Consider the following 537,761-nt stretch of genomic DNA (forward strand, 5'->3'; position numbering starts at 1 on the left):
GCACATAGAGCTATTGAGCTATGGATATGTGGTATTCCTCAAAACAAGGAAAGAAGGACCCCAAAGACAATTTAGAGATCATTAAGGCTTCCTCTTTGGTATCAAAAGTTGGGAATATATCACTTGGATTTTGACAGACCAGACAACCCTTGCCCATGAATGTGGGGGTGGTGCCACCCAAAGCCATGGGAGAAATGCTACCAAAGCTGTGAAGGCCAGGCCCCTGCCCAGCAGAACCCTCGGAGATGTCTGCCTCTGCCTAGATATCAAGGAATGGAGCCATCTAGAGATGTGGGCACTCAACCCAGGCAGAAGACCACAGAGAGGATGAGGTTACTGCAGGGAATCCATGCCAGGAAAATGCGCAATGGAGCCACGTGGATATGGCTTCTCCCATGATCCCAAGTCAGCAGAGCCCCTGGTGTGCAGTTCCAGACTGAGACAGCTACAAGCATGCAAGTTAAGCCAGTGAGGATTGCCATGTGGGTTGCCTGCAGCAAAGCCATGGGGGCAGGTATACCCCAGTGTGCACAGAAGGTCATTTCCATATCCCAGTGGGCCTAGCAAGGAGAGTATCTGATGAAAGATTATTCTCAAGCCTTGAGATTTGATGTTTGCCTTGTTGGGTTTGGACTTGCTTGGGATCTGCCACCCTTTTCTTTCCTATTTCTCCCTTTAGGCTGGGAGAGTTTGCCTTACTGCCTGTCCCACATTGCATTTTGGAAGCACATAATTTTTTTTTATTTCACAGATTCACATCTGGAGAGCAATTTATCTCAGAATCAATTATACCTTGAGTCTCATGCACATCTGATTCAGGTGATATTTATATGAGACTTTAAACTTAGATTTTTTTTAGTTGATGCTAGATGAAATTAAGACTTTGGAAGCTGTTGAGATGGAATGATCATGTTTTGCATGCAAAATGGACATGAATTTTGGGGGGCCAGAGATATAATGCTATGATTTGAATATTTATTTCCCTCTAAAAGTTCACATGTAATTTTCAAAATTCATTGAAATACTAATACCTTATGTGATGGTATTAGAGCCAGGGTCTTTTGGAATTGACTAGGTCGATTGGTCCACTCATGAATGGGTCCACTCATGAATGAGATTAAGGTCCTTATCAAAAGGTTCAAGATAGGTCTCTTACCTGTTCAGTCATGTGGGGATACAATGAGAAGTTTGTGACCCAGAAGAGGGTCTCTATACGACGGGGCTGGCACCCTGATCTTAACTTCTAGCCTCCAGAATTGTGAAAAATTAATTTATTTATAAACCACCAATTTGTGACATTCTCTAATCGAAGACAAAAAGTGGTTAAATGAATTGAAAAATAAAATCTAGCAATATGCTGTCTACAAGGGATTCACTTTATTTTTTATGGCCATTTCTTTTCAAAAAATTTTTATTTATTTTAATTTTTTTGGCTGTGCTGGGTCTTTGTTGATGTGCACAGGGCTTTCTCTAGTTGCAGTGCTCAAGCTTCTCATTGTGGTGGCTTCTCTTGTTGTACAGAACAGGCTCTAGAGCACAATAGAATAGTTGTGGCACTTGGGCGTAGCTGCTCCAAGGCACATGGGTTCTTCCTGGCCGAGGGATTGAACCAGTGTCCCTTGCATTGCAAGGTGAATTCTTAACCTCTAGACTACCAAGGAAGCCCACGGGACTCACTTCAGATTTAAAGATATACATAGATTGAAAGTGAAGAAATAGAAAAAGATATCTCATGCAAAGATGACCAAAAACAGCATGGGGCTACGCTCGTATCAGGCAAAATAGACTGTAAGTCAAAAGTTGTCTCTAGAGACAAGTCATTATATACTGATAAAATTCAATTCAACAGAAAGATAGAGCAATTATATGTACATATCCAGCATCAGAACTCCTAAACATATAAAGCAAATACCAATAGATCTGAAGGGAGAAATTGACAACAATACAATAATGATAGAGACTTCACTATTCTACTTACAATAGTGGATAGGACACCAGCAGGCAGAAAATCAATAAAGAAACAACTGACTATTGTTTGACAGAACATTGATGAAGGAAATTGAAAATGATACAAAGATATGGAAAGTTGTCTCATGTTCTTGGATTGGAAGAATTAATACTGTCAAAACGTCCTTACTACCTAAAGCAATCTACATATTTAATGAAATCGCTATCAAAATTTCCATGACTTCTACCTTATCCTATATAAAAAATTAACTTTAAAAGGATCATTTTGTTGTTTTTTAGTTGCGAAGTCAAGTCTGACTCTTTGCAACCCCATGGACTGTAGCCTGCCAGGCTCCTCAGTCCATGGGATTTCCCAACCAAGAATACTGGAGTAGGTTGCCATTTCCTCCTCCAGGGGATCTTCCCAAACCAGGGATCAAAGCTGCATCTCCTGTATCTCCTGAATTGGCAGGTCGATTCTTTTCCACTGCACCACCAGGGAAGCCCTAAAAGGATCATAGACCTAAATATAAGATCAAAGACTATAAAATTCTTAGAAAACATAGAGGCAAGTCTTCTTTTTTATTTGTATTTGACAATGGATTTTAGATATGACACCAAAAATATGAGCAACAGAAGAAAAAATAGGCAAACTGGATTTCATCAAATTAAACACTTTAGTATATAAAAAGACACTATCCAGAAAGTGAAAAGCCAACCTATAGACTGTGAGAAAATATTTGAAAATCACATTTCTGATAAAGGACTTATAGTGGACAACATAAACAACTCTTTCAACAACAAAAAGACAAGGCTCAGTCGTGTCTGACTCTTTGCGACCACACGGACTGTAGCCCATCAGGCTCCTCTGTCCACAGGAATTTTCCAGGCAAGAATACTGGAGTGGGTTGCCATTTCCTCCTCCAGGGGATCTTCCTGACCCAGGGATCAAACCTACATCTCTTGTGTCTCCTGCATTGGCAGGCAGATACTTTACCAGCTGAGCCTCCAGGGAAACCCTAACAAAAAGACAGATGACATAATAAAAAATTGGACAAAGATTAAAACCACAATGAGACATGAATGTATACCCATTAGGATGACTACCATTAAACAACAGGTAATAACAAGTGCTGTGAGGATGTGGATGTATTGGCACCATCACACTTTGCTGTTGGGAATTTAAAATGGTGCCGCTGATGCGAAAAAGTTAGTGACTTCTCTGAACATTAAACATAAAATTACCATATTACCCAGAAATTCCACTCACAAGTGCACTTTCAGGAAAATTGAAAACAGATACTTTTAAGTGAATACTTGGACACAGTATTTCATACTTCTTCATATTTCATAGCAGCACTATTTACCACAGACCAAAGGAAGAAGCAATTCAAATGTACATTTTTATTTAGATGATCGAATAAACAAAATGTGATATATACATACAATGAAATATTACTCAGCCAGATATATATTGTTTAAAGTGAACATGTATGAATCCATAAAGAGAATCACCAGTATAAAGAAGACAACTCCAGAGTAAAGGGAGGGGAGGGAGTACAGAGGATCTCAAGGGAGCATCAGAGGTAATAGTAATGTGCTATTTCTTAATCTGGACATGGGTTCACAGTGTTGGTTCTCTATAGCATAATTTTTCATACTGTATACATATATTACTAGTATTTTATAATTTAAATTTTATCTGAATGGTAATGGTAATCATGCCAAACCAGAAATTTGGAGGAAGAATATACTACTCTTTGATCCACCAATGTGTTATTAAAAAATAATTTATTGGACTTCCCTGGTGCCAGTGGTTGAGACTCCATGCTTCTATTGCAGAGGGCATGGGTTCAATATCTGGCTAGAGATTTAAGATACCACAGGCCACTCGACATGGCCAATAAAAACAAAAACAAACACAAAAACACTTTATTGGGTCTTTTGGATTACCCAAAAAAAAAAAAAAAATTCACATTGGTTGTGATAAGTGAAATGTGGAAATGTATAAAGAAGTTAAAAATCCTCGCACTCCTCCCACCATGAAGATTTCAATGATAAAATTATGTGTTCCATCTTTCTACTGACACAAGTATATGTAGTCAATATTCCAGCTTTATTAATTTTTTTCCTTTATAAATGGGAATATACATATATATGCACATATGTATGTGTGTGTGTATATAAAACTCAGCAACTCATTTATTTAACAGTATTTGTGGGCTTCCCAGGTGGTGCAGTGGTAAAGAATCCACCTGGCAATGAAGGAGTCACAGGAGATGTGGGTTCAACCCCTGGATCGGGAAGATCTCCTGGAAGAGGAAATGGCAACCCACTCCAGTATTCTTGCCTGCAAAACGCCATGGACAGAGGAGCTGGTGGGCTATAGTCCAGGGGATCACAGAGAGTCAGATTCAGCTGTATGCACATGTGTGCACACACACACACACACACATACACATACACTGTGTAAAAAACATTCAGGCCTAATTGATTCTTAAATACTGCATAATACCTCTCTGAGTGACTAGATCCTAATTTAATCCACCATCAGTTCATTCCCAGTTGTTTGTCACTTCAAGTAATGCTATTAATACAATGAACTTCCTTGCCCTTGGTCCTAAATTGGGATTATAAGCTGACTTAACATTTTAGATGCTAAAAATAACTGATTACTTTTAAATCTTTTGCTGCAGTTTACAGACTGGGCAGCAGAAACAATAGTGCTGTGTTTCTCATGGCATCATTAGAAAGGGATACGGACTACTACTCTTCTGGTTTGCCAAGCTGGTGAGTGAAAACTATCTGATTTGTGTGTAAAGCACCAGCACTCTTTATTATGGTCAGTGAAAGTGAGCTCATTGCTTCTCAGCACCTTCTGGGGAACATTTAGAAATGCTGATGCCTGGGCTTCACCACAGCATTCACCACAGACCTATTGAACCAGCATTTCTGGAGAAGGGCCCAGGATACCGCAGGATACCACAGTGTCTGTGTTTTAATTTCCCCAAATGAATCTGATATAGCTAGTTGAGCACAGTGCCATCAACAATTAGAAATCATGAATAGAGCCTCTATCTAGAATTGAGAAAACTGAATTTCAAAAGCTGTGATGTATTAATTAAGTGTTTAAGAAAACAATGTATCCAGATAATGATTATGGTGAGAAATTCCAGAATTCAATTTATATGCAACGTTTTAATTCCATGAATTGTTTGAAATAAGGAATACCCACATGTATCTTTCTCAGCTTTAGAGGTAAAACCCAAGATAGGAGGCAGCTATGAAGTGGATATTTTAGAATGACAGTTTTCTGGCCAACTGTGAATCTCTTCTTAAAGAAAGTATGAATACTGAATATCTGATCTTTCTGAAAATGAAATAAAATCAGGGGCATTCTGGCCCATCATTGCCGGACTCTGTCCCGTGAAACTTCCTCACTTGAAGAATAGAGAAAAAAACTGCTACTTCAGTTTCTATTAGGATGTATCTGGGCAGAACAAGGGAAGTGGTTTCTAAAGACAATCACCCTAGAAGAGAGGCCAGCTCAGGTGTGTGAGAGGTGCCTGAAGAGATTGGAGCAGTAAGGCAGAGCCCTTCTTTGCTCTTCTTGAGATCAAAGAGGGGCCCCTTTATTGTCACATACCAGGAACAGCCACCAGGTGGCGAGATTCTCCCATTTTCCCCAAAGATCGAAATGTTTAAAAGTGGCAGATTAAATGACTTCAAATGACTTCAAATTCTCTACCTGGATAAAACTCAAAGTGAAGGGGACAAGAAGGCATGTGGCAGGCTCTCAGTGTCTCAGATAAGAGCACCCACCTTGCATGGGGAGTTGTGAGGAAATGTTTAATATATGTGAAGCCCTGAGACACTGCCTAGATGGTTCTAAGGACTCAGTAACTTCCTTTTAAAATATGTAAAGTTAAAAATAAGAAAACCTCTAGGATTATAAACTCATGATAATTGTTTTTGTGCTGAGTTCCAGTGTAAGTTTCTGTTTATTCGTCAAATCCTCTACAAAGTCATATCTATGTCAAAATTAAAATAACCTAGATAAAATAGATATGTAAGTGTTATAGAAAACGGAGTTTAAATACTTCCTCTTTTGAGTGAAAATCAATCAATATACAAAAGCCCAACTTTATGTACCAGATAAATTCAAGAGATGGCCAAAGAGTCTTTATTTTAAAAAGAGATTCGTCACAGACTTCCTTAAAAGCTAAGTTTTCTTTCTACCTTAAGAAGTTGATTCCATTTGTTGAATTTGCTTCTGACTGCTCTGTAAAATGAACTGAAGGTATCCTCAGAATACACTGCGAGGTTGATGATTTGCTTTCTGCATCCTTTGCTTCCCCTGCTGTGGGTTTTCCCCGTTCCTCTAAGCTTCCCATGCTTCTGTCTCCAGACCCTCTCCAGGAGGGGTGCAGAAAGTGGATGGAGATTGAGAGGCAATGCAGCACAAAAGCCCTCACCTTCAGGACTGGAAAGTGAAGTGTGAGTTGGATGTGATGCTGTTTGTACTTGGGCAGCCTTCACACTGGGGCCAGGTTTCACTCTAGGGAGATAATAGAAAAGAGAAAAAAGGACCATTTATTGAGCACTTTCTCTATTTTGGGTGCTCTTGTTTGTATGCTCACTTATTTCCTATAGAAACCTTGTGATGGAGGGATGGGGATAATCATCCATTTACATATGAAGAAACAGATCACAGAGCTAAACAGCAAGGTTGTGACCTTAGGTTGGTCTGATTCCACAGCTCAAGTGTTGAACTGCGTGGGGTTCGATTGTGTTAGAACAGAAGGAGTTAGGTGAGGAAGAGCCTGTCTATGTAATTCTGGGAAACAAACAAACAAAAATAGTGTTAGCAAAGCTCCACCAGCTCGACTATGAACATAGCCTCCTTCTGTGACACTTGCCCCCAAACATATACAGAGTCCTTTGATACTACCTCATCTAAAATAGTCTGTTTCGTGCAGTATTAGCATACATACATTGGTGTCAGATAGATCTGATTTTCCATATTTTTATGCTAACGAGATAATTATTTTATTATTCTTCGTGACAAAGCAATATGAAGTCACAGTCACCACATTTTGGGGACTCAAAAATGTGTCCAAACAAAAAAGAATTAAAGCACTTATTTGACATACACAGCCTAGAGAAGAGGCTTTGTAACAAACTGAAAATATTTCCTGCTAGTAAAGCTGGGACAATAAGAACAAAACAGCTCTACCAAAAACTGCTTGTCATATTTTGCTTTGACAGTAAGGAATGCTGAATTAAGAAACAACAAGTCACCTGAAAATGTGAGTGAAACAATGACAAAAAATTATCTCATAAAAAATTTTCTATATTTATTAAGAAACTTCATTATTTTAATAAAATCTCTGGTGCAAATTTTAAAGTGATCGATTTACCAGCCTGCATGTACTCTAAAGTATGGGCTTCCCTGGTGGCTCAGTGGTAAAGAATCCACCTGCCAATGCAGAAGATGTGGGTTCAATCCCTGGGTTGGGAAGATTCCCTAGAGGAGGAAATGGCAACCCACTTGCCTGGGAAATCCTATGGACAGAAGAGCCTGCTGGGCCACAGTCCATGGGGTCGCAAAAGTGCTGGACACCACTAAGGGACTGAGCCAAGGCATTGTAAAGTATATATAAATTTAGACTTGTCCTGCTGCTGCTGCTGCTAAGCCGCTTCAGTCGTGTCCGACTCTGTGCAACCCCATAGACGGCAGCCCACCAAGCCCTGCCGTCCCCGGGATTCTCCAGGCAAGAACACTGGAGTGGGTTGCCATTTCCTCCTCCAATGCATAAAAGTGAAAAGTGAAAGTGAAGTCGCTCAGTCATGTCCAACTCTTCGCGACCCCATGGACTGCAGCCTACCAGGCTCCTCCATCCATGGGATTTTCCAGGCAAGAGTACTGATGTGGGTTGCCATTGCCTTCTCCGAAGACTTATCCTAGAGGTATAAAACATTCTGGGTTATTCATTAGGTTGGCCTAGGCGGCCAAGAGAAGTTACCCCATGCCCAAGGTCAGGGGAGGCGGCCAAGAGGAGCAACCCCACGTCCAAGGAGCAACGGCTGTGTGGGCGCAGGAGGGCCAGGAGGAGCTACTCCACATTCAAGGTCAGGAGGAGCGGCCGTGAGGGGATACCCCTCGTCCAAGGTAAGGAGCAGTGGCTGCGCTTTGCTGGAACAGCCGTGAAGAGATACCCCACGTCCAAGGTAAGAGAAACCCAAGTAAGAAGGTAGGTGTTGCGAGAGGGCATCAGAGGGCAGACACACTGAAACCATAATCACAGAAAACTAGCCAATGTGATCACACAGACCACAGCCTTGTCTAACTCAATGAAACTAAGCCATGCCTGTGGGGACACCCAAGACAGACGGGTCATGGTGGAGAGGTCCAACAGAATGTGGTACACTGGAGAAAGGAATGGCAAACCACTTCAGTATTCTTGCCTTGAGAACCCCATGAACAGTATGAAAAGGCAAAATGATAGGATACTGAAAGAGGAACTCCCGGGTTGGTAGGTGATCAATATGTTACTGGAGATCAGTGGAGAAATAACTCCAGAAAGAATGAAGAGATAGAGCCAAAGCAAAAACAATACCCAGTTGTGGATGTGACTGGTGATAGAAGCAAGGTCCGATGCTGTAAAGAGCAATATTGCATAGGAACCTGGAATGTTAGGTCCATGAATCAAGGCAAATTGGAAGTGGTCAAACAGGAGATGGCAAGAGTGAATGTCGACATTCTAGGAATCAGTGAGCTAAGATGGACTGGAATGGGTATTAACTCAGATGACCATTATATCTACTTCTGTGGGCAGGAATCCCTTAGGAGAAATGGAGTAGCCATTATGGTCAACAAAAGAGTCTGAAATAAGTACTTGGATGCAATCTCAAAAACGACAGAATGATCTCTGTTCATTTCCAAGGCAAACCATTCAATATTACAGTAATCCAAGACTATGCCCCGACCAGTACCGCTGAAGAAGCTGGAGTTTAACAGTTCTATGAAGACCTATAAGACCTTTTAGAACTAACACCCAAAAAAGATGTCCTTTTCATTATAGGGGACTGGAATACAAAAGTAGGAAATCAAGAAACACCTGGAGTAACAGGCAAATTTGGCCTTGGAGTACGGAATGAAATAGGGCAAGGCTAATAGAGTTTTGCCAAGAGAACGTACTGGTCATAGCAAACACCCTCTTCCAACAACACAAGAGAAGACTCTACACATGGACATCACCAGATGGTCAACACTGAAATCAGATTGATTATATTCTTTGCAGCCAAAGATGGAGAAGCTCTATACAGTCGGCAAAAACAAGACTGGGAGCAGACTGTGGCTCAGATCATGAACTCCTTATTGCCAAATTTAGACTTAAATTGAAGAAAGTAGGGAAAACCACTAGACCATTCAGGTATGACCTAAATCAAATCCCTTATGATTATACAGTGGAAGTGAGAAATAGATTTAAGGGACTAGATCTGATAGACAGAGTGCCTGATGAACTATGGACGGAGGTTTGTGACATTGTATAGGAGACAGGGATCAAGACCATCCCCAACAAAAAGAAATGCAAAAAAAGCAAAATGGCTGTCTGGGGAGGCCTTACAAATAGCTGTGAAAAAAAGAGAAGTGAAAAGCAAAGGAGAAAAGGAAAGATATAAGCATCCGAATGCAGAGTTCCAAAGAATAGCAAGGAGAGATAAGAAAGCCTTCTTCAGTGATCAATGCAAAGAAATAGAGGAAAACAACAGAATGGGAAAGACTAGAGATCTCTTCAAGAAAATTAGAGATACTAAGGGAACATTTCTTGCAAAGATGGGCTCAATAAAGGACAGAAATGGTATGGACCTAACAGAAGCAGAAGATATTAAGAAGAGGTGGCAAGAATACACAGAAGAACTGTACAAAAAAGAGCTTCATGACCCAGATAATCACAATGGTGTGATCACTCACCTAGAGCCAGACATCATGGAATGTGAAGTCAAGTGGGCCTTAGAAAGAATCACTACCAACAAAGCTACAGGAGGTGACGGAATTCCAGTTGAGCTGTTTCAAATCCTAAAAGATGATGCTTTGAAAGTGCTGCACTCAATATGCCAGCAAATTTGCAAAACTCAGCAGTGGCCACAGGACTGGAAAAGGTCAGTTTTCATTCCAATCCCAAAGAAAGGCAATGCCAAAGAATGCTCAAACTACTACACAATTGCACTCATCTCACACGCTAGTAAAGTAATGCTCAAAATTCTCCAAGCCAGGCTTCAGCAATATGTGAACTGTGAACTTCCTGATGTTCAAGCTGGTTTTGGAAAAAGCAGAGGAACCAGAGCTCAAATTGCGAACATCTGCTGGATCATGGAAAAAGCAAGAGAGTTCCAGAAAAACATCTATTTCTGCTCTATTGACTATGCCAAAGCCTTTGACTGTGTGGATCACAATAAACTGTGGAAAATTCTTCAAGAGATGAGAATACCAGACCACCTGATCTGCCTCTTGAGAAACCTATATGCAAGTCAGGAAGCAACAGTTAGAAATGGCAATGGAACAACAGACTGGTTCTAAGTAGGAAAAGGAGTACGTCAAGGCTGTATATTGTCACCCTACTTATTTAACTTATATGCAGAGTACATCATGAGAAACACTGGGCTGGAGGAAGCACAAGCTGGATTCAAGATTGCCGGGAGAAATATCAATAACCTCACATATGAAGATAACACCACCCTTATGGCAGAAAGTGAAGAGGAACTAAACAGCCTCTTAATGAAAGTGAAAGAGGAGAGTGAAAAAGTTGGCTTAAAGCTCAACATTCAGAAAACTAAGATCATGGCATCTAGTCCCATCACTTCATGGCAAATAGATGGGGAAACAGTGGAAACAGTGTCAGAATTTATTTTGGAGGGGCTCCAAAATCACTTGGAGAAGGCAATGGCACTCCACTCCAGTACTCTTGCCTGAAAAATCCCTGGATGAAGGAGCCTGGTGGGCTGCAGTCCATGGGGTCGCAATGAGTCGGACACGACTGAGTGACTTCACTTTCACTTTTCACTTTCATGCATTGGAGGAGGAAATGGCAACCCACTCCAGTGTTCTTGCCTGGAGAATCCCAGGGACAGAGGAGCCTAGTGGGCTGCCATCTATGGGGTTGCACAGAGTAGGACACGACTGAAGCGACTGCAGATGGTGATTGCAGCCATGAAATTAAAAGACACATATTCCTTAGAAAGAAAGTTATGACCAACCTAGATAGCATATTCAAAAGCAGAGACATTACTTTGCCAACAAAGGTCCATCTAGTCAAGGCTATGGTTTTTCCAGTGGTCATGTATGGATGTGAGAGTTGGACTGTGAAGAAAGCTGAGCACTGAAGAATTGATGCTTCTGAACTGTGGTGTGGAGAAGGCTTTTGAGAGTCCCTTGGAGTTCAAGGAGGTCCAACCAGTCCATTCTAAAGGAGGTCAGTCCTGGGTGTTCCTTGGAAGGACTGATGCTAAAGCTGAAACTCCAGTACTTTGGCCACTTCATGCAAAGAGTTGACTCATTGGAAAAGACCCTGATGCTGGGAGGGATTGGGGGCAGGAGGAGAAGGGGACGACAGAGGATGAGATGGCTGGATGACATCACCAACTCGATGGACATGAGTTTGGGTAAACTCCGGGAGTTGGTGATGGACAGGGCGGCCTGGTGTGCTGCGTTTCATGGGGTCACAAAGAGTCGGACACGACTGAGCGACTGAATTGAACTGAATATTTAAAATAAGTCTGCAGTCCATACAGTCTTCATAGGCTCTCTAAAATCACTTGCCAGGCCATCTCTGAGAGAGAGAGAGATCAATATAAAAGAAACATCATGCTCTTCCTTCTTAACCTGTTTAGACAAGTGGAGGAAACCAAATGAAATCAGCCCAAAGCAACTTATTAGCGAGCATTTCACTTAGTGTGGTTTCAGAAGCTTTTAACAAAAGATCCCTCTCAATTTGCACCAATAAGATAAAAAGCTTGAGGTGAAGTGATTCCGGGCCTGGTTAAGTCAGTGGCTCATTGTCATCACTGAAGAGCCAGGTCCCTTCGTTCTCTGCTGCACTTTGCTGGTAATATTGGCTTTTGACTGCTGGCTTGCAGGATGACAGCAGCAGACTCAGGTCCTTCACAACACTAAAAGCTACCTTGTACCCTCTTTTAAGACTGAGCAAAACTCTTCCACACTCACCGTTCAGAATTATTTATCCAAGTCCTTTGTGGATTTCCCCAGTTGAAGACCCCTTTTCTACATCAGTTCAGTTCAGTTCAGTCGCTCAGTCGTGTCTGACTCTTTGCGGCCCCATGAACCACAGCACGCCAGGCCTCCCTGTCCATCACCAACTCCCGAAGTCCACCCAAACCCATGTCCATTGTGTTGGTGATGCCATCCAACCATCTCATCCTCTATTGTCCCCTTCTCCTGCCTTCAATCTTTCCCAGCATCAGGGTCTTTTCAAATGAGTCAGCTCTCCAAATCAGGTGGCAAAGTATTGGAGTTTCAGCTTCAACATCAGTCCCTCCAATGATACCTACATAAAGTCAAATCACTGACACTCCCAGCCAATTCATGCTGCTTATACAGGGTCCATCCAGTGGTGTGCTGGATCCAGTTTGTACTCTCTTGTAAGAGCCATTTGCTCGCTTGGCTTTCAAACTCTGCCTTCAGTGGCCTTAATAGTGAAATTGACCATGGTGGGGAATAGAAATTGGGAAACACTTAAATTGAGATTGTTGGTTGTTTTTTTTGTTTGTTTGTTTGTTTTGTTTTGTTTTCCCTGAAGATCTAGTTGTCAAATATTTACCAGCACACTATAGCTCCAGCAGTGATTAATACATTTCACATACGTATCTCTGGTTTTTAACCACATAACAGAGAATACCAGTAGTGATCGGGGCATTGCCAATACATTATCAGTTTGAAATGAATTTGTTATCTGAAATAGTCAGCTAAATCCCCCTTGTAATGAAGTAATGTAGCCTGTGTTTTAAGTTTTAAGCTTATGATTTGCACAGGATTTTTTCTAAGTAAATATTTTCCTTAGATAGAACTTACATATGAAATAAATGAAAGCAAAATATCTTCCCCTAAATCATCTGAAACTACAAGCATATTTATATTTTATAATTTATGTAAACTACTCATGTGTGAATAAAGCAGAACATAGCTATCAATGTACAAGGATCAAGTGATCTAAATTCTCACTTTGTTCTGGAATGAGTATGCACTAGAAAGTCCTAGGTTTAGAGAGCACTGCCTAAATAAAAAGTGCCCTCATTCATTTAAACAAGCATTTATTAAGAATCTAGTAAGTCCAGGCAACAATGACTTACAAAAGACCTGGGCCCTGCTCACATAAGCCTTACAATCTAAGAAGGAGAGGAATGTTAAATAAATACATAAATGAGTACAAATTTAGCAGTGGAACAGTTGAAAAGACATAGAAATCTTTTTAAGCTTGGGAAACTGATCCAACTGGGTTGCAGAGAGTAAGAGGGAAAGAGCTCCAAGTTAGAATCTATATTCTGGGGAAATCTGTTTTCCAAGAGATTCTAGGAAAACTTGCCAGCCATTTTGGCCTCAAAAATAATGGGGAACCATTTGAAGGGTTTTAAGCACAGGAGTGTCAGGATTAGATTTGCATTTTCAAAAGATTGCTAGTTGAAGAGGCAAAATGATCTTGGCATGGGAAGAATAAACAGAGGGAGAGCAGTCCTTTGGCTATTGTAGCAATTTTAGTGGGGTCAGGGCCTCAGACCAGGGCATTAATGGAGGATATGATAAGAAGTGTCTGAAACACATCTGAACTGACAGGGCTGCCCATGAAACACTTAAGCTGCCTTCAAGGAGCTTATAATATAATTGGAGAGGCAAGTCATGGATGTAAAATCACAGAAACAGTGTATAATTAGGAAATAAACTAGGAAGTTCAAATTCTGAGGGACACAGGAACTGAGAGCAAGAAGTGGGTCAGGACTCCATGGTTTGGATTTGCAGAGAGAAGCCAGAGGTGAGAGGTGGCAAGAGGGAGGGCAGTGAGGGGAGAGGCGGGGCTGGCACAGTAGGATGAAGAACGAATCTTATTAGATATGTAGGGTAAGGCCAAATGATGAGCTCTTGAGAAGGTCAGAGTTTGAAAGACTTGATGTGATATGAAAATGAGTCACTAAAAATGTTTTACATAGGAAGGATACCAAATGAAAGTAAGCTTTAAAGAAGTTTCAGATCAGATCAGTCGCTCAGTCCTGTCTGACTCTTTGAGACCCCATGAATCGCAGCACGCCAGGCCTCCCTGTCCATCACCAACTCCCGGAATTCACTCAGACTCATGTCCATCGAGTCAGTGATGCCATCCAGCCATCTTATCCTCTGTCGTCCCCTTCTCTTGCCCCCAATCCCTCCAAGCATCAGAGTCTTTTCCAATGAGTCAACTCTTCGCATGAGGTGGCCAAAGTACTGGAGTTTTCAGCTTTAGTATCATTCCTTCCAAAGAAGTTTACCAAATTCTTGTAGTTAATTAGACTGAGAACTTGCCGCCTATATGGTTGTTGAGTGGGGAACTGGACTTAGATGTTGATGATTAAGATTGGAGGTGAGGCCTAGGAAATAACATAAACAGAACACTCTTCAACATAAATCGCAGCAACATTTTTTTGGATCTGTCTCCTACAGTAAAGGAAAAAAAAGCAAATACAAACAAATGAGACCTCATTAAACTTAAGTCTTTTGCACAGCAAAGGAAACCATTGACAAAATGAAAAGACAGCCTACTGAATGAGAGAAAGTATTTGCAAATGATATGTCAGATAAGGGATTAATATCCAACATATATAAACAGTTCATGCACCTCAACCCCCAAAAAACAGACATTTTTCCACAGAGGAAATGCAGATGGCCAACAGGCACATGAAAAGATGCTCAACATTGCTAATTGTCAGGAAAGTGAAAATCAAAAACCATAATGAGGCGTCAATTCACGCCTGTCAGAACAACCCTATCACGAAAAGGAACACAAGTAACAAATGTTGGCTAGGATGTGGAATAAAGGTAATCTTTGTACACTCATGGTGAAAGTGTAAGGTGGTGTAGCCACTGTTGTGGAAATCAGTATGGAGGTTTCTCAAAAAGCTAAAAACAGAGCTACCATGTGACTCAGCAACTCCACTCCTGGCTATATCTCTGAAAAAAAAAAAAAAACAACTCAAAAAGATACAGGCACCCCAACGTTTATAGCAGCTTTATTTATAATTCCCAAGATATGGAAGAAACAAGTGACCATCAACAGATGAATAAATAAAGATTTGGTGTGTGTGTGTGTGTATATATATATGTAATGGAATACTACTCAGACATTAAAAAAAAGAATTTCCCATTTGCAGCAACATGGATGGACTTGGAGAACATTACGTTAAGTGAAATAAATCAGACAGAGAGAGACAAATACTGTATGACTTCACTTATATGTAGAATCTACAAAATACAACAAACTACAGCAAATATAGTGCATATAAGAAAAAAGAAGCAGACTTACAGACATAGAGAACAAACGAGTAGGCAATGTAGGGGTGAGGGAATGGGACAAACTATTGGATATAATTATAAAAATTATCAAGGATGTATTTTACCACCCAGAGAATATAGCCAATATGTTGTAATAACTGTAAATGGAAAGTAACCTTTACAAATGGTGTAAAAATTTTTTAAAAATGGAGATGAGGGATGGATATTAGGAACACTCAGTGGGTTGGAGACGATGAATTTGCTTTAGACATAAAATGAGCTTGAAGTGGTGATGAGCTCTCCAGTTATAAACGTCCAGTAGGCAGTACAGACTGAGTGGTTTTTATCCCTATTCTTCTGCACTGCTCACATTCCAGGTTGTCTTTCCTCATTAGCGTTCTCAAAAGTAACGTTCCGTGATTTGTACAAAGGAAACATTTTGCTTTCTAAAGCACCTGGCAAGACTTTACATAATGAAATATCTTGATACATTATCTTAATAGCATATTAAATAATATCTTAACATAATAAAATCGAATTACCCAAATGGTCATAGATTTTTTTGGTATTCTTTACTAGTCTTAATAAGTAATTATGAATTTTTAGGAAATTAGAACTAGAGGTAGACTCCTATTTTAGGGATCTTGGTGAGATAATTTATAGTATTTAGCTTTCATTAAAATGAATATATATTGCAATCTTTAGCAAAACAGTTTCAAGATATACTGTTTATTTTTATAAAGAAACATATATTCATGTTTCACAAATCTTGTCTAGTTTATTAGCAATCTACCTTTTCGTCAGAGATTAATGTCCTCTTTATCCCTCCATCCTCCTACCCCTCAACACTCCTAAAATAAACTGCCACCCAAATACCAATAGAGTATTTTGTAGAAAGTCTAGAATTTCAAAGATCCAAACGCTACAAATAACAAACACTGAAAAAAAAGTCTTTGCTTCAGAGATTAGCTTCAGAGAAGACAACAATTATTGAAGGCATCTGCTAAGAGGATTTTTAATTCAATGGAATTTGTTGTAACTCAATCAGTATAGCACAATTGCTGTGCACCATCTGTTGAAGCTTTGAAACTGCCTCGGATGTTACAGTCATATCCATTAAAATGGAATACTACTTTTTACAAACTTTCCTTCTTCGCATTTATTTTCCAGTGCTTTCAGAATCATTAGAAGATGAATTGACAAGGAAAAAAAAAATCTCAAGAGTCAAAAGGACAACTCAACAGGAAAAAAAAACCCCAAATAACCTGATTTTCAAATGGGCAGAGGACTTGAATAGACATTTCTCCAAAGAATATATACAAATATCCAATAAGTATGTGAAAAGGTGCTCAGCATCACTAATTACTAGGGACATGTAAATCAAAACCATGATGATATACCACTTCATACTCATTAGGATGACTTTACAAGACAGAAGAATAAACAACAGGAAAAAAACCAGGGGATACATATTGTCAAGGATGTAAAGAAATTGGAATCCCTGTGCACTGCTGGTGGGAATGTAAATAGGGCCACTGCTGTGGAAAACGATATGGCAGTTCCTCAAAAAATTAAATATAGAATTACCATATGACCCAGCGATTCCAATTCCGGATATATACCTAAAAGAATTGAAAGCAGGGAAGCAAATAGGTGTTTGTATATCCATGTTCATAGCAGCATTATTCACAAGAGCCAAAAGGTAGAAGTAATTCAAGTGTCTATTGGTGGATGGACAGATAAGCAAAATGTGGTCTGTATACATAGAGTGAAATATTACTCAGGAAAGAAGAAGATTCTGGCATTAGCTACAACATAGACAAACTGTGAGGACATTATGTGAAATGAAATAAACCAGTCATAAAAGAACAAATACTGGCAAGGGGCAACTAGAGTAGTCAAATTCAGAGACAGAAAACAGATTGTGGTTGCTTGCCAGGGCTGGGAAGAGAACATTCTTCTTTTTATTAAACTGTCATTTCCTTATGTTATTCTGTACTGTACCTGTCAACATATAAAATGCAACATTATTTATAATAGCAAAAGATTATTAAAAACATACAAGCAAAAACAATAAAATGTTGGTTGAATAATACTAAGGTACATCTTCATAATGGAAACTATGTAATTTTCTCAAGATGGAGTACTACAAAAACATCCAAGAAAAGAATATTAGTATTAGAGAACTCCAGGATACTGTGTTACATTAAAAATGAAGAGAGTGGACAGTGTATAGAGTATATCACCCTTTATGTAAGCTACGTACCCACACATGCATATTTACAGAAACACACAGGATAGGTAAACCAGATGCTAAATTCCTTTTAATAATGTCAGTTGAGGAGTATGAAGAAGGTATAATATGTTGCTGAATATTTTTTGGTTTATCATTTTAAATTTAAGACCATGCTTTGTTTTAAAATTTTACTTGTCAAATCACAAGTCAAATTTTAAATAATTCCTAAAATTAAAAGTAACTAAAACAAATCTAACTGTGTCAAATTTGTCACTGAACCACACATAAAAAAGCATTATTTCAATTACTCTTAGGACACACAGTTGTACACATTTGTAGACTCGTGCATGTGTGCTCAGTTTTGTCCAACTCTTTGCAACCCTATGGACTATGGCCTGCCAGGCTCCTCTGTCCTTGGAATTTTTCAGGAAAGAATACTGGAGTGGATTGCCATGCCCTTCTTCAGGGGATCTTCCCGACCCAGGGGTCAAACCCACATCTCTCTGTCTCCTACATTGGGAGGCAGGTTCTTTACCACTAGTTCCACCTGGGAAGCCCTGTACACACTTAGTGGGGTATGTTCTAGGGACAAAGAGAACTGCAAGAAAATCTCAAGTTTTATCTGCCAAGTTTACTATTAACGGTAGTGCCAATGTTATTAGTTTGAAATCATTTAATGCATATTACAACATAAATAATTATGCTTATGTTGTTAGAAGCCAGGATATTCAGTAGGAATATAAAACCAAGTACATTAAGTAAATAATCATAAGTTGAATTGAAATATCTCTACAACTAATGACTTCTTAATATTTTGTATGGGAATAATTTCAAACAAAGAAAAGTTGCAAGAATAATACAAAGAAATCATTCTACCCCTTCCCTGGATTCATTTATTATTCATATTTTTCCCCATTTGCTTTATCATTGGAGAAGGCAATGGCAACCCACGCCAGTACTCTTGCCTGGGAACTCCCATGGGTGGAGGAGCCCAGTAGGCTGCAGTCCATGGGGTCATGAAGAGTCGGACACGACTGAGCGACTTCACTCTCACTTTTCACTTTCATGCATTGGAGAAGGAAATGGCAACCCACTCCAGTGTTCTTGCCTGGAGAATCCCAGGGACAAGGGAGCCTGGTAGGCTGCTGTCTATGGGGTCGCACAGAGTCAGACACGACTGATGTGACTTAGCAGCAGCAGCAGCTTTATCATTGCCTCTGTTTATCTGCTGCTGCTGTTTAGTTGCTAAGTTGTATCTGACTCTTTGCACTCCTTGAACTGTAGCCCACCAGGCTCCACTGTCCATGAGATTTCCCAGGCAAGAATACCGGAGTGGGTTGCCATTTCCTCCTCCAGGGGAACTTCCCAACCCAGGGATCAAATCCAAGTCTTCTGCTTGGCAGATGGATTCTTTACCACTGAGCCACTTAGGAAATTCTCTGTTTATCTACACATATCTGAAACATAAGCATAGATCATGGTTAAGTATATTTTTAAGAATATTTTCTTTCACATAGTTATCAATTCCAGTAAACTTAACATTGATTCAATACTTCTATCTAGTCTATCATCCATATTCTAAGTTTGTCACTTAACCCAATATTGTCCTTTATAGAAGTTTTTATCCTCCAGTTTAGAATCCAGTCTAGGATAGAAATTCCAGTTAGCTGTTACATCTCTTTGGTTTTCTTTTGTCTGGAACATTTTCCCAGTCTTTCTTTGTCATATATAATGTTGACAGTTTGGGAAAGAATTTTAAAAATAGAATATTCCTCATTTTGAGTCTGTCTGATGTTTCCTTGTGATTAGTTTGAGATTGTGCATTCCTAGATGGAATACTATGTAAGGGACTTTGTGTCTTTTACAGAGCATCACACTGGTGATGTTAATTATGATCACTTGCTAAGAGTGCATCTGATATCTAATGTATTATCATCATCTCATGACACTTTCAAAAAACATTTATCCTAGCTCTGTTGATAGACAGGGTCTAGGCCATAATATTATAGGAGCAATAACCATCCCTACTGCCCAAACTTAAGTTTCTAAATGCCATTCCCCACTATAAGGTACCAGGAATTCTTGGAGAAATAGCTGCTCCCAGGTCTAGAGTAGGGAACTTACACACTAAGTTTTACAAGTGGTGTTTTACTGTTACACACATTTTGGCAAGGAAGTTTTCAAAATCTAAGCAAGTCATGTCAGAGACCCTGGAGCCAGCTTGAAAGGGATCTTATTAGCCAAAGATAGGATAATTTAAGCATCATAAAGAAAAATAAATACTGTAATTTGGACTGCTCCTCACTGAATATATGAAAATCTATGAATCCATAATAATACTCCTCAAAGGATAAGGTATGCTGGGTTTTTATGCTCCAGTGTGGTTTTGTACCTATCTGAACAGTTTAGCATACTCTGCTTCACCTATTGGAACTCAACTTTGAAGATCCAGCTCAGGTGGTACTTCCTCTGAGAAGTCTTCCCTAAAACCTTTATGCAGTTCATTGTTTCTCCATATTTCAACAGAGCTCATTGTACATGCCTCTTTAAATGCATGTATCAAACTGTACTGGAATTGCTTGTTTAACTGTACTTTTCTCTCCATAATGTAAGTTTATAAATATAGGACCTTTCTGACTTCTTTTTTTTTTTTTTTTTTTTTGGTCATTTCCAGTACCTGACACCTACTAATAGAAAGTTTTATATATTTTAATAATATTATGTGTTGTAAATGAATGAATCAATTTCAATACTATCCCCTGTTTTTGTTTTTTTCTTCATCACACAATACAGATTTGTCTTTATTTTAGAAAATAATTGAATGCAGTTAAAATCTGGCTATTTTGGCCAACATGCCAAATTTTTGTTATAATGGATTTTTAAGAAAAATTTCACCTATTTATTAGCTATTACTTTCACACTCAGTAGATTAGAAATACGTCACCACAATCTTTTCCTGATTCTTATTCTTAGGCTATAGCCTCCTGTGGTATTTTTATTTATCCCGCTGTTTTCTCCCCCTAGAGATTTGTCTGCACACAGAAGACTACTGATAATGTAGAGTGCATGCTAAGTCACTTCAGTAATGTCAAACTCTTTGTGACCTCATGAACTGTAGCCCGCCAAGCTCCTCTGTCCATGAGGTTCTCCAGGCAAGGATACTGGAGTGGGCAGCCATGCTCTCCTGCAGGAGATCTTCCCGACCCAGGGATGGAACCCACGTCTCTTAACCTGATGCATTGGCAGATGGGTTCTTTACCACTAGTGCCATATGGAAAACCCGATAATGTAGAGTGGGAAGTGTTAAAGTCAAATATAGTTGCTGTGTGAGGGCTTCTCATTTTGATGGCTTCTCTTGTTGCAGAACATGGGCTATTGAGGGCAGGGACTTCAGTAGCTACCCCCTGGCATGTGGGATCCTAGTTTCCAAACCAGGGATTGAACCCGAATCCCCTGCATTGGCAAGCAGATTCTTAACCACTGGGACCATTAGGCAGTCCCTCATCTTTTCCTAAAATAATAATTGTAATAGATCTTTGCTCCAACATCTGTAACACAGCAGTAGTAACCTATGTAGCATTTTCCATTAAGTTGCCTGTACTAAACTTCCAGTCTCTGTCTGTGTGTGGAATCTTTCATGCACATATGCATACATCCAGCCTAAAGTTTTTGTGAACTTTAAAGCATTAATGATTTAGTCGATAGAGGTAATACAAATCATCTGTCAAAGACATATGCAAAGGCACTAAAATGCTTCGGGAAAGCTGTCTCTCATGCAAAGTCAATTTAGGCCACGGGTAAATGAGTGTGAATAGGCGCGGTCAGTGAAGCCATTTAATATGAGTCTGTGTTTGGGAGGAATCTCCCGGCTCCCTCGTGGAGCTGGACAGAGGCCCTGAGGCCAGAAGTGAAAAAGGTGAGAGCCGGCAGGCCTCAGCAGGGTGAGCAGTGCAGTGCCGCGAGGTAGGAGGAGCCGGTCGCTGGCCGCGGTGCTGAACACGCTTGTGAGCTGCCCCCGGGTTGGCCCGCCGGAAGAGGCCCGGCGGGTTAGTGAGTAAGAGGGCAGCCTCCAATTTCGCTCCTTAGTTTGCGGATTCCTGGCTCCGAGCAGAGGACACAGTGACTGCGTCCAGAGACAGTCACCTGGAGAGCGTAGAGGCAGCCTCCGACCCATACCCACGGAGCGCAGCTCCTACCCCTCAATAGCAATAACAGCAACGCTGCTGCCTATATTTAGGTACTGAGCTACAACTTTGTCCCCAACACTCTTGACATCCATTCTCAGTGGTTTTCACAACATCCTCGAAATGTGAAGCAAAAAGGTTGATGATTTACCTAAAGGCTGATCTTTCTTATCCATGCCTCAGAAAATGTTTACTGATCACCCTCAACGTACCAACCTTACAGCCTCTGCTACGCCCCCTTTACCAGCTCCCCCCACCTCTGCCACGCTAGCACGCCCCTTAGCTTTTCCTCCTCCTCCGAGGTTTGCTGCAGCAAAAGTAATCTCCTACACAGCATATGCCCTACCACCGCCCAGTTGGGAGACTGTACAAAGGACTGGAATTCACAACAATTTATTCACACATCTTGCTCCTTCGTTCTCAGAAGTCCATCAGATGGGATATTCAAATCTAGTACCTGAGTCCCCCGCTCGCTGTGCGACCTTGGACAAGTGGCCGCACCTCTCTAAGCCTGCTTCTCCTCGCGAAGACGATGGTAGGTTCTAGGACTGTGTGAGGCTCTTCCCAGGTGCGCAAGGTCTCCTCTCCCGTCGGAACACTCCCTACCTCCCTTTCCCAAGCTCAGTTGTGCACTCTCAGTTTTCGACACCAGGTTTGTAGCCAACTCTAACCCTTGTAGAGGCAGGTCCTGAGAACTGAAGGTGTTCTCCCCATTATCCCCGCCCCCATCCTCGGGTGTGATCTGCCTTTGGGGTCACACTGGGCACGCAGCGCCCAAAGCTAGTAGGGGAGCGCTCCCGCGCGCTCGAGCTTCGCAGTGCTGGGTCTCCGCTTCGCAGCGCTTTGGGAAATGCGAGATGCTGCTGGAGCCTGAACGCAAAAGGGAAGCAGAGCTGGAGAAGCTACCCCAGTGACAGGTACTTGTGTGGAGGCTTGCTGGAGGCTGGGTTGGGAGTGAGGGTCTTTGGGGGAGAGAAAGGGGTAAACGAGAGGTCCCAGAGCTGTGGGTCACTCTGTCCATCTCACCACCAGTGTGTGTGTGTGTGTGTGTGTGTGTGTGTCTTTCTGCCTCCATCTCTCGCCCTCCTCCCCGCCTCAGGCTCTCAATCTCACCTTCTCGCTCAGCTACTGCCTCTCCTCTCTCTTTTCTTTCCAAGTATCCTCCCTGAGAGCCCGCGCGCGCTCCTCCCTCGCACTCTTTTGCGCCTAAGGAGACCTTCTCCCGGACCAGCCGGATCCAGCCTCTCAGCGCAGTCGCGTCCCTGAACCAGTTAAGCAGAACCGGCAGCATGTGGAATGCGACACGGAGCGAGGAGCCGGGGCCCAACCTCACGCTGCAGGACCTGGGCTGGGACGCTCTCCCCGACAACGACTCGCTGACTGACGAGCTGCCACCCCTCTTCCCCGCGCCGCTGCTGGCGGGCGTCACAGCCACCTGCGTGGCGCTCTTCGTGGTGGGCATCGCGGGAAACCTGCTCACCATGCTGGTGGTGTCGCGTTTCCGCGAGCTGCGTACCACCACCAACCTCTACCTGTCCAGCATGGCCTTCTCCGACTTACTCATCTTCCTCTGCATGCCCCTCGACCTCGTGCGCCTCTGGCATTACCGGCCCTGGAACTTGGGCGACCTGCTCTGCAAACTCTTCCAGTTTGTCAGTGAGAGCTGCACCTACGCTACGGTGCTCACCATCACCGCGCTGAGCGTCGAGCGCTACTTCGCCATCTGCTTCCCGCTGCGGGCCAAGGTGGTGATCACCAAGGGCCGGGTGAAGCTCGTCATCCTGGTCATCTGGGCCGTGGCTTTCTGCAGCGCCTGGCCCATCTTCGTGCTGGTCGGAGTGGAGCATGAGAATGGCACCGACCCTCGGGACACCAACGAGTGCCGAGCGACCGAGTTCGCCGTGCGCTCCGGACTGCTCACCGTCATGGTGTGGGTGTCCAGCGTCTTCTTCTTCCTGCCTGTTTTCTGCCTCACAGTGCTCTACAGCCTCATCGGCAGGAAGTTGTGGAGGAGGAGACGCGGCGAGGCGGCGGTAGGCGCCTCGTTCAGAGACCAGAACCACAAACAGACCGTGAAGATGCTGGGTGGGTCTCACTGCTCCCTCGAGCTCTCCTCTCCCCGAGTCTTCCCCTTCTCCCTGAGTCTCCCTCTCTCCTGTTTCTTGAAGTATATGTTGCCCTATAAATCTCTCAATTATTCTCTCCCGTGTTGGTCTTGAGCCCTCTCTTTGGTCTCTAGTTTCTCTGTCGTGTGTCATTCTATTTTTTTGTTTCCCATTTTTTTCTCTGTCTATATATCTGTTTTCCTCTGTCCTTTCTCCTTCCCTCCTCTCGCCCCTTGACTTTCTCCTTTGGTCTCTTTCTCTGTGTGTGTGTCTCATTTCTGGTCTCTCCTTCTCTCTTTCATGGAAAAATGTCCCACCTTTGTATTTCTCTAAAATGTAGTGCGTATTAGCCTAGAAACTTCGTGTCAAAACTGAGATCTTTCATTAAAGAATCTATTGTGGTCTTAAAGCATTAAAGTTGATGTTAAGCTTCCTGCCTCAATATGGAGATAACTAAGTTGCATTAAGAAAAGCAGGTACTGGGGGTGAAAAAATCAGGCATTGACTCTAGAAAGCATTCATTGGTAAATTTAACCAAAGATGTGATCATTTGGATAATTCTATCAGAGAAGATTGATTTTTCTTTCAATATTGTGATTTGCTTTCTGACTTGTATTTTTTTCAGATAATTGCCTCAATTCCATTTATCCTGATGCTGTTTATACAGCTTTGGAAGGAAGTACTGGGATCTCTGTTTTCATACTTACCTTTCTCTCCAAGTAGGAAAGGCTAGATAAACTAGGATAGGCAGGCTTCCAACATGAGAAAAGGAGAAGGGGTGGAAGCTGGTAGGACTTACTATCTCTCCCCAAGTGAGCCTTAAGAAAACATCTGGATGCAGTGCCACACTGGAGTGTGTATGGAATAGTTATTCCATAAATTCAGCTTCTGTAACTACATGTGTTTGGTACAAGTAATACAAAGTGTGTTCATAGCCAAGTGAAATTGTAATTCTACTTGCTTTTTTCAAAACCAGAATCTTTACGTTTTATTATTTGGACATTGTAGTCAACATTTTGTACTTATTTGCATATTTAGTGCTTCTTAGAAGTCATTCCAGGATGATTTTGCATTGTAATTTTACAATTCCTGAAATCCTGTATATTAAAGTGATAGAGTTTATCCAAAGAATGTCAGGTTTTTTTTTGTTTTTGTTTTTGTTTTTTTTAAGACCAGTGATTCTCGTAATATGACTAGATCGAAATCTGCTGGTGCTCCTCAAGGGACTCTAAATTCATGTTGCTGCTGGGGCAGTGAGTTGCTGCTATGCAACTTAGTTTTATGAGTACATTCAATAATTTCCTCTAATTTTATTTTTGAACTGTTAATTATCCTCACTGGTGTCTCAACACCAATGCTAATTTTGTTTTGCCTTGACAACTGGAAGGGACTCAATCACTTAGTGATTCCCTAAAGTGGTACAAGGACCAGAATATTTTTTTTCTGTTATTTTTCCTCTGATTTCTGAATTTTAAAAACTTAACCTAGAAATGCAAAGGTCTTGAAAAAAAAAAAAAAGCTACCTTACATGGGCAAAATTAAAACTTGGATGGATGATCATTAATGTTAGTTTGTTTTATGGCCTTTTATTCCTTACTTATGTCTATTTTAGGTGGAAAAGTCTCATTCATCTCTATGGTTCTCAATCCTGACTGCACATTCAATCTTTTATGAAACTTTACAAAGAAAAAAAGAGAACAGGTGTCCTGGTCTCCTTTCTAGAAATTTTAATTTAGTTAGTTTGTATTATATCCAAGGAATCTGTGCCCAGGGAAACTCTGATACATAACTGCGGCTGAGTACAACCACATTATCTCATATAGGTTTGATCTAACACATATATTATAGTGGACTATTGAGACTAGATTGTCAAGTTACTAGAGTCAACATGTCAACTCAAGCACAAATTTACTAAAGTAGTTGTTAAATAGAAATGATTGGAAAGCTTAGTGAAAATGGTTGAACTGTTGGTCCAAACAGAGTCAATCTTGGTTAAAATATAGGAATGGGGAAGAGCAAAACATGATATTTTTCTGAAGTCAATTGTCATACCACACATAATCAAAACAAGTCTATGTCTTCAAAAGAGATTGTGGTTTGCTATGACATATCCTGAACTGACGTTCTCTTTCTCATTGTCTTTTCAGCTGTAGTGGTTTTTGCTTTCATCCTCTGCTGGCTGCCCTTCCACGTAGGACGATATTTATTTTCCAAATCCTTCGAGCCTGGCTCTGTGGAGATCGCTCAGATCAGCCAATACTGCAACCTCGTCTCTTTCGTCCTCTTCTACCTCAGTGCCGCCATCAACCCTATTCTCTACAACATCATGTCCAAGAAGTACCGGGTGGCAGTGTTCAAACTTCTGGGATTTGAACCCTTCTCCCAGAGGAAGCTCTCCACTCTAAAGGATGAAAGTTCTCGGGCCTGGACAGAATCTAGTATTAATACATGATCAAGCACATTGCTCAGTAAAGTCAACGTTCATTGTTCTATACCAGAAGCCATAGCACAGCAGAACTTGGGAGGAAGTTTGAAGGTTAATTTTGGAATTAGGGACACACAGGTCTGAAGACAATTGGGAGCAAGAAAAGATAGACTTTGTAGTGTGTGAGCAGTTTGATTTGATTGCACACTCATCAGTGCTATCATACACGATTTCTGCATATTTCACTGCCTATCATTTTTGCATTGTGCTGTTGGTGCTATCAAGGGCTTTCCAGTTCAGAGAAGGGAGGTAGTGTAGAGAGGGCAATTAGGTCACTTTTTACTCGACAAATTCTAACTCTAATTTCTTTTTCATAATGATAATTTTTTAGTAAAATAATAAAAAACTTAAAACATGACTTTCAGAAGCTAGCAATTTTCATGGAGTCCCAGATCAGTGCTGTCCAAGAGAAATATAATGCAAAATACTTAAGAAATCAATATAAAATTGTTAATAGAATGTTATGCTTTTTATGTTAAAGTCTTTAAAATCTGGTTTCTTTTTTAAATTTTAAGTTCACCTTAATTTGGACATTGGGTGTTCATCAGTAATACTTGATTTATTGCAATTTCATAAATTTTCCAGAAGAAAAAGTAGATTCATTAACCTAAGTTGTCTAAACATACTTAAAATTTCTCTAATAACTAAAACAACTATAAGTTCTTAACTTGAAAATTAATTGAAATTAGAAATTCAGTTCTTCAAGTTGCAATAGTCACATTTCAAGTGTTTCAATAGCCAAATGTGGCTAATGGCTACCATACTGGACAATGCAGCTCTAGAGTATATGGAAAATTATTGTTAATCTCATAAAAATGCTAAAAATAAATACTCAGTTCCTGAAATGTTTTTATAGTGAAATTAGCATAGGAGAGTGTTAGAGTGATAAATTCTAAGGATTATACCTGAATGCCCTGTAATTTCTGCTTGGGAGAAAATGGATATGAACTATAATATGCATGCATTTTTAATCAAGTTGGGTTGCACGTGTTAGTAATCAGGAAATGAGACTTTTTAAAAACTGTAGAAAATCACAAATTACCTTATTTGGCTTAACAAAAATACTTAAGCCAATCATAAGCCTTTGATTTGTAAATAAAGAATAATTTACAACTTACTCTGGAAAGTTTACAGAAACTTAGTAAACATAGTAATTTTTCAAATGGTGAAAAATTCACAGTCCCTTCAATGCTACTGTTGATTGATATTTAACACTTAAAAAAACCCTTATGACCATTGTGCTCCTTACATCCCACTGCTTATCTAATAGATATGTTTACTTAGATTTCCAGTATTCCTCTTAACCATAATTATGAATGATTAGACACTGTCAACTAAATATAATATACATTGGTTATAAATCTAAAACTTTCATTTATATTCCTATTAGTCCTCTTATAGTCAACTCTTTTATATTAAATATAATATTCCAAAAATGATTTTTTCATAGTTCTCTGTAATACTAAGTCATATAAGCAATTCCTTCATGAAGTTATTGGTTCAGTATGGAACTGATTGAACTAATTAGGGAAATTATTTCCATGACTGGTTTTCCCCACCCAAAGTATAGATTATTATGCCAAAATAATCAATTAACTATTTTTTAAAATGAAAACATAATCATAATTAGAATAATTTCCCCAGAGAAATATTTCTAAAGTTATTTTTGACACTAAAACTGTTTTATCAATATAGTCTAAATGCAGAACTTCAGCAAATTGATTACTCAGTTAATTCTTTGGAGTATATCTTTTTTTTTTAAATACTGAATCATTTAAGCCCATTGAATACTAATTAGGTCATTCAACATTATTATTCTAAATAGGTCCCAGTAAATCTCAAAGAGGTAATTCAATTCCCTGAAACTTTATTGTTTCTTTCTACAAATATATCCTATTTGAGAGGAAACAAGCAAAAAAAGGCTTGACTTGATCACATAGTTGATTGCTTTGGAGAAAAACAACCCGACTTTTAATTATTCGGTGCACCCCACTCTCCACCCCCCACTTTCTTGTAGGTTCATGTCCATAGTCTAAGTACAACTCACAGGGAATAATTTCCATAGCAGGGACCACTATTGTCCTTCATTAGAACTCAGAGAATAGTTTTAAAGAAAGGAATTGTTAATTGTGCTCTTATATGATTGCCTTTTTATTTTTGTAGCTTCTTTGTTTCATCATGGTCCATAAATTATCTCAGACTCAGGGAAAAGAGGAACTTACATGAGGAAAAATGTTCCTAAAAGTCCCTCAGTTCACATTTAGTATGTGCCTGGTATGTTCTAAGTGCTAGAGATTCATGAGTTAAGTATTTTTATCCTTAATGAGTTCATGACCACTTGTGAGTTGTGTTATAGCAGGTAACTAATATATTTAAATTATAAAGTAAACATCTTCAGTTGATGCTGTGCTGTGCACCTCCCTCTATTGTGTATTTGGCTCAAAATAAATTCAGAACAGGCTGCTAGTACACAAACTAGTCAAATTTGTAGATGTAGTTATTGTCTGCCAGTGCATTCTTTTTCAATGTAAAAAAAGTAAAGAAATTGGTTTCGATTATAATCTGTTTCTATTTTTCTGGTTACCTAGAATCAAGGTTTCTATTACCACACCTTACACTGTGTCACAAAATCAAGGGTTGGATTATTTTCATTTTTGGAAGTGACTGTTGCATGAGACAGAGAAGGCAATGGCACCCCACTCCAGTACTCTTGCCTGGAAAATCCCATGGACGGAGGAGCCTGGTGGGCTGCAGTCCATGGGGTCGCTAAGAGTCGGACACGACTGAGCGACTTCACTCTCACTTTTCACTTTCATGCATTGGAGAAGGAAATGACAACCCACTCCGGTGTTCTTGCCTGGAGAATTCCAGGGATGGCGGAGCCTGGCGGGCTGCTGTCTATGGGGTCGCACAGAGTCGGACACGACTGAAGCAACTTAGCAGCAGCAGCAGCAGTTGTATGAGAAAGAACTTTTGAATAATTGCTTTTAGGAAAATACTCATTGCTACAAATTATTTAAAATCATAAGTGTTGTGGCAATGAGAATGAGAAACACTTCTAATGTCTGGCAAGACCTTGAAAACCACTTCTTTATGATCAGCTTTTTATTGCAATCAAATTTCTTGTGATGGGATTTGACTTGAAATTCCACCTTTTCCACTCCAATGCTTTTACTAAGAACCTGAAATCATTGTAATTTATAATTGTTAGTTCAACATTAACAATTTTAGCTGTAATTATTTTGCTGTTTTTCATTTATTGATGTACTTGAATTTAACATTTTTTTAAAACTGTGAGAATTTTTGCAAGATTGGTGCCTGAAAAATACTCCCCTGTCTTTTAAAAAAGTGTGTTTTTAAAAAGTGTGTGCATCTATAAAATGTGACATATATACATACATATATCAAAATTTCTTGTCACAGTGTCTAATAGAATAGAGCATTCTGCTTTCAGAAACACTGTCTTCAGTGTATATAATGCCCTTAAAAGATAAAGGTAGTGTCACTCATAGTTCATAATCTAATGATCCTTTTATTTATTTGCAATTTAAATTACATATTGTCATTTAAAAACTGTAAATTAAATTTCAATTTAAATTATCCAAGCCTGGATATATATAATTGGAACCTAACCAGATGATTAGTGACCAATGTTAATTCACTGAATTGATACCATGTTTTTCATCCAGAGAATGATCTCTATGTCAAAGCCAACAGAAAGCAATGTGCTGGTCGTAAATGCTCACTGCTGTAAGTTCATGTCACTTGTTTATTCATATTAAATGAATTCAGTCCTGTCGATGCTTGACAATAATCTCTTTGAAGCAGGTGATGGGGAAGGTTTGGGTGAGGCTTGTTTGGGGTTTTTCCTTTTGAATGCAAACTCGGGCAGGGTGTTGGAGTTTAGCCATTTTGGTTGAGAGAATTATCATCACCCTTTGGAAAAAAAGAAAAAGCTGCCTTGTCTATGTTCCTCCTAATTGCTTGAATATTTGCTGGAATTCCAATGAATAATTAATGTTATGACACATACCCTCAAAAGACTACTAACTACCCTTAAAAGTGACAAACCATTAAGGCCTTCCGAAAGCATGTCTCATGTCAACACACAGAAAATTCTCCAGAATGTTTATAGATTTTCTTTCCAGAACTATTCTGCCTCCAGCCCCAGAGAAAGTGTTTGGGAAGAATAATTTCAAAGATTTTCTGTGATTTAAGCATCTCAAATCTAAAGATTTCTCTGGCTCAAACAACAAAAATATTTATATTTTTCAATTTTAACTCGGTAAATTTAGGATACTAAAGAGCGCTTGCTCATATAAATATATTCATACAGCATAATCTCCCGGTTCACTTATACCTGCTGTACTCTATGTCTGTGTAGAATTTACAACTTGGTTGATTTGTGTTGTCCCAGTATAACCTAAATGTGACTAATGATATTTTGTTTTGTGATTCTTTTTATTTAAGGTTTTTGTGGATATTAAAGAGTTTAGCTCTCCATGTAGTTGTATTATGAAATTTAGGCATCGGTTTTCCTTTCTTTGGGTGTCCTTAACCAAATAATTGCTTAATAAAAAAGCCTACAGCTAATTTCTTCCACTTGCAAGGTTAAATCTTGGTGTCTGGGTTATTTAACCTCTACTTTTGTCCTAGATTCAGTCTAATTTTGTCCTTTTAATTTCTGAAATATGTACTGTGCAACTCTGAGGAGGTGTTTGTCGTAGTGAATTTTATTTCCCCAGGGACACCAATGATGTATACCATTCCTGTAAGTATTAAGGCTCGGGGACCCCATGATACACTGTGATTCCCATGTTCCCCTGGCTTTCTGTCATTTACAGCCTGTCATCCCTAGAGACAATGGTGTTGCAGCTTCATGGTGTTATACTAATCTCTGTGACCCAGAGACTTCTGTTCATCTTGCACACAGCATCCACTCACTGAATGTTGGTTGGACAAATGAAAGTTTCAAGACTAGCTTATGTGTCACTTGGACAGTAGCTTCCAGATATATGGATTCCAGGTACCGATAAAATTTAAAACTAGAAGACCAATAAAGGTGGCCAACTTCTATTTGCCAATTAAAAGACTTCAAAATACCCTACCACCATTACCATTATTTCAATTTTAAAAGAACTTTAAAAAGAAAAAAAGTAATAAGGACATAATCTCAGAATAAAGCATCATCACCATGTGAAAATTCAACATATTCAATATCCCACAAAATTCTATACATATGCTGTTAATATGAGTTAATTACAACTTGGAAGTAGTGTCTAAAAATGAATAAGTAGTACTTGGCAGTAATTAATAACACTAAAGTAATCCAAAGAAGAAAATCATGGGATTTGTTTTTATTGATCTGATAAGGCTTTTGCCACTGTCTTCTAATCTCTTCCATCTAACCTCTCCTTCAGTCTAGGGCCATTCAATGCCCATCACATTCTCTCAGGTTCCCTCCTATGGCAGACCCTGGACCTGATTCAAGGTAGAAGAAGAGAGGCCAGTAGGCCTGCCCAGGATTTGGTAGGTATTATGTGCTGGGCTCAGTCTACAAATGCCGATTGCTTCTTGCTTCCCTACTTATAACTCATCATCGGTTCCTGATTTCATAGCCACCTCTTCCAAGGGGCCATCAAATTAACTATAAATCAACACACATCTCTTGAAGAATAGTTTGACAATGGGTATCAAATGCATGCACACTCTGCATATCTTTTGATCCAGTAATTTCACATCAAGACATAATTATGGAGGACCACAAAGATCTATATGTAATAGTGTTCTTTACCTCTTATTTGTGATAGTGAAAACCTGAAAAACCCAAATGTTGGAGAATAGGAAATCGGTACGTTTCAGAAATGATAATACTTTGCATGTATGCAGCACTATGGTAAGGGCTTTCAATTCCATTTCTCATATGATTGTCCCAACATACTAATAGGAGGGTCTGTTCTTCTCTTCATTGGGTAGAGGGGTTTTGACATATGGTCAGGAAAGGGCAGAGCTGGAATTTGACCCCAGGCCAGTTAGGCATTTGGTGCTCTCATTCCTGCTCTTCTGGAGCACTGTGCAGGCATTAAACATGTTATTGTTTAATTGAGAACTTAATAAAATGTGTGGAAATGTTTACATAATATTAGTAAGTGAAAAAGCATATTATCCCATCTTGTAAAAAAAAAAAAATTCATGTTCAAAACGTGAAGATACTGTGTTCTAAAGTCCTAACAGCATTTCTCTGATTCACAGAAATATTTTCTTTCTATTTTTTTATGATTTTCAATCTTTCTCCAAAGAATATGTATTATTCTTATAATAATAGCAAGTGGTAAACTGAGTTACTGCAGTTCAAAGACTGACTATCTTTCTAACCCTGTCATCTCCCCAAGTCCCAAGGGACTTGCCCTCTGCTCTCTGCCTCTATCTTGCCTCTGTTTGCAAGTTTCTTCTCCTCCCTTCCAAGTAAAATACCAGAAGCTGGTAGATGCTCATTAAATGGTCATGATTATCACTAGTTACTTGGCAAAGCATGAGACAGCCCCATTTCGAGTCCTCCTCTCAGGGACTCTGCAGTCTAGAACCCTTCTCCTGACTTCTCTGTCTGCCCTGACGCCAGCCAGGCAGAGGTCCCTCAGCAGCTTCATGGGTCATTTACAGGAATTAGACAGCCTGGTAAAACAGATGCAACTTTAGCTATGCTGGTGATTGCTCTGGCCAGGGTGTTGACAAGATGCTATCAGGTTTTCAAAATGCAGCAGACATACTTTGGAGTGATCCCTTGGACCCTCTCTCCCAGGGGACGTTTGCACCTCTATTTATGGAAAGAAAAATAATTTCGGCTTCAGTCAACAGGAAGCAAAAGAAACAAGGCAAGCACTTCTAGTTTCCTGAAAGGATAGCTCTAGTCATGGCCACATGTTCACTATCTAAGCCTGTTTACTGCATCAGAATCTTTATTGAGCAGCTTTTTTCTTTCAAAATTTATCTTCCAGAAACAAAGCACATGACATGGTGTATGAAAGACTTTGGAACCAAAAAATTATAGAATTTACTCCTGGCTTCACCACTAACCAGCCATGTGACGGTGGGCAAACACTTATCATTAACCTCTCTGAGTCCTACTGTCTTGACGCTGACAGCAGCCACTTTTCAGGAAATGTCCTTCTCTGCTTCACACTGGATGCTGAGCGACGTGGAGAAACATCTCATAGCACCAGCACTTGGTGCCTCCAAACATTCAAGGTGAGCAAACTCTCCTGATCCATCAAAACTCCATGATGGTGTGTGGGGAGTCAGCTCCATTATTCTCTACGAACCAATTTCAGGAGACTTCCCTGGTGGTCCAGTGGCTAAGATTCCAGGCTCCCAGGGCAGGAGGCCCAGGTTCAATCCCTGGTCAGGGAACTAGATCCCACATGTTGTGGTTAAGAGTTCATGTGCCACAGCTAAGACCTGGCACAACCAAATAAATAAATAAAAATGATTTTTTTAAAAAAAAACTGGTGTTAAGGTTCTTAAAAAGAAAAAGAATCTATTTCAAACCTTCTCGGTGATCTGCAGACCCTTCCAGCCCCTCAGCAGACACCCTTGCATGTTGCTTCAAAAAGGAAATGAGAAGCCATTACTCAGGAACTCTCTTAGTTCATTGCCACTACTTGGAAGAGATCACGTGGAGCTGTCCATGCTCTTTGCCCCTCTTCTGTGTCACAGTGGGAGTGGTGCCCTCCTAAACAGAGCCCTTTTCTCCTCTGCCCTCTTCTGTCCTAAAGCTTCATCCTTCTCCTCTCTGCTAGCATCTACCATCAGCACTTAAGCCAGATCTGGACTCTTTGCCATAAAGCCTTCGCTTAACTGCTGCTATGAACTGAATTGTGTTCCTCCCAAATTTGTATGTTGAATCTCTAATGTGCCTAATACAATGGTTGGAGATGAAGTCCTGATGATGGTTGTAAGTGCCCATACAAGAAAAGACATCAGAGAGCTTGTTCTCTCTCTTTCACTCTCCCTACCAGTGAGGATACAGAAAGAAGGTAGCCATCGACAAGGCAGAAAGGAGGAGCTCTCACCAGAAACCAATCATACTGGCACCCTGATCTTGGACTTTCAGCTTCCAGAACTGTGAGAAGCAGTTTCTGTGATTTGAGCCCCTCAGTCTATGGTATTTTGTTACCCAGTGCAAGCAGACTACAGCAACCCCACTGTGTCCTTCACCTTAGCTCTCTCGTCCCCTTTACAGCCAAACTTGCTGAAATATGCATGCTCCACTTTCTCTTATTCCACACATTTTATTAACCCACAGACATCCCAGGGTGATAATTGTACTGAAGAAAGAAAGTTTAAGGAAGGTCATACAGGCCAACACTGTGCCAGGACTGACTGGGTCTGTCCAACGGGGAAAACAAATGTGGAGCAAATAACTGCCTGATAATTGCTTAACCCTAATTGAGTTGTGTGCTCTGGTGGGGAAGTGCTTGGGGTAGGTGTTGCTATGTGAGCCCCCTTCATTCACCCAGCCTGGTGTGGGGCATGAGACTAAGGAGGGTATCCTGGGGTAATGAGGTTTACACCATATGAAGGGTAAGTGGGAGCTGATCAGATTGCTAGATAGATGCCTAGTATAAAAATAGTATGTTGATATGGCAGAAACCAACACGATATTGTAAAGCAGTTATCCTTGAATTAAAAACAATTTAAAAAATAGTACAGAAGAGATCCGAGTTGGGAAGGAATGTGCCACATCTGGGGAGGTGAAAGACAGTCACAGGGCTAGAACATAGCAAGGGCAAGAGTGGCATAGAGTGGGCACTGCCCAAGAGACAGGGCCTCAGTGGCCATGCCAGGGAACTGATTGTTATCCTAAAAGCAGTTTAGAGCCAGTGAAGGGTTTGGAGTGATGGGTCATGTTCGCACTTAAAGAAGATCACTCTGTCTGCTGGTGGAGTGAGGCTGAAGCAGGAAGGAATGAAGATCAAGAAACTTCTCTCAAAGGGAGAAGTCTTTGAGACAATGCGCAGTATTTTTTCCACACATGTTGAGATCAAAGGGTTGGTCCATGAAACCAGTTCAGTGGCCTCTTTCAAGAAGCTTCCTCTTTCTGATAGTCTGTGAGTCCATCTTGCTTTAGCATCAATGAATCTCTGGTTTCCCGGGCCATTCGTATTCTGTCCCGACCGGAGCAGCCACCCTGGGAATCAGGGCAGCAGATGGTGGTGCGCAGATTGGAATGGGGAAATGGAAACATGTTCACTTTGTTTTCAAGGCTGCCGTCAGCCAGCAAGTGAATGTCAAGCCCTAGAGCCTTAGCTGGCTTGAAATTCCCCATCAATTAGGAGCCCAAAAGAAGATGCTACAATATCTTGTTTATTCACAGAGAATATTTTCTTTTCCTTCCTACCTTTCTTCTTTATCTCTTTCTTTAATATTTTTCTCTTTCTCTCTTTCCCTTCCTTCCTTCCCCCCTCCCTCCTGTCTTTCTTTACTTGTCTGCTTTGGATCTTAGCTGTGGCAGGTGAGTTCTTTGTTGCAGCTCACTGGCTTAGTTGCTCCACAGTATGTGATATCTTAGTTCCATGATCAGGGATCAAACCTGCATCTTCTGCTTGGAGGCAGATTTTAAACCGCTGGGCCACCAGGGTCCCAAGATGGTCATTCTGAAGATCTGTATAGTATTTTATTAATTGTATTGACTGTAATTTACTTAACCTTCTCTAACAGCCTTTGGGTTATTTTCCTTCCTTCTCTATTTTTCCAGCCTGAAACACTCTTTTATTCATTAACAGATACTCACATGACTTGAACATCTCAGCTGCTTCAGCCATCTGCCAAATATCAGCAAAGCTTCCCCGGCCAGCCTCTGTAAGGTAGCATCTCTCCCTGTCCCTCTGTATTGTTTTCCTTCAAAGCACAGACCTAAAGGAACAGAGGCTCCCAGCCATATGACTGTTTGTTAATGGATGAAAAGGCATTTCAGACTGGAAAAATACAAATGAAAATGACTTCCCACCTCCAGCAGGATAATGTCTGAAGTCCTTGACAGTGTATTCTCCCATTGCCTGAAGACCCCTGAATCAATTCTTGTGCTCATTCTCTCCACTCCAGCCTCTTGTTTGGCATCTTCAAAATGGAATACTGGTAATTCCTCTGTGAAATCTCTCTTTCCTCATTCCCTTGCTAGGCTCTGCCTCCCAGGGACTTTAATACCAAGGACAGTGGATAAGCACCATTCATGCATTCAATGTTTACTGAATGTCAACTTATTCTTCAAGACACATCTCAGGTATTACTCCCCAATCTCCAACACTAATATCACCTCTCCAACAGCAGTGAGGGGCACTTTTCAAGGTCACTAGAGCACAAGTATCCTTGATCACTCCTCTCTGTATTTATCACGCAGAGGTAATTGTCTGTTCATATGTCTGGCTCCACCACTAGAATGTAAATCCACACGATCAGGAGTTTTCCTTCCTAATGTTTCCGCTCTACTTAAAACAGCAAGGAAGCTTGCTTGACACAAGCAAACTGCTCCATGTGCATTTGTGGAACCATTGAGGGGATATATACTAAAGAAACCATAATTTTTAAATTGTGTAGTAGTGCTAGAAATCTCTTTGTTGTGGTCTGTGCAACACAATCTAACCCAAGACTGACTGACTTGTGATGGCTTGTCTTGACTATCATACTCCAAATCTCATAGAGAAACGAGTCTCTAAGTTTCATCTCCTAGTTAAGAAAGCTGAGCATTCCTGCCTATGCCATCCTTTTCACAGGGCTTTCACACTCCCCCTCTCTTCTGTCCCACAGTGACCCTGCCAACTAGGATTCCTCCTGGGAGTGAGTGTGAAGCCCCACACAGTTCTACAAGGCAACGTGACTTGCTGAGGGTGGTGCAGGTTGGTTACACAGGAATCAGAATTAGAATGTGAGATTAACACCTGATTGCTATGAAAGATGCTCATCATCTAAGCATCATTTTTATTGACTTTGAAGGCTAAGCAGGACACTCAGGGGAAAAAAAAAGATCTACATTCTACCCCTCAGGGGTAAAATCCAAGATGAAAAGAGCCAGAGGCAAGGAGAGAGTTGTTACTCTGACATTCCATCCCCTTCTCTTGATTCCCTATAACCCCTCTTCTGCCCACCAGAAAAGAATTGTTGTTGTTTAACTGCTGTCATGTCTGACTCTTTGCGACCCTAAGGACTGTAGCATGCCAAGCTTCCCTGTCCTTCACTGGAGTTGGTGATGCTATCCAACCGTCTCATCCTGTCACCCTAGAAAGAAATAGAAAGAGGCTTCAATTGTGCAGTGATATGTTTCAATTAAATGCACTCAAATTCATCAGTGTTCATGAATACTTCAGTCCAAAACCCTGGGTTAGGTGCTGCAGGAAACCAAAATATGAATGAAGCACCCTCTGCCATAGTGGATAATTTTATGAACAAAAAGAATTCCTATGTAAGCAATATTCATACATTCATATATAAGCTTATTCAACAAATATTTACTAAATGCCCACTGTGTTCCAGGAAATGTGCTAGGTGTTAGGGATACAGTGTTTAAAAGACAAAGTTTATGTCGTTGTGGTGTGCTGTGCTCAGTCACTCAGTCACGTCCAACTCTTTGAGACCCCTTGAACCATAGCCTGCCAGGCTCCTCTGTCCATGAAATTTTCCCGGCAAGGATAGTGGAATGGGTTGCCACTTCCTTCTTCAAGTTGTTGTGGTACTTTCATTTTACTGAGGAAGAATCAGGATAAACATTTACCTGCCTTAAGGAATTTGCCCAAATAACAACCAGGGATGGAAGTGTGTGCATCCTAGAGCAGGATTCAAGTTTCAGCAGTCTGACTCTAGATCCCTGCTCTTAGCCACCATCCTATTCTACCTAAAACTCCAAATTTCTGAAATAAAATAGACTTGGTGTGCAGTCAGGCCATTCAGGATGGCTATTTCCCAAACTTATGCTTACCAAAGGGGAAGGGTTTGGAGAAGGGACAGTTAGGGAGTTTAGCATCAGACCTGTACACACTGCTATATTTGAAACTTCCCTAGTGGTCCAGTGGTTAAGCATCTGCCTTGCAATGCAAGGGTCACCAGTTCAGTCCTTGATCTGTGAAGATCCAACATGCCAAGGAGTAACTAAGCCCTTGTGTCACAACTCCTGAGCCCAGACTCTAAAGTCCATGAGCTACAACTACTGAGGCCACATGCCCTAGAGCCCATGCTCCAAACAGGATGTAATAGAGTGCCTTGTAGTGCAGATCTTAGGGTGCAGCTAGTTGCTATGGGCCATTAACCCCTCCAGGACTGAGGACCAAACTGAACTGATTAACCCCTCCTAGCCCCCACCCCCACCCTGTTACCAGGGCAACCGTCACTAGGGGACCAGTCCTTCTCAGCCATTGGTCAGCGGTAGTGAGCGGCTCCCTCAAGCAATCAACTATCAATGAGGGACTATTTGTGGTCCTGCTCAGTCATTCATTGGTCGGTGCCACAGTGGGCCCCACCCACAAGCAAGCAGTGAGACCCTTAGGGAGGCCATTCACCCAACAATCAGTGGAGCATTTGCCCTCAGGTGGAGAGTGAGGTAAGAGGCTGATCTTAGCTTTCTCCCTGGGGCCTCCAGCTCACCCTGCCTTGGGCCAGGGAACAGGCTGGGCTAGGGTGGATATATGTCCTGCGTGGCTCCAGAGCCCTCACCAAGACCACTTAGTAGTTATGGCCCAAAGACCTTTCTCTGTTTCAAACTCAGGCATTTTGGTATTGTTTGGCCTCACTGTGCATTGGTCACATGGACTTGCCTTTAGATACTAGCAGGACTTCCCTGGTGGTCCAGTGGCTAAGACTCTACACTCCCAATGCAGGGGGCCCAGAGTTTGACCCCTGTCAGGGAACTATGAGGAGAAGGCAATGGCACCACATTCCAGTACTCTTGCTTGGAAAATCCCATGGAGGGAGGAGCCTGGTAGGCTGCAGTCCATGGGGTCTCTGGGAGTCAGACACGACTGAGCGACTGAACTGAACTGAACTGAACTGAAGCCAACTGATTTGTGGTTCACTAGGAAAATATAGCAACCCACTGCAGTACTCTTGCCTGGAAAATCCCATGGACGGAGGAGCCTGGTAGGCTGCAGTCCATGAGGTCCCTAAGAGTCCGACACGACTGAGCGACTTCACTTTCACTTTTCACTTTAATGCTTTGGAGAAGAAAATGGCAACCCACTCCAGTGTTCTTGCCTGGAGAATCCCCAGGACAGAGGAGCCTGGTAGGAGGCCCTCTGTGGGGTCTCACAGAGTTGGACACGACTGAAGCGACTCAGCAGCAGCAGCAGCAGCAGCAGGGAACTATGATCCCACATGCTGCAACTAAAGATCCCGCCTGCCCCAACCAAGACCCAGCACAGCCAAATAGATAAATACTAATATTTAAAAAAATTTTTAAAAGGATAACAAACAAGGACCTATTGTATAGCAAAGGAGACTCTGCTCAATATTATGTAACAATTTAAAAGTGGTAAAAGAATTAGATACATATGTATGTAACCTGAGTCACTTTGCTGTAGACCTGAAACATTGTTAAAAAAAGATGGCTGTTCCCTTGTTTTCTGTATATCCTCTGCTCAACAAGGCCCTGCTTCACTCAGTGACTATCCAATCCTCTTAATTACAGGACTTCATCAGTAACTGCCTGCCTGCTCGCCCCCTGGCCCAGCTGCTGGTTTCCCTGGTAACTGATGAGACAACGTGACATAACTTGCCCCTATAAATGGTAGCCTGCTTCTCTCCTGAGTAGCCAAGGCTGCTGCCGTGTCCTGCCTGCAATCTGCTACACATGGTGGAGCTGTCGTTCCAGGACCTTTTGCTTCAGACTTCTAAGATCCCTCGTCCACTAAACCACTGATGTCTCTGTCGCTGTACCTGGGGTCTTACTCAGGTCTCAAGGCTGAGCAACTACAAGGCTTCCAGGCCTGTGGGATGCAGCCCAATAATTGATGAGCAGTCAAGAAGCCGAGGAAACTCTTGTGAGTATAGAACTGTTGGGAGATAAGGTCAGGGAATGGGAAGTTATGGGGGTGATCCTGAGGTGATGGTTGTCTCAATAAGGGCTGTCTTTCTCTTCCATTATGTTGATATTTTGTTAACCTCAGGTCTCTCCACCTTAAAAGGAACAGCCCCACATTCATGGCTCACCTAAATGCATGGGGCACAGGAAAAATGCAAGGACCTGGATTAGATACAGAATATCAGCATACCCCTGAACTATCAACCCTAAACAGCTACAGAAGTGGGCTTTAGAGATGTTAACTCAGGGACAGATTTGTGAATTGGATATGGCCAGTTACCTGGAAAGGTTTGGTTGGAACCTGTGGCAACAGCAAAATAAAACTGCCATTTGTGGCCTTGTGGGGAATAGGATTAGAAAGGGATTTATAGATCTCACCTGTCTGCTACCTGTTCCACCTAAGACCAATAAGGTAATTAATCCAGGCCTGACTGGAGGAAGGCACAACCATATTAACCCTGTGGGCCTCGCCAGGATTCAGCATGGGCTCTGGGGACTGAGGGTGAAGAGATGGTATGTTACTGCCCCCTAGGACAGAAACCTCAGGGGTAGCACTATCTCAAGATGCTGTTACTGATTCTATGTTGGTCAATGGTCATGATCTTCCCTGTACAGTGCCTCTTAACAAATATAGTCTGAGCAAAGGCCATCTGTTTGCAGACTGAGCACAGTGGTGGCATCGCTGTGAAATGAGTCTGCTTGCTGGGTCTATAGAAGATACCATTGTCGTTGTCCTCTGGACTTTCATGAAAACTGGAACCTGTAACTGGCTGGCTTGCATGTTTGCCCACCTCCTGGACTCTTAATACTCTTTAGCTGCTATTGTCTGTGTTGCATTTATGGGGTCTGTTTGCAGTGCCCCCTCGTACATACCTGAGCCCAGGGATATCACAGAAGAGGGAGGGACCAAGATTGTAAGGGTCGTGCGAAATGTGCAGGGGTGAATTTTATGGTCAGGCCATTCAGGATAGCTATTTTTCTTTTGTCTTCCTTTGTGTCCATCCCTTGCTCAACAAGGCCCTGTTTCATTCATGTGACTATCAAATCCTCCTAATTATAAGGTTTCATCAGTAACTGCCTACATGCTTGCCTCCTGCCCCAGGCCCTGGTTTCCCTGGTAACTGAGGGGCCCACCTGACATCAATTCCCCTTATCAGTTCAGCCGCTCAGCCGTGTCCAACTCTTTGTGACCCCATGGACTACAGCAGGCCAGGCCTCCCTGTCCATCATCAACTCCTGGAGCTTACTCAAACTCACGCCCATTGAGTTGGTGAAGCCATCCAACCATCTCATCCTCTGTTGTCCCCTTCTCCTTCTGCCTTCAATCTTTCCCAGCATCAGGGTCTTTTCCAATAAGTCAGTTTTTTGCATCAGGTGGCCAAAGTATTGGCATTGGCAGGTCGGTATAATGCCCCGACAGGTTTCTGCCATAAGCCGTATGAGACCACCGTGGAACCGCAGAGCAGCGCTCCTTACTTGCTTCACGCAGGGCATGCCATTCATTCACACAAGCACACCGTAGAGTTAGTAAGGCACAGCAGAAAACGTGTTCACTAAGAGAACAAAGAACTAAAGCTCCAAGCATCCTTACCTTGTCCTGAAGGATCCTGGACGAGCGCCCAAGATGAAAGGTTGTTGTTGAATCACGAGAAGACACCGGGATTCTTGGCCCCCAGAGGAGAAGAATTCAATCCGCGGCCAGAGATGAGGCTTGATCGCTCAGAGCTTTTGTGTAATAAAGTTTTATTAAAGTATAAAGGAGATAGAGAAAGCTCCTGACATAGGCATCAGAGGGCAGAAAGAGTACCTGCTTGCTAGTGTTAACAATGAAGTTATATAATCCAAAGAATGTCTGGAGGTTGTAAAGACCTCATCAGACCTACTCCCATAATTTACATTTTAAGATAACACTGTCCTCAGGCAGGATACATCCTTGTAAAGACCAGGTCTACTCCCATAATTTACATTTTAAGATAACAGAAGGTTTAATCCAGAGACTGTCCTTAGGCAGGATACATTATTGTTATATAATCCTAAGGAATGTGGAGAAAGAAAAAAAGTTTGTCCTTTCTTCCTCCTTGAGAATTCCAGACCCCTTTCTCCTTGGGGACCCCTAGACTCCTTATCAACCTGCCTAGGAACTGACTCTCTCAGTTTCAGCCTCAGAATCAGTCCTTCCAATGAATATTCAGGATTGATTTCTATTAGGATGGACTGGTTGGGTCTCCTTGCTGTCCAAGGGACTCTTAAGAGTTTTCTCCAACACCACAGTTCAAAAGCATCAATTCTTCAGTGCTCAGCTTTCTTTACAGTCCAACTCTCGCATCCATACATGACTACTGGAAAAACTATAGCTTTGACCAGATGGACCTTTGTTGACAAAGTAATATCTCTGCTTTTTAATATGCCGTCTAGATTGGTCATAACTTTTCTTCCAAGGAGCAAGCGTCTTTTCATTTCATGGCTGCAGTCACCATCTGCAGTGATTTTGGAGCCCAAAGAAATAAAGTCTGTCACTATTTATATTGTTTCCCCATCTATTTGCCTTGAAGTGATGGGACCAGATGCCATGATCTTAGTTTTCTGAATGCTGAGCTTTAAGCCAACTTTTTTACTCTCCTCTTTCGTTTTAGAGGCTCTTTAGTCCTTCACTTTCTGCCACAAGGGTGGTGTCATCTGCATATCTGAGGTTATTGATATTTCTCCCTGCAATCTTGATTCCAGCTTGTGTTTCATCCAGCCCAGCATTTTGCATGATGTACTCTGCATATCTTTCTGGTGTAGTAGAAGGATGTGCATTCATCTTCTCCTGTGAGAACTCCAAAATTACAGCTCACTGCTGAACAACCATTGACAGGAGGATGTTGGATCCCACCAAAAAAAGATACCCCATGTCCAAGGGCAAAGGAGAAGCCCCAAAAAGATGGTAGGAGGGGTGAAATCCCATGTAGTATCAAACCCCATACCCACCAGAGATGCTCAGAGGGTCCAAACAAAACCTTTGTGCACACCAGGAGACCCCATAGAGACTGAGTCAGGCCTGCCTTTGAGTGTTTGAGTGTCTCCTGAGGAGATACGGGTCAACAGTGGCCTGTCACAGGGGTAGGGGCTCTGGGTGCAGCAGACCTGGGAATGGCATAAGCCCTCTTAGAGGGGGTCACCATTAACCCCACCATAGAGCCACCAGAACTTACACAGGACTGGGGAAACAGACCCTTAGAGGGCACAAACAAAACCTTGTGCACACCAGAACCCAGGAGAAAGTAGCAGTGGCCTCACAAGAGACTGACCCAGACTTGCCTGTGAGTGTCCAGGAGTCTCCGGTGGAGGTGTGGGTCAGCAGTGGCCTGCTGCAGGGTCGGGGGCACTGAGTGTGGTGCACGAGACCTTTGGAAGGAGGTCGCCATTATCTTCATTACCTCCACCATAGTTTGGCCTCAGGTCAAAAAACAGGGAGGGAACATAGCCCCACCCATCAACAGAAATTCCCCCTATAAATGGAGCCTAATCCCCTGAGTAGCGGAGACTGCTGCCATGCCTTACCTGCTGTTTGTCATGCACAGTAGGATGTCATTCTAGGACTTTTGTCTTTAGACATGTAAGATCCCCTGTCCAAAAAACCACTGACATTCCTGTTGCTATATCTGGGCTCTTTCTTCAGTCTCAAGGTTGGGCAGCTACGAGTCTTGCAGACCTCTATGGAGCATGGCCCAACACCTGGTATCCAGGAGCCAGAGACGTTTTTGCAGAATTGGAAGCAAAACAAGACTGACTTTTTCATATTCAGATTAGATAAAATGGAACCTCCAGATTCACATTGCTTGTGATAGTCTGTTCCCAAATCTCCAGCTAGCAACGCAATAAACATCAACTAATAAAACATGGGCCTTGGAATGATGTGTGACTGTTCTAAGACCTAGTCTGCTTATGATTATCAAGTGATGTATGTTTGTTATTTCACAATATCTTACTACTTTTCATAGCATGTTTCTAAGTCTGCTCTTAGCAGGGACAGGGGACAAATAGAAGAAGAACAAAACTGGGAATGTGAAGAGGAAGAGCTAGACAATACTGCTGACATGGTAAAGCCATCACCCTGGTCTCAGGTAGCTCATGTGGGCTCCAGACCCTTGACTCTTCCAGAGTAATTAACACACAAAGGAGAACACAGCATCACTCCTCAGGTGAGGCTCCCACTGAAGATGACCAGCCTTGGTTGATGAGAAGGGCATCTTCTAGGAAGGGTGTGCCAGTGGCTCCTGTCAACTTTAGGGGCATAGCTCTGGAATATTAGAAGAGAAATCTAGTGATGGAGCCGCAATGAAGTAGTGAAGGGAGTGAAGTATTTGAGCAAAAGATTCTGTTCGCTTTCGATACAAAGATAAGCTTCCCATTTAGACCCTAGTGACAACAAAGCAACAGTATAAACGAAGGAAGGTACTGAGCAAATGGTATTTAAAGAGGCACTGTTGTCTCAAGGAGAGCCTTGTTTCTAAGTTCAGTAATAACAACTCAGCCCTTTAAAATTCAAGAGGAAAACAAATGCACCCACAGACCACATGATTTTGGTGTGGTTTAGATTTCAGTTGATGCAGGGTTTGGGACTTCACTGGGTGGTGCTAATGAAACACGGGGCACGTTGACTCTTTTCTGCTTGACATTTACCTGGCTGCACGATTTCTAGCATGTTCTGTCTGACACAGGTATTTTCAGGATGGACAGATCATTCAAAATGATGCCTTTTTTTTTTTTTTTGAAGAGGTGGTAATACTAAAAAGGGAAATAGAGTAAGATCTAAGTGTTATACAAGTTTAAACTCCCAACCCTATTTAATTCATGATTCTTTCAATCATAACAGATCATTATGAACCCAGTGTCTACTTTGTTTTTGACCTCAAGTTGAATATACATGGCAGAAATCCAGAGGGAGAGCATGAAGACTCAGGTATTATATAATTTCTGGTTAATATTTATGAAAGAAAGACATTGTCATTTTAAAGCCTAAGAAATGGAAAGTTTTTTGACTTGCCAAAACATTAAAATAATATATAATTGATTGAATTGAAGATTTGTTTAGCAATAATGTGGTAAAGGTTTTGATAACCATTGCTATGTTTTAAAAGTGGTGGACAATGACACATTATATCCATTATGTAGTGTAAACTTGCTATGAAGTAGAAGAGAAACAGAGGTAAGAAGGCATCTGTCTAGGAAGTAGGTCAAACATTTGTCCAGTATGTGGTCTGAGGAAGAACCTGTGCTAGAGACAAGAATAAGTAAGAATATTCAAAAGGAAGCCAGGAACAGCTGGTCTCCAGAGCCAGGCAGGCAGGCTTGCAAGGAAATCCTAGCTCTGTTGCTCCATGATGTTGTGAGGCTATTTTGATTGTTGTTGCTGTGTAACAAATAACCCTAGAACTTGTTGTAAAGAGACAACATTTTTGTTTTGCTCCTCACCTTGAGGGACAGAACTTCAGGAAGGGTTGCACTGGATAGATCTTCTTTGTGGTCTCCCAAGGTTACACTGAGATGTTGGCCTGATCTGCCATTATCTGAAAGATTGCGGTTGGACCAGATATGAGAGCCAGATGGAGGCTGTCACCTGGGAGCTTGGCCATGTTCAGGGGATGCTCCAGCATAGTGGCCCTTGGAATGGCAAACTTCTTAGCTGGTGGTCGTCCTTTGCCAGACTAAGTGTTCCAATGGAGGCTGGTGGTAGATGCATGGCATTTATAATGAAAGCTTGAAAGTTGGTCATTTCAGTCATTGCTCTGTTGGTAAAAGCAGTCACAACCCCAGGGGTAGGAATTAGACTCTGCTCTTTGACTGAAGGGGCTTCCCTGGTGGCTCAGCTGGTAAAGAACCTGCATGCCAATGCAGATGACACAAGAGACATGGGTTCAATCCCTGGATTGGGAAGATCCCCTGGAGAAGGATATGGCAACCATTTCTTTACAACCAATTGCTCCGGTATTCTTGGCTGGAAAATTCCATGGCCAGAGTTGCCTGGTGGGCTACAGTTCACAGGGTCACAGAGTCAGACAGGACCGAGTGCGCGTGCATACACACACAGTGACTGAGGTGGCAAGGCCACACTGTGGAGGATGGGAGATGCGGTTGCAGCCATCTTTCTAAATAAAATCTGCCAAATGGCCTTGAGAAAAATAACTTCTAAAGTTTAGTTTCCCTATATGTAAAATGGAAATAACAATATTCTATAAAAGATTATGATAACTGAAAAAAAATGTGCTTTTAAGAGGCTTAGCCTGGTGCTGGAAACCTAGTGAATGTTTAATCAATGTTTGCTATTAATGGTCCTGGCACTTGGGGTGCTGACTCTAGCTCCCACTTTTACCAGAGCAGGATATGAAGCCATGTCACATCTCTTTGTGATATTCAAACTACCAGTGCCTCTGACTCCCCTCCTACCTATCCATAAGGAGATTCTTCTCTCACCCCTAGGATCTGACCTCCTGTGACATTATCAAAACACTCATCAAGTGTCATCCACTTTCTTGACACTGCCCCTTGGGTTTCATCTTTGCCAGAGACATTCACTGACTGTGGTAGGCATCGCCACAAAGGCTGCTCAGGCTCTCCTCTTCTGAACCCTGTCTTCTCTTCTCAAGCTCCAAACTATCCCTCCAGGCCTTTCCCTCCCTGAAGAGAATTCCTTCTTTCACTAAGAGTAGAGATCCCTCCAAGTGGGAATTCTCTCATCCCTGTCTTCTCCATTTCCACACTTAGTGCCACCTGCACCCATCATCATTTTCTCACCTTATGTCTCAAAATGAAGACATAGATCCTCTGGTTTCTAAGCCTGGGTCCCTCAGTCCTAAACTCTGTTCCCATCCTTTCTCTGTCCTCTGGAACATCGCTACACCGATGATGCCTTCTCTCGTATCTTCTGCTGCTTCCTCTAGACCGGCACCTTCCCTTGAGTCTATCAAATGCTGAAGCCTTTCCTAGTTTACTATGAATAAATCAAAACTGATCAACTATACCGTTTCTGCAGTCTTGTTCCTCTGGCAAGCTGCTGTACCCACCTGTTCTTCACACCAACCTCACTACCTACAAGTCCTTGTCACTATTCATTCTTTACTCCCTGTAGTATCTCCTGCTCTGTCTTTCTAGAAACTGTTCCTGCAGAGGAACCTTGGGGCCTCTTGATTTAAATTGCTGTTTTGAGGTGGCTTGTTAGACAGTAGAAGTTAAATACCATAGTGATCAAGCCGAGATCTTAACCCATGTGAGGACTGCAAAGTCTTCTTCCCTTCCATGTCAGCATGTCCTAGAGAGTAAAGCTGATGTATTCTTGTGGGGGCTTTGACTTTCAAGTGAAGGAGTTAGAATATCTCAAATCTGGTTGTTTGTCTCTTTTTAATCTGAAAGGTTCACACTAAGGAATATTGTGTGTAAAGGGAATGGGGGGCAGAGTTTTAAAAGAATCTCTTGGGAAGGTTTTGTAAAACCTGTGTACCTCTCTTCTACTCTCTCAGCTCTTTTGTAATTTACTCCCTCACATAAAGGTCGTTGGGGATGTTTGGAGTCTGTTTCTACACCCTTGTTGATCAGACCAACATTTTTCACCTGCAAAGACTCAAGGGCCTAGAGGGGCCAAATACTTGCTTAAAGTGTCAAACCTGCTAAAATGCCAGGATTTTGTACTCTGTTTTAACATATCTATGCATCCATATTTTTACTTGTTTCTCTAAATGTCTGGATATCTGTCCACAGCAAGTCAAGCAATACAGAGGTTTATAAAAAAACTTCAGTCTCTTTTTCTACTTTACTATTGAGGTTATTACTTACAACAGTTTGATAACCTTTCATACTTTATGCTAACATTTATTTTATCAGTGATATATTTCCAAGTAAGTAAAAATGGTCTAATTTTTCCCATTTTTAAATTTATAGTTGACATAAAATGTACCTCTTTAAAGTATACAGTTCAGTCATTTTTAATATATTAAACAAGGTTATGCAACGATTATCTCACTTCATACACTTTCATTACCCCTAAAAGGAGGCTTACCCATTAGCAGTCACTTCAGTGGTAGTGACTATTAACCTACTTTGTCTTCATAGCTTGCCCACACTAGACATTTCATATAAATGGAATCATACAATATGTAGCCTTCTGTGTCTGAATTTTTCACTCAGCATAATGTTTTCAAGGTTCATCTTTGTTGTAGCGTGTATCAGTACATTCTTTATGGTCAAATAACTTCATTGTAAGTTATAGACTACATAGACTACATTTGCTTATCTCTTCATCAGTTGGATATCTAGCTATTACAGGTTTTGTGTAGTCTTAAGTGTTATTTCTCCTGGATATGTACCTAGGAGTAGAATTGCTGGGTCATACAGTAATTTCATGTTTAACTTTCTGAAGAATTGTCAAACTGTTCCAAAGCAGCTACACCATTTTACATTGCCATCAAGTATGAGAGTTCCAATTTCTCCAAATCCATGACCATGTTTGTTGTTATCATCTTGATTATGGTTGTTCCTGTGTGTAATGTGATATTTCATTATGGTTTTGATTTAGGAGTAGTCATGTCTAGCATCTTATGTGTTTATTGGTCACTTGCATCTTTTCTTTGGATAAATGTCTATTCAAATTCTTTTTTAATCTGATTTTTTTTGAACTGTAGTAGTTCTTTATATATTCTGGAAACGAGTTCCTGACTGAATATATAATTGGCAAGTGTTTTCTCCCCTTGTTTTTACATTCTTGTCCTTGATGCACACAAGGTTCAAAATTTTAATAAACTAATTTATCATGTGTATTGTCATATCTAAAAAACTGTGGCCTAACCCAAGGTTATGAAACTTTATGTTCTAGACATTTTATAGCATTAGTTCTTACACTTAGGTCATTCCATTTTGAGATTATTTTTTCTATATGGTATGAAATAAGGGTACAGATTTATTCTTTTGCATATGGATTTTCATTTATCCCAGTTTTTGTCAAAAGATGGTCCTTTCTCCATTAAATTGTCTCAATGCCTTTGCTGAAACTCAATTGATCTTATATGGGTTCATTTCTGAACTCTCAATTCCATCACATGTATCTGTGTTTATCCTTATGCCATTACCACACTGTCTTGATTATTGTAGCTCTTCTGTATTTCTGAAATTGGGAAGTGTGAGACCACCAACTTTTGTGGGGTTTTTTTTTTTGCAAGATTGTTTTGGCTAATCAGAGTCCCCAAACTTCAACATAGATTTTAAAATTGGAGTGCCAACTTCCTTAAAACATCTGGAGTTTTGATGAAGATTACATTGAATCTGCAGATCAATTTGAGAACTTCTGACATCTGGATTTTGAGACTTTCAATCCATGAACAAGAGATATTCTTCTATTTATTTAAGTCATTCTTTTAATGATTTCTGGTTTCTGGTGTACAAGTCTTATACTTTTCATTAAACTTATTTCTAAGAAGTTTTGGTACTGTCATAAATAGAATTATTTTATAATTTTATTTCTTTTCATGGCTCCTTGCTATTATATAGACACACAATTGACTGTTACCATATCCTGCAGTTTTGCTGAATTGGTTTACTAGCAATTTTTTGGTTAGGGTTTCAGTATAAGATCATGTCAACTGCAAATAGAGTTTTATTTTTTTGCAGTTTGATACTTTTACTTTTTTTTTTAATAATTATAGTTAAAACCTTTAGTACAACATTGAAAAGATGTAACAAGAGTGAACATCCCTCATTTGTTCCTGATCTTTAGAGGAAAGCTTTCAGTTTACCGTAGGTTTTTCTTTTTTTTTTTTTTTAATTTTATTTTTAAACTTTACATAATTGTATTAGTTTTGCCAAATATCAAAATGAATCCGCCACAGGTATACATGTGTTCCCCATCCTGAACCCTCCTCCCTCCTCCCTCCCCATTCCATCCCTCTGGGTCATCCCAGTGCACCAGCCCCAAGCATCCAGTATGGAAAACCGTAGGTTTTTCATAGATCCTCTCTGTCAGGTTGAAGAGGTTCCCCTTACTGTTTTGAGTCTTTCTATGATGAAAGACTAGGTTTTTTCCTAATACTTCACGTGTATATTGAGATGATCATCCTTGTCCTTTATTCTATTAGTATGTGTACCAAACTAATTTATCACGTGCTGAACCCGCTTTGTGTTCCTCAGATCATTTGTCAATGGTTTATACTCATTTTTATGCTACTGGATTCCATTTGCCCATACTTCGTGGATTTTTACATCCTTAGTAATAAGGGATATTGATTTTTTTTCAGGCAAGGTTTTATTGGTCCCTGCTACAGCAGAGGGGAGTGAGAGCAAACAAAATTTCCCTTGCTTGCTCCCTCCCCGAGGTGGGAGTGAGAGTGTCCAGGGGTCTGACTGGAGGGGTGGCTTAGTTGTTTTGCTTATCCCTTAGATAGTATTGTGTGCAGGGGGCATGCACAGTACCCTGCTTTTGCTCCTGACCCCCTGATTTTGCTCCACACTCCTCAAAATGTCAGTTGGGTTTTTTGGTCTCTTTGAGTCTTTTGTCCAGAATTTGCCCCAACTGCACATACACAGTTATTTTTAGTCCTGTATGGTCTCTCTGTATTTTGTTGCTTGAGGTGTATCCAGGTGCAAACACTGCAGCAGAATCCCAGGTCCCAGCCTGTCTCATCCCCTCTGAGAGACTCTAAATCCTTACTCTTAATCGGTAAGGGAGTAAGGATCTCTTCTTCTGAAACTTCTTCCTGCTGGACAGGGGCCGCAGACCCTAGCCCATCCTAGAGAAGTGGAAGTCCCTTGCTGACTGCTTCAAGGACCTGTAGGGAGGGACCTGGGCCAATTTCCACTGGGATGGGCTGAATTCCTTGAGCCATCACAGCCTTACTTCAAACTGTTAGAGTCTAAAAGACGCAAACTCAACCAAAAGGTTAAACAAACAAGGGCTAAAAAGGAGATGAGAACAATAGCCATCAATTAAGTTCAGTTCAGTCGCTCAATTGTGTCTGACTCTTTGCGACCCCATGAATCGCAGCACGCCAGGCCTCCCTGTCCATCACCAACTCCCGGAGTTCACTCAGACTCATGTCCATCGAGTCAATGATGCCGTCCAGCCATCTCATCCTCTGTCGTCCCCTTCTCCTCCTGCCCCCAATCCCTCCCAGCATCAGAGTCTTTTCCAATGAGTCAACACTTTGCATGAGGTGGCCCAAGTACTAGAGTTTCAGCATCAGCATCAGTCCTTCCAATAAACACCCAGGACTGATGATCTTCAGAATGGACTGGTTGGATCTCCTTGCAGTCCAAGGGACTATCAAGAGTCTCCAAAACTACAGTTTGAAAGCATCAATTCTTCAGTGCTCAGCTTTCTTCACAGACCAACTCTCACATCCATACATGACCACTGGAAAAACCATAGCTTTGACTAGACGGATCTTTGTTGGCAAAGTAATGTCTCTGCTTTTGAATATGCTATCTAGGTTGGTCATAACTTTCCTTCCAAGGAGTAAGCGTCTTTTAATTTCATGGCAGCAATCACCATCTGCAGTGATTTTGAAGCTCAAAAAATTAAAGTCTGACATTGTTTCCCCATCTATTTTCCATGAATTGATGGGACCAGATGCCATGATCTTCGTTTTCTGAATGTTGAGTTTTAAGCCAGCTTTTTCACTCTCCTCTTTCACTTTCATCAAGAGGCTGTTTAGTTCTTCTTCACTTTCTGCCATAAGGGTGGTGTCATCTGCATATCTGAGGTTCTTGATATTTCTCCCGGCAATCTTGAGTCCAGCTCATGCTTCTTCCAGCCCAGCGTTTCTCATGATGAACTCTGCATAGAAGTTAAATAAGCAGGGTGACAATATACAGCCTTGATGTACTCCTTTTCCTATTTGGAACCATGTGTGGTTCTAACTGTTGCTTCCTGACCTGCATACATGTTTCTCAAGAGGCAGGTCAGGTGCTCTGGTATTCCTATCTCTTTCAGAATTTTCCACAGTTTATTGGGTTCCACACAGTCAAAGGCTTTGGCATAGTCAATAAAGCAGAAATAGATGTGTTTCGGGAATTCTCTTGCTTTTTTGATGATCCAGCGGATGTTGGCAATTTGATCTCTGGTTCCTCTGCCTTTTCTAAAACCACCTTGAATATCTGGAAGTTCATGGTTCACATATTGCTGAAGCCTGGCTTGGAGAATTTTGAGCATTACTTTACTAGCATATGAGATGAGTGCAATTGTGTAGTAGTTTGAGCATTCTTTGACATTGCCTTTCTTTGGGATTGGAATGAAAACGCACCTTTTCCAGTCCTGTGGCCACTGCTGAGTTTACCAAATTTGCTGGCATATTGAGTGCAACACTTTCACAGCATCATCTTTCAGGATTTGAAATAGCTCAACTGGAATTCCATCACCTCCACTAGCTTTGTTCATAGTGATGCTTTCTAGGGCCCACTTGACTTCACATTCCAGGATGTATGGCTCTAGGTGAGTGATCACACCATCATGATTATATTAGTCGTGAAGATCTTTTTTGTACAGTTCTTCTGTGTATTCTTGCCATCTCTTCTTGATATCTTCTGCTTCTGTTAGGTCCATATCATTTCTGTCCTTTATCAAGCCCATCTTTGCATGAAATGTTCCCTTGGTGTCATGAAAGGGCCTAAAAAGGGAAGGGACCAGGTTAACTTTGGGAGGGTCTTCTTAACTGTTGACCAGAAAAGAGAGGCAATATTACCCTGCCAAAGTTAGGAAACCACTTGGCCTGGGTGTATATTTCCTTAATATTAACTTTTACCTGTCCTTTTACATTGATCTGAGTACAGCAGGGAGTATTAGTTATTACACAAACTCTGCCTTGTTCTGCCGGAAGGCAACCAGGGGCCAGATAGTTATCAAGAACCATCTCAGCCAGGGCAACAAGAGAGGCCCCAAGACCCATTAAGGCTCTTAAACAGGAGCCAACCCACTGTATCATTTTACTTATCTGTTGATGGTGACTGCCTTTTGAATAGGTGCCTCAGGTCTTCCACTAGCTCACAGGTAATAATATTGTTGTTCTGCTGTGACCTGCGGGGTTTCTGAAAGTAAAAGCTTGAGTCTGGACAAATGTACCCAATTAGATATCCCTTGCAGTTTGATAGCAGTGGGGGGTGGTTAAAAGTACTTTATAGAAGCTCTTCATTTCAGCAATAATGGGTCTTGGGGACCCCTCCTTCTAGGCTTTGAGAAGAACTTGGTCCCCGGGGTTTATCTGTGCAGGAATTGCTCCTTCCTCTGTATTTTAGTGGGAGTCAGCAGTGTCTTGTGGGCATAGTCCTGGACTGCCTCCTGAACTTGTCCTAAATTAATATCTTAGGGCCGAATTCACATCCTCACCCAGTAGAATGTCATGGCCTCCATAGCTCATTTCAGATGGTCTAGGTCTCGACAGCTCCTGGGGGTGACATGGACGCTGAGGAATGCAGTAGGAAGCAAGTTCGTTCAGGGATCATGAGTTTCTTGGCAGAGGTTTGCTAAGGTTTACTTTAAAGTATGGTTCGTTTTCTCTACCTTCTATGAAGACTAGGGATACCAAGAGGTGTGTGGCTTGTAATCTATCCTGGTGTAAGCCTCTGTGTGATTTTGGCTACAAAAGAAGAACCGCTTTCACTTTGGAGGGACTTTGGAAGTCCACACCAAGGAATTAGTTCTCTTAAAAGGGACTTACCAGGGCTTCTCAGGTGGCTCAGTGGTAAAGAATCTGCCTGCCGATGCAGGACAGGGATTCGATCCCTCGTCTGGGAAGATCCCTCATGCCTCAGAGCAACTACGCCCCTGAGACACAACTATTGAGCTTGTGCTCTAGAGCCCGGGAACTGCAACTGTCGAGTCCACGTGCCACAGCTACTGAAGCTCACGCACCCTAGAGCCTGTGTTCCACGTCAGGAGAAGCGACCATGATGAGAGCCTGTGCTCCACAGCTAGGGAGTAGCACCCGCTCGCTGCGACTAGAGTAAAGCCCATGCAGCGATGATGACCCAGCGTAGCCAAAAATAAATACATTATTTTTTAAAAGGGGACTTGCATTTGAATCAGTTCTAATGAGATGGATGAAACTGGAGCCTATTATACAGAGTGAAGTAAGCCAGAAAGAAAAACACCAATATAGTATACTAATGCATATATATGGAATTTAGAAAGATGGTAACGATAACCCTGTATGCGAGATGGCAAAAGAGACACAGATGTATAGAACAGTCTTTGGACTCTGTGGGAGAGGGAGAGGGTGGGATGATTTTGGAGAATGGCATTGAAACTTGTATAATATCATATATGAAACGAATCGCCAGTCCAGGTTTCATGCATGATACTGGATGCTTGGGGCTGGTGCACTGGGACGACCCAGAGGGATGGTACGGGGAGGGAGGAAGGAGGGGGGTTAGGATGGGGAGCACGTGTACACCCGTGGCGGATTCATGTTGATGTATGGCAAAACCAATACAATATTGTAAAGTAATTAACCTCGAATTAAAATAAATAAATTTATATTAAAAATAAAAAATAAATAAAAATAAAAAAGGGACTCGCTGACTTCCATAGCCTTTTCAAATGGACTGGAGAAGGCTTCAACCCGTTCTGTGAAAGTATCAACAAACACCAGAAGATATTTATATCCTGATCATGGAGGCATTTGAATGAAATCCAACTGCCAGTCCTTCCCCAGATATGTCCCTTTGCATTGAATTGAGTTATGAAGTGGGGATTAGATGGGTCTTTGGGTTATTACCGGCACATAAATCATAGGCAAGCATTACTTGCTTTTACTGCTCTTGTAAGCCTCTCCTCTGAAACTGCCTTTTGCATCAAGTCCCATAGTACATCCCTCCCATAATGGGTGGCATATGTAAGCTCTTAGTGAGCTTCCATTGTTGGGTTTCAGGGATTAGAACCCTATCCTTCTTTTTATGCCAGCCTGTGCTTCCCTTCTCATAGCCCCATTTTTAGTATTTTCTTGTTCCTTTGGAGTTATTAGGGGATGCCAGGGAGTTCAGGGGGACCAGTCACTAAAGCACTAGAGTCATAACTTGTTCAGGGTCCTGAAATCTAGCTGCCTGTTTTGCCATCTGATCAGCTTTCCTAATCCCTTGGCTCACAGAGAACCCATCCCTCCGATGGCCCCTACACTCACAAAGGACCCATCTCCCTGATGGCCCCTACAGTGGATTAGTGCTACCTGGGTCGGGAGCTGCACTGCTTCTAAGAGTCAGAATCAAATCTTCGTGTTTTCTGGGTGAATTTCCAGCAGTTAACATTCCTGTAGTTCCAAATGGCAGCATGAGTATGTAGCATGTGGAACCCATGTTTAGAGTCAGTAAAAACATTTAATTTCTTTCCTTCCCTAATTGAAAATCTCTCATTAATGCAATTAGTTCAGCCTTCTGGGCTGATGATGGGTGACAGGGTCTTGGATTCTATGACTTCATCTTGAAGAACTATGGTATATACCACGCTTCTGGTTCCCATTTCTACAAAACTGTTTCCATTAGTTAGCCATTCGACCTCAGACAGGGCTGTCAAGAGGCTCATCAGACCTGCTGGGGTAAGTTTGTTCTGTGGTCTCTCTGCACTGATGCAATAAGTCTCTACTCTAGACTTCTAGGAGCAGAGTTTCTGGGTTCAGGGTTTGGGACAACTTTAATGTCTGGGATGTCCATTAGGAAGGCCTGATATCATTTTAACCCTCCTCCAGTCAACCAATGATGTCCTTTGACTTCCAGTACAGATTGTACCTGATGAGGGGTTAACACATCTAAGTATTGTCCCTGGGTGTACTTGGAAGCCTCATTAATGAACAGGGCTGTAGCTGCTACTGCCTGCAGGCAGCTTGGCCATTCCTGGGCCACTGAGTCCAGTTGCTTTGAAAAGTATGCCACTGGTCTCAGATCCAGTCTTGGGTTTTGGATCAGGATTCCTAGTGCTATCCCTGACCTCTTGTGAACATATATCTAGTTGTGCTGTGCAGGCTTCTACATTTGAAAGTCCCGATGCTGGTGTTTCAACTCAATTCAGTCTTTAGAGTCTCAAAGGCCTGATGGTGGTCCTTAATCCATTGAAATAATTTCTTTTTACTTCCCTTTAGAAACTCATAGAGGGGTTTTGCTATAAGGCCATAATTTGGAATCCAGATATGACAGAACCCAGCCATACCAAGGAAGTCTTGGAATTGCCTTTCCGTTGTTGGAGATAGTAATGCAATAATTGCTATTTTTCGAACTATGGCCAGAACTTTTGTCCCTGGGGTCAAAACAAATCCTAAATATTGAATCCATTGCTGTGAGATCTGAACCTTTGTTGAAAAGACTTTATATATCCATTTTTTTGCCAGAAAATTTAGAACCATAACAGTATTTTGACCTGAATCTTATTTGGTCTCACTATTTATCAATAAATCATCAACGTATTGAAGGAAAGTTCCCTTCTCAAGGCTCAATTCCCTTGCTGATTAATGCATTTCTTAAAAAAAGGGAGCTGTTCCGAAAACCCTGTGGAAGCACTGTCCATGCATGTTGGGCATCCTCCAGGGTGTCAGGGTCCCTTCATTCAAAGGCAGAAATGTATTGAAAGTCTGGATGTAGGGGAATAGAGGAGAATACATCTTTAGGTCCAAAACAGAGAAAGCCAGGTGCTCCCTGGCACTTGGATGAGGAGGGTGTATGGGTTTGTCATCAGTGGGTGAATAGGGATGACTGCCTCATTCGTTGCTCTTAAGTCTTGCTCAAATTGGTACTCCCATTAGGCTTCTGAACTGGGAGGATTGGGGTTTTGCAATTTGGAGTCCCCTCAGAGCCTCAGGCTGTAAGGAATCTTGTCTCTTCCAGGAGTATTTTTCTCAAGCCTTAACCTTATTTTTATTAGAGGAATATATTTTGTCCTTCCTGGCACCAAGGTATCCCAAGCTGCAGGATCTACCTGTTCTCTCATTTCCTGGGGCATGTCTAGGGCAATATTTTGATGCCCACCAGATGGATCATCTGGGGCTACTAATAGATGCATTCTCTGCTCAGATTTTTCACCTCTTTGGACTTCACCCTATCCTAAGAATATACTAGCTTTTATTTAGCAAATCTCTCCCAAGGAATGAAACAGGGCATTCTGGCATGTACAAAAAGGAGTGAGAAATAATAATAGACTCCATTCTGCAGCAAGGATAGATGTAAATCACCAGGAGCTTTGGCTGTCCATCAACTCCCGTTGTAATATAGTCCACAGATAGAAAGGGGGATGGCCAGCCAAGTCAGACCAGAGCAGGCAGCTCCAGTGTCTACAAAAAATTGAGTTCTACCTGATACATCAAGGGTGACTCAGGGCTCCGCTGGAGTAATGAGAATGGATCAAGTGGGATCAAAAGCCAGGCAGGCCCTTGGGCCCCACCATTCGATGTGTGGAAATTTCCCATCCAAGACATTCGCAAGGAACTGGGGCTGGTCGGGGTTGACCCTATGCATCCCACAGAAGGGCACTCAGGACATTCTTCTGTCCAGTGTCCCCCTTTCTGACAAAAGCACACTGGTTCAGGCCTAGGAGGCTTCCGGCCATCTTGGCCCTGCAGGGTCCCCTCGAGGTGGTGCGTGAATCAGAGCAGTCAAGATCTGTTTTTTGTTTTTCAAGATCTGGTTTTTTGTTTTTGTTTTTTATTAGCCTCTTATCTTTATTGGCCTCTTCTGTTAAGTCTTGGCTGTTATAGACCTTGAAGGCCCCCTCTACCAAGGTTGACAGTGGGGTTTGGGGCCTAGCCTTAAGCTCTTGTAATTTTCTCTGGATGTCAGGAATAGCATGGTTGATAAAAATGCATAGCCAATAGTGTCTCCCCCTCAGCATCAGGATATGTACTGGTTTGAAGGCCCCTGTCTCCCACTCAGAAAGATTCTGGGTTTTCATCTTTTTCCCGTGTAACCTCTCGTTCAGTTCAGTTGCTCAGTCGTGTCCGACTGTTTGCGACCCCATGAATCGCAGCACACCAGGCCTCCCTGTCCATCACCAACTCCCGGAGTTCACTCAAACTCACATCCATTGAGTCGGTGATGCCATCCAGCCATCTCATCCTCTGTCGTCCCCTTCTCCTCCTGCCCCCAATCCCTCCCAGCATCAGAGTCTTTTCCAATGAGTCAACTCTTCTCATGAGGTGGCCAAAGTACTGGAGTTTCAGCTTCAGCATCATTCCCTCCAAAGAAATCCCAGGGCTGATCTCCTTCAGAATGGACTGATTTGGTCTCCTTGCAGTCCAAGGGACTCTCAAGAGTCTTCTCCAACACCACAGTTCAAAAACATCCATTCTTTGGTGCTCAGCTTTCTTCACAGTCCAACTCTCACATCCATACACGACCACTGGAAAAACCATAGTCTTGACTAGATGGACCTTTGTTGGCAAAGTAATGTCTCTGCTTTTCAATATGCTATCTAGGTTGGTCATAACTTTTCTTCCAAGGAGTAAGCGTCTTTTAATTTCATGGCTGCAATCACCATCTGCAGTGATTTTGGAGCCCAAAAAAATAAAGTCTGACACTGTGTCCACTGTTTCCCCATCTACTTCCCATGAAGTGATGGGACCAGATGCCATGATCTTCGTTTTCTGAATGTTGAGCTTTAAACCAACTTTTTCACTCTCCACTTTCACTTTCATCAAGAGGCTTTTGAGTTCCTCTTCACTTTCTGCCATAAGGGTGGTGTCATCTGCATATCTGAAGTTCTTGATGTTTCTCCCGGCAATCTTGATTTTAGTTTGTGCTTCTTCCAGTCCAGCGTTTCTCATGATGTACTCTGCATATAAGTTAAATAAGCAGGGTGACAATATACAGCCTTGACGTACTCCTTTTCCTATTTGGAACCAGTCTGTTGTTCCATGTCCAGTTCTAACTGTTGCTTCCTGACCTGCATATATGTTTCTCAAGAGGCAGGTCAGGTGCTATGGTATTCCCATCTCTTAACCTCTCGTACCTTATCATAATTTACAAGCTTCACCATACACGTTTTCATTCCTTCTGATAGGCAAGTAATATAAAATCTCATCCAAGCCTGGACTACACAGTCTTCATGGTTCCAGTGTGGGTCATGTTCTGGGATTGCATCCCCACCTGCCTGATGAATCTGATGTGGATTGGTGGTCAGTAGGCCATCTGTGTGTTCCCTGGCCTTTCTCAGTATAGGCTCCTTTTCATTCGGGGTGCAACAGTGGTCCAGGGTAGCCATAATGTCCTGCCAGGTGAGAGAGAACATGAATCCTCGCATTATAAGAGCATCCCTGAACTTGTCAGAGTTCTCTGGCAAACCTCTCCTTATAGATAAACCGAGTTAAAGATCTCCCTTTGGGATGTTCCAGAGGTCCCTTGAAGCAAAAATTGTAAAAGCTTAAAACACCTGGTCAGATAGAATCATCCTAATAGGTTTCTGTGAAACAATGCTTACTCTTTGAGCTAAGGTGGGAAAAAAATAATCAAAGGTAAATACAGATCACTTAAAGGCACAGGAACTCATACAAACTGTTATCAAAAGTAGCATTCCAGAACAATTTTTTTCTTATGAGAAAGAGAAGCCAAATTCAGTCTTGCATCAGCCTTCTCTTAATAAAAATCCATCTACCTAATTAAATATAATCCATCCTTAGAAAATCCTGACCACATACACAATTCTTTTTATCAATATTCTGCAAACCTTCTGCATCTTTTTTTAGCCATACTTTGCCTTTATTCTTTTCCCATTCAGAAAGCAGGGTAGGACAAAATCACCCTTTTCCCTTCCAACATAATATATTTCCATTCCTCATACCTTGTTTTATGAAAATATGCATCTTACTTTCCTTTATTGTTCAGTTGTGTCTGACTCTTTGCAACCCCGTGGACTGCAGCTCACCAGGCTTCCCTGTCCTTCACTATCTTCTGAATTTGCTCAAACTCACATCCATTGAGTTGATGATGCCATCCAACCATCTCATCCTCTGTCACCCCCTTCTCCTTCTGCCCTCAGTCTTTCTCAGCATCAGGGACTTACTTTTCCAATGAGTTGGCTCTTCGCATCAGGTCACCAAAGTATTGGAGCTTCAGCTTCAGCATCAGTCCTTCTGATGAATATTCAGGACTGATTTCCTTTAGGATTGACTGGTTGGATCTCCTTGCAGTCCAAGGTACTCTCAAGAGTCTTTTCCAACACCACAGGTCAAAAGCATCAATTCTTCAGTGCTCAGCCTTCTTTATGGTCCAACTCTCACATCCATATATGACTACTGGAAAAACCATAGCTTTGACTATATGGACCTTTGTTGGCAAAGTCTCTGCTTTTTAGTACAGTCTCTAGGTTTGTCATAGCCTTTCTGTCAAGGAGCAAGCATCTTTGAATTTCATGACTGCAGTCACTGTCTGCAGTTTTGGGGGCCCAAGGATTTAAAGTCTATCACCATTTCTATTTTTTCCCCATCTATTTGCCATGAAGTGACGTGACTGGATGCCATGATCTTAGTTTTTTTAATGTTAAGTTTAAGCCAGCTTTTTCACTCTCTTCTTTCACCCTCATCAAGAGGCTCTTTAGTTCCTCTTCACTTTGTGCCATAGCAGGATGCCATCTACATATGTGAGATTGTTGATATTTCTTTCAGCAGTCTTGTTTCCAGTTTGAGCTGTATCCAGCCTGGCATTTCCCATGATGTACTCTGCATGTAAATTAAATAAACAGAGTGACAATATACAGCCTTGTTGTATTCCTCTCCCAATTTTGAACCAGTTCATTGTTCCATGTCCAGTTCTAACTGTTGGCTTCTTGACCTGCATACAAGTTTCTCAGGAGACAGGTAAGGTGGTCTGGTATTTCCATGTCTTTAAGAATTTTCCAGAGTTTGTTGTGATCTACACAGTCAAAGACTTTTGCGTTGTCAATAAGGCAGAAGTCAATTTTTTCTGGAATTCCCTTGCTTTTTCTATGATCCAATGGATGTTGGCAATTTGATCTCTGGTTCATCTGCCTTTTCTAAATCCAGCATAAACATTTGGAAGTTCATGGTTCACCTACTGTTGAAGCCTAGCTTGAAGGATTTTGAACTTAACCTAGTTAGCATGGGAAATGAGTGCAGTTGTATGGTAATTTGAACATTCTATGGCATTGCCCTTCTTTGGGATTGGAATGAAAAGTGACCTTTTCCAGTCCTGTGGCCACTGCTGAGTTTTCCAAATTTGCTGGCATATTGAGTGCAGCACTTTCACAGCATCATCTTTCAGGATTTGAAATAGCTCAACTGGAATTCCATTACCTCCACTAGCTTTGTTCATAGTAATATTTCCTAAGGCCATTTGACTTCACACTCCAGGATGTCTGGCTCTAGGTGAGTGATCACACCATTGTGGTTAACTAGTTCATTAAGACCTTTTTGTACAACTCTTTTGTGTATTCTTGCCACCTCTTCTTAATCTCTTCTTCTTCTTTTAGGTCCATACCGTTTCTGTCCTTTATTGTGCCCATCTTTGTATGAAACATTCCCTTGGTATCGCTAATTTTCTTGAAGAGATCTCTAGTCTTTCCCATTTTATTGTTTCCCTCTGTTTCTTTGCATCATTCACTTAGGAAGGCTTTCTTATCTCTTCTCGTTATTCTTTGAAAATCTGCATTCACATGGGTATATCTTTGCTTTTCTCCTTTGCCTTTCATTTCTCTTCTTTTCTTAGCTATTTTTAAGGCCTCCTCAGACAACCATTTTTCTTTTTTGGATTTCTTTTTCTTGAGGATGGTGTTGATTATCACCCCCTGTACAATGTTGCAAACCTCCTTTGATAGTTCTTTAGGCACTATGTCTATCAGATCTAATCCCTAGAATCTATTTGTCATTTCCACTGTATAATCATAAGGGATTTGATTTAAGTCATACCTGAATAGCCTAGGATTTTCCCTACTTTATTTAAGTCTGAATTTGACAATAAAGAGTTCATAATCTGAGCCACAGTCAGCTTGGGAGCTGACTTGTTTTTGCTGACTGTATAGAGCTTCTCCATCTTCGACTGCAAAGAATATAATCAATCTGATTTCAGTATCAACCATCTGGTGATGTGCATGCGTAGTGTTGGCTTATGTTGTTGGAAGAGGGTGTTTTCTATGACAAGTGTGTTCTCTTGGCAAAACTCAGTTAGCCTTTGCCCAGCTTTATTTTGTATGCCAAGGCCAAACTTGCCTGCTACTCCATGTAACTCTTGACTTGCTATTTTTGTATTCCAGTCTCATATGATGAAAAGGACATCTTTTTTTGGTGTTAGTTCTAGAAGGTCTTGTAGGTCATCATAGAACCATTGAACTTCAGCTTCTTTGGCATTAGTGGTTGGGGCATAGACTTGGATTACTGTGATATTGAATGGTTTGCCTTGGAAACGGACAGAGATCATTCTGTCATTTTTGAGATTACATCCAAGTACTTCATTTTGGACTCTCTTGATGACTATGAGGGCTACTCCATTTCTTCTAAGGGATTCTTGCCCACAGTAGTAGATATAATAGTCATCTGAGTTAAATTCACTCATTCTGGTGAACTAAAGTTCACTTATTCCTAAGATGTTGATGTTCCCTTTTCCATCTCCTGTTTGACCATATCCAATTTACCTTGATTCATGGACCTAACACTGTAGGTTCCTATGCGATATTGTTCTTTACAGTATCAGACTTTACTTTCACCACCAGACACATCCACAACTGGATATCACTTCTGCTTTGGCTCAGCCTTTTCATTCCTTCATTCCACTCTTCTCCAGTAGCATACTGGATACTAACTGACCCAGTGGGGTTCATCTTTCAATGTCGTATCTTTTTTACCTTTTCATACTGTTTATGAGGGTTCTCAAGGCAAGAATGCTAAAGTGTTTTGCCATTCCCTTCTCCGGTGGACCATGTTTTGTCAGAACTCTCTACCATGACTCATCTGTCTTGGATGGCCCTATATGGCTACTTTCCTTAAGCAACCATGAACTGTCCTTTACATTAGCATTCTGTAAATTGGTAAAGTACATGTTAAGGTGTCACCAAACATCTTTAGTTTCTCTCTCACAAGAAGACAGAAGTAGGCAAATTTAGCCCTATTTAGCAGTTAATGTTCTAGTATTTTATTTGAAATGGCCTGAATGTTCAATTAATTCCTATTATTTAACTTAATTTAGTTTCAAATTTATTAATACCAAAATTTGGAGGGACTGTTTTAGATACTTGTTTCCAAGACATAATTATTCCTATAGAGTTTACCCATATTCTTATTCCAGTTACATTTACTTATAAGTTTAATCATATCATGTTATTTTCCATGTTGATAGATTTTTATGACAGAAATAGTGTACACTTATTGACTTCCAGAAACCCTAGGTGTTATGAAAGTATCATACTTAATGTTGATGACTAAAGACAGACAGGTCTGTATTAATTAAACCCACAAGTTTAGGTTAGACAAGTTAATTTCTATAGAACTGGAGATCTCATAGCTTTCCCACTTGAGTTTAAAATGGCCCTTTTTGACCCCTCTCAGTCTGGGGGTGCCTACAGATGAAATCAGATAGTTCCTGAAAACCCAGGCAGAATAGTTACATTGCAAGCTGAGAGGAGAGAGAGATGCAAACTCCTGTCTTTTCTTTTTGTTCTTTAAAATCCCGCTAAGTAACCCAATGCTGGAGTCTCAGGCAATGTGGGCTATGTTTGTATTCCAAGGCTTAAGTGCTCCACTGTACCCACAATGTCAGTCGAGACTTGCAAGAGCAGTTGAACAGACAAGACTACAACACAAAGATATCAATCACAAAACTTGGACACAAACAAGAACTTTTCAGGATAAAAGTGTTCAGAGTGCAGGTGTGAAGACAACGGAAGAGGTAAACGGAGGAGAGACAGAAAAGACTGAAAGAGAGAGAGATTGCCATGTCTATTCAGACACTAACCTGAGCACTTTCAGAAAGGGCCAGTGAAGGAGAGAGCACCCTTCCACTGCCCTCCAGGGTGATCAAGCCCAGAAACCAGTCAGTTGTGCGTTGTCTGTAGGACAACCCATAGACGAGATTCTCACCCATGTGTACACAACTGTGTAGAAATCTGCCACTTGAGCCTGTTCCCAGTGGGACTTCTCTTGGTGGCAGGAAAATAAAGGCGAGAATATTGGGACAATTACACTTCCAAGCATTACATGATATGAGGTTTAAACCTCTATCATCTTGTAAATCTCCAGTCAGGGAGCACTGGACCAAGGTCTGTCTGGTGTGAGGCAAGCCTCTCCTCTGCTGCTTGCTCATTGCTGGCCGGAAGGTGCAGGTCTCACAAGCTGAGAGGAGTGATGCTGTTGTGGCTCAGCGTCCGCTCTCTCACAAGGAGAGGACAGAAGCAAGAGGGGACAGAGAGAGGAGAGGAGATTTCAGGAAGTGAAAAGGGACAGAGGGGAAAAGGAAAACAGTGAGGAAGAAAGGACAAAGGGGAGGGGCCAGAGTTGCCTGAATGTGGGTTCTGAGGCTGCAGAGGCCAGAAAGGCAGACTTAGCAAACGCAGTGACACTGAAGCAAGAGGTTCAGGTGGCCGCTTGTCACCCGGGGAAACTGCATTCTATGTCCCGTGGGCCCCAGATCCTTTCCTCAGAAGGGGACAACTGCCCCACTCTGGGCACCGTGTAGTATGTTACTGACTAGGGTTCTTGGCCTTCCCCAATCAGTAGAAATTGACTAGAAGCCAGACAAGAAATTTAGACAAGGCTTTCCTGGGCCCCCTGCGGCAGCAGAGGGGAGTGAGACAGACAACCGGTTCCCTTGCTTGCTTGCTCCCTGAGCGGGGTAAGCTTGCTCCTCATATGGGATGAGGGTAGGGGCATGTCCAGGGTCCAGACCAGCAGGGTGGCTTGGGTGGTTTGCCCACCCCTTAGGTGGTGGTGTGTGTAGGGGCCATACGCAGTACCCTGCTTTTCTCTGGGCTCTTCAGAAGTGGCAGCTGAATTTTTTGGTCTCTTTGTATCCTTTGTTCAGAATTTGCCCCAACTGCACATATATGAAGTTACTTTTAGTCCCATACAATTTCTTTGTATTTTGTTGCTTGAGGAGAGGTGTGTCCAGGTGAAAGCCTTCCAGCACTGCTGCAAAGGTCCCATGTCCCAGGCCTGTCTCAGTGTTAGTGCCCTTGCTGAAAATCAGGTGACCACAGTTATATGGGTCTATTTGTGGACTCTCAATTCTATCACATGTATCTATGTTTATCCTTTTGCTATTACTAGACCATCTTGATTATTGTGCAGCTGCTGCTAAGTCACGTCAGTCATGTCCAACTCTGTGCGACCCCATAGACAGCAGCCCAACAGGCTCCTCTGTCCCTGGGATTCTCCAGGCAAGAACACTGGAGTGGGTTGCCATCCCCTTCTCCAATGCATGAAAGTGAAAAGTGAAACTGAAGTTGTTCAGTTGTGTCCGACTCTTAGCGACTCCATGGATTGTAGCGTACCAGGCTCCTCCATCCATGGGATTCTCCAGTAGCTTTGTACTGAATTCTGAAATTGGGAACTGTGAGACTACCAAGCTTTGTTCTTTTTCAAGATTGTTTTGGCTAATCTGAATCCTTGAGCTTCCACACGGACTTTAAAATCAGAGTGTCAATTTCATTAAGGCAGCTGGAATTTTGATGAAGATTGAGTTAAATCTGTAGATTAATTTGGGAACTTTCAACATCTCAGTTTTGAGACTTTAAATCCACGAACGTGAGATACTCTTCCATTTAAGTCTTTCTTTTAACGATGTTTTCTACTTTCTGGGGTACAAGTTTTGCACTGTTACATTAAACTTATTCTAAGAATTCTTGGTACTGTCAAATAGAAGAATCTTCTGATTTTATTTCTTTGGATGGTTCCTTGTTAATATATAAACATACAATTGACTTACTATATTCTGCAATCTTGCTGAACTGGTTTATTAGCACTGAAACTTTTTGTGTGACTTGTTTCAGATTTTGATACATAGAATCATGACAACTCCAAATAGGGTTTTATTTCTTAATAGTTTTAATATTTTTACTCTTAATAGTCCTAGTTAAAGTAAAAAATTAAAAATAAAGATATTCAGTTAAAAAAAAAACTTCAGTACAACATTGGTAATACATAACAAGAATGAACATTCACATTTGATTTGTTCTTGATCTTTAGGGGGAACCGCTCTCAGCCTTTCACCATTAAGTATGAATTTACTATAGGTTTTTCACAGATCCTCTCAAGTTGAAGAGATTCCTGTCTGTTACTGTTTTGTTGCGTCTCTTTATGATGAAAGGTTGAATTTTTGCCTAATTCTTTTTATGTGTATCTTGATATCATATTTGTCCTCTATTAATATGGTGTATTAGATTACTTTATTATATGTTTAACCCATTTTGTATTCCTGAGAAATCATTTATCAATAGTTTATACTTTTTTATGTTATTGGATTTTGTTTGCCAGTACTTTATGGATTTTTGCATTTATAGTCATAAGGGATATTGATCTTTCTTATGATAACTCATTTTTAATACACCTTACTCCTTGGAAGAAAAGTTATGACCAACCTAGATAGCATATTGAAAAGCAGAGACGTTACTTTGCCAACAAAGGTCCATCTAGTCAAGGCTATGGTTTTTCCAGTGGTCATGTATGGATGCGAGAGTTGGACTGTGAAGAAAGCTGAGCACCGAAGAATTGATGCTTTTGAACTATGGTGTTGGAGAAGACTCTTGAGAGTCCCTTGGACTGCAAGGAGATCCAGCCAGTCCATTCTGAAGGAGATCAGCCCTGGGTGTGCTTTGGAAGGACTGATGCTAAAGCTGAAACTCCAGTACTTTGGCCACCTCATGTGAAGAGCTGACTCATTGGAAAAGACTCTGTTGCTGGGAGGGATTAGGGGCAGGAGGAGAAGGGGATGACAGAGGATGAGATGGCTGGATGGCATCACTGACTCGATAGACATGAGTCTGAGTGAACTCCGGGAGTTGGTGATGGACAGGGAGGTCTGGCGTGCTGCGATTTATGGGGCCGCAAAGAGTCGGACACGACTGAGCGACTGGACTGAACTGAACTGAAGAGTAATGTGGGGCTTCCTTGGTAGCTTGGCTGGTAAAGAATCCACTTGCAGTGCAGGAGATCCTGGTTCAATTCCTAGGTCGGGAAGATCCCCTGGAGAAGGGATGGGCTACCCACTCCAGTATTCTTGGCCTTCCCTGGTGGCTCAGACAGTAAAGAATCCACTTGCAATGCAGGAGTCCTGGGTTCAGTCTCTGGGTTGGGAAGATCCACTGAAGGAGAGCATGGCAACCTGCCTCAGTATTCTTGCCTGGAGAATCGCCATGGATAGGGGAGCCTGGTGGGCTTGCATGGACCTGGTGGGACCATGGGGTTGCAAAGAGTCAGACACAACTGAGTAACTAAGCACAGCAGAGTGATGCATTCATATTATGGAATATGTATTGAAAAATATTTTAAATTACTTTTTTTCCTATAATATGTAATGAAGAAATTAACACCCTTTTACCTGTGCTAAGTTGCTTCAGTCGTGTCCAGCTCTTTGTGACTGTAGCCCACCAGGTTCCTCTGTTCATGGGATTCTCCAGGCAAAACCTGCTTACATACAAATTCATTTTATTTCTGTAGACTTCTAGATATAAGTCTGCTTAGCCAAAGTGTGTGTTCATTTTAAATTTTAATAAATATTTCAAAAAATGCAGCAATGTAGATATTTCTAGAGATGTAATTATGTACTTTCTGCAGTATAAGATACTGATATTTTAAATTTTTACCTAATGGGTCAAATATTTCTCATTATTTCAATTTTCCTAACATGTGCCAAGGTTGAACATTGTTCCCTAAGATATCTGCAATTTACCTGTCTTCTATAAACTGCCAGTTGCTTTCTTTTGTCTATTTTTAATTGGGTTTTTGTTCTTACTGATATAGGAGATTTTGCATATTAGTTTTTAATGTTTTGTCAGTGATGTTTTGCAGTTTTCCATATTTTTAAGTAGCTAGTATGTCAACCCTTTATGCTCTAAGTTTTAGGTTTCTTTTGACCCATACCACCTCATGTACTCCAAAGTTATACAAATATGCTCTATATTATTATTTTTTAAATACTGCATTTGCTTTCTATTGCTGCTATAACAAATTACCATAATCCCTCTCTCAATCTTTATAGATGCTTAGAATATGCTTTTGACAAGTATTTGACAGAGGGAAGGAAAATACCAGGGCTTGGTTCTGAAGGACTTGATACTGCTGCAAGGTTGAAGACCTTAGGAAGGAAAGGCACATGGGTGAACAGGTCCACTTCTTGAAGATTAGGGCTCTTCTGGGCAAACCTACCAAGAACCCATGGGATGCTTCAGCAAACTCCCTTGGCCTTCCAACTCTAGGGACTTCAGAGTCTTATTTCTGCATTTCCTTTCCCTTTATACACTGTTTCACATTTTTATTCTTTCCTTTACCATTTCTTTATTAAAGTATAGTTGATTTACAATATTGTTTCACATGTACAGCAGAGTGATTCAGTTATTTATTTTCTGGTTATTTTCAGTTACAGTTTACTGCAAGATATATACTTCCCTGTCCTATATAGTAAATCCTTGTTGCTTATCTAGTCCATGTATGATAGTTGTGCCTGTTAATCTCATTCTCTTAGCTTATCACGCCTCACTTTCCCTTTTCCCTTTGATAACCCTAAGTTTGTTTTCTGTCTGAGTGATTCTGTTTCTATATATAGTTTTATTAGTATCATTTAGATTATATATATAAGTTATGCTATAAATTTTGTCTGACTTCCCTAAGTATAATATTCTCTAGGTCAGTCCATATTGCTGCAAATGGTAGTATTTCATTCATTCTTATGGCTGAGTAATACTGTGTTGTATGGGTATTAATAGTACATCTTAAGCCAATCATCTTCTTATTGGCACTTGGGTTGTTTTCATGTCTTAGCTATTTAAATAGTGCTGCTATGAGTATTGGGGTGTCTATGTCTTTTTAAATTAGTTTTCATCTTTTCTCGATATATGCCCATGGCTAAGATTGCTGGGATCTAGGATTGCTGGGATCATATGGTAGCACTGTTTTTAGGGACTTCCATACTATTTTTCATAGTGGTTGAACCAATCTTCACTACAACCAACAGTATAGAAGGGTTCCTTTTCTTCTACATCCTGCCCAGCATTTATTTTTAGACTTCTTGATGATGGCCGTTCTGACTGATGAGAATCGATGCCTCACTGTGGTTTTGGTTTCCATTTCTCTAGAAATCAGTGCTGAACACCTCTGCATGTGCCCGTTGGCCATTGTATGTCTTCTTTGGAGAAATGTCTGCTCAGGTCTCATCTCAGTTTTTTACTGGATTTTTTCTGATACTAAGTTGTAGGAGCTGTTTGTTGACTTGTCCCATTGTTGGCAAATATTTTCTCCCATTCCATAGATTATCTCTTCATTTTGTTTATGGTCTCCTTTGCTGTGCAACAGCTTTTAATGTTTGATTAGTCCCCATTTGTGTTTTTTTTTTTTCTTTTATTGCTTTTGCCTGGAGACTGATCTAAGAAAATATTGTTACAACTTACAGTCAATTTGAGTTTATGTTTGCGTATGGTGTGAGAGTACTCTAACTTAACTGATATACATGCAGCTGCCAACACTTGCTGAAGAGACTGTCTCTCTTCCATTTTGTGTCTTCTTCCCTCCTTTGACAACTAGCTTCCTAGTTGGTGCAGCAGTAAAGTATCCACCTTCAGTGCAGGAGACTTGTTCCATCCTGGGTCGGAAGATCCCCTGGAGGAGGACATGGCAACCCACTCCAGAATTCTTGCCTGGGAAATTCCATGGACAGAGGAGCTTGGTGGGCTGCAGTTCAGGGGGTTGCAAAGAGATTGTCTCTCCTCCACTGTACAGTCTTTCCTTCTTTGATGATTAACTGACCTTAAATGTTTGGGTTTATATCTGGGTGCTCTGTTGTGTTGCACTGAGCCATACGTCTGTTTTGGAGCCAATACTTACTGTTTTGATTGTCATAGTGATGAGTATTGTCTGAAGTCTAGGGAATGTTATGCCTCCTTCCTTCTTTGTTCTTTTTCCTATTGGGCTTCCCTGGTGGCTCAGATGATAAAGCATCTGCCTGCAATGCAGGAGGCCTGGGTTCAATTCCTGGGTGGGGAAGATCCCCTGGAGAAGTAAATGGCAATCCACTCCAGCACTCTTGCCTGGAAAATCCCATGGATGGAGGAGCCTGATAGGCTACAGTCCATGGGGTTGCAAAGAGTTGGACATTGAGCAACTTCACTTTCACTTTTACTTCCTGGGTCTTCTGTGGTTCCATGTAAATTTTAGGATTATTTGTTCTAGTTCTCTGAAATGTCATGGATATTTTAGTAGTTCATATAATATCTGTAGATTGCTCTGGCTAGTAGGGCAATTTTAACAGTTTTAACTCTTCTAACCCAAGAGCACAAGATATATGTCTGTTTCTTTGAATCATCTTCAGTTTCCTTATCAATGTTCTATAGTTCTCAGCAATAGGTCTTTCACCTCTAGTGAAGTTTATTTGTAGATATTTTTTCAATCAAATTTTTAAATTGAAGTATGGTTGTTTACAGTGTGTTTCTGGTATATGTTTACACTGTGTTTCAGCCATCTTCCCTGGTGGCTCAGATGGTAAAGCATCTACCTACAATGCAGGAGACCCAGGTTCAATCCCTGGGTTGGGAAGATCTCCTGGAGAAGGAAATGGCACCCCACTCCAGTACTCTTGCCTGGAAAATCCCATGGACGGAGGAGCGTTGTAGGCTACAGTCCATGGGGTCGCAAAGAGTCGGACATGACTGAGCGACTCTAATTTCTACTTTCTGGTATATAGCAAAGTGATCTAATTATACATATATTTTCATAATATTTTCCATTATGTTTTATGACAAGATATTGAATATAGTTCCTTGTGCTATACAGTAGGATCTTGTTTGTCTAGTTTATATATAGTAGTTTGTATCTGCTAATTCCAAACTCCTAATTATCCTTCCTCTGTTGCATCTGCCCTTTGGTAACCAAAAATTTGTTTTCTGTGTCTGTGAGTCAGTTTTTGTTTTGTAAATAAGTTTATTTGTATTATATGTATCATATATTAGATTCCATATGCAAGTAATATCCCATGGTATGTCTTTTTCTGACTTCACTTAGTATTATGATTCCTAGGTTCATCCATGTTGCTGCAAATGGCATTATTTCATTCTTTTTTATGGCTGAGTAGTATTCTACTGTGTATATACACCAAATCATATTTATCTTCATCTGTCTATAGATAGGGTTGCTTCCATGTTTTGGCTTTTGTGAATAATTCTGCTATGAACATTGAGGTGTATGTATCTTTTCAACTTAAAGTCTTCCCTGGATATATGCCTAGAAGTAGGATTGCTGGATCATATAGTAGCTCTATTTTTAGTTTCCTTGGAACCTCCATACTGTTTTCCATGGTGGCTGTGCCAATTTACATTCCCACAAACCATGTAGGCGGGTTCCTTCTTTCTCCACTCTCTCTCCAGCATTTATCTGTAGACATTTTAGTGATAGTCATTCTGACTGGTGTGAGGTGATACCTCATTGAATTTTTTTTTAAACTTTTATTGGAGTGTAGTTGATTTAAATGCATTAGTCAGGGGTATAGCAAAGTGAATCAGTTATGCATATGCCCACTCTTTTTTTTCCTTGGATTTTTCCACACAGGCCATTATCAGGTATGGAATAGAGTTCTCTGTGCTATACAGCAGGTTCTTATTAGGTATCTATTTTATATATAGTAGGCTGCAGTCCATGGGGTTGCTAGAGTGGGACATGACTGAGTGACTTCACTTTCACTTTTCACTTTCATGCATTGGAGAAGGAAATGGCAACCCACTCCAGTGTTCTTGCCTGGAGAATCCCAGGGACGGGGAAGCCTGGTGGGCTGCCGTCTGTGAGGTCGCACAGAGTCGGACACAACTGAAGTGACTTAGCAGCAGCAGCAGCAGTGTGTATATGGCAATCCCAGTCTCCTAATTTATCCCTCCCCCTCCCTATCCCCTGGTAACTAAATTTGTTTGCTAAATCCATGATTCTACTTCTGTTTTATAAATAAGTTAATTTAAACCCCCCTTTTTAGATTCCACATATAAGTGATATATGATACTTGTCTTTCTCTCCCTGAGTGACTTCACTCAGTATGACAATCTCTAGGTCCAACCATATTGCTGTAAATGGCGTTATTTTGTTCTTTTTTATGGCTGAGTAATATTGCATTGTATATGTGTAACACATCTTCCTTATACAGTCCTTTGTTGATTGACATTTAGGTTGTTTCCATGTCCTGGCTGTTGTAAATAGAGCTGCAATAAACTTTGGAGTGCATGTATCTTTTTGAATTACAGTTTCCCAGGAGTGTGGTTATGGATTATATGGTAGCTCTACTTTTCGTTTTTTAAGGAAGCTCTATACTGTTCTCTGGAGAAGGTAATAGCAACCCACTCCAGTACTCTTGCCTGGAAAATCCCGTGGATGGAAGAGCCTAGTAGGCTGCAGTCCATGGGGTCACTAGAGTAGGACATGACTGAGCGACTTCACTTTCACTTTTCACTTTCATGCATTGGAGAAGGAAATGGCAACCCACTCCAGTGTTCTTGCCTGGAGAACCCCAGGGACAGGGAAGCCTGGTGGGCTGCCGTCTATGGGGTCGCACAGAGTCGGACACGACTGAAGCGACTTAGCAGCAGTAGTAGCATACTGTTCTCCATGGTGGCTGTACCAAAATTCCACTAACAGTTTAGGAGAGTTCCATTTTCTCCATACCCTTTCCAACATTTATTGTTTGTAGATTTTTTATGATGGCCATTCTGACTGATGTGAGGTAATAACCTCATTGTTGTTTTTATTTGCATTTCTGTAGTAATTAGTGATGTTGAGCATCTTTTCATGTGCTTTTTGGCCATCTGTATTCTTTGGAGAAATATCTATTTAGTTTTTCCACCCATTGGCCTTTTTTTTTTTTTTTAATTGAGCTTGCATGAGCTGTTCATGTATTTTGAAGATTAGTCCCTTGTCAGTTGTTTCATTTGCAAATATATTTTTTCCCATTCTACAGGCTTTTAGTTTTGTTTATGGTTTTCTTTACTTTGGAAAAGTTTTTCATTTTAATTAGGTCTCAATTATTTTTGTTTTTATTTTCATTACTCTAGGAGGTGGATCAAAAATAACTTGCTGCAATTTATATCAAAGAGTATTCTGCCTATGTTTTCCTCTGAGAGTTTTATAGTATCCAGGCTTACATTTAGATAGTTATTCATTGTAGTTTTGACTTCAATTCAGTTCAGTTCAGTCGCTCAGTCCTGTCTGACTCTTTGCGACCCCATGAATTGCAGCACGCCAGGCCTCCCTGTCCATCACAAACTCCCGGAGTTCACTCAAACTCACGTCCATCGAGTCGGTGATGCCATCCAGCCATCTCATCCTCTGTCGTCCCCTTCTCTTCCTGCCCCTAATCCCTCTCAGCATCAGAGTCTTTTCCAATGAGTCAACTCTTCGCATGAGGTGGCCACAGTACTGGAGTTTCAGCTTTAGCATCATTCCTTCCAAAGAACACCCAGGGCTGATCTCCTTTAGGATGGACTGGTTGGATCTCCTTGCAGTTCAAGAGACTCTCCAGAGTCTTCTCCAACACCACAGTTCAAAAGCATCAATTCTTCAGCACTCAGCTTTCTTCACAGTCCAACTCTCACATCCATACATGACCACAGGAAAAACCATAGCCTTGACTTACATTTCTCTAATTGACAATGTTCAGCATTTTTTCATTGCCTGTTGGCCATCCATATCTTCTCTGGAAAAATGTCTGTTTAGGTCTTCTGCCCAGTTTTTTGATTGGGTTATCTTTTTGTTATTGAGTTGTATGAACTCTTTGTATATTTTAGAAATTAAGCCATTTTAACAATGTTAATTCTTCTAATCAAGAGCATTATTTAATTTCTTTGAATCATCTTCAACTTCCTTGATCAATGTTTTAAGCTCTCAGCATATAAATCTTTAACTGCCTTGGTCAGATTTATTCCTAAGAATTTTTTTTTTTTGGATGCAATTTTAAAAGGGATTTTTTTACATTTCCTTTCTGATATTTCATTGTTAGAGTAAAGAAATGCAACTGATTGCTGTATGTTAACCTTATATCCTGCCACCTTATTGAATTTGCTTATCAGTTCTAGTAGTTTTTGTGTGGATTCTTTAGGATTTTCTATATAGAGTAGCATGTCATCTGGGAATAGTGACAGTTTTACATCTTCCCTTCCAGTTTGGGTACCTTTTATTTCTTTTTCTTGTCCGATCACTGTGGCTAGGACTTGATTAGAAGTGGTCAGAGTGTGCATCCTTCTTTTGTTCCAGATTTTAGTGAGAAGGCTTTCAGCCTTTCACCATTGAGTAATAGATTAGCTATGGGTTTGTCATAGATAGCTTTTACATTGCAAAGTGTTCCCTCTATACCCATTTTGGTTAAGTTTTTATCATGAATGGATGTTGACTTTTTTTCTGCATCTATTGAGATAATTGTGTGGTTTTTATCTTGTCTTTTTTTGATGTGGTGTAGCACATTGATTTTCCCTGCATATTTTGACCTATTCTTATGACCCCAGGATAAATCCAACTGGATTGTGATGTATTAGCTTCCTTATATGGTATTGATTTGATTTGCTAATATTTTGTTGAACTTTTGTATCTATATTCATCAAATGTATTGGCCTGTGATTTTCTTTATTGGTAGTATCTTTGATTTTGGTATCAGGGTGATGGTGGCATCATAGAATGACTTTGGGAGTGTTCACGCCTCCTCACTCTTTTGGAAGAGCTTGAGAAGGGTCAGTGTAAGTTCTTTGTAGGATTACCTGTTTTTTAGGATTCATCTGTGAAGCCATCTAGTCTTGGACTTTTGTCTGCAGGGAGTGTTTTCAATTACAGATTCTATTTCACTTTTAGTGACCAGTCTGTTCAAGTTATCTATTTCTTGATTCAGTTTTGGTGGGCTGTATGTTTCTAGAAACTTGTCATTTCTTCTAGGTTGTTCAACTTGTCATCATGTAAGTGTTCATAGTAATCTCTTATGTAAAAAAAAAAATTGTTTGGCTGTGCTGGATCTTAATTGTTGCACACCAGCTTTCTGTAGCAGCAGTGAGCCAGGTCCACTCTTGTTGGCAGTGTGGGGCTTTTTACTGCAGCGGCTTCTGTTGTAGAACACAGGACTTAGGACATGTAGGCTTTAGTAGTTGCAGCTCGCAGGCTCTACAGTGGGGGCTTAGTAGTTGTGGCACTCAGGGTTAGTTGCCCCAAGGCATGTGGAATCTTCCTGGAGCAGGGATCAAATCCATGTCCCCTGTATTGACAGGCAAATTCTTAATCACTGTACCACCAGGGAAGGCTAGTAAACTTTTATTTTTGATATCCCTGTTGTATCATTTATTTCTCCTTTAATTTCTTTTGTTTGAGTCTTTTCTTTGCCTGAGGAGAAGTTTATCACTTTTCTTGTTGTTTCTTTAATTTTTTAAAAAAGAAACCAGCTTTATTGATCAATAAAACCAATTTTATTGATCTTTGTTTTCTATATTATTACTTCTTTGATCTCTATTCTCTTTCTTCTACTGATATTAGGTTTTGTTTTCCTCTATATGATAGGTTAGTTTGTTCTCAGATTTTCTTCTTTCTTGGGGGAGGCCTTTATTGCCATAGACTTCCCTCCTGAACTACTTTTGTGGCGTTCCATGGTTTTTCCTGTGGTCATGTATGGATGTGAGAGTTGGACTGTGAAGAAGGCTGAGCACCGAAGAATTGATGCATTTGAACTGTGGTGTTGGAGAAGACTCTTGAGAGTCCCTTGGACTGCAAGGAGATCCAACCAGTCCATTCTGAAGGAGACCAGCCCTGGGATTTCTTTGGAGGGAATGATGCTAAAGCTGAAACTCCAGTACTTTGGCCACCTCATGTGAAGAGTTGACTCATTGGAAAAGACTCTGATGCTGGGAGGGATTGGGGGCAGGAGGAGAAGGGGACAACAGAGGATGAGATGGCTGGATGGCATCACTGACTCGATGGACGTGAGTCTGAGTGAACTCCAGGAGTTTGTGATGGACAGGGAGGCCTGGCGTGCTGCGATTCATGGGGTCGCAAAGAGTCGGACACGACTGAGCAACTGATCTCTGATCTGATACATTTTGTATGGTTGTATTTTTATTGTCATTTATCTTGGTGTCTTCTGATTTCCTTTTTTATTTCATCATTGATCCATTTGTGGGTTTTTTGTAGCATATTTTAGTCTCCAGTTGTTCATTCTTTGTCTTTTTCCTTCTATTGTTGATTTGTCATTTCATATTGTTATGGTCAAAAAAGATACTTGAAGTAATTTCTATTCTCATATTTCTTGAGGATTGTTTATGATCTGTTATGTGGTCTGCCCTTGAGAATGTTCCACATGCACTAGAAAAAAATGTGTATTCTGGTTTCATATGTAGTGTTCTGGTTTCATATGTAGTGTTCTATAGGCAGAAATTAAATTCAACTGGTCTGTTGTGTCATTTAGGATCTCTGTTGCCTTACTGACTTTCTGTTGAATAATGTGTCCTTTAATGTCAGTGGGATATTAAAATCCCCTCTTGCATTTATGTCAACTTCTCCCTTTGTTTGCTGCTGTTGTTTTTGTTCAGTCTCTCAGTGTGTCTGACCCCATGGACTGCAGCACACCATGCTTTCCTGTCCTTCACTATCTCCCAGAGCTTGCTCAAATTCATGTCTATTGAGTCGGTGATGCCATCCAACCATCTCATCCTCTGTTGTCCCCTTCTCCTCCTGCCCTCAATCTTTCCCAACATCAGGGTCTTTTCCAATGAGTCAGCTCTTTGCATCAGGTGGCCAAAGTATTGGGCCTTCAGCTTCAGCATCAGTCCTTCCAATGGATTCAGGATTGATTTTCTTTAGGATGGACTGGTTTGATCTCCTTGCAGTCCAAGTATTTGTTTTATATTTAGGTGCTCCTAAATTGGGTACATATGTTAATAACTATAATGTTCTCTTCTTATGTTAATCCCTTTATCACCATATAATGCCCTTCTTTGTCTTTGTGGCCTATTTTTTAAAGTCTTTTTTGACTGAGGATCATGTTTTTTTTTCAGTGAATTTGTTTAGTTTTCTCAAGTCTCTATTTGATTAGATAAGATGGAATTAAGAAAGGGGACCTGATCACAGGCCCCTGACAGCATGTATTTGCTCGTGTCTAATTTTCAGTTTAGTTTACTCTAAACATAAAATGTTAAAAAAAAAATACATCTTTGTACACTTTGGCCAAGATGGCAGAATAGAAAGACCCTGAGCTCACCTCCTCTCACAGGCACATCAATAAAACAACTATCTGCAGAATAGCCAAAGATGAATAAGACTGGAATCTTAAAGCAAAGATCTTCTATGACTTATAGACATAAAGAAAGAGCCATAATGAGATGGGTAGGAGGAGTGGACTTGCGATATAGTCAAGTCCTATACTCCTGGGGTATATGAAACACAAATTGGAGAAATAATTATATTGTAGTGGTTCTCCCACAGGAGATATCTGAGCCCAACTTTGGGTTCTTCAGGTCAGGGGTCCTGCACCAGGAAGACAAAACCCTACAGCATTAGCTGTGAAGCAAGTGGGGCTTAATTTGTATATAAAAAAAGTGCAAACCTGTACCTCCTTACAAAGCTTGCCCACCAGCAGGCTAGACCTTGCCTCAGGACCAGCTGAGCCCTAACCCTGCCAACTAGCAAGCCAACACAAGATTGGGACACCTCTGATGACATAATCTGCTCTGTCAGGAACTACCCCCAGCCTACAAGCAATCTGACACCAGCTCTGGGACCCCTGAGCCCTGCAACCAGACTCCAGGATCCATTCTGGCCTGTTGGTAGTCCAGCACTAACCCCAGAAACTTGTGTTACCCACCAGTGGGCAGGCAGCAGCCCTGAAGTCTTCTAGTCCCTGACTCTGCCCAGTGAGCTAGTATTAGTCCCAGGGCTGCCTGGGTCTCTGCAGTCAGCCACCTTATGACCTGGCCCTGCCAACCAGCAGGTGCAGCCATCGCATAAGGCAAAGCTTGGCAACCAACTGGACTGGGCATCAACCATACCTACCAGACTGCCCATTAAATTAGCCACAACAGAAGGATCCATGCAGCCCTCATAGGGGAAACTGCTAGAGCATATAGAGTGGAGTGCATTGCTTGGACATACATGTTTCCTATAGAAAGCCAATTCTCTAAGTTTGGGAAATGTAAGTAAACTACCAGATTCATAAAAATACAAACAGAAACTTAGATAAAACTAGGGAAAGAGGAACATGTTCCAGACAAAGTAATAAGATAAATCCCCAGAAAAAGTAAAGTGGAGTTAGGCAATCCACTTGAGAAAGAGTTCAGAGTAGTGATTGTAAAGATGATCAAAGAACTTGGAAGAAGAATGGATATACATAATGAGATATACAGAGTGAAAAATCTTTAATAAAGAATTAGAAAATACAAAGAACAATAAATGAAGAACACAATAACTTAAATGAAAAATGTACCAGAAGGCATCAACAAATAGACAAAACAATTCAGAAGAATGGATCGATGAACTGGAAAACAGTATTGGTATTCACTGATGTTGAACAGGAAGAGAAAAGTGAAAAATGAGGACAGTTAAGAGACTTCCCTGGTAGCTCAGATGGTAAAGCATCTGCCTACAATGTGGGAGACCCGGGTTCAATCCCTGGGTCTGGAAGATCTCCTGGAGAAGGAAATGGCAACCCACTCCAGTATTCTTGTCTGGAAAATCCCATGGACAGTGGAATCTGGTAGGCTATAATCATGGGGTTGCAAAGAATTGGACGCAACTGAGTGACTTCACTTTAAGAGACTCTGGGACAGCATCAAGAGCAGCAAGATTTGCATTATAGGGGTTCAAGAAGGAGATGAGAAAGGGGCTGAGAACATATTGGAAGACACATAGATGAAAATGTCCCTCACATGAGGAAGGAAGCTGTCACCCAAGTGCATGAAGTGTGGAAGCTCCCATAGAGGATTAACCCAAAGAGTACCACATCAAAACACACTATTTTGGGGGCTTCCCTAGTGGTCTTGTAGTTAAGAATCCACCTGCCAATGCAGGGGACATGGGTTTGATCCCTGGTCCAGGAAGATCCCATATGCCATAGAGCACCTAAGCCCATGCGCCACAACTACTGAGCCTGTGTTGCAAATGTTGATGCCAGTATGCCTACAACCTATGCTCGGCAACAAGAGAAGCCACCACAATGAGAAGCCTGGGCACGGCAACAAAGAGTAGACCTTGCTTGCCACAACTCGAGAATGTCTACTCATAGCAACAGAGACCCAGTGCAGCCAAAAGGAATATATAAATCTTTTAAAAAACACTATCTTTAACTTTCTGCCATTTTAATCACAAATAATTTTTTTTAAAACTTCTTATTTTGTATTGGAGTATAGCTGATTAACTACAATGGTGTGGTCACTCACTCAGAGCCAGACATCTTGGAGTGTGAAGTCCAATGGGCCTCAGGAAGCATTATTACCAACGAAACTAGTGGAAGTGACAGAATTCCAAGCTATTTAAAATCCTGAAAGATGGTGCTGTTAAAGTGTTGGACTCAGCATGTCAGCAAATTTGGAAAACTCACATTGATCACAGGACTGGAAAATGTCCGTTTTCATTCCAGTTCCAAAGAACGGCAATGCAAAGACTGTTCAAATTATCATAAAATTGCGCTTATTTCACATGCTAGCACTGGAGAAGGGAATGGCTACCCACTCCAGTATTCTGGCCTGGAGAATTCCATGGGGTTGCAGAGAGTTGGACATGACTGAGTGACTTTCACTTCATTTCACATGCTAGCAAGTTGATGCTCAAAATCCTTCAAGCTAGGCTTCAGCAGTATGTGAACTGAGAACTTCCAGATGTACAAGCTGGGTGTCAAAGAGGCAGAGGAGCCAGAGATCAAATTGCCAATATTCATGGGATCATGGAGAAAGCAAGGAAGTTCCAGAAAAACCTCTACTTCTGCTTCATTAACTACACTAAAGACTTTGACTGTGTGGATCACAGCAAACTGTGGAAAATTCAAGAGATGGGAAAATGAGACCACCTTACCTGCCTCTTGAGAAACCTGTATGCAGGACAAGAAGCCACAGTTAGAACTGAAAATGGAACAGTGGACTGGTTCAAAATTGGGAAAGGCTGTATATTGTCACCATGTTTATTTAACTTATATGCAGAGTTCATCATGCAAAATGCCAGGCTGTATGTATCACAAGCTGGAATCAAGATTTCTGGAAGAAATATCAACAACCTCAGATATGCAGATTATACCATTCTAATGGCAGAAAGTGAAGAGGAAGTAAAGAGCCTATTGATAAGGGTGAAAGAGAGTGAAAAAGCTGGCTTGAAACACAAAATTCAAAAAAACTGAGATATTGGTATCCAGTCCTATCACTTCATGGCAAACAGAAGTGGAAACAGTTATAGAAGCTTTTATTTTCTTTGGCTCCAAATCACTGTAGACAGTGACTGCAGCCATGAAATTAAGACACTTGCTCCCTAAAGTTATGACAAACCTAGGCAGCGAATTACAAAGCAGAGACATCATTTTGCAAACAAAGATATATATAGTCAAAGCTATGGTTTTTCCAGTAGTCATGTACAGATGTGAAAGTTGGACCATAAAGAAGGCTGAGCAACAAAGAATTGATGCTTTCGAATTGTGGTGCTAGAGAAGAATCTTGAGAGTCAATATATCAAACCAGTCACTCCTAAAGGAAATCAACCCTGACTATTCATTGGAAGAACTGATACTGAAGCTGAAATTCCAATACTTTGGCCACCTGATGTGAAGAGCCAACTCACTGGAAAAGATTCTGATGCTGGGAAAGATTGAAGGCTAAAGGAGAAGGGGATGGCAGAGGATGGGATGGTTAGATATCATCACCGACTCAAGGGACATGAGTTTGAGCAAACTCTGGGACATAGTGGAGGAAAGAGGAGCCTGGCATGCTACAGTCCCTGGAGCCACAAAGAGTCAGACACAACTTAGTGACTGCCCAGCAACAACAATAGCTAATCCACAAACAATGTTGTCATAGTTTCAGGTGAAAAGCAAAGGGACTCAGTCATACATATGCATATACTCCCTTCCCATCCAGGCTGCCACATGACACTGAGCAGAGTTCCATATGCTATACATTAAGTCCCTGCTGGTTACCCATTTTAAATATAGTAATGTGTACATGTCCATCCCAAACTCCCTAACTATCCCTTCCCCTCATACTCCCCCCCTGGAAACCATAAATTCATTCTCTGTGAATCTCTTTCTGATTTGTAAGTAAGTTCACTTGTATCATTTCTTTTTACATTCTGCAAATAAGGGATGCCATATGATATTTCTCCTTCTCTGTCTGACTTACTGCATTCAGTATGACAGTCTCTAGGTCCATCCATGTTGCTACAAATGACATTATTTCTTTCTTTTTAATGGATGAGAAATATTTCATTGTATATATGTGCCACATCTTTTTTTTTATCTATTCCTTTGTCAATGGACATTTAGGTTGCTTCCGTGTCTTGCCTATTGTAAACAGTGCTGCAGTGAACATTGGGGAGCATGTATCCTTTCGAATCATGTTTTTCTCCAGATGTATGCCCAGGAGTGGGATTCTAGGGTCATATGGTGGCTCTATTTTTAGTTTCTTAAGGAACTTCCATGCACCTCCATATTGTTTTCCAGGGCTTCCCTGGTGGGTCAGAGGGTAAAACATCTGCCTGCAATGCGGGAGACCGGGGTTTGATCCCTAGGTCGGGAAGATCCCCTGGAGAAGGAAATGGCAACCCACTCTGGTACTCTTGCCCGCAAAATCCCATGGATGGAGAAGCCTGGTAGGCTACAGTCCATGGATTCGCAAAGAGTCGGACACAACTGAGCAACTTCACTTCCACTTTCGTATTGTTTTCCATAGTGGCTGTACCAATTTACATTTTATGGAGAGTTCCCTACAAAGAGAGTGTTTAAAAAATTTTTTTTATATTGGAGCATAATTGATTAACAATGGTTGTGTTAGTTTAAGGTGTACAGCAAAGTGGTTCAGTTTTAAATATCTATTCTTTATTAAAAGTGATAAGGGAAAAGCAACAAGTAACTTACGAGAAAACTCCCATAAGGCTAGCTGCTGACCTTTCAGCAGAGATTCTGCAGGCCAGACAGGTGTAGCACAATATATATGCATTCAACATAGGAGCACTTAAATATATAAAGCAAATATTGTCATACACACACTCATACCACCTCTTCTTTATCCACCTGTTGATGGACACTTAGTTTGCTTCCATATCCTGGCAGTTGTAAATAATGCTGCTATAAACATTGGGGTGCGTGTATCTTTTCAAATTAGTGCTTTTCTTATGGGCTTCCAGGTGGCACAGTGATAAAGAATGTGCCTGCCAATGAGGGACATGCAAAAGATATGGGTTTGATCCCTGGGTCTAGAAGATCCCCTGGAGGAGGCCATGGCAACCCATTACAGTTTTCTTGCCTGGAAAATTCCATGGACAGAGGAGCCTGGTAAGCTACAGTCCATGGGGTTACAAAGAGTTGGACACAACTGAGCACGCATGCACATGTGTATGTGCACACACACACATATATACACATACACACACATATATAATGAAATACTAGTCAGTGATAAAAAAACAAAATTTTGCCGTTTGCAGCAACATGGATAGACTTGATGGTCATTATGCTAAGTGAAAAAAGTCAGAGAAAGACAAGTACTGTGTAATATCACTTGTATGTGGAATCTAAAAAGTACAACAAACATGAATTTAACAAAAAAGTATACTCAGATATAGAGAAAAAAAACTAGTGGCTACTAGTGAGAAGAAGCAAGAAGAGAGGGGTAATTTAGGGATATAGGACATTAAGAGTTAGAAAGTAATAGGTATAAAATAAGCTACAAGGAAATATTGTACAACATGGGGAATATAACCAACATTTTATGAGAAGTACAAATGGAATATAACCTTTAAAAATTATGAATCACTATAGTGTACATTGGTAACTTACATAATATTGTATATCCACTATACTTCAATTTAAAAAGACATGTTAAAAGTCTGTTTTGTCTGATATGTCTATTTTGTCTGATTGCTACCCCTGTTTTCTTGTCATTTTCATTTGTGTGAAAAGTATTTTTCCAACCCTCTACTCTCAGTCTGCTTCCCTGGTGGCTCAGTGGTAAAGAACTGGCCTGCCAATGCACGAGATTTGGGTTCAATCCCTGGGTTGGGAAGATCCCTTGGAGAAGGAAATAGCAACCCACTCCAGTATTCTTGCTTCAGAAATGCCAGGGACAGAGGAGCTAGTGGGCTATAGTCCATGGGGTCACAGAGTTGGACACAGCTTAGTGACCAAACAACAACAGCTTTCAGTCTCTCTGTTTTTTGCCCTGAGGTGAGTCTCTTAGAGTAGGCAATATATTGTAGGTTCTTGTTTTTTTAAAAATCTAATCTGCCACTGTCTTTTTATTGGAGCATTTAGTCCAGTGACTTTTAAAATAACTATTGATAGGAAATTTATTGCCATTTTAAATCTTGGTTTCCAGTTTTTGTAGTTTTTCTTTTTCACTTATTTTCCTTTTGTGGTTTGATGGTTTTCTTTTGTATTATGCTTGAGTTCCTTTCTTTTTGGTATTTTTGAATATATTATATGTGTTTGATTTATGGTTACCGTGGTTTTCAAGTATGTTGGCCCATACCTATAGTATTTGCTTCAACTGATAATCGTACATTCTAAAAAATCTGCATTTTAACACCCCCCTTCCCCACATTTTAATACTCCCCTTCCCCACATTTGTGATTTTGATGTCCTATTTTACATCTTTATGCTATGGTTTAGATCTTAATTGTGGTCATAATCACTTTTATAAAAATTGGGTTGTTTACCACCTATGTCCTGGCTTATTTGTTATCTCCAATCCTCTTGTATGTTTGCCTTTGCTATTGTGATTTGCCCTTTGCTATAGGTTCTTGCTTCTTTTCTATTTAGAGAAGATCTTTCAATATTTCTTTTAGGGTATTTTTAGTATTACTGATTCCTTTGTTTTTGCTTGTCTTAGAAATTCTTTATCTCTTCTATTCTAAGTGATAAACTTGCTGGCTAGAATTTCTTATATGGCAGGTTTTTCCCTTTCAAGACTTTGAATATATCTTGCTACTCCCTTTTGGCCTGCAAAATTTCTGTAGAAAAATCAGCTGATAGTCTTTTGGGGATTACCTTTTAACTGACACTTTTTTACTCCTGTTGCCTTGGGAATCTTGCCTCTAACTTTTGCCATTTTAATTATGATATGGCCTGATGTGGATCTATTCGGGTTCCTCTTGTTTTGGACTCTGTGTCCTGTGCCTGGGTATCTGTTTCCTTCTTTAGGTTTGGGAAGTTTCCAGCCATCATTTCTCCAAATACATTTTCAATCCCTTTTTCTCTATCTTCTCCTTCCAGAACCCCTATTATGCATAGGTTGGCATGCTTTATATACTATCCCTTAGATCTCGTACGTTGCTTTCATTTGTCTGTTTGTTATTTGGGTGATTTCCTGTACTCTTGCTTCCAGATCACTTATTCTTTCTTCTAGGTCTTTAGTCTGCTATTCATTGCTTCTAGATTGGTTTTCATCTTGGCAATTGAATTGTCTAATTTTGATTGATTCATCTTTACAGTTTCTCATTCCTTGTTACAGTGAACATTTCTGTCATCTTTCTTAATTCCTATAGCATTTTTATTATTTTCTTTTTGAACTTGGGGTCTAATAGTCTGATGAGGCCTATTTCATCATTTGTTCTTTTAGGGGATTTCTCTGATTGTTTTGGTTGGGGTAGTTCCTCTGCTTTTTATTTTACCTAACTTTTTTTGTATGAATTTGGGAGTAACAGTTACCTACTGTGGTGTTGACCATGGCTCAGAGGTTAAAGTGTCTGCCTGCAATGCAGGAGACCTGAGTTCGATCCCTGGGTCGGGAAGATCCGCTGGAGAAGGAAATGGCAACCCACTCCAGCGTTCTTGCCTGGAGAATCCCATGGACGGAGGAGCTTGGTGGGCTACAGTCCTGCTGCTGCTGCTGCTGCTGCTAAGTCGCTTCAGTCGTGTCCAACTCTGTGCGACCCCAGTCGGCAGCCCACCAGGCTCCACCATCCCTGGGATTCTCCAGGCAAGAATACTGGAGTGGGTTGCCATTTACTCGTCCACCGGGTCGCAAAGAGTCGGACACGACTGAGCAACTTCACTTTCATTGTGATGTTGAAGGTTTTGTTTGGTTGTTTTTATTTATTTTTAATGTGGGAACACCCCTCTGTAGGCTGTGAGTCCAGTATTCTTGGTGGGAGAGTTGCTTTTGGTATGGTTTCAGCCACAGTTTTTCTTAGATTGTGCTGACCATTATCCCCTTGATGGGGGCTGTAAGTGGTGGTACAGTGTCCAGAGCTTGCGCTGGGTTGAGGTAGGGCCTCCTCTTTGCTCCATGGCTGTCACTGCCTTGTCAGGGGTGGCGTCTGCTCCCCAGTTGTTGAGGAGAAGCCCTGAGGGTTAGGCCTCATTATGCTCCATTGCCCTTGAGTGCATGCCTTGCCCTGAAGTAGGTGCACTAAAGAACGTGAGGTTTGTGTGGTCACAGTGAACCTGTGCGTCTCCTCCGTGGGTGTCTGCAGTCCTGTCCAAAAGCGGCCCAAGTTTGCATCCCTTTCTCTGTTGTGTTTGACAGAGACTTAGTGCTAGGCTGTGCTGTTGAGTAGGTAGGGGCTGGAGGCTGGGGTCTGGGGGTGTGGCTATAGGAATCTAGATGGCTGTGCTAATACCTGGGACCTGGGCTGCCTCCATGGGGGACTTCTCCAGGACCTGTCTGCTCCAGATGTTGAAGTGGGCAGAGCTGGAGCACTCCTACCAGGAAATGAACAGTCATGTCCTCCTGCCCAGAGTCTGTCCATCCAAGACTCCACGCCATTGCTTCCATGTTCCCGTGTTGCCACTGGTTCATGGCAGCCAGGCCTATACCCTGTACACATGGAAAATGGGCCCCAGTGTTTGGCCCAGATCATGCCCCAGGCACCCCTCTGTCTCTGTGCAGTTAGAGCTCTGCTGTAATCTAGTGCGAGGCTGCAGTGTGGGGCGAGGGGGGTGGGTGTTTGCACCTTCCAATTGGGAAGTACAGTGAGTCCACTGCAGTTAGCGCATGTTTCTCTCCACCCTGATGTTAGAAAGCCAGCACCGGGGCACTTCTCCTCAGTAGTCTAGGCTTCTCCAGCCCTTCTATCTGACCCAGCAGATTTCTCAGCAGTAAAGGGAGCCCTCAGAGTGAGGGTCCACCCATGTGGACCTTCTCTTCCTCACAGATACCTCCCAGGGCCACCAGTTCCATCTTGATTTTTTCCCATCCTACTCTGGTTACATGGAGATCTTTCTTGCAGCTTGGATATATAGGAGATCTCTTGCCAGTTTCCAGTTGGTTTTCTGTGAGAACTTTTCCACACATAGATGCATTTTTGATGTGTATGTGTGGGGAAATGAGCTCCGTATCCGCCTCTGCCATCTTGATTCCTCATCCTAGACCATTGTCAATTCCTAACCCCTGTGTGGTAATATCTGAAAATAAGCTTTGTAGAAATGTACTGTGTTCCCTGAGCAGTGAGAATACTGGTGTTGGCTGGGCAATCTTTCCGAATGGCAGTTTTGCAATCTAAATTGCAAATGTTTACAGTTGACTTGGTGTCAGTTTTCTCAGCCTAAGTTTAAGGCTGTGCATATATGGAGGACGTTGCAAGGGGATCTTCTTACCCTAATCATATCAGTCCAGGAATTGTAGTTTGGAAAGAAGCTCACCTATCTCAGAAGTGTCTAATCTTCATAGAAACATAAAGTTAAGGACTTTAGATTATGTAGTTCAAAGTTGCTTTGCCTTGGAGGAAATCGAAGCTCAGAACCCAGAATTTTCACTCCTTGTTTCAGAGGAGTCTCAGTCTGTTTTTCAGAAAGACAATCACCCCTTAGTCAAACATCTGACTCTTGGATGAATACCCCTGGTCCCTTTCACCAGGAGGGGAGAGACTGCCAGTGAAGAAATGGAGTCAAGCCTGAAGGTCAAAGCTACAGCTGCTAGTCCTTTAATACTTGTTTAAACCTTATTTTAATACCACATTATTTATGAGTTTGAAGTTTGATGCTAATATCTTTGTTGTTCACATCAGTTAAATGTAACCACAATAGGAGAGGTCCTGAAGGGTTCTGGTAGGCAGTACAGCACAGGGTTAGTGTATGCTGGCCTCAGAAACTAATTAGAGCCAGGCTTGAATCCTCCATCTACACTTACATGCCTTGCCCAAGTTACTTGAGCATTCTCTGCTTCAAGGGGATAGCTATACTCAGCTCAAAGAGTTGTTATGGGGCATAAATGAGGTGATACATGACAAGTGCTCACCAATAAGTGCTCCAAATCAGCTTCATTTTGTTAAATAAAAAATAGAGCTCTCCTAAGTTCAGTGTATATGACTTGAAAAGTAAAAACAAAACAAAAACACACAAGAGAATAGGCCAAATCTGGATGAATTCCCAGCACAAAAATCTTTTAAGGTTGTGTATTTTATATATTGTATATCCTAATTATTTTTTAAAAAATTTATTGAAGCATAGTTTATTTATAATTCACATTAATTTCTGCTGTAGTGAAAAGTGATTCAGTTATACATACATATGTATACACATACATATTATTTTTCATATTCTTTTCCATTATGATTTATCATAGGATATTGAATATAGTTCCCTGTGTTATACAGTTTAGGACCCTGTTTATCCATTCTATATATACCAGTTTGCATCTGCTAATTGCAAACTCCCGATTTATCCCTCTCCAACAGCCCTCTCTCTCCCTTGGCAACCACCAGTCCATTCTCTATGTTCCTGTTTAATTTCTCTTTCATAAATGGTTCATTTGTGTCATATTTTAGATTCCACATGTAAGTGATATCATATGGTGTTTGTCTTTGTCTTTATGACTTACTTAGTATGATCTCTAATTGTATCCATGTTGCTACAAATGACATTGTTTTGTTCTTTTTTTATGGCTGAGTAGTATTTCACTGTATATATGTACCACATCTTTAAAAAAATTTTTTTTATTGGAGTTCAGTTGATTTGTATACAGCAAAGTGAATCCATTATATATATTTTTAAAAGGGTGGATTCTTTTCCCATATAGTTCATTACAGAATATTGAGTGGAATTACTTTTAACTATACAATAGATTCTTATTAGTTGTCTATTTTATATATAGTAGTGCATATATATCCGGCACAATCTCCCAATTATCGCTCCTCCCTTTTCCCCTCTGGTAACCATAAGACTGTTTTCTACATCTGTAATTCTATTTCTGCTTTGTAAATAAGTTCATTTTTACCACTTTTTAAGATTCCACATATAAATGATCTCATATCATATGTTATTTGTCCTTCCGTCTGACTTACTTTACTCAGTATAACAAACTCCAGGTGTCTCCAACGGCATTCTTTTGTTCTTTTTATGGCCATTGTATATATGTACCACATCTTTATTTGTTTCTCTACTGATGCACATTTGGGCTCCTTCCATGTCCTGGCTATTGTAATAGTGCTGCAATGAACATTGGGGTGCATGTGTCTTTTTGAATTATGGTTTTCCAAGGAGTGTGACTGCTGGGTTATATGGTAGCTCTATTTTTAGTTTTTTAAGGAATCTCTATATACTGTTCTTCGTTGTGGCTGTACAAGTTTACATTCCCACCAGTAGTATGCCTTGTTGTTGTTCAACTGCTAAGTCATGTCCGATTCTTTGCTACCCCACGAACTGCGGCATGTCAGGCTCCCCTGTCCTTTACTACCTCCTGGAGTTTTCTCAGATTCATGTCCCTTGAGTCAGTGATGCTATCTAAGCATCTCATCCTCTGCCACCTGCTTTTCCTTTTATCTTCAAACTTTCCCAGCAGCAAGGTCTTTTCTGCTAAGTCAGCCCTATGCATCAGGTGGCCAAAGTATTGGAGCTTCAGTCCTTCCAATGAATATTCATTGTTGATTTCCTTTAGGATTGACTGGTTTGATCTCCTTGCAGTCCAGGGACTCTCAAGAGTCTTCTCCAACACCACAGTTCAAAGCATCAATTCTTTGGTACTCAGCCTTTATGGTCCAACCCTCACATCTGTACATGACTACTGGAAAAACCATAGCTTTGCCCGTACGGACCTTTGTCAGCAAAGTGATGTCTCTGCTGTCTAGGTTTGTCATAACTTTCCTTTCCAGGAGCAAGTGTCTCTTAATTTCATGGCTTCAGTCATCATCCACAGTGATTTTGGAGTCCAAGAAAATAAAATCTGTCACTGCTTCCACTATTTCCCCTTCTGTTTATCATGAAGTGGTGAGACCAAATGCCAATATCTTTATTTTTTGAATGTTGAATTTCAAGCCAGCTTTTTCATTCTCCTCTTTCACCCACATCAAGAGGCTCTTTAGTTCCTCTTCACTTTCTGCCATTTCAGTGGTATCATCTGCATATCTGAGGATGTTGATATTTATCCCAGCAGTCTTGATTCCAGCTTGTGATTCATCCAGCCCAACATTTCACATGATGTACTTGGCATGTAAGTTAAATAAGCAGAGTTAAATATACAGCCTTGTTGTTCTCCCTCCCCAATTTTGAACCAGTCCATTGTTCCATGTCTGGTTCTAACTGTTGCTTCTTGACCTGCATACAGGTTTCCCAAGAGGCAGGTAAGGTGGTCTGGGTGTTCCCATCTCTTTAAGAATTTTCCACTGTTTGTTGTGATCCACTCAGTCAAAGGCTTTAACGTAGTCAATGCAGCAAAAGACACGACTGAAGCAACTTAGTAGCAGCAGTAGCAACCTCTTATTGGTCACACCATTTGCAGATATCTTCTACCATTCTGTGGGTTGTATTTTCATTTTGTTTATGGTTTCCTTTGCTGTGTAAAAGTTTTTGAGTTTAATTAGACCCATTTATTTTTGTTCTTATTTTCATTAGGAGGTGGGTCAAAAAAGATATTTCTGTGATTTATGTCAGAGTGTTCTGCCTATGTTTTCCCCTAAGAGGTTTATAGTGTCTGGCCTTACATTTGGGTCTTTAATCCACTTTGAATTTATTTTTGCGTGTAGTGTCGTAGTAATATCATTTCAGTTTTTTACATGTAGCTGTCCAGTTTTCCCAGCACCACTTATGGAAGAGACTATCTTTTCTCCATTGTATATTCTTGCCTCCTTTGTCATAGGCTAATTGATCTTAGGTGTGTGGGTTTATCTGTGGACTTTTTAACCTGTTTCATTGACCTATATTTTGGTTTATGTACTAATACCATACTGCTTGTAGCATTGTAATATAGTCTGAAGTCAGGAAGCCTGATTCCTCCAGTTCTTTTTTTCTTTCTCAAGATTGCTTTGGCTACTTGGGATCTTTTGTGTTTCCATATAAATTGGAAAATTTTTTTGTTCTAATTCTGTGCAAAATGCCCTCAGTAATTTGGGGATTTCATTAAATACGCAGATTGCTTTGGGTAGTTAAAATCATTTTGGTAATATTGATTCTTCCTATTTAAGAACATTTTGCCGCATCTTCTTTATCCATTCATCTGTCAATGGATATTTAGGTGGTTTCCATGCCTGGTCTATTGTGAACAGTGCTGTTATGAGCTTAGAGGTGCATATATCTTTTGAATTACAGTTTTCTCTGGATATGTGCCCAGGAGTGGGATTGCTGAATTATATGTTAATTATATTTTTAGTTTTCTGAGAAACCTCCACACTGTTTTCCGCAGTGGCTGCACCAACTTATATTCCCACCAGTAGTGTAGGAGAATTCTCTTTTTTCCACACCCTCTCCAGTATTTGTTATTTGTAGACATTTGTCATAGACTTTTAATGACATTTAATGACTTGTAACATTTAATATTGGTCATTCTGACCAGTGTGTGGTAGTACCTCATTACAGTTTTTATTTGCATTTTTCTAATAATTAGTGAGCATCTTTTCATGTGCCTATTGGCCATTTGTATTTCTTCTTTGGAGAAATGTCTATTAAAATAATCTGCCCATTTTTCAATTGGGTTGTCTTTTTGTTGTTGTCAAGTTGTATGATCTTTCTGTATATCTTGGAAATTAAGTCCTTGTCAGTCACATCATTTGCAAATATTTTCTCCCATTCTGTAGGCTGTCATTTAACTTAGTTCATGGTTCCTTTGCTGTGCAAAAGGCTATAAGTTTGATTAGGCCCTATTTGTTTATTTTTGCTTTTATTTCTATTGCCTTAGGAAATGACCTAAGATAACATTTGTACAATTTATGTCAGAGAACGTTTTGCCTGTGTTCTCTTCTAGGAGTTTTATGGTGTCATGTCTTATGTTTAAGTCTTTAAGCCACTTTTAGTTTATTTTTGTGCATGGTGAGAGGGTGTGTTCTAACTTCATTGATATATATATGGCTGTCCAGGTTTCCCAACACCAGTTACTGAAGAGACTTTTCCTCATTGTATATTCTTGCCTCCTTTGTCAAAGATGAATTGACCATAGATGTGTGGTTTATTTCTGGGCTCTCTATTCTGAAACATTGATCCATATGTTTCTTTTTGTGCCAGTGCCATGCTGTTTTGAGTACTGTAGCTTTGTAGTATTGTCTGAAGTCTGGGATGGTTATGCCTCATGTTGTGTTCTTTTTCTTCAGGATTGCTTTGGCAATTCTGGATCTTTTATGGTTCCATATGAATTTTAGGATTATTTTCTCTAGCTCAGTGAAAAATGTCATAGGCAATTTGATAAGGATTATATTTAGTTTGTAGATTGCTTAGAGCAGTATGGCCATTTTGATAGTATTCTTCCAATCCATGAGCATGGGATATTTTTCACTTTTATTTTATTAATGTTTCATATCTATAAGTCTTTCACCTCCTTGTTGAGGTTTATTCCTAAGTATTTAATTTTTGAGATTGTGATTTTAAAAGATATTTTTTCTTATATTACCTTTCTGATATTTCATTGTCATAAAGAAATGCAACCAATTTCTGTATGTTAATTTTGTATCCTGCTACATTGCTGAATTCATTTATCAGTTCTAGTAGTTTTAGTGTGGAGTCTTCAGAGTTTTCTATGAATAGTATCATGTCATCTGCACATAATGACAATTTTGCCTTTTCCCTCTAAATTTGGATAAATTTCCCTCTAAATTTCCCTCCAATTTTCTTTCTTTCTTTTTTTTTTTTTTTTGACTGATTATTGTGGCTAGGACTTCCAATACTATGTTGAATAGAAGTAGAAAGAGTGGGCATCCTTGTGTTGTTGCAGATTTTAAAAGTAAGGCTTTTAATTTTACACCATTGAGTATTATATTGATTGTGGGTTTGTCATAAATAGCTTTTACCATTTTGAGATATGTTCTTTCTATACCCACTTTGGCAAGAGTTTTTATCATGAATTGATATTAAATTTTGTCACGTGTTTTTCCTGTGTCTATTGAGATGACTGTGTGATTTTTGTCTTTTGTTTATGAGGTGTATCACATTTATTGATCTGCATATGTTGAATCATCCTGTGATCTTAGGATGAATCCTGCTTGGTTATGGTGTATGATTTTTTTCTATGTGTTGTTGGATTTGGTTTTCTAATATTTTGGTGAGAATCTTTACATCTAAATTCATCCCAGATATTGGCCTATAATTTTCTTTTTTGGCAGTATCTTTTTTTTGGTTTGGTATCAGGATGGTAATGGCTTCATAGAATATCCTTGGGAGTGTTTCCTTCTCTTCAATTGTGGAAAAGTTTGGGAAGAATCAGTATAAGTTCTTCTTGGTATGTTTGGTAGAATTTGACTGCGAATCCATCTGGTCCTGGACTTTTGTTTGTAGGGAGTTTTTAAATTACAGACTCTATTCAGTTCATTACTGTGATATTGAATGGTTTGCCTTGGAAACGAACAGAGATCATTCTGTCATTTTTGAGATTGCATCCAAGTACTGCATTTCAGACTCTTGTTGACCATGATGGCTACTCCATTTCTTCTGAGGGATTCCTACCCGCAGTAGTAGATATAATGGTCATCTGAGTTAAATTCACCCATTCCAGTCCATTTGAGTTTGCTGATTCCTAGAATGTTGACATTCACTCTTGCCATCTCTTGTTTGACCACTTCCAATTTGCCTTGATTCATGGACCTGACATTCCAGGTTCCTATGCAATATTTCTCTTTACAGCATCGGACCTTGCTTCTATCACCAGACACATCCACAGCTGGGTATTCTTTTTGCTTTGGCTCCATCTCTTCATTCTTTCTGGAGTTATTTCTTCACTGATCTCCAGTAGCATATTGGGCACCTACTGACCTGGGGAGTTCATCTTTCAGTGTCCTATCTTTTTGCCTTTTCATACTATTCATGGGGTTCTCAAGGCAAGAATACTGAAGTGGTTTGCCATTCCCTTCTCCAGTGGACCACATTCTGTCAGATCTCTCCACCATGACCCGCCCATCTTGGGTTGCCCCACGGGCATGGCTTAGTTTCATTGAATTAGACAAGGCTGTGGTCCTAGTGTGATTAGATTGACTAGTTTTCTGTGGGTATAGTTTCAGTGTGTCTGCCCTCTGATGCCCTCTTGCAACACCTACCATCTCACTTGGGTTTCTCTTACCTTGGGCATGGGGTATCTCTTCACAGCTGCTCCAGCAAAGTGCAGCCATTGTTCCTTACCTTGGACAAGGGGTATCTCCTCACCAGCGCCCTTCCTGCCCTTCAACGTGGGATAGCTCCTCTAGGCCCTCCTGCGCCCATGAAGCCACGGCTCCTTGGACGTGGGGTTGGTCCTCCCGGCCACCGTCCCTGGCCTCGGGCATGGGGTTGCTCCTCCCAGCTGCCACCTGCTGAAGAAGCTGAAGTTGAATGGTTCTATGTAGACCTACAAGACCTTTTAGAACTAACACCCAAAAAAGATGTCCTTTTCATTATAAGGGACTGGAATGCAAAAGTAGGAAATCAAGAAACACCAGGAGTAATGGGCAAATTTGGCCTTGGAATACGGAATGAAGCAGGGCAAAGACTAATAGAGTTTTGCCAAGAAAATGCACTGGTCATAACACCCTCTTCCAACAACACAAGAGAAGACTCTACACATGGACATCATCAGATGGTCAACATCAAAATCAGATTGATTATATTCTTTGCAGCCAAAGATGGAGAAGCTCTATACAGTCAGCAAAAACAAGACCAGGAGCTGACCATGGCTCAGATCATGAACTCCTTATTGCCAAATTCAGACTGAAATTGAAGAAAGTAGGGAAAACCACTAGACCATACAGGTATGACCTAAATCAAATCCCTTATGATTATACAGTGGAAGTGAGAAATAGATTTAAGGGCCTAGATCTGATAGATAGAGTGCCTGATGAACTATGGAATGAGGTTCGTGGCACTGTACAGGAGACAGGGATCAAGACCATCCCCATGGAAAAGAAATGCAAAAAAGCAAAATGGCTGTCTGGGGAGGCCTTACAAATAGCTGTGAAAAGAAGAGAAGTGAAAAGCAAAGGAGAAAAGGAAAGATATAAACATCTGAATGCAGAGTTCCAAAGAATAGCAAGAAGAGATCAGAAAGCCTTCCTCAGCGATCAATGCAAAGAAAGAGAGGAAAACAACAGAATGGGAAAGACTAGAGATCTCTTCAAGAAAATCAGAGATACCAAAGGAACATTTCATGCAAAGATGGGCTTGATAAAGGACAGAAATGGTATGGACCTAACAGAAGCAGAAGATATTAAGAAGAGGTGGCAAGAATACACAGAAGAACTGTACAAAAAAGATCTTCACGACCCAGATAATCACAATGGTGTGATCATTGACCTAGAGCCAGACATCCTGGAATGTGAAGTCAAGTGGGCCTTAGAAAGCATCACTACCAACAAAGCTAGTGGAGGTGATAGAATTCCAGTTGAGCTATTCCAAATCCTGAAAGATGATGCTGTGAAAGTGCTGCACTCAATATGCCAGCAAATTTGCAAAACTCAGCAGTGGCCACAGGACTGGAAAAGGTCAGTTTTCATTCCAACCCCAAAGAAAGGCAATGCCAAAGAATGCTCAAACTAAATCACAATTGCACTCATCTCACACGCTAGTAAAGTAATGCTCAAAATTCTCCAAGCCAGGCTTCAGCAATATGCGAACCGTGAACTTCCTGATGTTCAAGCTGGTTTTGGAAAAGGCAGAGGAACCAGAGATCAAATTGCCAACATCCGCTGGATCATGGAAAAAGTAAGAGAGTTCCAGAAAAACATTTGTTTCTGCTTTTTTGACTATGCCAAAGCCTTTGACTGTGTGGATCACAATAAACTGTGGAAAATTCTGAAAGAGATGGAAATACCAGACCACCTGATCTGCCTCTTGAAAAATCTGTATGCAGGTCAGGAAGCAACAGTTAGAACTAGACATGGAACAACAGACTGGTTCCAAATAGGAGAAGGAGTTTGTCAAGGCTGTATATTGTCACCCTGTTTATTTAACTTATATGCAGAGTATATCATGAGAAACGCTGGACTGGAAGATACACAAGCTGGAATCAAGATTGCCGGGAGAAATATCAAGAACCTCAGATATGCAGATGACACCACCCTTATGGCAGAAAGTGAAGAGGAACTAAAAAGCCTCCTGATGAAAGTGAAAGTGGAGATTGAAAAAGTTGGCTTAAAGCTCAACATTCAGAAAACGAAGATCATGGCATCAGGTCCCATCACTTCATGGGAAATAGATGGGGAAACAGTGGAAACAGTGTCAGACTTTATTTTTTGGGCTCCAAAATCACTGCAGATGGTGACTGCAGCCATGAAATTAAAAGGCGCTTACTCCTTGGAAGGAAAGTTATGACCAATCTAGATAGCATATTCAAAAGCAGAGACATTACTTTGCCAACAAAGGTTCGTTTGGTCAAGGCTATGATTTTTCCTGTGGTCATGCTGGATGTGAGAGTTGGACTGTGAAGAAGGCTGAGAGCTGAAGAATTGATGCTTTTGAATTGTCGTGTTGGAGAAGACTCTTGAGAGTCCCTTGGACTGCAAGGAGATCCAACCGGTCCATTCTGAAGGAGATCAGCCCTGGGATTTCTTTGGAGGGAATGATGCTAAAGCAAACTCCAGTACTTTGGCCACCTCATGCAAAGAGTTGACTCATTGGAAAAGACTCTGATGCTGGGAGGGATTGGGGGCAGGAGGAGAAGGGGACCACAGAGGATGAGATGGCTGGATGGCATCACTGACTTGATGGATGTGAGTCTGGGTGAACTCCGGGAGTTGGTGATGGACAGGGAGGCCTGGCGTGCTGCGATTCATGGGGTTGCAAAGAGTCGGACACGACTGAGCGACTGAACTGAACTAGGTTGGTCATAACTTTTCTTCCAAGGAGAAAGTATCTTTTAATTTCATGGCACCATCTGCAGTGATTTTGGAGCCCAAAAAATAAAGTCTGTCACTGTTTCCACTGTTTCCCCATCTATTTCCCACGAAGTGATGGGACCAGATGTCATGATCTTAGTTTTCTGAATGTTGGGTTTTAAGCCAACTTTTTTACTCTCTTTCATCAAGAGGCTTTTTAGTTCTTCTTTGCTTTCTGCCATAAGGGTTGTGTCATAACAAATTTAAGAGTATAGAAACTATCTGTTGTATCTTTATGACTACAATATGATAAAACTAGAAAATAACCACAGATAAAGAAATGAGAAAAACAATCACATGGAAACTAAACAACATGCTACTGAAAAACCAATAGATCAATGGTGAAATCAAAGAGGAAATTTAAAAATAGCTTGAGAAAAATGACAATAAAAACACAACCATACAAAATCTATGGGAGGCAGCAAAAGCAGTTCTTAAAGGGAAGTTTGTAGTGATACAGTCCTTCCTCAAAAAAACAAGAAAAATCTCAAACAGCCTAACCTACCACTTAAAAGAATTGGAAAAATAAAAACCTAAAGTCAGCAAAAGGAAGGAAATAATATAGATCAGAGAGGAAATAAATAAAACAGAAAGTAAAAGAAACAATAGAAAAATTCAGTAAGACCAAGAGCAGGTTTGACAAATCTCTGGCTAGGCTCACCAAGAAAAAAACGAAGGACCCACCCAAATAAACACAATAAGAAATGAAAAAGGAAATATAATAACTGATACTGCAAAAACACAAAAACCCATAATGGAATACTATGAACAATTATGTGCCAACAAATTCAACAACCTAAAAGAAATGAACTGAATCAGATCAGATCAGTCGCTCAGTCATGTCCAACTCTTTGCAACCCCATGAATCGCAGCATGCCAGGCCTCCCTGTCCATCACCAACTCCCGGAGTTCACCCAGACTCACATCCATCAAGTCAGTGATGCCATCCAGCCATCTCATCCTCTGTGGTCCCCTTCTCCTCCTGCCCCCAATCCCTCCCAGCATCAGAGTCTTTTCCAATGAGTCAACTCTTTGCATGAGGTGGCCAAAGTACTGGAGTTTGCTTTAGCATCATTCCTTCCAAAGAAATCCCAGGGCTGATCTCCTTCAGAATGGACTGGTTGGATCTCCTTGCAGTCCAAGGGACTCTCAAGAGTCTTCTCCAACACCACAGTTCAAAAGCATCAATTCTTCAGCTCTCAGCCTTCTTCACAGTCCAACTCTCACATCCATACATGACCACAGGAAAAACCATAGCCTTGACTAGATGGACCTTTGTTGGCAAAGTAATGTCTCTGCTTTTGAATATGCTATCTAGGTTGGTCATAACTTTCCTTCCAAGGAGTAAGCGCCTTTTAATTTCATGGCTGCAGTCACCATCTGCAGTGATTTTGGAGCCCCCCAAAATAAAGTCTGACACTGTTTCCACTGTTTCCCCATCTATTTCCCATGAAGTGATGGGACCTGATGCCATGATCTTCGTTTTCTGAATGTTGAACTTTAAACCAACTTTTTCACTCTTCACTTTCACTTTCATCAGGAGGCTTTTGAGTTCCTCTTCACTTTCTGCCATAAGGGTGGTGTCATCTGCATATCTGAGGTTATTGATATTTCTCCCGGCAATCTTGATTCCAGCTTGTGTTTCTTCCAGTCCAGCGTTTCTCATGATGTACTCTGACCAACCTAGACAGCATATTCAAAAGTAGAGACCTTACTTTGCCAGCAAAGGTCTGTCTAGTCAAAGCTATGGTTTTTCCAGTGGTCATGTATGGATGTGAGAGTTGGACTGTGAAGAAAGCTGAGCACTGAAGAATTGATGCTTTTGAACTGTGGTGTTGGAGAAGACTCTTGAGAGTCCCTTGGACTGCAAGGAGATCCAACCAGTCCATCCTAAAGGAAATCAGTCCTGAATATTCATCAGAAGGACTGATGCTGAGCCTGAAACTCCAATACTTTGGCCACCTGATTTGAAAAGCACTGACTCATTTGAAAAGACGCTGATGCTGGGAAAGATTGAAGGCAGGAGGAGAAAGGGATGACAGAGGATGAGATGGTTGGATGGCATCACCAACTCAATGGACATGAGTTTGAGTAAACTCCAGGAGTTTGCGATGGACAGGGAGGCCTGGTGTGCTGCAGTCCATGGGGTTGCAAAGAGTCAGACACAACTGAGCAAGTGAACTGAACTGAACGGAATTTGTTAAGGCTCATTTTGTGCCCTGATATGTAGTTAATCCTAGAAAATGTTCCATGTACACTTGAAAATGTGTACTCTGTTTTACTTTGTGATGTAATGTCCTGAAAAATATCAATTGAGTCTAACGTTCTATTGTATCATTTAGTATCTGTTGTCATATTGATTCTGTCTAGATCTTTCCACTGATGTGAATGGGGTATTAAAGTCTCCTACTGTTATTGTATTCCTGTCAATTTCTCTGTTTATGTCTGCTAGTTTTATGTATTTGAGTGCTCCTATATTAGGTACATATTTATATTGATAACTATAAAATCCTCATCTTGTATTGATCCTTTTACCATTATATAGTGTCCTTCTTTAACTTTCTGTTGTTGTTATTGTTTTTTCCTTTTTTCTTGGTGGCTCTGCTGTTGGCATGTAGGATCTTAGTTCCCTGACCAGGAATTGAACCTATGCCACTTGTAATGGATGTGTGAGGTCTGAACCACTGGATCACCAGAAAGTCCTATCTTTCTATATGGCCTTTGTTTCAAGTCCGATTTATCTGATATGAGTATTGCGACCCTCACTTTCTTGTCATTTCCTCTTGCATGAAATATCTTTTTCAATCCCCTCATTTTCAATCTGTGTGTGTCCTGTGCCCTAAAATGGGTCTCTTTGGGGCAGCATATTGTATAGGCTTTTATTTACTTTTTACTGCATCTGCCACTCTGTGTCTTTTGATTGGAGCATTTAGTCCATTGACATTTAAGGCAGTCGTTAATAGATATGTATTTATTTCCATTTTAAACTTTTTTTCCCATTGATTTTGTATTTCTTCTTTCCTCCTTTTATTTTTCCTTTTGTGGCTTGATGATTTTGTTTTGTGTTATACTTATGTCTTCTTCTTTCTGGTTTTTGTGACTCTTTGTAGGTTTTTGTTTGTGGTTACTCTGTGTTATGAGTATGTTAACCCCTTATATCCACTTACCTTAGATGGGTAGTTATATAGGCTCAAACACATTCTAACTTTTAAAAATCTACATTTTCTTACTCTCCTCCCACACATTTTATAATTTTTATGTCTTTTACATTTTCATATCATCATTTTTCTGTTGATTGTGGCTATCATCACTTTTACAGAAAAATTTTGATTTTTAAAAAAATCTGTATATGGCTTAAGTTATTTTCTAATTGTGATTTTCTCTTTCTCATATATTCTTCTTTACTATTTGGAGAAGACTTTTCAATATTTCCTTTAGTATAGGTTTAGTATTGCTGTATTCTTATAGGTTTTGCTTCTCTGAGAATTTTTTTTTATCTTTCCTTCTATTCTAGATGATGACCTTGCTGGGTAGAATATTTTAGGTTGCAGATTTTTCTCTTTCAGAGTTTTGAATATATTAATATCTTGCCACTTCCTTCTCACCTGCAAAGTTTCTGTGGCAAAATTAGCTGATGGTGTTATGGGGGTTTCCTTGTAATTCACTTCATTTTTCTCTTGCTGCCTTTAAAATCCTCTGTTTAACTTTTGCCATTTTTATTATAATATGTCTTGGTATAGATGTGTTTGGGTTTGTCTTATTTGGAACACTCTGTGCTTCCTATACCTGAATATTTGTTTCCTTCTTTAGGTTTGGGAAGTTTCCAGCCATAATTTCTTGAAATACATTGTCAATCCCCCTTTCCTTCCCCTTCTGGTATCCCTATCATGTGTAGATTGGCAAACTTTATATTATCCTGTAGGTGTCTTACATTACTTTCACTTTTTTTCATTTGGCTTTCTGTCTGCTGTCCTGATTTCTATTTTTCTATCTTCCAGGTCACTTCTTTGTTCTTCATTATTCTTTCTGCTCTTCACTGCCTTTAGTCCAGCTTTGGTCTCTGCAAATGAGTTTTATAATTTTTCTTGGTTCCCCTTTATAGTTTCTAGTTCCTTTTTAGAGTACTTTGCATTTCTGTTGATAGCCTTTAATTCCTTCAGTATTCTCATCTTCTTTTTGAAACTGCTGTCTAGGCTGAAGGAGGCCTGCTTCATTGTTGTTCTTTTAGAGGAATGCTCTCGGTCTTTTAACTGTGAGTGGTTCCTCTGCTTCTTCATTTTACTCATCTTTATCTTACTCTGTGAGTTTAGGATTAACAGTTATCTACTGTGGTCTTAGAGGGCTATTTATATGTGAGGTAGTCCCTGGGTAGCTTGTGTGGGTTTAGTATATTTGGTAGAGGGCTGTTTTTAGTGTAGATGCCTGCTGTCTCTTTCCTCAGTGAGTGCTGGTCATTATCCCTTAGATAGGGGATGTGCATATGTGGTGGCTGGTGCCCAGTCTTGGAGTTCTCAGTGGTGGTGGGCAGTTCAGGTACATTCCCAGGGCATGCGATGGGGGTGGATGTAGCTTGCAACCACACCTGGGCAGGTGGTGGTGGGGGAGCTCACAACCACTTCTGGCGTCAGCTGAGTGGTGGCTTGCTGAGTTTGTTCAGTCAGTGTCCTGCCCTCTGGGAATACAAGTGCAGACAAAGGAAAAAAGACTACAATTTGCACCCTGCCCTCCCCCTCATATGCCCCCCAAACAATGGTCTGTGGTTTCTAAGGCAGCCCAGGCTCCCTTGGCATACATGGTTGCATGTATGGTTGCATTAGATTCCAGTCCCTCACATCTGTCTCCACATAGCAACCCCAGTTCTCTCCTTGGTTATGATCTCCAAAGTCTGAATTTGAGCACCCAGCCCCCTTCTGAGTTGATGGATGTGCATGTCAGGCTGGGAAGCGCAGAGGGGTGGTACTGACTGACTGTGCAGTACTCCCTTTGTTCTGGTTGCCACAAATTGGCTACTGTGCTCTCCTTCAAGGTTCTGAAGTTCCCCTTCTGTTCTGGCTGATTTCCCACAAGTGAGGGGGCTTCACAGGGTACAGGAACCTTTCTCCTCTCACAGCTTCCTTCCAGTGGCACAGGTTCCATCCCAATTACTTTCTTGCTTTTTTTCCTCCTCTTTTTTTCTACCCAGTCATGTGGAGATTTTCTTGCCCTTTCCACAGTCTAAGGTCTTCTGCTAGCATTCAGTAGATATTGTGAGAATTGTTCCACACATAATGAGTTAGTGTGATTTGTTGTGTTTGTGGGAGACGGGAGCTTCACATCTTACTATACCACCATCTTGATCACTCTTCTGTATATAATAATTAAAATAAGCCCCTTTTGCAATATGAAATATGTCTTATGTGCTTTCTATCCTGGTTGGGAATCTTCTGGTCTCTTGTGTCAGTAAATACCCAAGTCCAAGTAGCTTAAACACAAAGGGGCAGAAGGAAAGCAAGGAAGGAGGGTCTCAGTGAAGCTATGTGCCTAGTCATTCAATTGTGCCGACTCTTTGCAACCCTATGGATTGTTGCCTGCCAGGTTCCTAGAGAATCCATGGAGATTCTCTAGCAAAAATACTGGAGTGGGTTAGCATGCCCTCCTCCAGAGGATTTTCCCAACCCAGGGAATGAACCCAGGTCTCCTGCATTGCTGGTAGACTCTTTATTGTCTGTGCTACCAGAACCTAAAGAGAGAATAAATAAAACCTTAAATATATGGTCCCTCTGCTTTGCTTCTCTCTTCCTGCCAGCATATTTTCTCTAACTGACCACTTGCTTATTCTACACTGAGAAAACCAGTTGCTTAAAATCTTCAAAGTTTTCATCTTGCAGTTACAGGCATAACTTAATCCCAAATGGTTGGGGGCCCATCTCTAGAATGATTTAAGTCTGGGCAAGGGATTTTGGGAAAACACAGCAACTTGTGGAGAATCAAGTGGATGGAGTTGGAGGTGGGAAAGGATGCCCCTAGCTCACTGCCCAGAGGAGGGAGTGGCAGATGAGTAAGTAGAGGCCCATTATATTTTCCTTCCCTCCCACATGCCCATTGCAAAAACAAAATCTACTCTATCTTGTCTCAGGCTCTACAAAATAACATTATTGAAACTTCAGGGTTCAGGAAAAAACACTGTAACTTTAGATAAGCTAATTCTTAGTCTTGTGAATATTCTTAAGTATTGAATGTGAAAATATGCACAGTAAGACAGGAAGGGATAAGCAGGTTATTGAGGCAGGTAGGGCTCAGCTGCATGAAGTTTCTCATTCAGCTCCATCTCCAACTGTGTGTGGATTGTGAGTTTTTATTCCCACTCCTTTCCCCCTAAAGTCTGAGAGGGAAAAAGAATGTATCTGCAAATGCTAACTTAAAATATGTGTTGCATAGACCCATTTGTATTTTTAGGAGGCAGTGTTCCACAGTGCATTGTTCTCAAACTTTAGTCCTATTTGTTTATCAGTCCTATGATTCCTGCCATATCTGAGTAGCACCTGCACTATCTACTTGCTCTATTTCATTTGTAAACTTAAATATCCACTTGTAACCCTATGTTTTTCTTTAATGTGCTAGTTAAAATTTTCCCTAGTACAGAAAACAAAAACTACCTAATTCGAAAGGTGTTGGCCTTCAAGCCTGGGAGACAGCATCTCAAGTGACCCTGAGAGAACTGCTTTGAGGAGATGAGGGGAGGAGCCAGGTTATATAGACGTTTTACAACAAAGGGCAGGTAGTCAGAACGTCGAAAGATTGTTACATAAAGAAAACCGGATATCCCAAGTTAAGGAATGTAGCACTTTTCTATGTATGGAAAGATGAATGAGTCTGGGCTCACTGAAATCATTCCTTTCATATGCATCTTAGCTATCTGGGGCCAGTATCCTGTGTTTTCATTCACATCATGAGCTTCCTTGGGGCTCACCATAGGGAGTGGCTTCAGCCTGATGGTTAACAGATGGCAGATATTCTCCTTCCTGAGTGCTCTTAGGGCTCACATTGGAGGGTTGTAGTCGCTGATGACTGTTACATCCTTGTTTACTGATGTGGTAGGAAATACTCCATTTCTCAGCAATAACCATTTAGTTATCTTGTTTACCTCCTCACTTTGGAAAACAATGCTATAGTGGAAAATTATCAGCATTCAATGGCTCATGTCTGCAAGAAACTGTGTTTGTCTAAATTGAACACATTTCTCTTATTATAACAAAATCTGTACCTTTGAAAAGTACAAAATCTATCTGCTCAGATAGAAAACAAAATCTGTACCTTTGGTCCTCAGGGGAAAAAATTAAGCATCTTGATTTATCCTTTGGCTCAGAAAAGAGGGAAGAATTTTATTTCTTCATATGGTTTTGTTTACCATGAAACTAATTTTTATTACATGATATATAAATGAATCTTTCATCTAAACAGCAAACATATTACAGTTAAGACCAAAATCCTCTTTGATCATCACCTCCCTATTCCTCCCATGGACAGAGGAGTGTGGTGGGCTACAGTCCATAGGCTCACAGAGTTTGACGTGACTGAAGCAACTTAGCACACATACACAGAATCTCTACTCCTGATTAGTGGGTCTCCCCTGGTGGCTCAGTCAGTAAGAGTCTGCCTGCAATGCAGGAGACCTGGGTTCAATCCCTGGGTCAGGAAGATCCCCTGGAGAAGGAAATGGCAACCCACTCCAGTATTCTTGCTTAGAGAATTCCATGGACAAAAGGAGCCTGGTGGGCTACAGTCTATGGAGTCACAAAGAGTTGGACATGACTGAGTGACTAACACTTATACTTTCTTTTCATTAGGGTAAATCCAAGTTATGAATTTGGCTTCCCTGGTAGCTCAGCTGGTAAAGAATCTGCCTGCAATGCAGGAGACCCTGGTTCGATTCCTAGGTCAGGAAGATCCCCTGAAGAAGGGATGGGCTACCCACTCCAGTATTCTTGTAGTCCCGTGGTGGTTCAGCTGGTAAATAATCGGCCTGCAATGCAGGAGACCTGGGTTCGATCCCTGGGTTGGGAAGATTCCCTGGAGGAGGGCGTGGCAGTATTCTCCAGTGTTCTCGCCTGGAGAATCTCAATGAACAGAGGAGCCTGATGGGCTCTGACATGACTGAGTAACTAAGCACAAGTTAAGAATTCAGATTGTATCTTTCCAGACTTCTTCCTTTGAATCTGGCCACTAAAGTATCATTGCCTTTTAATGGTAAGTTAATGCATGCTCACAGGTTTCCTTAAATGCCTTGAGACAGTAAGTCTTCATTTGTTAAGGGACTCTGTATGATGAGTGCACTTTCAATGCACAGGGAATTTACAATTCTGCCTTAACCTTCACTCCCCACTTGCACAAGACCTGAAGATCAATCAGAAGTGAGATCAGGGCTTTCTCAGGTCTTTGCTGAGCATGTGTACAGCCCTGCTCATGCACATAGACTTCTAGACCCGGAAAACTATGTTACAGGCTTTTTAAACCCCTGCCGTCTATGGGGTCGCACAGAGTCGGACACAACTGAAGTGACTTAGCAGCAGCAGCAGCAGCAAGGATATCTCATGCTCCCAATCTTGAAGTTTTGGGCCAACCCTTGTTTGCTGCCATTGGTATTGCAGCCTCAAGTAGCTGCAGGGTTAGACTATTGCACTAAATAGCTTTCAATAAGTGCCTTGAGTATACAGCTTTCCCATAGAATGAGCTCTAAGGCAGGTTAAATACCACCACCCTGCCAATGGGGCTTTTCCAGAGAGCTGTGAGACAGGTTAAACAGTGACGATGTGCTAGGGATGAGCCATTTTGAGGTGCTCCAAACCCAGTGTGCTGCCTCTGGTGGTTGCAGGGCTGCTGGTTTTCAAGGCTGGTATGGAGCTGGGGTAGGGAAGGGAGGTATCAGTTCAGTTAAGTTCAGTCGCTCAGTCGTGTCCGACTCTTTGCGACTCCATGAATCGCACACAGCACGCCAGGCCTCCCTGTCCGTCACCAATTCCCGGAGTTCACTCAAACTCATGTCCATCGAGTCGGTGATGCCATCCAGCCATCTTATCCTCTGTCGTCCCCTTCTCCTCCTGTCCCCAATCCCTCCCAGCATCAGAGTCTTTTCCAATGAGTCAACTCTTTGCATGAGGTGGCCAAAGTATTGGAATTTCAGCTTTAGCATCAGTCCTTCCAAAGAACGCCCAGGACTGATTTCCTTTAGAATGGACTGGTTGGATCTCCTTGCGGTCCAAGGGACTCTCAAGAGTTTTCTCCAACACCACAGTTTAAAAGCATCAATTCTTTGGTGCTCAGCTTTCTTCACCGTCCAACTCTCACATCCATACATGACCACTGGAAAAACCATAGCCTTGACTAGACGGACCTTTGTGGGCAAAGTAATATCTCTGCTTTTCAATATGCTATCTAGGTTGATCATGACTTTTCTTCCAAGGAGTAAGCGTCTTTTAATTTCATGGCTGCAGTCACCATCTGCAGTGATTTTGGAGCCCCCAAAATAAAGTCTGCCACTGTTTCCACTGTTTTCCCATCTATTTCCCATGAAGTGATGGGACCAGATGCCCTGATCTTCGTTTTCTGAATGTTGAGCTTTAAGCCAACTTTTTTACTCTCCTCTTTCACTTTCATCAAGAGGCTGTTTAGTTCCTCTTCACTTTCTGCCATAAGGGTGGTATCATCTGCATATCTGAGGTTATTGATATTTCTCCCGGCAATCTTGATTCCAGCTTGTGCTTCCTCCAGCCCAGTGTTTCTCATGATGTACTCTGCATATAAGTTAAACAAGCAGGGTGACAATATACAGCTTTGACATACTCCTTTTCCTATTTGGAACCAGTCTGTTGTTCCATGTCCAGTTCTAACTGTTGCTTCCTGACCTGAGTATAGGTTTCCCAAGAGGCAGGTCAGGTGGTCTGGTATTCCCATCTCTTTCAGAATTTTCCACAGTTTATTGTGATCCACACAGTCAAAGGCTTTGGCATAATCAATAAAGCAGAAATATATGTTTTTCTGGAACTCTCTTCCTTTTTCCATGATCCAGCAGATATTGGCAACTTGATCTCTGGTTCCTCTGCCTTTTCTAAAACCAGCTTGAACATCTGGAAGTTCACGGTTCATGTATTGCTGAAGCCTGGCTTGGAGAATTTTGAGCATTACTTTCCTAGGGTGTGAGATGAGTGCAGTTGTGTGGTAGTTTGAGCATTCTTTGGCATTGCCTTTCTTTGGGATTGGAATGAAAACGCACCTTTTCCAGTCCTGTGGCCACTGCTGAGTTTACCAAATTTGCTGGCATATTGAGTGCAGCACTTTCACAGCATCATCTTTCAGGATTTGAAATAGCTCAACTGGAATTCCATCACCTCCACTAGTTTTGTTCATAGTGATTCTTTCTAAGGCCCACTTGACTTCACATTCCATGATGTCTGGCTCTAGGTGAGTGATCACACCATTGTGATTATCTGGGTCATGAAGATCTTTTTTGTACAGTTCTTCTGTGTATTCTTGCCACCTCTTCTTAATATCTTCTGCTTCTGTTAGGTCCATACCATTTCTGTCCTTTATCGAGCCCATCTTTGCATGAAATATTCCCTTGGTATCTCTATAATTTTCTTGAAGAGATCTCTAGTCTTTCCCATTCTGTTGTTTTCCTCTATTTCTTTGCATTGATCGCTGAGGAAGGCTTTCTGATCTCTTCTTGCTATTCTTTGGAACTCTGCATTCAGATGTTTATATCTTTCCTTTTCTCCTTTCCTTTTTGCTTCTCTTCTTCTCACAGCTATTTGTAAGGCCTCCCCAGACAGCCATTTCACTTCTTTGCATTTCTGTTCCATGGGGATGGTCTTGATTCCTGTCTCCTGTACAATATCATGAACCTCCATCCATAGTTCATCAGGCACTCTATCAGATCTAGGCCCTTAAATCTATTTCTCACTTCCACTGTATAATCATAAGGGATTTGATTTAGGTCATACCTGTATGGTCTAGTGGTTTTCCCTACTTTCTTCAATTTCAGTCTGAATTTGGCAATAAGGAGTTCATGATCTGAGCCATGGTCAGCTCCTGGTCTTGTTTTTGCTGACTGTATAGAGCTTCTCCATCTTTGGCTGCAAAGAATATAATCAATCTGATTTTGGTGTTGACCATCTGGTGATGTCCATGTGTAGAGTCTTCTCTTGTGTTGTTGGAAAAGGGTGTTGGCTATGACCAGTGTGTTCTCTTGGCAAAACTCTATTGGCCTTTGCCCTGCTTCATTCAAGTATTCCAAGGCCAAATTTGCCTGTTACCCCAGGTGTTTCTTGATTTCCTACTTTTGCATTCCAGTCCCCTATAATGAAAAGGACATCTTTTTGGGGTGTTAGATTGAGTTAAATACCACTAAACCTGCTCTTCTTACCAAGGTTCAGATTGTTCTAAGTGTTTGGTTGGGCTTTCCAGGTGGCACAGTGCTAAAGAATCCACCTGCCAATGCAGGAGATGAAAGAGAAGAGAGTTCAATTCCTGAGTCAAGAAGATCCCCTGGAGAAGGAAATGGCAACCCATTCCAGTATTCTTGTCTGAAGAATCCCATGGACAGGAGCCTGGTGAGCAACAGTCCATGGGGTTGCAGAGTTGGACACAGCTGAGTGGGCTGGGTAGATGTATAGGTTGAGTTAAATACCACAGAACCTGCTGTTCTGAAGCATTTGGTTAATTTCTGGTGCTTTGAAAAAGTTTTCAGAAAATTTTGGGCAATTTTTTTTGCCAGTGTTTTTGCTGCTTCTTTGGAAAAGCAGATTTACAGACACCCTCACTCCATCATTCTTGGAAGTCTTGACCCCCCCTCCCACCCCCAACCTGTTTTCTCACTGTTGATTGAAACAAAGCCAGGCATTTTTCTTTATTAGAGGGGGTGTCATCATCCATATCCATGCTGGGGATTTAGGGGCAAAGGTGGTCAAGCCTACAAGGACAGCTGCTGTCAATCCCTGTTGATAACCACCATTCCAGAATAAGACTTGAGTTGGTGGATGTCTCAAACCTCAGTGGAATCTGGAATTTCAGTGTTTTGTGTGCAATTTCTACATTTTACTTTATTGACTACAGTTTTTAAAGGAACTAAAATACTGTACACAAAATAACACACCATGACTGAAGATGACTGGAGCAGTATCTTACCTTATCTTTATCACTACCATGTGAACTTTTCTGACCAAATTAGTCAACTGAATTCAACAAACCTTTCTTTAGCTTCTATTATGTGCCAGGGAATGTGCTGTGTGCTGCAGAGTTGGGTGAACTTATTGTCCTGGGTGCATATTCCCTCCCCCATGTTTTTGAGGCACTTAAGAGTCTAGTGGTGGAGGTGGGAACTCTTTTTTAGATACCACCCTGAACAGAGGGTACCAGTGCTGGTAAGATTTAACTGTTAGTTGTTGTTTTTTTTTTTTTTGCCATGCCATACAGCATGCAGGATCGTTATTTCCCCTACCAGGGATTGAACCCATGCCCCTTGTAGTGGAAGCACAGAGTCTTAACCACTGGGCCACCAGGGAATTCCCTAATTATTTTAATTAGTCCAAGGTCAAGTGTTGAAAAGGATCGTTTTGCAGTTCTGTTGAGAGAAGTGTGTGTTTATGCACCCATCATGACTATGGATAGGGAAGGGATAAAGTGAGAGTTGCATAAATTTTTGTGAGGCAAAGGGCCAGAGAGCCAACTGCTGACCGGTGTGAAGAGCACTGAAGGTGGAATCCCATAGATGCATCTTTCTTGCTGCATCCACTCATATCACACAGGAAGCATGTGGCATGCCTGGTGGCTCAGATGGTAAAGAATCTGCCTGCAATACAGGAGATGCAGGTTGGATCCCTGGATTGGGAAGATCCCCTGAAGAAGGGCATGGCTACCTATTCCAGTATTCTTGCCATGAGAATCCCGTGGACAGAAGAGCCTGGTGAACTACAATCCATGGGGTCACAGAGTTGGACACGACTGAGTGACTAAGCAGACATAGGAGAGCATATTCCCTGGGAGCTTCCTAAGAAAGGGTACTTGGGAGGCAAAAGTGTGAGAGCTCTAATTTCTAAAAATGCCTTCATGATCCTCTACCCTTGACTGAGAGTAAGCAGGTGGGAAATTTTTTTCTTTCAAAATCTTGACATACTTGCTTCACTGATTCCTTGCTTCTGGTGTTGCCACTAAGAAGTATAAAGCTACCCTGACTTCTTATCCTCCCGTGCGACCAGTTTCTCCATGTGTCGGGGAGCTTCTCTGGGTCCTACTGTTTAGAAATTTCAAGACGGTGTGATTCGGCAGAGGCCCTGCTTTATCTATTGTGTTGAGCGCCCTTGTATGCTTCCACTCTGGAAACCCATGTGTTTGATCTCCTCCTCTACATTTCCTCTTCTTTCTGGAGTTACTATTATTTGGCTGTTGAATATCCTGGTTTGATCCTGATGTACTTATCTTTTCACTTTTCTGCTTTGTTTTGGGATTATTTTCTATTCCAGTTTCCAATCCTTCTACTTGAGTTGCTAATTTCCCAGAATGTTTCCATGTTCCTCACATGTTCTTCTTCCACAGCATCCTACCTTTAGTCTAAAGATGACTTGTCTTTTCTCATCTCTTTGGGGCTATGGTAGTTTTCTGAAGCTTCTTCTCCTAGCCTCAGATTCTTCCAAGTTGTTAGCTTTGGACTTTTCACGTTAGCAGCTTTCATCAGATGTCAGATTACCTTTGGTTAAGCCAGAGGACTAAAAAGCTGAGAAGATTGCTGCCTGAGAGTTTCACCTTAGGATAGTGGTTCTTGATCTTGGCTGTACAATGCAATCACCTGGGGAGATTTAAAAAACATTGATATTCCAGAAGTACTCATTTTATTGGTGTAGGGTCTGACATAGGGATTTTGAAAAGCTGCCCAGGTGGTATTACTGTGTAGCCAAGGCTGAGAAGTACCACTGAAGGATGGTACTGAACCACTTCATCTTCAGGTAAGAATAACATTCTCCAAGTCCAGGGCTTATTTTACATTCTCTTGGGGATAAACTTTTGGTTTCTGCAAAAATGGAAGAGCAGCCGTCTGGCTGAAAAAAGACATTATTTTTTATAATGGCATTTTTAACAGCTTTTTACAAATACTATTTTAGGCTCCCATCCCTCTTTACCATTACTTTAAAGGGAAATATGTCTATCAGTTTTTGAACCTTCATTGAATTCGGCACGTAAATTGAGTTGGTGTTCATTCTCTTCCCTGGTAAATGAGAATTCAGCTTTCTTTGGTCAGGTTTTCAAAATTCTCGTGTTAACAATTCTTTCCCACTCTTCAGTGTTGAGAACAGTTATGACCTAAAAAAAACCCTTTAGTATATTTTCAGGAGTGGAGTGTAAGGAGCATGCAAAACTTGATGTGTTCAACTTGGCATTTTTACCCAAAAGAATGATTATCAGCATTCTTTGAGAAAGAGAGCTTTGAGTTATAAACAGTGTTTCCCCAATCATTTTTCCCTCAGGGGGAAAAAAGATAGTAGGGATTCCTAGCAAAACAATCTAAACATCATGATGAAACCATGACTATAGTAGGAACACTATACTTGATTGCTGTTGTTGTTGCTGAATGGGACCTGGAGGAGCGAAGGGGGAGGTCAGAACTGTGCGAGTCTGTCACAGAGAAGGAGCATCCCAGGTGCTAAGTGAAGAGGCAAACCTGGGCTCCTGAGTTTGGCAGATGGATAACATGTTAGAATAAAAGCGTACTTTATCTACACAGACTCTGAAAAAGAACTGGCTGCCTGTGGGCCTTGTCCGCAATCGCATGTTAGTTGGCCCATTTAGGAAGAACTGGACTTGCAGCCTCTTTTGAAAAAACTAGCCTACATGTTTGTGGGTGGCCGACCTGCAGGACCCCAACCAGGAGCAGGGTAGCAGCCACCCCTTTAGATGGCAAAGCAAGCTCCCTGCACTACGCCACCTGCCTGGCCTCTAAAGGCATCTGAATTTACAACTTCTGGGATGTGGTTTAAGTTTTTAAAAAGGAACAACAACAACAAAAGCAATCCTATTCATGGCAGAAGAACCCTACTTAAGTCAGAAAGAATTAAAACATTTATTGGGCATAAATATATTACATATACACTACAGATACAGTTAGGTATTACATATAGCATAGTATTTGCAAAATCTATACATTAAAATTGATATGGCAGTTTTAATACAATGTATATGAAATAGTCTAAAATTTACAATACAGGAAAACATGATTATTTTTTTTTTCTCCTAAAGTTGAAAAGCTTGGAATGTATGTCCAACAGTGAGGTAAAACATTTTGTCTTTCAATTTAAAGAATTGTGCAAGGATAACATTCAAACACATTCAATTAGGGCACTTTTCAAATTTGACAGGAATACTGAATTACTGTAGCCAACAAAACATGGTTAGAAAATGCCAACATTTCAAGTTGATAAGAACAAGGCAGATAATATGCAAAAAACCTTTTAAAAAAAGTTTTCTTTTTAAACAATTTCTTTGAGGACAAAGGGAATTTTGCTTCACATGACTGCAATTTCTTGTGCCAGAGAGGAGTTTGACATATAGAGCATCAGAAAGCCACTCACTCGTTCCTACATATTGCAAAAGGGCAAAGAGAGAAGGTTAACATAACACTTTATTTTATTGTTCATGTGTAATGGCAATATATAGTTATATATCAATATCACATATACATAATATTTGTAATATAAAATAGTGCCGGATAGTGTGATAACTTTTTGACTGAGGAATTATAATGAACAGTCAACAATGGAGAGCAATAAAATAAAGTGCCGTCAGCTAGTGTTTCACACACTTCAGCTTTCTGGTGGTTAGACAGTATGAAAATCTCAAATAGTCATAGCAATTTTGGCTTAAAGTACTGTTTCATTAAAAAAAAATTCCAACCAATTCTGAGAATTTCTTTATAGCAGCAGTTCTGAAGTGTTTCCAAAAAAGGATTTTATTTTTCTCCTGCAGACAAAGTTCTTGTACTCAGTTGACTCTTCATTGTTTAAAAAAAAAAAAAAAGCCTTCTCCCCAAAGGCAAGAGATTGTTTCAGAAAATGCAGATACAGTTGTTCTAGTGGATCATGATGCACATTTAATAGTGGAGTGAGTTTTGGAAGGCCAGAAACTTTGGCAAAAATATATTTACCTTGATGTCATCAGTTTGCAAGGCTAATTAAACTAGTTATTCTAGTCAATAACAAAATACAGAACTTTCTAGTACTTACTACATCACAATGTAGGCACACAGAATAATTCATTGATCTTAGCACTTTCTTTAAAGAGATGATTACGTTTTTCTTGGGTACATGTAAACGTTTCAATCACTGATAATGGATTTTTTTTTTTTTTTGGCATTTAATGCACTAGATGCTCTTTATCTTTAAAAACACAAGAAAATGTCAGCAGAATGATAATACTACAGATGTTGCCAAGGAACAAGACTGACCTAAAATTACAAAAGTATAAAACACAAAAAAATAACATGCTACAAGGGAAAATTAGTACATAAGTACATTTAAAAAATTTTACAATAAATAAAGATTGCACTGTAATTGGCATTTAAAGTACTGTATGCAGAATATAGTATAAATAAACCAAAAACAAAATAATGTTGGTTTCCCCATGACTTTGGTATGGGAATATTATAAGCTAGTACAGGATACTGCATTTTAAGACAACATAGACCAAGCACAAAATAGCTATGATCAAGAAAAACCAAGTAGCAAAAATATACAAAAACAGAAGCAGGGGGATACACTGTGTCTGTTGCACCCTTTTGGAATATATTTGCACCTCCAACTCTTAAATGTCCCTGAGGTACGCAAACATTATGGACTTCATATACATAATCCAATGACTTTGGGTTAAAATTGACAATCTCATGAATCAAAATAAACATGCAAGAGTAACACTTTGCACTCCAATAGCACCTGTTGATCAAGGATCTCAAAGCACTTACAAACATTAGAATCCCCATTTTATTTTTTATTTTTAATGCATGGGAAAACTGAGGCACAGAGAGGTAAAGTGACGTGTTCAGGTCACGCAGCAAGTTAGTGACAGATCCAGGGAGAGAATCTAGGCTCCTTGACCCCCAAACACCCGTGCTTATTACCAGCAAATACCATTCCCTCTCCACACATAGCCAGGTCAACCCCCAAAAATAGGAACTACAAATTTATTGGGTTTTAATTTTCATTTGCTGTTAGATTAGTATTATGTGCACTGAATTAAGGAACTGAAATTCAATCACTTCATTGATACCTCAAAGAACAGCCTAAAGGCAAATCTTTCAAAAATAATGAGCTGACATATAAGGAGACTGCTCACAATTAGTGTAAATCATGGACAATGGGCAGAGGCACTAAACTGTCACCAGTTCTCGTCATATAATTCTGGTCAAACATAACAGAATATAATAACTCTAGTGATTAGATTAGAAGTAGTTATATACAAAGACAAACAAGTTAAAGCAGCTTTTAAAATAGCTGAACAAGGAAACAACTAACTATTGCACAATGCCCTCGAAAAGTTACTGCTATGAATTGACGTGGTAAAATCTACAATGCTCCATAATTTATAGGTGCATTTTGGTTACTTGATTTTTAGACAGGCAGCTCATAGTGTTAAAATCATAAGAAATACAGATTATTAAAACATTTTAGATTAAAGTACACATTTTGATTTCGATGAGCTAAACGGTTAAATAACTGAGCGACAACATGGTTGTTTAGGGCAGCCTTATGAGTGAACATATCTTCCGTTAGGTGGTGGTTTTTGTGTGGTAGTACTCTGACAATGCCGAAACCCTAGCCCTGTAAGTACACACGCTGTGATTCATGTTCACAGATACAGATGATCAAGACATAAGAAGTGAACGGTGAATATAAATTACTAAACTGTAACATGGAAAAAAAAAAAAAAAAACCAAAGGCTTGCAAAAGACATCAGTGAAGACAGAATAAAGGCAAATCTGAAAATTTTAAAAGAAAACATAAGCTAGCTTTTGGTATCTGGTTTGCTGTTTTTTTTTTTTTTTTTAAATCCAGTTTAACCTCTTCCTAGTTTTGCATTTCAAAAAGGTGCACCAAAACACTGATATTTTTTTCCTAGCTAAATCTGTAAAATAAGTATATAAATCAAAGAACAAAAGGGCTTAAAAAAGGGAGTATCTGAATAAATGTGTATATTAAAATGTGTAGCATTAATTAAATTCATACCTCTAGTTTTGTTGGGTTTGTTTACTTCATTAAGAAGTACTGTAATATAAAGGCAAATAAAATGGATAAAGTTGCAAAGCCAACCACAATGAGGGCTGCAAACTGTTCATCAGTAGGCATCATGCTCTTCATTTTGGGATCATCTAAGCTCCCCATGTCCCCTGTAAGCATGACCTCACTTCGTTGTAGTACAAAAGCCGCAGAGGGACTGAAAGCTCCGCTTAGCTCCTGAGAGGTGTCTAAACAGCGACGACACGCACACACGCGGAACCGATAGTCTGTGTTGGTCTGGAGGCCTGAGATTTGGAATGTGGCTTCTTCTCCCTTGTACACCTTCAAGAAAAAGAAAAGTCCTGGTCAATTAATTTATAACAACACTGTGGTCTCTGAAGTAATAATCATATAACATTGGGTCCTTGTAGAACTGGTTTGGTTTAAATGAACTCCATAACAACAAAGAGTACAAAATGGAATGGCATTTGTCCAAGTCTGTATTTTATCCATTAAGTATTCTGACCTACTCTGAATAAAATATAAATTCAGTGACTCTGATATTGACAGGAGGTAAGGCACTCATCAGTACTGCAGCTGATACAAGTAATGGTAATGCATCTAGTTGAATTTTAATAATTTAGGCTATAAATCAGCAGATGACTTAATTCTTATAAAGGGCTCTCTGATCTTGGTGCACAGAATTTTTTAAAATGTAAACAAAAACAAATTACAGAAATGAAGTGTAAAGTCTCAGTTGACATTCACTAGTGGCTACACCATGAAACCCTACTCCATTAGGCAGCTCATGCCAGCCCTAAGAGGTAAACACTATTTTGACTTTTCATTCTGTAATTTGTCTGCTCTAGAGGTTCATACAAATACAATCAAATCCTGTGCACTTTCCTGTGCCTAGGAGACTCATCTGTGTTATCAATTCAGTAGCTGTTCTTTTACTGAAGAATAAGTATTTTATCACATGCCTGTACACCGATGTGTCCATTTGCTCTTTGACAAATATTTGCATTATTTCCTGTTTGGAGTTTTTATACAGTAAGAATACTATGAACATTTTTGTACAAATCTTGGACTTAAGTTTCTCATTTTCTTAGGTGAATACCTAGAAGTGCTGAGTGTAACTCCATATCTAACTGCATGGGAAAGTTTTAACAAGCACATCCCTTTGCACTCCTGCCAGCTAAGCATGAGAGTTCCAGTTGCTCCACATCCTCACCAACATTTGTTATTGTCAGTCATTTGTATTTTAGTCTTTCTAATGGGTGAGACTGGTACCTCAGTTGCATTTCCCTGAGGCCTAAAGGTGTTTCCCACCTCTTCATGTGCTTATTTGGTCATTCATATAACTTCTTTTGTGAACAGTGTGTTCAACTGTTTTGCCTATTTTAATTTGCAGTGGTTCTTTAATCTGGATGTAAGTTCTTTGTCAGATATGTGTTATGAATATTTTCTCCCCGTTTTGTGGCTTACCTAATCATTTTTAAAGAATTTTTTTGATGCAGTCCTATTTATCACAAATTAATATTTACTGCAATGGTCTGTCTTAAGTGTTTCCTGTTTGACCAACCTGTCCTTTTCCATTTTTCTTCCACTTTGTTCTTCTATCAAAGTGGTATTGATACTCAAAACACTTAGAGGAAATGATAATCACCTTAAAATTACATAAAAATCCATGTCTTATGTTAGAGATAGGAAAAAACTAGCTGAAACTCAAATCAGTAAAGAGATTTGGTTAATTAAATAGCGAAGTAAAATTAACCAAACACTTTCTAGCTGAGTAGCACTGAGTTAGCTTCATAAAGTGCTTAAAACATGGGTGGTATATAAGTAACTGCACAGCAAAAGTTAGCTATTATTATTACTACTACTGTTTAGAATTTTAAAATACTTCAAATATATTTTTAACATACAGTGATCAAAAGTGATAGGGGCATTTTTAGTGACAGGCCACCTTAGTAAAACTGTGATTGTTGTCCATTAACATAAATTCCCGAGAAAAAAATATTTCCAACAATCTCAACTCTGTCTGAAACACTTGCCAGAGTCAGTGGGAATCTACAAACATTCAATTGCTAAAGACCAGCACATAAACTTCCACAAGAAGCAGGACATTGTATTAGAGAACACAAGTGTACCGGCCACTCATTCAGTGTTATGCAAACTGAAAGAGCAAGAAGACTGTAGTTTAGAAACGGCATCAGAACATCCACTGTTCACCTGATAGTCAGCCTTTTGAAAATTTTTTCCTCCCTCCTTTTCAAACTTTAGCCATAAGAGTCTTACTGTACTTTTGTTTAGTGAGTAAGCCCCAGAAAATCAATTGTGTTCCTCATATTTCCCAGATTCACCCTTCTTTTGCTATTCCCTTTTATAAGATTTGAAGCATGTTCGTCCAGGTGAGTGACTCTGTTTCTCTGTGAAGACTGGGGCACGTGTCTTAGCAACTGTGGTTACAGACTGGACAGGCTGGAGCAGCCAAGAACAGAAGAGCTGTGAGAAAACCCCAGTGATCCTGAGAGAGCACTCCTTTCTCATAGCTCACTGTTCCAATGATTGTTAGTTAAATGGCTATTTTAAGGCGAACTTGTCGTCATGGTGACTGCCCCAACCCAGACACAGCCAGCTATTCAGGCGTTCAGACTACACCATGATGATACTGTCTATGGATTATTTCCCAACATCATGTGCATGGTCTCAGGAAAACAATGGTGGCCCTTTTTTTCTTTACAGAGACCTTTTCATTGTGAATGTTCTTTACTTCATTTCCCAAATTTAGATGCTCAAATCAGTATTTTTCGAAACAACAGGGACCACTCATGAAGGGAATGATCTGCAACCTATGGGACCAGCATACTACCAGTCCCTTCCCCTATCTGAGCTTTGGTTTCCTATCTGCAATAGCCCAGGTAAACAATCTATTCTAACTCTATGGTGGCAGTAGTTAGGATGTTGATGGAGTTGAAGAAAAGATGCCATCTAAGCTTTAGCTATAAGGTTTCTCAATACATTTCTTTCATTGATCCTTTTGGAGGTCTCACCTCTTGAAATGTTAACACTTATCAAAGGGTCAAATATGGTAGCTACTGGAGCTCTTTTGGGTAACCCCAGGGAACTGGCATCAGGATTCCAGGTCTAAGTCCTTGCTCTGGCACTTTCTAGGTTTGTGACCTCAGGCAAGCAACAGCTTTGAGCCTTACTTTTCTCATCTTTAGCATGTGACAGTAACAGTACCTAACTTAACCCCAACAAGGGATTATTAAATAAGAAACTGGGTCAAATGCTTTGTGAAAGGAATATGCTGGAGGTAAGTCCTCTTTATCAAATTTAATCCTTCTGATTACTCTGACAGCTGAGTATTAGTCCCATTTTAGAGATGAGAAAGCTAAGGATCAGAGAGCTGTTAATTTCTTGAGGTCTCAGGCAAATAAGGGTAGTTAGTGGTAGACCCCAGAGGAGATGTCACATCTAACTCACCCCTGCTCATCACCGGAACTGCTCCAGCTCCATGACTCCATGTCCTTGGGTTGAGCCAGCCTCCATGTTAGTCCTCATCTAGTGACTATGGTGTGATGCCAAGTGTACTTCTCTTGGCCTTCTGCCTTTGTCTTCCCAGGGAGTCTGATAACTTCTCTGGTGCTTCTGTGAAACACTTCCAGATCACCCCACCCTGGGTCCCACTGCCTTTCCTTTATGAGTATGGAAAGCAGGCCCCCAATCCAGACTGTGCCAAGGAAAGACTTGGGCAGCATTTCTGTGATGTGTCCCCTTAATTTATGCCACACTGACGACTTCATGGCTGAAAACCACTTAGTAACCTATTTCCCCACAGATGTGTGAGAGATTTTTGGAAAGTTGATATCGTTTCATTTATACCTAGTGTTAAATTATTTCTGTGGTTTCCAGAATTTGCATGGCTAGCTCCTTCTATGAAAGTTGGCTCAAGTATATTTAACTTCCCAGAAACCCAATTCATGGAATCTTGAATAGAGACTTGACAGACATTTTTTTGATTTATATCTCTTCTCTCCCTAAAGATCCCTGAAAATGTATTTTGAAAGTAAAGGAATGCTACTTTTCTCATACCCTTAGGCAAAAAGCTTAGGGAAGGAAAAATGAATATCTAATTGAAGGGAACTTCTTTAATGACAAGTCAAATCAAAAGTTGAGCTTTAATTTGTAAATGTTTTTCTTTTAGCTCTTGTTTTAACTGGAAGACCTCACCCCTTTCAAAAGCATTGTCAACACAATGTTTTTATTATCTTTATATATATATGTGATAAATATATTGAGTGTGGGACTGTGTTCTATTTCCACAGCAAATAGTACATGGCTATAACAGAGAAAGATGCTCATCGAATGTTCTCTAATTAGAACCCTTAAATACTTAAGAGTAGATATGCTTATACCACACAGTTTGAAAAGAGGAAAAGTACCAGAAACAAGTACATGTGAACATTAAGTATTAGAACCCCCACACAAACCACAGGGTATAGTATAGGTACAGCCATGATTATACAACGGAAGCATTAACGATTGAGCTGTTTTCATTGCACTGATAGTGGTCAGCGACACTACTAAATGAAACAATCCCAATACTCCATTTCCTGAGGACTCTGCTTCCACAGGTGTGAGATAACTGAGTTGTTTTTGTGTGAATAATCACAGCCATAGGATCGCACAGTTCAGGGGACTTTTCATGGGACTGTGCCTCTCTCTGCAGCAGGCTGTGCCTCTTCTCCCTTTGTTTTCATTCATTTTGACAGGGGCACCATTATGGGCTCTTCCTCCTGCTTCAACCCAATTTAAAAGGCATAGCTCCATCTAAGATTATCTTTATTGAAGTAACCAATCATAATATCACAGTAAGTATACATGCAATATTATTTTTACAAAGATATTTCTGTCCTTGATTTGGTGTGCAATATATTTTTAATTTTGACATGTTTACTCCAAGTGAGAGGATTTAAAGTAATACCCAGATAATCAAAACAAAGAATCTGTGACCCTCAATTCAGAGTAACATGCTGTGTAGTTGAAATCCTTGAAATCTCTTTTACTAATTCTCCCAAGAAAAGGAGATATAACTGCCCAGCATCACCATCTGCACAGCACCCTCTCAAGACTGAACAGAGCTGATGTCCACAGTAACCCTGAAATGGAGAATTAGCATCTCCACTTTGACAAGACAGCAAGGCTCAGAGAGGTGAATAAGTCCTCCAATACCACATGACTACAGAAGGCAGACTTGACCTTCCTTGGCCCCTTGCTGAAGTGGGCATTTAGTAACCTGCAGGATTCCTCTGTGGAGGGTGTGGTGCTGGGCAGGAACTGCTGCTCCTGAGCCAAAGAGGATGCGAAGGGCACTATTACCGAACTGCGTCTTGGGGGCATGCTGTTTCCACCCCAATGGGACTGGAAGCTCTGAGAGCACAGATTCTGCCATTCTGTTATATGCCAGGCAGCCCTCACTGTACAGAGCACCTGAGTTTCTCAATGAATCAGGGGTCCTATACCAGAATTCCAGGAAACTGAATATACATTTGTTTTATATGCAATTTAAAATGGATGTATGCATGAATATTTTTCTGGTAGAAGGGGGGGGTCATATCCTTCATCAGATACTTAAAGGGACCAATAAACCTACAAAGTGTTGAGAGTCAGTAAGACAAATAATAGCTTTTAAATATTCCCACCTTGATCTATTCTTACTTTGCTTTGGATTTGAACCTTTATGAAAATAGACAGTCATAGCATGTTTAATTTCTGTTAGGGAATTAAATTGCAAACCATTAAAAAATATGCAGGTTCCAAGTCTTTAAAATCATTCCATCAAGGTCAAGAGAAGATCTTTCTTCACAGTACCTTGTGTGATACCACAAAGAATCAATACATGTCCCAATACTATATTTTAAAAATGATACAAAACAAATTCAGAGATGCCATCCAGTTAAAGGTGGAGCTCCATGAATTTTCAGATGCTTCAAAGGTTTTCTTAATGCAATAAATCTGAGCAGCAACAGTACTAATAATAAAATTTTGGCTCCCAATAGGTAATACTTTCTTATAGTTTGTTACCCTTTTCTTACCCTCAGTGTTTATATTTACACACTTTATATAAAAATCATTGCATCTGAATACAAATGTATATCATTTCACTTTCTTGATTATAAAACTGCTTATGTTCTGTCTTGTGAGGTGAAAAAAGTCACCTGCACATACACACAATTTTCATTCTTTTCTTGAATGCTTTACAATTAATGCCTGGAAAGAACTTTCAAGCTTCTTGAAAAAAGCTTATGCTTGAAAGACTTTTTAAATGGCAGAAAAGCCAAATCAATATATGCATGCATACTAATGCAGAGTAAAACTTTAGGTGAGGACTTAATACTTGAAGTTAATAGACTGTTTCATAATTAGAACCAGCTGCTCACCCTACATCATGATAGCTAAACAAAAGAAAGCTAATTACAGAGTTTAACTCAATGTTTCCGGCAAAATATCAGCAAAAGCCTTGGCCCTTGCCATATGTTGCCTGTAAAAAATGAGCTTGGGGAACAGAAGCGTACTGTCCTATGACGGGTGATTTTCTTCACCTAAGTTACAAATATCACTTCTAAATCCCCCCTATGGTCAAGTTTAATTCTCATCCCCACTGCAAGTATAAATCACCCTGTTCCTTTGAAACAGGCCTCTTTCATGCATGCAAAAAACATTTACCGAGTGCCTAGCTATGTTCCAGTCCTGGGAAGATAAAAATGAATAGCACAAGCCCACACATTAGTGGATCCTGTGTGATTAGTGCTGTAATTGAAGTATACACCGTGCTTCCTATAAGCCCACAGCTCTGCGTGGTGTATGCTCTGCAATGATGACCTCTCATTTTCTTTTCCTTTGCCTCTATGAATTCAAAGCCTGTTATCTCTGGACTATAAACAGGCTTCATTCCCTATCTCGTGTCCAGAACAAGTGAATGTAGGGCTCAAAACATCATGCTTAAGTTAATGCTTACTGAATAGGGAGAAGCAAAAAACTCAGTACAAATTGTCCCTGACTCAACTGCGACTTTTCATGTACCACTACCTGCCTAATCATTTCTTGGTAAATGCAGGAAACACATGGTTACAAGAAGATTGCAAATTCCTATCTACTGAGCCTGCCCTTGTTTAACAGTGTTTTCACCAAGAAACTCTTATTTATAGCTGTTTATTTATAAGAAATATATTTTGAAGCATATATGTAATTGTATATTAGTATTTGTATGTTCATGGGTTAAAATATTTTAGCATTAAACAGCAAGATTCAAAGCAGCACATCTACCAATGAAATCTAATTTGAATTAACCTGTACTCTGGCCATGCCTGATGTACAGATATTGAATAAATAATGCTTTTTCAATGAAAAACAGCAATCAGTGTGCTTTGAGAAGCAGAACATTTACCCAAAAACAAGCGGAAAAGCATGGTAGCTGAAGAAAAGGTTTATAAAATACAGTGATGAATGTACTGTTGGGAAGTGAATATTGTTACGTGTTAAATGATATGTTGTAAAATATGTAACATTTCGTCCTTTAACCCTTTTTTACAATGCTATGGGATAGGACGATTCTATTGGTGTTCAAGATGACTAAACCTAGTGGGAGAAAAAATCCTCCATTCTCCATGTGAGCTGAAACTCTGAAATCAATCATATCTTTGAGGTAAGTTGAAAGAGTAACACATGTAAAATTATTTACTGTGAAGAACTGGAACAAATAATTTCACAATTTGTATGGAAACACAAAAAAACCTCAAATAGCCAAAGCAATCTTGAGAAAGAAGAATGGAACTGGAGGAGTCAACCTGCCTGACTTCACAGTCATCAACACAGTGTGGTACTGGCACAAAGACGGAAATATAGATCGATGGAACAAAATAGAAAGCCCAGAGATAAATCCACGCACCTATGGACACCTTATCTTTGACAAAGGAGGCAAAAATATACAATGGAGAAAAGACAAATCTCTTTAACAAGTGGTGCTGGGAAATCTGGTCAACCACCTGTAAGAGAATGAAACTAGAACACTTTCTAACACCATACACAAAAACAAACTCACTCAAAATGGATTAAAGATTTAAATGTAAGACCAGAAAATATAAAACTCCTAGAGGAAAACATAGGCAGAACACTCTCTGACATAAATCACAGCAAGATCCTCTATGACCCACCTCCCAGAGTAATGGAAATAAAAGCAAAAATAAACAGATGGGAACTAATTAAACTTAAAAGCTTTTGCACAACGAAGGAAACTATAAGGTGAAAAGACAGCCTTCAGAATGGGAGAAAATATTAGCAAATGAAACAACTGACAAAGAATTAATCTCAAAAATATACAAGCAGCTCATGCAGCTCAATACCAGAAAAATAAACAACCCAATCAAAAAATGGGCCAAAGAACAAAAGCAGACATTTCTCCAAAGAAGACATAAAGATGGCTAACAAACACATGAAAAGATGCTCAACATCACTCATTATCAGAGAAATGCAAATCAAAACCCAATGAGGTACCATCTCATGCCAGTCAGAATGGCTGCGATCCAAAAGTCTACAAGCAATAAATGCTGGAGAGGGTGTGGAGAAAAGGGAACCCTCTTACACTGTTGGTGGGAATGCGAACTAGTACAGCCACTATGGAGAACAGTGTGGAGATTCCTTAAAAAACTGGAAATAGAACTGCCATACAATCCAGCAATCCCACTGCTGGGCATACACACCGAGGAAACCAGAATTGAAAGAGACACATGTACCCCAATGTTCATCACAGCACTGTTTACAATAGCTAAGACATGGAAGCAACCTAGATGTCCATCAGCAGACGAATGGATAAGAAAGCCATGGTACATATACACAATGGAATATTACTCAGCTATTAAAAAGAACACATTTGAGTCAGTTCTAACGAGGTGGATGAAACTGGAGCCTATTATACAGAGTGAAGTAAGCCAGAAAGAAAAACACCAATACAGTATATTAATGCATATATAGAGAATTTAGAAAGATGGTAACGACGACCCTATATGCAAGACCGTAAGAGAGATACAGATATAAAGAACAGACTTTTGGACTCTGGGAGAAGGCGAGGGTGGGATGATTTGAGAGAACAGCACTGAAACATGTATATTACCATATGTGAAACAGATCGGTATACTGGGACAACCCAGGGGAATGAAATAGGGAGGTGGGTGGGGGTTTGGGACTGGGGGACACACGTATACCTGTGGCCGATTCACGTCAACGTATGGCAAAAACCACCACAGTATTGTAAAGTAATTAGTCTCCAATTATAATAAATAAATTAAAAAATTATTTACTGTGAAATATACTGTATAAAATGAGATTCTAAGGTGAAAGGAAACAAGAGTGCATTTGCTCATATTTAAGAGGAATGATGGAAACTGGTGAAACCATCCACTGATGTTAAACAATACTGGTGGCTGTCATATTTAAAACAAGTTTTTGCAAGATGTGTTTAAAGCAATTCACTTTTTAATCTGACACTTCATAGTAACAAAGGATTATGAAATTTACTAAAATTTTCTTTCTTTCTACACATTATTATTATATGAGCGATATTAACCAGCGAACTAACACAAGCTCTGAATCGTTTTTTCTACTTGTTTTGTGTATCTGGAGCCTTTATTCTTTATCTGAATAAAGAAGTTTTTGCAAATTATGATAAAGATTCAGAAGGCAGGTGGCATTTATTTTCAACTTCTTGCTGCTAAGTCACTTCAGTCGTGTCCGACTCTGTGTGACCCCATAGAGGGCAGCCCACCAGGCTCCCCCGTCCCTGGGATTCTCCAGGCAAGAACACTGGAGTGGGTTGCCATTTCCTTCTCCAATGCAGGAAAGTGAAAAGTGAAAGTGAAGTCACTCAGTCATGTCCAACTCTTAGCGACCCCATGGACTGCAGCCTACCAGGCTCCTCCGTCCATGGGATTTTCCAGGCAAGAGTACTGGAGTTTGATGTAAATGCACACCTCTATTACAAGTGCTGGTGAGGAGCGGGTCTCAGCTTTCCTAACAGAGCAACAGTGTTATATTCTGCTTTCAGGTAGTTATTAAGTTTCTGGGAATGTTATGGAAACCTATAGAGTAGCTGAATCTTTCATAGCCAGTGACAAGACAATGAGTGGCTCTGGAAGAATCAGGATCAAAAAGGGTATAATGAATGATAAACCCAAATCCTTTATCACGTGATATGTATAGTCTTGCTACTTAAAACATGGTTCATGCACTAGCAACATGAGTGTCACCTGGGGGCTTGACCCATGACCCCAGACTGACTGAATCAGAATCCGCATGAACAGATTCTCATATGATCCTATGCACATTAAAGGGTGACAGTGACCCAAAGCTTCTGAATCACAGCCTTGAGGGCTGACAAGTCATCTTCTTCCTTCCTCCTCCTTCAATTATAACTTCCGTCAAGAAGGCAGATAGAACAGGGCCTTCAGTAATTAGGTTGACACTTTTTCCCTCTAGAGTAAAATCACTGACACAGTTTTTGATACATACATAGTTGGATACTTGTGAATATCACAGGCAATATCAGATACAAATATAGAACTTAAAACCCATGAGATCATGCTTGAGAAACTGAAAATGTAAGAACATAAGCTAGAGCTATTATATCCTAAAGAGTCAGGTAATGGGTGCATGTGAATCAGTTTCCACGATCGGTTTTAAGAAAAATGTAGTTCACTTGCCACTGAATCCTCACAGCAACAGGCAGAGGCCAGGAGCCAACCAGACTGACAGGCCACACACGTGCTACACATGCTGGTGCTCACCTGTTTGTACTCAGATTCTCTTCCAACCAACACCTGCAGAATGTAGTTGACAGGGTCGCCTTTCATGGGTGGTACCGTCTCCCATAAAATTTCACACGCATTTCCTTCTAACTGTGTTACTCGAGGTGCTGAAATACAAATCCACATATCCACTGTCAAAAATTCAAAGTATCATATAAATGGTCAGTATTTCAGTAATATTAGTGAGGACCTGAGAGAGGGGGAGTGTGCTTGTGCCTGCCCTGTGAGGGGAGTTTATTTGTCTAGCTCCCTAGAAATCTATCAGGGCACCCTTTACCAAGAGAAGGCATTCAAGCCACTGGCCAAGAGTCCTTTGCTCACTGTCCTATTAATAACTGCTTGACCTGGCTTGCATTCTCGTGTTTTTTTTTTTCCTTAAGGCTAATGAGAACCTTCTATGATTAAGTCCTGAGTTAGGTATTTTGCAAAACTAGACACTACTTTCAAGGAAATTAAGATGTAGTTAAGGGAAGCAGAGAGAAAGGTATGAAACAAAGATAAGCAAGCAGACATAATGTAGGCCAGATGAGAATGAGAGGTACAAAGAAAACATTGGGGAGTTCCAGGGGAGGGAGGTCACGTTCATGTGAGGGTCTAAGAAAGGTTTGAGGAGCAGGTGGCATTTGAAGTAAGCCTATAAAAGTTATCTTACATTTGTTTATTTTAATTTTCTACCTACTGGACTCATCATTCCAGTTTAAAGTGAAATTATATTAGTTTTCAGCAAAGCACTTACAGGCTATAAAATTTTAATATTTTCTTATATTCAATATCTGATATGTTTCCATTTTGTAATTAGTATGTGTAACTCCTCTCACTGAATGCCCTTATTTTAAATTTCAAATTACATGAATTCTTTAGAGGCAGCTGTTTCTACTTTCAATTCTGTACAATACTATTCCAGAAAAATAAAAGCTGTCTTTAAAAAAAAGTTTGAGTTGGCTGTAATTTATGGAAAAACTAAATAAAGAATCTCAGCCAACCACACAGTCCTCCAGCTATGCCAATTTCCTGAATCTAAAAGTGAGAGGAAGATGTCGTGACAGCGTGGACACTGTCCACCTGAAGAAAGAGCACCAAGACCTACAAGGACTATTAATTAGGTGTATTTACCAAAAGATCAAACTACCTCAACAATCACTTTCAGAGGCAAAGATAGTGTTGGAAAGACCCCTGCACTTTTTAAGCTAACTGATAAAATGTGGCAAACCTCCCTGTTACAACAAACCTATCAACCACAGCATGGTCAGGAATCTCCTGTTAAAGCTAAAAGGCAAAGCCACACCAAAGTGCCAGGACGTTTAATACCCAAGTGACCCAGCAAGTCTACATCCATTTACATCAGTATCTTAGTCACATGAAGAAGTCAAAAAGCTTCTGGACCACTGAGGGGCAAGGGAGCACGGGGAAGGCATTTACCATAAAGTACCCTGCAAGGGGGCTTCCTTGGTGCCTCAATGGTAAAGAATTTGCCTGCCAATGCAGGAGATGTGGGTTCTATCCCTGGCTCGGGAAGATCCCCTGGAGTAAGAAATGGCAACCTGCTCCAGTATTCTTGCATGGGAAATCCCATCAACAGAGAAGCCTGGCAGGCTACAGTCCATGAAGTTGCAAAGAGTTGGACATAACTGATTCTAAGCGATTCTAAGTTAACCTGCAAGGTGCTATAGGAAATCTTAACAGAATGTGAGTCAGACCCTGACTCAGGCCCTGGAGGCCCCACACCCTCCTGTAATGCACTCCATGTTCTAGTGTATCTGATACAGCTATTTGTATGGAAGCAGTGATTCAAATGGCGTAGCTCTTGGGACCAAATACATAATTTGTGCTCACTGCCTAGCACCTCAAATAACAGAGCCAACACTCACTTGACCCCATGTAAAACCTGGTTCAAGTGGGCTGCTGGTGTATCTGTCAGCCTCAGAGTCATTTTGGGCAGCAGCTGGATAAAGCAAAGAGGGAGGTACCGGGGACAGGAGGGTGCAGACTCAAGAGTCCTAGAGGGGCTGGACCTGGGCCCAGCACTGGTGAGAAGGGATGAGCCAGCTTTGCCATGTTGCTGTCTGCCTGGAGCGTCTGCCGTGCAGAGGCAGCACTCTGTGGCTGAAAGCGGGAGATGAGGACTGAGCAGAACTGGTGGAGGGAGAGCTTGAGTGGAGCTGGCTTTTGCTCACTCCCTGATCCCACGAAGTGGGCAGAGAGTCAACCAGTCATTCACAAACCTCAAGACAAATACCCCAGGAGATGACAGCCTGCTGCTGCAGCTTTCCCGTGAGAGCTGTGGGTTGGAGGGAAGGCGGGGATGCGGCCCTTGTTAGCCTCTCATCTACACACCAAGGGCATCCAAAGATGCGGATCAACTGTTGAAGGGAGGTACTCAAACCTCTGTGGTAAACTCCATGGGCATTACACCACCAGGAATTCACCTGCATTCCTAAACCAACATCTGTCACTCGGGTCTCTTTCTTCCCTCTGTTCATCTGTCTCCTGTGGGGATAAGACTGCCTCACTGTTATTTGTGATAATAATTTACGTGTACTCAAGAAAAGTCACACCAGTAAGCCATCTCCTTTAAGGCCTCTCATTCCCCCTGCAGAACCCATTTCCCAATCTTCTCTTTTAGAAAGTTCTTTTGATTCTATCTGGCTGATATGAAAAATATTAGGAGAGCATATTTAAGGTCAGAATTGAGCCTCCTATGCTAAATCCCAACATTTCCTCATAGAATAGCACACTGAAATACATCGTCCACAAACCTTTGATGGCGGGGGGGACACTCTTGGTTGTGCTGAAGGTGTAGGTTTCTGAGAAGGGCCCTTCCCCAGCCTCGCTGGCTGCCTGGATTCTGAAGGAGTAGCATGTGAATTCCGTCAGCCTCTGGACCTTATAGGTGTGGCTGGGTCCTCTGTAGATTGAAATAAACCTAGAGAAAGGAACAGCATCCATTAGCCACCTGAACTTTTATTAGTGACAAGAAATTAACTATGATACAAACGTGCAACACATTAGGCCAACTTGATAAATGCTTTTCATACCATCTGAATAATCAACCAGTTGCTATGTTATAGTTGTTTAATATCATATATGTCTACATAAAAGAAAAATACATACATTGAGGTACTCCTACGTTGGGTGCAGATATTTACAATTGTTAGGTCTTCCTCTTGGATTGATCCCCTGATCATCATGAAGTATCCTTCCTTATCTCTTGTAATATTCTTTAAGGTCTATTTTGTCTGATATGAGGATTGCTACTCCAACTTTCTTTTGCTTCCCACTTGCATGGAATGTATTTTTCCATCCTCTCACTTTCAGTCTGTATGTGTCTTGAGGTCTGAAGTGGGTTTCTTGTAGACAGCATATATATGGATCTTGTTTTTATATCCACTCAGCCAGCCTGTGTCTTTTGGTTGAAGTATTTAATTCATTTCCATTTAAAGTAATTATTGATATAAATGTTCCTATTGCCATTTCCTCAATTGTTTGGGGTTGATTTTGTAGATCTTTTTTCTTCTATTTCTTGACTATGTAAGTCCCTTTAACATTTGTTGTAAAGCTGGTTTGGTGGTACTGAATTCTCTTAACTTTTGCTTGTCTGAAAAGCTTTTTACTTCTCCATCAATTTTGAATGAGATTCTTGATGGGTACAGTCATCTTGGTTGTAGAATTTTCCCTCTCAGTACTTTAAATATATCCTGCCATTGCCTTCTGGCCTGCCGAGTTTCTGCTGAAAGATCAGCTGTTAAATATATGGGGTTTCCCTCGTATGTTACTTGTTGCTTCTCCCTTGCTGCTTTTAATAGTCTTTCTTTGTGTTTAGTCTTTGTTAGTTCGATTAGTATGTGTCTTGGTGTGTTTCTCCTTGGGTTTATCCTGTATGGACTCTTTGAGCCTCTTGGACTTGATTGACTATTTCCTTTTCCATGTTGGGGAAATTTTCAACTATAATCTCTCATCAAAAAGTCTACAGATAGTGAGTGCTTGAGAGGGGGTGTGTGTGTGGTGGGGAGGGCACTCTTGCACTGCTGGTGGGAATGTAAGTTGATGTGGCCACTGTGGAGGATGGTGTGGAGATTCCTTGAAGAACTAGGAATGGAGGTGCCATGTGGCCCAGTGGTCCCACTCCTGGGCACATACCCTGAGGAAACCAAAACTGAAAAAGACACATGTATCCCATTGTTCATTGCAGCACTGTTTGCAATAGCTAGAACATGGAGGCAACTTGGATGTCCATTGATAGATGAATGGATGGAGAAGTGGTGCATATACACTATGGAATATTACTCAGCCATAAAAATGAACGTCTTTGAGTCAGTTCTAATAAGGTGGATGAACCTAGAACCTATTATATACAGTGAAGTCAGAAAGAGAAAGATAAATGTTGTATTCTAATGCATATATACAGAATCTAGAAAAATGGTACTGAAGAATTTATTTATAGGGCAGCAATGGGGAAACAGACATACAGAATAGACTTATGGACATGGGGAGAGGGGAGAAGAGGGTGAGATGTATGGAAAGAGTAACATGGAAATTTACATCACCATATGTAAAATAGATACCCAATGGGAATTTGCTGTATGCCTCAGGAAACTCAAACAGGGGCTCTGTATCAACCTAGAGGGGTGGATGGGAAAGGAGATGGGAGGGAGGTTCAAAAGGGAGTGGGTATATGTATACCTATGGCTGATTCATGTTGAGGCTTGACCAAAAACAAAAAAATTCTGTAAAGCAATTATCCTTCAACAACAACAAAAAAATGAAATAAATACAAATTTAAGAACATATAAAGCTTAGAATGAGATCCCTTTAATTATGGTATAGATTCTAGAAACATCAGTTTATGCTTTTACTTACTGATAAAAACAGAAATTTCAGATTTTTCATATGGTAATACTATATAATCTGATATGTTAATTACCAAAAGACTCTGATGCTGGGAGGGATTGGGGGCAGGAGGAGAAGGGGACGGCAGAGGATGAGATGGCTGGATGGCATCACTGACTCGATGGACGTGAGTCTGGGTGAACTCTGGGCGTTTGTGATGGACAGGGAGGCCTGGGGTGCTGTGATTCATGGGGTCGCAAAGAGTCGGACACGACTGAGCGACTGAACTGAACTGAACTGATGTACTAGGCAATGAAGTTAATGTTAACTGGGCACCTGAGAAATACCATGTCCTCTTTACCAGAATTTTCTAAATAACTGAGGTTTAACTAGAAAATCCTTTCAATTTTAGCCTTTATCTTCCCAAGAGCTTTCAAAGCCCCTTTCTCAAACTGGAAAGATGACATTTAGGACTACACATCTTTGAGGAAATCTGTAAAAAAGAACAATTTTGCTCAGAATCATCCATCAGGCTAATCAAAATAACAGAAAAACAGCACAGGTGAGCTGGACAGTTTAGACTGGCAGCTTATGGATCCTTCTTCCATTTGAATCAGGACTATTTTGTACTTTTCTGCTAAATAATTTTTCCATGACACAGGCATAGAAGACATGAAAAAAAAAAAACACAAAAAAACAGGCCTTACATTTTAAGTGTTTTCCCCAGGGTCATAGAAAATTAAAAATTTCACAATGAAACTGGTTGCTTAGAACTACAATATAACGTGACCACTTTTCTTTCTATAGTTAACCGTACACCTGTGGAAATAATACAACTTCCCAGAGTTATCCAGGATCTTTAGTAGATTCGGAACCTGAATCTGCTGGCCTGACGACACTCTGAGAACTGCCATGTGAGTTAATCTAATCACAATGCCTCGTTCCTACCCAGGCCAATTGTCTCTCCCTCTTTCCAGTGCTTTGTCCCAGCACCTGGGGACAATGCACTGTCTTCAAATCCTACCCCAAGTCAGTCAGCGGAAACGTCTCTTACACTGATATGGCCTAAGGGTAGGCAGAATTTATGCATTCATTTAGCACACATTTCTTGAACATCTGTTGTGTGTCAAGCTGTGTATTCAAAGATTAATTAGACGTAATCCCTGTGAACTAGTAGGTACGGTGCGTGAGCAGGGTTTTCTGAAGGACAGCAGCAGCTTTTCCATGTGCTAGAGAACATTCCCTCCAGATGGATGGATGGACAGATACAGAGATTAAGCAGCTTTTTTTTTTTTTTTTTCTTACAAAACCTGTCAGCTAATACTTATCTTAAAGTATCCATGCATTAGCCTTTGCAGTGGAGTTCCTGAGCCCTAATCATTTCACCTGTTTAATGTTTCTTCTGCTTTGCTGTGTAAGGAAGCACGTTTTACTGAAGAATGAACATTTTTAATTTCAGGAAGAGACAGAGTCCAGGCTGAACCCCACAAATACCATGGTAACCTACTTAGCGCACCTAACAACATCACCACCTTAATGAAGATACCCCTTGCTAATGCTAGAGGCAAACAGCTATTTATTAACTCAGCCTCACTCAGGCTAGAATCTCTAACTGGAGTAATTGCCCTTAATTATACCACAAAATGGAAGTCACAGTTTAAGAGGTAGAAGTGTTGCATCTTCACTATAAACTTGCAATGCAGCCTGGTTTTTAAAGGAGTTTGGAGAGGATGACTAGCAGCAGTACTGCTTCTCTGCCCATTCCTGGCTCTGAGGAGGGTGTTTTCTTTTGAAATAAGTTCAATAAATCTACATAGGCAGCAGCGCTTGCATTCACAAAGAAATTTACTGAAGCAGAGTCAGTACTCTAATTCTGTAATATAATCTAAACTGAGCAAATGGCATATTTTCTAATATTTCAATTTTCAAATTCATCAAAATCTGCTAGTTTTAGAATAGCTATTTTGTTCCTTTTTCTTGTTTTGCTGGTGTACCACAGCATTTTATTAATCTTTTAAAATTGCAGCCAATTTAGAAAAAGCATACGGAACAGGTAATGGAAATGAAAACCTTTACAACTTTGCCATTAGGGTGCTTGTTTGCATCGAGGGACAGACAGTGCAATGAAGCTAATGGCAGAACCTACCTCATGAGCTGTTGTGAGGTTTAAATGGGTTACTACAAGGAGAGTGTCCATGATCTGGACAGGTAATAACCGCGCAGTGTGTGTTACAGTCATTTTGTAATGCTGAGAAGACAGCTAACCCTGAGGGTACTTTCTTTCCTCCTGGGTGGAGGCTCAGCTGCGTGGGGAGAGGCTGCCCTGCACACACTGGTCGTTTACTCTCACCCACCAGACAGGTTAGTGAAGTGTGGGCAAGAGCACCTTCCTCCCAAGGTGGCGGGAGAGCCCCAGTCCCTACAGAGTAGGCCTCAAGTAAGTATCTGTTGATCCTAAGCTTTCTGTATGTGCTGACAGTGACTTCTCTTTCAAACAACAAAGGCCAACCAAAACAAAAGAACACAAGCCAACACACACACAAAACAATCCCTCTTTCACCCCAATTCTGTATTTTCTATATCACTCCAAGAGGCAGGAGAAGAAAGAACCTTCTTCAGAGCCAGTGATTTACAGCCAGTTGCATGGTGGCCTCTCTGGGAGGCTCCCTAGGTTAACACCCTGTGGCTAGAACCACTCAGGGAGAGATTAAAAATATTCTTCAAATATTTGTTTTACCAAGACCAACTTATTTTTAAAATCCATTAATAAGTAAGCCAGAGGCCTTTGGTGATAGAATTAAACATGCTACACATCCCAAGACACAGTGATCGAAGACTCCACATTTTACAACAACCAAGGACTCAGAGTGAGGCTTTGCCGTGAAGAGGAGGACAGCAGCCGTCCGGTTGTCCTGATGGCACCTCCCTGCCTTATGTTTAGAGTGTTCAGGCTCAGTGTTGGGATCCCACGTGTGCATGCACCACCAGCCCTGGAACGTGAGCCACAGCCAGAGGCCCTCCTGTCGTCTAGAAGGACCTGATCCATATCATGTCACAAGGCACCACCCGAAGCCCTAGGAAAGATCTCTGCCATGAGAAGAAATCATCGGGGACGGGGGAGGACCTAGAGCAGCTGGAGTGCTGACCTCACCAGCAGGAGCTGCTGAAACTAAGACCTCAATCCTCTGACAAGGGATGCACTATGTGGGGAGCCCACGTTCCCCTGGGGCATATGTTGGTCTGCACTGCCCAGTGAAGACTGGGCCACCCTTCACTTCTCCCCTCCCCCTCACCCCCCACTGTTGGTCTCAAGGGAAGGGGCAGGGGACTTGGACCCAGGAAGACTAGCCACGAGTCTCAGCCCTGCCCCTTACTGCCAAACCATTTGCCCCTGTTCATCTTATTTCTCCATCTGCAAAACAGGGACAGTATCCACCTAATAGGTTGTTCTGAGAGTCAACTGTGGAAATGTGGGTAAAAAGCTTAGCACTGAGCCCTACAGTAAGAGTTAAACACAAGGAGCCCAGTGGCTCCAGATCCTGTACCATGAGTGCCACCAACCATCCCAGTCAGGGCAAGGTACCCTGAGGACCACTGTGGCTCTCAACTCCCACCACACAGGCTATTCTCCAGGTTGCTGGGGCTACTACCAGTTCCTGCCCCAGCAGGAAGAGGTCCATCTGAACTTGTGATGCTCGGCTGCATCTGTTACGGCTTGTGCTAGACATATAACACTCACCATCCCCCCGCCCCCCCAAATGGTAACCAGGGAGTTGGCATGAAATTTGCACTGCTTCTTATATCACATGAATGCTTCTGTGCTACAGAAACACAATGATATAATATACACACACACATTTACATACATAACAGGTGGCATGATTTCTAGAATGTAGTTCATGCTCAATAAAGTCACTGAGTAATTTTAGTATCAGTTCAGGCCACAGGGACCCCTGGTGATATCACAGCTCCTTAAAGGTCTTCCTGGAGCCCTGGGCTTACACTGGCAGTGCCTCGGAGAGGTCTTCTGCTCCATCCTCAGCCCCCGATGCCCATGGCCATGTACCTTTGGAAGCATCAGTCCCATGACCTAGGGTTCCTGTGAAGGCCAAGTAAGAGGACTGATATGGAAACACCTTGGGGCTCCACTGTGGTGCTCCCCCACTGGTGCAGGGGCTGAAGGCACAATGGGTAATAACAATCTTTGTAGACAGACTTGAGTTTGAGTTCAACAGCCTGATGATCTTCACCGATGTAAGCCAAGTAAACGGTCTTCTCCTGTGTAAAATGGGTACTACAGTAGTGCCAACCCCCTCAGAGGGTTGTTATGAGAATTAAATGGGAAAGTGCAGAGAGAACTCATTACAAATTGCCTGGCACCTGTGAGTGCTTGATAAATATTAGTGGTTATTGTTTATAATACTATTAATAACAAAGCAGCAAGGTTCATGGATGATTTACCTTTCTCAACACTGGAGAAGTCTGGAGGGCACCCCCCTCACCCACATCCCTTAGGCTTCCTGGAGCTGGTGGGAAAACTGCATGTAAATACCATCCACCCTGTCCTGGGGAAGCCAGGCTGAGAATCGCTGATGAAAACAGTTGAAAACGGAGCAGCGGATGCTACAGAAATGCTGGCCATTAATGGAAATTTGGGCATTTTTACTTAGGGAAAGGAAAAACAAAGAAATGCTCTCATGTACGAAAACAGATTCTTACTTGGAAGGGGAAACATGAACATGGCAGGTTTGGTGGGTCACTGGGAGTTCACGGTTTAAATAAATTCTTTATGGCTCTGCCCCCAACTGGCTTCAGCTTTGACTATAACGTCTTCTTCAAACTAAACACTCTGATGACCACACACACATCCGTGGTGTGGTAATTTAGCACTGATTGAAAAAAACATTTTACATATTTAAAAATACAGAATGAATATGCCTCTATTCTGCTTGCCTGAGTACTCCAAGGTAGATATGAAGAGGTACAAAGACCTTGGCCACAATGCAGAGCCCATTACCATCATGATGAACAAGTCAAAACTCTCCAGTCTGCTTCTAGACACTTGGGATAACAACTGTCTTATTCACCTCTCAGGAATTTGGAATTTGAGATCCAAATGAAAGGACCAAGAAAATTATATGATTTGTTATTAAATATATATTACGAAGGCAAAACAACAGATTTTTGACATTTTCAAAGATTTCTTTCAACCTCAGCATTTTAGACTTTAATATTGCAAAAGATGACTTTTTTGCACCAAAGTGCAACTGACAGAAAAAATTCAGACATATTACATTTTTATGTGCTTATTTTAAATCATTTCAGAGGAAAATGATATACAAATAATTTAATTTTAAAATATGTTTCCTTAAAACAATTTTGTTTAAAAAAATCCAATAATTCTCTGGATGGCATATAACAAGTTCATAGTAGAAAACAGGTAATCCTGAGGTTTCTGTGTTTACTTTCTTGTTGCTATCAGCACACTGAAAGCTAACAGCAGCCCATTAATATGAACTCAAAATGATCTAACCTGCTGACCTAAAATGGCCTGTGGTCCACAAATGACTGCAACTGGCAATTTCGAAATATCACAAATTAACAGGTGCTAGTAAGCTCAATGTAGCTATATTTCTTAGCAATGCCATGTCATTACCTTCATTTTTTCTTAATTTCTCTGGATTGTGTGTGTGTGTGTGTGTGTGTGTGTGTGTGTGTGTGTGTGTGCATTCCCTACATTACTGAAGTTATCTTCGGGATGGAGGATGTTCAAAACAGGAATGAAGAGCATGTGCCCTCACTCCACCAAGAACAGAGAGTCCCGCCATTTCTATGCAGAAGCAGATGGCAGCAGGTGGCACCAAGTAGGGGCATCTGAGGCAAGGAAGGTTCTTTTCCTAAACTGGTTCTTATGTTGCTGAGAGTACCAGTTTGGAGACTGAACACTCAAGTGCCAAAAGTGATTTCCAAAAGACCAATGAGGAAAGGCATTAATTTCCTAATCCCCATGTTCCCAGCTCCACATGGACCTTTTGGCTTATGAGTAACCAGACTGCAATACATTTTGGTTATGCTTCTTTTCTAAGAAATAAAATGTCACTATAGCTACTGAAGAAATTCTGTACATAGAATAAGATTCCTGTTTTCATCTTTTTTTTTTTTTGTCCACACTGCACTTGATATATATCAAAAAAGAAATTTACTTATACTCAAAGCAAGGATGACTAGAGTCTCTAAGGACCACCTGAGAACTTTGAAACTCGATTCTTTTATTTTGCTTTCTAATATGTGCAGGGAATCTCATCTTCAAGCATATTCTCAGTCTTCCAGATTTTTATTAATCTACTTTTATTTTAGTGGCTTTGCCTCAATCTTACCTCATTTAGGAAAAAATGGAACGGAAAATGCTATCTACTTCCACTCTGGTACTTATTTTTTAAATAGAAATTTGATTCTTAAATAGAAGAAAAAACTGTAGTCTGAATTCTACTTCTGGTGCAAGTAAGATCTCAAATAGTTCATTTATTACCCGTCACCTCAGGTTGTGCTTAGAACACTGAAACAAAATAAACTAGTAATACTTTACATTTTGCATGATGAATTTTTATGCTCCCTTTTAAAGAAATAAAAATTCTTTTTTCCCCCCCATCAGTCAGGGACTGAAGACAGGTATCACTAGCTTCATTTTGTAAATGGAGAAACTAAGGCAAAAAGAAGTTAAGGGATATGCCTCTAGTCATTTAGAAATTCAGTAACGGATGTGGGATTACAACAGAGAATTGACATCCCTGTCCAGAACTACAACTGCCTTCCGGTGATTGAGGGTTATAAAAATGCCATTTACCCAGCAAGGATGGTCATGTGAATTGGAGACTGATCCAGAGAAGCAAAAGGAAATGAACACCAAGGGTCTTTTGTAGGCCCTGAGTTAGTTAACATCTATTTCATTTAATTCAACAATATTCTCTGAGAAATACAAGCAGGAGTTTGTTCTATAATAGGCGTGCACTCACTCCCGGAGTGCTCATATACTGTGGCCACTTTTATTTGTTGCCTAGTGTGTATTTTTTTACGGTTTCTTCATGCAGGTTACTTTTTGTCCCTCTCTAACAGTGAACTGGCAGTTATACTGCACACATTACAAGCCCCCCCCCCCCACCTGCCCCCGCCAATTTTGCTGGCTAAAGGGAAAAGTGTCATGGGCACAAGGGCTGATTTAAATGGAGAGCAAGCGGCAATTATCCAATTCTGTTAGAGCCCTCTCCCCAATCCCCACTTGGCTGGAGCCTTGCTTTAAAATCCATTGGCTGTCTGAGTAACCTGAACAACAGATTAACCATAAATGCATTCCTGGAACTTAAGTTCCTCTTGCCTCAGCGCTGTGTACAATCATCAGGAACAGGGTCCCACAGGGTCAGGATGAGAGTCAGCATCAACTCAAATTCTGTTAGGGCAGCATCAACATTTTGTTTCAGTAACACAGACAGATGCAGCTTCAAAATCATCATTACAACATTATACTCTTAAAATGCATGAGCTGATCTTGTTATTCTAATCCCTGTATTAGGTTAATGCAGTATTATGAAAATGTTTACTTTTGGATATATATTTTTCTTGCATATAAAGGAAACAAAGACATTTGGATCTGTGCTAGATCTGTTAAGAATAACAGAATTAATCACTCTATAGCCAAACTAACATAATTTTTGTTTTTCTGCTGAAATTAAATAAAATCTCTCGTGCTATCTGCTTGTTTTTTCACATTAATTTATTTCCTCAGCAAGATAAGCTCCTTATAGGCAGGCTACATACCTCACAAGACCTAGCACGCTGTAGTAATTTAAAAAAAAGTTGATGATTGAGTGATCATAATCTAAGTGCTAGGGATAAACTTAGTCCTGCTTTGAGGCTGCTGCATAAATAAATAATCAGTGATCTTGGACTGGGAACCTTGTGGGTCAAAACCTTGAATATGTGGGAAACAAATGTCTTGTTCAAGGGGAAAAACTTTCCACACAGCAAGTCCCAGTGAGCCGGATGGATTCTAGGTGGACTTACCTTTAAGCAAGGATTTGGGCAAGGTGCCCTACTGGTTTCCTTTTATTTACATGGAGTAGTAGTGAAAGTCGCTCAGTCGTGTCTGACTCTTTGTGACCCCATCGACTACATACAGTCCATGGAATTCTCCAGGCCAGAATACTGGAGTGCGTAGCCATTCCACCTTCTCCAGGGGATCTTCCCAAACCAGAGATCGAACCCAGGTCTCCCACATTGCAGGTGGATTCTTTACCAGCTGAGCCACCAAGGAAACCCTTATTTACATGAAGCAGCCCAAAGTTTAAAAAAAAACAAAATCCACATGTAAAAGTACCAGAATAGAATGCCATTTACATGAAGATCCAGGACATTCTGTTTCCTGAAGATTATAGCTTTGGTTTCCATCCAATCCTGAATCCTTATCGCTGGTCTCCATCCTGAGGCTCTCCGGCATGAGGTTATATGGATTGATACTCTTTTAAGACTCATCCAACCTGTTACCTTCTGAATAAGCCCTTTCTGTTCAATTTTCAGCCTAAAGCATATGCCATTCTCCTACCTTTCCTCAACACTCTGTGCTTATGTCAGTCTTTCAGCCTTTCACACTATGATCTGCCATCTCTTCTACCTATGCCCACCAGACTGTGATCTATTCAAGAACTAAACAATGCTGATAAATGCCTGCAACTTTGCAGGTGCTCAATAAATAGTAGTGCCTTTTCGAGGGTTTGAAAATACATTTTTGGCCAAACAGTATACTTAGAAATCTCTGGGCCATGTCAGATTTTTTTGATTGTGAGCTCTATAAATTAAACATAATAAACCAGCACATCATATATGCAAAACCTTAGGGGTTTTGGCCATTAAGTGGTCACTCTTAAGGAATGTTAGTATCTTTCTTCTTCTATATCAAAAGTAGAAGCTAAAATATGAAGAAAAAAAGAGAACACTCTCTAATCATTTACAAAAGACACCTTTTGGAATAGGATTTAGCTCACAAAGAATCTACAGAGATTCACGGCTTTAAGGTGAAAAAGGTGGGAGTTTTTCTGGACTAGAGTTCAGCTTCTAGTTCAACTCCTTTATTTTATGGATATGGAAAACTCAGGAGCAAGAGTTTAGCAGCTGAAATCAACTCAACTCTTGAATCTGACAATCACCAAGCGCAGCATTATGCATTTTCATTGTTCTGCTGCTGCTTCATGTTTAAAGACTCAGATTACTTGCATTGGCTGCCAAGGACAGTGGTAAAACAAAGACACTGTGGCACTCCTTCCAAATGCCCACAGTGACGGGTGAGCCAGGCAAACATGGGAAAAGAAATATTTTGAGAGCTGACAGCTAAGTAAGTACACGAACACCACAGACTCTGGTTCTCACCTTGGCCGCAGAAGGATATATGATATTTTGCCACATCTATAACAGAAACTAATTGGTGGTTAATGAAATCAGTACACTGCTAAAGAATGTGAACACTTTTCCCAAAAGCCACAACTAGAAACCATTCTAGCAACCACAATTTCAATTAAAAAGACAGCTGTCATTTTGGAAGAAAATGCTGGATAGGCCAAGTTTTAAAGAACTTCAAGGGGAGCAGAATTGACAAAGACCTAAGTACAACTATTATGATCTATCCAATGCCGAGTGTTTCTCCCTAATCTTCAGTAGTCAAGAGCCAAAGTCAAAGGCTTGGATTCATGGGACCATTCACGACAACAGTTCAGTTTCAAGACAGTAAGGAAGGTCATCTTCAAACTCAAATTAGGCCATGTTCACCCTTTTAAATCACAGGAAAATAATTCCACAAATAGAATGAGAATTTATTACGTTCTCAATCCCCATCACTTTGATAACTTCTGAGAACACTGACAAATCTAATTTAGAAAAAGATAAATCTGGACTCCAGCTCATAAAACTATGAAAAATACTATTCCTAATGGTGAGTTTTCTTAAACTGCCATTTAAATTTAGGCAAGTCATTTATTTCACAAGCCAGGTTTTTTTCCTTTTTTTATGAGGGAAGAGCATGGATTGATTATGAGGGTTTGCACTCTTTCCTGTCTGACATATCCAGATGTCTCACAACAGCATTCTTCTTTGGACCAGCACTCACAGAGCCTCTGTTCTAAGCCTCTGTACGGTCCTCTGCACGAGGCGCCTCAGGTCACCGCCTTGCATAGGACAGGGCAGCAGCACGCAGGGACAGTGCAGAGCCGTCAACCTCCCTATGTTCTTGGAGGTAACAGTAGAGGCAGCTGCACAGGGAGGTCACGAGGTGCTGGCTCAGATCCCAATTCTGCCACCAGCTTCAACAATGATTCGGAAATTTGCTTTTTTTCTAAATAGTACAACTAGAAGTTATTCTCTAAGGAAGGTTCTCAGGACCACCAGTGTAAGCCAAAAGCCCAGGAAAAAAAGACTCATTTACAAATTTCCCCAAATGCTAGCTCAATATATTTATCATGATTTCTGTTAGTCCATAGTTCCTGTTCTTGCCAGTAAGGTTGAGGAGTCTCCTGCCAATAAAATAATAAGCCCGTGAAAAATGCAGCCAAAAGCACATGGCATGGTAAGATGAATGATCTTGTCTGCAAATGAATATGAATTTGATCTCTAATGAATCTCCCCAGAAGAAGCCTTACTTTTTCTGTTCTTTCTATACTAGGACTCATTTCCTAAAGGATGATCACTTTTTGTTCTAAGTCAAACTATTGTGTTTTCTAGGTCTTTCAATGTCAAGTTCAAAGGTGACCTGTTTCTCAAAGCTGTTCCTGTTCTTTGCAACCAGAGGGTCTCTGCACTTTATTCCCTATGTCTGCCCCCTTCAAACTCCCAGAGCACTTTTCTCCAATTCTACTAGTGTTCTATGATGATGTGTAGGTTGATATCATGCTCCTGGAGACAAGGCAGGGCCTTCCTCTTGTTCCTGGTCTCCACTGAAGGCCCACCTTGCAACAGTGCCTTCCACACAGCGGACTCCACTGAGCGGACCTGAATCGAAGGACCAGTGCAGAGCGGAGATGGAGGTTGGAAGGGGTCTTAAAGAACCAGGTCACCACATGAAAGAGCAGGGTACCATGATGCATTAAGGGGAAATGACAGAAACACTTTCACATACCCTGATTTTTGCTTTAGCAGGTGTGTGCAGGAAGGGGCAGCATGTCTACCCCAAAAGGCTGTCTTGGTTTTATGGTGATTTCCCACCTCCTTCAAGCTGAGACTCTTATTTGAACTTTTGGTACCAGAACTTTCTGTCATTAACTTTTGCTCCACAACCGAATTATTCCTAAATACAGGTCAGCTGCCCATCTTCTGATCAGCCATTCTCAGAGGAAATGAAGTTAGGTTAAATAAATACTATGTGAAAGGCTGGATTTGATTTCTGTCACCAAGAGTGTTTCCTGAGTATGGAATCTTATAAAGAATCTCCTATTTGCTCTAGTTAATTTGATATTATGTTGCACTGCCCATAGTTACAGAGCACAGTCCCCATCTGTACATCACCACAGCTATTTCAGACTGGTAAACATGTTTGTCCTGATGGTCACTGAATATTTAAAAGAGGTTAACATCCCTTCCTGAGTCTTATTTCCCTCTGCACTCATGACTAATCTAACACTATTACACAGCAGGGACTTGAATTTGACCATTTTCCTTTCAGAGAATTTCTCTCCATTTTTCTGGCTTTATGAAAGGAAAAAACAAACAAACAAACATGCATTTATCATCTATAGGGAAATCAGGATCATTAGATTCTTAATTTAGAAAATTCCCAAATGGAGGATACAACTTTTATACTCAAACTTTATACTCAAGTGCAGGACCCAAATACCAGGAATTCTTTCAACAAGGAGGAGGAGTGTTTCAGAGGCCAAAAGGACTGGGAAGACTTCATCCCATAAGCCAAAGTCATGGAGTTTTCGGATGAACCCCTAGGCCCCTTACCTCTTGTTTCTGTCCTCCAGCTGCAGCGTGTACACCATGTCATCAGCAGCGTGCGTCTTGGCGTTACTGTCTCCCCATTTCAGCTTCAGGCTCTGAGGCCCCGCAGCAGCACATTCGAGCCTAGGAGGCAAGGGTGGTAATGGCCGAGTTTTTGCTTTAATGAACTGACTAAATGGTCCAGCTCCAATTTCATTTATGGCCTGAATTCTGATCCTGAAAAAAGAAAAAAAATCACAAACACAGGCTTAAGAACCAGTGATTCCTCATTTGAAATCAACATTGTATGTCATATTTCTTACTTGCTCCTATAAAGTAGTATCATGGAATAAAGGAAAACCAGCTAAAATAATCAATACAAACAGAAATGGGCAGCTCAGAAGACACATTATCTTTTCCATTCCTAAACCAACAGCCCAAAACAGCACATTTTCAAGATATTTCTTAGTTCTTTAATTAAAAAAAAAAAAAAAAAAAGACCCTTGTTCAAGGGAACGTATACTAAAGACTTTCATATTTTATTCTGGCCACCCTTTAGCTGCCTCATCAGTTTTGGAAGTAAGTAAGCTATAAACAATAAATGAAATTATAAATGAAAGAGGAGAACAAGACAGTCTTCTTCAGATTTTGACAAAAAGGACAACAGCTCTTCGATAGTGCATTTTTCCTCCTCTGTCTCCAGCCTCACCCAACAATCTCTGCTGGTCTCTAACCAACATCAAGTGTGCAGACACTGTTGGTAACAGAGTGTCATTCAGAAGTGTAGAAATCTAACTGGATGCTTACTATGTGCAGGGTTATGGGTAATAAAGATACATTAACACTGCTTTCATGGTCAAGGAACTGAAAGTCAAACAAAGTGTGACTTCCCAGGTGGTTCAGTGGTAAAGAATCTGCCTGTCAATGCAAGAAGATGCAGGAGATGCGGGTTTGATCCCTGGGTTGGGAAGATCCCCTGGAGGAGGCCATGGCAACCCATACCAGTATTCTTCCCTGGAGAATCCCATGGACAGAAGAGCCTGGTGGACTACAGTCCACGGGGTTGCAAAGAGTTGGACATGACTGAGCATGCATGCATATATAATATAATATCCCATCATCATTCCCACTTTTCTTGTTCTTCTACTTGCTTACTGATTAACTGAAAAATTTCTCCAAGGTCATCAGACAACACATTGATGGCACTGCCCCATCTTTCTTCATCCTCTACACCCCTTGCTGCAGTAAGTACATGTTGCTGAAGCTTGTTTCCTCCTGGCACTGGGGGAGCCTGCAGATGCCTGCAAAGTCCTTCCTCCTCTACTTCTCAGAGTAAAGGTCTCAAACAAGCCCCCACCCCAATCTCTCTTCCTCTCCTGTAAATGGACAGTCCTCTCAATAACCTCAGCATCTCCACAGCTTCATCCACATAAGACCTTTCTCTCCTCCATCTTTTCATGCCTCATTACTAGGCCTCCAGTGGAAACTTCCACCCAGAACCCTTGCTAGGTACACAGGCATTTTACTCAGCTGAACAAGCAATGTGGTATCACTAGTTCTAAAAAGTTTCAACATTTAAACCTGATGTGAGTTTGAAACAGTGTTTCAAAACCCATGATAGTAAAAAAATACAGTCAAAGAGAAATTCTCAGGAAACAGATCAGTTTAAAATATTCTTATAATTTAGTTCTATGTACATCTGTCTCACAGCAATTACTGCTTATGTTTAAATAGAAAATATCATTACATATTACAATACCTAAATCCATCATATGACCACAAATGAACCTTAATTCTTCAAATTTAAAATTATATAAATTCAGCAAGTCAATTTAATAATGCCTGTAAATTGTTAAGAAGAAAAAAAATAGATTGGTTCCAGGTGAGATGGAGTAAGCACACACCACCCTTTCTCTCCTACTGAATGGAGCTATTAAACCTGGACAAAATAAATAAAGCAGCCATCTAAGAAGAGCAAAAAGGAAATAGCAGCTAAGGATTTGGGGAAGAAGTCAAGCTATCACCAAACCAGCAGTGAATTTACCATTTTCCCCCCTCCATCATCTCCTGGCTTGGACTCAATATAGCCTGAAATCCAGGGAATTCCTTTTTTTTTTTTTTTTTTTTCTTTTCTTTTCTACATTGTCTTATTCCTCAGCCCTTAGCCGATTCCATCAATTAACAGCCTAAAGAAGAAAAACCGCATGATCACATCCACTGATACAGAAAAAGCATTTAATGAAATCCAACATATATTTATAATAAAAATTCTCAGCAAACTAGGTATAGAAGGAAACTTTCTCAACCTGAAAGGGGCACTTACAGAAATATCTACAGCCAACATTACACTTAATGGTCAAAGACTAACTGGAAGATCAGAACAAAGCAAAGATGTCTGCTTTCACCACTCCTATTTAACATTAGGCACAAGATCCAGTTGGTGGGGGTGGGGTGGGCGAAAAGACAGAGATGATAAATAAACGTCAAGACACAGCTGGGACTCCTTAAGACCACCTAAATAGAGGCATACTGTGGTCATGAATTGGAAAACTCTACATAGAAAAATGGTCAATTTTCCCAAAACTGATCTATAGATATAATGTAACTGTAATAAAATTCCAGCAGGATTCTTAGTTGATACAGATAAGTTGATTCTAAAATTACATGGCAAGGCAAAGGAACTAAAAAATATTGCTAACACAAATCTGAAAAATAATAAAGTTGGAAGAATCATACTACCTGATTTAGGACTTACCATAAAGTTTACTATAAAGTATCAAGATAGTGTGATATCAGACAGACACAAACCAACAGAAATAGACCCACACAAATATGGCCAATTGATTTCCAACAAATTTGCAAAATCAATGAAGAAAGAACTGTCTTAACAACTGATATTGAAACAACTGGATATCAAAACCAAAACTAAATCTCAATGTAAATTTCATTCAAAAGTTAGCTCAGAATGGATCATAGATCCTAACAATAGAATGCAAAATATAAAACACTTAAGAAGAAACAGGAGGAAATATGTGCCACATAGAATTAAAGAATTTTTAGATTTGATGTGAAAAGCATGCATCCAGAACGCATCTAAGACCTTTCAAAACTTGGCAACAAAACTAAAAAATGGACAAGAGACTGGAACGAACACTCCACTGAAGAGGACATACATGTGGCAAATAGGCACACAAAAATACGTTTAACACCATTAGCCATTAGGAAAATGCAAATTATACAACAATGAGATGCTACTATCTTTCCCTAATAAAGTAGATAAAATTTAAAAATGCTTAATACCATTCTAGCAAGTATAAGTAACAGCTGAAACTCCCATATTTTGCTGCTGAGAATGCAAAATGGTATACAGTTACACTGGAAAACAGTTAGCTTAGAAAGTTTCTTATAAACTTTAGCATACATTTATCATATGATCCAGCAATCACACTTCTTGGGCTGTACTCTAAGAGAAATTAAAACATTTATGTTCACATAAAAAGCTGCACATAAATGTTTATACCAGATCTGTTCATCATCACCCAAAACTGAATGAATATCTCAGTTTGGAATGTAGCCAACACTTATCTCTGATAAAGTATAGCTAAAATTCTATCACAAAGAGCCTCCTCAGATTCTATTAATCTAGGGCTTCATCAGGTCTCTCTTAGGTAATGCAATGTGAGTCTCTCGACGTAACATTCAGTTCAATTACTCAGTTGGGTCCTACTCTTTGAGACCCTATAGACTATAGAACACCAGGGTTCCCTGTTCATCACCAAACCCTGGAGCTTGCTCAAACTCATGTCCATTGAGTCAGTGATGCCATCCAACCATCTCATCCTCTGTTGTCCCCTTCTCCTGCCTTCAATGTTCCCAGCATCAGGGTCTTTTCCAATGAGTCAGTTCTTTGCATCAAGTGGCCAAAGAACTGGAGTTTCAGCTTCAACATCAGTCCTTCCAATGAATATTCAGGACTGATTTCCTTTAGGATGGACTGGTTTGATCTCCCTGCAGTCCAAGGTACTCTCAAGAGTCTTTTCCAACAACACAGTTCAAAAGCATCAATTCTTTGGCACTCAGCTTTCTTTATAGTCCAATTCTCACATCCATACATGACTACTGAAAAACCATATTAATATGTTGCCTAGGTTGATCATAGCTTTTCTTCCAAGGAGCAAGCATCTTTTAATTTCATGGCTGCAGTCACCATCTGCAGTGATTTTGCAGCCCAAGAAAATAAAGTCTATCTCTGTTTCCATTGTTTCCCCATCTATTTGCCATGAAGTGATAGGACCAGATGCCATGATCTTAGTTTTCTGAATGCTGAGTTTTAAGCCAACTTTTTCACTCTCCTCTTTCACTTTCATCAAGAGGCTCTTTAGTTCCTCTTTATTTTCTGCCATACAGGTGGTGTCATCTGTATATCTGAGGTTATTGATATTTCTCCCTGCAATCTTGATTCTAGCTTGTGCTTCATCCAGCCCGGCATTTTGCAAGTGTACTCTGCGTGAAAGTTAAATAAGCAGGGTGAAAGATACTGCTTTGATGTACTCCTTTCCCAATTTGGAGCCAGTCCATTGTTCCATGTCTGGTTCTAACTGTTGCTTCTTGACCTGTATACAGATTTCTCAGGAGGCAGGTAAAGTGGTCTAGTCTTCCCACATGTTTAAGAATTTTCCATACTTTGTTGTGATCCACACAGTCAAAGGCTTTGGTGTAGATAATAAAGCAAAAGTAGATGTTTTGCTAGAACTCTCTTGCTTTATCTATGATCCAACAGATGTTGGGAATTTGATCTCTGGTTCTTCTGCCTTTTCTAAATCCAGCCTGAACATATGGAAGTTCTTGGTCACATACTGTTGAAGCCTTGCTTGGAGAATTTTGAGCATTACTTTGCTAATGTGTGAGAGAGTGCAATTGTGCTGTAGTTTGAACATTCTTTGGCATTGCCTTTCTTTGGGATTGGAATGAAAAGTGATCTTTTCCAGTCCTGTGGCCACTGCTGAGTTTTCCAAATTTGCTGGCATATTGCAACACAGTATTGAAAGACTACAATAAACTCTTCTTTGCTTCCCAACACGAGTCTTGTAAAATAGCTGTATGGTATTAATGTAAGAGTTTTTTCCCTATTATTTGAAAAGAAAGAAATTTTTCTGCAACTAGAGAGGGAAAGTCTTTCTAAAAAGATAGTCATCATGGTGGTAGAAATTATTCCTTTTTCCCTATTGAGGAAAAGGGAATTAAGCTAGATCTTTAAGTTTCAGTCTTTTTCCAATGGTAAACAAATCTCCTCACCTACACGGTTTGTGTGAATGTCTTTCTACTGTCCAGCGTGCTATTCCTTCCCTTTATTCTGTGCAGAGGTATTCCTAGAGACCAGAGACCAAGATGCTTCCTTCCATCTGCTTGCCCTTAGTCCTCCAGAGCCAAGCGCACCTTGTATTCAAGGTGATCCTACTGCTTTGCTCCATGCAGCCACAACAGCCCTGAGCTACATCAGTAAGTAAAAGAAAGTGAGGTATAATGGGGTGCTTAAGATTGCTGTTCTGCCCAAGACAAAAAATGAGAGGAGATTTCAATCATGTATAAGAATTAAAAAATAGTTTATAACACACAAGTATCAAGACATAGAAAGAAATGTAGATTTAATATTTAATTTCTTTTGTAAATTCATTTTCTTTGCAAGGCCCCCACAGTATTTTGGTAGGTAGTGGGCTTCTTACATCTGTATCTCTCTGGCTCTCAGAACTTTTAACTCAGATGTATTTGGTAAACGTATTGAATATTAGCCATAAATATTCCCACCCACCCACCCCAAGAATAAGAATGTTATGATAGCATTTTAACTCTCTTGAGCAGTGAAGCCTCTCTGGCTACTCTGTTAATCACTTTGGTGACTGCAGGGAAATTATCTAACACCTGTAAGGTTAACAGTTTCCTTCTCTATAAAATGGGAGTGATAATATATTTGCTGCATTTACAAAGAGGATTACTTATTTAAGATAAGCAATGTGGGAAGCATTTTTCTATTTTTTAACCTTTTATACTTTGCCATTCAATCAGAAAAGGAATCCAGGTGGCCAAAAGCTCTCTGGTAAACTTTAAAGTGCTCATTTATGGAGTTATTATTTTTGGGACTTCCTTTCAGACCGTATTCCTCCCCAGCAATGAAGAAAAAGTGCGGGGCATCCACATGAGAGGCACTGCGCTGGGCACGTGAAAGCTATGTCTGCATTCTAGTTGTATTACTACCACCACTGCACTTGAGGAATGTGCTGATACCATCTGTGTTTCTCCTTTCTCTAAATTATTGTCAAGGACCCAACAACAGCTAAAAGGACTGCCTTCTTTTTAAACCGTCCTCAGAAGGTGAGGTAGCAGCTTGACAACGGGTGAAATGTTAACAAAAACCTCTGCAACAACAACACTGAGAACTTGCTCTGTTCAAGGGTCTGTGCTATGGATTCAGTTGTCCCTTGGTACCCGTGGAGGGCTGGTCTCAGGACCCCCAGGGTTACTAAAATCCATGATGCTCAAGTCCTGTGTATAAAATAGCACAGTTCAGTTGGCCTTCCAGACCACAGATGTGGTGAGATGGCTATTTCTCTTGCTTTTAGAGATGAGGAAACTTCAGTTAAATAACTTAAATGATACAGTAGCTAGTAGGTGCTGAAGTCTAGATTTGATATGTGCAATACTATCACTAATTTCTACCCTGACCCTTTGTCTATTTCACAACTGCAGAAACTGCAGCCAGCTAGGTTCAGTCATTTGCACTAATCCTCACAGCAGATACAGGTCAGATCTGGGTGTGAAGCTGGTCTTTCTAGACTCAAAGTCTTCATGTATTAACACACTGTTCCCTCCAGGTATATCCTGAACCAAACACAGCTTCTTCCAACCAAAAGATAATTTTAATTCGAACCACACTTTCAATTCAACAACAACTGCCTTTTGCCAATGAAACAGACATTTAGAACAGTCAAATTTCCTTTCACATTATTAAAACTTTTGGCCTTGGAATGAACTGTGTGTGTGTGTGTGCTAAGTTGCTCCAGTCGTGTCAGACTCTTTGCGACCCTATGGACTGCAGGCTCCTCTGTCCATGGGATTCTCCAGGCAAGAATACTGGAGTAGGTTGCCATGACCTCCCCCAGGAGATCTTCCTGACCCAGGGATCAAACCCATGTTTCTTATGCCTCCTGCCTTGGCAGTGTGTTCTTTACCACTAGTGCTCCGAGGTGGCTCAGGTGGTAAAGTATCTGCTTACAATGCGGGAAACTTGGGTTTGATCCCTGGGTCAGGAAGAACCACTGGAGAAGGGAACGGCAACCCACTGCAGTATTCTTGCCTGGGAAATCCCATGGACGAAGAAGCCTGGTGGGCTACAGTCCATGCGGTCACAGAGAGTCAGACACAACTGAGCAACTAATATACATACATGCAGCACCACCGAACTACCTGGATTTTAAAATATTTGCTTCAATTTATTCAAGCAAGAAAATGTGTTTCAGTAAAAATGCATGCAAAACATTTTCCCCTGTGGCTGATGCACTGACCTAATAATAATTAGTTTAAAGTGACACTCAAAACTGAAACAGAACTGAGGACTTGATCAAATGAAGCCATGTCTTCTTGCAATTGGTAAAAATATTAAAAACTCTGACTCTAGAAGGCTGAGAAAACTGAACAAGGACTAAGGAAGCTAATATTTCTGGTGTTTTGTGATGAAAATGCAGTGTATGAAAATAATTTCCTAATTCCAGTGACAACTCACCCAGGACGGATGGAACCAAATACTATCTTGAGGAACAATTCTAAGAATTAACCTCAGAAAAAACTGATTTTCAAGTTCTATTAAATTAATTAGTCTATCCCAAACCCAAACTTGAGATGTTCTCTCTTTCTCACTGAATTACATGTTAATCTTGACATTTAGATAGGATCTATAGCTCCCCCCCCACAAACATGCAATGTATGTCAGTTTCTGAAATCTTAAGCTCTGCAAAGTTAAGTACAAGGGAAATGGAAGTTTTCTTTCCAATGCAGGAAAATGATTTAACTCGGCCATCTGAATTGATGTGAAAAATCTCTTCAAGTGTCCGGGAGTTTGCAATATCCATCAGTATACTGATAATACTGATTCAATAAATCAAATTAAGAAGTATATTCTTTATAAATTTTGACTGGACTTTCATTATTAAAATATCTGCTACTTTTAGATCTCAAATACATTACTGCTTCAGAAGATCACAGCGTAATATGATGCATTTTATACACACACACACTCTCTCTCTCTTTCTCAAGTGGCATTACATTATGTCAAAAGAAGAATGACTTTGAAAACTGGAGAAGGTGACTTCTCAGGCAGCCATCCTAGTTCTCAGGATGTGTTGAGAGTAGGGAGGGGGGGACAGTGAGGACGGCACCCCTCTTCCTCTATTGAAGAGTTATGGGTAAGAGAGGCCTAAGAAGCAAAAGATAGGCTTTGTACACTACCCCGCCCCACCAGTCTACTACCTAATAATCTAATTAAGAAGAGAAAAATATTAAAGAGTAGAACTCTGAGGAAATATTAAATAGTAGCTTAAATACAGGAAACCTCTTTAGGAAAAAGATGGGTTCAGACTAAAGTTATTTGGAGAAGGTTCCTGGGAAGGGTAACCTCTGCTGGCTCAGTCATTCCTCCCTTCCACCTATCTCCTTCTGATAGCTCCTTGGATACCAGGCACTTAGAGTTGTTTTTTTCATGTCCTGCCTTTGTAGGAAAGAAACCTTACATGTCTCCCGTGGCTTGAAGGACAATGCCAGATTTCCACACCTGTAATCAAGTCATAACCCACCTGCCAGCTCATTTCTTCCCTTCCAAACATTAGCAACAGAAAATTTATTGAGAGCTTATGTGTCAGGTCCTTCACAAGGTACCTGAAGTCTTAACAATAACCCTATCAGGTAGTTAAAGTAATCATCCCCATTTTATAGATCAGAAAACTGAGATACAAAGAGCTTAAAGAGATACAAAGAGCTTGAAGAGATACAAAGACCTCTGTGCCAGAGGTCACAGAGGCAACAAGTAGAGAGACCCAGGATTGATGTCAAGGCTGCCTGACTCCAGTGCACTACTTTTGAACTACTCTGAACTTGTCTCCTTATAAAGCTTACTTCATCTTGTTAGAATGAAATGATTCAGGATTCACTTCTTGACAGGCTAATGTAGTGCTTGACATATAAGGACTCAGAAAATGTTATTTTCACCCCCATTTTACCTAGCAAAAAGAGCAGAGCAAACAAATATACTTTAAGTTTTAGCCATTTGCCAGTTCAACATGAGTCAGACATATAATGAGGTTTCCGAAAAAAGTGATCTTAGGCAACCTTACCAACTGCTTACTATGGAGAACAAAGGTGACAACCTTGCTCTGCTCTGAGCCAGCCACACTATTCCTGGAGGTGAGCGCACTGCTCATTAAAGAGGCCATTAAGAAACAGCAATCACCCAAAGAGGTTGGAAGGGGTTATAGAAACTCCCGCCAGTGAAGACAGATTTGGATGAAGTGAAGATGGTTAAGTAGGAGACAGCTGACATAATAAGCTAATGATGTCTAGGCCATAAGAGTGGGGCTCAGATTTCTGTATTTTGCAAAACCTCTCCATGTGAATCATAGAATCACTGCTCCAAGGCAAAGTTCTCAAACTTTTGTGTGTGTGCGGGCTAAGTCACTTCAGTCATGTCCGACTCTGTGATCCCATGGACTAGAGCCTGCCAGGCACCTCTGTCCATGGGATTCTCCAGGCAAGAATACTGGAGTGGGTTGACATTCCTTTTTCCAGGGGATCTTCCAGACCCAAGGATCAAACCTGCATCTCCTGAATTTCAGGTAGACTCTTTACTGCTAAGCCACTGAGCCCTCTCAAACTTTTAACAAGCAACAAAATCTCCTATGGGGCTAATTAAAGCACAGAGTGCTGGGCCCTATCCTGAGATTTCTGATTCCAGGTGTTTCTGCTGCTGCTGCTAAGTCGCTTCAGTCATGTCCGACTCTGTGCGACCCCATAGACAGCAGCCCACCAGGCTCCGCCGTTCCTGGGACTCTCCAGGCAAGAACACTGGAGTGGGTTGCCATTTCCTTCTCCAATGCATGAAAGTGAAAAGTGAAAGTGAAGTCGCTCAGTCGTGTCCGACTCTTAGTGACCCCATGGACTGCAGCCCACCAGGCTCCTCCATCCATGGGATTTTCCAGGCAAGAGTACTTGAGTGGGGTGCCACTGCCTTCTCCGAGGGGTTCCCACTAGGGCCTGATAAATTACACTTAATACTGATGATGCTGGTCCAGGAACCATACTTTGAGTATCACTGCTCTAGAAGAAAGCCCAGGATCAACTGAGTTGGTTTTAGTCGATTTCAGCTCAGGTTTTAACAAAGTATATGGGAAACTATACAGAAACAGAGTTGAACTGCTTGGTGAGGAGAACCTGAAAACACTGCTTCATCACTGGAGATATTCACGTCAGGGCTCTGCAAAAGGGTGACACCAGGCGATCTTGTCTCAGCTCACAAAGCCTATAGTGGCCAGAGCATGCAAAAGAAAGCTACATCCCTATTATTTTTTTTCTTTTTTTTCTAACGCTTTTTCCCTCCTAGAATCAAAACACAAACTCAATTCTAAATTTAAAAGTAGTGCCTTTAAAAAATCTCATTGTAATTCCAACCAAATTTTATACAGGATGTTAGTAAGCCAGTGCACAGTCTGGCAAGCACCGGTAGAGAAAGGATGGGTCCATTTTAGTGTCAGCAGGTTGGCTGGAGAGGTGAACATTTCTGTCCTAGCAAGACAGAGAAAGAATAAACTCCATGTGAGAACAATGTGTGACTGCTAAAGGTTAAAAAAAAAATTAAAAAAACAAGTCTTTTTTTAATCCAAGCCCCATAGCCTGTTGCATTCCACATTTTTATCTAGAACATCATGATCTGTTCACTTATATTTTGACCAATTTGTGGCACAAAAAAAGGTGAGGTAAAAGTTGATTGGACTAAAATTACACCCTCAGTTCCCTGAAATACTCATTTTGTATTTTCACCACAATTACTACGATCTCATGTTTTTGAACCATAAAAGAACAAGACTATGGGCTGACTGGAGTGCTACTATAGAGGATCCAATAAAGTATTATAGAAACAAAATTCCTTAAGTTGGACAAACTATGATCTTAAATGTGAATATTAATTTAAATATCTTAAATGTGAAACATGCATTTTATTTATTGATTGGCCAGCAAATATTTTGACTAAATCTTTTTTTTTTTTTTTTTGGTCAAGAACACACAATATGACATAAGGCCAAAGATGTGTCTTTTCTAAAGCTGTACATTTTTCATGCAATCTGTCTGAAACGGTGTCTTCCAAGCTGCTCTGTAAGGTTAAGAGGTGACATCCTCCCAGTGTGACTTTCCACATTCAGCTCAGTATACTAGCCTTGTATATTAATACTGAAAAGAATTAGGGACTTTTTAACATGTCTTTAACCAACCACTTATATGGAATACATTCTTGATAATTTCCACTGTAATTGGCATTTCATCAATGAAGAAAGATCCCCTACATCAGTTTTATTCATTTGAACTTTTGATTTCTAGATTTCTTTCTTAAAGTCATTTGACTACATGTTGACTAATAAATACCAGCATTCCTCCACTATCAACTTTCTAAAACCTCTAAAGTTTTATAATCATTTACACTACCTTTAAAGTATGCATAATGTGAGGAAGAGGCAAAATTCTTGGGCTGGAACCTTGTCCTAAAAGCCATTGCTGACCTGAATGATCAGAGGACTGACCTGAGGATCTGAGTCCATTCTGGCATAGACATGGATTGTGGGTCTCACAGCAGACATGAGATCTTTCAGTGAGCCCTGAGCCAGTGGCTTCTCCATAGGTTTTCTGGCCTGAGGGTCCAGTTAGGCAATATTCTGGACATGTGGTCTCTGAGAAACAGTTAGGGGATGGCATTCACTTGCTCATTTTTCCCCAGAGATATACCTCATGGTCAGGTCTCCATAGAGCATCATCACTAGGGAATGTCCCTGAGGTCAAGGTCTGGGTTTAATCACCTCTGATTTCCTTAGCACCTGATTAGAGTGCTTCAGACACAACGGTCAGTATTTGGTTAGCATATAAAGGTGGAGGGTGGTTTTCTGAAACTGGCTAAGATGCTAAAAATGAAAAATGCCCTTGGGGACTGTCTCTTCAGCTATGTAAGTCATACCTCTTTTATTCAAGTTATTTCTAACTTGATTTCCACTTTAAACCATCCTGACCATTCTGACCTTTCTGAAATGCCAAAAGGACTCTGTAGGGTGTCATTTTCGGCCTGTGAGGTCACAAGCACCTTCTATCTTAGGTTGCTGTGTAAGTGTCCCAATTCCTTGAGTGCTCTGAGGGCAAGGATGGTGTTCATCACTATTTCATAGACCCACAGTGCACGGTGGGTCTGTGCCCAAGAGAGGTCTCTGAAGAGAATCAGAGAGGAAACAAACTGCTGTCATCACTTGGAAAAGGAAAAGGAAGGCACTTATATGAATTATCCACAAAAGCCTTGGGAAGACAGGGAAAGTAGGGATAAGATGCTTAGGCAGGTTGGAACCTTTGGTATCTTACAGCTGATAAACTGATTTTTTTTTTCTTCAGCTTCTGGGGATGAAAAAGGTAGTCTATCAGACTAGAACATTAGAAAACACTGCAGGAAAAAAAAAAAAAGTCAAGTGGTAATAAACCATTTTTTTTAGCAGTAAAATTACCTGCTTGCATTCCCCTGCCCCACTTCAAGAAGAACCAGTTTTTTGGGGTGAAAATCTTGATAACAATAAAAATTACAGCACATGTTTACTGTGCACTTGCTATGTATTGCTGGACTCTACACAAGCATTTAATATTCATTTGCTTACGCTTTACAACATGTTTTTGAAGTAAGTAATCTTGTTCTCCTCATGCTGTGGACAATGCTGAAACACCAAAAGCTTAAGTAATTTGCCTGAAGACACAGCTAAGGATCTGTTTCTGAATCTGGCTCCGCTTCACCTCCTTAATAAGCCATTGAACGTGACAAAGGGAGACACCCTGAAAAGGCACTGGAATAACCAAATGGTTCCTGCACTCCTCTAATGCTAATCCTCAACTTTTTGTCTCCCAGCTACGGCACCTTGGTGCATGCGTGCTGTCGCTTCAGTAGTGAACAACTCTCTGCGACCCCATGGACAGTGGCCCACCAGGCTCCTCTGTCCGTTGGATTTCCCAGGCAAGAATACCAGAGTGGGTTACCATTTCCTTCTCCAGGGGATCTTCCCCACACAGGGATTGACCCTGCATCTCTTATGTCTCCTGCACTGGCATCAGCAGGAAGGTTCTTTACCACTAGCACCACCTGGGAAGTCCTTGGAGACAGAACTAAATGTCTTGAAATCTCAAGAGGCCATGTTGAGAAAAAGGTGTATAGGGAAGGTGAAGTGCTGGCTTCTCAACAGGAACTCTGGGGGCAAGGAAGAATGCAGGTGTTAACTGAGTTTTGCTGGGTGGAGTGTGATATAATGTCTTTTCTCTGGCTACTCATGAAATCCTGAATACAAGATCCATCATAGATCCTCTGTAACAGTGTGTCTGCTTTGAGGGGATCAGAAAAATGGCCAAGCCCTGCTTCAGAGGTGCAGACAGAGGGTGTAGCAGAGTGATGAGACGGAGGAAAAACACCAGGAAAAGCGGATTCTCAAAAAACTAAGGAGGAGGAATTGACTTAAAATGGTTGGTGAAATGTCCCCTCAAGGGTTAGGAATTATATCAATTTGTAACTGACTCATAAAGTAAAAAGCAGTACAAGTTTTTGAGATGCATGTGCATTTAGTACTCTTAAATGCATTAAAAATTACTAGAATCCACCCATTTGGCCTTTAGGACCCAAAGGTTCTGCAGCCCCACGCCCTGATGTGTGTGTCCATGCAGCTGTATTTCAACTTTCCTGCACTCACCGGTAGGTGGTTTCCGGAAGGAGGTCTTTCATAACGTGGGTGGTGGTATTGCCCACCGTGACGCTAGTATCTCCAAGATCTATGTTGTAGGCAAGGATTTCAGATCCATTATTGCACGGCTCTTCCCAGTTCAGTACAAGGCACACAGAAGGCGAATCGGGATAGGCATTGAGGGTCTCCTCCTCCAGGACACACAGAGTGGAGACAGGGTCAGGGGCAGATGCTGGTGTCTGGCAAAGGACAAGCTCACTGGACGGTCCTGCTCCAGCTTGATTAACAGCCTGAAAAGCAGAACAGCGAGACAATGTCCCCATTACTTCATGAGCACCTACTAATGCCCCCACCCTAGGTGCTGCTGAGTCTAAAGTAATGCAATGGCTTCCAGAAATGTAGGTGGAGATAAATCCTCCACAATGTTCATATTGATAACCACTTTCCAAAAGATATCAATCATACCTTTTCTGCTAATAAAAGATAATGTTGCCATTGTTTCTTATGAAAAATCATTTAAAAATAACACTTCATATTTGCATAGCCCGCTTCAGTTTATGTCCTCTTATGTCATCTTCATATAACTGTCTGAGGTAGATAATTCATGGAAGCTATTCTTATCTGCCTTTCAGACGAGATCGGGCATACTCAAGGTGGTATAGCCTTGACTCAGATTTATCTGCCTTTCAAAGAGGGAACTCAAAGTCAGATCAAATAACTCAAGCCCAAGATTCAGATGCCAAGCTGGGATCAAAATCCAGTAATCTGACTTTTAACTCAAGTGCTGCTCTGGAAGAACTATAGGAATTTTAGAAAAGTATTCACCGTATTCCACGTGAATGCGAAACTCATATCTGAAGTCAATGCTCTTCTCTCACCTGAGTTTGAGTGTCACTGCTGACACCCGATCACTCATCGCTCGAATACTCACGCATTCAGTCTCCGGGGCAGTCCTCTTGTTTCTACTTACCTGCTCTGCTTCTCAGTCACCTCTGCGACCTGCTACTCATTACCAGCATCTCTCAGCCCTGGAGGAAACCAGGCCCCAGGCCTTGCACACCTCTGTACTCCTCAAACTCCTAGACATCTCACCTTGTCTCAGGGCAAATGCCATTTATCCCTATACCCAAATTTATGTGTACAGTCCAGACCTCTGCCCCAAATGCCAGCCTAGTGTATTCAACTGCCTACTGAATATCTCCATTTAAATGTCAAATAAGCACCTCAGACTTAAGTGTCTACACAGTTCCAAAATGGTGTCCACCCCATTCTTCCTCATCCTTCCTTCCACCCCCACTGTACTGCCCATAGTTTTCCCAGCCTTCAGGTTGTTCATGCCATTTCTGTGAATCACTGCTGGGCATCTTTCTTTCTCTCACACCCCTGCCCAAGCCATCAGCACACCCTCTACCACTCTAATCTGACTACACCCTCTCACATCTGGTGACTGTAATGACCTCCTAACTGGTATTTACGTCAGCCCACGCCCCAGTCTGTAACAACCACTGTCCTTTCTGTGTCCTCCCACCAGATACACAGGTAACGTCAAAGTTCTCACAACTGTCTATGAGAGCCTATCCGATCTGTTCACCACCGCCGCCTTCCCCAAGAACCCAGAACCACTCTGCCTTCACTGTCTCCTACTTCCTCCTTCACTCCCTCTGCTCCAGCCACACTGGCTTTCTTGCTGTCTCACAGGGACACTGAGCTTGCTCACCTCAGGGCCTTTGCAACTTGCTGCCCCTTCTGTCCACAAAGCTCTTTCCCTGACGTCTGCCTAGCCCATTCAATCAGCTACTCAGGCTTCTCTCAAGTTTTGCCCTTTGCAGAGAGACGTCTCTGAACACCACATTTAAACTTGTAGTTACCCCCACCCCAACCCCCATGATCCTTCTCATGTATTTCCTTTCTTTGCTTTTATTTTCATTATAGCATTTATCACCAACATAATAGTATTTCATTTAATTTCTTCCTTGATTAGAATATAAGTTCTGTGAGGGCAAGGTTGTCTGGTTCACTGCTGTAGCCCTAGCAACCAGAACAGTACCTGATACAAAGCATGTGCTCAATAAACATCATTAGCAATATTTTTTTCCCTTATAAAAACACTTGGCAACCTCTTGACAAAAATGAAAGTACTCAAAAATCTAGTTTACTTCTTAGGATACCTTATGAGGACAAATGATAAACCAAAAGGAAAGTCATATGAGCTCTTATATCAAAGGTTCACTGCAATGCTTGTGTGTTATCATTCATTTCAAAGAAGCAAGTTAAGAGCATTCATTCGCTATATAATCGCTTTTGAAACCCTTCTGTAATAAATTTTTTACATCTAGTCCTATTTCATGACAACACCAACTTTCTTTTTGGTAGAATATTTATGTCACAAATTAAGAGTATATATTTAGATATTCTTTTTGGGTACAAATTTATCACAGGGGCAGAAAAATAAGATACTGTGGAGCCCAACTTTCATATTAACTAAGGTTTTAACAACTGTGTAATACAAGGAAAAGAACATAGCTTTTAGAGTTGGAGCTTTGTTCATATCTTGATTTCATTACTTACTAACTGTGTGATTTTAGGCAAATTAATATTTCTGAGTCTGTTTCCTCAGATATAAAATGAGGATAGTAACTCATAATTTATACAGTTATTTTAAAGATTAAATTTGTTAACATGCAAAATCCTGGCTGAGTATTAAGCCAATGGTCAGTGCTTCACTTCCCACTAGGAAAATCAAGAACAAAACAGCAATAGCAATTTTCCTAGTTTCCTAAATTTTCCTAAAGCAATTTTCTTAAAACAAGACAACAACAAAATGCACTGAACTAATTTTAGACTTAAAGAAAAGTTGCAAAAATAGTGTATATATTTCTCATTTTGCTTCCCCTAATATTAATACCTTATATAACTATCAGTCATGTCCCACTCTTTGAGACCCCATGGACTGTAGCCCACCAGGCAGGCTCCTCTGTTCATGGGATTTCCCAGGCAGGAATACTGGAGTGGGTTGCCATTTCTTTCTCCAGGGGATCTTCCTGACCCAGGGATTGAACCTGTGTCTCCTGCATCTCCTGAATTGGCAGGTCGATTCTTTACCACTGAGCCACCAGGGAAGCATACACACACACACACACACACACACACACAAATATATGTATGTGTGTATGTGACATAAATATATGTATGTGTGTGTGTGTGTATATGTGTGTGTGTGTGTGTGTGTATAATTTTTTTTAACAAAAGGAAATTCCTAGACAGTGATCAAGAGAGATAACAGCAGAAGTGGCTGAATGGGAGGCTGACCCGTTTGTCTTCGACTCCCACAACAGGCTACTGACTCAAGTGCCCATGGAAAGAAATTAGTTTCTGCTACTTACAAGAATAGAACTGAGATGCTGTGCTGGTCTGAGTCTAGAAACCAAAAGGAGTTTCTTAAATACCCCTATCTTTAACTGACTACCATTAATACCTAGCCTGAGGGAATGTGATGGCAATGATGATGGTCTCTGGGTGGAGTGGGGGAGAAAAGAGAAAAACTCTTTGTTAAAGGTAAGAATTAAGCAAATGGTCTACAGGGAAATCAAGGTCAAAATTTGTTTCAAACTTTCAAAATATTTATATCTCACATAATTATGACTATACAAATCTAACATACACTTAAGGTTGAATTATTGATTTCTTTACAATCTCATAGTATAATGAAAAATTCAGCACTAAGTATTTTATTACCCTTTTCATGTTATTAATGTACTCTATTATTCATTTTCTCCATTATTTTTAAAATTAACATTTTATTTATTTTACTCTGTATCTGGGTTCCATCTTCTTATTCTGTTCTTATACCTCCTTACTGGTGTTAATTGAGGTCTTCAGTAATGATTCTTGACTCATTACTTTGTCAAATATGTGCATTTGTGTTGAGTGATTTAATAAGGCTAATAAGGGCTAAGGGGATATGAAGGATCCAGAGGAAAAAATACAGATTTTAATTAAATAACTGATATCAAGCATACTACATTGGTGATCTCTACAAAAATCAAGAAAGTATATTATCAGTTTTGTAATTCTTAAAATCTGCATTTATATCATAACTATCAGTCATGTCTGACTTTTTGCAACCCCATGGACTATTGCCCACCAGGCTCCTCTGTCCATGGGATTTTCCAGGCAAGAATACTGGAGTGGGTTGCCATTTCCTTCTCCGGGGGATCTTCCTGACCCAGATATCAAAGCCAAGTCTCTTGTGTTTCCTGCATTGGCAGGCAGATTCTTTACCAACTGCACCACCTGGGAAGCCTATATTACTATAAAACAATGATCAAAACCAGGAGATACAATAGTATTAACAACGTACAGATCTTATGTATTAAATTCAAATCTTACCAATTTCTAATAATGTTCTTTTTATTTTCCAGGATCTTACCTAAGACCCAAATTTCTTTTACTAGCCTTATACTATGGAAAATGCTTTCTTGAGTTATATCTCTTATTATTACCAAATTTCAAAGTAAACCATTTTAAAGAATCTTACTAATATTTAAGAGTATGTGTAAAATATACAATATGCCTCATGTAAGCATATGTACCCAAGAATTATTTGGGTACATGTTAACTGAAGCATTCCCTAAGGAAGAATATAAAAATTCAAAAATTCCTGCACAAAATAAGCAATGCTTCCATCCAATTTTTATATGATACTATATACATATTACAGTGATATAATTATTAAAGCACCAAATATTTAAAAGAATATTCAGGCTTTAACCTGACTTTGTAGTAATATCAAATAAAAATGATTCAGATTAGGTTCCCAGGTATCAAGAAATTAATATAAGATGAGGAGATTTTTTCCTGGCAATACTTCTTTAGTATAGCAGGTGTGGTCTTGAGAGTACTATCCCCTTTATAGTGTCTGACTCATTTTATGACAAATAAGTATAGACGTTTGAAAATACTACTGTTGAAACAGGGAGGCAAGATTATTACGCAGGTTCTATTCTTACCAATGTATCTTTAAAATGCAATTTTGGGGTGTTAATGGCAAGTAACAACAAAAACCCCGACAGAAAAAAAGGAAATAGAACATTTTAAAGAGAGCCCAAAACTCAAAAACAGGTTGAACTGAAGTTCTTTCCTGTGATGGCAAAGAGTTTTTATTTATATCCTGCCTTGTTCCAAAAACAGGAGTGGAGCACATAATTCAACCTTTCCCCAGTGACTCAGCATTGTTATTATAAAGCTCAGATAATATGCCGTGACCCTGACTCACTGATGAAGGGTTAATTATGTCCCAGGCCGTCCATTTGAGGGGTGTATAACAAAAGAGTTTAACCAGAAATGTTTATGATAAAACAGCCTTCAGAATTTAACAGAAAAGCTTCTGTTGATCTGGAAAGTTAACTTGTGTGTGCGCATGCTCAGTCGCTAAGTTGTATCTTTGCTACCCCCATGGACTGCAGCCCACCAGGCTCTGTCCTTGGGATTCTGCAGGCAAGAATACTGGAGCTGGTGGGTTGCCATTTCCTTCTCCAGGGGATCTACCTGACCCAGGGTTGAATCTGTATCTCCTCCACTTCAGGCGGATTCTTTACCACTGAGCTACTTGGGAAGACCAAAGTTAACTTAAGAAGGGAATATTTTCTCCAAAGAGGCCAGAGACACTGAAGTAAATGGACGTGTAATAAACAATATGATCCATGACTTAAATCAGATGGAAACCTAAACCTGGCATCTTTGCTTCTTTATTTAAATCTAAACACGTGTGAAAATAGAAATCTTTGTTATCTCTCCTTCTGGTCATCCTGATCATTCTTTGAGGTTGGCACAAAGCAGTGCTCAAATGTTACCGGACAAATGGAAATAAATGAACAAAGAACCCTGTTTTCTCAAGACAATAAGGCTTTACAAAGGGAAAAGAAAATATTTACCCAAGTCAATAAAGTGAAAGTAAACCTATGACTGCTGTCACTCTTGGGGGTTAGGCTAGGAGCCGATGGCTCTTTGTGTTATTCTGTCTGGACACCCAAGTGGAAGCTTACGGATAGCCAAACCTTGTTAGTAGTCACTGAGAGGTGGGAGGTGGGGCCTATGATCAAATGCAGACTGTCCAAACTACTCTCCTGTTGGTTTCTGGCTCCAGTTAACATCTGGAATGGCAAGTTTTAAAGGTTTTTTGCCTTTTGTCTAAGTGGCTTTCCCAGCGAAATGTGCATCTTGGAAAATTCAGACAAAAGGCATCTTCCCTAAGGAGCTGTGCCCACTTTGCCTTGGACTCGATCCCGTATTCAATGAATTAACCAGCAAACACAAGGCAAGGGCGTTGAGGAGTACAGTGGAGACGATTCAGATTTTGTTCCCATGTTTCAGGACCTCTCAGAGAGGCAAAAATGAATTGTAAAATGCCAAAACGATTGCATCTATTTTTATTTAAAAGGACTCTTTTTCCCATAACACCCTTCCTGATGTCCTCCATCATGAGCCTTTGAGTAAGTTTCCCAAAGAGGCTTTCAGGGGAACACCAGTATTTGTGAGTAACGGCCACACAGTATCAGCCTACCTGTAATCGACAGCAATACTGTGCAGCAGGTAACAGGTCCCTCATTTCGAAGCCGGTGTCTGTCCCATGATAAACGAGTTCTAAGGATTCTTCATCTTCTCCCCACTCCAACCTGTACTCTGAGATGTCGGCACCAGAGCTTTCAGGACTCTGGAAATTTCAGAAATTTAATTTCATTGAGAAGAAAATCTTATGATGTTTGTGTTCAACTAATTATACCAAAAAAAAAAAAAAAAGAGCAAGATGCCTCAGAATATTTGAAATACATGCAAAAGAAAAGCATGAAAAAGATACTCAACTTCCTCTTAATTTGGATCAGTGGTAAAATCTGCATAACTCCTGGCAAGCACTAAGGCAGATGACTGTGTAAGAATCACCGACCTACACGTGAATTTTAGCTTTGTAGAGCCCTTGTACCTTGCACTGGGGAACAGATAAAGTAGAAGAAACAAATTAATGCAAAACGTGTGCCTGACTTACCTCCCAGCTCACTAGGACACATCCATCAGGCGTAAAAGAGATACAAGGTGCTTTGCACTGTCCAGGAGGCCCTGCAGCAGTGGTAATTTCTGAGACATCAGAATAGGGACCATACTGCAAGAGAGAAACACACATGTGCTTGTAGGGGTGTGTTAGGGATGTGTGTGTTTGTGTGTGTGTGTGCATGTAACACAAGCTTATAACCAAACAAGGGCTAGGCTAATGGTATCATCAATACAACTGATTAAAAGCATTACCTAATGGTGTTCACTTTCAATGACATGAGTAGATTTTCTTCCCACATACATTACTTGAGTGGTAAACGTCTATTTTATATATATATATATATATATATATAATTTTTTCAATTCAAAAGGATTAGAAAGTTGGTTTACTATACATTTTTGCTGTGACCTAAGAAATAAAAAATGCTGACTTTTGCTACATCACAGCATTGTGCTTTCATTTCTCAGGGCGTTTCAAAGTAAATCAAGTCAGATGCACACTGTAGTTTAATTTTTAAGGCATAAAAGTCTGTGTGGAATTGTTGGTTATCAAATTTTGAGTATTTCTTCTAGTCACTGGTATTTTCCAATTTGAAACCAACAGTCCTATTACTGTTTTCTTGGCATGCCCACCATCTCAACTATCTGAAGGTTTATACTGCACTTCTCTCCTCCTCCCACCATCAGTGGCCACACTGCTCAGAGACAGTCATCACTTTAGTTTTAAAACACATCAAGAGAACCAGAACCACCACGTTAAGGTGGAATATGTGGTACTTAAAAGAATTGGGGCAAAGAATAAAGTAATTTTCAGGCTAATGAGGAAGTCCAACCAGTCTATCCTAAAGGAGACGGACCAGTCCTGGGTGTTCATTGGAAGGACTGATGCTAAAGCTGAAACTCCAATACTTTGGCCACCTCATGCGAGGAGTTGACTCATTGGAAAGGAGTCTGATGCTGGGAGGGATTGAGGGCAGGAGGAGAAGGGGATGACAGAGGATGAGATGGCTGGATGGCATCACCGACTTGATGGACATGAGTTTGAGTGAACTCCAGGAGTTGGTGATGGGCAGGGAGGCCTGGTGTGCTGCGATTCATGGGGTCACAAAGAGTCGGACACAACTGAGAGACTGAACTGAACTGAATGAGGAATATGACTGTGTTTTTCAAAATGGAGGAAAAAACATAAAGAAAAAAATCTTTCAAATTTTCTAATATAACTTGCAAATATACTGAAGGTAGGGGAGAAACTATCTGGAGTAGACCACAGAAGAGGACCACAAGTCAAATATATGGTTAAATTTCAATATAACAGGATTTAAAAATAAGGCTGAGATAGTTTCTTTAAATGACAAATTAGTGAAAGGAGAAAGTAAACCTCAATCAGTCCAGTTGCACATGTGTCTTTATCATGGCAAATATCTTCTTCAAAAGTTGAGGGGGAAAATCACCAGGGTTTCATCTGCAGCATGGGTGATTATCACCATCCATCCTCTTTTTACTTATGAAAAGTCAGGGTACAGAGGCTTTCTTATCTTCTCACCAATACATTTTAATTCTCTAGTTTTGTGTGTGGGTTTTTTTTTAATTTAAATACCTGTATCTGAAATTCTTTCCTAATGGTGAATTAGAAGAGATCCAGCTCTTGTTCAAGGTTTGTGACCCTACTTCAGACCAAATGTTTTCAAACTAAGGCTTGGCTAACTTGAAACGGACTAAAGACAAACACACTTCACTTCTGAAAGGCATGAATGAACACCAAGAACTAGAAGGGTCATTGCCAACTTGCTGTCACTGTCAGTTTGGCTTTCTTTCTTATAAAAATCTCATCGATTAATTACATCTATTTACTTGTACAGAATGCATTTATACACATCACTGGCCCTCTGTAGGGCGTTAGCAGCAGTTTGCCCTACCCACACCCTTCCACCTTCTTTTACATTTCTGCCCCTCTGTGACACACCAAAACGTCCTATAGTTTCTGGGTCACTTCATTCTCATTATGAATCCGCATCACTCTGCAATTAAAAAAACCAATCACCTTTGTGCATATAGTCAGACCCTTTCAATCTTGAATAGCCCACCTCAACAACTTCAAATGGAGTACTAGAAAGGACCAGAGAGTTCTATGAAATAAAGAAAAAACAAATAAGCTGGTATCCCTAGCCTCTACCCCAGCAGAGTTTTAAAAACTGATCTAAGACATTGCTGAGTAATTTAGACAACATGGTAAAGGAATATTATGTAGTCCTAATCTCCCATAAATGATTTATATAATCGATGAGAAACTAGGAAACCACCAAAAGGCATCTAAAAGGTAAAGTTATATTATATAAATATAAATTATATATTATATAAATATAAAAAGTTATAATATATAATTGATGAGAAACTAAGAAACCACCAAAAGGCATCTAAACAGTAAAGTCCTTATTAACTTTGAGCCCTGTCTTAACAGGAGGACAAAAGAATCAAAATTTCCAATGCTGGGTCTACATGAAATCAAAGCAGGATTGCTTCAGAAATAAGATTGTATATACAGTTCTTTAATGGCTGTCACAGTTGGACAGATACAGATGAGGAATTTTAGGAGGGTGGAAACAGAAGTGCCAGGACCTCATGTTTTTGTGGTGATAAGCCCGCATGTACTCACCCCTCCGTCATTCAGAGCCCGCACCCTGAAGCGGTACACGGTTCCTGGAAGCAGGTTGCCCACGGTGCACTCGAGCTCCGGCCCATGGTACACCTCCGAAGCTACATCCTCCGGTTCTGTCATCTCCACGCTATACTCCGAGACCTCACAGCCACTTTCAGAGGCAGGAACGTCTGGGAATGGAGAACATTGTTCATCTTAGAACTTTTTTATTACTTCAGGTTGGCCCTATCACACCTTATGCTCTATGACATCTGCAAAATATCATGTAGGTAGCCTGTCCTTGATATTTACAAAAGAACCCCCACTTCAAAAAGAGAAAGAGATACAAAAGACAGTTTCTTAACAATGTTATCCATACTTTTCAAAGCAAGTACATTTAGTGATATGAACAAAATGATCCCAAAACCATAGAACTTTTAGGCAATTCCTTTACATTCTAATGCAAGGTAAAGGTAAGAATTAGAGGGGAGAAAAATCTTCTTTTTAACCTGAAACCAAAGGACATATTAAATCAAGTTAGAGAACCCCAAACTGGCATAACATCTTAATTTAGACATTAAGTGATGGGGAACAATAGTCTGACAGAGTTCTGCAGGTTTATATTTGCAATTTTACATGCTGTGAATTATTAATATGACAGGAAATGCTAACACAGCTTGAGCTGAGACTGTAAAACACCAGGACCCACACACGACAGGGTGGCAAAGGTGAGGATACAGACGTTACCTAATGAACAGCTTCTTGGTTTAATCTCTTTATTAAGCTCTTTATTTTTTATTTTATGAATAAAGTTGAGGAACTCCTGCTCTGAAACATTTTCTAGAACAGTGCCCTCTGAGGGCAGAGGGTGAACAGCACATGTGGCACCACCAGGAACAGGAGGATGGGCCACAGTGCTGGGCATTCACAAACCCAAGCCCACGTACATTAAACAGAATATGGACATTTTCAATAGACACAAATCTGGTTTTCTGAAGAAAGACCTGAAACTTAATTACAAAGCAGTAAGTCTTAAACTCAACCTCCAATTGTCCAAATTGGCGACGTGAAGATGTGGTCACTCACCCCACTCTAAGTGGACTTCTTTGTGCTTTGGTCTACCCAAAACCCTCGGTGGGCGACACTGACCTGGTGCAATGCTTAGTGTGCGAACAGGGAGACTTTCAGAACACTGCAGGAGAAACACCAAAGAGAACCGTCTCTTAGTTACTATGCATTTTTTAGAGCTCTACATACCAGGCAAATTCCACTCCATACCAGCAAATGCTGCCAAGGAGGGGGTTACACATTGAATGTGTACACTTATTATGCAATACGATCTTCATCTCTCTGTGTGTGGTGCATATGTATATTTGTGTATGTTTTAAGTATGGACATATGCATATGGCACTGGTAAAAATAATTATTTCTGGTGTCAGATTTGCAGACTGACATTTTGACTGTTGTGTATCCCAAGCACACAGTTACTTCCCTTTAAACTAAAAATTAGACCCTTCCTGAGGACAGAGGAGAACACAAAACAACAGCTGGATGAGGTTTATAAGCGGTGCCATAATTGGCCCACCATCCACATACAGAGCAGAAAAGCAAATAAAGTCAGCAGAGTGTGACATTACCCAGCAGGTTCTGCTAATGTTAAAATCATCAGGGTTTCTTTTTTGCAGGATCTGGTTGTGTAAGGCTGGTGGTATGGAAGCTGACACCTTTTTGAGATATGAGGAACATGGTAGAGATATGCAGCTCAACCAACCTCATCCTCCTCCTTGAGGAAATGCGGTGCAGAGGAGAATGTTTATACATTCAAGGAGCACCACTGCCTCTGTGCGGCCTTGTGCAGCACCTCGTGTGAAAGAGAAGCTCGCCAATCACCTGTGACTTTGAGGTCAACCTGGCTCACCATTGGAGACATTGCATAAATGTCGTTGAGCTGGGCCTTTTTTTTAAACCTGAGAATTCTGTCTAAATATACAGTCTAGACTTCACAATACTGCTATCCTTGGGAGGGAAAGAAAATAAACATATGACACTGTCAGAGGTGGGTTGATTGGCAAAATTCGGCACCTACTGGCAGGTGTTCTCTTGACAAGTCAACCCAGTACAGGGCTATAAGCCATCTTTTGTGCGCTCTCTCTCTCTCTCTCTCTCTCAATACCAATGATTTCAAAACCACGATGCTAAATATCTCTCTGATGAACATGTTTTTTAACATATTGCCTCTCATTCACTTTCTAAATGTTCATCATTTAGATAATGATCTCATTACTAGAACACTTCATGTGTACTTGTTGTTTTGAGTGCATGAGAACACTGTGAAGTTGTTTCCTGACATGCTGAAGTTTCCTGACATGTTGAACGGTTGGTCTAAGGTCATATAAATTGTAGACAATGGTGGTGGTCATTCTGTGATGTATAAAAATATTAACTCACTGTGTTGTGACAGGAAACTTATATAATATTGTAAGTCAATTATACTTCAATTTAAAAAAAAAAGGCAGACAACAAGAGAACTGGTGCTACCTACAGATGTATAGGTTGGGCACTGGGCAATCTGAGGAGATGCAGTTCAGCTCAGTTATCCTAGGTATATGTGGCTTTACAATCATTTTCCAGCAGATGGCAGTAAAGTATCAAGAGGAAGGTGTGTCTCACATTCTTCCAAAACTGCCAAAGTAACAGCAAAGCTGAGCTGGAGGTTGTATCTTTTTGCTCTAAATTCTAAGCTTTTCTATCATCGCGATAACTGAGGTTCACCCCCGTATTTGTTAGCCAATGCAAACTGCAGACCACCTTCAATTTTCAACTGTGATGTGGTCATGCCCAAGTCTTGGAAAGCAGCACAATTCAGTTGAGAATCATCTGGGTCTATCTTTCTATACCCTCTAAAGAACAATTCAGAAAACTCTGATGTGATACCATGGCAGGCTGTAGTACCAAGATATATTTTTTAAAAGCAATTTATTCTGATGTTACAGATAGGCTGTCTGAATCTGACCAAAGATGTTTACTTTTACACCGAAACAAAACCAACCTGACTGTGTCCACCAGTACTTATGCAGCATGCTCGGAGTTTGTACAAAGTGCCTGGTTTCAAGTGGGTGAAAGTGTACTCTGTAGCCGACCCACTGTAGGCCACTTCCCACTGACTCGCTGCAAAAGAAGACCACGTGTGAGTTTATGCCTTTTGTAAAAATGTAATAGTATCAACCATTCCTGATAAGAAAAAGCTCTAAGTGGTTTCCGTGAAAACCAGCATCTCCTATTCTTTTCTTCTTTTTTAAACAGTCACAGGGCTCTCTTTCCATTTCCTTTACAAAATTACATACTAAAATAACATGAAGGCATTTTTAATACTTAGCACTGCTGGTTACACTACTTAATGTCACCATGATCACATTTGCTGACTGTGGAGGTGTGGATGCTGGAAAGACCAAAATCTATAGTTGGTCCTGTAGCAGGAGACGGTATTGAGCAAGTTGGCAAGTGGTGATGGTGTGAGAAGCCCCTGGGGCCAGCTGGGCAGGGGGAAGCAGGCTTGGCCATGAGGTTCCTGGTCAGCCCAGGGCACCACTGAAGAGTTTCTCCTGGTTCTTATCTGCCTGGAGGTCACAGCAAGTGAACTCCCCCGACCCCATCCCAGCCATATAGACCAAGCCCTTTGGGTAAAGGCCTGCTGTCTCCATGGAGCCCCACTTAAGACAAAAATACCCAAGACAGTGACTTTAAAGATGAAACACTCAGTGTGACCCAGGTTATCTAACCACTTCTGAGGATTAAAGAAAGCAAGCAGGGCCACTGAGGGGCCTGGGTGAGGCTGATGCCACCAGGAGAAGAGCACTGTGTGTGGGGTGGGGTGGGGCGGGGTGGGGGGGCGGTGCTTCAACCATCCAGGACATTTATTCCTCCTCTGCTTTGCTCCCACCAACACTATGTTCCCAGCAGACTATTTGAAAGGAACGTTTTACTCCATGCAGTTGTTTTAGGGAAAATACTTTTACCCTCTTCCACGACAGTTACTTGGAGAAGGAAATGGCAATTCCTGGAGAATCCCATGGACAGAGGAGCCTGGTGGGCTATAGTCAGTGGGGTTGCAAAGATTCAGACATGACTGAGGCACTAACATACACACACACACGATAGTTACTAACTTCCACAAATACTCTCAGCTGCTTATTAGGCCAGATTTACAATCAAGTCTGGCGAAGGAAATGGCAACTCACTCCAGTACTCCTGCTTGGAAAATTCCATGGGTGGAGGAGCCTGGCAGGCTATGGTCCATGGGGTTGCAAAGAGCTGGACACAACTGAGTGACTTCACTTTCTTTCTACAATGAAGTCACATGCACAAGGGCCATATAGGAACAAGGGGGAATAATAAAGATAGTCATTCTGACATAAGTGAGTAGATGACCTGTACTGCAAAGGCAGCTAGGAACAAGGACTAGAGAGGAGACTGAATTAATCCCTGATGCCATGCACTACCGGAGAAGGCAATGGCACCCCACTCCAGTACTCTTGCCTGGAAAATCCCATGGACAGAGGAGCCTGGTGGGCTGCAGTCCATGTGGTCGCTGAGGGTCGGACACGACTGAGCGACTTCACTTTCACTTTTCACTTTCATGCATTGGAGAAGGAAATGGCAACCCACTCCAGTGTTCTTGCCTGGAGAATCCCAGAGACGGGGGAGCCTGGTGGGCTGCCGTCTATGGGGTCGCACAGAGTCGGACACGACTGAAGTGACTTAGCAGCAGCAGCAGCAACCATGCGCTACCAACACTGTTGACCTTACGTGCAGAATGGCATCTACTTTTAATCAGCCACAGTGGTCAAGAGAGCCACAAAACTTCAAAATATATTTAGTTTTTCACAATGAGACACTGAATATACATGACTTCTCTCAAAGGCCTGATTTTTAGCATAGAATATAATTTTACATTAAGAACAGCTGTGCCCATCTCAGAGTATTATGAGTTTTTTTGGCTTAAAATAGGGTAGGGCCCAACTGATGTGAAAATAAAACATTCCAGGTGGCTATCATGGCACAGAATAAAGAGCAAGCCACACACCTGCACAGACTGTTTGTAAAAGTTGCTGTTAACTCTCCCCGCTCCCCCCACAGGTGTATCACTTTAAAAAACAAAGTACTAGTTACAGGGATCATTAGAGTGGTGGTGAGACAGGTGTCATTTTTATAGTTCTGAGGACTTGGCTTTTTTCTATTAAAGCATAATAAATTTTATTAGAAAGACGATCTAAGAATTTTTTAGAAAACACTATGGAAGGAATCTGACCTCTAACACTGTCCCGCTTTAGCTCACCTAGTGTAAGGAGTAAGGATTAAATAATCTGACCGAGAAATAACAAAAATGAAGACATTTCTTGAATTTGTTACAGTGTGTTATGCTTGTCAGCAGCCCACAACAATATGTTGTGATCCTCTGTGCACCGATTTATTCTTCCTGCTGATCGCTTCTGACACTTTCTCTGCTTATAAGAATTTCTACAGAAAGTATGCCAAGAGAGATGAAAAACATATTTATTCTATTAATGAGGACCTTTGGCTTAAAGAAGTGACAAAAACTTTAAAAAGCATGATAAAAATATACATATCAAGCAGACTGATCCCTGATGCTGTGTTTGAAAGAAAAAACTGTCAATATGTGATGAAAGCCCATTTACTGTAGTACCGCTATCAACAGAATAAACGATAGCCCACTATTATTATACAGATGTTTATCTTATTAGAAAACAGGACTTGAATAAGAATTTCTACAAACTTCACCTTCAGAATTTCCATCAGTAATCTCCAGCAAGTACTTGAGTATTTCTGAACCACCACTGTCCTTTGGAGGGTCTGGAAAGTAAGCAAATGTCTTATTACCTATAAAAGCATATTGACTTTTGTTAGTAAACATTATTAGAACACACAGAACCATGTAACATTAGACTGTATAAATTCTGGATTCAACTAAAAGACACAAATAACATTTCACCCAACTCCTTACTTGAAAAACAAAAGAAACAAAAACACCACAAAATCTTCTGACTATGCAAAGGTTACAGAGCTAGAAATGCTGAAAAGTTAGCATTTAGTGAAACATGAACAAAACTCGAAATATGATTTTATTTTTCTAAGAGTTATGGTCAAATATTTATTTTGAGAATTCTAAAGCCTGTTCTTCAATATATGGTGGTTTTTATATAAAACAAAATATTCACGTACTTCTTTTCAAAAATTATTTTATTCTTTATTTCACTTAAATCATCACGACCAGATTCTTTTGCAAGATGGAAAGAGAGGGAAAGGGAGGTGTAAAAATTATTGATGAAATTTCAAATTGTTCATCACAGTTTGCTGCTAAGCAAACTTTACATCCCAAGTGAACCTAATAGAAAATCAGATCAACTGGTACCTGTACCAAAGAGGTGGTTTGAAAAAGGGGTTCTGGCTTGTTACTAGAACCCTGTGTACCTTAGCTATTTGTCTTATTGGTAACCCAGGGCCTGCAAGAATTTTCTTTTCTGAGCAGAAAAATACCTTTTTTCAAGACTACACAGAATTTGCCTCTACTATCAATTGGCCATCTATGTTTTAGACATATTCTCGGGTTACTCATATAGATTTAGAAACTTTAATCCCTCTTTTCACCTATAATTTCTATGAATATACATTAATTTCAGTAGTAGATATTTACAGCAATAATTAAATAGTTAAATATTATGGCATATGGGGCCTCCTTGGTGGCTCAGATGCTGAAAGAATCCGCCTGCAATGCAGGAGACCTAGGTTCAATCCCCGGGTCAGGAAGATCCCATGGAGAAGGGAACAGCAATCCACTCCAGTATTCCTGCCTGGGAAACCCCATGGACAGAGGAGCCTGGCAGATTATAGTCCATGGGGTTGCAGAGTTGGACAAGACTGAGCGACTTAACAGTTAACAGTTAACAATGAAAGTAAATGTTCAGTGCTGACAGAAATTTCTAGGATATTCTGAGAAAAGAAGCTTTAGATCTGGAAAAAAGCACACTTAGATTTTTTTTGTTTCTTTTAATCATATCCATGTTCCAGGGAATAATTCTGCCTCAAAATTACCACATAACTTGAAGCAGTGATATGTCTCAGTGGTTGGTCTCTAATAATGATTTAGTTATGTTTTATATTTCCTTTATATCACTTGACTGCCAGGTAAAATTTTTTTTTTGTCTGTTAGGTAGTTACTATTCTTGTATGATGTTAGTGATGATCATACACATCGTAACAGTTTCACATACAATTGCAAATGTTTATCAACATTCTAATGGCATTTATTTCATTGAAATAATCCATGCAGCAGGTGAGACACAATACCCTTCTATCAGATTCCTACAAATAGCATATAATGAACTTTAATATGGAAACATCCTGAAGTCCGAGACCTCTGGTTATATACAAACAACAAAAACTAAAGTCTTCCTAATTCATTGTAACTTAAACATTCTGTCAAATTTAATATGACTTAACCTAAATTTTGAAATCTATTTTCAATACTAACTTTATAAATCAACTTTCATATTAATAACTTTATAAATCAATTTTCATATTAAATATTGCTACATTTTAAGGGAAAGTTACTGAAGAATGATATATTCAGAGACTACCACATACAAATTATTAATATATTAAAATACAGGCGGAAGAAGTGTCTTACAGGAAAATCATGAAGTAAATGAAATGCTCTTACAATTGTCAATTTTACCAACTGGTGGCATTGTCAGGATATTTCTAATATATATATTTCAAACATGTAAAACTCCCTCAGATAATATGGTTTCTTTGTTAACTGGTTTGTCACTGCTGAAATTAATCAAGTTTAAAAAAAAACCTGTCAAAAAAAGCAGCAGCAGCAATAGCAATAAAACATACCCCATTTGACACTAAAGCCATGAGACATAACTGGTCCTTTAATGAGGGGTCTTGTAGGTGGTCCAGGCCTGTCTGGACTCGTTGTACAAACCAAAACTTCACTTGGGCAGCTTTTCCCTTCCATATTAGAAGCAGTCAGCTGTAACACAACCAATAACACATTCATATGCTTTAGATAGTAGGTCTTAAACCAGTGGTGATGTTCAATATGGCAAGATCAAGGCATCCATGAACTCAGATACAGACACATATTCTCCCTTGCTCTCTCACAATCTCAAACTACTAATTTATAAGTGTTTCTTTAATGGAGTACTTATTTTCTATATAGTTTACTTATTAACAATTAAAAATGAAACAACAAGGTAGGTTTTAGCTAAAGACACTTTTACCTTTTCAAGAATACGAAACAAAACCAGTATGTCTCCACCAGTTCATTTTGTTTTATGGAAGGAAAATATGGCGGGGGGTGGTAGGCAGCAGATATAAAGAACCTTGCTAACCTTGATTATTTAGGAGTAGGACAACGCCACCTTGTGGAGAATTGCTGGCAGTATACCTCTGATCTCATAGCCAGCCATTGAATAGCAAGGTTTTTTAAAATATCAAAAACTATCATTTTCCTTTAGTAGTCACACGTTCCACTTGACAATCTGACAAATATTTATGGAGTGACTCCTACAAGTTAAATAATATGATTTGTCTCACAAATTAAGAGAAGGAAAGAGAGAATCAGAAGACAACCACATCTCTCTAAAACGCACACCCTCGCACCAGCAAGTACAAGGCTGTGCTAGGATCAATAACAGTAAGGCAGCACAGAAGGCAGCCTGCTGTCTCCTCTCTCCTAATGAGATAGCAAAACTGTCTTCCGCTACAACACAATGTCCCACGGTGACGTTAGCAGTGCTTGTCCAGAGCCTAACAGGGGAGGGGTGTAGGTAATAGAAGAGAAAACGAAAAATGGCTGAGAAAAGAAAAATGGGCAAAAGAGCACAGGACAATGGGGAAAAAAAGAAATCTGATGAAAAGAAGAAACTCTGAATAGAAGGACGTAAAGTGCAGGTGAGAGACAGGTACGCTGGGCACCTGGTCTGAATCTTCCTGGGCAAGGGCATCTAGCCTCGTTATGTAATTTATTATAGCACATCACAGTGACAGGTTTATTTTCTCAAAAGTCGGGGGTAGGTTTTAAAATTAAAGTATGGTGTGTATTTTATAGATATTACTTTAAAAGTGTAAAGTGCAGCAACTTAAAAAAGTTTTTAACCTGTAAAGTTGATTTAAAATGATAAAGGGGGGAAACATAAAAGAGCTTTATTTTTAAGCAGTTCAAGTACCCAAATGACTGACTTACCCTGAATTTATACTGTGTGCTTCTTTTGAGATTTTTCACAGTACAGGTTAAATCCTCTCCAGTGTATTTTGGGTGGAAAAGGTTATCCTGAAAAGGCAAAGCCAGAAAGAAACATCAGTATCATAAAATCTGGGCATTAAATCCTTGTATGTAGGAGTTTTAGACTGCCTCTTTCCATTATCACAGTGGGCCAGAAGTCTGGCAGCTATAGCAAAAATAGGGCCAGAATCCCATGGTGCTTTAAGTGCAACTTTAACTGTTATCACATCATAATCTGTCCTGATCTGGGCACTTTTATTGTGAGACTAACACTAATGTGAAAGAGAACAATGCTCTCTTTGAAAAAGTGCAAATTTCCTTTTAATAGATGCCACCATAAACTTTCCTCACAGAGCCAACTTTTTCTGGTTACTCAATAAGCATTTTAAACAAAGAATTTAACTACCAAATTAACGAAGCAGTATGTAGTTAAAAAAAAAAAAATCATTTAACAACATTGTCATGAAAAAACGCTCTTGTGCAGAAGTCCTCACTGTCAAGCTGCAGTGTGCTATGTAATAAAGAGTGGTTGGGGTTTCTGCCACAGTGTCTTCTGGCTAACGGGGAAAGGCAAGCTTGGATGGGGAAGATACAGTCCTTCAACGGGATAAAGGTCCCACTGACAGCTAACTGTCTGGAATCCATACAACAGTATCTTAGTCATGCGTGCATCCACCCCCATTCATCCATCTGCTCTCAGAGCACCCCTGATGCACCAAGCTCTCTTCCACGCTCTAGAGGTTTAGCACTACCCAAAAACAAAGTCTTGCCCATCAGAAACTATATGACAGCTGGAGAAAGCAATTAAAAAACTCTGCATACAAATATGAAGCATGTTGTGTGGTGTTAAGTGCTATCAGATGAAAAATAAAGCTGGGTAAGAGAACAGAGTCAGTAATAGAGCTAGGGAGCATTGCTTTCTATAGCTCTCCAGGCTCAATGAAGCAGTCACATGCGGCTCTTCCAATAAATTAAAATACAATTAAAAATCGAGTTCCGTGGGCTGACAGCCACATCTAAAGTGCTCCACAGCCCTGTGTGACTAGGCTCTATCTTATTACACAGCACAAATTACAGAGCATCTCCATCACCACAGAAAGTGCTCCTGGACGGTGCTGTCGTACAAGGCGGTCAGGGAAGGGCTCTCTAAAGAGGTTAACATGCGAGAAGAGACCTGAAGGAAAGAGGGGAGTGACTCAAAGATATCTGAAGGGGCATGTGAGCCAGAGGGCACAGGAGTCGCTAAGGCGCTGCGGGAGGGCGTGGCTGGTGTGCTCAGCGAGATGACAGTGGCAGAACAAGGTCAGTGATGAAGACCCTGAATTCGGAGGACCTGGAAGTCATTCTGAGAGTACTGGCTTCTCCTCTGGAAGAGGAGGGGAGGCACTGGCATGGGAAGAGTTCTGAGCAGAGCACCGACATGCCGTATTTTATTTAACAGGCTCACTGTGGCTTCATGTGCAGAACAGAGTGTAAGGATGAAAGTAGAGAAAATACTTAAGAGGCTATTCCAACAACCCAGGGGCGAGATGATGGTGGCTGGGAAAGTATAGTAGCTGTGCAGATGCTGAGAAATGATCAGATTTCTGGGTAACTTTAGAAGGGAGATTTACAAGGATTTGCTGACTGATTACATACGCGGTCTGGTGGCTCAGACAGTAAAGAATCTGCCTGCAATGTTGGAGACCTGGGTTCGATCCCCGGGTTGGAAAGATCCCCTGGAGAAGGGAATGGAGACCTACTCTAGTATTCTTGCCTGGAGAAGTCCATGGACAGAGGATCCTGGTGGGCTACAGTCCATGGGGCCAGACATGACTGAACGCCTAATGCAACAACTCAACACATGTATGAGGCTAAGGATGCCCCCCACGGGTTTCTGGCTTCCCCAAAGGAAAGGTCGGGCATGCCATTTACGGATATGGGGAAGACTGTGGGAAGGACAGGGTTCTGCTGGTGGTTGCCCTGGTAGAAATTAAGAATTTGGTTTCCAATTTAGGCAGTGAATCTAATTTCACAGTGTACCCTGTAGCTGTGATAAAACAGACTTTACAGAATGCACACAGAAGCATGACGTGTGCCAGACTTACATTCTCGTCCTCCTGGATTTCCAAGGTGTAGGTGACCACTTCCTCAGGTGAGCAGCCTTCTGGTTTACTCCACTGCAGTGTGACCCATGTGACCCCAGCTCGAACGAGTCTCGGTGCCGAGGGCATCTGAGGAATGTTTCCTAACGTGTAGCACACCACCTCTTGGCTATACCCGCTGGAGAGAAACAGACCCGGTGAGACACATTTAGGAGCATGTGGAGGAGTCGGCATTTCAGAAGCTACCGTGTGACTGGCTTGGGTTGGTAAGTCTGTGGCCTGACAGGTTCAGCGAGCAAAGGCAGGCAAGGATCCTTTGTGTGATGTTCCTTACCACAACTTCAGTGGGCCCCAATCACCCACTCCCTACTTAGTCTACTACTAGAAAAGCATACTGTGTTACAGGAAAATATATTTAAAAATGTATTTCCCCCCACAGGCACCTAGGAGTAAGCACAGCATGACGGTGACAAGCCGTGAGTTCCCCACAGCTTCCAAGGAACTGTCAAATCCATGCGTACAAGGGCAAACAACTGTCTGTTGATAAAATAAATGTTTTACAAATATGTACGCTGCCATTTTCCAAAAGTTTGTGGATGCTTTTGATTCGTTTATAAATTCTGAAGCTGTAGAAGCCTTTATCATTATGACTGTTCAACTAGTGAACTCTAAAAATACAATGGCTATCATGGGTAGGGAGAGAGGGCTGAAAAGCTTGTGATCTTAACAAATTCTTTAGGCTGAATAAAGGGTTGGGACCCATCATGTGCTGAGCCTTTAAGAAGATTTTCAACAAGTAGTGATGAAAGAAAAAGATTTTTCCCTTAATCAACAGTCACCCAGGCAGTGCAATTGAAATACGGTCTTTTCAAGGCACTTTTAATCTATTGATGCTTCACCATAAACCTGTTCTCACCGTTCCCTAGCTGCTTGGAGGCAAGCCGTGAGTCCTACCCAGTCCAGATTCTCTCCAGTCTTGTGAGTATCTGCCTGGGCTTGACAACAATGGATGGCCCAGCAACTCGTTCTTTGTATCAGGAAACACTCAGACATAATTGAAAAAAGCAACTGAACGAGTAGCTTGCTAAAGTGATGAAAGAAAAAGGCACAGCATCTGAAAAATAAAGTCCTCAGAGGATTCCCTTTCAAAATCTGTAGTTACCTTTCCCTTGATTCTCTGAGACCCCTAGTGGGCCTTTCTGCATTACAGCCTGCAAGGCTGCAAAGAGGACACAGTGGCATTTATCACCTCGGAAGGGGCCTTCTAGCCTCTGATTAGGATTCTCTTTTGGAAAATCTCCAGCTGGTGCAGTGTGGAGGCAGCAGGCGACCTTGCCTTTCAGCAACGTGAGAGGAGGACTCAGGGACACCACATAGAGGCTTAAAGGCACGAGGACTGGGAAACGCCATACCTGGTGCCAATGTCATTCCGAGCAGCCAGCCGGAACGTGTACCCCATGGCTGGACACAGCTTTGTCAACTTGCAGTGCTTCTGGCTCCCAAAGAAGCACTGTCTGAAACCACTGTTTCTTTTTCCCTAAAAGAAAACAAGAAACAATGCACATAAAAAAAAAAAAAATAAGAAAATGAAAGAGCATTTTGAATAACTGCTTAATTTTCTAGCTTGGATGAACAAAAACAATAGAAGGAAAGCAGTCTACAATGAAATACCATCCTTAACACAAAGGCACTACAGACAATTCTGTTACTGAGACAGGTGGTATACCATACTTGTGGTATTTTCAAAGAGGACTTTGGTCAACAAAATAGAGAAGGCCCTTTTCAGGCACAGGGCAATGCTCAAGGATCACAGTTTCTCAGATCTTCCTCACTTGGTCAAATAGCCCGACCTGGCCCATTATAGTGAGTCTGTGGCCTCACAGGATCACTAGCTTGGGAACTGTACAGTCTTCCCCAGACGGCCCAGCACTCAAGGACTGATCTATGCAGCCCTGCAGGTCACAAATGTTCCTCCCTCCACCATCACCACCCTGGTCTTCTCTCTCTTCTGCTTTGTGGCAGCTCCCAAGCCCACACCTGTACATTCCAGTTGGTGAGCTGCTTGTATGCTCATCCCTAAAGGCTGGGCACATGCCTTTGACTAAATCTTGTCCCCATCTGGTCTCAAAGCAGTGCTTTGGACAATCTGGGAGTTCTATCAAGGCTAGTAGTTGAGCTGAATGTCTGACAAAGACTTGGAACATCAGTTCAATTCATCTATGTGTATTACAACCATTCTTAAGTATTTTATGAGGATGGAAACACATTTTTAATACATTCCTAGCCTTATACAATGCTTCAAATTCCTTAAAGTAAAAAGAAAACACTCCAGTGGGTTCTCTTAATAAATCTAAGAAGAAGAAGAAAAAAAAAAACTACTCTGTGCCATGCTCAGAGGCATGGAATACGCATATCAGCAGTTTTATAGAATATTTCATACCCATAATTCACAGTAGTTTATCTATGTTCATGCAAAAGAAAATCACATGCTAATGCTGGATGAATCTCAGCATTTTAATCAGACAGCCAAGCCCAGGACTTTCAGGAATATGTCTGAAGCTCTCTATTATATAAAAAACAAAGAAAGCACATTTTTCTCCTAAGAAAATGTAGGCCTTTCCTTCCTTTAAATAGGCCTCCAAATGCTTACTACTTAAAAAAAAAAAAAAAAAATTCCAAGTGAAGTTTAATTCAAAATAAGCATACAACTAGCTTGAAGTATCACCAGGCTGAACAGATTAAATATCACCACACCACAGTCATCCTCAAACTTTTCCCAGTCTCCCCTCCCAAGCAAGGTGGTACCCTTTCCAAGGAAGAGAGGAGAAGCCCTAACAGTTTTAAAGAGCCAAAGTTCATGTTATCAAGGGTTCAACATGCAGTCAGATACAATGATGAAAAATGGTAGGGGTGGGGTTGGATGAAGGGGGCAGTAAAGCATATGTTTTTCAGCTGCGACTTAGGCAAAGTCACTCTGGCTGGCAAATCATGCCCTTAGGCTTACTTTAACCTTGAGCATTAAGGTTGCTGCAGACAATTTATTCAAAGGAAAGCTGTTTATGCATATATTTGCATAATTACATCCAGTGTCTGATTACACTCTGTGCGCTGCACACCCTGGTATGTTCTGTATCCATTTCAGGCAGTAGCGTGATCCACCTTCTTTCCTCCTCTATTTCTGAGCTCAGAGTAAACAGTGCAAGAAAGGCACATCCTGCCGCCACGGAAGCCTTCCAAACCCCAGGCTGGCTCCCCTTCAATGCCTCGTTTTTCCTATTCTTTGTTTGGTCTCCTTTGCCCATTTCTGGTGCTTAGAACTACAGCCAGTAAATAAAAGTCAGTCTGTTCCTTACCAGGTTGATTTGCTTTAATATGGTGGAAACCAGCCTGTGGTTTAAATGAGAAAAAAAGAGTGGGGAGGCATCAATGATGGGAACTAGACTTTTATTTTAAAGGGCCAGAGCACTGGGGCTCACTAAAGAACTGAGAGAGAGAGCGCCATTCTGTGACCTTTAGGAGGTTTTCCTACATTGCCAACATTAAAAAAAAAAAAAATTCTACTTCAGTATGAAGAACAATTACTAGATAAACTCCAGCTTGTTTAGGTAAATCATGCCAAATTTTATACCTTTCCCGATATCCTACTATGTGCATGAAACTCGAGAACACAGAGAATGACCCAGAGTTGGTAGAACTTTAGAATCAAGTTTTAGAAACAGTACTTGTAGAATATGAAGGGGTGAGAGTACAAATGTTTCACAGAGTTAAAAAGGTAAAGCTTACTGGTGAATTTTTAGAAGTTACTGAATATAAAACAAAAGAAAAAGAGGAGAGGAAGTAGGTTAAAATATTTCAAACGAGAAGTTCTTGAATAAAATAGAATACTCATGTATGACAAGGAGTTTAATATAAACGGGATACCTGGGAAGAAAGAAAATTATTATTCCCAAGAGTCTCTGCAGTGCAAAGGTAATCTACTGTTAAGAGGTAGGCCAGCGAAAATGGAGAACACTCCAGGCTCTCACATGGGATGGCTCCTGAGTCACCCTAGTCTTCCATGGAAGACTATGCCAGGTTCTCTGATGGCTTTAGGCTTAGGCATCAGAATAAGTACACAGTCAAAGGTACAGGCGATGTGAAGAATCTGTTTGTAAACCAAACATGACCCCAGGTTGCAAACAGCATTTATAAATTAAATATTATCCAGCTCTTCCTATTGACAGAAATGGATAGGGTTTAAAAAAAAAAAAATATATATATATATATATATATATATAACGTTTAGAAGATTAAAAGACTCAGAGAAATGGACAGGAATGATAATGCAATTGTTTATCAGGAATTAAATATGTCCAAGCCACTGTGGCGGAGAAGGCAATGGCACCCCACTCCAGTACTCTTGCCTGGAAAATCACATGGACAGAGGAGCCTGGTAGGCTGCAGTCCATGGGGTCGCGAAGAGTTGGACATGACTGAGCGACTTCACTTTCACTTTTCACTTTCATGCATTGGAGAAGGAAATGGCAACCCACTCCAGAATTCTTGCCTGCAGAATCCCAGGGATGGGGGAGCCTGGTGGGCTGCCGTCTATGGGGTCGCACAGAGTCGGACACGACTAAAGTGACTTAGCAGCAGCAGCAGCAGCAGCAGCAAGCCACTGTGGTTAGTGAAGTTTTACAAACAGTATATCACAACTTCCATATTTGATAGGTAGCATGGCTCCAAATGATTGAGATATTATAATCTATATCATGTTCCCTCTTCTAATAAAATCTAATTTAAAGCACATAGGATTACTGAGACATAACAGCTGTACCTGGAAAGAACAACTTATATTTTAATAAGTTAAAGTTAGCTTCATGCAAACTTTCCTATAAAAACATGGTCCCAATGGAAATGGACAATCTCTCTCCACTGCAGGCCTGCTGTCTTCAATAATCTGGTCAAACATAGGCAGCAGAGACACCCGTGGCTGAGGCATTGCCCTGCTCAGCTACTGCTGCTAGGCCACGTGTGGGGTGTCACACAGAGGGGAGCTCAACAGGCCAAGGAGCCGGCTGCTCTACGAGGGAAAAGCTGAGACATGGATGGCCAGGAGCACCCTGATTCTGCACGTTGGGAGATCACGGATGTGCATCACAGGACCAGTCAGGATCCGAATCTCTTTGAGACGAGCGCTGGAGTGCCTCTTCTCCCAGGAAGGAAAGAGAACTTCACCCAATGAGAGCAGAGGTGACAGGAGGCTGGAAATCCACCCTGGAGGCTGGAAATGCGATCGTTCTGGCACAGATGTAGCCACCACACTACTGACCTCATTGGACATGAAGCCCCAGCGTGTTCTGGACTAGCTCCCTACTGCCAGTGTCCACAAGCCAAAAAGAACAGATTTTCAGGGTTCCCTGACTTGTTTCCATTTCATAATCCTGGGCATGCCCAAATGCTTTTTCCTACCACGCACACTGAAGTTCACTCAAGGACAAGGTTAATCTTTACTAGAATGTGAAGAAATTTTGGAGTACAAACCAACTGTGTGTGAATAGACTTCAAGGTGCTCACTTTAGTGGGGAGTGAGGCATCACAAACCCACACTGCTTCCTTTTACAGATGAGTTCCTCTTCTCACTCCAATGAGTTTACAGTTCTCGCTAATATGCATCATCCTATACTCAGACCTAGCCTGCAAGGACCCACTCATAGTCCTGGGCCTTGAGACAAATGGAACTGTTTTCCACCCAGGGCGCTTGTCCTCCACTTCTGGTTAAAACTGCTCCCCAGAAAAGCACTCAATTTGCAGGAGGCCCAATCATGTATACGGCATGTATCAGATTGGTCTTTCCACAGTCCCAAGCTCCTGTTTGGCCTCCATCACCTCTTGTTACCAATGAACAGAAATACTTGGCATAGAATCTATATTCTAGACTCCACTGATCAGCTTAAGCTCCAGCCCCTCGAGGAGGCCTGGTCCCTGATGCCACTGAACTCAATTTACCAGAGTTCACCGGACCTAGTCTGGACATCTCATTGATCTGATCCTTGGTGAACAAGGGGCTCTTTTCAGTTCTCGATTCACACAGTACGGGGCGGCAGGCGGTGGGGTGGGGTGGTGTGCGGATTATCTTGGAGGGCAGGGCCCAGCCATCCCACACTCAGAAAGCTCCACTCTGCTCATGTCTGTCCCACTCCATCCTCATTTTCACTTCCTTGGTAGAAGGGTCACACATTTGGTTACCAGTCCTAATAAAAATCAGAGTCCAGATGTTCTTTTAGGTCCTATAAAGTTCCCACTGCATTCTGAAGAGTGCCAGCTTTCTGCCAGACTGTGAAAGGACCCGATCTCAGACCAGCAGGGGTGAGAGAAGGCAGTGTGGGGGCGTGTGAGACGCAACTCCTGTGGCTCCACAGCAGACAGTGAGTCACCCTTGGAAGCAGTTTTCAAGATGAGTTAATATAAACTTTAGGGACAAAGATATCCTGAAATATTATTTCACTCTTTAAGATGAAATCTAGGGGTAAATTGTAAATAAAAGATTTAAAATGTTTTAAGTAATATATTCTCTATATTTTCACTTTATTTTCTGCCCTTTTACTATCTACTTAAGTATTTTTCTTTTTAATTAACAATTTAAAATTAGCTGTTAAATAAGATGATAAACAGATTAGTTTCTATGTTTATAAACTCCCTCAAAAAAGGAGGGGGAGGGAACACTTTGCTGATCTCCTGTGAGTCATCTGAAGTAGGCCGACTCACGAAGTGCGACAGTAAGGCAGAGACACTAATTGGCAGGGATGCGGTTTTCCTCGTGGGTTCCTCCTCATCACTGAGGGAGCAGGCATTGACCTCTCCCATCTTTTTAGTGAGAAAAGCCGGGTTTGTGCACCACTGAGTCACACCCCGTCGGGCCAGGGGTCTGAGTCCCATCCCATTGCTGCATTTCTGGGGCACATCTGTCTGCCTTCTTCTCTTCCCAGAACACTCAGAAGAGAGTAGGGGCAGGAAAAGAGTTATGCTGTCCTTTCTAAGTCCACACCCTTTTAGGGCATAGTACCTAAAATACCAGCTTCCCTGGCGGCTCAGCGGTAAAGAATCTACCTGCAATGCAAGAGATTTGATCCCTGGTTCTGGAAGATCCCCTGGAGAAGGGCATGGCAACCCACTCCAGTATTCTTGCCTAGAGAATCCCCATGGACAGAGGAGCCTGGCAGGCTATCGTCCATGGGTTTGCAAAGCATCGGACATGACTGAAGCGACTGAGCACGCGCCTAAAACACTATGTGCTACACAAAGATAAAGGGGAAAAGATCAACAGATTAGGAGAGTCAGGAGAACCTGTCACGTAGTGATGATTCTAAACATGTCCAAACATCCCTTGATTCCCCAACAGAGAGGAGCAAAGCTTATGGCCCTTGAACATGGGTGGGCTTGTGACTCTCTTGTCATGACAGATGGAGTGGATATGAAGCTGTTGTGACTACCAAGGACAGGCCTGAAAAGGCGATGACGTTTCTGTCTTTTTACCAGAACATTCACTTTTGCAGTGCTGAGTCCCCTGAAGCTGCTGTGCTGTGAGAGAGCCTGAGACAAAGCCCACCTAAGCCAGCAGTGACCACCGGACTTGTGAATGAGGATCCCGCCAGAAGGTTCCAACCCCAGCCAACAAGCCCTCCCCAGCTGAAGCTCCAGAAACTGGAATGCAGAGGAGCTAATTCTCCAGTGCCTTGTCCAAATTCCCAACCCTGAATCCATGAGAAAAGAAAAGAGACTGGTTTAACGCACTGAGTTTTGAGGTAATTTGTTATGCAGTATTACACTTATCTATTTTGATGTCCATATATGTTTATAATATGAAGTTTTCTATAAACTTATAAATTCCTCCTGCACTATAAATATAAATAGCCAGGAAGTAAGAGAGCAGAAGCGAGTGTGCTTGTATACAGTCAATGTTCAACATCTGTCTGCATAAAGGACCCTCAAAGCCATCCAACAAAGTAAGGCTTCTTTGAATAGATTTTTAAAGTTGTTTCTGTAGAACCTAAAAAATGTAACAAGATTCCTAGATAATAAAGATCACCCAAAAGTGTTAATCAATGGCAATGCAGTCACTTCATCTTACAGTAACATTTTAAAGAATTAAAAATTTTAATAATGCTATCTCCAGAGTTAAAGAAAACCCTGGGGAATATTTTTATATTTATTTATTTATTTTATATTTAAATACAGATATGCAGAAGTCTTTGGGACACAGTTTAGGTATGGCATAGCCTAAAGCCTCAAGAGTGAGCAAAGTAAATAATCTATCAAAGGACATCCACATGGCAATCACATCTCTACCTGTTTGATATGTTTACAACACACAATGGAAAAAAGCTCCAGTGAAGAAATCAATTTACAGATATGTCCGCCTATCTGAAAAGTTGTACCTAAGTATATAAAAAGTATTTGATTTTTAACATACAACTAATTGTTAAAATCTGTCTAAGTGTAGGTGTTAATTTGTAAAACTATGTAACTGGAAACAGATAAAAGTAGCTTTTCCAAATCTGTTTTCCTTCTTTATTAACTTAGTATCTTTATAAAGCGGCTCTTGGTACTTGTGAAGAGGAATCCTTAAAATGGGTTCCCTGCTAAGGAACTTAACACAGCCATAACCAATTCTATTCATACAACTTACATATACTCCAACTATTTCAAGCCACAATATTTTTCCTGCCAGGAGTAGTTCTGTAGACCATGGGGAATGTGGTTGCTCTGGCTAACGTTTCCAGTTCCCCTGGAGTGTACTAACAATCTTGGAAGCTGGTGTTTCTAACACTGGTACTCAAGTATTGACATATATACATTACCATGTGTAACACAGCTAGCTAGTGGGGAGCCTGGTGCTCTGTGATGACTAGAGGTGTGGGATGGGGTGGGAGGGAGGCTCAGGAAGGAGGGGTTTTATGTGTGTGTGTTTATATATATATATATATATATGTGTGTGTGTGTGTGTGTGTGTATACTTATAGCTGATTCATGCTGTTGTATGGAAGAAACCAACACAACATTGTAAAGCAATTATCCTCCAAGTAAAAATAAAGATTAAAAAAAAAAAAAAAAGATAAACTTGGCTGACATTTTCAATTGCCTTCAAATTAATAGGTTGGAAATGATCCTTCCTGTTCCTCTTCCTGGCACAAGAAAATGAGAATGGCCAACAAGTGTGCTAGAATCCATGGTGAACCAGCAACCGTTATGTGACTTGTACTCCTCCTGATGTTTTCTTGATCTATTGACCTCCTTCTCTTACAGGTAACATGCATGTGGTTTTCAGGCGCCATGTGCTCATGGCCCATGGCTGTTGGATCCAGACATGGGCTGAGTGATTCTGGGCTGGGTACTCTTTGTAACAGCATAGTTCAATCTGTCAGAAACATCAATGATAAATCAAATAAAAAATTAGGCTGCACTGGCCAACTGAACTACTGCCAGGCTCAAAGATTTAGTCTGCTAGTACATCTATATTTAGAAGTTGTTCCAGTGCTGGCAGACCCTAGGCAACATCAAAGATAAATGTTGGCTTGAGAAATCAAAGCTCGTAAGTGTTTAGCATAACCATATATAAGAAGGGCTTCAGAACAGGGAGGTGGGTGGATTCCAAAGTTCTTTATGCCAAACCTCACTCTCCCCTCAGTGATGCCTCTTTCACTTCACTGACCACTCTGGCACAGAGGAAATTTTCAAAGGTAAGAAAAGTGGGGAGTTTGTGGCTGCATGATACCAAACAAATACTGCAGGCATTTTATTCCCTGGCACACTAGTTTTTTATATTAGTGGGAGGGTCTTGACTTCCTAAAACAGCCAAGGATGATCCTCTGGTTCAAAACCAATAAATGCAATGTTCCTGTATAGCCAAATGTGGAGGTTCGCCAGATGTTGAGTGCTCTGATAAGATCGATGTGTTGGGACTGTCCCAAAGAGAAAGGAAAGGAGAAGCGAGTGGGTGATTTTAGAATAGGCTGCCTATTCAAGGGACGAACCTAGGGATGGCTGGCTTCAGTTTACCACCTAACCAAGGCCCAGGTGGCCATCCTGTAGTTGGAAACTAACAAACAGAACAAATGAGCTGATGACTTAGGCGCTGAGGACACAGGTGATACAGCCTCAGCTGGAAGTTCTCCAGAGTCTGCTGCCCTAACACGTAACTCCCTCCTTTACACATGCAACACCTGGTAAGAAGCATGGAGAATCTGCTTCTGGTGTGCAGTCGTCTGAGGGAATGAGAGAGCTCCTTTTAACTCAGCTCTGCCTTTGATACCTACGGGCCTCTCCGAATTGCTAAATCCTTCCTTGCCTTGTTTCCTTCCATAGAAGCTGCAGTGAAGGAAGCTATTCCCCTGGCTCTCAGAAACTACCCTTGGATGTGGCAGTGAAGACTTGTGATGTGGCAAAACACTGTCTCTCTGCCAGCTCACTAATCTGGCTCTTATGTAAAAGATGCTTTCTGATGGACAAATGATAAAGGACTTACTCATTCTCACTCTCGAGAATGAACAGAAGAGCTCATGGGCCTGGGCGAGTGGCACCCTCCCCTGATTTTTGGCCAGGCATTGGTGATGGACTGGGGAGTGGACACTGGCCTTCCTGGTGTTCTCCACTGGAGCAGCAGGCTATGCGGCCGCGGGCAGCAGGGCTCCCAGAGACAGTGGTACTCGTGGCAAGGCTCTCTTCATCCATTCTGTAAGTCACTCTGCTTGTCAATGCTATGGTTCCTCCTGGAAAGGCTATTGTCTAACCAGAAACACCATGTGCAAATTCACTTATGGCAAGAAGCCTTTTGAAAGATTACTAATATTAACACCTAAGTGAAACAGGTGCCTAAGAATTGATGCTTTTGAACTGCGGTATTGCAGAAGACTCTTCAGAGTCCCTTGGACAGCAAGGAGATCAAACCATTCAATCCTAAAGGAAGCCAACCCTGAATATTCACTGGAAGGGCTGATGACTGAAGCTGAAGCTCCAATACTTTGGCCACTTGATGTGAAGAACTGACTCATTGGAAAAGACCCCGATGCTGGGAAAGATTGAGGGCAGGAGAAGCGGGTGACAGAGGATGAGATAACTGGATGGCATCACCAACTCAATGGACACAAGTCTGAGCAAACTCCAGGAGATAGTGAAGGACAGCGAAGCTTGGCGTGCTACAGTTCATGGGATCACAAGGAGTCGGACATGACTTAGCAACTGAACAACAAGTTAAATAGGAATCTGATTAATAAATCAGAAACCAAGCACCTCCTTATGAGGCCAGCTCAGTACCTAAATGATACGATGCATGGCTGGGGCCTGTGGCCTGCTCTGGGTTTCTGCAATGGGGCTGCTGAGCCCAGCCTGGCTGCTTTGTGGGTTCCCAGGGGCTTCTGGGCTCTACCTGCTGCTGGCCTTTTCTGTTTGATTTCAAAGTATCCCTTGATTTCTGCAGTATTTATTTCATTCGTGGTCTACTGTTTGACAGCTGTGTTCACTCAGTAGTCACTGGGAAACCCAGATATGACATTCCTGTTCGGATGAGCTGAGTCACATGGGAGGGAGAGATTCTTGAGAACACCACTAGTCACATTCCCACAAAGCTATTTTTCTAGTTCTCTCGAATATTCCCAACATGTCATGTCTGGAAGCAAAGCTAATGGCAAATTAACATCTATATATAGCATTGACATCCGTTTTTGTTTAGTTCAAACCAGAGCCATTAACCTCAGGGCTCCTGTTTAAATTTTTGACAGAAAAATGTTGTATTTCTTTCACACAATCCTTCTATAACTGTTGACTTTTCCTATCCCAGATCTGAATGTTAATGTGCTTAGGTGACATGAGATAATCATTACACAGAATCTGTCACTGCCCAAGTTATCTCATTCAATCTTAACCTACTTGTGAGATGACAGACACATTTTCAAATGGAGAAGCTGAGACCCGAGGGGTTAAATTATTTGTTTGACTAGCTTGAGACAAAGCAGAAACAGTCCAGTTCTCCTTGGGTGAACGCCACACCACTGAACACATCAACGTGAATCCATGCCACGTATTCACAAGATCTTAGGAGACGTGCGTGTGCACTGAGGAACTAGCTGCTAACAGCAACAGTTAGCATGTCTGTAAAGCAGAAGTTAAAACAACATCTAAGAGCAGAACTCACACTAGAGCTCGTCTGAGTCATTCCAACAAAGCAAACGTGGCCAAGAAAGGCTACACCTTTCCAAGTTATGAAAACGGATCTATTTCAGGGAAAAATTGAAACCAATGGCTGTGACCGAAAAGCCAGTGACACCTGTGTGTTCCATTTTCAGCTGCTTATTACTATCTCATAGTTACAGTTACTTCCTGTGTTGATGGAAAAATTAAGAGGGTGTCTAGGCACAATTATTAATGGAGAGAAGCAGGCGTGCAACACCCTCTTGCAGAACCATTAGTGAGTAACCTCCAGGTGAATTCTTCGAGCAGTGATGTGCCATTACTGACAATGAACTTAGGAGAGAGGACACGTCAGTCCCCACCTCCCCCCCCTGCCCCCCCGTGCTTCATGGTTCTGTTTTCTGTTCCCCAGTTAGGGTCACACCTGTCTTCAGAGACCAGCAGGCGGCAAGCTACTGATTGAGGTGGCTTTCCCCAAGGTCAACTCAGCACAGCATTCCCAGGGGTGGCACCCAGTGGCCTCTCTGCTACTGCTCTTTCATTCATGAAGGTCTTTTTCTAGAACCTGAAAGCAGTACTTGAAGCCCTGTACTCTTAGTTTGCTAACACCTTCAGAATTTTACCCTGATTATTTTACTGGAATCGTGATTAAAAACTGAGTCAAAGAATAAAGTATTCTGGGAACTTTAGCCAGTGCTGATATGATAAAAATATGGGGACACCCAGACATCCATGGTGGCATGTATGTGGATGGGGTCACCTCACCCAAGCTGGGATTTTCAGACCAGGTGCTCCAGCAGGAAATGGGCAGGTGTGACTCCTGAACACAAGTTTCTTCGAGACTGAAGGACACCTGCTTGCCCTCAGGTGGGGATCTGCTCCTCTGCACACCCTACCTCCTTCCTGCCCATTAAGCTTGTTTCTACAGCCCCCTGGGTGCCAGAGAGGCCAGGGGTGTGTGGCTGGAAGAGGCGAACTCTGGCTCTGGAGAGGGCTGGGTGTGGGGGGAGTGACTCCAGCCTAAGGCTGCTCTGTTCTCCTGCCCTGATGCACCCCCCCACCAACCGCTGCAGTCTGGAAGGAGACCTGGTAGCAGCTGCACTTGGCTCAGAAACCACCAGCAGAAGCTTTCGGAGGGAGAGTCAGAGCCTTGTGCACTCACACTTCCTGCAGGTGAGATGGTGTGCTATGTGTACACATTTGATTTTCTTCCTTGAAGAATTATTAAGCCACAGGTCATAAAAGGATTCCTGTGATGACCTATAGTCAATTAGCCTGAAATCTCCAGGAAAGCTCATCAGAGCTAACACTAGTAGAAATTCAAAGGTGGGAGGGTATATAAAGAGGAAATGGAAAGAGCTAGGAGGGAAGTGAGTACAGGATGGAGGGAGAGCAAGGAGGGAAAAGGTGGGAGAAGGCCCCAAATAAACAACTTCACACTTTGTAGTCACTAGTTGAGAGTGGGTCCTATTGATTATAAATGGTCATTAGACAGAGCTTCTCCATTTCATCTGAGGCTGTAGTATGTTCCTCCCAGAATCGTGCCAGGACACTTGCAATTCAAATTTGAAGGGAAGATGGCCAACGACTGAGTCACCATTACCATTTCCTGTAGCACCTGAGTTTTCCTTGGAGGTTTCCCATTCAAGCACTCCACTTCTCTGACCTTACTTAACTTATGAAGCCATAGTCCAAGGCAGAGAAGAGGAAAAACACAGGCGCACTCCACCCCCCCCTCCCCCCCGCCCCCCCCCACCCCCACACACACAGTGCTGTGCTTTGAGAAGGCATGTGAGAGGAAAAAAGCCTCCTCTTTCCCGAACCTCTATCTCCATGTAAAACCTCAACCACCAGGGCCATAGGGGATGGTTTCACCTTACAATCAAGCCGCCTTAAAACGAAATCCATCTAATCTGTAAAATATACCAGTTAAGCCTGAGATTTCACCAATCTGTACATAGGAGCCATTCACAAGGATCCTAGAAACAATAGATCATTGTCTTTGGTAACTTGGAACTCTAGCTGTTCAGACGCAACCCAGATGGGAAAATATGCTTCTGCAAAAAGTGATAAAGAGCCCCCTCTCCACATCAAGATTTCATCATGAGTATTTCACCCGTTTTCATTTAACATTGGGTTAAAATATTTTTTTCTACTCTCGACAGGTTGACTTTTTGCCTAAGCTTGTGTGCTGAATTTTTCAGTGCCTTTAAATTTAAGTCACAAAGACTAGTTAACTTGGATGGCACCCCAAATCCCACATTTCCTGTATTTCAAATCCTTAGTCCATTTGCTCTACCACAGAAAGAGAATAAAACATGGGTAAATGAATGAACAGAATTAAGATTTAAAGGAATAGTATTGTTGCTTTTTAGGAAGAGAAGATTTCTGCATCCAGAGTTTCCAGCCTGAGAGTCTGTGCAGTGTGAGTGAGGCTAGAAAGGCACTGGGTCACTATTCAGCAGAGAGCAGCCTTGACTGTAAGAAGACTTCACCATGGATACTATACAAGGTCTCTGGTGAGACAGACACCAAAGGTGACACTGTTCTAGGATGGTCTAGCCGGTAGGGTAAACGCACGTGGGTAGGCGAGACCTTCAGTGCAGCCCACCCTCCATGCCCCACTCCCAGACAGTATTCAACAGGGCAGAGTTAGCACACAGCACTGAAAGCAAAGACACAAACCAGGCTTCTCAGGCCACAGTGTGGTCTACCTGATGGAAACCATTGATTCAGGCTGGCCCTTGGCAGTCAAAATAACAAAGAAGTCAGTTCCAAATACTCATTAAAGTGAAGCGAAAGTCGCTCAGTCATGTCCACCTCTTTGCGACCCCATGGAATTCTCCAGGCCAGAATACTGGAGTGGGTAGCCTTTCCCTTCTGCAGCAGATCTTCCCAACCCAGGGATTGAATCCAGGTCTCCCCCATTGCAGGTGGGTTCTTTACCAGCTGAGCCACAAGGGAAGCCACATGGGTAGCCTATCCTTTCTCCAGCAGATCTTCCTGACCCAGGAATCAAACTGGGGTCTCCTGCATTACAGGTAGATTCTTTACCACCTGAGCTATCAGAGAAGCCCTTAAAATACTCATTAATGTCTGGCCAGATAGTAAGGCCTTCAGAGCAGTTAGACCCTGTCTTTTCTTTCTGTGACATTTCTTGCAAATAAGCCAAGTAAATATATTTTAATGCACAATTCACTATATTTCAGTCATTTTCATTTTCCACAGTCAACAACTATTGGTCTAAATTTTTCTCTCCTTACATTATTTTTTCCATGTGTTTAGCATATCTTCAAAAAAGAATAAAATGGCATTTGTTCAGCTGTTTCATTTTTGAAAGGTGTTTTAGATGGATGAACATGAAAATATGATTACCTCATCCCACTCTAAAAGGTAGTTGGTGATTTTTGAACCATTGTCAATTGGTGCCTAAAAAAAAAGAAAAAAAGAGATTACAGAAAACTGTTTACAGACAAAAGTTTTGAGCTCTCCACCTTGGTTCAAATCCACTGTCTGTGCTAGTCCTAGGCTCTCCCCATAGCGCAACAACCCTCTGTATTGCCTCCATTTCCTTGGTCAAACATTTCCACAAACCAATTTTAACACAAGTCAACCAGTAGGGAGAGCCCTCACTATTAATAAATCATACCCCACAAACAGCTGAGCCTGCCTTCCCCACCACCCCTACCTCCACACCCACACGGTACCCTAGTTCCTTTGCGGATAAAACTTTTAAGAGGACCTTAAAAGTTCAAGGGTACAGGGAGAAAAATGCAGAGAAACAGGTACGACACGTGGGAGCCTGATAGGGTAAAGCTGACCCACCTATGTTTAAGAGTTCAGAGTCTATATTTTTGTAACTTTCCCCATACAGTTTTTGTTTGTTTTAAAGAGGTTAAGATTAGAAAGACTTCTGTGGCATTAAGATTGGCATTAAGAAAACCTGGGATCTCCTGGAGAGATTACTAGAGGCAATTAGCCCTTAGCACATTAGCCAAAAGAAGTTTCATCATTTGCTTTCCTCCTAAAAGCACAATACTGAGATCTCCCTCACTGAGAAAACAGGCTTTGGACAATGGGAAGAGGAGTAAAAGACTCTGGAGAAAAGACAGCTTTGTAAGGTCAGACCTGCCCACAGCGGGGGCTATACTGGGGTCCCTCATAGGACTAGTAAGACCACGTCTCCACGCACAAATACACCTGCACCTGGATTTTCCCAGGACAAGAGCCAGGGCTCCACAGACTGTGGTGAGCTGCCCCCAGCAAAAGGCAGCCGAGTCACCAGAACTACCCGAAGCCCAGCGTGGCTGGCTGTCACAGGTGGTCTAACATAAGTGGCTCAGTATCAGTGCTTAGTTTCTTTTTCCAAGAATGCATGGGTGTTTTGAAGGACTGGGAGAATATATGTAAATCCCTTACTAAACTGTCCTAGTCTTATACAGGAAGCACCCAAAAAACAATAGCTGTTGCTTCATTGTTCTTAATAATAAAACATCCAAGGCTCAGTAAATACGAGTTAATTAACAAACTCTTATCCCTCGCCTCTCCTTCCCTCTTTTCCTTCTTTCTTCTGAGTCCTAAAATCTGGGAGTTCCAGATTTTTTACTCCCACTCACTCACTCCAATTACAAATGAGTGTTGTATATTCTACTAAACTGTAATTTCAGGCTTTTGTGGGCTCAATTTGGGAGAAAACATAGGGATGTATTTAAAGTGTAAATAACATACAAAATCAAAGCTTTAGCTGAGAACCCATTTCTCAGGTAAGGACTACATTTATGATGCTCATACATTCCTCTGTGATGCTCTGCCCCACCACTGAGTCTCCGATTCCTTGAGGGTGGGGACACAGACTCAGTATTTGTGCAGCCCTATGTCCTGGTGCTAACAAAGTGACATTAGAGGACCCCGAGCTCTCAGTGTCCCGGTGGCTTCAAGGACAGGTGGGCAGCCAGCGCATGGTCCACCTGTCCTTGCACCCCCAGCTGGAGCTCCCAGCTAGAGTCCCTGGAGAACAGCAAACCTGTTCTAAGGACAAGAAAACTGAACTGAATCCAGAACTTTCAACTTTGCACATAACTGAATGGAACAAAAATATGCTTCTGATTTACAACTAAATAAAGGGAGAAAGAAAATGTGAAACATTTTCCTCCTAGTAAAAAACCTTTTTATTGAAGTTGCTGGTCTGCCTGAGACCTGAATTACATCCAGGTTTTAAGCAGAATGTATGTATCAGTGATTCCCAACTTAAGGTTTGTAAGACCCCACAGTCCCTCTGGGAATCTTAAAGAAAATTATCTTATATTCTCCAAACAAAATGGATTTTGATTCTTTCCTTAAGATGTATTTACATATGTATATGTGTAAATAATGAACACATTTTAAAGGGGATGTGTATGCTTCAAGAACTTAAACAGTGATGATCAGTTGGGTGTTAAAACTGAAAAGGTGGGGAATCACTGACCTGGACTATCCCTGGAAGCCAGGAAGGAAAATAAAATAGTTCAGATTCTACAACTTTGCCTTTGTCCAAATAATATGCTCAATGTTGACCACTGGCTACCAGAGGGGTCTATGGAAGTCCATGCTCTGTTGCTAACGAGTACGCTCAACTGTTTTTAACAGCTCCCAGGATAAACTGGATCCTCTGGTCTAAGAACAAAAGGACAATGTATTTCTTCACCAATAACGCATCTCCCTAGTCATCCTATTTGCACATTCATGTTCTTTCCCAGTACTATGTCTTTATTATCTCGACTTCTATTAATTTTACATTTTGAACTATATTTTAAAGTATAAGTAAGTACATAGAAATAATCGCTATAGAGATCAATACCAGTCTATTTTCTTACAAATACACAACTATGACTGGTAAGTTAATAATACACTTTAAGGGGCTCTCTTTCTCAAGAGTTATTGGTAGCCCAAAAGTTGTATTTCATGAAAACTACTACATAATTCAGATGTTAAAAAATAATTAGTAATCCTAACTGATCTAAGGTCTAACTGGCAAAAATTTAATGAAACCTTAATGTAGTTTAGAACACTAAACATTCTAGGCAGATTTAAGTATTAGACATTTCAGAGTCACCACTGAAAGAAGCCAATAGACCATAAATCTACTTTAGCTCTAAAGCTTTCTTCACAAAACTTTTTATTCAAGTCTTCAAATGTCTGTTGAATTAAACTATTAGAAAGTGATGACATTTAGGTATTTTAAGTATTTTTACCACTTGTAAAGAATTGCTCATGACCCTAAGAGACACCCCTGCAAAGAAAGCTAAAACTTGATTTCACAGTTCTCTCTCTCATTCTTTTGCCCAATTTTTACAGAGATGGTAACTTTTGATATTAAAATAATTTGTTTCACAGTCAAAATGCAGAAAATGCCAACACCAAAGTGGAATATTGCTAAATAAATGTTTCAAACAGCCACAGACTTCAGAATATTCTCGACACGCTGCGTTACCCACCTTCCACTGCAAGGTTAGTGAACTTTTGCTCCTATGTGCCAGCTTAGGTGGGAAGGGACACTCAGGTGCACAGCTGTGGGTGGTGAAGCTAACCGGCTCAGAGCAGGAACCCTTTACGGAATTGTACATAGCGTATACCCTGAAAATGGAAACACACACACAGTCAGTGGCAGAGGCCTATCACACCAGACTGGGGTGTTAATCTCAGCTTTGCCCCAGGGTTTCCCTACAGGAACAGAATTTGTGGAATACACACTGTGACCCTTATTTGCTAGTCTTGTTCTGACCTAACGTGGTCATCATTTTCAGGGGAAAATAATTCCAGCAGGCCACGTGCCTCAGTGCATTCTCTCCTCCCTCTAGTTTTCAGAACCACACAGCCTCCTTTAAGACAGGCAGAGTCTACAGACCTGAAAAGAATATGCTAAATAAGCACATATCCTTATTCCCCGAAATGGTCTCCAAATATATATTCTAAAATCCATCAAGCCCTCTCTGGTTGACTTTCTCTGGAATAAGGCTAGAGGCGCAGTTAAGGGTTGGGTGGAAGGAAACAAGAAATGGTGGGGAGAGTCCACAACCCGAGAGAGAGAGGTGGAAATACAAACAATAAGGTAGATACCATCTTTGAACTGTTTATCATCTTGCAGATATTTCAATAGAAATATGGACATTTCGCACAGAAACAGGCTTGCTACTGCCAAGTGCATCTTTCTTTAATCCAATAACAACATTGTTCAGGTACAGTTTATCCATGTGAACATCTAACTCTTACACCTGGAGTCAAGATTAAAAATGTGCACTCTGAACATTAAAATGCCTGGCTCAACACTCAACATATGGACCTGGTTTCTCAGAGAAGCTGTGAAGAAAAAGCATGTAACACACTATTATAAAACGACACTCCTTACAAATAGCGTAAAATAGGATTATGCTGATTTTTATCATCTTCCTTTCTACTTTCCTTTTTTTAAAAAAATATTGGGGATTAAAAAAAAAAAGCTTGAAAACATACTCTTTCAAAAAGACAACAAAGAAACCTGTGCTGCCAAAAAAGATGTATGAATTAAGCTGTTCAGAATTGGTAAATACATCAAGCCCTTAGTTCTTAACAATTCTTTGTGAGGTGCCATTAAAGACAGAAGAACACTCAGACTGGAGAAGTGAAGTAAACTTCCCAAAGCTACACAGCTGGAAAGTTGGATCAACTGTACTCAGTCATGGAGATCTAACTGCTATCCTGTATTCCCCAATGTCCTGACTCATCCTGCAATTATGTTTTTCTAAACACCCACAATCCACTTCCCCTCACTCTGCTCAATGAATAAACAACAGCTAAAGATAACATTATGGAAAATAGGAGCTACCTAGGTATATGATTTTTAAAATCCTTTCTCCTCAAAGTTCACCACAAAAATTTTGCAAAGGCCATACAAGTCAAAAGTACTAACAGACATGCCTCCCTTACATTCTAAAAGGCAAAACACATATTTACTGGCTATTTGACTTGTTTGCCTTAGGGGAGCATACCATGACACGTGATCCAAACAAAAGATGCTTTATCATTATGTTCACCCAACCTGATGAAAGAAATGCTCCTTTTTGCATTCTCTGTAAATAGGCAAATGATAATAGAAAATGGAATGGCAGATTTGGCAGGATCATTTCCGTGCATCAGGACAGGCTTGTTGGGAGTAAGTTGCTTAAAATGAATCACAGAATGTTCCAGACATGGGCAGGGTTCCAGCTTGAACTTTAATAGATCAGTTGAATTCTCCCGCTGATCACTCATGGGTTTTATTTGGCCCAAAATATGTGTTGGGGGAGGGAAGAAAGATAGTGTTAAAATATTACCTCCACCTGTGAATTAAAGGACATTGGCAACGACCACCAGAAAAGAGACGAGCAGACATCACGCACTCCTAAGGAGAGATCATGCCACTATCTACAAAATCCCTGCCAGAAAAACGGACCCTGTATCTGTTTAAGCCTCTTCACTGCTTTATAGGAAATGTGGAGAGAACACCATTAAGCAACACTACAGGGATGCAATCAGCCTAATTCACAATGTGGAAAATTCTACAGACAGAATTTTATTTATTATTTCAACAAATAATTGCAAGAAGAGAAAAAAGGATGGAGGGAAAACCTATAGCTTAAGAGAAATTTAAGAGCTATCAGCCAAACATAATATGCAGACCATGTCTGAATTCCAATTACAACAAACTGAAGAAACAAAACCTTCATTTTTAGGACAGTTGAGGAAATGGGAACAGTCTCTGGACTTTAAAGACATTAAGGAATTTACAATTTTTGTTTATGTTGGATGGGCATAGGGTGTGTGATGATGGTAATGTGGTTCACAGGTGAAATAGTATGTCTGGACTTGACTTCAAAATAACTGTTGGGGGAGCGGGCTAGTGAAGGCACCAAGGAAATAAAAAGTTGGGTGGTGGGCTTATGAGAGTTCATTAGTCCACTTTGACTACTGAAATCTTCAGAAATAAAAAGCCAAAAATTAAGCCAATGTTGGAAAAAATGGAGATCTCATTTTAAAAAGTGAATCTCTGGCTTCTCTTGAAAAGTGTAAGTTGTAACAACACTGAGCTGCAGAGCTGAATGACAGACACTGAATTATTTTGATGATTTATTTACGGCTGCGGTGGGTCTGGGTTGCTGTGCATGGGCTTTCTCTAGCTGCAGCAAGTGGGAGCTACTCTCCAGTTGTGGTACACCAGCTTCTCATTGGGGTGGCTTCTTCTGTTGCTGAACACAGGCTCTAGGGTGCCTGGGTTTCAGTGGCTGTGGTACGTAGACTCCATGTTGCAATTCAAGGGCTCTAGAACACAGGCTCAGGAGCTGTGGCGCAAGGGCTTATTGCCCTGCAGCATGTGGGACCTTCCCAGACCAAGGATCAAACCCATGTCCCCTGCAATGGCAGGCAGATTCTTAACCACTGGACCAAAGTCCAAAATGATAAAAATTAAATGAAATTGAGAGCAGCTCCTCTATAGATGGGGCAGGCGCTGTCCGGTTCAGAGTCCCTATCACTCCCTACTGTCTACCTGGCACTGAGATGGCTTTTTAGCTGCCTTTTACCCAATCCTCTTTACCCACTTTCATTACCAAAAGATATCTCATGCTGTGGTCAGTAGGCATTTGCTTATGAGTTCAGACTGTACTCAGGGAGACCAAGTCCTAAACATCCACAAACACATTCAGCACCAGAACTCCACGTGGGTAACAGGGCAGGGGAAAGGAGGGAGGGGACGGGCCTGCCAAGAACTGGCAGACCACAGTTAGTTATACGGGAAGACCTGGACTCAGTCCTAAGTTCATTCTCTATTTGTAATGAGATTCTTGGAGTCACAAATCCATACTCAGACTATAGAAACACGAATAAAGGAGGCTCTTGACAGCCAGACTGGGAGGATGACAGCAGAATGAAGGGACCTGATAAAAATCTGAGGTAGTTAAGGACGCACAGTTGTGTGGGCCACCAGGAGTTATTCCCCTTGTCTTTACACTCAGAGAATATCACAGTTTGTTTAAATGAGGAGTCAGCGCTCTGCACTGATAAAAATCTGTCTGCAAAGGAAACAAGATCCATTTTATGTGGCATTTTATAAATGCGCTGCACACAGGATCTAAAACTTGACATGATTATCTAAGTGCCTTATGATTACATCTGTCAATTCAAATGGTTTAATGAATAGATAGCAACTAATTGCAATAATTACCAGCTCCATTTTTACCAGCAACTTTCACAGAAAAGTCTCTGGAAATGGTATTACATTTTCAAGAATGCTGCAGTAATGTTTCTCACATGACGGTGTGTTTTGTCTACTAATCACCATGTGATAGGAGGATCTGTGGAGTTGGACCAAAGTCCTAGGTTAAATATATCAGCAAACAATTCAGTTCTTTAAGCATTTATACTAGCAGAAAGGAGGACACTTTTCTAATTAATCTTGTGCTGGGTTTTTACATTTGCTTCAGTTTAAATACTAAGTGCTTATGAAACAGGTGCTCCAAGAATTTCAGAAATTTGCCTCCAACTTCCTCCAGCACATCTGTAACATACTAGGAGCCACAATTTCTAGTCAATAACACCTATTTCATAACCCTACTCTGAGCTAGTCAAGCCCATATTTTTGGAAACGTTTCATCACATAATTTTTCTGGGAAATGTTATTACATGATATCATCTCTGGGCAACTTCTTTGCCAAATTGTTTATGCCAGTGACTGGAAAACAGCTTCACATTTTGTCATGAAATTGCTATCAATTCCATCACTCAAATTTTTGATTATCCTATCATTTATAAAAATATAAATTCTTGACTTCCACAGTAAAATGATGGCTTCAATGTCAGTATTAATTATAAAGCTACCAATTAAAAGATGGATATACTTTTCTTTGTATATGTGTAAATAAATGAATATATAAATGTTTTTGATTATAAAAGTTAAACTTATGCATAAGTATTATAAAATAAATGTGACTTATTTATGTGTATATATGTACTAGATTTTTCTTATTCCTTTTTCTTCCTCAACATATACACACACATACACACACACACGGGAAATTATGCACTGGTGGTATTATACAATATATAACACAATGCCTTATATGGAAGCACCGAATAAATACACTTTGACAATAACAAATTGACTCCTTTTAAACCAAAAGAAGCAATTTGTGTAAGAACTGGGTAATTAAAGTGATGACTTTAATAAAAATAACTCAGGACTCAGCACCTAGATTTTTTTTTTTTTTATTTTTTTTATTTTTTTATTTTTTTAATTTTATTTTATTTTTTAAACTTTACATAACTGTATTAGATTTGCCTTAAAATCAACATAATAGAGGAATTATTGAGGAATTACTTTCCTCAATCACTAGGAGAAAAAAAAAGTGGTTGAATATGTGGAGTAATGACACAAAAATACAAAGCAAAAACTGAGGGGAAAAAAATCTTTAAAGCCTGGAATGTCTCAGGATACAATTTTCAATGTGGAATTTGGTGTGGAGGGCATGGCAAGTGCCAGTCTAAACAGCCACAGACACAAAGCACAGTCTCAAAGATGCCACTGGTCTCTTAATAAATTATTCCCAATAATAGTGAGGTGATGGCAAGTAGAAGTCAAGAGCAACTCTTGCCTGGAGACCGATGCCAAGCCCCAGACAGCTCAATGACAGAGCTCCACAACCGAGAGACTGCTACTCTGCAAGTCCAATGTGCTATCCATTGCTCCACTGAGCCATGACAGCCACTTTAAAAAATGGTTGAGTATCTGGCTGATGAACTCAGACAATATTCACTAACAGGAGGGAGGCAAAAGTTGGAAAAGAACTCATAGAGATAACAAGCAATGTGAAGGGGATGGGATCAGAGTAGCAAAATCAGAAGCAACAAAAAAAGGAGCCCCAGGTGAGACGTCAGTACCTGAGAAAGGAACTCGTCACTCTATGGAAGGGTTATCTGGACAGAGATTTCTGCCGGCCCCTGTCAAAATGTTTACTACTAAGAACTGGAAGAGGAATACAGTCAGCTCAGTGCTGCTAAAAGAAGCATCCTTGTTTTCATCATCAGCTCGCCACACTTCCTCCAAGGCAACACTCTCTAAATTGGTAATGTACAAATAAATAAAAATGGCAACGAATATAACGGCTCATTTTGCAGCTATATAGTAATGGAATTCTTTTGGAGTTTCTATTGTGGAAAAGTGAGAAAATGTTTCCATACAGCCTTTGAGGCCTTATAGGTGACTATTAAATTTAAAATTATATTTGAGGCCATGTTGATAAAAACTTACATTTTTGGAACCAAGATTCTGAGAATGTTAATATTACATCATAAAAAGAGATTTTGTTCCTTTTTTCAGCAACAATTATGATACATCTTTATCTCAATAAAATAGTGAGTGGTATGGTCAAACTACACATAGGTTCAAAGAACCTGCATCACGAAGGTCCTTTTTATTTTTAGAACAACTTTAGAACAATAAAACAAAAATAACATCTGCACATGTTACAGGTTTATAATAGATTTGCACATATATATCATTTGCTCTCACACCATCTTTCTGAGGCTGATATCATTATCCTCATTTTATGAATGAGAAAACATGGTCATTGAAGTTTACATGGCTTGCCTAATCACACACCTACAGTAAGTGACTGAGCCATTAACTCCATATTCGAAGCTCTGTCTACAGTGTCATCAAGCTGCCTCTGAACACAATCCAGGGCAGAGGAAACTGACTCTAAGCAGGGGTTGAGAGTCTTCTCTAGTTTGAAAAATGAAAGGCTGTACAGTATAAGGAAAGAGAAGGAATGGTCCACACAGCCAGATCAAAGTGACTACAATTTGGACTGTATATACTTTTCTTAGTAAAGAATTTTTTAAAATTCTAGAAGAGATTATGACCAAAGAGAGGGAGAATTTTCCATCTCTCTGGCCAGTACAGTGCTAGGCCAAATAATAGTTGGTGGTGCCTTCGGCTGTGTACGTGTGGTGTCACATATGTGTCAAATATGTCACTAAGGTGGGATCCTTGATGTGTCAGGAGGAAGTCTGGGTCCAAGGTCCCTAGGAGGTAACCACTTCATGCTCCTATTTCTTTGGGGGATTCCATTAATTACTCCTTTTATCTGCCCAGAAGTTGAAGGTGTTCAAAAGTCATGTAAGAAGAATTCATGTGGAAGTAAACTCTAAAGTTTACCCTTTGTAAGAGGGGTTTTAAAAGAAACTAAGGGAAACAAGAGACAGGATAGTAAATAAAGGGCAGACTGTGACATTTAAATCTTTTCAAAAAAGATGTCATCAGCTCATGGATGAGCAGAAAATTAATAAAGTAAACCTTCAGTAAAACAATGGCAGTGAACATTAAAAGACAGAGAAAAAAAGAAACACATGTTAACAATGTCTCATGGAAAACATTTACATGACTCCCTATATGGTGCTGCATTTTCTGTTGTTTTTTGTTGTTAAATCCACCATTTGAAAGAATGGTTAAACTATTATCATCTCTGCTTCACAAGTTACACAAATCTTTTTGTTTGTAGATGGTGTGAAAAGTTCAATATGTTTGGGCTAAAGTTAACTGACTCAAAATCCAAAAGTTCTAATTCAAAAGGGAAAAGATGGTTGCCATAGAGTTCATCTAAACAGTGCGGTAGCTAAGCAGATGTACACTTTATGACTGAATGTAAAAACCAGCTCTTTTATGTATTGCTTTAAACATAGCTTTAAACACTTGTGCAGCTAATAAGATATTACTACCTGAACACACCCCAACTTGCCCTACTTTTGTTACCGAGAAAATTTTGGCATGGATTCTCTGTGATTGACCAAAGTTGAAACAGTCAATTCACAGTAGAACAAGACTAGAATTCAAGCCTACTGATAATTAACATAATGCTCTTCCTATTAGGCTATGCCGCCTCTATACCACCACCACGGAACATGCTGTATGAACTAACCATTGTAAAGTATAACAAAGTGTAACAAAGGATGCTTGCAATTTTATTACATAATCTTGATCTACACATGCACAATTGAAAAAAGGAGAGAGAATTTGTTGTTGTTCACCCGATTAGATAAAATAAGAATTTCTGGATAAATTAAAAATTATATAAAATGAAGTTTTAATGAAAACTTAAAAGATATTATGGATCACATTCAGATTAAGAAATCTGCCTGTTTACAAATTGATAAATCTTTAGATAATCAAATGAGCTCTGATACTTTTCTCTTTGCAGGTCGGTGGTTGGCTGGGTTTCTTCCTAAAATTAGCAGGCCCTGCCTTCCAGAGCAGTCATGGAAGAGATTGAAAAAAAAATCACAGAAGAGATTTCAGACTACATATCAAACTATGTGAGTTGCTTTGGCAAACTGCATTAGCTCTTGTTAGAGATAATTTTCATATTTGCATTACTAGACTTCAAATTCAAAACCTATTGCCTTTTATGGTCCAAACTTGAAACATGGGAAGGACTTTATTTAGTCATTCGTGCTGAACATATGGTTTGCATGGAAGGTCTATAATGAAATAACTGATAGAAAATATCATACATTAAGCCACATGTTCCAATAGATCTTAGAAGAATATGTGAAATAAAAGTTACTTTATAAAAATAATTTTAAAATTCTGTTCAGGGCATCATCTACTTTTCTATGACCAGAAGCACTTCTGTGGACTCCCAATCTTGATGCCAGAAAGTGTAGGGCACTGAGGAATGGCCAATGAGCAAAGGTGCTGAAACTTTTAGCTAGGCAAGTGCTGTTAACCAAATACTTTTAAAAAGGAGCAAACCATTTATTTTAGCAATCTGAAGTCCCCAATACTCACCTCACATGATAATCAGTTGCTGGCCTAAGATCTTTCAGGTTACATTCTAATTCTTCTCCACTGCAAAGAAAAATCATGTATTAGTCAACAACACCAGTTTCAAAAATAAAATAGGTTTTGGATTTGGGTCTCATAGTCATGTACAAACAACAATTCAAGAATTATTATGTCTACTTCCACCATAAATCAGAAAAAAACTTTCCTATTTGGCATTATCATTTTTTCTGGACTAGCAAATTAGATTTCTTTAAATCATGTCATTCAGGATCTGGAAAATGGTAAGGTTAACTTACGAATAAAATCCCAAAATATCTTATCACTTCTTCAAAGTAATTACATAAAAGTAAGTAAAGAAGCAAGCAAACTGAATAGACAGATACACAGATAAATGTGTACATAACAGTACCAACTGTCAACTGAAGGGGACTCTCAGACTCAGCCTGGAGAGAACCCCAACCATCTCAACTTCTCAGCTTTCTTCAAGAAATCTAATCTGTTTCCCTCATATATCAATATTAATAAACAGCTCTCTTATAGACACATTCTAATAAATAGTTCTCTTATACAAAATAAAACCACTTATTTGATCAGAAACTGCAAATGAACCTTAACTTAATCATGAGGAAACAACTAACATAAAATATGGAATGTTCCCATTAAATTTTTTTTTAAAGGTAAGAGGGGTGTGTAGGGGCATAACTGTGTTCTTCAAAAATGTCAGTGTCGGCTCAACCACAAATAAGAATGAAATTCTGCCATTTGTAACAACACTGGATGGACCTGGAGGGTATTATGCTTGGTAAAATAAGTCAGACAAAAATACTGTATGTTACTACTTACATGTGGAATCTAAAAAAATCAAACAAATGAATATAAGGAAACAGAAACAGGCTCACAGATATAGAGAACAAACTAAGGGTTACCAGTGGGGAGAGCAAAGTGGGGAAGGGCAAGATAGGGGCAAGGTAATAAGAAGTACAGACTCCTTTGTATAAAGTAAATAAGCTACAAGGATATCTCGTATAGCACAGGAAACATAGCGAGTACTTCATAATAACTTAAAATGGAGTATCATCTATAAAAATTTCGAATCACTATGTAGTACACCTGAAACTAATGTAATACTGTATGCGAACTATATTTCAAAGTAGTAAATAAGTGAGTTAAAAAAAAATTAATGGGCTGTTACTAAACATGATTTAATCACATTGAGGCCAGCAAGCTCCAGTGCTTCCCAGTGTGCTGGAATAGGAAGGACATAGAGCCACCCTGATGAAAACCTCCCACAAATGTTAAAAGGCTGCATCTGATCAAGCTCCAGAGCTAACAATCAATTAATAAGAAATACAGGAAAGGAAGATTAAACTAAATTCAGAGTGGCAAAAAAAAAAAGTGATCCACTCTTTGCAGCTGGTCAAGAATTTCAAAAAAGGATGGGAGATACACCTGAAACCAATACTGTAGATCAACTATACATTAATTAAAAATTTTTTAAATGTAACTATTTTAAAATTAAATATATTTATAAAAATACATTTTAAAATATAAAATGTATTACAGAAAAGAAAAAGGATGAGGACACTATTCTAGATTAAAATGGATTTATGAGAAAACGAAGATCACGGCATCTGGTCCCACCACTTCATGGGAAATAGATGGGGAAACAGTGGAAACAGTGGCAGACTTTATTTTTCTGGGCTCCAAAATCACTACAGATGGTGACTGCAGCCATGAAATTAAAAGACGCTTACTCCCTGGAAGGAAAGTTATGACCAACCCAGATAGCATATTCAAAAGCAGAGACATTACTTTGCCAACAAAGGTTCATCTAGTCAAGGCTATGGTTTTTCCTGTGGTCATGTATGGATGTGAGAGTTGGACTGTGAAGAAGGCTGAGTGCTGAAGAATTGATGCTTTTGAACTGTGATGTTGGAGAAGACTCTTGAGAGTCCCTTGGACTGCAAGTAGATCCAACCAGTCCATTCTGAAGGAGATCAGCCCTGGGATTTCTTTGGAAGGAATGATGCTAAAGCTGAAACTCCAGTACTTTGGCCACCTCATACGAAGAGCTGACTCATTGGAAAAGACTCTGATGCTGGGAGGGATTGGGGGCGGGAGGAGAAGGGGATGACAGAGGATGAGATGGCTGGATGGCATCACTGACTTGATGGACATGAGTCTGAGTGAACTCCGGGAGTTGGTGATGGACAGGGAGGCCTGGCATGCTGCGATTCATGGGGTCACAAAGAGTCGGACACAACTGAGCGACTGATCTGATGAGACCTAATAATCCCAAGCAGTAAGTAAACTCCATTTGGATTCCAAGGGGAAGAAATCAATATTAAAACGTATTTTTGAGACAGTTGGGGAAATTTGAACATGGTCTAGGTATTAAATGATGCCAAGCATTATTGTTAGCTTTTCTAGATGTTAATGAGACTGTGTGTTACTCAGTCAGGGTTGACTCTTTGCGACCCTATGGAGTGTAGCCTGCCAGGCTCTTCTGCCTGTGGAATTCTCCAGGAAAGAATACTGGAGTAGGTAGCCATTTCCTTCTCCAGGAGATCTTCCTAACCCAAGGACTGAACCCGGGTCTCCTGCTTTGCAGGCAGATTCTTTATCGTCTGAGCCACCAGAAAAGCACTGCAGTTATGTAAAAAATGTCTATGTTTATCTATATTGAACTATGCAGGAATAAATTTGACATGTTATCTGTGAGCTGCTACCAAATTCTTCAATCATAATAACAATAATAAAGATAAAGGGGACATGAGTCAAATGTGGCAAAATCTTGAAAATTTGTTAAATCTGAGTGATGATTACCTGGAGTTCACTGTATTACTTTTTCTACTTTTCTGTATGTTCGAAATTTAACCATAATCTTAAACATATTTTAAACCTCTTGCCCTGCTAGGTTTAACATTTTTGTTTTTGAAAAAGCATGTATATGTGTCAGTTTTTTTTATTAAAGCAGAAGATTAAAAAAAAATTTAGGGTAATAGAAGACAATGAAATACGGTAGAAGTGTTCCAAATTAAAGAAGGTTACTGAGACATGACAACTAACCGGTGTATTTGACCCTAGAATGCATCTTGTCTTAGAGGGGAAGAAAAATGCTACCAGACATTATTTAACCAACCAACAAAATGGGAATGTAGATGATGGACTGGATAAAAATATGGTATTGATGTAAAGGCATGAAGTTGGTAACTGCATTATAGCTATTTAAGAAAATATTTTAGGAAACACACTGCAATATTTGGCAGTAAAGGACCACGATATTTAAAACTAATAGGAAAAAACAGATTTAGAGAGAAAGGCAGGAGAGAAAATCAAATAGTAAAGCAAATAGAGGAAAAAGCTAATAACAGGTGAATCTGGGTAAAGGATAGGCACATATTCCTCAATCTCTTTATTTTTGCAACATTTTGTAAATTTGAAAATTATTCAAATAAAAATGCTTTTTAAAAATTGCAAACTGAAGGCCAATGTCTACACCTTGCCTACAGCTCTGTTGTTTGACTTGACTTTATCTTTAAAGTTTTTAAAATTTGCTCAATAATTAATAGTGTAAAATTAGGAACGTTTACAAAACAACTTAGATTTCCAGCATTTCCTTTAAAAAAAAAATCCAAGGAGTTCACAAATCCAGACCTATAAACCCTTATGCAACAACCTATTTCAAGTGAGTTGCAGCTGCTGCTTTCTCAAGGAAGACAGAATGTTCCCATTCACTTCATTCCCAAGCCTCTACTTTCTCACTTATGGGCACCTGGGACTCTAGGTCCTGCCACCAAGAACCATCATGCATTGATAGAATCTGTTTCCTGGCAGGCTGGGGGAAATGGCGCTCTTTATTTTGTTAAGGTCACTACCAATTCTGACTTTTCAAAACAGTACCCAATAGAGTTAAGGGGATAGGACTACATTCTGAGGACAGTGAAAAAGCACCACAGAGTTCTTTCACAGGGCAGTGACACGGCCTGATTTCTGTTTCTGCAGGGTGGAGGCTGGATGGGAAGACAGCTTGCCAGAGCGGATGCTGGAGGAGCCTGAGAAGACTCTTGCAGGAGTCCAGGAAGAGATGACAGAGCTCTATGGGCAGTCACAGGAGGACAGGGTGACTGAAGAGCTGCCTTCCCTCTCTTCCCCACTTTTCTTTGTCCAGGAGACAAATCCCCAGAGCAACTTAATAATAAAGAACGGGGCTGGGGTAGGGGGGTCGGTGAGGGGAGGTGGGGATGCAAGGTCTGTAGCAGGGAAACAGGAGAGAAAAGCAGTCTGTCTGGTAGAGGAAGAAGTGGAGTTTTGTGACCTCACGACCCTGGGCCCGCGCAGTACTTCCTGGGGCCAGTCATAGAGAGGTCAAACAGACTGCCTATATTTCCTGCTCTGCAAATCTGAGCAGTACCCAGCAATCACAAAAGAGAAAACACTTGACCCTACAAAATGTTTTATCTCATTTAGAACACAACTATAAATCATGTGAATGGTTAATATCTGGGAGTTCATAAAGTGGAAGAGGATAATCCCTTATTCTGTGTGCTAATAAACTTCTGACTATTTAAGATAGCCTCCAAATAAAATGGTTCACTACACACTGGAAAACTATCATAGAGGATAAGAAGTAGGGTGAATACAAAAACCACACTGTAGACCAGCAAAAGGCCTGGGCCTAAAAGGTGACCATAGGAGGGCATGATAAATGGCATACTCACTCTTTGCCCTGCCAACATTAATGGAAAATCTTCTTTAGTCCTATGCTGGCAAGCTAACATAACCAAGTGACACATCTGACCAACACCAAATGGCTCTGTACAAGTAATTTCTGATTAGTAATTACTTGAACAAAATTAACTCTTGACATTGTAATTATCACTAATTCTTAAAAAGAACTATTTAAAGGAAAATTTACAAAGCCATTAAATTTTTCTTTATTTTTTTTTTTTATTCTCCTTAAGAATGCCAATTTCACAGTTTAGCAGCTGGAGAAAAACACATGGAAATATACATTACCTGTAAATTATCTTGTATTTTCCATCTCGTCCTTTGTCTGACAAAGCCACCTCATAACTGTAGGGAAAGGAAAGACCACTGTGGGGTCCACACGAAAGTCCAACAGGGGGCGTCCAGGACAACACAACTGTTCTTGCCTGAATATTAGAAACCTGAGGAAGAAAAACAAGAATCACACACGACACTTCTCCTCAGAACATTTTGTGATTATCAGCAGTAGCATAAAAATGGCTCAGATTTAACTCAAAAAAAAAAAAAAAGATTTTAATTTACAAATTCATTTTAATTGCAAAGAAAACCCATCCTATATTGTTTTTTCTTGTCAAGGTCCTGATGTCCAAACTGTAACTCCTGAAATGTCTGTCCTTATTATGCAAACTTATGTCCAAGTCTGGTGTAATTCACACTTGGTCCTCCAGAAAGTAAAAATAATGTCATGTCTGATAATTTTTCTAAAGGTAAAAAGTTGAACGTGATAAATCTCCATGATAGTACTTTCTGGCAGACTCCAAGGCTTGCTTGATGTCGAATCATCCTGCAAAGCCAAGATCTTCCAAACCATGCTCCTCAAAGTCCTGCAGGTTCCTGGGAAAACCCTCAGGGTGCAGGAGGATGGGGGGAGGTAGGGCTGGGAGTGGTGGCAAAAATAGAGCCAAGGCCCAGGCTGACAGCTGGCAGAAGTAAGTGCAGAAATGTTCCACCTCTCTAGGCTCTGCTTTTATCTTTTGCTTTGGCCTCCACTTAAGACTTCATTTGAAAAAAGGAGTCTGGGACTCTAAAGCCCCAACTTTTTCCCTTGAGCTAGCACTTACACTGTCTCTTGGGCATCCTCAGCAGGACTGAGACCCAGCTGCCCGCAGCCGTAACCTGCTCCTTAACAGGTTAACCTGTTACCTTAACAGTTAAGTGGCTTCTCCTCTGCAATTTGATGTTGCATCTCTAACTGTGCTTCCTGGGGCACCTCCCCACACACACTATTTGCCTTCCAATCTTTGTTTCAGAGTCTGTTTCTGGAGAAACCAAAAATCTAGTGCACAATCTAATTCTTTAAAATAAATCTATCAGTTTTTTAAGGTTCTGATCTTCTAAAGTTCATTTTGTTGCTCTCCAAATAACATATTAAAAATATAAGAATTAAAACATACACTAAAGTTTGATGTCCATACAAGACTTTATAGCCATAGATTAGTAGGCTATGGATGGAGATGTCTAAACTACATTCTTTTCTTCTATTTTTTTGGTCACTATCTGACCCAAATAAAGAGTATTAAAATACAAAATAATATAAAAGCATGAATAATAAATATGGAAATGAATACCAAATTTCCCTTTTCAGTCTATCATTCATTCCATTTTGAGCAGAGCCCTCCACATCATTTCTATTCCAAATAGACATAGCATCATATATTTAACCAATGATTTAGTCAAACTCCTACTCATCCTTCCAGACCCTACGCCTAGGGCTCACTACCCTCAAGTAGCATTTTCTGAAGTACCCTATCGGGTCTCTGTTCCACAGCACCTTGTTGCTATCTCTACCCATTGCTAATCATGTTTATAGCATTTGCCTGCCTTTCTCACTGGACTGTGGGACTCTCTAAGCAGAAGGCCCAAGGCATATTCAACCATGAGTAGTGGTTGTTTGGTAAACATTGAATGAAAAATAAAAAAAGAGGAAGACAGCCTGAGTTTCTGATACAGGTAACAAGGAGGATGGCAGGCTAGCATTATACACATCTTTTAAATACAGGATGCTTGGGGCTGGTGCACTGGGATGACCCAGAAGGATGGTACGGAGAGGGAGGTGGGAGGGGGTTTCAGAATGGGGAACATGTGTATACCTGTGGCAGATTCAAGTTGATGTACGGCAAAACCAATACAATATTGTAAAGTAATTAACCTCCAATTAAATAAATTTATATTTTTAAAAAATCCCAAAAAGACACTGTTACAGAACTGAACTCTACCCTTCTTGCTTTGACTCCAGACTAAGAGCTCCTCTTCTGCCTACCGTTGCCCCTTCAGCATGCCATCTCCTCTCACACCCTGAGACTTAGCTCTGGACTTTCCTGTTTTCCTGCCTTTAACATACCTTACTTGGTGAGGGGCTATGGACACAGAGATGATGAAGATATGACCTCTGCCTGATGAAGACAGAGAGATGCATGAGGGGGCTCATGGCAGACCCACTGAGCACACAGGGCCCCACAGCAGCTTGAGACCAATTCATGAAAAACTTCTATCCAGTGCTACCTGACCCTCTGCTCAGGATCTGTCACTGTTTCCTCTGTGCTCCAACCACCTTGTGTGGGCGCTGACATGTAACACTCACTCCATGACGCTCTGCTCTGTGTGTTGTTTCCTTGACTGAATTTTAAGGCAGTATTTCTACCACATACACCACTATATTTGCTGAATTACTCACATCATTAATGACTAACCTAGAGATACTGGATATTATATTTGATTCTTAACTTACAAAGAGAGATTTTTGCTATGAGGAGTTCAGTTTATAACTTTAAAGGATGCTGATTAGGTACCGAGAAACATTCAACTGAGATGATAAATGGCCCAATTCCAAGAGCACAGAGGATAGTAACACTGACTCTATGAATGGTGGTGTGAAATAACATCACATCTTAAAATAGCTCAAATGCTAGCACTTTAGATACTGAACACACACACAGAAGTCGCTCAGTCATGTCCGACTCTTTGCGACCCCACGGATTGTAGCCCATCAGGCTCCTCAGTCCATGGGATTTTCCAGGCATGAATACTGGCGTGGGTTGCCATTTCCTTCTCCAGATACTGAACAGGTACCCATAAATTCACATCCCTTTAAACTCTACCATTTTCACCAGCTATTAAGAATCTAAGCCTAAGAGCTTTTACCACAAGAAGAAAAAATTTTTCTTCCTTTATATTGTATCTATATGAGATGATGGATATTAGTTGAACTTATTGTGATAATCATTTAACAATATATGTAAATCAAACAAAAAAAAATTACTTTCTTTCCTTTTGTTGTTTAGTCACTCAGTTGTGTCCAACTCTGCAACTCCATGGACTGCAGCCCATCAGGCTCCTCTGTCTGTGGAGTTTTCCCAGTAAGACCACTGGGGTGAGTCCTACTCCAGGGGATCTTCTCAACCCAAGGATCGAACCCATATCTCCTGCATTGCCGGCAGATTCTTTACCGCTGAGCCACGGGGGGAAGCCCTTTAGGACTTGGTTAAACTATCACTTAACTGAACAGTGATGTACAACACCTGAAGTATCAACTAAAAAAATACACCTTTTCCCGAGGTTCCCTTAGCAAGCCTTAGGAAGGCCAACTGTCATCTGAACACAGACCTCTGCATCCTTCCCACTGGCCAGCCTAACGGAAGTGCACTTGGAGAACTCAGCATCATTTTCAAAGGTTGGCGGCTTCTGGGAATTCTTCCCTGGATCTGAGCAGCCTGCCACCTAGATTACTACCAGACTTGTAAGGCCTAGTCCCTCCTGTGCTCCCCCTGCCCTGCCTTTCACTGAGCCTTTCGGGGTCTCAGGTTTCCTTTCTTCAGGCATTAGAGTCCTGAGAGAAAGAGTGCTTTGTCTCTGTTAGAACTTGGAACTCACTTCCATCCCAGGTTTGATGCCAGGGATTTACACGGTGCCTTTCAGGAGAATGTCATGTAAAGGGGTCATCAGCAGTGGAGGCCTTTACTCCAAGCATCCAGGGAGCTGATAACCTTAATGAGAGATTCAGAACTCTAAGAACTAGGCTGGGTTCAAGTCTACTTTGGAGTGACAGCGTTCTTAAACAAGCTTCCCCTTCATTCATTCAGGGTCTCTCTCTCTCTCTCTCTGGTGAAACTTCCTCACCTGCAGTGACCACTGAACTGAACTAGGGCATGGCTAAGCTGATCATCACAATGACTGTCATGGCAGTGATCCAAAAAAAGAAGTTTAGAAGCCATAAAACTAACTGACTTTATTTTGTTTAACTATTCTACCATAAACAGAAGTCAATCTCCTTTGAATGGTGATAAAAGTGGTGATTGCCAGTTACAAAATTATTGGACAAGGCCCAATGTGACATTTGTTTCAGCGCTAGAGATATGAGAGAGTCTACTGTGAAGGTTACTATTGTAAGTCTATATAGAAATTACTTAAACCGCTTTGAAGTATCTCTGAAGGACTCATAAAAACCACTATTTACTTCTCAATGATTACACACTGATTAGAGACCATTTCTGTTATGTATTTATTAAATATAGATGTGAACTTGAGAACAGCTGCTAGCTAAAGGCATATATATATTTATACTCATGTTCACAAATGATAAGATTGCATTATCTTCCAGCTATTTCATATGTAATCCTCAGTGTTCTCTTTTTCCCTTTAATCTCCTGTTCATCCTGGTCTTTTTATTCTGTGAAATTTTACTGTCTTAATTTTCAGACTATCTTATATGCAAATGATATTCATTATTTGGATCCAAAACACCACGTACTCTCATAAAGTTACTACACTGTTACTCCCATGTTCAAAAATATTTCTGTGTAAGTTAATAGCTTCTAAATTTGGTCTGGTCTTTGGATTTAACTATGTGGGAGGCCTGCTGATCCAATTTAGGGAGTATGTTAAGAAAATATTTCCATAGCAATACTGGCTTCACTTCTAAAGTACCATCACAAAAAATACAAACATAAAGGAAAATTTAAAAGGAAAAGGTCAAAGAGATCATTATTCAAAGAAAAAGGATATTCAAATTTAGGGATTTCAGAATCATCTGTTACTATAATTCCTTAAGTGCTAAGACCCTTGAATCTGTCTCCAGATCTATGGCTATTTATCTTTCAACGGATTGTTTCTTGTAGGGACTGTTGTTCTCCTTAGGTCGTTTACTCATGTCTGGAGCCAACAAATCCATTGTTTCTACAAGCTAAACATTAGCAGATGGAAACGATGCAGAACCTCAATTCCTGGTTACATTTATTTACATACTGAAAACGAACTGTCCAGCAGTTCAGGGGAGACTTCATCGAGCATCACCATCAGAGCAGATTAAACCATGTCAGGTTGGAACTAGATGGGACTGCAGAGGTTAATTCCTAAACCACTTAGAATTAGTATCCAGCTTATCTCTCTGGTATAGCAGTGGTATATGAGTATAGTCCCCGAGACACCTAATTGTTACAGTCTTGGGACAAACATGTAGTATATTTGTACCCTCTTTTATTTAATGAATAAGTACTTGGATTTTTATAGTATCTGGGTTTCTGAAGCATAAATGACTTGCTTAATTCAGGGTGCCCAAAGTTCTAGAAAGATGACTAGAATCTACAGGTCCTCGATAATGCTCCTATACCCAAAACAAATCATCTGCAAAACTTTGAAGAAAAATATATGAGTATTATTTGGAAGTGTTACCAGATGCGGCTGCAAGAAAAAAACAAGAACAACAATCCTTTAGACAACTGTGTGCCGAACTTTCTGCAGCTGTTTCTTTTCCTAGAAGGTGAACAGCCCTCCTTCCCACTTCAGCATGTTGCAGAGAGTCTCGCCTTTGCCTAATAATATGCTATAAACTATAGGAAAATACTCCATTCCAAGGACTCTATAAATAGCATATAATTTACTTCTCAGATAATCCAATGTGGTATTTATTATTCAACCTTTCAAAGATAAGGAAACCTTGGCTCAGGGTCACAAAGACAGCTAATGGCCACGCTGGGCCCCAACTCACAGGACTCCCCACCGCCCCTCCATGCTGCTGCCTCCCACCCTGGCTCCCAGCCGTCCCCACATCCCACCAGGCTGGCTGAGCCTCATCTGAGCTGGCCAGGCTACCAGCATCTGTCTCACCTGGCAGAGCCTCACTACAGCCACTGCAGTCTGCCACATTTATTTACCAAATATTTGTTAAGGGCTCACACTGTGCCAAGGACAGTGCGAGGTACCGGGGGCACAAAGATGAATAAGACACAACCATGGACATGAACTTCAGACAGAGGGGAGAGGAGAGGAAGGAAGGGAGAATAATGGTATAAACAATTCATGGGGATCAGAAGCATGGGTGGACTGTCACCCAGCAGAGGTTTATCTGGGGACCAACGGTGGGTGTGGTGGACAGAAGAACAACATGGCTCCCTCAAGATGTCTGAATTCTAATCCCTGGAACCTAAAAGGTAAAAAGAGACTCTGCAGAGGTGATTAAGTGAAGGACCTTGAGAGGAAGGGACTACCCTGGCTTATCTGAGTGGGCCTGAGGTAGTAACAAGTGTCTTTGTAGGTAAAAAAGGGAGGCAGGAAAAGTCAGAGTCAGGAGAAGGAAGTATGAGAATGGAACAGGTGTGAGCAAGCAACACGGGCAGCCTCTAGATACTGGAAGGGGAGAGGAAACAGATTTGCCCCAGAGAGGAGTGCAGCCCAAGCTGATACCTTGATTTTAGCCAAATGAGACCCACTTGGGACTTTTTGACCTCTCAGATAAGAATCTGATTATAAGTACACTGAACATCACGACCATTTACACAAAAACCTGTCTACATTGCTGTAAAACCTGAAAAGATTTAGGCACTTAATAAACACTGAATTGGGGTAAGGACCAATGCATATAAAGACTGTTTTTATCTTGCTGGAGCCACATGAGCCTCAAAAATAGACTCCATCACCTGCAGTAAAGAAATGACCAGGTATAACTCAAGAAAAACACAGTGTGTGTGTACACATGACAGAGACCAAAGGAAGCTGTCTGAGTACAACTGGGACATCAACTAAACCGTCACTCTGCCTTCTCACGCTGATTATGACTTCTGAGTCCCTCACGGGTTCTTTCTGCTGCACTATACACATACGCCTGTTTTATGACTCTGCCCTCAAGCCTTCTGTAATCTCTCCCTACACTCTGCCCCATCCACAAAGCTAGCATCCATTCCTCTCACTCCCTCGCACGTGTTCCCCCATGGCTATCTCATTGCCCTCTCTCTACAGCACTGATCTACCAGATCCTTTTGACTGCCCACTTACTCGTCTTCCTGGATACCCTGCTTGTGAAACAAATTCCACACGTCTAAGAATGGCACTGAAGATACAAAAGGGACACAGACATGAACTTTTCTAGAGGAACTCATAGATGACTGGGAAAGACACAAAAACAAGGAAACAGAGTACAATATATCACATACACACAGTGAAGCTGAAGAAAGACCAGTGGTACCAAACATTGAGTGGAGCATCCCAGTTGATGGGACAAAAGTCAGGGCAGCCAGCTCAGAGGAAGCAACTCCTGAAAGGAGGCATCTAAGCCTGAAAGCCCAGCTATCCATGACACCTGATATCTAACAGGTTGTCGCGCCTGATGGATTTCTCTAGACTGGCTCTAGTGTCGGTCCTCTCCTTGCCACACCTGATGCATCACCCTAACTCCGACTCCCACGGTCTCTCACCAGCACTACAGTAACACATTCCTAACACTTGTCTCGTCTCCCTGGGTCCATCCTCTCTCTGCTCACTGCACTGCACTTGCGCACTGTTCGATCCTCCTAAAAGTACAGTCCTGATTATAGAACTTCTCTGCTCACAAACTCTCAACTGCAACCTGCTCCTTACTGGATTAAGTGCAGACTCCCCAACCCAGCATCAACACCCTGCTCCTCCACAAGTGCCCTATTGTGCCCAGAGTCCGGCACACCTCATGTTTTTAGGTTTAGTCAAACTCAACTATGTGCCCTGAGGCATGTTTGGACCCTTCTGTTAAAAGTCTCAGTATTTGAAACACATGAAGAAGTAAGGTTTTCCAATTCAGCTAGAAAACCCTCCAAAGAACTTTGGCTCTCTAAACTCAGATGAAAGGCTGAATCAACATTTTGAATTTTTCACTTGAATTTCAAAGCATCTGGCAAAATCAAACTGAACTCTCACAATATCACTACTCCCACCAGTTTTTTTTTTTCCTTGCCATTACAGTTTGGACTTATTTTACTCAGCTAATATTTAAGTACCTTTTGAAATTTACCTGGAAAAATACTTTGAATTACTGAGGTTTTCAAAAAATTATTATTACTACATTTACACAGGTAAAGGGAAATTACCAAAAGAAAACTTTACTGTAGACCTTGTATGTGTGTGTGGGGGGGGGGGGGGGGGGGATGGTGGTGGTGGTGTATCCTTGGATGTTGGGATGAATACCTAATTGCATTCAGAATATCTAAATAAAGAAGACATTTTAGTGGATGATGACTAAACAGAAGACTGCTGTTTTATATTTTCATGCTCCATTAATAACAGCTCTATTTCATAGTTTATGAATAATCTGCAATGGGAAGGGGCCTTTTTGCTTACCTACTGTGTGGTAAAAGAAAAGCATGTTTGAAATACTTAAAAGAGCACCATTTATGCCGAGAAATCCAGAAGACATACCTGTGGCTTCTCTATTCCCGAAAGAATGTCTTGCACCCTCTTTACTTCCAGCTCATACTCTGCATGGCAAAAAGAGGGAGAAAAAGAGAAATCAGTTAACACCATTAGAAGTCAGCAAGGTTGTCAACTTCCTTTCCCAAGGCCTTTAACAAGGGTTATCATTAAGTCAGTTGCCTGTTACCATGAACTTCCGGTACCACAAGTATGATGATAAAAACCAGGACTGGGGATGTCTTTGGGGGTACGGATTTCACTGTGATTGTGCTAACTCGACACTACTATTGGTTTACATATTCACAGAGCTGACTAGATTAACGTGGAATTCCACCTAATAATTCAACAGGCAACAGGGAATAGAGAACCCTGAGGAGGAGACGGGGGAGACCCGTGCAGCCAGAAGCTGAGAGCAATAAGCAGATGAGGTTGAAGATAGGGGCCAGTTCATGTAGGGCTGTGAGTTCAGATTTTTTAACTCAATTTTTATTCTAAGTTCAATAAGAAACCACTGGCGTGTTTTAGTGGAGGGACTGACACAATATTATTTTGAGTTTGAAAATATCTGCTTGTCTGCATGAATAATGGATATATGGAAGCTAAGAGTGGGAGCAGAAAGACCAGTCAGCACACTGCTGAACTGGTCCAGGTGAAGGGTGGAACTGGCCCGAGCTGGGGGAGGTAGTAAAGATGCTAAAAACAGGTATGGTTCTAGAGGTACAGGTGCTAAAGGAAAGGGCATGATAGGCAAGGATGAGGGAATGTGAAGAATCAAAGAGAATCCCTAGTTTGGGGCTGGATCAACTGAAAGGATAGTATTTTTAAATAGATGGGGAGACGGGCAAGTTTTGGGGTGGAGCAAGAATTGCTTTTGAAATGAAAGGGGAGAATTGCTTGGAGGAGCGAGGATGGGGTAGGAAGGATATGTATAAATAGGATAAATGACAGAATTTAAACTTAAGAACCTGTTTTGCTAAAGGAAACATCTGACTTTCACAACCTGCTTGATGGAACCTAATTTTGAATCTACAGATTAACTTAACTGTTCAACTAGTTTATGAGCTATATACCTAGGGATACATGATTACCAAGACATGTCCTTGACCCGGAGATATTTCAAGTCTAGCGAGGGGTGGGGTTGGGGGTGGGGAGTGGAAGCAAATAGGTGATTACAGAGTGACAGGTGCCATGGTAAAGGCTCTCCAAGTGAGAGAAGTTCTAGAAGTTTCCTACAAACCAACATCCAGTTGAATACTATGGGCAAGCAGACATTTGGAGGAGGAGGAGGAATGGACTAGGGGTGAGAACAGGTTAGTAAGCCCAGCTCTTCACAGACTGCATTCACGATGTTCAGGTCTAATTTCAAAGAATCCCATCTCAACCCCTATCCACTTGCCCCAGGTTTCCTCCAGTCATTCTCCTATCCTACTGATTCTCCTGTCCAGCAGTCATCAAAATCAGACATTAATTCTCCTGTTTAATTGTCCCCTCATTTATTACTTCTTTTCTGCTAAAATAAAAGCTTGAAGAAGGAAGTTAAACTACAGATCTGGAGCAGATACATTTTTTCTGTCAATAATTTGAAAAAGTCAAAGTGTTAGTCATTCAGTTGTGTCCGACTCTTTGCGACCCCACGAACTGTAGCCTGCAAGGCTCCTCTGTCCATGGAATTCTCCAGGCGAGAATACTGGAGTGGGTAGCCGTTCCCTTCTCCAGAGGATCTTCCCCACCCCAGGATCGAACCTGTGTCTCTTGTGTCTCCTGCTTTGGCAGGCGGATTCTTTACCACTGTGCCACCTGGGAAAGCCCATACATTTCTGTTGATAACCAGACAGTTAAATATTTTAAACCTTGTGGGTCACACAAAGACCTCTGGCACACATTCTTTTTTTCTAGCACTTAAAAATGCCACCCCTAGTTTCACGTGTGGGGGACACGAGAAGAGGCCACAGCGTATACTTCAGCTCCAGGCCCCATTGCAGGACACGCTCACAATGCAGCGCAGAGTGCCTCGCATAGATCCTGCAGGGTCAGAGCCCAATGCATACTTGTTGACTCAGTAAATAAACCAAGCCTACATAAAAAATAACAAGAACTTCTAGTTGGCTCCACCTTAAAGGAATCAGTTCCTTTTTTTCCCCCATTGCATTCTGCTTGGCATAACATGTTTACCTTTATTTTGGTGAGAAAAATAAATGGGTTGGTGGCAATATAATATTTTTTAAAGTTGTAACTAAAAGAAAATTCACCTTCAAAAGACTGAATGTCCTAAGCTCATTTATAATCATGTATTCGAGTTAAGATATAGACAATGGACTATACCCATAAGTCAAAACATATCCTCACGTTTTCTGGGAACTCCTACTGAGTCACCTGTAAATACTGTGTATCTCAGAAGTTAATTGTCAGTAAAAAACACATGAGCACAGTTGCAATAAAGGAACTGGTTCAGTTGTTAAAGACAAAACTTTCTGAATCACTGGTTATTCCAGAGTTTGAAGGACCCTATGATTTCAAACACTCAACAGAGATACAATTCAAACACTAGATACGTTCAAACAGCTAGCTGTTCTGACAGACATTTAAAATGTCTCAGGATAAGAAGCCAAACCTTATTTTTGAGGTAATAAAGCAGGGGTCCCCAGCCACCACCAACCTTCCCCGCCCCATGACCTGTTAGCAACCAGACCGCACAGCAGGAAGTGAAGGTGGGCGGGTACATCTCAGATCCCCATCACTCCCATTACTGCCTGAACCACCCTCCACACCCCATCTGTGGAAAAATTAGCTTCCACAAAACCAGTCCCTGGTGCCAAAAAGGTTGGGGACCGCTTAATAAAGTTTTAGATGAGAAGAGAGATGATCACCTATCCAACAAAGAAAGGATTGAAGAGCTCTGCAAAGGAAGAATCCTCTGGACTATGACTAGACATAGGGCATGAAAGAGTGTTTAAAAAAAAAAAAAAAAATTTGAAGACCTCCTACCCCCAGCCAGCTTTCAAACACACACAGGTGAGAGAAAAAGGAAAAATGGGAAAGGAGGTTGAGTTAGAAGGAGGTGTGGGGTGGGCGGGGTGGGGAGAAAGATCTGCTTAAGACTGGGAAAAAAAAAAAAAAAAATGGGTTTCAGGTAAGAGCCAGACATACAAATGAAAGGCTGACTGAGAGAAAAACAACTAAACTTCCAGAGAGAGGTCAGGACTTCTCATGTCTGCCTTATAATAAGGAAAGCTGGTATTTCCTGAGCATGTAGACATGTGCTGGTCGGGCACCGTCGCCGTGCTGATCTTTACAACCTCCTTGGCAAGATGGACCTTCTCCACTCCGTATTACAGGAGGAGGCAGGACTGCAGTCTTTCCTGCACATCATAGTTTTCGCCTTCAGTTTGGAGCACAATACCTGCACCGTGTCTTTGTCGACTGAGGAGTGAGGCTGAGGGACAAACGAGGAGGATTCATTTCCCCAGGAGGACAAGTGAAGTCACGTAACGTGTCCCAGAGCAAGCTGGAGCCTCTGGCTGCATCACCAGGAATGAGGAGTCCTGAGGGAGAGGGTGTGGAGAGGGGAGAGGAGGGGGCTGGGACTGCCGGGTGAGTGCGCTGATGTGGATGGGAGAATAGAGCTGGCAGCAGAGACACCCCCACAAGTCCCATGAGAGTGTTTGTGTTTTGGAATTTCTTTCTTAAACTCTGAAAAAGCTGTCGAATGATTAGAGCAAAGGCCTTTGGGGGACAAGCCATGTGAGGAAAGGAAGAATAAGAAAAAGTAGGTCATGGATGGAGCCAAATAAACAAAGGATTCTGCTGCTGCTAAGTCGCTTCAGTTCTGTCCGACTCTGTGCAACCCCACAGACAGCAGCCCATCAGGCTCCCCCATCCCTGGGATTCTTCAGGCAAGAACACTGGAGTGGGTTGTCATTTCCTTCTCCAATGCATGAAAGTGAAAAGTGAAAGTGAAGTCGCTCAGTTGTGTCTGACTCTTTGTGACCCCATGGACTGCAGCCTACCAGGCTCCTCTGTCCATGGGACTTTCCAGGCAAGAGTACTGGAGTGGGGTGCCATTGCCTTCTCAAAGATCAAAAATACAAAGGGCAGGGTGTGAGGAGGAAAGGTAGTGACAGGACGATCATTACCCTATTATATCAGGAGAAATGTGGTATCAAAGCTAGACTGGATGCCTTCTTTCTTTCAAGATTCTGAATTGTGAAAAAGGAAAAAGGAAGAAAATGCATTCATGCTACATTTATTTCATGCTTTTCCATTTGTGTTGCCACAGACTAAGAGAAAAAAGTAAATGCCAGGCACACAATCTGCACAAACAAGAGTGAAAATGAAATTTGTTTAAATGAGCTAAAGTGACAGTTACTTACCACATATAAAATAAACTCTAGTGTGAAAGCTAACTTTCTGGCATATAAATCCCCAAATCCAGGATTCTACCACCTAAATAACTCAATTAACTCAGACCTCTTCCTAAGCAAGATTTAACAGTGCCTGGGAGTAGTCTATGCATTATTACCCTTCCCATTGAACAGCCTAGGAGACCAGCTGTACAGAGTCCGTTTTAGAGCTGGATCTTGCTTCTGCTTGCTTACATGATGTCTTTTTCTCTACCTCTGTCGCTCACTCTCACATACAACATGAGTGTGAGAGAAAGGAGAAAAAAAAATAAGTAATCCCCTCACAAAAATTAACAAAACAAGGAAGAACAGTTCTGGTGATTTTGCCATTAGGATACCTTTCATACCAAGTTTAAAGAGGAAACTATGTCTTGTTTGTTTACGTCCTCCCAGGACCCCCAAGAATTTGGTGTGTGTCAATGTGAACAAGAGATTGTCTGGAAGAGGCAGACGGGTAAGGCTGTGGGAAGAAAGGGGCTCTTTCTCCATTATCAGGGCTGCCTTCTGCCCTCTGGTTTTGCAACAAGTAAATTTATCCAGAGGCAAATCTTATAAGCCAACTTTGTGTTTGTGTCTCCCCATACTGAAGCTGCCATAAGGCAAGAAAACAGATTAAAACCACCTGCTTCAATTTTGATTGTGACCATGGCTGAAGTGGGCAGACACAATAACTCACCTTTTATATCATCACCTTAATATTTAAAAGTCTTTTCCCTGCAGTAAAGGCTGTGATCAGTAAAAAAGATTACGGGGCATTCTCAGCTTGCCAAAGGACTGGGGGGCAGTGGCACTGGGTGGGTGTGGGTGTGAGTGTGGGTGTGTTAGTCACTTCAGTCGAGTCTGACTCTTTGCAACTCCATGGACTGTAGCCTGCCAGGCTCCTCTATCCATGGAATTCTCAAGGCAGGAATACTGGAGTGGGTTGCCATGTCCTGCTCCAGGGGATCTTCCCAACCTAGGGACTGAACCCAGGTCTCCTGCATTGCAGGTGGATTCTTTACCATTTGAGCCACCAGGGAAGCCTCAACAGAGAGGGTGGGGAGCATTTCATTTTGTAGATATGGACACTTTGGGGGTAGGGAATCTCTTAAAAAGGAGAAAACTACCCTATTTGGAAAGGCCAAAAAAAGGGAAGGAGAACTTCAACTAAGCAACTTATACCCTTCTTCCCTCCTAAACGCACATCTCCACCCAAGAAAATAAAGCATTTTTAGCAAAGGGAAGCTTAAAATAAAAATACACCAGCAAAGCAAATACATTTTTCTGAAAAAGGACACAAACAAAACAAAAAACAACCCCACACACAGAGGGAATATGTGTCATGTGAAATTTAAACTTTCCACAAATAATGGTTTTCATGTTTGTTCCAAAAAGAACTGTAAGTTCAGACTGTTTGTATAACTGTAAGACCTAAATTAATTAAAATATCCCACTTTATAAACACAATTTTTTTCTTTGGCTTGTTTCACATTTTCTTCCCTTCTTAGAAAAGGAATAGAGCTAGACACTTAGCTGCTAGCTATAGAATGTATTTATGGTTGTAACAGCAGCCCCTTCATTCCAAAGAAATGACATCAGCGTTATTTCTCTGTAACCCTTCTGTCTAGTTCTCATCCACAGGGCTCATTTACAGATATGCCCAGCATAACATAATATGCTCTCTCAGATTTGCCAAGGAGCTGACTTAGCTACTCTCTTTAACAATTATATATAATAAACTAAGGGCATGGAAAATATGCAACTTCTGGTCATGCCCATTTTTAGGATAAGAGGCTTAAAATCAAAAGCAAACATTCAATATAATAACTAAATGATCAGAAATAAACAGTACTTCTGGAAGAAAAAGAGAAAAATTGACTCAATAACAGGGACACATGGGCTATCTAGTCAATGCCTACTAACGCTGATGAGAATAAATGAAGGTGAAGGAATGGCAGTTTACAGTTTACAAATGCTTATTGAATTGCTTTACTAATCAGAAAAATGAATCTGCATCTTCATGTTTTAAAATATTACTTATCCTGTATGGAAAAAGGAGGAATCAATAACTGCATATAAGTGAAAGTGAAATCGCTGTTGTGTCCAACTCTTTGCGACCCCATGGACTGTAGCCTATGAGACTCCTCCATCCATGAAATTTTTCAGGCACGAGAACTGGAGTGGGTTGCCATTTCCTTCTCCAGGGGATCTTCCCAACCCAGGGATCGAACTTGTGTCTCCTGCATTGCAAGCAGATGCTTTTATCACCTGAGCCACCAGGGAAGCTAACTGCATACAAAAGTAAGGTTAAATACCTAAGAATCTCCATTTAGTAATTATGATCCACAGTGGTGTTAAATACAAATATTAAAAATGTGCAAAATTAAAAGGAATAAATTCATGTAACATAAAGACAATGCAGTTAAGACCCCAAAGACAAATGTGCCAGAAATATCTTCAGCTATCAATCATCCTGATGCTACAAATGCAAAGACAAACAGCTTTCCAGCCATTTAGCTGGTTCAGTGGTTACTTCATGTGAAATCCTGAAAGACAGACAAGGGAACATCAGACTCTCAACAGCGGACAAGAAAGCAGCAGATAGGTGAACATATGTTGTGGGAAGCTGCCTTTCAGTCTAGGAAAACATTTTCAAGAGCAACTTGGGTTCCAGATAGAGCCTGGAACCTTAGAGAAAGCAGAAGATGACAGATGAATTCCTTCTGCAGCTGGTATGACCAGCTGGACGGGAGGGAAGACTGGAGAAGGTAAATGGGGCAAGGGAGGCTAATTTCCTCTGAGCTTTTGTTGCTATTTCTGGAATTCAGGAGAAAGAGTGATTTTCTGTCCTAGCCCAAGATTTGAGCAAAGCCCTACTTGGAATATTCACATCAGTCTATCTGTAGGCAAAATGGGTCTCTTTGGGCAAAAGCTGTACTACAATTTAGTTAATCAGCCACGGAAGTGTGAGATCTGGGGCTTTAATGAAAGGGGAAAGCCCCAGATACGTTACTCTTGCTGAACCCCAGGTCAACTCAAGTTTCTCTCTCAAACACATCCTGTGATGCCAAAGAAAATGGATGGATGAAACTAGATGGATTCTACCTAAAATACCAGGAGAGTCTATGTTCACTTCTGTCAAATTCTCTAAGAAAAATTCTCACCATTTACTTCCCAAGGCAGAAATCTTATAAATGCATGGAACTGTAGAGATGCTGCTAGCGTTTTCAAGAACAGCAAATTTCATAGGGATGAAAAACCCACAAAAATGGGTCAAGTATGAGGTAGATACGCTTGCCTGGCAAGCCTGACGCTAGCACTAGTCCTTTCCTTCCCTCTGTGTGTTTGAGCCATGTCACTGGCTAACTGAGCCCTAACCTGTACCACATATAGCTCTTTTATTTTGGGGGAAGGCTCATGATTACCCAGAAAGACTCGGTGCCCTCCCTGGGTGTGGAACCGGAAAGCAATCACTTAAACATAGGATAGAACGACTTACAAAGGTAATTGAAGCTTATACCCTACTTTCTGCACTGGCATCTATAAACATTTCCACAAAATGTTTTTTTGTTAAAAGATTCGGCACATCACACTGAAAACCTTTTAAGTAGTGTATTCAGTAATATTGCAAGACTGTTCAACTGACTTTGCAAGACAGAATCCAGAGAGCCCAATTTTGTGACACATTAAATCTGAAAGAGAATTTTAATATTTATACTACCTATCAAGCAAGTTTTGAACAGTTTTTACAAACACATTTTAAAATTTGATGTCTCTCATGACAAAATTATATGCATTTGGGGATGACAGATACTCAGTCTATAACCAAAGAACCAGTGAAGCTCATCAGCTGAGATGAGAACCATGTCAAGTGCTACCCAGATCCAGTGTTAACCTCTTGTGCTAGGGCTCTAAATAACTTACCAGAGTTCTGGCATATGGAAATAGCCTTATCATCCAATGGTACAACCTACTTCACTGAGGAAATCAACAAATGCATATAGTCACCAGGCAGGTAATGTCAAGAGTTAGTGGACATGTATCAGGCAAAAGGGAAGGGTAAAGACTACGAAAAACTGAAAAATGCTTCACCCTTTCTAAAGGAGGCAGCTGTCATGTATCCAATTATCGCCAAGCAGGATCTAAGGAATCTCAGGTGACAGACTGCCATTTTCCCAGAAAATCTGGAAATGGAAAATTTTCTGTGAAATTGCCTGATCTGCACAAATATATATTTTGAAACATTTACAATCTATAGAAAAGTAAAGGAACAGTACTATGAACCGCCACATGCCCTTCACCTCACTGACCAATCATTAACATTTTGCTATACCTGTATGTTCATGTTTTGTCCCTATACATACACACACTTAAAAAACTAAAAATTATTTTTTTCCCCAGGACTATTTGAAAGGATGTTATTGATTTTATGACATTTTACCCCCAAAACTTTAGCATGTATTTCCTAAAAACAAGGACCTTCTTGTATATAACCACAATAACATCACAACCAAGAGATTTAACACTGAGAGAATAAAATCTAATCTGTATTCCATACTCAAACTTCCCCAGTCATTCCAGTATGTCTGTAACGTCCTCCCCATACGAGGATCCAATCAAGGAACACGTGCTGCATTAGTCTCCTTTAATCTAGAACAAAAGTCTCCTATAATTTTTGTCGTGTTAAAGTTAATATTTTTGAATTGTTCAGACCAGTTTTCTTATAGCATATAAAACTATTTGGATTGTGTGACTATTCCCTCATATTTAGATTCATGCTAAAAATGTTTGTCAAGAGCTCTATATGAATGCACCTCCCATTCCATCACATAAGGAAGCACACGTCAGTGTGAACCTTCTGGTGATGTTCAGCACTGAGGTCACTTAGTTCCAATGTTATGTGACATACTCCCTGTTGCCAAAGGCACACTCTTCCCCTTTTACCTGATGGTTAGAGTAAATATTAACGATCAATGTCAGAAGATATTACTATATTGATAGCTGTAAGATGGTGACATTCCTAATTCTATCATTCCTTCTATATTAATTAGTTTCCTCTCCCACATCTTTATGCATCTATGAAGTCATGGATTTTTTTTTTTTTAATTACTTTTCCACTCAAGAAAACTTGTCATACTCTTTGCCATCATTCTTTTGGATGCTAAAACTGTCTCTAATACAGTCAGTAAGAGATCCTTTAAGCTGTTTTCTGTGACCCTTTGTTCATTTCCTTGAGACTTCTGTTTTGAATACCTGTTAAATATTCTGGATTAAGATCACTTGGCTAACTGTGAGAAAATGTGCAGACTGCAAGTGAGAGATTTTATTAACATTAAGTAGAATTCACCCCAAAATTCTGGATTTGTCAAAAGCCACTATTACTCAAGAACTTTTTTAAATGTGAATAGGAAGGGGAAAAAAATCATCTAAGTATTTCTTGTTTCTGTATCTTTTAGAAATTGAAGTTAGAACAAACCAATAACACAAGAACCATCCTAAATGACATTTTAAAATACAGTGAACTTGAAGTCTAGAAACTTAAACATGAATCATGGTAAACTTTGAGTGGAAAAACATAGAATACATTTGGGTCTTCTTGGATTATATAATTTCTGCTCTCAGTTTTGTTTGATCCTGTTTTATTTCTCTTTCTTCGTAATCAACATTTCCTTTAAAAAAACAGATAATCAAAAGAGACAGCAATATCTGCCCCAATCCAGAAAAGAAAACAGACTGTGTTCTAAATGCATCAAACTGAGAAATAAACTAAAATGAAAAGTTAGATTAGGCCAGTGAGCAGGAAACATCTCCAGTGAGAATACTATCTATGAGAGATTTTTCTCCAGAATTGGAACCATTGTGACGACCAGAAGTGCTCTATTCTTAAAGGTTTTCCTTTTACCCTTCAAAACATATATAACAGAGCAGACAAATCTAAGGTCAGTGTGAAAGAAGTCTTAAGTTGTTTACAAGCAAACTACTCTATACCAAAGTCATGTGGCACTGATTTTGCTGTCTCATTCTAAATCTTTTATAAAATTGAATTACTTGAAATTTAAAATTTTCAGTTTCCTGTCTAAAATAAAGGACTCTCTTGAGACATACAGTTGGCATCTCTCTTGTCCAAATGGGATGCCCTGTTGTTCAAAACAGGAAAGTTGTAGTTCTATTAATAATGTCTTTCGAATGCATGTGTATTTAAAAATTCAGTTAAAAGGTCTGAGAATTACATTTCTACCCCAAACCAGCTAAATAAATGGCACACTTTACCAGCCAGCCACATTTTCAAGTCTGCAGGTGATAAATCGTGCTCACCTGGGCAATAGCTGAGATATGTAACTTCTGGTCTACAGTAAGCTCCTCAGCCCCGGGGAAAACCCACGAGCAAAAGTACCATTTGGGTCCTGAATCAAAGGGCCAAAGAAAAATTGCTCAAGATCAAAATATAAAAGATAGCACAGAAGAAAAAAAACAAAACAGATGACCAAAAAAGAGGGTTAGGACAAGGCAGTGGCACCCCATTCTAGTACTCTTGCCTGGAAAATCCCATGGATGGAGAAGCCTGGTAGGCTGCAGTCCATGGGGTCGCTAAGAGTCGGACATGACTGAGCGACTTCACTTTCACTTTTCACTTTCATGCATTGGAGAAGGAAATGACAACTGACTCGAGTGTTCTTGCCTGGAGAATCCCAGGGACGGGGGAGCCTGGTGGGCTGCCATCTATGGGGTCACATATAGTCAGACACGACTGAAGCGACTTAGCAGCAGCAGCAGCAGCAGCGAAAAAGGAATGAGTGAGAGATAAAAAAAGATTTCAAATATGGTTCTCAGAAATTACACTGACAATTTTTTTTTATCTAGGTAATTAATTACTCTATCTAAATACGTTCTAGAAATTAGAGTGATAAAATTTCCATTACAAGACACCAAAATGTAAAATGTTAATTTTTGACAAAGCTTGAAGTTACCCAAGGGTGACAGGACAGTACAGAATATGCATGTGAGTCTATCCCTCCCTTCCTGGTCCAGTTCCCTTTTCTCATCCTTCATGCCTCTGCTGAGAAATCCATTCTTTCAGGCAGTACTGCCTTTATCACCCTCCTGCAATGGTTCTCTTTGTAGGGTCTCCCCTAACGTCCATCCTCCTCTCGATATTTAAGTATATATTCTACTGCATGTTCTTCGTCACAGTACAGCTGGCCCTTGAACTACATAGGGATTAGCAGGGCCGACCTCTTCTTTAGTTGAAAATCCATGTATAAATAGGCTCTCCATAAATGCAGTCCCTCCACATATGCAGATTCAACCAACCACAGATCGTGTAATACTATAGTATTTACTACTGAAAAAAAAAATCCAGACCTGCAAAGTTCAAACCCATATTGTTTAACGGTCAGCTGTGTAGCCTCCACTTCTCCAAAAACAGTAAAGGTGGGCTTCCCTGGTGGCTCAGATGGTAAAGCGCCTGCCTACAATGTGGGAGACTCAGGTTCCATTCCTTGGGTCGGGAAGATCCCCTGGAGAAGGAAATGGCAACCCACTCCAGTACCCTTGACTGGAAAATCCCATGGAAGGGGGAATGTGGTAGGCTACAGGCCATGGGATCACAAAGAGTCGGACACGACTGAGTGACTTCACTTTCACTTTCTTGAGTACAGGAATCATGTGTCACTGATGTCATGCTATGTGTCACTGGTCACCCAGTACCTAGTACCTGCATAGGAACAGGTATAGAATGCGTGACTGAATAAATGGTCAGAGACCATTTATGAACAAATGCACATACTCTGCTTTTATTCTCTGAATATTTAGAAACAAGCATATGAGAGATGTCATGGCAGAGATACTTATAAGGGACAACACCTTGATAGATCATGATATTACATCAAATAACACATTATGATAAACCTGTGTCAAAAAATCTGTACATTTCTATTTCTGTATTGGAAACCAGTATGCGCATGCTAGATTAATTCAGTAAGAATCCTACATGTGATGTGGATCAGAAATATTTCGATAGCCAAAGCTAACAGTCTTCCTGGCAGAAAAAATAAAAATAAAAAGAACTCAATAAAGTCATCAAGCTTGCTGTGATGATAAAAATGCAACTGAGCACATTACTAATTAAGCAACTGAGAATTCTTAGATTTCACTCTGGATAGTATCCTGGAGAAGAATGGAGCATTTTATCTACTAGTGGTAACCTTTCAATCTGCTACATACTAATCTCATTTCAGAAAATTAAATCAGAATGCACAAAGTTGTTTTTAGAGGCTAAAATACCTTGGTTTTGTTTAGCCAAGTTAGTTGTTTTCCAGTTTTCCTGTTACACAATAGTTTTTTTGTAGACACAAATCATGCATCTCTAAAGGACCATTTAAGATGACTCTATTATGCCTATTTAGCAGTTAATTATTCAACCAAATAGGAAAATCTGAACTACAAAAGTATTTGCAAGTCTTTCTTTTTTGCAATATTAATGCATGCTTCCAACTGCCCTGACTACCCATTCTCCTTTCTGCCTTATAGTATGTGACTGTCTGGTTGCCTTTCTTTCCATAATTAACAGTCCTCCAACTGCAATCCCAGTGAATGAAAAACTTGGCACTTTCCATGAAGGGATCCCCTTCCTTGCATTCCCCTCTATCCTAGGGCCACAAAGTTGCATTTGGAGTTTACTGCACAGCCAGTATTTATGGCTCACCAGCTATTGTAAGCAATCTAGCAGTTACACACTTTGAGTAAAACACCACCATTGGCACAAAACTTCCAAGTTGGAGAGTATTTACCCTTCAACAAAAGACTAATTTAGAATTCTTTGATCCTGGCAATAAGCTAGTCACCCACTCCTGTGAAACTTCCCTAATAACCTCCCAAACAACCCTCTACAACTAACAGTCAAACAAAGAGATGCCCTAAGAGATAGGAACCGGAATAGTGTGTATACAACAGTTATACCTTATTCCTCCAGAGTAAAAGATGTTATCTTTTGACTTACAAATTAACCATATGGAATGAAAACACAGTTGTGTGTTAAATTTTAGGTTTTAAAGAAGGAAAGTATGGTGCTTTTATTCCTACCAATGTGCCCACCAGAATAAAACTTTATTATAATATTTTGAATACATAGTACAATGTGAAGAATTACAAACTATAGTTTATCACTCATTATTAGATAGCCCTTTGTAATGCATTGTTATGGGGTGAATTGTATTCCACTCAAAATCCATACACTTAAGTCCTAACCCCAAGTATCTTACAATATGGCTGTATTTGAAGATAGTGTCTTTACACAGGTAATTAAGTTAAAAGAAGCTCATTATGGTGGGCCCTATGTGACTAATGTCTTTATAAGAGGAGGAAATTTAGATATAGACACATACAGAGGGAAGATGATGTGAAGATAAAGGGCAAAACCAGCCATCTATAAGCCAAGGAGAGAAACCTAAAACAGATCCTTCCCTTGTGGTCCTCAAAAGGAATCAACCTTGCAGACACTCTGATCTCAGATTTCTAGCTCCAGAAACTATGAGAAAGTTACATATCTGTTACTTAGGCCACCCAGTTTGTGGTACTTTGTTATGGCAATCCTAGTAATCTCATACATGTATCATATATATATATATTTGTATTATTATATCCATCTACTAGAGAATCTTACAAGCTAAGAATTTTCAGAATTTGCTCAAGATCACACTAGGCAAACCAGAAAGACCCAGTATTAACCCCAGGCTTTCTAATTCTCAGTCTCGTTTTCTTCTTAGGGGACCTCCGGACTTCCTTTTGCCCTGCCATCCCCACTGCCTAAGGGAACAAGAAAAGGGTAGGGAGAACAATTGTACTTATGATACATAAGCAAATCTATTAGTTTGAACGGAGTGCTAAACTACTTGGTTCAACACAAAATAATTACAGTGGAAGTTAAAATGTGTTTATACTACTGCTTCCATAAGAGGTCATATTCAATCATAGAAGCCAATTTAGAGGTCTAAAAATGAAGTGACTGAAAATCATTTGAAAAGCTGATCCCCAAAACCCCACTTCCTATGATAATTCTGACTATTCTATGCCAATGCATCAGTAACTCAATATGCTCTCCCCTTTCTCTCCATGTATAGAAATATATCATTCAGGATGTTTTGAGGCTAGAATACTATTATGCAGTAATTGTTTCCAAAACACATGTTAAAATATTTTTGCAGCTGACTGTGGCTTTAGAGAAGAAGCACATACTGGCTCCAAAAGGATAGAGACTATGTTGGACCATAAACTACAGCTGTTTGCTGTGCAGTGTGCCACCTGAAATATCTGCGTGTTGTGTTCTCCCTAACCAGCTAGTACAGAGTGTATTCAGACTACTCAACTTATTTACGGCTCCAGCTGTTTTTCTGTATTTTCAGACATTCCACAAGGACTGAAGTATGGCAGCCATTTTGCTGAAGTCTTTCAGTAAGGAAAGTGTACAGCGGGTACTAATTTCTGTTCTTAGATAAAGTAACTGCCATTAGAGTATAGGTTAATATCTTTATCTTAGTAGAATAAAGACCCTAGTTTGACCTTCTTAACAGTCACTGAGCAAAAGTCTCACAAACACTTTCTTTTGTAGAAGACACCAACATGCCAGAAAGTACAGGGCAGTGCATTTCTGGGGAGCTAACGGTTGCTTTGTGCACATATAAGACCCTCATATAATGAGCCAGAACAAAGAGGTGAGAAGGCATGGGAAGCAGAGCAGTGGCCTGTGAGTAGGTGATACAGGAGTTGAAGGCAGCTGATGCAGGTGACTTGTTCGATGGCATAACACAGAAATTTCTAACAAATGGACACATAAAAGAGCTGTTGAAACTGATTCACAAGTTTCCTTAAGCAGCAAGCAGTTGGACTGTTTAGCTGTAATTACTGTGATCTTCATGTCTACATTTTGAATGAAATTTACAAGTCTTACTCCCCCTCCCTACCCACTGAGCTTCTCACAGTACATTATTTAACAGTGGTTACTGAAATGCAATTGAGTAAGAAATTGCACAACCAGAATTATAAATGATTCCACCGAGTGAGTGACCTATGAAGGCTCATCATTCACAACAATTAAAGTATCACACTGACCAGTGCTACATTCCAGGAGGATAAAGTGAAATGAACTAGAGAAAACGCAAATAGGTTTTGTGCAGATTTAGGTTTGAAGCTACCTAAGATTGTGAAATTATAAGCATTCCATCTGCTCACCAGCTGTGGTCTCTAATCCTCTTTAATAACTTCAGCTTGCACGACTCCAAGAGAATCCAGGCGTCTTCCAAATTTCACTTTACATTAGTTGCCAGGATTGATTTTTAGACACCAGTCTCCAGTGAAAGCAGCATAAAGTTGATTTCACTGGCAGGTGTTAATTTTCAGAGGAGTGAAAGCAAGTGGGAAGAGAGACTGAGAATGGAAAGAAAGAAATTAGGGAGGTTCCAAGACCATCGCATTGAATTTTTAGGGTTGTATGCTCTTTAATAATGCCCAAAGGCTCAAATGAAGAATATTCACCTGAAAAGTGAACTAAATTAAAAGTCCCTAAAGCCTGTAAAAGGCCACATCTAAAATAAAGATTATATCCAGCTGTGCCTAGAATGATGCTCTGTCTTCTGGAGAAGTCAGTCCTTTCCCCAGTGCAATCCATCACCTCTGCCTTTCACCAATCAGAGACAGGGTTACAGCACTGTGAAATGTTCCCCGTTGTGACAAAGCTAGCTACTTTTTCCTTAGGGTATCTTTTTGCTTTTACTGAAGTGCAGCTGATTTACAATAGTATATTACTTTTGGGTGCATAGCATAGTGAGTCAGTATTTTTACAGATTATACTACATTACAAGTTTTTACAAGATAATGCCTATAATTCTCTGTGCTATACATTATATCCTTCTTATCTATTTTATACACAGAAGTCTTTATCTCTTAATCCCATACCCCTAATTTGTTCCTCCCCACTTTCTCTCCTCACTGGTAACCATTAGTTTCTTTTTTTTCCTTAAGGTATTCATAAGGCAGTTTCTAGCTAGGTTCCATAAAGGTGGTCACCATAGCTTAATTCAAGAACAGTAAAAGTATGTTATTAAAGAAAATACCCATATGTAACTAAAGTTGCAAGCAGGGCTCATGGTAATATGCTTTATTACTTTTACATTCAAGTATCTTTCCAACCCAGCATCCTCACAGAGTTATTGCAGAGAAAGTAAGAGAAGAAAGGATTCCTTTTCTCACTCAAGGTTGGCAACAACCTAAGTTCCAGGCAAACTCTGGTTTATAACACCTCCTATACCTCTAGTTCAGACTGCTGGAATTAGAGGTCTATGCTTAAGCCCAGTGGTGATCTGTCCCTCACTGACAATATCATGAACACTAGGATTTGCTTCCTACTCAGATGTGTTCCACCATAACAAGCTTATCTTCCAGGCTATGAATCATAGAGGCTTCCTTTCCTAGCATGCTATCTTTAGGGGGCTCTCTGAACCAAGATGGCTCCAACCTTGTTCCAAAATGTCAATGTATTATCTTCTAGAGCATGCTTTCATATGTGGATGGGATTTCCACTAATAATTCTCAAAAAAAGAATCTGCTGTTCTTTCTCTCAGTCTATTAACATTTAGAAGGTGATGGATCCCCATTTTTATTTTTGGCACCAACCTTAAGTTGACTTAGGAATTACCTCCTAAGAGCATGCTGACCTGTTGAGTTAGCCCTAGACGGAACAGCCAATCGGGAGCAAATAGGCAAACAGTCTCTAGTCCTAGTACAAAGTGGTCAAAAAGTCAGGTTTCATGTTTCCCAACAATCAGAAAAGAAAATTTTCATCTAATCTTTCAACAAAATAAGAGCAAACAAAACTATCCTGAGTGCCAAAGGTGATGAGTAACACAAAAGCTATCATACCATTTTTTTAAACGCTCTAATAGAAAAGTGCTAAGAGAATGAGACTACTAAGAGCTACTGTTAGCAAAACATCTCCAAACTATGAGAGAAATCAATAGTTTAAAACTAAAGATTGAATCAGATTCCACATTAAAATCTGTTCTAATATTGCAAAATGTCTTTACTGCATGCAATCAAGAGTATCTGAGTGAAGTTTTAATTCTTATGAATTACACAAAACTCAGTGTAAACGAGGGCTTCCCTGATAACTCAGTTGGTAAAGAATCCACCTGCAATGCAGGAGACCCCAGGTCAATTCCTGGATCAGGAACATATACGCTGGAGAAGGGATAGGCTACCCACTCCAGTATTCCTGGACTTCCCTTGTGGCTCAGCTGGTAAAGAATCCACCTGCAAGGTGAGAGACCTGTGTTCAATCCCTGGGTTGGGAAGATCCCCTGCAGAAGGGAAAAGCTACCCACTCCAGTATTCTGGCCTGGAGAATTCCATGGACTGTATAGTCTATGGGGTCACAAAGAGTCGGACATGACTAAGTGACTTTCACTTTCAACGTAAACTGGATAGAAGAATACAAAGTCCAGATTCTGCCTAAGGGTAAAAAAGCTAATGGTAACAGAAATAATTCTGAACTGCCAAAAATGCCTCTGCCACTACCAAAGGTGGTGAACTCTTCCTGAACAAAAATGGCGAAAGCAGTGATGGACGTTTATTGCATTTATTTGGGGGAAGGAAATAAAAGACTTCATCTGTAGGGAAGTCCTTCGTCTTTGAGGATGAAATGGGCTGGGCAAAAACTTCTAACCTGGCAGTTCAGTTAGTTCCTCAAAAAAAATCTCTTGTGCTTCGTGCTGTGCAATTCTGGCACACAAACATGCGTTATAACTATCTGGTTAACTCTTTCCAGCTGCAATGGAATTCTGTATTTTAAACTAAGCCTTATAAAATGAAAATTTTTAAATACAATAACAAATTCAGCAATTCATATTATCTACAAAAATGTTTGGAAGTTCCTTTGCATGAGCTCTGCACTTGAACCTCTGACAAGTCCAATCTGTTTCAAATACATTCAAGGGGTGAACTCTGGTGGGAGAAAACAGACAGTATCCCTGAACACAGGAGAAAACATCCCCAAACACAGGATGAGGTCGGCTAGTGCCACAAAGAACGCGTTCTAAAGGGTGATAACAATAGTTTGAGAAGGCTTCTCAGACTGAAGCATTTGGGCTACTGGAGGAAGGACGGGGAGGACCCAATCATACAAAGAGCAAGAGAACTTTGGAGATAGCGGTAACAGAACAGAGTGAAGGTGGGAAGGGTCTGGCATCTTTGAAGACTGGAAAGGAAGCACAGAGAGCTGTAACAAGGCTGGGAGGAGCTGAGGCAGCGGGTGGCTGCAATAGATACTGTCACTGGGGTTAAGAGACTGTGCTGCATGCTTGTTCGAAGACTGTAAAGTTGGAAAGGAAAACATAGAGCATTTTAATGAGATCTCCTGGTTGCTGGGTGGAGAATGAACAGTGAGGGAACAAAAGTTAAAGCAGACAGACTAGCTCAGGGAATAAAATCTCTGTGAAAGTATACATGCATGCACACAGATTAAAAACTACACACTGATTTCTCATATGGAAATATGAGAGATTTCCATATCATGGCATATATACCTGCTGTCTTCTTTCATTTACCATCCTGGCTGATACTATATAACCCAGCTGAGTTCTCATGTTTGGCTAAAACTTTTTCCCTCTACTTTTTCTTTCATCTTCACTTACACATCCTTCGATATTCTCTCAATTTTGCCATGAACCTAGAACTGCTCTAAAAAAAATTATCTAAAAAAAAAAGCACTACAATAATACTGCAAATTTAGAGAAGAGTCATCACACTTAGTAAAATATATTTTGGATATACAGAAACTTATTGTTTCACAATAATCAATGTAATTTTATATTAACAGATCTAGGTTTTAGTACATGATATTAATATCCAAGAAGAGTTGCAATTCAAGTGACCAAGAACATGTATTCAATGAAATGTCTAATGGAAAAGCAGAGGTTTGAGCCATACTTGCTCTACAATCTGAAGAATCCAGAACATGAGGTTGTGGATCCTGATATGTACGCTTCCATGTAGTTTGAAGCTATCCCTCCTTTCGAACACTGCTGATCAGCATAATGTTGTAATGCAGACCGTAACACCATTCTAGACAGCAAGTAATACCAAAAGCAATAAGTCATATTCTCATTTAAGATTTCAACATATTTCCATGAATGTTGTGACTCACAAAAAAAAAAAAAAAAAAGCCAAATTCTACACTAAATGGAAAATTTATTTCAGTCTCCAGAGCTATTCTCAAATAGTAAAACAATTTACCAGACACACTTAAATAGTTCTTCCTGAAGTCCTTTATTTTTCTCATTTAAATTGGTTCCAAAAGGAACTGGCAAAGGCAAAGCATATGCAGTAAGTGATTGATACCATTATGGAAAAAACACGTAAGTTGCTAAAACTGAAGGCTCAGATTATGGGTACAGTTAAGTGGCTTAAATTAGACTGTGTGTGTGTTAGTTGCTCAGTTGTGTCCAACTCTTTGCAACCCAATGGGCTGTAACCCTCCAGGCTCCTCTGTACATGGAATTCTCCTGGCAAGAATACTGGAGTGGGTTGCCACTTCCTTCCCTAGGGCATCTTTCTGACCCAGGGATTGAACCAGGTCTCCTGCATTGCAGGCAGATTCTTTACCACCAGGAAAGCTCTAAATTGGACAGATTTAATGTTTAAAATCTATTGAAAATAAGACTGGGAAAGCTATTCAAGGAAGGTAACATGATGTGATCCCCTCAGTTTCTTTCTCCCCTTATTAAGGGTCTCAGCAACATCGCTAGAGTTGTTTATACAACCAAACAGGAACATCTAGTGGCTTGACACAGGGAAGACTGTGAGCCACATGACTAGTACTTTATGCTTCATACCACAACATCTGTACCTGCTGAAGTCTGTCATTTACCCTCTTGGCTGACACTATATGATCCAGCTGAGTTCCCGTGTTTGGCTAAAACATCCCCCCTACTTTTTTCTTTCATCTTCACTTACACAACCTATGCTCTGTACCTCAGCTTCATTAGTCTCATCAATGAAATGTGAACAGATGCGGAGCTCTGACTAATGTGTTCATCCAAGCAATGATTTGCTGATGTGGTAGCTCAGTTGGTAAAGAATATGCCTGAAATACAGGAGACCCAGGTTCAATCCCTGGGTAGGGCACATCCCTTGAAGAAGGAAATGGCAACCCACCATTTCTTGCCTGGAAATCCCATGGACAGAGGAGCCTGGGGTCACAAACAGTCGGAGACAATTGAGCATCTGAGCATATATAAACTTAACTTTGATAAATATATATTTCATATCAAGTTTCACACAATCACAGAATTCTAATAGAGGAAAAAATCTAAATTGATTTCAAATACTATAATGTATGTATTTAAAATCTTCTATGTCTATTTTCTAGGTATAACACATGAGGAAATCTGCAAGACATAAGTTTCATTATATGGGCAATAATTATTAAAAAATATAGCAAGGTAGATAACAGGGTTTATCACTCATATGACATGTTGGGGTCCATATAACTCTTCTTCAAAATTAAACTAAATATTAGACCCCACCTAGATAAAAAGAATCAAGGAAAGGACATAGTTAATCAATCTACAGTATTAGTCATCCAGTCAATATCGTAACAAGCATCAGCTTTTATGGAATTTTCTTGGGGGAGTTTTATAATGATTAATCATTAATCACTATAGAATCATTAGATTCATTAGAAGTAATTATTCTTACAGCCTTGTCAGTCTTATCTCACGCTAGGTGAAAACTACCTCAGGTTCTTTTTTGAAGAAAACATATGTTCCAAACTGGATAGGTTCCTTTCCCTTCTTTTTGGAAAATGCCATTAACTCTAAAAGAAATTATACAGATCCTGATATTTAACTACGGTGTTTCCAGTGGTCATGTATGGATGTGAGAGTTGGACTATGAAGAAGGCTGAGCGCCAAAGAATTGATGCTTTTGAACTGTGGTGTTGGAGAAGACTCTTGAGAGTCCCTTGGACTGCAAGGAGATCCAACCTATCCATCCTAAAGGAGATCAGTCCTGGGTGTTCATTGGAAGGACTAATGCTGAAGCTGAAACTCCAATACTTTGGCTCCCTGATGCGAAGAGCTGACTCATTTGAAAAGACATTGATGCTGGGAAAGATTGAGGGCAGGAGGAGAAGGGGACGACAGAGGATGAGATGGTTGTGTGGCATCACCGACTCAATGGACATGAGTTTGAGTGAACTCCGGGAGATGGACAGGGAGGACTGGCGTGCTGTGGTTCATGGGGTCGCAAAGAGTCGGACACGACTTAGCGACTGAACTGAACTGATTAACTTTCATTAAATATGTTCTGAAAATACATATTCACCATTTACATACATATATACATATATATCCATGTGACAACTCACTTCAATTTACAGAGTTCAAGTGAGCATTTGTAGCATTCAGCTTTGTGACTTGCCTCAGCTAGCTTAATTACCTGTGCAGAGACTTCTCTGGTGCTGACCACTGCCATAACGAGAAGACACAGCTCTGCTAAGTGATTCCTGGTCTATGTTATCAGAGACAGATACTCGGAGCTGCTAATGGACATTTATACTAACTGTAACACACCAGAAAAGTCATGGTGGGTGCTGAGGAAGGTGAGCCAGTACTTCAATCAGACCTAAAAGTGTTTAGGTAATAAGCTGGTTCCATCCTAGTCACTGGAATGGGAACACTGGAAGTAGTTTGTGATAGGCAGAAAATGGCTCCCAAAGGATATCCATTCCCCAGTCTCTGGAACCTGTGAATGTTATCTCTCCTAGCAAAGACTATGGAAATGTGATTAGGCTAAGGATTCTGAGATGGAAAGATCACCCTGAATTACCTGAGTGAGACCCACATGAAATCACATGTATTCTTACAAGAAGGAAGCAGAATAAGATGTGTCATGCACAGAGAACAGAACAATGTGAAGCTGGAGCAGAGACAGATGTGCAGACTGCACTTTACACTGCACTTGAAGATCAGAGTGATGCAGCCACAAGCAAAGGAATGCTGTCATCCACGGGCTGAAACAGGTGAGAAACAGGTGCTTCTCTGGAGCCTCTGGAGGGAGCATCACCCTGCCAACTCCTTGAATTCAACCCAGTGACATTTGATTTCAGCTTCTTCAGCATTACTGGTCAGGGTATAGATTTGGATTACTGTGATATTGAATGGTTTGCCTTGCCAATGACCAGAGATAATTTTGTCGTTTTTGAGATTGCATCCAAGTACTGCATTTTGGACTCTTTTGTTGACTATGATGGCTACTCCATTTCTTCTAAGGGATTCTTGCACGCAGTAGTAGATATAATGGTCATCTGAGTTAAATTCACCCATTTCAGTCCATTTTAGTTTACTGATTTCTAAAATGTCAATGTTCAATGCCATCTCCTGTTTGACCACTTCCAATTTGCCTTGATTCACGGACCTAGCATTCTATGTTCCTATGCAATATTGCTCTTTACAGCATTGGACTTTACTTCCATCACCAGTCACATCCACAACTGGGTGTTGTTTTTGCTTTGGCTCTGTCTCTTCATTCTTTCTGGAGTTCTTTCTTTGCTGATCTCCTATAGCATATTGGGAACCTACCGACCTGGGGAGTTCATCTTTCAGTGTCCTATCTTTTTGCCTTTTCACACTGTTCATGGGGTTCTCAAGGCAAGAATACTGAAGTGGTTTGCCATTCCCTTGAATGAAGCCATGAAATTAAAAGATACTTGGTTCTTAGAAGAAAAATTATGACCACCCTAGAAGGCATATTAAAAAGCAGAGATATTACTTTGCCAACAAAGGTCCATCTAGTCAAAGCTATGGTTTTTCCAGTAGTCATGTTGTGAGAGTTGGACTATAAAGAAAGCTGAGTGCTGAAGAATTGATGCTTTTGAACTGTGGTGTTGGAGAAGACTCTTGAGAGTCCCTTGGACAGCAAGGAGATCTAACCAGTCCATCCTAAAGGAAATCAGTCCTGAATATTCATTGGAAGGACTGATGTTGAAGTGAAACTCCAGTACTTTGGCCACCTGATGCAAAAAACTGACTCATTGGAAAAGACCCTGATGCTGGGAAAGACTGAAGTCAGGAGGAGAAGGGGGCGACAGAGGATGAGATGGTTGGATGGCATCACTGACTCAATGGATGTGAGTTTGAGTAGGCTCTGGGAATTGATGATGAACAGGGAAGCCTGGCGTGCTGCAGTCCATGGGGGTCGCAAAAAGTCAGACATGACTGAGCAACTGAACTGACACTTGATTTCAAACTTCTGACCTCTGAAATCGTATTCTTCAGATTCCCTCCAGAGTCATGAAAGAATAAAATTCTACTATTTTAAATCACTGAGTCTGTGGTAATTTGTTAGTTACAGTCCATCAGAACTGTGCTTCACTGAGCTAACCTCTTTGTGGACAACAGTAACTTCAATACAAACAGAAACAGCAACAAAAATAAAGTCAAATTAGATTAACTGAGTTCATACTACATGCCAGGACTGTGGCTAGAGTTTATCATAAACTTTTATTTTTAATCCATTCTCCTACTAATATAGAACTGAAATTTGCTGAATTTGGGGGGTCTGACAACAACAGATGAGGTACTATGTGAAATTTAGCTTAGGGATAAAAAAGATTGAGCATATGGCATTTACCCCTGCTCAGATGCGTTTTTGTTTTTCTTTTGATTTCCAGTTTTTCCCATTCTGTGCATTAAAATGATTTTAAAAACGCAGAGGGAACATCTGCTCACAACAGTGGAGCAAAAAGATAGACAATATGCTTTCCAGTACGCCTGGTGGGAGAATGTTTTTCTTGGTAGCAGATGCCATAAACAGTGTCCATAAATCTAGGCCTGAAAATATTCTTGGAGACTTATCAAACTGAATAAAAGTGAAAAACTACACTCAAGAGCTTCTACGGAACATCCAATTCTTAAATGCCTCAACTTCCTCTTAAACAAAAGCCATCTTTCAGGAAGAAAAACACCACCTAAATAAAGTATAATTAACATAATAGTCACCTATGATTACCACTTGTCTTGGGATGGTTTATTTTCCATTTTGGTGTCTCATTCACCAGCATTAATCAATAGGACTCTAGACACCATTTTGAGTAAACATCTTGGACATTGCAACCTTATTCGTTTACTCCTTGGTATCTTTATAAAATCCAATATATCCCACCTTAAACAGTTAACTGATTCATTGCTCCCCCAAAATACTGCTTTTAATATGCTGCCTGAAAAAATAACCTATCAGTGAATAAATCATCTATACTCCTTGATGTTGACTGTTTTCTCTTCTTCTTTCTCAACAATGAGAAAGAGGAAAAATTAACTCTGGCATAGCAACAGGTGAAAATAGAATTATAAATATATAATATTGTCAGTTACCAGTAAATATATAAATATATTTTATTTATTATTAAACACTAAATATATTATCAGTTACCAGTCATATTAGGGGTCTGGACTATTAGACTAAATCATATAAAATTTCTACTAATCATCTGTTTTCAACCTTAAGAAAACAGCAATTTTCTATGGACCTACCCAACATGATGAATCAACCCTATAGGTAATTTCTGAGCATCATTTTAAATTTCAGGTTCTCCTCACACACCAAAGCTTTACCAGCTATTAACAGCAGTAATCTGGACACACTCTTCCTTATCCACTGATCTAGAACTTGTTACCACTAGTGAGGAGATCACTGAAGATAAACACATACAAGAGTGGTGAGCAGAAAGGAAATGGACAAAGAGAACCTACCAAGTAGATCATGCACCTTTAAAGAAGGGCCATAAACTTATCTCAAGTGCTATTCTTTTCCTCCAATGTGCTCAGTTAGCTTTAACATAGTTTTTAAAATAAGAGCAAGTCTTGAACCTTCCTTCTTCAAATATCCCAGAAGTAAATGAGTGAACAAATGAATGAATAAAGAAATAATTCTGAATAAAAGTCTATTCATAGTATTAGTGATGACATATGACAGGTCATGGAAACCAGGTATTCAGAATGGGGAAGGCAAGGGAGAGAATTCATAGAATTTTAAAATTCAAGGAATAAAGAAAAGTATAAAACAGAAGAAAAAAGAGAAGCAAACATGGACGAGAATCTTAATTTCTGGGTACAAATATTCCACAAATTATCAAGTTCAGAAAACCGAAGTTCTGAAAGCTTAAGTAATAAAGGATAATGTATAAAAGATAACTAGTATCTCCCATTACAACTAAAAGGTGCATGACCGTAGAATGGTAACCAACTGGCCCTTAAATAATTTAAAAGAAATGGTGCAGAAAACAGGCATTTATCAATTGTAGAATCAAGCAGATCAGTAGAAAATTTTAGTGATTTTACAATGCATGTGTCTTCACTACCCAAAAGATAATCTTCCTTCTATAAAATACTAAATAATAGAGACATCTTTGGCCTTATACATGATATTCTAGATGGTGTTGAGTCCACTAAATCCAGAGACTGAAATCTGTGGAGAATAATATTTCATGGAACAGAAATCTTCAATGAAAAGGAAATACAGTTTCAAATTGAAAACTGTCTACGATCAAATTTGAGCCACCTTCTAATGGACAATAGTGTGAATAGTAAATATTAATGGTGTCAGTGTTTCAAAGTATAAAATAACTTGACAGCTCAAGCATTAAAGCACCAACAAGCATTTTAATTTTTAAGTAGCACATGATTTTTAACCAGAGTTTTCAAGAGATGGTGGTATCTTATGGAGCTTCTAGGAACAACATTCCACCAAGAAATAAATCTTCCTGAAAGACTAAATATTATTTTTTAATGAGCTTGGCAATATACTTAAATAGTTTTGAAGAACTCTGTGAACCTAAAATATAGCAGTTTTTCCATCCCTTTGGACTGTAAAGATCTTACTGTTCCATATAATATCTTGTGTCTTTTCAAATCATAGGAAAAAGGAGGTCAATCTAAGTTCACCATGTGAATAAGAACAGCAGTAACAAATGCACTTATGAAAATCTTTTAAAATTGTTTGTAGACTGAGTTTTTCTCTCTCACTTCCTCATGTTGCTCTCTTGGGGTAGATCTAATAAGTCTAGAAAGCAAGATCTGAGCATTTACCAGAAATGCCATCAATATTCTTTTTTACTGCATATAAATGTAAACTTAAGAATGAACTTCCTTTTTTTCACTCCAGAAAGTACTGATTACATTTTAAAGTAACCTGGGCTTGTTAGAGGACCTATAAATAATGACATTTGATTAAAGGAGGCTGCTTTTAACAAAGGCACACTAACCCAAGGGTAGAGGTTCCTTTCTTGTCCTTAATTTCTGATTTAAAGTTTAAAAAGGATATTTTTCCCCAAATTTCCCAAAGTTTTTAGGTATATCAAAATTCTGTCACGTTAACAACTACAGAGCACTATTCAAAAACCCAATACTTCAACCTCGTGTACTGCTAATGCCACTGAAGTTCTGTATAAGGTTTCATTCTAATTTGCTTATCAAATCAATGTACACCAGCAGTGAATGCTATAACCCACCACAGGAGGAAGACAGAAGCTTCAGGAAAGCCCAAAGAGGAAAGAGTAAGAGATTTACTGACATGGAGATATGTTCAAAGTGGAGCCGTCCCAAGTGGAGCTGCCAATAAAAGGGCTGTTAGACCACAACAGTGCAAACGGGCTGTGTCCTGCTCCTCTGGAAAATGCTGGGAGGAATGGGAGCTATGAAAATGGAACCGTGAAACCTCTCTTCTTTTCTGCCTCTTGTTTTTCTCCAAATTATCTCTATTCCATTATCCAACTCATCTCCCGTCCGCCACATCCGCCCCTTTTACTCTACTTGTTTTCCTTTTGCCCTGTCCTCTTGTTTCAACATGCCCTTCCTCTGAGGCCCTTCGCCTTTCACTCCTGCCTCCATTCTCCAACTTTCCTGAATATCACAATTTCCTTTTGTGCCTGGAGCAAGTCACTCCACCTGCTCTTTCCTACCCTGTGAGCTCAGCACCTACATGGAAAGCGCCATTCTTCTGATGCAGTTGGGGAAGTTGTAGCTATAGTTGGGTGGGGGTAGGTGAGCATGTATAAAAAGTATTTTTTTCACAATGCACATTCAGCACCAGGAAAAAAAAAAAAAAAAGAGGAGATTTTTATAGTCAACTACAGGGAGAATTTGCACTCTCTACCTTGCAAATCTTAAATCTCAAGCATTCAGCTAACGTCACTATTATTTCGCATGGACCTTTCCCAATTTACCTTTGTGTTCTCTATTTCGTTCTTAATAGAATTTCAAGATCTCATGATAGTTCCAAAAACTGGAACAACATGATACAGTCTGCTACGCTGTGGTGTGTGTGGTTGGGCAAATGAAATTTAAAATAAAAGCTAAGGCTGGTCACAGCAGAGAGGACGACCTGTCATTAGCACATCTGCAATACTGACTGTAATTGTCACGTTACAAGAAACTGACCCTGTGAAACCAGACATTCATACCATGCCTCTCCACACAGCAGTTACATACAGGAATCCCAGAGGACCATTCCACAGGAGACGCGGCGACAAAATCAATGCTGACATAACAGCTGGAAAGTTGCCAAAATTCTATCGCAAATGCTAAGTCTATTTTAGATAGAGTATTTACAGGAATGGTTTCTGACTACACATACCATGTGGTGGCCAGCTTCTGTGAAGCTCCCTGCCCTGCAATCATCCGTTCCTGGTATTCACACCTTCCACACTACATCAACAGATACAATATATGACAACATAATATGACCAACAGAATGTACACATGGATGGCTTCTGAGGTATAAGGAAAAACTGTGAAAGATTTTGAAATTTAATGGTGTTCCTAGCTAGCTTGGGATTCCTTGGTGGCTCAGATGGTCAAGAATCTGCCTGCAATGCGGGAGACTCAGGTTTGATCCCTGGGTCGGGAAGATCTCCTGGAGAAGGAAATGGCAACTCACCCCAATACTCTTGCTTGCAGAATTCCATGGATGGAGGAGCCTGGCAGGGGTCCAGTGGGGTCGCAAAGAGTTGGACATGACAGCGATTTCACTAGTTAGCTTATCCACATGGGTTAACTAACGGTCTTACAGCAAGTAATATGAGTGACAGCAAAATAAATATAGAGAAGCCACTGCTTGCCCAAGTCATCTTCAGCCATCTCCCTCTTTTTTCAACACTTCTAATATCTAGCAAAGTAATTTGAAGTAGTGTGTTGAGGAGGTCCAGACACAGAATCAGGCTGGCCTACGCCTCAGCCTTACAGGAGAGTCTGGACCAGACAGGGGCAGAGGGAAGACAGAGGCAGACTGTCATTCTTGCCCAGAATTCACCAGGCTGTCTGTGGGCAGCAACTGTCACAGTCTTTTCTGGGGACTGGATGCCCCCTGACTCCCCTCATATCTCAAGTCCTTGGCACTGAAAGTTACTCAGCAGTGACTCAGAACACAGGACTTGGTGACCTTCAGCTCTCCAAGGGGCATGTTCCCAGGCCCAGGGTTCTGTTAACATGATCCCCACAAGGCGGTCTTCTTAAGCAGAAAAATGCCATGGTCTGTCTTTATCCATATTCTGAAACATTTACAAAGTACAGAGTGACTCTAAAATTGTATTAAGAACTCATGACAGCCCTCTGAAGTAGGTGCTATTAGTGCTCCCCAATTTATACAGACATGAAGAAACTGGAGTTTAGAGAGGGTAACTATCTTGCCCAAAGGCACGAGGTTCACGAGGGGCAGAAAGGGGGACTAAACCCAGATCTGCATGGACCCGACTAGTACGCCATTTTGCTTCTAAGTATGGCACATTTGTGATGATGCCCTCTGAGCCAGTTAAATTCAGAATTCAACTCAGCTAAATGAGAGAAGAACATGCAGAAGTTTCAATTCAATAAAATTGAAGGTTATATATATACCAGAAACAAACCATGTCATCACTTATACTTGCTATTTAAAGTGTTCTTTGGGATGACATGTATTTTACCAACGTGGGATGTCATCTAAATGCCTCTATGATCAGTTCCCAAGAAAGCAAAAAAGACAGAGAAAATAATATGGGTTCACAGAGTTAAGTACTACATATGGTAGAAACTAATCAAAATTCTGCCCTCAATCTTCTGGTGAACATTCACTGCAAGAGAAGATTTAAAAAAAAATTTTGCATATTATTTTGTCATTTTATATGTAAGTGAAAAATGGGAAGTTTCAAGTATGATTTAATGGGTTAAGACTTCTTAAACTGACATGACAAAAATATCTCACCCTGCCTGTTGAAAGAACCATGTAGTTAACATCTTTAAAACATTCCAGACTGCATCAAAAACATAAGGGGATTAAAAAAAATACAGGGGGGAAAGGGCAAAAGACAAAAGGTAAGCGATGGAACTTGATAAAGACAACTACACACCCTATTCATTAGCAAAAATGTGGGCCACCACAGTTTCCAGATTTTTTTCCTCAAAAATCTGAGCTGCAGATTTTGCCTCTGCACCAGGAAAGTCAGTGCCTCTAGAAGGAAAAAAAAAATAGATCAGCACACTGGGATCTTACCGGAAAAGTGACTCATGGCTGGATTTCTCTGGTCCCTAGAGGATAGTGCCCAGGTCAGGAAGCATACGTCAGTGAGCAGCGCCCTCTTTCTGAAAACAGCCGTGTGTCCCCCAGACTGCCTGCCTTCCAGCCAGCACGTAGGCAGTTGTTGCAAGGCCTGAAAACCTGCTCAGACCTCTCCCAGCATCACTCAGGAGCCTTTGAGACTAGGGGATAGATCTGGCAGCCTATGTCTAAAATGGAAGTAAGGGTGTTAATTGCCCAGTTTCTTGCCAAAATGAGTGTATCTTGCATTTTGATCCAAGGGTCCACATTGTCCCTTTAAAAAAAGAAAAGTTATTTGGGTTTCCTTGGACTATTTTCACTTTTCAGACTGTACTTGGCAGAAGAATGGATGAATTCCACTGACCTGAGCTCATTAAAAAAAATTTTTTTCATGTTTTCTTGATATATTTGCCATACACAGGATTCAAATGCAGCTGCAGACAGGTGAAAACACATGGGATTTATCATCACCAGAGACTTGAGAGATGAAGCAATCATGAAAAGCCAGCTAGAAACTGTACATTTTTAAATGCAGTGCAGAAAGTACCCACATTGGGAGAAAGGACCCCTGCTCCCTCCACAGGCAAACTCTCTTCCAATACACCCAGTCTGAGTATGCCTAAGAGGTATGTGCTCATGAGATAAAAAGGCTACAAGTGAAAGAAGAAATCAGCCACTCAAGAAGTGCAAAAGCCCCACTAAACATCTCAAATAGAAAAGCACCAGTGCTATCTCTTAAGGGGAGCCAGGACCAAAAAAATTCCAAAAGAAAAATCTGCTTGGACTCCCCACATTCCAGACCTTATTAACATCAGGCTCCTCCTTCCAGACAAAGGAAACCACTGTCAGCCCTGCACAGGTGGATGCAGCCCCCTCCTCCCAGAGCGGAGCCACCCAGCAAGACAGAGCCTCCAAGAACCCACAGATGCTCATAATCTCAGAGCTCCAGAGGGAAAGGCTGTCCACAGCCTTACAACAGCAATTCTTATCTGCAGAATGAATGAGCGTCCGTGCGTCAGTAAAGAGATACTGGGGTCAGATTCTGTTGTCTAAACAGTAATAGCCAAATGTAGGAAAAGAAGAAAATGTCAGGGAGGGCCATCTGAGAAGGGATCAGGATACAAAAACTTGGTATACTGCTACTGGGGATGAGAAGACAGTTTATGACCTCTGAAGGAGAAAAGCACAAGAATGATGCTTTTGTCACCAGCTTTCAATGTTATGATTAGAAATTATGATTCTATGTGATGGAATTTTATCAAATGTGTAACTGAGTCTCTGGATTATCAACAATTCCAAAGGTCAAATGCCAAAAGTACACTGTAACTTCATCTTCTTCTATATTAGAAATTCTTACCATTTTGTTTCAATTTCTCCCCATATGGCCCTGTAAGTTCTAGAGGTTTTGCCATAAGCTACTATTTACATGCTAGCGACAAAAAATGAACTTCCCCTCACTATCCCTCATATATATATATATATACACACACACACACACACACACACACACACACACATACAGGTACCACAAAAGGAATACGCTTCAGCTTAAATCCAGTGTTTTAATGGAATGCCTCCCATACTGCTCATTTAAAATCTTCCTTAAACATTGTTTGGCATTCACAGGGTCAGTTGGTTTTCAAACATTACTGCGCCTGATCACCACCTGGAGAGCCCAATGAAACATAGGTTGCTGGGCCCCATGTGCATCAACGGTAATCCTGTAGGCCTGGGGCAGGCCAGGGGGGCACAGATCTTAGAAGTTCCAAGATGGTGAGAAAGCAGGAGCCTGGGACTGAATAGCCAGGGTTCAGGTGAGAACGAGAAAAGCCATGTGGATGACAAATGCCTGTATCTCCCACCCCAAGCGCAGCAGCCTACCAATTCTACCTGCTTTCATGGTGCACACGCTCATGTGTGTGTGCTTGTATGTAACAGAGAGAGACAGAGGGAGAGAGAGGGAGATGGTGGCAGGGGAGGAAGGTTACTGTATTTAACTGCGGATCCACAGAAGATTTTTTGACAAACGAAGATATGCTCCTAGATAAGATTTTGAAAATCACTGACTTTAACTCACCCATTCATTTTAGCGAAAGGGAAATTGAGTTTCAGTGAGATGACCTGTTATGCATCACACAGTCCAAAACACAACCAATTGCTATCTTACAATTCCATTAAGGTTTTAAAACGTTCAAGTAATGAGTAAAAAAGATAAACCCAGGATGAGGTAAATGTCAGCAGTATCAACTGCACACATGAAATACTTTTATACACACACACACACACACAAAGTGGCAATATTCACTTATAAACACTCTTGATGTTCTTTCTCTCTCTCCCTCCTCTACCCAAACCATCCACCCACCCCATTAATGAGATTGCACAAATCTTTTCATATTATCAGACAGTGAATCCTCACCATAGTTTTTCTTTTTCATTCTGGCTTCACATCAACACTTCTAAAACAGTACCAACAGACAACCTTACTTTCCTACTCAGAATATATGATGAAGAGGCTACAATACTGGTTAAAAACTAGGGGATTTAAGTTACAAAATTGTATCCCTCTGAGTAACTTCCTTTATACCATGCACTTTGGTTTTTACCAAGGATAAAATGAAAGGATGAAACTTCCCTCTCACTCAATGAAGAGTAACAGAAACTTCTTTAGTTTCTGTGATAAAAGGAACATGACAATTTTAACTGGGTTTGGACCACAGAAGAGGCTGAGCTCTTCTTGTACAACTCTCTGCACAAAAGGACAGCTTGTTTCATTCCTGTTCTGAACCAATTATGGACATGGAACCCAAGCACTGATCTAAAATCAAATGTTAGTTAAGGAAAAGAAAAAGGAGGGGAAAATTCTTGAAATATTTTCTCCTAGTCAATTTGCCCTTGCTATGCCTTGGGAGACAGGCAGGCTTAACAGAAGAGGTGATATTTGACCTAGCTCTTGAAGATATGAGTTGGAGTATGCTAGGCAGAGGGACTGGAAGGAAAAGAAGAGAGAATGAGGCATATTCCTGAAATAGGGCAAAAACTTGGATATCTGGTGAGGAAATCTAAAGTACTTGGGAAGGTGAGCATCAAGCAGCTTAGACAATGGGGATCACCACAGAGGTTCCATAAGGAGGGGGGTATAGCATGGTCAAATCTGATGGAGCTGCAGCCATAATCAGAGGGTGGGATGGAGAGGAAGATGGAAAAGGACGTACCTTAAAATATAAGGTGGTCCTTCTCAGGCTGAGCACAGGGACTCCTAACTCAGGTTTCTAAAAAATGTATGAAGAGATGCCAAAGACAGGGTCCATTAGAAAGGATTCCCCAAGAGGGTGCCGAGAGTTCTCACTCACTTGGAACTTTAGGTGTCCCTAATGCGGCAAAGCCTTTGACTGAGTGGATACCAATAAACTGTGGAAAATTCTGAAAGAGATGGGAATACCAGACCACCTGACCTGCCTCTTGAGAAACCTGTATGCAGGTCAGGAAGCAACAGTTAGAACTGGACATGGAACAACAGACTGGTTCCAAATAGGAAAAGGAGTTCGTCAAGGCTATATATTGTCACCCTGCTTATTTAACTTATATGCAGAGTACATCATGAGAAACGCTGGGCTGGAAGAAACACAAGCTGGAATCAAGATTGCCGGGAGAAATATCAATAACCTCAGATATGCAGATGACACCACCCTTATGGCAGAAAGTGAAGAAGAACTAAACAGCCTCTCGATGAAAGTGAAAGACGAGAGTGAAAAAGTTGGCTTAAAGCTCGACATTCAGAAAACTAAGATCATGGCATCTGGTCCCACCACTTCATGGCAAACAGATGGGGAAACAGTGTCAGACTTTATTTTTCTGGGCTCCAAAATCACTGCAGATGGTGATTGCAGCCATGAAATTAAAAGGCGCTTACTCCTTGGAAGGAAAGTTATGACCAACCTGGATAGCATATTCAAAAGCAGAGACATTACTTTGCCAACAAAGGTCCGTCTAGTCAAGGCTATGGTTTTTCCAGTGGTCATGTATGGATGTGAGAGTTGGACTATAAAGAAAGCTGAGCACCGAAGAATTGATGCTTTTGAACTGTGGTGTTGGAGAAGACTCTTGAGAGTCCCTTGGACTGCAAGGGGATCCAACCAGTCCATCCTAAAGGAGATCAGTCCTGGGTGTTCATTGGAAGGACTGATGTTGAAGCTGAAACTCCAGTACTTTGGCCACCTGATGCGAAGAGCTGACTCATTGGAAAAGACCCTGATGCTGGGAAAGATTGAGGGCAGGAGGAAAAGGGGACGACAGAGGATGAGATGGCTGGATGGCATCACTGATTCGATGGACGTGAGTCTGAGTGAACTCCAGGAGTTGGTGATGGACAGGGAGGCCTGGTGTGCTGCGGGTCACAAAGAGTCGGATATGACTGAATGACTGAACTAAAGTAATATTAATCAGATGGTATTGTAAACTTATGAATTATCTGAAAGATGTATTTCCCAGGTACAGAAGTCAATTGCTGTATATTCAAGGAAAAAGATGCTCTGGGAGAATGTTCTCACTTAAAAGAAGGCAGAAGAAGAATTGTGTGATCCTTTTAGCCAACTACCACATTCTGAGGCCCACAGGGCTGAACCATTATAAGCAACATAATGGACTCCACAAACAAGAGGAGCTTTTGTTCACTCACTCCACCTGATTCATGATTCCCTCTTTGCTGCTTGGACAACCTGGAGGCTCAAAGCCAAAGAGATGACATATAAAATCATTCAAGCTAGTCTTCAACAGTATGTGAACTGAGAATTTCCAGATATACAAGCTGGATTTAGAAAAGGCAGAGGAATCAGAGATCAAATTGTCAACATCTGCTAGATCATAGAAAAAGCAAGAGAATTCCAGAAAAATATCTACTTCTGCTTCATTGACTACTCTAGAGCCTAACAGGTTTTTCCAGTAGTCATGTTCGGATATAAGAGCTGGACCATAAAGAAGGCTGAGCGCTGAAGAATTGATGCTTTTGAACTGTGGTGTTGGAGAAGACTCTTGAGAGTCCCTTGGACTGCAAGGAGATCGAACCAGTTAATCCTGAAAGAAATCAACCCTTAATATTCACTGGAAGGACAGATGCTGAAGCTCCAATACTCTGGCCACCTGATGGGAAGAGATGACTCACTGGAAAAGACCCTGATGCTGGGAAAGATTGAAAGCAGGAGGAAAAGGGGACAACAGAGGACGATATGGATAGATGGCATCACTGACTCAGTGGACATGAGTTTGAACAAATTCTGGGGAGAGTGACGAACAGGGAAGCCTGGTGTGCTGCAGTCCAGAGAGTCACAAAGAGTCAACAGGACTGAGCGACTAAACAACAACATCAGGCAACTCTGCGGGATTCCTTTATACACAACATTACTCATGTCTTCCTTTTATTTGTCCTCAGTTTCCTTAGATATTTTTTTATACACTACTTTTTACAGAAGACTTAGTTGCAGAGCAAAACTGAGCAGTTATAAAGAACACCCGGATACACCCCATCCCCACATACATGTATTCTCTCCCACCTATCAAAATCCACACCAGAGCAGTACACCTGTTACAAGTGATGTATACTGACACACCACCAGGTCCACAGTTTACATTCGCCTACATGTAGCTCTTAGTGTTGCACACTGTATGGGCTTTGACAAGTGTATACGATGTAAGCATACCATTACAGTACCAGACAGACTCGTTTCACTGCCCTCACATCCTCTGTGCTTGGCTTATTCATCCCTCCCTCCCCCAATCTCTGACAACTGTAGGTCTTTTTGCCATTTCCATAATTTTGTCTTTTCCTATTAGGTAGTTGGAATCTCACATTATGTAGCCCCTTCAGACTGACTTGTTTTACTTAGTAATGCATATTTAAAGTGGCTCCATGTCATTCATAGCTAGACAGTGCATTTCTTTTTGGTGCAGAGTAATATTTCTTATATGGATATACCAGTTTATTTATCCATTTACTTACTGAAGGACATTCTGGTTGCTTTCAAGTTTTTGCACTTATGAGTAAAGCTGCTCTAAACATACATGTGCATTTTGGGGGATCAGGGTATAAATTTTCAATTCATTTGGGTAAATACATATTTTTTATCCAACATGTAAACTCCTGTAGATGGTTACTGGAATGAGCAAGAGTACATAAGATAATACTCCATCTGATTTTATGTTTCATGGCTAAACCCCCTGGAGAGTAGCACTTGGAGTGATTCTGAGGAGGCAAATAGTATGATGAGAACAGGAGTAACATACTAAGCTTGAACTGACGGTGAGAGAAAAATATTTTCTCTTTTCATTGTGAAACACACACTTCTAAAAGGCCACAGCAAAAGTAATCTCATTGTTACCAACACAGTAACATGTTTTCTACACAAAAGCAACGAGTTTGAGGTGCTCAGAATAATTATATTCTCTGTCATAAGGTAAAATGACAGAATGCCTGTAAACATATTTACATTAACAAGCATTTCAGTGTTGATTTCAATGCAAATCCATTTCCTCTCTGATAGCTATGACAGGATATTAAAATATAGGGTAGCTTACATATTTAAATATATACAAAAAGAAATAATTGCATATATAAGGAAGGTACTTAGTTTTGCAGAAGTTAATTCATAATACATTAATTTTGTATGCTAACTTCAACCCTGCTTCATCTTATTTACCTTCTCTTATAATCTCTCAGCCTCTTAGATCCTCCTAAATTTATTTTATTTGCCTGTATTATATTTATCTATGTTTTGTCTTAAATCTTTTCTGATACAAGGCAGGGCAAAAATTATTAAAGCATCAATCAAGTAGTCAAGGTATTCAGACTTGGTAAGCTCTCTGAAGACAGCTAATACATTCTTTTTCTCTTTTCTATAGATGAAAATTCTCCTAGGGAAACCTATTTCTAATCTTGTGTGTTTGTGTGTATGTGTATAAATTATTTTATATGCCATGATTTAAATTTACAACATTGTTAATACCTTAATTTCAAACTTTGAAATTGTAGTATCATTTAACTAAAATTTATTCTATATAACAGACATAGTACTTTCCTCTAGGAGCTATTTAAAAGCCTCTTAAATCTTGGGTTTCTCATATATACTTATTTATGCTTTAATAACTGTAATAATAATGCATGATAATTAAATATAACTTGGAAAATACAGAAAAGAATAAAGAACAAAATGAAACACATCTATAATTCATTTCACTTAGAGAAATTACTGTTCACTTTTCACTATATCTTATTATTACTCTTTTTCATGCCACAGTTCACTCATGTAAATAACATGGGGCAAAATGCTGATACCGAAGTCTGGTTTTACCTAATTTTCCTCAGCCCTGACAGAAGCCATTCTTCCCTACACAATCAACCACACACTAAATAGTTTTCATTCACACACATATTCTCACATACACAGTGACTTTTTCTACCTGGTTGAAGTCCAAAAAGGAAGGAATATATTTAACCATATTATAATCAGTTCTGACCTTGTCTCTTACATGTCTTTGTTTTAATCTACATCTGTAAGAATTGATGCTTTTGCACTGTGGTGTTGGAGAAGACTCTTGAGAGTCCCTTGGACTGCAAGGAGATCCAACCAGTCCATTCTGACGGAGATTAGCCCTGGGATTTCTTTGGAAGGAATGATGCAAAAGCTGAAACTCCAGTACTTTGGCCACCTCATGCGAAGAGTTGACTCAGAAAAGACTCTGATGCTGGGAGAGATTGGGGGCAGGAGGAGAAGGGGACGACAGAGGATGAGGTGGCTGGATGGCATCACTGATTCGATGGACGTGAGTCTGAGTGAACTCCAGGAGTTGTTGATGGACAGGGAGGCCTGGCATGCTGCGATTCATGGGGTCACAAAGAGTCGGACACGACTGAGCGACTGAACTGAACTGAACTGAACTGAATCTCACCTAACTTATCAAAGTGTTCTTCTTTGGCTTCCCTTAAGTCAATCTTCTACATTTACCCATATAAAAAGCTTGTTTTTTAACTCCTGTGGTGTAAGAACAGGTTGTGTCTAAATCTCATCTAAAAACTTCATTTACAACATACATACCTTCTTCCCCAAATTAACTGATCTTACAGTCACAAAATTAATCTACAAAAAAAAAAAAAAAAAAAAACAAAAAAAAAACCCCAACATGCCCTTTGAGCTGATATCTCTCTATCTGGATGTGGTGACACTATGTCTTCCTTCTCATTCTTGGTCTATGAATACTTCATTCAAGATGCCAAAGGTGGCATTAAACAATGACTGATGAGGGAGCCAGAAATACACTGCCTTACAAGATGATAAATTTTACTACAGTATAGAATTAATTACATCTGGTTTTATGAGGTATAATTATGTTGAGATTTAAACTACCCCTACACTTGGTTTTACTTAGACTCCCTCCTACATCTGTCTAGTTAATGAAACAACAGAAATAAGCCAATGTGAAAACACTTTCAGATAGTTGTTACTGAGATCAAGTAGACTGTTACACAGCCCAAGTGACCAAAGAAATAATATTTCTGCCATGAAGGAGTAATTAAAAAGAGATGATACAATTTCCTGTTCTTGCTAAGCAAAGATAAGAGAAGGTCTACCCTATCATTCCGAGCAAGACCAACTGCCATGATATAAACTTCTTCTGTAAAACTCGTAATTCACTCTTCGTGGCAAACTTCTTTGAACATTACCTTGCAAGTCTGCATCATTTGACTTTGGACTGCTTCTTGCTCGCCGCTCTGTTTTCTTAATGCCCGGCCCACCGCCGCTGCCGCCTCCCCCGCCTCCACCACCGCCACCGCTGTGGCCCTTGCCATAGCCATTGTACACGGTGGTGCAGTTGCTCTTGTAGATTGAAGAAGGAGGGCTGTTGAGGCGATTCTGGCGGTCAATCTGGCGGTCTTTCAGCTTTTTGTGCGGAGGTTTGCTATACTGGTCTTCTCGGGTGATGTAACTCGACATTCCATAGAGTGGTATAATTTCTAAAAGAATGGTTAGGAGAAATGCAAACTCAGTCTACATCTTCAATAATAAAGTCTTAGATGGTCAAATGATCTGTCTCCTGAAGGAAGAAGTTAACATTTTACAGTAAATACAGTATAAAATATTTTTAAGAGAGTGGTATGCATATTACACATGTTTAAAATACTCCCATTCATTTCTAACCAATAAAGGAATAATTAATAATTTAAAAAATTATACTGTGTGTTCACAAATGTTCAAGAGATTGTGGAAAATATTAAAGAGTATTTTCTATCAAGAGTTCATATTCTAGTTGAATATATAATTAAGCATGAATTTGCCTGTCAATTGTTCTTAGTAGTTGCAATCTACAAAAAAAGAATTAACAAATACCTCCTTAAGTAATAAGCCCTCAGAATCAAAACATTTAAATGTATGCTTATCCTTATAGACAGAATATTTCTACTGGAAAATATACAGCAACAAGAATATAAGGGGTTATTTGTGCCATCTAGAAGAGCCAACAACATTTGAACAAAATCTATTAAAATGAAGAGATGAGAAATTTCCATTAAAAATAATCAAAGCTCACAGAATTAAGGGAAATGTTCAAGAGATTACAGTATTACATATAAGCCACCTTTGCAACCTGGTGCCAGACATAACCATCTATTGTCTAAACTTGTATTCTGGGGTAATCAGAAAACACACTGACTGACTAGTAGAATGTCACCTGGCTTCACCATCCGTATTTTTACATGGCTCAAAAGAAAATGGAAGCCTGTGAAATAATCTTATGATCTGAGGTGAAAACACATATTTTAAATTGAACTTTTTTAAGCAATTAAAAATTATATTTAAATATTAATAAAAATGATAATATAGAACACAGACACTGGGTCCTTATATGTTTTATTTATTTATTTATTTATTTTCCTTATATGTTTATAACAAAAAAAAAAGGCCTCACATGCACAGAGTGATCATATAAATTACCATCCAAATCCAGGTACTTCTGAGAGTAACTAGGGAACACTTCCCATTATTTATCTGGACACAAGACCTAAACCAGCACTGTTCTAGGCACATCAGCAATGTAAAGTCACCCTACATAACTGAACAACCATGTTTCAACTGTTGAATGGTAAAGCTTCACTTTTCATTTTCTTTCTGTTCACACAGCTCGAGGAAGACCTTAAAAAAGCAAATCTTCCCTTGGACGACAAGGAGATCCAACCAGTCCATCCTAAAGGAAATCAGTCCTGGGTGTTCATTGGAAGGACTGATGTTGAAGCTGAAACTCCAATACTTTGGCCACCTGATGCAAAGAGCTGACTCATTGGAAAAGACCCTGATGCTGGGAAAGATTGAGGGCAGGAGGAGAAGGGGATGACAGAGGATGAGATGGTTGGATGGCATCACCGACTCAATGGACATGGGTTTGGGTGGACTCCAGGAGTTGGTGATGGACAGGGAGGCGTGGTGTGCTGTGGTTCATGGGGTCACAAAGAGTCGGACATGACTGAGCAACTGAACTGAACTTACAAGATAACCAGTTTTCACTAGAGAAACACAATTCTATTCACAGAGTGCATGCCCAAGTAAATCATGTCTAAACACAGAAAAAGAATGGTAAAGATTTTAAATATCACAAGATATTACACGTGAGACTTAAAAATTCACCATGGGTACTGATAGAGTAATATTTAAAAACATCAATAACGTTTAAAATGCATACAGTTTGGGAAATTAAATGTCTGAATTACTTTTAGGTGCATATACATTGAGAACTAAGGTACAAGAATATATAAAAGGCTTTTTATTTATAAAGCAAAAGATTTTTGTTTTCTGTTTAATTAGGAATCAATGAAGACAGCACTTTCATTTATTTTACATTATTGTTCTGTGTTAATGAAAACAGATCAAAACACCCTAATTCAATGAAGACAAGTGTTTTTTTTTTTTTTTTTGCTTAATTCTAATAACTTAAATCATACTATTGTGTAAATTACAAAAGACACCATTCACAAAACAGTAATTGTGTGGTATCCTACTGCTGCTGCTGCTGCTGCTGCTAAGTTGCTTCAGTCGTGTCCGACTCGGTGCGACCCCATAGACGGCAGCCCACCAGGCTCCCCTGTCCCTGGGATTCTCCAGGCAAGAACACTGGAGTGGGTTGCCATTTCTTTCTCCAATGCATGAAAGTGAAAAGTGAAAGTGAAATTGCTCAGTCGTGTCAGACTCGTAGGGACCTACTCAAGACTGCTAAAATAAGGCAGGTCATACACTCTGCATCGAGTAATGAGTCAACAGCCAAGGCTTTTCACACTGTCATTAAACTTAGACCCAACTAGAAAACTCAAAAGTACTCAAATATTTAATGTGTATTGTATGAGTACTGAATATGTTTTTAAAAACTATTCTCAACTAACTGAAATTGTTCAGTTTTTATCAAAATATTTTCATGGAATATGCCCAGTGTCTGATGTTCTGGAGTGTTATGTTACTAGGCAAGAAGACTACAGCAATAAGAAGTTATTGATGCCTCTATGCATTTAAAGTATGAATTTCGTCTTTTGCTGTCACCTCTCTATACCCTATTATAATAGTATTTAAGCTTTTTGAATTATATTAAATTTCTTTCTAAATGCTACTACAAAAAAAATTAAATTCTATCCCTAAGTTAAAATAGGATACTGATGATTTCACTTAAAATAGCTATATATATATATATAATATAAATATACATACTTATTTATATAAATATATATATTTATTTATATAAATATATATAAAGATAAACATGGCTATTATATATATTATATATTATATAATTATATATAATATATAATTATATATAATATATATTTATATATATATAAAATCAATGAAAGTAAGGTAATAACAGCCTCTAAAACAAGATGACATTTCTCATGCACCTTATCTGTAAACCAACATAATAAATGTTTGAAGCAATTCATTGTCAGACACAGAAGAAAGTTACTTTGCAAAGTTCTAGTGTTTAAAGTCTAATTTTACCTTCACTTATCTGGTTTCTTAGTATCCATTTTGAGAGAAAAGGGCTTCAGACTAAACCAATACCAAGGCCAAAACCAACAAGACATAACGCCGGTATCTCTGAGGCCCTTTTCATTTCAAGGTAAGTATCTGCCTAACAAACAGTGAAACTGTGGCTGCACTCATAGCTATTCGCAAACTAAAAACAGCATTCAGGAAGACCATGTCAACAGTGAGAGGATTTTGAGTTCTGCCAAGATTGCAAAAGAGCATCCAAGAAACTCAAAGGTTACTGAGACCTCACAGTCTTCTATCATTGGAAATGTGGCACAAAATCCTTAGTAATTTCCCTTCCACTGCTCGACCATATGGATGCCTAAGAACTAATGTGCTCCAGCTCTGTCTCAGGCCACTCTCATATAAAAATATGTTAATAGGACATGGAAACATATGATACATTACTGCCTCTTTTTTGAAATGAGAAGTGGCTTGCCCATGACCTGCGCTCTGAGGGATGGGATGGGGACAGAATTTGGAAACAATATAAAGAAAGAGTCTCAAGATACAACCGAGGACAAAGAAAGCTAGGAATTTCCGATGAGCTTTACACAGCAGATAGAGCCTCCTCTACCATGCTTCTTACAGAAGAAACAAAGGCTCTCCAGCTCTCTAAAGCTACTTTAGTTTTGTAACCAGTTCCAATAGCTCCAGATGCCAGCAATCTACTCACCTTGCTCGCTGTATATTGTGGGAGGAAGGTGATGCTGAGGGAAGAACTGAGGCGGCATATCTCCAGGTCCAGTCACAGGCGGGTAGTATGCTGTGTGTGAGTTATGGATGAAATGCGGGTGGTGAGTCAGGTAGGGGGGTAGATGATGGGTTGGAGACATGGCCGAGGGGTAGCTTGGGGGGTAACACTCAGGAGACTGGGGTGTGACCACCACCCGGCGGACTCCAGTGTTGTCTTCAATCACCTAGGGAAAACAACAAAAAGAATATTGTATGTATTATTAGCAAATATTCTGTGAGTGTAGAGTACTTCCCTCCTTAACTTTAATCTTCTCTTCTCCAAAGCGGGGAAAAAGAGTGCATGTTGAATTCCGGTTCTCTAATTCAACTAGTTGGGCTTCTCTGGTGGCTCAGTGGTAAAGAATCCACCTGCAATGCAGGAGACCTAGGTTCAATCCCTGGGTCAGGAAGATCCCTGGAGAAGGAAATGGCAACCTACTCCACTATTCTCACCTGGAAAATTCCATAGACAGAGGAGTTTGGTGGGCTATAGTTAATGGAATCATGAAGAGTTGGATAAGATTTAGTGACTAAACAACAACAACAAAATTCAACTAGTAAAATAAATTTTAGAAATAACATTATTCAGCTGGCAGTTTTCCAGAAAGAAGAGATGTTCTGGGTCACATAAATATGCTTTAGAGGTCTGAGCTTTCATTATCTGCCCAACAACACCCAACCCCACACCTGCTTTAGCAAGTATGGTACCATGACACTGGAGCTTTAAGAAACTAAGAGAGGTTGGCTTTACAAACTATAGCCTCAGAAACTATAATAGTACTGAAAGGTCATTTAATCTGGAACCAAGCTTGTGGATAAAATGAGGGTATCCTCACCTATCAAACACTTGAGCAATCCCAAATCAAGAAGGACACCTTTTGTTCCCAAGATGTCCAGATGATGCCCTAGGGGTTGTGAAGGAGATATTATGACCAGGGGCTGCTATGGGCAGAAGGAGCCAATCAACATTCTATCCATACTTTCTTTAAATGATTTTTTAAAAAGTCAACCAAGGAAAGTAACACAAGGCAGTACGATGCTGGTATTTATTGGCTCTGTGGCCAACTGCATGCTACCTGCTCTAGGAGCAAACAGTTTTGTTGAGATGCAAGACATGAAATAATGCAACAGAAACTGTAATCCAAAGGCAAAGCTGAGGGGTACAGAGAACAAGAGCATGAAATGGCAGAATCAGAGGTGGCTTCAGGGACTTCACAGAACTGTAGGGGTGGGACAGGTAAAAGCCTGTGAGCCCTGTGTGAGGGCCCTGCAAAGAAGGGCACAATGACAGCTCGAGAGTGAATGTGGAACCTGGGACCGGGCTTCCAAAGAGACCAGGTGGGCTAAACAAGCTTAAGACAATGAGGCACATCCACTGACAGAAAGTTCTGCTTAAAACAACAACAAAACTGAAAATTAAACTTGTATATTGAAATAGATTTCTCATTACCCCTTAGGAGGCTGACTAGGGGCCAAAATAAAATGACTTAATCATGTCTAAAAACATTCTAATAAAAAAAAATTATACTAAGCTTTGCTTTTTAAAGTACTGCTTGAGACAAAATGACAAGTTTATCAACATTATTAATCTGTACTTTAATGTACAAAACAGGTTTAATTTTAATTAATATCCATTAATCTTTATGTTAAAAAAATAAAAATCTTTATTAATGAACTGATTAACATAACTTCAGGATTTACTATGTTAATAGCTCATTAATAAAGCAACATTAACTAGATCAAATTAAGATTCTGAGTCATACTCCCTACTAAAGCTCAGGATGTAGCTTTTTACATATTCTTTATTAAATATAACCTCTTCCAGGCCTTGGCAAGCTAATCACATTAGCCTTATTCAGGTTGCTAAGTTATAGGTATATGTCAAATGGTGCTTAAACCATGACACTAGAAATTCTCTAATGTATACACTAATAATTATCAAAGCATCTTTTTTTTTTTAAGTATAGTTGATTTGCAATGTTGTATTAGATTCTGGTATACAACAAAGTGATTCAGTTATACAGTGTATGAATCTATGAATACATATGTGTGTTGGTTGCTCAGTCATGTCCAACTCTTTAAGATTTCATGGACTATAGCCCACCAGACTCCTTTGTTCATGGATTTCTATAGGCAAGAATACTGGAGTGGGTAGCCACCCCCTTTTCCAGGAGATCTTCCTGACCCAGGGATCAAACTCGAGTCTCCCAGACTGCAGGCAGATGCATTACCATATGAACCACCATGGAAGCACAGTATATATACATTCTTTTTCCCTACAGTTTATTATAGAATATTGAATATAGTTCCTAGTGCCATACAGTAGGATCTTGTTTATTTTATAGATAGTAGTTTGTTATCTGCTGATCCCAAAATCCTCATTCATCTCCCTTCATCCTGTCACTTTCCCCTTTTTGTAACCACAAGTTTGTTTTTTATGTTTGAGTCTGCTTCTGTTTTATACATATGTTCATTTGTATCCTATTTTAGATTGCACATATAAGTGATATCATATATTTGTCCTCTCTTCTGGCCTACTTCACTTAGTATGATAATCTCTAGGTCCATCTATATTGGTGCAAATGACATTATTTCATTGTTTATGGCTGAAGAGTATTTCATTGTATGTATGTGTATGTATATACATACACATACACATTACATTTTCTTTATCCATTCATCAGTGAATGGACATTTAGGTGGTTTCCATGTCTTGGCTACTGTAAATAGTGCTACTATGTACATTGGGGTGCATGTTATTTTCTCGAATTACGAGTTTTCTCCAAATATATGCCCAGGAACAGGATTGCCGGATCATATGGGAACTCCATTTTTAGTTTTTGAAGGAATCATCCATTCTATTTTCCATAGTGACTGCACCAATTTACATTCCCACCAACAGCGTAGGAGAGTTCTCTTTTCTCCACACCCTCGCTAGCATTTGTTATTTGTAGACTTTTTAATGATGGTCATTCTGACCAGTGTGAGGTGATACTTTTTTATAGTTCTGATTTGCATTTCTCTAATAATTAGTGACGCTGAGCATCTTTTCATGGGCCTTTTGGCCATCTGTATGTCTTTGGAGAAGAGTCTATTTAGGTCTTCTCCCCCTTTTTTAAATTGGTTTCCTTTCTTTGGAAATTAAGCTTAGATCACATCATTTTCAAATATTTTCTCCCCTTTCACAGGTTGTCCTTGCGTTTTGTTTATGGTTTCCTCTGCTGTGCAAAAAGCTTGTGAGTTTGATTAGGTTCCATTTATTTATTTCAAGCATCTTCTATTTTGTCTAAAACGCAGAACATGAATATGGTAGCACATTCTGTACAATTTTAGTATAAATATGGATTTTTCTTACCATCTGATATCAACATGTATTTATTCTATAGTGTCTTTTTTCCTTCTACCTTGCCACTAGCTATTAAGAAAAGAGTAGGGCATATATTCTAGATGTCCCTCTTTCATGAAATCTTGATTCAATCCTGTGCTAGACAATGGAAGGTCCACAGAAGCAAAGTATTTGTTTCTAGAAACTTACAACCTTCCTTATTTCAGTCAATGTAAAACTTAGAATGATCAAGCAGCCCATACAGACTTGACTGAGGTAGTAAAAGAACAGAGCTCTTACTAAATGTGAAGAACAACCCCGGGCTGGTAAACAGGGGTAGTCAGAAAGAAGAGAAATAATTTTCATTTTATCATATAGTTTTTGACTTGTTAAAGCACTGGAAAAAAAAAAATTAAGCAAACAGCACTAACAAAAGTAAGAATTCTAGTCAAGGCAGGGAAAAGAAAAAGTAAAAGGAAAACAGATGGAACATTATCTTTTTACTACTATATAAGAATAAATATTTCCACTAACTACAAAACTTAATAAATCTGAAGTATAAATTATTTTTCTTCACCAAAAAAATGGATTTCCAATTAGAGAAGTAGCTCTTTGAAACCACAAATTTCTGGCATATATGAAAACTGTTTCATAACCCCGTTTTTAATTATCTTAAATTGTTCTGTGGTATTTGTGAAAAAAGTCTATTTACATGTACATATGAAATGGGATACTTTTATAATGGGATATTCCCTTAACCAATCAAGGTCTTATGACTAAAAATATTTTTAAGAAATGGAATATTCTGAAATAATTAAAAATAAAAATAAATTGTGCTAAATATTTTACTTATTGTTCTTCTATAACACAAACTGTAGCATATTTAGTTATCAGATCAGTTTTGAGATCTATGTCTCAGGAAATTAGGCCTATGTTCCTCCAAAGAATAAGAAAGTCTGAGGAGCAAAAATAATGCACAATATAATAAGCAACTCAGGGAATGGTGACCTTATAAATATTTTGGTTTATAAAGAAATATATTACTATAGCAGAAGAATATAGACAGTAGAAAGAGTTCAGTCTAAGAATCCTGAGACCATAAAAATGTGCCTTCACTTTCTGTAAGTGTTGTGTTAGTGTTAGTCACTCAGTTGTGCCCGACTCTTTGCAACCCCATGGACTGCAGCCCACCAGGCTCCTCTGTCCATGAGATTTTCCAGGCAAGGATACTGGAGTGGGTTGCCATTTCCTTCTCCAGGGGATCTTCCCAACCCAGGGATCAAACCCGGGTCTCCTGCACTGCATGCAGATTCTTCTACCAACTGAGCTACAAAAGACCATGGAAAAGACAAGACGTTTCCTTTGGGGTGAATGAAACTGACAATGTCCTGAGGCATGCTGCCTCTGCATACAGGCAAATCGCAAGTATTCAATTCAACAACTATTTCCTGGTACAGACTATAAGCTAAGCAATGCATATTCAAAGGTGAGAAAAAAATAGGTGCTAAATATTGACTTGTCTAGTTAGCCTAAAAAGAAAAAGAAAAATCAGGCTGAGCCCTAGTGAGTTCTATTCAGAAATCAGGACAAAGTTTTTTTTTTTTTTTCCTAGATATCAGGACCAAGTACAGTTTTTTTCTAGAGCTATGATTCAACGGAACACTCACCTTCTCCAGAGAGGCACAGACCCTTGGAAAAAATCACTGTGCTAGGTCCTCAGGTTGCCACCTCTTATGGGATGAATTATGTATACTCTGCCCTGCCCCCCACCAATTCATATATTTAAGTCCCAACCACACAGACCTCAGCATGTAACTAACTATATTTGGTGATAAGGCCTTTAACAAAGTAATTATAGTAAAATGTGGTCAGATGGGTGGGTCCTAATCCAATATGACTGATATCCTTATAAGAAAAGGAAATCAGGACACAGACAGGCAGAGGGAAGACCACGTGAGGACAGCAAAGGAAGGCCGTCTACAAGCCAAGAAGAGAGGCCTTAAAAGAAAACAGGGGCTGCAGGAAGTAATTTCTGTTTAAGCCACTCAGCCTATGGTACATTGTTATGGTGGCCTGAGCAAATTAATATACCACCTAACAGAGCCTCCTACCATAAGTTCCACCAGCCTTGTCTGCTTAAAAACAACAGAAAAAACAAACATCCCCCCGACTCAAAAAAAACCACCACAATTCTCTTTTAATAGTAATGCATCTAATTCCTCCTGGATGGGCTTCCCTGGTAGCTCAGCTGGTAAAGAATCTGCCTGCAATGCAGGAGACCCTGGTTCGATTCCTGGGTTGGGAAGAGTCCATGGAGAAGAAATAGGCTACCCACTCCAGTATTCTTGGGCTTCCCTAGTGGCTCAGCTGGTAAAGAATCTGCCCGCAGTGTGGGAGACCTGGGTTCAACCCCTAGGTTGGGAAGATCTCCTGGAGAAGGGAATGGTTACCCACTCCAGTATCTTGGCCTGAAGAATTCCATGGACTGTCCAGGGGGTCGCAAAGTCAGACAAGACTGAGCGATTTTCACTTTCACTATCCTCCTGGACAGAACCACCCAGCCACTTTCCTCTAGCAAAGGAAGAAAGCTTGATGGCAAACAGCAGGTAATTTGAGTCTTTATCATGCACTTTCATTCTGTTCAGTAAGTCCTTATTGAGAAACCTGTATGTGCCTAGTATTCTTTGTTATCCTGTGGCCTAGACACATGGATGAGAGGCCAGAAAATAAGGCACTAAAGGTTAAAGAAGGAGAACGTTTGCCTTTCTTGCACCAATGTCTTTTATAAGCACAACCAAGAAAATCATTGAAACAAAATGAGATAGGCTGGGGGCAATAGCAAGAGGGAGTGCTAATGCGAGTAGCAGGGAGGGAGAGGAGAAAGCACGTCACAGCCTGCGCCTGTGGTCTGCCAGGCGCTTGTTGCCATTTATCTCAGTTAACTTTCTTAACTACTGGAGAACTAGATATTAGCATCCCTATTGTACATGAGAAAACCAACGCACAGCATGATTAAAATATGCACTTAGTTCAACTAGAGAACCAGATTTTCATCCTGGTCTATACTCCAAAGTTTTCATTATGTAGAGCAAAGTTAGGTATGCTGCAAAATAAATATGTAAATAATGAACTGTTAGAAATAGGTTATGAAGACATGTGAAAGGATTCAAGATACAAACAATATTTACTGAATACCTGCTGCTCTGCTTTAATACCTTCTACCTGACATAACGCTACTCAGTGTTCAAGTCCTAGAATGGTAACTGATACCCAGTAGGAGAAAACTTCCCTAGCCATTACTACTATTAATATTACCACCTCACTAAATCCTCCCAACAATCCTGGGAGGCAAATACAGTTATCCTCATTTCAGAGAGAAAAGGAAAGAAACTCAGTCAAGTTAAGCTAATTCACATACAGTCAGAGAGCTGGGGGTGGGGGCCACAGTTTTGAGTCCAAGAACTAAAATGGATCTCTTAAAAACATTTATGTTTTGACAATCTTTTCTCATAGTTAATAGAGAAGGTAGTTCCTCCCCTTACTGAACTGAAATATGCTCCACAGGAATTTCAATTAACTCCTCAATTCCTAAAACTCTCTCCTACTTCTGTGCTGCAAGCAACAGAAATCAAAAGAAAAGCTTCGATGGTAGGAGGCAAAAGAAAAATTTTAAAAGGCTGCCCCAAGGACCAGTGATGATCCAAGATGCGGGCAGAACAGATGGCATGTGGATACATGTGAGCCCACATGCATGCAGCTAGCATGCAAGTCTGGCTTGCCTGAGTGAGATGCTGCATACAGAAAAGTGGGACCAAATGAGTTTGCCAAAGCTGGGTTCATGCTCACTTCCTAATGGTAGCCAACACACTTGAAGTAGGTTCCCAGGCCATTCTGGTAACTGAGCAGTGAACAAGGAGAAAGGTTAGGCAACATGAAACAGCTGCACAGACAGAGGAACAGGCAGACAAACCATCTAGGCTTCTCCTGGCCAGACTGGTGCTCACCCTACCGTCAGCATCTCTGTCCTGCAGCACTGATTACAGATCTGTCTCTCCCACCAACTCCAAGTCCCTCAAAATACCCAGGCATACAGGAGGTTCTCAATATAAGTTGGCTAATGAACAAATGAATGAAAAACCAAGCAAAAAAAAAAAAAAAAAAACTTTATATCTTACATTTAATGTCTATCAGGGCAATGGCACCCCACTCCAGTGCTCTTGCCTGGAGAATCCCATGGACGGAGGAGCCTGGTAGGCTGCAGACCATGGGGTCGCAGAGCGTCGGACGCGACGGAGCGACTTCACTTTCACTTTTCCCTTTCATGCACTGGAGAAGGAAATGGCAACCCACTCCAGTGTTCTTGCCTGGAGAGTCCCAGGGATGGGGGGGCCTGGTAGACCGCTGTCTATGGGGTCGCACAGAGTCGGACACAACTGAAGCGACTTAGCAGCTGCAGCAACAGTTACTATTGGGCTTCCCTGGTGGCTCAGCAGTAAAGAATCAGCCTACAGTGCAAGAAATGTAGGTTCGATCCCTGAGTTAGGAAGATCCCTTAGAGAAGGAAATGGCTACCCACTCCAGTGTTCTTTCTTGGGACATCTCATGGACAGGAAAGCCTGGTGGGCTACAGTCCATGGGGTCACAAGAGAGTCGGACACAACTTAGCAACTAAACAACCAGAGTTAATAATAATAACACATTCTTTATCAAAATCAATCTCTCCCCATAACTCAGGTAAATACCTGACATCATACTCAAAAATTTTAGATAATCTAAACTCAATTAACTCCACATCTGTTATCCCTGACACTCGTTTTAAATAAGTACGATTTTACTATAAGAAAGACACAGAAAATTTACACATTTCTCGTGTAAGTTCTACTTCAAATCCAAAGGCAGCTGAGTGGTTTTATTTTATTCATCACCAACCAGTAACAAAAAGCGTTATTTTTCACCCTTCCTTTTTTGCACTGACTCCTCACTCTACATTTTCTAATACAGTAAACATAACAAAAGAGGAAAAGCAAGTTTGTTCTTCATGGAGGTTAGAGACTTGACATGTAAGGACTGCACTCTCCCTAGCCCAAGCCCTTTTCTGATGCTATGGATGAAACTCCTACCATAATCACCAAGCGCCTTAGAAGAAAGCGAAAATTAGGATAAAGGAATATTCAAAGGGCAACCAAAGATTTGCAGGAGCCAAGCAGTGATACTATCTTATAGATGAAGTTATTTGACTTCAAAACATGGCAGGATTCAATGTATTTCCCAAATCTCCTGACTTTTCTGCATTTTCAAATTTAATGATCACGACTGTGGTTGACAACATCAAATTACTTCTCAATCTCCTTTCTCTTCACATCTGTTACAGCCAAACACTGATGAAATACTATCTGCTCTTTCCAGTGTTCCATTATCGTGAACGCTCTGAGACGATAAACCCTCTAGGTTTAGGACCAGCTCCTTTTGCCACTCAGCATGGTTGTTTTTGTAGCAGAATGGAAAAATAAATTTTCGGTGATATTTCTAGGTTTGTAAAAGCCCTTTATATAATATCAAAGGATTATCCTGCAGAGTAGATGCAGATAATCAATATCTTCTTTGAATTGAGAGTGAATAAAAAAGTTCCTTGAAAATTCCACTTTTCTGAAAGAGTTCTTGCCAACGGTTAAGTAAACAACCAATTTAATATGCTTCACAGGTAACCAAACTCAAGATTTTAAGTAACAAGGTGATTCATGAATGAATAACAATTCCCCAAACATTTTACCCACACACTCACTTATATCTGGAAACTTTAAATTTTCCATTGGTGAATAATTTTTAATGTACATGCCAACTTCAAGCAACGGCTAAGGTACAGACCAATGCATCAATGGTTAGATCCAGATAAAACATCCAAGGTTGCTGTAGGAGGGAATCCCAAGTTGAAGGTACTGAAGTGGCGCTAGTCTTCAGTGTTGTGGAGCATGACTCTTACAGAGAGGCTTGTCCAGAGGTGAACAGTATAAGGAGATAATCTCATAAATGGCAAGCCTCACTCTACTAGCCTTATGTATACCAACACTTTTATATACAGAGAAACCCCTCACATGTACATACATCTTTAATCTGGAAAAAAAGAGCACAACTAGGTTATCTATAAATGATTTATAACTAAAATCATTGATGACTGAAGAGGAGGAGGGAAGCAAGTACATCTACAGCGGTATCTCTTTTAATCCAACTACTTCAGTAAAGCATGTAATGCTGTAGTTGAGGGGACAATGGCACTAACTGATTAAGTCCTTCCACATTAAGGAAGCCCAGCAAAGTTTGAAACCTATCTTATGAACCACAGAACTGGGGTTGGGTCCTCAGCTGGTGCCAGCTCCATCTTATCAAACCTCAGCTACCCCAGCTTGAGGGGCAGCTATCCCCAGCTTGAGGGGTAGAGGGGCCCCTATTTAAAGAGAACTAAGCAACGTAATAATGTATAAAGCGCTCAGCACATAATTCACATAACCCTCAGAAGATCCTCTGACGTGGGCAACATCACAGTCCTAAATTCTAGATGAAGAATCTTCAGGAGCAATTAACCTAAGGCCAGCTAAGTGGGTGACAAGATTCACGCCCAACTACTGGGACTGGAAGTGTTGTGTCTTTTCTATCATATTTTACTGTATATTGCCACCCAAGACCAAAAAGTTCCACCACATTTGAAGATCAAAAATCAAATCTAGCACTCCTAGTATTTGTAAGAACCCTGGACAAGTGAGAAGAGTTATAACCATAGAGTTTCAATGAATAAAATGGAACAAATAGTTGTATCAGACTATATGTTTTGAGGAACAGAATATTTGTCAGCAGATAAACAGTAAGTAGTAACCTCATGCTTTAATTTGTGCCAAACTGAGTTGCCTTTAAGATATTAATAATAAACAAGGTTCTACTGTATAGCACAGGGCATTATATTTAATATCCTGAGATAAGCCATACAATAATCATGTAATAAAATCAAATATAATTTAATGTACATAATTTAATCCTTTTAATGATTTAGAAGTCATTTGCAGATGTGATGTCTTCTCAATATCATTATCATGAAAATCAACTATCAAATCACTATCATTTTTCTATAGAAGTGAAGAATAGCATCCTACTCAATAGAACGCTAAATTTCCCAAAAGCGTGCTCCACTATTGTTGTGACTGCTTATGGAAACTTATATGTTCTCTTGGTCTCTTAAGGAGCAGTATAAACAGTAAAGGAGAATCACCTAATTTTAGATGAGAAAACAATCTCAGAGATCCTCAAACATCTTCCTTTGACCTCCTCCCTCCCAAAGATAAAAATGACTCCAAAAGTCAGACAAATTTTGATAGATGCTGAACATGTGCTTGACACCTTTCAAGGAACTGAAGATACGGTGATGAACATGACACAGAGGTCACTGGTCTTGAGGCATTTAAATGCTACAAGGGAGGAAGACCAACAAAGGTCAAGTAAACAAACAAGTAAAACACCCAAACAAATAACTTATTTAAAATAGTCCTAAAGTCACACAGGGAGCTGGATGCAGAACCCTACCTGGGCTCACATTTCATCTCCGAATAATCCTGCGTTCTATTAGGTCACAATACCGGGATCTCAGAAACAAAGGAAAGAAATCTAAGAGAAAATGCAGAACAAGGAGACAGAGGACTCAGAAGGCGGAAACTTGCACAATGCTTGGAGCAGAGGGTACATCTCTTTTAATTCAGCATTGCCAACCTTGTCTGTAATCACTCCTCAAACAAAATAAGGCATAAAATAAAAACTAAAGTTATTGTAAATCTGCTGATGATAGCAACTAAAACAGAAGGGATACGTAAGTCCTCTGCTCTTTTCCACAGAAGCTCCCAGCACCCATGCACACATTGTTGACTGTGAGACACTTTCCTAACTTCCAATAGAAAAATCAATGCTTCTGAAGACTTAAAGTCTTAAAAGAGATATCAATTTTCTTATTATTGGTGGCCAAGTGGGTCTGATTCCTTGTCTGCCCAGGTACAGGGCAATCAATGCCTCATGTTCCGTTCTGATCATCATTTTTACTGTGTTGAAGATGAAGGAGGGCATTAGTCTAACACCAGGTCGTACTTACCAAATGGAAGCAGTTGAGGCTAAATGTTAATAGCTCAGATTTGGCTGAACAATATGGGGGAAAGCATTCCATGGCTTCCAACTAATAGACCCCACTGTTTCTCCAAAGGACGCTGATTTCAGGCCAACTCTGGAAACAAGCCTTATTGGAGAATGACCAACCAAACCAAACTTTAAACGTGTTTTTAAATGGATTTCTTGTCTCCCTTCAGTCAAGAGAAATGGAATATATATAATTTCAACAGGTAACTACCCATTAACTAATCCTCAAAACAATGGAAGGAGGTAAAGTATGTACTTCTGCTATAACAACAGAAATACTTATTTTGACTACTCTTTAAAGTTTTTAGGTTCTACCAATTAATCTGGAAAAAGAAGCATGGTTTCTCAAATGATGGATCATTAACTTGAATGTTTCACTTTTTTCTCTTCATATGCTTTTTACATTTGGGGGTCTACATGAAATTTTCCCCTATTAACTTTTGAAAATGTTTCATAAATTACTATGGAAGCATGGAAAATTAAACTCATGGCATCTGCTTAAGAAATTTTTATATATAAATTCTTCAAAAGTTAATGATGAGGTTAAAAAATTTAAGAAAAACCGGGGCAAGTATACAATGAAAGGAAAAATTTGCTTCATATGGCGTGATCTCAATATGTATTGGGGAAGGCAAATTCTGCCAAACTTTCATTGAAATTGCTTTAACAGGCTTCTTCATTCTAATAACTACCACTTAGTGAACTGCCCAGTGTGGACTGCACACTTCACATAGCATTTCTCTTAATTCTTCCCTCTACCACATCAGGTAGGTATTCGCCTTTGTGGTGAAAGAACTGATAAAAGTCACATGGGAAGTAGCCATGGTAGAATACAAAGACAGGTCCTTTCAAGTAATGTCCATGATCTTCCCAGTTCACTCGATTTTCCCATAGTTTCAACCCTAATCACACTAACAAATGCTTTCCCATAATGGAAATAATAATGAGTGTGATAAGACTAAATTCTCTCTCACATAAATTCACTTCCTCATAGATGTGGGAAAAAATTTTTTTCTTAGCCTCTATTTTCCCTCAAGTTTTAAGGGTCAGATTATAATTTCCTCAAAGCTCCCCCAGGCTTCCACCAGAAAGTAAAGCACAAAACACACACACACACACACACCTGACAACAGAAATAAGCCTAATATCTCAGACAAGACCCCACTGTCCTCCTGCCCTCGTCTACATGACCTCTAAGGACCACAGGTTCAGTCCTTCTCAACCTAAGCAAATACAGGCTGTGCTGTTGACTGTGCACCGGAGCAGAGCTGTCTCTTCAGCTCCAAATGTCTCTTTCTTTAAGACCATCTGCTCATTACTGACATCAGTATTTTGTCAGTTTGATCAAGTTTACCAATCAATCTTCAAAGCACTTTTAGGTACTAAACTATGGAATGAATTTTACAACCAAGAATTTCTCCATTGACTCAGTTTAGAGTGCCTACTGTAACATCTCTAACACATCTTTCATCCTTTACTTGCCTCCCTCTTCAGTTTCCTTACAATAATGGACCATCTCATACGTGAGTAGCTGGTGTTTCAGTATTGGAGATGCACGAGTAGACATGCCACACATCCACGCTCACATTGTCAGAAAGCAATGTAACGTGAAGCAAACAGAGTTAATCCTTAAACAAGGTGGGTGTTAGGGGCACTGACCCTGCTCACAGTCAAAAGTCCACAAATAATTTAAAATCAGTTCCCCTTATCCATATCATCATTCATAGTGTCAACCAACCACAGATTGTGTAGTCCTGAGTATCTAGTATTGAAAAAAATCCAAGTGTAACTGAATCGGTACAGTTCTCCACATCGTTATTGAAGGGTAAACTGTGTATCCATCAAGGGAGGTTCTGTCGCTAACTTTGAGATGATATCATAGCGGCAAAACAGTCAGTAAATTCAGAAATGCCTGTGTTGCAATCCTGATTCAACTCAGGGTCTTAGCTTCTTCATATGTAAAGTTAGGATGGTGAAAACTAGAGATGCAAATAAAGCATTGAACAGAGTGTACATAGTATTATTACCATCATCAACCCAGGCAGCAACACAGGCTGGGCCATTTTTCCCAGCTGTACCATTGTTTGCTGATTAGCAATTAGGACTAGTCACTATCTCCCCCCTCCCTTTTGTAACAGCTTTGAGATTTAATTTACATACCACCAATCCATTCTTTTAAAGTGTCTGATTCAGCTGGTTTTTAGTATATTCAGAGTTGAGTGACCATTACCATTATTTATTTCCAGAACATCATCATGATCCCAAAAAGAATGCCATACCCATTAGCAGGAACTCCCTAATACTCTCTTCCCCAGCTCCTGGCAACAACGAATTTATTATCAGTGTCTATGGATTTGCCTATTGTGTACATTATACATAAGCGGAATGATGCTGTATATGGCTTTTCTGTCTGGCTTTTTTCACTTAGCATAATATTTCAAGGTTCATCCATGTCTTAGCGTGCATCAGTACTTCATCCCTTCTTATGGCTGAACAACAGTCCATTGTACGGATATATCACATTGTGTTGATCCATGCATAAGGTGTTGGACATCTGGGTTATTTTCACTTTGGGGTTATGAAAAATGCTGCTATGAACATTCATGCTGTTGCTGCTGCTAAGTCGCTTCAGTTGTGTTCGACTCTGTGCGACCCCATAGACGGCAGCCCACCAGGCTCCCCTGTCCCTGGGATTCTCCAGGCAAGAACACTGGAGTGGGTTGCCATTTCCTTCTCCAATGCATGAAAGTGAAAAGTGAAGGTGAAGTTGCTTAGTTGTATCTGACTCGTAGTGATCCCACGGACTGCAGCCTACCAGGCTCCTCCGTCCATGGGATTTTCCAGGCAAGAGTACTGGAGTGGGGTGCCATTGCCTTCTCCGATGAACATTCATACATAAGCTTTTTTGTGTATAAATATATGCTTTCTCTCCTCTTGGATATCTACCTAGGAGTAGAACAACTGAGTCATATGGTAACTCTGATGAGACGGTTGGATGGCATCACTGACTCAATAGACATGAGTTTGAGCAAACTCTGGGAGATGGTGAGGGACAGAGAAACCTGGCATGCTACAGTCCATGGGGTCGCAAAGAGTCAAGACACAACTTAGCAACTGAACAACAACAACAATAGTAACTCTATATGTAACCGTTTGAGGAAATGCCAGAATATCTTCCAAAGTAGCTGTACTATTTTACATTATTACAGGCAGTGTGTGAGGGTTCCAAGTGTTCCACATTCTTACCAACACTTGTTATTACTTGTCTCTCAGACTAAAGACATCGCAGTGTGTGTGAAGCGTATTGCACTGTGGTTTGGATCTGCATTTCCCTGATGGTTACTGGTGTCCACCATCTTTCAATGCACTGCTTGGCCACCTGTACAGTGCTTTCGGAGAAACGTCTGTTCTGATCCTTTGTCTATATTTAAACTGGGGTTTTTATTTTTTTATTCTTGAGCTGTAAGATTTCCTGGCATAATCTAGGTACAGATCAGATCAGTTGCTCAGTCGTGTCCGCCTCTTTGCGACCCCATGAATCGCAGCACTCCAGGCCTCCCTGTCCATCACCAACTCCTGGAGTTCACTCAGACTCACATCCATCGAGTCAGTGATGCCATCCAACCATCTCATCCTCTGTCGTCCCCTTTTCCTCCTGCCCCCAATCCCTCCCAGCATGAGAGTCTTTTCCAATGAGTCAACTCTTCGCATGAGGTGGCCAAGGTATTGGAGTTTCAGCTTTAGCAGCATTCCTTCCAAAGAAATCCCAGGGCTGATCTCCTTCAGGATGGACTGGTTGGATCTCCTTGAGTCCAAGGGACTCTCAAGAGTCTTCTCCAACACCACACTTCAAAAGCATCAATTCTTCAGCACTCAGCCTTCTTCACAGTCCAACTCTCACATCCATACATGACCACTGGAAAAACCATAGCCTTGACTAGACGGACCTTTGTTGGCAAAGTAATGTCTCTGCTTTTGAATATGCTATCTAGGTTGGTCATAACTTTCCTTCCAAGGAGTAAGCGTCTTTTAATTTCATGGCTTCAGTCACCATCTGCAGTGATTTTGGAGCCCCAAAAAATTAAGTCTGACACTGTTTCCACTGTTTCCCCATCTATTTCCCATGAAGTGATGGGACCAGATGCCATGATCTTCATTTTCTGAATGTTGAGCTTTAAGCCAACTTTTTCACTCTCCACTTTCACTTTCATCAAGAGGCTTTTGAGTTCCTCTTCACTTTCTGCCATAAGGGTGGTATCATCTGCATACCTGAGGTTATTGATATTTCTCCCGGCAATCTTGATTCCAGCTTGTGTTTCTTCCAGTCCAGCATTTCTCATGATGTACTCTGCATATAAGTTAAATAAGCAGGGTGACAATATACAGCCTTGACGTACTCCTTTTCCTATTTAGAACCAGTCTGTTGTTCCGTGTCCAGTTCTAACTGTTGCTTCCTGACCTGCATACAGATTTCTCAAGAGGCAGATCAGGTGGTCTGGTATTCCCATCTCTTTCAGAATTTTCCACAGTTTATTGTGATCCACACAGTCAAAGGCTTTGGCATAGTCAATAAAGCAGAAATAGATGTTTTTCTGGAATTTTCTTGCTTTTTCCATGATCCAGAGGATATTGGCAATTTGATCTCTGGTTCCTCTACCTCTCCTAAAACCAGCTTGAACATCAGGAAGTTCACGGTTCACATATTGCTGAAGCCTGGCTTGGAGAATTTTGAGCATTACTTTACTAGTGTGTGAGATGAGTGCCAATTGTGCGGTAGTTTTACATGTCTCTTCTAAAATATATGATTTGCATATATTTTCTCCCAATTTATGAGCTCTCTTTTCATTTTATTGACGAAGACCCTGAAAGCATAAAAAGTCTTAATCTAGATGAAGTCAAATTTATCTATTGTGCTTTTGGTGTTGTATCTAAGAATCCATTGCCTACTCCAAGGTTATAAAATTTTACTCCTAGAGCTATGTACTTTTAGCTATTACACTTATATCCATAATCCATTTTGAGTTAATTTTTGTATATGATGTGAGGTAGAGGTCCAAATTCATTTTTTTGCATTTGGATAACCAGTTGTCCCCATGCTGTTGTTAAGGACACTATTTCTTCCTCTACCAAATTATCTTTGCATTCCTCTCTCTTAAGTCCACATTCAGAGCTGTTCATTCCTTGTAGGTAAACATCACTATGAGCTTGTCAATTTCCCAGCTATCAGGTGTTTTATTACTCTACTCTATCCTATATTTACTTTATTTCAGCTTGGCCAATCACTTACATTTAAAAGCACTTATCAGGTACCTACTACATACCAGGCAGAACTCCAGATTCTCAGATATAATCCCAATGAGGCACCAAGATTCTTGGGGATGGTTATAAAATGTGTTGTGTTTCATGACAGAGATGCGGAGAAAGTACCAAAGATGCTGAAAAAATAAAACTACCATCTCTGTGTTGGAGGTTCTAAAAGGGTCACAATAAGGAGGGGCATTTGAATAGAAGAATGACTGAACTGTCAGACAAAGAAGGGCTCTTGAGTTCTTGAAGAAGAGAGAAACAGTGGGCACACAAGTACATAGTTGAGAAAAGGCCAGGGGACAGAAGTTTAAGGTGGTAGCAATACAGGACAACAGGTAAAGGCGATTCTCAAAAGGAGGGCAGTGTTGAATATGAAGAATTCATAAACCAAAGAGCTTTGATTTTACTTCTATGCAATGTACATCCAACTCTAGATCTGAACAAGGAAGCCACATGTAATTGAGGAAAAGGACTGTGGGCTTAAGAAGTAAAATTGTACTGGATAGTGACAGACTAGTCATTGGACATTCTTATGTATGTCTAGCCAGGAGGGGGATTTTTTTTTTTCTTTTTTTTAAGTGATGCTTTCTCCTCACAACTGAATAACAAAAAGACATTCTGCTTCTTGACAAGTCGAAGATGTTTTATACTTGGCTCCAACCCTCTTCATTTCTTTGAAGTCTGTATATGGTCAGCCTTAAAGAAGATGCTGTATATCTTCTTTGTGCTTCAGGCTCTCAATTTTCTTCACCATAATGATTTCTTTTACTTAGACACTTCACTGTCTGATATTATTAACATTATAATGCTTACCACAGAGGATCACTTAACTCTGGGCCCATCTTCTGATCAGAAAGCCCAATCTAAATGAAACTGAACACATGCCTTACAGGCTGTTTCTTGTGCTTTTTTTCTTTCTTTCTTTTTTTTTTTTTTGAATATTTCCATCAACTTTCTTTAAAATTTTTATTTTATATTGAAGTATTCTTGCTCTTTTTCAATTCAGAATCCAAATTATTCCATTTTTACTATTCATCCAATATGTATGAGCATACACTGCCATAATTCTAAATTGAGAAAGTGTCTCACTATACTTCCATCATCAGTTTTATGAAAGTAAGTTTATAGCTCTGCTTTTCCTCTTTCTACTTACATTTTCTATCAAAGTTTTTCAGAATCAGAAATACACCATGGTCTAAAATTCTCTATTTTCCCTATGAAACCTAATAAATGTTTGGCAGTTAGTAAAATCACAGCAACACCACTAGCAAGAAAAAGCACATTACAGCTTCCCTCCACTAGAATTTTTAACTGGTATTCCTTAAATGGGTCTTTAGCATAAAAGGAGGTGTTATTTCAACCATCACAATGGTGAGAACTGTACTCTGTTTCACAGGAATGAAACACTTCCTCAAAATAAATGAGTGGGAGACATAATAGAATTCTACATTCCTTGTTCTTTTCTGTTAATTGACTGGTGACGTGAATGTGATCCATCATCCTGGGTCCCGGTGCAAGGGCCTGCTCTGCACCCTTTTCTCCTTTCAGTGGTCCTTATTTACAAAGACTTGTGTAAAACAAACGATTTATTTGGAACAGAGCAAAGACAGGCCAATATTCTGCCTACTCAAAAAAAAAACAAAAAAACAAAACAGATGTCAAATTGGCTTGTATAAAAAAAGTAGGGATGGAAAAAATGAAATTATAGTGGCTAAACAATGGCTTAGAAAGTGAAGAAAAGGGTGAATTTTTACATCAGAGAAGGATAAATCTTCTTTGATTCCTGCCTGAACTTCAGCAATTTTCCTATGTAGCTGCCAATTTTTTCACCCTAGCAAAATCATTAAAACTGAAAATTACACATTTTTTATCAACTTTAAAAGCAGACAGAGAAAGAAAGAAAAAAATCTGGAAGACTATAATCCAAAAAATGTTAACATAAAGATTATTGTCTTCTGTGGGTGGTAAACATTTTTTTTTATACGCTTCTCTGTCTTTTCAGAGATTTTGCCAATGAATATAAGATGCCTTCATAATCAGAAAAAAAAAAAACAAAAAAACAAAAAACAAAGATAAAAAGTGGAGCGACCTGGTTAGTTAGGTATTCATGGGAGGAAGTAGTGCAGAGAGGAGTTCGTATTGTCCAAGGAGAGAGGACAAAAACTCAACTATACCCAGACATCCATGTTCCAGGCAGCCTGAAGACCTTAAACCTTATCCAGGTATAGAGGTATAACTTTATCTTTTTAAAAAAACCCTTCCAACATACCTCTGAAATTGCCACTTCTTTTTAAACTACCGTTCTTTTTTTTTTTTTTTTTTTTAACTTAAATAACCCAATTTCAGAGAAATTTGGCTGTTTGTACAGCCAAGTTCTCACATTATATTCATAATTCACCAAGACCAAGTTGTGCCACATTACAGAGAAATTAGGACACCAGAACAGAGCACGGACTCTGTTGAAGTTAACTACGTCTCCTTTAATATTTTTGCTAATTCAATCTATACTTCTGCCACAACTAGCAAATCATGGTACAGTGGAAAGAAGTCTCTAGGCAGTAGACTTTATGAAGAAACCACCATCAGATGGTTGAGGGTGAAACCCACCTCGATGGAAGAAGGCCTCCTAACCCTACTGTGTTTGCCTCCAACTGACTTTCTGGCAAGTCAAGCAGCAAGAATCAAGAAGGGCCTTGTGGTGCCCAAGTGCAGACACACAAAAATATAAAGCCCAAACAAACAAAAACAAAAACATCCCACAACTCGAGCAGTATCCTAACTAAATTAATCCCGGGATGAGTTTTTGAAGCCATGTATTCTTTTGAAGTGACAGGGCCAGCAGTGAGTAGAGAAGTCTATTAAATGGTTTACCTGTGAAATATAACCTGGAGGCACATGGATGGGAGGAATGGATCCATTGGGTGACATCATGGGAACTTCAGCAGGTCCTAAAAGAGGGAGGAGTAAGATATTAACAGCTGAAGAAATATACATTATTCAAAACAATCTCTGGTATGTTTAAATATTATCAAAACTGAAGAGAATTATTTTGACTATTTTCTCTTCAATAGTTGGTATCTCGTGCCTTAGATCTGAAATGGATGAAAAGGAATTCTCCAGTTGCATAAGTCAAGGGGCTGGGAAGGAGGGAAACCACTATGAATATCTTTATAAAGATTTAATGATTCCCAAAGCCTCAAATTCCTAAACTAAAGCTGTGCAGATAAGAGTATTCTAACAAAGTGGGGCAAAAAATTTCCTTTTTTGCCTTTAAAAGAATGTACTATTAATACATGCTTAAGCAAGTAAATTTTTAACTGAGTTTACCTCTTCTGCTTTAAAAAAGCTTTGGGTTTAAAATTTTTATTTTGATTATTGTTTTCAATAAGCTACTGTATCACGCCATTAATTTGACATAGAAGAAACCTTTAAAATACTCCAAACCCACTGAATTTGACATATCTCTGATAAGGAAGGGGGTAAAAATAGACCATGTTTAAAACTAGGCACTACTACTACTAGGAATACTCATACAAAATTTAATTGGATTATTTCAGAGTAAAGCATTCAATTAACAAAAGGTTAGTTTTCAAAATATTAAATTCAACAAATGTTAATGGCATGTCTAAGGCAAACAATCAAAGGCAAGGCAATCATTAATTACCTAAGACATAGTTTGAGTTAAATATTTAATTACAAGGAAACTAACTGTCATAACATCAAAATCAATTTCTGACACCCTTCCAAGGATTCTGTGACTAAATAGTTTCCCTGGAAGACTGCGACCTCAGGTTACAGGCTTTCGGTTTGATAGGTGGCTCCCCTATTTAGCAACCCACATCCTAAACGTCAATCCAAAGCCGGGTTTCGAGTCTGAGATGTGACTTCCTGGCTCCAAGTGCCCTGTATTGTTTATTTGCTTTCCCCTAATGTGTATTGTGCTGCTGGCAATAAAAATTGCCCTGCTGTAACAAAAACAAAGAAAAATACAACGCTTTTCTTGGCAGAAGCACACAGACCCTGCCACCCAGTGCTGTATTTACATATAGTACAATACACCTTTCACCTCACTGTACAGTCCACTGTTAAAACTACTTCTCAGGAAAAGCATGGAGGAACAGGGATGTCAGGGTGCCCATCGAAAGGTCTGCACACATAGGAAAAACACAAAGAAGAAGGGCAGAAAAGATTGCAATATCCATGTAACATTCCATATGACTAGAGTCACTGAAACTTCACGTACAACGTGCCAAAGCTCTGAACCATCTATCTGATAATCTAAATATGTACAAAATAGCACAGCAGTCTCTTACACTGTCACACACTGGTCATCAGTTAAAGCAAAGGATGATAATGGCATAAGAAAGGATAATTCCATGACCCCAAGGTATTTTTAAGTATGAATCAATCGAATACATTCACCTATCACCGAAGACACTTTCCAAATTCATCCTTCTTATCAGCTTTAGCATTTTTGCCATAGCCATTAAAACATTTAGGTATTTACTATATATTTTTATTTTAATTGATTCACTTAAAAAAATCGTAAACGACTGTTTTACCCTTAGCCTGAGTACTATCCTTGAAATCCAAGGGTCAATGAACTCAGATCTATAAGCAGGCATTACAAGCACACCCTCTGTCTAGTTTCATTTACCAGCTCACTATTCACACTGGTTTTGTAACCTTGAACAATTCACTTAGCCTCTCTGAGCCTCACTTATCAAGTGTTAGCCGCTCAGTCGTGTCCAACTCTTTGTGATCCCATGGACTGTAGTCCACCAGCCTTCTCTGTCCATGGAATTCTCCAGGCAAGAATAGTGGAGTGGGTTGCCATTTCCTTCTGCAGGGGAACTTCCTGACCCAGGAATTGAACCCGGGTCTCCTGCATTATAGGCAGATTCTTTACCGTCTGACCCACCACAGTTCCTACCCCACCGGACTGGGTTTAAAGGTTAAAGCCTAAAGGAGATCAGTCCTGGGTGTTCATTGGAAGGACTGATGTTGAAGCTGAAACTCCAATACTTTGGCCACCTCATGCGAAGAACTGACTTATTGGAAAAGACCCTGATGCTGGGAAAGATTGAGGGCAGGAGGAGAAGGGGACGACAGAGGATGAGATGGCTGGATGGCATCACCGACTCAATGGACTTGAGTCTGAGTGAACTCCGGGAGTCGGTGATGGACAGGGAGGCCTGGCGTGCCGCAGTTCATGGGGTCGCAAAGAGTTGGACACGACTGAGCAACTGAACTGAACTGACTGAATTCATGCAAAAGCACTTAGGGCAGTGCACGGCACAATAATCACTCAGCAAAATGTTAGCAATCTTTACAACTTCTTCTTTTATTTATAGCTTTTTGTTTTCTCCTGTTCTTTAATTACAGTTACATTTTAAGCACTATTTTTTTTTAGATGCATGTCCGTGCAACACATAAAATCAACACGCATATACTCTGTACGACACTTAACGGCTGACTTAACGGCAAAAACTTCCTCATCAGATAAATATCAAATAGTTGACAGTATGGACTGTGAACAGAAATGCTACCACCTCAATAAAGTACTACTTTTTAATCACCAAACTGTATACCAGACAAACAGTCTCTTAACCCCAGGCAAGACCCCTAAAACTGTTAAAGTCATTTGTATAAAATGCTTTAAAGAATGTAGGACAAGTCAGTGATTTACAGCCAGAAAATGTTTTCTTCCTGGCCTTGATTTCAAAAGTAGCCAAATGACTTTACCATGCTTGTTTCCCCTTCCTCTTGTCACTGCCATCAAAACCCTTTCAAAAAGCATTGTGAAATATACAGTAATGGTTTCTGAAACTCAGCTCTGCCTTGGAACCTTAAGATTTCACTCCTTTCTGAAATAAACCATTGCACCCTCAGGCATTCAGGAGTTTCAAAATAAAATCCCTTTGCACAGTGGTGGTATGAGAAAAGTCACTGTCTTCCTAAATACTTATCTCCCAACCAGTGAGTTTAAGTGCTTCTGCTCAACTGTTTGTGTTTGAGAGCCCCCTTATACTATTATAATTCGCCCCTAATTAAAATATAAACTTCTCTTCCTAAACTTTTAGAATTACTAGATACCTTTTGATTTTTTAATTGGTGATCTCATGACACAAGATTTAAAGGATATAGCTATGAGAATACAGTGGAAAATGGTTCTCTTCTTATTCAAACCACCAACACAGGATATGTGAGGCAGGGAGAAAAGCCACACAGTCTCCCCAAACAAATTTCCTCTATGACTGTATTGGGAAATCATTGATCTATTAAACTTGAGAAAAAAATTTTAATCACTTAAGATAGCTCGAACCCTCTTTATTTAAACATTCTTGGTACATAAAGGTAGGTCTACATAAATATACATACACATAGATGAAATAATTTGAATCCAAACATACATCTCCAAAATACTGATTTTTTTTTTTTTTTTTTTTTTTTGAGAAACTAATTAAGAAGCTCACCTAGAGACCACATGAATTCCACAGGCAGATAAAAGATGTCACATGTACAATTTCTAGAACTGGAATTAGAATGTTAGCTAAAAGTCAAGTAATTCCATGAAAAAATGTCTTGGGAAATTTGATCAATTTCAGCTTTTAGGCTGTGACTTCAAGAGTCAAGACCTGCCCTCCCCACCCCCACTTCAGCTTTTTTCATTGAACAAGATGTGACACGCGAATAAGAACTATGATCCATTTATAGTCATTAAAAATTTTAACTGCAATATTCATGTACATGGTCTGACATCTTAAAAGTCTGTTAGCATTTGTTAGTGAATTGATTTTTCATTTACTTATAACAAACTGTGAACAAGAAAGGTCGGAGAGTGGCTTAATTATTCAACCAGTAGTAATTCATGCAATGATCCTACAACTTTATTCTCATATCAAAGAGAGTGAAGGGAAGTCCAGCAATGTTGTATTTTTAGGGCCACACATAGCTCATGGAGCTATGCCCCCACCAAGGCTGTAAGCCCATTCTACTTCACTTCATGTTTCTTCCCTGCTACTGGTGATCCCATGCAGCTCCCACATGGACATACTCCTGACTCTGATACTATTAATATACTCAGAATATTAATATTCACCTGTCCTGAGAGAAGAGTTAACTAGATTGACTCTTGACTGGAGGAGGATGTGCACATGAGGTTCAGACACCTAGAAGTGGTGGAAAATGGGAATCCAGGGTATCAGTTATCATTAAACCAGTCTCAGAAATTGACCAGCTATAAATAATTATACCACAATTTTGCCATTTTGAAAATGTATTGTATTTTTATGAGCTGAATATTCACCAGTAGGTAAACAACTAGTGAATAAATAGAATGTTATTACTGTATTTGTATATAAACTGGTACCTGTGTGTCCAAAAGGCTAGTTTCAACAATAGCCATTAGTAGCACTGGATTACGTTCTTAGCTTATTAACTTAAATATTATCTTGTTCAAGAAGAATGAAAGAGGGGAAAGGGGTATAAGAGGACTGAGGGCACAGCACAGCAAGATGAAGGGAAACTAAGGAGAAAAATAAAACAGGGGCAAAACCGGGATGTGATGAAATTCAATACACCCTATTGAAAACAAAAACAAAAGCCTCCAGATCTTTCCAAATAGCCAAAAGAGAATTTCCTGCTGGCTGAAGTAGTCATCAGGATAAGACCACAGCTAGTAGGTAACCAGATAATTATGGTGAAAGCAATTACCAAGACAAACAGCCTAAATAGAAGTACACTTGTGCTGTTTGCCATGCATGGGTCTAAGACTAAATACAAAATGTGAGGTCTTCTGGTGAATCTTGTGATTGTCTAATAATGAATCTCCAGTTACTTATGGTGATTTGAGACATACAGACAAGTTAACAGATTATGTAGGCACTTTGGGGACATTGTTTTTGTTGTTGAAGTTATTCAACACTAATTAATCCCATAAGAGGACTAAAAGGAAACAAAGATAAAACACAGGTCCTAACCTAAGCTTAAACTCTAGTGTAGTGGTTCTTAGACTTTAGTCTAAAATCAAAATCATCCAGAGGGTTTCTGAAAATCCAGATGACTAAATTCCACTTCCTGTAGTTTCAGAATCAGAAGATACAGGGTGGATCCTAAGAGTTAGAGTTTCTAACAAGTTCTCAAGTTGGTTAAAAGACAACGAGCATACAGAGCAAACATCGCACTCAATGGTTAAAAAACTAAAGCTTTCACCCTAACATCAGGAACAAGAGAAGGATGCCCACCTTCAACATCACTATCAACATTGTAACCAGAAATCCTAGCTAGAACAACTGGGAGAAAAAGAAAAAGCATCCAAACTGGAAAGGAAGAAGTAAAACCATGTTCGCATTTAACATTATCCTATATATAGAAAGTCCCAAAGATTCCATAGACAAAACACTATTAGATTTTAAAAAAGAGTTCAATAAATTTACAGGGTACAAGTCCAACACACAAGTCAATTATGTTTCTATGCACCAGAAATGAACAATCTGAAAAGGAAATTAAGAACATAATTCTATTTACAGCAATATCCAAAAGAATAAAATACCTAAGAATAAATTTAAACAAGGAGGTGAAAGCCTTCTGCACCTAAATTACAAAACACTGCTGAAAGAAAGTAAAGAAGACCTAAAGAAGTGGAACCCAAGAACACCTAAACAAAGACATGGAATGGAAGACAGTATTATTAAGATGGCAACACAAAGTGATCTACTAAGTCAAAGTGATCTACTAAGTCAATCTCTTCTCCAGAGGATCTTCCCAATCCAGTATTATTAAGATGGCAACACAAAGTGATCTACTAAGTCAAAGTGATCTACTAAGTCAATCTCTTCTCCAGAGGATCTTCCCAATCCAGGGATCAAACCCAGGTCTCCAGCATTGCAGGCGGATCCTTTACTAGCTGTGAACCACAAGGCAAGCCCAAGAATACTGGAGTGGGTAGCCTATCCCTTCTCCAGGGGATCTTCCCAACCCAGGAATCGAACCAGGGTCTCAAGCATTGCAGGTAGATTCTTTACCACCTGAGATACAAGGGAAGCCAAGTCAATGTAATCTCTATCAGAATTCCAAGTCTTTTTGGCAGACATGGAAAAGTAAATCCTTAAATTCGTATGAAACTGCAAGAGGCCTCAAACAGACTAAAAGAATCAACTTGGACTCCTACCTGATATCATATACAAAAGTTAGACCTAAATATAAAGTTAGACCTAAAGCTAAAACCATAAACCCTTAGAAGAAAACATGGCTATATTTTCATAATGTTACATTTGGCAGTGGATTCTTAGATGTGACACTAAAACTACAAGCGACACAAGAAAAAACAATCAAGAGGACTTCATAATAACTAAAAACCTCACACAAAGGACATTAGTAACAAAGTGAAAAGACAACCTACAAAACAGGCAAAACATACTTACAAATTCTGTATCTAATAAGGAACTAGTATCCCAAATATATAAATAATTCTCACAACTTAACAAAAAGACAACCCAGTTTTTAAAATGGGTAAAGGGCTTAAACAGTCATTTTACCAAAGAAGACACAGAGCCAACAAATATGAGAAGATGCTCACCACCTCATTAGTCATTAGGGAAACAAAACCACAATGAGGCACCGCTTCAAACTCCTGTAACAGCTATTCTCAGAAAAATGGAAAATAAGTGTTGGTGTGGATGTGGAAAAACTGGAACCCTTGTACAACCGCTGGTAGTCATGTAAAATGGCACAGCTGCTGTAGAAATCAGTTTGGCTCTTCCTCAAAAAGCTAAACAGAAAAGTACTATATGGCCCATCAATATGATTTCTAGGAAAAATATACCCAGAAGGATGGAAAACTGTGACTCAAACAAATACACACACACATGCTCACAACAGTACTATTCACAACAGTCAAATGGTACAAACAGCCAAAATGTCCATTTGGGGAAAAATAGGTAAATACAATCTGATATAATACACACATGGGAATATTACTCAGTCATTAAAAGGAATGAAGTACTGCTAGATGCTAGAAAGTTGAAAATATTAAACTAAGTAAAAGAAGCCAGACACAAAAGGTCACACACTGTGTGATTCCATGTACATAAAATATCCAGAATAAATAAATCCTAGATGAAATTCAGATCTGTAATTTCTGATGGCTGAGCAGTGGGAATGATTTGGGACATTAACTGCTTAAAAGATGGAAGCATTTCCTTTTGGGGTGATGAAAATGTTTTAGAACTAGAGAGAAGTGAATGCCCAACACCGCAAATGCACTAAATGCAAATGAATTAAAACAGTTAATTTTATCTAATAGTTCATGTTAATTATTATATGAATTTCACCTTAATAATTATTTACATTTTCTAACATAATGTTACATGATGAGTACATAACCAAAAAACTATAAGATGGTAAAACTATGGTTACTAATAAACTACTAAAAATCAACTGAACACAAATCTCCTGGAGCACATTTCATGACTCGTACATTAATTTTGGGGAGGATGTTATTTCTAGACACTGTGCTATGCAAAATACCAGTAAGCGGCATTTTCAGTCCTCAAGGGACTGATGGTCTAATTATGGGGTACAGATATATAAACAAATGCACATAAGGATGCGTTTCAGGCACTATTTGAATTCAGCAAGATTTTAAATGATTATCATCCTATGAACATGTTAGTGATTACAGAAATGAGCTGTTAGAAGACCCTCAGGATTTGGACGAGGTCTCACTGTTTTACAAGTAAAGAAACTGAGGCCAAGAGGCAAGCTGAGCATCAGGCAGGTGATGGAACAATAGGGTCTGGAAGTCAGTTTTTATAGTTTTTAGTTCAGTGTGGTTTCCTTCAGGAGTAAGTTTTGCTGTTTCTTAAAATGTTGCTGAAAAGGCATTTTTTTTTCCTCTCTCTCTTAAGGTGTAATTTTCATATACAGTCAGGTACAGACTGAACATCTCTCTGGTGCAGATGTACTAGTCTCTCCAATCTGTAACTACTTCTTCCCCCAGTCATCCTGCCAGAGAGGAAACAGACTGGAAAGAGCAGAATCTGAGCAGTGCAAGAAGAAAACCCTTGGAGCTAGGGAGGCCTGGGTTTGAATGTGAGCTCTACCACTTCCTAGCATGACCCTGGGCAAGTTACTTAAAACCTCTCTGACAGATCAGCAGTTTTCTGAGTTACAAAAAATAAAATAACAAGAACTAATTTCAAGGGTTGTTCCAAGGACTGGGAGTTGTAATGATGCATATAGTGCCCAGTAGATGGTGGGCTGCCGTCTATGGGGTCGCACAGAGTCGGACACGACTGAAGCGACGCAGCAGCAGCAGCAGAGGGCCTGGTCAAATAATGGTATTTTAAAAACAACTTTAACATTGTGCCATGAAGAGAAATACAATATGAACAAAGAGGTTAATAGAGAATTTATCAGAAAGACAAACCTAGACAGCCTATAAAAGAAACAGAGACATCACTTTGCCAACAAAGGTTGTTTGTATAGTCAAAGCTATGGCTCTTCCACTAGTCATGTATGGATGTGAGAGTTGGACCATGACAAAGGCTGAGCACCTAAGAATTGATGCTTTCAAATTGTGGTGCTGGAGAAGATTCTTCAGAGTCCCTTGGACAGCAAGGAGATCAAACTAGTGAATCCTAAAGGAAATCAACCCTGAATATTCACTGGAAGGACTGATGCTGAAGCTCCAATACTTTGGCCACTTGATGTGAAGAGCCAACTCACTGGCAAGGATTCTAATGCTGGGAAAGACTGAAGGCAAAAGGAGAAGCGGGGGACAGGAGGCGATGGCTGGATGGCATCACTGACTCAATGGACATGAGTTTGAGCAAACTCAAGGAGAGAGTGAAGGACGGGGGAGCCTGGCAAACCGCAGTCCTTGGGGTTGCAAAAAGCTGGGCACAACTTAGCGACTGAACAATAACAGTAACAGAAAGACAAATGAAGAGTTACAAAAGCTCTCAAATGAGCGAGTCACTTGTTTTGCCCGTCACATTTTCTCCTCTAAAAATGTTTTTCCATTTTTGGAGGGGATTTAAAATAATATTGTTGATTTAAAATAATATTCTCCTCTTAAAAAATAATGCATTCAAGATACATGAAATATGATGATTAAAAAACAAGGAACAAATTTCTTTAAAAGGGAAAGATTGCTGCTTTGCCATAGTAATCTACTTTCCCATCCCTAATTACTAGCCCTACCTCTCCCAAAACTACCTGTTATCTTTCCGTAATTTCTAGGAAACCTTAGAAAATTGCAGGTGTCTAACTTTCTAAATGTCTGGACAACTCATATAAATAAGAAGATCAGCCTTTGTTTTCTGAAAGTCAATCCTCTACTTCTCTTTGACACTGGCTTTATTACAAGAATTTCTAGTCTGGCTCAGCATTGTCCTTAAAAGTAGCAAGCGACCATAACAACAAATTGCCCAGTGACTAAAATATTCCTGCTGAAGTCTTCCTGAAGTAAACCACTCACAAAACTGAGCTGCTGATAGAACTCATAAATAATAGGATACCACCATCTTAACAATTACCCATTCAAAACACAAGAAGGTGTGACATCAGATAAGTGTTTCCCATTTTGAATTCAACTTTTTCTTTCCCAATATTCCTCTTTGAACTTGTTCTGTTACTTAGCTGATATAAGGGCATCAGGAGTAGAGAGTTTAATCTCACACCAGATTAAATTTCATCAATCCCTTGTTCCTTAGTTTCAATAAAATCAAGTTATCTACTTTATCTAGTTTTTTTTAAGGCTTAAATGTTAACAAAATCTATGTACTTATTGAGTGATTATAGAGTGATTTTTCTGTATTAGTTTATATTTTATTACATTCAATTCAATAAACATTTACTGTACAAGATGCTGTAAGAGATTAACCACCACACAGGAGACTTTATAACAGAAATGTTACTAACTACTACATAACAAGCAGCAATTGTTTTATTAGAGGCCAAGAGCACTGGAGCTAGACAATAATCATCCACGGTGGGTAGAAGGAGCATATTTAAAACTCCCAGTGACTGGCATGAATGGTAAAGGAAGTTAGTGAATCCATTCACAACAGGCACGATGGCTAACACAGTTTTAAAAAGAACTTGATTTAAATTCAGGGCTACGCTGGATGGGAGTGAAGTTTGTGGGACAATGGATACATGTGTATGTGTGGCTGGGGGCTTTCCCGGTGGCTCAGCGGTGAGGAATCAGCCTGCAATGCAGGAGACCTCGGTTAGATCCCTGGGTGGGGAAGATACCCCTGGAGGAAGAGGAAATGGCAACCCACTCCAGTATTCTAGCCTGGGAAACCCCACAGACAGGGGAGCCTGGCAGGCTACAGTCCATGGGGTCACAAAGAGTCGAACACAACTTAGCAACTAAACAATAACAAAAAATATGTATGACTGAGTCCCTTTACTGTTCACCTGAAACTATCACAACATTCTTACCTGGCTATACCCCGGTACAAAATAAATTCAAAAATAAATACAGTCAGGGCTACAGAAATACAAGCTCTAAGGCTGTTAAGGAGATTAGATATCATGAGAGAGGCCAGTAATACAGCCTTCAACTCCTGATTTTAGAAATCCTGGTTCTGCTTTGTTCTGTTCAACAAACCTTTGCTGAACCTGATCTAGTTGCCAGACCCTGAGCAGGATGCCAAGGACACGATGACATTGAAGAGAACAAGGATTTCTGTTCGTAATTATGGAGAGAATGGCATGCAGAATGAGTAATGCACAGGTGCAAAGAAGTGTGGCCCGGGGGCGGGGGCGGTGCAGGAATGCAGCTCTCTGTCCTGCTTCTGGCCTGAGATGTCTCTGACAGATAACTGTGTGGCTCGGCATGGAATCAGGCACATGGCCCAGACATCTCAAACTGCATGAACACTTGGGAAGAATCTAGTTCAGCAACAGAACTGATTAAAGATAGGAGGTCTATGAAAAATGGTTCCAAAGGTTCATCTTTGGGCAAACAATGACATAGGATGCTGAGTTCATAGATCCAGCCTGATGCTGAAACTGGACCTTCCAAGGTCTTAGGGCCCTGCTTTTCATGCTAAACTTTCTCATCCTATTCAAACTTGGAATATAACTTACCCAGTCCACAGATGAAAACATTCAGTATCATCCCCCCAGTTAAACTTATCTAAATGAACACTAAGATTCAGTCCGTCTTTGATTTTTAACGTCAGGTTTTAAAGGAAGATGATCCATGGATTTCCTTATTTATACTTAAACCAAGACCTTATAAACTTCAAAGCTCTGAGAAATGATACAAACACAACTCGTTAATACCAAGAATGGGCTTCTGATATTTTACAAAGAAAAGTCTCGGCAAAAGTTCACAGCAAAATTAAAGTCATAAAAAAGGCATTCACTGCAAAGCCTTTTGAAGCAAATCTTTCCTTGCATGTTTTCTCTATGTCCATCAACGGCATCAGAGAGCCCATCACATTTTCTTATTGAGGGAAATGAGGACCCTTTTGCCCAAGTACTGGTGTTCCAGCTAATAACTAACTCAAGAGGAAACTGCCAAAAAAACTGAGTTGGAATGGGTGAGTGTAAGTTCAGTGGAACCCTCCAAGAGAGTCTTGCTGAAGGTAAAAATTTATTAGGGCAGAGTACTTAAAATTTCATTTTAAATGTACTGAAATAAAATGCAAACTGATGTTTTTAAGAAATACGTCTATTAATTTTGTAGAGAAAAAAATCAGAAGAAAGATTATTCATTAGAAGGGCAGTGGCAGAGACAGCAACTAAGCAAAGTGCCCCCAAGAATGGGGCAGACCTTACTCACTGTGACCCTGAGGATTTTAAACGGGTATCCTTCATTCTTTCACCAGCCTTCTCTGCTGTCAGAAAGGGTTATGAAAGGGAATGTGCATGCTCGGTCACTCAGTCATGTCTGACTCTGTGACCCCCTGGACTGTAGCCCACCAGGCTCCTCTGTCCATGGGATTTTCTAGGCAAGAATACCGGAGTGAGTTGCCATTTCCTCCGCCAGGGGATCTTCTTGACCCAGGGATGAGTAAAACGCGGCATTCTTCCTCCCCAGGTCTCAGTTCCCGCCCCATTTGGCTGACCAACAAGCCTGTTTCTCCAGGGAAGGACAGAACAGCAAATAAAAGGCAGGACACCAAATATTTCATAACTCTGTGAAGAACTCAGGGGCAAATTTGCACTTCCTTACAACTCCAAGGTCATGCTGTAGAGGGGCAAGTTTGAAAATAGCACTGAGTCATTAGCCTGACAACAGTATGTGATTGCATTCCTCTCAAGAGCTGTTTTACATTATCCATCTGTTAGAAATCAAAGAACATTTAAACATCTCCCACCTGAAAGCTGAATTACAAATAATAATAATGTATAGCTCTACCAACATATTATTACACAATATATTTGGAGTGGGGTGGGGAGGTTTCAAGTATCCATTGCTCTGATGAGGTTTTAAGTCAACCACAGAGGATCCCTTTTAATTGCCCTCAAGGCAGGCTCTTCTGCTCTTCATCCCTACCCATCCCCCACCAAAAGCATGCTTCCCATAAGGGAAAGCCTTTAACAACATTCTAAAGGCATTTTATTGACAGCATCCCCACATGGCTTACTATCTATCTTGGTTTTTTTAACTCATGTACCTCAAAAAAAGAGAGAAATGTCTGGGATCCATGGCAAAGAACTACTAAAGAAAACTAATAGCTATTATGGAAATAGAAAAAAAACAAAACACTAACCCATAGAACACAAATTACAGTTTATCTACCTGATGCCATTTTCCCACCAGTCTATAAGGTCATTGTATTTGCTCATTCACAATCACACGTCAGGTTGGAAGTTGCTTCTCAACAGAAGACCGGCAATCTTCTGAAATTAACTTAATTTTACAAAAGTGTTGTGATTGCTAATGAAAATCCTCTAAAGTGTCCAGTGGCTGGGACCTAATAATGGGCTTTAAGATGACTAGTTCAGTTTATAGTTCTAACGTCTACCTTACCTAAACCATGCAGAGGGAGCCAAGAGAGTAAGTGAGAGTTGCTATAGACCAGATATGTTTACACAGCTTGTTGCATTTACTCTTTTGTTTGTATGTGAAAAACAAAGGGCAGGCTGAGACTGACAGTAAATAACAACTACAAATAGATTAGACTCTCCTATTTGAAGTCTGATCAAAGGCAGTCAGTAAACACCTCCAAGTAACTGCAGGACGGCTGGATCACTCTGGCTGGTTATTTTCTCAGCTATAAAAATGAGCTGACACAATTATTGTTTGAGGGTCAGCCGACTGTTTTATGGCATAGATGCTTTCTTGTCCTGGCACACTGGTTCAACACCAACAAAAATTTTTCCTAAGTAAGCCACAATTCCAAGTACCAACTCTTCATTTACAAAGGGGCCTGAGACAAATGAAAATGGAGAGTCTAAGCTTGGGAAACAGATTACCAGAAAGATCTACTAACTGATTAACTGCTGTTCTTTCTGAGCTTTAAAAAAAAAAAGGCAAGCTTTTCAAGAGACAGATAAATTTTAAACTTCTCTCATCCACACAACTACCAGCCAATCAGGAATAGCCAAGACTAGGTCTACAGGGATAGATAAGAAAAGGAAAAAGCAGAATTATCAATATGTTCAATGAAAAACAAAAAACAGTAATTTCACTTATACTGCCATCAATGGTAAAACAACTTGACCACCAATATACAAACATGCTGCTGCTGCTGCTGCTAAGTCACTTCAGTCGTGTCTGACTCTGTGCGACCCCATAGACGGCAGCCCACCAGGCTCCCCCGTCCCTGGGATTCTCCAGGCAAGAACACTGGAGTGGGTTGCCATTTCTTTCTCCAATGCAGGAAAGTGAAAAGTGAAAGGGAAGTCGCTCAGTCGTGTCCAACTGTTCGTGACCCCATGGACTGCAGCCTACCAGGCTCCTCCGTCCATGGGATTTTCCAGGCAAGAGTACTGGAGTGGGGTGCCATTGCCCATAAATCCCTTCAAGGCAAAATGTTCACATTACACCCCTTCCAGTCCAGACATCCCTACTCAGATTGAACTATGAGTATCAGAAGATGTGAACAAGTCTTCTTCAAACTCTTCGTCTCCATCAGTGCCTTTAAGAAACCATTGTTTTGTGACTTTTCTTCCCCACAATATCACCTATAAAATAACTCCCATATGCACAAGTCTCTGAAGACCTTCTACTGAGATACAGCTTAAGCCTCATACTTACTAAGTGATCATCTTCACTTTTAGAAGAGTAAAACAATGTCAAATATCTGATTAAAATTTTTTTGGTCACAGATATGAGGTCAGGTTTGTTAGGCAATATATTGCTAGAACAGAGTGAAGACTGGATAACAAGGAGAAAGAAGGTTTGGTGGCAGCAAGTTGACATTCTCCAAAAAAAAACAAGGAACTAGACAGCAAATATAGAAGGAAGAAGGAAAAACACAAAAGAAGGAAATAATCTGATGGATTGAGGAGAAAATTTAAACCATGTGGAAAAACCACACCCAGAAAATACATGGTGCCAATTAATCTCTACTGAATTGTTTTCCAATTCAATGTGATGCATTAGAAGGTCTGTGATCAGAGCACACATATGATACTCAAAATAGCAACTCAAAAAAAGCATGATAGTAATACAGACCTTGGTCAATGGTTCATTTCAGCTTTCAAATGGTATTTTTAAAAACTCTGATCTTCAACACACTCCATCAAAACCAACTGAAGCTCAGTGAGATACGGGATCCAATCCATAAGGCCTTGGGGTAAGTCACTTAACTGTGCATGTAATGCCTCAAATGTAACCCAAAAGAAACCTAATGATTTCCAAGCTTCCTTCTAGAGCAGTAGCATTGATGTCATTTAGGTCTATCCTTGCAGACTGTAGAAGAGAACTGTTAGTTGACAATCCCTAAAATCCTTCCAGTATAGTCAAAGCTATGGTTTTTCCAGTAGTCGTGCATGGATGTGAGAGCTGGACCATAAAGAAGGCTGAGCACAGAAGAATTAATGCTTTTGAATTGTAGTACTGAAGACTCCTGAAAGTCCCTTGGACTACAGGGAGATCAAATCAGTCTATCCTAAAGGAAATCAATCCTGAATATTCATTGGAGGGACTGATGCTGAGGCTGAAGCTCCAATACTTTGGCCACTTTATGGGAAGAGCCAACTCATTTGAAAAGACCCTGATGCTGGGACAGATTGAAGGGAGAAGGAGAAGGTGACGACAGAAGATGAGATGGTTGGATGGCAGCACCAACTCAATGGACATGAGTTTGAGCAAACTCCGGGAGATGGTGAAGGACAGGGAAGCCTGGCGTGCTGCAGTCCACGGAGTCACAAAGAGTCAGACACGACTGAGTGACTGAACAAAAAAATAAGCCTCAAATGTGAATTACATTATAATCTCTGGTGCCTTTTGAAAATGTTGATTTCCAGACCTCTAGAATCTGCTTCCTTTCACAGGCTGACCAGCTCGACCTTCCTCATCCCTCACCTATATACCCCATTGGCTTTAATGCAGATGTCCTAGGAATCAGTCAGATGAATAATAACCTAGAAAGAATGAAATAAAATTAATAAAAGAGTAAGAGAAAAGAGTAAGCACATCCAAGATCCTTGAACCACATCTCATTTGTACTTAAGTCAAATTAGCTGAGTCTTAGTTTCAGCACGTTTAAAAGTGAAGAGGGGAAAAAAGACAGCCAAGTTTCATAAATTTTATCCAATTAATGGGTATTTAATTAAATATATATCAAAGATGACTATAATTTCGCTAAAAATACTCCTCCAGTTAAGTCATAATAAAGCAACTATTATTATACTCATTTGGCAACAACATAATCACAGAATTTCATGTAACACAAAATAATAAACACTCTATTAAGACGCAGTCTAGGGCTTCCCTGGTGGTCCAGTGGCTGAGAGACTGCCTGCCAAGGCAGGGTACATGAGTTCAATCCCTGCTCTGGGAAGATCCCACATGCTGCCTGGCAATTGAACCCTTGCACTTCAGCTACTGAGACAGCGCCCTAGAGCTGGCAAGCTGCAACTACTGAAGCCTGCTCACCCAGAGCCTATGTGCTGCAACAAGAAAAGCCACCGAAACGAGAAGCCAGTGTAGGCCAACCACAGAGTGGCCCCCGCTCGCCACAACTAGAGAAAGCCAGTGCACAGCAACAAAGACCCAATATAGCCAAAAAATATATGAATAAAATAAAAGCAAAACAAAAATGAACTGAGATCATTTAAAAAATAAAAGAAACAGTCTATACACGTATTGATTTATATGATTACCAGGCATCAGTGATAGTTTAATATGAAACTCTATGCACCTAAAAATAGATAAACTGGGAAAACATTTGACAAAATCTTTGTAACTGTTTTTAGTCAACGGCCAAGATCACAGAATCAAAATTCCCTCAGGGGTGGGAACCATCTTAAAGGTCATTCAGCTCAATTCCCCAGCTGAAGCTCCAGTACTTTGGCCACCTGATGCAAAGAACTGACTCATTAGAAAAAACCCTGATGCTGGGAAAAATTGAAGGCAGGAGGAGAACGGACGACAGAGGATGAGATGGTTGGATGGCATCACCAACTTGATGGACCTGAGTTTGGGCAAGCTCCAGGAGTTGGTGATGGACAGGGAAGCCTGGCCTGCTGCAGTCCATGGGGTTGCAAGAGTCAGACACAACCGAGTGACTGAACTGAACTGACTGAGTTCAATTCCTAACTTAGGGCTTGAACTGCTGATCAAAATCTCTAGTAGGTGTCTAGAATATTTTACATAATATAGAATTCACTTTCTCAAAATGCAGCAAATTATTTTTTAGAAATCTTAATTGATAATGGGTTTTTTTCCCTTTAAGAAGCAGAAATCTGAATTCTGTTCCTCAGAGTGTTACAGACTAAATGTAATCTCAATCCCATAAAACAATCCTTCAGATACTTAGGGAGTTGAATCTCATCAGGCCTCCCAAAGACAAAACCATTTGGGATTTCTTTACCCTCTCCTTCTGTGATGTGGCTTCTAACTGCATCCCCATTGGTCATCCTAACAATCTATCTTGTCAATGACCTTTTTTAAACCTAGGTTCTAAAAACATTACACTCTACCACTCTAAGCACAAGGTGTGGAGAACCATTACTGCCCTGGTCTATGTACAGCCGACAAATCTAGTTCAGGCAGCCTCTCATCCACAACGTGGCCAGCTCACTAATGATGAAAGTGAAAGTCACTCAGCCAGGTCCAGCTCTTCGCGACCCTGTGGACTATACAGTCCATGAAATTCTCCAGGCCAGAACACTGATCTTCCCAACCAGGGATCGAATCCAGATCTGCACTGCAGGCAGATTCTTTAACAGCTGAGCCACAAGGGAAGCCCAAGAATACTGAAGTGGGTAGCCTGTCCTTTCTCCAGGGCATCTTCCTGATCTAGGAATCGAACCGGTGTCTCCTACATTGCAGGTGAATTCTTTACCAACTGAGCTATGAATCTCTGAATTTTCCATGCCTATGGAGAACCATGAGCCTCTGCAGTTGGGAACTCAACCCACTACAGGAGTCAGGCAAAGCCCGAACAACAGAGTACTGCCAAGTTCAAACCTGAGGGAGAACATGATTTCATTGTTTTTTTTTGTTTTTTTTTTTTTTCATTTTAAATTGTACTAGGTTATTGAGATCACCAGTATTAGAATCAGCATTATAGTCACTACTTAAATATTTATATCTTCACATTTATATGCTATGAATAAGTTTTTACGATATTATGTGAAATAATCTAGGCATTATAATTTATGTTTTTTTGTTTTAAGTATATTATCATATGAAATAACAAAGCTCACTTCATATTAAGTAGTCTTATTATCTATAACTATAACCCAAAGGTTTTTGCAACAGAATAGTCAGGCATTACACATCCAATAATCAAGATACTTTCTCATTTTCAATCCCATCTTATACAAATATGTCAGTTGCAAATTTTCAACTCTATCAGTTCAGTTCAGTCGCTCAGTCGTGTCCGACTCTTTGCGACCCCATGAATCGCAGCACGCCAGGCCTCCCTGTCCATCACCAATACCCGGAGTTCACTCAGACTCATGTCCATCGAGTCAGTGATGCCATCCAGCCATCTCATCCTCTGTCGTCCCCTTCTCCTCCTGCCCCCAATCCCTCCCAGCATCAGAGTCTTTTCCAATGAGTCAACTCTTCACATGAGGTGGCCAAAGTACTGGAGTTTCAGCTTTAGCATCATTCCTTCCAAAGAAATCCCAGGGCTGATCTCCTTCAGAATGGACTGGTTGGATGTCCTTGCAGTCCAAGGGACTCTCAAGAGTCTTCTCCAACACCACAGTTCAAAAGCATCAATTCTTCGGCTCTCAGCTTTCTTCACAGTCCAACTCTCACATCCATACATGACCACTGGAAAAACCATAGCCTTGACTAGACGGACCTTTGTTGGCAAAGTAATGTCTCTTAAGAATAAGTATATAAAGAATGACAACAATTCTACACATGGGTAACACATCTAATAAAAAGCAGATAACTTCTCAGCTGATGTTTCTCTCACTTGAGCCAGAAAAGAGAATGTTTTCTTCCCTAAAACTTTTGTTTATTCTTCTCAACTTTTACACCCTTTTGGGTATTTGCATGCAAATTTTTTCATTTTTTGTATGTCGCTACAAAGGTTTTTTTTGAAAGCATACTACACAAAAATATAGAATCTGATGAAAAAATTAATACTTAGGTTTTCTTAAACCCTGAAACAATCTGATAGTGATTCATTTTACTGAAAAATATCAATAATTTTGATGGCCTTTATTCACATCACTTCCTTAACCAGCTCCCCTACCCAAGAAAAAGAATGAAAATAATAGCTTATAACCTATGAAGACGTGTATCCACTTTCCAACTTTGCTAAATTTCATGAATATTTTGAAAGTGCCAATATAATCTGTGAAATATTCTGGAAAGGTTTTCTCAGAGATTCTTGATTCTATTTGAATTTGTTATTTTAAAAAACAAAATTTTCTTTTTTCAAGAACTCGCTTTCTCATTTTACGCCACTCGGCAGGTTTTTCATGAGGACTGTTAGCAATTATATCTATATTGCAATGGGCTTATAGCAACTTACAGATCTCTCTACTAGTGAGGTTCCCAGAGGGATTACTCATTCAAAAAATTAAATTTAAATTCATCTATGCTTGTTAGTGGTCCAAAGTCTAGAATCTCGACTATGGCCCAATAGAGTAAGAAGCAGAAAAACAAATGATGTATGTTATTATGTGTAGTATAGGGGCATATTTTTATAAATATCATATTCTACCAAGTCTACGATACCGTCAATAAGACAACAAAATTTTATATGCTACTAATAAAGAAAAAAAATGTTGCCTTTAATTGACACTTAAAGATGCATGACAATTCAAAAGGTGTTAAAATGGGAGTTGAAATGCATCCTTTAGAATTCATGAGATATGGTACAGTCTGAGAAGAAACTAAAAGAAATTAGAAAATTCACAGTCCCAACCTTTAGACCTATCCAATGGTCCAAGGGATGTTTAAGAGCTTTGTGAACACAATCACAAAATTTCCACTAACAACCCAATTTGGGCTTATCATAAGAGCTAGCTTTAAGTCTAATGTCCCAGAAACTACCAAAACTCATTTCCTGCACAAAATCTTCCACGTTATAATTACAGAGTAGTTTACTAAAATAAATGTATTCTGCCCCTCTCCTTTCTCCGTTAACTTCAAATTCAGATTCACTGTATGTTAGTTGGACTCAGTATTCCTATAACTAACACATTTGTTTTACTTAAGCTAAATATAAATTGACTTATAGTTTCTAAATATTCAAAGTTCCCCCAGAGAAAAGCAGGTCACTGTCCCCTGGAAGGACTGGCAATCTCACTATGCATTAACCTAACGCCGAAGATGATTTCTGAGAAGAGCCATGCATCTCTAGCTTCCTCATATCCTGAAAGTATTCAAAACCACTGGTTCAGGACTCTTAGGGCAATTGTTTAACAAAGTAAAGAAAAAAAAAAATTCCTTTAAAAAAAGAGTTTTATATCTCTGGAGAGACTGCGAGCAAACAGTGTGAAGAAGGTTTGGTCGTCCCATGGACTCAGCAGTACGTATGATCCGCATTAAAATGCCACATCTTACAAATGTATGTGTTCCCAAAACTCATTCTCAACATAATGAAAATACTGCTTTACCCCATGTTTTAAAGAGTCCTGAATTCCTCTTAGTCTCATTCTTGTAATGGAATAAATGACATTTTCTGCTTAAAAAAAAAAAATATTATAATCTGTCTCCTCCATTTGCTTCCCACCTGCTTCCCTCCACTTCCACTCCCCACACCTCTGATGAAGGCTATATGGGGAGGGGCACAAGATAAATTCACATATCCATGTTTCGAAAAAGCCACTTTTGACAGTGGACAGTGTGTCAATCTAATCTGTGACTGCAGAGTAATTAACGTTCTGACTACTATTGTTCTCCAGCAGTTAGGAGAAATACCAGATGCCTTTAATTTGTGCTTCATCACTCCCTGTGTTTTCTTCATCCCATGTGCTCACATCACAATATTCTTATTAAAGTCAGCCAAAGTAAAGGAAGAAGTAAAGATGGAGATCTTAAGTATCAACGTATGGTCCTAACCTGGACTTTACAAGATGAGATTTACCAGGAAGTTAAAAAGCAAATATTTTCTTTAAAGACCCTAGAAAAAGAATCAGTGTTATTTATAATGTTTTATTTTGTTATCCTTTAATGTCCTAATTTTACCAAATTCACTACTCACAAAATGATTCAATACATCTGGGAGAGCTAGCCTATCAAAATCTACCAAACAGAAACCTAACAATCTGAAGCATATGTACAAAAATAAAAGTAGCCAAATCTGACAGGGTGCTTTGGTCACTTTTTTCCCCTGGAGATTCTACTTTTCATTTGATATTCACTGTTTCTTAATGATTTACTCAATGATTGGGAAGCAAGTGCTAAAATGTTATGCTACTTCAACATTCAAGCGGCTATCAAGCAAAAGTAACACCAAATAAGTTTTCCAGTTTCTCCAGGTTTTCACACAAACCAACATCTTAGCTGCAATTTACAGACTAATCCTAAACCAAGCAGAAAAGACTACTGAAGACTACTAGATGGCAGCTGCTAGAATATTAAAGTAGTGATCACAGGTGTCATTCAGAAAGTTAGGGCCGGGAATTCTCTAGATGTAAAGTCACCACTCTCTAATGAGCTCTTTTGTGGGGAGTTTGTGAACCCCTCAAAAACAGATTTCAAACAGGCAAAATAGACTCAGGTCAAATAAAATAAAATTAACAAAGGCAAGGAAGGCCAAAACAAAAGAAGTAATCAGAAGAGGTAGAAAGCTGAGCTACTTTTTTGGTCATAATTTCTCTCTCAAAAGAAGAACTAACATATTCTCATTTTAGAGCAATTCTAAAACTTCTGGATAGGTTTCATGTGCTCAACACATTCGCACAAAATTTTTAATTTAGCTAGTGTTTATAAACCACATAAAACACCACAATGCAGCATGACCTACATTTTTTTAATAACTCATTTTCTGAAATATACTCTGTAGCATATACTTCTAAACAAACTCTCTTTTTGACAGACTCTTAGAAATGAATGACAAAACTTGCCTTACCTTATTCATGCACTATTTTGACTCCTTTTCAGAAGCCATATGACTTCCTCTTCATTTGGTACACCTTTTCAGATGACCAGTAACTACTCAACATAGCATTCATGAGCTGCAATAAATATAATTCCTAAAGAAAAAAATCCTTTTAAACTGGCCAATTTCAATCAGCCCTATAATCCCTTGAGAAAAATTAATTATGCTGCAAATAGTCATATTACCTTACAGTAGTAAAAATTAGTCTAAAAACATTCTTTCCAAGTCTTATCCTTCTCCTTCCCTCATCACATCATAAAGAAATAGATGGCTGAATAATTTCTATATATTTTTCATACACAGCATACAAGAATATATAAACATTCTGATTTTACACTAAGATACTGGATAGTGACTCATTACCTTCACATTTAAAATAAAAATGCCAATTAAGGGCTGAACAAAATTTACTACCCACCTACCTATTAGCCACAATGTAATTCAATCTATTTATAGTAACTTCCAAAAAATTAAATATGGAACTTCTCTCTGAGATAAAAACAGATGTAGAAGGGCAAATTCCTTTACCTATAAAACACATTATCTTTCTGAAGTGATCTCAGCTTCCTAGTATTTAGATTTTAAGTAACTTTAAACACTTCTCCAAAATACACTACAAGAAATAAAGAAAAGATTGGCTGAAACTCTGCAAGGAGAATGATACTGGGCCTATTCGTCTAGATTCAATTCCAAGCTTCACTAGTTGTGTGATCCTATGCATATTAATTACTAAACTTCTCTCTACCCCTCAGTTTCCTCATCTATAAAACAAAGAAGGTAACAGTACCAATCTCACAAGATTACCAGAGGACGGAGTGAGTGAGGGAGGGAGCGACATGAGGCATGTCTCAGAAGCACGCCCGGCAGCTTGGCTCCGCTCGGATCAGCTGGGTCACCTCTCTTAATCCAGAGCCACAGTACCCACTTCCTCTGCAGCCCAAGCACTCCTGTTACTCCGGTTATACTCCAGTTTTAACCAAGTGAGGTAATAGAACCAGATTTTTCTGTGAGTACAGGAAATCACAAGTAAAATTATACAGACAACAAAAACAAATACCAATATCCAGACAATAAAAATGATTAATACCTATCCGGTCAACAAAAATGGTTGTTAACACCATAGCTTGGGATGGGGTGATGAACCTGGTTTTAAGCTTTCTATCAGGTTAAGCCAAAAAATCATTTATTCCATCTAGGCAAATCAACACTGGTTTCTCATTGGCTAAGGGAAAGCAACATAGATTTATTGCTGTGTGGGAATCTATTTTTCCATTCATAAAAGCATAGTCCTTCCCATCAGTTACAAGAAACCCTCTGCATTTTCCCCACAATACTCAAGCAAAGTTGGCCCAGAGGTTTAACAGACACTTGATAAATAACTCAGGCTAAAACGGATGTTTCCTATGAGTGCCATGTACTCATTTAGTTTCATTACCAGACAGTGTTGTTGGTTCTGTCCTATCTCCACTCATCCAAGGTTTCTAAACAACAGGTAATTGCAAAGAAAATCTAACCTTGTCCTGTGAGCTGTGTCCTCAATTCACACAGCTAATACTAGAGCTTGCCAAAAAGCAGATTTCAGTACAGAAAATGACTCAATAAAGTGACCTAAATGACAAAAAAAAAAATCCCATTTTATTTTATAAAATAGGTTTGAAACTCTAAAGAGAGTTTATAAAGTAATTAAGACACTTATATCAATTAATCTTTTCTTAAGGAATTATTCAAGTGGAATGAAACCCTATTACCCATTTAATAACATATTATGAATGTGTTATATGCTTTGGGAGGTAGGTGTGTGTAAAAGTGAACAGAAGTGAGCCACGAGTTGGAAACTCAGTACTGAAAGTTTTATTTTGCTCAGGGGAAATCAGGAATATTCTCACAATTCTATTTACCAAGGCAGCCTGGTTTATTTATAAAACCTTGGCCACGAGTGGCCAGAATCAAGGCATTTCAATGGGGCTGTCTTTTACTTTCTTCCTTTTTTTCCTCTACCCCCCGTCTCATTCTCCTTAAGAAGCATCTCCGGTGCATGCTTGGTTTCTAAAGGTCTGATGAGACTATGGATGCTACGGTGAATACTTAAGTCTGAAAGAAATATTTCTCTTTCCCTCCTTTGAGTCAGAAAATTCTGAACACAAGAGGATCCATTCAAGGCATGATGGAGTGCCTCACAGAGGCAGCAATATGTTCACAGTTGGCAAACAGAGATCTGTTTGGACAGTGAGCACAGCCATCCACTCGGCAAACATCAGCTTCCCTATTAGTTCACAGCAGAAAGAACCAGACGCTGGCGGCCCTTCTTTCAGTCTCCAACACCACTTTGGGGCAAGCCTTCTAAACAAAATGCCTTTGTCCAACAGTTACAATTCAGTGAGTCCCAACGGCTTTCCTAGAAGCTATGTCTGTCTATTCACAATTGAATTTGGGCCCAAAAATCATTTCTAAAGGTCTAGAGGAAAAAAGTAATGGGGAAAAAAAAAAATTTCCATTGAAAATAATAGACAAGGAGTGACTGAATGGCTTTATACAATCAGCTAGAACAGCAGCAGGAAAGGTATGAAGTGTGTGATGTATCTAAAGGGCTATCAATCCCCTCAAGGTGGTTTTGGGAAAACAATGTTTGCACTGAAACCTGGAAGGACACCAAGTATAACCTTTCAAAGGAAGTTAGAGAAGAGAGAGAGCAAATCAAACAGCAAGCTCCCTGTGGAGTGTGTGTGAATATGATACTCCTCTCCACAAGGCTTCAAAATAATATGCAAGTTAAATACTATTTTCAGAAAGACACTAAAACTGGTTAGGACATCTGGTTCTACCTAATCTTTCACCAAATTCTCAGTCATGAGTTTAAATTCACATATATACACACAAAAGACAGAAAACAAATGCATGGCCTGTCTTGCTTTCTCCCACTGTGGGCGCGAACTTGCTATATGAGTACTTGTTCCTACAGACCCACTAACACAATTCTGCCATTTTTCCTAGTATAAATATGAAATCAAATAAGAAATATGAGTATATTCATAGGAGAAGGTCAGGGGAAGAGAGGGCAGTGTCCTCCAGGTTAGTCCATTGTCCACAGCTGATAACACTAACATAGTCTTATTACTAAGAATTCACTTGTTACCTTACCTCTTTTCACCAACATTATTTCTATATAGTTGGAAATGAATAAATCTGAGAACTCTCCATTTAACATACTTCTGACAGCAAAGACTCTTACATAGTAAAACTACTGCCAGCCCAGAGTCAGGTTCTGTAGAGCCTAGAAGCTAAAAATGGTTTTCACATCTTTAAAGGTTGTAAAAGAAATAAAGAATATGCATCAAAGACCATATGTGTGCAAAGAAAAATATTTACTATCTTGTCCTTTACAGAAAAAGTTTGCCAACCCTGAAAACCAGTAAAAAGCCTCAAATAACTCCTGATTCTATTTAAGCCAAATCATGAATGTGGAGCCAACTTACGAGTATGCTTTCAAATAATCTCTTCCAGGAATCAAGGACCAGATTCAGGAAGATGAAAATGACACAGCTGAGGACCAAAGGACCTCACCAGGACTCTGCTCATTCAACAACAAAGGGCTAATAAGACAACCCTAAGATCTAATAATAAGACAAACTCTTTATCCTCTGGGAAGATACCTAAAAAATTGTTCAACTTGGAAGAATTCCTGAATAACACTGGCCCTTACCAGAAGCTGTTAGTTGGATCAAGTGAGTCCAAGAATACGCAAGAGAGTACCTACCAGAGGGTGGGAGAGATCTTTATTTGTATCACATGGGGCATTCTGGTCTCCTTGCAGAATATGCCAAAGGAAATATGGACCAAATAAAAGACAAAGCAAGGTGGAAGGAGTTACATATGAACCTCTTTCTTTTTCCTACAAGCACAAATTCAACCTCAGATAGCTATCTTTTTTAATGAATAAAGAAAAGAAGCTTTTTATGAAGGGAAGGCTCAGTCTAAATTTCTAACCTAGAAGCTGAAAAGCCATTAAAGAGGAGGGAAAAAACAGGTAATCTGAAATTCTGGATGTTGTCACTTCAAATTCCTTCCTCAAGCTGGCTGATTTAACTTTGTCTGGGCACCTGACAAACATGAGTTGCCAGCTCAATTGCAATTCAGCTGCCTTTTAAGGAGAGTTAAAATCAAGTCTCACCCACTCCAGCATTCTTGCCAGGAGAATCCCAGGGACCACGGAGCCTGGTGGGCTGCCATCTATGGGGTCACACAGAGTTGGACACGACTGAAAGCGACTCAGCAGCAGCAGCAGCAGCAGCAAGATCAAGTCTCTAATTTTCATCCACTCAGGATTTATTTGTGAATCTTGCCAATTTTTTAGAAATTGATCACACATACATTTTATTCTAGGTATGATATGTATCCAAGTTATTGCATCATGCAAAAACTCATGAGACACACAGAGGACAAACTCAGTTAAATTTGAATTTCAGATACACAATAATTTGTTCCAAATACTGCATGGAACATGTTCATGCTAAAAAAATTATTTTTTGCACATCTGAAGACCAACTTTGGGTATCATGAAGACATGAAGGGGACTCTGGTATCAGTTAAACTGCAGGTTGGGAACTGAGAAACTGATAAGCGTGAGTCAGTCTCTCAATATGTCAGCAATCTGTACAAAGAATGCTAGAGAAAATAGGTTAAAGACCCAGCAGGAGAGTCCCATAGCCTTACTCAGACAACCACAGGGAAATAAAATGCCCGTGACAGGGAAATCCTCTAGAGGTATTGCTACCACTTCTCATGAGGTCACCCTCCCAAGAAAGCCAGTGGTGGAAGAGCGCTGCTGGGGAGCCAAGTAAAAGGCCCCCTCTAGCCCTCCAGTCCCCCCACCAACACACACACATACTCCACACACTGCCTGCGTCCCCAGTGTGTCACACTAGTAGTGTTACAGTACTTTTTAAAGGGAGAAAGAAAAGAGAAGAAACCTCACAGACATTAAAGTGTCTGGAGATTGGCCAGAATCGGATGGAAAAACACCACCCTGTGCCTTCCCCGCTGGGCTGTGGCTTTCTTGAGGGGGCACTTGGCCAGAACCCAGCCCGTGATGGGCTTCCAATGCAAGTGCTAACAGAACTTCACTGCAGGGGCCTTTAGGAGAGGCTGGCTGGAACAGAGAGCTCTGAAAACATGGCTGGCCCAAACATCCACACAGGGATAAGATCATAAGCATAAAAATTCCAAACTATTGTTCAAATAAATCCTCTAAGAAGCTGGCTTTAGCTAGCAGGTGCTATTCAAACTCTTTCTGCCCACATATGCATATGGCAACAATTATACTAGCAACAACTGACATAAAGACAGTCCTTTTGCTAAATATTAAAGGTCAAGGTACTTAGGTACAAAACTTCTGAGAAAAAGAAAATTCACTTCTCTCTTCTCTCCAAACTACGAAGCCATTTCAGTCAGTTTCATGCTCCAAATTAAGACAATGAATTGTGGGCACATACATTACTGCATTCATTTGTCCAAATGCCAACCCAAAGGACAAAAATAAGTTATATATGTAACTTTTTCCTTGATGAGATTAGTATAATAGGGTTACCATAAATTCCTAACAGCTACCACAGCTTCACAAGGCATGAGAAAGACATGAAAATAGTTCCTCATTTTACTTCTTTCTCTTCCTGGGCCCGCCTCACAAGTTAGACTTCCCAGAGTTAGAGGGTCAGTCGGACATGGGGAATGATCATTGGAGTGGGATGAGGAGGATGCCCAGCATGGAGAAGTCACATAAAAGAGCGGCCTAGCATGGGCATCTGGAGACAGGTCAGGTTCAAGAAGACATCACTTATGGTGGCAGCCTGGCACTGGGCAAGGAGAATGTCCCTGCAGTGAGGCGGTCTGACATGTGCTATCAGCCAAAGGAATGAAGCAGGGGAAACAGTGGGAGGTTGGTTACATATACAGGGAGCCAGACTTGTCAGTCAGAGAAGGCAATGGCACCCCACTCCAGTACTCTTGCCGGGAAAATCCCATGGATGGAGGAGCCTGGAAGGCTGCAGTCCATGGGGTCACGGAGGGTTGGACACGACTGAGCAACTTCACTTTCACTTTTCACTTTCATGCATTGGAGAAGGAAATGGCAACCCACTCCAGTGTTCTTGCCTGGAGAATCCCAGGGACAGGGGAGCCTGGTGGGCTGCCGTCTATGGGGTCAGTCGCACAGAGTCGGACACGACTGAAGTGACTTAGCAGTAGCAGACTTGTCAGTATAATAGAAAGCAGTTTCACAAACACGGTGAGGAAAATTAGAATGCCTGTGTTGGATTGGAATTAGAAGTATCAGTGTAAACTCATTTCAATATATACAGTAAGATGTGGAAATACATATAAAATGTGTACTTATGTGTGTTTTATGCCCATATGAGTGCGTTAAGAATGTGCGTTTATTCTCTAACTTTGGTCACTGAGAGTCTTGGAGAGGTACAATCCCAGTAGTAATGGCCTACATACCATCCAGACCATCTCGGATTCTAAACATCATTCTCTACTAAAAGAAACCAGGGTTTCCTAGGGAAATGGTTAATTGAGAACAAAGGTGAGAGAACCTCAAGATGAGCCTGGAACATCTTTTTGTACTAGAAAAGAAGTATTCAAAGAATGATGGGGATATGTTAAAAAGAATACATAAGATAGTTGGAAGAGATTTTATTTGAGCACCAAAATAATGTTAGTAGTGGGTTATAACCCATTAAATTAAGAAATATATATGCATTGGTATTGGTATAAATAAATATATGAATAAATTGACACTTTGATATTGATTTATTTTCATCAGTTTAAAATATCTCCCTACAAAATACTTATTCATTACAAAGGGAAATTGAGAAAGTCATCAATAGAGAAGATTGGCAGACACCACCTTAACCAACTGATCAAAGTGATCATCATCAGAACAGGAAAAATCAAAATCATGGCCTCCTAACAGGACATAATAAGAACACAACCATTAAATTCCTAATTTTGATGCTTGTGCTGTGGTTTTGCAGGAGAATGTCCTTGTTTGTAAGAAAATACAGCTGAAGTATTCAGTAGAGACAGACGTCAGGAGACCAGTTTACTCTGCAGTGGTTCTTCTGTACTAGTCACACTATATTTGCACAATTTAAATACAAAGTTTTTGTACCATTCAAATTATTTCCCCCAAATAAATTGCTTTTAGCCAACTAGTGCCAGAAGATATTTTGTACTGCACTTGCAACAAATTCCTTAAGTGTTAGACAGTTTCAAATTTTTAATTATTTTTTAAAAGAGGAAAATGATAGCTTAAAGGATACATTTAACACAAAGAAAGAAAGTCCACTTACTGCCTCGGAGAACGCTTGCTGTTATGCATTCATGTGGCCGGCCCATTCTGATTTTCAGATTTTCAGGCTGTCCTCAAACTCTAGATCTCCTCCTCCTGTTCAAACTGGAACCTCTCACTATGCGCACCCAGAGCTCAGATCACAGAGCTAGGCATGACCTAAGACGTCAACCAAATCCCACCTCTGCCCCTCCATTCTATAGGTGAGAAAACTGAAGCCCCAGAGAGGATAAGAATCAAGGCCAACACCTAGAAGGCCAAACCCCAAACTCAAGGAAAAAGAATAAATGGAAATAAGCTATGAAAAGTATAACATAAAATAAAAATGTTTAAAGCTGAAAACTCTTCAAGCAATTAAAAGCTTTCGTGGGGGTGGCCTTGTCAAATGTCAACTACTAAATTTTTAAGATTTGAAGAAAACTCTCACAGTCTCTCCCAAATATCCTCTATAATAATAATTAACATTGAACATTTATGGAAGTCCAGAATAAGCGCCAGAAATTATGCTCTGCATTTCACATAATCTCATTTAATCCTTACATCTCTTTGAAGTAGACACTGTTTTCATCCTCCTCTTACTGTTAAGGAAATCTAGAATTAGTCATTCCCTGACCCATTCAAGGTCAGAAGGTTTGAGGCAGAAGACTCAGAACTGAACCCACACAGCCTGACATCCAAGCCTGGGCTCTTGACTGCTTGTAACCACTCACACGTGCCCTAAACTGCTCTCCCCCGCTCTGCAGGCCAGCTTGTGATTTAAGTGGTACTACTCTAAGAAAGCTGGGGTCAAACGGGCAAGAACCCCTTCTATCTTCTCCATCTGGAGAACAGTCAAGAAAGAGTGTCTCAAAACATGATTTGCTAAATACAAGCACCTCAAAACCTAGGTAAGGATTAGAAGAAAATAATGTGGAAGAAATCTAAATCATCCAAAATGACAAACAGTTTACAGCACAATTTTTCAGATTCTTCACTAATATGTGGACTGACATGTAGAGCTCTAAGAATCTGCCCTGATGCCAAATTTATCTATGATGGAAACCTTTTGCCATGAAACAAAGCTAGCAAAGCCAGGTTTCTGCCCTGAATGAAATTCTTAACCGAATAACAATCTTAGTGCATTAAAAAAGATGCTACATACTGCAGCCTTTTTAAAAAATAAAATGTTGAATCATTTCATATCAAAGAGCAATTTCTATCAAGTGACAAATTTTACACATATTTTCTCTCACAATCTCAATTCAAACACTCTCTATACATTATAAACACACTGCCAAGAATCTAAAAAAACCAACAGAATGCAAAGTTAAGGAGGGGGAGAAAAATGCACCATTCAATAGACAAACTGTTCTAATTATTACAGAGATAGTTTTGTATCTTGGATCACAACTTTTTAAATAAATAACTAAAGATCATAATTTAATTAAAAATAACTTGGACCCGTCTTTCATGTCAGTTTTTACAGACCCAGTCTTGTTTCCCTTCCTGATGAAAAATTAATTATAACCTGGGAAACAAATTCTCCAAGGTCCTTCGTAGTCCTGATTAACCACCTCCCAGCAGTGCTAAGGAGGCTCAAGAAGCCATTGCTTCACCAAGGCAACTTGATAACATAACAGGTTTCTTAGCAACATGGTAGTCACAGTAACCATTCACCATGGTATTAGAATTAGGCTACCCACCCGGGTTGGGGCCAAAGGAATAATTTAAACTTCTTAAATCTTTAGGCCCAAAGTAACAAGAAAAATACACATTTTTTTTAAGTTATTCATAATTTACCTATGAAATTATGTTCTTACATGACTCTTCAGTGCTGGACTAGATGAGCAGGTACTTAAAAGCATAATTACAAATCAATCCTTAATGCTCTTAATACTTTGCCTTTTTTTTTTTTTAATGAATTTTGGAGCTAGGTATACAATCTACACCACAATTAGATTATTTTCAAGGGAAAAGTACCATGCATCATTTTAACCATGGTAAGAAGATGATTATATAGAAGCAGTAAGTTATAATTCAAATATGTAAAACTAAATCTTTCACATGTGTATGAAAGTATTCTTAAATTCCATTTAAGAAACAAATGACAAAGAATGAAAATAATTTCCAATTTATTAAAATGTCTAATAAACAAGCACTAATTTGGTTTTAAAGTTGAATTTTATGAATTTGCTCATATTATAGAACTTTAATAAGTGTTCTATATACAACAAGAAATAAATTCAGAATTTACATAAATTCCACTTTCCAAAATCTACAGCACAGCAGACACTGTTTGTGATGGGGACAATATATCTGAATTTGCAACCAAGAGTTAATGAGCTATTTAATTTTCCAGTACTTGCAACTCTAGTCATTTCCAATGTACCAAAGATTTCATCACTCATAAAAACAGAATATTTTCCACAAATGCTATACTTTCAAGTTAGCAGCTTCTCAGCCTCACCCCACTCTTATTCTTTTGGCCACGTCGTGTGACTTGCGGATCTTAATTCCCTGTCTAGGGATCGAACCCAGCCCCCGCTATACCACCCTAGAATTAAGTGGTGAGTCCTTACTACTGGATTGCCAGGAATTCCCTCACCCCTCCCACTGAAATAACATTCCAAAAGAAACACAGGCTTGATTATCAAATGTGACGAGGATCTACAGTAGTGACATACAATCTCAATCCTAACTGCATAGCATTCACTCCTGCCCATGTCTTATTTCACATGACAGGTAAAGTCATACAAGACACACACTTACATTTTGGAGCTTTCCAAGTATCTACTGGAGTACCCGGCAAACAGCAGGACCTTACTAATGGCTGCTGGTTGAAGAAATTTGTGAATCAGCACTACTCTACAATGGGGTGACTTGTTAATATGGCTTTTAAAATTTTGCTCGTTCACTACAATTAACCTTTTTTTGTATTCATACCTCTGTGGGAGCACTTCCACTATTATAAAGATGATGCAATTTTTGAAAACTTGTATTGATCTTCCTTTTGTGGTAACACCTTGAGCTGTTACACAAGGGCATGTTTCTAGACATCAAAAATATCTTCCTTTCCTCACAGATTGCCAGCATGAGAAGAAACAAAGGTGCCAAGCCAAGCAAACCCAGACAAACCTAGCCTTTCTTAATCTAAGAAAGTCATGCAGTGGTGGAGGACACAACACGAGCCATCAACCAAAATAAGATACAGCATGTGGAGGAGAAGCCCAAGATTTCAAATCAACAATGAATTATGGGCTATGAGACAAAATGGTCATTCAAAACAAATAGTCGATGAAAAATTTAGTAATATGACCCCATTCTCTGCAGTAGGATAGTGTTTTGCAATACCTTTTAATATATTTGAGACTAACCACCCAAATATCATGAAAAAAATGACATTGCAAGTCAAAAAGAAGTGAGATAGCAAAAACAGAAGGCAGAGAGAAGAAAGACCGGGACCTAACATTTAACACAGTTAACACAAGATTTAGATTTAGAGAGCGGGTCAGAAGGACAGAAATGATGAATTGATAAACACAAGCAGACATTTAAGACACTCACTTATTTGCAAAGTAACTATACGTTTCTTGATACTGAAATTCTAAATAGTGAAATCTTTCAGATAATTATCTGAGTTTGTATTTTAAAGACAATATTCTTCCCAGTCTGAAATGAATTGCATTTGATAAAGCCAACCTGGATGAACAGTAATTTATAGTCCCAGACCTCTGTAATTAAGTCCTTGTTACAAAAGTAAGTACACCAGAGGCGACAGGATCCTGATAGGAAAAATCTCCAAAATTAAGATGAGATCAAAAATTCTCAGGCCCTGCGATCAGAGACTGAGACAGTCAAAACAAAATAGGAAATAAGTTATCTATAGAAGCAATTCTCCCTGAATGAATACATGTTTAAGTATATCAAACAACAGAAAGCAAATTAATGACCTGGTATTAGTGCATATAAAATTCTTCTGTGAATTTGGTTGATAGGAATTGGTTTGCCAGAGTCTGATAACCAACCCTACCTCCATTTTCCCATTGTACATCTAAAACTGAGTTTCCTATCCTGAGAAACTAAGAAGGAGCTTGCTACATTTAGGAGAAACGGGTCTGGCAATTTACATCACATACACCACATCTAGACCTGTCCCAAGGCCATGGCAGGCAGGTACAGGCACTCAGTCATGTCAGACTCTATGCAACCCCATGGACTATAGCCAGGCTCCCCTGTCCATTGGATTCTCCAGGCAAGAATACTGGAATGGGTTGCTATTTCCTCCTCCAGGGGATCTTCCCAACTCAGGGATTGAACACGCGTCTCCTGTGGTTCCTACATTGGCAGGTGGGTTCTTTACCACTGAACCGCCAGGCAGATGTCACCAAGCACCACACCTTTCCCACTGGGCCCAGAGGCTGTTTCTGGGTCCTGCACACACAGCCTGCCAGTTGAGCCACTGGTTGCGAGTTGGCAGGACAACTGAAACCTCATTTTCCCTGTTGCAAAACACACAGAATTTGAAAGTTAAGCAAGAATTTGAAACCAAGGTCTACCCTGAAAAATTGAAAGCCTGAAAAAGCCCTTAAAAACTCAGGTCTTCCAACCTCTAGAATGGTGATGAGGAGGAGGACAACATTATTACTAATGACAATATTACTTCTCATGGCATTAACAGTGATGATTATTTGATACCAAAAGTATAATTTTCTCAGCACAAAGCAAATGTTTAATGTGTTAAGTTCTTTTAAGACACTTCCACAGCCCACAGACTATGCCAATGTATTGATGTCAACAATAGTATATATACCAAATACTGACATAAAAGTGACTTTTGTGAGAACAATGATTAAATTAAAAACAATAAACACACACACACAGACTCGGTGATAAGAGGCTGAAAGGACCTGAATTCCAATCAGCTCTGTGCTGTGTGATCTTGGGCAAATTATGTGGCTTCTCTGGATAATAAGGGAGGGCTGGTCATGTTCTGTGGTCTACAATTCTTTTTTTTTAACTGAAGTACCGCTGATTTACAATATTCATTAGTTTCTGGTGTACAACAAAGTGATTCAGTTATACATATATATATATTTCATATTCTTTTCCATTATGGTTTATTACAGGATATTGAATATAGTTCCCTCTGTTATATATACAATAGGACTTTGTTTATCTATTTTGTATACAGTACTTTGTAACTGCTCATTCCAAACTCCTAATTTATCCCTCTCCCATTCTCTCTCCCCTTTGGTCACCATAAATTTGTCTTCTATGTCTGTGAGTCTGTTTCTGTTTTGTAAATAAGTTCATGTGCATCATATATTAGAGTGCACGTATAAGTGATATACAGTATGTCTGATTTCACGTAGTATGGTACTCTCTAGGTCCATCCATGTTGCTTCAAATGGCATTATTTCATTTTTTTAATGGCAAAAGTATTCCATTGTGTGTGTGTATGTGTATATATACACACCCCATATCTTTGTTATCCATTCAGATGCTAATTTTAGAAATACTTTGCTACAATGTTCAAATCTCAAACTTGGAGGCTTTTTTATACAAAAATATTGCCATGGAGGTGAGGAGAAAAGTGTATGTAATCCTAAATCTTATTTAGATATCAAAAAGAAAGAGATGACAGTACATGAACTCAATTCTTTACTTTTTCCAGGTTCCATAAATTAAAAAATACAGCAGACAAAGCATAGAGAAAGTCCCACCTTTGGAAGAGAAGAGAGATGGACTTCTTTACGCTCCCCAGCTTCTTAAGCCTAGCTAACCGCAGCTTTCAGTGCCCTCTTCTCCCAGCGTCTCTAGAGGTTTGTAACATCTACAGCCACTTTTTGTCAATTATATTCACTCTCCTCTTTAATGTTCAGTCTTTTAAAATCTTAGACATTGAGTAAAATAGAATATAAGATCTCCAAAAGTAGTGATAGCTCCCCGGGGTGAGCAATTTCATGAGTATTTGATTTACACTTACTGCATTGAATTTTTTAAAGACAGGTTCCCCCCCCCCCAAAAAAAATCTACATTAAATTAATTCAGTATAATTACTTCTTTGGAATTAGTAAACACTGTGACTACATCAGACAAATTATTTTTGTTAGGCACTAAACTACCAATATAAAATTCACAGAATCCACTGGCCTCTTTTCTGCCAACAGTAGTTAACATTTCTTGCAACTCTGATAAATATATTCTAAATAAAATGATATAAAGTAACATGACACACTGCAGACAGAGATTAACTTTTGGTCATAAGTTTTTAAATAAAAGCATTCCCTTTCAAATCTTAGTAAGAAATAAGATTGCTTCAAAAGAACTAATTCAATCTTCTGTAGAAGAACTGAATGTTGCCAGCTTTCCCAAAGTAAGAAGGAAAGGAGGGAAAACAGAAATGCGCAGGTTTATTGCACAAAGAATTCTTCAGACAGGACTGCACAGGACTAGGTGTCTTTCAAGTTTATCTGGATTGCTTGACTCTTAATCAATTTCTAGGCTATCAGGCCAAATCAATAGGCATAGTGGAAGAAAGATAATGAACCAGAAAGAGGCTAGGACAGTTTTCTAGTCCACCTGGCAGGAATAAATAGGAAATCCTTTCTGCAATCTTTTATAAAAGAAAAGGTCATGTGCCATGTTTTGAAAGACGTTATGAACTTGACAAGAACCTACTACAGAGGAACCAAAGAGTGCGTTTTTCTGAGCTGAGATGGTCCTCGGTGTTGGATCAAAGTTCATGACAACAGTCATTCATACACACACACAACTTCAAAGTGGCAAATAGTAATGGCTTCTATCTACTCTCCTGAAAAAAATGTTATAGATAAATACTCAGCGCTTGGACACTGACTTCCAAATGTCACAACATGCGTTTCCGATGTTTCAGTTTTCAGTCTACTTTTCCCCTTGCTTCTGAGTCTTTAAAAATTCATTTGTGGGCATTATCAAAAGGAACAAAAGAGAAGACCTTTGTTAATTAGCAGTTCTTGGTGAAACAATTTTAAAGCAGTATTTCCTACAGAAAAAGAAGCTCCAGAAGAAAATTCCTGACAACCCTTATCTGAAAGACTGGTACTGTTAACTCTGGAATAACTGGAATGCTGGTGCTCCCAACCTCCTTCACATTTACTTCCTGCCTGGTCACACTCCCCTGTGAGGTACACAAACAATCAGCCTTTCGAGTGTGCAGGCTGACAAGCCATCTGTCAGCAAGATGTGAAACTTCACTGAAAGTCTGATCTACTTTTTTCTTGCCTTTTTTTAAAACCTGTCCTAGGCTTTAAGCAGAACCCAATGACTAGAACAACATCTCATGTTTTTCAAGTTTTGCCAGAAAGCATGCTCCTTCCACTACTCTTCCCGAGTGTTTTCTTCATAGCCATCATCACCTCTGGCGATGTGATATGTTTACATATTTAATTTAATTTCCATTTACTCTCAACTCTGGCTGTTCTACTCTTCTGTCCTCTCAGCACACAGAACCAGACACTATCAGTGCTCATTATATAAACTGAATACAAGAACAGGGTGAGAGGCAACAGAGCAGAGATTAAATAAAAGTCAGGACTCGGAGGTCAATGAAGACCTGCATTCCCATCTCCACTCCATTTCTTAACAGCTATTTGCCTTCAGATAAATTAAGTTTTCTATCCCTCCATTTCTGCTTTAAATAACAGCACCTGTCTTTTAATTAGGGCAATCAGAAATAGGTTATATACCTAGCCATGTGCCTGGCATACAGAAAGAATGGATAAAAATTCAGCAATACATAAAAGGGTTATCTAGTCAAGAAGAGTAATAGACCTGGCATATAAACTGCCACCTGAGACTAACAAAACCTGGATAAGTTATGAAATGCCACTGAAGCCCAAAAGAAATATGTCATTCAAAGACAAAACTGATTGTATTTTCTAATAAAGCGAACAGGGAGACCAATAAACAACTATATCTGCGTGACCATAAGGTTAAAGTAGCACACATTCTGAGAAACTTCTCTAAGAGCCATACTGGACATATAATCAAACAAATGCTTTAATGACACAGTGAAAGAAAACTAAAATCAGAGTTTCTTAATGTATTTGTAAAGTAGAGGAGAAATTCTACGCTTTAGTGCATGGTAGTTACAAACCTCCAATAATGAAATCGAGAACAAGAGTGTAATTTTCATTATCTGTTTTATTAGAAATATAACTTTAAATCTTGTGTAACAAATCATGTTTTTAAATCAAACTTAAAAGTTATCAGACTGAAATTGACTCACTCACTAATCCAAATGTCCCACTTCTTAAAAACACAAAGAACTACAAGGATGACCTGGATCTGTCCACACAAATTCCAAAGAGCAATTGCCCGGGGGCTTCTTCTTTCTTATATTTAGAACCTTCATGTCACAGAAAGTGAAAGCAATCTAGGATATTCATCTTTTAGCTTGCTGTATCTTGCTTTGACTTGCCAAACAGACAACACAATCAGCTTTCTGTAATTTCTCTGCCACTAGTATGGCAAAGGGGTGGGACTTCAGAGCAAAAAGCTTTGTGTAACAGAGATCTTTTTTTAACCCTTTTTTAAACAAAGTAAATACTTCATCTCTTTTTCTCATTTACAGATCCAAATTTCACTATATCCTGTCACCAAATGAAGCAGATTCTACTCTAAGAACCCTTAAAATTTACTCCAAAATGATCACTATCTTTTGACATCCATAGACATTAATAACATGCATAATACTCGTAGTAGAGAAACTTCCTCAAGAGTCCATGTTAGAGTCCCAGGTCCTTCACAGATTCTTACAATTTGCATTTGACTGCAGCTGATGAGCACTGTTGATTATGCCCAATGCAAAATCACACCTTGACCAATTAACCTGCAAGTGCTGTACTCTTGCCTGGAAAATTCCATGGACGGAGGAGCCTGGTGGGCTGCAGTCCATGGGGTTGCTAAGAGTCAGACACGACTGAGAGACTTCACTTTCACTTTTCACTTCCATGCATTGGAGAAGGAAATGGCAACCCACTCCAGTGTTCTTGCCTGGAGACTCCCAGGGACGGGGGAGCCTGGTGGGCTGCCATCTATGGGGTCGAACAGAGTCGGACACGATTGAAGCGACTTAGCAGCAGCAGCCTCTGGCAAAAGTACTGCCTCCAGGGCTCTGCTAGGGTTGATGCTCTGGAGACTAGATGGGGGAGGAAGCAAGGTGGTGATCACTGGTTCCCACACAACAGGGAGAGCCCAGGAAACTCTGAGTCTAAGAAAGTTGTCTTGGTGTCTGACATACCACATCCACTGTGCTGCCAAGACCTCTGGCCAGGCAGCTCTGACTCAACCCTCGGCCCCAGATCCCAGCTGTTGCTGGTGTGAGGAGACCATGAAAAGCCATCAGCCTGACTCATGCCTCTTCCTGAGTCTATCCTTCCTGTGACCACACCAGCTCCTTGAATTGTTCTCCTCCATGGGGCCCAAGGAGTTGGCTTAAGACTCAACATTCAAAAAACTAAGATCTTGGCATCCAGTCCCATCACTTCATGGCAAATAGAAGGGAGGGAAAAAAGGAAACGGTGACAAACTTTCTTTTCTTGAGCTCCAAAATCACTGCGGATGGTGACTGCAGTCATGAAATTCAAAAACACTTGCTCCTTGGAACGAAAACTATGACAAACACAGACAGTGTATTAAATAGTAGAGACATCACTTTGCCAACAAAGGTCCATCTAGTCAAAGCTATGGTTTTCCAATAATCATGTATGGATGTGAGAGTTGGACCATAAAGAAGGTTAAGCGCCGAAGAATGGATGCTTTCTGACTGTGGTGCTGGAGAAGACCAGCAGCAGTCAATCTTAAAGGAAATCAGTCCTGAATAACCATCAGAAGGACTGATGCTGAGGCTGAAGCTCCAATACTTTGGCCACCTGATGTGAAAAGCCACCTCATTGGAAAAGAGGAGAAGAGGACGATAGAGGACAAGATGGTTGGATGGTGTCATCAACTCAGAGGACATGAGTTTGAGCAAACACTGGGAGAAAGTGAAGGACAGGGAAGGCTGGTGTGCGCTCTTTGTGGTTGCAAAGAGTCGGACACGACTGAGTGACTGAACAACAACATGGAGCCCAGGCTCTTCTTGCAACTTCTGGTCTTGCTGGCAAAGGATTGATCCCAATTAACCATGCTGACTCTGGTGGGACAAAGAGAACTCACAGCCACAAGTGCAAAAACAACTCAGTGCTGAAGCTACTGTTGTTGAGAAGGGCGCACGCACTTAAAACTACTACTGCTGTGGAAGTCCAAGACCCTTCAAAACTCAACAGCCCTCTCTGCATCACCCTCAGGCCAAAGCAAGGGAAAAGGAACAATGTAAACTTCAATTTCAGAGAAGACAATGGCAACCCACTCCAGTACTCTTGCCTGGAGAATCCCAGGGACCGCGGAACCTGGTGGGCTACAGTCTATGGGGTCATACAGAGTCGGACATGACTAAAGCGAGTTAGCAGCAGCAGCAGCAACAAACTTCAATCTGTTAACCAGTGTGGGGAAACACTATGAGATGATCCAAGAAAATCCACTTGAGGGGTGAGAACCACAGCCTGTGCCCCCCACCTGTGAGAGGGGTACCTCTTGGCTATCATCTTTAAAAGATGACACAACACTATACTTGACTATGGAAAGTAAATTCTAAAGGCATTATTTTTAAATCTCAAATGAACCTATCTGCTTAGAATGCCTATATCATTTCAAATCATCTTTCTAGGGGTCATTCTGGCAGAGATTCAAAATCAATTACAGATTATTAATAAAACCAGTTTCAGGTCTGAGAGGAAAGGTCCCCTTTATACATAATGGCTTCCTTCATTATATTTTTCCTCTGACCTAAACCATAGCTGCTTCTGAAGAGACTAAAACAGCATCTAAAAGATCCACCTCCCACTTTAAAATAGTATGAATCTGTAAGTGATTCCAGTTTTATCACTGGTTCCAGAAATTCAGGCTTGTTTTATCATCACTCTACAGGCTCCCATTCACATAGGCATCTTCCCTCCTGAAGCTGTTGCCTGATCTGCCTCTGTGCCCATTTCTCTTAATGGCACAACTAGATCCCCACACTCAGCTATACACCAAGCCCCTCACATCCCATCAGTCACTGCGATCTGTCTGTTCTGCCTCCACTCCCACAGCAACTAACACAGGGCTTTGTATACAGTAAGCATGCAAATTTTTGTTGCATGTATGAACAAACTAAATGATTACAACTTATTCTGAAAAGTTTTATTTATACACACACATATTGGTAGGGGGCTTCCTAAGTTGCGCTAGTAGTAAAGAACCTGCCTGCCAATGGAGGAGATGTAAGAAATGTGGATTCAATCCCTGGATCAGGAAGATCCCCTGGAAAAGGAAATGGCAACCCATTCCAGTATTCTTGCCTGGAGACTCCCATGGACAGAGGAGCGTGGCAGGCTCCAGTCCATAGGTTTGCAAAGAGAGTCGGACATGACTGACGTGACTTAGCACATACGCATATACTAATACACATACAATATGGCGCCTGCCTTGAGAGAACCAGGGTTAAAGCTAAAGACCACAGTATATACTTGGAGCTAAATCATTCAGGCTCCTTTCTTGTCATGAACACTAAGATGACTATGGAGGCTTGTTAAAGTATAGACTCCAGAGCTTTACTTCCAGAAATTCCTGCTCAACAGATCTGCAAGAGGTCCAGCAGTCTGCATTTCCCTGTAACACCCAGGAGAGCCCCAGTCCACACTGGAGAAGGGCCGTCCAGCTGAATGGACAACACAGGCACAGCTGGAGCCAAGGGACGACATGCCTGTCCACACCCACTTCTATGTGCTTCAGAGGAGGACATGCTAGCTTTGCCTGTGGCCCCACTAAGTACTAGGAATTGTGCAATCAAAACACGCTAATAATGCGAAGAGAAGAGGAAGAAGAGAAATGTTCCCGCGAGTCACCAAGTCAGAATGGGGCTAGCCAGGGCCACCTCAAACTACGGTTGACGGCTGTGGAATGCAATGCCTTTCATCAGACAGGTGGGGAAACTAAGGCCCAAGAGATAAAAACCACCAGTCTAAACTCTTACAGCTGGGGAGTGTATGTATGCATGTGCACTGTTGGCAGGGAGGGATGTGGCACAAAGACCTAGAGGTCCCAGTTCATATCATCTCCCCTGTATCTATAAAATGAAATGTCTTAATTGCCTCAAAATACTTTCTGCAACTTATATCCTCCATTTCTCTTGATCACAATTGTTATTTTTATGAGACTCCATGTTCTATTGGCCCTACAACAAACAGCAAGTATATAGTAAACCTTTCCAAACCCATACATTTTAAAGACAAAGCAATTTTCTGGTCAAATGCTAATGTCTATGGTAATCATATTTAATCACAAGGCAGAAATATGAATATTAAAAATACTAGAGCTTACCCATTGGGTGTGAGAGGGAGCTGAGCTCAACAGGGCAATGTGGAAGTAAAAGACTGAGGCTCTCAGAAGGTGGCATGGGCTTTTTACCCCCATATTACCTTAAGCTTCTTCCAACTGTCCTTATCTGTGAACTTCTATCATAGCTCACATTCTTATCCCTCCTACCATCACTCTCTCCAGTTATCTTTGGTTCTGAGACAAAATAAAATGACAAGAATGTGGGATTACAGGAACATCTGGCTCGCTCTAGGTCTCCAGGCATGGAGCTTTCCCTGCTCTCTACCCCCTCCCTTTTCCCCTTGTTGTTCCTGCAACTGTAGCCTTGATGCCCTGCAAAACTTTACACTGGCCCCTTAATTCTTACCAGTCTGTAACTTACCATCTGTCAAGAAAAAAGCATCCGAGTACTGATTTGCAAAGTCTTATAAAAAGTTCACAAGCAGTTTTAAGTAGAACTTGTGATTCTTCCACCTTGCTTTAGAGCTTTCCGGTAACAAAGTAGCTGCTGCTGCTGCTGCTGAGTTGCTTCAGTCGTGTCGGACTCTGTGCGACCCCAGAGATGGCAGCCTACCAGACTTCCCCGCCCCTGGGATTCTCCAGGCAAGAACACTGGAGTGGGTTGCCATTTCCTTCTCCAACTAGCTTCCTACAAATGTCTCTCCGAGGCCTTGGATTCGCACACAGTATATCATGCCTACTGGGTTTTCAGTCTGTCTGACTTCGCCTGGTCAGCATCCTGACCCTACCAGTCCAGACCATCCCATACCATACCACTGCTGAAGTGACGTCTTGGCCTCTGCCTGCCCCTACTTGCCCTACTGGCTGAGACCATCTGCACTTGGCAATCCAGAATGGACAGAGGCTGAGAAGCTCAGCTTCAAGCTCAGACAGATCAGAGTTCAAGTCGAGCTCCTTGATGAACTCTTTCTGATCCTCAATTTGCCCCTGGGTAAAAAGCAGGGGCGATGACAATTATACCTTCTTCAGGGCTATTGGGAGAACTGTATCAATTAAATGTAGCAGATGATAAACTTTCAAGACATGAGTCTTACACCTTTATTTCCAAGACCATAGAGATGTTTGGGAACCCCTTCACCTTGTAACATTGTTGTCAGCCCTGACTGAACATATTAACACTTCCCTACTACCCAAAAGCAAAGTTTCACAACTGGCAATTTCAAACTTCAAAAGGCTCCATCCTCTAGTGTAAGTATCTCTAGTGTAAAGTGCAAAGAAATGCCCAAGATTTAATCTGTTAAAACGCAGATTCTCAGATCCTTGCTCTCAAAAAATCTGATTTAGAAGGCCTAGGATTAGGCACAGGAATCTGAATATTTAACGGCACAGGTGGTAAAGAACCCACCTGCCAATGCAAGAGATAGACACAGGTTCAACCCCTGGGTCAAGAAGATTCCCCTGGAGGAGAGCATGGCAACCCACTCCAGTATTCTTGCTGGGAGACTCCCAGGGACAGAGAAGCCCGGTGGGCTACAGTCCATGGGGTTGCAAAGAGTCAGACATAACTGAAGCAACTTAGCATGCATGCACACCTGCATATAGGTAATTTAGAAAAGTTTTATCAACTTCACTTAAACACCAAGCCACAGTTTTAGATGAACTTAAGGTTCCCACAGCACTCTCCAGCCATATAGCAGTCTCACACCATCTCACTGACCATTATCATCCTGGGAAAGAACCAAGTCAGGGGCCCCCAACCGCTGGGATCTAATGCGTGATGATCTGACGTGGAGCTGAGGTAACAATAACAGAAACAAAGTGCGCAATAAATGCAATGCACTTGAATCATCCCGACACCATCCTCCCTGCCCCCACCCACAGAAAAATCGTCTTCCACGAAACTGGGCCCTGGTGCCAAATAGGTTGGGGATCACTGCTCTGAAGGGATGCTCCAGAATCATGTCCTATCACTGGCCCCTCCTTCCTCCTCCCCATGAAATCTGCAGTTAGAGCAGAAACTATGTTTTTAAACCCAATTCGGGTATTATTTTTATTTGGCTCTTATAACTAACAAAAGGCATCTTATGAATATAAACAATGAGTTGAGGTATCCCATGGAAGGCTAACGCTCTTAAAGTACCAATGTTTTAAATGGAAATCTCACTAAAAACAATCATGCTCTAGGAACTCTTACATTCACTTCTTGTAGTTTTACCCTTGTTGTTGTTATATCTCTCCCTCTGAAGGTTCCCCTTCCTTAAAATTTGCTGACTTTAATCTCGTTGGTCTAAAAAACCAAAAGCTTCAGTGCAACCAGAAGTAAATAACATCAGGCGCTGGTGAGAGAATACAGGGCTCTTCTATGAAAGCAGTGCACAAATGCTTTAGTGCTGATCTCAAGTCTGATTGGCTAAACAAAGGACTTTTCAGCCAATTGCCTGGCCAGGGGTTGATTTGGGAATGGAACACAGAATTCTATTTCTTTAACCAATATTTCAGCCAAATAGGGCCTGAATATCTATATTAAACTCTCACTTGATAGGGGAAAATTATATTCTCTGCAGATTTTAATGTTCTAAAAAGAAAAACAGATTTAAAAAATTGTATAGGGACTTTTCCAGTTAAGACTTCCAGTGGTTAAGACTCCACACTCTCAAAGTAGGGAGCATGGGTTCAATCCCTGGTCAGCAAACTAAGATGCATGTGCCTGGCCCAAGAAAGTATAGACAGATATATAGAGATAAACTTATTTGGTACAGAAGAGTTTTCATTTCCATCCCCTCAGTGCAAGCAAGGAATATCAGGGCAGAATTTTTACATCTCTATTAACTCTGGTCCCTCCCCTGGAGAAACAATGACCTCCTGGGAGAGCCCCAATCTACAAGTTTGTCACATTTTTAATCATGTGCTTCTGTACTGGTTTTAGATTTATTGTTTTCTAGGTAGACACCTCTCCTAAATTTACTTAAGCCTGTCTGGTCAAAGCTATGGTTTTTCCAATAGTCATGTATGGATGTGAGAGTTGGACTATAAAGAAAGCTGAGCCCCGAAGAATTAATGCTTTTGAATTGCAGTGTTGGAGAAGACTCTTGAGAGTCCCTTGGACTGCAAGGAGATCCAACCAGTCCATCCTAAAGGAAATCAGTCCTAAATATTCATTGGAAGGACTGATGTTGAAGCTGAAACTCCAATACTTTGGCCACCTGATGCGAAGAGCTGACGCACTGGAAAAGACCCTGATGCTGAAAAGATTAAAGGCGAAAGAAGGGGATGACAGAGGATGATATGGTTGGATGGCATCACCGACTTGATGGACATGATTTTGAGTAAACTCTGGGAGTTGGTGATGGACAGTGAAGCCTGGAGTGCTGCAGTCCATGGGGTAGCAAAAAGTCAGACATAACTGAGCAACCAAACTGAACTGAAAGGCACAATTTCAATCAAATTGATTCTATATATTCTATATTTGAACAGTGTTCAAAATAAAAGGACTCAATAAATCAGTTATTTGTTAATGAAGTCATTCAAGGTCTTTCTTACCACTGTAACTCCAACTCCATCCCAAAGTTAAACTCTCCTCAGATATACATACTCTAAAGTTCCCTTTTCTAATGATCTGCAATAGGAAGAGACATCTGAGAACAAAAAAGGAAAAAGAAGGATGAAAAGACTATTTAAGCATTTAGCTAAAACATCTCTCCCACAGAACTGTAAAATTCTGAAGAAATCATTAAAAAAAAAAAAAAAAAAAAAACAGCTTGGAAAGGTTTTTAGGGAAAACCCTTTCTCTACTTAGCTTCCCTGTGGCTCAGATGGTAAAGAATCTTCCTGTAATGCAGGAGACATGGGTTCGATCCCTGGGTTGGGAGATTCCCTGGAAAAGGAAATGGCAACCCACTCCAGTATTCTCGCCTGGAAAATTCCATGGACAGAGGAGTCTGGCCGGCTACAGTTAATGGGGTTGCACAGAGTCAGTCACGACTGAATGACTAACACACTTTCTCTACTTATCTTCATTCCTTCATTCCACAAAAGCAAGGAGCAGCAGACATCATCTTCCACAGAGTTTTCCTTAACTCGTTTCTCTATCACTAACCTGAGATAACTAAGAAAAGAATCAGACAAGAACCCTGGCGGGGAACACAGCAGAGGGCAAAGCAGCTGGGGCCCGATAAGGAAACAAAAGTAGAAATGAGGAGAGCAGCTGGGAACTCCTCTGAGAAAGCCTGGCAAGAGAGGAAATCAGGCCATGGGACTGGATGGACAACAAATGGGGCGAGGGGGAGGTGTGGAGGCGGGGAACAGAGGAAAGGTCTCCAAAGTCCATAGAGAATCAGCAATTTGGCCCAAGCATGTATGAATAATTGGGAATTAACTGTATACGCAAAGGACTTCACCTCATTTACCATAGCAGCTAGATAAACAGCATACCAAATCCAATAAGAGGCTGTTCACCCAAAGCCTAACCAAGACCATTTGTCTTCATTCTCCACTACAATTTTATAGAAATTTCAACCAGGCCTTTGCAGTCACCTTCTCAATCTGAGTCAGGCTTCTGTTTGTTTTGAAGTGACTGATTCCACTTTTTAAGACTGAAGTTTGAATAGGACTACATTAATCCAGATGCTCATTCTAAAAATCTTTCAAACCTGCCCATTCAAAACAGTAACACAAAGATACTCAGTGAACAGCTGTTGCAATTAACAAAATTGTTTATATTTTCCTTTCCATTGGCTAGAAAGAATTTTAAGCCAGAAGAGACAACCGTTCAGATTTGGGATTTTTAAACAGATGCTCTTCATGATTTTTCAGGCTAAAAATAATAGCCTGTATGTTGGACTTCACATTGTAAAAACTGGTTTCAAATCACAAGATTATATAACTAGATAGGAGTTCCAACATGGAGTAGAAAATAAAGCAGGCAGAAGAAAAACTACCTCTGGAATAAGCTTCAGTGTTTGGAAACATCTGATCTTTTAGAATTTTCCCACTAGGGAACAAGAATGGCCTTTCCCAAATATGCTCAAATTCTTTTGGTCGTAACAAGTTGAATGATGAATTTGCCCAGCGGTCAGGGAAAACGGGAGTCATTCTGTACCTGGAGGTGTGGAAGTGGCAGTTTTCACGGCCCCTATCAAGAGCAGTCCAAATTCCCCCAGTCTGAGGAGGTGTCACAGAGCTCAGAAACATTCCCCCAAATGGGCATCTTTTACTGCACTCATGAATGGATTCTCAGTTTGCTGATGGACTCAGAGTTTTCCCTATAAATAACACATTCCTGAGCCATGCTATATCAACACCAAGTCTCACTGGCAGCAACTACCACTCCCGTTTCCTTGCCACAACCTTCTCTTCCTAGGACATAAGGCTTCAGATACCTTCAATATGATGCACACAGTAGCCCAAAAATTACACATAAAGTCTTCTCCAACAAGCAGTGGGTTTGAAGAACCCATCAGAATTGTTTTACCCCTTTTATCTTCATAGAGAAATCTCTACTAAGGTATTTGATAACCTTAAGCTTTATTATAAAATGGTTATAGACAAATTTAGCGATACAAAGCATGGGTAAGGAAGAGGTCTAAAAGAAGAAACAGATAGCCTTATGTCAAGCAAAAAAAAAAAAAGGGAATTCTACAGATTGGCTTGTCATTTAGCCCAGAGTCAAATTCTCATAATATGCCTCCCTCATTGTATTGTATTTCTAACAGTATACACTAATTTCAGTTTCTATTTCTCTAACTTAAGAAACAAGGAAAAGAAAATTCCCTTAACAGACTCCTAGGAAAAGTTAATAATTTAACTTTAAAAGTTTCCTATAAATGACTTTAGTGGGATTTTCTCACAACAAACTACACAATCATTTGAATGCCTATATTACATGGATAAGAGGCATTAAAAGATTAAATAAAGCTGTGGTAAAACTGACATCACTCAGAATATTAATAAGCCCTTAGAAACCCACTTCTGAGCTCTCATCTTTCATTGAAGAATTTTTTTTAATGAAAGAAGGAAAAGAAATAGGCTCTTTGTATTTAAATTGTGACTTTTTAAAACCATGACTTGATAGAACAAATGGAAAACAGAAGGCTTGGGTGATAAAACTACATATTAAAAATACACACTGAAACATCAAACCAATATTCCTAAACCTGTATTTATATTAAGCCATCTGACATGTAAAGGTTTAAAAGAACCTGGGGATTCCCCAGGTGGGTTCTTGGAAACGTATTTGTGCTGTGTTCCCAGAGTGAGAGCTCTTCAATACCAGTTCTTCTTCATTTCTTCCCCAGGACCAGTCACGAATTTTCCTTCCCCCAAGAAACATACTGTTTTGGACCCAAAAAATAACAAAAAAATGATAGGATCTTTGAATTTTTCCTCTGATTTGTAGTCTTAGGAATTTGTATTCCTTACTTTGTCACACACAAAAAATCCAGAAATTGAATCTAGGTAATTCAAGATATTTCTACTTCTAGTCTTAGACATTCCTCACGTAATCACTATTTTTGAAAAAATCCAGAAACTGAAATCTAGGTAACTTTTGGTCATGGGTTAAATGTACTCCAGAAAAAGTAAAGCACAGAAATTCCCACAGGCAACAAAAAGAAAATGTCCATTTCCAGAAATGCTTTACAAGACATATATCAAATTGTAAACCCCTTCAACTACCATTTACCTACTGAAAGCACTTAAAGCCACTAAACGATTTAGACCCTTGCTGTCTGAATCCTTGTAATGGGGCATGTTTGCAGGCACACAATGTTTTCTTTTTACAGAAAGCAAGGAGGAAGAATGGAATGACTGGCTGGGCAGTAATGACTCTCTTAAAATAATAAACCTGAAAATGCTTCTAGTCAACCACAACATACCTTATTTTGCTACAAATGTATCTACTTTCACCACAAGACCACCTCCCAAATGCTGGCTTCCACTTATATCCCTCAACAATGGTGCTAAAATACAGGGCAGACACAGGGCAAAACCACTGCACACATCTGGTGTTTACAGGGGGAAACCCCACTACTGGATTTTTTTTTTTTTTCAAAGTACTTCCATTAGTAATGTATACAGCTGTTTTCTGTTGGCTAATAATCAGAACTGTAATACACACGCCCACTGACTCCAGGCATAACTCTGCCAAGCTGTTTGTGCTCAGCTGTAAAACACTGGAATTCTGAGTGTCAGGGGAGATGCCCCTGGACTGCCCCCTCCCACCTCAATCCCCACCCCTAATGGTTAATATAGCTGTTTTCCTCTCAGGAATGCCAAAAGAATGTGATTCCTCCCTCTAAACCTCCCCAAAGCCCATCTCTACTAGTATTATGTTACCTATTCATACTAACAGATGAAGAGAGTTTTTAAAAGACACCCCATTCTTTAATAAAAGAATGGGGGGGGAGGGGTGCGGATGTTGGACATCCAAGCTTCCAGTAGTAATATGTGCCACATATACAACAGAAAAAAAAAAAAAAAAAAAAAGGGAAACAGAAATAAATCAAGCAGAATCTTCTAAAAATAAGAAGTATGAGTACTAGAGCATACATAAAATGGCAGTTAGTTTCAGAGAATCTTAGTATGTGTTTCTGAACCACGTGTTTCTAAAGTCTGTTCTTAGCCTGTCTTCATATCATCAAATGAAATGTCTGTGTACTTGCTGGTGTGTCACTTTGTTTTGTAAATAAAGGAGCAACTGTATTTTGAAGTAAGGGAGCTTCAGCTTTGCATCTTCATACACCTCCGCTCTGGGAACGGCTCGCCACCTCTGTAGAGCCACGGAGGCCCAGCACAGAAGGCCTTTGTGTGCAGGTCTCAGCCGCCTATCTTCATACAGCCACTCGCAAGGGCCTCCAAGGAGTGCCTTTCTTTTCCAACCAAACACAAAGGTTTTATCTTACAGTAAACAGAGAAGACTTTAAACATTAGAGCAACACTAAGACAGTGATGCTATAAAAGTGGTTCAAAGATTTGCATAATGAAATTCTATTGTCTAGGTTTGAACTCAAAACTATTTAAAAAAAAAAAAAAAAGGTCAACCGCGGGAAAGGCATGTTTCATTTAGCTGAAAGCTGTGTTTGTGTGTGTGTGTTCAGTTGTGTCTGACTCTCTGCTGAAAATTATATTTACAAAATGTGCTTCATCTGAGCTCTCCTGTTTCACCCAGGGAGTCAGAGGAGACCAAGGGAAAGGAGCAGTAACGATACACAGCAGGTTTCTGTATAACATTCCCAACCATCTCCACGCACTGGAGGCTTGGCTTCCTCACATTCTTCACCAAGCCTCCCAGGCTCTAGGAGCAAGGACGGAGGGAACAAGTCATCGTATCCTTCCTTCCTCTCTCCCCATCAGCCACGGGAGCCCTCCTGGAATGGAGGCTGAAGGCAACTACAGCCTAGTGAGAAACAATTCACTTGTAAGCAATGAATCATAACCTTGCTTATTACCTCCTAACCCAATCACCAGCACAGCAAAGCTGAAGTTGTGGTATCTGTCCTGACTCACCCGTCTTCTGTGGGGTAGCTGTGGTTTGTTCACTTGTGTGGAGTATGGGGACAACAAATATCTGACTTGTCCACAATCCTGAATATTCTACACTCAACTCAAGAGTGACAACGAAGGTACGGCCAGTTCCTTAGGAGGAAAATTCTACAGGAATCTATGGAATTAGGAAATAATCATCCCCTCTAAACTTGCATTTCTACTTTCAATAAAAGTCAGTAAGGGGGGAAGTGGAAGAGAACTTGGCTAAAATTCTTAAACATAGCAATTAAGTAACAAAGATAATAAAATTTAAACCCCAAAGTTAGATCTGAGTGTTAAAAACCCTTCTTGAAGGAAGGTAAATAGTGGACCTTGACAGGAAGCCAGTTCTGTGTAAAACCTCAGAGGCAGGATGGAACTGACCACAGTGGCTTAAATTGATGTGTTCAAGTCAGCCCTTCACAGTCACCTAGCTTTTAAAATGGCTGTTTTTAAATTTAATTAAGTACTGAATTTCCTTCTTTGTGGCACACATAAAATGTGAAGATACTATGAGAATTTTCATAAAGTGCTATTTAAACAGAAATATTAACAGTTAGCTTTTAGTACAGAGAACAAAGTAACTCACCCAGTAGAAGTGACTGGACCAGAACAATCTACTTGGCACGTGCGCTACTTTCATCATTCAGAGTTACATGGCACGTTCCCTAGTGAGGACAAGTTAAGTTCAGCCTGCTCTTTTCAATAAGTGTATCATAAAGTCAGTCCCTGTAGGTATTTCTGGCTGCATAGCCTTATCCATGAAATGGTTTTTAATTGTTTGATATTGGCCAAGTGGCTAGGAAATAAATGACTCATCTCCACTGTACTTGATGTTATTTCCAACAAATGTGCAATCCCTGCAGTAAACACAACCATCCGGCTTGAAAAACATCTTTTAGGGAGGATTTAACCCCTGCATCTACTTTAATATTTAGTAGCCAGTTTGTGAGCACACACAAGCATCAGACCCCATCCCTCCACCCCCAAATGTGCCCTCTGGCTTGGTTCTACAGGAGGACCTCAATCTGAGCAATTTGTACGGAGCCGAAGGCTGCACAACATCCCCGAGCCCTGCTCAGGCAACCCCTTGGGCGGCTCCTCTAACGGGCTGCTGCACACCTCTGCCAGAAGAGATGCAGCTCTCAGTGTCCCACAAGTGCTCAAGGCGCCCCGGAAGAGAAATGTCGAAGGGAGCTGCTATGGGCTTGTGAGGGAAGCAGTGATACATTCTGGGGAGATGCTCAAAAAACACGACACTGGCACAAGTAAACTTCTACATCAAGGTAAGAGCAGGGAAACCCTGAGCAATCTAGCTTAGCTGTCTGACTGCCAGGCCTATGTGTAACTATCTCCCAGGGGACATAAATTATGAAATGCTGAATTATTCACTATCTACACACACAAACATATCACCATCATGTAATTAAAAATGAGTGAAAGTTTGTACATCTGAAAGATATATAATATTATACACTAATTTTAATCTCAATTTTTTAAAATACAAATGAAGGCACCTTAAAGATATTTTTGTCTCAAAAGCATATCCAACTCCCTGAGCTCTAAAAATAATTATTCTAGAATGGTTTATATTTTTAAAAAATCGTTTAATTTTGGAGGGTAAATGTTATTAAAAAAGGATTTTAGCTGAGAACAAGATGTTGGGTAATCATTTTATAAAGCTGTAAATTTTCCAAAAATAACCTGCAATGCCAGTAAATAAGCCAGTATGGTTTCACCACACATGTTATCTGAGGTAGTCCCACGTTTGCCTCTAGGCTAAGGTATGCTCTATATTTCAACCTGCTTCCTCACTGGTGCTCCCTTATCTATTAGCTATTTCTTTCCCTCACTGTGACTATATATTTTAAAGATAACCAAACAAATAACACAAAAGAAAGCAGTATCAATCTCCTTGTTCCTAGGCATCCCACTGAGTGTGTGGTTGTAAATATTTAACAACAAATGCTTCTCCAGGAAAAAAAAAGGAGTGGGGTATATCCTGGATTGTAGTGTTTGCCAGTTTCTGTGGTATACATATTCTCCCACCATGTCCAATATCAACCCAGCAACGTATCACTGACTAAGGACTTGGAAAGACATGCACAGCAACATACTGCAACACAGTATTTCCACCATATACACACACGAGACCTAAAGATAAAAGCAACATGTACTTAAAAAAACAGGAAATGAGTTTCAAGTACTTGTTACCTTGTTATTAAATACAATTTAAATTATAAGCTTGTATATCTTAATGTCTAGGCAAAGCTATGGTTTTTTCTAGTAGTCATGTATGGATGTGAGAGTATAAAGAAAGCTGAGTGCCCAAGAATTGATGCTTTTGAACTGTGGTGCTGGAGGAGTCTCTTTAGAGTCTCGTGGACTGCAAGGAGATCAAACTAGTCCATCCTAAAGGAAATCAGTCCTGAATATTCATTGGAAGAATTGATGCTGAAGCTCCAGTATTTGGCCACCTGATGTGAAGAACTGACTTATTGGAAAAGACCCTGATGCTAGGAAAGATTGAAGGCAGGAGGAGAAGGAGACAACAGAGGATGAGATGGTTGGATGGCATCACCAACTCGATGGACATGAGTTTGAGTAAACTCCGGGAGTTGGTGATGGACAGGAAAGCCTGGCAGTCCATGGGGTTGCAAAGAGTCTGACACAACTGAACTGAAATCTTAATGTTAAATAATGGCTGTGTTTAACAGCCAGGTACTGAGATGTCTGAAACATCTGACGGTCGGCTCTCAGCAGATGGTACACACCAGCTCCAGCATTCCATTGACATGGTCTGCTCATTTCCACTACACCATCCTGTGCAAAGGTGCCACAGAACAGCAGAAAAATAGCAACACCTTCCCTGATTCCCAAAACTTCAAAATAGCAAAAATCCGAGTAAAAGAAAAGACAGCTTATCCGGTTTTATGAGATTAGCAGGAGAACAGGAGGTGCAGTACATAGAATCAAATCATACTAACAAATGGTAATGTGTATAATTCTGGCCAGTTATCAGTTACACTTATTTCCTGGTTATTTTCAATGCTAAAACAATTTGAAAGTACAAAAATTTGAAAAATGAGGGTAAGCAGTACATTATATAAGATTAGTAAACACACTATGAGCAGACAGTGATGGTCATTAGCATGTTCTGTGGAGAGAAAAAACCTTCACCTCCCTGCAGCATTAAAACAGGTGCCATGCCAAAATCCTATCCATGCTGAGAAATCTAAGATAAGTTATTGGGATATAACCACTTTTTCTGAGAGATGTGTAACTCACAATCACGTCTCAGAAAAATACAAGAACTACAGTGCAAGAGTGCAAAGGCTGTGGAATGAGTGAAAACCACATGTAAGCTCAGTTGCTTCCACTAACTAGTCATGGGATCCCAGGCAAAAGTAAAGCCAATCGGTATTTACCCACCAGGTGACAGGCATTGTATTAGGTTAGTACAAACATAATTACAGTTTCAGACTGTGAATTTTAAATAATCATAACTAGGCTCAAACACATCTTTATTAATCAAACTAGGAACCATTATTATCAACACATTTTTGTCAATGAGAAATAAGTTTGTTTATTCCTGTAGTGTAAAAATCCATATTTCGGGATTTGATGAACTCTTGGAAAGCATTTTCTGCCTACTGCTGGTTGTGGAAGCATTTTCCCTGCAAAAAGCTGTCAAGATACTTGAAGAAGTGGTAGACGGTTGGCAAGAGGTCAGGTGAATATGGTGGATGAGACAAAACTTCATGTCCCAATTTGCTCAACTTTTGAAGCCTTGCTTGTATGACGTGAGGTCGGGCATTATGCAGAAGAACTGGGTCCTTTCTGTTGACCAATGCCAGTTACAGGCATTTGCAGTTTTCAGTGCATCTCATCAATTTGCTGAGCATACGTCTCGGATGTAATGGCTTCGCCAGGATTTAGAAAGCTGTAGTAGACCAAACCAGCAGCAGACTACCAAACAGTGGCCATGACCTTTCTCTGGTACCTTTTTTGGCTTTGGGAAGAGATTTGGGGCTTCTTCTCCATCCCAACACTGAGCTAGTCACAGCCGGTTGTACCACTTTTGGTCACTCATCACAATCTGACCAAGAAATGATTTGTTGTTGCACAGAATAAGATAAGACAACACTTCAAAATGATGATTTTTCCGATTTGCAGTCAGCTTGTGAGGCATCCACTTAGCAAGCTTTTTCACCTTTCCAGTTTGCTTCAAAGTCAAATGAATGGTTGAATGGTTAACATTGCATTCTTCAGCCATTTCTCATGTAGTTGTAAGAGGATCAGCTTCAGTGATGGCTCTCAACTGGTCAACTATCAACTTCCAATAGCTGGCCACTACGCGCCTCATCTTCAAGGCTCTCATCTCCCTTTGCAAAACTTCTTGAACCATCACTGCACTGTATGTTCATTAGCAGTTCCTGGGCCAAATGTGTCATTGATGTTGCAAGTTGTCTCTGCTGCTTTATGACCCATTTTGAATTCGAGTTAAAAAAAAAAAAAATCACTCAAACTTGCTTTTTGTCTAACATCATTTCTACAGTCTAGAATAAATATAAAATAAACAGTAAGTAATGCCACTAGCAAAAATAAATAAATAAATAAAGAGAAATGTCCATTAAAATGAGGTACAACATAACCATGTTAAAGAATGTTTTCCAATGGCAAGGTCAACAGTGCGAAACTGCCATTACTTTTGCACCAGCCTACTACCACATCATGAAAACACAATGGTGAACAAGACATGCACAACTGTAGCCTTCATGAGCGTACATTTCTGGGGGCAAATATAGCATTTGAGAGCCTTGGTTTCCTGATCTATAAAAAAACAAACAAAAAACTGAAGCCTGGCATGCCGCAGGTCATGGGGTCGCAAAGAGTTGGACATGACTTTGCAACTGAACAAAATGGGCTAATCTCTATTCCAACGCTGCAGGGCCATTAAGATAATGAGACAACACAAATGGCACAAAGGATACTCTTCTCCTTTCTGGCAATATCTAAATGTGCTCCTTGTAGAAAAGTAAATGACACCAACATTTTCAAACTCCTTTCATCATCTCTGAGGAAGATCCAAAAGGAACAGAGATGAACGCCTCCAAAATTCTCAAGCATTTGAACGGGTAGAGAAAGAAATGACTGTTGGCACTACCAAGAGTTCTCTTACAGCTTCTGATTCTTTAGCCTTTAGACAGTCATAATTACTCTTAAAAGAAAAAAGGAACACAAAGGAGAGTTAGGATCTAGATTCCAGAGTGTCTGGAACAAGCAGACCATGACAAGAACACATGCATTCTTCAACTTTGTTATTACTTCTGACTGTAATTTTTAAGAACCATTTCAATGGAGAGAGATCAAACAACTCAACACAGCTTATATGCTCTCAAACAATCAACAAAAGATCAGTGGTTACTCATTCATTCATTCATTTCATGAACTCATTCAACAAAAATTTAGACGGCTACCCTGCAACAGGTATTGATTGAGGCACTAGAAACACAGCAGTGATCCAAACAGTCCAATACATATTGGAAAAAGGCAGAGACTCACAAACTTTGTTGAATTACAATCCTAATTCATAATGAAATGGGTAGTTTTCAAATGCTGACTCCCCCCCGCCGCCAATGTCAATGCATATACATACTCTGATCTAAATTAATAAATCAGGGATATAAAAATCTGATATAAACTTTATATAGATGTTTATTCTGAAATGTGCATATTGCATAATCTCTTGATTCTGTGCAATTTAATCTCTTTGGTTTCTACTTCAACAGGCTGAAATGTGCCTAGTAACCACTGGCCTGGCAAAATGCAATATATCTTAAATAAATTCTTTGTGGAAATGAATTAAATATAGTTTCCTGAAGTGTCCATAGATTTACTGACATAAATAAATGTTTTTTAGGCCCTTTGTGTATAAAGGAAGACTGAGAAGACTTCTTAACCAACCTTGAACTCCCATGGTGTTAGGAAAGAGCAATACCTCCCAAGAATAAAAACAAGTGCCACTAAAAAGAATAAAATGAAACCATCTCTCCTGAAAACCAGGTTATTTTCTAGCACAAACATATGTATCCTGGATTCTTAATCTGATGTGATTTATAAAGGTTATAGCAAAATTCAAGGCAGGGAACATTCCCATCATGTAAGTAAACAATTTCTGGCAGCTTCTCTTTTTTGTATCTTCCACCATGACTTGTAAACATTGTTCTATTTGTGGACATCTTTATGAAACAGTTTATAAAATGGGATACAAAACAAAGATTTATGACTTTAAACTGAAATTCAGTGTACTTAACAAAAAGACTCACTTCTATTCTGCATGCTATAGTATGAAAATTCAATCTAGAATAAGGTTATAGGATATTGCTATAGTATTACAGGGAGAAACTGTTTTTTAGTCTAAAGAGTGTTCAATTATAAAAACAAGACCAAAATATTTAAAGCAATTAAACAGTTCTATTTTGATTTCCCGGAGAAGGCAATGGCACCCCACTCCAGTACTCTTGCCTGGAAAAATCTCATGGATGGAGGAGCCTGGTAGGCTCTAGTCCATGGGGTCGCTAAGAGTCGGACACGACTGAGTGACTTCCCTTTCACTTCTCACTTTCATGCATTGGAGAAGGAAATGGCAACTCACTCCAGTGTTCTTGCCTGGAGAATCCCAGGGACGGGGGAGCTTGGTGGGCTTCCATCTATGGGGTCGCACAGAGTCAGACACGACTGAAGCGACTTAGCAGCAGCAGCAGCATTTTGATTTCCAGTATCAATGGAGATCCTCCCTGTTTTACTCTTCCTTGAAATCACCCCCTCCCACAAAATTCAATGAAAATTCACCCATAAGGGTGCAAATATTCCTGTGACATCTTGAATAATACATAATACTCATGAGTGAGGCATGTCCATGTGCTGTGCTTAGTTGCGTCCAACTCTTTACAACCCCATGGGCTGTGGCCCACTAGGCTCCTCTGTCCATGGGGATTCTCCAGGCAAGAATACTGGAGTGGGTTGCCATGTCCTCCTCCATGGCATCTTCCCAACCCAGGGATCAAACCCAGGTCTCCCGCACTGTGGGCAGATTCTTTACTGTCTGAGCCACCAAGGAAGCTATTAATTAATAATAGCAACTTCCCAAGTGGCACAGTGGTTAAGAATCCAACTGCCAACGCAGCAGATGCAAGAAAGGTGGATTCAATCTCTGGGTTGGGAAGATTCCCTGCAGTAAGAAATGGCAACCCCACTCCAGTGTTCTTGCTTGGAGAATCCCATGGACAGAGGAGCCTGGCAGGCCACCATCCGTGGGGCTTCGAAGAGTCAGACACGAGTGAGCAAACGGTAGGCACATGGCACATAATATAAAGGATACTTGACCTGATAAGACAAAATACCTCTGCCCCCAACAACAACCTAAACTCATCTCTGCTCAAGAACTGAAAATAAAGGCAGTAATTTGTTAACTTTTGTCTCCTATACAAATCACCCAACAAGAAGATACATCACCTGTGCATACATGGCTCAGTCGTTCAGTTGTGTCTGACTCTTTGTAATCCCATGGACTGTAGCCCTCCAGGCTCTTCTGTACCGGTAGCTATTTTTCAAAGTTTTTTCTTTTTTTAAAAAAAGAAAAACCTCCAAGTAGCGTGTGCTACAATTTAGTCTTTCCTCTTATAGGAGTCCTAGAGTAAGTGTTCCTAAGTACATTTTTTTTTTAATTTCATACCAAAAGTTCTGCTTTTAGCCCATTTCCTCATATCTGAAGTGACAGTCTTACTTTTTCTCATTAAATTAAGCCAGATTTGGTTTTAGGTTACTGTTCAGTTTTTAAAATACTTGTTTTCACCTTTAAAAACAGTAACTTTCTTTCTCTGGCACAAAACACTAGTGGAAAAGATCAAAATGGTCCAAATACACGGACACACGTGTATGCACACACACAAAAAAGGTATTACTTTCTAATATCTAGAATCTTTTAAATTAGACGTTATAAGTTCCTCTGAAGTACTTTATTCACCATAAGCACATGACAGTTTAGATATATTGGTCTCAGAGAATCAATATTAGCAAACCACAAACTTACTGCTTGTAGTTGCCTATATGTTAGGTAAAAGGTATCAAGTTAGTAACCTAAACAAGTAATTCCATATATTTTTAAGTTTATTGTACAAAAATTTATATGGCAAGAGAAAAATCTCTGGATTGAAAAAAAAATCTAAAGTGCACAAGTTCTCAGTTATGATAATCTAAGGAACATATCATCTCAATGATTTTGCAAGAGCACATAAGATTTTCAGGTAATCCAGTGTCCACTTTTCTTTAAGGAAATAAAAAGCATAACTGCTCATGGGCTAGATGAAATTTTAAAAGTAATGAGACACTTACGGAAATGCTAATTAAAACCATGATGAGACATTGTTACAAGAACCACCCATCAGACTGGCAAAATCTTTAAAGTCTGAAAACATTAAAGATTGATAAGACTGTAGAAGAAAGCAGTTACAGCATTTTTTAAAAAGAGTTTGGCATTATCTAGTAAAGCTATAATTCTATTATTTGGTAAATATTCCAGAGAAATTCCTGCAGGCCTGGAGACATGGACAAGAATGTTCACAGAAGCATTGCTCAAAATTATTCAGATCCAGGAACAACCCAAATGCTCATCAAGAAATGAGTATAAAAATAAGGAACTGGGACACTATCTGGTAACAAAAACAAACAGCTACACACATTATCTTTGAAACTCAAAAATTAATGTTTAACAGAAGTATTCAGCAGACAATGCATATAATGGTTTCATTTACATAAAGTTTGAAAACAAGCAATCTAACCTACATTTTTGTGTGTGTATATGTGGGTGTACATGCATGTACTCACATGCATGCCATAAGACTATAAGGAAAAACACAAAAAATTATTACCCCTAAAGGTTAGTGATTTTAGGGGCTGGGGGATGTTAAAAGGAAAGGCACAGAGGAAATCTGTTAATGATTATTAGTATTTATAATATTTAAATACTTTCTCAGCAATCTTCATTATTAATGGCTATCTAGAACTATAAATTTCTACTTTATAATCTTGGTGGGTTATTGTTTGCTTTACAATTGTTTTTTAACTATACATATATTTTATGTATTCTCATGTATATCTGCTATATCTCAAAGATTAAATCAAAAGATCAGATGTGAACTTCTGAAAAGAAATATTTCTTGTGGTACATATGTGGTTTGGTTAATGCTGTGATTTGGGGTCAAGGTCAAAAACAAGGAAGCATGCTGGTTCTAGCACAGAGCTTCATTACAGCTCACAGGCATACCAGAGCTAACCACATCCTACTTCCTTAGGTATATAAATTCCACTCTCCTGAAGGAACAAATGCTAACAATGCAAAGAGAAAAGAAAAAAAAAAAAAAAAAAAACTGCATAAAAGACCAAAAAAACAGATAATAACTAGGTGCTGGTGAGGATGCGGGAAAATTGGGAAAGCTCATATACTGCCAATATATGTATAATGGTGCAATAACTTTGGAAAACAGTCTAGAAGTTCCTCAAAAAGTTAAATATAGAGTTACATATGACCCAGCAATCCACTCCTAGGTATATATCCAAGAGGAATAAAAACATATGTCCACACAAAATTTATACACAGATGGTCCTGGTAGCATTATTAGTAACAGCTAAAATGTGGAAACAACTCAAATGTCCACCAGTTGATGAATAGATTAATAAAATGTATATCTAGAGAATGGAATATATTATCAGGCAATAAAAAGAAATGAAGTACTAATACAAGTTACAAAATGGATAAACCTTTAAAATTATGCTAAGTGAAAAAGCCAAGCAGAAAAGTCCACATGCTATTATATGATTCCGTTTTATATAAAATACCCAGAATAAGCAACTCTATAGATAAAGTAGATTAGTGGTTGCCTAGGGCCAGGAATGTGGGGAAATTGGGGGTGACTGCTAATGGCTATAGGGTTTTTTCAAGTGATGGAAATATTCCAAAATGGATTGGGGTGCTACCTGCACAACTGTGAATATACTGAACCACTGCACTGTACACTTTAAATAGGTGGATTACAGGGTGTGTGAATTACACCACAATAAAACTTTTATTATAAAATATTGCATTACAGGCGATCCCTGCCATAAATAATATACAACAGTGTTCAGAAATGGTCAGTCTTCACTTATCACATCCATGTGTGAAATAAACTTCTACACTCAGCCCCAAAGTCTGGGAGAAATCTGACTAGTCATAAACCTAAATGCTACACAAAATGGCTTTGTTTCCAATTCTTAGTACCGTTATCAATAGATTTTGATCTTATCCCTCAGAGGCCGGGGGAGAGTCCACAGTAGCCTGCAGAATGTGCTAAGTCTTAATGCATGCTGAGCAGTTTCTTCTATAAGTGACCCATGACCTCTTTTCTGAAGTGATTTTCCAGGACTCTCCATGAGAGGAAAAACTGAACCTCACTAAATTTGTTAACCAGAAGTGTGCTTTCTTGACTTCATATGTAGAGAATTTTTTTCCAAACCACACTGGAAAATAACAGGATTGGAAAAGTGATCAGTGAGTTCACATTCCAGCCCACCAATGTCCAACAGCCTGCCCAAATGCAGACGTGAAAGTAAAACACTTCCAACGTCATTCAATCCTATTTCTAATGAGAGCTCTATATAACACAGTGAGAAATGAACACAATTGAAAATTTATAGAAATATTATATCAGGAATAATGATTGACAAAAACAAGAACAAGACTTAATTGCCTTGTAAAAGTCAAAATTACTCCTGGCTCTCTCTTACTGGGGTGACATTTTCTTTGCATCATTTTTTTCACTTTTAAATTTTATCTCATGTATAGTATACATATCTGCATGTTGCCAATAATCTTTTCAAAAGTAAGCTGGGGTTAAAAACAATCCAAAGATGAAAATAGGGATTCCTTCCATTATTCTGGATTTATAAATAGTTATAACCAATATAAAAGTTTAGCAATAGCTTACAATTATGTGGCTTCTTTATTTTAAAAACCTAATTTAAAAAATCAAAAGCCAACATTATAAAAGTTTTTTCTCATCTTTAGAGACAATGAGCATACTTTAAAATGTAGCTACACAGAGTTCCCTGTTAATTTTGCTCCACTATTGAATCATGCCTTCCCAGCCCATCAGGCTGACATTTTCTGATTTATAGATAATCTTTTCATTTCTCTGCTTCATGACAACCTTGAAAGGAGTAGAATGATATTATTTAGAAGACAGTTTTCAATGTCTTGATTTTTGCAGCTCTTCCATAAGATTTAATATGACTTCTGGGGAAAGAGGAGGGAATAAATCAGGAGTTTGAGATTGAAATATATAACACTATTATATACATAATAAGCAACAAAGATCTAATGTAAAGCACAGGGAACGATACTTAATATCTTACAATAAAGTGGAAAAGAATCTAAAAAAGAATAAAAACATACATACATATATATACATTATATATAAAACTGAATCACTTCTCTGTACACCTAAAACTAACACAACTTGTAAATCAACTATATTTCAATTAAAAAAAATGTTTTAAGATTTAATTTGACTTCTTATAGCTGGGATCCAAACTCTAGAATGTGCAAACATGGACCACATTAGGGACAGACTAAGTAGCAGGATGGCGAGCCTAAAGAACAAAGCCATAGAGAAGAAATCTGAAGAAATAAAAAGGCAAGCCCTGGGGGGCACACAGGGCAGCTCCCAGCCAGCAGGTGGGATGGCAAATCCACAGGCAAGGCCCAGGGAGCATAGCCAAGCTTCGGTCTCACTCCAGGTATAGGTCTACGAACAGAGAATCCCATTCAAGCAAACTTGTGTAGTGTTGTAGTATTGTGATACCCACTGCTGCCCTTGGCTTTAGGACCATCTCAGATTTAAAAAAAAAAACAAAAAACAGCAGTTTACCATGAGACAGAAGACTGACAATACTCCACGCCCAACGTGAGAGCTGCCCACCTCCCCCACTCACCTATACTCTGCAGGTATCAAGGACGCAAAAGAGCCCAAATCAGGAAAAGACCCAGAGATGGAGGCTGCACCCCAAAGTACATTTTGTATATCGAGGAATGTGGATCCAAAAAGGCACTCAGCTTCATGCAGAGTTAACCAATGAAGCTGTCCTCCTCAACTTCGACCCTGAGGTTTAGATTCACAGAAAATGATTTCAAATCTCCACGTTCATGAGGCTGTAGCTCCTGATAAGCTTCCACACCAAGAGTCAGGCTGTGACTCAAGACAGATGGAATGGTGCTGGGATGGTGCAGGGAATAGTGGATTTCCCACAGCTTTTAGTAAATACCACTTAATTTGAGCTGGACCCAAAGGATCTGCTTCCCTATGTAAGAGTTGAAGTGAAAGTGATTGACCGTCCAGGATCAAGACGCCCTCTCACATAGACAGGCCACCTGCCCTTCTGTAGATGAACCAGCCTATTTACAAAAGAACACATTTTCTACCTGCAAAATGTCAGTGTTAAATAAACTGACCTCTACCTCCTCTCCAAGTCTAAAATGTTGTAGTATCTTGGCTCTCCAAAGATGACAAAACATACAGAAGGCTTCAGTGAGAGTAAGGTGCCTTAAAATACACAAATGAGTGGCGGATTCATTTTGATATTTGGCAAAACTAATACAGTTATGTAAAGTCTAAAAATAAAATAAAATTTAAAAAATATTAAAAAAAAAATACACAAATGAAAATGGTGAGCTTTTCTTTACTGGATCTGAATCCTTTTTTGTTTAACTTTCTGCTTATATGATTTCTTTTTTGATTGTCAACAGCTGTTATTTCAGGACAAACAGACCCAAAGACCTAGACTTTATAATCATCCTATACTTAAAGTCCTTAGGGACCTCATTGACAGCTGTACAGAACCTCAGACTTACAACCCAATTATTATTTGTCTTCACTTTTTTTTTTTTTTTTTGCTCACTTCCTTTGCGGGTTCTCTACAGATTTTATCAAATTAAGTCAAAGTTGAACCAACACAGAACTCATATTTACAAGTACCCATTTAAGAAGAACTGACCTATCTTTATTGGTTCCTTTATCTACCCTAAATACCTACTGTAGAAATTATTTTTTAAAATACTAGGGTCCTAGTAAACCTAAATGTTAAGGTTTACTTTAAATAGCTACAGTAACCAAGACTGCATGGTACTAAAGAAGGGGATAGACACATAGATCAATGGGATAGACACATAGATCAATGGGATAGAAACAGAGGACCCAGAAACAGACACACACAAGTACACCCAAATGGTTTTTAACAGATGTGCAAAGCAATTTACTAGAGAAAGGTAGTCTTTTCAACAAATGGTGCTGGAGCAACTGGACATTAATAGGAAAAAGAAGAGCTTAGTGTTAAGATCAAATGCTGGCAAAGATGAGACTCCAGATCACTCACACATCGTTAGAAGGCATGTAGAATGGTATAGCCACTTGGGAAAAATTTGGCAGTTTCTTATAAAACTAAATATGCAGTTATGGAGAAGGAAATGGCAACCCACTCCAGTATTCTTGCCTAGAGAATCCTGTGGACAGAGGAGCCTGGTGGGCTGCTGTCCATAGGGTCGCAAAGAGTCAGACACAACGGAAGCGACTTAGCATGCATGCCTTGGAGAAGGAAATGGCAACCCACTCCAGTGTTCTTGCCTGGAGAATCCCAGGGACAGAGGAGCCTGGTGGGCTGCCGTCTATGGGGTCGCACAGAGTTGGACACGACTGAAGCGGCTTAGCTGTAGCAGCAGCAGTGCCACAAAGTGAAAATATAGGTCACTAACTACAAACCACCTAACGGTTCCATTTCCACTTAAACCAAGGTCATACACTTTATGTCTGAACTTTTTTTATTTTTTGTCTTCATTCATATCTTGGTAGTTTTCCCTGCTTTCCAATAAAGTTTTTCTATGAAGGCTATTAAAAAAAAAAAAAAACTAAATACGCAGTTATAACATAACACAGCACTGTACTCTTAGGCATTTATCCTGGAGAAACAAAAAGGCATGATCACACACAAAACTGTACATGTATGTTCACAGCAGTTTTACTTTGGCAATTCTGCCAAAAAACTAGAACCAAATGTCTTTCAATAGGTGAACTGTTAAACTGTGATTTGTTCATATCAGGGAATACTACTCAGCAATAAAAAGGAACTATTAATACATGCAACTTGGATGGATCTCCATTTATGCTGGGTGGGGGGGAGCCAATCTCAAAATATTAAGTACCATAAGAGTTCATTTATATGACATTCTTTAAATAACAAAACCACAGAGATGGAGAACAGTTTATTAGTTGCTACAGGTTAGGGATGGTGGGAGAACAGGGGAGTGGCTATAACCAATAACACAGGGAAGCCTTTGGACAAAAGAACAGTTCTTGATTGTGGTAGTAACTACACAAATCTACCTCCACATGCAAAAGCCACGTACAGCTGGTGAAACCTGTATAAACTCTGTGGACTGTACCAATGCTAATTCCTGATATTGATATTATACTATCAAAGACATTATTATATTAGGCAAAATTGGATCAAAGATACATGGGATCTGCCCTGTAAATTTTTACCAAATTCTTGTGAATTTATAATTATTTCAGAATAAAAAGGTTTTTGTTTTTTTAACACCAGTAGCTCTGAAATCTTGAGGCCAAAATCTGGTTCTGCTACTTAACACTACTGTGCGAAAGTTATGTAGCCATTCTGAACTTTCATTTCTTCGTGTTTTAAGTAAGGATAATAATATTAGCTGGTGGCTTAATGAGAATTAAAATGAGCAAGAAAAAAAAGCTGTACTTTTTTTTCATCTGAGATAAACGGGACCAGATGGCAAAGTATTTTCCAAGAATGATGCCATATATGGGAGTGCTTGTATGATTAAGCTACACATTGTACCTACTAATTTTTATAATCCATTTGTAAATCTGAGTTTTCTTATTTGTAGACAAAATTAGGTCTACAGTTAAGAGCATTATTGGAATAATAGCTATGCCACCCTATAGATTAGAAAACTGAGGACAAATAAACTTTCTCTAGTCCATAATCTGATGAAGTATACCTCAAAAGGTTAAGCAAACATTCTACCGGGGAAAGTGATTTGACCTGGAATTTGATATGGTTCATTTCCACATCAAGATCAAACAGATTCATTAGCTGCTTTTTAACCTAAGAAACTCCAATTGCTTTGGAGAATGAGCACCGAAAAATATTTCAAAAATCGCAACAGCCACCTTGCATTGTGAATGCCTCCACAATAAGCCCTTCCAGGTCCCATCAGCAAACAGTACAAAGAAGCGCTCAAGGTCCTGGCTGGCACCATGGCACCCTCAGGCTACCCTGTTCCCTCTTGCAGTGTGACGGAAACTCCTGTGCCCGTCCCTCGCTGGCAGCCCCTGTGAAGGTCTGCCCGCTATCAGGCGCCCAGCCTCCTGGCAGTAATTCTGCAGTCAACCCTGAACACTTCCTCTTGACTTCCTCCAACACCAGGATGAACTGACACTTGGCGGTTACCACTCCGAGTGGGTGGCTGTGGTGGGAACAATAGCAACTCTTAACTAGACTTGGTCAAATTATACTGGGGAGACAGAAGGAGAAAAGAGAAGACACCAAACAAATGGTGGCCTGAATTCTTTCATTCAAAACAATCGAGTTAGTTTATGCAACTGATGACAGCAAAACATATGAAATTAATAAAGACTTTGTTTAAATGAAGCAAAGAGACTTGGTAAAGTGGCTTTGCAAAAAGTCTCTGAAGTTTCATTTAAACAAAGAGTGTCCTGAAGATCTGTAATGCAGAAATTATCTCATTAACATCACACAAAAGGATTGCTCCCACTCCCCAGGCTTCCTACTCACAGTTGTACATGAAGAAAAGAACTATGAAGAAAAGAACTACGAAGAACTTTGGAAAGAAGTCTCTGGGTACTTTTTTTTCCCCCAGTATGAATTGAGGAGGGGAATGCATAATAATTACATACACAGCACCTCTACCACTGAAGCAAGATCAACAGGTAAAACTGTTTCTCCCTTTCTAGCCTTCACAAGGTGTACACCCAGTCTGCAACACCAAGAACAAAATGCCACAAATAATTTGAATAACTTTCTAATTCTAGCCATTGATGGCCTAGGAAAAATCAAAGCCTCCTTAAAGGAAGTCAGATGACCTTACTAAGAATGTAAGTAGGTCTATCATACTTTTAATACCCCATCCCCTCCATTCCATTCCTACCCTGCTTGCTCTGCTGAGAATTCATTTGCTATGGGCAGAGGCTTCAGTTGACTGAGCTGAGGGTAGGAATCTGGACAGCAACAGAAGAACATGGCTTGCAGGAGAGAGGAAACACTGGAATATACAGCCACTGTAAATAATTTCCACAGGGTTTAAGTCCAAGTCCACCTACTCACTAGATTTGGGGGGCTATGCAGAAAAGCCAACACTGAACCAAGAATGAGATCCGTATGCTGGATCTGAATTTATCTCAGCTTCATTCCATAACCTAGAGTAAACAACCCACAGAAGAACAAATTCAAATGACTTATACAAACAAATGATACACCAGGAACTACATAAGGGTTATACCACAAGTCAAAAGCCACCTGGCAATCATGTGGAGACACAGAAACAGGAAAGAAAATCAGGTCTCAACTGGCAGCGAGTCCTCGATCTAAGAAGCTAAAGGACCCAGAGAACTGAAAAGTAAGAACATTTTCCTAGTATCTATGGCAGACAGACTCCACATTCTCCAGATTGCCTTGGCTGGGTGTTTAAGAATCATTTTGACTAAGTTCCCTTGGTTACTTTTCCATATTCAATTTCTGTAATTTAAACCATACTCTAAAACTTAACCATGCTTAGAAAGTGCTGACAGTTCTTCCTTTAAATGGTCCCTTCATCTCCAGTCTCACTGCCGTCCCCCAGTTCACCTCACAAGTGCCATCAGCTGGGTCTTACTCACGCCATCTGGGTCGTACTTGGTGATTCCCATCTCTCCAGAGGGCTTCCCAGGTGGTCCTAGTGATAAAGAATCCACCTGCCAATGCAGGAGACACAAGAGATGCGGGTTCGATCCCTGGGTTGGGAAGATGCCCTGGAGTAGGAAATGGCACCCCACTCCAGTATTCTTGCCAGGAAAATTCCATGGGCAGAGGAGCTTGGCAGGCTATACTCCACAGGGCCGCAAAGAGTCAGACTGACTGAGCACACACAGCCTGTAAGACAGTGCACAACAACACTGTCTGCCCCAAAGCTGTGCTGGAGGCAGGGAGGCCAGCGAGGCTGTCGCAATAGCTAAGAGATTGTGAAGGCTCAAAAGTAAGAGACAGATCAAAGAACTTTTACTCTAAGGCACTTTGAAAGTCACTGTAATATTATCTAACAAACTGACCTGAGACAAAATTTCCTCACCTATAAAATGGAAATGGTGCGTTAGATCAGTGATTTTTGGGTTTTCCACATATGCATGCTAGGAGGGCAAGGTGGTCAGGGGGAGTTTTAAGAGCCTTTACCAGAAGAAAGAGGAGCAGGTGTGCCTCAGGCCTCTCTGCCCTCAATCAGCACCATCTGTTTTGTACAGTGGATGTCCATATCAGATGAACTGAATAAAAGGTTCTACAATAACCTTTAAAAACAAGCGAAACCATTGAAGGTCTACATCAGAATTAAAGTCCCATCTCACTCTAAAATTCCATGATAGCTTGACTTTTATGGCTCCATTAGAAGGTAACAAGGAGCTATACCTGGACCTTTGCAAAAAAGCAAATTCAAAGAAACAGGCGATGGTTGAAACATAAGCCAATACATAGCATCCAATGGGATGCTGATAACACAGATGGGAAAACCGTGCAACAGTATTTGCTCCTAAACAGTTGCTCTCAAGAGTCCCTTTCTCCAGTTCCTACCATGTGGAGAGAGCTTTTTCCACCAAGACACAAACGAGTTTTGTTTTTTTGGAATGTCTGTCTGCAGGATATGACAGGGAGTCCGTACTCCCACCGACCTCTGTAGGAGTGTGGCCTGAGCAGGCTGCAGCCCAGTCTGGCCTTCTAAAGCCTCCTTTCAGATGTCTGCAGCAGACTGGGTCTCACCCCAGAAGTGAACTCCTGCTGATAAGAAACCCTTCCTATGGCCAAACAAATCACTGTTGGATTCTCGTTGCATTCTTCACTTCTGTTTTTCTTCCTCCTCCTCCCTTCCTATAAAAAAAGGTGTCTTTTAAGTATATCTAGAAGGAAACCTGAACAGCTAGGCGCTTTCCCCTCTTAATGTGTTCCTTATCCCACTGGTGATTCAAGCCCTGGGCCGCTCCTTGCTCAGCACACTGAGACGGCTCTGTTCTGCTCAGTGGTGGGAGGCCACGTCAGCAGGAAACAGCGCTGGCTGCCAGGTCACATTCAAGACTGTCTGGAGCAAGCCAGCGTGCAGCACCCGCAGGACAGAGGCTGCTCTATGGTTTCCCTCAGGCAAAGGGAACGCTCAGCCTGGAAAAAAAAAAGCCTGGCCTCTGTGCACCACACCAACCCAGGCTTAAGGGAGACTCCAAATACTACAGGTTAGAGTTTCCCCATTTTGAAATGTTCCCCAAATATTTCCAGTTACAGAGTTATTGGTTTCCCTTCTCCTCTTTTTCTTAGAGGACGTACTGTACTGCATCCAAACTCATATTTGGAAAAGGCTGCCACAAGCCAAATCAAACTTCATCGTGGCTTTCTGGCTCCTCGGTCCGACAGAGGAAATTCTGCACACCCAACCCACCAGTCTCCACAGCCCTGACACGCGTTGAGTCAGGACGGAAAACCTGACCTAAAGGGCTGACACACAGAGATGATCACTACAGGCCTTTTTTCCCCCCGCTTCTAAACACACACAATAAAAACAGTAAACAAACAAGCTCTGCCAGAAGTTATCATGCTATCTCACTGGATGGATTCCTGACAAGAAGCAAACAAATCACAGTGCACAGAGATACACCGCACGAACAACAATGCTGTACTCTATGCAGCTGGCTCAGTAAGGTCCAGAGTCAACCCTGCCCATGTAAACCGACATGATTAAGGTTAACACGCTACAACAGCAGGGCTCCTATGCATCCAGGACACCTGGGAGTTTCATAATTGGCCGCATATTTAGACTAGAGATCCTGTTAAAAAAAAAAATTTTTTTTAAAGTGAATTTTCTCAGAAATGTCTGAAGTTAAGGGCTTTTTCCTTCCACTCATAGAGGAGAAAGGTCTTCTTAGGTGGACAGCCCGAAGGTCAAATCCTTCTCTCCAGAAACACCAGGTTTGCTAAAGAAAATAATCTCCATTCCATGGAGAATATAAGAAGAAACAGGAGAGAAAGGGAGTGAAGACAGAACAAGCAGTTGAGGACATGGAGAAGGGTGTTAGGAGAGACGAGAAGCAGAGTAACACACACACACACACACTGCCGAGACATAGCTAAGGCAGTACGCCCCAGCAGTTCTGGAAGGTGCTGGGCCACCACGTAGAGAGGTGTTAACTACCCCAACCACACGTGTACACACACAGACCCAAGTGCAAGAGAGACCATGTAGCTTCCGAGAGGCATTAGGAGCAAGAAAGGCATTAGAACCAAACCAGAAAAGAAAACCACATAGTCAGGAGGCCACAAGTTGCTGCACAACAGATGTTCCCATGAAGAGGAGCTAGAGGACAAAGGAAAATCAAATATCACAGATACTTAGAGATTTAGTGATGTAAAAGGTACTCTTCTTTTATTTCAACCATTTGTGAAAATGAACACCAATAGTGCATCTAATCTAAAGGGTCACTGCATCAAACCTGGTCTTTAGACAGGGATTGAGTATCACTAGCACCTCCTTATGGGGAAAAAAAGAAAATTCTAGATGGCTACCTACTAATTTACTGGAAACCAAACAAATATTCCAAAGTTAATTGGCTACCACAGGCTTTAAATAAATCCAAAGCATTTTGACCAAAGAAAATACCCTAGTGCTCTGATAAACTACAATAAAACTTTAAAATCATCTCAAAAATAAAAACTACCAAATCATATATGCTACTTGTACAGCTGAAATAAATTTAAATTAGTTATTACACAAGGGAAGTTTTTAGAGGTAGATGATCTAGAGCCAAAAGTAATGTCTTAGCTAACACTGTAGGAAAGGCAAGGAGGGAGGAAACTAGGAAGAAAAGGAGGGAGGGAAGAAGGAAGGAAGGGAGAGAGGGAAGGAATCTAGAAGGAGGGAGGAGAAGAGAAGAGAAGAGGGAATATGTAAAGAAAATGAAGTATTTGCCACATACACATATTAGAAATACATGATAAGATCATTGAACTAGACTATATTGTTTTTAAAAACAGACTGCTGCAACATCCAGCACAGAGATGAAGAACAGAAGAGCCTTGAAATGTTTTAAAACCCAAAGTGTAGATTTTACCAAAAGGTTAGAGCAGACACCAGTGGTAACACTGGCAAACACATACATTCATATAGACTGTGTGAATGTGCGTGTGTATGCATACATATACACACGTTAAAAAATAACCCTTTTGGCAGAGTGCAAAAGAGACATTTGGTGAGAAGCTAAAACTAACAAAGAGCATCACAAGATTATGACTTGTGTATAAGTCCTCCAGGGTATATTTAGAGAATATGATGTTTAAACAAATGAGTCATATCTCTACAACTGAGAAGTAGAATAGTAAGCTATTTCAGTTTTTACATACACGCACACACAAAATGATGATGCAAACACAAAATTAGGACAGAACCATATCAATTTGTGATTTTCAACAACCTAATTAAATCTGGAAGAGAAACTGAAAACTAAATAAATGTATTTCATGAATTCCAAGTAATATTTTGTTTTCTCATTTTAACATCTCAGGAAAAGGAACGCATCTTACAGTTAATGGTAAGTCATTTTAATTAACGGAATTTTCTCACGTAGATATACGTAAAATGCTGGTGTATCTCAAAGTCAACCACATCACAGATTCAATAAAATGATAGGAAGTAACCTATGAAACCAATACAAAAAGGACAACCACACGTGCTGTTTCAGAGATGAGAGACAAGGAAAGCAGCAAGGTGATCTTAGCCAGTTCATGAACAAGCAGTGGGCACGAGGCAGGGAGCAAAGGCACATACAGACCCTTCAGCTGAGGCAGTACACCCAGGAGGAGAAAGTGTCACTTTTTATGTTTTCATGATTCTTTCCATTTACAAATAATTTAATAACCTAAATATCAGATGGCATAAAAATAACTGTTGTACTGAAAACAGTGTTAACTACCTACTTACGACAATTCTCTTTAAAAATATACCGGAGGGAAGTCCAGTGGTTAGGATTTGGCACTTTCACTGCTGGGGCCCAGGTTCAATCCCTGCTTGGGGAACTAAGATCTGCAAGCCAAGCAGCATGACCCACCCACCCCCACAAAAAAAATACTGGGTACTAACTAGATTCAAGTCTTTGGAGGTGGAACCCAAGGACTTCTTTTAATCACAGTGATTCAACTGGGCAGCCAGGGTTGACAAGGGATATCAAGTACCTGGCAAACACTAGGTACATACATTTTTTTAACATGGCAATTATTAAAACAAAGAAAAAAATACATACTGGATAATTTTCTCTTTTTTTGGTTACCAGTCAAAATTAATTTAGGATACAGTAAGAGTCCTAAATGATAGTTTAACATCTCACTTTCAAAAAGAAAATTCTAGATAATTAAGCTCTTGAAATCTGCTCACACGTGAACCTATTAAGTTATAGTCTTCTCGTGAAATTAAGAAGATCTAAAATGGCAGAAAACTCTAGGGGAATAAAAGTGACAGAGGAAAGAGAAATTGAGAGGTAAGAAGAATTTTAGAAACGATTTGGTCCAATTCTATTATTCTGAGATGAGTAAAGTGAAGTGTTTGATGATCAAAGAAACCACATTGAATGGAAACGTTGTTAAACTCCATCAGTGCATTCTCTTCCATTCTCTTCCTTTAATCAGAGGCAGAAGGTTTTGTCAGGTTTCTCCATTTAAAAGGAAAGAGAAGGCTTCCTTGGTGGCTCAGTGGTAAAGCATCCGCCGCCAATGCAGGAGACACGGGTTCAAATTCTGATCCGGGAAGATCCCACATGCAGCAGAGCAACTAAGCACGCATACCACAACTACTGAGCCTTGTTTCAGAGCCTGTGCTCCACAACAAAAGAAGCCATGGCAATGAGCGGCCCAAGCTCTCCTCAACTAGAGAAAGGCCATGCAGCTTTAGCACAGCCAAAGATAAATACATAAAATTATTTTAAAATATTATTTAGGGGACTTCCCTGGTGGTCCGGCAGGTGGGACTCTGAGCTCCCGATGCAGGGTGTCCGGGTTCGATCCCTGGTCAGGGAACTAGATCCCACATGCTGCAACTAAGAGTCTGCATGCTGCAATTAAAGATCCCTCATGCCGCAATTAAGACCTGGTACATCCAGATAAATCAATCAATCAATAAAATATATATGTGTGTGTGTTAGTCACTCAGTCGTGTTCGACTCTTTGTGACCCCATGGACAGGGTTCCTCTGTCCATAGAATTCTATAGGCAAGAATAATGGAGTGGGTTGCCATTCTCTTCTCCAGGGATCCTCCTGACCCAGAGATCAAACCTTGGTCTCTTGCATTACAGGCAGATTCTTATCTGAGCCACCGGGAAAGAACATATATTTAAAATATATATATATGTACATGTATATATAGTTTAAAAAAAGGAAAAGAAAAATTAACAAGATCAACTGATTTTTACTATATGAGTTCAAGTCCAATGACCTTTGATGTGAACTTAAGTCAATTTTTTTTAAAGTTGCACAAAACAGTGGGACTGTTGAGAGTGTATAGTAAAGATTTGTATCAAGGAAGGGAAATAGGCTTGATATAAATTTAAAGAGGCCAGATTAGCAAGGCCATTTAACCCTTCCTGTTGAGCCATTTCCTATGTCCCCTAAGTACATAACCCAGAGCTACTTTTCAGCACTCTGGCTCAATTTCTAAAGAATCTCATTTTCTCCAAAGTCTCTTCTAGAGTTAATTACTTGCCTTCTTACTACCCTGGGTATAGCTAAGAAATAGGTAGAATGTACCTGTTGTTCTCCAGTTCCATCTGAGATGGAGGCTGGCATTCTATTCAACTCTGAGGAATGTTAATTACTGATACTAGCATGACAGGTGCAATGAGTAGAAAAATGATCAATGAAAATTCACAGAACAATGGCAGAACTCATCTGGAGATCATGAGAAAACTCAAGAGTTGTAACTTTAATTACTAACAATTGGTCTGGAATTCAATTTGACTCTTGAAACAGATTTTTAAAACAGAGCACAAAACGTTCTAAATTTCTACAATGGTGCCCTGTCCACAGAAGGAAAAAAAAGGCAATATGTATAATCCTGTTTTTCACGTTACTATGGAGTCGTTCACTAACCCCAACTGCTTCTCATGGATTGCTTCTCCTCTCGTTCCTCCCATTCCAGATCTTTACTGGTAAAGAGCCCTATCTATTTTGAATTCTGAGTCACTTCCTTTTCCCTTAGTTTTATGCTTTAAAAGTCTTAACTGTTTCTTTAGAATACTTTACAGAGTGGCGCCAACTTCCATATTAGTTCCCTGACTTCTTCTTATCCTCCCTTTTGGCATTTTCTTTTACTACCCACTAGCTGTCAAGGAAAGGGGGGGGGATACTTGCTTATTACTTGAACAGAGTATCAGATATTGTTTGTTTGTTTAGAATACTTCTCATATTTGCATAAGTTTCCCAACTCAGTGATCCCCAAATACTACATAATACTATCCATTAAACTCCAAAATAGTCCTAGAATATCTTTGGCAATTGTATCTATTCTCACTATATCGGAACTGAGGCACAGAGAAGAAAAAGAATTCCTGATAAAATGGCAATTGAGTAAGGAGGTATAAATGGAAAGACTATACAAACAAATCCTTTGAAAAGAGACCCTGATTCAAACCCCAGTTCATTAAAACTCTAATGGAAGGAGGGGGAAAGTTTTCAGATTAAGAAAAAATTCTATTTTTGAGCATACAACTGAAGAATTTAAGCCATCATTCTTTTATTTGTCTGCATTTACAAGAATTTTCTTCCTTTTGTCCATTTTATGCTGCTAAGTTGCTTCAGTCATGTCTGACTCTGTGCAACCCTATAGACGGCAGCCCACCAGGCTCCCCCATCCCTGGGATTCTCCAGGCAAGAACACTGGAATGGGTTGCCATTTCCTTCTCCAATGCATGAAAGTGAAAAGTGCAAGTGAAGTCCCTCAGTCATGTCCATTTTATGACCAAACTTAATCCTGAGAATTTTCTCTTTTAAGGGCGTGGTGGTGGTTTAGTTGCTAAGTCGTGTCCCAGTCTTTGGGACTCCATGGACTGCAGCCCTCCAGGCCCCTCTGTCCAAGAGATTTCCCAAGCAAGAAAACTGGAGCGGGTGAGTAGCCATTTTCCTCTCCCGGGGATCTTCCTGACCAAGGAATTGAACCAGCGTCTCCTGCACTGCAGGCATATTCTTTACCACTGAGCCACCAGAGATTCCCTTTATTTAAAAGCACTTCTCTATAAATCCCCTCTTCTTACAAGTGCCCCTCTTCCCAAAATTCTCCTACCTCAAAGTTGTTCTCAAGGCCTGGTCCCAGAATCACAAACATCAGGACTCACCTCACCTATCTCAGACCTAAACCAGAAACCCTGGGGGTGATACCAGCAAATCTGTGTTTTGACAAGCCCCAGGTGATTATAATCTATGCTAAAGTTATTGGTAACTGTCATTATCTGACCCTGGATGTAATACCCTGGATTCAGGTATGCTGAAGGGTGATCATGAGCCAAATACCAAGCTGTTTTCTGGGCACCTACATGATTCAAAGTATGAGGCAAGATCTATGAAGGCAACAAAGAAGAAAGCAATAGTTCTAGCCCAAATCTTCCACCAAGTCAAGTGGCACCAGAGCTAAAAGCAGCTTCTTCAAGCAGGAAGCTGTAAAACGGTTATTTTCTCATTTCACCTTTTCAGCTTCATCCATCCTGTACAATCTTACCTATTTTGATCAACTTTTAGTTTTAATAGTTTATAATAGGTGAGTTGTTGTGTTTACATCTAAATGAAGGTAAAATAAATCCAGTCTCTGCTGAAAGGAATAAACTCAAACTTGTTTGATGACCCTTATGCACTACTGACAGGAGTTTTTAACAACTGAAGACCAATTTTAACTAATGGGTTCAACAAAGACAACCACCACGAGGAGTTTACTTATTAAGTATACGATTACAAGATAAGATTTTTAAGCACTTTGCAAACTTTCTTAAAGAAAATGAACCTCATGAACTGACAGGTACACAGCATGTGCAATGTGAGTACTTGGGAAAGCACACCATGGGAATTCCTTGAACCATCCTGAGGGTTAGGTTCACCAGAAATTCTCCACCTCCACTGCATATTAAATTACCTATGAAGCTTTTCAAAACTAATGCCAAGGTCTTGCCCCCAACAATACAACAATTCCCCTTGGCTTAGACAATCTGACAATTCCCTACGATTAGCCTGGAGGCCAGCTTGTACATTTTTAACATCTTCAGGTAATTCTGATATGCAAAAGTTACAAAGCACCAATGTTAATACAACCAGTTTTTAAATTCTGAGAGGTTAGAGATGTTCTTTGTTGTTATTTAGTCGCTAAGTTGTGTCCAACTCTTTTGTGACCCCCATGGACTGCAGCCTGCAGCCCGCCAGGATCCTCTGTCCCTGGGATCTCCCAGGCAAAATACTGGAGTGGATTGCCATTTCCAGCTCCAGGGGATTTTCCTGACCAAGGGATCAAACCTGAGTCTCCTGCATTGGCAGGTGGATTCTTTACCAGTGAGCTATCGGGTAAAGAAGCCTACGGGCGTTCTTTACCTTAAGCATAACATGCAAGAATTAAGTCACTCAAAAATGTGAATGCTTACAACAATGTGAAGGTCCTTAGTGCCACTGAACTGTACAGTTAAAATAAGGTTAAAATAATAAGTTTTATATTATGGATTTTTACCACTATAAAAAAATTTTTTTTTAGGTACTCACTAAAAAAAGTGAATGCTTGACCCATAAAATAAGAAATGTCTTGACTATTGAGACTAAATTAACCAAATTGATCTCTGGTCTTGATTTGTAACTTACAGGATAATAAGCAACACTTTTGCTACATTTTAACATTTTATGACTATTTCAGCTTACTCAGGCAAGTGAAGTATAAAGGTTTGATTATACACCTGCAAAGGTCATTCTTCCTCAACTGGAGGAGCGGGGCTAGGTTCTAGCCATGCCTAAGTACCTGTTTTGTCTGCACTGCTTGTATCCTCACAGCAGGCACAGAAAACTGACGTGGCTGGATCTAGCATGAGACACCCTGAACTGATGTTAAAGGACCCAATCCCGGCTAACGAAAGCAATCCAGCCCCAGACAGCTGTCAAAGACATGCAACTTCAAGCCAAGAACAGGCCGAGTTTAACTTGACATCCACATGAAGTAAGTGTACGTGTGAGTATGTAAATCCACTTTCCTGAGAACTGCATAACACAACAGGTAAAATATCTTTTTTGGTCGGTTTTCTAGCAGAGAACAACATACTTGCACTCAAAAACACACAAAGAATAATGCCTGTGCTTATCTTTTCAAGTTTCCATTCCTTTCCCAAAGAGTTTTCTTCCCTCAATGTTTTGCCTCCTCTTACCAGTTTAGAGTAGAAACTATAATGTTAGTAATTGAAAACTTTTAAAATTAAGTGAAAATGTGGACACACCTTCAGCCAGAAAGATACCACAAAACATGTCAATTCTGGTTCTATTACACTGCAATATATGAAGTGTCCATAAAGATGTTACATTTAAATTATGGAATGCTTCCATTTCAACTCAGACACAAAAAGATTTGAAGAGTTTTCAACAATCAACTTTTCTCTCCAAAATGCTAAAGGGGTAGGGGGGAGGTGGGGAGGATTATATTCAGCCACATAAGAAATGTGGGTATATTCAAAGACCCCCAAACCAGTAGTCATAAAGGAAAGTGGGCAGTTTGGAAGTCACTTTTCTCCATATTTAGATGGATGGATCCAGAAAGAAGTATTCAAACACACTTCCCTTTCACCCAACTGTCTTCACATCCTGAAAAATAGTGTGCAAAATACTTTTCAAGTCACTGAAACTCTCCTCTGAGAAGCAATACTACCAGACAAAAAGTACTTAGTTAAAAAAATTTTTTTTCTTTCTTTTTTGTTAATCCTAATATTTGCCCAATTATGACAGTACAAAATGTTTAGTCACTATTGTTTACACTGTAAGACAAACATTTTCCTGAAGGACTAGATTCCGCCTATCTTAGGGAAACATACAACATCTATTCCATAGCTCACTCCCTTTCTTCAGTGTTTCCCTGGTCAACAAGTCATGACTATCTCCTATACAATTAAAATTTCTGTTCCCACCTCCACACCCACAGCACTGCCTTCAATCGAGCTGCCTTGGCCTCCTGCCTGCCCCTCACCATCTCACCACCTCGCTCTCTCCTTCAATCACTCTGCTGATGGAGGAAGAGAAAAATCACCGTAACAACTCCACTTACTTCAGTAATCAAACTCATTTACAATTTAAAGTGTAGTCTATCTATTATTCCTGGGTCTGACATGGGGTTTACTGAGAGTTTACTGCTACAGATAATGACAATAATTTTTAACTGCATGAAAACATAAAATACTAATGAATAATCTAAATTACTTGCTAATAATATAAAAGATAAAGTTGGTCCATCTTTCACTATTAAATAGCCTTAACAATACTTTCCAGGGTGTTTCCAGCCTACTCCTCACAAAAGAAAAACATTATCAAAAGAATGAATATAATGATCATTCCTTCATGTTTTTTACAAATAAGGGAGCTAACCCATATATTGGACTTCAGAATTACTGTGTGCTTTTGGAAACAAACTTATTCTTGCATTCATTATCTTAACTTGAGGAATGGAGAGTAAAAAATAACCAAACTTAACTACTTAAGCACAATAACAAAAACAAAAAATTACCTCTGTGAATTGACTAAGAGACTTTTCCCATCATTTTGACATGACTTTTCAGCAGTATATTAGGAAATGACTTTCCTTTTGTTCTGGACACCTAGGAGGTGCTGGCCAGGCACTGGGAAACAAAGATTACTAAGATTTGACCCCTAAACTTTAAGAATCCTTTACAGTCTTCTTTACATGAAATTTCCCATTTCAAATTATAAGTGTAAAAACAAAGGTAAAAAAATACAAAAGAATAAAGCAAGAACTAAAGACTACAAGCTGTGAAATAAAATGTGGCGTACAATCAAGGTAACGAGACAATTAGCTTCTTTGGAATTATCTGGCACACAACAATCCATGACTTTTAAGGAACTCCAAGCAGTGGTGCCCTCAGAAATGACATTTTAGTCACTGCTGAGCAAGCCTGCAAGACAAAAGGGCACAGAAGCTAAACTCCCAATGCATAATTTTTAAACATATTATTATAAAACATTATTATTTTGAAGCATTACAACGAAAGTGTGAAGACATCTGAAAACTCCTAACCAATGCCTCAAGTTCAGAAAAGCTTTCCTGAAATGCTTTCAACTGACAAGTAACAAAAATAAAGCATGGTTTAATGTCTAGCTGTAAAGGATACTGGGAGCCTAATAATGGTTCCTTTTTTACTGGACCCTTGCATTGCTTTAGAAACTCTTCTAAGTGCTTTCTACCCAATATGTCATTTAATCTCCACAGCAATTCTTTAAGACTGATATTATTATTCCAATTCTACAGATTAGGTGTGGGTAAAGAGAAGTAACTGCTTTTATGATATACATCTAACATGCAGGGGACTTCTAAGCCAGGCAATCTTACCCCAAAACCCATAATAATCTTACCAATATGCTTTACTGCCCCTTCAGTACAGCCTAAGAGCAAAATACATTAAATAAAGATTAAAGAAGTCCGGAATTTCATTGAAATGTGAATGACAAGACCTAAAGGAGGGAAGGCTTACCCATAGGAACTGCTTCATAGGCCTGTCTGAATAGGGCCTCTCAGGTACAGTGTGAGAGTTAACTGTTTATCATTCAGAAAAAGAAACAGCTGAAGCTTCAACTACAAAACTTACTTTACATGTAGGAAAAGGTGGAGCCACTGTTTTATCCACAATCCTTTCCTGAACAATATATATACACTTCCATAAACCTTCATCTGAGATGTTGCCATCACCATCAACCCCATGAAAGCAAGCCTATTGTTAAGTTGGCAATAAAATAGAGACCAGAACTTAAGACAGATTTCCATGAGCCAGATAATCAACTCAATGCCCACAACTGATCATGACATCAATTTAGGACAAAAATCATCACCAAAGCTGTATACATTACTCGACGGTGATGGTGATGATGCTGGTACTTACAATGGATTATATCTCACAACCTTATTGCATAGGGATTCCCACTACCTCCATTTTAAGAGAGGAAATTGGGGTTAAGAGTTTAACCATTATCTAGCAAACAATCAAGGATTCATACTACAGAGCCTTTACTCTCAGAACGTAATTTTTATAACTTCTAGCAATTAAATCACTCAAGCTTTATTTGGAGAAAAAGACCAAAGCAAGTCTGAGAATATAATTTTGGGTAAAGTTTTTGTCCTAATTATGAATGTGTGGTGGTTGTGGAGGTGGTTTAGTCACTCACTCATGTCTGACTCTTTGCAACCCTATGGACTGTAGCCCTCCAGGCTCCTCTGTCCATGACATTTTCCAGGCAAAAATGCCCCATGGAGGAGGGCCTGGCCACCCACTCCAATATTTTTGTCTCCTGCATTGGCTGATGGATTCTTTATCACTGAACCACCAAGTAAGCCCCATGAATATGTAAGAATAGCTAAAGACAATCAAGATTACTGGGCAAGGCAGAAAGCAGCAGACAGAGTGGGTTCATCTGGAGAGGGACTTCACACCTCCTGGGATGCAGCACAGTGGCACTGATGCAACCATCTCATGACATTACTTGGTCCCAGGATGAGGACAGCTGCACTTAGCATCCCAGACTCTCCTCTGACTCCCTCCAAAAACCGGGCTTTCCGCTCTAGCTGCTGCTAAGTCACTTCAGTCGTGTCCGACTCTGTGCAACCCCATAGACGGCAGCCCACTAGGCTCCTCTGTCCCTGGGAGTCTCCAGGCAAGAACACTGGAGTGGGTGGCCATTTCCTTCTCCAATGCATGAAAGTGAAAAGTGAAAGTGAAGTCCTTCAGTCATGCCCGACTCTTAGCGACCCCATGGACTGCAGCCCACCAGGCTCCTCCGTCCATGGGATTTTCCAGGCAAGAGTACTGGAGTGGGTTGCCATTGCCTTCTTCTGCTCTAGGCACATCAGTTTTTACTGGTTCTTATCACTCTACTGGTAATCTTCCAGTTACTCAGCAGCAAGCTATTGTCTGAAAGGGGACCTATCAGGTCAGCATACAGAACTCCTGTTTACACAAACAACTATGTATGCCCTGTATGTGAGAGACAAGGCAAATCATCATACCCAAAATAAGGCTTCCAAGCATTTGAGAGATCAGGTATATATCTACAATGCTAAAAGTGATTTTTCATCAACCTTTCATCAATACTACACACACACAGGTAAAAGACCAATTTGTCCCAAAGCTTAAGTTATAAAATGAGCTGGCAAGTTGGTGGAGTAATTCAGATTTTCCTAGAAACTCAAAGATTCTCTCAACCTAGAGCCTCACTGGAAGGCTATGTACTAATAACTCTCACCAAATATAGCTTTGGATCAGTCAAAAAGATGGGCAGTACAGAAGGGCTACTGCTGCTGCTGCGAAGTCGCTTCAGTCGTGTCCGACTCTGTGCGACTCCATAGACGGCAGCCCACCAGGCTCCTTCGTCCATGGGATTTTCCAGGCAAAGGTACTGGAGTGGGGTGCCATTGCCTTCTCCAACAGAAGGGCTGGCCTGGGCTAAAGATTTGGTATTTTTAATTCTACAAGATTTTTCAAGCAAGACCTTAACTCTTCACAGTAAGATTTCAGGTTAGTGATCTCTCACAAATCCCCAGATGCAGAACAAATTGACTTTAAAAGTGGTTTCCTGTGCTCTGAAAAAAGCTCTCAAAATACAAAAATTGTAACAGGAAAAAAAAAAAAAAAACCCTTTTCCCCATATAATGCACACTTTCCATAAATAATTAAATACAATCAAATAAAAATCAAATAGATATTCAGTGTAATGAAAGCTCGCAAAGATTCTCAAAAGATTTAAAGGCAGTCATATGCAGTAATTTCACTTTCAAACCACCCAAATAGTTTTGATGAAAAACTTGTTTGCAAATTTAAGCCAGGACAAGGAAGGGTGCAATCAATTTTAGAAGACCGACTTCATTTACAGCAGGTCCCCTTCCTTGGTTTTAAGCCAGTAAAGCAGGAATACCTCATTTTCAGGCAGTCTGCTTTAAAGGCACAGACCATATAGATTTGCTCGTGAAATGATAGTCTACCTCAGCTTGTAAGCCCTCCCAGTGACATCACTCATGTCATTTCTCAATTAACAAAGCAGGAGACAATGAGAGCTCCCTAGGACGTGTCTTAAAATTCTTAGAAAGAATGTCAGGTTGGTGCTTTAATGTGCCAAACAAGTCTAATAAATGCACTTAAAGTACCAAGTAAGAAAAAAAAAAAGTAACTTGAACGTCCCTGTGGCAGTCTGGATTCCGAATATGGCGGGGTGAGGGGGAGGGAGGGAGACAAACAAGGAGATTCAGAAATTCGGAAAGGCTCTCAATGGTGTCATTCACAGAGCCTGTGAGCAGAGCGTGCTGTTCATCAATGATACGGTTCCCACACTCGGTGGGGCGGGTGGAGTCAGACACAGAGCTGAAGAAGGCTTACGGAGAGCAAAGCAGGAGGGGGAAAAAGCTTCCACTCTAATAGCATCCAAACTACAGCCATCTCAGAGAAGGGTTTTCCTGGAGCTTCCCCTCCTGCCATTTCAAGATCTCTACCCACTTAACACAGATTGGCTGAGTAATAATTATCTTCATAAAGATGTCTGGATTATTTTGGACAAAGAACACTAGCAATTAAAAATATTTAAATATTATTCTTCATAGAATAATGGTGATCCCAAGCATTTCACTTTTATCTTGTTTTTGCTATTATCACCATAACATTCATCTGTTTTCTTCAGGCTCACAATTTGAAATATAACAGTCTTGAAAGACAAAAAGTGCAGCATTAGTACAGGTCAATATGAAAGTTCTTCAGACTTACACATGTTTTTTAAAGGAAACTGATTGGCTTCAATTAAAATGTGATTTGGAAGTTCTTCTACAGAGATTTTCAAAGCCACTAAAATCACATAACTAAACACCTTTAAGTTCCCAGCACAATAGTAAAAGTTAAAAGAAATATCATCACATCGGATATAATGCCAGGGCTAGTCAAGGGTCTAAAGTCAGGAATTATTGCCAGGCTGTGTGGCTGGGGTGGGTTAGGGTGGAGGATACACTGTTTCCTGTCACAGTGAATTCACAGTCCAATTCAAGGGCTAAGGAAAGGTTGACACATACCACCAGACGCTCACATGCAGTGCTACCTGCTCCTCCAGGAACGCAGAGGAAGGTCAGAATGGACTGAAATGGAGGGGCGGAAAGGGCCCTCCTGAAGGAGACAGACCTAAAGCTTAAAGGAAGTGTGGTATTTGTTTTGGCTGAAGGGTTTTACAGGGAGCAGAGAAATGGCCCAGAAAAAAAAGATGGCATGTGTGGACAGGAAGGAAGGCTGCACTGCCAGCTCCTCAGCCCAGACAAGGATATGAAAATAATGGAAGAGACCTGCGGCTGCCCTCTATTAATGTCTGAATTTAAGCAAAGGAAAGAATTCACATTGATTGCTAAGACTCTTTTTTCCCCCAACAATTAGCTCTTTATACACTTTCATCTGGCCTAGGAAAGAAAAATCTTTTGTCTAGGATGCCATAGGTATAGTGCTGCCTCTCCGTGAGAATGAACTGTGACCTTTTGTGGCCCCTTCAAGACCCATGATTCATGTTTCATGGAAAATATTGAGAAATATTCCATCAGAAATGAATCTGCTTTCACAGCATATTGTATGTTTCCTGTGTTTTCCTTCCTTATCACCAAGGACATTCCCATGAAAACAAAAACAAAAATCTCGTTTTTTTCCCCCAGAGTAACAATATTCTTGACTTTGATTTGCTCTGAATTTCCAGAATGCCTTTTCATGGCATCACAATAAGCTTCTAGGGATTTTCTAGTGATGTCATAAATGTCCAACTGAGAAAATCAATACGCTAACAAATGCAACTGCAAGCAAAGGGGGTTGACCTCATATGGTGTAATTTCAAAGTTTCCAGGGAGACCTGCAACCAGCTCCTCTCCCCACTCCTAAGTCACAAGTCCCCGCATCCCCCACCACCAGCAATCCTTAACCTGCTGGCTAGTGTTGAAATAGCAAAGCTACAAGGCTGACAGTTTCAACCATGGCGTAAGCAATGGGTATGACTTGAATTTCCAGGAAGGCCACCACCACCAACCGTCGATCCACCCCTGCCAAAAAAAACCACCTCTCCATCTGCTGGCTGGTGTTGAAAGAGCATAACTAGAGCTTCATTCTCTTAACTTTAATCTTTGGTAAAATGCAAATACTTCTTTCAGAAGTTTCCATTACAGTATGACTCAATTTCTGATCCTTTCCTAACCAGTCCTCTACCATTGTACCTCTCTCCTTCCAGCACCTCAAGTGGAAGCCCCACCTAGAAGTTCAGCCCACCCCAACTCTGGGCCCAATCCTGACTCTGGACAGAAATAATTTAAGGATTTATAAAGCAATACCCCCTATATCAAACTATCCTGTTCTTACTTCTGTTAACAGGGTTCCTGTCTTACTCCAAAGACGCAGCCTCCACCACCCATTTTTGCTCTCCAAACCACCTCCATCTTATCCTGGGGACCTAAGTACTCATCTAGCATCCTTCCCAGAATCCTGCTACTCCAAGAATTGGAAGCCACCTTTTTTTGTCATGTGCTCAAGAAAATGGAGTCGATTTCAGTTCATGACTCCCTGATGTAAAGCCACAGCGCAAGGCAATAAAGAGCTCTGGTCCTGGGGCTTTCCTGGTAGCTCAGTGGCAAAGAATCTGCCTGCCAGTGCAGAAGACATGGGTTCAATTCCTGATCCAGGAAGATCCTACATGCAGCTGAGCAGCTAAGCCTGTGTGCCACACTATTGAGCCTGCGCTCTAAACCCCAGAAGCCAAAATTACTGGGTCCAGGTGTTGCAACTACCAAAACCTGCGCACCCTAGAGCCTGTGCTCCAACCGGAGAAGCCACCGCAATGGAAAGCCCACACACCGCGACTGGAGAGGAGCCCCGCTCACCACAGCTAGAGAAAACCCTGCGAAGCCACGAAGACCCAGCACAGCCAAAAATAAATAAAATTATTTGAAAAACAAGAGCCCTGCTCTTTCTCCCTATGTGGCTGTAGCTGTGTGTTAACCTCTACAGGTCTCAGCTTCATATGTATCTGTCATACCCATGCAATGAGAGAATACATAGGCCTAAAAGTTGAAAAAAATATATATTAGCAATGATAAGGATGTTAATCACAACGAATTTATAAATATACTGCCTATTCCCACATTCTATACTGATATGTTCTACCCATCTGGAGTGAAGCATTCACTCACTCACACTGGAATGCAAATGAAGGGGTCAGTGAGGACACCTGGCCTGAGTGACTGCCTGTTACACAGGAATGGCCAACAATGGGTCTGGACTAGGGTTCCTTCCAGTTCCTGCAGTTGATCCTGTTGTCCCAGTGCCTCCCAAGCCCTAGCAAACCACTTGGGGTTCCAGGTCCTTGTCCCTCTCATCCTGTTCTGTGTCATTTCAATTAGCTGGGCCAGGTACCAATATGTCCCAAATAAAGATAACCACAGTATCTGGGTGTTCAGAACAGAATAAAGACTGAAGACTCGGAGGAAGCCAAAGATAAATGGCCCCACAATTCTTCTTTAGTCAACAGCATTTTTTTTAAATCACTGAAAGGGGTGTTAGTGTCACTTGTCACTTATCTCCAAGTAGCATCATGAATAAATACAAAGCTCCCATTGTGGACAGAGCAATATACTTGCAAAATACCCTGCAGAGTATACCAGTTACGAACATGCACTCAAAAGAAGTGAGGAAGAGGCTAACTAGATGAATACACATACATACACACACACACACACACACACACATACACACACAGCCCCTCTTCAAACACCAAAAGTAAAAGCAGGTGGCCTGAAAAAGTGGACTTTATACAAGTTGATCCACTCAGCAATTTGCTTCTTATAGATTCTATTACACATACTCAGTTGCAGAGGGACACAGTCTTCCAGCCAGTACGTTGGGTTCCAACCTTACTATGACCAGAAGCTCAACTATTCTCTTACTAACTGCCAACATCAGCTTCTTTTCTATGTAGGAAAAATAACTTTTCATCTTGTTTTTTTCTAGTATGTTCTTTTTTAAAGATACAGAGTGAATTTTGAGGTTTTACTTGTTGATAATATGGTACAGTAATACAAGTAGGTGGAAGATTCTGTATCTTGTACTACTTTAAAATATTTTCTCTCTTCTTTTGTCTGAAGTTCCTTCGTATGGTTTGGTTTTTAAATGGTTTAGAACACCAACCATCAATTTCGGGAACACAACAATCAGCGAAATGCCATCAGAAAAAATACCGTTCGTGAACGGCTAAATCATTTCAGATTAATTGCAATTGAAATGAGTTTTTTTTTTTTTTCCTAAATTCTTGTTCTTACAGTTAAAAAAACAAGTAGTGAAGCTACACATCAGCATACTCTATTATGCAGAATAGAAAAAAATTAAGTTTTTCCATGTAGTTCACTATGGAAAACTAAAGGGCATTTCCGTTCATTTTCTTTATATATTGGTGAGCAAGCCCAGGTATTAACAATAAGACCTTTGGACAGATTTCAGTCTAACCAACAACCCAGTATTGAGCTCAATTACAGGCCAATTTACCATTTGTCCGATAATCCCAATCACTGCAAAAAGCTATCACCAGAGTGCCCTCCAACACAGCAGTATCTAAGACTAACTCCAGATCTGGGTTGATCTTCCTACAGTAGAGCCTCATATGGATCAGAGTACCTATGTCTCTCTCTCTTTCCAAAGTGAATGACAGAGAAGAGGCACCAGTATTACACAAACTAGAAATTAACTGAAATGGCCTAGGAGCCATCCTTAAAGAACTACATTCAAGGAGCCTCGCTATACCTGGAGTTTATTTAGATAAGATTTTGGAGAGCTGATGCAGTAATGGAATAGGACTTTTGGAGATCTTAGGAGGGGATATCTTACACACAGGAGAGACATGAATTACTGAGGGCAGAGGGTGCACTGTGGTGGGCAGCCTTGTAAAAGGGCCCCCAGTGATTCCGGCCTGCTAGTATTCACATGCTGTGTAATCACTGTTCTCGAGTGGGTTAGACAGAGTACTCCCTCTTGCCCTGTAGCTGTTGCTCCGATGAAGCCAGCGGTCATAATGTAAGCACCTCCATGGAGAGGCCACTTAGCAAGGAACAGACGGAAGCTGCCTGCCACTAGCCCACAAAAAACCCTAAACCCTGCCAACAATCACTTAGGCGAGCCGGGAAACAGACTGACACTCAGACATGCCTCATGGTGGACTGCAGCCCTAGCCCACACTTGGATCTTCGCGTTTCCATAGGCCCAAAGCCACAGGACACAACTAAGCTGCACCTAAACTCCTGACCCACAGAAACTGTCGACAACCAATGCTGCATATACCTACCAAATTTGAGTAACCTGTTACTCAGTAATAAATAACTAAGAGATATTTAATATAGATTTTTACCTCTAAAAGCATCATTTGGGTAGCATCACAGTATGTATTTGAAACTTTCATCTAACTTGAAAAAGTATGTGCTATTCTCTACTGGAATTTTAAGGTCTCTTAAAAATCTCTGGATTTTTCAGGGGACCAAATTCCATAATACATGAAGACAATGCAAACTTTCCCATGTTGATTTAATTCACTTAAAAGTCAATTAATACTCAAGATATTTAACTGTGTCACTTATATATCACAGGCCCACTCAGCATTAAGGAGCCCCTAATAAAAGCAAAAAAAAAAAAAAAATCCAAGATAAATTTTACTTCTAGAAAATCACATGCAGACTCAGAGATAAACTTTACTTCCATAAAATAATAAAGGAAATTTTTTTTTATTAGAAAGCTTACAAAAAACTTCCTTACCTTGAATGCACTGCAGTGTTCCATCCTCCGCTCTTATTGTGAAAGTCTCACCTGGATTAACTTGAACGAGAATAACCTGCCAAAATAACACATTAATTTCAATTTTTTTAATTTATTCTTATTTATTTATTTGGCTGTGCTGGATCTTAGTTGTGGCATGCAGGATCTTCAGTTGTGACATGTGGGATCTAGGTCTCTGACCAGGGATAGAATGCAGGTCCCCTGCATTGGGAACACTGAGTCTGAACCACTGGACCTACCAGGGAAATCCCTAATTTTCAATTTAATACTAGAACATCTGGGGTTTTCTCCTCAACAGTTTCATTAATTTATGTACTAGACAAGAAATACATAGCAGAATACATACAGAATCTTGTATAAACATAAAACTTAGGAGATGTCTTAGATCTGGTTCAAATTTGATGGGGGATAAGTACATGCATTTGTATATAGCTAAGTGAATTCTCCTATGTTATAACAATGGAAAGCAATTTATAAGAAAAATGTTTATGGGGAAAAAAGTACCTATGTATAGGACCTGGAAATAGTAATGAACAGTATAAGTAGGACCTATCACACACACAAATCTTTAAATCTATTGCCTAAATGTCTATTTTAGTCATATAACATAGATATTTTGTTATCAGAAGACAACTTCCAGAAGACTAAACCACGCATGCCATGGCAAAATATGTTCTTTCAAGAATCTCAGAATTTTAGTTCTAATCTCATTCAGTTACTTTAGATAACAAAAAGGGGAAAATAATTAATCTATATCTAAATAGAAATGAAAGGACATAATCCAAGTTTAAAAAACTTGTTAAAAAATCATCAGCTGCAAGATTAACACTATTAAAATAATGACTACATATTTCTAGACAACAGAAGGATGTCAATGTCACATTCATATTGAAGTCCTGGGAGCAAGCCTGGTTCCTGCCTCAAAACCATCAAGCACACTGTTTCCTCTGTCTGCAATGCTCTCCCCTGCACTCCTTCATCTCTACCCTCTGCCCACCTTACTCATTCCTCCACCAGCCACCACCCATTTATCCTTGCCAGATTAAGGACTGGCATTTGACTCCCAGGACAGGACAGGTCTTGCACTATGGGTTCTCAAAAAACAAACAAAATGAAACTCAGCTCCTTCCTAAAATCTATAATTGCAATTAATTGTTGTTGTTGTTGTCGTTCAGTCACTAGGTCATGTCTGACTCTGCAACCCTATGGACTGTGGCACACCAGGCTTCCCTGTCCTTCACCATCTGCTGGAGTTTGCTCAAACTCATGTCCACTCAGTCAGTGATGCCTCCAACCTTCTCATCCTCTGAACCCCTTCTCCTCCCAGCTGCCCTCAATCTTTCCCAGCATCAGTCTTTACCAATGAGTCAGCTCTTTGCATCAGGTGACCAAAGAATTAGAGCCTCAGTATCAGTCCTTCCAATGACTATTCAGGATTGACTTCCTTTAGGATTGACTGGTTTGATCTCCTTGCTGTCCAAGGGACTCCCAAGAGTCTTTTCCAGCAGCACAGTTCAAAAGCATCAATTCTTTGGAACTCAGCCTTCTTTATGGTCCAACTCTCACATCCATACATGACTACTGGAAAAACCATAGCTTTGACCACAAGGAACTTTGTCGGCAATGTGATGTCTCTGCTTTTTAACACACTGTCTAGGTTTGTCATAGTTTTTCTTCTAAGAAGCAAACATCTTTTAATTTCATGACTGCAGTTACCATCCACAGTGATTTTTGAGCCCAAGAAAATAAAATCTGTCACTGTTCCCACTTTTTCCCCAACTATTTGCATGAAGTGATGGGACCAGATGCCATGATCTTCATTTTTTGAATGTTGAGCCTTAAGCCAGCTTTTTCACTCTCCTCTTTTACCTTTGTCAGAAGGTTCTTTAGTTCCTCTTCACTTTCTGCCATTAGGATGGTAAAGGAATTATTTTTGTGTCTGTCTTTCCCTATAGAGCCTTAATCTAGGCTCTATAAGGGCAAGATCTGACACAGAATAAGTGCTTGAGAAATATTTTTACTGAATGAATGAAAGTTATAAAACTTATGGAAAACCACTGCAACCATTACTTTGAGAAATTTAGCTTTCATAACACGCAATGTTAAAAGTCAACTTTATTTACTGTGGTGGTGGTGGTTTAGTGGCTCAGTCATGTCCGGCTCTTTGCAACTCCATCGATTGTAGCCTGCCAGGCTCCTCTGTCCATGGGGATTCTCCAGGCAAGAATATTGGAGTGGGTTACCATTTCCTTCTCCAGGGGTTCTTCCTGACCCAGGGATAGAGCCTATGTCTTCGCCTTGGCAGGCAGATTCTTTACCACTGAGCCACCTGAGCACCCCATATGGACCATAATTTATGTATTTTTAAAAACTATTTATTAAGATCAAAACCATTTTATCTTTAAAAGCTAAATCTTTAAAGTCTATGTATTTTGCTTATACTAATAATTCCAGGAAACACTGTTGGGATATTAAAACATTTTTAATCTAGAAATACATTAACTAGAAAAAACAAGACCATTCAAGGAAAAGCAGTACAAGTTTCATCCCTGGTGCTTCTTGTTATCTTGAATTAAAATAGTTATTTCAAGGCAATTTATTTTTCCTGTACAGTAACTGTGTTAATAATTTTTCAGTCTTAAGCATTCAAATCCTCCCCAATGTACACACTGTGCCATTTTAAGAACTCAAAAGGAAATCCTTCCTGATCTCTATGGAGTGATTAAGACATTTTCATTGCTTTCTTGAAACTGAATTTTTAAAGTCATTCCTAACATGAAAATATTTTTGACTTAACTTTATTTCTATGTACACATAGAATATAACTCAACTACAGGGGAATAAAACAGTCCAAGAAAGAAAATTACCCATTTTTTTTTTTTAAATCCTTAAACCAATTCTAACATCACTGTAACAGAGCAGAAGGCATCTGCTTTGTGTTTAAGCCTCTAGGGATAGGTCTATAAGATATGCCTGTCGAATTATTCAGGCAGGAAAAAAAAAAAATCAGTGAACACTAAGACTCTGACCCAGATATTCTTTGACAATCTTAAATGCATATACTCTCTTCCACTACACTCATAACTGTCAGACAACGTGTCCTAAATGCTAGTTCTAAAAGTACAATTCACCAATATTATGGGAAGTCCCAGGCAAGAAAAGGGATATCTGAATTGGAACATGTTCCAGGTTCTATCACATTATCTGCTTATCATATTGTATGAAAAGTGTCTGCAGCAGTTTCTCTGCGGTCGCCGACACCGGGCCACATCTCATGGAGTGGCTTGATGCAGCCAGCCTCCAAAAGCCATTTATGCCTTCCCCTCGCTGCTCCCGGGAGGCCCATTCCTGACCCCCACCCCATCTCTTTAGGGAGAAAGAGGATAGGTAAAGGGCTTTCACATATCCTATTAAAATATCTCTCTTCAAATGTTTAGTTTCTGTAATTTTCCCTGCTGCTGTGTTTCTATGGCAACCAGATTATAATCTACCAAGTTACCTCAGAAACCAGGCAAATCTCCTGTGCCCCAATATCAATTTTTCTTAGCAAGAGTGAAAGTCATTATTTGAGCAAACTGTATTCATCTTGGCACCGAGATATTTTAAAAGAAAGCATTTTATTATACTGAAGCGGACTGACCACCATGCTGTTTTTGCTGTCAATAAAGGAGATATAAAAATAAACTTTTGACACACATCAGCCCAGTGATCTGTCCCTAACCAGAGACGTGAATGAGAAGGCAGCAGCGGGCCTGGCACCGTGCGGCCCTGAGGAGCGGGAGTCACACCCGCAGGCTCCCTGGCACTTAACCTTTTGTATAGAACAAGTCACTCCGTCTGTCTGTCTTTCTGTCTCTCTCTCTCTCTCTCTCAATCTGTCTCTCCCCATCCCCCCACCCTCCTTCCCTCCCTCCTCCTTTCTTTCTTTAGCCACAAAGCAGACATTACAGTTACAAGTTCTCTTAAATACAGAATGTGAAACATAACATCACTGTCCAAACCTCATCATTTTTTGCCCACTTAGTAAGCATTTCCTGCTTTTCCAAAATCAGCACTAAAACAAGTCATGCTGTATTCTGTGTCTTGTCAGAGGAGAAGGGGAAAAAAAGAAGATTTTTTTTTAACCACTGATAGATTTTTTTCCCCCAGAGATGTTAACATAGAGCCATGTTAATCAAAGACATATTTCAGGCTACTATTGTTTTGTCAGATCTGTTTCAAATCCGTTAGTGCTACAGGAACCAAGCAGCCCAACATAACCAAAGGCAGTTCATTAAGGTTTACTGAAAAATAAGTGACCATTCTTCCAAAGTCTAAAGAAACAATACAACAAGAGGTAGAATTAACATAACTAAGCAAAAGGCTAAACACAGCATCCTGGGAAAGCTTCACCCAACAAGACAAGTGAAGCAGGTATAACATCTTTCTTCACAGGTATAAATCTAAATAGAATTCTGTTTCTAACTCACCAGAAGAGCAAAAGGAAAGCTACTTTTGCATTTTAAATTTTGGATTCCTGATTAACCAGAAGATAATCTCCTGGAGACAAATTCCTAATTTTTGCCTCAAATAAAATACTACCAGGCACCAACTAAATCATCACTGCCACGTATGTGTTCATCACAAAAGCTCCTGCTCGGACTGTAGTACTGACTGACCAAAGATGAAATGTTACATTTGCAGTATTTTCAAGAGTTAAATTCCATACCTAGTCAAGATATAAACAGTGCTAGGAAATCTCATTTCACTTTCAGAGCTTTTCCCACTTGCCACATCTGTGAAGCTTGTCTTACTCTTAGCTGTTTCATGTATGCATGAACATTCTCGTTTAGAGCAGTTATGAATATTCAACAGACATCTTAAGAAAGGAGTATTACAAACTAAAAGCTGCAATGAGTTCTAGGTTAAGGACACATTCTATCCAGGAAGATCTAACAACTTAAAAAGTGACCTCTGACTCCAGGAAAGGAATAGTAGCACCTTTCTTCTGAACACACACACACTTCAGATTCCCAAACTCCAAAAAAATCCTGGTAAGCTTCACCCAGGCTCTTTTGTTCCACCCAAAGCATCCATCATGACGCACCGTTGAGACTCTGGTCTCTGTGTCAAGGCCGCAGCTGGCCTCCAGCAAAACTGAACAGTAGCATCATTTGATTTTTGAGTTCTGTCTCTTTTACGAAAAGCGAGATGATGAGCTGCAAATGACTGACAATCACCTTTGTGGTAATAACATACACAAAGAAAAGGTCCCAGGATTTAAAACATGAGCAGTTAAACTAGAAGGTTCTAGAAGATAATAGGAAAGTACTGACTGACTCACCTGCTCGCATGTTCAACCTAAAGCCTGAATCCAAAGCTGGTAGGAAAAGAACATATAAGACCAGGGAGCCTCCAAGGATACTTACACAATAGATCAAGGCAAAAGGACATCCAGACTTTAAAGATGGGGAAACTGAGGCTTAGAGAGGATAAGTAACTTGTCCAAAGTCACAGAACTACAAACTGACAATCAGCACTGGAACCCAGCCCTGCCTGACCAAAATGCATGCTTTTCTCTTCTACCACATAGCATCTCCTCCTCCTCCCCAACAGGTGTGGGTTTCACAGAGTCAGTTCTCTAGAGAGATGCTTCAATAAATGGCTATAAGGAGAGAATGCATTTAACTGGATCAAAAGCATGTCCCCAATGACAGAGGACAAGTTCTCTTCTAGGAAATCTGTGCTCACTCCCTGAGGCAAAGCCTGTTACCCCCAACATGGCAGTTGGGTGGTAAGGACTCCATCCCTTAACAACAAAGAGTTGCCTTTAAACTGGGCAAGATTTATTCTCATAAAGTCATTGTCAAGTCCTTGAATTCCCTTAGAAACCTAGGAGAAACCAATAAGCTATTTGATTATCACTATCATTAGGTGCCATTTCTCATGACCTAATAGGCATAAGAAAAATAAAAGATTACTCCTGAAAAAGACTGGGTCTTAAGCTTCTATACTTCTCAAAAGTCAGCCTTCATTAACAAAAAAGACAGGAATGCACGAACAGGTAACCAAGGAAAGAGAAGTTAGATGAACCAAGGAGAACATTTTAATGCACTGAAATCACACCAGTGTCTGCTGAAAATATATACACTTGACCTTGAACCCTCTGCACAGTGAAAAATATCTGCATATAACTTTACAGTTGACCCTCCACAACCTCTGATTCAACCACCTGCAGATGGTGTAGTACTGTGATATGTATTTAGGGGGGGGAATATGCATAATATTTTATAATTTAAAATATTTTATAATATTTATAATAATAAATATAAGCAGATGTATGCAGTTCAAACCTGTCCTGTTCAAGGGTAAACTGTATATTCAAATGAGTTCAATAACTGCATTTCATGAAGTAAGTATCCTTAGAAGAATTACTACTCTGTGGTTTAGTCACTAAGCCATGTCCGACTCTTGTGACCCCATGGAATATAGCCTACCAGGCTCCTCTGTCCTCTGTCCATGGGATTTCCCAGGCAAGAATACTGGAGTGGGCTGCCATCTCCTTCTCCAATTACTACTCTAGTTCATCTTAATTCAGCATATATTGATGAGTGCCCAAAATAGGTGAGGCATTCCATCAGGCCACAAAATAGAGACTTAGAACAACACAAAGTTCTCCCTACCTGGCAGCATGACAAATGGGAACTTGCATGGGATGGGAGTAAGGAATGACTTAAATAAAACAAAACATTTACAGATAGTGATAAGGGCTATAAAGAAAACAGTGGCAGCTTGTAAAGTTATACATTTCTATTCCCTTTAAATGGGTTGTGCCCTGAATAAAGAGATTCTATTACCAAAAAAGCTGTTTGCTAAGAATAAAAATATAGCACTAACTTAGGTGTGAAAAATGCAGGATGTAATATAGATGGCCCAAACTATGTTCAAAGCCTCTTTTAAGACAGCCAAAAATGCCTGAATCTAAAGTTTCAACTATAGGACTTTTCAGATGAAAGTCAAAAACAAAAAAGACCAAAAATGCAAGTGTGAGTGTAAGTGTAGCTTTTCCCCGGCTAAGAGTAACAGTCACCAAATACCCCTGGAGCAGCATTACATTTATTTAAACAAATGTTTTTCATTTTATTGATTCCTGGTAGCTCAGCTGGTAAAGAATCTGCCTGCAATGCAGGGGACTCCAGTTCAAATCCTGGGTCGGGAAGATCCGCTGGAGAATATATTTTCACAGAATTGTGGAGTATCCAAAAGAAATTCTTCCTGCTTTAGCTGAAATAATTATGTTCACTGGGAACAAAATTTGATTCCTGTCATCACCATTTCAGGGTCAATTCTTATTAAAAATATCCACCACATGAGGTAAAACCATTTCCTACCCCTCAACTCCATCCACGCACCCTGTATCTCCAAGCTGGGCTCTGGCCACACTGATGGGGAATCAGCAATTTGGATCACTTTTCATCTGATGTGCTTTGCACACTAAATCTTGCATGTCATCCTGCGTTTAGAGCCAGCTACCTCATGTCTGGTTTTTGGTTGGCTGACGCAGAGCAATGTGATCCACACTGACGTACCAACTGATGTCACACCCCTGGCTCAGATGGTAAAGAATCTGCCCGTAATGTGGGAGACCCAGGTTTGATCCCTAGGTCCAGGAGATCCCCTGGAGAAGGGGATGGCAACCCAGTCCAGTATTCTTGCCTGGAAAATTTCACAGATGGAGGAGCCTGGCGGGCTACAGTCCATGGGGTCGTATGAGTGACTAACACCCTTCTCTGGTAAACTATGCACTGAACCTCATAGACAATTCTACTGTGGGAATCTCAAGGCCGCTGAAGAAACATATTTAACTGCCTACATTCCCAGTATTCTACCATTTTTAAAACTCATTTCAATGTTGGCCATGTCATTTATTGAACACTGTTCTTCCCCCACTAAGACATAATCAAGAAATAATGTGCCCATGAGGAATGTTCTCATTCCTATAAAAGAAAATCAGTTCCCAATATTTTGTCTTTAAACAGCCTAGAGTTAACTTTTCTTATTACTATTAATACTATTGCCTTATATCTTATTCCCACTAACATAAAATTAGAAATGAGTACAAATATTTAATATTCTATGGTTTTGGAAAGACTCTGAGTTAGAGACCTTAGCCTTTCCCTGCCTCTGCACAGTACATTATCATCACTTATTCAGGCCATGCTTTTGTATTGATTAAACTTATGTAAAACAATACCTAATGTAATTATTGAAACCCTGATCATTCAACAAATATTTGCTGAGTAGTTACTATGTACTAGGCACTTTATTAAGCACTGATGATTTTAAGATGAGAAAGATAAAAGCTGACCCCTATTTGTGTATTGCTGCAAAAGTAGAAAACACAATTAGCTGTTTTAAAAAAAAAAAAAAAAAAACATGATTATTTGCTATCAAGCGCTCTGGAAACTGAAGAAACCACCAAGACATCAGGAAAAGTTATAGCTGGAAGTGACACTTAAAGGGAAAATGAAAAGATAAGCCAAAGAACAATCACACAGCACAAGCACTGAGCGGTTCACTGCATTTAGAATTACAGTGTGCTAGAGAATTCCAATGCGGCTGTGAAGGCATAAGCAAGCAACAGAGGGGTAAAAGGTGAGACTGAAGAAGCAGGCCAGGCCCACCTCAGAAAAGTCTTTGTTTGCTCTGCTTGAAAGTCTGGACTTTATCCTGTGAGCAGAATTTTCCAGTAGGAAAGCAACACTGCTAAGTAACTATGATAGCAGTGAGAAACTCAAACATCTCTGAGATGGGAGATACTGGACCCACAGAGACCAGCACAGATATTAATTAAACATCCAACTGTGACATAATGCAGGGGTTACACAGTTCTAAGTAAGAGTTTTCAAAAATAACCAACGGTTTAACCTTTAAATATGACTATCCAGATCACAGGGTTCGCTGCTGAAGAGTGCTGCCCTCCCTGTCAACACCACGGTATCTCTGATTACAGAGGTGAAGTCATGGGCATGGCTCTCCCAGACGTAACTACTTGATTTTTCCTACTTCCTGTCACTCTCTCTAATTCTGTTATCTAACTGTGATTCTGTCACTTCCATTTCCACCACTCCTAGCACTGATAACTGAGGGGCCTTCACAGCCTGTCCCTCTCGTGTCTCCACCTCTTCCTAGACTTTTTCTATCTCTTATTTCTTCCCTTTGGTTTCTTGCTCTAAAATGCTAAACCCTAAAGCACTCATCAGGCAACCTAGCAGTCCTTTCCTTTACTTCAAGCCAACTCATCAATCCAACAATGTTGTCCACCCGCTATGTTGCTGGCTGATTTGCTGATCAAAAGGAAAGGAGGACTAATAGGGTTTACTATTATTGGGATTATTGGGAAACAAATTTAATTACGAACCAAACGAGAATCATTACTTATTCTCAAGTGTTCCAAGTTAATCATATCCCCAAAACACCTGTTCTGATTCCTAGACTATCCCATTTCAGACTAGCTAATTCATTTTTTATATCTTTAAGCTCTACTTTGCCTTTTAGCATATCATGCATACATTTAAAAAGTTTGAAAAAATAATTTAAGGACTCAGAATTGCAGATAAGTGTAAAAAAAAAGGACACACAACATAAAACTTAATTATTAAATTTAAGATGAATTTTATTACTTCTTTTAAGACTAAAAAAAATAAGGAAGCAATACCACATACTTCTACATGTTTGTCTTCCTGCTACAATACACATTTAAGTAAAATTAGATGGGGTTCAGGCCAGACTTGTCTTCTAAGTAACACTATATACTATGTATACTGGAGAAGGAAATGGCATCCCACTCCAGTACTCTTGCCTGGAAAATCCCATGGTTGGAGGAGCCTGGTAGGCTACAGTCCATGGGGTCGCAAAGAGTCGGACATGACCGAGAGACTTCACTCTACTATGTACATACCGAGTAGTTAAGTCACTTTGTGCTCATCTCATTTTACTTTCAATTCACTTTTTAACTAAGAGTTTAAAATCAATGAAGATACCAAAGATACAGAGTGAGAAGAACAAATCAGACAAATCGTAGCTGAGTCCCAGCTGTGCCAGACAGGGCACTTAACATTTCTAACCCTGCATTTCCTCCTCTGCAAAGATAAAACACCTATCTTATGTGTGTGCTCTAAAGAAGAAAGCAACCCCCCGGCAGCCCTGGTAGAAGGCCTTATATATAGTATATGCTCAATAAATAACTGTTATTAATATTTCTTTCTCTTCAAATTTCTACCAGTGACATGGCCTCTAATAAGAAAGTCTGAAGAAAAAAAGTTTGCCACATCTGCCACATTTCATGTTCTCAATAAAATCTAAAACCAGCCAATTCTCACCTCTGACCAGATTTTCAGTTTGAGAAACATTCTGGCTTTCCTGAAGGATCACCTCGCAGCTCATTCACATTTCGGTGTCTGTTCGGCTTCCGTGGATCCCAGCAACAAGAGTGACTTTGGAATCCTTTCACAGTAGTTCTGAAATCTAAGCTCTTTATATCCACAAAATGCTGTGAATTACTTGGAACTGCTTCTAATTAAGATTATCAGAAGGGAAGTCAGCAATAAAATGTAACAAAGTAACACCACAGTATGTGTCGATTGCCTATTAGGCACCCAGAACACCAGGAGAGGACCCTTTTCTGGGTCCTCTCAAAGCTCGAAGGAAGAATTAAACCTGGCCAGCTTCTCTAAGAGGCATCAAGGGTCCGCCTTTTTCTGCCTTTTTAAACACTTAAGCAACTAGTTTGAAAGGTTATCTACCCTTCAATCCAGGAAAACAGAATTATACAGCAGGATACTTAAGACCATTAAAAAGTTTAAAGACACTATCCAGACTGAAGATTTCAAGGCAAACAGACTTGAAAATGCTCTTCAAAAATGTACTGCTTTAAGATTTTCCTCTCTAGATTGTATTGCCAGAGCATCGTAAGCAACTGTTGGAAAGCCTGATGCACTTACACTCAGTCTTGGAAGAACGACATCCCTGAGTGCATCACATACCGACTTGCACAAATGAACACATTATTCCGACTCTTCCCTCACTCTGCACCCAGTCCAAATTCAGGACTGACACTAGGCTATGCAGACAGCAAAGGAAAAATGTGACAACGATTTTCCAGCCAGCCCCTCCCTCCTCCTCGCACGCCCTCAGCACACACAAGCGCACAGCAGATTCTATGCACGTCTCTAACTCGGGCCAGTTTATGTACCATGACATCAGCGCAGTATAATGAGCCAAGTTTAAACTCCATCTGGGACAAATAACGTCCAGGCACACTGTGACTTCTTTTGTTTATATACACTGACTAAACATGTCTTGGTGGTAAATGAAGTTAAGATTTATTTCCCAAGGCCTCCAAACAATATTCTACACCCCTGAAGCACCTCCCTGCCTCCAGTGCTCTTCCAAGGCTATGCGTAAGTGATTTTTAACAGAACACATGATTTTGAAACATATAATTAACATCTTGAGGAGAGTCAAAGTCCAAGCAGCCCTTCATCAATCTGAAACAAAGAAGATGAGGAACTCACTAGCAAAGGGGTGTGGTCTCACAGCACAAATGCTGCCTGACACCTAATTTTGTATTCCCCCTGAGAACAAGAATGAGCAGAGGTGAGACACTTCAGAAATGCTCAGAGTGATTTCTTTTTGAAGGATAAACTTAAATGATTTTTTTTTAATTGTGGCATTACTTAAGAGAAATAATTATAAATTCAGAAATGAAACAAAAAATAATCTAATAGGTTCAAGTCTTATAATAAGTTTTCAGATTTCTTAAGACACAAAAACTGTGCCTCAGGGATGATGTAATTTTTGAATGGAAGAGAAAGGCGGAGTTTGGAAGAAAAGAAGGCAGACAAAGGTCCTTTCCTTGTGCCCAGGCTTGACAAGCCCCTGCCTTTTCTTTCTGGTCACCACCATCTCTCAGCAGGTGCTGATCCCAGAGGAAACTGCTCCCCTATGGCTAACCTCAGGGAAAGAACCATTCCCTAGGGAAAGAAAGGGAGCTACTCTGACGACCTGGGCCTGAAATGACTTCACACCCACCTCTTCCTCCAAACTCAGTTGGTGCCTCAGGCTTCAGACAGTCACTCCAGCTTGGTTTGCAACTCTGAGAAGCTCCACAGCCAGATTCACTGCCATCTTTCAGGGGTGATGTGAAGGAAACTTAAGGTAATAGCAGGAATACTCTTCTTCGCAAGCCTTACAACTTACTACTATACAAAACCCAGTCCCATGTCTCTCCTGACTGTTTACCTGAACAAAACAACGGAGATACGCCTAAGTCCAAGCAATACCACCGTTCCTGGATGGTAGGACATAGGGGACTCAAATCCTAGTCCTGTGATTTGCCATGTGCAAAGTATGTAACCTTTCTCATCTGTGGTTCTGTCTGTAAAAATGATTACCACCTTACAAGGTGTATGTTCACTGGAAGAAATAATATATAAAAGTGCTTAGCACATCATAAGCCTCAAATGAATACTATTCATTCCCTCTACCACACAGAGAACAAAAAAAAATGAAAATATCAAATGGAATTCTCTTGGGGAGTTCTCTGGCAGTCCAGTGGTTGGGATTCAGCAATCTCACTGCCATGGCCCGGGTTCAACCAGGCCGAGAAACTAAGATCCCCAAGCCATACAGCACAGCAACCCCACCACCAAAAAAGTAAGTCATTCTTTTCAATAATTTAACAAATAACCATGCAACTCAAAATTGAGCATAAAGTTGAGACAACAAACCTTCTGGTGATCAGCAAGTTTAAAAAGTAACGTTCAAGTTTGAAGTAAATGCCCAAAACTTGTAGTCAGACCCTTGGCATTCTTTCAATGCCAAAAAAAATCTGACCTTTAATATATCTTTTACATTGTTAAGACACATCTCTGGAATGTTACAAAACATGTTAGCCCACATTTCCCCCATGTTCTTAAAATAATGGTTGGAAAATGAACCACTGCCTCCCTGCAAAGCAAAAGCCTACACTGAGTACGCGGCTTCTCTTCAAGTCTCCCTAATGGAGGCTCCTCAAAGTCCCAAGGCAGCTTGAAGCCGCATGGGCAGGTGATAAAAAGTGGGAAGATTCTCAGTGCCTAACCCTGAGTAAACCACTTTAAAAATAAGAAAACAGAAAGTCTGAGAAGTAAACGCCCATAGATGTGAATACCCATCTATTAAAGGGTGATGTCGTCCATTACTCAATTCCACTCTCAGTTGATTCCCTGGTCTTTAAAACAGATATTATTCACAGAGTATATATTAAGCCTAAGGTCTAATTTCTCAATGCAAACATTTTATGAAAAAATATGGATGCCATTCCTTTGTAATTCATATCCTATCCACATTTTACACTACACTTATTTTCTATCATGACTAAAGTTGCAAAATAAATGATAAAGAAACAGCCATTCTATAAGGATGCTTTTTATACAGCCCTTTTGCCAAGGTGATGAGAATTAAGATGGATTTTAAATAGATGTACTCTGTCAATGCAAAACAAATCAGAAAAGATAAATGAGCTGGATGACTCTGGCTAACTTGGCTACTAAACAACATCACTAACAAAAGCATGTGTGTCACAGTTTTCCCCATGAACTAGAATGACAACTCGATATTCCAATATACATGAAGACCAAAGAAACTTCTATCCAAGAACATGCTTCGGTGTGAATTGTTCTATCTACTTAGAAAACATAAGAACATTTTAACAACTCCTAAAAATTAGAAGTCGTGAAACACAACTGGATAACAAGTCCATTTCTCTACATCTAAGGTTTAGCTCAGAAGGATTGATTTCCACTTTTTTAGAAACACAGCTGGCCCTTGAAAAATGCAGAGCTTAGGGGCACCAACCCTCCACAAAGTCAAAAATCCGTCTGAAACTTATAGTCAGCCCTCTGCGTTCGCAGATCCTAGGTATCCTCAGTTGTACATCTGCAGACTTAACCAATGGGGATGGTATAGTTCTATAACACTTACTACTGTAAAACATAAGTGTATAAGTGGATCTGTGAAGTTCAAATCTGTTATTTAAGGGTTAACCTGACACCCCAAAATGAAACCAAATAGCTCCTACTTGCTGCTCTCTCTGCTTAACTAGTTCCCTTGTTACTTGCAAAGCAGAAACCCTTGGCAAAGTAATTTTCTAAATGCAGATGTCCAAATGCACACCTCCTATACTGCAAGGGGCAAGGAATGGGCAAAAAAGAATGGATCCAGGTCAAAGTATTTAGTTAATGGTTGTGCTAAGCACACACTGCACATAAAACAGACATCCTCTCAGCAGTGCTCTATCTGATGGTCGCCTACTAAAGAAAAAGGGCCAGGGCTGAGAAGCAATACCAGTGGAGGCATGAACACTAAGGCGCCACTGAACTGCTCCCTCCGGAGGCCCACCATAATTCAGCTTCAATTTACTGTAACAGCAGAGCTGGCTGGAAGATTACTAAGGGGGGTACCTAGTTCTGGTCAATTCCAATTTAAATCTAATCTGAAGACAAGGAAGCCCCCAAATTACCTAGATACAATACTAGGACGCTTCAGCAACGGGTTCCTTGGAAGGCTGTTTACTTTTTGCACCCGCATTTGGAATCTAGATATTACTGTTGCTAACTTATGCAGCTTGCTTCACTATTGTCTGTGTGGAAACGTAATGTAGATAATTGCTATACAGTCATATTTTTAAGTCAATCATTTGGACCAGAAAAGATGAGTCTGCCAACATAAAAATGATTATGTGGAAACATATGTCTTAACACTTTCTAGAAGAGAACAGTCCCATTTTTTTTCCTCCGTGTGTGTGTGTACATATATATATAATTTGTACTGTACTCTATCAATGGCTATCATATCACATCCAACATGACAAATATGCATTTTAAAAAAACAGAAATTTGAGGTTGGAAGTCTATCAAATGTAGTTTTATTCAAAGAGAAAGTCAATATAGAAATGATTTAAATAAAAATGCTTCATCTAGGCAACACCAGGAAAATTTTACATTCAAAAAATTCTACTTTAATAAGTACCTAAGGAATGCAATTTTTGGAGAAACTGTAAAAAATATTATAAATATAAGTATTTGCATGTCTATCCATTTGAACGCTGATACCCTGCATCTGTGTTTAATGCCCCCTAACCAGTTTGTAAACAGTAAAACCAAGGCGCCTGGTCATTTCTTCTGCCCTTCCTATGCTTTGATGAGTGTTCAATATGGCATTGATTGGGGACTCGAATACTGTTCACTGTGAAGCAGAGGCCAAATAAAACAACATATGGGTCCAAAGTTGTAAGACATATAACTGAAATCCTTCTACATAGCTACATGAGCCAGAGTCCATACTACTTCATTCTACAAGTTATATAAGGAAAGGAGAAAACTAAGAGACTTAAAATCACTTCATCAGTATGATACATTGAGTGTGCCCGAAAAATCTTAAATAGTTTTGTTTTTAAAACCCAGTATGTGTGAGCACATGAAACAATTACAAAGCTAAAAAAAAAACACAGGTAAACAATTCCCAGGTTGCAAGTTCAGCTGACCACAGAGACCAGGCAAGTTTGGGAATTGAGTGAAGTGGACAAAGGGGGCCTGAGGACGGTACTCCCCATCCAAAGTGGGTGGCTGCTACTTCGGGTCCGTCAACTTTTGCCAAGTAGGACAATCAGCCCAGTTACCAGATCTTCTGGGTTTTTAAAAAACAGAAAGATCCAGAATTTTGTGTAGATCTTCCCATTTTTAAAGATTGGCACCTAATTATTTGTTAATCATAAAGCTTTTTTTCTTTTTTAATGCCTGTATGAAAAATGTAATAGGTAGCCAGTTTTTAAGCCCTGGTTTAGATGAATTAAACTTGTTCATTTTGTTCATCCTTCATTCACTCTGAAGGACCTACTGTATGCTACCTTACTGAATGCTACCTCAGACGCCAGGTACAGCATGGCCAAGAGACAACCCCTGCTCCTCTGGAGTTTAGAGTGCAACCAGACAAACACTGTTGAAAACAATCATAATGTTAAAACCACCATAAAATTTTAAATTGCTGTTATTTTGCAGTGCAACCTTGCCACGCCAGTGTTTTTCCTTAATCCTCTCCGTTTTGAAGGCAGCTCTATTTCTACCATTTGAAGGATACTGATTGTATCTTGTATCTTATTATTATTGCCTTTGGCTAATTAAATTCTGAAGTGTCTCTCAACCCAGACAGCTCAGAGCTGTCATAATTACATATCATATGTCATAATTATTGTGAGTGCCACATATAACACCCTCCTCTGCATGGCATCAACATTTTCCTTTATGAGACAGAGATTATACATAGGCTATGCCTTTTTAGAAGGCTTTGTAGTGAATGGAATTGGCAGACCTAAGGCAGAGAAGATTGTAAAATCAGACCACAGACCTGGAAAACTCAGACTTTTTTTTTTTTTTTTTTTTTAATAGTTCAGAGGAAGCCCTCAGAAACGTGGCCAGCTGCCTGCACTGCTAGAAAGCACGTGGGTTAGGGGTGCTCATGGTCCTCACCTCCACAGAGTTGGAAATTGTGAGGGACAGAATCAAGAAGCCAGGAGTGGATCGCCAGACTGGATGCACAGAGGACACAGATTCTCTAGAAAGAATACCGAAGAGCAAAGTTTCCAGAAAAGAGATCCTAGAATGCATAGATACAGTTTGCTGGGGGCGTCACTAATATCAGTTCTCCACTGATTATGCTAGCCCTACAGAGTATTCACATTTCACACCACAGAAACTGATTACATGATATGCAAAGCTTGAATAACTTCCAGCGTGATACCTCAGTTCAGGCTCAGCCTCCCCACAGACACTTTTCCTTGCTCACCTCTCCCGTTCCCCACACCTCCCTGGACGCTCCCAAGACACTGATACATTCTGCAACCCAAGCACTTCTCCCCTGGTCTACACATGTGTAAATACAGCCTTTTTCTTTTTTTTGTAAACCACATTCTGCTCCCCAACTAGACTGCTCATTCCTTTAGGGCAAAAACAGTGTCTTATTCAGCTTTGTGTCACCAACACCTAATACAGTCCTGCAGAGAAGGCATACGATAGATGCTTATGCAGATGAACAAATCTGTTATTCAGCCACTCCTTAATTCAGTCATAAATCTTACCCTCTCACTCCTCCTTTCCACCCCAAATCTCAAAGAAGAGAGGCTGACAATCTTGACACGAGAGGCCTTGTAACTGTGAATAGTAGTGAAAACGTGAATGGCAGTTTGCAATAATAATTTTCTTTAAACATCTGCACAAGTTACATGTTCCTCATAGGCGGTGATGCTCAAGAGTCTGATCCAAAACTGTGCTTCCCCATGTTGGGTTTCCGAAGCCCAACATTTGACCAGCCTTTTTCTACCTGCCAGCTCAAGCCCTTGCCTCTAAATAGGGAGTATCACAAAATGAGATGTTATCTAATATTATTCAGCAATAATATTTTAATTGCAGTCCCATTCGCATTTGAATACCCTTTTCCTGGGCAAGGCTCCCAAAAGCCATTTATTCGTTTTTCTACACCATACTGATGCTGATCTCCTTTCTTGGTCCCCCTGACATGGTGGCCATCCGTATGTTTGAAGAGTAAACCTGTGTGGCGACAGGATCTGAACTACTGATGGCAAGAAAGGAGCTGTCCGGGGAAATGTTATTAAGAAGATGTCAACCTGAACAGAAAAGGCCACTGGACTAGGAGGAGAAGTACATTTGATGCAGAAGACATGCTGATGACGAGCACCATCTGAACATGGAACATTTTAACATATTTAATGTGCTGTCCGGAAACGTGTACTCAAAAGAATGCGCTGGGGAAACTCTGGCTGCATATGCTGTCTGGGGGAAACAAAGGCTTTCAAAAAGAAGAAACCCAAGGGGAAAAAACCTCACTCCCAATGAAATGACATGCTAAATGCTGATCAACCGAAACGGGCAAAAGTCAAGACAATTGGACATGACTGAGGTAACTTGTAGTCTTCCAGGAAACGCTTATTAACAGGATGTCCCAGAAAAAGTTTTCTGTTTACATTTAAGGAGATCTACTACCTGAAAAAGAGGCATGAAGAAGAAAAGGGAAAAAAAGCAAAAAATAAGAAATAAAAATGACAAAACATGCTCCAGGTGCTCTCTGTGTTCTGAATTCTCAGTTAGGACAAGGAGACATCTAACTCTATCCCCACCCCACTGCCCTAATAATACGTACATGACAAGTGTCACTAAGAATATATACAAAGTGGCATGCCGCCGTCATGCAGGTCTGCCGCTGTCACCGATTACATAAGCAAATCAGTCAATTCTATGTGAACACTCTGCTCTTAACCTAATGGTTTCTTTATTTACCTGTAGCTGCTGTAATTTTTCTTAAGAGATTATTAAAATATTAAACCAACAAAACAAGTTGGAAATTGGGCTCATGTTTATCCTTTCATGCTCAAAACAAGCTGTTACTTCTTAAAATCTCCAAAATGTGCTGAAAGTTCATAACAAAGATAGTTGATACACTGTTAGGTTCTAAAATGTAGTGTGTGAAATGCAATATTTTGACTGCTGAAGCACATTCACTGGAATTTATAAAGCCACACACAAAAACTCAGGTGGAAACCTAAGCTTTACAACTCAAGAATAATATGTGGTTAGGCATATTAAGGGAAGTAAACTTTATTTAGCTACGCTGATCTATTTAGAGGTAGAAGAAATTACAGTGAGACAAGAGGAACCAAACATGAGGAAGCGCAGTTTTGGATCAGACTCTTCAGCATCACTGTCTATGAGGAAAACGTAACTTGTACAAACGTTTCAAGAAAATTATTACTGCAAACTGCAATCCACGTTTTCACTACTACTCACAGTTACAAGGCCTCTCGTGTCAAGACTGTCAGCCTCCCTTCTTTGAGATTTGGGGTGGAAAGAAGGAGTGAGAGGGCAAGATAACAGTGAGGGCAAGCAGAAAATAGAAATTTTTTTTTAATTCAGAAAACAATAGTTAAATATAAAGCTGTTCCAAAAAAATTTTTTTTAGTTTTAAATAAGCTGCTCAATTTTACTTCTAGGTGTATGTATATGAGAAACAAAAACACACATCCACACAAACATTTGTACACATACATTCATAGAAGTATTATTCATAAAAACCACAAAAAGTGGAAACAATCCAAATGTCCATCAAATGATGAACACTAGAGTATTCTTAGGCAATAAAAAAGCTAAAAGCAAAAAAAGAGCTATAAAGGACAGGGATACCTCATTTTAGTGCATGTTTTTGCTTTATTGAGCTTCACAAATAATTGTTTTTTTTACAAATTAAAGGTTTAACATGGCAACTCTGTGTGGAGTAAGTCTATCAGCGCCATTTTTCCAAAAGTATTTGCTCGCTTTAGGTTCTATGTCACATTCTGGTAATTCTTACAATATTTCAAACTTTTTCATTATTATTATAATCATTATGGTGATCTGCAATCATGACCTTTGATGTTACTGTATTATAAAAAGATTACGACTCACTGAAGGCTCAGATGGTTAGCATTTTTTAGCAACAAAATATTTTTAAATTAAGCTATGTACTTTTTTTTAGACATGCACAGTTAAAAGTCTACACAATATAAATAGAATGTTTACATGCACCAAGAAACCAAAAAATTCATGTGACTCACTTTATTGCAATATTGGCTTTATTGCAGTTCTTTGGAACTAAAACACAATATCTCCAAGATATGTCTGTAGTGATACACGTGACAACATGGCCAAGCCTCAAAAACACTATGCTGAGATCAGCCCTGGGATTTCTTTGGAAGGAATGATGCTAAAGCTGAAACTCCAATACTTTGGCCACCTCAGGCAAAGAGTTGACTCACTGGAAAAGACTCTGATGCTGGAAGGGCTTGGGGGCAGGAGGAGAAGGGGACAACAGAGGATGAGATGGCTGGATGGCATCACTGACTCGATGGACATGAGTCTGAGTGAACTTTGGGAGTTGGTGATGGACAGGTAGGCCTGGCATGCTGCGATTCATGGGGTCGCAAAGAGTCGGACACGACTGAGCAACTGAACAGAACTGAACTGAGGGACTTTCACTTCACTTCACATGGCATATAGATTATATCTCAGAGCTATTAAGTAAGTTCTTTCTATCCACCTTGTATATTTGTTACTGTTATTCTTGCTCATTTCTTCAGTTGATGATATACTTTAAATCTTCATTTATAATTGAGGATGGCTTTTCATTTTAAGAAAAGAATCATCCTTTTCCTGCTACCTATACAAAATGACAAACCTAGGTTTCAACCTTAACATGACTTCTGATAATGAAAATTAACAGTGTTTCTTAGTTAGAGCCAGAACAGAGCAGAGAATCTTGCCAAGGACTCATCTTAATTAAATCCAGAAACCAACAGGACAGAATCAGGAGGAGGAGGGCTGAGACGACTGAAGGCTTTCTCATAACTGTGGTGATTCTTTTGCATATATAGAAATGTTTAGAATGTCCTCAGCACAGCTGCAAAGTATTAAGAACATTGTAAACACATACACGGTAAGCTTCACTTAGATACACTCCTAACAGAAATGCAGAGGGAGAACCCATGGCCAGCGGGCAGCTCTTTAGGATGGTATAGTGGGAGAAGTGGCTCCAGCGTCTCTCACCCCATGGGTCTGACAGGATAGTATCTGCAAAGTCTGTCACTAAAGTCAGCCCAGTGCCTCCACATGGTCCTTGTTAAAAAGTATTGGCCTCAAGGGACAACACAGTTAAAGTCTCAGAAGACATTATACAGACTTTTCCCTCTGGTGTGTCCCCTGCATCCTGATCCTTTCATACAAACCCATCTGAGCATCCTACCGCACATCCAAGCAGCAAACACCAGCAGGCGCCCCAGGCAAGAACTCAAATCTCGGGCAGCTTCTGACTCTTGAATCCTCACTTTTGGTCCCTGTTCTTTCTGGTGATCCCCTTGCTCTCCCTCCCCGCTACCTCTCTCTGCTATTCCTCCATCATTTTTAGTTTTGCTTGCTCCTTGGGTCTGCCTTCCCCTTGAGCCTTATCCCAGGTTCCACACACAGGCCTTAAGGTCTACCACAGTCAACTCTGACACAACTAAGTGTTAGGACCCAAAGGAAAGAGTGAAGGCTCGAGGGAATGAGGAACACACAGAATGGGGGCTCTGGGGACAGAAAGAGGCAAAAAAGAGGCACACAGGCCACTGTCTCGGCTGAGCCACAGTGACATAGAGGCAACATCAAGGCGTGATAAACCTCGGGCTGTTCCTGCTGAGAGGAATATTTCCAACACATCCTGCCCAATTAACAGTTGTTCCCCATTAAGGGAAATTTAGGGGTAATATCAATCAACAGCTTGGCCCACATAACCCAAAGGCCTAAACGTCAATGCTTCTAGCACAATCAGACATATTTGCAAATTAGAAAGACTGAAATATTTCCTTCCAATGAGATTTGTTTACAGTAAGTATACCCTGGTCTGACGAAGCTTGATGTTTGTGACTATGTATAAAACAGATTAACAAGTTTTCCCATTTCTTGGCTTTATAGAAAACTTCTTAGGTGAAATCAAAACGTGATCTTATTAACCTATATTATTACACTTAATACTTCTACTTAATTCTTCTACTTAAGAGCTGAGGTGGATATGTGGAGTAGAAAATACGACAAGGCCTTCCAAGGAAGTGTAGCCTTTTTAGTCTCTGGTCATTTCTGGGAGTTTACTTCTGAAAACTGGAAAATTCTAAGGGTTCTGTATGCTGGCTTATAAACTACAAACCACTACTCTAAACAAAATAAATTACAGAAACAAGGGAGAAATCATCAAAACACAAAAATGGTGCACAGCTACACAGATGGGTGGTCTCAGGTCTCCCAGGTACGTATGCAAAATGGAATCAAAAGACACCTGAGAGACTGGAGTTGTTTTTCAAGTTTAGTCACTTTGAATACCTTGACCCACCTCCCTTTTTTTTTTTTGAGGCACATGGGTTCTTAGTTCCTCAACCACTGACTGAACCAGTGCCCCTGGCAGTAGAAGCACCGAGTCTTGACCATGAACCGCCAGGGAAGTCCCAACTAGCCCTTTTTTAAATTATTTTAATTAGTGAAAAGAAAGGAAACCATACACCACATGCACCTCGAAACTATTCATGGCATTTTGAGACCTTCCCATGAGTGGCCGGAGCAGAGCAATGAGAGGATGAGGGAGAGAGGCAAGCACTGGTCACAGGAGGCTGACCAGCTGCAGGGCTGCACTCAGATTTCATCTTGGGTGAACAGGACAGCTCTGAGCAGGGCAGTGACATGGTACATTTTTACAGTTTTAGCAGATTGATGTGTGGCAAATGTTTTCTGGTAGCGCAAAAGTAAAAGCAGCAAGACCAGTTGAGAAGAACCGTCCTACCCCTGGTGAGCAATGTTGGCTCAGAGTCTAGGAACAGTCACAGAACTGAAGTAGACGTGGCAAAATATGGTTTCAGCAACGTTCCTGAGATAAGGTCAAAAGGACTTGCTGATAGACTAGAACACAGAGAGGAGGAGCAGCCAGTGGAGGCTCTGGAAATGAAGAGCAATGGAGGCAAGGAAGCAGAGGCTCTATTTAGAGAAGTACTGTTGTAAAGGGAGCAGAGATATGAGATATAACTGGGGGCAGGGGGGTTGGGGAATGTGGAGTCAAGGAATGGGGAGGTTGTTTTTGTTGGGTGGGCCAGAGGTATAGCTATTTGTGTGTTTAAGATAAAAGATCTAACAGTAGATTGGTTGAAATGAGCCAAGAGAGAGAATCAGGAGTCAGGAAATGAGGTACTTCCATCAGTGGCAAGACAGCAAGAAATTTATTCAACTGACAAACATTTATTGAGCACCTATTAGACATTCTTTGCTCTTAAGAAGTTCACGGTCTAATGCAGGAGAAAGTAATATATATAAATCATTAAACAGCAAAGCAAGACCCATCAGACATATATACAAAGTATTAATGTACTATGCTGGATAGAGTGTTAATGTAGTATGACAGACGGGGGCGGTGGGGCAGACTGACATCAAATGGCCAATTAACTTATCTGAATTATTAATATATTTTGCATAAATATTTTCCAAGCAATCATTCCCAATTCTACTTTCGATAAAACAAAGACACCTACTTTTATACTTCTAAAGAACTATACAAATATAAAAAGTGTCATTTATTTAGTACCAGACTGATGGAACCAGTTTTAGTAGTCAATTAAAAAATTCAGGAGTGGAAGAAGATGGCAGAGGAGTAAGACAAGGACATGGGGGAGATCACCAGCCTCTCCACAAATAACTCATCAAGATATGGAACCACTCCTACGAAGCAACCTCTAGGTGACAGCAAAAGACTCCAGGCCTCCAGGGGCACAGGCTAAGCTCCCTGGAATGAGGTAGGACAAAGATAAAGACATAAAAAGGGAAGAGACAACAGAGAACTTCTAGAGAGGAGCTTGTGCCCTGAGGGAGGGAAGGAATGGTGAAGGAGGAAGTGTTTCCATGCACTGGGAAGCTCCCTCTCAGGCGGGACCAGGAGGTACCAAAGGGGAGAGCCTGCAAAGCCGGGACCTAGAAGGCAGAATACAGAGAAGGCTGCACTTCCCAGCCGATAACCAGCTCACAGACCTTGGCCCTGATCAGATGGTGGACTTGGGGAGCTGAGAAAAAATTTATGTTATCAGAGACAATATCTGTCTCTAATAATTTCTGAAGTTTTACTTACTGTTTAAATTTTTTCCCAAGTGCTACAGGAATGAGCTCAGGAATAACTTTTCTACTCTGCAATGTTAAGTAGCTAGTGACAAAGAAAGGAGTCTTACAGAAAACAATGACTATCATTTTCACAGCAGCAGACTTGCTGCCCTGGAGCCAGGACTTGGAAGGACTGCTCCAGGAGCCAGGGTGGGTTCACACACACCTGTGTGTCTTGTCGGGGTCAGTCACCTCCTGGATGAGATCAAAACCTGACCCAACCTCTGGGCATCCTGCTCTGGCCAATCAGGAAAAATTAGTCAAGCATAATACACGACTTGAGTAATCACTACTTTATTCCAAAAACTTGTACATATTTTCAAAATGATTCATTTCAAAAGTCAGACACTTGTTTTTGATGCTTCAAGAATACCAGATGGATTAGGTAAAGTTTGCTGTTTTCAAAAACTACAACTTCTGATATTTTAAAAAATCATATAGTGATTCTACAATGGAAACGACCTCTAGAGAATGACAAAGGTTCAAGATCAGAGATCTTTGCATCTCAAAATAAAACAATTTCTGGGCTAATGTTTCCCACTTGGGCAACTTAAATCCTCCCTTAATGCACCTACCTGCTGAGCCGCATCTCCATTCACCAAGTGAGGCATCATGGCAACCTCTCCGTTCAGCAACGGTGGCAGTTCCAGAGGGATCTGGTCGGTCATCATCATTGTGACGTACATTCATGGAGAATTTCCCTCAACTGGCTTCCTGCAAGAAAATCACCATTTTGTAAAAAGAACTCAAGACTGCAAAAATTCACCTGTAACAAGTCAGCTATTTAAGTGCATTGTCATGAGGTCACCTGAAACTCAAATTCTTCCAACTAGTGTTGGATTTAGAAGGGATGAAGCAAAACCCAGGGTGGCTTCCCAGGTAGCTCAATTGTTAAAGAATCCGCCCGCCATGAGGAGACCTAGGTTCAATCCGTGGGTTGGGAAGATCCCTAGAGAAGGGAATGGCAACCCACTCCAACATTCTTGTCTGGAGAATTCCATGGACAGAGGAGCCTAGTGGGCTACAGTTCATGGGGCTGCAAAGAGTCAAACATGACTGAACAACTAAGCACAGACAGCAAAACCCAAGAAAAACAGCTTGAAATTGGAGACCACAGACCTGAGTCTCTAAGCAGTCAAGTAAACACAACCTCCAGTTCCTCAGCCTTGTTATTTAGAAATTTAAGTCCCCTAACCCCAGAGATATTCCTCAGAATAAAATGAGATAATTTGAGAAGATAGAAGTGTCAAATGAACATTTATCATGCTATCTCTAAGGTAATTACAAAAAATGAAGCCAAAGAGCATGACTTCTAAGAAAAGTTTTTCTCTTTCACTAGGATCAAAATACTGTTCATAAGCAGTTACTCCAAGCAAAGGTTAACTACCTACACTGCAGTTGTTGCAATTCCTGACCTTGCTATTAACTCAGTAATTAATCAAGTTCTAATTCTCTCTCTCCCATCACCTCCTTGAACTGGATTTATCCTGTTGCCTATTTGCAGCTTTATGACTTGTGCCTATCTCGAACTTTCCTGTACCTGACAGTACCTACAGTACCTTGTACAGAATAAGGCTTAAAGGCGCATTTCATGGTTTCCACAGAATAAATGATTTTCATGTATGAATTCAAAACAACACAAAGCCCACTCTCATTCCATAATAGTACCTGCCACTACTATCTAGCTTTTCAATAAAACAGCAGGAACACAATAAATTCCTATTTAAGATTATATGTATTCTTTAAGAAGTATTTACCCATCCTTCACTTATGTCTAAAATTTTTGCCACAAAAAGTTTAATAGCATAGACAAAGGAGAAAAATACCCACATGCACACACTATTTTAAATCAGTTCAGAAATAAACTGCCATGTAGTCCATTTAAAATTTTTTCTCATTTATAATAAAGTTCCCAAAAATTCAAATTCAAGACTTTTATCCTTTAATACTCAATATCCAAATCAGGCAAAATAGCAGGTCAAGTCCTTTAATGACTATCTCTAATTTGTCTCAAGTGTGACAGAAATATTTCTTAAAACCTCCATTCTGAACATTAAATATATTTCCCTCCCCTCAAGCCCACCCAAAAGAAATCCCTTCCCTGGAAGTATTAAATGATGCATACAAACCACCCAAGAGATTATAAATTTTTTATTTTAAATCAGTAAAATTTTACACTATTCATTATAACCCCATTTGGAAAAACTAATTATTTTAAGTACCAAACAACAAAGTCATTTCCCAACTAGGGAAGCACATTCTATAATAACAAGTCTTATAATTCAGTGTTAACAGTACCATCATGCTGTTTTATGAGGCAATTACTCAGTTCCTAAGCAAATAAAAATACAAAACTCAAAGCCCAATAGTTTATCCTAATGTAGGAAACAGATTTTTTTCACAATAAAATTAACCAAGATAACTTCCACTGACACCATGAAGACATCAACGGCTTGATTTTGAGTAGTACTACTAACAGAGTACTAATATCCATTTCAATTTTATTTCAGATATACTTAACCCTACAAGTGCACAAGGAGAGAAATGATTACTTTTCCTCAAACTGGTATTACACAGGCCTATTTCTTAAGCATGGTATCTTATCTAATGATGGAGACTGTGGCTCTGTCCTCTGTCCTCCCCTCTGCTAAAGTAGTGAGCACCAAAGCCCTCTCCCACAAGGGACAGTCCTGATCAGCTCACAGACAAGCATAAGAATGGAACCTACCCTCTTTTCATTCAGTGCACACAGGTACTAGTAGGACATAATTGTGATCTAGTGAAAAAAAGTTCAGGCATTCCTAACCACCCATCGCTAAAACCAAAGAATGTCTCAACTCCAACATTATACCTAACACTGACAATTTCAACTTTAGACACCTTCTGGTTGGCGTCATGATAAACAATAGGATTTGCTATCATCAAAATACAGCAATCCAGCCCCACGGGCTGGTGCTCTTAAGCACAAGTGTCAGGTCCAAGTTGGGTAGTTAAACTCCAGGTTCTGCAACTGTGGGATAAAAGGATAGATCCCCTCCAAGTTCCATGAAAGTCTTATAAATGTAAGATGAGAGAAGGTGGGAGCCCACACAGAGTTGAAAAAAATCCCAGAGAAACAAAGTCAGCTGGCACAAAGAAATAATTGCATTTGCTTTTGAAAATCATATAGGCAACTTTGGGCAATGTAGCTATTCCATACAAAAAAAAAAAGATGCCTGAGTCCTGTATTTCTTTCCTACTAGATGATAGATTATCCGCCTCACAGATGTGCAGTGGTTGTTGCAAATTACTGAGAGGGGAACAAGCGAGGGGAAGATGGGGAACTGTGCACAAAAAAGTCAACTATATATACAATCAACTCCTTAGACAGCATACAGTGGGAACTTATAAACACCACACACTCCTAGTGCCCCAACTCAAGCAGCCAACAACCATACCTTTAATCATGGAGAAAAGGGGAAGAATGAATAAAGACTCTGCCATAGAATCTCACTTCTCATAACCAAAGTTGTTAATCCTCTTTACCCTAGGATACCAGCTTGCTAAAAATCCAAGGCCTATTTTCTAGTCCCCAAGAGGTCCACCAAAGGCAAACCAGACTTTATCCTGCCTAGAATACAAGGTAAGAGATTGATCTAGATGGGATGGTTCACACAGTCAACAATGTTTAAATACCCCTTTCTACACTCCATGCACATACAGAGGATACGTTCATTTGCCTGGAATTCAAGGGACCTACAAAAAAAGTAATAAATTATCTCTAGGCAAGATAATGCCCAGCTATTTAACAAGGCAACTGCCTGGCAACCGGTCCTTAAATCATCATGGAACAGAAACCATTTAGTGCCATGGACTGTAGAAAGGACAAGAGAAAAGGCAGGAAGAAGAATTATAAAAGAATGAAAACCATAGATGCAAAACATAAGACTTAGGGTACAAAGCAATACTGTACTATGGTTAGTACCTAGTTTTGGTTATTTCCTAGGGATGGAGATGGGTTGGGAGGAAGTAATGACTTTTCCAAATACAAAGTCAAATGTTCAGGCTGCAAATTGGGAAAACCACTCGGCCCTAGCCATTGACAATTAAAGAAGGTTAAGAGACTGGGGAAGGCTTGCCATGCATCAATAATTAAATGGTGACCGCTCCCCCAAAAAAGTGAGTCTCCTCTGTTTTGGTTGGTAATCCAAACAAAACTACACATGTACTCAATTTAAACAGGGGTGTCTCAGCCCCACTGCTCTGAGGAGACCCGAAGAATGTGACATGCCTAAGAAAGATGACCGAACTTTTTAAATGGAATTTTTAAAATGAAGCAATGAATGTAGAAGGCTTACTATCCAAACAGTTAACTTTAAGGACCAAAAACTTTATTTGCCAAGATTGTGGGTGGAAATTATACATTTTCTAACTTCATTATAGAGCAGGCTGGCCATAAATTTATTTTTTCTTAGGGATGTAGGGTCACTGTTTATAATACTATGCTCAGTCACAAGGTGATGTAGTAGGGAGTTCCTAGGTATTCTGACCTTACCTACTCAGAGAAATTCACCCCTACTTTGAGTTCTTATATTTAAATTCTATGTTTTTTCCTCTCTTCCTCATTAGGCTATACCTCAAACCACACCTCCTCAACTCTGAGAATCATACTCAATTTGCTATCTTAATCTTCCTTGGGCTGGGAAGCCAGGTTGTTAGTTCTATACACACAGAGGAGTGGTTTCTGGGGTCTCAGAAGCTCCCCTCTGTGCCCTGCATCCGTGATCCCTGGATGACTAAGCTGTAACTGCTTTTCGTGTCAGTCAGAAAGTCTCAAGAGAAATCATCCTGACAAAACCCTCATTATCCTGGTCTGGGTTCCTTCTCCCCTAGACAGATGTGTATCTGAGTAGGCCAAACCAACCACAGAACTCATGCATTTTACTCAAGGCTCTTCCACATCCACACTGTCCTCGCACACCACCGAGTTTTCGCAATAAATTCATTCTTGGATTTTCCAGGCAAGAATACTCGAGTGGGTTGCCATTTCCTTCTCCAGGAGATCTTCCCAACCCAGGGATTAAACCCGGGTCTCCTGCATTGTAGGCAGACGCTTTACCATCTGAGCCACCAGGGAAGTCCCCTTTACAAATACAGAGTCAATAAATGTGCTACAAAACTAATGAGAATAAACCAATGGAAGACAGATGACCTCTACTGCTGCTGCTGCTAAGTCGCTTCAGTTGTATCCGACTCTGTGCGACCCCGTAGACGGCAGCCCACCAGGGTCCCCCATCCCTGGGATTCTCCAGGCAAGAACACTGGAGTGGGTTGCCATTTCCTTCTCCAGTGCGTGAAAATGAAGTTGCTCAGTCGTGTCTGACTCTTAGCGACCCCATGGACTGCAGCCTACCAGGCTCCTCCGTCCATAGGATTTTCCAGGCAAGAGTACTGGAGTGGGGTGCCAATGCCTTCTCCGGACCTCTACTACAATGTTTTTTTCTAATGCTCTGAATATTTTCTTTTCCACACACAGAGCTCCAAGGTTTCAATGCTATTCTTTTTAATTCTTCCTTACCCATGCTTCCAGTTCAAAGAATTCAGTGACAACCACAGGCCATCACAACCTCTCCCCTAACCACACATCCTAGCATAAAACCACAAGTGCTTCATGCCTGGCCAGTTCTGTTCTTTTGACTGACAGGAAAGGGATGCCACGTGAGCACTTGCGGCTGACTTCCCTCCCTCCTGAAAGCAAGTCGTTTGTTTCCTTTCTTACCTGCAGGGAGGCCCAGCGCCAAAGAAGTACCCTAATGGCAAGGATGGGGGCTGGGCACGCTGAACAACAGATCCTCACTGTTAGTAAGACATTTAGTTCTGTCCAAATATGACCCTAAAGCTTTTACAAAACACCTTACTTTAAAATAATATTACAAAGGGTCTTCAGTTTTTACATTACTCTAGGCACTGAGTTATTACTTTTTCCTTTTCTTTTGCTTCCCTCACTCCAAGTCTAAAAAGGTTTTCCATGGTATTTTGGCCCCAAACTATACTAAGAAACATACGGCCAATTTAATTTAAAAAAGAAAACTGATTCTCAGGAGAGAACCACAGATCCATTTCCAAAGGCCAGAGAAAGCAGTTATATACTAGGAAGAATTTCTAACTTGAAAAAAATCAAAGCCTTCATCACTGCTGGGAGAGTTTTAAATCTGTGGGCCTGGCCTTCAAATGAGTAACAAAATGTCATGCACCTCACTCCATGGGCCAATGACCCAAATTTCCTTACATTAATTCAAGATGTGAGTGAGCAGTACAGTACACAAATTAGTTTCAGATGACAAGAGGAAAAGAACCCCAAGAGCACCAAAAGGAACAAAGCAAAACCATCAGTGCCAAATGAAATGACCCCGCGGGGTGAAAGGAGATGGACTCCCTGAGTTAAACCTCAGGGCAGCGCCAAGGTGCAGGCTCCCAGGCTCACTTACCTACACCTGACTTTTGACCTATTCTAAACCATCCCAGGGAAGTGCAGAAAAAGTAAAAGTAGAATGAGAACCAATAAGAAGAAAGCATTGTGTCAATCATACCTTAATTTTTTCTTAAAAAAAAAAAAAAAAAAAACCACATCATCAGTTTTAACTTTTTGCTTCTATCTGCAATTCAAATGCACTTTCAGAAGCAAAAGGGGTTTCTTGATGAATGGGAAATCGATGAATAGAAATCAATTAAGACCTATAAAGCAATTATGCAAATAATCTAATAAATAAAACCATCTTCAGAATTCATACCATGTGTGCAGTGCTTAATTGCTCAGTCCATGTCCAACTCTTCACGATCCCAGGGAGTGTAGCCCGGCAGGCTCTGTCCATGGGATTCTCCAGGCAAGAATACTGGAGTGGGTTGCCATGCCCTCCTCCAGGGGATCTTCCCAACCCAGGGATCAAACCCAGGTCTCTCGCATTACAGGCAGATTCTTTACCCTTGAGTCACCAGGGAAGCCCACAAATACTGTAGTGGGTAGCCTATCCATTCTCCAGGGGAGCTTCCCAACCCAGGAATTGAATTGGGGTCTCCTGAATTGCAGGAGGGTTCTTTACCAGCTGAGCTATGAGAGAAGCCCTCAGAATTCATACCACTAAAAGTTAACTGTGATTCCATAAAGCTTGAATCTTTTCCAATAAAATATACATTAACCAATCACCTTCACAAAATCTAAGCAGCATGAAAACATTTTGCTTGCTACTTGCCTGTTCTGCAGCCTGAGAAGAATATGCTCTTGGGCACATTAGTAAAATCATAGCTTGATTCACACTTCAACAAAAGTTCCTTCTCTGCTAAAAATACTTAGTGACTTCTAACAGTAAAAATCTACTCTGGACCACATGTCAGAAAATTGTCTCAAACTCACCAGGAAAATGTTCTAGCCATTTTTCTTAAATAGTAATAAGGAAAAGAAATTTTTTTTTTCCTGATTCAACACAGCAAGGAGTCAAAATTAGTAGACAAAATGATGATATGATGAACTCACTGAATCACAAAAAAGAAGTGGGGCTTTGTTTTGCTGTGTTGTGTTTGAGGCAGATGGGTGTGAGAGGTTACTATGAAATTACTGTATCTCTTTTAAAACAATAGTTATCAGATAGCTAATGTTTTATGAGTGATTACAAGGTTCTTAATGACTCCCAAAGAAAACCTAAGCCTAATAAAATTTAATTTATTACAACAAACATTTGTGCAGCTGATTCACACTTGTATATGCCATGACTGTGGTAAAGAAAGAAAAATCTTAAAAAGTCAAAATTTGACAGAGACTCATACAGCCCAGAAAAGAGAAAGAAAAACTGCTTTCCCAGACTTCCTTCTCATACAGGTGGTCACTGTGTACACATGCCCTCAGTCACAAGAACTGACAGCTTCCTCATGTGTCGTCCTATTAGCCAGATTTAGGAAAACAGAGCGGCAGAGATGAGGAAGGGAAAGAGTTATTGAAAGAGAAAGAGAAGAAAAAGTTTTTTAAAAGTTAGTTATACACATTCTTGGAGAAGGCAATGGCAACCCACTCCAGTACTCTTGCCTGGAAAATCCCATGGGCGGAGGAGCCTGGTGGGCTGCCGTCCATGGGGTCGCACAGAGTCGGACACGACTGAAGCGACTTAGCAGCAGTAGCAGCAGCATACACATTCTTACAAGTAATGGGGTATCAAAGTATCATTGCTATTTTCATCGGAGAAACCTCTTACCTTCCTGCTCCATTCTGGTTTTGAAAGATAAACCCCTGACTGATACTTCAAGACCTAGAAGTTCTCTAAACGGTTCTAGCCTTCTGAGCAAAATGAGAAACAGCTTTCTGATAATAACTATAGAAACACCAACAATAGCATCAATAGAAAAAAAAAAATGAAAACAAAATAGAAACACGGTGCCACCTGCTTTACCTCTGAAACTGAGAAAAAGCTGCTCATCCATCAAGACACATCAGCCAGTTTCTACCATGTTCCTGCCACTGTGAAAGCAGGACTTTTCTCTCCCTCTGCTAACAGTTACAGCAGCGGCCGTGGCATTGGCGCTGACTGTGTGGAATAAGCACGTGGTCACTTGGGAGCCTGATGTGGGGCACTGCCATTGGGAGGCAAGGCTGGAGGTGGTTCAGTGCTTTTCTTTGTACCGTCTCTCCTGCACACTGCAGGCAACCATGAGGAACAGCACCTGTACAGGCAAACGCTCTCCTGAAAACCGAATCGAACTGCGCCCTCAAACAGGATATGAAGAGAAATTTAAAGATACTTATTAGAATTTTTCACAGCCCCTCCTCTAAAAACTGTTCAAACGACCACCAGTACGTTATAGGAACAATAAGAGCACTAGAGCAGAGAGACCCCAAGACTGAGTTCTGGAAAACATGAGTTCTAATCTGAGGTTTACCAATCATTAGCTTTAAATCTGGACAATTAATTCCTCCTTTTACCAATGACAAGGTTATAGATTCACCTTCAAGGTTTCTTTTTGCTCTATTATCTTTCAAAACACCTCTGCCTATAGTACTTACTTCATACAGATTAAATAAAAACTGAAAAAATAAGTTTACTCAAACTCTATAAAAACCTATTAGTTTCTCTTACTCATATGAATATAATCTGGGCCTCCTGGATACGAGAGGAAGAACCTAAAGAAAATGTTGAAAAAAGAATGTACTGAGTAAATAGTGATAGTAATCACTGCGCTTTTATGCCAATGAAATCTAATTTTACAGCTGAGTTCTACACAGCTGTGAAAGAAAGACTCTTGCCATGGCTTGCCACTTGAATGAGAGAAGGAGTGGTGATAACTGTTCATGCAGAAAAACTTCTTGAGACATGAGCAGTACCTGGAGGTATGCACCCAGCTGGTTGGTTGAGGCACAAATAGTCTGGAATTTGTCTTCTTGTCTGATATGAGTTCATTAGTGAAGTTAAATCACAGTTGTCTGAAAAGGTTCCTAACCTTAAAAACATTCTTGCTTTTAGCATCCAACTATAAACACAGGAGAATTAAGTGGCAACATTTAAATCCACAGGAGAAATCCTGTGAAATTGAGTTTAGATTAAAAACACCACCACCACCGCTGCCATGGATTAAAGTAAGTAATAATATGTAATTCAAACAACAAATAAAAAAAGAACTCTCCACTGTGCTCCAGAGGCTAAGGAGAGATGTCAAGTAGTCTAATGTATAGGCCCCACCTTTAAGAATCCATAGATGCGCTCTTTATTCTAATTTAGCACAGTCACGTCTGAACTCAAAACTACTATATAAGGAAAGCACTATTTCCTGAGAAGGAGAAATAGTCTACATGTCTGAGGATCATATGTAAACATTAATGCATCAAGGCTATTTTTATAATTCTCCATGAATATAAAGAGGTTGGCTGCTTCCACAGCCCCTCCAATATACCTCAAATCTTTAATGAAACACAAAAACTTTTTTAAAAATTGCATCATTATATATACATAATCTCTGGACCTCAGATCCACATCCACACATCAACAGCTCAGTTCTACAAAGATTAACTAAAAGGGAAAGGTGGCCCAACTAAAAAAAAAGTTTACCAACAAAAGGTCCATTTGTTTTGTTCATTGTTTTTAAACAGTGTTTAAAGAGGTCTGTAGATGTAATTAGACATTTTTATTAGAACACCTAGACTCTGGATACACGCAGCACAATAAATCTCACATCCCTCTCTCACATCCCAAGGATGACAGTCTAGCATCTACAAAAGAACATTCCAAAGCTATGAGCCCTTATTTTCACTCACATCCAAGCTAACTTTGTCACATACTTTATCCAAAGATGAGAACAACTGAAAATATTTCTTTGCAATGACTTGGAATTGTGTGGTTGTTTCTTTATATCTTTTTCTATAGGATATTCGAAAAAAGTCTAGAAGACTATAATCCAAAAGTGGAAAAATAAAAAAAGTCACTCCTAAAGCCCCCTCCAGCTCTAGGTCTTCCTACCTCCACACCAGTCAAGCTCTAAGGTGGGTGGGTGGAGGGTGGGTGGGGGGCTGTGTGTGTTGGGGGTGGGGGGGAGGCGTGGCGGCACCCATGGCAGGATTATAGAAAGAGAGGAGATCTAAACTATGAAGACACTCAACTCCTCCCCAGCCCTCGGGCACTGCCACCTGCCTGGAAGCCCCACAGCAGGCTGACAGGTCCTGCTGCTCCACAGGGCCCTGGCTCAAGGTGTGCCTGCACAGGCCCGGGCCGCAGTTCCTTCATCTGTAACATGGGTGCTTTAACACAACTTCTAGATGGCCTTCCCTGGTGGCTTAGCGGTAAATAATCTCCCTGCAGTGCAGGAGACCTGGGTTCAATCCCTGGGTCGGGAAGATCCCCTGGAGGAGGACATGGCAACCCACTCCAGTCTTCCTGCCTGGAGAATCCTACGGACAGAGCAGCCCACAGGGTTGCACAGAGTTGGACATGACTGAGCGACTAAACAGTAGCAGCAGCACATTTCCCTCGAATGAAATCCAAAATGTATTTTATTATTCTGCTTTTAGAGATCTATTATGAATTAAATTCACATTTTTATAACCACTTGGGTACCTAACAGCCAGGTATAACATTTGTTACTTTGGGGGGAAGGGAAAATGTATTGCAAACACCAAACCATTTCTGGGAAAGGCTGAGCGGAAGAGTCCCCAGAGCAAAGACGGTCACGGCTTGAAGCCCCTGTGCACTAATTGTTCCCGAGCCTCACAGCATTCAAGTGAAGGAGGCAGTATTCCCCGCTGAACAGATATTATTATAACTAAGGTTGAGAGAGGTTAAGCGATGTGCCGAAAGAGACTCAGACAGAAAGTGATGGTAAGACGTCAGCATTCTCTGAGCGAGCGGATTATAACATCTAAGAATCTGGCAATAAAACATGGCAGTGGAAGGGCTGATGAAAATTCATAGGTTAGTGAATTCGAAAAATTAGACAAAACAAGCACATAGTACAAAATTCAAAAGGTAACTTTCAAAGACACCCAATCAAAGTACATTTCTCTCCTATCCAGTCCCCAGCTCCCTGTACACACAGCCAATAACTGAATTTTTAGTGTATCCTTACCAAGATGCAGATTTAATGATTTTTTAAAACTTTTTAAAGTACTTTAAAGGGAAGTTAAGCAAATTAACTGTACTATCATGTAGTCCAGATGGTTAAAATTTAGGGAGAAAAAGGAACCAGCGGACAAACAAACCAGAAAATACTGAAGTTAAACCCTCAGTGGTGATATTCTGACTATGATGGGCCTTAATGAAACACAAAAGCAAAATTACTTCACAAAGGAGGGCAGCTTAGCAGGTTATTGATGAGGAGACTGTTTAGAACAAGGTATTTGGTACAACGGGTTTCAAGATTATATTATTTTCAATATTCCAAAAGAAGGACTCGGCTGAAGAAAATCTAAAATAACATCAAAGAAAAGGACACGAACAAAGATAATCAACCATTCTTTTAAAAAATATTTAGTAAGTATCCACTGTGTGCCAGGGACTGTACTAGAATTTTAAGATTCTAGAAACAAAGGTGTGAGGTTTAAATAGCATTACACTGAAATGTTATATTCGATAACCCAAATCCACATTGGACACTTCTGACAAAACCCATCAACAGACCACCATGCTTTATGAAACTTTCATCTGAGATAAGCTTCACAGTCTAAATCTGGTTTCCCAGCTGTGGCATCTTTCCTAGTCTTAGGTGTGCCAGAAGACAAATTTGTCTCAAAACATGCCCCCTTCCTCAACCTTCATTTCTGATTAGCCAGAAGAATACTAAAATTGTTTCTTTAATCAGCTCATATAGAACCCAGTCATGCTTATTTATGCAACAACAAACTCAGTTTTGTCGAATTGATGTTATAAAACACTCATGACAAGGATGAGCTCTGAAGCTGTTACTTCAGTCTCGTAGAAGCATAATTGGTGTTTTATTCAGTTTATAATTAAATATGCATTTCAAATATTTCTAACACTTTATTACTAATTTTAGATGTTGGTTCCAATATTTCCTCCTCTCCTATATGGGGGGAGATGGGGTGGTGGAGAAATAAACAAGAATAGTATACGATACACTGAAAATCAGTTTACAAACACGTTTTTTAAAACAAACTATTTTAGAGTCCACAACTGATGACGTCCTCATAAGCAGCTCTGTATTTCACCTGATGGGACTAAACACACCACAAATACCAGGTGTTCCTTAGAACTTACAAGGTACTGAAACAGAAAATTCACATGAAATGATGCTTATAAAGAAACGAATTAGCAGGTGCAAAGACACACCATGCAAGGGAGTATCTATTTACTATTTCAGATTTTAGACCATTACAACAAAATTTTAACATGAATACATACTTTACTAATTCAGACTAATATTTTTGAAGACTCCAAAATGTGGAATTTTTCAGAAAAAAACGATTTTTTTCCTTTCTTTTAAGGGAAAAAGAAAAAAAAAACTGCAAAGAGATTTGTTTTACTGGATGAAATGGCAATTGGTCTATACAAACTCACATTCAAATGAAGTGAATCTAAGTGTTTGAAAGCATGGTACTTGCTTATATTCTAAGCAACCCCTGTGAATAATGACATCATTAATTACACTAATATAATTTGTTAAGAAAATGCAAGGAGGCTGCATTTATTTATTTATTCATTCACTTAGGTTCTGCTTTGTGTAAGACACTCTTTTGTTCTGAAATCATTCAAACTTCAAATTTAAGCAGTCCACTAACAGGCTTTAAAACCTTTCCAGAAAAATAATTTTAAATTTCAACTCTGCTACAAAATGCATGGTCTCCAATTCAATTTTTGTATTTCTCCTCATGCAAAAGCACTAAAGACAAAGTATTTTTCAGTTAACACTATTGAAGGACACAAAGCATAAGACTGAAAAAGACATAAAAACATTTTAGGATTATTAACAGTTACAACTTCATGAAACCCATTAAAAGAATTTCAGGATCACCCAAGGGGACCCCCATACCAGACTCGGACAACCACTACTCCATGCCAAGCACCTTAGATGTAAAAATGTAAGAAAAATGTAAATTCACTTTCTCGTAGACAAACTGCCCTATTTTATATACTCTATACATCCACAATTCACCTGGCAGGATCTGAAACAAAGAACAAATTAACCCAAATGAAAAGTATCCAAATTCCAGCATGGACTTTTCTCTCCAGGAGTTTATGTTACACTCTTTAAAGTACTTCGGTGAAACAAATTCATTTGGTAAAGTCTTGATAAGAGAGCAGCAGGCTGGAGGGATAGGAAGTGGATGTAGGGGAGCAGGTACTCCTGGGCTTGGAATGTCAGGAATGTCACATTCAGGACAGAGTGGGACCTGACTCCAATAAATCCAAGCCTGCTGGACAAGGACCGAATTCATTCTCTCAAGCAGTCACATTTATGCCCTGTATTCAAAGCAAACCATCAATTCCAAGGAAATAAAGACAAATAATTTTGTGTTGCCATTCCCAAGTAAGACTCTTATCTGCTCTGATCTCCAGACCTTCACTGACTGCTCAATGAGCCCATGTGAAATCCACAGATGACTTGATCTAGTGTTTTCTACAGTCACTGCTTTATTTTCTTTAGCTGTAGCCTATTAGGTCTTCACCAGAGAACCCAAAAGGAGTTTTCCTGACACATAAGGATAACTCTTAAAGCAAGAACCTCAAGCTTCAAATATAGACAGAACAGTTAGTGAAAAGGTAATATTCATTTTCCTAGAGCAGCAAGTAAGCAAGATCAAAATATGCCACAGTCCACTGATATACATTCAGCAAACACTGTTAGGTAAGGGGCTTCCCTTTTATTTTTAAAAATAGATGAAGCAAGCATATTAATTTTCCACTGGCCACTATAAATAAATGGAACTACAAAATACTTTCTTTGCGAGGGGATTCTGGCCAGGCGCTGTGAGCCTGACCCCGAGTGGAAAGTGTATTTACGTTGCGGAGAGGCCGCATTGTGTGCTGGTGGGAAACCACTTCTCACAAACCTCCCATTCAAGGGAGGCCTCCACAATAGGTACTCACACAGGAAGCAGGCCTCACCAAGAGCACCTCAGACTGTTCCAGAGAGAACTTTCCGAGGCAGGCGGTGGTAAATCCCATGTTCACAGGCCCCAACTGCCTACACTTCAGGGTCAACAAAGCTGGTGTTGTCCACAATCAAGCCCCCAGGTTCTTCCCAAGGTTAAAGGGAAGCAGTTGAAAAGTACATTTCATTTTGTAGCTAATCTCTCAGGGTATTACTTTGTTTTAAAAAGTCACAAGGACAGGACATTTGCTTTTCTCAAAAAAACTGGAAAATACTCCTAAGAAGCTATTGCTTTTCAAAACTAATGAAAGGTGTTAGTACTTAATAAGCAATTTAAAAGAAATCAAAATTATTAGTCACTTATCTCTACTGAAAATTAGGGTTCCTTAAATACTGACCATTTTGCTTAACTGCCAAAGCAAAAAAATAATTATTTTAACATCTCAAATGGGAAAGTGGGCACTGCCAGCATCGTATCAATGACTTCTGCACAAATATGTGAGGAAATAAAGATAATGGTGACACATGCCATCATATCAATCATCTGCTAGTTGAAAAATGAAACAAACAAGTAAGTTTCACAAATTTGTGGGCCCAGTCACTAAGTTGTGTCTGACTCTTTGCAACCCCATGGACTGCAGCCGACCAGGCTCCTCTGTCCATGGAATTTCCCAGGCAAGAATACTGGAGTGGATTGCCATTTCCTCCTCCAGGGGATCTTCCAGACCAAGGGATCAAACCTGCATCTCCTGCAATGGCAGATGAACCACTGAGCCTCCATCAGTTTGACTTTTTTCTCCCTACTACTACTACTAAGTCACTTCAGTCGTGTCCGACTCTGTGCGACCCCATAGACGGCAGCCCAACAGGCTCCCCCATCCCTGGGATTCTCCAGGCAAGAACACTGGAGTGGGTTGCGATTTCCTTCTCCAATGCATCAAAGTGAAAAGTGGAAGTGAAGTCGCTCAGTCGTATCCGACTCTTAGCGACCCCATGGACTGTAGCCTACCAGGCTCCTCCATCCATGGGATTTTCCAGGCAAAAGTACTGGAGTGGAATGCCATTGCCTTCTTCTCTTCTTCTTCTTCTTCTCTTTTTCTCCCTACCCTAGCTTTAAAACACACACACACACACACACACACACACACACACAATTGAGTTCTTTCAAAAATGTTGATTAAATTCTCAATACCCCATTTCTCAACCTGCTAAAGAGAAGTAACAGCTGCTTCCTACAGGAGTATTCTTAGGTCATTAAATAATTTAATGATATTGGGCAAGGGGCAACTCTCCTCTGGCTTGCTTTTCTCATTTCTCTAATTAGGGAACAGAACTCCATGATCAAGGTCCCTGGATCCTGTTAGATCAAGCTCTAACAACTTGTCAGTTTGGGTACAGCAACAAAGAATATCACCATTAGCACATCTCAAGGGTTGATAGGAAGTCTAATACTTAAGGCAGTCACCGTAAAATGAAAAGGATCTGTACCCATAAATACTACTTAAAAACTTCAGGAAGTCTCTACTGCAGCATGGAAGAAGTAAACCAGAAATATTATATGGAGATGTTCATAACAATATTCAGTGGAATGTACAGGGTATATATGTACACTTAACTGCTTATAGGACTGTAATGAAATAAAACCAAAATGTTAACAATGTTTAACCAATGGATAATGAAATGAGTTATATTTTTTCTATTTATATTTGAGCATCTATAATTTGTATAATCATAAAAGTTAACTTTTATAAACCCATTTAATTCAATCTAAGTTGCACCATGTGACTGCTTACATTTTTGTGATGAAGTATTTCCAAATTAATGTACAAATATACAAATAAAGACCTAAAAGAAATGATTTAGCCAACTCTCCCAAAAGGAACTTCCACCGTTCGGCCTGGACTGCGTGGAACACAGTCGATGAAAGAACATCTGTGGTTAAGTAATAGATTGATTTGGTAACATTTACAAAACCAGCCCTGAGGTCATGCTTTCTGAGTAATCCCTAAGATTAGGCATGCTCACTAGGACCAACAGTTTTTTTGTTTTATTTTTTTTAAGGGAGGAAGGGAAAGCAGGTTCCCCAGTCTTCTTACCTTTTTTAGATAACAAGCACTCCAAAAAATCTTTAAACTGCCAAAATAAATCAAAATTTCTAGGTGGAGAAGTCTCCGTCAATCAAATGAGACCCAGCAAGTCTCAAGATAAACTAATAATAGCAATCTGTTACACACTTACTTAGCTGCGCCTACTATGCTAGTCCCTAACTAGCACAAAGGACTTCAAAAACTCTAGCTACGAAAAGAACAGGGTGGGGCCAGAGTTCCCTCAGGGTTGGCAGGCTTAAGTAACTACCCATTCTTATCTTTGTGGTTTCTCCCTACTGGTGCACCCTCCCTCATCAACCTAAAAATATTTGTCCTGTGTTTTAATCCCCACATCCCCATATATTATATAATACATGTTCACTCTAGGAATCTGGAAATACAGAAAAACAGGGCGAAGGTTTCTATTCACCTAGAAACATCCACTGTTAAAAAGGTGATGTGTTTCGTTTCCATTTCTTCTACCCATATGAAACCTATAAAGTTAGAGGGCTATAGTTTACACAGGATAGACCTGCCTATTTTTCATTTCTGATATTTCATGATCATAACACTGACAACTTTTAAAAAATAAAGAACTGGTTCCTAACTAACATTTTCAGAGAATGTGGCAAAGTTTTCTTCAGGGTCCTGGACCTTAGCATAAAGCTAGGGAATAACCATGTATTCAACTGAGAAGATCAATGTGTATCAAAGGCATAATTTCTTTCTATCTGACATCAGGTTATAATGATATAACACTCTTAGATTATGTGTAAGTATTTAAATAGAATTATGAAGTGAATGGTCCCCATACAATACTGTAAATTCAAATTTTGTTTGTGTGTTTCCGGGTAAAAAGGTTTGCTTTACACAATGAAAGATTATGCTGCCAATTGTAAATGCATTTGAAATCAACCTAACAAAGGAAGACGTACAAAATACAGTTTACAGGGAAATAACAACATAGAGGAATAACAGGTTAACCAACAGAAGGTCTATGCTGTAGTCCAACTTCTGCAGAACTAGGAGTATGTTTTTCACAGACAAAAGAAATGAAAGACTATATACCAAAGTGCTCACAGTGACTATGGTTAGGTAGGTAGGATGAGGGCTTCCCTGGTGGCTCAGACAGTAAAGAATTCACCTGAAATGCAGAAGACTTGGATTTGATTGCTGGGTTGGGAAGATCCCCTGGAGAAGGGAAAGGCTATCCATCCCTTCCAGTATTCTTGGGCTTCCCTGGTGGCTCAGACAGTTAAGAATCCACCTGCAATGTGGGCGACCTGGGTTCATTCCCTGGGTTGGGAAGATCCTCTGGAGGAGGGCACAGCAACCCACTCCAGTATTCTTGCCTGGAGAATCCACATGGACAGAGGAGCCTGGTGAGCTACAATGCATAGCGTTGCAAAGAGTTGGACACGACTGAGCAAGTAAGCACAGCATAGCACAGGTAGGATGAAGAATTTATCAATACATTCTGACCTTTATTTTTTAAGAGATACTTTTGCTAAGGAGAAAAATGTATATAGAACACAGACCACTTTACAGGCAATCTCATATTTGTCAAAGAAGCCAATGGAATAATGAAAAACAGATAATGGACATTTGGCCGATGAAAATCCTATTATACAAAACACACTTCTAAGACCTCCTGAGAAGGGTCATTGATGGTAGCAGCCCCACCTTCTAAATTGGTAAGGTGGCTCACAGGTGTGGCTGGCCCTCACCCTGGGCACAGCTGGGCCGACCTGCAGGGATGGTGCGGCCTTGGCTCTAGAACTATTTTCAGTTTCAAGATACACCACAGAATCCTGACTCTAAAAAGGAACCTTGAAAAGTTCAGTCTGACACAGGCTTGCACAATATTTAAACATCCCTAATTGACCACAGGCTTCAAAATACCATAACCCAGCATTTTTTTTAATTATCCTATATCCTTCAGTTAGTTATCCCGGATTTCCTCTTTCAAAACAGTCGGTGAAAACACATTTATTTGGAAAAACAGGATGATAGGAATAGATAAGGTCAGAATTAGACAAAACCATGTCTGAGTCAGTTAAAAATATAAAGTGTTGAATATTTTTAAATCACCACTATTGAAAGGATTCTTTAATAAAATTTTGTTCCTCTGACTCTTCCACTCCTGACCAGCAGGGCCAGGGTCCTAATTGAGGAGTTAAATCACTTCTAGATTCTGGAAATATCTGGAACCATCTTATCCTGCCTACCATCTCTCTCTCATCTCCCCCTTCTGTCCACTCTAACCTGCACACACAGACCATGGAATTCATTCTGACACATCACTCTCACTGGGCCACCACTCACTTTCACAAACCAGGGATTCTTTAAGCAGAAGCCAGAGCAGCCTTCATGAGAGATGTAGAATGAGGGACTGGGCACTGTGGAAGCAGGAGTTCCCCTAAGCTAACTGCTCCAGGTCTGACGCAGGAAATACTGCAACAGAATGAGGTGGGGTGCTTATCTAGAAATGTTAATTCCTCATGAATGTTCATGGCAGCTTTGTTCATAAATGCCAAGAACAGGAGAAACAACCCAAACGTTTATCGACTTCAAGATAAATAAATATGGTACGCCTACACAATGGGAAATTATTTGGCAATAAAAAGGAATGAGGTACTGACACATGACAGAACATGAATTAACCTTGAAAATACTATGCAGAGGGGAAAAAGCCAGTCCCAGAGGGCCACGTATGGTATAGCTTCCTTTTTATGAAATGTCCAGCACAGGTGAATTTTTAGAGACAGAAAGTAGATTGGTGGTTGCCTGGAGCTTGGGCGGGGTGGGTAGGGGTGGGGGTGGGCATGGCAGAGTGACTGCTAATAGGTTTCTTTTAGAAGGTACAAAAATGTGCTAGAATTTGATAATGTTGGTAACTGTACAACCTTGCCAATATGCTAAAATACATATATATTGAAATTGACATCTTGAATGAGTAAACTGTATGATGTGAATTTTTTCTCAATAAAGCTGTTTAAAAATCCAGATCCTTCGATTCCACCTCAGAACTACTAAATCAGAATCCCCAGGATTCCGTCGACCTGGATATCTTCCCTCTGAATAAGAGCAGGTGATGTGCATTTTCAGAAAAGCCCTAAAATACACTGTACCATGTCTTAGATCTTTCCTAATGCTATATATAGAGGCTAGGTATCATATTCTGTAGCTCAAAAACACTTTTCAGGCCAAAAAAATCCTCTACAGTCTCCTGCCTATTTAAATGTATCTCCTTCTCTGTCCACACAATGCTCCCTCCCACCAGTGTCACGACCCCCCAGAAGCATGCGATGGCTGAAACTGTGCATCATATTCCTCTCCTCCTCTTTCCTAGACATTTACCTTTGGCCCAAGCCTTCAGTTCAGTCCAGTCGCTTAGTCGTGTCTGACTCTTTGCGACCCCATGGACTGCAGCACGCCAGGCCTCCCCGTCCAAGGCTTATGTGCTGCTTAATGCTACCTCAAGGTTACTCCAGTTTACAATGACTTCCACTAAGAGCTCTTTAGGCCTTCCTACCCTCAAGTGTGAAAGGAGAGTGATGGACTGCTCAACTTTCTCCCGTATCTGGTAGTTGAGCCTCGCTGAAAACTCAAGAGACACTCTAGGCAAGCAAATTTTCCTCATTCACTTATTACCTCCAAATAATGTGTTTTGGGCAAACTTCTCCCTGACCTGATGTATGAGGAAGTTAAATAACAACTTAAGGAAGATTTTTTTTTTAAGGCGAGAGAATATGCACCTGTTAAAAGGTTCTCAGGATACTGGAATAGGACCCTGGCATGTGGTAGTGGCTCAGATATTTAATGCATTCCTTGATACTCAAGAATTTACTTCTTTAGCTTCAGTCTATCCAGACTTCTAGGTTTGCTGAAGTATCTACAAAGATCTTCCACATACAGGAGATTTACACTCTGTACTGCTCCTGTTTGACATATGAAGGTTGCTGTTCTTTGCCAAGAGGACACAATCAACCCTTATCTAAGAGACCTGTAATACGTGTTGGTCTTTCTGCCAGTGATGATGGCTTATGAAAGCATTTGAAAGAGTTGTTAAGGTTAGAGGTGCATTCCATGGTCATGAAATGAACAAAGATAACTGGCCCATCTTGTGATTAAGCTGCATTCTTATTTTCTGAAGCTGTAAAAAGTCATTCATCACTGCCCCCCAAACCACATACACAGCACAATGTTAGTGAAACGCCAGAGCACTCCAGCTGACGCTCCTGGAAGCAACACAATTTTGAAAATTGCTCTTCGGTGACTACTTGGGTCAAGATGAATAAACAAAAATTTCCCATGTGTTAAAATAAAAGCCTATTATTTGAAGAAGCTAACAACTTTTGTGTTACATTTTATCAGTACAAAGTGCATTCTTATATTTCCAGTAACTGTAGTGACAAAGCTTCATAAAGCTGAAATTTAGATGCTCCAAAACAAATATACATAAGCACATACATATATGTATACACACATGCATAGATATATACTCTTTATAAAAAGCACTAGATTACAGAACCCATAATCCTATAATGCCTATTTCTAAATCTATAAAATATCAGACTCCTGTAATATGTAATGATTTTTTTCAGATGTTTACAAATTAAGGGAAAATGTATACCTCTTTTTCAAACTGTACTATCTCTTTTCACATGTTAATATTATACAAAAGCTTGGTAATTCAAATTGAGTAAAATCCCATCTCTCTCTCTCTATATATATATATAAATATACATGAAGCATCTGCAACAACAAACATAAATGCAGTTAAAACCTGCAACAGTATTGCCAAGTGAAACTCCTACCTGCTCTACTTAACAGATGAGACATGCTTGTACCTCTAACAATTGCTACTTCAAAAAAAATATTTTCCCATGGATGGACCTCAAGATTACCATACTGAGTGAAATAAATCAGAGAAAAACAAATGTTATATGATATTGCTGATATGTGGAATCTTAAAAAAGGTACAAATGAACGTATCCACCAGACAGAGTCACAAATGTAGAAAACAAACTTATGGTTACCAGGGGGTAAGGCTAGGGGGAGGGATACATTGGGAGATTGGGATTGACATAAACACACTACTATATATATGAAAAAGTGAAAGCATTAGTCACTCAGTTGTGTCTGCCTCTGTGATCCCATGAATTGTAGACTGCCAGGCTCCTCTGTCCATGGAATTCTCTAGGCAAGAATACTGGAGTAGGTTGCCATTCCCTTTTCCAGGGGATCTTCCCAACCCAGGGATCAAATCCACATCTCCTGTGTTGGCAGACGAATTCTTTACCATCTGAGCCACAAGGGAATAGATAACTAATAAGGACTTACTGCAGAGCACAGGGAACTCTATTCAGTACTCTGTAATGGCCTATATGGGAAAATAATCTAAAAATGACTGGATATATGTATAATTGATTCACTTTGCTGTATACTTGCAACTATCAACATTGTAAATCAACTATACTCCAACAAAATTTTAAAAATATTTTCCCAAGTTCTTCAGAAGAATTTTATTTTATTCTACTATTCTACTATTTTAGTAAATTATTTCCCAAATTCTTCATAGCATTGAAGAGAGTACTAAAATGAAAACTTAAATTAGCTCTATTATTTTCAGTATCCTGATAAAACAAGGTAAAGAATGGTTTAGTTTTAATCTTGTGAGCTGGAGCCTAAGTAAGGATATCCTTTCAGTTTATTTTCACAATCCCATCATGTTAGATGAGAAAACAAAGTGCTAAGGAGTACTACCCTGGAGAATCAGAAAACCTGGGTTATTCCGATTCCACCAAGAACTCGGTGTGTGTTCTAAGCACAAATCCTTCTCCAGCTCCTTAACAGGTGCTACTTGGTGAGAACCCTGGCTTTTTTCTCAAGCCCACTCAAAGTGATTTGGTACCTGCCTGGATCACAGTGTTGAGAAAGCCTCACTGCCCCAGGCCAGTGCGAGTTGAGAGATGGCTACCAACGTAGTGAGATTTAAAAACTGAGAAGATCCATGCCACACATTTGCCATCCTTTGTGCACCAAGGCTCCCTCCACTCAATCGTTCCCAATCAGAACCAAAGTAGTAGAAAAGAGAACACTACGTCCAATGCTGGACAAGCTTCCAGACGAAACCCTGGTCTCCACCTCTATTTTGTTCAACATTTCAAAGACAATAGTAATGTCTGAGAATTTTAAATCGACTGTTAAAAATTTTAATCAACACCTAATAATTAAAGAGATTAAAATAAAGCACACCGACTCAACTTATTTAACAGACAGTCGCATCTGACAGATTACCACAATCAGAGCACTACTACAAATGAATACATGTTGAAATCATATGTATGACTGAAGTGAGATAAAAGTGAGTAGACAGATCTGGAAATTTCTTCCCTCAGTTTTCAAACATTTATTGGGTATCTTATGTGCCTGGCACTGTGCAAACACTAGAAATACGATTTTACACATTTGGCTAACTTTGTAAATGAACGAAGATTTAAAAAAAAAACCTTCAAATAATGAGTAGAGAGTGAGATTTCTCAAACCTCCATGTCCTTGATCTTTACAAAACAGTCTTATTGGAATCTTTTTTTTTTTTTTTAATGGTCCAAGACCCTTCTGTCAAGGTATTAAGATATTGCTATGATTGAAATTATAATCTGGAAGCATCATACTGCTGAGGGTTCAGTAAATCTGACATTCAACTTGTGAGTGGCGTGTGTCGCCATCTACCCACTACCTTCAATCAACTGAGGATTCAGGCCTGACCATCAAAGGGAAATCCCCCAACCTCGGCAGAGGCTGTGCCGCGCTGCTGCCTGCTTCCAGCACTCACTAAAGAATTCTTACTGTTTTTTCCTGGGGTCTAAGCAATTCCTGTAGTAGAATGTCTTGCCCCAATCTTATACTGTGCTCCTATAACGTACATTCTGAAACACGTTTTCAATACATTCTGAAAGATGTGTTCATACATTCTTGATTCATAGATTTCATTCAGAAATGAGAATTCAAAAAGGAGATAATTTGTCCTAATTTTTACTTTACAAAATCCTATGGGTATTAGTTACTGTGAGTTTAAAAAGCTCACAGCACACTGAAAATCCTACTTATTCAAAACTAATTCTGTGAAATTCAACACCACGACCAGTCAGTTCTCTCTCAATGCCTTTTCTGTCCATAAGAGAGCTAATTTCCCTATCACTTAAACCAGAACCCTGAATATTATTTGGCCATTGTCTATGCATCTTAAAAGTCTTATTGCTGGATACATGAATAAAAATAGTTCTTTTTTATACCCTCTACACAAGCTACTTGTTTTAAGCATCACATATCCTTAGGAGAATGCCTTCAACACAAACAATGAGATTGCACTTGTACAGCTGCCTTTTGTAGAATTTACTTTTAAAATGATTTCTAAATGATCAATTATATTTCAAAACATACTTGTGAAGACTCAATTTTGAAAATTTGCTGCATGTACCCTATTGATACATTTCAATTTTTTAAAGCATTCCACAAGGAATTCTAGCACTGTACACACTGCCTGAAATCTACATGATATGAGAAAAGAGGATCTCAGTGGCAATCTAGAGACTTGGTTTAATTTGTTTTATTACAAATACCAGCTGTGTGACTTGAGTGTCTCCAAGCCTTCATTTATCTGCAATGTGATGTGGCTGGACGAGATTATCTGCAAATTTCCTTACAATTCTAAATTCTGCGATCCTAACACAGCATTATTAATTTGGGATGAGAGTCACAAATTAAGTACCACTTAAAAGATATTTCCCCAGGACCTCCCTTGTTCCAGTGGTTAAGAATCCACCTGCCAATGCAGGTAACACAGGTTTAAACCCTGGTCTGGGAAGATCCCACATGTCTCAGAGCAATGAAGCCCATGCGCCGCAACTACGAGGCCACACGCCGCAACTACCGAGGCCCTCGCACCTAGAGCCCGTGCTCTGCAATGAAAGAGGCCACCTCAATGAGCAGCCTGCACACCATGACAAAGAGCAGCCACTGCTTGCTGCAGCTAGAAAGCCCAAGTGCAGCAACAAAGACCCAGCACAACTCAAATATTTTCCCTAGAAAGCACTTTTTTTAACCACGTTATCTTTAAAGAAAAATTACAATAGCCATATAACACTCATTCATGTCACACCTTGTATGATACCCATTTTTAGGCTGCAGACTTCTCAGGAACTAGATGTGGCAAGCACTTCCCTGGTTCTAATTAATTCCCTGAAAATGTGAATGGCTGAGGTGATAAATGGTAAAAGCTTCAAGAGCCAAAGGCAGAAGTGAATATACTATGTTACTCTTCCTGCTATCCGTGGACTACAATGTGTCCTGTAAATCCCTGAACGAGGTCAACCCAGGGCTCTCAAACTCTACTGCAGCCCTTCTGAGGTACAAAAAGATTACAAATGGAGAGTCATTTAATTCTTGTAGCCCCTGGCAAATACCAAAGATTCCAAATCATATTTTTACATCAGCATAAACTTTTCCACCATGAGAGTTTCATTTCCCTCCTAGCATGTTACAACCTATACTAGTTTCAAAAACACCACCTCAGCATTTAAATTTTGCAATGCAATTTTTAAGGGTGTTTTTTTTTTCTTTTTTCTTCTTTAACATCAGCAGCACCTTTAATTAGGATTATCTAATCCAATTCCTTATTTTTTAGAGGTCACAGCATTGATTAAGAGTCAGGTCTCCTGCCTCTCAAATCGCTTCAAATTTCTACATTTTGTTCCACCTAAGTTCATACAGGAAAACTAACCAAGTTGTACACTCTTTACAACACCCACACACATATACACCCACTCTAACTTACTAAACTCCAAAATGTTAATTATTCCACTGCGTTTCCCCTAGTCTGTTGGGGGCCGGCGTGAGGCACTCCGCCCATGGCAAAGGTCACGAGCAAGGAGGCTCGACATACGCAAAGGCGGGATCGAGCCTCAGGAGTCCCCCTGGAAATCCTCGAGCATCTACCCCCATAACCAGAGCCTGGCTACTTTACTACTTTGTGCTCTCACCTACACCTCTGACTTTGCAGGGGGCTGTCCCCCACCACCTCTTTCAGAGAAGGAGTTAACCTAGAGCTCCAATTAATAAAAACTCCTGGGCGTGACAAGAGTGTTTTAACCTATAAACTCCTCTGAAGGTTCTCTAGCCTGCCTGACAGGCTTGTCCGGCCACATGTGATTGCTCACAGCCTCCCAACCGTGAGAGGCACGAGATGCTTTAAACCTTCTAAAAACAGGTTCCTTAGAAAAGTTAGAAAACCATAAGTATAATGGGCTGATTAGAAATTGTATTGGTGAAGGGTTTTTCATTTGTTGAGCTAATGTTTGTTGCTAAGTCTCCATATCCCCTGCCCTTACACACATTAATGAATATGTAGAAGAAATAAGTATTTAACCTTTGATATTAATCACTTTAGACCTTAGGCTAAGTAAATTCTTTCCTTAACTAAAACCCACTACACCCTCACCCTATAGGAATGTAACTTTATTTGGGTGGCATCTGTTTTAAGAATAATCACCCTTGGAGAAATAAGTGTCCTGGTTGACTGACCGCTGTCACAAGGAGAGGGTCATGAATTGTCAGCAGGCCCCCTGGCCAGAAGATGATGTAACACCCCTAAGACCTCTGTATACATTTGTATGAAGCACCTGACTTTGATAAAAGTCAGGACTGCTGACCCCACGTGACTTTTGCATAACATTTCAGTGTATAAAAGTAGACCATGGAAAATAAAGAATTGGGATCAGTTCCTCAAAAGACTGGTCTCCCCATGTCTCTCTCTCACTCCGGCTGAGTCTCCATCTGGAGCACGGAACCCACCACGCTTACTAATTTTGCCTGGGCTTCTAAGATCCGACCGGGGAGGCCTCAGTGTCTCCTCTCCTTCGGGAGAACGGAAGGACGCCTGTGGCCTACGTAAGTGGTGCAAACTTCTTGTCTTGAAGTTTTATTGGTCTCCGGCGTAAACCAAGCTACTCAGCCTCTTTTCTCCACTGAATTTTCCTACTGAGCTATCCTTATTCTATTACTCTTTATATCTTTAATTAATATCTAATTGAAGCTATTGTATCCTGATCCTCGCCGACGCTGTCCCCGCTTCGAATACCCTGGATCAGCCGGGGCTGGACCCCGGCACTAGTCCATCAGGTTCTCTGCAAAGTCCCAAACCAGGCAAGTAATGAAGCTCTCAGAGAAAACAAGTGTTACCTACACTTAGTAGGTCTCCAAAAGAACAACAGCACAAGGAAAAGATAACCACACCTAAAATGGTCATTTACAATACAGGCATGATAAGTTATGTGTCTTAACTAGAAGCATATGACCTGAAAAACAGGAAATCAATATAGATATATTTGTTCTCCAAATAAAAGAAAGACCACTCAAAACTATCCTCTACATTCCATCTGGATTCTACAGTAAATTTTAACCATGTCACTGCCTGACGTCCCTGGAAGTGGCCTGATAGAAATGTAATTGCAAGTCTAATAAAAGGGGAGGGGAAACATTTACACCTATACAGAAACAGGAACCAAGTACATGTAGTATCTTTTTTTCTAAATCCAGCCAGATGATAATTTCCAAAGTATACACCATGGAACAAATATTTTGCTTCATGCTAACATGCTTTATGTGAAAAAGGAACGCTATCAAGTAAGCCTGAAAACTGCATTGAATAGCTAGAGGTTCTTTAATGCTGGACTTCAAGAATATGTACTGAGAATGAGTACAACTTTACCCAAGGGCTGGTGTTTATCAGATAATGATCTTGTGGTAACACTGCTCTAGCTACTTAATAATTTTCAACTCTCCTAATGAAATTATATGAAATTCTACTTTATACAGATTGTCTAATGATATGTAAGTAATATCTCACCTAGTTTCTACACCTGAGAACTTAGCCCAATCTTTAGGTAAAGAGTCAAAAGAAGGCTGGATCTAATGGTTAATCCTATGCAATTCCTGAGTCTAAAGCCTGTACAATCTTATCTGCCCATACAATGTCCAAATATAAGTCACATTTCCACATTAAAGATGTTTTGAAACTGTCTAGTTGTTTTGAATTCCTCTAGGAAGAGAAAGCCATTTCTTCTTCCTATTAAAAGGGATCCAAAGCTCAATTTTTCAAGTCTTTAAGGTAACAAATCTAAAACATTCACTTTTCCTGGATGAAAGGAAATCACTTTTTCCAAACAACAAAATGCTTTCTAAATCTTTTGCATTTCCTGCCAATATTAGAAGCAGGAATTAAAAAAATCTCCTCAGGAGACAGGAAATAGTACAAATAGAGAACACACACCTTTAGGGCCCTTCTAATGCTGTACCTGAACACACAGCAATGTGGCCATGCACTTCAAACATTTAAACAAATTACACATCTATAGTTCAACAAAGGAAGCATTTTTTCCCCAGACTCGCATTCCATGCTGCCGCTTGTATAGTCAAAACAGTGAAGTTCATTCCTCCAAGTCTGAAGCACTTTCTTCCCTGTTGCATATTATGAGCACTCGCAGCTAAAATCATAAAAACTAGAAAGAGGTAGAGGTTTTAAATAATCATAACATCAAGGAGCTGTTGATGCCCAAATGGCTACAAGAGCCAAGAAGGGAATGTCAACGAGCAAAGTGGTTTACCTTCCTTGCTTCTTGTTTTGGAAACATGGCCATGAATAAATAATTCATATTTACATTTTTTATATATTTTAAAAATTAAAGTATGCACATGATGGCAAAAAACAACTGACAGCCTCAGTATCTAGTGATGGAGACCTCTGCAAGTACAGCAGACACCTCTTCTAAACACGGAGCTGACACCAAGCTTACAACCTTCACTACCGTGCAAGAACACAGGTCCATGTTGCCAGGTTTTCAAGAGAAAGCAGAAACCTTCTTTTATGGGAAATCCCTTCATTTTCAAAAGCTGCCTCCAAATTTTAAAAAACATTGTGCACGCCACATCTCCCAGCCCAGTTTAAAAATTCAATCTCACCCTATCAGATGAAACAATTGGCATTATCCAGAGATGTCCAATCATTTGCCCAAAGCTGGAAATATTATCTAAACTCAGTCTCATCAATTTATAGTACTAGGTATATAACATACCACATGTTGATTCACTTAATCACCAAACTTACTGTGGACCTACTAGGGGTTAGATGCTGTTCCAGACCAGTAATTCACCAGTGCACAGGAGAAACAAAAGACAAAAACCCCTTGCTCTGATGGAATTTACATTCTAGAAAGGAGAAACTTTGGTCTCATTGGAAAAGACCCTAATGGTGTGAAAAACTGAGGGCAAAAGGAGAAGGGGGGCGACAGAGGATGAGATGGTTGGATGGCATCACTGACTCAATGGACACAAGTTTGAGCAAACTCATGGAGATAGTAATGGTCAGAGAAGCCTGGCGCACTGCAGTTCACAGGGTCGCAAAGAGTCGGACACAACTTAGCAACTGAACAACAACAAAGGAGAAACAATGATCATACAAGTTAGGTAGTAGTGTGTAAGACAGTGATACTCTTATATCGCTGTGTGTTTAAAAAAACACACACACACATGTAAAAAGAGCAGGTCAAGTAGAATGAAGGGTACTACAGAACTAGTCTCATGTGTTATGAAGGTTTTCGTTGGGGCCAAAATCTTTCCTAAGTAGGGAGAAGCCTAACACAACTCACATATAACCAATGCGCAAATTACCTTGTGTATGCCTGTTTCCTTATTCACAAAATAAAGATATTGTTTACCTGACCTAGCTAATCCCCATTATTGTAAGACAATCTTCAGTTACTACTTGAGAAAAGTGAATTTATAATATTTTATTATATTTATGATGCAGTATTGTGATTATTTCTAGACATTCAGAATATCTCTTAAACATCCTAAGCACTTATTAGATTCTAATCCTTCAAAAGGAAAAAGCAGCCACTAAAATCATTAACATTTCCTCTCCCCTCTAATGTTGACTGATCCAAAGGCCATAGAGGTATAGCAACCACTATGAATTCTGAGCTACAGTGTGGTGAAATGTAGAAAACTTTTATTTTTTTATGCCACCTGATGCAAAGAACTGACTCATTAGGAAAGACTGAAGGCAAAAGGAGAAGGGGGCGGCAGAGGATGAGATGGTTCGATAGCATCATTGACTCAATGGACATAAAACTGAGCAAACTCCAGGAGACAGCGGAAAACAGCATAGCATGCTGCAGTCCACCAGCCACAAACAGTCGGACGTGACTTAGTGACTGAACAACTGGGCAGTGGCAGGGGCGGGGTGGGGGAGGGGGGGCCAGTGGGGGGCAAGGTTTATTTTAAATAAAAAAGTACAATGAACTTTCCTAATAATAATAATATTTTAAAACCATTAAGGCCCCAGTGCAGTGAAGAAACAGAGCTAAACCTAGGCCTGGGTCCACATGGCACCCACTTTCATTTCACAAAAGATGTTATGGATTTAACATCCATAGTGTAGAAACAAGATTTATAATCCCTGATGATATGCTTGGGATTTAATATGAACTGACCACGTCCATAAGTATCATAACAAGATGTCAATTTACAGAAGAAATAAAGTTCTTCATATTTCCCTCCCTTTTTCATTCTCCTGATTATCTAACAATTACCATTTTCTCTTATTTTGAATTTGCTTCCTAACAGCTAATATCTTTTACTCTCTGTGAAGTTGCTAGCAATGCATTTTATTGGATCATCTTTACTTTCTAGCACATAAATGGACAGAAAGTACAGGACATCATCACTGTGAGACACTCTCCATCAGTCTCCGGTGCCTCTCCATGTCCTGCCAGGTATGCTAAAAGGCGAAGCCCAGACTGTTTTCTGTCCAGGCTATTGCTCAAAGTTCTGTTTGCAATGAACGACCTTGACAGATAGGATAATGGCTCTCCTCTAGACAAAGCACAAGTTCACTCACTGCATGCTACAAAAGTAGTGGATTCCCCAAGTAAAGTGTCCCTAAGCAGAAACACAGTGGCTCAGCAGTAAATAATCTGCCTGCCAATGCAGGAGACTTGGGTTCGATCCCTGTGTCGGGGAAGATCCCCTGGAGAAGGAAATGGCAACCGACTCCAGGATTCTTGCCTGGGAAATTCCATGGACAGAGGAGCCCGGTGGGCTACAGTCCATGGAGTTACAAAACAGTCAGACATGACTTGGCAACTAAACAACAAGAACACAACAGCAGAAACCCCATCTCACTGTGCACAACCCCATCTGGATGCTCTGCATCACCCACGTGGGACTTGGGGGCAAGGAGGAACTGATACAAGTACTGGAGCTCATGCTGTTTGGTACACCCTTGGCTGTGGTCCCGTGTCTTCTGACAACATTGGTAAAACAGTAGCAGGGTCACTATTATCTTAAGGCAAAATCAAACCCCAGACTCAACAATGTCAAATCAAGTTGAAGAATCACACATTTATTCAGATATGTCATTCTTGGTAAGCTTATATCCAACACTTGCAAATCCTCAGACCCTAAATGCATGCCTAATTTCTTCTGTGCTGTATCACTGATGTACACAAACATAAACACACACAATAGACTATCCCACTCCGTATTAGGTTTCAGAACTAGTTAATAAGCTCCAATGGAATCCATCTGTCACTAATTCAAGACCTCCTACTTCTAAATGAAGTTAATCAGAGAGCTACATCTGGATGTGAACCTGGTGTTTCCAATCAAGTTTTCCATCCTTTCCCCCTCTGCACAGGAAAGCAGAGTAAGTTCTAGGCAGAGTCCTAAAAGTCCAGATTAAATCACACATCTCTGGGCCTGAATCTGTTTACCCATAAAGCAAGAGGGCTGGACCACAGGGACTCGTCTCTTTTTCCAGTTAGAATTCCGATGATTCTACTTTCAGCCTATACATGGGTGGAACATTCCTTGCTGCTTTGTTCAATGCTGGAGAGGTTTATGAAGTGTGGTCCTGCTGAGAAGCTGGAGAATGAACTAGATGTCCTCTCAAGATGCCTTCTGGCCCTATAATCCCATGATGTGCTTATAATGGAATTTGGCTATCCTTATAATTAGAAATGTAGCCTGCTGGTCACACATCTGGATCAGATAAATCTGCACAAATAGCATTTCACCAGAAGCAGAAATGCCAAGCATATAACAGCTGTGTTGTTACATCAGCCTTGCAAATAACAAGGAATACTATTTATCCGTAGAAAGCAAATGACTTTCGGCAGACAGGGATAAAGCTGATTTCATTCAAATTACTTTGGGGTGGGAGACATGTTTATAAAAGAAAAAAATATATGTTGGTTAGACTTTCAAATTTACAAGATCAGTACAGGAAAGAATTCCCATACGTAAAAGACCACAAATGCCAAAACACTACTTCCTTATTTCCTGCCATCCTAGTTAATGATGAGTTTCTTGTTATTGAACTTTTGTAAATGTTAATAGGCTCCTCTGACTTGCATGTCAACATATCACAAGAAGCCATGAACCTAATCCACAATTAAGTATTATCAAGTGTCAAATGTACTCTGGGAATATTCACATCCATAGAAAATAAATGTGCTTCAAGTTAACAATTAATTTCACTCAACCAATGTGCTAGATAATATGAAACAAGAGGAAATTATTTTCCTTAAAAGCAATAAACACTCTTCCTAGCCAATTAGGTAAGCATTAACCACCTTACACTTTGAAGCTCATTTCTTAAACCCCAAAATTTAATGTGCTGATCTATTTGCTCTGAGGAACAACTGATAAAAGGCATGACTAATGGCAAACAGGTATGAATACAAAATTTGTCACCTATTACCAACCTTACCAACACAACTGCTTGGTCTTCTAATTTGCAATACTGTTAATAATTTTATTTTCCCCATTCAAAAGTGTATTCAGCTTGTGGGCGATAATGGAGGTTCGTCAATAGTTACAAACGTAATACGCTCGTGGGGGATGCTGATAACGGAGGAGGCTGTGCATGTGTGGGGGCAGAGGAGTACATGGGAAATCTCTATACCTTCCGCTCAGTTTTGCTGTGAACCTAAAACTGTTCTAATAGTCTTTAAAAATGTATTCAATATAATATATAGACTTTAAAAGATTGAAAGTAACTTTCATATTAAGTAAATGCCCTACATTGAAATGTGTATATGAAATAAGATCCTTAGATTTTAATGGATAAAATGTTAAGACTCAGTAAGTCATTTTAAATATAATCACTTTTCATATACAAATTTTTTAAAATCCACAATGTTAGTATAATTACCATTACCTCAAAAATCCAGACTTAAGTTTTGTACCACATAAAGAAAAAATAGAGAAGAAAGAAAGCAAGCTAACCAAGACAAAAAAAAAAAAAAACACAAAAACCAGAGTTACATTTCTGATGGATGGAGAAAATAGTGATGACTGGAAAGGTAAATTAAGACAAAAGCAAATTTACATGGTACTTAAAGGGGAGAATCCAAAAGGTAATCAGACTCTTTCTTCACATTTTCTAATATTAACTGAAAACTACTAGTAACAATCAGTCTTTGAATGAATCATGAAAGGAGCACAGGGATTAAAAAAAAGTTGACTAGACGATTCTTTGGAAGAATATAATAAGTCACAACTTTCAATCTTTATATATCAATTTTTAAGCTTAAAGCCTTAGACTAAAATGATACCCTGTGATGGTCAGCTAATTGATTTTCTCAAGAATGTTAATCAACTATTTCCAAACACTGGGAAACAACTTAGGCAATGGAAATTCTCAACCGATTCTAATTCCTAAGGAAGTCACTATAAAAAATGAGTTAATACTTCAAAACCCCTAGCAGTGAACCTAACAGATGCATTATATTTTATGTGCAACCACCGAGTAGCCCTAATAGATACAACCAACAAGAGATTCATAGTGTAAATCCTCTTTGGGGCCCAGAAGACTTTAAGTATATATCAACTCTCAACCTGTGATGGGCTTATCAATGAACCATCAAAACACAGGTGAGAGCAAGGCCTTCTGGCTTTATGCCAAAGTGAAACATCAGATGGGCAGCTTCCATCCCTTCAAGGATACTGCCAAAACTTCTAAGGTTCGAAAGGATACCTCCAACCTGAAGGATGGGAACTCTCAGGATAAGGTACAGCTGAGCCACACTCAACTTCTAAAGTCAACTCAGGAAACACCTCACCTTCCAAAGCCCTGGATGCAAGGCAATTAATAAAAATGGGGAGCCCCCCCCATTTTAAAATAATTCTTTCAGGTAATTGAATGTCATTGGCAATTAGGAGTGAAATATGAGCTTTTTATAAAGGTAAACCTTGTTGGGAATGCCCTGGCAGTCCAGTGGTTAGGACTTGGCTTTCACTGATAGACTCAATTCCTGGTCAGGGAACTAAGATCCCACAAGCCATGCAGCATAGCCAGAAAAAGATAAATCTTATTTTTCTGTTTTGATTTTTTTCCATACTTCTGTTTTCTTGATTTAGGGGTTTAAATAAACAGATTCCTAATACATATTTTTTAAAAATAATGACTTACCAATCTTTTTCTCTTTCTCTATCCTCTATTATTTTAATACTATTCTTTTGTTTTATTTAGGCTTTGTGATTTCAGACTTAGAACCAAGCATTTGACATTTTTGCACAGCCACACAGGATTTCAGTTACCAAGGCTGCCAGATCACAGCTAGCCCAGAAGTGCAAAAATCCACTCTCTTTTTTCAAAGAAATAGATTTTCTGCCTCCACACTTTCCATTTCCAGGAACAATACTTCTCTCATGATAAGGAGAGACGCAAAAAACAAGGGGCCACATTGATCACACCTCAGCCTCACTCCCATCCCTCACACACACCTCACTTTTAAAAATGCTCTGGGTCCTACCTTTCCTTAGTAGAAGTTAAATTTCATCATCTTAAAGGATACCGACAATTTCCCAGATCGTAGCTGTCCAGGCATTACCCACCATCTCCACAAGCAGTGCTAAAGTAAGACTTTTACAATGGCTATACAGGAATATTCCCAAGATGCCTCTGTTTTGGTGGTAAAAATGTCCTGACTCCAAAATTTCTTTCCAACTACCTGAAGTCTTTTGTATCACTATCTGCCCAATTGACTTATCCAGTTCTTCCTAATCTCTCTTTCGACAAAATCAGGAGTACCTGGAGTTCTAGCTACCCACCCCCCACCTCCAGTAAACTATCCCCGCCCCCCTCCTCCCCCGCCAAAGGAGAACAGCAGATATGGAAGGAGGCAGAGACCTGCTCAGGACTTCACCAGGTCTGAGGGCCTTGCAGACTCCTACAACTCAATACAGATTTCACCCCAATCAGCGAAGGACATGGGATACTGAGGCCTCATTTCAGATTCTAACCATATAGTTTAACAACATGACACTTTTAGTTCTTAATATAAGAAACTAGTCATTTCTTCCTAATTCTACTACCTAGAATTAGGTAGTAGATGTTGATTTAACAATTGTCAATCCTGGCCAAGAGTCTACAGCACACAATTTCTACAGGTATCTCAAAGATTGCTAAAATACCTACCTCAGAGCTTAACCAAAAAAGTGGGGAGGGGTAGTTTGTGTTATCCCCTGTATCGGTGTCAAGAGACCGTCAGGCAAACACATTCCCAAGGCAATCGTGTGACACTCACCAGGAGAACACCCCATAAAAGGCTGCCTTACAGGACCCTCTAGAACTTTAATGTGAACTATCTCCCCCTCATTTTAGGAAATGTTCCTCAACCCAGTGAGCACAAGAAGGACGCCTGGGTGGCAGCCAGCAGAAAGCTATCATTAAAGTCAAAAGCATTTTGTGCAGATTGCCTTCAACCAAAGGCACCAGGGTTTTCATCTGCTGCAAACCAAATGCTTCAGTATATTTAAATATTTACCTCAATCAACCTTGTTTCAAAGAAACCAGGATGAAGAGATGAGGTAGACTTCTTCACAATCTAAAATGCACCATTTCCAAACAAACAACAAGTGAATACTTTCTACAGATGTTGTCATACTAGTCAAATGGTTCCTCTAGCCTTCTTCTCATGCACATGGACCTACCTTCCATTAGTGGACACCTGTGCTCGTCTTCCCAAACCCCAATATTTCATTAGCATGGCAATATTACAGAATTATAGTATTACAATATACAGTATATACAATATACAGAATTACAGTAAGATAGTAGGTGCTGAGAGAGGGTATCACAAGGCAGACAGACTGAAACCATGATCACAGAAAACTAGCCAATCTGATCACATGGACCACAGCCTTGTCTAACTCAATGAAACTAACCCATGCTGTGTAGGGCCACCCAAGACAGGTCATGGTGGAGAGGTCTGACAAAATGTGGTCCACTGGAGAAGGGAATGGTAAACCACTTAAGTATTCTTGCTTTGAGAACCCCATGAACAGTATGAAAAGGCAAAAAGATAGGACACTGAAAGATGAACTCTCTAGGTCAGTAGGTGCCCAATATGCTAATGGAGATCAGTGGAGAAATAACTCCAGAAAGAATGAAGGGACAGAGCCAAAGCAAAAACAACACCCAGTTGCAGTCCATGGGGTTGCAAAGAGTCGGATACAACTGAGCGACTGAACTGAACTGAATTACAGAATAGCTACTTTCACAGATCTTAAGTACACAGGGAGGGTACATTTTAAGAATTAGTATAAAGTGTCACCTCATGCTAAGGAATGTCAAGTGGAAGTTCACAAAGAGCTTAAAATAGATCTGATTTGCATGTTTGCCTGAAATCATCTAATTAGACATGTTCTTTTCTGTGTATTTTGTTTAGATTACTATTTTTTATTTTTGAGGCATCATTTTACTCTGAAGATGAAAATATGACTTTAAGGTGACTTTAATACAAGTTGTCCAAATACTTTTTCAGTCCACCTTTGAGAACTCAATACTAGGCAGCTTACAAAGTATTCAAGTTTTCTTCTCTGGGGGGGGGTGGGGGGCGGGGAATCAAGCATCTCTATAGTGAGAGTCTTTCTACATGAGATCATAGTAAAGAATTCATTAATTCTCTCTCGGACAAGTACACTGGAGGCCAACATCTTTGTTCGGAGAAGGGAGACAGCATTCATCAATTAAGTGCAGTATTGTTCTAGGGCTTTGTTTATAAATCCAGCATACATCGCCATCTGTTAACTCGGACTAGAAAGCTTTAATTGATATTTATGTAGTTCAGAATAAAGTAAAGGAAGAGGCCTGTGTGAAAATGCCACCCCATAAACATTTTCACACCCTGGATCAATACAATACTATTCTGACTGAGTTAATGTCATGTTGAAGGCTTGCTCCTCTGCTCTTTCTCTAAACTTTAGTTTCTCAAGTTAGAAATATATTTACAATCTTCTACAAAAATTCCTAATTTGTTAATTTTTCAAATGAGAAGAAGAAATTCTGACTAAAGGTGAATAAATTGCAACTTCACCTATGCAGTTTTTCTTAACTCTCCAGATTCCTTATGTTACATTCAACTTAGAACAGACATGATCTTTTTTACCACTCCATTTCTGTCTACTTCAAATTCTAGGTCTTTGTTCTTAATTTTATTTACCTATAATCATATTCAAGGTGTACTTAAATGGCTTGATCACACAGCTTCGTATATGCAGATTTTAACTCGAATACAAAATTTGAAGACAAGAATCACATTTTTATTCATTTCATCCATTCAAAGCTCTTCCCCACTGACCCCCATCCTGAATAAATTACTTTATATATGGCAGACATTTTAGTTAACTTTTTAACTATAAACTGAATTTGTCCATGCCAAAGTCACTCTAGAAATAGTTACAATTTAAAAATACTTCATTGTCCCCCCAAATTAAAGACCCCTCTTGATGTCTTTGTGACATGAATGGAATTCGCAGGCTTTCATCAATATTAAAGAAGCGTTCAATGTTCCTAAAACCACTCTGAAACTCATCAAAAATAAGTCAGTATCCTTTGCTTTGACACCCTTTTAAAACTCTCTAATTTTGACTTAACTTTTTTTTAGAGAATTAACATTTTTTAAAGCTTCATACATATACTGCCTCCCTAGAAGTGGACGTTTCAACTTTGCCGAGATGTGCACTCAAGTTGAAAGGCAGGAAGAGCTCACAATTCAGAAGGGAAATACCTAACAAGCATGCAACAGCCATAAAAGACCACAGGCAACTGGCACTGAAGGACAGCTCTATGGGCAAGGGCCTGGCTGTGATTCACCCTCACACTCCTAGCAGGCGGCACCATTCTCTACAACCATGCTCTCTGAAAGCAAAGACTGGGGTGTTGCTCCCTGTTGTATTCCCAAACACCAAGAAGAGTCCTAACACATAGCAGCGTTCAGTAAATGTGTGGAATAAATATTTGTAGAAAAAAATGTGTAACACATAGTAGACATTAGTAGGAAAGGAAGTAGAAGGAAGGATTGGCATAGTTAAAATTTTATTTTGAGACTGTACTTCCTGTGTTCACCATGATTTTAAGAGTAACACAAACTCTAAATATCTAGGGACAACTGACCAGGACGGTGGTGAGTCAAAACATCAAATCACACAAGGAAAAGCTCTGAACACTGGGGACCTGCAGCTGTGGAAGAGAAGGTAGTACTAAAGGCAGACGAGCTGGCTAGAGCTGAGTCGGAGGGGTTGTCACATGAAAGAAGAAAACGAACTTGTTCTAGGGTTGCTGTGGAGTTGCATGTTTTGAACTATGGCGCATAAAACCAATTTAGTGGGTCACTGACTGGCATTCCTTTAGGTAAAACAGAATAGTATAGAATTGGGTCACAAAGATTAAAGGCAAAGTATTGATTTGATTCCGGTATATATATTTAAAATTTTCGTGTATTTACTGGACTATAAGGCAAAATGTATCTCAACATGCATGCCAGTCAAAATTTGTGGAAAAACAGTGCCCAGTTTTCACCATGATAATTTGGGTTCAATATAAACATGAGAGATGTTCAACAACAACAAAAAAATTAACTGATTACTTCTTAAACTGTTAGTGAATAGTCAAAGGAATCAAGAACTCGATTAACCATGATAGTAAAATACCCAAAATCAAACTGGTAGGTAGGGGACAGAACCAGGCCTGGAAGCCAGTCCCCAGAGCCCCCTAGTCTAACTGCCCTTGTAGCGGATAACAGTGCCTCCGGCACAGGCTGCTGACCATGTGTCAAGATGTCACATACAGGCGTCTTGACGCTGGTTGGAACAAATGAGATGACCACCTTGGTGGAGATAGATGAAAATCTTTGATGAGGGGCTTCCCTGATGGCTCAGTGGTAAAGAATTCGCCTGTCAATGCAGGAGACAGGTTCAATCCCTGGTCTGGGAAGATCCCACGTGTCTCGGAACAACTAAGCCCACGCACCACAACTACAGAAGCCCAAGCACCCTAGAGTCTGCGCTCCACAAGAGAAGCCACCACGATGAGAAGCCCATGCACTGCAACTCAAGAAAGCCCACATGCAGCAACAAAGATCCAACACAGCCAAAAATAAAATATTTTTTTTAATCTTTGATGTAAAATTACAAGTACTGTTCTTATCTTTTGATGGTCAGATCTATAAATTTTCAGGATAATGAGATAATGCAGACTTCATCTACATATATGTCATTATTCAAAGAGCTCAGGACTTGAAATATGACCAAAAGCATTAAGGAAAAACTAAAACAAAGCCCTCCTCTTTTGAAGTTTTAGACGACACAAAGACAAGAAAAAAAATACCATTTTGACAAAGAAAGTGTTAGATAACCCTTAACTAAAAGAAGAAATACCACCTTGAGAAGTTACAAAACTTAAAAAAATCTCTGAAATTGGAATGCCCCTTGCCATGTTTTCCCGAGACCTATTCATACAATTCCCTACCAGTCCAGTCCCACACACAAACCCTCCACCTTCCTTTCATAAGAGAACAAAATGACTCCTTATAGCAAACCCCTCAGGAAACAACCCACTAACTTCTATAAAAAAACAGCAACAAACATTTAATGTCTATATTAGTTCATGTTTTTAAGTCACTGTCCAAGTTTTAGAGGCCTATCTGTCCCTGTATTTCTCTCAGGTCCCCCAGTGGCTCAGCGGTAAAGAATTCCCCTGCAATGCAGGAGACACAGGTTTGAGCCTTAGGTCGGGAAGATCCCCTGGAGGAGGGCATGGCAACCCACTCCAGTATTCTTGCCTGGAGAATCCCAGGGACAGGGGAGACTGGCGGACTACAGTCCATGGGGTCACAAAGTTAAACACAATCAAGCACGCACACATAGAATAACACAGTTTGGGGCAGTCTTTCCCTCTTTCTCTTCACTAACATGGTAAGAAAAAACCCATAAGTTTCCCCAAGATAAGCAGTGGGGAAGTAATGGAATTATCAGTTTCTCTAATGCTTTATTAAAATTAAGAAGTTAAAAAAAAAAGTTCAAATAGTGGTGACTGGTTCATGATTCAGTACACGTACATAGAATCACAAAAACTTTCACACATGCAAAGCAAGAAACTTTTGTTATTGGAAGAAAGTTGGCAGGACAGGGTGAATAGTTTAATACTGATGACAACATCAATTATGTCAGATCTCGATCTGCAATAAGCTAGCTGTAGGTCCCCAACTGGTAATCAATCATGTGACTGTGGCCACTAATGGACTTGAGTCCTGCCAAGTTTCACATGCCCCTAGTTACAAACTAGCTTCCTTTCCATGTGTCTTAAAACAGGCTTAAATAACCCTATTTCCCCTCCCCCCACTCCCCCAGCCTTTGAAGCATGCCTCATGCTACAAAGCAGCAAAATTGAGATCCTGCGACATCCTCCACCATGAAATCATCCTTTATAGCTAGGAGGCAGGATTTCATAGCCACAAGCAACAAATTTCATCGACTCTAAGACGAATTACTCAAATGAAGAAGCACAAAGGACTGCTGTTAAAAATAATTAATATGATGTCTTTACATTAGTAAAGTTTAACTTTGTGCTACTTTTTCCTTTTTTAGAAAAGTTCAAGCCTCAATTGTCACCAAGTCCTTGGTACAGGCTGCTCTAGGAGTGAACTCAGACTGATCAGATGCACATGAGCACACATGTTTCTGAGTTATGGGATCCACAGGATTTGTAGAGAACTAGATTTGAATACTGGCCTGGTGGACTTTTGGAACCGCTGCTACTTCTTGCACAGCAAGGAGGCCACCTCAGTGTCGGTTACAAGAGTCACAGGCTACAGTGCAGCACCCGTACATCATCAACTGTATAAAGGCATCTCTCAGGATAGACACCTACTTTCGATTAAATGACCAGAAAAACAGAATCCGATATATGTCAGAATTGGAGACGACTGTATTTCAAATCATCCTCTGCAAGGTCCTAACCAGAGCAAGTTTTCATCCAGCGTCATCATTCTGTGATACAACCCCTGCTTGAAGATGTAACGTAACATCATCCTAAGTTCATGTCAGAAGGCCTGGCTTCCAGTTTGTATGGGTCACACAGTAAGGAAAGAGGCCAGGAGGGGAAAAGCATGAAAGGCAAGGAAATTTTACTTTTCTGACTAAAATAACAAGAGTTTCTCAGTGAAGAGGACACAAAACACAGTCAGCAAACTTACTTAAGCTATAGAAGCACTGACCCATCAAAAGGCCAACTCAGTTCTAAAGATTCAGTGAAAAAGGTAACTCCAGAACATACTGTATAGTCACCTGCATGAGAAAAACGCATTTCAAGTGCCTTTAGGTAATGTTCACCTGCTCCTAAGTGTAAATGGAGAGTTTACTGGCAACAAGGCAGTTCGAGTAAACATGAGGCCTCACTCATCATAGCCACCTTTCATTCTACAATTAAACCATAATTCTCCTTTCAAGAAGCCAAATCATTCTCTAGTGATATGTGGTTTCCCGTCCTGAAAGAAGTTTATGAAGTGGAGATGTCAAAGTTCACAGCAATTAAATGATTTGCCCAACTTCAGTTAGAAGCTGAAGCCAGGAACCCAGTGAGCTTCAATACTTTTTGCCTTCCAATCCCAATCCACTTTCACATCCAGTCCTGGTTCTCTACAACCTAACTTTGCTACATTTGAGAATTACAAATAAAAACTGAGCCGACAGGACCTGTTGAAAACACCCCATGGCCATGCAAATTCCCCATGTTTGATAGGAACTTCTCTCCATACAAAAGCAGACTTCCAGATCCAGCGTGTGGCTGATTTTTAGCACCTGGCTATAGTACTTCAGGTCCTTCACTTAAATGCTAATGATAACAGTTAAACCCCATAAACAAAGAAAATGTCTGTTTTAGAACTGCTAAATGAGGGGACTGCAGACATGTTTAATTATGTCTGCCGGGTGGCTAAGGTCCAAAACCCACCACCATCTGGAGACTTAATCTTGCCTGCATTTCAGATCCCCACCATTCCCGATGGAAACAACCACTCTGGCCCTTTTCATCAACATAAAGAAAAGATTAAAATAATTAGGTTTAAGTGCCCCATAAAGGCTTAGATGAAAGCACATTATAGGAGGTATGATTTATCAACTAAATCATAGTTTATGTGGTCTCATTTGAGATGAAACCTGGCTTCATTACCACTGAGTTTTCTTGCTTTATTTTCTTATATGGGAGCTCTGTCAACACAATTCTACTGGGGCAGGCTGGAGGAGAAAATGAGCTAAATGCTTGCTTCCTCAGGGCTGCTTTTGGTCCGCAAAGGCCATTTTACTATTTTATCATTACTCCTTGATGTTAAGCTTGACCAAGGAGCTGGACTCATTACAAAGCAAGAACTTCCCTCCAAGGCTAAAAAGCAAAAGGAATGTCAAAGCAATTTTTGCTCCATAGCAATTAACAAGGGGATGCCTCCAGACGTGGTAGGCTGATGTTATGTTGGTGATCAAACAGCATCTTGTCGTCAGGCATTAAGGTTTTAAACATTCAATTATCTCATTTGTAAAAATATTTTCACTCTCATTAAAATCATTACTATTTAATGATACAATCATTATGGTTGTACCCTAATGAGGTGGAGATACTGACAGTCATAAAATGTCAAGATGTTGTCATTACCCCAGAAAAATGCAAACTATAAATTCTCCCAGGTTTCTTGGACTCTTAAAACTGCAATGTCCCTTACAGAAGTTACCTGTGACTATTTAAGTTAATTCAACAAATGCGGTGAAAAGTTTTGTTCCTTAGTCACCTTAGCCACATCTCAAGTGTTCAGTGTGATTAGTGGTTATCCTACTGGATAATGTAGACAGAATATTTCCATCATATCACAAAATTCTATTGAACAGGACTTCTCTAAAATGTCATACTCTCATTGATGAAAAGGCAACAAATTTTGCATAGGAACTAGTTATTTCCTTTTATAAGCCAAGTGGGGCACTCGAGCATAATTGTTCAGATCCTGCACTCTGGAGCCCAACTCCTGGATTCTAAGCCAGGCTCAACCACTTACTAGCTCTGGATTAGGACCAGTTACTTACCCTCTCCATGCCTCAGTTTCCTATCTATAAAACAAGGATAATTACAACACCTATCCTCATAGGAGTGTGGTAAGGATTAAATGAGTTAGTGAAGTGCTCAGAACGGCAAGCACTAAGCAAATATTTGCTCTTATTAAGCCCTAAGTATGCTTCAAGGCCTTAAAAATGCTCATAGCCTTTTCCTCGTCACCTTTTCTAGTTAAGGAGTATTATTTTGTTCCTTTTAGTACGTGTGACAGCCTGTAAAGCCAGTCTCCATGCTAAAAGATAATATTCATTGACCACCTTTCATAAAGTCGGATCTTCACCTTGAAAGGTTAATTTTAATTTATTATTTATCTTAAATTTAATTAATCAGTTAACTGACTGTATGTATGTATAAATCAGGTTAGTCTTTTCAAATAAGGTTAAATCCACAGCATTATGGTATGTAAATATACACACTTCAAGATAACTGAGCCCATAAATTCATTCACTTGAACTATAAAACCTTCAGAATTCTCTTTGTCAACCATCTCCAACTAGCAAATATGTTCCTTGAATAGAAACCTGCTATCAAAGTTATATTCAACTTCTAGAAAATTCCAAATCAGTAGTCTAAAATAATGAATGCATAAGCTTATAATACACTAAAATTCAGTCTGTTTGAAACAGCTGGGAAACAAACATTGAAAAGATATAAAACTGAAGAGCATTATGATTCTACACTAAAGTTTGAAAGCTTCTGAAACAGTAATTTTTTTATAAAAAAAATTTCAGTCTGAAAAATAAGCTCATTTTTAACACTAATGAACACTACTTGTTTATTACTATGAATAACTTTTTGCCTGTTTCAGAAAAAAAAAAAGTTTGTCAGAGAAAATATAAGTCAACTTGAAAAGCACTGGTAAGTTAGAAATTTTATAATATCAACCAATTTACATAGCAAAAATTCCAATATTTTATTTGGCAAACTTTAAATTAGAAAAAAAAATATTCTTCCAAAAGAACTTACCTGAAGAAAAACACACACACACACACACACACACACACACACACACACACACACACACAAATATCTAGAGATTAAATGATAAGAGGTCTGGGGTTTGCTTCAAACCATACATCAGGGAGTGAAAAATGCGTAAAGATCAAGTCAGTCTGACCATGAGTTGACAGATGTTGAAGGTGGGTGGCAAGAACATAGGAGCCCACTACTATTCTCTACTTCTGTAGTATGTGTTGAAATTTTTCATAAAAGAAAGTAAAGTCACTCAGTCGTGTCCGACTCTTTGCGATCCCATGGACTGTAGCCTACCAGGCTCCATTCATGAGATTTTCCAGGCAAGAGTTCTGGAGTGGGTTGCCATTTCCTTCTCCAATATTTTTCATAATTACCGTGTTTAAAAAACAAACTCACCTAAATATAAGGGGGTTTTGACTTAAAGTGAAAGGTAAAGGTTAAAGGTCATAAATGTGCACCAGCTTCTTAGTCCACAGCCAGAGTGCTACAATTCTGCTTTTCCCCTACCCTCATCAGCCACTACAGGGTGTAGAATTTATGATTATCTCACAAACTGTATGCCCAGAGGAGTGCTAATTTTTTCATGTGACTTGTTCTTGGATTTTGTTTGTCTCTTTCTTCACCAATTCCACAAAAAGAAAACCAGAAGGTAAATTAGCTAACACACTCCAGAAACAGCCACGAGTCTTATTTTAATGTCATAATTCTTGACTCCAAGATGGGCCTTTTTTAAAGGCTATCAAGAGGCTGCATTCTGTTGCTGTATCCCAGTTTAATAATAGAACATCTAAAATTACACAATTATGGTAACTTGAGTGATTTCAAATGTTATTCTCCATTTTTATAAAAATGAATGTCAAAATATTCTAATAAGAGTCTGGGAAAATGTAAGCACAATGAAAATATTTTAATGTTCATAGTTTTAATAAGTGAAGATGTGCACCTACAGATTTTCAGTTAGAGGTGTGCCAATTTTGAGACAATAAAATGCAATGAGGGAAAAAGGGAGAGGGAATCAAGAAATCGGAATTATTGCCCGATTTTCCCTTCACTTGCTGAGGCACCCTTAGGAAAGGGGCACACTTTCAGATTAGGTTTTCTTATCTCTAAACTGAGACAAGCCTCACTGGGTTCACATCACAGGGTCCTGTGTAAATGACTCCAAAATGCATAGAAAACTGCTTTTTAAATAAAGTGCTATTTAAATAAAAGTCATGCACTCATAAACTACTTAAGTAGCCCCTCTAAAAATGGCTTCAGGCTATTCCCCTTAGAATTCGAAAGGAAAAAACAGCCAATAAATGAAGAGGACTAAAGAGAACTGTCAGTCGAATTCCACAATGTCCTTCTGGTAAAGGTGAAACATGAGCCACCTGGCCAGAGTATCCAGGCACTGCTAGGTGAGGCTACCAAGGTACTGTGAATGGGAGCTGAAGATCAGAAACTGAGGTGGGCCAATCCAATCAAAGGCACATAATGATGACTTATTACAACTTATTAATTCTCTGAAGGTATCAACCTTTGCTTAATAGTGATAAATCCTGTATCTGCTTGCTCTAGCCACATAAAAGCCAGCAAACATCTCTGAAAAACATTTTGCTTAGTAACATAAAATGAATAAATAAATACAAAGGAAATTTCAATTCTCATTAAGATACACAAACCTGTCAACTTCAAGCGGAAGGAGCAGCCAACAGCAAGGCCAGCGTTACCCTCCCACCAACAGCAAATCGTAATAGGCAGGTACCAAGTCAGGAAGGCCCACAGTGAGGTTTCTCAGCAAAAGCGCAGGAGGTTGACCCAGGTAAATATAAGATGGATAAAGTAACACGTAACACGGAGAAGACTGACAGAGGAATCTGCCTTTTCAGGGAGAAGATATTATGCCCCCTCCTATCCCACACACTGCCTGGGTTCCGATCTTGATGCCACAACTGAATAGAATTTTAACTCCAAGCAAGTAGCTTGCTCTCTCAGTGCCTCAGTTTCTTCATTCACAAAATAAAGATAATATCCTCATGAAGCTGTGAGGATTAAATGAAGAAATGCACATAAAGCACTTAAAAGAGCTCACATGGTAAGCATTCAATATTATTATTATTGCTAAACATTTTTACTCTTGCTATAAATGAGTACTCCTCAAAACACATTGTCGCCCAGATACTTGATCAATGGTTTGAAAGGAAAGAACCCATTCTAATTCAAATAAAGTGTTTGAGGAAACAGAACGGATGAGTACTATGGGAGCTGTGCTCAGGCCAGTCAATCATTGACTTATTTTCTTCTTCTGTGGGCTTCCTTCCTCAGGGGCAGAGCATCAGCCCTGAGCCTGGAGATATAAAAGGGGAACCTACTATCCGTCCAGAGGAGCCCAAAGCCTGAGTCCAGCAGGGAGGAGACAGGTGGCTAATGACAAAGCAGAAGAACCTGAAAAGAGCAATGGGGCCTGTGGAATAGGTTCCAATAAGACAGGTCTGAGTATAAAGAACAGTAGAGCTAAAATCTATGCAGCCGCCATATACCTGAGAGGAGGCGCCCCAGGCAATGGGAACACAGGTAGGCGAGGACACTGAGCAGTGTGATTTCTAGTGTTCCTGGAGCACGTGGCACAAGGGCAGTGGGAGAAGATGCCCTGTACGTTCTCTGCTCTCCGGAGCCTTTGGGTTAGAAAACCGCACTGCACAACCTGAAACAGTGGCAACACCACACCCTGTGTGTGAAGATCTTTCAATAAATATTCTATAGTTAATTCTCAGAGGAGGGCTCTTCAAAACGAATGGCAAAGAGAAACCTGAAATATATTCAGTAAGTCATGAGGATAAGTAGTAGGGAAAATTACTGGTATCCCAGATCTGAAAGTCAGTTCTGTAGTACTAACTCCTGGACCTTAAGGCCCTAAGAAGATACAAACTTCTACAGGCTCTTACTAGGTCTCTTAAGTAATTTTTTTTCAAGGATGATGACATTTCACTCCCCTGAAACAGACACAATGACTGCACCAAAAATCTACTAAAGACTCTTTCATATAAGAGACTCTTGATGTAATTGTAGCTTTATGACTCATGGTAATTGGTTTTTTTTTTTTAACATAGAAAACACTAAAAAATGTATCTTTATTTTATGATCTTTTATAAAATAATAGCATTAATGTTTCATTCATAATTGTAATAAAGCAACAACAAGAAAGCCTACTCTGTTGCCTTTGTGTAAGTGTAAAAGCCTCAGAGATCAGATTTAAATTAAACTGGACTAACCCCACCTCCACTCCACTTTGATCCTTTTTCATCACAAAGGCAGCAAGACTTCAAAAAGCACATCAACCAGAACGAGATGTTCTGCAGTTTAGGACGCAATCCCAAAAGAAGTCATGAAGTAATTATAGTACCATATAATATGTATAGAAAAATAATACTGTCTGAACACTATCTGAACAGTGGAGATTTTAAAAGAAGACAAAATAATGAAGCAGAATAACAGCCTAGAGGAGGATTCTGGAAGTTCCTGGAAGACTGCTGGGGAAAGAAACTGCTGATTAAGTCTTAGGTCTACACAGGGAAGTACCTATTTGTGAAGAACACAAGTTCTTTACACTTTTCAATAAAAGTGCTTCAAAACAGCCATCTATCATCAAGCACCTAGACAATCTACTAAGAGTACAAGAGTCAAAATTATAGGGTTTTCAATTTATATACCAACATCTCAAAATAGATAAAAATTCCTTTCTGGGGTATGCAACTTAATGTCACTTCCCCATGTGCTGGCTTTTCTTCGAAGACATAAAAACTTTGTTAATGTTCTTCAAACTCACCAAGTTACTCAATAACCACAAGGGTAACCGAAAGCAGTGTGGGAGAGCAGCAGCCTGTAGGTTTAGGTCTTAATCTAAGCCTTGTGACCAAGCTTTACTAAAAGGCTCAGCTTGAACAAGGCCCAAGTTTCCCAGAGGAAAATGAGCTTTATTTCCTGAAGCCTGCAGTCACCTCTAACCTGAAGGGGCAGGAGACTTGTAATAAATTTCTCCAAAATTGTATGTAAGCAGGTAGCCAGAGTTACTTGGTTATTCCTTGAGCCTATTATTATCTCTCTGAATCTGTTTTCTCATCTAGAAAATAGGAATCACATCATTCCCCTTCCAAGGTTGAGATGAAGGCACATAAGGTCATGTGTAGAAATTAAGTGTTAGTGTCCAAAAAAGCAAAGTCTGGGAACTGCTATTAACACCATAACCTTCCCCCTGCTCATCTCCCCAGCCCCACCTCCCACCCACACTGGACACCTACACTTCACCATTGCCCAACTGACCACAGAATCATGGGGAAACATGAAAAAAGAGGCAGTAATGCCCAGCTCCCATCAGAGATGGGCTAATTGACTGAGGAAGGCCACTAAACAGCAGTTGTGGGCTAACAGCCAGTTTATCAGAGGAGCACATACAATCCAAATGAAGCTTCTGACCCCCATTTCAAAATTAGTTAGAATGGTCTTGGTGTATCCAATTCTTCATGCGGCCTTTGTAAATACTAAGTACCAGAGGTACAGAGGTTAACAAAGCAACTCTATGGATCACATGCCATACCTCTACATCCCCATCAAGAACAAAGGTTTTCCAAGTATTAGATTCCATAAGTCCAAAGCAGTATTTTCCTCCTCTTACTCCCTCAGGTTAAAAAAGAAAAGGAAAGACTGTGCAGAGGGATCAAGGGGGAAGTCCCTGTTCTAATATAAACATGGCAAGCACAACTCGATCACTGCAATATACTCTTTGACTTCAGCACAAAACTCTTTTCTGACCATCTGGAGCAGCTCTAGGCAGGAGGCCAAAACTTTGTAATTCCTTTTCAAAGTAAATGACAGATCAGTAACTGCCACGTTGCTAATGCATAGCCAAAAGGGAGCACCTCTACTCCTACTCAATGCTCCCTGGAGATTTACGCATGTAGTAAAAACAAAGTGCTTCCAAATAAATCTGCCCACTTATCAATATTCCAAACTGAACAGCGATCATGTCACTTCTGAACAAGGTGGCAGTTTCTCGGGTGTGATCCTATCACCCTATCTCACAGGCAGGAAGTAGGACCTTCTGCAAATTTCACTAAAAAGAGGCTTTTCTGATCTAGAGTGAAATTTGTATGTGTTGATTTACACTTCAGTTTGCCAAGAATGAGACATGGAAGTCCACCAGAAATTTTAGGAGTCTGTCCCCTACAGTGCCTGAGATGTCTGGTAAGTTTGCAATAAATTTGAAGTCACATAACACAGAGGGCAACAGGGGCCATGAATGGTGATCTTGGTGGAGAATTTTTAAAATCCCATTGAACAGCAGGATCACTTTCTTTGTTTATCCAATAAAGCAAATGGAGAGCCTACTTATGTGCCAGGTACATACAGTGACAATGAATGAAAATCAAAGTTCCCATTATCTCTGCCATAAATATGAATCTGAAAAGTTCCAACTTCACGCAATATACCACTGATAATAAAAGCCACTTGAAAGCTCACAGGTTTAAATTTAGTGAGCTTTCTCTGGAGCACAAGAAGAAAGATGTCAACCAGCAATGGCTACAGATTTCCTACAAATAATTTTTTAATTTATTAAATTTTAATTTAATAAAAATCTTTTTCCAGATTTCAAAGACATGAAAGTTTTATCTCTGAAGTCACAATTTTCACTGAAGAACTATCTTCTCTTTTTAAGTAAAACATTTTAAAACTAACAATGTGAAATTTTATCTCGTAGCAGACTTTCTTACAAAGATAAGTTAAAAGGAATTTTACAGATGAGCAAATAGTAGCTAAGCTCTGATTACAAAATTAAACTGCAGACAGAGTACAAATAAAAAAGCCTAAAAAGGGGAATGATGGTTCTCCCCTTCTGATGAACTCTTCCTTGAGGATAAATTCACAGATTGAGAAAAGAGAGCTAGAGAAGTCAGAGGTCATCCCATTCTGATTTTACCCAGTTCACCTTGTAGAGAAGCTGTTTTGTTTGCCTTCAAAGCCTCATGTAATCATTACTAAATTAATGGTATCTGAGTGTCTGGAGCCAATTCCAAATGCAATGCTTGTGTCCTACCCGGAGCTTAGGGAAGAGATGGGAGATCTTATCAGGTACCTTCCCAGGGAATTCACACCCTGGTAAAAACAGGATAGCAGAAACCCCAGATTCCTCAGCACAGGAATGTGTAAGGATTCTTTGTCCTTAGACTTTTGGAATAGAAGAGAAAGAGAAGTGAATGCTGACAGAACTACCTTTCCTAAAGGGTTTAAGAAGCTCAAGTACAAATTCCAAGGCAGGTTTCACCATCAAAGGAAACTGCTGAGAGGAAAGAAGTAGAAGAGGAATCAACTGCAAGATTCTGAACCAGAAGAAAAGGTACAAGCAAAAGCAGGACTTTTCGAAGACGGTGGTGAGTCGGTAAATGGCAAAACAAACAGACCATAAGGAAAGATTATATTTTAAAGAACTGTGGAACATGTGAAGAAAAAAAATGGGGAAAATCTACAAAAATTAAGGCTTGCTTCCAAAGTTCTTAAAAAAAAAAAGAAAGTATTTAGCAAGGAAGAAAGCAAAAGACAGAAGCAAACAGGGAATGGCAATGGGCCATTCAAAAGAGCAATCTTAAGGAGTTACGAGAGTAAACGTGACTTGGCAGCAGCAGCTCATACAGCAACAAGTGCACTTCTTTAAAGGAATCAGACAGCTCACGTTTTAAAGAGAGAAACTATGCCCAAATTCACTTAATTCATTTTCTTGTCAATGTGACCTCTATTAGTCATTTCCTTACTTAAGATCATATTTTCTCTCAGTGATATATGGACTTCAGGAAATAATAGAAGTCAAAATGAGAGGAGGATAAATGAATGAATAGGTAGGCAAAGTCTGAAAAGTACTTAGAAGTACTATACAAAAAAAGGGGGGGAGCTCTGCTCAAACTGCAAATTATCAATCAGAATGTTTAAAGAAATATCAAACATGAACCACCCTGGAGGTCCAGGGGTTAGGACTTCGGCTTCTAGTGCAGGAGATGAAGTTCCACCCCTGGGTGGGAAAGCAAAGACCCCATAGGACTCACAGTCAAAAAACCAAAGCATAAAACAGAAGCAGAATTGTAACGCACTCAATAAAGACTTTAAAAAATGGTCCATATTAAAAAAAAAAAAAAAAAAACTTAAAAAAAAATCATCAAATGGTGATAAAGAGAAAAGTTCTACTTTCAAGAAGGAGAAAAGCAGGAGATAACTGGGGTTCTGAGAGACAGGTACCAGGCAGGAGTAAGGGAGTGAGGGGAAGAAGCAACCTGCCAACCCCAGAAAAGAAAAACAACAAATTTCCAAACAGCCTGCAAGGGAGGATGTGGAAGAGAGAGAAAAGAAAGGCTGACTCTTCCTGGTAAAGCTAACAGGGAACCAGCTTCAGGACACCTCCTTTTTAGCAGGCATAAGAAACTGTTAAGGAGGAAGGAAAACTGCACAGACTTAGTCTCACAATCAGCCTGATGACCTCATGCATCCACTTTCCTCAATATCCCTACCCTAAACAGGCAGCCATTCTGATAGCAAAAATCATAATTTATTTTACCTTGGTATACCCCAGTAACCTGGCTTATGTATCATCTGTAAGCTTCTGGATCCAAATAGTTAATTCTGCAGAAAAAGATCAGAGACTTCTTTGGTTCCTTGCTCCAACTTAGTTAAGATTGTGTAACTTGTACAAACATAACCATTTCCTGCCCACTGAACAAAGCAATTAATGGACTGGGCACAGTTTCTGAGATGATTTAAGGGAAGAAATCAGCCAGGCCATGTCTCACTGCAATTCATTTTAAAGAAAACAAGACACAGGAAAATATAGATTATCATTATTTTGATGAAATAGCAGTCATTCTTTATATAACTTTCCTCCCACAAACTGACTATAAATGACACTCTGGGAAAGGAATTTGCTTCAAAGTGGCTCTAAGATAATATTTCTACCATCTTATACCTTCAATTCATCATTAGAAAGCATGTGTAGACTGGCATTTTGGAAGGAAAAATAAAAACTGATAAAGTTTATGAGTTTAGAAACATCCAGCATTAATGTAACACGGACTCTACAGAAGAAGAAGTATCAAAGAAAAAAGGAAGAGAAAGAGGAAGAAAAGCAGTCTTGGCTCCCAATGACTTCCCAGGGCTGGGTCCAAGACCTCACGAGGTCCAAGGACACTGCCCTCGTTTCCAGTGACTCCAACCTTTTTCTGGGGGAGGGGGTGGGGGGGTGGGGCGGCAGTGGGCTTGAGCTAGTTTGAGTGTTTCTGTTACTTGCAAAACAAAGAGTTCTTCACTATCACTGGACACTCAAAATTTTTCAATCTTCACTGATTTTCAGGTATCTGTTATTTTAAATTGAAAATTCCATATTTCTTCCAAACTGAAATAAAACAAATTTTCTCCTGGTTCAAACACATGTTATTTCAGTGTCAAAACAACATTGTTTTGCTCAGTAATTAAGCCATTTATTCAATAACTTACTAAGCACTTGTTGTCTGCCACTGCACAAAGAGAAAAGGAAAGACATGGTACCTGTCCTCATGGAATTTCTGTAACAGTGGACATCTAAGGGGATCAGCAGTCTCCTTGTTCCACACATTGCTACACTGGCTAGAGTCACACACACACACACACACACTAGTTCTAACTGAACTGAAGGCTGTCTAAGTTTCAGGTACTGGTTCATGCAGCTCATCAGTTCCTACAACCTTCTACTGCTAAGGGAGAAATGAAAAGTGTGGGGTGGGCCACTAGAACATTCTCTCACCAAAGTGGGCAGTCAGCCTCATCACCAGGGAGGAAAGCCTGGGTGTGGATTTAACTCTTCAGTTCAGTTCAGTCGTTCAGTCATGTCCAACTTTTTACGACCCCATGGACTGCAGTACTCCAGGCTTCCCTGTCCATCACCAGCTCCCAGAGCTTGCTCAAACTCATGTCCATCGAGTCGGTGATGCCATCCAACCGTCTCATCCTCTGTCGGCCCCCTCTGGTACTCTTCCTGTCCTTCACCACTACCAATTCTTCTCTGAAGGCACCTACAAGTGTGAAAACAGCACTACCACCTCCTACCCCGGGACAAGGGCTCACCAACATCCACAAGAAGAATCATTTCAACTGAAATGTATCCTCTTCCATCGCTTACACTTATTCAGAGGTTTACAAGATTGAGTCATGAGAATCCTGAGAGAACATCAGAGAACTCAGTGTCAACTGGTTCTCTATGACAGTTCACTATGAGAGTCCCCTCTTCATGATGGAACAACAGTCTGCAAAAAAAAACAAGTATTTAGTAAACACCAATCAGTTTGAGGCCCAGGCCCTTTCACAGCTAACAGGAACTGACTACCTGGTTAAATCTTCACATTCTTGCTATTCCAAGTATGTATTCCTTAAAGTTGAAGGCTGGAAAATTTAGGTCAAAAGATGCCTAACTGGTTTGAAACATTTCAAAACAAAGGCTCTCAGTAACTAAACCATTCAAAAGAACAATCCTAGGAATAAATGATACACACCCTCTATTCCTCTAAAGGTTTTAATTCATTGGACTATGGATAAACATCCTTATACGCAATCATCCGGTCAGCATCCTGGAAAAAATATTGCTAAGCTACAGGTTAAGTAAGTTTATACAGGCTATCAACTATAGTGTTTTCAATGATTACTTTTCCATGGCAAAAGATGAATTGCATTACTGACTTAGAAAAATAAATAATAACGCCTAATTTGTATCTCTGCCCTGATTTCTTGCCAAACTTAAATACACCAGATATACTTCAAATAGTTTAACCAGTCTATAACAGATCCCAGTCAGCCAGTTAACAATCCATACAAACATTTCAAACTTAAATTCCCAAATAAATTTTTAGATCAAGACATCTGACTCCCAGTATCACATAAAATTTTCCAAAGCCCTTTAAATTGTTTTTATGTGTAAGTTTCAAATTCCCCACACCATGGGGTGCAATTCCTGTCATGAGTCTCAAGGAAGACTAATCTCAGAAGTGTCAAAAAAAAAAAAAAAACCCACTGGGACCCTTACAACAGAAAAGGCTACTAGAAAGTACTATTTCTTTTAAAAATGAAATATAAATTTGGATTTTAAAAAGTCCCCCCAAATATGTACCACACCATGTGCTCGCGCCAAAATATCAAAACACACATATATCATGGTTAGCTACAAAAACGGAGGATCCCACGCTTTACTTCTTCCACTGATGGTGACGAACAAATGAGGAAAATAAACGTTATGAAAAATGTTCACGATGATGACAACCTGAAGCAAAGCGTCAGAGGCAAAATGCGCACCACTAGAGGCAAACTGCTAGAAGTCTAAGAAGTAAGACAAAAGGACGATATTCATAAAAGCTCCCTTGACTCACTGGTCTTTTGCTGTGCCGATATTAGAAACAAACTCCTTTCGAAATTAGCATTTCAGGAAACAAAGAAAAAACTCTAAGTGTACAGGTCAGTGCAAAGCAAACACAATGACCTGAAGTAACCCAAGAAGACCTGTTCCATACGAATTACAGATCCATTAAAACAGAAGGGTTTCTTTTACCTTCTCTGGACACAAAAACTGAAACGCTTGCTCTTCTAGTACTGGCTACTCCTGTGATTTTAAACAAGTCCCTTCAACTTAAGGGACTCTTCATTATGTATTTCCTGGGAAAACCTGACATTGTCTTAGAAAAATGAATTACATACCAACGGAGAATCTGGAACAGAGCATCCCAATAAATCAAATATCAAAATGGTAATAAAGATATTCTGATTCATTAAAAAATGTAAAGATATAGGAGGAATATCATCAACCTGCTTTAAAAAAAAAGAAAAAACACACTTTTTAAAAGATATCATTTTTAAGCAAAGGACATGAATCAGTGAAAACCAAGAAAGCCATGAGATTAGTCAATGCAACCCTGAAAGGCAGGGAGAGGCTCACTTTCTCTGTAACATTACCTAATACCAATTTTTTTCTTCCTGCTATTGATACTAACAGAGTAACTGATTGCCCTAATGAATATACAAATTTCTCCAAAATGAATGTTGGTTTTGAAAAGCAAATCAATCTTAAAAACAACTAACCCAGCAAGTTTCCAGCAGCCAGTGGGATATGTGAGAACTGTGCAGTCTGCAAAAATGTGGTAAAAAATCCAGAACTGAGCCAGTTCTGACAATATTCAGAAAGATTTTCTACACACATAACCTGCATGCAAGTCCATTCATGATTTCAATGTACATACATTCCTATAATCGAGATTAAAAACATCAAGTTCTTTTTTTAATAACACTCTTCTTATTCCAGTCCCCCAATCAACCTCTATGCAGCACTGCATGATTTTTTTCCTCCTCCGCCTAGCTAGTTAGAAAATTAAATTTTCTTCATTTCCAGCCAGGGGCCACTCAAACAAATCTAATGGGTGTAGACAGCATTTCCTGCTTACTGCAAGAAAATAATAGGATTGCCATTATTAACATGGCCTGGGGCATACACTGAGGTGGGGCACTGAAGGAACTGACCTTTCATTTTCATCAGTTAGCCTGCAATGACTGCCTGATTTTTGTTTTTGTTTTGTTTTTTTAAAGTGGTGAAGGTTGTTTTTTTCCCCCAACATTAACGTCTAACACTGGCTCATTCACTCCCATGGAGCAACACAGGCTCCAGTCCCTATTATCCTTTCCATTCAACTGTGTTTATGTCTAAGATAACCTGCCAGTACACAACTAGCTAAAATTCAGGTTTTTCTTCTTTTATGTTTTTGGAGCTAAGCTTCCAATTTATAAGAAGTTGGTGAGGCCTAGGCACTGGCAAAGCAGAGAAAACCATTCTAGTCATTGACACCTCTGCCAAATATTCTATGTTATTTTAAAGAAATGAGCATTGAAGCGGTGAGCAACAAAGATGGCTAAGATTTAAAATATGTCAAGGTCTTACTTAGCCTGCACCGTGCTGTTCCCCTGCAGTGGCATCTCTATGCCATTGTATAGAGATGAAGAACATCATCCGAGGTGAAGACCCAGAGATGAAAGTCAGGTCTTGGAGCCCCATGGTTTTGCCCACTAAAGTCAAGGCCCAATCTTCTCTCTTAAAAAGTTAGAGCAACATCCACAAAAAAGGGAGAGGGAAAGGGAGCAAGTTACTCTCCTTTATTACAACTTTCCTTAGATCCCAGACTTTGGAGAGGAAGCAAAACTGCTGTATATCTACTTAAAAAGAGACCACCTTTCTTGGAGATGGCAGGGAAGAAGAAAAATACTGGTAGAAATAGCACTTTTTAAAGTACTTTTCTTGGCATTGTGACACGCTCCCTCCAATCCCCCAAAGTGATTCTCACATGTTATTTCATTCTATGCCCACATTCCTTTATAAGCTAAACAGCTCAAGCATGATTTTGGAGATGAACTACAAAGATGTCACTTGAACAAGAACACTCAAGGAGTCAGGGGTAAGTCCAAGACAAAACTGATGGCTTGTATTCATATATATTTTTAAAGTAACAGAGAAATGATTTTAAATAACTATCATCCCATTAAGAAGTATTTCCAATGATTAAATGTCTGTAATCAGTGAATAAAATAATAAAATAACAGCTCTCTCTTGCTAAGCACTTGACAAAGCATCATACCAAGCTCAACAGTTCTAACAATTCCTTTTAACAGACAAAGCCACCAAAATGCCGTAGTTAACCAAACAGAGTTACACATCTGCAGAGAGCTGAAAATCTGGGGTCTCAAACTCAGGGCTCAGTTTCCAGAGCACGTGGGCTCAGTCCTCCCACTACAAATGATGATGAAAGATTTACCTTCTTACCAAAAATATTAGGTCCAAGTTAAGTGATTAGCTTCTCATGCCCCACAAATAAAAAAATTGTATGTGATACTCTTATTATTTACAGACAAGAACTAGAAAACTTCCAAGAAGAGTGGTTTCTCTAAAAGATGTTTCCTTTTCATCCAACCTATCTTGTGATTAAGCTTTCTAGAAAGTTATTAGTATGCTTTTCCTGAAAAAATGGCATGAAAAAGTTATTTCTTGGCCAAAATGGACACTTAATTAAAAATATACAAATATAGCAATCTGCATTAAAAATACTTAAAAAAAAAAAAAAAAAAAAAAGGTTGTTCATTAATCTGCCAAGCAGAACATCTGACAGCAGACAAAGAATTGCCCCTCTACTGAACTCACAGATGACTCAGTGGAAATTAGAATTTGGAAAACTTATCATCCCACATAAAAGATAATAGAGACAAACTCACTCACCTTCATTGGCACTACATCCTTCTCAAACCTGGCCTACTTTCCTCTACTCCCTCCTACAATCCCTGCTTCTCACAAAAGCAAGAGAGGAAAGCCTGCAAAAATAGAACGTTAATGGCAAACACTCAGGGCCTAAAATTACTCCAAACAAAATGAAGCTAAGGGAATCTAGGGAAAATTTATTTGTACCCTCAATTTTCTCTTATTAGCCAACTACTATGCTTTAATGGGTTTGCACTCCTGAGAAAACTGAATTAAGAGAATTGGAAAGTAAAACATAAATAGGAAATGACATTGTTTCCACAAATTTAATAAGCAAATAGAAAAATCTAAAAGACTAGGTTTTAAAATTATCAGAGTGTCCCAGGTATCATTAAAATACAGTTAAAGCTACAGAGCAGTAACCACATAGCAAGATTAGAATGTCAAAATCAAATAAACTTGGAAATAACGCTACTGCATTAGTAAAGAAATTTTGCATTGAAGATGCGTGTGTGCTAAGTCGCTTCAGGCATGTTCAACTCTTTGTAACCCTATGGACTACAGCCTACCAGGTTCCTCTGTCCATGGGATTCTCCAGGCAAAAATATTGGAGTAGGTTGCCATGCCCTTCTCCAGGGGATCTTCCCAATTCAGCAACTGAATCCGCATCTCTTATGTCTCCTGCACTGGCAGGGGAGTTCTTTACCACTAGCAACACCTGGGCAGTCCAAATTAAAGATATCTGTTGCTAATTAAAGCCTAAATTAAGACACAAGCCTTAAAAATTATTATCCATTTCTTCTCCCTGCTCCCATAAGTCTCTTAAAAAAAAAAAGACAGCGGGTAGACTAAGTTGGAAATGCCTGTGGGAATTAAGGTAAAGATCTATAGTTGACCATATTGGTCTAAAATTCAGGGATATAGCTAGGGGGTTGGGAATTATCAGTCTTCATTTGTGGCATAACAAAAGAACATCCATATCCAGTATTTTTATGTGCTAAGTATAAATAATGAGACATATTCACTAAACAGCTAAATAATTTTAAAAGGGCAGCATTTTAAAAATTGAACTTCCTTTCTAGGAGGCTCAAAGCTGATTTCATAATTTCCTTGAATATGAGCATACACATGGGCAATTTCAGTATCTTTTATCCAAAATTACATATCAATAAATCTCCACTTCCAGGTGAAAGTGGTAAAAGTGTACAAAGGGTTAGATAGGCGAGGATCCAAGCAATTTAAAACTTAAGACAACAAAGTGCCCAAATTCAAAAATTAAAACATACTCCCTTTTTTAGAGTGCTTAACACTGTTTCCTCTACACCTTAAGGTATAAAATAGAGGTTTTAAAATTAAGTGCTCTTAAAAGTTAGTTCAATCACACATACTCCTATATATAAAACAGATAACCAACAAGAACCTACTGTAGAGCACAGGGAATCATAGTCAACATTCGGTAGTAATCTATAATGGAAAAGAATCTGAAAACGGATATATATACACATATGTATAACTGACTCACTGTGTTATATACCTGAAAGTAACACAGCATTTTAAATCAACTATATTTCAATTTAAGAAAATTGTTTTAATTTTAAAGTTAGTTAGATCCTGTAGTACTCTGTGTCATGAAGACCACCACCATCAAGCTCTGAAAGCCTGGTTACAAGGCAAAGGCTTGCTAGCCCCGAGCTGCACCGAGAGGAGGGCATGTAGGCAGGCCAGCATCAGGGAGCCCCTCTCTGGGGTGGCAATGGGTCATGGACATTTTACCATTTATAGCCTCCCTCCTGGACAGAAGTTTTGAGAAACAAGAGAAGGTTGTTCTCATAGTCCTCCCCATTCTGTGGACACACAATCCCCAGAGAAGCACATGGCTCCTTCTGGACCATGAGCAGCACTCTTGTGAAGGAGTAGTAAGCAGCAGTGTTTAGGTAATATCGCTGTGGGCACTGCATCTTCATTACTCTTCATCCACACCGCCCCACACACAAACACAGCGAGAGAAAGCAAGTCAGGTCCCACTTCAAAGCCTTGTCCTTAACGCACCTTTGGTGAACTCACTTTCTAAAGATGGAGTAGGGAGCGCAATAATTTCTAACAAAGGAAGCATTTAGGGCTGCCAGCTCCCCAGGTTTAGCCTGGGCCGTCTGGGAAAGCAGAGGGCCTCTCTGAATCCTGAGGTCACCTTTTATGCACCACGGGAGCTGCTCTTGGCATTTGCAGAGACGAGACACGTTCTAGTCAGTTCTGGGCTCATCCCACCCCTGTGGCTGCCTTCAGTGCAACCCAAACACCACAAACTATTAGCCTTAAAAGGACAGAAAGGGTTAGTATTAGGAATGCGAGGCCTTGCTTTTCCAGGTGCAGCTTATAAGTACAGGATCTTACACTATATAAATTAACTTAAATGAAAGGCACCGGGGAGAGAGAATGCAAAATGAACAAAACGGTGTTGCCACTGAGTGAAAAGGACTCTCTCTCACAGCATTTTTCACATGTCTGAGTCAGGTAAAACTTCACTACCATTTCTTAATCAGCTGCTCTAGATCATTCCCATTCACTATATTGAGTTTCTCATATATTACTTTCTATGAAGTATACTTTTATTCTCTGGTTTCTCTCATTCCAAGGTTCAGTTGCTATTACAGAAAACAATCTAGGAAAATCTCCCTCTTGGGAGATGTCCAGAGTATTATTATTGTTTCAAAAGTAAATTTTAGGTTTCTGGACCATCGACAGGTTGAACACATGGAAGGCATTCAACTAGTACTTAGCCTTAGCATTCAGCTACCTGGGAACACAAACAGACCCTGTTCCAAGTCTGGAGATACAAAGAAGACATTTAATGTGAACTATTAAAGCAGCAGTGATATAGTTGAAAAAAAGTTCTGCAGTCCAGGTGATCTTTTCTACCTTTTTGAGCATATCCTTTAATCTTAGTTCACTGACATACATTTGCAGCCACCAGGTATGATTGGGCTTCTGCAGTAGATAGTGAAAACAGAAAAATAGAAATCTTTTCTATCTTTCATAATTTTATATACATGCAAGTCTCTGACATGTGGTATGTGCTCAACTATTGCTGGTCACTATTTTACATCTGGCTTGCAGTCCAAATGTTTGGATTGAGTGCACAAATGACAAGCGTCCTCGTTTCTATATTAAACCACTAAGGGTGGTTATCATTTTATCCCAAAGAACATGACATTAAACCCTTCTGAGGAACCCTTCAATTCTGCCCTGGGTCCTAACTAGAGTCCTCTGCTATCCCTTCTAAGTACTCCTCCCACCTCACCTCTTTGCAGGTAACAGGTAAAAAACTTGAAAAGGATAGATTACCAATAGGGCCAAGTTCCCAAATCTGAGTTTCCCAAAGTTGTTGGATCACAGAATTCACCTGAAACACCTAATGAAGATTTCGGATCCCACCCCAGACTGAATGAATGAGGGCACACGTGCGCCTTCCGCCCCATACATTAGCCCTAGGATGCTCCGAGAGATTCTTCTCTTCTCAAGTATGCTTACCTCGCCCTGCTAGTGGCTGAGGTCAGTCACCTCAGGTTTCCATCATACACTCTCTTACCTTTTCTCCATGGCTTGCTGCTGCTAAGTCGCCTCAGTCGTGTCTGACTCTGTGTGACCCCATAGACGGCAGCTTACCAGGCTCCCCTGTCCCTGGGATTCTCCAGGCAAGAACACTGGAGTGGGTTGCCATTTCCTACTCCAATGCATGAAAGTGGAAAGTGAAAGTGAAGGCGCTCAGTCCTGTCCGACTCCGTGCGACCCCATAGACGGCAGCCCACCAGGCTCCCCCGTCCATGGGATTTTCCAGGCAAGAGTACTGGAGTGAGCTCCATGGCTTAGTGTAGCACTAAATACTCTGGCCTCCAGTCTAGCAGAATCAACTCTCTCTGCTGGACCCCCAACCACTTAGCAAGACACATGTTGGGTTTTTTTTCCTGCCCCCTCAGTGTCTCCGTTCTCGAGTTTCCCTATAAGAAGATCATTTTAAACTGTCACCTTTTTCCAAAAATAATGTTCTTAATTTATAATTCCCAAACTGACTCCAATAGACAAGCAAAACATACATAATCAAGGGTGGCATTTTTAGGGAATAGAAATACAAGCTATTCGTTCTATTCGTATTTTCAAAATCAATCAGTGATATGATACAAATATGGGGGGGAAATAATCCATGTACTCTCTGGAGAACTTTGTTTCTTTAAAATAGCAATGGATGAAAGGCTAGGTTTGCACTGAAAGTGACTCATGCTTTTAATATTTTATTAGATCCCTACCATGAGAAAAAAAATTTTCAGGAAAACTGTGGAAACACAATGCCGATAATATCGCCCATGCTTCAAAAAGATCGACTTCAGCAGAGAAATAATGACTTGAGTGTCTGAGAAGAGGTACTAAGTTTAAATGGCATATTTAGCCTAGGAATTTATCCAACCATCCATCCAATGAGCACTTACTATGCACTCTCCAAAGACATTAAGGTAAATAAGTAATCATTCCTACACTCAAGTAAGGAGACAATCAGACAACACTGAAAAGGACAAGTGTTCTGAAAAGTATAGAAATAGTGCCAGAAGAAATTAAAGAAAATGATAAATTACCTAAAATCATGGCTCTGGAGCAAAGTCTTTCCATCTGGATTTTTATCTGATATTTTCAGTATTCATAACATGCACTTTATGCCGGATGTTTAAGCTTTATATCCAATCACTTAACAAAAATCCTGCACCATCATTTTATAAGTGATCTACCTAAACTCAACATCTGTATCTCAGAAGCAAAACAAAAAACCAACACTCAGAGAACAGTCACCATTATGAATAATTAATAGGTGCTAGACATAAGTTCAGATGAATAAAATACTACATACTTGCTCTCACTCTATCCCCTCTCAGTAAGTTTTCGTCTAACAAACTGAAGAATGTGTTTCCTTAAATGCTTTTCCAACACTAGTACTGAGATGACTTAGACCCTTTCCCTAAGTGGAAATCAAAGTTTTCCTAGAGTATGGAAGATGACACAATTGAAATTACAAAAAATGTTTAAAGGTTAGAAAATATGACAGGTCTAATTGTACATCCTACTCCCTGGACGACTCACAGTGAAATTCACGATAGACCACCTTTGTGTGCCTACACAGTCTGTGGATATTAATAAACTACCTGGCTCATCTAAATGTTAAAATATCTTCTTTTCTCTCTCTCCAGGGATCTCCTACTTTTAAATAGTCTCCTCTTAAATTCAAGTCAGTTAATAAAATAAGGAAACACTGACCTCCAAAAATGGCCTAGGGGAAATCACCCTTTACGCTGCACTAGGCAACGGGAAGGAGGAGCAACATCTACATACGCGGCATGGAGTCCACCGAGGAGGAGCAAGCAGAGGCAAGCTGAAATCATGTGGAAGAAATCTCCAATTTTGTTTTCAGTTTTTTATTGTGATAAAACATACATACCATTTGCCATTTTAACCATTTTTAATCACATGGTTCAGGGTACATGAAGGTTCAGGTACATGAAATACATTAACAATATTGAGCAACCATCACCACTATTCATTTCCAGAACTTTTCATTATCCCAAACAGAAGCTCAGGACGGATCAAAGTATAATACCTATTCCTCTTCCCCTTGCTTCTGGTAATGTCTATTCTCCTTTTCTTCTCTATGAATTTGCCTGTTTCAGGGACCTCACATAAGTAGGAACATGCAATATTTGCCCTTTTGTGTCTGGCTTATTTCACTCAGCATAATGTTTCCAAGGCTCAACTCTGTTGTAGCATGTATCGGAATTTCATTCCTGTTTATGGTTGAATACTATTCCACTGTGTGTATAGACCACATTATGTTTATTCATTCATCTGTGAATGGACATCTGGCCTTTTTTCACCTTTTAGATATTCTAAATAATACCAGTATAAACACTAGTATACAGGTATCTGTTTGAGTCCCTGCTTTCAGTTATTTGGGGTACATACTTAGGAATGGAATTGCTAGGTGATTCTATATTTAACTTTTTGAGAAACCACAAAACTATTTTCCACAGCAGCTGTACCTTTGTACATTCCCAACAGCAATATACTAGTGTTCCAATTCAACATATTCAAGTATTCTCTGATTCATTAATTCAGATCAACATTTACCTTTATTACCCTAAATTGGATTTTTTTTTTCCTGGTACAAGAAAAACAGAAAAATGAGGAACAGTAATATCTAATGACTTTTAACATTTTTCTCTTAAGTGACTTAAATAATAGAAAATATAAAATGTGTTAATTTTTTTTCAATATAAGATAAAAAGGAGCATAATACCCTAAAAGCATATTGAGGATCCTACATTTACAACCTGTACCATAAAAACTGGTCAGTCTGAACTCTAAAAAGTCAAGTATTTGAAAACCTCATGTCTGAATAAGTCGATATAAATATTTTTAAATATTTTTTAAAGAAATTTACTTTTCTTGGGGCAGTTCACAAAATACCTGGAACTAAGCTGTCCAGGAAGGCCTTGCTTTAGTAAAAGTAGAAGGGAAAGATTTATAATAAACTTACCTAAATACCACTGGCAGGCTTTCCCCAACTTTGCCCAATCCCATATGGAGGAAGAGATGGGCAGTTAAAAGCAATAATGATGTTTTTAAGCCTTTAACACCTGCTCTCACCAATCTGCCATCAAGTGCTTACAGGAGGAGATAACAAGTAGCAAAACAAATATCAATAGAAGACATTCAAAGCAAATCAACAGGCATATCTGGGACTCTATTGGTGGGAGTGGGATGAGATATGGGGAGGTGGACATTTGCTTACTGTTATGACTTATTTTGTATACAAAAATATACTTCTAACTATTCCTAGTTCATGTGACAGTACTGAATAAATTGCTGTTTATTTCATGGCAGTCCCACACCTCTATGAAAAAGCCCAGTAGTAGAACTATTTTCAACCCATACTGCAGTTTTACATTGTTTTCAAGTAAATTGATTTTTCCAAGGTGCTTAAAGTGGTTTGTTCTCCCAATTAAGTAAATATTCCTCTTATGATCTATTTAAACTTGTTACAGTAAAACCTTTTCAAATAGAGTAGTAAGCCAAACTTTATCTTAGACTTGCCTGGATAATTGCAAATTCCTAATCAGTTACATCCAGAACAATGAAGTTATTTTTAACACAGACCCTCTCCCACCAGCTGTGGAGAAACTGACTGAGCCCCTTAAGAATAAATTAAATCGTGTTATTTCCTGGGATTTTAGAATCTTCCATTATTTCTCAAACATACTACATTTGCTCATGTATGAAGACAATTTTCCAGATAGTTATTTTAACAGAAAGCTCTTCATAATTGAACACTATGAGTCTGTATTATATCAACTTAATTTAAACAAATTTTTCTGATTGGTTGCCTTTATAAAAAAAAAGTTCATCTTCCAAAAAGTTAAAACAAGGTTTGTATCAAAAGCCTTTAATTCTTATATAAATTTAGTTTTAAACATAGCCTATAGGTGCTCCAATTGTTAACATTTTTCAGATTTCAGATAGGAGCAAAGGACTAAATTGTCACATCCTGCCCTAGGAGTCTGGTGGCAAACACAGCTCCCTCTACAACATCTCAAAAATATGAGCAAAAGACCCCTGAAGTAAACAGAAAAATGTCTTGAATTTGCAAAAAAAGTCAGAACAGCATACAATATTTCATTAAGCACCTAGTTTAGAACTCAATAACTGCCTCCTGAGTAATAAACAAGTACATGAAATAAAATTACATAATTATATTTTAAACTCAAATATAATCATTTAATACAAGACACATTTTAAACAGAAACTTACTAGAATGGCAAATTATGCTAGCTTTGGCTCAACACCATTAAAATCTTCTCCCTCCAACTATATGAAAACTGACAAGTAGTAGTAATATTACACAAACAAAAGATGATAGGAGCCAGTGACTGAACCGACGGTGAGTTCTGGCAAGGACCTTTCATTAACCAATGAAATTATAATCCAGGTGTTTTTATATCTCAACTAGGGACCAATAAAAGAGATTCAAGGATTGATACATTTTTAAATTAAGAAACTTCCCCACCTGTAATAGATGATCACTATAGTCTTATCTTACTGGATTTATTCTTGGTGGTTTAAAAACCTCCCAACTTCCCCTCTCTGCTCTATGGGTTCCAACCCCTACCCCTACAAACCTCTGGTCTCCAGAGACAGATCCTTGACTCTAAACCCACACCATAAACAATCCCCCTCTGGGTAAGCTTGTGACTAGGGACCTGCTTCTCATTGGCTATACCTTGCAAACAGTTCAAGTACGTGCGTGCTCAGTCCAACTCTTCGCAACCCCATGAACTGTAGCCCTCCAGGCTCCTCTGTCCATGGGATTTCCCAGGCAAGAATATTAAAGCAGGTTACCATTTCCTTCTCCAGGGGATCTTTGCAACCCAGGGATCAAACCCTCATCTCCAGCATTAGCAGGCAGATTCTTTGCCACTGAGCCACCAAGGAAGCTCAAGTACCAACCATCAAGTCATCCTCCCAAGTGAGCCTGTACTTTGCTTCAACAGAAACCTGCCTCTGCCTAGCCACAGTGACTGAAGCATTCTCTGCCTTTTAAAAAATACATTAATACTATATATACAGTATTGTGTATTTTAAGGCAAAAAAAAATGTGCTTACAAATATTTTCCTATATTCAAAGGCATTCAGTGTCAACTAAAGAATAAAGCTTTTCCTCAACTACCTAGGGGCTTCCCTGGTGGCTCAGGTGGTAAAGAATCTGCCTGCAATGTGGGAGACCTGGGTTCAATCCCTGGGTGGGGAAGATCCTCTGGAGACGGCAAAGGCTACCCACTCCAGGATTCTGGCCTGAAGAATTCCATGGACTGTATAGTCCATGGGGTCACAAAGAGTCAGACACAACTGAGTGACTTTGACTTTCAACTACCCAAGTGCATTCCCAGCAGCTGCACAAGGATGAGAATTAAGGTTTACTTGAAAATAACAGGCTCACAGTTGAGCTATTTCAAATCCTAAAAAATGATGCTGTGAAAGTGCTGCACTCAATATGCCAGAAAATTTGGAAAACTCAGCAGTGGCCACAGGACTGGAAAAGGTCAGTTTTCATTCCAATCCCAAAGAATGTTCAAAGTACCACATAATTGCACTCATCTCACACACTAACAAAGTAATGCTCAAAATTCTCCAAGCCAGGCTTCAATAGTATGTGAACCGTGAACTTTCAGATGTTCAAGTTGGATTTAGAAAAGTCAGAGAAACCAGAGATCAAATTGCCAACATCCGCTGGACCATAGAAAAAGCAAGAGAGTTCCAGAAAAAAATCTACTTCTGCTTTATTCACTATGCCAAAGCCTTTGTGTGGATCACAATAAACTGTGGAAAATTCTTTAAAACATAGGAATATCAGACCACCTAACCTGCTTCCTGAGAAATCTGTATGCAGGTCAAGAAGAAACAGTTAGAATTGGATATGAACAACAGACTGGTTCCAAATTGGGAAAGGAGTACGTGAAGGCTGTATATTGTCACCCTACATATTTAGCTTATATGCAGAGTACATCATGGAGAAACGCTGGGCTGGATGAAGCACAAGCTGGAATCAAGACTGCCGGGAGAAACATTAATAACCTTAGATATGCAGGTGACACCACCCTTATGGCAGAAAGTGAAGAGGAACTAAAGAGCCTCTTGATGAAAGTGAAAGAGGAGAGTGAAAAAGCTGGCTTAAAGCTCAACATTCAGAAAACAAAGATCATGGCATCCAGTCCCATCACTTCATGGCAAACAGATGGAAAAACAATGGAAACAGTAGAAAACTTTCTTTGGGCTCCAAAATCACTGCAGATAGTGACTGCAGCCATGAAATTAAAAGACGCTTGCTCCTTGGAAGAAAAGCTATAACCAACCTAGACAGCATATTAAAAAGCAGAGACACTGCTTTGCCAACAAAGGTCCATCTAGTCAAACCTATGGTTTTTCCAGGAGTCACGTATGGATGTGAGAGTTGGACTATAAAGAAAGCTGAGTGCTGAAGAATTGATGCTTTTGAACTGGGGTGTTGGAGAAGACTCTTGAGAGTCCCTTGGACTGCAAGGAGATCCAACCAGTCCATCGTAAAGGAAATCATTCCTGAATACTCATTGGAAGGACTGATGCTGAAGCTGAAACTCCAATACTTTGGCCACCTGATGCAAAGAACTGACTCACTGGAAAAGACCCTGATGCTGGGAAAGACTGAAGGCGGGAGGAGAAGGGGATGACAGAGGATGAGATAGTTGGATGGCATCACCAACTCGGTGGACATGAGTTTGAGTAAGCTCCAGGAGTTAGTGATGGACAAGGAAGCCTGGCGTGCTGCAGTCCATGGGGTCTCAAAGAGTCAGACACAACTGAGTGACTGAACTGAACTGAATGTCTTACCACTCTCATTGAATGTATTAACTTCGTTAAAGTGAAGAAGAGGCATTGTGATTTCCAAAGTGAAAACACAGTAGGTTGCAAATATTTCCCTATACAGAAAATGATTTCTTCCCCCATTCTCAGCTATAACTGGGCTTCCCTGGTGGCTCAAATGGTAAAGAATTTGCCTGCAATGCAAGAGACCCAGGTTCGATCCCTGAGTCGGGAAGATCTCCTGGAGAAGGGAATGACAACCCACTCCAGTATTCTCCATCCTATTCCCCAAGCTTCACCCCACCCAGAACCTGTTCTGGGGCTTCTCAGGTGGCGCTAGTGGTAACGAATCTGCCTGCATTGCAGGATTCCATCCCTGTGTAGAGAAGGTCCCCTGGAGGAGGAAATGGCAACCCACTCCAGTATTCTTGTCTGGAGAATCCCATGGACAAAGGAGCCTGGCAGGCGACAGTCCATGGGGTCACAAAGAGTCAGAAGAGACTGAGCATACACTCAACATGCAGCTATAATTACTGAAAGCTCAAATAATAGGCTTACTAAGATACCATACGGAGAAGGCAATGACACTCCACTCCAGTACTCTTGCCTGGAAAATCCCATGGACGGAGGAGCCTGGTAGGCTGCAGTCCATGGGGTCGCTAAGAGTCGGACATGACTGAGCGACTTCCCTTTCACTTTTCACTTTCGTGCATTGGAGAAGGAACTGGCAACCCACTCCAGCGTTCTTGTCTGGAGAATCCCAGGGACGGGGGAGCCTGGTGGGCTGCCGTCTCTGGGGTCACACAGAGTCAGACATGACTGAAGCGACTTAGCAGCAGCAGCAGCAAGATACCATACAGGGACTGAACCCCATGCCTCTATCATTCAATTTTGGAAATTCCTCTAGGAGACTGTCGTTTTTCCCCTCCACCTCAAGAATGATTCTGAATCAAGCTGATGTCTTGTCCACTTCAGCAGTGCCAACCAGCTATGGACCACATGTAAGGAAATACAACTTTTGAGAGGTCACAAATCAACTACGGCATTAGGAATATGAAGAAAATAAAATTTCAATCTTTAGATTGAAATTTTATTCATTCATCACAAATAAAAAAAATGAATCATTTTTCAAAGTGTCCAAACACGATTTGGAGGTCTCTGAAAACATGCAAACTAATTCCCTAAGAACAACTCAGTTTTTAAACTTTGCAATGTAATAAACTATGGAGTTTGTGCAAGGCTTTGCTAAATACTGTTCAATACACTGACTCATATTAACCCCTTGTGACAACCACTTGAAAAATGGTACAGGTAAGATGTTTTCTCCTTATACTAAAATGAAGAAACAGACTAACAGAGTTTCAGAAATCTATCAAGGACACACAGCTAAGAAGTAAATTAAGTCCCTGACAGATTATTCTGATTTCAAACTGATACTCAGATGTGGCCCTCACTAGGGGATGTAAGATTTGGGAGGCCCATGAGATCTCTAACCTTTGCCTATCATTTCAATATCTTTTAAATTATGTCTCATTTGTATTAAGCACCTTGATGTCCAAAATATGGAACTATGCATCCTGAGTTAAATCATGTTTCCAGTATTTGTCACGCTCACAAGAACACTATAATCCTATTTATAACATGATTCTTATGTTGGTTCTTTGACAATAACTATGATCCCAATAGTCAGGAAAGGGTATAGAAAGGTTTTACAGCTATCTGAATGGTCTAATTAACTGATGCCTCACCTTTAGTTGAATTTACAATTTTCAGAGATGGAGGCCACACAATTCACACAACAGTAAAATAATACAGAACAATTTAAAGCTGACTTACTAGTGTCTTTCAGAATCACATTAATACTCTAGGGTCAGGATTATGAACTGCAATTATCCCTGAGCAGTACAATAACTATGAAAGATAGAGCAGCTTCAGATATATTTAAAACGAATCCAGAAGTTACTGTTTTTAAAATTCTAATAAAAGATTATTTTGTCATCTGTCTTTTCCTGAAAGCAGTAGGCAAAAAAAAAAAAAAAAGGAAAGAAAAAGGTATTGGGTTATTGGATATTTATGGATGAAATCAGATAAATGAATGCTTATTTTAACATGAGTTGGAATTTTCACTTTCATATATTAATAAAATAAGAAAGTTGTTGAAATTCCTTCTACCAAATAAATTCTAAAATGCAAAAGATTTAAATTAAATCCACTTATCAGAAAACTATTTGACCATATGCCACCAAGAGAATCTTCCTTTGGTAGTAAAGCAATGATTTTAATTCAGGTTAATCGTGCAGCTAGATGAGGAAAGTGAATGCTGATTTGGTTATATTATTTACCTGAATGAACACATTTGAAAAATATCACCCAATGAACAGGTAAATGGATACTGGGAGTAGTTTTTTTCAACTTATTAGTGATTTTTTCATACCATTCCCTACTTATACTCCTTTATTATACTGAAAATAACCAACAATTCCTATAAGCAGTTATTTCAATCAAACAGAAAATGTCATTTAAAGTTTTTGTCTATCAGTTTTTACTATGACAGGCAAGTATTTTTACAACAATTATTTGCTTGTTTTTGAGCTACAGGTAATCTGGTATTTGAATTCCACTTAACAACTAAATCTAAGCATCTTCTGGTGGTATGGAAGAAAGAAAACTGAACTAGGCAATCTTAAAAAGGAATGGGATCCAGTTAAACATAAATAGATTTGAGAGAAAGTTCTACTTTACAGTCCCCAAAATCAGGGTACCTAACCACTAGCCACAAGTAGCAGTTTAAAATAATTAAAAGTAAATACAATTTAAAATGTAGTTCTTCTACGAACAGGCCACATTTTAAATGGTACAACAGTTACACGTGCCTGGTGATTGCCATACTGGACAGCAGAGATATAAAACCAATTCCATCACCAAAGAAAATTCTATGTGATCTTGTGCAAGTTATTAAATTTCTATGAACCTCAATGCCTTGTCTATAAAATGTCCTTAACATCACCTAAATTGAAAGACTATTAGAATTTTAATGAGATAATGTTAAAAAACAACAACAACAACCCACCACTCTATGCAGTACTTAGTACACATTAGATATCCAAAAGAGTAACTATTAATCTAGTATTGCGTTTTAATCTAAGATCACAAACACGGAACAAGTCATTCCCCCTCACTGGGCCTCATTTTCCTAAAACTGAAAAGTTAGGAGGTTCTTCAGGTTTTCAGTTCTAAGGACACTATCAAATGTTGCCACTTGAAATGAAATGTTAGGCAAAACTCCTACTGAGTAAACTACTACCTAGGCTCCTACAGCCAGCTTCCTAACTGATCCCAACCATTCCTCCAGAAACCCCAGAAGACTGACTCTCCAATATAGCCCATGGTCTGACGTGAGCTATTTATAAAGTCTGTCTTAAAAGGTTACTGGAATATCTTTCTGAAATTGTACATACTGTAATTAGAAGCTACAACCTCCTATTCCATGATGATATCTTACAGTTTTAAGATCTCTTTTAAAATGAACACTATCTTTATGTAGAGTTCTTTTCTCTTAGGAGCATATAAACCAAAACACTTTAAAAGCGCCTAGGAGTTTAAGTACCATTTTTTAGTGACTTTTTCTTTCTACCAAGTATGCCTCATTCTTGGCCAGCTTGTGCGTGACCCTCTCGTGTCTAAACAAAGTGAGAATTTCCATATGGTGGAGGGAGGCAAGTGACCTTACAGGTGAGGTCCCTTTGCAGGACCAGAAAGCAAGCCCAAAGACTTTACCGTCATTAACAGCCGCTCCCCGAGAGCCAGGAAATTTACAAAACGCCGGTTCCACAGAGGCCGCTTCCAACCAGGGGAAACCACTGGCCCCCATACAAGCACAAAACCAGGGCTACAGGCTGCTCTTGGCGTGGCTGCATGGGCTCTTCCCCCGGGCGTAGTCCCGGCCCCGTGTCACAGCTCTAACTTGAGAGTAAAGAGCAGCTCAGGCAGTAGAACAGAGCATTTTTGCCAGAGGCCAGAAGCCTCAAAAAAAAAAAAAGTGTTATTCCAGAGCAGATTCCTTTTCTTCCGGGTCTGTCTGCTCCCTCTGACTCTTTGCCCACAACCACCGTGCCTCCCCTTTCCCAATGCCCCACCTCTCTCCACATTAAAAAAAAAAAAAAAGAAGAAGAAAAAAAAAGGTGGCGTATTCCCTCTTCCTTAGCTTTCCCTACGAGAGCCTGGAAACTGGAGGAAATTCAAATCAAATTAACTGCACATCAAAAAATAAACAGACAAGCAATCAAGGGGGGTGCCCACCCAACAAAAGACCTCGCCCGTTCCAAAATATGATTAAGCCTGGGTGGAAGAGGGGGAGGGAGACTAGAAACCAACAAGGATGGAGAGATCAACGTATGAATCTGCGGCCCCGGCGTCGGCCCACTGCGGCCAAATTCCAAATCTTGTTTCAAGAACGTGCTGGACTGATGAGAAAAAAATTAAAAGTTTTAACTTTTAAGGCAGTCCGCAAACGGTACTGTCTAGATAAAATGCCATCGCTTCCCTTAGTCAAAGATAGAAGGGTGGGAGTTGAGATTCGAAAAGCTCCAACTCCAACCGCGCACTCCTGGAAGCCTCCCCGCCAACGGCGCCTCCGGGCGGCCCTGCCCCGTCTCCGGGGACATCAGGCCCGGGTGCTCGGGCTCTTACGGGGCGCGGGGACCGGACCTTTGGGAAAGTTCGCGGGCACAGCCCGAGGCCCCACTTTCCGCCGGGAGTGACAAGCCCTTCCCACGCCGGCCGGCCTCCGCCCAGCCGCGGGCACCAGACGGTCCGCGCGGCCCCTCCCGGCCGCCTCGGGGCGCGGATTCCGCCCGCCCGTCCCACCCCGGCCCGGGAGCCCCTCGGGGTGACCGACTGACCGGAGCTACGCTGGCCCACACACCGGGTCGCCCGCTCCTTCCCGCCGCGCCCCACTCCCCCGCCCGAGCTTCCAGCCGCCAGGCTCGCCGAGTCCGGCCGCTGCCGCCGGTTACCGCCCCCAGCCCGGGGGGAGTCCGGGGGGCAGGACGGGGAGGGAGGACGTGGCGCGCACTGAGGTGGCCAGCGGCGAGGCGGGGAGTGTCCCTGAGAGGCCTGGCCTGGGCGGGGGGCCGGCTCGGGCTCGGGACCCTCCCCGCGAGCATCCCCGGGTCGGAGGTCCCGGCCCGCCCCCGACTGGCGCGGAGAGGCGGCCCGACTTCAGCCCCACTTCGCACACCCGCCCTCCTCCCTCCACCATATGGAAATCTACAGCCTCAGAAAGTGACACGTCGAAGATTCCTCGGCCTCTCCGCCCGCCCTCCCCCTCCTGGGCAGCGTTCCTGCCGCGGAGATTCCGGGAGGGGGAGCGGATTCCTCGGACAAAATCTGCTGGGAAGGCTAGGGAGGGCGAGGGGGGAGGGAGAGCCCGGGAACCACTGCCCAGATTTTTTTTTTCCCCCATCAAGAAAGAATCTACCCGTTTCTTTCCCTCCTCCAAACCTTGGCCAGCTGTGTGGATGAGCAGGGGCCCGGAGACCAGTAAGACGCGGCCCCAAAGCGCAGGCCGGCACCCCCCGCACCGGGCCCCCTGTTCCCGGGGTGCCCAGATCAGCGCAGGGCGCTCCAGCACTCTGGCGGCAAGTTTTCCTCGGGAAGCCCGGCGCTCCCGAAGCGCTCCGGGACAGGCACGCACTTTGGCAGACTCTGCGTCCGGACGGGGCTTTCCAGCGCGCCGAGAGCGGCGGCAGAGACTTGGGATCCCGGTCCCCTCCAGACTCCCGCTCCTGCATCCCTTACCTTCCCTGGGGCTGAAACGCGGGGCTCCGGGCGCGCCACACACCGGGTCTCCCACGCCTCCCCAGCCGACAGCCCCGAGAATCCCTGCCGCCCCTTCGCTGCTCCCGCCGCCGCCGCCGTCCCCACCGCCGATCTCCACCTCCTCCGGCCGCCGCCGCCGCTCAAATAACTACCAGGAGGGTTAGATGGGGGATTCCGCCATGTCAATGATGTCGGGACCACATGGGGATTTGGGGCCCGCCCACTGCCGTAATCTGCAGAGTATAACCGCCTCCACAAGCCCCGATTCGCAGGAACTGTGGGATCCTCCGTTCCGCTCTAGTCCTGCATAACTATCCAGAATCTCCTTTTAGTTCAGCCAGACTTTAAAGAAGTCTGAGGCTTAAGGGAACTAGCAACTCCTGAAAGGCGAGGAGTTCATGTTCTGCCAAGATCGCCAACACCGGTATAAATGCGGGGTTTGCTATGTAATTATCAGAGTTAAGAATAAGACATTTTTTCATTTGCACATATATGGACTGTGAAGAAAGCTGAGCGCCGAAGAATTGATGTTTTTGAACTGTGGTGTTGGAGAGGACTCTTGAGAGTCCCTTGGACTGCAAGGAGATCCAGCCAGTCCATTCTAAAGAAGATCAGTCCTGGATGTTCTTTGGAGGAATGATGCTAAAGCTGAAATTCCAGTACTATGGTCACCTCATGCGAAGAGTTGACTCATTGGAAAAGACTCTGATGCTGGGAGGGATTGGGGCAGGAGGAGAAGGGAACGGCAGAGGATGAGATGGCTGGATGGCATCACCGACTCGATGGACGTGAGTTTGAATGAACTCCGGGAGTTGGTGATGTACAGGGAGGCCTGGCGTGCTGCGGTTCATGGGGTCGAAAAGAGTCGGACACGACTGAGCGACTGAACTGAACTTTTTTAAAATCCCCACAACCTTGTGAGCTGTTCTGTCACCTCCTTTCTCTATTTCCCTCAGCACTTTGTTCATACCATTCACATAGCATTAAGAGATTTTATTATATTAATACCAAAGTTACAATGTCTGTTTCCCCTTTTCGGTGCCCAATATGCGCTCCTAAGAGCAGAGACTGTTCCTTACTCCTGTCTGTATTTCTGTATCAAACAGAGTATAATGCATAAGGCACAGTAGGACTCATTAGGTAACTGCTGTGTTTATACTCGGAGAAGGCAACGGCACCCCACTCCAGTACTCTTGCCTGGAAAATCCCATGGGTGGAGGAGCCTGGTAGGCTGCAGTCCATGGGGTTGCTAAGAGTCGGACACGACTGAGCGACTTCCCTTTCACTTTTCACTTTCATGCATTGGAGGAGGAAATGGCAACTCACTCCAGTGTTCTTGCCTGGAGAATCCAGGGACGAGTGGGCTGCCGTCTATGGGGTCGCACAGAGTCGAACACGACTGAAGTGACTTAGCAGCAGCAGCAGTAGCAGCAGTGTTTATACTAATTAAGCCAAATGTAATGTATCCTGTTGTATAGACTCAAAATGGTAAACTGACTGCATCCCGTGTCACCCCTCAAATTATCCAGGCAGACAAGTAAGTAGAAGTGATCCCAAAGAGGCCACTCGCCCTTTTAGCTTCCCAGGTATTCTAAATAATTACATTTAACCTCAGTTATCAGAGAAGGCAATGACACCCCACTCCAGTACTCTTGCCTGGAAAATCCCATGGACGGAGGAGCCTGGTGGGCTGCAGTCCATGGGGTCGCTGGGAGTCGGATATGACTGAGTGACTTCACTTCCACTTTTCACTTTCATGCATTGGAGAAGGAAATGGCAACCCACTCCAGTGTTCTTGCCTGGAGAATCCCAGGGATGGGGGAGCCTGATGGGCTGCCGTCTATGGGGTCGCACAGAGTCGGACACGACTGAAGCGACTTAGCAGCAGCAGTTGCAGCAGCAGCCTCAGTTATTAGGCTACATTGTTATATACGCTGACTCATTGGAAAAGACCCTGATGCTGGGAAAGATTGAGGGCAGGAGGAGGAGACGGCAGAGGATGAGATGGTTGGATGGCATCACCGACTCAATGGACATGGGTTTGAGTGAACTCCGGGAGTTGGTGATGGACAGGGAGGCCTGGCGTGCTGCGGTTCATGGGGTCGAAAAGAGTCGGACACGACTGAGCGACTGAACTGAACTGATTAGGCTACAAAGCAGGACTAGGTAGCAACCAGATGCAACATACTACTTTCATTGATCTAAAAAATACATAAAAACCATTTGTCAGATAAAGTTATTGTACATAGTACTATATTAAAGCCTGAAGAACATAAAAGAATACTGAGAAATAGCTCCTTTTCTCGTGAAATTTGCGGTTCTTTTTGCAGATGAGAGGAGTAATGATGAGTCTATGCATTGGGGCCCTCGGCCCTGATTGACTTCTTTTCCCAAATACTCCCAAAGGGTCTCTTGAAGCCATCTTTCTAGAACAAAGTTCCAATCCTAAGTCATAGTCCTGTATTGGAAGGGAAAAAAGAAAAAGCAGAGATTGCCCAGCTCCTGCCTCAGCTTCTCTGGCTTGCCCCTGAGCCATGGCCTCCAGCCCAGCTGAGCTCTCCTGACGTCCAAGCACCACTGTCCCTCCACACCTGCCTTCACTCTGTCTGGACCACGCGTCTATCTTTCCCCTATCTGAAGAGCGTTTCCTCATCTTTGATCACTCTGTCCCTCCCTTCCCGTAGTCTCACAGCTGTTTTCCCCACAATCTCATAATCCTTTTCAGTTCTTCTCACATTGCTCTGAAGTTACTGTATATCTCTTCCACTTGACTGGTCTTGTTCATTTTTGTATCCCCACCATTAACCTAGCATGGAGCTTTGAATACAATACCCCCCTTATAAATGTTTGTTGAATAAATTAATTTTAAAGGATATGGAAGAATCTGAATGACTAGATAAATGGCCAAACTTCAGAGGGTGGAAGTTTGAATCTAAGTGTAGAAAGACAGGCTTGGCAAAGGAGGTAAAAGCAAGCAAGAGAAATTAAGATAACAGAATTATTTCTCCTAGTTTCTACCATTAGATTGAATGTGTTCTGATTAAGAAGAATCAATGACACAAAATGCCTTAAAATTTTAAATGCATTTTCATATATATAATCTCAGTGTTTCATTTGTCTTCTTATCCTAACGCCTAACATCAGTTTTGGCACAGAATAGAAAGCCAGTCAGTGTTTGCAAAATGAGAGGAAGTATGGTGTAGGGGAAAAAGCATGGAAATTATAATTAGACAAAAGCCAGTGACATTAGTCAAGCTTTTAAAGTTCTCTACGCCTGGGTCAGTTACTTATTAACTAGTGATATTGTCTTCCTGCTAAGGGTGTAAGGAATAAAAACCTCTAGCACCTGATACTCAATATATAAATATTGCTTCCTCCCCTTGAATGAATGAATGAAGATGCCTTTACTACAGGGAAATTTTTGAGAGGGCTCCCAACTACATGTTGAAGGATTTAAATTTAGTACAATGAGAAATCACTGTAGGATTATAAAGGCATGAAGTGACTGAAGGAGGTTTCAAAGTTGATTATTCTGGCAGTAGGATGTAGAATACGGTTCATATCATAGAGGTATGCCCTGAACGTATGTGGGAGATATGAAGTCTTAGCCCAGAGAGGTAGTTCTGCAAATGGGAAGGAGGATCTCAACTTAAAGCAATGAGTATTACCATCTGGTGTTGACAACCCAAGTCATCTGCCACCGTAGGTCTTAAGTTACAGAACTACAGTCATAACTTTGCTCCAAAAGCAACTTAGGACTTGCTCTAGTACAAAAATTAATATCCAAATGAGATGCCTAGAAGTTAAAGCCTATATATAACAAAATATACAGACTTAAAAACCCTTCCATCACCCATTGTAATGTGGGTTGAGTTGTATTTTAAAATTTAAAGAAAAAGTTCAAAGTCAAACTTCCTGATCTTAGATAACTTACTTTATAACAAAAGAAATGCAACTTTAATATATTTGAAACTAGCATTGAAAAGGTCTCAAGCCGTTAAACCTGTAATACTTCTCAGCCTAAGATTTCTAAATTCACTAGCTGATCACGTTAGCTGCTGCTGCTGCTAAGTCACATCAGTCGTGTCTGACTCTGTGCGACCCCATGGACAGCAGCCCACCAGGCTCTGCCATCCCTGGGATTCCCCAGGCAAGAACACTGGAGTGGGTTGCCATTTCCTTCTCCAATGCATGAAAGTGAAAAGTGAAAGTGAAGTCACTCAGTCATGTCTGACTCTTAGCGACCCCATGGACTGCAGCCCACCAGGCACCTCCGTCCATGGGATTTTCCAGGCAAGAGTGCTGGAGTGGGTTGCCAGTGCCTTCTCCGATCACATTAGCTAGTAATACCTAATATCCAGAAGACCCACGCAGGTTCTCATTCTTCACATCCTACCTCAGCCTGCAGCTAGGGTTGCTAGATTCTCATAGGCAAGCTCAGTCTTGTCTCTTATCTTGAAACACAATCTTGACCTTAGAGGGTACTAACTCTTTGCATCTACCTTTTGCTCTAACATTCTGAGCCAGATCTGATGCCAGCTGCAATACGAATATTGATGAAAAGCCAATTAATCCAGTTTTAAAGACTTAGGAATTCACTGGAGTATGAACTAAACTAAAGGATAGCTGGCTCAGTCAATAATAAAATCTAAGAGCAACATTGCAACTTTACATTTCTCCAGAACAGTTTTACCAGTCAGCCTGTAGTCTCACCTTCCTTACTATTGTTCATTGCAAGACAAGGGGAAATTGTAGCCCTGTGTGTGAGTGTGTGTGTGTTTGTGTGTGTGTATTAGAAGTAATTTCAAACAAGAAGATCTGATCCACAGTTATCAGAACTATTCAGGTAGAAGGTGAATAGCTGTCAGGGCTCATAAAATCACAGGGTTGATGGCGAGCTAAAGGTTTTTGGCCTGCTAGCTCCCAAAGCAGAATCTTTGCTCCATATCAATGACAGCTTAGCCCCCAACCTCAGACTGGGCACCACCAGGAAAAGGAAAAAATGCTTCTTTGCCAGGACAGCCCTTTATCAACAACTCTAGACCTAAACCAAGTCTTCAGAAACCTGCCTCCTTAAAATTTGCCCACACTGATCCTTTTTCTGCCCTCTTGAGGCAGGTAAAGTAACAACAGTCACCTTCCACATGACTTCCCTGTCCATGAATTGACTATACCTGTCACACCTGTTCTCTTTTCCTGGATAAACTTGCTGAACTCTTCATCTCATCCACATAGCTTCCAGATCTCTCTTCATCCTTTTCTTCCACCACCTCTAGTTACCTACTTGTTCAATAGCTCTGAAACCGGCATATTCAGATTCTATCTGTAGTATTTCAAGTATGATCAGCACACAGTCACAAAGTGGTACCCCTTCTGGCTTTAATTTAGACAAAATGTTTGTATCATTACAGTTTAATATTGTGTTAATTTTCTTAGCAGACTCTTTGTTCTGTTAACTTGTTCTTTCTTCTTCCATAAAAAGTTGTCAACTTTTTATGGCGTACATCAGGAATACAACTGACTTTAATTAATTTGAATTAATGTTAAGTTGTTGAATATTTAAGTTTATTAAATTTCATTTTTAAGTTTCATTATTATGTTCCAGCCTATCTAGTACTTCCTGGACATTCAGTCTATCATCAAAAAACCTTTCCCAGCTTTGCCACATTAAATAAGTATGACAAGCATGATTTCTATGTTCCCATTCAAGTCACTAAAAAAAGCACAAAAAAGGCCAAGAACTGCTAGTAATTTTTCTCAGACTGGGAAAAAAAAAAAAAAGCTATAAATCTGTCCATCACACTGACTTACTCTGAACTCCACACAACAGGGGAGCCAGTTGGGTCTGACTTCCTTCATAGTCATTGTTATCACTCTTGCTCACACTCACACCTGATTTATTCCTATGATCACTTTTTCTTCCTAACATGTCAAGACTTCAGTATGGCACACAGGTCTCTTCACACCAGGTGTGCTAAATATTATCTTCCTCAAATTCAAAATTTGGCCTGGATAGAAACACATGTAGATATATTTGTCCTTCACGGAGAAATGAAGCAAAGAAGTATCTTTAGCTCAGGCTGCATGCCTCAGATACAAACCATTGTAGTCAAGGAAAGATCCTGAGATTTGACCAGAAAGCAATGAGGTGGAAAAAGAAAACGTACTGCAGAGCCTGCTGGGCCCATTCTGTCTGTGAAGAGCTGGATATCATATTTGAAATTGTTTCTTGTCTTTTTGTGTATTTACTGTAATATTTCTTTTATTAATAATTATTAGAAGCATATTTATTGGTATTTCACATATAATCTGTGTGCCTCAGAACTCAGGGTAACTCAGGGGGTAAATCACATATGGTATTCATTAATACCCTTTTTCTGACTCTGACTGCCACAATTATTGCAGGACGTCTCACTACCCTCATACTCTTCCTGGTTCTTTCTAGAAGTTTCATGTGAGTTTACGAGCACATTTTTTCAGCTTTCTTCAGTAACTTATTAACCCAGCCAGAGCAGCTAATATGGCATGTCCCACGGTACTGAGCCTTCTGCTGTGGGTGAAACCTGAAGAGCCCATCCAGCTTACCCCATGAGGCCAGCACCACCCTGGGACAGGGCTTCCCTGGTGGCTCAGATGGTAAAAGAATCTCCCCGTAATGCAGGAGACCCAGTTTGACCCCTGGGTTGGGAAGATCTCCTGGAGTAGGAAATGGCAACCCACTCCAGTATTCTTGACTGGAGAACTCCATAGACAGAACAGCCTGATAGGCTGTGTCCATGGGGTCACAAAGAGTCAGAACATGACTGAGCAGCTAACACTTCACTTCACCCTGGGATAGACTCAATTCTCTTTCTCCTTCTGGACAATGTATATAATTAACACACAACACTGTCTAAGTTTAAGGTGTATAGCATAATTATTTGATTTATAAACATCATGTAGTGATTATCAGCACGTTTAGTGACCATCTGTTATCTCATATACAGAATTACAGACATAAAAATGAAATTTGTCTTGTGTTGAGAATTCTTAGGATTTAGTCTCAACAACTTTCATATACAACATTTCATATACATATAGATTTCATATATTTATCGTGTTGTACATTACATCTCTAGTATTTATTTATCTCACAACTGCAAATTTGTACCTTTTGACTGCCTTCATCCAATTCCCCTTCCTGCCTCTAGTAACCACGAGTCTGATCTTGTTTTCTATGAGTTAGCTTGTTTGTTTTTAAAATATAATTGACCTAAAATATAGATGACCTATAGTTCTCATTACACAACATAGTAATTCAACATTTCTATATGTTTCAAAATGATCACTAGGATAAGTCTAGTTATAATATGTCACTGAAAAAGATATTACATAGTTATTGACTATATTCCCCACATTGTACATTTCATACCCGTGATTCATTCATTTTGCGACTAGAAGTTTGTAAATCTTAATCTCCCTCACCTATTTCTTTGCTCCCCCTGCACCTCTTTCCTCTGACAAACACTTATTTGTTCTCTGTATCTATAACTGTTTATATTTTGTTATGTTTGTTTATTTGGGGATTTTTTTTAGATTTCACATATAATGATCTGATCTGATCTGATAATGAAATCACATAGCATATATCTTTCACTGATTTATTACACTTAGCATAATAACCTCAAGTTCCATCCTTGTCAAAAATGGCAGAATTTCATTCCTTCTCATGACAATAATATTCCATTATATATATTAATATATTGTTGTGAACAATGCTGCAAAGAATATGTGAGTACAAATATCTCTTGTACAAATATCAAGAAATTTTGATCTTCCCTTCGCTCAGTCGTGTCCGACTCTTTGCAACCCCATGGACAGTACCCTACCAGGCTCCGCCATCCATGGGATTCTCCAGGCAAGAATACTGGAGTGGGCTGCCATTTCCTTCTCCAGGGGATCTTCCCAACCCAGGGATCAAACCTGGGTCTCCTGCATTGCAGACAGACGCTTTACCGTCTGAGCCACCAGGGAAGCCATATTAATATATTGTTGTGAACAATGCTGCAAAGCAAGAATACTGGAGTGGGCTGCCATTTCCTTCTCCAGGGGATCTTCCCAACCCAGGGATCAAACCTGGGTCTCCTGCATTGCAGACAGACGCTTTACCGTCTGAGCCACCAGGGAAGCCATATTAATATATTGTTGTGAACAATGCTGCAAAGAATATGTGAGTACAAATATCTCTTCAAGATTCTAATTTCATTTTTTTTCAGGATATATAACCAAAAGTGGAATTTCTGGATCATATGGTAGCTCTATTTTTAATGTTTTGAGGAACCGCCATACTGTGTTCCATAGTGGCAGTGCCAATTTACATTCCCACTAATGGTGTTGAAAATTCCCTTTTCTCCACATACTCACCAACACTGTTTTCTGTTGCTTTCTGATAATAGCCATTCTAACAGATGTGAGAGGGTAATCGCTCATTATGGTTTTGATTGGCATTAATTCTTTTTTTAATATTTGGTAGAATTCATCAGGGAAACCATATAACCCTGGTTTTTTTGTGGTGGTTGTTCTTGGGAGATTTTGATGATTGAGTCAATTTCTTTACTCTTTATTGGTCTGTTCAGATTTTCTATTTCTTCATGATTCAGTAAGTGTATGTTTCTAGGAATTTATTCATTTCTTCTATGTTATCCAATTTGTTAGTATATAAATGTTCATAGTAGTTATTTCTGCACTATCAGTGGTGATGTCTCCTCCTTCATTTCTGATTTTATTCATTTGAGTCTTCTCTCTCATCTTTTATTTGTTAGCTTAGCTAAGGATTTATTTTATTTTTTTCAAATGACCAGCTCAGTGTTATTGATCTTTCCTATTGCTTTTCTTGTCTCTAATTCACTTATTGAATTAACCAAAATTTCCCTTTGGTTTTTAAGTAAAAATAAAAGACACAAATTTACTTTTTACCAAGAACTTTATGAAACAACATATTCACCATTTTGTTCCACCACTTTCTGCCGTTTTTCAGACAACTTCATAATTCCATCTTCCCAAAACATTTTATCTTTTTTGAGCAAAGAACTGTTCCAGGTGCCTTCTACAGTTTTCCAGGGAATTGAATTTTTTTCCATTAAGAGAATTTTGTAAAGATGTAAATAAACGAATATCCAAACCTGCAATGTCGGGTGAATACAGCAGATGAATCAGAACTTCCCAGTCAGGCTGTATAGCACTTATCGGCTGATCATCAAAGAAACATGAGGTCTTGTGTTATTCTGATGGAAAATTATGCATTTCTGTTGACTAATTCCAGAAACCTTCATTTGGTTTAATTGGGAGCAGTACTTGAAATTAATCATCTGGTTTTCTGGAAGGAATAGAGGACTCCCTTCCAATCCCATCACATACACAGCATCACCTTCTTTGGATGAAGACTGGTCTTTGGTGTGGTTGGTGGTGGTTCATTTTGCTTGTTCCACAATCTCTTCCATTTCACATTATTGTTAAGTATCCACTTTTCATCACCTGTCATAATTTTTTTTAAATACAGAACATTTTTTGTTATGTTTCAGTAGAGAATTGCAAGCAGAAATATGATCAAGAAGGTTTTTTTTCCTGCTTAACTTATGTAGAACCCAAATATCAAAGTGATTAACATGCCAATCTGGTACAGATGATTTTCAACACTTGATTTGGATATTCTGAGTATCTCAGCTGTCTCCCATGTGGTATAACATCGATTGTTCTCAATTAATGTATCGATGTAATCCCTATCGACTTCAACGGATCTACCCAACTGTGAAACATTGTTGAACAAGAAATCTCAGCATGACTCTTCACAAACCACTTCTGACATGTTCGATCAGTCACAGCACCTTCTCCATACATTGCACAGATCTTTTTTTGTGTTTAAGTTGGATTTTTACCTTTCTTGGAATAATTAACTATAACATGCTGAAAATGTTGCTCTTTTTTCTTCCATCTTCAATATTAAATGGCTACCCATTTATTTAACTTACATGCAGAGTACATCAAATGAAATGCCAGGCTGGATAAATCATAAGCTGGAATCAAGACTGCCAGGAGAAATACCAATGACTTCAGATATGCAGACAATATCACTCTAATGGCAGAATGTGAAGAGAAACTAAAGTGCCTCTTGATGAAGGTGAAAGAGGAAAGTGGAAAAGCTGGCTTAAAACTCAACATTCAAAATACTAACAACCCAGTTCCATCACTTCATGGCAAATAGATGGGGAAACAATGAGAGACTTTATTTTCTTGGGCTTTATTTTCTTCGGGCTCTAAAACCACTGTAGATGGTGAATGCAGCCATGAAATTAAAAGAATTCCTTGGAGGAAAAGCTATGACAAAACTAGACAGTGTATTAGAAAGCAGAGACTTCACTTTGCCAACAAAGTATATATAGTCAAAGCTATGGTTTTTCCAGTAGTCATGTATGGATGTGAGAGTTGGACCATAAAGAAGGCTGAGCACCGAAGAATTAATGCTTTTGAACTGTGGTGTTGGAGAAGACTCTTGAGAGTCCCGTGGCAGGCAAGGAGATCAAACCAGTCCATCCTAAAGGAAATCAATCCTGAATATTCATTGGAAGGACTGATGCTGAAGCTGAAGCTCCAATACTTTGGCCACCTGATGCAAAGAGCTGACTTACTGGAAAAAGACCCTGATGCTGGGAAAGATTGAAGGCAGGAGGAGAAGGGGATGACAGAGGACAAGATGATTGGATGACATCACTGACTTAATGGACTTGAGTTTGACCAAGCTCCATGAGATGGTGAAGGACAGGAAGGCCTGATGTGTTGCAGTCCATGGGGTCGCAAAGAGTCAGACATGACTGAATGACTGAAAAAAAAAAAAAAAAAAAAAAAACCTGACATATCTATAGAATAAGATGACATCTTAAGTCACTTTAGCTCTAACTTTCTGTGATTCTATGAATGAATTAATTAATATTTTGGTAAACAAAACATATTTCTACTTTGTCCATAAAGATATCACTATATTTGTATCTAGACTGTTCTGCTAGTTTAGTAATCATATCAATAAGATTAACCTGATATGCCTTATTTGAATGAGCTTATGTGGCTCCTAGTGATTCATTCTCAATTCCTCTCACTGCCCAACTGCAAATTATTCAACAGACTAGAGCTGTAGTGGGGATTGTTACATTAGACTGGGAGACGTCTCTAAATTTCATCATATTATAAAAAGGAGGAAGGTTTTTCAAAAGAAATGTTATCATATACTTTTTATCAGAAGTATATATGGCATATACAAGGTCAGCCCTACGAGGAGATAACCATGTATTGGATTGTTACAAATTAAGGGGAGTTAATTTGATCTCCACTTCATTTGTAACATGTGAATCGGACCACCTTATTAGTCATAAGATCATAAATGAAAAGTCTAAATGAGAGATAGGTCAAAATAACATTATTGTTGGAACATTACAGTCAATATGATTTAAAAAAAAGTCTATGAATGAATTACATTGATATCTATAATGCAAAGAGAGGCTGATCTTTAATGAACACATTGATGTTCTGTCTATAACAGAGATTTTCAGGATGGTAGAAATCAAGAGCATAGAGGGTATTTCAAGAGTGTAAAGTGTCTTTGTATGCACCTCAAATTATTCTATCTACTTAGCTTTTGACTCCTCCCTATATGGCAGTAATTGCAATGAGCACTTTCCACTCTTTGTTTTCTTAGTATTAAAATTCACAAAGAGGTAAATGGTGTGTGTGGTGGCCATGAAATATAACCCTCTCAGATCTCCTGCTCTAAGGAGCATAGTTGACTGATAATTCCAGCTGCCTTGCCCCTGGATCCACCACCACATTCTATGAGGCCACATTTTCTCCAGGCTGCTCACAGTGAGTGAACACGTGGTATGAAGGCATGAAATCAGAGGTATGAAGATTCCTTCAGGGCATGGGGTTTTATAATGAGTGGCTTTGTGGCTTCCCTGGTGGCTCAGATGGTAAAGTGTCTGCCTACAATGTGGGAGACCCAGGTTAGATCCCTGGGTTGGGAAGATCCCCTGGAGAAGGAAATGGCAACTCACTCCAGTACCCTTGCCTGGAAAATCCCACGGACAGAGGAGTCTGGCAGGCTACAGTCCATGGGGTCGCAAAGAGTCAGACACGACTGAGCAACTTCACTTTCTTTTGGGCTTCCCAGGTGGCACTACTGGTAAAGAACTCACCTGCCAATGCGAGAGACGTAAGAGATGCAGGTTTGATCCCTGGGTTGGGAAGATCCCCTGGAGGAGGCTAAGGCAACCCCCTCAAGTATTCCTTCCTGGAGAATCCCCATGGACAGAGGAGCCTGGTGGACTATAGTCCATAGGGTTGGACAGAGTCAAACACAACTGAAGCGACTTAGCATGTCTGCAATGGTTCAAAGACTCCTCTTTGGGCTGGCCAAAACTTTGTTAGAATTGAGATATAGTCTTGAGTCTCTTCTCACCCAGTCCTACTGAATCCTTTCTCCTCTCCTTTCACAGGTATCAGACCTGCATTGAAGTCTGAGGCTTTCCTTACCTACACCTACTTTTTCTCCCTTTATTTTTCACAGGAGTTTCCCCCAGTAAATCTCTTGCATGTCTAATATTGTGTTCACCTCTGCCTCTTAGGGGATGTTATTTAACATAATATGGAAAATTAAGAACTTCACTAGCTACTATCACTGAAATTTTTGGAAATAAATTAACTGTCCTCCTAGATATTTTGGTTTTACTGTAAGAAAACAAGAATTAAGGTCATTGAATATATTATTTTGAAGAGGATAGCAACTGTATTTCATCTTACTAATGCCAGTGTTGGATATTTTCCTCCAAATCTACTCTCTCCCTTGCTCTGTGTTTCCAAAGACCAGCCTCATTCACGGGGCTCACATCAACAGGCTTTCTTGCTTTCTAGCTTCTGGCTGGGTTTCGCCATAAGAAATACACATGAATACGGGAGAACAGGAAGGTTGTGTGGCTGTGTTTTTATTTTCCAGGCTCCCTCCATGTCAAGCCACAGGCTGGCATTAGTATGCTCTTCTACCAAAGGCAACAGCTCCTATCAAGATGCTGAAGGTGGTAACAGAGTCGCAAATACTTCATCACACCCTGTTGCTTTCTAACCTTGCCCACACTTTGTGGTCAGTCCCTTTGTTAAACTCTCTTCTGTTTCCTACTTGTTTTCTGCTAGAACTCAAGGTGATATTTAAAAACTCCCTGGTCCTTCTGGGGGTATAAAGCAGGTAATGACTATTTTTACAAGTCCTTTTCTCTATTTATTTACTAGATTACATTTTCTGTTTGGTATGCTATCTCATCTTTGCTTGCTGGGTTTATATCTATTCTTAGGAAGTAGAATGCCAATGGTGATACTGTGTTGAAAACATAGTTTATTTTTACTGTTGTTGAGATGTAAAATGATGTGGATTATAATCGTAACATTATACATTTTATTCACATTCAATATTTTTTCACATAAAATCTATATAGATATATTTTTATCATTTATGAACTTTTCTCTGTGTTATATTTAAACAGAAAGGTTTGTTTAAGTCTTTATGATATATGCTACATTATTTGCAGAAGTAATAAAAAGAAAAATAAGACTTTATAATTAAATCACTATCTAACATTCATTTAGGCCTATATACTTCCCCATGAAAATTGCTTTAGTTGCATTTAACAAGTTTTGATATGGAGCAATTTAATAGGAATTTAGATCTAATTATTTTCAAATGTCTATGATTATTTCTTAATTAATATACAAATTATTCAGAAATATATTTTTAAATTTCCAAATACAAGGATATTTTATCTATTAAATGATCTTCAACTTTTTGTGAGCTAGTATTTGATAAATTTCTTTTTATTAGTGCAAATATAAGAAAATATATATGTCTAATTACTGAGTACATGGTTCCAAATATGTATTAGACCAAAGGCATTTGAAGTGTTTTTGAAACTTCTATATCCTTATTTATGTTCTTCTATTGTATCTATTAGTTATTGAAAGAGATACCTTAGTATCTGCATTTAATAACTAAAGAATAAATCCACTTTACTCTTTATTGTTGTATAATAAACTATTTTGTCCATCCAGTATTTCTCGGTGTTTGTGGCCAATTTTCACTATTAGCTTTGTCCACTGACCTTCTGGAAATGAAAACCTCTGCAACTAATATGTTTGTATTATTCCTCTTTCACAAGTGAGGAAACAGAGGCATGGAAAATTTAAAGCATTTGCCTCATGTCATACATGTAGCAAGTGGCATTTCCAGGAGTTAAACCTAGTGGCCTGTAGCCATGTGCTCTATTGACATTCTTTATCATCATCATTATTATCATCACAGTATTTATAAATGACTCTGCCTATTTTCTAGTAATAATATAATTTAGTAGTACTAAAGTATCCAAGTCTGTGGTAGAGGGAATGAGAGTGAGTGCTGACTTTATTTTTTAGCTAGTTTCCCTCCTGGCAGCAAAATGCCTCCAGCAGTTCTAGACCACGTAGCTCCACATCACACCACCCAGGAGAAGATGCAGTCTTTTCCAGGAGACCCCAAGACAAAACAAGGAGGCGTCTCTTTCCAAAAATCCCTAGTAAATGCACCCTAGCACCGAGTTGGTTCTGATTAGGTAATGTGTCAATTCTTAAGTCAGTCATGGTACCCTGGGCAAAGGGATATAGTGATTGTTTAAATCAATTTGGACATATCTCTAGAACTCACAGTGGAGTCAGTCTCACCAAAAACACGGGAGCAGGCTTCTCAAAGGAAATATCATGAAATATTCCCAGAAACAGAGGAATAGATGTTTCGTGACAATGGATATTAGGTAAGCAGAGAGGATGGGAGGGTGTTCCAGCAATAGATAAGCAAAAGGAAAGTGTGAAGTGAGCATGATAGATAGAATGTTAAGAAAGGACTACAGTAAATCTATTATTGTTATAACACAGGAAAATTTTCCACGTAGAGAGCCAAGCTACCAATTCTTTCTGATTTTTCTTCTCCCTCTAAACAGAACATATTTTGCTCTTGGAACAAAGAATGTGCTTCAGAGCCACAGTCTCTGGGATCACAATCATTCCTCATCCTTAATTTACTGCAATCAGACTTTGCTCTCAGCCCTCCATGGAAATGTTTTCTGATTCCCAATCAAGGCCTCCCAGGGATCGAGAGAGGTCAGAGTACCAGAGTCTTAAACAAGGGGGAGCAAGAGCAATAGATCACCCCCTAAAAACATTCTCTCCAAGTGGCATCCTTGGAAGAAAGTTCATGGTAGAAGCAGTGTGAAAGAGAACCCAGTGAGTTTATTATGTTTACAGCAGTGCTCAGGTAATAAGCCAAATGGCAAATAGGGAAGTAGGAAGGGGTTTTTAATTTAACCATTTTAATACAATGGTTTCCTCACCAAGCAATGGTGCAGCGTTAGTCCTTAGATCAGGCTTGTCTTCAGATTTGTACCATCTGACGGTAGAACCTAGCTAACTGTGGGAGTGTTTCCTTTTCTTTTTAAAAAATATTTATTTGGCTGCACTGGGTCTTAGTTGTGGCATCTGGGATCTAGTTCACCAACCAGGGATTGAACCCGGATCCTCTGCTTTGGAAGCTTAGATTCTTAACCACTGAACCACCAGGGAAGTCCTGTGGGAGCATTTTCATGTGAGGATCTCGGTATATTAAAAGTTGCTGCTGCTGCTGCTAAGTCGCTTCAGTTGTGTCCGACTCTGTGCGACCCCATAGACGGCAGCCCACCAGGCTCCCCCGTCCCTGGGATTCTCCAGGCAAGAACACTGGAGTGGGTTGCCATTTCCTTCTCCAATGCATGAAAGTGAAAAGTGAAGGTGAAGTTGCTCAGTTGTATCTGACTCTTAGCAACCCCATGGACTGCAGCCTACCAGGCTCCCCCGTCCCTGGGATTCTCCAGGCAAGAACACTAGAGTGGGGTGCCATTTCCTTCTCCGATGCATGGAAGTGAAAAGTGAAAGTGAAGTTGCTCAGTCAGGGGATAACAAAACAGTTCACAAAAATTGGGGGTTATTTTATCTAGTTACACTTAACAAATTAATGCTTTCATACTCAGAAATATGCCCATGTTATGGGATATGTGTCACCAGACTATAAGGTGGGAATATATCAGGATTATTCAAGGACTAGCAAGAAGATCACTATATTTATAGGGTAGCAAGGAAGGGGTAGGCTTCAAGGGCCAGTACTTCCCTGGTGGCTCAGATGGTAAAGACTGCCTGCAATGCAGGAGACACAGGCTCGATCCCTGGGTCAGGAAGATCCCCTGGAAAAGGGAATGGCAACCCACTCCAGTATTCTTGACTGGAAAATTCCATGGACAGAGGAGCTTGGTGGGCTATAGTCCATGGGGTCACAGAGTCTAACACGACTGAGCAACTAACACTTTGACTTTTCAAGCAAGGGGTGGACCAGTAGAAGATAAGTTTGGGAGGAGGATATGAGAGCCCAGAGGGTGGAGGGTCCTGGAGGCACTGCCTGAATGAAATGCGGAGCTTTTGGTGGATTTGGAACAGAGCACAAGAGTAGCATGAACTGACTTGGGTTTCAGCCAGTCTAGCTTCTGTGGAGAACAGACTATTGGAAGCTAGAGTAGAGGCAAGGAGAACAGACAGGAGACTTGCAGTAATCTGGGTGTAAGATAATGGACAAACTTGGGAGATGGGAAGATTCTGTTTGTATTCTGAAGGCAGAGCAAATAGGATTTGTTGATAGATTAGATATGGGGGGAGGGTGTAAAAGAAAGGGTGATGAGATGATTCCAAGGTATTTGGCCCAAGTAACTGGAAGAATGGTGTTACCATCAGCCAAGACAGGGAACAGGATCCAGGAGACAACCAGAGTTCAGTTTAGGGCATGTTGAGTGTGAGATGCCTGTTAGATTTCTGGATTTAACTGGTTGTCTGATCTAAGGGAAGCCCCTTAACTTCTCTAGGCTTCATCTGCAAAATGAGACATTTGGGCCAGAAAAACTTCAAAGTCCCTCCAGCATTTATTTGATTCTAAATTTCACTTAGCTAAGTTGATTTTGTGCTGTATTTTAGAGTAAATTTTAGTTTTGCAATTTGAAACAGGGAGGTCAGAGTAAGCCTCGTTGGAAAAATCACTTTTAGACAAAGGAAATATAGAAGCTAACCATGAAAGAGTGTTCCATGCTGAGAAAAGCACCTGTGCATGGGTCCTGAGGTAAGAGTGAGAGTGAACCCGTTCATAAAATGGTTCAATTTGAGAAATACGGGTTAAATACAAGGCACACACTGGACCAATAAAACCCACAGAGAGCAGAAAGTCTATAATGAAGGGAAAAAGAGACATTAAAAAGTCTTAAAGGATTCAAAAGCTAGTGGAACATCAAACAGCTTTTAGAAAAACAGCAATTTGATGATTCAAGCATAAATGAATGAGAAACATAAGAATTACTTTTCCTCTTAAATTGCTCTGAATAAAAATTTAGACATAAAAGTCCTGGCAAATATGGTTTAGATGGTTTTGTAACCCTTTGCTCCTCTTTGGAAAACTCAACATTTTAAAATTTCAAATTAAGTTTTTGTAAACAATCTTGAATTCAGCAATAATGAAACAATTTGATGTTTGAAGAACTAATGCCAAGCACATCAAAGAACAGGATAACTACTAGAAAAATAATACAAATCATGAAATAATGAAGTTTCCAATTATATTACAATTCTTTTTAATACAGTTAGGAGCTTTAAAATTTAATAAAAGCAAGGACGATTTCACCATGAAATAGACAAAATCTTTTTGCTTTTGGTATTGTCTAGAATGTAGGCTAAGTACATTTTTTTTTTTCTGTTCCCCAATCAATATCTGTTGATATTTAACGCAAACCTGACAAAATTGGGAGAGATACTTAATTAATTTAGATGGAATGTGAAACCCTTCCTCGCCTTCCTGGGGCTGGAATAATTGAAATATAAGTGGGAAAGAACAGAGAGGAGAATGTGTCAGGGGAGGAGTGCGGTCATGGCCTGTGTGGTACGCAGGTGGAATATAGTTATCATCCAGGGAGGGAGATTCCAAGTCTCAGATCCTGGCCCTATGGATAGTAATGACAGAAAAACCTTACAGGGCACTTACTATGTGGCAAGGCATGCCTTTTACACACATGTAATAGTATCTTTCATTTTGATAAGTGAAGTATATAGCAACCGGTCATAGGATTTTTAATTTAAAGATGTATTCCACTGCCTTCTAGCTTCTAGTGTTGCAAAGGAAAATTTCACTGCCAGCCTGTTTCCCTTCCCTTCCCCACCCTGACCCCCTTTACAGATAACTTATTCATTCTGTCTGGAAGCTTATAAGATTTTCCTCTTTATACTTAGGCAAATAGTAACAGAAAATGCTTAAAGACTGCTTACTATGCACCAGTAAATATTCAAAGCATCTCACATATATTAATACATTTTATCACTGCAGTAACACTTTGAAAGCATTACTGTTTACTATCCTTAGTTTACAGGTGAGAAAACAGAGACATTGAATAAGCTATCCAAGTTAAATAACCTGCACACAGTTGAGTCAAGAGAGCTGATAAATAGAAGAGAACACAGAAGACAAAACCACTGTAAATGCTGTTCTAAAGGCACTGTACTTCATCGAGTGCAGGAAATTTGAAAGAGATATCTTATCAAAGATGATGGAGCTGCTGAGATTGTTAGTACCCTGGTGTGTGCCGCAGGGGAAACTGATTGAAGGAAATTCTCTGAGCCCAGCACCTGGAGGCTGCCCTGGGTTAGATCACATCTCTGCTCTTTTAAAACATACTTAAGAAAGAACAAAATCTTGACCATGGCTTACGTGGCCTTGCATGAGTTGGGCCCCTGTACACTTTTCCACTATAAACACTTATATTTTTGTTTGCTTTGTTTTGGTTACCCAGCCCTTGGAATACTCTCCTTAACTTGGGGAATTCATGACCCTTCCAGATCTTGCCTCTCTGTTGAAGGCATACAGCTTTTCCAGCTCCACTTTTTATCAAGGTCAGAAACTACATCAAATGTGAATGACTGAAGAACTGGCAATGTTTAACCTGCGGGAGAGGAGACTTTGGTGGGGGTGGGTGGGTGAGTGAAGGAAACCATTGATAGAGGCCTCTCCAAATATTTGGAGAGCCAGCAAATGAAAGAAGGCTGTGACTCAGGAGCAGAAATCAGGAGTGGAGGAGGAGAAATCGGGGAGAAAAAGTGAGATAGCCAAGCGGTGGGGAAACAGCTCCAAACAAATTCTCCAAAACGATTACTTCTGTATAATTTTTTTTAAATTAACTTTCTTAAGGATATAGTTTTCATATAATAAAAATGCATCTATCTTCAATGTACATTTTTAAGAATTTTGACAAATGAATTCACCCATGTAATTAATCAAAATACCACACACCCCAAAAAAGTTCATTTTTGCTCCATTCAAATCACCTACTCCTGCCCCCTCCCCTAGCTTACCACTAATCTGATATTGGTTACTAAATCTAGAATTTCATATAATGTAATCATACATTTAATGTCTGGCTTCTTTCACTGGGCACAATGTTTTTGAGATTCATTGCTGTTGTAGCATGTATTTGTTCATTTCTATTTATCTCTCTTTATAGTAGTAGTCTATTGAGGAGCTATACCAAATTCATTCATCCATTCATTTGTTGATGGACATTTGGCTTGTTTTCAAATGTTTGTTATCTTGAAGCTGCCATAACCATTCATGTAAAAATGTTTGTGTGGACAACTATTTTCATTTCTCTTGGGTAAATACTCAAGTGAAATTGCTAGGTTACATGGTTCAGTTCAGTTCAGTTCAGTCACTCAGTCGTGTCCGACTCTGCGACCCCATGAATCGCAGCACGCCAGGCATCCCTGTCCATCACCGACTCCCGGAGTTCACTCAGACTCACGTCCATCAAGTCAGTGATGCCATCCAGCCATCTCATCCTCTGTCGTCCCCTTCTCCTCCTGCCCCCAATCCCTCCCAGCATCAGAGTCTTTTCCAATGAGTCAACTCTTCGCATGAGGTGGCCAAAGGACTGGAGTTTCAGCTTTAGCATCATTCCTTCCAAAGAAATCCCAGGGCTGATCTTCAGAATGGACTGGTTGGATCCCCTTGCAGTCCAAGGGACTCTCAAGAGTCTTCTCCAACACCACAGCTCAAAAGCATCAATTCTTCAGGGCTCAGCTTTCTTCACAGTCCAACTCTCACATCCATACATGACCACTGGAAAAACCGTAGCATTGACTAGACAGACCTTTGTTGGCAAAGTAATGTCTCTGCTTTTCAATATGCTATCTAGGTTGGTCATAAGTGCATATTTAACTTTTCAAGAAACTGCCAAGCTTCTTGCTAAAATATTTTACATTCCTACCAACAATGCATTAGATTTCCAGTTGCTCCATACCCTTGCTGACATTTAGTGTTTTAAGTCTTTAAATTGAAGCCCTCTCATTGGCCTTTGGTGTATACCATCACAGCTTTAATTTGCACTTCCTGAATGACTAATGATTTTGGATGTTGAGCATTTTTTCATGTGTTTATTTGTTGTTCCCATAGCTTCTTTGGTGAAATGTCAGTTAAAATCTTTTCCCCATTTTTCACGAGTTGTTTAAGAGTTGCAACATCCTTTATATTGTCTGAATAGAACTCCTTTATCAGGATTATGTTTTAGAAATATTTTATCAAAAACCATGGTTTGAATTTCTTGGCAGTCATCTTAAGAGAAGAAGTTTTCAATTTGATGAAGTTCAATTTAAGCTCTTTATTTTTTGGTTCATGCTTTTTGCATCCTATCTGAAAGAATCTTTGTATAACTAAAAGTCACAAAGATTTTCTTCTAGATGTCTTATTATTTTAGCTCTTACACTTTGATCTCATGTCTAATTCTTATGTGGGCTTCAGTTGTGTCCAACTCTTTGTGACCCTATGGAGTATAGCCTACCAGGCTCCTCTGCCCGTGGGATTTTCCTGGCAAGGATACTGGAATGGATTACCATGCCCACCTCCAAGGGATCTTCCTGATCTAGGGGTTGAACCCATGTCTCCTGTATTGCAGGCAGATTGCTTACCATTGAGCCCCTGGGGAAACCCGTCTGATTCTTACCCTGGCACAATTCAGTTCAGTTCAATTCAGTTCAGTCGCTCAGTCGTGTCCGATTCTTTGCGACCCCATGAATTGCAGCACGCCAGGCCTCCCTGTCCATCACCAATTCCTAGAGTTCACCCAAACTCATGTCCATCGAGTCGGTGATGCCACCCAGCCATCTCATCCTCTGTCGTCCCCTTCTCTTCCTGCCCCAATCCCTCCCAGCATCAGGGTCTTTTCCAATGAGTCAACTCTTCACATGAGGTGGCCAAAGTATTGGAGTTTCAGCTTTAGCGTAAGTCCTTCCAATGAACACCCAGAACTGATCTCCTTCAGAATGGACTGGCTGGATCTCCTTGCAGTCCAAGGGACTCTCAAGAGTCTTCTCCAACACCACAGTTCAAAAGCATCAATTGTTCAGTGCTCAGCTTTCTTCACAGTCCAACTCTCACATCCATACATGACCACTGGAAAAACCATAGCCTTGACTAGATGGACCTTTGTTGGCAAAGTAATGTCTCTGCTTTTCAATATGCTATCTAGGTTGGTCATAACATTCCTTCCAAGGAGTAAACGTCTTTTAATTTCATGGCTCCAATCACCATCTGCAGTGATTTTGGAGCCCAAAAAAATAAAGTCTGACACTGTTTCCACTGTTTCCCCATCTATTTCCCAGAAGTGATGGGACCAGATGCCATGATCTTCGTTTTCTGAATGTTGAGCTTTAAGCCAGCTTTTTCACTCTCCACTTTCACTTTCATCAAGAGGCTTTTGAGTTCCTCTTCACTTTCTGCCATAAGGGTGGTGTCATCTGCATATCTGAGGTCATTGATATTTCTCCCGGCAATCTTGATCCCAGCTTGTGCTTCTTCCAGCCCAGTGTTTCTCATGATGTACTCTGCATATAAGTTAAATAAGCAGAGTGACAATATACAGCCTTGACAAACTCCTTTTCCTATTTGGAACCAGTCTGTTGTTCCATGTCCAGTCTAACTGTTGCTTCCTGACCTGCATACAGATTTCTCAAGAGGCAGGTCAAGTGGTCTGGGATTCCCATCTCTCAGAATTTTCCACAGTTTATTGTGATCCACACAGTCAAAGGCTCTGGCATAGTCAATAAAGCAGAAATAGATGTTTTTCTGGAACTCTCTTGCTTTTTTGATGATCCAATGGATGTTGGCAATTTGGACTCTGGTTCCTCTGCCTTTTCTAAAACCAGCTTGAACATCAGGAAGTTCACGGTTCACATATTGCTGAAGCCTGGCTTGGAGAATTTTGAGCATTACTTTACTAGCATGTGAGATGAGTGCAATTGTGCGGTAGTTTGAGCATTCTTTGGCATTGCCTTTCTTTGGGATTGGAATGAAAACTGACCTTTTCCAGTCCTGTGGCCACTGCTGAGTTTTCCAAATTTGCTGGCATATTGAGTGCAGCACTTTCACAGCATTATCTTTCAGGATTTGAAATAGCTCAACTGGAATTCCATCACCTCCACTAGCTTTGTTCGTAGTGATGCTTTCTAAGGCCCACTTGACTTCACATTCCTGGATGTCTGGCTCTAGGTGAGTGATGACACCATTGTGATTATCTTGGTTGTGTAGATCTTTTTTGTACCCTGGCAACATAATCTTGACTAATGTAACTTTATAGTAAATCTTGAAACAGGTAGTGTAGCTCCCCAACTTTGTTCTTCATTTTCAAAATTGTTTTTCTGTTTTAATTTTTTTGCATTTCCATATAAAATTTATAATCAGCTTAATTTCTAAAAAAAAGTTTTCTGGGATTTTGCTCTACATTGAATCTACAAATAAATTTGAGGAAAATTGACATCTTAATATTGATAAATAATATTGAACATAGTATATCTAATTGTGAAGGCCTTCCTTAATTTTCTTAGCAGTCTTTTTAGTTTTCAGTTTTTAAGTCTCGAACATTTTTTTTGTTTAATTTTCCTTAAGCATATTATGTTTTTAATGCTGTTGTAAATGGTGTTTAAAATTTTCAATTTCTAATTGTTTGTTGCTGATATAACAATTGATTATTGTATACTGACATGGTCTCCTGTAATTTTCCTAAGCATACTTGCTAGATCTTTTAGTGTTTTTGGAGATATCTTAACCATGTCCACATAATGACCATGTTCTCTATGAGCAAATCTGTTTAACTGCTTTCTTTACAATCTTTCTTTACTTTTTCCTTTTCTGATTAACATTCCCCCTGTACAGTGTTGAATAGGAGTGGAAGGACTAGACATCTTTGCTTTTTATCCAGTCTTAAGGGAAAGGCATTCAACCTTTCACCACTAAGTGTGATGTCAGCCAATGAGCTGTGAGCTGTATGGATCCCCTTTTCAAGCTGTAGAAGTTTCTACTTATAGTTTGCTTAGAGTTCCATTTTGTTTTCTTTTATTATAATATAAAGAAAGAGTATTGGGTTTTGTCAAATGCTTTTCCTATATCTATTGTGGTTTTAAACCAATCTTATCACTATGTCTCATTTAATCAAAAAAGGAGACAATAAGAGTCAATGAGGATGTGGCAAAGGTGGAACCCTCATGTACTGCTGAGGGGAATGTTTAACAGTATAGTCACTATGGAAAACAGTTTGTCAGTTCCTCAAAAAGCTGGACAGAGTTACCCTATGACCCTACAATTCTATTCTTGGTATCACTTTATGGGAAATAGATGGGGAAACAGTGGAAACAGTGTCAGACTTTATTTTTTTGGGCTCCAAAATCACTGCAGATGGTGACTGCAGCCATGAAATTAAAAGACGCTTACTCCTTGGAAGGAAAGTTATGACCAACCTAGATAGCATATTGAAAAGCAGAGACATTACTTTGCCAACAAAGGTCCATCTAGTCAAGGCTATAGTTTTTCCTGTGGTCATGTATGGATGTGAGAGTTGGACTGTGAAGAAGGCTGAGTGTCGAAGAATTGATGGTTTTGAACTGTGGTGTTGGAGAAGACTCTTGAGAGTCCCTTGGACTGCAAGGAGATCCAACCAGTCCATTCTGAAGGAGATGAGCCCTGGGATTTCTTTGGAAGGAATGATGCTAAAGCTGAAACTCCAGTCCTTTGGCCACCTCATGCGAAGAGTTGACTCATTGGAAAAGACTCTGATGCTGGGAGGGATTGAGGGCGGGAGGAGAAGGGGACGACAGAGGATGAGATGATTGGATGGCATCACTGACTCGATGGACGTGAGTCTGGGTGAACTCCAGGAGTTGGTGATGGGCAGGGATGCCTGGCGTGCTGCGATTCATGGGGTCGCAAAGAGTCGGACACGACTGAGCGACTGAACTGAACTGATATACTCAAAATAAATGAAAACATATGTCCACATGAAAAGTTGTGTAAGAATGATGATAGCAGTGTTAGTCAAAAAAGTGGACAACCCGTATGTCCATCAAACTGATAAATATATAAGCAAAATATGGTATAGCTGACCCATTAGTTTGAAATCCATGGGTCCACTTACAAGCAGCTATTTTTCAGTAATAAATACTACAGTGCTACTTGGTTCGTGGTTGATTAAACTATGGTTCTGGAGGAACTGTAGGGCCAATTATATGCAGATTAATCTGTGCATTGTTCAAGGGCCCATTGTATATCCACACAATGGAAAAATATTTGGCTGTAAAAAGGAATTAAGAACTGATACATGCTACAGCCTGAATGAGCCTTGAAAGCATTCTGCAAATTGAAAGAAGCAGTCACAAAATACCATGTATTATATAACTCCATTGGTATAAAATGCCCCAAATAGGCAAATACTTAGAGATAGCAGATTAGTGGTTTGCAGAGACAGGGGAGAAAGAATTGGGTAGTGAATACTAATGGATACATTAGTATGCATATTTAAGGTAATAAATAATCATGATGGTTACACAATCTTTGAATAGACTGAATTATTAAACACCATTGCACTGTATACTTTAAATGGGTGAATTTCATGGTATGTGAATTATATTTCAGTTAAAAAATAATAAAGCACAGCTACTTGACATTCCTGGATTAGAATGTAAGCATTCCTACTAAACATTGCTTGAATGTGACATATTATCATTTTTAGTTTGACATACTAAAATGTTGTTAAAACTTTTTTGTCTATTGTTATATAGTCATTTTTAGCAATGCCCTTGGTTTTAACCTCAGCATAATACTATTTTCATAAAAGCAACTGTATTATTTATTTTTTAAAGGTATAGTAAAATTTACCTGTGAAACCATTTGAACCTGGAGTTTCTTTGTGAGAGGTTTTTAACTACAATTCAATTTACTTTTTAGGTACAGATTGTCTATTTCTTATTGAATGAGTTTGGCAGTTTGTATTTTTCTAAAATTTTCCCATTTTGCTTAAGTTGTCAAATTTATTGGCATGAAGTTGTTTATAATATTTCCTTATTTTTTATTGTCTGAGGATCTAGATGATATTCCTATTTGCATTCCATATATTGATAACTTATGTCTTTTATTTTGATTAATCAATTCTAGTAATTCTTTTAAAAGAAACAATCTTTTGTGCCATTGATTTCCTTTATTTCATTGACTTGTGCTCTTAGCTTTATCATTACTTGTGTTCTACTTACTTTGGGTTTAATTACTTCTTTTTCTAGTTCCTCAAAATGGAAACTTAGATTATTGACTTGAGCATTTAAAGTTATAAATTTCCCTCTACATTCTACTTTAGCTCTTTCCCATAAATTCAATATATTGTGTTTTAATTTTCATTCAGTTAAAAATATATTCTAATTTCCTTTGTGATTTCTTCTTTGAGTAATTTACTTTATTTTATTTTAGCCACACCACGTGGTGTGTGAGATTTTGGTTCCCCAACCAGGGATCAACCTTGCCTCCCCTGCAGTGGGAGCATGGAGTTTTAACCACTGGACAATGAGGGAAGTCCTTTTTGAGTAATTTAGAAATGTATTGCTCAAGTACTAAATATCTGGGTGGGAGGATTTCCGGGAATTTTTTTCTTATTGACTTGTAATTTAATTTCATCATGATTGAGAATACACACTGCATGTTTTCAATGCTTTTAAATTTGTTGAAACTTCTTTTAAGATCTAGATTACAGTTGATATTTGTGAATGTTTCACTGGCATTTGAAAAGAAGGGCTATCTATTATTGTTTGATAGGGCGTTTAAATAGAATGTTACTGTTCAAGCTGTTAGTATTGTTAGTGCTATCTACTTGTTCTATCAATTACTGGGGGAGGATTGTTGAACTCCCCAATTACAGGCATACATAGTTTAATTGCACTTTGCTTTATTGAGCTTCACAGATACCTGGTCTGTTACAGATTGAAGGTTTGTGGCAACCCTGTGTTGTTAGATGATGATTTGAATTTTTAATTTTTAAAATTAAGATATGTACATTTGTTTAGACATAATGTTATTGCACACTTAATCAACTCAGAATAGTATAAACATTACTTTTATACACACTGGGAAGCCAAAAAATTTATGTGACTCACTTTATTGTGGTGATCTAGAACCAAACCCACAATATCTCTGTTCAGTTCAGTTCAGTTGCTCAGTCGTGTCCGACTCTTTCTGACCCCATGAATTGCAGCACGCCAGGCCTCCCTGTCCATCACCAATTCCTAGAGTTCACCCAAACTCATGTCCATCAAGTCGGTGATGCCATCCAGCCATCTCATCCTCTGTTGTCCCCTTCTCCTCCAGCCCCCAATCCCTCCCAGTAATAGGGTCTTTTCCAATGAGTCGACTCTTCACATGAGGTGGCCAAAGTATCAGTTCAGTTCAGTTCAGTCGCTCAGTCGTGTCCAGCTCTTTGCAACCCCATGAATCACAGCACGTCAGGCATCCCTGTCCATCACCAACTTCCCGAGTTCACTCAAACTCACGTCCATCGAGTCAGTGATGCCATCCAGCCATCTCATCCTCTGTCGTCCCCTTCTCCTCCTGCACTCAATCCCTCCCAGCATCAGAGTCTTTTCCAGTGAGTCAACTCTTCGCATGAGATGGCCAAAGGACTGGAGTTTCAGCTTTAGCATCATTCCTTCCAAAGAAATCCCAGGGCTGATCTCCTTCAGAATGGATTGGTTGGATCTCCTTGCAGTCCAAGGGACTCTCAAGAGTCTTCTCCAACACCACAGTTCAAAAGCATCAATTCTTTGGCTCTCAGCCTTCTTCACAGTCCAACTCTCACATCCATACATGACCACAGGAAAAACTATAGCCTTGACTAGATGGACCTTTGTTGGCAAAGTAATGTCTCTGCTTTTCAATATGCTATCTAGGAGCATATGCTATCAATATGCTTCCAAGGAGTAAGCGTCTTTTAATTTCATGGCTGCAGTCACCATCTGCAGTGATTTTGGAGCCAAGAAAAATAAAGTCAGCCACTGTTTCCTCATCTATTTCCCATGAAGTGATGGGACCAGATGCCATGATCTTCGTTTTCTGAATGTTGAGCTTTAAGCCAACTTTTTCACTCTCCACTTTCACTTTCCTCAAGAGGCTTTTGAGTTCCTCTTCACTTTCTGCCATAAGGGTGGTGTCATCTGTATATCTGAGGTTATTGATATTTTTCCCGGCAATCTTGATTCCAGCTTGTGTTTCTTCCAGTCCAGTGTTTCTCATGATGTACTCTGCATATAAGTTAAATAAGCAGGGTAACAATATACAGACTTGATGTACTCCTTTTCCTATTTGGAACCAGTCTGGTGTTCCATGTCCAGTTCTAACTGTTGCTTCCTGACCTGCATACAGATTTCTCAAGAGGCAGATCAGGTGGTCTGATATTCCCATCTCTTCCAGAATTTTCCACAGTTTATTGTGATCCACACAGTCAAAGGCTTTGGCATAGTCAATAAAGCAGAAATAGATGTTTTTCTGGAACTCTCTTGCTTTTTCCATGATCCAGCGGATGCTGGCAATTTGATCTTTGGTTCCTCTGCCTTTTCTGAAACCAGCTTGAACATCAGGAAGTTCACGGTTCACATATTGCTGAAGCCTGGCTTGGAGAATTTTGAGCATTACTTTACTAGCATGTGCCTGTCTAATTAAAGATTTGTTTCTTTTTCCCTTCCATTTTGATCAATTTTTGCTTCATGTACTTTGAATCTGTTTTAAAGTACATGAATAATTAAAATTGTTATATCTTCCTAATGAATTGACCTGATTAAAACTGTGAAGTATTCTTTTTTTAACCCTTGTTCTGAATTCAAGTTTATTAGATATAAATATAGCCATTTCAACTACCTTTTGATTAATGCTTGCATGGTATATTGTTTTAATTACTATTTTTTTACAATTATCTGTGTCTTTATATTTATTTATTTGTTTTGGTTTTGGATTTTTGGGTGCATGTGTTTATATTTAAAATGGGTTTATTATAGGTGGCATATGGTTGGGCTTTTTTTTTTTCATTTTTAATGTAAAATGTAAGCAACATAAAATAACATGGTATTGTATGGTAAAATGTATATAACATAAAAATCTACCATTTTAACCATTTTTAGGTATACATTTCAGTAGCATTAACCATATTCATAATGTTGTGCAATCATCATCACTATTCATTTACAGAATTTTAAAAACAAATTGAAACAGAAATTCTGTAGTACTTGGGCTTACCTGGTGGTCCAGTGGTTAAGAATCCACCTGCCAATGCAGGGGACACAGGTTCAATCCCTGGCTGGGGAAGATTCCACATGCCATGGGGCAATTAAGACAGTGCACCATGACTACTGAGCTCACCAGCTGCCAATTACTGAAGCCCTCTCACCTATAACAGAGCCCATGCTCTGCAACAAGAGAAGCCACCACAATGAGAAGCCTGAGCATCATAACAAAGAGTTGCCCTCACTCATCTCAACTAGAGAAAATCTGCAAAGCAACAAAGACCTAGCACAGCCAAAAATAAAGTTAATTAATTAAATGAAATAAATTCTGAAGTACCTATTAAACAGTAACTTCTCACTCCCAGCAACACTCAGCTCCTAATATACTTACTGTCTTTTTTAATTTCTCTCTTCTAAGTACTTCATAAAAGTAGAATATTTGTTTATGTCTGCTTCTTTCACTTAGCACAATGTTTTTATGATTCATCCATATTATAGCATGTATCAGAATTTCATTATTTTTTATAGCTAAATAATATTCCACGGCATTTGTTGTTGTTGTTGTTCAGTCGCCAAGTCGTGTTTGACTCTTTGCAACCCCATGGACTGTAGCACGTCAGGCTTCCCTGTTCCTCACTATCTCCTGGAGTTTGCCCAAGTTCATGTCCATTCAATCAGTGATGCCATCCAACCATCTCATCCTCTGTCACCTCCTTCTCCTCCTGCCCTCAATTTGTCCCAGCATCAAGGTCTTTTCCAATGAGTTGTCTATTTGCATCAGGTGGCCAAAGTATTGGAGCTTCAGCTTCAGCATCAGTCTTCCAATGAGTATTCAGGACTGGTTTCCTTTTAAGATTGACTGGTTTGATCTCCTTGCTGTCTAAGGGACTCTCAAGAATCTTCTCCAACACTGCAGTTCAAAAGCATCAATTCTTCGGCGCTCAGTCTTCTTTATGGTCTGGCTCTCACATCCATACATGACTACTGGGAAGACCATAGCTTTTACAATATGGACTTTTGCTGGCAAAGTGATGTCTTTGCTTTTTAATAATTGCCATGGCATACATATACCATATTTTGTATATGTGGGTGGTCTTGTGGCACAGCTTGTGGGACCTCGGTTCCCTCACCAGGGATCAAATCTAGACCCCTGGCAGTGAGAGCAATGAGTCCTAACCATTGGACCATGAGGGAATTCCAATATATCACATTTTAAAATATCAGTTGGGTTTTGCATTTCTATTCTGTCCCGTGATCTCCGCTTTTTATTTGGAATGTTTGGACCATTTATCTTTAATGTAATTATTTAAATAGTTGAGTTTAATCTACTATTTTCCTATTTGTTTGCTATTTCTTTCATTGTTCTTTCTTCCTTTTTTCCCCACTTCTTTGGGATTCTGTTTTTCAGTATAAATTTTATTTAAAATGTCATATAGTTTAACAGACATTATTCATACCTTTTTTATTTCCTATATTTCTGTTGTCTCATATATTTGTGGTGATTTATAATTTGTAGTAAATGTTTATAGTAGCTATTTTAGCATATATATATCTGCTAATTCCATTAACTATCTGTTATTTCAGAATTTGTTTCAACTTATTATTTTTTCACCTGGTTTCTGCTTTATTGACTATGCCAAAGCCTTTGACTGTGTGGATCACAATAAACTGTGGAAAATTCTGAAAGAGATGGGAATACCAGACCACCTGATCTGCCTCTTGAGAAATCTGTATGCAGGTCAGGAAGCAACAGTTAGAATGGGACATGGAACAACAGACTGGTTCCAAATAGGAAAAGGAGTACATCAAGTCTGTATATTGTCACCCTGCTTATTTAACTTATATGCAGAGTACATCATGAGAAACGCTGGACTGGAAGAAACACAAGCTGGAATCAAGATTGCCGGGAGAAATATCAATAACCTCAGATATGCAGATGACACCACCCTTATGGCAGGAAGTGAAGAGGAACTAAAAAGCCTCTTGAGGAAAGTGAAAGTGGGGAGTGAAAAAGTTGGCTTAAAGCTCAACATTCAGAAAACGAAGATCATGGCATCTGATCCCATCACTTCATGGGAAATAGATGGGGAAACAGTGGAAACAGTGTCAGACTTTATTTTTTTGGGCTCCAAAATTGATGGTGACTGCAGCCATGAAATTAAAAGATGCTTACTCCTTGGAAGGAATGTTATGACCAACCTAGACAGCATATTGAAAAGCAGAGACATTACTTTGCCAACAAAGATTCGTCTAGTCAAGGCTATGGTTTTTCCTGTGGTCATGTATGGATGTGAGAGTTGGACTGTGAAGAAGGCTGAGCGCCAAAGAATTGATGCTTTTGAACTGTGGTGTTGGAGAAGACTCTTGAGAGTCCCTTGGACTGCAAGGAGATCCAACCAATCCATTCTGAAGGAGATCAGCCCTGGGATTTCTTTGGAAGGAATGATGCTAAAGCTGAAACTCCAGTCCTTTGGCCACTTCATGCAAAGAGTTGACTCATTGGAAAAGACTCTGATGCTGGGAGGGATTGGGGGCAGGAGGAGAAGGGGACGACAGAGGATGAGATGGCTGGATGGCATCACTGACTTGATGGACGTGAGTCTGAGTGAACTCCGGGAGTTGGTGATGGACAGGGAGGCCTGGCGTGCTGCGATTCATGGGGTCGCAAAGAGTCGGACACGACTGAGCGACTGATCTGATCTGATGTGTCACTATTTGTATTGTATGTCTGGTGGTATTTTTAATTAGATAAAGAAGATTATGAATTCTACATTATTTGGTGCTAGATTTTATTGTGAGTGCCAAGTCACTTCAGTTGTGTCCAACTCTTTGCAACCCTATGGACTGTAGCCCACCAAGCTCTTTTGTCCATGGGATTCTCTAGGCAAGAATACTGGAGTGGGTTGCCATGTCCTCTTCTAGGGGATCTTCACAATCCAGGGTTCAAACTCTTGTCTCTTATGTCTCCTGCACTGGCACATGGAGTCTTGTAGTCCTTTAAATAATGTTATGCTTCTTCTAGTAGGCAGCAAGGTTACTTGGAGATTAGGTTTTATCAAGCTTTTTTAGAGAGCCTTCAGAATACTTCAATACTAAAGCTAATTTAGCCTCATTTCTAAGGCAGAACTCTTCTTAGATCTCTATTAAATGGCTAAGTACTCAACCAGATTTCTCCAATCTGGATGGAGGGAATTCAAACATTTATGGTCGTATATGATTTCTGGGGATTGTTCACCTTACAGCTTCTTAGTAATTATTCTTTCCTCCGATTTTCATGCCCAACAAAAAGGGTTTTCCCCTTATGCGCATGCAGATTGATATTTAGCAAGAACTCGAGGAGACTCCTATGCAAGTTTCTGTGCCTCTTCCTCTGCTTAGCTCTTTCTCTCTTTTGAACTCTGCTCTTAAGATTATAGCTGCCAGGCCACCCCAGACTGATCTGTTTCTTCGACTCAGCAAGATACTAGATTCCTTTTCCCTGTACTGTGTCTTTCTCAAGGCAGTAATCTGGGATAATCATAGGGATTCTTTCAGGAATCTGGTTCTACACTGCCAGATGTCTAATGTCTGAAAACTGTTATTTCATATATTTTGCCTGATTTTCAAATTGTTTATGGCGGGAAGGCAATTCCTGTTAGCAGTTAATCCTTTATAGGTGGAAATTCCCCTCTCAAAAATTTTAAAGCCATTTAATCAACACAGGAGATAAGACTGAGGGAAAAACTTTAGAGGAAGCAATGTGAAAGTTGAGATTGAAACATCAGAAGGCAGTTTGTGAAACTTTTAGAAACTAAAATCAAAAAGGTAGCACCATTTTGAATACTACCCACCTCCATTCCCTGCTTCACCCACCAGTTACCAAGTCCTTTTCCCCTGCCTGCTGTAGAGTACTTCTGAGGCCCCTGTATGGCCTAAAGAATATTTTTTTAATGCCTTTGAATCAAAAAAATTAATGCCTAAATGATATCTTGTTATTGACAAAGATTAGTGGGGTCTTCCAAGTCCATTTATCTTCATTTCTTTTCCCCTCTCTGGAGCACTTATGCTACTATGAACTTAGTGAAGATATTTTATAATTGCTTTAAAACTCAAGAATCCATAACTAAAAGCAATTAAAAACTGATCTGTACATCACGACAATAAAATAAATGAAGTTTTTGGCTCTCCACTTGGTGTACTGTATTGTTTTTTTTGGATCTCTGGTTCATTTGGACTTGACTTGTGAAAGATAGTATGCATTCAGCATTAATCCCCTTGTTGTACAAGAGCCATCATTCTTCTGTAAGTGTAAAACAGCAAAAAGGGATTTTTTTTCCCCTTGTCTTTGTGCTGAAGAGAGTGCTGTGGTTTTTGCTATGTTCACAAGCTGACAAAATGGACAGTACATTTTTCACATTGTTTCAGCCCATGTAAATTTTTCGAAATAAATGGTTCCTGATTGCCAAGCCTCAGTGAATAACACTGACTTTTTCTCAGTCCACAAAGCTTACCACATGGATTACACGTATGCATTACTCACACAACACAATCACTGGCCCATATGCCAGATTGAAATATGATTTTACAGTTGCCTCTAGAGCACACATTTCCAGCTTTGGTTCCACACATAAGGAGACAGATTTGCAGTTTTTGTTTTCTTACCGTTTTAAACACATTTGCCTCAAGCAGAAGTATGGGCTCCATAGGGTAGTTCTTTTCATTGTAGGAAACTTGCTTCGCTTCTTTTCAGACAATCTGTCACCTATTTAAAAACAAAGAGCAACACCACACTATTCACTTTGTTAAAACTTATAACAGGTCCCAAGGAAAATGTGCCTTGGAAATCCTTCACGGATTTGTTTTTGTAGAACAGCTGGAGGTGAGGCCCACTGTACTAATCACGTCCAGTTGCTGCTGGTCAAATTGCACATTCAGGAAATTCATAATTAGGTGGTTATATCCCCTGAGTTTCCCCTGAAGCACTCTTTATAACTCTCGATTTGTCTTCTTCCTTGTCATTCAAAACAACCAGAAAGAGAGACAGGGAAAGAGAGGGAAAGACAGGAGAGGTAAAGGGAAATGAAATAAAATTCTAAGTTAGGCTTCCAAAATAAATTGTCTATGACTGCTGGCCCTCTCTTAAAAAGAAAAACAGCCAGAGCCTGTGTATATATTAATATGTGTATGTGTGTGTCCTTCTCGAAAACACTCAAAAAGGGTTAAAAATATTTTAAAAGGGTATTTGCCTTAAAAATTATGCTCTGAAGTGTTCATCTGCTCATGTTTTGATTTCAAAGTGTGGATTTAAGATTAACAGGTACTACCTAGACTTCAAGGATTAAATTTTAACATTTCATGTAAATTGTGTATGTTTCCTTGTTCTACTTGCTTCTCTATGCTCTTCCTAACCTTGGAATTCTTAGGTAATTAATACAATGCAAGAATTTGTAGCTCAAGTGTTTGTCAATCTTTTGTTGATTATTAACAAAACAGTTCTGTATCAGAAGATCTGCCTTCTAATATATACTTTGGAACACCAAGGTTTCTTAGGATCTTTACTTCTTTATTAGACAGTTTTAGGGAAAGCAGGAAAGGAGAAAATACACTGTGAGCCAGACTGAAGTGAGGAATATGTATCATTAGTTTCCTAATAATCCCACAGGACTGTTAATTCATTGATCTAATAGAAATAAGCAGAGGTTAAGTGCCACATGCTAATTAAGCAAATTAAAGCCAAATAGAATTCTTCAAAAAGTCAAATATAGAATTACCATATGATCCACCAAGTCACTTCTAGATACACCAAAATATTGAATACAGGTACAGAAATAAGTACTTGCACACAAAATTTCATAGCAGCACTGTTTTCAATAGCTCAAAGGTAGAAACTATCCAAATGTTCAGTAATGGATGAATGGGTAAATAAAGTGTAATATAGCATACAATAAGATAGTTTCGGAGAAGGCAATGGCACCCCACTCCGGTACTCTTGCCTGGAAAGTCCCATGGACGGAGGAGCCTGGTGGGCTGCAGTCCATGGGGTCGCTAAGAGTCGGGCACGACTGAGCGACTTCCCTTTCACTTTTCACTTTCATGCATTGGAGAAGGAAATGGCAACCCACTCCAGTGTTCTTGCCTGGAGAATCCCAGGGACAGAGGAGTCTAGTGGGCTGCTGTCTATGGGGTTGCACAGAGTCGGACACGACTGAGGCGACTTAGCAGCAGCAGGATAGTTTCAGCCATAAGAAGGAATAAACTGATACATATGGATGAACCTGGAAAATAAGCGAAAGAAAGCAGACACAAAAGTCACATCATTCCATTTATATGAAGTATCCAGAGTAGGTTAATCTATAGACACAGAAAGCAGGTTGGTGGTTGCCAGTGGCTGAGGAAAGGAGAGAATGAACAATAACTGCTTAATGGATACAGTGTTTTATTTTTTGGTGATGAAAATGTTTTGGAAATAAATGGAGGTGGTAGTTACACAACATGGGGAAGGTACTGGGTAATGCAAATGCCACTGAATTGTTCACTTGAAAATGATTAATTTTATATTGTGTGAATCTTACCTCAATAAAAGGTAAAGTTAAAAATAGAAAAATAATGCATGTTTTCTATAAAGGCCTAGTACTTTTTGGAGGCTACAGAAGTTGATATTTCTAACAGAGTTTTAGGTAGGATCACAATCCAGCAAAACAAAAGCTATCTGTGCTTCACTTTTTCCAAAAGCCAATTTAAAATGTTAATTCATTATTAAAAACAGACTTGTAAACATGGCAATAATCATTTTCACATGTTTTCCTCTAGAAACAAGGCCTTACATGAACTATAGGTGCATTCTGGGCTCTCCTTTCAAATTCTGCACCTCATCTTTATTTCATGTACATGTTTAACTAATATATTCCTGAGCCTTCATGCACAATAAATTTGACATTTCTCAGTCATTAAGTGGTAATTCTTCATATCATATAGAACCTCCTCCTTCCCCAGGAACTTTTCTTCCCCTCCTTAATTTCTCTAAATGTAAATTAGTAGCAGAGGAGGGAGTTCTAGTGCAGTCTTTTCTTACCCTAAGGACATTGAGAGCTTAGAAGCAGAAAGAAAAGGGCAGTGGCATTTCAGATTAAATCGCTTTTTTGAAAACATACAAGTTGTAGAAAAGAAAATACACAAAAGAATAAAAAGGGTAAATTAGGCATAAGAGATTGTCCTCGACCGAGGAAGTGTACATGTTCTTCCCGGCCCTCAGGTGCAGCTAGAGCAGTCCGAATCATCTCTCTCCTGCGAGAGCGTGAGAAGATAGGGTGCAGACAGCCTTCCCCTTGCTGCCTTTAAAGGCACTGACAGCTTGTCTGATGTCACATGTGCATCCTCAGGGGTAGAGACTTCCGGGCAGGCCACCATTCACAGAACTGTCACTGCTTGACATATTCCAGCAGCTGAAGCGGAGCTCTGATGAGCAGATCACTCAAGACCAAGCAGCCAGAGAGAAGAACAAGCTGACCATTCAGAACAGGCTATCTATGAATTACAGTTGCTGGAGGGCAGAGAACATAACTTAAATTTGGACGGAAATAATAATAGAACTACGTAAGGAGGAACAAGGACTACCCAAATAGACTTCCTTGATTTAAAACAATAACAAAAACATGATTTTTAAATATATAACTGACTACTGAAGAAAATGGTTACTACTGAAATTCAACCAATAGCCTGGAAATTGGATGCAAGAATATTACAAAGCTCAGAGGAAAAAAATGTAAATCATGAACACAGAGACTGAAGAGAGGTTCAAGGACACTGACATGAAAGTGTATCTGGAGTTCCAGAAAGAGAAGATGATGCACAGGAAGGAAAGGATATATTTAAATAAAACAAAATGAAGCATACAAACAAAAGATATTTCCCTGGATTGAAGAAAGGATACCAAATTTCAGGGAAGAATGATGAGAAAAGATTATATCTATATCTATGTTTATGTCTACATCTATCTTTGTCATCATATATATAGATAGTTATAGATACATACACATATCTGTCTATATCTATTTATATATATTTTTTCTTTGAATGTGTGTATATATACATGACTAGGTATATCCTGGTAAAAATTTTGAACTCCAAAGATAAATAGAAAAATCTTATTCTTTCTGTGTAGAAACGTTTAAGTTGTTTATAAAGGAAAAAATTAGGCTGCCATGAAATCCTCTTTTGCAACACTAGGAAGCTAGAAGACAATGGGATATATTTTCAACTTAAAAATATTTTTCATCTCTTAGGGTACAAGAAAAGTGTTTGCAGATACATAAGGATTCAGAGAAGTCACACATCTCATTACTCATCTGGTAAAAATACTAGAAAAAGACTTTTTAAAAAAACAAACCAACAAACAAAACAGACTTGAAGAGGACAGAAAGCCACAGTGAGCAACAAACTTGTGATATTTAATTAAAAATAGGTTGACCAAGATGGACTGAGTATGTGTAACTATTATAAATAAAGAGCTTAGAAATAGAGAAGTGTACTAAAAAGGAAAATTTAAAGAACTAAACCACCTCAGGAAAACTAAAGAATTGTGGTGAGGAGGGGCATGAGAAAGAAGGAAGCAAAAATATTCCAAAGTCGTCAGAGACTCTTGGGAGGAGAGTAAGGAGGAAATTTCAACTGAAGTCTTTTTCAAGCTGAATATCATGGGTGGGGAGTGACAGTGGAAAAGTTGGGGAAAAGTTGGCATCTTCTTTTCACGAAATACTAGGGAAATATCTGTCTGATTTTATATGCGAGCTGGAGAAGGACAAGTAATTAATGAAATGTAAGAGGAGAGCAATGTCTTAAAGCAGGCATGGTGTCATTGTACCATGGAACATGTAATTTAAGTTTAAAATCTCTAAACAGAAAAAAGGGGGCTATTACATAATAATAAAAAGCATAACTTATAAAAAATAATCTTGTTTTATACATGAAACAACATAGAAGCTAAACAAATTTTTTAAATTATTATAAACACATTTAAATAAAAGATTATAGGAAAGGACTTAAATATTAGATTTGACCAGTCCTGATAGCCAAATGGATATAGGTAGACAGATAGAAAAAGACATAGAGGAGTTAACACAATCCCAAAGCTTGTGATTCTTGGGGTATGTGCATGTGCTTGGTCTTGTGCAACTGTTTGCCACCCCAAAGACTGTACCTCACCAGACACCTCTGTCCATGGAATTTTCCAGGCAAAAATACTGGAGCAGGTTGCCATTTCCTATTCCAGCGGATCTTCCTGACCCAGGGATCAAACCCATGTCTCTTGCATCTTCTGCATTGCCAAATGGATTCTTTACCACTGTGCCACATGGAAAGACCAGAAATAAAATAATACAATCACAAGACTTGTGATACAGTCATCCTCATTATTTGTAGATTAGGTATTTGTTAATTTGCCTTGCCAAAATGTATTCATAAGCCCCAAATCAATATTTACAGAACTTTTCTCTCACTCACAGACACATTCAGAGTGTCAAATAAAGTGGTCAAATCAAATAAAGTGATCAAAATCAGAGGTCAAATAAAGTGAAACTGCCTTCTTACATTTCAATTCTTTATTACAGACATGCCCTTCCCTCAGTCTATTTAGTATCAGAATTTGGGCATTTGTGGGCTTTTTGTTGGTGACCTCACTGTTTAAAATGCTCCCCCATGCACTGAAGTGCCGTTAGGTTCCTACATGCAAGAAGGCTGTGATGTGCCTCATGAAGGTAGATGAACTTCATCTAGGCAAGAGCTACTATGATACTGACTGTGGATTCAATGTTAATGAATCACCAGTATATATTCAATAAGTGTCTTTAAACAAAAACACACAAAGAGGAAGGTTATGTATTGACCAGTTGACAAAAATGTTGTAACCAGAGGTTCACAGGAATCTAACCCTGTATCTCCCCCAGGAGCAAAGGTTCAGTCTTCAAAGTATCTTTATATGATATAACTACTAGGAATAGTAAGAACCAATTGTACATAGAATCAGAGAGAACTTGTTCCTCAAAAAATTCCTTTTTTAATATTCCATGGAAGACTTCTAAAAATTACTTACATGTTTTTCCTTAAAGAAGTCCTCATTATGCTTTTCTGATCATAATCCAATAAATTTAAAAATAAGTAAAAAAGATACAGAAACTTCAACTACATTGGAATTCAGAAGTATATATCTATATATTCCCTGAATTTAAAGAAATGTTAAAAACTGTCAAAAAAGCAATGGCAAAATTAAAATTACCTAGAAATCAATGAAAATAACATTTCTTACTAAAGTTTATGGTACTTGGTAAAAGCTACATTCATGGAAAAAATTATAGCCTTATATTATTTATTATTAAGGAATAAAGATGTTAAAATATAGAAGCTTTATAATCACAAAAATTAGAAGAACCAAAAAAACTAGGAAGGGGGAATTAAGGGAAAGAAAACATGAAATTAAAGAAATAGAAAGCAAAAATAGTATAAAAATGAAAAGCTCAAAAATCACTTCATTTGAATAACATGCAAAAGGAGAAACCACCTTTATTTGAGATTAAGGAAAACAGGGAGAGCAAAAAACATACAAGATTGTGAATGAGAAAGAGTACATAAAGACAAATACCAAAGAGAACAAAAGAAATAAAAGAAAACATAATGTGCAACTCTATAATAAATTTGAAATTTGAAACCTACATGATTTGCTAGCAAACAATATGTGTAACAATCCAAGTAAAGAGAGGAAACTTGAATAAACCACTATACAAGAATTTTGTTTTGTTTTGTTTTGAAGTGATTTAGATCTAGCACTTACAAAGGCAACAGGATCAAATATCTTCATATCTAAATTCTAGCAAAATAATGTAAGTAATTGCAAGATCTTAGAAAAAAATAAGAGGTGCCCCAATTCATCTGATGAAGCCAGGAGAATTTTAATACCAAAACCCAATAAAAAGTGTGTCAAATAATAATCCATGTGATCAGATAGGATTTATTCCAATAGCAGGCTCTCAGGAACTCTAACAACATAATTTCATTCTTTTTCATGTGTGTGTGTGTGTTCAGTCATTCAATCATGTCCAACTCTTTGCAACCTTATGGACCGTAGCCATCCAGGCTCCTCTGTCCATGGGATTTTCCAGGCAAGAATACTGGAATGGGTTGCCATGCCTTCCTCCAGTTGATCTTTGAGACCCAGGAATTGAACCTGTGTTTCCTGTGTCTCCTGCATTGTGGTTGGATTCTTTACCACTGAAAAAGGGGAAGCTGCCTTTTTCATTGGAAATCATGTCAAGCTCACAGAACAGAACAAGAATGGTACAAAGAACTGTCATGTACCCATCACACAGAGATACTATTCGAGTTTTGCCATCTCTCCCAATAATGTTCTTTACAGGAAAAGGCTCCATCTGGGATCGTGTGTTACAACTAGCTTTGTCAAGTCTCTGGGAAACAGGTCCTCAGCCCCTCCTTGACTCTCAGGACTTTAACATTTCAGAAGGTCACAGGCCAGTTATTTTGCAGACTCCCCCAGTTTGGGCTTGTCTGATATGTCTTCACAGTAACATGAAGATTATGTGTATTGGGCAGGAACCACACAGAATGATGTGTGATGTTGTATCCCCCTGACTGGCACTTGTTGTTGATTTGCCCCATGCCTGGTAGTTCACTCACTAGAGTAAGGTAGTATTGCCCAGGTGTCTCCACGATAGAGTTCTCGTTTTCCCTTTGTTACTAAGTATTTTTATGGGAAGATACTTTGACATTAGTAAATATCCTGCCCCCTGTCCAACTTTCACTCCCTGCTTCCCTGTAATGCTTTTGCCTAAATTGTTTATTGCTCTGCTGGTTAAAATGGAGAATTCTAATATCATAATTTCTTCTACATTTGTTGGGTGGCATTCTACCGTAAGGAAAAATTTTCTCTTGTTTGTTTGTTTGTGGACTAAAGCATTCCTATTTTATTCAATGGGTTACAATACTTTACTATTATTATTTATTTTGATGATCCAATTTTTTTCCCATATTTTGGCCAGTGGGTGCATCTGCAAACTTATTTCTAAGTCCTTTTGGTAGATCTCTGTCTTTCTGTGATCCTGACCTTGCTTTCCGTCACAGCAAGATGTTCTGGATTTATCTCTAACTTTCCCTGCCTTGGCCTTAAAATCAGCCATTTCCAGAAGAATGCTTGATTCACCTTAAAAGAAGATGTATTTGGATACTAGGTCTGTCTTTGTTTCTGTAGCCAAAAAGTGTCTTTACACACGTAGCATTCTTACACAGTTAAGAGTCTTGAGATGAAGAGATCGTCCTGATTTATTCAGGTGGGTTCTAAACTCAATTTCAATTGTTCAAAATTGTTCAAAACTCAGTGACAAAAAGGGCAGAAGAAGATCTGAGAGACAGAGGAGGAAAAGACAAAGACACACACAGAAGAAGGCTATGCAAATACTGAGGCAGAGATTGTGCTGATGTGGCCATATGCCAAGAATTCCAAGGAATGCTGACAGCCACCAGAAGTTGGAAGAGGCCAGCTAGATTCTCCTCTAGAGTCCCCGGCCCGCCGGGGCTGGGGGCGGGGGATTGGGGGGCGGGGGGTGGGTGGGATGCAGCTCTGCCAACACCTTGAATTTGGACTCTGGCCCTCAGAACTGTGAGACAATAAATTTCTGTTGGTTCAAGCTACCCATTTTGTGGTAATTTGTTATTACCCCAGGAAATGAATACAACCTCAAAAACATTAAGCTAAGAAAATAAACCAAAGACCACATATTATATGATTTCATTTATAGGAAATTTTCAGAAAAGGCAAATCTATAGACATAAATCAGATTGGTAGTTGCCAGGGACTCAGACCGGAGAAGGAGTTGACTAAATGGCCATAAGGAACCACTTTGGCATGATGGAAATGTTCTAAAATTGAATTTTGTGGTGATGGATGCACAATGATATAAATTCATTGAAAACATTAAGCTGTACATTTTACACTGGGATATTTTATGGTATGCATGGTTATATCCCAATAAAACTGTTAAAAGTTAAAAACTAAAATATAAAAGTATTAGAAATAAATTTAATAAGGAAAACAAAGAACATATATAAAGAAAACCGGTAAATCATTTGTCTCCTTCTATGGGAGGCATTCTTAACTAAGATGGAAAATCTTAGGGTATATTTATGCATATGGACATATATTTATGTATAAAATTTTAAGACTTTTATGGCCAAAGATGCCATAAGATCGACTGAGAAAATAACATATTTAAAGAAAATTTCAGCAGATGACAAACCATGAATATTTTTAGTAATTTAGGGAATCTTAGATAATAATGAAATGCAAAAAAGTATTCAGTAGAAAAATAAACAAAGACTATGCAGAGCAAAGACAAATAGTCAATAAATGTATATTTTAAATGCATAAACTGAAGAATGACCTTGATAAAGTACTACTTTCTACTCCAACGTTGGAAAATTACAGAGCAATAATACTATTGTTGTGGGAAAAAGATAAAAGAATAATAATCTCATGTATTTCTTATGGAAACACTGTGAACAGTTACCTCAGTTGAAAAGTAATGTATGTATTAATATGTTACTACAGATAAACACTTCATCCACTCTAGGTATTAATTTCATTGGTGAAAATACCCAGCCATATGATATATGCACAAGTATGCCCATCTTATAGCACTGTCTATAGAGGCGGCAAAGATTAAATGCGCCTCAATGGAGGAATTGGTTCAATAAGTCACACTATATCCACAGCCATGGAATGTTTTCCAGTCATTGACAGAGTTACAGATACCAAATTAAATAGAAATACTAGTTAATTTGGAAATTCTACTAGGTATTACTGTCTGAGAAAGCAAGTTGGGGGGGAAGGGTTGGGAAAATGAGTGAAAGAGGTCAAAAGGTCAAACTTCCAGTTATAAAACAAGTCGTGAGGATGTAATCGTATGGCCACTATAGTTATATATAATACTAATATATATTAAATACTATATTAATATATACTAATAATAAACAATATATTTATATTACTACATAATATAAATATATATTAATATATAAACATATATCAATATATAAATAATATATTAATATTAAATCAATATATTTAGTATTTAATACTTTAATAAATTTAATAAATATTATATTAATATAAATATTAATATATTAAATGCTTTAATAAATTTAATAAATTAATATAGTAAATATTATATTATTATAGAATATAAATATATTAATATGCAAATAATATATTAATATATATTAAATACTGTATGGCATATTTGAAAGTTGCTAAAAGAGTAGATCTTAAAAGTTCTCATCACAAGAAAAAAAATGTTTAATATGTACTGTAACTTTGTCATTACATTACATTGCCAACAAAGGTCTGTCTAGTCAAAGCTATGGGTTTTCCAGTAGTCATGTATAGATGTGAGAGTTGGACCATAAAGAGGGCTGAGCACCAAAGAATTGATGCTTTTGAACTGTGGTGTGTTGGAGAAGACTCCTGAGAGTCCCTTAGACTGCAAGGAGATCAAACCAGTCAATCCTAAAGGAAATCAATCCTGAATATTCATTGGAAGGACTGATGCTGAAGTTGAAACCCCAATACTTTGGCCACCTGATGCAAAGAGCCAACTCATTAGAAAAGACCCTGATGTTGGGAAAGATTGAAGGCAGGAGGAGAAGGGGACAACAGAGGATGAGATGGTTGGGGCATCACCGACTCAATGGACTTGAGTTTGAGCAAGCTCCAGGAGATGGTGAAGGACAGGGAAGCCTGGCATGCTGCAGTCCATGGGGTCTCAAAGAGTCAAACACAACTGAGTGACTGAACAACAATTATAACTAGACTTATTCTGGTGATCATTTCATAATATACATACATATCTTATCATTATGTTGTACACTAAAACTAATTCAACAATTTTATGTCAATTTTACCTCAAAAAAAAGCAAGAAAAGCAAGTTGCAGAGAAGTGTGAAATTTTTAAAAGTTATGTACTGTTTCCCACTGTAATTAATAATAATACGTAGGATGCATCTTTGAAGTGAAATGAATGTACTGTTTTCCAACTAATTTTCATTCAGATATGCATCCTTGTCTAATTCAATTTTAACTTCGAGTGGTTGCAAATGAATCTTTTATTATTAAGATAAACTTTGTTGAAGTATATTGAATCATTTTAAAAAACCCCATTTTGTTTCATAGCATGTTTTAAAGGCTGAATGATCTACATAATGGCTTCCTTTCTCTTTAACTTGGCCTATGTCGACCCAAAATAAATAGGCTTACCCCATGCTTGGTCATTGTCTCCATGAATACAGCTGACATTTTCTGTTTTCTTTTAGACCATCTGACACTTCCAGAAAAAAATTTTATAACAGATTAGCCAATGAGACAAGTAAGTTACACTTCTGATTTTGGCATCGGCATCAGCAGCATTGATCAGCAATACTTATCAGAATAAAAGTTTATTAATCTGGTCTCTAGTTCTCTGCACTTGACAGTTGCTTTTTGAATTTTCTGCCGAGGCTGGTTCAGTGATATTAGCTACAAGTAGTATTTTTGTGAGTATGACATTCAAAATCTGACTTCATAAAACAGATTAGAAAATTTCACAATACTGCATTTTTTTACTGTCTGGTTTTTGATGTTAAATACATAGATTATTCGAAAATAAACTAGACTCTTTTGAGTACAAGTGACTAGTGCAATATAAATTTATCTCAGTTTGAATTGCATCATCCAAAATCATTCTTCAAAAAAAAATCACCAAGCACATGAAAGAGCATTAAAGTTTGTTCAAATGATTAAGTTTATGTTTTATTGTTTATTAAAGCCTTAACTGAGAAGAAACAAGCAAGGAAATTTTTTGTTTGGGATGAGAAGAATTAATCCTAAATCCCGTACTCCTCTATTTCAGTAAAATGAAACTTTTACCACAACGTAGACTCCTTAGTAACCAATGAAAATAAAGAATTAAACAGTAAACTTCTAAAATTAATTTTTTATTGAAGTATATTTGATTCACAGTGTTGTGTTAATTACTGCTGTACACCAAAGTGATTGTTATACATATACATACATTTAAAAAGTATTTTTTTCATTATGGTTTATCATAGGATATTGAACATAGTTCTTTGTGCTATAAGTAGAACCTTGCTGCTAAAAATTAAACTTTTAATTAGAAAGTTTCATACGCTTTTATCTACTTAGAAGCATTAAGAGATCTCACTGAGGAATTAGGTGAGTAACTATTTGTACATCCAGAAAAAACTTCTCACCTTTGAACTTAAGGTGATTTTATAGTTACATAAAGCAAATGTTTCATACACCAAGGTGTTGCAGTAGATAAAATGAAGAAATTATTTGAAGGTTTGAATTTTAATCCCAACTTGGCCCATGGTTTGCAGGATCATAAGAAGAGGTAGTTGAATAAAGAAGAAAGATTATAATCTCCTTTGTGCTTACAACTCTATACCATAAGATCAGTAATGCTGTGTACTCACCAAAAATGGCAGCATATAATTAATTCATCATTCAAAAATATACAGTAAGCATATTACATGTGCCAGGCATTGTTCTAGGCACTGAGAATACAGATCACTTACCTTCTAAAATAAGGAAGAAGCAGAGATATATCCTTTTAATATAACAGGCATTTAACAAATCTTAACTTATAAGTATGCTATATTCATTCAATAAATTGTACTCTTGTCCCCACCATTCCACTGAAATTACTATCAATGCTGCGAAAACTAATCATCAGTTCAGCTTTCATTGGTTTGATCTATTGATAGCATTTGACCCAGTAAGTTGATCATTCCCTCCTCCTTGAAGCTTTTTTCCTTCTTGGTTACCACGACACCATTCCACTGTTGTGCCATCACAATAGCCACTTCTTTTCAATTTTCTTTGCTGTTTCTATCCATCACTCCTGATCTTTAAATATCAGAGGTCTCCAAAATTCACTCTAGGCCCTCTTTTATTCTCTAATTCCATTTACTCCCCAGGTAATTTTTATTTAGTCCTATAGCTTTAACTATACTTTGGCCACCTGATGCAAAGAGCTGACTCATTTGAAAAGACCCTGATACTGGGAAAGATTGAAGGCAGGAGAAGAAGGGGACGACAGAGGATGAGATGGTTGGACGGCATCACGGACTCAATGGACATGAGTTTGAGTAAACTCTGGGAGTTGGTGAAGGACAGGGAGGCCTGGCATGCTGCACTCCATGGGGTCGCAAAGAGTCAGACATGACTGAGTGACTGAACTGAACTGATAGCTTTAACTACTCTAACAACTCCCAGATTCAAAGCCTCAGCTCCACTTCCCTCAACTCAGAATCACATGCATGCTAAGTCGCTTCAGTCATGTCCAACTCTTTGCAGCCCTATGGAATGTACCTCTGTTCATGGGATACTCCGGGCAAGAATATTGGAGTGGATTGCCATGCCCTTCTCCAGGGGATCTTCCCAATGCAGAGATTAAACCCGCATCTCTTATGTCTCCTTCATTGGCAGGTGGGTTCTTGCACACTAGCACAACTCGGGAAGCCCCATTTGACAACTGTACTTGGAATAAAATCTAAATGTCATTATCTCCTTGCTCACTATGACTCTGAGATTTGTATGAGGAGATTTACTGAGGGGTATATTCAGGACTCACACTTGTGATGGTTGAGAATGAAGGAAGCAGCATTGAAAAGTGGAAGATGCCAAATTGTTGATACAGTTACAACAAAGGCCTCAGCTGATCCTACAGGGAGCTCTGGAGCTGGAGCCTCAGAACTGTTCCAGTTGAGGCAAAGGGAGATCAGTTTCACTGCATGAGGTGATTATCAGATGTAGGCTAACCCCAGAGAGGACGGTAATCTTGGGCAAGGCAGCTTCTTTCTATCAAGAGCAGGTCCTACAGAGGACTCAGCTATGACTCAGTAGCCAGCTTTTGTGGCAGCTGGGGGAATGAGCATCCCTTCCTGAAGGGAGATCTAGGTGGCACAGCACAGCTTCTACTATAACCATCCTTTATCTGGTAGTGTCGGAAGAGGGTGTTTGCTATGACCAGTGCATTTTCTTGGCAAAACTCTATTAGTCTTTGCCCTGCTTCATTCTGTATTCCAAGGCCAAATTTGCATGTTACTCCAGGTGTTTCTTGACTTCCTACTTTTGCATTCCAGTCCCCTATAATGAAAAGGACATCTTTTTTGGGTGTTAGTTCTAAAAGGTCTTGTAGGTCTTCATATAACCGTTCAACTTCAGCTTCTTCAGCGTTACTGGTTGGGGCATAGACTTGGATTACTGTCATATTGAATGGTTTGCCTTGGAAACGAACAGAGATCATTCTGTCGTTTTTGAGATTGCATCCAAGTACTGCATTTCAGACTCTTTTGTTGACCATGATGGCTACTCCATTTCTTCTGAGGGATTCCTGCCCGCAGTAGTAGATATAATGATCATCTGAGTTAAATTCACCCATTTCAGTCCATTTGAGTTCGCTGATTCCTAGACTGTCGACATTCACTCTTGCTATCTCCTGTTTGACCACTTCCAATTTGCCTTGATTCATGGACCTGACATTCCAGGTTCCTATGCAATATTGCTCTTTACAGCATCGGACCTTGCTTCTATCACCAGTCACATCCACAGCTGGGCATTGTTTTTGCTTTGGCTCCATCCATTCATTCTTTCTGGAGTTATTTCTCCACTGATCTCCGGTAGCATATTGGGCACCTACTGACCTGGGGAGTTCCTCTTTCAGTATCCTATCATTTTGCCTTTTCATACTGTCCATGGGGTTCTCAAGGCAAGAATACTAAAGTGGTTTGCCATTCCCTTCTCCAGTGGTCTCCACCATGACCCGCTCGTCTTGGGTTGCCCCACGGGCATGGCTTAGTTTCATTGAGTTAAACAAGGCTGCGGTCCTAGTGTGATTAGATTGACTAGTTTCCTGTGACTATGGTTTCAGTGTGTCTGTCCTCTGATGCCCTCTTGCAACACCTACCGTCTTACTTGGGTTTCTCTTACCTTGGGCGTGGGGTATCTCTTCACGGCTGCTCCAGCAAAGTGCAGCCGCTACTCCTTACCTTGGACGAGGGGTATCTCCTCACCACCGCCCTTGATGACCTTCAACGTGGGATAGCTCCTCTAGGCCCTGCTGCGCCCAAGCAGCCACCGCTCCTTGGACGTGGGGCTGCTCCTCCCAGCCACTGCCCCTGACCTCAGACACTGAGCACCTCCTCTCAGCTGTCGCCCCTGACCTCGGACGTGGCACAAGAGAAGACTTTACACATGGACATCACCAGATGGTCAACACCGAAATCAGATTGATTATGTTATTTGCAGCCAAAGATGGAGAAGCTCTATACAGTCAACAAAAACAAGACTAGGAGCTGACTGTGGCTCAGATCATGAACTCCTTATTACCAAATTCAGACTTAACTGAAGAAAGTAGGGAAAACCACTAGACCATTCAGGTATGACCTAAATCAATCCCTTATGATTATACAGTGGAAGTGAGAAATAGATTTAAGGGCCTAGATCTGATAGAGTCCCTGATGAACTATGGAATGAGGTTCATGACATTGTTCAGGAGACAGGGATCAAGATGATCCCCATGGAAAAGAAATGCAAAAAAGCAAAATGGCTGTCTGGGGAGGCCTTACAAATAGCTGCGAAAAGAAGAGAAACGAAAAGCAAAGGAGAAAAAGAAAGATATAAGCATCTGAATGCAGAGTTCCAAAGAATAGTAATGAGAGATAAGAAAGCCTTCCTCAGCGATCAATGCAAAGAAATAGAGGAAAACAACAGAATAGGAAAGACTAGAGATCTCTTCAAGAAAATTAGAGATACCAAGGAATATTTCATGCAAAGATGGGCTCAATAAAGGATAGAAATGGTATGGACCTAACAGAAGCAGAAGATATTAAGAAGAGATGGCAAAAACACACAGAAGAACTGTACAAAAAAGATCTTCATGACCCAGATAATCACGATGGTGTGATCACTCACCTAGAGCCAGACATCCTGGAATGTGAGGTCAAGTGGGCCTTAAAAAGCATCACTATGAACAAAACTAGTGGAGGTGATGGAATTCCAGTTGAGCTATTCCAAACCCTGAAAGATGATGCTGTGAAAGTGCTGCACTCAATATGCCAGCAAATTTGGAAAACTCAGCAGTGGCCACAGGACTGGAAAAGGTCAGTTTTCATTCCAATCCCAAAGAAAGGCAATGCCAAAGAATGCTCAAACTACCGCACAATTGCACTCATCTCACATGCTAGTAAAGTAATGCTCAAAATTCTCCAAGCCAGGCTTCAGTAATACATGAACCGTGAACTTCCTGATGTTCAAGCTGGTTTTAGAAAAGGTAGAGGAACCAGAGATCAAATTGCCAACATCCACTGGATCATCAATAAAGCAAGAGTTCCAGAAAAACATCTATTTCTGCTTTATTGACTATGCCAGAGCCTTTGACTGTGTGGATCACAATAAACTGTGGAAAATTCTGAAAGAGATGGAAATACCAGACCACCTGATCTGCCTCTTGAGAAATCTGTATGCAGGTCAGGAAGCAACAGTTAGAACTGGACATGGAACAACAGACTGGTTCCAAATGGGAAAAGGAGTACATCAAGTCTGTATATTGTCACCCTGCTTATTTAACTTATATGCACAGTACATCATGAGAAACACTGGACTGGAAGAAACACAAGCTGGAATCAAGATTGCCGGGAGAAATATCAATAACCTCAGATATGCAGATGACACCACCCTTATGGCAGAAAGTGAAGAGGAACTCAAAAGCCTCTGGATGAAAGTAAAAGTGGAGAATGAAAAAGTTGGCTTAAAACTCAACATTCAGGAAACGAAGATCATGGCATCCAGTCCCATCACTTCATGGGAAATAGATGGGGAAACAGTGTCAGACTTTATTTTTTTGGGCTCCAAAATCACTGCAGATGGTGACTGCAACCATGAAATTAAAAGACGCTTACTTCTTGGAAGAAAAGTTATGACCAACCTAGATAGCATACTCAAAAGCAGAGACATTACTTTGCCAACAAAGGTTCATCTAGTCAAGGCTATGGTTTTTCCAGTAGTCATGTATGGATGTGAGAGTTGGACTGTGAAGAAAGCTGAGCGCCAAAGAATTGATGCTTTTGAACTGTGGTGTTGGAGAAGACTCGAGAGTCCCTTGGACTGTAAGGAGATCCAACCAGTCCATTCTGAAGTATACCAGCCCTGGGATTTCTTTGGAAGGAATGATGCTAAAGCTGAAACTCAAGTATTTTGGCCACCTCATGTGAAGAGTTGACTCATTGGAAAAGACTCTGATGCTGGGAGGGATTGGGGGCAGGAGGAGAAGGGGACGACAGAGGATGAGATGGCTGGATGACATCACTGACTCAATGGACGTTGAGTCTGAGTGAACTCCGGGAGTTGGTGATGGACAGGGAGGCCTGGTGTGCTGTGATTCATGGGGTCGCAAAGAGTCGGACACAACTGAGCGACTGAACTGAACTGATCTGGTAGTGTTTCATATGCATCACTTTCCATCCATTATGCAGTCTAATTTTTTTTTCTCTCAAAGTATACACAATGTGTTTTATTTCTTTGTTGATTATTACCTACTAGAATATAACATGGGCTTCCCTGGTGGCTCAGATGGTAAACAAACTGCCTACAATGCGGGAGACCCAGGTTCAATCTCTGGATTGGGAAGATTCCCTGGAGAAGGGAATGGCCACACACTCCAGTAGAATATAACACAATAAGAGCAGAAACTTTTCCTCTTTCTTCTTTATTTCTATATCCCCAGCATTTAGAAACAGTAGGAACATAGTAGGTGCTCAATAAAAATGAGTCAATGAGTAAACAAATGTATCACATACTTACTTATACTAGAAACTATGCTATTCTGTGTTCCAGGAAAATAGAAAGAAGAAGACAGTCTCCATCCTCCTGGAAATGACAATCTAGTAGAAATGATATACATATAAAGCACACATAGATAAAATATGCATATACAAACAATATTTTTAAAAGTGTAGTTAAAGCCAAATGCTGTTATCTAGTATTTTAGGAATCTATCTAGATTCAGTACATCTGGTGGTCTAACATACAAAACTCTTTACTACATGACAATGTCAGAGACTAAAAAACAGCGGAAATTTTACAGAGTTATTTATTGTTCCTGCTAGTTTTGGGAAAGAAAAGTTAGAACTCTAGGACACATATCTTTTGCCCAGTTTGGGAGGAAAGAACAAAGAACAAAATAAGACAAAGTAACTCAGAGAAAATGAATATGTACTCACTTAACTGGCATTTTTATTGACCAACATCCTGTTTTCTAAACTGCTAGAGAGCAAGGCTATAATTGTATCTAAAGAGACAAGGGGTAAAATGCTTGTAATGAATGGATAATTCATAGTCACATTATATATAAAAGTATAATTTTTCTATTACTGTAGTTTCAGTGACAGTTAAAATGTAATAAGGACTAGGAAATAACACTTCAGCTTTTATGTCATTGTGGAATCACAGATTCATCTTTTAAAAAGCAGCTTATCTTCTGAAAGGTATGTTTTCTGCTTTGTATAGAATATTTATTTGCATTCACAATCAACCAAATGACTTTGCCTTATGGAGCTTCAGCAAGGCGAATCTTGTTTCCTCCTCTGCTTGTTTCATTTGAAACATGAAAGCCTTTCACTCTGTGTTGTCTGTGTGGTAGTGAACACAACAACCAATATTTCAATTCTTGGGTTATCGTAAGTAAGATACTTCGCATTTCTAGAATAACTTGCATGGGAAATCTCAATTTGCTCTCTCTATATGAATTTTCCATCTCTTTGCTTCCTTGCACATTATTGTTACAATGCATGAAATGTAATCTGGAGCTGAACAGATTTGTATACCCATCTTCTATGTGCTAGTTCATCCTGGAGCAATGTAAGCCTTGAGAAGATTCTAGCCTGTAAGAATTCTACCTTAAAAGTGAAAAAGGGTTTTAATGTTCATGGGATAATAAAATCAATGAGTCCTAATATTCTTCACTCAGTTTGTTATGGCCCTCTATTAAAATAAATTTTAATTTCATTTTTTAAATAAAATAGATACACACATACACACACACATACATATATATACACTTTTTTTTTTTGGCTGCATAGCTTCTGGGATTTTTTTCCCTAACCAGGGAGAGGCAGTGGAAAAAGCAGTGAAAGCAAGTCTTAACTACTGGACAACCAGGGAATTCCCACATCTTATATTTCTGATGAATACCTTAGCTGTCAATTTTACATGAATTTACTGAAATGTCACCTCTATTCTTGGATATCTTTTAGAAAAGAATAGCTGATTACTAGCCTGGTATCATAGTGTGCAGATACAGTCTAATTATATCATTTCTTTGATGACTAATAGGTGGCAAGGTCCTTACAGTGGTCTTTCAGAGCACAATAAATAGAACTCTACAAATTATCCTTGTTGATAATTAATTAATCCTCCTCTTACAGTTGGAGATGATGCTTGAGTTCCTCTAAGCACAAAAGGGCTGCTCAGACCCTCGATTTTAAGGCTGACAGTATTTGATAAGATTAGTCATGGTTGGTTAAGTGGTACATAATTTTACAAAAAGAAGTAACAGAAAATGATCTTTTACTCTGAACTCAAATGTATATCAGGTTATCACAGCAGCAGCTCTAATGTGCCTAAGGCCTCACATACTATTGCCTGCATGTCTGCCTCACAGTACACTGCCTCGCTGTCTCTGTTCATTTCTCACATCTCGTTCTTAATCTGCTTTTTTGAGCTTCCCTACTTTTTTCCTTGTCTTGTGCATTCATCTTCTTTTCCTGGTCCCAGATTGTTCATGTAAATTAAGCAGAAAGTATATTTCAAATGTATATTTTATAGCTTCTAATATTTTTCCTACAGAAAATTTATCTTCCTATTGACTGTGTTAAAAACAAGAGAGTGAATTTAAAATTTTTTTCTTAATTTAAAACCTCTTCAATCATATGCAGATCTTGACTTTAATGAGTTGTAGTTTAAGTTGAAAAAAAAGATTACTTACTTCAGTAAGTAGTGTTCTAAGACTAGAGCTTGCCCATGTACATGTCCAACAAGTGATTTTGGGATAAATGCTCAATACACAAATACTCAAATTCTTGCTGTTTAGTTGCTAAACTGTGTTCGACTCTTTTGCGTCCTCATGGACTATAGTCCACCACAGGCTTCTCTGTCCATGGGATTTCCCAGACAAGAATACTGGAGTGGGTTGCCGTTTCTCTCTTACTACAGTATTTAATAGGTAGTTCTGTAGTGCACAGCACCCTCCAGATATAGGTAGGTAGGTATTCATTAAAACATACATTTCCAGAGGTACTGCTCATCTGTTTTTGCTCATCTTAATATAAAAATCTTGACGGTTACGGTTCGAGTTCACCTGGATGAGATTTCTATGTGTAACCATACCTAACGGGGTTCTTTAATTAAAACTCTTATGAACACTCAAAAGTGTTGAGAACTACATGTGCTTTATCTTACATGCTTCTGTTTAATGAACTCCAAAACAATGCTTCTTAAGCTGTAGTGTGCATACGATTCATGCATTTGCAGACTCTGGTTCAGCATGTCTGAGCCAGAGCTTGAGATGCTGCATTTCCAACAAGCTCCCAGGTAATGCTGCTGTGGCTGCATCACACTCTGAGCAGCAAGGGGCTAAAGGTAATGGGGCTTTGAATCAAAATTTTTGCTGTTACCCTTCAGTTCCTTTTCATTAAGAACCGTTGATAAGCCTCAGCTAGCATGGGTCTGGCCTGTATTCTCCCCTGTCATCTGAAATCCAGTAGGAAGATGAAATATTCATCTTTTGGGAACCTCCTTAAGTCCCTACACATCCACAGATTTATTTTTCTTTGGTTTTTCACTGACCCACTACAATACCTGCCCTCTTCTCTAAAGACTTAACACCAAGTAAAACTTGAAAATCTTGAAAGTGTGCCGACTTCAGTTTGAGGAAAGTTATTTCCTGGGTTCAAAATAAGGCGGGAGAACAGAATAGATAAATGGAGAAGTAGGGGCAAAATAAAAATGAGGATAAATGCTAAGAAATGGGATGTTTATCTTCCTCTCTGGTTTTCCTCTTCTTCTTCCTTTCTTTTTGCACTCTACTGTGGAGAGGAAGCAATTTTGTAGGTACGTAGAGCCTCAACTCCCACCACCTTAGCACTCGTTAATTTTTGAGATCTTTGTCACACTTTATGAAGAAGCAATTTTTTTCTCATAATAGTCAAAGGTCAAGTTATTTGAAGTCTAGGTTATCTGATATTGCTCATTTTGCCATTTAGATACTGTGCTTTGGGGGTGACTGAATGCCCTGGGGATTTTATCTAAAGGCAAATGAATTGCGTATTTACATTTAATGTTTTCTTTTTACTTTAGGGGAAAAAAATCAGGTAATTGCTGTAATTACTGCATTGATGCTTTAGTGGGGGCAAAAATGTAATCCATTACAAACTGGAAAATATATTAAAAAAATAAAGGTTTAACAAATTTCTTTATAAACTATTTCCTTTAGCTCTCTATTTTGTGAGCAGGTAGGATGGGGTATAAACTTGTCAGTTAAAGAGATTTTTAATACCTCTCAAGTTTAAAACTCACTACTTGGCTCCTTGGCCAGGCATCTGTATTCAGTGAACAAGCTGTGCAACCACCAAGAGTGGTCCTCAAAGAGAAGTTAGGACCCAAGTGCTTGAATGCTTCCTTTTCTTCCCCTTATGTTCTCCCCTCTTCCCCCAGGAACTGCTACTTCCTCTTTTGCTTTAAGTAGGCACAAACTTCCTTTACATCATATCCTGAGTTATCACTCCCATGACTCATGTTAAAACTCAATGGACTTAGTCTACTGCGTCTGGCTATCAAGTCTAGCCTTGCCCTGAACTAAATTACTCCCCAAACTTAGCAACTTAAAACAACAGCTGTTTAGAATTTCACATAGTTTCTGAGGGTCAGGAGTCATGAAGTGGCTTAGTTGGGTAGGTTACACTCCAGTTCTTAGGGACTAGAGTCTCTGAAGACTTGAGTGCAATTAAAGGATTCGATTCTAAGCTCAGTCACATGGATGCTGGAAGGAGGCTTCAGTTGTTCACTTGAGGCCCTTTCTATAGAGCTGCTGACCACAGGGCTTCCCCCAGAGTGAATGATCCAAGAGACAGCGTGACCAAGATAGGAGCTGCAATCTTTTATAACCTAATCTCCAGAATGACTCACTTCTGCTATATTCTATCCATCATGTAGATCCATCTTAGCACAATGTGGGAGGGACAAGACAAGGGTGTGAATACCAGGAGACTGGGATCAATGGGGGCTCGGCTGGAGGCTGGCTACCACATTTTCTGCCAGTGATCCTCAATGGGAGCAGCACTGCTTTACATGGTAGGAAAATTCTTGCTTGGGTGGGATGGTCCCAGGCACTGTTGGACTTCTAACATCCCTGACCTTCACCCACTAAATGCCAACAGCACTTCATAATCAGTGACAATCAAATATCCCCCTCAATATTTCCAAGATGGCCAGTGTTCATGCCCCACTGATAACCTACCCAGTATGAGAGTCAGGAGGACTATGCTTTGGGAGTTACTGAGAGTAAAAATATATGAGTATTTTATTTTCAGAAAGACGACAACTGTGGCACCGCCCCTACTCCTGGAAACCTGCTCACTCTTGAACTTCGTGCTTCCCCTGCAGTATTTTCAAGTTGTCTTTCCATCAGGAATTTCAGGCAAAGCTTGTCCACTCTCAGCTGTCTCTCTTCTTTGTGCTCAGGGCTGGGGGCACTGCTGGAAAAGCTCATCCACCTCTTGGGAGGGGTGTGCTCCAAATTCACTCCTACAACATCTGGATCATTAGCACAGCCCCAGAACTCCCGCTTCCCTGGTCAGCTGTGTTCCTCAGTCTCCACAGCATCTTTATAAGTCTTTTCCTCCATTTACATGAAACCGTCTGCTCCATTTCTTCATACTTCTACCTCACCCCAACTGCAGATGACCTTGCCTGCTACTTTGAGGCTGCAGACAGGAATGCCCATACTTTCCTGCCAGCCCTGCCCCGCTCACCTCACCTGTCTTTATACCTGTGCATACCTTCCCTTAAGACTAACCTCTCTACCTGTACTTAGGTTCTCATCACTTTGGGCCTTTCCAAGCACTTTCCTCTAACAATTACCCACCCTATATATTCCAAGATTGATATTTTCATTAAATACTTCCCATTTAACTATCCTTAAGACTCTTTAAAAAAAAAAAATCCTCCCTCCAACTCTCCTTTCCCTCCCTGTCCATTTTTCTCTTATCCTTGTTTTCCTGCTCACAGCCCATGTTCTTGAAATAACTCTGCACATTTTCTGCAGCTTCCTCGCCATCCTTCCCTCTCAACTGACAATAGTCTGCTTTGGCCCACACCTCTCCTCTGAACCTACTCTCAGGTCACAAATGGCCACCGTTTTGCTAAATCTCATGAACATTCTCATTTCTTATCTGACTTGACCTCTCAGCATTTCACACTGTGCATCTCTCTCTGAAAAAGCTGACTTAAAACTCACTCAAAAAACTAAGATCATGGCATCTGGTCCCATTGCTTCATGGCAAATAGATAAGGAAAAAGTGGAAACAGTGACAGATTTTATTTTCTTGGGCTCCAAAATCACTGTGGATGATGACTGCAGCCAGGAAATTAAAAGACACTTACTCCTTGGAAGAAAAGCTGTGACAAACCTAGACAGCATATTAAAAATCAGAGATATCATTTTGCCAACAAAGGTCCACATAGTCAAAGCTATGGTTTTTCCAGTGGTCATGTACAGATGTGAGAGTTGGACCACAAGAAAGACTGAGCACTAAAGAATTGATGTTTTTGAATTGTGGTGTTGGAGAAGACTCTTGAGAGTCCTTTGGACAGCAAGAATATCAAACCAGTCAATCCCAAAGGAAATCAACCCTGAATATTCATTGGAAGGACTGATGCTGAAGCTGAAGCTCTAACACTTTTGCCACCTGATGCAAAGAGCTGACTCACTGGAAAAGACCCTGATGCTGGGAAAGATTGAAGGCGAGAGAAGAAGGGGACAACAAAGAATGAGATGGTTGGATGGCATTACCGACTCAATGGACATGAGTTTGTACAAACTCCAGGAGATAGTGAAGGACAGGGAAGCCTAGCATGCTGCAGTCCACGAAGTCTCAAAGAGTCAGACACAACAGTGACTGAGCAACAACAACAATCTCTCCCTTCTCTGCTAGAATGCCTGCCCTCTTTCCTTGTCTTCTACTCAACCGCATTCTCCTAGTTTCTCTCCTGTACCTGCTGTGGCCCCTTCTCAGTCCCCTTTTGGACATGGTTTCCTCTGCCCTCCTTATAGATCAGTGTCCTCAAGTCTCTGACCTTGGTTCTCTTCCCGTCTCCCATTACCTACGTTGCCTACGTGATTCTATCCATTCTCCTATCTACAATGAATGTTTACATGCTAATAACCTTTGAAAGCATGCCAGTGACTCAGAAGGCACTCTTGAGCCTCAGACCTATATTACAGAAAGTCTGCTGGATGTCTACACCTGGATGTCCCACAGGTATCTTCATTCAGTCAGGCCACATTTGAATTCTTCTCTTCATCTCTCCTCCAAAACCTGCTCTTTCTCCTTGACTCCTTTTCTCTGACCCTTAGAGCCAATCAGTAGGTAGATCCTGAACATTGTACCTGCCCCAAACAATTCTCAGCTCCAAGGGCTCATTTCCAGTTGCACTGTCACTAGCTGAGTTTGGGTAGCCTTTACTCTTTGGATTACCACCAAACATCCCAACAGGTCTCTTGGTTTCTAATCTTCACACTGAACCCACAGCAGTATTTCTGAATCTGTAATCATGTCCCTTCCCTCAGCCCTGTTTACCATTCTTTACTGACTCCCTTGGTCCCCAAGATATAAAGCTTTTTCACGGTCTGGTCTTTCTCTCTCTCACGTGTCTGACTACCACTCCTTGCAGCATACCCTTCAACTACAATGAACTATTTGTAGTTTTATAAGGTCGCTTGCTGTGTCTTGCCTCTGAACTTTTGCAAATACTTTTCTCTGTTTTTTTCCCTTTTGGTGGGTTAACTCCTAGTGATGACATTTTTAAAGGTGCTTTCTATGGTCTTCTTGTAACAGTGTTAGATGTTCTTCCCTTCCTCTACCATATTAAAGGTTTGTCTAATCATAGCACCAACCATACCTTAATTGTTTATCCACCCTTAAACTTTAGGGAAGAGCCCCTTTCTTCTTTGTGGAGTCTAGACAAGGTCTGATGAGTATTAATAATAAATAGCTATTAAATAAAGGAGTAAATCACTCTATTAACATGTATCACATGAATGGCATATGATGGAAACATAAATATTGATTGAATCTGAACTTTGAGTGAGGGGAATATTAGAAAGTTAAGAGATGAGAACTTCCCTATAGCTCAGATGGTAAAGTATCTGCCTGTAATGCAGGAGACCCGGGTTCGATTCCTGGGTCAGGAAGATCCCCTGGAGAAGGGAATGGCAACCCACTCCAGTACTCTTGCCTGGAGAATTCCATGGACAGAGGAGCCTGGTGGGCTACAGTCCAGGGGATCACAAAGGGCCGGACACGACTGAGTGACTAACACTAAAAACTAAGAGATGAATTTAAAAAGGATAAAGAGCCAAAGAGATATTCCTCCTTGTATCATGTGTTGGGGCCAGAAAGTCAGATGTTCCTTTATCCTCACTCTTTATCTCCTTTGGCAAGGGGAAAGCATCTACCACTTAGAGAAGCCACTGTTGACCTTGGTGTTGCCATTTCAAAGACAAGATTAAAAACAAAGGCTGAGCCAGGATGGGAAAAATAACTGTTCTTTGGTTTCTTTTCACAGTTCAGGTGCAAAAGAGGTAAAGACTCAAATAGAGGAGAAAACATTTTAAAAATGCAGCAATTTCCTGGGCTGAAGTCTAAGAAATATTTGCTGTTTAGAATTTTTAGTGTTTATTTAGGTGGATATCTTGAAACAAACAGGCTTACTACCTTATCCTGCAAGTTCAAAAAAAGGCAAATCAATATATTTTCTAATGGTAATGTCCCGCCTGCCTTATTTATTGAAGAAAAGAGTGTACAGTTACTAGCAACACCCACACATAAGTAAATGAAACACTGTTATGCAAGAATCTGAGGAACGCCAACTAAAAGAGCAGCCTGGTATTAAAAGATAAACAGAAACGACTCCCTCTTTTAGTTGTACTTTCCCTTGTACCTCAGATCTCCAACAGATTTAATTTCTCTCTTTTGTCTTTAGAACTGGGGAGGAGAAATCCTGGATTTGGCAGGCGTTGAACTTGGAACCCACACTGACTCAAGCCGTGCTGTTGGTTCAGATGATCCTTGAGGCCAGTAACACTTCCAGCCCCAGGGAAACCTCTATTCCAAATTTTTCCCTTACTCCACAAGGGAATTCTTTTTGCAAAAGGCTTTGGCTGTTCTTAAAGCTTTCTCTCATTTTGTCTTTTAAAAAGTTTTGTGGGGTTGGAACGTTGCAGGTTTTTCCCCTCCGTCTTCACCCAGATGTTTCTGGTTCTCAGGATGTACACCTGTGAAGCTGGGTCACTTGGGACAAATGTTTGAGTTTTATTTACAGCAGAGAAGAACGTGGTCTTCACGTGCAAATGTTCAAAATGGTCATTTTGTTCTCAGGGACCAATGCTAAGACCTACTAAGATAGAATGCGTAGGGACAGAAAAAAAATTCCATTAAGGTCAAATTATCTGTTAAACATTTTTTGAGTGTCTACTTTGGTTACCCAGCACTATTCTATCTGGGTGCTGGGAATACAGCAGTGAGGAAAAAAAAGAAGTAAAAGAAAGAGACAAATCTTTACCCTAATTGGGGAAGGAGATAAGTGAAGATGGATATATTAAAAAACAAACAAGAAAATACAGAATTTGTTAGATGAAATTATCCTGAACTTTGAAAGATAAATTCATATATTGACATGCCAGCTTTTTGCCATGAACGTGGTCTCCTTGTTTCAATGAAGGATTGATATATTTGAGGTGTCTCATATAATACCTGACATGTAGTAGTAGGTGCTCAATAATTTTAGTTTCTATTCTTTTCACAGCTCAAACTACCAATCCATTTAAACTGTCTTTGCACAATGTAAGACTCACTTTTAGCAAAATGCATCACTTAACTTCAAACTAGAGAAACTAAGTGCAGTCATGATAGAATAATTCATATCATCAAAAGTTACTGTTAGTCACCCAATTCATTCTAAATCACTTTCATAATAAATATTATCAAGAAGCTACTATTTATCAAGCCCAGTGACAGGCAATAGGAATACAGAAATTATGGAACCATCATCCCTGCTCTCAGGAGATTAGATAGGGTAGCAATAACTCTAAAGTAAGGTTGTTGTTGTTCTTCAGTCACTAAGTCATGTCAGACTCTTTGAGACCCTGTGCACTGCAGCATGCCAGGTTTCCCTGTCCTTCACTATCTCCTGGAGTTTGCTCACCTGTTCATTGAGTTGGTGATACCATCTGACCATCTCATCCTCTGTTGCCCCTTTCTCCTCCTGTCCTCAATCTTTCCCAGAATTAGAGTCTTCCAATGGATATTCAGGGTTGATTTCCTTTAGGATTGTCTGGTTTGATCTCCTTGCTGTCCAAGGGATTCTCAAGAGTCTTCTCCAGCACAATTCAAAAGCATCAGTTCTTCAGTGCTCAGCCTTCTTTATGGTACAACTCTCACATCTGTACATAATGACTGAAAAACCATAGCTTTGACTATACGGACCTTTGTTGGCAAAGTGATGTCTCTGATTTTTAATATGCTGTCTAGGTTTATCATAGCTTTTCTTCCAAAGAGCAAATGTCTTTTAATTTTGCGGCTGCAGTCACTGCAGTGATTTTGGAGCCCCCAAAATAAAATCTGCCGCTGTTTCCACCTAAAGTAAGGTAGCATAAAAGTTCCATGGACAAATGCAGTCTTCTGGGAGCCCACGGCAGGAAAAGATATGTTTTGTATATGGAGGGAGAAAGGAGGAAGAGCGTGAAGAGGGGCTTCAATAGGTAGATATCCCCTGGGATGAGCCATCCAGAACTGAACAGAGTTTGCCTGGCAGGGCAGGAAGCCAAGAAAGCCCACAGAATATCTGGGTCTCAGGAGTTGTCTGGTTTGCCTAAAGCACAGAATATGCAATGTGTGAGATGGACCTGGAAGGGAGCTTGGGATCACAGCATGAGTGTCTTCAATGACAGGGGAACATCTAATATTTCACAAGGATGGTACTGTGGCACATTTTGAGATTTTTTAAAAATTTTATTTATTGAAGGATAATTGCTTTACGTAATTTTGTTGCTTTCTGTCACACCTCAACATGAATTAGCCATAGGTACACATGTATCCCCTCCCTTTGAACCTCCCACCCATCTCCCTCCCCATTCCATCTCTCTAAGCTGATACAGAGCCCCTGTTTGAGTTTCCTGAACCATAGAGCAAATTCCCATTGGCTATCTATTTTACATATGGTAATAAAAGTTTCCATGTTACTCTTTCCATACATCTCACCCTCTCCTCTCTCTGAAGAATTTATTTACAATGGAGAAACAGACATGGAGAATAGACTTATGGACATTTGGGGATTTTTGAGCTGAGAAATAACAGGATCAGCTATGCATCAGACAGCAAGCAGGCAATGAGAAGACCAGTAGGAGGTGATGGAGGATCTTAAAAAGAAATGAGGATTTTAAGTAGGGCATAGCTGTGGGAATTTATAAAATTTTCTATCAAAATGATCCTGTTTTACTGTCTTTGTGGGACTTGCCACTATCTGGAATTACCTCGTTCATATGTTCATTTATGGTCTTTCTCCCTCACTACATTACAAACTCCATGAGCGCAGGGACCTTGTCTCTCCCTCTTTTTGATGCCTTCCTGGTGCCTACAGTGGTTCCCAGTCCACAACAGGGATTCTATAAATAAACATGCTGAGTGAACGAATGACTCATGTGGAAATAGAATTGATATGACTTGAAAAACAACTGATGCAGAACAGGTGGGAGGCAGAAGCATGGAGATGCTGTGAAGAGAGTTTCCACATTGGTCTCAGGAAGAATGTTTAACATACAGCCGGACTTATTTCCCATATATCAACTTATTTTCTTTTGCATTTGTATATCTTTAAGAGATGACACTTTCTTTATAATGACTCCTTATTGTTATTGTCATCACCCATTTGTTTTGTTTTATGGTTTTTGGTTAAAGTCTTGGCAATGAAGTTTGTTTTTCATTTTGCATCATGAGTGCTTTCGGAGGAGGAGACCCTTTCCCTCTACCATTAATAAATTATCAGGGCCCCTGGAGAAGTATACCATGAGTTGGAAATGTTTGTCTACAATCAGTAAGAAAAGAATCTTGGGCTTGGCTGGCTGCAAATTCCTACATGAAAAGAAGCTCTCAAGTTTTGATAAACACTGCTTCCAAGATTTGAAATTTTTTTTTAATGAAGTGGTATATTTTCTGAGTTACTGTTATACTAAAAGCAGAGACAAAGCAAGGATTTCAAATCTGATATAGAAGGAAAGGGTAGGTCAAAGAAGAAACTTGGTCAGAGAACTGGAAAAGATTAAAGAACATGTGACTTGAGGTTGATTGTTGATAAGTGAATTTGTAGCCCCTAGGAAAGTGGAAAATACAAGGAATTCTAGGGCCAAGAATTATGGAGCCAGGAATTAGATAGAAATGACTGGCATCCATCTGCTATGTGAAGTGGCCTTGTTCTACCTGGGGTTGAGCTAAAAGATAGTACCTGCACTGTGAGCATCCAGGGAAAGGATATAGTGGAGAAACATTCTCTTAGAGGCATTTCATGATAAAGGGGAATGGTGGTGGCAGGAAGTTCTAGAAGAAGCTTGCTCACCCAAGACCAAGCAGTGTTAGGTATGTAGAGAGATTGACAGTGCTAACTGGTACAGCGGGGTGGATTATGATTACCTCTATATATCACATTGCACAACTCTAGGGGGCACTACTCACTTGGTAGCATATGTAAATGGGATTGTGTTCCAAGGAGCAACAGTCACATAGAAATGGCTCCAATCACCTAGACAATATTCTCCATTGCGCTATTCCAGAATGGCCCTCCAACCTCCTGAAATAGTACAATGAGGTGTACTGTCTGCTAGGGAGATGGACATCTTGGATTTTGGTGTTAGGATTCTTTGAGTTTCAAATAGAAACTCAACTCAAATAGCTTAAACAATAGAGATGATGTATGGGTTCACTGCTGTGCATTCTGGGGACAGAGCTGGCCTCTGCTTCCCTCTTGGCATTGCCTTCCTCTGGGTGTTAGCATCATTATCTCCTGTTTCTTGGTTTCCTTGTGCTTTATGTGTGTGATGAGGGTAGGAAGGGGTGCGTTTGTGTGTTGGGAGTGTCTTCATGTGAGTAACTTTTTTTGGCAACCTCCCCTCCCCCCAAGACCACATGAAAAAGTAAAGAAAACCCGTTTATTCTAGGGAAGGCATATTGTTATCTTCTGGATTATGGAGGATGTGAAGATGACATATGAAATGTGCATGAAAGAACTTGAACAGGATTGCAGGTGGGCCATTAACTATCACATATGTTAAGCTATATGTTAAAAATAACTTCCTTAAAACATTTTTTTCTTCCTTGTTGTGAAGTAATTCTATTATATTCTCAAAGAAACCTGACGTGAAAAATTCTGTTTAAAAGTCTTCTTTCAAGGTCAGTTTGCAGACTTAATTAATATGGATTGGTGAGTGATTATGCAATTCTAGAAACAAATATTACTGGATTCGGTTATAATGAGTATTTTATAGAGAAAGTCAATACACAGAGTGTGTTTTCAGTCTTTGTCATCTGGTTCTAGTCTCTGTTTGGCAACAGGATTTTATACGTGGCTCTGTTAGTGCAGCCAAAAACCTTGCATACTTCACAACTTGCCGCTCTTTTCAAAGATTTAGTTAGAGACTGAAGCTTATAGCACATGCTGCTGGATTAAGCATCCAAAGTGAGAGTCTCATGGGCCTAAAATATCTCTTGTACCCACACATTTCCTGGTAGGCCAAACTTCACAAAATAAACATAGATGACCTCTCATCCATCCAGTCTTCCGGAAAGTTTAGAAATGATGCAACCTTTTGGCAATATGACATGACACATTGCTTTACTTGTGCAGAGCATGAACTTCCTTCATTCTGCACAACCCCAGACAAACAAGCATTTACATTAGCACTGCCCAGATTCTGAAACAAAATCTTATTGACTTTAATGAAACTAGACATTAAATAAGTGGCCTCACTTTGGAAAGAATGAGTTGACATGTGACAACAGGGGAAGTCTTGTGGTTGCTTCATAGTGACATCCAAGACTTTTGAGAAAGTAGAAGCTAGTTTTGCTGTCAATACCTTGGTTTCCTTTCCTTTCTTCATCCTGCCCACTGCCACCCCCCCAACCACCCCGTGTGCAGGAATAACAATGTCTGGAATCAATATAGTGCTCTGCTTCTGAAAGGTTGAGCAGGCTGGCTCGGCTCTTTCCCTCAGAAGGAGAGTGTGAGCTATGAGATCTCCTACTTCTCCTCTGCCTGACTTTGTCTCTCTACCGTTAACCTAGCTCTCAACTCAGTTTCTCTTCCTGGAATGGCTTATTCTGGTTTCTCTTATTCAATAAATATAAATAAATCATTGATTTTTGAATTAGTGTGCCATGTGTATCTCTTAACGCTTTTTGATGATTCCAAGTATTTTTTCGTTGCCTCCAAGAAGGGATAGATGTGCCCTCACTGTTTCCAAGGGGTTTTTGTTTTGTTTTTGAAGATTTTCTTTCCTCTGAAATTGCCTGATTCCTCATTTTCTCGACTCCTAAGAGATAATCTATGCTTAGAAGTGTCATGGTGTCATTCATGGTATATAACTAGGTAGAAATTGGTCAAAGAACTCTGGACAAAGATGATTTCAAACTATTTTACTTATAAAGCTGTTTGCACTCAGTTCCCAACCTATGTCTCCAGCCTGTTACTCCTTGTAATGCATCCCATATGACAATACTCCTCAAATTTTACAAAGTGAAGAACCCGCTGTTTTCATTTCCCATCTGTCAAGGCCAGCTATGTGGTCCTACTGTGAAGGACTAGTGTGCAGTTTGGGCGACCTATCTACACACAAACATGATCACCTTTGCTCTATATCCTGTCCAAGAACTAGAGGCCAACAACCACACAATGTTAGGTTGCTAACATTTCTACAGCACACTCTCTCCTTCTTTCCTTGTACCATCATAGATAACAACCCACAGCCCACTAACTACCTTTGAGCAGCACAGCCATTCTACCAGGTTCTTATCATTTTTTTTAACAAAGCTTGATTTTTATTGCTTTTGAAATTTGACCTAGGTGTTCTCAGTCCGGGTGCCCTCATTCTCCTTGCTTTGCCTGGCCTGTCCCTACTTGTCTTTGAAGGTCCACCTAAAATTTTTTTTATCAAGAAATAATTCATGTAACATTTACCATTTGTAAAATTCAGTGGTTTTTAGCACATCCCTAATGCTGTGCAACCATCACCACTACCTAATTCCAGAACATTCCGGTCACCCAATAAAGAAACTCTGTACCTATTAGTGGTTACTGTCTACTCCCCTCCCCCTTTCTCCCAGCTCCTGACAACCACTACTTTCTGTGTGTATGGATTTTTCTATTCTGGGAATTTTGTATTAATGGAATCATACAACATGCAGCCTTTCATGACTGACTTTTTTCACTTAGTGTAATTTTTTCAAGGCTCATCCAGATTGTAGTGTGTATCTGTTCTTCACTCTTTTTTGTGACTGGTTGGGCTTCCCAGGTGCCTCAGTGATAAAGAATTCATCTGCCAATGCAGGAGACTGGGGTTCCATCTCTGGGTTGGGAAGATCCTATGGAGAAGGGAATGGCAACCCACTCCAGTATTCTTGCCTGGAAAACTCCACGGATAGAGGAGCCTGGTGGGCTACAGTCCATGGGGTTGCTAAGAGTTGGACATGACTGAGCATGCATGCAATATTTTATTGTATGGCTATACCACATTTTACAATGGTCATCTGAGTTAAATTCACCCATTCCAGTCCATTTCAGTTCGCTGATTCCTAGAATGTCGACATTCACTCTTGCCATCTCTTGTTTGACCACTTCCAATTTGCCTTGATTCATGGACCTGACATTCCAGGTTACTATGCAATATTGCTCTTTACAGCATCAGACCTTGCTTCTATCACCAGTCACAGCCACAGCTGGGTATTGTTTTTGCTTTGGCTCCATCCCTTCATTCTTTCTGGAGTTATTTCTCCACTGATCTCCAGTAGCACATTGGGCACCTACTGACCTGGGGAGTTCCTCTTTCAGTATCCTATCATTTTGCCTTTTCATACTGTCCATGGGGTTCTCAAGGCAAGAATACTAAGGAATGATGCTAAAGCTGAAACTCCAGTCCTTTGGCCACCTCATGCGAAGAGTTGACTCATTGGAAAAGACTCTGATGCTGGGAGGGATTGGGGGCAGGAGGAGAAGGGGACGACAGAGGATGAGATGGCTGGATGGCATCACTGACTCAATGGACATGAGTCTGAGTGACCTCTGGGAGTTGGTGATGGACAGGGAGGCCTGGCATGCTGCGATTCATGGGGTGGCAAAGAGTCGGACACAACTGAGCGACTGAACTGAACTGATACCACATTTTGCTTTTACTTAACAGCAATTAATGGATATTTGGGTTGTTTCCACTTTTTGACTATTACAAATAACTCTGGTAACTATAGATACTGTCTTTATTATGGACATATGTTTTCATTTCTCTTGACTATACTGACTATACATTCATTTCTCTTGACTTGAAGTCCAATTGCTGGATCATATGGTACCTCTATGTTTAACATTGTAAGAAACTGCTAAACTCTTTCCAAAGTGTCTACATCATTTTACATTCCTACCAGAAACATGAATTCCAAGTTCTCTACATTCTTGCCAACATCTATTATTTTCTTTCTTTTTGAAAAAACTATAGCTCTTCTAGTGGGCACCATAAATATTTTTCTTCTGGGATTGCATCTCTGATTCTTTCTCCTCCCAGAAAGAATCAACCCCCTTTTACACTTGGCTCTCACAAGAATATATAATACAGTAATTACAAGAATAACCAGTTTTGGAGACTGTGGGTGCTAGGTACTATGCTAAGTACTTTACATGTGTGAGCTCATTAAATCTTCACACAATCTTTTATGAAGTCAGTTTTATTATCTGCATTTCACAGATGAGGGATCAAGCAGAGAGGGTAAATTCTCTAAAATCACACGTCTACAAGAGTGAAAGCTGGGATTTGAACTCCTGGGCATATTCAACCCCAGAGCCAATTCTCTTAACTCTTAGGCTTTCTATAAATGGAAGTTACTAGTATTACATTCTCTATTTTAGAGCAGGCCCATGCTGTCCTATTAGAACTAGCAACAATTAATTTCTAAAGATTTGGTGGAATTTTAGTTTACTCGAGAGAATTGCAGCAAAGTGCTGTCAACAGTTCTCACTTTTCCATTCAGAATCTTAACAAGATAAAAAAATAAATTATCCCAGTCCTAAAGTTTACATTTGTATGCAGGTCAGGAAGCAACAGTTAGAACTGGACATGGAACAACAGACTGGTTCCAAATAGGAAAAGGAGTTCGTCAAGGCTGTATATTGTCACCCTGTTTATTTAACTTATATGCAGAGTACATCATGAGAAACGCTGGACTGGAAGAAACACAAGCTGGAATCAAGATTGCCGAGAGAAATATCAATAACCTCAGATATGCAGATGACACCACCCTTATGCCAGAAAGTGAAGAGGAACTAAAAAGCCTCTTGATGAAGGTGAAAGTGGAGAGTGAAAAAGTTGGCTTAAAGCTCAACATTCAGAAAACGAAGATCATGGCATCCGGTCCCATCACTTCATGGGAAATAGATGGGGAAACAGTGGAAACAGTGTCAGACTTTATTTTTTTGGGCTCCAAAATCACTGCAGATGGTGACTGCAGCCATGAAATTAAAAGACGCTTACTCCTGGGAAGGAAAGTTGTGACCAACCTAATTAGCATATTCAAAAGCAGAGACATTACTTTGCCAACAAAGGTTCATCTAGTCAAGGCTATGGTTTTTCCTGTGGTCATGTATGGATGTGAGAGTTGGACTGTGAAGAAGGCTGAGAGCCAAAGAATTGATGCTTTTGAACTGTGGTGTTGGAGAAGACTCTTGAGAGTCCCTTGGACTGCAAGGAGATCCAACCAGTCCATTCTGAAGGAGATCAGCCCTGGGTGTTCTTTGGAAGGAATGATGCTAAAGCTGAAACTCCAGTCCTTTGGCCACCTCATGCGAAGAGTTGACTCACTGGAAAAGACTCTCATGCTGGGAGGGATTGGGCGCAGGAGGAGAAGGGGATGACAGAGGATGAGATGGCTGGATGGCATCACTGACTCGATGGACGTGAGTCTGAGTGAACTCCGGGAGTTGGTGATGGACAGGGAGGCCTGGCGTGCTGCGATTCATGGGGTCGCAAAGAGTCAGACACGACCGAGCGACTGAACTGAACTGAAAGTTTACATCATACCCAGTATCTAAAACCATGCAAAATGTCATTTGTTTATCCCCAGTCATCTACCAATCCTATCATACAAATGAAGACATTTGTTGCCATTTGAGGCAACATGGATAGACCTAGAGATTATCATATCACATATATGTGGAATCCAAAATATGATACAAACATACTTATTTACAAAACAAAAACAGACTCACAGACATAGAAAACAAACTTATGTTTACCAAAGAAAAGAGGGTGGAAGAGGGATGAATTATGAGTTTGGGATTAGCAAATAAAAACTACTATATAGAAGACAGATAAACAATAAGGTCCTGCTGTATAGTGTAGGGCACTATATTCAATATCCTTAATAAACCATAATGGAAAAGAATATATGTGTATATATATGTATATTTAAAACTCAATCACTTTGCTGTACTACAGAAATTAACACAACATTGTAAATCAACTATACTTCAATAAAAACATAAACAAATAAAGACATGTATTGATTTCATCTTTGAGTTTGATCTTGAAGATGACTAGTAATATGTCTTCACCAGTTGATATATGCCACTAAGATATTCTTTTCTCTCTAGTGATCTTCTCCTTCTCTTTGGAAAATAAGAGGATTTAAGATACCACTTCACTACTAGGAAAACCTTTGTCATCTTTTGCTCTTATACTTTTTCATCACACATAAGCCCTTATTATTATGTTATTATTGAATGTTTCCTGATGCATGGGCATAGGCTCTACCTCTTATTAGAGGGATGTAAGTGTATGTGTGTGTGTGTGTATCTAATGTCTATAGATCCAGCTGTATTCTGCAGTTATCGTAATAATAATTTAAGGTGTGTTTTACTATTACTAATTTATAGAAAAGGCAATGGAGGTATGGAGAAATTCAGAAATTTGCCTAAAATCACAGCTATAATAGTAAACTAAATCTTATAATAAAGGGCTTATTTAACTTATTTGATCATCAAAACCTTCCCTCCCCACATTAAAAAAAATTCTATAAATAATTCAGGAGTCTGTGTAACACAATCTCCCTTCCCCCAACTTTTGTTACCCCCTGTGAAGCCTTCCCAGAAGGAGTTAATCACTTCCTCCTCCTTCCTGCTTGGGTCATAGTGTGTCATAGCATTAAGGATGTTCTGTTGTAATTTGTTTGTTTACATGTCTAACTTTTTCCGAGGGCAAGGGCCATGTCTTATTTTAATTCGTATCTCCAAAACTAAAAAGTGCCCAATCAATGTTTATTGTTTGAATAAATTTTATTGATACCTGTCACAGTCATATTTGACACGCATAAATTACTCAGAACCCCTGGTGAGGACAGCGACGCACAGTGCTCTGACACAGGGAAGAAGGAAAATAAGCTCAGCACATTTCTGTGTTTCTTGAGATGAAAACCCAACATCCATAAATATCTTTAGTTAAGGAGGCCCTATGGTTAGTGTGGGCTCTGGATTGGCATGTATTCTCACCAGACGAATCTGCCAAGATGAAGATTCAACTTATTTGAGTGAGCATATGCCAGTATGACTTCAAAGAATAGGCTATTATGCCATTCTGGTCTGTCCATTTTTAAAAAAATTCTTTTCTTTTCGAAAATGCTTTGTTTTCTTCTCATGCTTTGATCCAGCAGCAGAATTGCTGCTGAGTCATTTCAGTCCTGTCTGACTCAGTGTGACCTTATGGACTGCAGCCTGCCAGGCTGTCCATGGGATTCTCTAGGCAAGGGTACTGGAGTGTGTTGCCATGCCCTCCTCCAGGGGATCTTCCCAACCCAGGGATTGAACCCAGGTCTCCCACATTGCAGGCAGATTCTTTACCAGCTGAGCCACAAGGGAAGCCCAAGAATACTGGAGTGGGTAGCCTATCCCTTCAACAGATCTTCCCGACCCAGGAATCAAACCGGGGTCTCCTCATTGCAGGCAGATTCTTTACCAGCTGAGCTATGAGGAAGCCCTCATTGTCCACACTCTCCTTCTGTACTCGGGTCCATGACCTGACTCCCTTATTCCCCCAACCTCTGACTTTTCCTAAGTCCATTTCTATGTTTGCTCTCCAAACACATTCTAGGTCACCCTTCTGTTTTCATTATGCATATCAGCTACGCATGTTGCTATGGATTAATACAACATCCTCATGAAGAAGGACATTTCACACAAGTCAACTGATATACCTCAGGTCCCACAGGAAGGTGAAAACTAAACACAGAATCCAGATTTCCTGACCTATATTTCCCACTAGTTTTCACTCTCACTGTATTTTTTATTGTTGTTATTGTTAAAACTTCATGTGTTAACACCCCACCCACCTCAACAAAACTTTATATGCAAAGAGAAAGACATGAAAAGTTCTCTTTCCACAGACGTTCATGGAATGGAAATTATGAAGAAAACTGTGAAAAGTCTCCAAGTTATACTCATTATTTGTCCAAAGGGCTAGGCTAGGTTAAATACACAGGAAAGGGTAGGCTTCTTACCTCCTGAGGGTGGACCCAAGTCATCTGAAGAGGCCATTCTCTGGCCATCCCTGAAACTCACGCAGGTGGTGATCTCATCTTTCTCTGAGCAAATGTGGCCTTTACTAAAAGGGCAGACACCCCCCAGGGAGCAGGCAGGCGGGCCAGGATGTGGGGAGGGTGATTCAGCAGGTAACAGCAGTTCCTCTCAAGCCTCCCTGCAGAAACACCCAAGAGGCTGACCCTCTCAGACAAGTTTCAGGGAGAGAGCCCAAACTCCTAGCTGCACGTACTATTTCCCTCACGGTGAATTCTCTGTTTGCCCCTTTCAGAGATAAGTTTCATATCTTGAGTCAGACAAATCTGAAAATTCCTTATGAATTTGATCACTGTAATATGGTTCCTTTTCTTTTATTATGAAAAGGATTGGTAGTAAGCCCCTTCCAGCTTTATTCTGGAGTGCATCCCCAGTTGCTCAGTGGTAAAGAATCTGCCTGCAATGCAGGAGCCGCGGGAGACTCAGGGTCAGTCTCTGGGTTGGGAAGATACCCTGGAGGAGGGCATGGCAATCCACTCCAGTAATCTTGCCTGGAGAATCACATGGACAGAGGAACCTAGCGGGCTACAGTCCATGGGGTCTCAAAGAGTCAGACACAACAGAAGCAACTGAGCATGTATGCACATGTAGGTTGGAGAACCCCAATATCCAGCATGGTATGGGGCCCCCATCAAGTGGTTGAGATACATTTGTTGAGGAAGGGAGGAGAGAAGTGGGAAATACTAAAAGGATCTCTTCTTTAATTTCCTTGCTCTATTCTGAGTTTAAGAAGCATATAAATATGATGCTTTACCAAAACTCTAAATGTAGCTATTGATATCCAAAAGCTTGTAATAAATAAAATTAATACGAAATGACTTGATGTTTTTTTCCTTACTGCAAGGCACTTGGATCACAAGAATTGAAATTTTGTTCCCTTGAAG

General features: G+C 40.1%; 2 protein-coding genes and 5 long non-coding RNA genes across 25 annotated transcripts; 4 read left to right on the forward strand and 3 right to left on the reverse strand.

The window, feature by feature from the left end:
• Positions 1-19,083: 19,083 nt before the first annotated feature.
• GHSR (growth hormone secretagogue receptor) lies at positions 19,084-29,055 on the forward strand. Its single transcript, XM_045166095.1, has 3 exons — positions 19,084-22,439; positions 23,062-23,989; positions 26,157-29,055. The coding sequence occupies exons 2-3, from the start codon at positions 23,194-23,196 to the stop codon at positions 26,459-26,461; spliced, it is 1,101 nt and encodes a 366-aa protein (XP_045022030.1). The 5' UTR covers positions 19,084-22,439; positions 23,062-23,193; the 3' UTR covers positions 26,462-29,055.
• Positions 29,056-39,065: 10,010 nt separating this feature from the next.
• On the forward strand, positions 39,066-50,004 carry LOC112577799. The gene is made up of 5 exons (XR_003102047.3): positions 39,066-39,080; positions 40,164-40,515; positions 44,563-44,740; positions 45,415-45,501; positions 49,787-50,004. It is a non-coding gene; the product is annotated as an uncharacterized LOC112577799 (long non-coding RNA).
• A 58,604-nt stretch (positions 50,005-108,608) lies between these two features.
• Positions 108,609-116,546, forward strand: LOC123334081. Its single transcript, XR_006551841.1, has 2 exons — positions 108,609-108,669; positions 116,427-116,546. It is a non-coding gene; the product is annotated as an uncharacterized LOC123334081 (long non-coding RNA).
• FNDC3B (fibronectin type III domain containing 3B) lies at positions 112,151-466,059 on the reverse strand. Of its 19 annotated transcripts, none has more exons than XM_006068123.4 (26): positions 465,885-466,058; positions 392,833-392,971; positions 368,451-368,526; positions 280,923-280,999; positions 261,195-261,438; positions 257,176-257,466; positions 218,476-218,534; positions 210,067-210,218; positions 205,051-205,110; positions 196,691-196,829; positions 193,593-193,646; positions 179,465-179,589; positions 178,056-178,230; positions 175,930-176,016; positions 174,576-174,714; positions 172,455-172,526; positions 169,705-169,823; positions 167,742-167,847; positions 166,674-166,846; positions 164,016-164,129; positions 163,536-163,685; positions 156,983-157,263; positions 142,992-143,204; positions 128,939-129,105; positions 126,162-126,289; positions 112,151-115,656 (listed from the first exon to the last, which is right to left on the reverse strand). In XM_006068123.4, the coding sequence occupies exons 2-26, from the start codon at positions 392,941-392,943 to the stop codon at positions 115,345-115,347; spliced, it is 3,624 nt and encodes a 1,207-aa protein (XP_006068185.1). In that variant the 5' UTR covers positions 392,944-392,971; positions 465,885-466,058; the 3' UTR covers positions 112,151-115,344. The 19 variants fall into 19 exon arrangements, with proteins under 19 accessions (XP_006068185.1, XP_006068186.1, XP_044800675.1 ...); XM_006068124.4 differs by lacking the exon at positions 465,885-466,058 and adding an exon at positions 464,987-465,115; XM_044944740.2 differs by lacking the exon at positions 465,885-466,058 and adding an exon at positions 463,863-464,183.
• On the reverse strand, positions 270,108-275,446 carry LOC123334080. Its single transcript, XR_006551840.2, has 2 exons — positions 272,148-275,446; positions 270,108-272,032 (listed from the first exon to the last, which is right to left on the reverse strand). It is a non-coding gene; the product is annotated as an uncharacterized LOC123334080 (long non-coding RNA).
• On the forward strand, positions 452,089-455,094 carry LOC123334078. Its single transcript, XR_006551837.1, has 3 exons — positions 452,089-452,165; positions 453,948-454,069; positions 454,886-455,094. It is a non-coding gene; the product is annotated as an uncharacterized LOC123334078 (long non-coding RNA).
• Positions 466,060-476,700: 10,641 nt separating the features above from the next.
• Positions 476,701-536,904, reverse strand: LOC102414166. Its single transcript, XR_328421.3, has 3 exons — positions 536,802-536,904; positions 499,275-499,374; positions 476,701-476,760 (listed from the first exon to the last, which is right to left on the reverse strand). It is a non-coding gene; the product is annotated as an uncharacterized LOC102414166 (long non-coding RNA).
• Positions 536,905-537,761: the final 857 nt, after the last annotated feature.

The sequence above is a fragment of the Bubalus bubalis genome, chromosome 1 (assembly GCF_019923935.1).
Source record: "Bubalus bubalis isolate 160015118507 breed Murrah chromosome 1, NDDB_SH_1, whole genome shotgun sequence".
Taxonomy (NCBI): domain Eukaryota; kingdom Metazoa; phylum Chordata; class Mammalia; order Artiodactyla; family Bovidae; genus Bubalus; species Bubalus bubalis.

What these genes read in the sequence shown, in the direction of transcription:
- FNDC3B (XM_006068123.4), bottom strand. Translation starts at nt 392,943, where the DNA reads ATGTACGTCACAATGATGATGACCGACCAGATCCCTCTGGAACTGCCA. An exon ending in AACACTGCAGTGCATTCAAG is followed by an intron (nt 281,000 to 368,450) that starts GTAAGGAAGTTT and finishes TCCCTCTTTTAG; the next exon opens with GACCTGCTGAAGTTCCCATG. An exon ending in AAATGATGCAGACTTGCAAG is followed by an intron (nt 218,535 to 257,175) that starts GTAATGTTCAAA and finishes TTTGCCATGCAG; the next exon opens with AGTATGAGCTGGAAGTAAAG.
- GHSR (XM_045166095.1), top strand. Translation starts at nt 23,194, where the DNA reads ATGTGGAATGCGACACGGAGCGAGGAGCCGGGGCCCAACCTCACGCTG. An exon ending in ACAGACCGTGAAGATGCTGG is followed by an intron (nt 23,990 to 26,156) that starts GTGGGTCTCACT and finishes TTGTCTTTTCAG; the next exon opens with CTGTAGTGGTTTTTGCTTTC.